This window comes from Podarcis erhardii (genome assembly GCF_964252035.2).
Source record: "Podarcis erhardii genome assembly, chromosome: 16".
Lineage (NCBI taxonomy): Eukaryota > Metazoa > Chordata > Lepidosauria > Squamata > Lacertidae > Podarcis > Podarcis erhardii.
Window position 1 is genome coordinate 12,056,535 of NC_138514.1, and position 576,716 is coordinate 12,633,250.

Below are 576,716 nucleotides of genomic sequence, written 5' to 3' on the forward strand. Positions count from 1 at the left end.
CCTAGTAGCTACAGATGGAACCTCCACAATGGGACCCAATGATCATATCTACCAAAGAGCCAACTGGAAGCCTAATTTTCCCCCATTGTAAATAGTCCAGTTGTGATCTCTCCCATAGTCTTTAAGATGACTATAACATACCAATGTGGTAAATCTGATGAAGTCTGTGTGTTCATGATGACTGTGAAGCTGCTACACAACCTTCCCTATCCCCCCACTGGTCTCTCCATCAGTCTTTCACTTGCACCTGCTCTAATTTAAAAATTAGTTTTGCTTGGTGCATCATCAAGAACAAAAAATGTGGAGGTATTAGTGGAGGGATGAGGTAGGGGCTCCTACTCCCTCGCTCCTTTGGAATGGATGATGGGTTGTGATGCTTCCAAAACTTGCAGTTAGTCCGTTCATAAGTTGAATGCCATATACTGATAATGTCCACATGTATAATGAGCCAACTTCATTTTGATCCAACCAAGTTTACTAGTACTGCAATTCAATCTGAGATTGATTTTGAGTTCATTTATATTCTACACCCCTGAGAGGTCTGCAAGATGGAAGGCAGGAGTTCTTAGGTAATGGCTCTAGCGAGAGGCTTTCCAAAGGTGATTTAATCAAATTCTCTTTATTTATGTAACTTCCTGAAATCTAAAAGTGTCTTTGAGAAGTTAGGAAGCGTGACGCCTGATGCATGCTTTCAAAATACAGCTAGAGACATCGCTGGAATTAGTGGTATATGTGGTACATAACATGGTTTCAGGAGCTGTATGGGGGAGAAATATAGCTGCTCCCATGGCATGATTTGTGTGGTTGTTGTTGTTGTTGTTAGCATACAAACCCTGGAAATAACTTAATGTGAGCACATCACAGAGATGCTTCTGGCTCTGTTGTGAAAGATGTGCAAAACGAACTGTGCCTCTAGGCCTCTAGATCTCTTACCTTGAAGAAAATTACAGAGAATAAAGAAGCAGCAGTTTTAAATCCCTTGGGCTACCCCATATTAACAAAATCTTTTAATAACAGGCAGGTAACTTGAATTTGAAGCACTTGAGTTTGCAGCACAGCAAGCAAATTGTGAGTGGTGATGGGATCACTAATTAGGGTGCAAGTACTTCTGCAAGGCCCAAAGGAATGTACCCAGTATAGGGAACACCCCAAGTGGAGGGGCCAGAGAGAGAAGTATACAGGCAGGCTATACACATGCCAGAGAATTGTTGTCCCTATGACACCAGCACACTACTCTGTCCATGCCTCCATATCCCATCCATTCTGCAATGGATGCCTCTCCTGCAGAGAGGCTGGGGGCCTGCAAACTAGTTGCCTACATGAGCCAGAACAATGGAAAGCTTACCTTTTGTATAGGCAAAGAAACCCTGCATCTTAGACCAAGGTGCAAATAATCCCAGGATGAGGAAAAGGAGTGCAGTGTCGCTGCACTGCATGGCGGCTGTTTGATGTGGACGCTCAGTGCTGAGAGGAACCTCTTTAATAGCGAGAGGTGTTCATTTAGATGGCAATCAAAAACAATTTTTTGGCAGGTAGGGACACTCTGAAGCGACTCTGCTAAGATCAAGGTAACTTCCTGTTCTTGAATAAGAACTGTTCTGAACTAGGAACATAGTGGAATAATCAAGTCAATCAGCATAACCTTGGCATGGCCAGAAATATTTCTGTCCCCATAAGATGGTGGTTCAAGCCTACTTTGCTGCCTCCTCCTTCTCCAAGTATTTGTACAGCCTGGCACCTGATGACAAACAATAGGGGTTTGTTGGTTAATAGGCTCTTGTGACTTGTGGCTGTTAGAAGCTTCAGGGAGGCCCTGACAAGAAAGAGCAGATCAGATGAAACTATTAGAGGAATAACGGTAGGAAATAAAGCATATAAACTAAAAACATGCACAGATGACCTTGTGATTACGGTAGAGGACCCAAAAAAGTCACTACCAAAGGTGTTAGAAAAGATCCAGGATTTTGGACAGGTATCAGGTTTTAAATTAAACAAGAACAAGACTAAGATCTTGGTGGAAAATGTGACAGAGCAATATAAAAAGGAGTTACAACAGATTACAGACTAAACTATTTACAAAAAAGTCAAATATTTGAGGGTATGGCTGACAGCTAAGAATATTAATATATTCAAAGATAACTATGAAATTACATGGAGAGAAATAAAAAGGAATTTAGAAATCTGGGGAAGAATGAATTTATCGCTTTGAGAAAGAATATCAGTGATTAAAATGATTGTATTGCTAAGAATGTTATTTTTATTCCAATCGATCCTGGTGGTATATGGTACTGGATACTTTAAAGAATGGCAAAAATATATTAATAGATTTATCTGGTGAGGAAGAAACCAAGGATAAAATATAAATTATTATCAGATGCTAAAGAGAGGGAGGGCTTCGCCCTGCCAGATTTGAAATTATATTATGAGGCATCCTGCATTTGCTGGATCCGGGAATGGATAATATTGAAAAATAGAGATATTCTAGATTTAGAAGGGCATGATAATAGATTTGGATGGCATGCATACTTATGGTATGAAAAAGCAAAAGTAGAAAAAAAATTAAGAATCACATAATAAGGTAATCAATTTTTAGGGTATGGGAGAAATATAAAGACTTATTAGAACAAAAAACACTGTGGTGGCTCTTCCCATTAGAAGCAATATCTTTGAAAAAAGTGAACATGAGGGCTAATTGACAGACATATACAGAGCTGTTAACCGAAGTAGAAAACCAGGTAAAATTAAAAGACTTTGAAGAGATAAGAGAACTGGTAACAGACTGGTTAAAGTATCATCAATTAAATGATATCTTTAAGACAGATAAAAAGAAAGGTTTTAGTTATGAGTTATCAAGAATTCCAAAAGATGTTTTAGAAAATAGTATAAAATTATTGTAGAAAATGTATGATTTGCTCCTGAAATGGCATGCAAAAGACAAACAGGTTAAATCAGTGATGATAAATTGGGCAAAAGTTTTGGGACATAATAAACAAACGGCAGACTGGGAGAGGCTTTGGAAAACAGATTTAAAATTCACAGCATGTTGTTCACTGAAAGAAAATTAAATGAAAATGATGTACCGGTGGTATTTGACTCCTGTTAATTTAGCAAAAATGTATAGAACAAGTACAAATACTTGGTGGAAATGCAAAGAAAAAGAATGTATCTTTTATCATATGTGGTGGACATATAAAGTAACTAAAAATTCTGGGAGATGATATATAATGAAAGGGAAAAAATGTTTAAAATAACATTTGTTTTTTTAAAAAAGATTTTATTAGGAATTATGGGTACCGAGATACCAAAGGACCAGAAAAGATTGTTTATATATGCAACAACAGCCGTACAGATACTATTAGCCTAGAGATGAAAGGAAGAGACAACCCCGACCTGAGAGGAATGGCAAACCAAGTTGATGGACTATGCCGGAATGGGAAAACTAACTGGGAAGCTCAGAAATCAAGAAGACAAGAACTTTCTAAAAGAATGGGGAAAGTTTATAAATTATCTATGAGACTATTGTAAACAGGTTAAAACATTAGCAGGAATTTTAACTACACTTGTAAAGTAATGGATAATATAGAAGGATAAAAAGTTGGGTAAGTATGCAGTTGTAAATATTATCATTACGACCCATGGAAGGGATGGGGGAAAGTCAGGAGATTCAGAGTAATCTTAATATTTGGATTTTGAATTGGGTTTTTTTGTTGTTGTTGTATGTTTATACTTTTTAAAATCAAATCTTAAAAATTATATATATATAAAAGTTTCGAGGAAAGTGTCCTACCCATTTACCATGTGAGGACTGGAAGCAAAAAGGGATAGCTCATGCAGCTTTGAATTTTGACCAGAGAAATATAACATAGCTTCAGCCACCTGGAAATGATGCTTGCTGGAGGGATGCAGCTCTGCTACTGCTCTTGCTGTCTGTGCTTGCCTCCTCAATAGCTGGTCCATCTATATATCAACAGCAGTAAATCGGGGAAGCTTATGAGCCACAACAGAAGGCAGAGGTTATTCTGTGTTTATTTAATGATCCTAGAAACATGAAACAACTGGGCGTAAGATAGTTTCTCTTACAAAAGTAACTGTATAGCTAGTCACATGTTGTGCATACTGTATATTGCTTTGCTATACATAAATTTTGTGGATTCATTTCTTCAGAGCCGTCTTTCCCATTGGGCTTACTGGCGCGTTGCGCCAGGGCGCCAGCCTCTCAGGGGCGCCCCAGCGAGTTGTTGGGATTTTTGACTACGTGCCATTCTGTGCCGCTTCACACAGAGTCAATTAAGAGTTGGCCAACAGCCAAGGATGACTGAGCAGAGAGGAGTAATCTGCCTGGAGATATGGGACCCTGGATACAGCTTTGCCATTGGTTGAGGTCTCACACAGGCATGATGACTTATGACCTAACTGACTGCAGTGTGTGTTGGTCAGTGTGGAGTCTGAGAGTCGTTTGGAGTTTGTTAAGAGCTAGTTAAGATCCATATCTGTTCATGTATATAGTAACTTGTAGAGTCTGCTGTAAATAATAAACACCTCTAAGTAACCAAGTTACTGGTTGCAGCATTTTGTTCTTGCTTCATCCATCCTGCCTGCAACTGATTGCTTTCTGGAACTCTGTGTATGCTCTGCTGAGGTCTGACTAAGGTCCTGCAACAGGTCAATGTTGCAAAACACCAATAAGAGTGGGGGAACTGCGTGGCTTTGCCGGCGGCCTCCCCTTTCCCTCCTGCAAGCCTGCCAGCTGCGCCCCATCAACCATATGGATGGCAGGTGTGCAGCTTCCTTGCCAAGCCTCCACGGGAGGAGAGCGATCCCCACAGAGGCTTGGGAAAACTCTGGGAAACGGGGCGGGGGGGCAGCGCCAGAGGGATCTTTGCACCACGGCGCTGGATATGCTTAAGACAGCCCTGAATTTCTTTTAGCTGTTGCAGTACAGCTACTGTCCTGGGATTTTATTGTGGATGTCACTGTATCATATTTTATTCAGTTTCCCCCTGTGCTAGTTCTTATTGTGAGTTTGATTTTGTTGCCTCTGTATTTCCACCCTGGAGCTTCCATATGAAAGGTGGACTGCTAATCTGTGCTTTTTTTCTGGGGGTACTCAAGGGCACGCAGTTCTGGCATGTTTCGTTTTGATTTTTAAAAGTGTGGCACTTACTGTCACAACTTCATGGTGAGTACCAGCACCATTTTTCTATACAGTGGTACCTCAGGTTACATACGCTTCAGGTTACAGATGCTTCAGGTTACAGGCTCCGCTAACCCAGAAATAGTACCTCGGGTTAAGAACTTTGATTCAGGATGAGAACGGAAATTGTGCTCCGGCGGTGTGGCAGCAGCAGGAGGCCCCATTAGCTAAAGTGGTGCTTCAGGTTAAGAACAGTTTCAGGTTAAGTACGGACCTCCGGAACGAATTAAGTACTTAACCTGAGGTACCACTGTATATGTATATAAAGCACTGCTGTTAATGCCTTTGAAATATCAATATACAGTGGTGCCCCGCAAGACGAATGCCTCGCAAGACGAAAAACGCGCTAGACGAAAGGGTTTTACCGTTTTTCAAGGCACTTCGCAAGACGAATTTCCCTATGGGCTTGCTTCGCAAGACCAAAACGTCTTGCGAGTCTTGCGAGTTTTTTCCCTGCCCCCCCCCTTTTTCTAAGCTGCTAAGCTGCTAATAGCCACTTAGCCGCTAAGCCGCTAAGCTGCTAATAGCCGCTAAGCCGCTAATAGGGATGCTTCGCAAAACAAAAAAACCGCTAGACGAAGAGTCTTGCGGAACAGATTATTTTCGTGTTGCGAGGCACCACTGTATAACTAAATGACTTGTAAAAATATTGTTGAATAGAGAACAAGAGGCAATGCTTAATAAACCTGTTACCTCCATTGGCAGAGAACCATGCATTTGGGAAGAAGATATTAAGGATTTAAACAGAGAATGAATCAATGTAGACATAGCCTGATACTCAGGAATTAGGATACAGAGGATGCTCAACCCCCATTGTCTTTATTCAGAACATTCAGGAGCCTCCAGCTAAGGTGAATAGGACATCTGGAAATGGCAGGATATCTGGAATTAAGCTGTCTGGGGGGTTTTCTTCTTCCCAGAATGAACTGGTAGCATCTTTGAACTTCTCAAAATATTACTGGCTCTTGCAGCAGATTAGATGATCACTGTGGAAGAAAGAGATATTCCTTTCTTATGGATCTAACAACACATTCCTTATATTCCACCCTTCCTCTGTCAGGGAGCCCAGAGCAGCTCGCATCAAGGGGGCAGTAAGAAGAACAAAGGGAAAGAAAGCACAGTGCACAAAGAGCGGCGGACAAATCACCATCATATGGTACAAATGTAACTTGAACTCGCACTTTTGCCATGGGTGCTTCTAAATGGCCATCTTGACCAAAGGGGGAGTGCGGGTGGGTGGGTGCGTGGGTCACTTTTGTGGCGATCACACAGGGTCCCCGGACATTTGACGGTCTATTGATCCCTGGGCCACCACTGTGCTCGCTTCCCTGCTGCCACCAACCCATTTCTCTCGGATACACACTGAGTCCAGACAGTTGTTAAAATTAAACCAAATAAACAAGTTTATTTTATAAGCATTAACAAGTTTATGGTTTCTCAGATAATTTTCTTGTCAGTTTCTTAACCTTAGTTTCTTTACCGGCCTATACCTTCCTAATACCTTCTGACTGATTATCTCAACTGTTTGACTGACTCCTCTTAACAGATTCTCTCACTCTCTCACATCAGACTAGCCCAACCCACAGACTTATCCTCCCTCCCTCTTCTCTAACTCCAGACTGACTTCTTAACAACTCTAATTCCTCCCCTTGGTTCCTATGGGCTAGTCATTTTACAATTAAATTTTACAATTTTACATTTTACAATTAAAGGGGGGGGGCGTGTGTGTGTGTGTGTGTGTGTGTGAGAGAGAGAGAGAGAGAGAGAGAGAGAGAGAGAGAGAGAGAAACAGCCTAATGAGCTGCTGCTATTGAGAGCCCAGTGGTGGTCCCTCTTTCCATAGCGGCTTCTGAAGTACAACCCTGCCCTGAGGGGTAGGGAGGAGAATGAAGACAATCTGTTTCATCCAATAGCACACCCAAGGCTGCATCAACAGAAGTATAATGTCCAGATCAAGAGAAGTAATAGCACCACTCTATTCCTGGCATCACTAACGTACTAATTTACACAGGCACCCAGGGCACCTCCCTTGGAAACCCTCCCTCTCCTAATTGTTTTGGAATTTTTCAGGAATCTGTTTTAATCTTTCACCCATCCTGCTTCCCCCCCCCTCCCCCACCAATGCACTTGGACATAATAGGTTCTCTCCAACTAACTTTTACTCGGAATAGATTTATTTAAAATACTGGACCTTGGCCACATCTGTTAATCTCTACATGCCACCCAACATTTCCCAACCCAAAGCTGGGATTCCCAACCCAAAGCCCCAGGCTGCCTTGGCCTGCCACACCACCATGACTGCCACCAGCTATAAACCTGCAAGCACACCTAGACCCAACACCGCCACACACACACACACCTGCAAGCAGTTGGGGGGGTATGATCCATAGCTGTCAACTTTTCCCTTTTCTTGTGAGGAATCCTATTTAGAATAAGGGAATTTCCCTTAAAAAAGGGAAACGTTGACAGCTATGGTATGATCTCTATTAACTCTGAGTAAGACTAGCATTGGACTCAACCCCATGTGAGCCATTCATAGAATATGAAAGGAAGAGGGTGGGGGAGATGATTCAATTCAGTTAGCACTTGAAGCCAAATCTATCAAATGTCCATTTTCTGAAATAATATGAAAACCCCAATGCAACCATGGTACAAAATTTGCGGTTATCTGAATTTTGCAACATAGTTTACAAAATTGCTTACATTATAGGGAGATGTGTATAAAAACGAATACAACATACTAAAATGCACTGTATTTGGAGAAACTGCTTGCAAAAAATGTGTACGTGAAAATGGGGTTTTAGGAGAAACTTGCACTAAAATGCTGATTAATTTTCATGATTTTTTTTTAAAATTGCAGATTGCTGCAGAAATTTAGAGAATTGGGGGGGGTGAGATCCTGGGGAAACCGCATGGTTTCCACCAGGTCCAGCCGAGCTGCTGTGGGTGTTTTAATTTTGCGACTTAATGAGATTGTAGGGATTTTGTGGAAGCAAATGTGTTAGGTTGCCTTGCGTACTTGGGCTGCTTTGTTTTTGCAGAGAAAGATATAGCCTGGGTTGGTTGGTTGGTTGGTTGGTTGGTTGGTTCACTTGTTTGTTGCCTGGCTGGATTTGTGGGGGTAGGTTTGCTTTTTGGGGAGGGCAGGAATGTTTCCTAGGTGGGGTTCGTGCTTCCTGAAGGAGACCCCGTCCTAAAGTAAGAAAGTATTTGCTCTTACCAAAATATTGACACACAAATTCGCATTCCTGTTGAGTTTCAAATCTATTGGCATTGCCACCACAGCCACGGTGGATAAACCGTTCACATTTCTTGGTGGACATATTGAAGAAATACCGTACATTGGATTCCTTGCACTTTCCAACGACTTTAGTGAGTCTGCATCTTGAAGGGAAAATAACTGGTGGGTAAAAGGAGAAGAAAGGCAGGGTTTGTTATATATAATCTGAAAGTCTGAAACATAGAATATGATGACAGCTGAGGCTATGATTCTGACACCTGAAAATTTTAATTATGCAATGAAGAAACCTATAGACAAGAATCCAGTAGTCATACTGACAGACCTAAAGTCCAACTGAGACTAGGGTCACAGGCACACCATAAACTTAGGACACATTTCATGCACATTTGAACCACATACCGGTAGGTTCCCCCAAAGAATCCTTGGAACTGCAATTTGTTAGGTGTGCTAAGAATTGGGTATCTTTGAGGGGTAAACTGCAGCTTCCAGAATTGTTTGAGAGTAAGCTTGTGCTTTAATTGGATGTGGCTGTTGTGGTTTATTCCAGAGTTCTTAAAATGAATTGAACATATTTTAGCACCACAGTAAATTTAGTGAAACTGCATTAAGGTTTGCTGCACAGAAAAATGCTTGGGGAGAGAAATGCTTGTGAAACCATAACCCTGAAGCCTACATTCCAAGGCAGACATTCCATACCTCCTGCCCTGTTCCTGCGCTGGTTCTTTCAGCAGTTTTCCACTTCCACCTAGGTAAAGGTAAAGGTACCCCTGACCATTAGGTCCAGTCATGACCGACTCTGGGGTTACGGTGCTCATCTCGCTTTATTGGCAGAGGAAGCCGGCGTACAGCTTCTGGGTCATGTGGCCAGCATGACTAAGCTGCTTCTGGCGAACCAGAGCAGCGCACGGAAACGGCTTTTACCTTTACGCTGGAGTAGTACCTATTTATCTACTTGCACTTTGAGGTGCTTTCAAACTGCTAGGTTGGCAGGAGCAGGGACCGAGCAACGGGAGCTCACCCCATTGTGGGGATTTGAACCGCCGACCTTCTGATTGGCAAGTCCTAGGCTCTGTGGTTTAACCCACAGTGCCACCTGCATCTCTACTTCCACCTACTCTAGTATAAAACTGAAGTATAGCTTAATACAGCAGGTGAGGCGACACATTGGTCAAGAGGACTATGGCAGCCAGTCAGGTGTTATGGTTAGTGTTTTGTATGTGACCTGGGAAACCAGGGTTTGAATTCCCACTTGGCCATGAAGCTCACTGGGTATGGCCTTGGGCAGTCACTGTCTCTCAAGCCTAGCCTACCTCACAGGGTTGTTATGAGGATAAAATGGGGAGAGGAGAGCCATGTATCAAACAAACAAACAAACAAACAAACAAACAAACAAACAAACAGGTAACTAGGGATCCAATGGGAATCAGCACAAAGGGCTCCATACTCCATCACACCCTAAAGTGTGTTTTTTTTAAAAAAAAAAGTTTGCTCTTACCGTAAGATTCACACACGTGAGTGCAATCTGTAAGAGATACAAAATTATTTTCAGTGCCTCCACAGCCACTGTAAATGAATTTCTCACACTCTAGGGTTTTGACGTTGAAGAAATAGCGTGGATAATTTCCTCTGCAACTTCCATGGCTTTTGGCGATTTTGCATATACGGGGTATTCCAGCTAGTAGATCAAAGAACAAAGACAAGTCTCGTGTGTACATAATTTCAAAGTCAGAAGTGCAAAAACAATGGAAGTGTGACTCCAGCTCCTGATACAGATAGGTAGCCGTGTTGGTCTGCCATGGTCAAAACAAAATAAAAAAATTCCTTCCAGTAGCACCTTAAAGACCAACTGAACTCAGAACTAACTCAGTTGGTCTTTAAGGTGCTACTGGAAGGAATTTTTTTATTTTGTTTTGTCCAGCTCCTGAAATTATCTAAGTAGGCAATGAAGGACCTTCTGCAGTGGGATCCAGTGATCACACTAACAAACCAAAGCCTAATTGAAATTAGGGATATGTTCAAATTACCACTGTCCTGAACATTAAAATCTCATCCCTATGGGATGCCATGAAACATGTTATCAGAGGCCAATGCATAAGCCAATCCAACATGATGGAGAAAAGGAAAGGGAACTTTTTCTTCTTGATTACATAGTGAAATACGGGATCTGGAAATTTCTTATACCTCTAAAGGTGGCCGCAGTTCTTTCCCTTTGGAACTCTGCACGGGCATTGCAGTTCATGCAACTGCTACTCTGCTGCTATCTGCCCATGCCCTGGAGTTGCTATAAAGAGCCATGGAGAGAAGGGGTGACTGGATTTTGCACAGCCCTTTCAGATATTTTCTAACTGAAGGAAGAATCCCTTCTGGAGTCTGGCCATGGCTGCCTAAGGGTAGGCTCATGTCAGGGGCTGGACTGAGGAGGAATGGTGGGGGCCGCCACCCCCTTCTCCTGAAGGGCGGGAGGGTAGTATAGCTTTAGAACAGTTGTTTGCAGAAGGGCATAGATCAGAGGGGAAAAGCTGGGAAATACTGGGTGAGGAACAGCTGGAAGAAGAAACACCGGGAGAGAGACTGTTGACAGATTCAGTGTCCTTGGAAAGCATTCCTGACCCTCCCCCCCCCTTTACCTAAGACTAGACAGGCTTGGAACTTGATAGAACAGAGAGCTCAGCAACAACAACCTCATATTACCTGAAGTAGGAGTGGCGTAGATTAATAGAGACGGAGGGGGTGAACCTTTACTGGGAGCATCACCATTTCTAGAGAAATAGGGATAACTTTGTCTCTTGCTCTGATTACTAAAAAAACTAACTGGTCAGAAGCTCCTTTCTTTTTACCTACTTATTTACTGCCACTAGGGGAGGGATCGGATTCCCCGAAGACTGACAGCTCACTGCTTTATATTTCTCAGTTTGAAAAACTGGAAAGATACTTTTGTTGCAGCACATCAGAAAATCAATTATATTATTTGCAGCTATATGCAAGTTGGTGTTGCTGTATTGTGTATGGTTCATCTTCTACTGGAGAAGACTAGTCAGTCAAAAAGCAACTGCATACAGACAATCAGTTGGGCTGTTATTTGAAATGTGTAATGGTACACATTACAGGAGGCAGCAGTGAAAACCATCCCAATGAAAAGGAAATGCGAGAAAGCAATGCAAGATTGAGGGTGCAAGGAGAAGGGGACAACAGAGGACAAAATGGTTGGACAGTGTTCTCAAAGCTACTAAAACGAGTTTGACCAAACTGTGGAAGGCAGTGGAATACAGGAGTGCCTGGTGTGCTCTGGTCCATGAGGTCACAAAGAGTCAGACACGACTAAATGACTAGACAACAACACCACACATTATTTTATTTTAATTGATTTTTATCTTCTCAGACCTTTTGTTTGTCATTGTGCCAACATACCTAAAGAAAACCAAAGTAAGCCAAAGGCTTTTTGACCATAAGTCTTGTTCAGTGGTCTCAAATAAAATTTGCAATATGTAAAATGTACCAAAAATCATTTCAAACAATGCTTTTTGTTCAGTTGTGTTTAGGTTTTAAGGGGAGAGGATGCTGCTTTTCTGGGTTTGTATGGAGGGGTTTGGAGAGAGAGATAATAATATTGTACTTGGAGGCCTTTCATGTTTTCAAGAAAAGGGGACATGCACCCTTCAGAGTTTCTCAAATTTTGAAATGTGCCCATTTGCCCCCCAAATGTTCACAGTTCCAGCCCTAAATTAACAAGTTATTTGTTCTTACCAAAGCGTCCACATTCCTGATAGCAAGAAGCATACTTCAAAAAGTTATTTGCATTCGGTTCACATCCACCGAAAATGAACGGCTCACACTTCATGGTTTCAGTATTGAAGAAAAAACGTGGAATACGACCTCTGCAGCTTCCTATACTTACAGGGAGTTTGCATATATCAGGTAGAGTATCTGGTGGGTAAAAGAAAACAAAGGCAAGTCTCATAGAAACATTATATCAAAGTCTGAAACACAGAAAGCAACGACACTGACCATGTGAGTCCTGAAGATAGCCCTCCTAAGTATACAATGAGGAACTTCTGAATGGGGATCTAATAGTTATAGTAACAGACCAGCAGCCCAGTTGAAACTTTGGTGCTTGTTGTGATTTCTCCATAGCCCTTTAAATGGATTTAGCATAATTACCACCATAGTAAATTTGAGTGGAAATCTCTTGGGGCTTGGGGCTACAGAGCTAACTCAGACCACTGAGATACATGGTAAGAGAAAGGTTTGACAGACCATCACCCTGAAATCCTACAAACCTATAGGAACATTCCAACTCAGATGGAAAGTATGAGCTTGCCACAACTTTAGACTCAACAAATCCCAAATTCTCTTCCAGTGCTATAATTCAGTGGTTCAGCATTTGGCTGAGTGAAGAATGTTAGGGCTGTGTCCACTTCTGAAAGCCAAATATTAAGAATGAGATTGACAAACTGGAGAATCACCGAGGAGAATAGAGGGACCAGGATTATAAAGGGATATAGTTTGTTCGGAGGAGAAAGTTTAACAAGAATAGATAGTATGGAGCTACTCTGTCTAGATGAAAGTTACTTCAAATGGAAAGTATGAGGTTGCTTCAACTTTGGGCTAGATGACCACCATCACCACCCCACAAAAACAAAAAAACTTCTCTTCCGGTGCTATAATTTGGTTATTCAGCATCTGGCTGAATGAAGGAGGATAGGGTTGTGTCCAGTTCCAGCTGAGAGTTACTTTCCTCTTCTCAATAGTTTAGCATTGTGTGTCAGCTGGGAAACTGAAATCCAAGACTTCTGGAAGAAGCCAAGTTGTCTACCCAGTGACCAAAAACCAAAACCAAAATAAAACCACAGATCCTGTATTGAGAAGAGCAGGATTCCATAAAAGCTCTGATCCAGTCCTTTGAACAGGCTGAGACAGATAACTGAAGGGAGCAGCAGAGCCAAGGATAAGTTGATTCCAAATCTGAGAGTTTCCCAAAGAGACCCACATTGTGCCTCTTAGGAGACATTGTACCAAAACCAATATGGGCCAAACATCATGCTGCTCTCTGCCACTCCGGTGAGCACCACCTGCAAGGTATCTTGGCTGATGCAGTGACACAACACCATATTCCTGAGGATGCCAGAAGTCAACACTAACCATGAACAAAGCTCATATGTCCACACCCTGAACCATGGCTGCTTTGAGCTTAGTTGGCAAAGATTGTTGAAGAGAGAGATCAGACTATTCAAGGGTAGGTTTACTCCAAATCTGAGCATTCCCAGAATTTTGCTTCCCTGGGAACATAGTATAAAGTTTAAAAGAGTGACTCACAGAATAACCAGAGTATCACTGGTCTACTATAGTCTTGGGCAGAGTGCTAGAATGCCAGCATATTTCTGAGGATTCCATGTCATGAAATTCAACTATCCAAAAATGCATTGGAATTAATTGTCTTGTTTAACTTATAGAGTCATCTATTTGAATGGATCTACTCTGAGTGAACCATCGTTGGTTACAACCCCACATGTCTTCATCTTGAGCCACCACAGATTTAAGCCACCAAGCCATGAAGAAGCCATGGAGCTCCTTTGAAGATCCAGATTTGATCAAGCTATTGTAATTGCTCACTGGGCAAATTCAGGTTGTTGCTTGGGCCTCCAACTGTTATAGAAATATCAATATAAGTGGGCACATTTGTTGCTTGGGAAAAATCAAGTTCCACGTCCCTTGGACCTTAAGGAGGGGGGCAACCCTAAGTAGAGAGGTGGGTTAAAGAACTGGAGAGAGATAGGGGGAGGTAAAGCCATGATACACAAAAGATTTAGAAGTTGTAAAAAGAGAGAGCTCATACCTGTATCCAACACAGAGATGCCCAGCAGCTCAGGCCAGGATGCGAAAAGGCCCACAATGAGAGACAGGAGGCTGAAGGGACCGCACTGCATGGCGACTCTTCGATAAGAATGTCCCATGCCAGGGGAAGGGATGCTATATCATGTTCTTCAAAGAAATGGAGCCCATCAATTGAGCATGAAAAAATGAATTACCAATCTCTAGGGACACTCTGGATCTACTCTAATGATTCCAATGTAATTTCCTGTTCTCATTAAAGTATTCTTCCACATCAAATAGGGACACATTGGAACTCTCAAATGTTTCAGTTCCGTGATATGATGTTGATAAAAAGCTGATCTTTGGTCATGCAAAGTTTATGGCCTTCTTCCGGTTTTTTCTTTTCTTTCAACTGCATATAGCAAGGCCTGAGAACAGATCATAAGAGTGCTTACGGTCGACAGCAGTGTTCGCCAACTTGGTGCCCTGCAGATGTATTGAACTACAACTCCCACCAGCCCCTGCCAGCTCAGATTGGTGAAGGTTGGCCCACAGACTCTCAATGTCAATGCAAACATGAAGACCATGCAATATGTTATACACACAATCCTGAGACGTGGAGTTGCTAAAGGGCTCTTAAAATTATTTCTCAGTGTGGGCTCTCCTAACCACTCTCGGCACCCTTAAAAAACTAGGGTTCCTGGTACTCCTTAGGGGAAGCCAGGACTGGCAACATGGTTTAAGTCTGCTTTAGATGTCTAGTGTGGGTGTGACCACAGACTCCTAATGGGGAGGGGGTGTAACGTGTGAACGCTTGCTGTCCAACTGTGTTGCTCCCCCTGTGCTTTTTATCCACACATTCCAGGTGGGTGGTGAGTTACAGACTGCACCACCACCCGACTCTGGCTTTCATAGCTGAAGTGGTTGGTGCACACGCCTTTATACAGTTCTCACAAGCCATCGATTCCATAAGAACTAGCCCAGGCTACTTTGCAGTACTTTGTTTCCTTCATTGTGTTCACACTAGACGTCAGCACTCAAGTTGTGTTAGTTGACATGCATGAAGCACAAAAATCATACATCCACTGTTCCGTTTAGAATATTTTTTTCTTGTTTTCCTCCTCTAAAAACTATGTGCATGTTATGGTCGGGTGCGTGTTATAGAGTTAAAAATACGGTACCTATCCGTACCAGGAAACTGTAAGCTCACATCATGGCAGTAGAAAGGGTTATGCTGTTCTTAAAATTGAAGCTGAATTAAAATCCCTCCCAGGGCACTTCCAGATGAAGACAAATGCCCTTTGGGAGGGTGGTTCCCATGACCAGGAGATACGCAAGGCAGCTCTGGAGGGTTCGCCCAGGTGTCCTTTGCATCTAGGATTTCCTTTTGACACCTCTGCCTGATTGGCCAGCTATGGCTGCTCCTGGACAGGGAAAGTCTGGCCGCATGTTGGTAACCTTGAGGCTGGATTACAGCAATGTGATGTATGGGGGGCTGCCCTTCGGCCTCATTTGAAATCTCCAGTTGGTGCAAAAGTGTGACAGAATTGTTAAAAGGTCTGCACTGGCTGCACATCTACTACCGAGCCAAGTTTGTTGTCTTTGTATTAAGGGAATTTACAAGTCCAAAATACCTAAGGGCAGACTAACATCTCATCTGTCAGCTTAAACACTTAGATCATCTGGAGGAGCTTCATGTCTTGTCCCCGGAGTTGGTGAGGCTCATCTGACAACAAGAATCCAAACCTTTAGCGATTTCCAAACCTTTACTTAATGGTTTGTTGATGTTCTCTGATCTATTTTTTTAAACATGTTTTATTGTATATGTAGATAATGTAAATCACTTTGATACTTAGAAGACATAGCAGCATATAAATATTTTTGTAACTAAAATCATCTAAGCTCCCCACAAAGAAATAGTAAGCCATAGAAGACACTTAACAGCATTAATGTGGATTTAATAGCAGGTGAATTAATGTGGACAACACCCCATACTCAAGAACCAGAATACAGAGGATGCTGAACTACTGCTGCACTTATTCAGAATATTCAGCTGAGGTGAATGGAAGGACATCTGTAGATTGGCAGGACATCTGGAGTTTAGCTGTTGTCTTCTTTCACATGAGCAGGGGGCATTTTTGAGGATGCCAAAATATTACTTGTCTTTCACTACTGTGGAAGAAAGAGAGAATCTTTGTGGTGGATCAAATGATACAAAGAAGAAGAAGAAGAAGAAGAAGAAGAAAGAAGAAGAAGAAGAAGAATTATATCCCCCCGTCCCCCTTCCTTTCCCAGAGAGCCCATGGCAGCCCACAGCAAAGGTGCAGCATTAAGAAGAAGGTAAAAGCACAGTACACAGTATATCTCAGGAGCGACTCAAGGTGATAAAAGGTGAGCAGACCTTCCTTCAGAAACAGATGCCATTGTTCATTTTCCTTTCAAGGGATGATATCGTCAAGCATTGTGAGTTTTATGGGTGCAGAACTTTCTTGAATGTTCTCAAATACAAGCTTGCAGCAGTTGTTTATCTCGTGAGTCTGTGGGGCTCATGGTCAACGCTCAGAGGCAGATGATATAGTTCCTGCCTACAGAGCAGTTCTGTGTCTCTTTCTATGTTTTCTGTTATACTGTCTGTTTCTTTGCTTCTGTAACTGGATGAGGTCTTAGGAGATGAAGTTTTGGGACTTTACTGGGGATCCAGTAAGATCCTGTGTGCTTTTAAACCTCAGTAAACTATAACTGAAGAATTCTGCTGCCTTAGTGTGTGTTTTTCCTTTGGAACTCTGCACGGGAGTTGCAGTTCATGCAATTGCAATCTGTTGCTATCTGCCCATGCCCTGGAGTTGCGCAAAAGAGCCATGGAGACAGGGAGTGGCTAGATTTTCCACCAGCCCTGTTAGATATTTTCTACCTGAAGGAAGAATCCCTTCTGGAGTCTGGCCATGGCTGCCTGGGAGTAGGCTCAGTACTTTAGATTTCTCAGTTTGAAAAGCTGGAAAGATACTTATGTTGCAGCACATCATAAAATATATGATATTATTTGCAGCTATACTGAAGTTGATGTTACTGTATTCTGTATGGTTTATCTTCTACTGGAGAAGACTGTTCCGTCACAAAGCAACTGAGAACAAACACTGAGTTTGGCTGTTATTGAGTACAGTGGTACCTCAGGTTACATACGCTTCAAGTTACAGATGCTTCAGGTTACAGACTCCACTAACCCAGAAATAGTACCTTGGGTTAAGAACTTTGCTTCAGGATGAGATCAGAAATCTTGCTTTGGCAGCGAGGCAGCCGAGGGAGGCCCCATTAGCTAAAGTGGTGCTTCAGGTTAAGAACAGTTTCAGGTTCAGAACGGACCTCCGGAACAAATTAAGTACTTAACCCGAGGTACCACTGTAATGGTACACATTATTTTATTTTAATTGATTTTTATCTTCTCAGACATTCTGTTTGTCATTGTGCTAAGATACCTTGAGAAAAGTAAGCCAAAGGCTTTTTGACCATGAGTCTTGTTCAGTGGTCTCAAATAAAATTTGCAATATGTAAAATGTACCAAAAATCATTTCAAACAATGCTTTTTGTTCAGTTGTGTTTAGGTTTTAAGGGGAGAGGATGTTGCCTTTCTGGGTTTCTATGGAGGGGTTTGGAGAGAGAGATAAGACTATTGTACTTGGAGGCCTTTCATGATTTCAAGAAAAGGGGACATGCATCCATCAGAGTTTCTCAAATTTTGAAATGTGCCCATTTGCCCCCAAATGTTCACAGCTCCTGCCCTAAAACAGCAAGTTATTTGTTCTTACCAAAGCGTCCACATTTCTCATAGCAAGAAGCATACTTCAAAAAGTTATTTGCATTCACTTCACATCCACCGAAAATGAACGGCTCACACTTCATGGTTTCAGTATTGAAGAAAAAACGTGGAATACTACTTCTGCAGCTTCCTATACTTACAGGGAGTTTGCATATATCAGGTAGAGTATCTGGTGGGTAAAAGAAAACAAAGGCAAGTCTCATATAAACATTATATCAAAGTCTGAAACACAGAAAGCAACGACATTGACCATGTGAGTCCTGAAGATAGCCCTCCTAAGTATACAATGAGGAACTTCTGAATGGGGATCTAATAGTTATGGTAACAGACCAGCAGCCCAGTTGAAACTTTGGTGCTTGTTGTGATTTCTCCATAGCCCTTTAAATGGATTTAGCATAATTACCACCATAGTAAATTTGAGTGGAAATCTCTTGGAGCTTGGGGCTACAGAGCTAACTCAGACCACTGAGATACATGGTAAGAGAAGAAGAAGAAGAAGAAGAAGAAGAAGAAGAAGAAGAAGAAGAAGAAGAAGAAGAAGAGTTGTTGTTTGGATTTGATATCCCGCCTTTCACTCCCTTTAAGGAATCTCAAAGCGGCTAACATTCTCCTTTCCCTTCCTCCCCCACAACAAACACTCTGTGAGACTTCAAAGAAGTGTGACTGGCCCAATGTCACCCAGCAGCTGCATGTGGAGGAGCAGGGATGCGAACCCGGTTCCCCAGATTACGAGACTACCGCTCTTAACCACTACACCACACTGGCTTTTTGACTTATGGTCAAAAAGAGAAAGGTTTGACAGACCATCACCCTGAAATCCTACAAACCTATAGGAACATTCCAACTCAGATGGAAAGTATGAGCTTGCCACAACTATAGACTCTACTTTCTTAGGGCGTTTGCATATATCAGGTAGACCATCTGGTGGGTAAAAGCAAAGAAATGCAAGCCTCATATAAACATTATATCAAAGTCTGAAACACAGAAAGCAATGACATTGACCATGTGACTCCACCTCACAAATAAAAACAGTAATTAACTCACATTTCTACCAGATCTAAATTTATACAAATATGTTTTCACAAACCTTCTCTTTGAGATCCCCTAAATCTCTGGACTTCCCTCCATACCCTCTTCTGGTTCCTTATATTAACTAAGTTCTTCTGCATATCCATTCTTAAACCTATTCAATTATTATTTCCCTTAATTTTATCTAATTTTCTGCTAGTTGCAAGCATTTACTTAAATGCTTTACTTATATGTATCTACCTGTTTACAGTATTTTTGCACATAAATAATAAACGATTCCCACTCTTTTTTAAACTTCTCATTGTCATAGTCTCTGAGCTTTGCCGTTAATTTTGCCATTTCTGCATAGTCCATTGCTTGATTTGCCATTCTTCTTTCGTTGCTATCTTTTCATCCTTCTATCTTTGGGCTAACAATATTTGGGCAGCTGTTGTAGCATACAAAAATATTTTCTTATCTTCTTTGGGGAGTTCAGTTCCTATCAGTCCTAGTATAAATGCTTCAGGTTTTTTAACAAAAGTTAGTTTAAACATTTTCTTCAGTTCATTATAGATCATTACCCAGAAGTTTTTAATAACCTCACATCCCCACCACTGGGCTGTAACCATTTCTAGCTGAGAGTCACTTTCCTGTTCTCAATAGTTTAGCATTGGGTGTCAGCTGGGAAACTGAAATCTGAGTTTCCCAAAGAGACCCTGGTTGTACTCATAGGAGTCATTGTGTGAGTACCACCTGCAAGGTATCTTGGCTGGCGTAGTGAAGTCAACACTAACCATGAACAAGACTCCTATGTCCACACCCTGAGCCCTGAGCTTAGTTGGCAAAGATTGCTGAAGAGAGAGATCAGACTATTCAAGGGTAGGTGTACTCCAAATCTGATACAGTGGTACTTCGGGTTCCATAAGCTTCAGGTTCCATACGCTTCAGGTTACAGACTCCGCTAACCCAGAAATAGTACCTCGGGTTAAGAACTTTGCTTCAGGATGAGAACAGAAATCGTGCTCCGGCAGTGCGGCAGCAGCACGAGGCCCCATTAGCTAAAGTGGTGCTTCAGGTTAAGAACAGTTTCAGGTTAAGAACGGACCTCCGGAACGAATTAAGTACTTAACCCGAGGTACCACTGTAGTTCCCAGAATGTTGCTTCCCCGGGGAACATAGTGTAAAGTTTAAAGAGTGACTCACAGAACAACCAGAGTATCACTGATCTACTGTGGCCTTGGGCAGGGTGCTAGAATGCCAGCAACTTCTGAGAATTCCAGGTGCTGACACTGATCCCAAGCAAGGACCACAGCTGGTATAAAACGTTGTCATACTGGGCATAGAGGCATTGGAATGAATTGTCGTGTTTAACTTACAGTCATCTATTTGACTGAATCTACTCTGAGTATAAATATGTTGGATACAACTCCACAGCTCTTCATTTTGAGCCACCATGGAGAATCCATTGAGCTCCTTTCAAGGTCACATGTTCACTCACTGGGCAAAGTCAGCCCAGGGAATCTTTGTAGGCACACAAGCTCCTCAACTCCCATAGCGTGATCAATATAATTGGGTGCATGTGTTGCCTACAAAACAGCAAGCTCCACATCACTTGGGCCTTATGGAAGGGGGCAACCCTATGTAGAGAGGCAGGTTAAAGAATTGGAGAGAAATAGGGGGAGGTACAGCCATGATACACATAAGTTTTAGAAGTTGTAAGAGGAGGGAGAGCTCATACCTGTAACTGACGCAGAGATGCCCAGCAGCTCAGGCCAGGGTGCAAAAAGGCCCACAATGAGAGACAGGAGGATGAAGCGACCACACTGCATGGTGACTCTTCAATGGGTCTGTCCAGTACCAAGGGAAGGGACGCTATATTGTGTTCTTTAAGGAAATAGAGGCAGTCATCTGGGCATGAAAAAGCAATATCTAGGGACAATCTGGATCTACTCTATTAATTACAAGGTAATTTTCTGTTCTCAATAAAGGATTCTTCTACCTCAGCTCAGGGCATGTTGGAGCTATGAATTATATCCACAGAAGACTGAAACAGCCTGGAAGGATTTCAGTTTCGTGACATGGTATTGATATAAACCTGTTCTTTTGTCATGCAGCGCCCATGCCCTTTTGTTCCTCTCTGATGTGGGTGCTGTGGAGTAATGGGTAGATTAGGCAGGAGAGGATAATATAGGAAAAGAAATATAAATATCCAGCAACTCTAATTAAGACCATCATATAAGTGCCTGGTACATTCAGCTTTTATTGTAGCAAGAAAGTTCGGTTTATTGTCACCACGTCTCATATTTGGCTAAGCCAGTGGTTTTCAACCAGTTTTCCATGGCACCCTGGGGCGCTTTGAATGATAGTCAGAGTACCCCGGGCAACACTGGCCTCTGTCCCTCTTTCCTTCTTTCCCTTCTCTGATGCCCTCTCTCATCTCTGCCTCCCAAAAGCTTCCACGGCTGTTCATTGCAGCAGCCCTGGCTACAAACTCCCCAGGCAAATGGTGCCTCTGGGGCTGGTTAAGCTATCAAGTCTGTGAAAAAGTGATTTAAAAAATAATAATAATAATAATAATATTTATTCAGATTTTCAAAAATACAAAAAAGTAAAAACATACAAAAACCAAAAAGATAACAGCAAAATAGAAATAAAGGAATGAAAAAACATAGATAACAGAGAGAGGGAAAAAAAGAAAAAATACAAATTCAAATTACATCCTCTCATTAACTTGTTTCTTGGACCTCCTCACACCTCCCTTTTTGTATTCTAATTTATTCATTATTTCAGCAAATTCTTCCCATACTTTTCAATGTTTATTTAAATAATCTATCTTAACAGTCTGTCTCTATTTACCATTAATTTCTTTAACCTTATCTTACCTTCAAAACCATAGAATTTCAAAATTTAAACCATATTTATACTTAGCTCCTTCAAACCTTTCTACTAAAGCCAATTAATTCCTTTCCAGCACATTCTGATATTTCATTAGTATTATACTAATTCCAAAAATAAAAAAATATATATAAAAAGAAGTTCTCTTCTAATTTTATCCAACGTCCCTTCTTCCTGGTTTCGGGTTATGTCAGTCCTTTCTACCCATTAAATCCTGTCCATCAATGTGGTGTTCTAATGTCCAAGGCTCTCAGGTCTCTTCTATGCCCCCTCTGCAGGTTTTCTTGTTCCTGTTTATGGTTACACACTTCCTTGTCCCTTGTTGGATTCTTTCGTAGTTTCTTCCCTTTCTCCTTGGGGAGTGGGTCTCCGGGGAATTCCATGCAGTAATAGTCTCCGTTTTCTTTCATCAGGTTATTCCATTCCCCACAATCCCACTCCCCTATGTTAATTTTGTAATCCAAAAGATAGTTGTTCCAGAAATAATTATCAACTTGTTTCACAGTCTCACCAGAGCTAAGAACTTCCTTAACTCCAGAAACTTGCAGACACTCTCCAAATTCAATCTTCCAATGTTGCAGCTTTTGGTCATGCAAGACTTTGGATCTCTCCCTTTGTATCTTTTGAGGTGCAATCGCGGCCTCTTCCATCTTCATCTGCCCTTGGACTTGCCTTATTGAGCCAGTTTCCTGAATTGGTTGTTGTGAGATTTCTTTGTCTTCGTTTCCTGTCAGTTCATATTTACTGGCTACAGCAGTCATAAAGTCCAGCTTTTCATTCATCAAGTTCATTTTCTCATGCAACTGCTGCAGCATAGCATTTACTTTGCCAAGGGCAGAGGGTAAAACTTCCTGCTCATTTCTGTTCAAGGTCAAGTATCTGGTCCCACGCTGATTTTCACAGCTGTTATGTCTCCCTGTGAACTGCAGCAAAAAACTGACAAGCTCCCTCTAGGGGACACAGTTTCTATTTAGCATCCATCTTTAAAATGTATCCAACAAAGGGTAATTTACTTTCGATTTTCTAATACTTTGTTTCCTTACAATAGAGAAAAGCAGAAAGCAGCATTGAAGTTAATTTGTTTCTGTTTTGTTTCTATTTGTCAAAAGTGTTCCGTTTTCAAACTGATGGAAATCTCCAAGAATTTCTATCCTGACGTCCCATCCCCAGGTTTGGGACAATGGAAACTTATATTCCTTTACTCTCTCTCTGCAGGATTAGGCAGTCAAAGTCCCCCCCCCCCTTTTCTCCTGCTGTCAAGAGGGTTTTGATAGTTATAGGTGCAGGAAATTTCAATCTTAGAATCAGTTTTCCAGGCTATTCAGCTTGTACGATCTTTGCTTCAGTCTATTTACAAAAAGCGGAAGGCGAACTTCCTGTTTAGACCTTCCCGCTTCGTTGCCTAATTCACAAATCTTCTTACTCAAATCTTCCGTTTTTACTCACGGGTACTTGTTTAGAGTCCAATTATCATCAGGAAAAAGTCAGCGCTCTCTGGCGATGGCTGTGTGGCTTCCCTCCGTGAAAATGGCAATCGGTTCGTTGCACCGCGCTGCTCACCCCACTCCACTCCGGAGCCCCAAAAAGGGGTTTCCCCGCGAGTAGGGGAGGCACTTTTGGTGCTCTGCCAAACCCCACGTTCCCAGGCTTCTCCGCCTGGGATTTCTAGTGGGCCCCTGACTTTGCCGCGGTGGGAAGACCCTGTTTCCACAGAGCCCATTCCTCCGGTCGGAGGAACTCCACCATTCATCGATGACGCTTACGCGGAAGTCCTGAAATCAGAGTTTATAAGTTAGCAGGAGAATGACAGTTCTTAGGAGATTGCTTAAGGTGTTGGAAGCCCAGAGCTTGGAACACCATAACAGGGGGGCGTGGGGGTGAGCAGTGAATAGAATTAAAGTTTCCTCTTGCTCCTACGTGGTGACCTTGGGCTGGGAATAGTATGACAGGGTTCACTTTTTGGGGAGCACTGTGAAAGGAAGAGCGGAATTTTATTGAGGAATGGTATAAAAGTCAGTGTTATAGAAAAAACCTGCTCCTTTCCCCTTATTGGGCATCCAAGAGCCTGTATAGAGTCCTTAAGTAGGTTCCCTATTGGTGGGAGAAAACAACAGAGGCCAGCCAGAGAATATTGAGAAGAAAAGCAGCCAGTAAGCCTGATCTTTATTAAACTGTTGCAACAGGGTCCTCACTCACCATACGCAGGAGGGAGGAGGAGCCCAGAACAATGGTGCACAAGCCCATATATAGGCTTTTGAAATTGCCCACCCTGTAGACCAGGCTTCTTCAACTTCGGCCCTCCAGATGTTTTGAGACTACAATTCCCATCATCCCCATCCACTGGTCCTGTAAGCTAGTGATCATGGGAGTTGTAGGACAAAAACATCTGGAGGGCCGAGGATGAGGTGGCCTGCTGCAGACCAAGACCACCCCCCAAAACATTGTGCAAACATTACAGAAGGAGGTGGTCTACTGCAGAAATCCTGTTTGCCAGGATATCTGTTAATGGTCACTGATTGCTTTACCTGGGCAACCTGGCCATTCTTTTGTGATGGTAAATATTTCAGTTTCTGAGTCCCAGGTCCCAGGCTCACCCTGTTCATACACAAATACACCCTTAAGACAGGATTTGTAAGCAAAAAGACAAAGGGGAGGCTTTCTCCATTTCCTCCCTTCTTGCAGAGAAATATATTGAGGTGAATTTGGGAGAGTCAAAATGACTTCAGGATTGCTCTCCTGTACTATTTCAGATTGAGGGCACAAGGAGAAGGGGGTGACAGAGGTTTAGATGGTTGGACAGTGTTCTCGAAGCTACAAACATGAGTTTGAGCAAACTGCGGGAGGCAGTGGAAGGCAGGAGTGCCTGGTGTGCTCTGGTCCATGGGGTCACGAAGAGTCGGACACGACTAAACGACTAAACAACAACAACACTATTTCAGACATGTGGTTTATATACTTATGTATGTGTTTCCTTGTACATTTATGAATATTTATTTTATATTTGGGACCATAGGATTCTTATAACATCAGGAATAATGTACAGTATTACAATAAGGCTGTGCTCAGTTTCCTATCTGTAATGGTTCTAGGGGTTGCTCGTGCGTAAATCGGCACCACACCTGGCTGGGTTGCCTGATTGAACCCTTTCTGTCCGGACAGCCAGTCACCCGTGGCTGTCTCAATCGCTGGCAGAATCCGTCAGTGGGCGTTTCTTGAACTTCTTCCAGCAAAGAAGCTCTTTGACGCCTAGTCTCCGCCTACTCTCCCTGCGCGGAAGCGTCCTGCGCAGGGAGGGTGTGGGCAGCGGAGGACCTGTGCTCTCCCCACTGGTCTCCGGCGAGGAGTCATGGAGCCACCCTGGCCACTGTCATTCTTGGGTTCTCCCCTGCCAGACAGTGTCCTAAGCAGTAAGCTGACCCAAAGGTGACTGACTGCTGATGCCATGACACTACTGGATCATGCAGTGCCAGCCAGCTCATCCCCAGTATTATTTGGGGTCCTGCCAGTGTGGCCACGTGAAAGGCAATGGTCTCCATGTGCCTGGAAACCCTCATTCGCATTGGCGGGGTCTGGTGTGTCACTCCCCCCCCCCAAAGTTCCCTGCCATTGATGGTGGTCACCTGCAAGGGAAAATCTAGAGGCAACAGGTGGAGTTGGTGCTCCAGAGCGATGTCTCTGCTGAAGAAATTACACGAGCTGCCCGAATCCAGCAGTCCCTTAACTTTGACGGGGTGTCCATTCGGGAGTTCTAGCACCACTTCTATGGCTATCGCTGCCTTGGGGGGGGGTCAGGCTGGGGCACTTCTATTGGTTGCTGGCCTGGCTGCTGCCCCTGCTGGTTGGCAGCCAGGTGTTGTCGTTTCCCTGTGCCTGCCCTTCCTCCCCCTTCTCGTCGTGGCCAGCAGCCCCCACCATTGCTTGCCAGGCTTTTCGTTGAGGGCAGACCTTAGCAAAATGTCCTGGTCATTGACAGAGGAAACACTTCTTGGTAGTTTTCCACTCCTTTCCCTCCCTTTTATGACCTTCACCGGAGTTTGAAACCTCGTGCGTGCGCGCCATCAATTTCCATTGGCTCCGCCCCCTGGGAAGGCTCCCTCGGTATGTCAAGAATGCAGTAGTCATGGCAACGTTCCCCACTCATTTCCCGCTTCTCCTGAGCCCGCGCTTCCTGGTGTACGCCGATTGCCAGCACAGCCTTTGTGAGCTCATCCATCAACCGTGGCCAGGGCGCTCGGGACAACTCATCTTTCACTTTGGGGGACAGACCCTCCTCAAACAACATTTGTATCGGTTCAGAGTCCAGATCCCACCCGAGCCGGTGGACTAACATCGCAAAACGCGACCAGTAGTTTCTGACGGACTAGCCCCCCTGCTTGCACCCCATCAGTTCCCGCTGAGTCACCCTTTGCTCCACCTCGCTGGAGAACATCGCGTCCATCCCCTGGAAGAATTTCTTAAGGTCCTTCAAGGCATCATTTTGCGTCACCATTAGGGGCCAGATCCATTCACACGCCCCATCCTGCAGATGCCCCACAATGTAAGCCACCCACTCCCCATCATCAGCAGAGTCATCTTTCTGCAGTTCCAAAGCGTACTGCATTTCCGTTCGGAAAGCATTGTAGTTCTGGGGCTTCCCACCAAACTTGTGTACCAGCCCCGGTACATTCCTTGCAATGGGGGTGGGTCTGACCTGTGCATCCTGAGCCCGTCTTTCGACCAGCCGTGCCATCAGGATAGCTACATGCTGTTCCAAGTCTCGATTCCTCTCTACCAGACTCGGCATTGCAGCTGGTTGCTCTGGCTCTCCAGCTGTCCCTGTTCGGCTCATCGTGCTGCCTCTCTGGAGCTCAGCACCAGCAACGTCAGTGACTGACAGATTGCTGTAATGGTTCTAGGGGTTGCTCGTGCGTAAATCAGCGCCACACCTGGCTGGGTTGCCTGAGTGAACCCTTTCTGTCCGGACAGCCACTCACCCGTGGCTGTCTCAATCGCTGGCAGAATCCGTCAGTGGGCGTTTCTTGAACTTCTTCCAGCAAAGAAGCTCTTTGACGCCTAGTCTTCGCCTACTCTCCCTGCACGGAAGCCTTCTGCGCAGGGAGGGTGTGGGCAGCGGAGGACCTGTGCTCTCCCCACTGGTCTCCGGCGAGGAGTCATGGAGCCACCTCGCCGATTACTCCATCTGCCCACCTTCTCCACTGGTGCTACGCTGATTTCCTTCCCCAGAAGATGGGCTGCTTCTCTCCCTCCCGGGACACTCTCCGGAATCCCTATGGAGCCCTCCCTCTCCCTCTGGCTCTGATGGCAGTTCCCTGACACTATCACTTCTCCATAATTAAACTATACCATTTAACATACAAAATATTATTCTATGTTATTGTAATGAATGTTGAATGTTATTTTATTTGCATATTGTATGTTGTATTATGCATATTGTCTTATTTATATCATGTAAGCCACTCTGAGCCTGGCTTTGGCCAGGGAGGGCAGGATACAAATAAAATTTATTATTATTATTATTATTATTATTATTAAAACATACACACACAAAAAAAACACATTTGCTAACCTAATATGCTTTTGTTGTCTCAGCCACTCTGGGAGGCCTCCAACAAAAATATAGAGTGAAAGAAAACACACACACACATCAAACATTAAAAGCTTCCCAAATCAGGGCTGCCTTCAGATGTCTACATCTGCCAGGAGGGTGCATGTGACTACCAAAAAGTGGTGGATAATTATTTGAATTCCTTTGCTTATATGCAGGCAAACCCCCATTTGTGTGCGATTGGCATGTGTGCAACCACAGATGTGTGCACAGTTTCAGACCCTCTAAGTGTCCCTATTTTCCAGGGACGCCCCTGATTTAGAGAAGCTGTCCCGGTTTCTGATTGCGTCCCAGAATGTCCCGCTTTTCCTTAGGATGTCCCTATTTTCATTGGAGAAATGTTGGAGGGTATGGAGTTATGTAACCCCTGAACTGTCTCAAGGCAATCCTGTATAGGGATGTATTCTGAATGTTTAATATTTTGCAGTGGTACCTCAGGTTACATACACTTCGGGTTACATACGCTTCAGGTTACAGACTCCGCTAACCCAGAAGTAGTACCTCAGGTTAAGAACTTTGCTTCAGGATGAGAACAGAAATTGTGCTCTGGCGGTGCAGCAGCAGCAGGAGGCCGCATTAGCTAAAGTGGTGCTTCAGGTTGAGAACAGTTTCAGGTTAAGAACGGAACTCCAGAACAAATTAAGTTCTTAACCCAAGGTACCACTGTATTATGTTTTTTGTATATGTTGGAAGCTGCCCAGAGTGCTGGGGCAACCCAGTAAGATGTGTGGGGTATGAATAGTAAAATTATCATTATGGAATGGGACATCTCTATTTTCATCAGAGAAATGTTGGAGGGGGTGCCGTTTTCAGCATGGGGCAGAACGGAGGCAAAACAGGGCAGGGCAAGCTTACGCACATCCTGGTGACATGCACAATGACATGGAACACCACCCTCATGCAAATGGGGGGGGCTGCCTGTATATAAAGGTGTCCAATAAAATAGCTATCTACAGGAGTAGACAGATATATGTACAGAATCTCTCCTTCCGTGTGACAGCAAGGATGCGGAAAATGGAGGCCTGTAGCCTCCGGTGCAGAATCAAAAAATGTACCCTTGTTGGTTTTGTATGCAGGTAGCAATTTCCATTTGTAAGGCTGACGTTTTACAGTTGCACATGGAAGACTTTCTGGTTGCACTCAGCATCATAAACCTATGCTTATCAGTTGTGTATACAGGTAGATTTCCCCAATAACTAGGTCTATAAAAGCTGCTAAACTGGCCACCTGATAAGATAACCATTGTAACTTCCTCTTGTTTCCCAGTATTTTAGCAGATATGCGTACTGAGGGGGAGCAAGGGAAAACAACAACATGGTCGCAGTCTTCCTGTCACATGGGAAGGGTCTGCCAAGGGCTGAAACAGGTGTGATGTAGACCCTGTGCAGATGCACCAACTCTAGGGGCCAGGCGTGTCTCCGGCCCCTTTGATCTTTGTGGGAAAGGGGCCGGGCCCGCTCAAAGTATTGTTTTGTTTTAAATTTTTATTTATACTTTTCAGGTTTATACATTTCATTAATTTTACAATCATTTTTTTACAACCCTGGTGCAAGGGACATGGGTGGCGCTGTGGTCTAAACCACTGAGCCTAAGGCTTGCTGATCAGAAGGTCGGCGGTTCAAATCCCTGCGACGGGGTGAGCTCCCGTTGTTCGGTCCCTGCTCCTGCCAACCTAGCAGTTCGAAAGGACGTCAAAGTGCAAGTAGATAAATAGGTACCACTCTGGTGGGAAGGTAAACAGTGTTTCCATGCGCTGCTCTGGTTCGCCAGAAGCAGCTTAGTCATGCTGGCCACATGACCCGGAAGCTATCTGCGGACAAACACCGGCTCCATCGGCCTATAGAACGAGATGAGCGCCGCAACCCCAGAGTCATACATGACTGGACCTAATGGTCAGGGTTCCCTTTACCTTTAAATAATTCAGGAACTGTTGCCTCTCTTGAGCCTCCTCCTCCACTGATGAGTCTCCCTTCAAGTTTATCTGGCAGTGGCGGAATGATGCAAACATGGCTAGAAACTGCCAGTTTAACTTGTCCCAATTTACCATGAGAGTTCAATGTACTGTCACTCTGAGGCATTGTGAGAGATTAAAATGGGGGTGCACAGACCCTGCTACCTGATGCAAAGAACCCAAGGCAAGCATTAGTGCTGGTGCACCCTACCAGGGCCCAGGAAGCTGTCCTAGTGTGCTTTCGCCTGGTTTGATGTCATTCATGCACCATTGCAAGTGAGCTCATCTTCGGTTGCCTATAACCACATCTCAACCCAGAATGCTTCCTAGCACCCTGAGGTGCATTGCCATTATGCCCACAACTCATCTAGGGGATAGGGCGGTTTATAAACTACGACTGGAAGCATGTGGCCAAAGAATTGGCTGGTTGGTTCAAACTGGTATGTGAAATTCAACCTTGGTAGCCACATTGCACTACCTTGGGCTTATAGTTTCTACTTCGTCAGCAGTCCACACAAGCAATGTTCTTCTTGGCATGCATTATATGTGAAGAGGACATTTTCATCTGCTTGATCTGTCTCTTCCACCCATACTTCTCTCTGGTTGCTCTCACTATCCCTTCCCTTCAGCTCTCCTCCCTGTGGTCTGCCCTCATTCCAGCCTGGTCTGCACCCTCTTAAACTAGCTTGCTTCCCTGAGGAGCACAGAAGAAAGCTCAATGGTTGGGCACATTTTTGCATGCAAAGGGTCCTGCGGTCAATTCCCTGGTGTCCCCAGATAGGCCTGGGGAGAAATCCTGCTTGAAAACCTGAAAAGCCACTGCTAGTCTCAGTCTCCAAGACTGCAAAAGGAGCTCTGATGTATCCTATGGCCCCTTGGGCACGATCCATCGGACATAGAATTGCAGCTAAAATTACTAACCAATTATCCCAAAATATTAAGTTTTAATTATGTGCAAGGCACAATCCTGCAAATCCTACCATTCTAAGGTAGGCACAGAAATTAAAACAATGATTTCTGCATTCTCTAGACCTGTTACTTGATTCGTGTTTCAAGAAATGGTTCCTTTTTTAGTATTGAAATATAACCTTCCTCACGAAAAGCCTTTACTTGAAATAGGAAGCTCCCACAGCTGTCCTGCTTAAACCGTGTTGCAGCTCACTGTCTCAGAAAGTGCCAAAAGGATGGGAATCTGTGGGTGGAGAGAGTAATGCTCTGACCTTTCCCAGCTAAGCCCCTGTCTCTATTTCCCAGGCCCTCAGGTTTATACCCAGTGTGCCTAAGGACAGGAAGCAAATGATCCTCATTTCTGTCATCCTGGTGTTTCTGGCCATTATCATTATTGGAGCAATTCTCATTGGTGTTTACATGACGCAGCAACACACCGAAAGGTGAGTAGAAGACTGAAAAGAAAGGTAGTGTCATTCAAAAGAGTAAGGCTGATCATTGGCCACAGCTGATCATCATTTGAAATTCCTCCCAGTGTCCAAGGGAGAATCACTCTGACAGATTATAGGAAATTTAAACATTGACTTGCAGACCAGCCACTCATTCCATAGGGTGAGGTGCAGGGCCAGCATTGGTGCTGATGAACCCTGCCAGTCTGAAATTGGATGAGCAGGAGGTCATGAAGTCACATGACTTTTGTTGATGATATTTGAGATTCAGAGGTACACGTCCTCTCAATATGGGGTTTCCATTTGGGATGTCATCATATTACCATTTCATAAAGTGTTTTGGAGTGTTCAAAGTGTCTCGCATACATTGGGTTGTATCCAGTGCTGATCCCACTCCAAGTAGATCCCTTGAAATTAATGAACATGACTAACTTAGGTTCATTAATGTCAATGGATCCAATCTGAAAAGAATTTAGCAGGATACAACTCATTATCTCTGCAGTCCTTAGACCAAGGGTGGGGAACGTGTGACTCTCCAGATGTTGTTGGATTCCAGCTCCCATCAGCCCCAGTCATCATGGCCAAGGGTTAAGGCTGATGGGAAATGTAGTCCAACAGCATGTGGACAGCTTCCCTATTCCCTGGTCTGTTGGGTTATTTGGGACTTTGTTTAGTTTAGGATTTAAGTGCACAGATTGCCAGATACCAGCCCAAAGTTCTAAATCCCAGCTCCTTCAACTCAAAGATCTCTAGCAGCATAAGTGGGAAAAACCTTTGCCCATGCACACAGGGACACGGTTGAAGGAATAGTAGTATTCCTCGGTCCACAAGTTATTTGAAGGTGGAAATAGTAACACCAGAATCAAGTCTCTCTATAATAAATACGCTTACATCATTGTTAAGGCATTTAATTGGATGTACATTGGATGTACACAGAAACAGGAGGAATTATGGGAACACACAACTTCCCTTCTCTATGATTGCCAATTTGGCATTGATTGATTGATTAAAATTATGCCAACACTGCTACACACATATTAATCATCTGAAAAGTGCTTGTGTGTTTATTAAATGCATGAGCTAGGGAGCAGGATCACACCCTCTTGCCATGTCTCTCTTATTTTGATATGACTCTATAGCACCAGCTAAAATGCTTCAGATTTGTGCTTCGAGGTCAACCATGCAAAGTACCAGGAACACAGAAAATGCATTTCCCTGTTGAAACTTGTCTCTCTCCTTTGTAGATAATTAAAATCACTAGTAGTGAGGCATCTAATCATAGCCTGCATTTTAAATCAAAGCTTATATTTTTTGATCAAGGTTGTATCTTAAAAATGAGCTCAAATTCACAAATGTTTTATGCCAGGCAGAAGACCAGCTGCCTAAGTACTTTGGCAAGATGTTTATCCTCCTGGACAAGGGGGCCCCCTGATTTATAGCAGAAAACAATTCTCAAAGTCGTAAAAAGGGAATTACAGGCTGAGAGCAAAGGTTACACTGACCCTACATATTACAGAATATAAAAAAGCTGAGAAAAAACATAATTAAGAGTTGGTAAATAGTAAAATAAAACCATGTGCCTCCCATTAAACTTGAGCCATATTTTCCTAAGGTTAAAGGGCAAGAGCAAATGGAAAAAGCAGCTGGCTGGAGAAGGGGGGTGTAAACAGAAGAAGAGGCTTCTTCCTATTTTATTTTGAGGCTGTAAACTGTTCCTTCCTTTTTACTTTGAGAAGGTTTATTTTTCTAAAAAAGCTATCTATGATAATGTATTAAATGTATTGGCTTAAATGTACTTACTTTATCAAACCTTTATTAGGCATTGTGGAAATAAAACCTTAAAAGAGAAAATAACATATAAAAGCCTTGAAATATATATAAAAAGGCAGCAGTTTGCTAAATGCATATATATATATACATATAGAGTCAGTGGTTTTCCTTGTTAACCTGCTCCTTGGAGGACTGCTACCGGGCTTAAATGTCCCGGGCTTAAATGTAATTATGCAAAGGATTTAAGAAATGTTGGATTCTTATTTCATATAGTTGTAAGAGTTGTAACTATCCTGAAATTAAGTCAGCCATCAGACCAGCCCCCTGTCAGGCAGGAAAACACCATCAGAGCACTCTAGACATGTGGTTGTCAGGCTTTTGTTTAAAGGAACCTCCAAAGAAGGAGATCTTTCATTGATGATGCATGAGAATGTGAACCCAATATCTCTGACATCTGTTTAAGATAAAAATTTAAAACTATTAACCATCTGTTTTGGAGGGCAATAGGGCAAGGAGGGCAAGAGGTGAGCTGGTAATTAAGGTTCCTTGTTGAGACAAATGTAAGATATATGACTACTTATTTGTCATTTATAGACAGAAGAATATATAGCTTTTTGTTTCCCATATAAGGCAAAAGGAAATGGGTGTATCTTTTGTGATTGGTTCTAGCAAACAGCCAATAGGAATTTCAACCAGGCTGATTGGACAGAGTCAGCCACAGGAGGAGCAAGGGGGCTGGATTAAGGAAATATAAGTGCTGGCCATAATGACAGGAGGCCAGGCCAGAGCTTGGTAACCATATACCACTGTGCCTCTCATTTATTTGTCTGACAAATAAATTATTATTTTAATTTCTCTATTGCTGCGTTGAATATTTCATTCCAGCTAAGCGTTAACCACAAGCAGGGTGCTACAGTAGTACAGGAGATGGCGAGGTGGTTGAGCAAACTGTGATGGTGAACAACCAGGAAAGTGTTGCTGCCTTTCATATCCAGAGCAATACGACCTCAGCAACTGTTGTCTACGACTATAAACACGTAAGTGTCAAATATATTCTAGGTGGACATCAAAACGTTCTAAGACATTATACCATCTCAGGTGGTTGAACTGAATAGTCTTACAGTTCAGTCCCTACAGGATCTTCTGCAACATTACACTGGAACCCATGGTGCCTTTCTTAATTCACAGCCCAGTACACATGGGACACTAAAGCTTGGTTTAGCAGTATGTAGATGAGCTTGTATGAGTCCAAACAAAGCCTTGAGCTCATGTGCTGCCGCCTCCATTTTCCTCCTCCCAGGAGGACGACTTCTGCTGAGTTTAGTTTTGCTTTCAAAGAATTGTGGCTTGGTGTTAATTTAGGGTTGCCATATTTCTAGAACTAAAATTCAGGACACAAAAGTTATTTTATGGCTACTCAAAGTTGTTGACATTTTGCTGATTATCCAAAAATTTCCCCCTGGACACATGTTCAGGAAATTCCAGACGTATGGCAACCTTATGTTAATTATAAACTGGAGGTTGTAGTTTACAATAAGACTGGGGCAGAGCGTGGATTGCCAGTGCCCGGAGCTCTCCCTAATCGAAACTTTTCACGTTGGTGACAAACTTTTTAGACATGCATCATTTCGGGACACAGTAATTCAGTTTTACTAGCAAACCAGAGGTTAAACTAACCCTTTTCCAGCCCCAGGAGTAGAATGGGGAGCGTTTGCAAGACACATTTACACACTGAAGCTGACACACTAATGTGTTGCGACACACAGTTTGGAAAGCTCTGCCCTGACCCATGGTTCCTATCAGGGCTGGGCAACGATGGTGGTGGGGAAGGGTCTTCCCAGCAGGGAGAGGGGACAGGGTCAGCGGCTGTTTATTTTATTATTATTATTTATTCCATGTAATTTTTACACCGCTTGACACCACTTGATTGTGTGGTTTTTTAAAAAAACAAAACCTCAAAGTGGTTTATTTTTCTTTTGAATTTTTATGCCACCCCAAAATTTTGTGCCCGGGAAAACAGGCCCTCCCCCCTGGGTTAGGAGAGGCCCCCCCCATACTACATCACTGCAACAAGCAATAGACTTGCATAATGGTATTATGATATTAGCAGTTTTTCTTTCCAATCCATTTCCTAATAATCTCTAGCAAGGAACTTGCCCCCCGCCCCCTGTTTAAAGCACAGTACCAGCTGCACACTTGGAGGAGGGCATTCCTTAATTTATCTCAAAATCTTCTCTGCTTCCTGCTTTGTTCCTAGCGTCTGATCGGCTTCCGAATTCAGGACAGAAAACAATGCTCAGTGGTGGCAATGTATTCAGTTGATATGCCCAGCCTACATGAAATCACCCAAGGAATAGAGCACTTTGATGAACAAGTAAACCTGATCTTTGGTCATGCAAAGTTTATGGCCTTCTTCCGGTTTTTTCTTTTCTTTCAACTGCATATGGCAAGGCCTGAGAACAGATCATAAGAGTGCTTACGGTCGACAGCAGTGTTCGCCAGCTTGGTGCCCTGCAGATGTATTGCACTAAACTCCCACCAGCCCCTGCCAACTCAGATTGGTGAAGGTTGGTCCACAGACTCTCAGTGTCAATGCAAACATGAAGTTCATGCAATATGTTATACACACATACCTCATGGCGGGGGGGATAGATTTGGAACCATTTATTCCAATTTTAATTCAGCCAGACTTGGCTGGAAAAGATTGTTATTTAATCTCTGGATGGCCACATTAACATGTCTGGAAGTACAGTGGTACTTCAGGTTACATACGCTTCAGGTTACATACACTTCAGCTTACATACTCTGCTAACCCAGAAATAGTGCTTCAGGTTAAGAACAGAAATCGTGCTCCGGCAGCGCAGCAGCAGTGGGAGGCCCCATTAGCTAAAGTGGTGCTTCAGGTTAAGAACAGTTTCAGGTTCAGCAGGACCTCCGGAACTAATTAAGTACTTGACCCGAGGTACCACTGTAAGCTGTTCTGATGCCAGCATCTCCCCAAGAATTCCAAGTGCTGGCACTGAAAATGTCCAGAAGGCATTATGTGCTCATTCTTTGTCACTACCAAGCCCTTTCCACAAAGAATCCTGGGACGTGGAGTTGCTTAAGGGCTCTCGTAATTATTTCTCAGTCTGGGCTCTCCTAACCACTATCGCCACCCTTAAAAAACTAGGGTTCCTGGTACTCTTTGAGGGTAGCCAGGACTGGCAACATGGTACAGTGGTGCCTCGCAAGACGAAAATAATTCGTTCCGCGAGTCGCTTCGTCTTGCAATTTTTTCATCTTGCGGAGCGCGGATTCCCTGGGTATTAACAGTTTTACGAAAAAGAAAGCAAACTCGCAAGACGTTTTTGTCTTCCGAAGCAAGCCCATAGAGAAATTTGTCTTGCGAAGCACCTCGAAAAACGGAAAACCCTTTCGTCTAGCGAGTTTTTCATCTTGCGAGGCATTCGTCTTGCGGGGCACCACTGTACAAGTCTGTTTTAGATGTCTAGTGTGGGTGTGACCACAGACTCCTAATGGGGAGGGGGTGTAACGTGTGAATGCTTGCCGTCCAACTGTTTTGCTCCCCCTGTGCTTTTTATCCACACATTCCAGGTGGGTGGTGAGTTACAGACTGCACCACCACCCGACTCTGGCTTTCATAGCTGAAGTGGTTGGTGCACACGCCTTTATACAGTTCTCACAAGCAATCGATTCCATAAGAACTAGCCCAGGCTACTTTGCAGTACTTTGTTTCCTTCATTGTGTTCACACTAGATGTCAGCACTCAAGTTGTGTTAGTCGCCTATCCATTCCTGCAAACTGTAAGCTCACATCATGGCAGTAGAAAGGGTTATGCTGTTCTTAAAGCTGAATTAAAATCCCTCCCAGGACACTTCCAGATGAAGACAAAGGCCCTTTGGGAGGGTGGTTCCCATGACCAGGAGATACGCAAGGCAGCTCTGGAGGGCTCCTGGAAATATGTTCCTTTTAACAGCTCTGCCTGATTGGCCAGCTATGGCTGCTCCTGGACACGGAAAGTGTGGCCACATGCTGGTATACCAGCATATAAATATTTTTGTAAATAAAGTCATCTAAGCTCCCCACAAAGAAATAGTAAGCCATAGAAGACACTTAACAGCATTAATGTGGATTTAATAGCAGGTGAATTAATGTGGACAACACCCCATACTCAAGAACCAGAATACAGAGGATGCTGAACTACTGCTGCACTTATTCAGAATATTCAGCTGAGGTGAATGGAAGGACATCTGTAGATTGGCAGGACATCTGGAATTTAGCTGTTGTCTTCTTTCACATGAGCAGGGGGCATTTTTGAGGATGCCAAAATATTACTTGTCTTTCACTACTGTGGAAGAAAGAGAGAATCTTTGTGGTGGATCAAATGATACAAAGAAGAAAATGTAAATCACTTTGATACTTAGAAGACATAGCAGCATATAAATATTTTTGTAACTAAAATCATCTAAGCTCCCCACAAAGAAATAGTAAGCCATAGAAGACACTTAACAGCATTAATGTGGATTTAATAGCAGGTGAATTAATGTGGACAACACCCCATACTCAAGAACCAGAATACAGAGGATGCTGAACTACTGCTGCACTTATTCAGAATATTCAGCTGAGGTGAATGGAAGGACATCTGTAGATTGGCAGGACATCTGGAATTTAGCTGTTGTCTTCTTTCACATGAGCAGGGGGCATTTTTGAGGATGCCAAAATATTACTTGTCTTTCACTACTGTGGAAGAAAGAGAGAATCTTTGTGGTGGATCAAATGATATGAAGGAGGAGGAGGAGGAAGGAGGAAGGAGGAAGAAGAAGAAGAAGGAAGAAGAAGAAGAAGAAGAAGAAGAGGAAGAAGGAAGAAGATGAAGAAGGAAGAAGAAGAAGAAGAAGAAGAAGAAGAAGAAGAAGAAGAAGAAGAAGAAGAAGAAGAAGGAGGAGGAGGAGGAGGAGGAGGAAGAAGATGAAGAAGAAGAAGAAGAAGAAGGAAGAAGGAAGAAGGAAGAGGAAGAGGAAGAAGAAGAAGAAGAAGAAGAAGAAGAAGAAGAAGAAGAAGAAGAAGAAGAATATCCCCCCGTCCCCCTTCCTTTCCCAGAGAGCCCAGGGCAGCCCACAGCAAAGGTGCAGCATTAAGAAGAAGGTAAAAGCACAGTACACAGTATATCTCAGGAGCGACTCAAGGTGATAAGAGGTGAGCAGACCTTCCTTCAGAAACAGATGCCATTGTTCATTTTCCTTTCAAGGGATGATATCGTCAAGCATTGTGAGTTTTATGGGTGCAGAACTTTCTTGAATGTTCTCAAATACAAGCTTGCAGCAGTTGTTTATCTCGTGAGTCTGTGGGGCTCATGGTCAACGCTCAGAGGCAGATGATATAGTTCCTGCCTACAGAGCAGTTCTGTGTCTCTTTCTATGCTTTCTGTTATACTGTATGTTTCTTTGCTTCTGTAACTGGATGAGGTCTTAGGAGATGAAGTTTTGGGACTTTACTGGGGATCCAGTAAGATCCTGTGTGCTTTTAAACCTCAGTAAACTATAACTGAAGAATTCTGCTGCCTTAGTGTGTGTTTTTCCTTTGGAACTCTGCACGGGAGTTGCAGTTCATGCAATTGCAATCTGTTGCTATCTGCCCATGCCCTGGGCAAAAGAGCCATGGAGACAGGGAGTGGCTAGATTTTGCACCAGCCCTGTCAGATATTTTCTACCTGAAGGAAGAATCCCTTCTGGAGTCTGGCCATGGCTGCCTGGGAGTAGGCTCAGTACTTTAGATTTCTCAGTTTGAAAAGCTGGAAAGATACTTAGGTTGCAGCACATCATAAAATATATGATATTATTTGCAGCTATACTGAAGTTGATGTTACTGTATTCTGTATGGTTTATCTTCTACTGGAGAAGACTGGTCAGTCAAAAAGCAACTGAGAACAAACACTGAGTTTGGCTGTTATTGAGTACAGTGGTACCTCAGGTTACATACGCTTCAAGTTACAGATGCTTCAGGTTACAGACTCCACTAACCCAGAAATAGTACCTCGGGTTAAGAACTTTGCTTCAGGATGAGATCAGAAATCTTGCTTTGGCAGCGAGGCAGCTGAGGGAGGCCCCATTAGCTAAAGTGGTGCTTCAGGTTAAGAACAGTTTCAGGTTAAGAACGGACCTCCGGAACAAATTAAGTACTTAACCCGAGGTACCACTATAATGGTACACATTATTTTATTTTAATTGATTTTTATCTTCTCAGACATTCTGTTTGTCATTGTGCTAAGATACCTTGAGAAAAGTAAGCCAAAGGCTTTTTGACCATGAGTCTTGTTCAGTGGTCTCAAATAAAATTTGCAATATGTAAAATGTACCAAAAATCATTTCAAACAATGCTTTTTGTTCAGTTGTGTTTAGGTTTTAAGGGGAGAGGATGTTGCCTTTCTGGGTTTCTATGGAGGGGTTTGGAGAGAGAGATAGGACTATTGTACTTGGAGGCCTTTCATGTTTTCAAGAAAAGGGGACATGCATCCATCAGAGTTTCTCAAATTTTGAAATGTGCCCATTTGCCCCCAAATGTTCACAGCTCCTGCCCTAAAACAGCAAGTTATTTGTTCTTACCAAAGCGTCCACATTTCTCATAGCATTCATTTTCAGTCAGAAAGTTATTTGCATTCTCTTTACATCCACCGAAAATGAACTCCTCACACTTCAGGGTTTCAATACTGAAGAAAAAACGTTGAAAACTTGCTCTGCATCTTCCTACTTTCTTAGGGAGTTTGCATATATCAGGTAGACCATCTGGTGGGTAAAAGCAAAGAAAGGCAAGCCTCATATAAACATTATATCAAAGTCTGAAACACAGAAAGCAATGGCATTGACCATGTGACTCCACCTCACAAATAAAAACAGTAATTAACTCACATTTCTACCAGATCTAAATTTATACAAATATGTTTTCAGAAACCTTCTCTTTGAGATCCCCTAAATCTCTGGACTTCCCTCCATACCCTCTTCTGGTTCTTTATATTAACTAAGTTCTTCTGCATATCCATTCTTAAACCTTTTCAATTATTATTTCCCTTAATTTTATCTAATTTTCTGCTAGTTGCAAGCATTTACTTAAATGCTTTACTTATATGTATCTACCTGTTTACAGTATTTTTGCACATAAATAATAAACAATTCCCACTCTTTTTTAAACTTCTCATTGTCATAGTCTCTGAGCTTTGCCGTTAATTTTGCCATTTCTGCATAGTCCATTGCTTGATTTGCCATTCTTCTTTCGTTGCTATCTTTTCGTCCTTCTATCTTTGGGCTAACAATATTTGGGCAGCTGTTGTAGCATACAAAAATATTTTCTTATCTTCTTTGGGGAGTTCAGTTCCTATCAGTCCTAGTAAAAATGCTTCAGGGTTTTTTTTTGGTTTTTTTTATTATAAATATTTATTAAAGTTTTTGAATATGAATGCACAAATAATAAACAATCTTACTTCTGTCACAAACATAGTTTCATCAGCTAAAACTCATAAAGTCCAGCACATGAAATTATTATTCCACTTAAGGTAAAGTTCAATGGGTGCTCAGATCAGTTAGTTTAAAAGATCTCTCTTTGCCTCCACTCCTCCAGCTCTTTGCGTTCAAGTTCAACGACAGCGGAAGACGGACTTCCTGTTTTTCGTCACTCCGCTTTCAGCCAAATTCAATACTTTAAAGTTCCAAATTGTACAGAGTCTATTATTTACTCACGGGTTGTTGTTTTCAGAGCAAAAATTTCAGGAAGAAAGGTCAGCGCTCACTGGCAACAGCTACGCGGCTTCGCTCCGTTGATTGCGGAACGACCCTCAGCGCCGCTACCCCCTCCGCGGTCCGGAGCCGCTTACGGGGTTCCTTCAACGTTTTGAGGGCAGCTCCTGGCGCCCGCCGGGTCCCAGGACCGCAGGCTTCTGCCGCCTGCGGTTTTCCGATGTGGGTCTCCGCTTCGCCGTAGCGGACGACCCTTTTCAGCAGAGCTACCCTCTCCCGGTTAGAAGAGGGCAGCCATTGCCTTTTCGCGCCGCCTCCGGAAGTCCAAAAATGCTTCAGGTTTTTTAACAAAAGTTAGTTTAAACATTTTCTTCAGTTCATTATAGATCATTACCCAGAAGTTTTTAATAACCTTACATCCCCACCACTGGGCTGTAACCAGTTCTAGCTGAGAGTCACTTTCCTGTTCTCAATAGTTTAGCATTGGGTGTCAGCTGGGAAACTGAAATCTGAGTTTCCCAAAGAGACCCTGGTTGTACTCATAGGAGTCATTGTGTGAGTACCACCTGCAAGGTATCTTGGCTGGCGTAGTGAAGTCAACACTAACCATGAACAAGACTCCTATGTCCACACCCTGAGCCCTGAGCTTAGTTGGCAAAGATTGCTGAAGAGAGAGATCAGACTATTCAAGGGTAGGTGTACTCCAAATCTGATACAGTGGTACTTCGGGTTCCATACACTTCAGGTTCCATACGCTTCAGGTTACAGACTCCGCTAACCCAGAAATAGTACCTCGGGTTAAGAACTTTGCTTCAGGATGAGAACAGAAATCGTGCTCCGGCAGTGCGGCAGCAGCACGAGGCCCCATTAGCTAAAGTGGTGCTTCAGGTTAAGAACAGTTTCAGGTTAAGAACGGACCTCCGGAACGAATTAAGTACTTAACCCGAGGTACCACTGTAGTTCCCAGAATGTTGCTTCCCCGGGGAACATAGTGTAAAGTTTAAAGAGTGACTCACAGAACAACCAGAGTATCACTGATCTACTGTGGCCTTGGGCAGGGTGCTAGAATGCCAGCAACTTCTGAGAATTCCAGGTGCTGACAGATCCCAAGCAAGGACCACAGCTGGTATAAAACGTTGTCATACTTGGCATAGAGGCATTGAAATGAATTGTTGTGTTTAACTTAGAGTCATCTATTTGAATGGATCTACTCTGAGTAGAAATATGTTGGATACAACTCCACAGCTCTTCATTTTGAGCCACCATGGAGAATCCATTGAGCTCCTTTCAAGGTCACATGTTCACTCACTGGGCAAAGTCAGCCCAGGAAATCTTTGTAGGCACACAAGCTCCTCAACTCCCATAGCGTGATCAATATAATTGGGTGCATGTGTTGTCTACAAAACAGCAAGCTCCACATCACTTGGGCCTTATGGAAGGGGGCAACCCTATGTAGAGAGGCAGGTTAAAGAACTGGAATGAAATAGGGGGAGGTACAGCCATGATACACATAAGATTTAGAAGTTGTAAGAGGAGAGAGAGCTCATACCTGTAACTGACGCAGAGATGCCCAGCAGCTCAGGCCAGGGTGCAAAAAGGCCCACGATGAGAGACAGGAGGATGAAGCGACCACACTGCATGGTGACTCTTCAATGGGACCGTCCAGTACCAAGGGAAGGGATGCTATATTGTTTTCTTTCAGGAAATAGAGGCAGTCCTCTGGGCATGAAAAAGCAATATCTAGGGACAATCTGGATCTACTCTATTAATTACAAGGTAATTTTCTGTTCTCAATAAAGTATTCTTCTACATCACCTCAGGACATGTTGGAGCTATGAATTATATCCACAGAAGACTGAAACATCCTGGAAGGATTTCAGTTCTGTGACATGGTATTGATATAAACCTGTTCTTTTGTCATGCAGCGCCCATGCCCTTCTGTTCCTCTCTGATGTGGGTGCTGTGGAGTAATGGGTAGATTAGGCAGTGTTATAGAAAAAACCTGCTCCTTTCCCCTTATTGGGTATCCAAGAGCCCGTATAGAGTCCTTAAGTAGGTTCCCTATTGGTAGGAGAAAACAACAGTGGCCAGCCAGAGAATATTGAGAAGCAAAGCAGCTAGTAAGCCTGATCTTTATTAAACTGTTGCAACAGGGTCCTCACTCACCATACGCAGGAGGGAGGAGGAACCCAGAACAATGGTGCACAAGCCCATATATAGACTTTTGAAATTGCCCACCCTGTAGACCAGGCTTCCTCAACCTTGGCCCTCCAGATGTTTTGAGACTACAATTCCCATCATCCCCATCCACTGGTCCTGCTAGCTAGGAATCATGGGAGTTGTAGGCCAAAAACACCTGGAGGGCCAAGAATGAGGAAGCCTGCTGCAGACCAAGACCACCCCCCAAAACATTGTGCAAACATTACAGAAGGAGGTGGTCTACAGCAGAAATCCTGCTTGCCAGGATATCTGTTAATGGTCACTGATTGCTTTACCTGGTCAACCTGGCCATTCTTTTGTGATGGTAAATATTTCAGTTTCTGAGTCCCAGGTCCCAGGCTCACCCTGTTCATACACAAATACACCCTTAAGACAGGATTTCTAAGGAAAAAGACAAAGGGGAGGCTTTCCCCATTTCCTCCCTTCTTGCAGAGAAATATATTGAGGTGAATTTGGGAGAGTCAAAATGACTTCAGGATTGCTCTCCTGTACTATTTCAGATTGAGGGCACAAGGAGAAGGGGGTGACAGAGGTTTAGATGGTGGGACAGTGTTCTCGAAGCTACAAACATGAGTTTGAGCAAACAGCGGGAGGCAGTGGAAGACAGGAGTGCCTGGTGTGCTCTGGTCCATGGGGTCACGAAGAGTCGGACACGACTAAACGACTAAACAACAACAACACTATTTCAGACATGTGGTTTATATACTTATGTATGTGTTTCCTTGTACATGCGGGACTTGACATCTTTCCGCAGGGCCTGCAAGACAGAGCTGTTCCACCAGGCCTTTGGCCAGGGCACAGCCTGACTCCCTCCCTCGGCAATCTTCGCAGAGCTCTGGCCTAATGGTGGCCAGTGGCTTGAATTTAATTAATTTTATAATGAATGATTTCAGAGTGTTGTTTGTGTTGTACCTTTATACTGTTTTATTGTTGTTAGCCGCCCTGAGCCCGGCTTCGGCTGGGGAGGGCGGGATATAAATAAAATTTATTATTATGTTATTATTATATTTATGAACATTTATTTTATATTTTGGACCATAGGATTCTTATAACATCAGGAACAATGTACAGTATTACAATAAGGCTGTGCTCAGTTTCCTATCACTTCTCCATAATTAAACTATACCATTTAACATACAAAATATTATTCTATGTTATTGTAATGAATGTTGAATATTATTTTATTTGCATATTGTATGTTGTATTGTGCATATTGTCTTATTTATATCATGTAAGCCACTCTGAGCCTGGCTTTGGCCGGGGAGGGTGGGATACAAATAAAATTTATTATTATTATTATTATTATTATTATTATTATTATTATTAAAAAAACATACAAAAAAACCAAACACATTTGCTAACCTAATATGCTTTTGTTGTCTCAGCCACTTTGGGAGGCCTCCAACAAAAACATAGAGTGAAAGAAAATCAGGGCTGCCTTCAGATGTCTACATCTGCCAGGAGGGTGGGTGTGACTACCAAAAAGTGGTGGATAATTATTTGAATTGCTTTTCTTATATACAGGCAAACCCTCATTTGCCCACCCTGTAAACTAGGCTTCCTCAACTTCGGCCCTCCGGATGCTGTGGTCTAAACCACTGAGCCTAGGGCTTGCCAATCAGAAGGTCAGCGGTTCAAATCCCTGCAACGGGGTGAGCTCCCGTTGTTCGATCCCTGCTCCTGCCAACCTAGCAGTTCGAAAGGACGTCAAAGTGCAAGTAGATAAATAGGTACCACTCTGGTGGGAAGGTAAACAGTGTTTCCATGCGCTGCTCTGGTTCGCCAGAAGCAGCTTAGTCATGCTGGCCACATGACCCGGAAGCTATCTGCGGACAAACACCGGCTCCATCGGCCTATAGAGCGAGATGAGCGCCGCAACCCCAGAGTCGTCCGTGACTGGACCTAATGGTCTGTGGTCCCTTTACTTTTAAATAATTCAGGAACTGTTGCCTCTGTTGATCCTCCTCCTCTGTGAGGAGAACCTGAGCTTACAGGGTTAAACAGCTCAGAGTGTACGCCCTGCCTACCAGTGGGAGGGGGGATGATGCGTCATTTCCGAGAGTCTCCAGCCTTTGTTCTTTTCTCTCTACTTTCGCTTTTGAGGAGAGAGGACGTGTTTTTCACGATGCTGTTCGCTGTGATAGATAATGGATAGCCTGCTGTAAATAAAAACTCCTTTTAGCTGCTAAGATCCTGAGTGGACTTTATTTAAGCACACTGAAGTAAGCACTGGAACTTTACAGCTTTCTCTTACCGCTGCTGAACTCTGCGTTTGCTCAGAGCCTTTGGAATGTGGCCTTTGAAGTCCGAAGCCTGGTAGCTGCGAAGCCAAAGCGGGCTGGACGCCAGGACTTATCTGAGCAATAAATCTTTCAGATCCTCCTCCACTGATGAGTCTCCCTCCAAGTTTATCTGGCAGTGGCGGAATGATGCAAGCATGGCTAGAAACTGAAAGTTTAACTTGTCCCAATTTACCATGAGAGTTCAATGTACTGTCACTCTGAGGCATTGTGAGAGATTAAAATGGGGGTGCACAGACCCTGCTACCTGATGTAAAGAACCCAAGGCAAGCATTAGTGCTGGTGCACCCTACCAGGGTCCAGGAAGCTGTCCTAGGGTGCTTACACCTGGTCTGATGTCATTCATGCACCATTGCAAGTGAGCTCATCTTCGGTTGCCTATAACCACATCTCAACCCAGAATGCTTCCTGAGGTGCATTGCCAATATGCCCACAACTCATCTAGGGGATAGGGTGGTTCATAAACTACGACTGGAAGCATGTGGCCAAAGAATTGGCTGGTTGTGAAATTCAACCTTGGTAGCCACATTGCACTACCTTGGGCTTATAGTTTCTACTTCATCAGCAGTCCACATAAGCAATGTTCTTCCTGGCATGCATTATATGTGAAGAGGACATTTTCATCTGCTTGATCTGTCTCTTCCACCCATACTTCTCTCTGGTTACTCTCACTATCCCTTCCCTTCAGCTCTCCTCCCTGTGGTGTCCCTTCATTCCAGATTCCTTCCTCTTAGAGGGTCTAATCCCCATCAAGCTTACAACTTCCCATTTCCCGGAAAACACTCAGATGGGATGGGGAACCTGTGATCCTCCAGATGTATCATCTCTGGCCATCAGCTATGCCAGCAGGAGTTGTAGCCCAACAACGTCTACCAGTAGATATCAGGGACTTCCTGAACCCATTATAGTTAAATAATTGGGGCTGTATCCAATTCACGTCCTACTCACAGCCAACCTACTAGAGTTAATGGACTTGACTAACTTAAGTTCATTAATTTCAATAGGTCTATTCCGAATATACCTTAGTTGGCTACAACCTTTGATTAACAAATTAGAGAGAGAACTTCAATATGTTGGATAATCAGTTGCTAAGTCACTGTTAAAAATGTGAAAATTCTAGTTTTTGTGGGGGTGGAGGTTTGCTGTGCTTTCTAAAGCTCTCTGGATGTATACTGATCAAATAGAAATTCCCCGTTCAGCTAAAGGAGGTCAAATGCCAGGTCAGATGTAATTTCTGGTGATCATATTTCCCATGATTCAGTTTGTCGGGAACCTTTGGTCTCATCCTGCCCATAAATCTTCCTATAAAGGTGAACTGGCGATGGTAGTTTTCATTTGACATCGCAGCATAGATGGACTCCAAAGTTGGCTGTCAGGTCAACATGTCATCAGAACCCATAGTAAGTACTGTAGATTTGGGGGGGGGGCGCTATTTGGCAGGAAATGATGTTTAGGGTGTTCAAGAGAACTCATTTTGATAGTAACTCAGTAGCAAAAGTGACAGATGCTGACACAGAATGCCAAGTATGGTCTGCCATATCATTAGGCAGGATGAGGCACCAGCTTCAGGTTTCAGTTGATGGAAGATGAGGGGTAGCCATGAAGATGAGAGAGCTGTGTGTCCTATGTAAAAAGGTAAAGGTAAAAGGTAAAGGACCCTTGAATGGTTAAGTCCAGTCAAAGACAAATATAGGGTTGCGGTGCTCATCTCGCTTTCAGGCCAAGGGTGCTGGTGTTTGTCCAAAGACAGCTTTCCGGGTCATGTGGCCTGCATGACTAAACAGCTTCTGGCGCAACAGAACACCGTGGCAGATGCCACAGCGCACAGAAATGCCGATTCCCTTCCTGCCACAGGTATGCTTTCATTATTTTTTTTTTTTCATTTAAATTTTTATTATATTTTCAATTTACAGAAAAGAGAAGAAGAATAAAGAAGCGAGAAAAAAAAGAAAAAAAGAAAGAAAAATAATCCAACTTTCAGAGTACATTTTTAAGTTATTAACTGAACTTCCCCACATCTCCCTCACCCTGTGTTCTTTACAATAAAACATATCAGCAAATTATTACCTTGTTTCGTGTCTTTTTTACATCTTTCAGAATATTTTACTTCTAGATTTAAAGTACCTTTTGTCAAGTATTTATACCTTAAAATAATAGATATAACAGCTTTAAATTTCAACTTTTCTTACTTATAACGTAGCTTCCTATTTTCTCAATCTAGTTGCAGGAGCTAAATTTTCCAAATCATGCAGATTCTTAACATTCATACAACTTATAATGTTTTTGTAGATAGTCCTTAACTTTTTTCCAGTCTTCTTCCATTGTCTCTTCTCCCAAATCTCGGATTCTGCCAGTCATTTCAGCCAGTTCCATATAGTCCATCAACTGCGTCTGCCACTCTTCCAGCGTGGGAAGATCTTGTGTCTTCCAATATTTTGCTATAAGTATTCTTGCTGCTGTAATTGCATACATAAAAAATGTTCTATCCTTCTTTAACACCCCTTGGTCCACAATGCCCAGGAGGAAGGCCTCTGGTTTCTTGGGAAAGGTGTACCTAAACACCTTTTTTAACTCATTGTAAATCATCTCCCAGAAGGCCTTCACTTTTGGACAGGTCCACCAAAGGTGAAAGAATGTCCCTTCAGCCTCCTTACATTTCCAACATTTATTATCAGACCTATGGTAAATTTTTGCAAGTTTGACTGGGGTCATGTACCACCTATATATCATTTTCATAATATTCTCTTTCAAGGCATTACATGCCGTGAATTTCATTCCAGTGGTCCATAACCTTTCCCAGTCTTCGAACATGATGTTGTACCCAATATCCTGAGCCCATTTTATCATGGCTGATTTGACTATCTCATCCTGAGAATTCCATTTAAGCAGCAAATTATACATTCTCAAAAGTACCTTGGTCTTAGGTTCTAACAATTCTGTCTCTAGTTTCGATTTTTCCACCTGGAATCCTGTTTTTTTGTCCATCTTAAAAACCTCTTGAATTTGAGCATAGTGAAACCAGTCTTGCACCCTATTCTTTAATTTTTCAAAGCTCTGCAGTCTCCAATTATCTCCAGTTTTTTCTATTATTTCCCAATATTTTGGCCATCTGACCTCCATATTGAGTCTTTTTCTGGCCTTGGCCTCCACTGGTGATAACCACCTCGGAGTCTTGCCTTCTAATAAGTCTTTGTATTTTGTCCAGACCATAAATATAGCTTTCCTGACAATATGGTTTTTAAACATTTTATGAACCTTTACCTTGTCGTACCACAAATATGCATGCCATCCAAAAGCATTATCGTACCCTTCCAGATCTAGGACATCAGTGTTCTCAAGGAGTAACCAATCTTTCATCCAGCAGAAAGCCGCAGCTTCATAATATAACCTTAAATCTGGCAGGGCAAACCCCCCTCTCTCTTTGGCATCTGTTAGTATTTTAAATTTTATTCGGGGCTTTTTGCCCTGCCAGACAAACCTAGAGATATCTTTCTGCCACTTCCCAAAACACTCCACTCTGTCTACGATCTGTAGGGTCTGAAACAAAAATAACATCTTCGGCAATACATTCATCTTTATAGCTGCAATTCGGCCCATCAAGGAAAGTTTCAATCTTGACCAAATCTCTAAATCTTTCTTAATTTCTGACCAACATTTTTCATAATTATCTTTAAATAAATTCAAATTTTTGGCAGACAAGTTTACCCCTAGGTATTTTACCTTTTTAACAACATTTAATTCTGTCTCTTTCTGAAACCCATCTATTTCCAAAGGTGTCAAGTTTTTCTCCAGAACCTTAGTTTTTTGCTTGTTCAATTTAAACCCCGCTACTCGACCAAATTCATAAATTAGTTCTAACACTCTCTTCGTACTAGACTCTGGCTCCTGTAATGTTAAAATGGCGCAACAGAACACCGTGGCAGATGCCACAGCGCACAGAAATGCTGATTCCCTTCCTGCCACAGGTATGCTTTCAAACTGCTAGGTTGGCAGAAGCTGGGACAAAGCAGCAGGAGCTCACTCCAGCATAGGGATTTGAACCGCCAACCTTCCAATTGGCAAGCCCAAGAGAATCAGTGGTTTAGATCACAGCATCACCCACGTCCTATGTAGCCTGGTCTGCACCCTCTTAAACTAGCTTGCTTCCCTGAGGAGCACAGGATAAAGTTCGATGGTTGGGCACATTTTTGCATGCAAAAGGTTCTGGGGTCAATTCCCTGGTGTCCCCAGATAGGGCTGGGGAAAATTCTGCCTGAAAACCTGAAAAGCCACTACTAGTCTCAGTCTCCAAGTCTGCAAAAGGAGCTCTGATGTATCCTATGGCCCCTTGGGCATGATCCCATGGGCTGTAGAATTGCAGCTAAAATTACTCACCAATTATCCCAAAATATTAAGTTTTAATTATGTGCAAGGCACAATCCTGCAAATCCTACCATTCTAAGGTAGGCACAGAAATTAAAACAATGATTTCTGCATTCTCTAGACTTGTTACTTGATCCGTGTTTCAAGAAATGGTTTCCTTTTTTTAGTATTAAAATATAACCTTCCTCACAAAAAGCCTTTACTTGAAATAGGAAGCTCCCACGGCTGTCCTGCTTAAACCATGTTGCAGCTCACTGTCTCAGAAAGTGCCAAAAGGATGGGAATCTGTGGGTGGAGAGAGTAATGCTCTGACCTTTCCCAGCTAAGTCCCTGTCTCTCTTTCCCAGGCCCTCGGGTTTATACCCAGTGTGCCTAAGGACAGGAAGCAAATGATCCTCATTTCTGTCATCCTGGTGTTTCTGGCCATTATCATTATTGGAGCAATTCTCATTGGTGTTTACATGATGCAGCAACACACCGAAAGGTGAGTAGAAGACTGAAAAGAAAGGTAGTGTCATTCAAAAGAGTAAGGCTGATCATTGGCCACAGCTGATCATCATTTGAAATTCCTCCCAGTGTCCAAGGGAGAATCACTCTGACAGATTATAGGAAATTTAAACATTGGCTTGCAGACCAGCCACTCATTCCATAGGGTGATGTGCAGGGCCAGTGTTGGTGCTGATGAACCCTGCCAGTCTGATTTTGGATGAGCAGGAGGTCATGAAGTCAAATGACTTTTGTTTATTGTATTTGAGATTCAGAGGTATACATCCTCTCAATATGAGTTTTCCATTTGGGATGTCATCATATTACCATTTCATAAAGTGTTTTGGAGTGTTCAAAGTGTCTCACATACATTGGGTTGTATCCAGTGCTGATCCCACTCCAAGTATGTTAATTAATGTCAATGGATCCAATCTGAAAAGAATTTAGCAGGATACAACCCATTATCTCTGGAATCCTTAGACCAAGGGTGGGGAACCTGTGACCCTCCAGATGTTGTTGGAATCCAGCTCCCATCAGCCCCAGTCATCATAGCCAAGGGTCAAGGCTGATGGGAAATGTAGTCCAACAAACATGTGGAGGGACACAGGTTCCCTGTTCCCTGGTCTGTTGGGTTATTTGGGACTTCATTTAGTTTAGGATTTAAGTGCACAAATTGCCAGATACCAGCCCAAAGTCCTCCCAGGTCCTCCAACTAAAAGATATCTAGCAGCATAAGTGCTCTAGCAATATAATTTTGACAGAATTACAAGCCTGGTAGATGAAGGGAACGCAGTGGATGTAGCCTACCTTGATTTCAGCAAGGCATTTGACAAGGTGCCCCATGATATTCTTGTAAAGAAGCTGGTAAAATGTGGTCTTGACTATGCTACCACTCAGTGGATTTGTAACTGGCTGACTGACCGAACCTAAAGGGTGCTCATCAATGGTTCCTCTTCATCCTGGAGAAGAGTGACTAGTGGGGTGCCACAGGGTTCTGCCTTGGGCCCAGTCTTATTCAACATCTTTATCAATGACTTAGATGATGGACTCAAGGGCATCCTGATCAAATTTGCAGATGACACCAAACTGAGAGGGGTGGCTAACACCCCAGAGGACAGGATCACACTTCAAAACGACCTTGACAGATTAGAGAACTGGGCCAAAACAAACAAGATGAATTTTAACAGGGAGAAATGTAAAGTATTGCACTTGGGCAAAAAAAATGAGAGGCACAAATACAAGATGGGTGACACCTGGCTTGAGAGCAGTACATGTGAAAAGGATCTAGGAGTCTTGGTTGACCACAAACTTGACATGAGCCAACAGTGTGACGCGGCAGCTAAAAAAGCCAATGCAATTCTGGGCTGCATCAATAGGAGTATAGCATCTAGATCAAGGGAAGTAATAGTGCCACTGTATTCTGCTCTGGTCAGACCGCACCTGAAGTACTGTGTCCAGTTCTGGACACCACAGTTCAAGAAGGACACTGGCAAACTGGAACGTGTCCCAAGGAGGGCAACCAAAATGGTCAAAGGCCTGGAAACGATGCCTTATGAGGAACGGCTAAGGGAGCTGGGCATGCTTAGCCTGGAGAAGAGGAGGTTAAGGGGTGATATGATAGCCATGTTCAAATATATAAAAAGATGTCACATAGAGGAGGGAGAAAGGTTGTTTTCTGCTGCTCCAGAGAAGCGGACATGGAGCAATGGTTCCAAACTACAAGAAAGAAGATTCCACCTAAACATTAGGACGAACTTCCTGACAGTAAGAGCTGTTCGACAGTGGAATTTGCTGCCAAGGAGTGTGGTGGAGTCTCCTTCTTTGGAAGTCTTTAAGCAGAGGCTTGACAACCATATGTCAGGAGTGCTCTGATGGTGTTTCCTGCTTGGCAGGGGGTTGTACTCAATGGCCCTTGTGGTCTCTTCCAACTCTATGATTCTATGATTCTATGGAGAAAACCTTTGCCCATGCACACAGGGACACAGTGGAAGGAATAGTATTATTCCTCTCTCCACAAGTTATTTGAAGGTGGAAATAGTAACACCAGAATCAACTCTCTCTATAATAAATACGCTTACATCATTGTTAAGGCATTTAATTGGACCTCAGTAATGTACACAGAAACAGGGAGAATTATGGGAACAGACAACTTCCCTTCTCTATGATTGCCAATTCGGCATTTATTTAGAGATTAAAATTTAATCCATCACTGCTACACACATATTAATCATCTCAAAAGTGCTTGTGTGTTTATTTAATGCATGAGCTAGGGAGCAGGATCACACCCTCTTGCCATGTCTCCTTTATTTTGATATGACTCTATAGCACCAGCTAAAATGCTTCAGATTTGTGCTTCGAGATCAACCATGCAAAGTACCAGGAACACAGAAAATGCATTTCCCTGTTGAAACTTGTCTCTCTCCATTGTAGATAATTAAAATCACTAGTAGTACAGGAGATGGCGAAGTGGTTGAGCAAACTGTGATGGTGAAACAACCAGGAAAGTGTTGCTGCCTTTCATATCCAGAGCAATACGACCTCAGCAACTGTTGTCTATGACTATAAACATGTAAGTGTCAAATATATCCTAGGTGGACATCAAAACGTTCTAAGACATTTTACCATCTCAGGTGGTTGAACTGAATAGTCTTACAGTTCAGTCCCTACAGGATCTTCTGCAACATTACACTGGAACCCATGGTGCCTTTCTTAATTCACAGCCCAGTACACATGGGACACTAAAGCTTGGTTTAGCAGTATGTAGATGAGCTTGTATGAGTCCAAACAAAGCCTTGAGCTCATGTGCTGCCTCCTCCATTTTCCTCCTCCCAGGAGGACAACTTCTGCTGAGTTTAGTTTTGCTTTCAAAAAATTGTGGCTTGGTGTTAATTTAGGGTTGCCATATTTCTAGAACTAAAATTCAGGACACAAAAGTTTTTTTTTATGGAAACTCAAAGTTGCTGAGCTATAAATCCAGGACATTTTTCTGATTATCCAAAAATTTTCCCTGGACACATGTTCAGGAAATTCCAGACGTATGGCAACCTTATGTTAATCACAAACTGGAGGTTGTAGTTTACAATAAGACTGGGACGTAGCGTGGATTGCCAGTGCCCGTGGCTCTCCCTAATCCAGAGCTTTCCAAACTTTTCACGTTGGTGACAAACTTTTTAGACATGCATCATTTCGGGACACAGTAATTCAGTTTTACTAGCAAACCAGAGGTTAAACTAACCCCTTTCCAGCCCCAGGAGGAGAATGGGGAGCGTTTGCAAGACACACTTACACACCGAAGCTGACACACTAATGTGTTGCGACACACAGTTTGGAAAGCTCTGCGCTAACCCATGCTTCCTCTTAGGCCTGGGAAGCGATGGTGGTGGGGAAGGGTCTTCCCAGCAGGGAGAGGGGACAGGGTCAGTGGCTGATTATTATTGTTGTTGTTGTTGTTGTTGTTGTTGTTGTTAATTTATTCCATGTAATTTTTACACCACTTGACACCACTTGATTTTGTGTGTTTTTTAAAAAAACAACAAGGCACACCTCAAAGCGTATTATTTTTCTTTTGAATTTTTATGCCACCCCCAAATTTTGTGCCCGGGACAACAGCCCCTCTGCCCCCCCCCAATTCTACGTCCCTGCAACAAGCAACAGACTTGCATAACAGTATTATGATATTAGCAGTTTTTCTTTCCAATCCATTTTCTAATAATCTCTAGCAAGGAACTTGCCTCCCACCCCCTGTTTAAAGCACAGTACCAGCTGCACACTTGGAGGAGGGCATTCCTTAATTTATCCCCAAATATTCTCTGCATTCCTGCTTTGTTCCCAGCGTCTGATCAGCTTCCGAATTCAGGACAGAAAACAATGCTCAGTGGTGGCAATGGATTCAGTTGATGTGCCCAGCCTACATGAAATCACCCAAGGAATAGAGCACTTTGATGAACAATACAATTTCTTTTATTCGACCGATAGTCAGAGATAAAACACAATACAGAATTATAAACTAAAACATCATAGGGGTACATAAATAAGGTAGGGCCACAGTACTAAACCTCTCACAGATAACCCACATCAAAGCATTCAGTTATTGAGGAGATTTCACCCCTCCCATATCCAAGAATCTCCTGAGGAGCCTGCTGATTCTACAGAGAGGAGGAGCAATGTTCTGCTTTCTACTTATTCAGCTCCAGCACCACATAAATCTGTCAGTGAGTGAGTGAGTCTGTCCGTGAGTGAGTCAGTCAGTGTGTCGGAGAGAGAGAGAGTGCTAGAGATCGTGTTTAGAGATAAGGTTGCTGCTAAGAGCAGCTGCAGGCACTCAGAGTAGCATTGATTTATGCTCAATTTAGCTCTGTATATAGTTTTGTATCATAGTTGTAATTATAGAATAAAAGGAAGATACTCTACAGAGCTGCTCTCCGAGTGGTTTATACTCTGCAAGACTCTGCAAAACGCTGCTGCGCAACGACTGTATAATTGTGGAAGCGAATCTGGTGCTCTCAGCTCTAAGCTGTGAGTCCATAGCACTGTGACCTGACCCTGTGAGAAAGGTGGTCTCTGGCAGTGCTACCCAGCTCGCCTAGCCCAGTCGGGGTTGAAGTGCATGAGTCCAGTTGGTACACTGGCTCAAGGGCGATGCTGACATCGGTTATGGGCCCAGTCGTCTGACCAGTCGTTGTTCCAGTCATCCCAGTTGTCCCAGTCGCCAGAGGTTTCTGTTGCTGATTGCTGGACGGCGGAACGGAGGCTGCATGCTGGACTGATTTGTGGTGCCTAGAAGCAGAGCTGTTTTGGAGCAGAGTGCTCAAGCTGCCGCTGTTGCTGTTGCTGCTGCTTGATTTATGGAGGTATGTTGCTGACTGCCAAAGAAAGAAGATAGCATCCCTGTTTGCCTGTTAATTGCGCTCTGAGTGGGAGAGAGAGTGGCTGAAGAAGTTCAAGGCTTTATCTGTGTTTGCACGAGGGAAGTGTCTTGCTCTAAGTAATAGCAGACATGGCCTGTGCACATTCTGGCCAGATGGCTCTGTCCTTTCCTCTCCTCACGCCTGAAAACTATGCAGTTTGACAAGTTAAGATGAAAGCGCTTTTACAGAGGGAAAAGCTATTTCACACGATAGAAGATGACCCTCCAGATAAGGATGATGATGATTGGGCTGAGTGGCATGCTGCAGATATGAAAGCCCGAGGGACAATTGTTTTGAGTTTTTCAGACCACTTGCTGGTGAACTTAGAGGGTCAAGAGACTGCACAAGCTGTTTGGCATAAGTTGAGAGATATGCATCTTCTTCTTTTTTTAAAATAATATTTATTAAATTTTCCAGAATAAAAAGGAAAGATAGAAAGAAAAGTAAAATATAGTTTACACTTAGTTTCAGTAACATATTTCCCGGACTTCCCCCCCTCCCCCTCTTGTATTCCATTTCCCTTAAGTTGATTCCACAAATTCTTACCCCGAATTTTAAAGCCTTATTGTAATTTTAAATAACCCATTTATTCCAAATTAATTTATCTTATTTATCTTATTTAACCATTTCTCCTTATATTTTATATACTTCCCTAAGGTCGACCCCATTTCCTTTCCACGAATTCCCCTATTTTCAAACAACAGACAAGAAAAAAGGAAAAGAAAGAAAAAATATGTAATTTTACAGCCTTTGGGTTCCAAATCTTCCCCCCCCCCATTCCCCGGTTCCGATCCCCAAAGTTCATCCATTGTCTACTGCCAGCCTGGTGCATCCACGTCTATGTCTCAGTTCCACTTTGCCGTCTTTTGATAGCTTTTAATTTCAGAAAGTCCAATCTCAGAGAAACTCTCAGAAAAGATCCAGTTACAGATAGGTAGCCGTGTTGGTCTGCCATAGTCAAAACAAAACAAATTCCTTCCAGTAGCACCTTAAAGACCAACTAAGTCAGTTCTTGGTATGAGCTTTCGTGGAAATTCCTGGAAGGAATTTGTTTTGTTCAGAAAAGATCATTCTTCTTCCATCCAGACCTCTATGTTTAAGAGTATAACTCAAATTCTGTTTCTTGATCCTTTTAAAGTCTGGATGTTCCAAATGCTCCAACTTCAAGTTTAGTCCAGCTCTTATTCCTCAGGTTGCTTTTTCCTGTTCTGCTGCAGAAACCTTCTAATTCAGAAACTTCTTGTTCTCCACAGAGGCTTTTGTTATTCAGGAACATAAACTGATGTCAAGTCCCTTCCTTTCTTCAATAGATAAATCCATTGTCTCCTTTAGTATAGAGACCTCTGTAGACAAAATAATGCTTCGTTTTTGCAGCTTTCCCAGGAGATAATGAATCCTGCTCAAATTCATAGTATTTTTCCACTTGCTGCTACTGTTGCAATGTCCCGGCCTCCCTCTAGAGGGAATATGGTAACTTAATTTCTTTCCGGATCAGACCCAAAAGTCAAATAACTTGTTGCCTTTATTTCCAGTAATTTATGTCCAAATTGTAACAAATCTAACCAGCAAAGCCATCGTAACAAAGTTCTCTTTTGTTTTCCTGCTTTGACAGCTACTTTGACAGCTGTCAAAGTTTCTGTGTCTCTTCGCCAGTCTCTCATAGCGGATCGTTCCCGGTTCCCGGGGGGGTTGCACTTTAGTTCCCACAAACCAATCTTCTCCTCCAGCACAATTATTGTAATTTCCCTTTGTGAAGTTAAATTTTTTTCCAAGTAAGCAAGTTCATCTCTCGATCTTAGTTGTCAAATCCTTGCGTTAAGCCATCTACAACAGGGGGGGGCAGACTTCCTTTTTGCACCTCCCCCGCTCGCTCCAAATTCGTAGATCAAATTTCCCTTTTAAGTCCAATAAATTTACTCACGGGTTGTTCTTTTTAATCCAAATCCAAAATTTCCAAAGAAGAAGTCGTTGCTCTCCGCCGAATGGCATGCGGCTTCGCTAGGCAGGGGAAGCAGTGGACTCATAGCACCCCCCCGTCACCCGCTCCGTAGCCTTTAAAAAGGCTCCTTCGCGGGTCGGGGGGCGCAAACGGTGCCCGCCGAGTCACCAAGTCCATGGGCATCTCCGCCCATGGTTTTTGAGGGTCCCCGCGTCGCCGGCACGACAGGACCCGACCCCTACCCAGCAGACTCCCTCCGGAGCTCGGAGGGAGTCCGCCATTCGGCGATGGCGCCGACCCGGAAGTCCAAGTTGAGAGATATGCATCTGAGACAAAATGCTGGTTCCAGTGTGATTTTCTTCAAGAAGCTGTGCAGGTTGCAGTTGGAGAAAGGTGGCGATTTGCCTAGCCATCTATCTCAGTTAAAGCGTCTCAGACAGGACCTTGTTCAGCGAGACCTGGCTATTTCAGAGGCTGTGTTTGCAATGCTGATGATAAATAGCCTAGATGATTCTTACGATGGAGTAGCTGCCCAGATTTCTACAATGCCTGCTGACCGGCTAACAGAAGATTATGTGTCTAGCGTGCTCTTGAATGAGTGGGATCGCAGACAGGCTGTTAGAGAAAGCCGGGACTGTGCTGTTAAAAATGTGCTTGAAAATGTGCCTGAGTCTTCAGCAGGGGAAAGTGAAAGTGAAACTGCTGCTGTTAAAGCACTAAAGTTGAGGCGGTGCTTTTCATGTGGAGCACAAGGCCATTTGAGTTTTCAGTGCTGCAAGAAATCTTCAAAGAAGAAGGGAAACTTCAGAGGCAGAGGGGGAGGAGGACGAAATCCCCAAGCACCTGCTACTTCTTTTTTAAAAAAATATTTTTTATTAAAAAAATTTTGTTTAAATCACAATGCCAATAAAACAATACAATATCACATCTCTTAACATAGATCTTTTCACTTCTTTGGACTCCCTCACATCTCCCGCTCCTGCGTTCCTGGTTATAATTTTATTCAGCAAATTTATCCCCTTATTTTTAATCTTCATAACTAATTTTCCAATGTTATATCTCTAATTTTGACTATCATTTTATTCAAATCTTAAAAAGTTTAGATATAACCAACATATTCCAAAATTTTTATCATTTCTTAAATTTATCTTATCTTCATAATTCACTTCCTTGAACTCAATGGTGCCCAATTGTTTATACTCTAGCATCCTTCTTAACATTCATACAATTTACAATATTTTTGTAAATAAATCTTAAATTTCTTCCAATCTTCTTCCACCGTCTCCTCTCCCAGGTCTCGGATTCTGCCGGTCATCTCAGCCAGTTCCATATAGTCTATCAGTTGCATCTGCCACTCTTCCAGTGTGGGTAGATCTTGTGTTTTCCAATGCCTGGCGACAAGTATCCATGCTGCTGTTGTTGCATACATAAAAAATGTTCGATCCTTCTTTAACACATTCTGGCCAACAATGCCCAAAAGAAAGGCCTCTGGTTTCTTAGGGAAGGTATACTTAAATACCTTTTTCAACTCATTATATATCATTTCCCAGAAAGCCTTCACTCTAGGGCAGGTCCACCAGATGTGAAAGAATGTTCCTTCATTTTCCTTACACTTCCAACATTTGGAACCTGCTACTTCAAAGGCCTTGATCTCTCGCTGCTCTAGTCAATGTGGGCGGAGTTTCTTCGTGATCGACTCTGGCTGTTCCAACCACGTAGCCAAAGATAAGGATCTCTTTGTTCAGCTTGAGAAGCAAGAGAAAGAAATTCATCAAGCAGATGGGACAGTTCTCACGAGTTTGGCTAAGGGAACTGTGTTCTTAAAGAGCCTGAATGCAACTATTAAGAATGTCCTATATGCGCCTGATATTCAGGACAATTTGTTGAGTGTTTCCCAGCTTGATCATCAGGGTTTTAAGGTGGTGTTTGCTAAATCTCGCTGTGAAATTCGTTGAGATGGCAAGCTCATTCTATATGCAAAATGTGTAAATGGTCTGTATCAATTGCCTTTTGTTTCAGGTACAGGTACTACAGAAGCAACTGAGAAAGAGTGTTGCAATTTGTCTGTTGATAAGAATGAGAAGTTGCATGACCAATGCATTCATTATTACCACCGTGTTTATGGTCATTTGAATTTCCAGGCTGTGGCAAAAATGCCTGATATGGTTCAGGGTATGAAGCTGAAAGAATGTCCCTACCACATGAAGTGTGTTTCTTGTGCTGAGAGTAAGGCAAAGCAAGCTCCCAAAGGTACAGAGTCTGGGAGAGAGGCCAAGAAACCATACAAAGTCATTCATGCAGACTTAGTGGGGCCTCTAGCGCTCTCTAGAGGCAATTCAAGGTTTTTCATGGTTTTGATAGACTCCTATTCGAAGTATGCATGGGTCTATATGCTGCAGAAAAAGTCTGAAGCCTTTACCAAGTTTCGTCAGTTTTGTAAATGGCTCAGGAACGTACATAATGAGAATGTACGTTGTCTTTTCACTGACGGGGTGGAGAGTTTTGTTCAGAAGAGTTTGAGGCTTTTTTTTCTGAACAGGGCATTGAGCATAGGACGGCCACGCCCAGATCACCCTGGCAGAATGGTTTATGTGAGAGAATAAACCAGACCCTGCAGCAAGGAATCAGAACACTGTTACATGATTCGGGGCTGCCCAATCCTTTTTGGGCCGAAGCTCTTTCGTTTTTCTGTCACGTGTATAACAGGAGGTACCAGTCCGCAGTAAATTGGACCCCATATGAGATGCTTCACGGAAGGAAGCCATGTGTGAAGCACTTTAAAATTTTTGGGTCGGAGGTTTGGGTGCACACCTCGCAGGGTGACAAACTGAGTAAGCGTGGAGAACATGGTGTTTTCCTAGGATATGAGAAAGGATCTTATCGTGTCCTGATCACAGACACGAAAACCATAAGGCTGACCAGGAGTATTGACGACAATCCACAATGGGACAGAGTTGGCATTTTTCAGTGCCATCCCATTTGTGATGATGGTACAATAGGGGCAAAGAAAGTCAAGAGGGAGGCAAGTTCTGATGTGATTGATAATCCTGATGCCAATGTAGATCCAGATGATGGCACAGATTATCAGAGCCCAAAAGCCTCAGGTGAGTCTGACGCTGACTCAGACTTAGCAGCTTCATATACTTTAGCTCCCCATTCTCCCAAAGAGGAGGAAGCACCAGAACAAGAGGATCAAAGAGTTTTGCGCAGATCCGAGAGAACCACCAAGGGTGTACCACGGAAAAGGTTTTCTGAAGAGTTCGCTAAGGCTGCGGTCACATGCAACTCTGGTGGGGTTTTTAAACCTGGCATGAAGTGTGCTGAGAGTAGTAGCACAAAACGCTTCATTTATTTCCTTACCTGACATTTGAAGGATCAGGATTGAAGGAGCAAGCATGTGTTTAAAGTGGTTTGTTCAAATCTGCCTAATTAGAAATGTCAATTTGTATCTGAGAGGAAGAAATGTGTGTGAAGATTTTTCCAGAAGCTGCTTATTCATTTGTGTATTCACAATGTGTATTTTGTGTGAGTTACAGGTTGAGATTTATGTTTTAACTCTTTCCTAATGGACACAGAGTGGTTGCAGTAACTGTATAATGGTATTGATAAAGGTGTCTTAGATAAAGGGGGAGAGAGATACCCACAGATTTGTAAACCAAGGTTGTAAGCAGAGAACAACTTTTGGAGTGTGTGTGCAAATTGCAGTTATGTTAAAGATTCTTGAAATGGTCGGATGAAATGGGGGAGGATGAGGAGATTTCACCCCTCCCATATCCAAGAATCTCCTGAGGAGCCTGCTGATTCTACAGAGAGGAGGAGCAATGTTCTGCTTTCTACTTATTCAGCTCCAGCACCACATAAATCTGTCAGTGAGTGAGTGAGTCTGTCAGTGAGTGAGTCAGTCAGTGTGTCGGAGAGAGAGTGAGTGCTAGAGATCGTGTTTAGAGATAAGGTTGCTGCTAAGAGCAGCTGCAGGCACTCAGAGTAGCATTGATTTATGCTCAATTTAGCTCTGTATATAGTTTTGTATCATAGTTGTAATTATAGAATAAAAGGAAGATACTCTACAGAGCTGCTCTCCGAGTGGTTTATACTCTGCAAGACTCTGCAAAACGCTGCTGTGCAACGACTGTATAATTGTGGAAGCGAATCTGGTGCTCTCAGCTCTAAGCTGTGAGTCCACAGCACTGTGACCTGTCCCTGTGAGAAAGGTGGTCTCTGGCAGTGCTACCCAGCTCGCCTAGCCCAGTCGGGGTTGAAGTGCATGAGTCCAGTTGGTACACTGGCTCAAGGGCGATGCTGACAGTTATACGTTTCCGACACTTGAGTGCCAGGAAAAGGAATTTAGCCACTGACAAAGTTTTCTTCCCAGAAGACTTATTTAGCAGATATGCTGTCTGCTTTCCTCTTTGTCGGGGACTGAGCTGGGGTAAGTATGGAGTTATAAGATACTGTCTTAAATCGTTGTAGAAGGGACAGCTCAGTAAAATGTGCTCTGTGGATTCTACCTTACCCAACGCACAGTGGCATAATCTCTGGTCATATGGGACTCCTCCATATCTTCCCTTCAGAACCGCCGAGTCAAGAACATTCAGCCTAGCCGCAGTAAATAGTCTGCGGTATTCCACGTAGTGGATATCCGCCAGGTAGCGAGCTGGAGCAGCCCGATACAACTGCTCCCCCAGAAACAACCCAGGTTTCACACGGGCTATGTCCTCCTGTCTGGCAATATCCCTTAATCTTTGGGCGATCACCGCCTTTGCGTGGCTATACATCATGGACTCTATATAAAGGGAGGACAACCCACACTTCTGCACTTCCTCCACTATCTCCCCCTCCCATGGAGATTTAAAGTTATCCCTCAGAATCAAGGGGGCCAAACCCACCGGTCTGAAACAGAGCTTGAGCCATAGCCATAACTTCGCTTTCAGGGCCACATACCTAAAGGCTTGACAACCGGTTTCCAATCTCATGATCGCACCTGCCACGGAGGGGGGGATCCTGAGTATGGCCCTGAGGAATTGGGTTTGGATAGATTCCAATTTTTCATAGTCCCTACGTGAGCCCAAGGCAATGCCCACCAGTAGAAGAGGGAGGACTTTCATTTTAAAGAGTTGCAAGGCAACTTTGACAGTTTGTGCCTGTTTCTTGGAGTACAGGGTTCTAATCACCAAGGCTGCTTTGGATGCGTTCGAGGCTATGTATTCTCTGTGTGCCAAGAAGGACCTATTTGATCTTACAACCTGACCCAGGTATTTGAAGCAACTGACCTGCTCTAAAGGAATACCATTAATTGACCATAAATTAGGTTTCAGTCGAGCAGCAAAGACCATTATTTTGGTCTTGGCATAATTTAGTTGAAGCTCGTGTTGGGTCTCATATTCATGAAGAGCTCGAAGCATCCTCCTTAATCCGATGGGGGAGGACGATGTATGCATCGTCCGCATACAGTAGGACATTCAAGGCTCGTCCTGCCAGTTTTGGTGGATGGAAATCAGCATTTGCCATATGCACCACTAGCGAATTAATATAGAAATTAAACAAGGCAGGGGCAAGCAAACAGCCCTGTCTTACCCCCCTAGTGGTGGCAACCGGATTGGAGACTAGCCCCTTGCTATCTAGCCTAATCCTCAGGAAGGTATTTGTATGCAAATTAATAATTAGCAGGAGAAGGCGGCGGTCGATAAATGTCGCTGCCAATTTTGTCCATAGCTGGTTCCTGGGAATTAGATCAAAGGCCTGCTTAAAGTCTATAAAGGCGACGTGGAGGGCTTTTAGGCCATTGCCAGCGTACTTGGTGGCCAAGTGATTTAGGATTAAGATTTGGTCTGTTGTTGATCTTCCAGGGCGGAAACCCGCCTGTTCCTCTGCGATGATATTGTTGCTTTCCATCCAGGTCGTTAATTTGTTAAGTAGAAATCTTGAATAGATCTTCCCGATAACATTTAGCAGGCTAATTGGTCTAAAATTGGCCGGGTCTGTACGCGGCCCTTTCTTGTGAATTAACACAATCAGTGCAGAGTTCCAGCTTGGAGGAAATTGTGCTGTTTTGTTTATATAAGTGAAAAGAGCTGCTAGGGGTGGACACCACCAATCCTTATTGGCTTTAATAACGTCTATGGAAATAAGATCGTCTCCGGGTGCCTTGCCCGCCTCAAATTGGCCTATAAGTGTTTCCACTTCAGAGCAGGTAACAGGATCCCACTCAGGCAAGGGGGCCAATTCTATCCTTCCTCCGCTGGCAGCGTGAGCTGCATATAAATCGGAGAAGAAGCTTTCCCAGGTGTCAGCTGAAATTTGCGGTTCTATCCTTGACCACGATCTACCCAGGTATTGAGAAATTTGGTGCCAAAAGGAGGAGGGATTTCTATTTTCTGCAGCTTTTAGGTTATTCCAGTCACTTCTTTCTGCCGCAAGCTTATTTTCCTTTAATAGTGCTTTATACCTTCTCTTGAGGTTCATAAGGTGACTGCTAGGTGCGGGGTCATTTGATGCCCTATATGCCAAGAATTCATTATATAGGTTGTTCTTGAAGTGTCTACATTCCTCGTCAAACCACTTTTTATGAGAGAAATGGTTACTATTCATTACCGAGGCCTTAGCCAACGAAGGTTTTAGCAGTTCTACTAAATTGTCATATATTGGCAGCGGCTCAACTGCCTGGAGAAGGGAGTCCCTTGTCTCTTGCAGTTGGTCAGACCAAAGGAGTTCATTTATCCGTTGAGCCAAATTGTCGGTCCATTTTAGGGCAGTGGGCCTCATCTGCAGCTGGTTATTTGTAATAGGCACACAGGAATAGGTAGCCAATTCTCCATCCAGGGTCAGAGAGAGTTCTAATGGAAAGTGGTCACTTTCCAGCCTCGTTACACCCTAAAGTTGGAAATTTTGGGAATTAGGTCTACTGATGTCCAAATAAATATGGTAGAGGCTCGGGAGCCTGACCAGAAAGTAAATTTGACAGGGTAATCAGAACTGAGAGCTCCGTTTAGAAGGTGAAAACTAAGAGCCATCAAGGTTTGTCTACATTTAAAACCTGCGTATGTAGCAACACTGTCTTTAAAATTCCTGGGTAAAAGGTCTGAGGTTAAAATGGGTAGTGGGGGATATTTATTATATTTAGCAAATAATGATTTATCAGAGTGAGACAATCGGCCATTGAAATCTCCTGCAACTAGAAAGGTGGCTTCAGGATATTTCTCTAGGAGAGTTTCAAGAGTCAGTTGAATTCCCCTCCATCTTTGGTCCACCAGGTTTTTCTTGTAGGTTGGGGGCAAATAAACATTAATCACCACGAACACTTCCTCCGCTGTTTGTAGCTTTACACCCAGCATGGATGACGACTGGATGTCGATTTGTTCCATCTGCAGATTTAAGGCCAAAGAAACTAAGATAGCCATCCCACCTTGTGGTCTACCAGGTGATAGTGAGTTCTGTTGTGCATTCAGGTAGAAGCCCTTATACCCTGATAAGGAGAAGCCCTCACAAGCCCAGGTCTCTTGCAGTAAAAGAATACGACTGCCTTTTATGTAGGCAGCAAAGGATGGGTCCATCAGCTTAGGTTTAATGCCAGCTACATTCCAGGATAAGAAAGTAAGTGATCTCCTGGTCACCCCTTCGAGTCATGCTGGGCCTTGCGGAACCAGCACGGCAGAATCCACCTGGGAATGCATGCGGCGAGGGGGGGCAATAGGCTGGAAGAAGGAAGTAATTGTAGCTTGCTTACCCGGCAATTTCCAAACACCACTTACCGCAGCAGCAGCCATGGATTGAGGCTTAATTTTTGGTGGCTGCAGGGATGGATTCTGGTGCACGGGAGTATCACTTAACGACAGGTCCATAGACTCTGCATTTAAGGTATGCTCGAAGATTGAGAGGGGTGGACTTTTTGGGTCAGCGGTTGCTGTAGGGAACATGCAGTGTAAGGCAGGTGGAAGACATCCCTTTCGGTTTGCCTCCAAAAGAGCATTCAGTCAGATAATGGGGGTAGCAGCAAACAAGCCTCCCATCATCAGCTGTCCTCCTGGCACTGTTCACTAGAGCATCCTTCCTTTCTTCTTATTTTAAAAAGCACTGTATTGTCAGAAGATGACCTGGTAGGCATGGACATAATTACAGATGCTCATGAAACGTTGCTAAATGTGCCTTTAAGCATCAGGCCAGGAGAAGCGAACCCCATTTTATTCCTGTGCTCGTGCTGGTGCTATAATTTAACTGAGTTGAAATTATGAAACTGCAGATGCTCAAAGTATTGTACTTAAAAAAAACCAACCTCAGATTTGTCTGTGGTTTGGGGTTTTTTTGCACTAACATTTTAGGAATGTAGAAGAGGTTGTAAAGCTGGAATAGCAGGCATTGGACAGGGGGAGGAGAAGAGAAATGTTGATTGTGTGGCGATTCCCACCCCCTCCCACAGATGGAATAAATAAAGACACAGGACACCAGAATTTAGGTTAATGGGCGAAAAATGGCCACAACTTTATTGATTACAGGTAAGAGCGGTATTGGCTTTAGGCATTGGCCCTATCAGACTAACCGGTATAAAACTGGGAAGGGTTAAGCACCAATAGGGGGAGCCCCCGAGATACCCTCAGACCTGTAACCAATCCCTGATCCCCTGGAAAATGTCAGCAAGCCAAATATCGTTACCAGCATCGAAGAGATGCCCGCCATCCCCGCGGTAGAGGGCCTCCTTGCTAAACTGGATGCCTGGGTGCTCAATTACCCGCCCACCCATCGCTGCCACTCTACGTGCCACCGAGCGTTCTAGGATCCTCCAGGCTCTATTCACAGCCACAGGATTTTTGGAATCCCTCCAAATGCGCCTCTCAAGCAAAGATGACCAGAAAATAGTTAGATTCGGATAGGAGGCCCGCAACTCCCCCAGGTCATTGAAGATATGCCACATTAAGTCCACCCCCTTTCTGTAAGCTAGGTCGTTCTCGCCCAGTTGGATAACCACCGCCTCCAGTGGGCCTTCAACGGCAATTCTTTTTGTTACTGCTGGGAAGAATTCCTCCCAACACATTCCACAACGCGCGATCCAGGAAACTTCAACATTGTTTGGGAGCTGCAGATCGCCGCCCCAGCCCCTGGTGACCACACGTAATCTCGCCCAGTGGACAATGCTGTGGCTGATGATCCACAGACGCACCACCCCGACACCTGAAAATAAAAGAGTAAGAGAGCCGGGTCAGGGAGCTGATGGGGAGAGAATGTTAGCATGGTTTCCGGATGTATCCCCTGTAAGCGTTCGACTTCCACCGTCCCATATCCATTATCCTCTCCACCGGTAAACCCATGTGCACGGCAGTGGTTGAAGCCCCGATGAAGAAAGAATATGCGGCATACTCCCCAGATGGGAGCCCCATGGCAGCGATTCCCTTGCGCATAACCCTCGTGAAGTGGTGCTTTGACAGGCAAGAGCCACCCGTGTGTATGAAGAAAGGGCCACTGGCTTTTGGTCTTAAGCACAGGAACTTTCTTACGTCCTTTCCTGGGCAAGGGCCAGTACCAATATGGGCCAAACATCATGCTGCTCTCTGCCACTCCGGTGAGCACCACCTGCAAGGTATCTTGGCTGGTGCAGTGACACAACACCATATTTCCTGAGGATGCCAGAAGACAACACTAACCATGAACAAAGCTCATATGTCCACACCCTGAACCATGGCTGATTTGAGCTTAGTTGGCAAAGATTGCTGAAGAGAGAGATCAGACTATTCAAGGGTAGGTTTCCTCCAAATCTGAGCGTTCCCAGAATTTTGCTTCCCTGGGAACATAGTATAAAGTTTAAAGAGTGACTCACAGAACAACCAGAGTATCACTGGTCTACTATGGTCTTGGGCAGAGTGCGAGAATGCCAGCATCTTTCTGAGGATTCCATGTCATGAAATTCAGCTATCCAAAAATGCATTGGAATTAATTGCCTTGTTTTACTTATAGAGTCATCTATTTGAATAGAGTCATCTACTCTGAGTGAACCGTCATTGGTTACAACCCCACATGTCTTCATCTTGAGCCACCACAGATTTAAGCCACCAAGCCATGTAGAAGCCATGGGAGCCAGTTGAAGTTAAATCCTTCGAAGACAGAGGTCCTCTGGCTGGGACGGGACGATATGGGATTGAGGGGGCAACTCCCATCTCTTGCGGGGGTGCAATTAGTGCCAGCACCGTCCGTTAAGAGTTTGGGTGTAATCTTCGATGCCTCCCTCTCTATGGAGGCAAAGATTGCAGCTGTAACAAAGGCGGCATTTTTTTCATCTCCGCCAAGCTAAGCAGTTGGCTCCTTACCTCTCTCGCCCTGACCTAGCCACTGTGATCCACGCGATGCTCACCTCCAGACTGGATTATTGTAACTTGCTCTACGTGGGGCTGCCCTTGAGACTGACCCAGAAACTCCAGCGGGTGCAGAACGCCGCGGCGAGACTCCTTACGGGATCCTCGCTGCGGGATCACATTCATCCGGTGCTATACCAGCTGCACTGGCTCCCGGTGGAGTACAGGATCGGGTTTAAGGTGCTGGTTTTAACCTTCAAAGCCCTATACAGCCTAGAACCCTTGTACCTACGGGACCGCCTCTCCTGGTATGCCCCACAGAGTAACTTACAGTCTTCAAATAAAAACATCTTGAAGGTCCCAGGCCACAGAGAGGTTAGGCTGGCCTCAATTAGAGCCAGGGCTTTTTCGGCTGCGGCTTCAACCTGGTGGAACGCTCTGTCACAAGAAACAAGGGCCCTGCAGGACTTGACATTTTTCCACAGGGCCTGCAAGACAGAGCTGTTCCACCAGGCCTTTGGTCAGGGCGCAGCCTGACTCCCTCCTTTGGCAATCTTTACAGAACTTTAGTTTATGGTTGCCATCAAATTTGATTTTAATTAATTTTTATAATGTTTTTAGAATGTCACACTATTTTACTGTTGTTAGCTGCCCTGAGCCCGGCTTCGGCTGGGGAGGGCAGGATATAAATAAAAATTATTATTACTATTATTATTGTTGTTATTATTATTATTATTATTATTATTATTATTATTATTATTATATCTGTATCCAGCGCAGAGATGCCCAGCAGCTCAGACCAGGGTTCGAAAAGGCCCACAATGAGAGACAGGAGGATGAAAGGACCACACTGCATGGAGACTCTTCAATAAGAATGTCCTGTGCCAGGGGAAGGGATGCTAGATGATATATCATGTTCTTCAAGGAAATGGTGCCCATCAATTGGACATGAAAAAATGAATTACCAATTTCTAGGGACACTCTGTATCTACTCTGATGATTCCAATGTAATTTCCTGTTCTCATTAAAGTATTCTTCCCCATCAAATAGGGACACATTGGAACTCTCAAATGTTTCAGTTCCGTGATAGGATGTTGATACAAATCTGAACTTTGGTTATGCAAAGTTTATGGCCTTCTTCCGGTTTTTTCTTTTCTTTCAACTGCATATAGCAAGGCCTGAGAACAGATCATAAGAGTGCTTACGGTCGACAGCAGTGTTCGCCAACTTGGTGCCCTGCAGATTTATTGAACTACAACTCCCACCAGCCCCTGGTGAAGGTTGGTCCACAGACTCTCAATGTCAATACAAACATGAAGTTCATGCAATATGTTATACACACATAACTCATGGCGGGGGGGATAGATTTGGAACCATTTATTCCAATTTTAATTCAGCCAGACTTGGCTGGAAAAGATTGTTATTTAATCTCTGAATGGCCACATTAACATGTTTGGAAGTACAGTGGTACCTCAGGTTACATACGCTTCAGCTTACATACGCTTCAGCTTACATACTCTGCTAACCCAGAAATAGTGCTTCAGGTTAAGAACAGAAATCGTGCTCCGGCGGCACAGCAGCAGTGGGAGGCCCCATTAGCTAAAGTGCTGCTTCAGGTTAAGAACAGTTTCAGGTTGAGTAGGACTCAAGGGCTCTCGAAATTATTTCTCAGTCTGGGCTCTCCTAACCACTCTCGGCACCCTTAAAAAACTAGGGTTCCTGGTACTCTTTGGGGGAAGCCAGGACTGGCAACGTGGTACAGTGGTGCCTCGCAAGACGAAAATAACTCGTTCCGCGAGTCGCTTCGTCTTGCCATTTTTTCGTCTTGCGGAGCGCAGATTCCCCGGGTATTAACAGTTTTACGAAAAAGAAAGCAAACTCGCAAGACGTTTTCATCTTACGAAGCAAGCCCATAGGGAAATTCGTCTTGCGAAGCACCTCGAAAAACGGAAAACCCTTTCGTCTGGATTATTGTAACTCGCTCTACGTGGGGCTGCCCTTGAGATTGACCCAGAAACTCCAGTGGGTGCAGAACGCCACGGCGAGACTCCTTACGGGATCCTCGCTGCGGGATCACATTCATCCGATGCTATACCAGCTGCACTGGCTCCCGGTGGAGTACAGGATCAGGTTTAAGATGCTGCTTTTAACCTTCAAAGCCCTATACAGCCTAGGACCCTCGTACCTACGGGACCGCCTCTCCTGGTATGCCCCACAGAGGAACTTACAGTCTTCAAATAAAAACATCTTGAAGGTCCCAGGCCACAGAGAGGTTAGGCTGGCCTCAATTAGAGCCAGGGCTTTTTCGGCTGCGGCTTCAACCTGGTGGAACGCTCTGTCACAAGAGACAAGGGCACTGCAGGACTTGACATTTTTCCAGAGGGCCTGCAAGGCAGAGCTGTTCCACCAGGCCTTTGGTCAGGGCGCAGCCTGACTCCCTCCTTTGGCAATCTTTACAGAACTTTAGTTTATGGTTGCCATCAAATTTGATTTTAATTAATTTTTATAATGTTTTTAGAATGTCACACTATTTTACTGTTGTTAGCTGCCCTGAGCCCGGCTTCGGCTGGGGAGGGCGGGATATAAATAAAAATTATTATTATTATTATTATTATTATTATTATTATTATTATTATTATATCTGTATCCAGCGCAGAGATGCCCAGCAGCTCAGACCAGGGTTCGAAAAGGCCCACAATGAGAGACAGGAGGATGAAAGGACCACACTGCATGGAGACTCTTCAATAAGAATGTCCCGTGCCAGGGGAAGGGATGCTAGATGATATATCATGTTCTTCAAGGAAATGGAGCCCATCAATTGGGCATGAAAAAATGAATTACCAATTTCTAGGGACACTCTGTATCTACTCTGATGATTCCACTGTAATTTCCTGTTCTCATTAAAGTATTCTTCCCCATCAAATAGGGACACATTGGAACTCTCAAATGTTTCAGTTCCGTGATAGGATGTTGATACAAATCTGATCTTTGGTCATGCAAAGTTTATGGCCTTCTTCCGGTTTTTTCTTTTCTTTCAACTGCATATAGCAAGGCCTGAGAACAGATCATAAGAGTGCTTACGGTCGACAGCAGTGTTCGCCAACTTGGTGTCCTGCAGATTTATTGAACTACAACTCCCACCAGCCCCTGGTGAAGATTGGTCCACAGACTCTCAATGTCAATACAAACATGAAGTTCATGCAATATGTTATACACACATACCTCATGGCGGGGGGGATAGATTTGGAACCATTTATTCCAATTTTAATTCAGCCAGACCTGGCTGGAAAAGATTGTTATTTAATCTCTGGATGGCCACATTAACATGTCTGGAAGTACAGTGGTACCTCAGGTTACATACGCTTCAGCTTACATACGCTTCAGCTTACATACTCTGCTAACCCAGAAATAGTGCTTCAGGTTAAGAACAGAAATCGTGCTCCGGCAGCGCAGCAGCAGTGGGAGGCCCCATTAGCTAAAGTGGTGCTTCAGGTTAAGAACAGTTTCAGGTTGAGTAGGACCTCTGGAACAAATTAAGTACTTAACCCGAGGTACCGCTGTAAGCTGTTCTGATGCCAGCATCTCCCCAAGAATTCCAAGTGCTGGCACTGAGAATGTCCAGAAGGCATTATGTCCTCATTCTTTGTCACCACCAAGCCCTTTCCACAAAGAATCCTGGGACGTGGAGTTGCTTACGGGCTCTCGGAATTATTTATCAGTCTGGGCTCTCCTAACCATTCTCGGCACCCTTAAAAAACTAGGGTTCCTGGTACTCTTTGGGGGAAGCCTGGACTGGCCACATGGTACAGTGGTTGTCTCGCAAGACGAAAATAATTCGTTCCGCGAGTCGCTTCGTCTTGCGATTTTTTCGTCTTGCGGAGCGCGGATTCCCCGGGTATTAACAGTTTTACGAAAAAGAAAGCAAACTCGCAAGCCCATAGGGAAATTCGTCTTGCGAAGCACCTCGGAAAACGGAAAACCCTTTCGTCTAGCGAGTTTTTCGTCTTGCGAGGCATTCGTCTTGCGGGGCACCACTGTACAAGTTTGTTTTAGATGTCTAGTGTGGGTGTGACCACAGACTCCTAATGGGGAGGGGGTGTAACGTGTGAATGCTTGCCGTCCAACTGTGTTGCTCCCCCTGTGCTTTTTATCCACACATTCCAGGTGGGTGGTGAGTTACAGACTGCACCACCACCCGACTCTGGCTTTCATAGCTGAAGTGGTTGGTGCACATGCCTTTATACAGTTCTCACAAGCCATCGATTCCATAAGAACTAGCCCAGGCTACTTTGCAGTACTTTGTTTCCTTCATTGTGTTCACACTAGATGTCAGCACTCAAGTTGGGTTAGTCGCCTATCCATTCCTGCAAATTGTAAGCTCACATCATGGCAGTAGAAAGGGTTATGCTGTTCTTAAAGCTGAATTAAAATCCCTCCCAGGACACTTCCAGATGAAGACAAATGCCCTTTGGGACGGTGGTTCCCATGACCAGGAGATACACAAGGCAGCTCTGGAGGGCTCTTGGAAATATGTTTCTCATTAGAAGCCCAGGTGTCCTTTGCATCTAGGATTTCCTTTTAACAGCTCTGCCTGATTGGCCAGCTATGGCTGCTCCTGAACAGGGAAAGTCTGGCCGAATGTTGGTAACCTTGAGGCTGGATTACAGCAATATGATCTATGTGGGGTTGCCCTTCGGCCTCATTTGAAAGCTCCAGTTGGTGCAAAAGGGTGACAGAATTGTTAAAAGGTCTGCTCTGGCTGCGCATATACTACGGAGCCACGTTCATTGTTTTTGTATTAATTTGCAAGTCCAAGGTGCCTAAGGGCAGAGAAAAAGCTCTCATCTCTCAGCTTGATCATTTATCTTTTGCAGGAGCATCTTGTATTGTCCCTGGAGTTGGTGAGGCTCATCTGACAACAAGAATCCAAATCTTTAGCCTTTTGCCAGTCCAAAGGACTGTGGGTGGCGCTGTGGGTTAAACCACAGAGCCTAAGACTTGCCGATCAGAAGGTCGGCGGCTCGAATTCCCGTGACAGGGTGAGCTCCCGGTGCTCAGTCCCAGCTCCTGCCAACCTAGCAGTTCGAAAGTACGTCAAAATGCAAGTAGATAAATAGGTACCGCTCCAGCGGGAAGGTAAACGGCGTTTCCGTGTGCTGCTTTGGTTCTCCAGAAGCGGCTTAGTCATGCTGGCCACATGACCCGGAAGCTGTACACCGGCTCCCTCGGCCAATAAAGCGAGATGAGTGCCACAACCCCAGAGTTGGCCACGACTGGACCTAATGGTCAGGAGGTCCCTTTACCTTAAAGGACTGCTCAGCCAACAGAGATTCAGCAGATTTAAAGGCCTGCTGAAAACATTTTTATAATGACAGCTTTATGCCAGCATTTAATAAAATACTTAATGGTTAGTTGATGTTCTCTGATCTAATCTTTTTATACATGTTTTATTATTTTTATACATGAAGATAATGTAAATCACTTTGATATTTAGATGATATAGCAGCATATAAATATTTTTGTAAATAACGTCATCTAAGCTCCCCACAAAGAAATAGTAAGCCATAGAAGACACTTAACAGCATTAATGTGGATTTAATAGCAGGTGAATTAATGTGGACAACACCCCATACTCAAAAACCAGAATACAGAGGATGCTGAACTACTGCTGCACTTATTCAGAATATTCAGCTGAGGTGAATGGGAGGACATCTGTAGATTGGCAGGACATCTGGAATTTAGCTGTTGTCTTCTTTCACATGAGCAGGGGGCATTTTTGAGGATGCCAAAATATTACTTGTCTTTCACTACTGTGGAAGAAAGAGAGAATCTTTGTGGTGGATCAAATGAGAAGAAGAAGAAGAAGAAGAAGAAGAAGAAGAAGAAGAAGAAGAAGAGAAGAAGAAGAAGAAGAAGAAGAAGAAGAAGAAGAAGAAGAAGAAGAAGAAAAGAAGAATTATATGCCCCCGTCCCCCTTCCTTTCCCAGAGAGCCCATGGCAGCCCACAGCAAAGGTGCAGCATTAAGAAGAAGGTAAAAGCACAGTACACAGTATATCTCAGGAGCAACTCAAGGTGATAAGAAGTGAGCAGACCTTCCTTCAGAAACAGATGCCATTGTTTATTTTCCTTTCAAGGGATGATATCGTCAAGCATTGTGAGTTTTATGGGTTCAGAACATTCTTGAAAATTCTCAAATACAAGCTTGCAGCAGTAAACTCAGTAAAATATAACTGAAGAATTCTGCTGCCTTAGTGTGTGTTTTTCCTTTGGAACTCTGCACGGGAGTTGCAGTTCATGCAATCTATTGCTATCTGCCCATGCCCTGGAGTTGCGCTAAAGAGCCATGGAGACAGGGAGTAACTAGATTTTGCACCAGCCCCGTCAGGTATTTTCTACCTGAAGGAAGAATCCCTTCAGGAGTCTGGCCATGGCTGCCTGAGAGTAGGCTCAGTACTTTAGATTTCTCAGTTTGAAAAGCTGGAAAGATACTTATGTTGCAGCACATCATAAAATATATGATATTATTTGCAGCTATACTGAAGTTGATGTTACTGTATTCTGTATGGTTTATCTTCTACTGGAGAAGACTGTTCCGTCACAAAGCAACTGAGAACAAACACTGAGTTTGGCTGTTATTGAGTACAGTGGTACCTCAGGTTACATACACTTCAAGTTACAGATGCTTCAGGTTACAGAATCCTCTAACCCAGAAATAGTACCTTGGGTTAAGAACTTTGCTTCAGGATGAGATCAGAAACCTTGCTTTGGCGGCGTGGCAGCCGAGAGAGGCCCCATTAGCTAAAGTGGTGCTTCAGGTTAAGAACAGTTTCAGGTTCAGAACGGACCTCCAGAACGAATTAAGTACTTAACCCAAGGTACCACGGTAATTTTATTTTAATAGATTTTTATCTTCTCAGACATTCTGTTTGTCATTGTGCTAAGATACCTTGAGAAAAGTAAGCCAAAGGCTTTTTGACCATGAGTCTTGTTCAGTGGTCTCAAATAAAATTTGCAATATGTAAAATGTACCAAAAATCATTTCAAACAATGCTTTTTGTTCAGTTGTGTTTAGGTTTTAAGGGGAGAGAATGCTGCCTTTCTGGGTTTCTATGGAGGGGTTTGGAGAGAGAGATAAGACTATTGTACTTGGAGGCCTTTCATGGTTTCAAGAAAAGGGGACATGCACCCTTCAGAGTTTCTCAAATTTTGAAATGTGCCCATTTGCCCCCAAATGTTCACAGCTCCTGCCCTAAAACAGCAAGTTATTTGTTCTTACCAAAGCGTCCACATTCCTCATAGCATTCATTTTCAGTCAGAAAGTTATTTGCATTCTCTTTACATCCACCGAAAATGAACTCCTCACACTTCAGGGTTTCAATATTGAAGAAAAAACGTTGAAAACTTGCTCTGCATCTTCCTACTTTCTTAGGGAGTTTGCATATATCAGGTAGACTATCTGGTGGGCAAGCCTCATATAAACATTATATCAAAGTCTGAAACACAGAAAGCAATGACATTGACCATGTGACTCCACCTCACAAATAAAAACAGTAATTAACTCACATTTCTACCAGATCTAAATTTATACAAATATGTTTTCACAAACCTTCTCTTTGAAATTCCCTAAATCTCTGGATTTCCCTCCATACCATCTTCTGGTTCCTTATATTAACTAAGTTCTTCTGCATATCCATTCTTAAACCTATTCAATTATTATTTCCCTTAATTTTATCTAATTTTCTGCTAGTTGCAAGCATTTACTTAAATGCTTTACTTATATATATCAACCTGTTTACAGTATTTTTGCACATAAATAATAAACAATTCCCACTCTTTTTTAAACTTCTCATTGTCATAGTCTCTGAGCTTTGCCGTTAATTTGGCCATTTCTGCATAGTCCATTAGCTTGATTTGCCATTCTTCTTTCGTTGCTATCTTTTCGTCCTTCTATCTTTGGGCTAACAATATTTGGGCAGCTGTTGTAGCATACAAAAATATTTTCTTATCTTCTTTGGGGAGTTCAGTTCCTATCAGTCGTAGTAAAAAAGCTTCAGGTTTTTTAACAAAAGTTGGTTTAAACATTTTCTTCAGTTCATTATAGATCATTACCCAGAAGCTTTTAATAACCTTACATCCCCACCACTGGGCTGTATCCAGTTCTAACTGAGAGTCACTTTCCTGTTCTCAATAGTTTAGCATTGGGTGTCAGCTGGGAAACTGAAATCCAAGACTTCTGGAAGAAGCCAAGTTGTCTATCTATGAAGCAAAAATCACACAAAACAATATGGGCCAAACAACATGCCGTTTTCTGCCACTCTGGTGAGTACCACCTGCAAGGTATCTTGGCTGGCGTAGTGAAACAACACATATTCCTGAGGATGCCAGAAGTCAACACTAACCATGAACAAGACTCCTATGTCCACACCCTGAGCCCTGAGCTTAGTTGGCAAAGATTGCTGAAGAGAGAGATCAGACTATTCAAGGTTAGGTGCACCCCAAATCTGATACAGTGGTACTTCGGGTTCCATACGCTTCAGGTTCCATATGCTTCAGGTTACAGACTCCGCTAACCCAGAAATAGTACCTCGGGTTAAGAACTTTGCTTCAGGATGAGAACAGAAATCATGCACTGGTGGTGCGACAGCAGCAGGAGGTCCCATTAGCTAAAGTGGTGCTTCAGGTTAAGAACAGTTTCAGGTTAAGAACAGACCTCCGGAACGAATTAAGTACTTAACCCGAGGTACCACTGTAGTTCCCAGAATGTTGCTTCCCCGGGGAACATAGTGTAAAGTTTAAAGAGCGACTCACAGAACAACCAGAGTATCACTGATCTACTGTGGCCTTGGGCAGGGTGCTGGAATGCCAGCAACTTCTGAGAATTCCAGGTGCTGACACTGATCCCAAGCAAGGACCACAGCTGGTATACAACGTTGTCATACTGGGCATAGAGGCATTGGAATGAATTGTCGTGTTTAAAGCAAGCTCCACATCACTTGGGCCTTATGGAAGGGGGCAACCCTATGTAGAGAGGCACGTTAAATAATTGGAGAGAAATAGGGTGAGGTACAGCCATGAAACACATAAGATTTAGAAGTTGTAAGAGGAGAGAGAGCTCATACCTGTATCTGACGCAGAGATGCCCAGCAGCTCAGGCCAGGGTGCGAAAAGGCCCACGATGAGAGACAGGAGGATGAAGGGACCACACTGCATGGTGACTCTTCAATGGGACTGTCCAGTACCAAGGGAAGGGATGCTATATTTTGTTCTTTAAGGAAATAGAGGCAGTCATCTGGGAATGAAAAAGCAATATCTAGGGACAATCTGGATCTACTCTATTAATTACAAGCAAATTTTCTGTTCTCAATAAAGGATTCTTCTACCTCAGCTCAGGACATGTTGGAGTTATGAATTATATCCACAGAAGACTGAAACAGCCTGGAAGAATTGCAGTTCTGTGACATCGTATTGATACACCGTAAATCTGTTCTTTTGTCATGCGGCGGCCCATGCCCTTCTGTTCTTCTCTGATGTGGGTGCTGTGGAGTAATGGGTAGATTAGGCAGGACAGGATAAGATAGGAAAAGAAATATAAATATCCAGCAACTCTTATTAAGACCATCATATAAGTGCCTGGTACATTCAGCTTTTATTGTAGCAATAAAGTTTGGTTTATTCTTACCACGTCTCATATTTGGCTAAGCCAGTGGTTTTCAACCAGTTTGCCATGGCACCCTGGGGCGCCTTGAATGATAGTCAGAGTACCGCGGGCAACACTGGCCTCTGTCCCTCTTTCCTTCTTTCCCTTCTCTGATGCCCTCTCTCGTCTCTGCCTCCCAAAGGCTTCCACGGTTGTTCATTGCAGCAGTCCTGGCTACAAACTCCCCAGGCAAATGGTGCATCTGGGGCTGGCTAAGCTATCAAGTCTATGAAAAAGTGACATCAGGGTTTATTAGTTAGCAGGAGAATGACAGTTGTTAGGAGATTGCTTAAGGTGTTGGAAGCCCAGAGCTTGGAACACCATAACACGGGGTCGTGGGGGTGAGCAGTGAATAGAATTCAAGTTTCCTCTTGCTCCTACGTGGTGACCTTGGGCTGGGAAGGGTACGGCAGGGTTCACTTTTTGGGGAACACTGTGAAAGGAAGAGCAGAATTTTATTAAGGAATGGTATAAAAGTCAGTGTTATAGAAAAAACCTGCTCCTTTTCCCTTATGGGGTATCCAAGAGCCAGTATAGAGTCCTTAAGTGGGTTACCTATCGGTAGGAGAAAAGAACAGAGGCCAGCCAGAGAATATTGAGAAGCAAAGCAGCTAGTAAGCCTGATCTTTATTAAACTGTTGCAACAGGGTCCTCACTCACCATACGCAGGAGGGAGGAGGAACCCAGAACAATGGTGCACAAGCCCATATATAGACTTTTGAAATTGCCCACCCTGTAGACCAGGCTTCCTCAACCTTGGCCCTCCAGATGTTTTGAGACTACAATTCCTGTCATCCCCATCCACTGGTCCTGCTAGCTAGGGATCATGGGAGTTGTAGGACAAAAACATCTGGAGGGCCGAGGATGAGGTGGCCTGCTGTAGACCAAGACCACCCCCCAAAACATTGTGCAAACATTACAGAAGGAGGTGGTCTACAGCAGAAATCCTGTTTGCCAGGATATCTGTTAATGGTCACTGATTGCTTTACCTGGGCAACCTGGCCATTCTTTTTGTGATGGTAAATATTTCAGTTTCTGAGTCCCAGGTCCCAGGCTCCCTTCTTCCTCCCTTCTTGCAGAGAAATATATTGAGGTCAATTTGGGAGAGTCAAAATGACTTCAGGATTGCTCTCCTGTACTATTTCAGATTGAGGGCACAAGGAGAAGGGGCGACAGAGGACGAGATGGTGGGATAGTGTTCTCGAAGCTACAAACATGAGTTTGAGCAAACTGCGGGAGGCAGTGGAAGACAGGAGTGCCTGGTGTGCTCTGGTCCATGGGGTCACGAAGAGTCGGACACGACTAAACGACTAAACAACAACAACACTATTTCAGACATGTGGTTTATATACTTATGTATGTGTTTCCTTGTACATTTATGAACATTTATTTTATATTTGGGAACATAGGATTCTTATAACATCAGGAACAATGTACAGTATTACAATAAGGCTGTGCTCAGTTTCCTATCACTTCTCCATAATTAAACTATACCATTTCACATACAAAATATTATTCTATGTTATTGTAATGAATGTTGAATGTTATTTTATTTGCATATTGTATGTTGTATTGTGCATATTGTCTTATTTATATGATGTAAGCCACTCTGAGCCTGGCTTTGGCCGGGGAGGGCGGGATACAAATAAAATTTGTTGTTGTTGTTGTTGTTGTTGTTGTTGTTGTTGTTGTTGTTAAACATACAAAAAAACCAAACACATTTGCTAACATAATATGCTTTTGTTGTCTCAGCCACTCTGGGAGGCTTCCAACAAAAATATAGAGTGAAAGAAAACACACACACATCAAACATTAAAAGCTTCCCAAATCAGGGCTGCCTTCAGATGTCTACATCTGCCAGGAGGGTGGGTGTGACTACCAAAAAGTGGTGGATAATTATTTGAATTCCTCTGCTTATATGCAGGCAAACCCCCATTTGTGTGCGATTGGCATGTGTGCAACCACAAATGTGTGCACAGTTTCAGACCCTCTAAGTGTCCCTATTTTCCAGGGACGTCCCTGATTTAGAGAAGCTGTCCCGGTTTCTGATTGCGTCCCAGAATGTCCCGCTTTTCCTTAGGATGTCCCTATTTTCATTGGAGAAATGTTGGAGGGTATGGAGTTATGCAACCCCTGAACTGTCTGAAGGCAATCCTGTATACGGAAGTATTCTGAATGTTTAATGTTTTATTATGTTTTATATATATGTTGGAAGCTGCCCAGAGTGCTGGGGCAACCCTATAAGATGTGTGGGGTATGAATAGTAAAATAATCATTATGGAATGGGACATCTCTATTTTCATCAGAGAAATGTTGGAGGGGGTGCCGTTTTCAGCATGGGGCAGAACGGAGGCAAAACAGGGCAGGGCAAGCTTACGCACATCCTGGTAACATGGACAATGACCGGGAACACCGCCCTCATGGAAATGGGGGGGGGGTGCCTGTATATAAAGGTGTCCAATAAAATAGCTATCTACAGGAGTAGACAGATATATGTACAGAATCTCTTCTTCCGTGTGACAGCAAGAATGCCGAAAATGGAGGCCTGTAGCCTCCGGTGCAGCATCAAAAAATGTACCCTTGTCGGTTTTGTATGCAGGTAGCAATTTCCATTTGTAAGGCTGACGTTTTACAGTTGCACATGGAAGACTTTCTGGTTGCACTCAGCATCATAAACCTATGCTTATCAGTTGTGTATACAGGTAGATTTCCCCAATAACTAGGTCTATAAAAGCTGCTAAACTGGCCACCTGATAAGATAACCATTGTAACTTCCTCTTGTTTCCCAGTATTTTAGCAGATATGCATATTGAGGGGGAGCAAGGGAAAACAACAACATGGTCGCAGTCTTCCTGTCACATGGGAAGGGTCTGCCAAGGGCTGAAACAGGTGTGATGTAGACCCTGTGCAGGTGCACCAACTCTAGGGGCCAGGCGTGTCTCCGGCCCCTTTGATCTTTGTGGGAAAGGGGCCGGGCCCGCTCAAAGTATTGTTTTGTTTTAAATTTTTATTTATACTTTTCAGGTTTATACATTTCATTAATTTTACAATCGTTTTAACATTTCAAAGCTTGACTTCCTTCTACCTCTCTCTGTAGCTCCTTAAATCTACTTTTTAATATCTTCTGCAGATCCAAATTCATTCAATTTGCTCATTTAATTATCTACAGTGGTACCTCTGCTTACGTACTTACCGTAATTCGTTCCGGAGGTCTGTTCTTAACGTGAAACTGTTCTTAACCTGAGGTACCACTTTAGCTAATGGGGCCTCCCACATCTGCCACATAATTTCTGTTCTCATCCTGAAGCAAAGTCGTTAACCTGAGGTACTATTTCTGGGTTAGCGGAGTCTGTAACCTGAAGCATCTGTAACTTGAAGCGTCTGTAACCCAAGGTACCACTGTACTTTAAATATATACTCCTATGAAGCTGCAGATTATTACAATGATCCTGCCAATGTTTTTATCCATTTGCAATTTATCTGTTGACTGGACACCCCCTGCTGTGCAGATAATGGAGAAAGCTCATAAATTGTATCCCTTCTGGCATCCTGGCCAACTCTATTACGCTGGGGTAAACCCTGGTGCAAGGGACATGGGTGGTGCTGTGGTCTAAACCACTGAGCCTAGGGCTTGTCGATCAGAAGGTCGGCGGTTCAAATCCCTGCGACGGGGTGAGCTCCCGTTGTTCGGTCCCTGCTCCTGCCAACCTAGCAGTTCGAAAGTATGTCAAAGTGCAAGTAGATAAATAGGTACCACTCTGGTGGGAAGGTAAACGGTGTTTCCATGCGCTGCTCTGGTTCGCCAGAAGCAGCTTAGTCATGCTGGCCACATGACCCAGAAGCTGTCTGCAGACAAACACTGGCTCCATCGGCCTATAGAGCGAGATGAGCGCCGCAACCCCAGAGTCATCCGTGACTGGACCTAATGGTCAGGGGTACCTTTACCTTTAAATAATTCAGGAACTGTTGCCTCTGTTGAGCCTCCTCCTCCACTGATGAGTCTCCCTCCAAGTTTATCTGGCAGTGGCGGAATGATGCAAACATGGCTAGAAACTGCCAGTTTAACTTGTCCCAATTTACCATGAGAGTTCAATGTACTGTCACTCTGAGGCATTGTGAGAGATTAAAATGGGGGTGCACAGACCCTGCTACCTGATGCAAAGAACCCAAGGCAAGCATTAGTGCTGGTGCACCCTACCAGGGCCCAGGAAGCTGTCCTAGTGTGCTTTCGCCTGGTCTGATGTCATTCATGCCCCATTGCAAGTGAGCTCATCTTCGGTTGCCTATAAACACATCTCAACCCAGAATGCTTCCTGAGGTGCATTGCCAATATGCCCACAACTCATCTAGGGGATAGGGCGGTTTATAAACTACGACTGGAAGCATGTGGCCAAAGAATTGGCTGGTTGGTTCAAACTGGTATGTGAAATTCAACCTTGGTAGCCACATTGCACTACCTTGGGCTTATAGTTTCTACTTCGTCAGCAGTCCACATAAGCAATGTTCTTCCTGGCATGCATTATATGTGAAGAGGACATTTTCATCTGCTTGATCTGTCTCTTCCACCCATACTTCTCTCTGGTTGCTCTCACTATCCCTTCCCTTCAGCTCTCCTCCCTGTGGTCTCCCTTCATTCCAGCTTCCTTCCTCTTAGATGTTCTAATCTCCATCAAACTTACAACTTCCCATTTCCCGGAAAACACTCAGATGGGATGGGGAACCTGTGGTCCTCCAGATGTATCATCTCTGGCCATCAGCTATGCCAGCAGGAGTTGTAGCCCAACAACGTCTACCAGTAGATATCAGGGACTTCCTGAACCCATTATAGTTAAATAATTGGGGCTGTATCCAATTCACGTCCTACTCACAGCCAACCTACTAGAGTTAATGGACATGACTAACTTAAGTTCATTAATTTCAATAGGTCTATTCCGAGTATACCTTAGTCGCATACAACCCTTGATTAACAAATTTAAGAGAGAACCTCAATATGTTGGGTAATCAGTTGCTAAGTCACTGTTAAAAATGTGAAAATTCTAGTTTTTGTGGGGGTGGAGGTTTGCTGTGCTTTCTAAAGCTCTCTGCATGTATACTGATCAAATAGAAATTCCCCCTTCAGCTAAAGGAGGTCAAATACCAGGTCAGATGTAATTACTGGTGATCATATTTCCCATGATCGAGTTTGTCAGGAACCTTTGGCCTCATCCTGCCCATAGATCTTCCTATAAAGGTGAACTGGCAATGGTAGTTTTCATTTGACATCGCAGCAGAGATGGACTCCAAAGTCGGCTGTCAGGTCAACATGTCATCAGAACCCATAGTAAGTACTGTAGATTTTTTGGAGGGCGGGGAACCTATTTGACAGAAAATTGTATTTGGGGTGTGCAAGAGAGCTCATTTTGATAATAACTCAGTAGCAAAACTAACAGATGCTGACACAAGTACGGCCTGCCATATCATTAGGCAGGATGAGGCACCAGCTTCAGGTTGCGGTTGATGGAGGATGAAGGGTAGCCATGAAGATGACAGAGCTGTGTGTCCTATGTAAAAAGGTAAAGGTAAAAGGTAAAGGACCCCATAGTCCAGTCAAAGACGACTATGGGGTTGCAGTGCTCATCTCGCTTTCAGGCTGAGGGTGCCAGTGTTCGTCCACAGACAGCTTTCCGAGTCATGTGGCCAGCATGACTAAACCTCTTTTGGTGCATCGGAACCCCATGACATAAGCCACAGTGCATGGAAACACTGATTACCTTCCTGCCACAGCAGTACCTATTTATCTACTTGCACTGGTATGCTTTCAGACTGCCATTTGGCAGAAGCTGGGACAGAGCAACGGGAGCTCACTCCATCACGGGGATTCGAACCACCAAACTTCCGATCGGCAAGCCCAAGAGGCTCAGTGGTTTAGATCACAGCGCCACTGGCGTCCTATGCAGCCTGGTCTGCACCCTCTTAAACCCTCTTAAACTAGCTTGCTTCCCTGAGGAGAAAGCTCGATGGTTGGGCACATTTTTGCATGCAAAACATCCTGGGGTCAATTCCCTGGTGTCCCCAGATAGGCCTGGGGAGAAATTCTGCCTGAAAACCTGAAAAGCCACTGCTAGTCTCAGTCTCCAAGACTGCAAAAGGAGCTCTGATGTATCCTATGGCCCCTTGAGCATGATCCCATGGGCCATAGAATTGCGGCTAAAATTACTGTATTTTTTCCTCTATAAGACTCACTTTTTTCCTCCTAAAAAGTAAGGGGAAATGTGTGTGCGTCATATGGAGCGAATGCAGGCTGTGCAGCTATCCCAGAAGCCAGAACAGCAAGAGGGATGGCTGCTTTCACTGCGCAGCGATCCCTCTTGTTGTTCTGGCTTCTGAGATTCAGATTTTTTTTTTCTTGTTTTCCTCCTCCAAAAACTAGGTGCGTCTTATGGTCTGGTGCATCTTATAGAGGGAAAAATATGGTACTCAACAATTACTAAGTTTTAATTATGTGCAAGGCACAATCCTGCAAATCCTACCATTCTAAGGTAGGCACAGAAATTAAAACAATGATTTCTGCATTCTCTAGACCTGTTACTTGATTCGTGTTTCAAGAAATGGTTCCTTTTTTAGTATTAAAATATAACCTTCCTCACGAAAAGCCTTTACTTGAAATAGGAAGCTCCCACAGCTGTCCTGCTTAAACCGTGTTGCAGCTCACTGTCTCAGAAAGTGCCATAGGGATGGGAATCTGTGGGTGGAGAGAGTAATGCTCTGACCTTTCCCAGCTAAGCCCCTGTCTCTATTTCCCAGGCCCTCAGGTTTATACCCAGAGTGCCTAACGACAGGAAGCAAATGATCCTCATCTCTGTCATCCTGGTGCTTCTGGCCATTATCATTATTGGAGCGATTCTCATTGGAGTTTACATGACGCAGCAACACACCGAAAAGGTGAGTAGAAGACTGAAAAGAAAGGTAGTGTCATTCAAAAGAGTAAGGCTGATCATTGGCCACAGCAGCGGCTAAGCTACTGATCATCATTTGAAATTCCTCCCAGTGTCCAAGGGAGAATCACTCTAACAGATTATAGGAAATTTAAACATTGACTTGCAGACCAGCCACTCATTCCATAGGGTGAGGTGCAGGGCCAGTGTTGGTGCTGATGAACCCTGCCAGTCTGATTTTGGATGAGCAGGAGGTCATGAAGTCAAATGACTTTTGTTGATGGTATTTGAGATTCAGAGGTATACGTCCTCTCAATATGGGGTTTCCATTGATATATCATAATACTACCATTTCATAAAGTGTTTTGGAGTGCTCAAAGTTTCTCACATACACTGGGTTGTATCCAGTGATGATCCCACTCCAAGTAGATCCCTTGAAATTAATGAACATGACTAACTTAGGTTCATTAATGTCAATGGATCTAATTTGAAAAGAATTTAGCAGGATACAACTCATTATCTCTGCAATCCTTAGACAAAGGGTGGGGAACATGTGACTCTCCAGATGTCGTTGGATTCCAGCTCCCATCAGCTGCAGTCATCATAGCCAAGGGTCAATGTTGATGGGAAATGTAGTCCAACAGCATGTGGAGGGACACATGTTCCCTATTCCCAGCTCTATTGGGTTATTTGGGACTTTGTTTAGTTTAGGATTTAAGTGCACAGATTGCCAGATACCAGCCCAAAGTTCTAAATCCCAGCTCCTTCAACTGAAAGATCTCTAGCAGCATAAGTGGGAAAAACTTTTGCCCATGCACACAGGGACACGGTTGAAGGAATAGTAGTATTCCTCCGTCCACAAGTTATTTGAAAGTGGAAATAGTAACACCAGAATCAAGTCTTTCTATAATAAATATGCTTACATCATTGTTAAGGCATTTAATTGGACCTCAGTAATGTACACAGAAACAGGGAGAATTATGGGAACAGACAACTACCCTTCTCTACGACTGCCGATTCAGCATTTATTTATTGATTAAAATTTAATCCATCACTGCTACACACATATTAATCATCTGAAAAGTGCTTGTGTGTTTATTTAATGCATGAGCTAGGGAGCAGGATCACACCCTCTTGCCATGTCTCCTTTATTTTGATATGACTCTATAGCACCAGCTAAAATGCTTCAGATTTGTGCCTCGAGATCAACCATGCAAAGTACCAGGAACATAGAAAATGCATTTCCCTGTTGAAACTTGTCTCTCTCCTTTGTAGATAATTAAAATCACTAGTAGTACAGGAGATGGCGAAGTGGTTGAGCAAACTGTGATGGTGAACAACCAGGAAAGTGTTGCTGCCTTTCATATCCAGAGCAATACGACCTCAGCAACTGTTGTCTACGACTATAAACACGTAAGTGTCAAATATATTCTAGGTGGACATCAAAACGTTCTGTAGCACCCTGCTTGTGGTTAACGCTTAGCTGGAATGAAATATTCAACGCAGCAATAGAGAAATTAAAATAGTAATTTATTTGTCAGACAAATAAATAAGAGGCTCAGTGGTACGTGGTTACCAAGCTCTGGCCTGGCCTCCTGCCATTCTGGCCAGCACTTATATTCCCTTAATCCAGCCCCCTTTGCTCCTCCTGTGGCTGCCTCTGTCCAATCAGCCTGGTTGAAATTCCTATTGGCTGTTTGCTAGAGCCAATCACAAAAGATACACCCACAAAAGATACACCCATTTCCTTGCCCTTATATGGGAGACAAAGAGCTATATATAAATGACATATAAGTAATAATATATCTTACATGGAATCTTAATTACCAGCTCACCTCTTGCCCTTCTTGCCCTATTGCCTTCTAAAACAGATGTTTAATCTTACATTTTTATGTTCAACAGATGTCAAGGATCTTGAGTTTCACATCAACATTGAAAGATTTCCTTCATTTAATGTTTCTAAACAAATGCCTGACAACCATATATCAAGACTGCCCGGATGGCGTCTTCTGTCTGGCAGGGGGGCTAGGCTGGTGGCTGACTTAATTTCAGGATAAATACAACTCTTACAACCATATGAAATAAGAATCTAGCATTCCTTAAATCCTTTGCATAATTACATTTAAGCCAATATATTTAAGCTAATATATTTCATACATTTATCATAGGTAGCCTCTTAAAAGAATAAAGCTTCTCAAAGTGAAAAGGAAGGAACTCAATAAAACACAGCTTTTAAAAGAAGCCTCTTCAGTTTGCACCTCCCCCTTTCCCCCTCCTCTCCAGCCTCAAAATAAAATAGGAAGAAGCTGCTTCTTCTGCCAAGCCAGTTGCCTTTCCAACATTTAACACATTTTAACCTTTTTTAACTCTCTTAGTTTAAGAAACAGCTTTAGAAAAAGACTTCCCCAAAAATGCTCTCTTTCTTTCTAGCTAAATGTTTTTCCTTCCATTTGCTCCTGGCCTTTCAACCTTAGAAAGAAGATCTGGCTCATTTTACTGGGAGGCACATTGGTATTATCTTCCCCATTCCTAATGGTGTTTTCTCAGCCTTGGGGCAGCATATGTAATTCTCCCTTTTTATGACTTTGAGAATTGTTTTTCTACTATAAATCAATGGGGCCCTTCTTGTCTTAGGAGGAAAAACATCTTGCCAAGGTTCTTTTAGGCAGCTGGTCTTTTGCCTGGCATGAAACATTTGAAAATCCTTTTTTTAAGCTCATTTTTAAATACAAGCCTTGATTGAAATATATAGAAGCTTTGATAAAAATGCAGGCTTATGATTAGATGCCTCATTCCCCCCTTTCAAGCTCAAGGACCTTCATCCCAAGTGTCCTTGATAGCTTGACCTTCATCATATTCCTGAGGTAAAGCTCTGTATAGGGCCATGATATGAGGTAGAGTTTCATTTGAAACCATCTTGCTAATTGTACTTCTAAAACATGAAATGATACATGGCATCATACATAAAACCAATACTACTACTGTCAAGAAAAACAAGCAAGACAATAGTATCCCTTTGAGTCCTGTCACATTAGGTAACCAATTGGTGAGCCATCCCATATCCCATCCTTCCCATGTTTGTACTGGGACATGTGCTATATTCTCCATCTTTGTGGCCAACACACGGATTGCCTCACCATTATCAGAAATGTTAAAGCAACAGGCATTCCCTGTCAAGTTCAAGACTCCACATAGGCCTCCCTGCCTGGCAAGTACATAATCCATTCCCATTTTCAGCTGCAAAATGGCGGCTCTACTTTCATCCAACTGTTGTGCAATAAGTCTCAAACTCTGGGCCGTTGCATTGGTTACAAGTTCCACTACTGCTTGCAATCGAATTATTCTGTTTAGATTATAAATAGGATCCCGTGCCCCTTGTATGAGCTCACCAGGATTCCAGGAGGCAGGATCATAATAGGCTATAATGCGCTCTGGCGGCCAATCATCAGTACCGCTCCAACTTTGGGTACTTCCTCCTGCTATATGAGAAATATTAGCATTCCTTCGTGTTCGCCTGGCCGAACTAGTGGGCATAATCCACATTGGTGGTAATACCCAACCCAAGAAACAAGTCCCACTCCATTTGGAAGGGAGTTTCTTGTATGCCCATTCTCCACATATCCACCACAACCATCGGGTCTGAGGTTTTTGGTACGGGGAATACAGAAGGCGAAATACCAAAAGGGGTAGAGAGTTCACAGTGCAGTATGTTAGATTGCCTTCTTCTGTCACAGTTATGTTCCACACCACTTTCCATGCATGAATAAAAGGAGGTGCACAGGGCAAGGCATTCCGAGTTCGATAGGTAGTACCGTGTGCCCAGGTATGACTATTCTTCTTATAATCCCAAGTATAGTGACAATGAGAAGAGCCTATCATGGGAGAATCAGCTGCATCTGATGATTTATGTACACAGAATTCCCCTTGTACAGGTATAACTCGTAATGGTTTAGTTGAGTTCCATCCGGGGAAATTCTGTATTTCAGTTTGGTGTGGCATTTCGCTTACCATACCAATAGCATCTAATGGTATCGGTAATAACGGCATACCTCCCTCTGAATCATCTGGCCCAAGAGAGCAAACAAGGCAATTGGTCCTATTTGCAACATTAGCTACCATTTCAGCTAAACCTACCCACATATTGTGGTCATGGCTGAATCCATATTTAGCCAATTTGGTCAGATTCAAGGACCCTTCCCCTTCCCAAGGGATCAGAATTAATAAAATCATGTTGATGTCTAGTATATGCATTCCTTCCACAAAAGATTACCTTATTGTGATAGCAAATAATTATTAGCCCCAATATAATTCCCCCAGTGACAGAAATGGGGAACCACCAAGACCAAAACATATATCTCGAGGATCCCCAATGAGTAATATCTCTGATAATTGTTCCACAAGGGGGGCAGTCAATCAATTGTATTAGAGAATCTTTCCGTTCACAGTCGCTGGTTCAGACGCTCCTCAAGCTTCAGGCGTGCGCAGGTCAGCCAGCTTCCAGGTTGTGGCTGCAGCAGGCCGGTCGTCAAATGTTGCCCGTGACCTAGCCCGTTCCCGGTAGGGCTAGATACAGGGGTTTTTGGAGAGAGTTAGTTTTAAAGGATTAGAGGGGTCACCTTTGCACGTCCAACTGCCTTCAGACTTCTTCAAACGAGAGTGATGAATCCAGGGGGTCACCTCAGCTACCTTCACCGCTGTTGGAGTAGAGAGCAAGACGGTGTAAGGTCCACGCCACTTAGGTGCAAGTGGATCGCGTTTCCACTCTTTCACCCATACGCTATCGCCAGCCTGGAACTGATGAATCGGCTCGGCAATGCTGCACGGCGTGCGCTCGAGGGCCCACCTGTTAAGAGAAACAAAAACACGGGAGAGAGATTGCACTTGTTCCTGTGTCACATGGTCTCCTATTTGTTTAAGGTCAGCTGGAATATCCTGAACAAAGGAGGGCGGTCTCCCATACAGGAGCTCAAAAGGTGACAACTTAAGTCTTTTTGTGGGTGCACACCGAACACGAAACAGTGTTATGGGTAACACATCTACCCTTCTGAGACTTTAGACATATTAGTGGGCTTCTGGCATGCCCTGCGAATACCTTGCACAAGTGTCTGGCGGTAGGTGGTGAGTCTGGCCAGGTGAATTGCATTGTTTGGATCCCAATTAGGATCTTCCAAGGGAAAGTTATCTTGGAGATGACGGTCAATATTATAAATATTTCCCGCTCTGGCCTGCTCACGCAAATATATCTGTGCCTTTTCAATTATGTCTCTCCTTTCCTCAGTGGTGAACAGAGTATTCAGGAGCTGGCGACAATCTGTCCAAGTAGGGCTATGAGTATTTACTATTGAAGTCACCAAGTCCATCATAGCCTGAGGTTTTTCTGCAAAAGATGGGGTGTGTGTTTTCCAATTCATCAGATCTGTAGTTGTGAATGGAATATATTGCAGGGTCGAAGTTCGAGGTGGCCGTGGTCCGGGTTGCCCATTAACCAGCGCAGGCTCCTCAAGTGCATCAAATACTCTTCTAAGAGGGGCTACTACGTGACCTTTCTCTTCACTTTGCTCTAGGGGCCTCAAATCATAGGGGATGGTATCTGTTGCAAGGCGTTCTTTTAGCAGCTTTATACGCCTGGCTGTATTGCTTGCTGACCGAGCAAGGTCTCCCTGTAACTTCTGTAATATTTCTCTGGGACTTGGATGTACAGGGGTTTGGGGTGGGCAATCAGTTGTTCCACTAAAGGAGACTGTAGATGGAGGTCTATTAGGAGTCACAGGTGGAATAACCACTTCTGCTTGGGCTTTATTATAGAACTCCAATGCCTCCTGAAGATATTTATCATAATCTATCAAGGAATCAAGCTCTGTGACTCCACTCCCATTATTCATTCCAGTTTCTTGCCTTGGGGTTACAACTGGTGGAGTGTTTGGATTAAGCTCCCTTCGATGTGGAGCATAGGGTGGAGGTGGAAGCACCTCTTCCTCTGGTCCCTCAAAAATGGGTTTGAGTTTATTTGGCAAGATTCCTTTCCTAGCTTCGGCTTTTACAGCCAATAATTTGCATCTTTTGACTTTGCATTCCCTTATCCATGGAGGATTTTTATTTAATGTGCTCAGCCAGGAATCTATATATGGAAATTGTTCTGGGCACCCTCCAGTTTCTTTGGCGATATCAGTCCAAAGTTTGCTTACTAAATTTATATCAAAGGTTCCCTGGGATGGCCATCCAGTAATTTGTTTTGGCCATTCTAGTTCACATAACGTTCTCAAGCGCTCTGGCGTCATTTTGACTCCATATGCCCCTGAGAAGGCTTTCTTAAAATTATTTAACATACACTCAAGAGGTGTATTTTCCCCCTTTGAACCCCCAACTCCCATTGTATGGCCCTGTGAAGTATCCACTCAGTCACTCACAGACGCGCTTCGTGGGTTTCCTTGCCTAGTGAAGTCGGCCTTACTAGGAACCGAAGTACTGCCCACTCCACACTCAGGTCAGCTACAGATTGCTCTGTACTTTCTCACACATACAATGCGCTGGATACTTCACCACACTCTACCTCCCAATTTTTCCCTTTTCCTACACCAGATCACCATCTGATGTACCCAACCACCTAGCGTACTCAGTTTCCCCTTACTGAGACGCAGAAGTTTGATCAAGACTTCTCTTCCTCCTAATTAATTGGAGGGCCAAAAATCCCTTTGTGCACTTACCCTTGGTTGGTTCCCTGTTTCCCCCGGTCCGTCGCCGCCAGTGAGCAGGGTATCAGACAGACGAGTCTTCTGCGTTCCCCCTGGAAAAAATTACCAGTGCGCGCTTTGGGTAAGCAGTTGTCCTCTCTCTTGTACCCTGCCCAGTAGGGCGAAGGGGCTGCGTTCCAGCAGACCACTTATCCGAGTCACAGGGCACCATAAAATGTAGCACCCTGCTTGTGGTTAACGCTTAGCTGGAATGAAATATTCAACGCAGCAATAGAGAAATTAAAATAGTAATTTATTTGTCAGACAAATAAATAAGAGGCTCAGTGGTACGTGGTTACCAAGCTCTGGCCTGGCCTCCTGCCATTCTGGCCAGCACTTATATTCCCTTAATCCAGCCCCCTTTGCTCCTCCTGTGGCTGCCTCTGTCCAATCAGCCTGGTTGAAATTCCTATTGGCTGTTTGCTAGAGCCAATCACAAAAGATACACCCACAAAAGATACACCCATTTCCTTGCCCTTATATGGGAGACAAAGAGCTATATATAAATGACATATAAGTAATAATATATCTTACATGGAATCTTAATTACCAGCTCACCTCTTGCCCTTCTTGCCCTATTGCCTTCTAAAACAGATGTTTAATCTTACATTTTTATGTTCAACAGATGTCAAGGATCTTGAGTTTCACATCAACATTGAAAGATTTCCTTCATTTAATGTTTCTAAACAAATGCCTGACAACCATATATCAAGACTGCCCGGATGGCGTCTTCTGTCTGGCAGGGGGGCTAGGCTGGTGGCTGACTTAATTTCAGGATAAATACAACTCTTACAACCATATGAAATAAGAATCTAGCATTCCTTAAATCCTTTGCATAATTACATTTAAGCCAATATATTTAAGCTAATATATTTCATACATTTATCATAGGTAGCCTCTTAAAAGAATAAAGCTTCTCAAAGTGAAAAGGAAGGAACTCAATAAAACACAGCTTTTAAAAGAAGCCTCTTCAGTTTGCACCTCCCCCTTTCCCCCTCCTCTCCAGCCTCAAAATAAAATAGGAAGAAGCTGCTTCTTCTGCCAAGCCAGTTGCCTTTCCAACATTTAACACATTTTAACCTTTTTTAACTCTCTTAGTTTAAGAAACAGCTTTAGAAAAAGACTTCCCCAAAAATGCTCTCTTTCTTTCTAGCTAAATGTTTTTCCTTCCATTTGCTCCTGGCCTTTCAACCTTAGAAAGAAGATCTGGCTCATTTTACTGGGAGGCACATTGGTATTATCTTCCCCATTCCTAATGGTGTTTTCTCAGCCTTGGGGCAGCATATGTAATTCTCCCTTTTTATGACTTTGAGAATTGTTTTTCTACTATAAATCAATGGGGCCCTTCTTGTCTTAGGAGGAAAAACATCTTGCCAAGGTTCTTTTAGGCAGCTGGTCTTTTGCCTGGCATGAAACATTTGAAAATCCTTTTTTTAAGCTCATTTTTAAATACAAGCCTTGATTGAAATATATAGAAGCTTTGATAAAAATGCAGGCTTATGATTAGATGCCTCAGTTCTAAGACATTTTACCATCTCAGGTGGTTGAACTGAATAGTCTTAGAGTTCAGTCCCTACAGGATCTTCTGCAACATTACACTGGAACCCATGGTGCCTTTCTTAATTCACAGCCCAGTACACATGGGACACTAAAGCGTGGCTTAACAGTATGTAGATGAGCTTCTATGAGTCCAAACAAAGCCTTGAGCTCATGTGCTGCCGCCTCCATTTTCCTCCTCCCAGGAGGACGACTTCTGCTGAGTTTAGTTTTGCTTTCAAAGAATTGTGGCTTGGTGTTAATTTAGGGTTGCCATATTTCTAGAAGTAAAATTCAGGACACAAAAGTTACCGGTATTTTTTTTATGGAAACTCAAAGTTGTTGAGCTATAAATCCAGGACATTTTGCTAATTTTCCAAAAATTTCCCCCTAGACACATGTTCAGGAAATTCCAGACATATGGCAACCTTACATTAATTACAAACTGGAGGTTGTAGTTTACAATAAGACTGGGGCAGAGCGTGGATTGCCAGTGCCCGGAGCTCTCCCTAATCGAAACTTTTCACGTTGGTGACAAAGTTTTTAGACATGCATCATTTCGGGACACAGTAATTCAGTTTTACTAGGAAACCAGAGGTTAAACTAACCCCTTTCCAGCCCCAGGAGTAGAATGGGGAACGTTTGCAAGACACATTTACACACCGAAGCTGACACACTAATGTGTTGCAACACACAGTTTGGAAAGCTCTGCCCTAACCCTGGGCAGCGATGATGGTGGGGAAGGGTCTTCCCAGCAAGGAGAGGGGAGAGGGTCAGTGGCTGTTTATTTTATTATTATTATTTATTCCATGTAATTTTTACACTGCTTGATATCACTTGATTGTGTGTTTTTTTAAAAAACAACAACCTCAAAGTGGTTTATTTTTCTTTTGAATTTTTATGCCATCCCCAAATTTTGTGCCCGGAACAACAGCCCCTCTGCCCCCCCCCCCCAATTCTACGTCCCTGCAACAAGCAACAGTATTATGATATTAGCAGTTTTTCTTTCCAATCCATTTCCTAATAATCTCTAGCAAGGAACTTGCCTCCCACCCCGTTTAAAGCACAGTACCAGCTGCACACTTGGAGGAGGGCATTCCTTAATTTATCCCCAAATCTTCTCTACTTCCTGCTTTGTTCCTAGCGTCTGATCGGCTTCCGAATTCAGGACAGAAAACAATGCTCAGTGGTGGCAATGGATTCAGTTGATGTGCCCAGCCTACATGAAATCACCCAAGGAATAGAGCACTTTGATGAACAAGTAAGTAGATATGGGGTGTGGAGAATTTCTCCCCAACGCTTATTAAATAATAGTGCAGTTGAGAGAATGGGGTAGCAGAGAGCACCATTTCCCCATTTTTCCCTTACATTTCAGGTAGATTGTGCTGTGTACCAGAAACCTTAACTGACTGCTTCAGTAGGGCAGCTAGGATTAGACCTTGAGGCAGAAGCCCATACCCTCCAAAATTTCTGCAGTGAAAATCAGGTTGTCCTATTCCATAATAATAATAATAATTTTATTATTTATACCCCACCTATCTGGCTGGGTTGCCCCAACCATTCTGGACAGGTTCCAACATATATAAAACTATAATAAAACATTAAGCATTTTTTTAAAAAAAAAACCTTCCCAATACAGGGTTGCCTTTAGATGTCTCCTAAAAGTTGTAAAGTTACTTATCTCCTTGGCTCAGGGATCGCATAACTCCATACCCTCCAACATTTCTCCAGTGAAAATAGGGACGTCCGAAGGATAAAGCGAGGGACGCAGGTGGCGCTGTGGGTTAAACCACAGAGCCTAGGACTTGCCAATTAGAAGATCAGTGGTTCGAATCCCCGCGATGAGGTGAGCTCTCGTTGCTCAGTCCCTGCTCCTGCCCACTTAGCAGTTCGAAAGCACGTCAAAGTGCAAGTAGATAAATCGGTACCGCTGTGGCAGGAAGGTAAACGGCATTTCCATGCATTGCTCTGTTTCATCAGAAGTGGCTTAGTCATGCTGGCCAGATGACCTGGAAGATGTACGCCGGCTCCCTCGGCCAATAAAGCGAGATGAGCGCCGCTACCCCAGAGTCGTCCGCGACTGGACCTAATGGTCAGGGGTCCCTTTACCTTTACCTTTAAGGATAAAGCAAGACATTCTGGTATCAGAACTGGGATGGCTTCTGTAAATCCAGGACTGTTCCTGGAAAATAGGGACATTTGGAGGGTCTGGAAGCCCAGAGAGTGGCAGATAATGGGGGCAGCAGCAAACAGGCCTCCCATTATCAGCTGTCCTCCTGGCACTGTTCACTAGAGCACCCTTCCTTTCTTCTTATTTTAAAAAGCACTGTATTGTCAGGAGATGACCTGGTAGGCATGGACATAATTGCAGGTGTTCATTTTCTTATGTTTACATAGATAGATGTAGATAGATAGATAGATAGATAGATAGATAGATAGATAGATGATAGATATAGCCGTTTACTACAATGAAACATTGCTAAATATGCCTTTAAGCATCAGGCCAGGAGAAGCGAACCCCATTTTATTCCTGTGCTCTTGCTAGTGCTATAATTTATAAGTTGAAATTATGAAACTGCAGATGCTCAAAGTATTGTACTAAAAAAAAACCCTCAGATTTGTTTGTGGGTTTTTTTGCACTAACATTTTAGGAATGTAGAAGAGGTTGTAAAGCTGGAATAGCAGGCATTGGATCGGGGGGGGGAGAGAAGAGAAATGTTGATTGTATGCTTCGCAAAATAAATGACTGTCTAAACCGCAGGTGGGAGGATAAGACCACTAAATGCAAGGTCTAAAATTAGCTGCACCACTGTGAGCATTCCTCAAAACCAAGGAACCAGAGCATTGACACCTTGACATCTAAGTGAAAATCTGCACTACCCATATACTAAATTTCACCTTGTTTCCTACAAGGGCTCAGGAGATGACCACGTGTCCTACAGCTTCAAGCAAGGAGAACTGGCAGATCGCACAACTCTAGGAACCACAGTGAATATCCTCTGCAGTGATGTCCCTGTGTACTGGGCTGAGGTAAAATACTGCGGGGGGGGGGGGTTGGATCATACATTCACTGAAAAGACCATAGTGCCATTCCCCCAGTAAGTAAGAAAAGACAAAGTCACATGAACCCAAGTGACAAAGAAATAATATCAAAAGTAAGGATTATTTCAGTATGAACAACTATACATGTAAGCATATGTAGGCATATGTGTATAAAATATTATCATTAATTTGTTAATTTATTTTTAATTATATGTGAACAGGTAAGAAGAAATGGGGTGTGGGGGAAAATAAATTAGGCTTAAATAAAGAATTAAATAACTAAGTTTTCTGGCCTTTTCTGACACCCCAAACCTCTCTCTAACTGATGGTAGGGCCGGCTCTCCCCCGACCCCATAGGAGAGGCCTATAGGCATCTTCTCCTGCTTTTGGGTTTCCAAGAAGCATCTAGTTGGCTACTGTAAAAAACAACAACAGGATAATGGGCAGGCAAACTGATGCCCTCCAGATATTCTGGAGTATAACTCCCATACACCTTAGCCAGTACAGCCAACAATTGGGGATGTTGGGAGTTGTTGTCCATAATATCTTGACTACTCGCCTACCCCTGGACTAGATGGAGAAATGTACTGATTAGTAAACTACTCAGGAAACTGTAGCTCAATGAAGGGAATAAGGGTCTCTCAGCGGGGACGCGGGTGGCACTGTGGGTAAAAGCCTCAGCATCTAGGACTTGCCGATCGAAAGGTCGGCGGTTTGAATCCCCACGGCAGGGTGCGCTCCCATTGTTCGGTCTCAGCACCTGCCAACCTAGCAGTTCGAAAGCACCCCCAGGTGCAAGTAGATAAATAGGGACCGCTTACTGGCGGGAAGGTAAACGGCGTTCCGTGTGATGCACTGGCACGCCAGATGCAGCTTGTCACGCTGACCACGTGACCCGGAAGTGTCTGCAGACAGCGCTGGCTCCCGGCCTCTAGAGTGAGATGAGCGCACAACCCTAGAGTCTGTCAAGACTTGCCCGTACGGGCAGGGGTACCTTTACCTTTACCTTTTAACAACTCTCAGCACCCCTAACCAACTACAGTTCCCAAAAATCATTTGGGAAAGCGATGAGTGTTTAAGGTGGTATATTACTGCTTTAAATGTATGGCGCATTTAGGGGTGTGTACACAATCCACTCAAAGGATAAGAAGCATGTATTCGTTGACGATATGCAACTTCAGTAGGCCCACCCATCCAGATGAAATTTCACTTGACTGCCCTGGCTCCTCTTTGCCATGGCTTTGTGTATCAAGTGCTACCTTAATGTTACATTTCATCTGTAGATGGCATTTTCCCTATTAATGAGAAATGGGAGTCAACTCCTCACTCCAGTAAATTCTTCTTCTTCTTTTCCAGAACCACCACAAAGCACAAAGAAGTGGATTGCTGTGTGGAGGGCTTCTGATTCTTAAACTCTGTTTAACACTGTTACTGTGACAAAGTGATAGTCTGACCATATGTAGAAAAATAGAATTGTAGAGTTGGAAGGGACCCAAGAGTCATATAGTCCAATTCCCTACAAAGCCGGAATTTCAACTAAAGCCTCCATGAGAAATGGCCATCTAACCTCTGCTTGAAAGCCTCCAAGTTCACCATCTTCCGAGGGAATCTGTTCCACTGTCAAACAGCTCTGCCAGAAAATTCTTCCAGATGTTTAGTCGGATTCTACTTTCTTGTAACTTGAAGCCATTGGTTGAAGTCTAAGACTCCGGAGCAGGATAAAAGAAGCTTGCTCCCTCCGCCATGTGATGCATCATGCTCATGTTTTTTTTTTATTATTATTATTTTGTTTATTCATTTTCCTTTTTCATTCATTACATACATTTCATATTTATAACATTTACTATGCATTCCTTCCTCCCTCCCCTCCTGGGCTTCCCCTAACTTCCGCTTCTGATTTGTTTCTCCTTTCACCCACTTTGCTACCTCCTAAAAGAAAAAAAACTACTAATAACATATTCATACAAGAACATCAAATCTAAAATCATAAAAATAGCAATGAATACACCATATTATTTCTCTATCTTCAACACATGTTCTAATACTAATAATGTGGATGCTTATTTAAATCCTGCCATCAGGTCTATAGACTTTCTTTGTTTCTGCAAGTATAATATAAATGGTTCCCATTCTTTTTTAAAGTCACTGTCGTCTTTTTCTCTTAGTCTGTCTGTCATTTTTGCCAGTTCTGCATAGTTCATCAGCTTCTCCTGCCATTGTTCTTTAGTTGGTATTTCTCCAGTCTTCCAATTTTGTGCAATCAACATTCTCACTGCTGTAGTGGCATCCATAAATAAAGTCCTCTTTTCTTTCTGTATATCTTGGCCTAAAATACCTAGTAGAAAGGCTTCTGGTTTTTTTACAAAAGTTATTTTCAACATTTTCTTCAATTCATTATATATCATTTCCCAATAAGCTTTTGCCTTTTTACAATCCCACCAAATATGGTGCATCACACTCATGTTAAGCTCGTGGTCTACTAAGTCCCCTAGATCCTTTTCTCATGTACTGCTAGCAAGCCAGGTGTCCCGTCCTCCCCATCTTATATTTGTGCAGCTGGTTATCCCCGCATAAGTATAGAACCTTACATTTGTCCCTATTGAGGACCCATTAGTGAGTACTCTTTGGGTTGGGTCAGTCAACCAGATTCAAATCCACCTGACAGTAACCTCATCCAGCCCACGTTTGACCAGTTTCTCTGCAAGAATATCATGGAGGGCTTTGTCAAAAGCCTTTCTGAAATCAAGATACACCATGTCCATGGCATTCCACACGAACAGGGGACTTTCTGTCAGACTCAGCTTGCTAGTTTATCTGCAGAACTCCATTGCCTTCATCACACTGCAGTAAAGGTGTAATGATGGACTGCTTCTTCCTAGAGCCATTTAAGACCACAAAGCACATTGCTTTTCATTAATTAGAAGTGGAATTAAAATGAAGGTTCCACACAGCACATTTAATATAGCAATATATTATCCAGTAAAGTCCTCCATAACCAAAATACTTTTTATATGTACACACAAGTAAGTCAAATTCAGTAAAAGGTCTTTTCCAAGGATGATTAAAAAATTCCAGTTTGCAGATCTTGTCTGTTTTATTGCTTCCTGGTGATCTTGGCTGAAGAATCAGTGGTGACCCTCCCCTTGAACAGCCTCGTCTAACTGACCCAGTGTGAGTTTCTGTTCCCACTAGAGTAATCTTGAACTACTGGTTTCATTGAATAATTTTTCTTAATCTTATTAACACATAACACCGGTCTTGAAAGACCTACAGTGGCTTCCAGTACATTTCTGAGCACAATTCAAAGTGTTGGTGTTGACCTTTAAAGCCCTAAATGGCCTCAGCCCAGTCTACCTGAAGGAGTGTCTCCACCCCCATCGTTCTGCCCGGACGCTGAGGTCCAGCGCCAATGGACTTCTGGTGGTTCCCTCATTGCGAGAAGCAAAGCTACAGGGAACCAGGTAGAGGGCCTTCTCGGGAGTGGCACCCGCCCTGTGGAACGCCCTCCGATCAGATGTCAAAGAGATGAACAATTATTTGACTTTTAGAAGACACCTGTTCAGGGAAGTTTTTAATGTGCGATATTTTTATGTATTTTTAATCTTTGTTGGAAGCTGCCCAGAGTGGCTGGGGAAACCCAGCCAGATGGGCGGAGTACAAATTAATAATAATAATAATAATAATAATAATAATAATCCCCCCAATTGCTAAATAGCATTATGTTACTATTTTTAAAAAATGAAAAAGTATTGAGAAAATAAATAATTAAATCATCCCCACCAACTCTTTTACAGAAATAGAAAGGTCACCAGTAAGTTCTAGAAAGGACATTTGACTTTTAAAAGTCTACATTTGCATCTGACAATAATATACGTGAGCAATGGCCTGGGAAATGTTATGGATCATGCAAAACGTTTCCTTGTGTTGGTGCCTTGCTTGATTCCTCAGAGATAGCAGCAAGGGAAAGAAAAAGAGAGAGAAGTGGTTCTCTTCTCTTGCTGTCATGGTTCAGTTCTACTTGCTGTCTTCCAACCTACAAGGTCAAGAAAGCAGGGAAGACAGACTTAGACCAAAATACAGAAACAAAAGGAATGTCCTTTCTGCATATTATGCCTGCCTGGTGTCTGCTACTTATTATCATCTCCTGCCATACAGGCATGTCTTAGCTTGCCAGCTCCTTTTATATCAGAAGCTCCTGTGCATTTAACTACTTGTTAGTAGCCTGGTATGCACATCACAATAAACCACCATTTCTTACTTATCATGACTTATTGGACTGCGCAGTGGGTTGTACACACTGTCCAATTTCTCTTGCTTTCCTCCTTCCCTGGTATAAGAGAGAAACCAAAGAACCTGTGCTTTCTGGTAATGGCCATGCTCTGGGTTGCAACTGGTTTCTTCCCAACAAGTCATGGCCGTTAGCCAGCCTTAAACCAAAGGCAGATTTAGGGCAGCGCAATTGGTTCCACTGCACTGGGTGCTGACCCTAGAGGGCGCCACAGGGCATCATAACTATGACGTAGTGAACTGAGCAGAATGGAAGGTGAGAAGCAGGGTTGCTAAATTTTGACCTTGCACAGGGCACCACGGAAATTTGAAAGACTAAAGTCTGCCTCTGCTGAAGCCATGGTTTGTTGCTCACTATGGATAGTGGCTTCCTGGGGAGCAAGGCTTCCTACATTGTTTCTGTTGCTTGTACCAGGGAAGTGGGAGTGATGTGCCATTGTACACTAGCGCATTGCCGAAACCCAATAAACCATCATAAGCCAAAAAGAGAAAATTAGCTGATTCAGCTTTCCCTATCATGGCATACTAGCTGGAGCTGCACGTGTTTATTTGTCAAGAAAACAGGTTTAAGCAGCCTTTTCAAGACAAGTATTCAGTTTACTATGTAGTAACATCAGTTCTAGAGAGCCATGTAGACCACTGGAAGTGGTAGCAAGTTTTTTAAAAAACAAATTTTTAAGCCTCTAACCTAAACTACTCTTGGGAGGTTTAATAACATGAGCAACATAAGAGCTAATTTGGACAGTTACTTAGAAGGGCCAGTTCTTAAGACAAGTACTTCAGATTTCATGTGAACATCCTGTTTCAGTCCACGGACGAACAACACAAGTGTATGTTAATAAATATGTGTTCTTCTACAAACATCCTGTGTCAAGGGTATCCCCAAAATTTTCTCCTCTAATATTAGGGATGGTCGAATCTGTCAATTTCAGTTTCTTTCATCTTCTCAGTTTCCCAATATTAAGTTCCAGTTCTCTACATTTCAACATCAATTTGTGATTTTTTGGTTAAAAGGTCTCATAAAAATTCATCAGCATTTCAGTGTGAATATACACATATTTGTATGCAATTTTACCTACTATGCACATTTTCGCAAAGCAGTTTCTCCTAAAATAATGCATTTTTGTACGTGTTGTTTTCACACAAATATGTGCATTTTTAGGACCACTTGGTTGCATCATTGAACTGAACTGCAAAATTCAAAGAAGTGCTAATTTCCAAAAATGGCTATCTTTGAATTCTCAAGTTGTTTCAGATTGCTCTCCCTTCCCTTGGTCATATAATCCTGCTGGAACTCTACTCTGGATGCCTATACCTTAGAAGTTAGCTCATTGCCAGCCCAAATGACGTGTCTATCCTCCCTGCCTTGCCTCCCGTTTGAGTAGGACCAAAAAAAAGTCTTAGTGCACTCTTCAGATATAAGTTCCTGCATTCATCTATCCCACACTCATGGTGCTAACTGAATCGTGTCACTTCACCTTGCTATATAACAGGGCCTGTGCTGGATTAGGCAGGAGAAAAGTGAGAATCAAGGCCTTTCATGTAGGGGGGGGGCATATGTTTTGGTGGTACAACATATGGTCTGCATGCAAAGAGTGCCAGGTTCAATCTCTAGAATCTTCTGGAAGGGCGGGGAAAGACTCTTTTCTGAGGCCCTGGTGAGCCACTGCCAGTCAGTGCTGACAATACTGAGCTAAATGGACCAATGGTTGGACTCGATATAAGGCAGCTTCCTGTGGTGGTGGTGCAGCTTTGGGACACGCTCCTCAGAAAGAGCTCACTTGATGCATTCATTCGTATCATCCAGGTTGTTGTGAAGTCTGTTCTCCCAGGCTTTGATTTAGATTGTATGTAGATTTACTTCTTCCTAAAGTGGGATATAGGGATGCAGGTGGTGCTGTGGGTTAAACCACAGAGCCTAGGACTTGCCGATCAGAAGGTCAGCGGTTCGAATCCCTGCAACGGAATGAGCTCCCGTTGTTCGGTCCCTGCTCCTGCCAACCTAGCAGTTCGAAAGCACATCTAAATAGGTACCGCTCCGGCGGGAAGGTAAATGGCATTTCCGTGCGCTGCTCTGGTTCACCAGAAACCGCTTAGTCATGCTGGCCACATGACCCAGAAGCTGTACACCGGCTCCCTTGGCCAATAAAGTGAGATGAGCGCCGCAACCCCAGTCACGACTGGACCTAATGGTCAGGGGTCCCTTTACCTTTTCAAAGTGGGATATAACAAAGTTCAGTCAATCAATCAATCAATCAATCAATCAGTGGTCCTTGATACTGACATTTCTGTCTGTGGACTCTGTGCTTCCATCCCAAGTAGACAAACACCTTCCTTCAGTGTTCTAAGACAGTGTGATGATTTTATTGTGCCACAAGGTGCTGCTATACAACAGTAGAATCATCATGAGAGGATAGAATACAAGCAATAGTGTTTATAGAATGAAGAGGCCCATTTAGCTTTCAGAGGACGAAAGGGGCAAAAATGCACCCTGATTTCTGGCTGCTCTTTGAAGTGCAGGAAGACATCATTTGTGTGTGTGGCGAGTGCACATTTCTGCATCAAAATGATCTATTAACCGAGTCTGCATTTCTCAGTTCTGCAATCCTATATCGTAATAGTGCACTCATGCTTCAAGTGTGGGTCCTTACACAGCCTAAACCGCACCATATCCGTCCACAAAAGGGAAGTATTGGGAGGCCTGGGGGAATCTCAACATCTGTAGTAGTACCCCAAAAAAATATTTTTAAAAGGAGGTGGGGGTGACCCCAGTCTGATGAGGAGCGACTCTATTCAGTGGGCATGGAACGTTGGCCGAGTGTTTGAGGGGTAGAAAATTAGGGAATAGAGTGTCCTGAAAAGGGGATGATTGACTGAAATCCTGAACTGGAGCACACTCCATGCTGCCACATTTTGTTGCAGGTTACACTTGTTCTATTTCTATTTGTGAAAATATCCTGCGTAATTTTTTCAGATGTCGGCCTTCATTCTGGTACTGTGTGTTACTGTAGCTGGGACATAACTCTAGCATATTGTGTTTCACTAATAAATATACAGAAACTAGAGAGAAGGGTGGCCCAGGGAGAGTCACCCACCCTGAGGTTCATCCAACACACTGGTCTCGAGTGGCCAACCAGATGCCTAAGGGAGGCCCACATGGAGGACACAGAACTCCATTACAACTGTGCATTTCAGCTTGCCTTTTTGAAGATTGAAGCTGAGTGCTGGAGTTCGTGTATTATAACTCTTCTGCTTTGCTGTTTGTTTTTCTCTTTGTCTGTTTTTATGTTTTGTTTTGTTTTGATTGATTCATTTGACAGTTCTGATTGGTAATCAACAAAGCTCTGTACCTCCGACGTTGTTTAGTTGTTTAGTCGTGTCCGACTCTTCGTGACCCCATGGACCAGAGCACGCCAGGAACTTCTGTCTTCCGCTGCCTCCCGCAGTTTGGTCAAACTCATGCTGGGAGCTTCAAGAACACCATCCAACCATCTCATCCTCTGTCATCCCCTTCTCCTTGTGCCCTCCATCTTTCCCAACATCAGGGTCTTTTCCAGGGAGTCTTCTCTTCTCATGAGGTGGCCAAAGTATTGGAGCCTCAGCTTCACAATCTGTCCTTCCAGTGAGCACTCAGGGCTGATTTCCTTAAGAATGGAGACGTTTGATCTTCTTGCAGTCCATGGGACTCTCAAGAGTCTCCTCCAGCACCATAATTCAAAAGCATCAATTCTTCGGCGATCAGCCTTCTTTATGGTGCAGCTCTCACTTCCATACATTACTACTGGGAAAACCATGGCTTTAACTATACGGACCTTTGTTGGCAAGGTGATGTCTCTGTTTTTTTTTTTGTTTTGTTTTTTGCTTTTTAATATGCTGTCTAGACCTCAGAAATTACTTCATATCATAATACAGTAATGTGCAAATAAATGTGGATTAACATAAAATCACGGCTTATGTTCTAAAAAAAATTAAAAAATCAAAAATCAAAGTCTGCTTGAATTTGCTTTCTTTTTTAAAAAAAAATTATTAAAGGTTTTATTAGTACAATAAAAGAAGAAAAAACAGAATAAACAAAGGACAAAAGAAAAACAGGAACAGATATAAAATTTAGTAACCATCTTTTCTTCACTTTTTGGACTTCCTCACATCTCACGCTCCTACGTTCCAAAATTATACACTTTAGCCAGCAATTTATCACCTTATTTCCATTCTTATTCTATAAATTTCCAATATTTTGTCCCTAACTTTGAATATTTTTATCTAAGTCTTAAATACCTAATTTTGACCTGATAATTATTCAAAATTTATTTTCCTCTTAAAATTCACTCATTCTCCTATTTTTTCAGCTAACTTTATGGTGCCCTATTATTTTCAATCTCTCATCCTTCTTAACACTCGTATAATTTACAGTGTTTTTGTAAGTAGTCCTTAAATTTCTTCCAATCCTCTTCCACTGCTTCCTCTCCCAGGTCTCGGATTCTGCCGGTCATCTCTGCCAGTTCCATATAGTCCATCAGTTGCATCTGCCATTCTTCCAGAGTGGGCAAATCTTGGGTTTTCCAATGTTTAGCGACGAGTATCCTTGCTGCTGTTGTTGCATACATAAATAATGTTCGGTCCTTCTTTAACACCCTCTGGCCAACAATGCCCAGGAGGAAGGCCTCTGGTTTCTTAGGAAAGGTATACTTAAATACCTTTTTCAGGTCATTATATATCATTTCCCAGAAAGCCTTGACCCTAGGGCAAGTCCACCAGAGGTGAAAGGACGTTCCTTCAGTTTCCTTACATTTCCAACACTTATTATCAGACAGGTGATATATTTTTGCAAGCTTGACTGGGGTCATGTACCACCTATATATCATTTTCATAATATTTTCTTTCAAGGCATTACATGCCGTGAACTTCATACCGGTGGTCCATAACTTTTCCCAGTCAGCAAACATGATATTATACCCGATATCCTGTGCCCATTTTATCATAGCTGATTTAACCGTTTCATCCTGCGTATTCCACCTCAACAGCAAGTTATACATTCTTGAAAGTAACTTAGTCTTAAGTTCTAACAATTCTGTTGCCAACTTCGATTTTTCCACCTGGAATCCTAACTTTTTATCCAATTTAAAAACCTCTTTAATCTGAGCATAGTGTAGCCAATCTCACACTTTATCTTTTAGTTTCTCCAAACTCTGCAGCCTCCAATTGTCTCCGTCTCTTTCTAGTATTTCCCAATATTTCGGCCATTTGACCTCCATATTGGGTCTTTTCACAGCCTTAGCTTCCATTGAATTTGCTTTCATAGGAAGTAATTATTGACAATATTGTACAAAGGGCAACTAGTTTTCCCATAACTAGTTTCCCATAATTCACTTGGCAATTCTTAATCTTGGGTAAGATTTCTTCGCCTGGTTTTAGTGATGTTATAGAAAAATAGGGGGGTTTGCTGCCCAAAGGACTGAGTCCCCCGAGTCCATGATCGTTCAGAGATGAATGGATGGAGGCAGGGTGCAGCGAAAGCAAGACAAATCTTTATTTTTCTATTGCAACAGAGTTCCCTCCCTTCCTTGCAAGGAGGTAAGAGAGACCAAGAACAAAGTGTGCAGGAACCTTTAAAGACTTTTGACAATGCCCAACTCCTTAGCCAAAGACCACCCTAAAATCATCATACATACATCATAAGAGGCAGTCTGCAGCAGAAATTTTGTCTGCCAGGATACATAATGATGGTCACTGATTGCATTACCTGGGCAACCTGGGCATTCTTTTGTGACAGTTAATAAAGAACAGGATTTGAATGATTTGTAAGTGAAAAGACAATGGGAAAGCTTACCCCATTTGCCTCCCTCACTGCAGAGGAATATTTGATGTCACTGGCAGAGTCAAAAATGGCTTCAGGATTGCTCTCCTGTACCATTTCAGATATATGGTTTACAGTGGTACCTCTAGTTACGTACTTAATTTGTTCCGGAGGTCCGTTCTTAACCTGAAGCTGTTCTTAACCTGAAGCACCACTTTAGCTAATGGGGCCTCCCGTTGCTGCACCACTGCAACCGCACGATTTTCTGTTCTCATCCTGAAGCAAAGTTCTTAAGCCGAGGTATTATTTCTGGGTTAGCGGAGTCTGTAACCTGAAGAGTATGTTACCTGAAGCGTATGTAACCTGAGGTACCACTGTATATAATTACGCATGTGTGCATTTATGAATATTTATTCTATATTTGAGACCTTAGAATTCTTCTAACAGGGACATGCTGCTTTACTGATTTAATGGAACTTTAATTAAACTGCTGTGATATACTTTATGCGAAAGCAGTATGCAAAAAAAGGTGGAATGACTGAGGTTGTGTCATGCTCTAAAACTAAATACTGCAAGGGAGAAATGATGATCAGCTACACCTTACTTTTCTCTCACCCGTCCCATGATCCACCCCTACCCTTACTATCCTACTAAAAATTCTGGAGAGCTGCATACTGTTTCGGTTTGCACAATAAAGACATCGAAATTAAAACAAAAAAATCCTTCCAGTAGCACCTTAAAGACCAACTAAGTTAGTTCTATCTGAAGAAGTGTGCATGCACACGAAAGCTCATACCTAGAACTAACTTAGTTGGTCTTTAAGGTGCTACTGGAAGGAATTTTTTGTTTTGACTATGGCAGACCAACACGGCTACCTATCTGTAATCGAAATTAAAATAATTTCAAAAATATTATTGGGCAACACAGCCACGTTCGCTTATCTGGGGCGGGGAAACCACTACCATTTGACTGCAGCCTTGCTAGCTGTAGACATAAAAAATAACCCTAATACCTTCCGGGTTCACTTTGAAGATCTTCCGCCTTTCCAAATATTACTTGCAGGTGTGGGGAAGTTTTTTTTTAAAAAAAGGAACCCGGGAGTTTCGTCTTCAGACCGTTGGGTTGCCCCCCTCTTCCCTTTTCCTATCTCTAGGTTCCTGGCTCTTTGCCGCAGCAGGAGAGCCTGAACTTGGGCTTCCGGCCAACGGAAAAAGGAGAAGAGGAAGTCCACAAGGAAAGTGGCCGGCGGCGGGGGAGGACGGGAGGACGCTCTAGCCCCTGCCTCTCGATGCCTAGGCGGAGACAGCGGGCGCGAGAGGGAGAGAGATGCGGTTGCTTCCTGCCCGCTGTTTTGCTGCTGTCGCCGGTCGCGCTGTCCTGGCAGGTGAGTCGTCGCCGCCTCCCTTTGCCGGGCGTCCCGAAGGCGTTGGCAGCAGCGGCTGAAGCCCTGAAGGGCTGCGGGGCGAAAGGAAAGCAAGGGGCACCCGGAGGTGCTCAGCCGGTTTCGGTGGGGAGCAGCAGCTGCGGGTCGGTGGGAAGACGGAAAGGGAGCAGAATCCAAGCAGAAGGCTTTGTAAAGGCTTCTGGGGTTGCCTTGGGCAGCCGGCCTCCTCCTTGCAGCTGAAATGCGGCAGCCTGATTCCTATACTCCCCTCCAGGAGGAAAAAATATTCCCATTATCTTGATTCCTCCCCGCCCCCTCATTCCCTATAATATGATAGTGTTGTGCATAGCCTTCATCTGCTCCCACCGCCTCCAGCCTTACTCTGGAGGAAGTGTAATTCATTGTTAATCCCACCCCCTCCCATGAGCTTTACTTCCACTTAAGTGGGTTTAGGGATGTATCTTAAACAGATTTCGATTTCAATGCTGGCAGCTTTTTGGTAGGATATTTCTGTGTTGCTTAAAAAACAAAAAAAGATATTGTATATATTCTGCGTTACATGGCGGTGAAGCATTTCCTCACGTGTGTAACTGCATTTTTCAAAGCCTAGGTCTGTCTGGAGTGTCTCCGGATAAATGCACACTTCTTGTTTTGAAATGGGCTCAGTGGATGGCTTTCTACCCTTGGTGTAAACTGCAATCGCTTCTGTCTTTTCTTTATTAGCTATATTTCAAAGCTTACACTGCCAATCCTTAATCGACATGGTGTCAGCATCCTACCATATTTCATTATGATAATAGTAATAAAGGGGAAAGAGGGAGGGAGGCCTACCATTGAGTTTTGTCATTGCACACTGGTGTGTAGGGAGCCCTCTGTTTATGCTCAGGGGCCCTCTTAGCCATATTATGTTCATGGCTTAAATGAAGCTGCCTTTGAGGATCCTAGTCAGCTGTTTTCCTATACAAACACTGCCTGATTCAACAGTTACTGCAATTTCAGACAGACTGAAGAGAAAGCACCATCCAGCTCCTGGCTAGAATAGAGTAGGTGACTTTTGATTGGGATAATGAACAGAATTACAAATGAAAGATTTGTGCCCTCATATTGAATACTGCAGGCCCAAACAGGCCATCAAATCCACCCCCTGCATTAATGCACGATTCCTGCAGCTAATGTAGGAATTGGCAACTGGAAGTCTTTGTTTCCACACAGAGACATGTATTTTACACTTTGTGGTACTAATCTTTGGGGAATAAGGGACAGGGGTTGGCCCACCAGCTACAATTTTCCCAGGGAGCATCTGGTAAAACTGTTTGCTAATCAGGGATCTAAAGCAACCCCAAACACAAAGTTTAGTCCAGCTTTTTTATTGAAAACCCTGAAGGAAAGTTTTCAAATGTTTTTACTTGAATCTTCCTTCCTGATGACTTCTTTTGCAAGATTCAGAATGAGGCAGATGATTGACCCTAAAATTCAAGCTTCCTTCTCTACCCTTAGTCTTGCACCGTATTTGTTCTCTTTGAGTAAGCAAGAACCATTGCACGCACATGTTGGCTCCTGTAGGCAAGCATGTGCTCAGTCCTGCACAGACAGCCACAATTATTTCTTTTAAAATGCTGTTGGAGAAGAGATGGATGCTTGCTCATAAATAGCCTGTGGCCTGGCCGTTTGTGGCGAGCAAAGGGTACCTCCGGGTAACCAGGCAGGCATTAGTGCAATACAAATCCTGAATTTGGATTTGCATGAGCAAGTGTGCTCATAACTTTTATGAGTTGTTTTGCAAGCCAGGGTGACACACCGCCTCCTCTATGTGATCATATCCACACTTTCTCCATCTGCCAAGGTGCTTTATAAAAATGAACAATGTGTTTTGGCACAAGAATTAATAGGAGCTATGGAAGAAACACAGTGGAACTGCGGGGGAAGGACCTCATTAGAATTTATGCTTCCCATCATTGTGCAGAAAAATGACTTCATTATGGAAAATATATTTTCATTCATTCTTCTGTGGTGTGTATTTGTCTGAAGGCTATGTATTTTCTTTCTCTCCAGTGCAGGAAGTGGAAAAACTTTGTAATAAGAAAGTCTCCATCAACATTGGGCTGGTTATTGTTCTGGTTAATCCTGCAACTAAGAAATTCATTCTCTTTCCATCCTCTGCAGCAGTAGGTAGTCTCTGGCAGTTGTCCTCCTTCCAAAAAAAGGAAAGAGAACCAGAAGAGCATGTTGATTCAGAGCATGAGCTATGAGCTAGAAGTTGGCAGTTCAAAGTTCAACTTGTTCATAAACCAGAGGCGGGGAACCTGTGGTCACCCAGATGTTGTCTGTTTCCCATCCCCAGCCATTCCTGGCTGTTGGCTGGGGCTGATCGGAACTGGAGCTCAACAATATCTGGAGGGCCACAGGCCACCCTGCCCCTTCCCGACTTGACAAGTGTCCATCAGATGGCAATCTTTCTAGTAGTGGGCATTTCCAACCACTCGTTAATCTACAAGACCATCTACACATGATGAGTAAAATTAAAGCAACCCATTAACTGTTTTCTTTCTTTTTTTCAGATCAATGCCTGAATAAATACATTTATGATAAATATTATTAATACTGATATTAAATATCTAAATTCACTGAGACCTGCACAGCACACATGTTTGTAGCCTTTCACTCAATAAGAACGATCATGATCATAGTCAGGGAATAGAAGTAACGTTGGAAGCTGCCATTGTGAGTCAGACCATTGGACTATCTATCTGAGTATTGTCTTTATGGAGTAGATCCTGTGTTTTGCAGAGCACTCTGCTTTTAAGGCAGGAGTTTCATTGTCTAATGAATTGTGTTGTTTTATTCTGGACAAGTGTTTTAGAAAAAAAACAAGATAGGTTCCTGAGTTGCCTCATTTTTTTCCAATTTTTAAAATTATGCATATATATATTTGAGTAGAGTTTTCAGATTGCTGACTTCAGATTTATGTTTTTCTTTTATCTAGCATAACACCGGCTTCATCTCCCTGTGAGGACGACTTCTCCTCCTAAAAAGGTAAAAGGTCATGTGCAGAATACATGGTGTGAATTGTTCTTTTTTTTTTTTTTAAGAATTAGGAAAAGAAGCTGGAGCTTTTGGCTTTGGAAAACATTTCTTCTGGTGGCCCATCTCAGATATTTCCCAATGTGTATTTGAAAACACATGCAGGCAAGGAACCAGAGAATTGTGTCCCAAGATGTACATCTCTGCAGTGAAACTTCCATCTGGCAAAGGTCTTCATTCATATTGGGCTCTTCCAGTTGCCTGTTAGCAGGTGGGCTCTGGGAAATGCAAACTGGGGAACTCCAGCTCCCATCAGCCCCAGGAGGAATGAACAGGAATGATGGGAGTTTTAGTCCAACAACATCTGGAGTAGCACACAGTACCTACATAAAAAATTACCAGGTGTCTGTTGTAACTGCACAAGGACATAGTTACCTGTATCCCATCACAAGCAATTAATTCCATTGCCCCCATTTCTCATCCCCCTTCTATTCCAGAGCTTTCTGGCAAGTGATAATTATTCCAGGCAGTGATGCGGGGCAGAAAATTCTCTTGTTTTATAAGTTCATTAGTGGCAGTGAATAGTTGCGAATTGCGACGCACATTATTAGGCAAGATTGGCAAAGTTTTTAGCATTGCTTGCTAACCGCAAGTAAAGTATTCTTGATTAGATCACGCTCTAGGGCATGAGAGTTGTTGCCAATGCAAATTACTCTTAATCTGCACAGAGAAGTTTTCCAATTCAAATTTTTCCTGAAAACCCCCATCACTGATTGCAGGCTTGTTAAGATTTTAAAACACTGTGTGGCTCATGTCTGAGTTTCTCACCCTAAGGCTTCTGTCAGCTTTTGTCTCTGTGCCCTTTTTAAAATGCCATTAGGGCAATGTAATGTAGGAGGTACCCTTAATGTATTTTAGATGTCCTGCTCACTAGTGACTGTACAGAAATCCTCTATGGATATGTCAAATGTCATTCTGTTTTCCAGTACAAGGCAGCACAAGGCTATAAGGCAGAGGTAGGGAATCTGTGGCCTTCCAGGTGTTTTAGGGTTCTTTGGGCCTCATCCTGCATGACTAACAGACAGACATGATGGAACTGCAACAAAATAGGGACTCCCTATCCCTGGGCTAGAGCAATATATACAAGCCAGTATTGGCCAGAATGGCAGTGAAATAGGACATCTGAGGAAATTGTGCAGCTATTCCACTGGGTTTTAAAAAGCTGGATTTTCACAGCCTTGGGGAGAGGGGAAGGAAGCTGAAAAGGGGGAAACAGAGGGAGATGTTTTGTTCACAGCATTGTGCAGATGCACTGTAAAAACTTAAGTGAACAAAGTGTGGATATGCCAAAGGATATGCCATATATGCAGAGGAGTATTTGCTCAGCTGCATGTGTTGTGAAAGTTGTTGCTGCCACAGAAAAAGCAAGCTGGTTTTTGTTTAAAACTGTCTTGCCATGTAAAAACACACTGATTCTCAGACCATCCGCGGGCCAGATTTAGAAGGCGATTGGGCCGAATCCGGCCCCCGGGCCTTAGTTTGCCTACCCATGCTATAGAATTTTAATGTTTGTTCTCTAAATGGCCAAAAGCCAATACCTTTGTGTGTCTTGCAGCCAAGTTTGTAGCTGTTTCTTGATCAATTGCTGTTTCTGTCAACTCTGTTCAAAGTTTTGTTGCGCTTGCAGTATTTTGAGAGTACTTTTTGTGAAATTGTTCACAAGGTTTTCTCTCCAACTACAATTATTGAGCTTTCAGGTATTTGTCTGAAGTGGATCTTGTGTGGGTCTCTCTCACAAGCTCCACTGAAATGAATGGAGATTTCTCCATAGTGCGCAAAAATACACACACTGGAATACAGTCTACAGAAAAATATATGTGCTAGTGACAATTGCACACACAAATGCATTATATTAGGGGAAATTGCTGTGCAAAATAGCGTATTAGGCACAACGGCATATAAAAATGTGTGTACACGGAGAAATTTGCTCTAAAATGCTGTTGAATTTTAATGAGAACTTTAAATATATATATATATCCAGACCAATATGGAGAACTGAACTGAAGTTTGGAAAAATTAGGAAAACTGAGAGAAACTGAAATTGACAGATTTGCACATTTCTAACCAGGAAGTTTACTACATCAGTCTTTTTGTTTGCTTTGTGGTTGTCTGTATATAGCAGGCATGGTGCTCTTTTAATTACTTGTACAGTCATACCTCAGGTTACAGATGCTTCAGGTTGTGAGATTTTGGGTTGCACATCGCACCAAACCTGGAAGTTCCAGAACTGGTTACTGAGAGAGACCCACAGAAGCGCCGAATCGCGACATGTGCATGCGCACACGTGGCGCTGCGGGTTGTGAACGTGCTTTCCGCACGGATCGCGTTCACAACATAAGCGTGCACTGTATTGCAAAGGTTATGCTTGGGGGGTTTTGTTTTTCCTGTTTTCTCTGAACATTAAATACTGTTTCCTCATTTGTATCTGTTTCGAGGCCAGTTACAGATTCTTACAAATCTATTTAGCTTCTGGTAACATTACTCATGCAGCTAAAAAATAACAAGGTGTTACTTCCGGGAGCATTGGTTTTCTTGAGTATGATCTACTTTAACAAGTTTACTTAATGCTTTATTTGACTTGTTAAAAGCTAACATACAGGGAAAGTGGCTTCACTTTTTCATTTTTGCAAGTTGTTTCCGGTTTTTTTTGAGAAATGTTTTGTATAGATCTGCTTGTGATGGAGCAAAGAACTTGTCTTACAGTAGATAACTATGACCTCATACAGCTGTGAACAAATGCATCAGATTTTACATTCTTATTGGCATTTATAAGAATCATGGTATATTAATATAGAATATTATTATGAGCTGTTTTTGTGGGACAGCTATCCTTTTTTAAAATCAATCAATCACTTTTTTATTCTATCCACTCTCCAGATAGCACAGTAGCAAAATGGATCTGTCCCATTTTATCCTCACAACATAGTGAGGTTGCGAGAAAGTGACTTTTTTGACGCTGTCCAGGGCACTTTGTGGTTCAACAGGAATATAAACCCAGGGCTCCCAGGACAAACTCTAGCACTCTGTCTACCACACCCTGTCCTGGCTGTTAGCCATTAACTTTCTGGAACCTAAACTGTGTGTTAGTTTCAAGGGGTAAGCCAGAAGCTGAAGTGACCTGAAGGAAAGGGAAAGATTCTCTGCGTCATGAAAAAATCAAGGGCTCTTTGATTCACTTACTTGATTCTCCTTCGTGCAGGGAAACAGATCATGTACTTCAGATTCCCACAGGTAAATGAGTTGTGGAATCCTCTCAGAAAACACCAGTGACCTGGGAATGACTCAAAAGAATAAGTAATAAAATGTTGTAGAAGACATCCTGAAATTCTGCAATCATGTTCTCAAAGGAACACATAACAGGCACAAAATGTTCAGAGGATGTGGACAAGCTGCCTCTGCCCCCTACTTCTCAGCTATAGCCTTGGGGGGATGGCTGTAGAGCACCTTTTTTTGCATTCAGAAAGTCCCAAATTCAATTCCTGGCATCTCTAGGTAGGTCTAGAACCCTGGAAAGCCATTGCTAGTCATGGGTAGGCAAACTAAGGCCTGGGGGCCGAATCCGGTCCAGTCGCTTTCTAAATCCAGCCCGTGGATGGTCCAAGAATCAGTGTATTTTTACATGAGTAGAATGTGCCCTTTTATTTAAAATGCACCTCTGGGTTATTTGTGGGGCATGCACAACCATTACATGAGCAGAATGTGTGGTTTTATTCTAAATGCACGTCTAGGTTATTTGTGGGGCATAGGGATTTGTTCATTTTTTTTTCTTCAAAATATAGTTCGACCCCCACAAGGACTGAGGGACAGTGGGCTGGCCCCCTGCTGAAAAAGTTTGCTGACCCCTGTTGTAGACACTAGATGGAAGAGTGGTCTGGTTTAATATAAAATAGCTTCCTATATTAATGTCCTCACCATTCCACCCCCAATCTAGGCCTCATATTCACAATGAATTTAAACCAGTATTATACCACTTCAAACAGTCATGGCTTCCTCCAAAGAATCCTGGAAACTGTAGTTTGTTAGAAGGGTGCTGAGGGTTGTTAGGAGAAGCCTGATACAGTGCTACAATTCCCTGGGTTGTGTCTCTATGAGGGGTCTAGGGATCTCTGAACAACTCTTAACAAACTACTGCTCTTTGGGAGAAGCCGTGTTTGAAGTGGTATCGTGCTTTAAATGTATCGTGCAGTTGGGGATCCTTGGTGGACAGTTGGTTCTATGAGGGAAGACATTTTCTAAGGCCTTGGAACAGAAGCAAGCAAATGAGCTTGGATAGTCAAAACAAAACAAATTCCTTCCAGTAGCACCTTAAAGACCAACTAAGTCAGTTCTTGGTATGAGCTTTTGTGTGCATGCACACTTCTTCAGATACACTGAAACAGAAGTTTCCAGACCCTTCTATATAGTGAGAAGGTGGGGAGGGGTATTACTCAGAAGGGTGGTGGGAATGGGTGATTGGCAGATAGCTGTGATGAGCCTGTTGACGACTCTTAACGACTGCAATAGGTCTTACAGGAAAAAGCAAGGGGTGAAAAGGTGAAAAATGGCTTTGTCATGTATAATGAGATAAGAATCCAAGGTCTTTGTTCAGACCAGGTTTCTCCATGGTTTTAAGTTTGGTGATAAGTTGTAATTCAGCAGCTTCTCTTTCCAGTCTATTTCTGAAATTCCTTTGTAGCAAAACAGCTACTTTGAGATCTTGTATAGAATGTCCTGGGAGATTGAAGTGTTCTCCTACTGGTTTCTCTGCCTTGTGATTCCTGATGTCCGATTTATGTCCGTTTATTCTTTGGCATAAGGTCTGGCCTGTTTGTCCAATATAGAGAGCTGAAGGACACTGTTGGCATTTTATGGCATACACAATGTTAGACAATGAGCAATTAAATAGTCCCGAGATGGTATGTGTGATGTTGTTGGGGCCAGTAATGGTGTTGTCCGGGTGTATGTGGCAGCAAAGTTGGCATCTGGGTTTATTGCAGGCTCTGGTGCCAGTGTCCGTGTTAGGTCTGGTTGTAGTATTATCAGCCTATCTGTAACTGGAGCTTGGATAGCTCAGTCTTCAGGATAATTTTGGTTAGTGAGAAGGGATAGGCAACATCTTCTCAGGGAGAAGTTTAATCATTTCTGTATTGTTGGTTTCCTTGTGGAGCAGCCCCCAGCTGTAGAAAGCTTTCTCAGTTATTATTGAGCAAGGAAGCGCATTGGGTCTCAATGTAATTTCAGCCCTCGGTGACCTGGTCAAAGAGCTGATCCTTCGTTCTCACGCAAGCTCCCCACTCTCTGCTTCCGCACAGCAGCCTTTTCTGCCCTGGCAAACAACTAGCAGAGTTAAGTTTCTTGACCCAAGAATTAAGAGCTTCTTAAGAGCAGTAATCCTTTGCTAATAATAGCTTTGATTGCTGGGTTGGCCAGGTAGAAAGGAGGACAAGGACTCTTTGGGTGGTTGTTCAGAAGAAGGAATTTTGAAATATTCAACTTGTCATAGGCATCTTTTACACATGTTACAGAATTTCGGGGGGGGGGGTTGGAAAGAATCCTGAAGGAGTAGAACAGATAGAATCATTTCAGACTGCAGGTGGGGATTCCATTGTTAGGAGAAATTGTTAGAAGTGCAACAACAGAGATCATTCAATTAACTTAGTGGTTAATTCTGTTACTGTTAAAGTCAGCTAACCAAGAGCAAACCAAGCTGCAGGTGTTGCCTGGCAACCAAGCAGCGTGGCATGATCTTCACTGATTGGCTGTGCAGCTCTGAGGAAGTTTTTCCTCTGTGTGTTTGGTTGTATGTTTCTGCATATTTGGTTGTGTGTTTGGTTGTATGCATGCCTGAAGCAAGAGAGACAAAACCTGTGTGTTCCTTTTTTCTCAAATTGCACACTGTTTTTGTCCAGTTTGCCCAGGAAAGTGTTACCAAGACATTGGACTCCATCTGCGTTATTTGAGTGACTTTGCTCATGGTATTTGCACTGAGCGTTAAAATATGGCGTCTCCCATCTGCAGTCTGAAGTAGAGCAGACTGTGCTACTATCACCGCATTCTATACAAGTGATCCAGAAAACATGGTGCCTTTAGACTTTCAAAAAAAATTGGGCAAAAGATTTCAGGTTTGCAGAAAAATTAATCATAGGAAAAAGTGACAAGTCATTTAATGGATTGGTGACTGGTTAAATAACAGCAAATATATAATCAGAATAAATGGAGAGTTCTCACCATGGAGGGATGTAGAAAATGGGGTACCCCAAGGATCTGTATTGGGAGCTGTGCATTTTTTAGCATCTTCATAAATGATCTACTAGATTTGGGAGTGAGCTGTGAGCCAGACTTGCTGATGACACCAAACTGATTGTGAGTAACTCCAAAAGGATATCTCCAAACTGGCTGAATGAGCAGTAAAATGGATAATATGTAAAGTGATGCATGCTGGGGCAGAAAATCCTAACTTCACATTCATCATTCTGGGGTCTGAACTATCCATGACTGACGAGGAAAGAGATATTGGAGTTGTAGTGGATGGAGATGTTGAACCAGTGTATGTGGCAGTTATGAAAAAGGTGAATGTTATGCTACGTATCATTAGGAAAAGGACTGAAAATGAAATTGCCATGGTATTCACACTCTAATTTAAAACCGGCCCCACATTTCCGGAAGATAACCTTTTGCATTATGCATTGCATGGTGTGTTTAGCAACAGAGGAGAGACACTCTTGCAGCAGGTGATGTGCAGTGTGTTTGTTCCTCCTCGACGAAGTTGTCTCAGTAAACTTTGGCAAATTTATTCTTGCTCAAAGTGCAAACATCCCAGGTTTCTCTTTGTAACTTTGCCCTTCCGTCGCCTTTCATTTTCCCTTTCCTTTCCAGAAACTGGATGGCTTCTAATGTGAGCCTGAATCTGGATAAAGAAACATTGCTGGAGGATGGGGTGCCACCTGCCAAGAAGCCTAGGTGAGCAGAGCCAACGGGGATTGGATGAATTAACGGAGGAAAAGGCTATCGCCTCCGTGATTAGAGGCAGTGTAACTCTTGCGCGTGGGTTGCTGCAAGTGGGAGAGGGCTATTGGCTTCATGCCCCGCTTGTGGGCTCCCCATCAGCATCTGATTGGCCACCATGGGAAACAAGGACACCAGACCAAAGAGGACTTTGATCTGATCCTGCAGGGCTCTTGTGTTAAGTTACATTATGGCGGGGAGAGTTATGAAGCTCCTTGGGTGACCTTGGGCCAATCGCCAGCTCTTAGCTGAACTCACACCATGGGGTTGTTGTGTCTGAGGATAAAATAGTAATGCAGGGGGAGGACTAGGATATCACAGAAACTGCTCACCAGAGAGGTTTGAAGCTTCCCCTGTTTGGTACGGTCCTGCTTGTCCCCCAAATGCTTATTGCTGTGAGCTGCCGCAGTCCAGGACTTTTTATGCTGCCGCCAAGTTTGGCAGACTTATTTCTAACTTTCACCACACATGTGTGCGTACACACACACACACACACACAGCATTCTTGTAGGGGTGTTTGAGGAGAATAGGTTCTTGGGACATCTTAGGACCCCATGTCTTTCTAAGTCCACGCAGCTTTTCATTTATCCACTAAGATCAGTGAGACTGCAGACGGTCAGGCACATGGCTTATGGAATTTGCAGGCTTGCTCCAGCAGAGGGTCCTTGGTTCAATCCCTGGCGACTCCAGACTCACGGTAGGGCTGGGAATGATTCCTGCCGGAATTTCCGGAGAGGAGCTGACTGTCAATATCAACAGTACTGAGCTAAGATGGACCAGTGGCCTGATTTGGTATGAGGCAGGTTTTCCTATGTGCATGACTAGATACTGGAAAGTACTGTTATTAATAATGAGACAGAGAACGACAGTCAAAGGTATAAAAGAAGGTAACTTCCATAACGCAGGCTTGGGTGGTTCTACAAGGTTAGCTAGTAACTGTGCAAATATACTTGCTTCTTCAAATGGACCAAAATTTTCCCGCAGACAAGGGGAAGTAATCTGACGCGGAACAAAATTCTAGCAATTTTTCAGTACTAGACCAGCTCTTTTCAAAATAATTGTGTTGTTGGGTTATGTATCAAAAGTATATATGTATGTATATTTATTATTATTTATTACATTTATATACCACCCTTCAACAAGAGATCCCAGGGTGCTTCTTTGGTGGCTCCATGTTGCTTTGTTAGCCATTTGTACAGCCTGCTGTTAAGCTGAAAGAACTAAGGGAATATTTGACATTTTGAAAAGCTTGCCTTCACAGTTGCCTGGTGTGAATCCTTACTCGGCTAGCAGTACAGTGCTACCTCGGGTTACATACGCTTCAGGTTACATATCCTTCAGGTTACAGACTCCGCTAACCCAGAAATAGTACCTCGGGTTAAGAACTTTGCTTCAGGATGAGAACAGAAATCGTGCTCTGACAGCGCAGTGGCAGCAGGAGGCCCCATTAGCTAAAGTAGTGCTTCAGGTTAGGAACAGTTTCAGGTTAAGAACGGACCTCTGGAACAAATTAAGTACTTAATCCGAGGTACCACTGTACTCATACCAGGCAAGTGGCTATCTGCAAGCTTAGCTATATGGAAGTGGTAGCCAATGTCCAGATGTTGCTGGACTGCATCTCCCATCATCCCTGACATTGGCTGATCTGTTTGGCGATGATGGGAGCAGCTGCAACCCAACAACATCAGGAAGGCACCCCATTGGCGAGCCTAAGGGCCTTAGCCGTATCTGCACATGTCAAGCCTTGTTCCCTATAAATTTCTCCATGCTGATGGCAGGTCATAGGCATCTCCCTCTCTTTTTGGTTGCAGGAAACTGTTGCCGAGCCTAAAAACCAAGAAGCCCCAGGAGCTCGTTCTGGTGATTGGGACGGGCATAAGTGCTGCAGTCGCTCCCCAAGTGCCGGCCCTGAAGTCTTGGAAGGGCTTGATCCAGGCCCTGCTGGATGCTGCTATTGACTTTGACCTCCTGGAAGACGAGGAGCGGAAGAAGTTTCAGAAATGCCTCCGGGACGATAAGAACCTCATCCACGTTGCCCACGACCTTATCCAAAAGCTGTCGCCAGTGAGTCGATGAGCCGCGGAGTGAATGGTTTGCAAGCTTCAGGCAAAAAAGTGTTAATAGATTGTACTGTTTGGGGGGGGGGGCTGCCTCTGTTTACGGCGCCGAGTCTGACAGCACATGCTTTTCTAAGCTTTAGGACAGGGGTCAGCAAACTTTTTCAGCAAGGGGCCGGTTCACTCTCCGTCAGACCTTGCGGGGGGCTAGACTATATTTGGGGGGGGGGACGATGCAAGAGCACCACAATCCCTGGTGGCTGCTTACTTGTGTATTGCGGGCGGCAGCGGCAGAGGGATGATGAGGGGCACGCGAAAGGGCTCCGGAGAGGGACTGCTTAAAATGGCAGCCACTCGAGCACTGCTGCTGCTGGCACCAACAAGGCCCAGCCCCCTTCCTCCTCTAGGCAGGGTGGGAAGAAGCCAGGAGGGAGGAGGCGCCATCGCTGCCGAGGGAGGGAGAGGGAAAGAACATGCGCGCTGGCGATCCACGTGGCAATTCCCGGACCGTCCGTGGACCAGGATCCAGAAGGCGATTGGGCCTGATCCAGCCTGCGGGCCTTAGTTTGCCAATCCATGCTTTAGGAACATGGGAAGCTGTGTTATGCTGAGTTAGGTCACTGCTCCATCTAGGTCAGTGTTGTCCACTCTGACAGGTAGTGCCTCTCCAGCAGATTTTCCCATCCCTGACTGGAGATGCAAGGGATTGAACCAGGGAGTTTCTGTGTGCAGATTAGGGTGGATTTGATTTAAATCAAATCGATTTAAATCACGATTTAAATTGCTAGTCAGTAAGACTTGATTTAAATCATTTATTTTATACAGACAGACTCATTCTTGCTGGTATAATCTTAATATTTACAACCAGATGAAGGTTTCATTTTTGGAATAATAAATTTTTCAGAGTAGCTTTTACAGTTATATAAAAAATTACTGATTTGGTTATGCTATTAGAAATACATAGACAGATAATTATGAAATTATTGTGAGATTTAGTAAGTTAACTGTTTATATTTGGACAACTCTTCTGCTGTGCTTTATTGGAAGGCGAAAAAATAATCATTTCCTTAATAACAATTTAAACAATCTATTTAACCAAAACAATAACATTATAGCATATTCATCCATGTTTGTTAACTGATATGGTTAAACTTTTCCCCCCATTTTTTTAAAAAAACAAGTCCTTATTTCCTGATGAATAGCCTTTGGACTATAATGTAACTTACATAGAAAACTATCTTTAGAAAGATTTTTCCTCCAAAAGCATGTTATTTTAAAAATTGAATTTAAAAAATCAGATTTAAATTTTAAAAAATCTATTTTTAAAAAATAATTGATTTTTGTCCTCTCTGGTGCAGGTGCTCTATGTCTGAGCTAGGGCCCTTTCCCTTTTGTTCTCCCCTTTCCCTTCCCTATAAAAAACCCATATCGGACTGGGCTGAATGTATCATCTTTCCTCCAGTCTGAAGACCTTCTATCCCACTGCTTTGATGGGGCTTGCAGTGGTCTCCTGTCCGGTTCCCAGTTAGGTCCAACGACGCAGCATGAGGCATTCCAGTCTATTGTAAAGAATTGAGGCAGGCAGTTAGGCATCTGTCAGGCTTCAGAGAATTCGATCCCACCCATGGTGGCAGCCAAAAAGCAGATAAACAAGAAGAGGTCTTACTAAGTAATTTGTTCACTATTCACAGAGAGGGACGGAGGAGTGCAGTCTCCTTAAGATAATGGCATTGCTCTGAGTAAAGTCCCACCCCCTCCGTCTCTCCTTTTCTACGCCAATAGGCTAATCTGTGCTTTCTGCCTCTGAGCTTTCAGTTCTGCTACTCTCAATGCTCGCCTCGTCCTGGGAGAGGGGGGCGGGTCAGGAATGCTTTCCAAAGACACAGAGTCTGTCAGCTGTCTCTCCCCTAGTGCTGCTTCTTCTTGCTACTAGTCTCCCAATATTTCCCAGCTTTTCCCATCTGCAGCCTCTGAACTATGCCCTTCTTCAAACCACTGTCCTGAATCTATACTGTCCTCCTCTTCTTGAGAAGGTTCAGTGTGCAAGCACTTTCTTGGGCAACCCTCTATGCTGTGAGAGTTTGGGCAGAAATAGGACTCTAATGCAAGAATTGCAATTCCCGTAATGTGATTTTCTGTGTTTACTCAGAGGTAAGCCCATGGGTGTTTTCTCGCAGGTAAGTGGACGCAGCTTAGTAGCTTAATTCCAGCTGTGCCTCTGCTGGATCTCAGCAACCAGTTCAGACAGCTGTTTATGCCTCACCCTCCTCAAGTCCTCTGCTGCTGATTTTTTTTTTAATGGTCGTTTAATAAAATAAATACAAATAAATCAATTCTGATCTTGGATTCCCCTCCCCCCCCCCCACCCCTATCTTCTTGGCAGCGCACAAGCAATGTCCGTTCCACGTTTTTCAAGGACTGCCTATATGAGGTCTTTGATGACCTGGAGTCCAAAATGGAAGACACAGGGAAACAGCTCCTTCAGTCCGTGCTCCACTTGATGGAAAACGGCGCTCTCGTGCTGACCACAAACTTTGACAACTTGCTGGAAATTTACGCGGCAGACCAAGGAAAAAGGCTTGAATCTCTTGACCTGACCGATGAGAAAAAGGTAAGTGGCGGGTGCTCATGCCTGCGAACGGTGGCCAATCTAGCGTGTGAGCCTATTCATTTCTCAGTGGTGTCCCCAGCTCAGGCCTTAAGTTCCATTTTAGCTGTTGGCTGTGGTGGTAGAACACACTGTGTTGTGTCACTTGCGGTAAGAAGACAGGACTAACACTGCCAAGCAGGGGGAGAAAAGAGAAGGGAGGGAGGATCACTTCTAAATGGTGTTTTCCTCCTACAGTGGCACATTTTATTATAAAAAAGAGGGTTGTGTTTTTTTAAAACATATTTCAATAGTTTTAATATTTTCAAAAAAAATTGGGGGTGGAATCCTGCGTTTTACTCTGTGAACTGCCCTGAGATCTTATGATGAAGGTTGGTTGGTTGGTTGGTAATTAATTAATTAATTAATTAATATTGCTAGACGAGTCAAGAGTACCTGTTTTAGTTTATCCAAAGCAGGATCAATTGACGTAACTATTTAATTCAATACTAAAGCCCCTATTTGCATCCTCACCAAGCAGCCTCTTTCACACACAAACAAAAATGACTAGACCCCGCAGCTCTGCTTTCTCTCGTATTCTTCTCATGTCTTCAAGTGTTAATATTCACGGGAAGTTCCTTTTTTCTTTTTCGAAATCACGAGGCTATTATTGCACTTTGGCACATTCCAGGGGTATTTATAGTGTTGACTTAAAGTGGAGCTTAACAAAGTGCGCTATAAAGTTAGAAGCAACCTAGGAAAGCTGCCTCATTCTGAGACAGGTTAGCTTAGTATTTTCAGCCTGGAGTGGCAGCGTCTCTCTAACGTTTCAGACAGAGGACATTTCCAACCCTGCCTGGAGAGGATGAGGATTAAACCAGGCATCTTCTGCCTGCTCTACTACTGAACTTGGGCCTTTCTCCAAAGTTCACCCCTGTTTTTCAGCTTCCAAAAGCTGAAATTCCTGTAAGCAGCTCCTCTTTTGTTGGAATGGACTGAGTGCCTGGCTTTACTCCAAAAGCCATGTAAACAGCAAAAGGAGAGTTTATTTCTTGCGAGTTCCTTTTGATTACGTATGCCTGGTTTTCCATGTACGTCCTTGATTTCTGCTTCCTGCGTAACTTTTCAGTGTGATAATACTCCTGACTGGGGCAAGGGAGAATAAACAGAAGATGAGCTACATGAGAATGAAATGTTAAACACAATAAATCGTGGAAGTGTTATGATAGTACCTGTTGAAGTACATTTGGAAAGCTTCCCCTGTGCCAAACTTGGTTTAGAGAAGGCTCTGCAACTCCTAATTTAGGGAGGGAAAGTACTAAATTTCAGGGAAGGAATGTAAAGAGAGCGGGGAATATTGTCCTATAGTGTGCAATTCTGAATTTAGTTTTTTACCTGTAACAGTCATGAACGTACTAGTGGGTAAAAACCCAGAATGGGATGCATTTGTGTCAAAAAAAGAGAAGAAGATGAAATTAGATAATCCCAAATAAAAGGTAAAGGGACCCCTGACCATTAGGTCCAGTTGTGACCAACTCTGGGGTTGCAGTGGTCATCTCGTTTTATTGGCCGAGGGAGCCGGCGTACAGCTTCTGGGTCATGTGGCAAACCAGAGCAGCGCACGGAAACACCGTTTACCTTCCCGCCGGAGCGGTACCTATTTATCTACTTGCACTTAGATGTGCTTTCGAACTGCTAGGTTGGCAGGAGCAGGGACCGAACAACGGGAGCTCACTCCATTGCAGGGGTTCGAACCGCTGACCTTCTGATCAGCAAGTCCTAGGCTCTGTGGTTTAACCCACAGCGCCACCCGCGTCCCTTAATCCCAAATACATTGTGCTTATTAAACAAATTGGCCTAGCGTTGCTTATTGTGTACTTCCAAAATGCAGGAGACAATATTTTGAGCAAGAAACGGGACAACAGCAAAGATTTGAAGAGTAGATGCTGTTCCACTAGCATAGCAGACTTCTGTTTGCACAATGTAGTTTCCCCTCTCTGGCAGCTCCCAGCACACTCTGAAAATCTGCAGTCTGGAGAGTTGGAGAATTCTCCCCAGCAGATTTTGAAGTCTCATGCAGGGAGGAGAGGAAAGGGAGCCCTGCTGTACACAACATTGTAGACAATCCTCAGATGGGAGGAGATAGACAGGTGCCGCACTGGCGATTGATCTGGATTTCTGTTTTCATTAGCTCAAAACCTAGTACAGTATACAGGAAAAGGCTATAGGGAGCAAAAGGCAACTGGAGGGTCTTCCCTCAAGAAAGTCTTTATGGGTGGGGGGCAAATGTCAGTGTTATGCAGCAATGTTGACTCAAGCTGTAGCAGTCAAAGGATACCATTTTTTACCCTGCGTGGGCTGCAGCTGTTGTCCCACCATAAGCCTGAGAACATCCTTCACAAAGGAACCCAACTGTGTGCAGCAGCATGGGGTCTGATGCCGAGAAGTTCAGAAAAATACATCCCTGGGGCTGAAAGAGCTTGCCTGTGTGTGGAATTTATTGTGTTTATAGATTCTGAGAGCCATCCCTCCCGCCCCGAGGCAGGAAGTCTATAAACATATTTGCATGGTGCTCAGTTCCTGGAATGTGGGCTTGAAAAGAAATAAAGGCATTCCTGCTCTTCACCCTGCCCTACAGGCCACTCACTTCTCACTCAGCTCAAAGCCCAGTAGGTTGTAGAATCCAAAGGGAATGGTACTTTCTGGCAGCGGCGTAGCGTGGGTTGCCAGAACCCGGGGCAAGGCAAGTAATTTGCGCCCCCTAACCCCTAACCTGCCGTCGCTGCCAGCTTCTTCTTGCTGCTGCCTGGGCTGGTCGGGTGTGGTTCTCTCCCGCCCTCAGCGCTGCGCTGGGCGGCCGCTGCACTGTCCCTCCCCCAGATAGTCCCTCCCTCGCTCTCTCTCCGCTCCGCACCGCAGCGCACGCCTGGCACCCTCCCCCTCCACAGTGGGCGGCGACCCGGCAGCTCGGATCGGATTCGCACAGCCAGCACTGCAGTGAGAGAGAGTGAGTGAGCCAGGTAGGGGCAGAGAGCTGCGAGTGCGCCCCCCCCCAATGTTGCGCCCGGTGCGGCTGGCCCCCCCCTGCACCCCCCACGCTACGCCACTGCTTTCTGGGTCTGTTGAACGCTGAGCGCTGCTTTTGAAATCCCATACAGGTGCTGGAGTGGGCGCAGGAGAAAAGGAAGCTCAGTGTCCTTCACATCCACGGTGTGTACACAAACCCCAGTGGGATAGTACTGCACCCAGCCGGCTACCAGAATGTGCTACGCAACACAGAGGTTATGGTGAGATTTGCAGCCCTCTCTGGGCCTTCTTGTCTCTTGCTGAAGGATGAGTGCTGCCAGGATATAAGTCCGGGATGAGGACTCTGTGGCCCTCCAGATGTTGTTGGACTCCAACTCCCATCAGCCCCAGCCAACAGGGCTGTTGGTTGGGGATGATACAACAACATCTGGAGGGTACAATTTCCTCATCCCTGATATGAATATCAAGCCCTGAATGCTTCAAACAACCAGGAATGTCTTCTAAAGAACCCGCCAAACAAGACAGGTTCCCTTAACTATAAAAAGGCGATTGTGCATAAACAGACTTTACACATGTGCAGCGCCTGCTTTTGCCAGGTGTGCAAACTATGGGTGCCAGTCTTACCTGCACTATACTGGTTTTTAATTCATATGTGCGTGCACACACACCCCACCTTCTTGTGTAATTAAATCACATATTAACTTCTTGTTTATGCATACAGAGAGCTGGATCAGGATGTAGAGTTGATACCAATTAGTGCTTTTAACTGTCAACAAATTTAACAGCTCAGTAGCAAGTCACTGGAATGGCAGATGGTGTGATGCATTAAGGCAACTGCACAAACTAGAGACATCTGAAAGCAGCCCTGTATAGGGAAGTTTTTAATGTGTGATGTCTTACTGTGTTTTAATTTGCTGGCAGCTGCCCAGTGACAGGGGTAACCTGGTCAGGTGGGCGACATATGAACAATTATTATTACTAATTTATTGCACCTGAGGCCAGAAAGGAATTATCAAGTTCAGATTGACTAGTGACTGGATGGCTGCTCGTGTTTTTGCTTGTGTGTAGGTATAAGGAGGGTTAGACTTCTCCTGCCCACCATGGCTTGACTCAAAAATGGACAGGGCTGGGCTGACTTTGCTGGGATTTCTAGCCACTCAAATCAGGGATGAGGATGTTGTAGTGCTCTTGTTGATCCCTTAGGAGTGGGGAACCTATGATTCTCCAGCTGTTGCTAGAATCTCCCATTAGCTGCAGCTCACATGACAAATGGTCTGGAATGATGGCAGATGGTAGGACATCTGGAGGTCCACTGGTTCTTCATCCCTACACCAGACAATTCGTGCTTTTGTTACATGGAGCTACCCAAGCTGACCTTTGGTTCCTTCCAATTCTAAAACTCCACAGTCCTAATGAAAATCGATATTCTGTACACTTTCCCTTTTCCCTTTCCTAAAGCGAGAGATCCAGAAGCTGTATGAAGCCAAATCGTTCCTGTTCCTGGGCTGTGGCTGGACTGTGGACGACACAACTTTCCAAGCCCTCTTCCTAGAAGCTGTGAAGCACAAATCTGATCTGGAGCACTTTATGCTCGTGCGCCGTGGGGATGTGGACGAGTTCAAGAAGCTCAGAGAAAACATGCTGGACAAAGGGATTAAAGTGATCTCATATGGGAACGAATACGCAGACTTGCCTGATTATTTTGAGAGGCTGGCAAATGAGATCTCCAACCGGGGTCGAGCAGGTAAGAGGACTGGCTGTCTTCCTAGTGCAGAGAAGGGGAGCCTGCAGACATCCAGATGTTGCTGAACTCCAGCTCCCATTAGCCCTGACCATTGACCATTCCATCTGGGGCTGATGGGAACTGAAGTCCCAAACCTATCTGTAGCCCTCTAACATTGCATCTTTTATTGAATTTTGACTTCATCACATTCACATCTCACATTGCTTCCCTTTAACTTGAGGTGGCCTAGAAGGGATTCCCCCTGGGTTTGTTGTCTAGGCACTTGCCAGATCCAGATTTGCTTAGTTCCAGCCAGGTTATGGCCTCGCATGCCTTCAGAGCACTGAAACTTCTGTGTGGACAATACAAATGTGTAGTACCAGACCCACAATTTGGCCCCCCTGAGCACCCTTGCTTTCATTGAAAACAAAAAGCAAGAAGCCAAACAGGTGAACGAAGTAAGACTTTTAGAGGATGGGTGGAAAAAGAGGGGCTTCTGTGTCCTGTATTGCCCTTTGCTCCGCCTCATCATAGCAAAACCAGCACAATGTATGCAGCTGTATACATTAAGCAAATTAGGTGTATTTGCATAACTTTATACAAGAGGTCAGAAGCATGGAACACTTGTTAGCTATTTGTGATTAAGAAAAATATGTGCCTTACACAAATAGTTGAAAATAAATCTTTACTTGTCAGGCTGGCAGCAAGTATTATTTGCCAACTCCTCTAGGCAGCGTCTAAATGGAGTCTCCAAACCTCTCGCCTTCAAAATCAAGATAGAACAGGATAACTAACCAACCCCCAACTGCCAATTGTCAGCTACCACCACCTTTCTCCAATACCATCTGTTCTTTGTGAAATAACTATATTCCCAATGAAATTCCAGAAGCATGGAAAGCTTCCCACACCGACACACTCCCTTTATATAATGAATAGCAGCTTAGAGTTGGAAGCTGCCCAAAGGGGCTGGACGCAGCCTTTCCGAAGATTCCTGTGGGTGTCTCGTAACAATATTTTAAGCAAGCAACTTATCCCCTCTCCCCCGCCCTCCATAGTACCTTTTATAAATGGGCTCAATCCAAAGGGAAACCATTCTAGGGGAAAATGGGTTGTATCCCACTAAGTTCTACACAGGGTAAAACCATAGAAATGCCTGAACCCAAGTAAGTCAAGACATGAACTCCCAACGGGTCTACTCAGAGTAGGACTAGCATCAGCTACAGCCATTAGTGGAGTTTGGGAGGCTAGCATAGATGCAAGATGCTCTCACACATTTTCTGTGGGTCGCTGCTAACTTGTCACCTCCAAATAACTTCGATTCCCCACCCCCTTTCCAGGTCCACCTCGGGAGGGACAGCTAAATGGCATGGCTGCAGCACACACGGAAATCAAAGGTAGGGAGCTTACTTAATACTCGACACTCCTTAAGGCCAGCTCTGGAGAGACAAATTTTGCTAACCTGCAGCTACCACCACCCACCCTGAAGTGGGTGCTCTCTCGTGCATGATAAGAGCTCACGACTTAAGAAGGTATCTTGCAGAAAGTGGAAGATTCCTTAGTAAGAACGTGTGAGGACACCTTTCTGCCTCCAAACTGCAACGCGCAGTGTTCAAGCTGGGGTGGTAGCAGGCTCCTGGAAAAGGAAAGCAGTAGTGATACCAGTGGAGGATTCGTTCTGCAGTTCATGTGGGCTAATTTGAAAAGTTTCTTGTTTCTTAAGGTGGAAGGTGTTTTTTAAGGGAATTTCCACATTATCACAACTCGGCTCAGCCTGGGTAAGAACTTTGTTAAAGCTGGAAGCAGTAGGACGCCTTGGCAGCTAATTTTGTCAGATTGCGCCGGAGAAGAGGGAAATTGTGGCCCTCCAGATGTCGTTGAACTCCCAGTTCACATGAAACCCAGCCAGCATGGCGAATGGTGCGGAATGATAGGAGCTGATAGGAGAGCAACAATATCTGGAGAGGCAAAGATTCCCCTTAAACAGACCATAGAAAATCCTTGTGGAGTGATACTTAGCAACTGAGGATCATATCCGGCATTCTCTTATCCACTAGCACAAGAGCCTTAACACCAGTGGATCACAGAGGTTAAAGACTCTGCAACATTTGGGCTAGCGGAAACTTGTGCATTGGCCGATTCTTGTGCAGTCTGTTGCCCAACCACCTTTGGTAGTGTGCTTGTTTTCCCTTGTGCAACAAGCATACCACTAAGCAACTTCTAACTTGGATGCGACTTGCGTCCATTAGAGCAAAATTGTTCCAGATTAGTGAATCCTCTCCCTCCTTAACAGACTCCCTGGACATGGGAGCAGGAAGCACATGTTATAGTTGGGATGCAACAACAGAGCATGCACGGCAAGTGTTCCTGTGTCTTCCTGTACCCATTGCAAGGCTGAATACCACTCCACAAACCCCTGTGCGGGCATTATTCCTGAATTGGGAATGTAAACACTAGTAGGGAGTATCAGGATGCTCGCTCGGCTCCTAGCTTTCCCGTCTGCACCAGCCTCAATGTTTCCTACCACCCCCTCCAAAAAAAAGACCCTCCGTGCTGAATAGCGGTTTGAAGGGGCTTGCAAGAGCCTTTGACTGAGTGCTCTTAGGAGCCTCCGCATAATCGTGAGACTTGAGCAGGTGAGGTTCGCACTCGCAGAAGCCTCTAAGCAGTCAGATGCATGTGGAAATCCCCTTTAGACTTCCTGGTCAATGCTGGAAGGTCAGGGTGGGGACGCATGCCCCCAGTCCCCCTTAGTTGTGCATTGAACAGGGCTAAACCTAGTCCCAAATGTTTTAAGAATGGAAGCCATATAAATAATGTGTCTAATACATAGGGGGCCATTTGCCCAGTCACAAGTGATCTCGAGTGTCTGCCGTTTTAATTTCTCCAAGAGCTGGTTTGCCATCCAACCCCGTTCCCCCTTTTAACCAGCTCCTTTTGTTACTAACCCTCTCTAGTTGTCCATGGGTTTTGTTAGGATCTCTCCTACTGCCTTTGGTTTTAAGGCCAGTGTCCAAAATATCTGCCCAGGTGACATCTGAAGACACTAATTCTACACAGGGTACAGCAGGCGAGAACGCAAAGCACTCCCATCTGAGCAACACCATCATACAGGTTAACCCTTCTGCTAATGATTTAAAAGCAAGATGCTGACAAGCTCCTTGTAAGACGTGACTATCTCAAACGTTGCTTAGGGAACAAAAAGCACTGCCTTTGCCGCGGTTGGTTCTTGGAAGGGCCCATTTTTTGTTCTAGCTGCTGCCCCATCAACATGAAACTGTAAAGCGTACTTTTGGACTCGGCAACTCGTCTTGGACCCTTTGGATCTGGGCATGGAGATTTGTCCTACCAATGTGATGTCGTGTTTTGTTTTTTTCTATTTAAGGTTGTATCTGCAGAGAGATCCGTCCTCTCTCCCACTGAGCAAGAGTTTGCTACTAGTGCTTTTGTATTCTGTAAGGGTTTCAACTAAAATGCAAGCATTTTTTTTAAAAAAAATTACTTGAAGCTCTAGTTTTCTAAGTCTTTTCTTTATACAGTGTTTTATATGTTTGGAGCTATAATAAATAAAAAGGATGTTCACTTATCTCTGGCTTAAGAGTGACTTTAGACAAATTCATGGTGGAAGCGATGGCCAGAGAGGCAATGTAGCTGTGACATGGGATGGTCCCTAGAGCCTTCATGCTCCCAAGTATGAAGGGTGAGAAGGCGATGTTACATGCGGTGCAGTTTTCATCTGCTGCAGCAGAATTCCTACATTCCCTGGATTGTATGGGAGCTCACGGAGGACATGAAACTGGGCTAAATGAGAGGGTCTTGTAAGCCTCCTTCTAGGAAATAGAGTTGAGGCAACAGATTTTAAAGTCACAAACCAGCCACTGCCACGCATTAAGAGAAACCTCTATGTTTGCAGAGGATCCTGGAGAGCTTTCAGAGATGTACATCGGGTTCACATAGAACTTGCCTGCAGCCATGCATTGCAGGGAAAAGATCAGCAGGAAAGGGATCAGCCCTAGGAAGCTTGCTTGCCATTCCTGGTCTGAGGGGTTTTCTGGAACAGTCTGAAGCCCTGGATTTTTATGCTGCTGCACCTAACAACAAAGGAAATCACGTGTGTTTGTTTTTTTTTAATGAAGTTTTATTATATAAATTACCTTTTAGCAGACAGCATTCAACTTATTGCACTAGAGCACATCTGCAATACCGAGCTACGAGACATCTTCATAGAGAGTTTTGTAGTATTTAACATAGCACTTTATACCAGGATCAAGAGGCACTCTGAAGGGAGGGGGAAGAAAAGCAGCAAGCACCCACCAGAAAATTCCTGTCACAGACTGGTTTAGAAAAGCAAAAGGCCAGTGCAGGCGGGAGAGCATGCAAAGGCTTGTGTTGACCAGTTTCAATCCATCCTCTGATGATTAGGTGGGAGGTGAGGCCGTGAGTTATGGGACCAGAATCCTGTGTCAGCAGCAAGGGCAGTTGTTCAGTACAGAATATACCCGCAATTCCTCCTCTAATTTTTCACACAACCAGCTCTTCCTGGAAGCACAGATGTTTCCTCCCCCTCCCTTGGTTTGAATTAGGACTGTGCTGGGCAAAGGGATTATCTGAAGCATCATAAGCCGCAAGTTTCCATTTTGCATATGCACATTCAATCGTGTGCAAAGTTATAGTGTGTGCTCACAGCAAAGGAATTGGAGGAAAAGTCTTGATAGCCAGCAGCAAGCACAACCGTTATGTGAGAATCGGCCTGTAATTCAACCCCACCCCACCCCAAAAAATAATGCACCACGAAGCAGCTCACTGATCATCTGGAGACATTATTAGAAAAAGAAAGGGATGTCACCCCCACTTGCAAATATGTCATTAGGATGGCATCACGGGTTCCTGCATTTTTCACACAAATGCTACAGTCTGGGGCAGTGTCTGGAGGGCCCTGCTGTAAAGAGTCCCATGGACAGTAGAAAGAAGGACCATTTTAAGGCATCAACAGCCACCCTGTTAAGCAGGAATTCACTCTGGTATCTATCTTCCTTTTTTTGGTTTGAAAGCTTTGGTGAACTACTGTGTTCAAAGCAATCCGCAAATGTGAAGCTTGATAAGAGCAGAGCTGCCTGTAGGCAGTATCCGCTCTACCCCATGGCCGGAGAGAGGAGTTTTAAAAGACAGCAGAGTTCATAGATGCTTAGGTAGTGGCAGAACAATCCCCCGCCCCACAAAGTCTTTTATCGCACCCGCTAACCTGGGATGGAGTGGGGTCGGGGAGAGAACCAAAGCTCTGGCTTTGGACTGTCTAAGCAGGCAGAATGAAGGGAAAAACAGGAAAGAGGGCTCAGTGGGAAAAGTGAAGACAACCCCGGAACACTTTTAGAGCCAATGTGTATGAAAGTAAATAGAATTCAAAGGAAGACAGGCACCTCTTGCTACAATTAAACCCACACATCACATCAAGGAAGGTGTGTGTTAGCAAAATCAAGAGGAGAAGGACCAAAAGCCAGGTAAGCAGCTTTTTTCTAGCATCCCTCCATTCTGTGTTGCACTATGCCAAAAACGGGGGGGGGGGGGGGGAGGAGGAGAGAGAGAGAGAGATGTTTCTAAAAACAGTCACGCTGGAAAGCACATTCTGAGACATCTGCAGACAGGAATTTGGTGCAATAACTGGTGGTTAGGCCTTCATGAGAGCAGCAACCACAGCCTTGGCATTAAGGCTACGCAGGTCACAGTAGGTCTGTCCAGTACCCACAAACACGATTGGTTTACTAGTGATGTATGTCATGGAAATTGCAGCGCCAACCTGGGGAGAAAAGCAGCTGTTAGTGTAGGAAAGGACAATATAGTATCATTGTGTACAGTGAAATTGCATCGGGGTGGTAGTGGTGAAGAAATCCTTGCTATTTCCATGGTTACAAACTCTCATTAAAAAAAAAAAGCTACTAAATGTGCCTTGTGTCTAGTCTACTAGGTTAGGGAAGGCTGGTCTAGGATGTGGGAGATATACCCACTGATGTTAGCCAGTTTTTCCCCCTCCTAAAGGTACATCTTACCATATGGGGATTTTAAAAAGGCATTTCCTTCCAATGAACCTGCCTTGATCCTTAGTCATCTGCTCAGACTGCCACCTTGATAAAAGAAGTTGGCCCCCACTGTGGAATACTGTTCCCCAACAAGGAAGCTCCAGTGCCCCTCCAGTTCACACGTGAGCCGAAAAGGCCTTCAAGGTTCGCTCACTGTCACAGGGCTGGGCAATGTATCTCAGCTGTTCTTCCTGCTCTATGGTGGGGAGGAAGAAACAGCCGAGAAACATTCCAGACATCCAGACATTGTAATAAATCAGCATATGCTGGTATTTAGCAGCCGATCTATCACAATGTTGAAAACCAAATGTCGCCCCAGCCCTATTGTATAGGCTCCAGCTAGGCCTCCCCTGCAGCCACATCACAAGGCTGCTTTTTAAAAAAATCCAAGAGAAAGGTTCAACAGTATGTGGCATAGCACTTAACTGAACATTTTAGAAAGGGAAACACATTACGGGCCCCAGAAAGCCCTTCTGTAACTTAAAAGAGGCTTGCCAGATCATAATCTAGAAACAATCGAAAGCTCCAGGTGGCAGAACAGCACAAAACTGGAAGGGGCGAATCCCATGGATGGAAGAAAGATGTATTTAGTAAGCCTTCCAAAATTATCCAGTGCTTTTTGATTCTGTTCAGTTCTTCAGAGAACTGTGTTTACTAAAAAGTCCACAGAAAAAGCTTATTAGCCAGTAAAAACTCCCAAAGCAAGGGGGGACCTTTTTTGCCCAATGGCCACGTTACCTTGCGATCCATTGAGCATCTTGGGGGGGAGGGCACAGGCCAGTGGTGGACAGGGCCAAAGGCTTGTGTGGGCGGAGCAACAAATGTGACTCCTTCCTTTGTGGAATGGCTACATTCCACCCATATGAAAAGATCAGGTCTTCCCTCCCCAACACACCTCTCCATCCAGGCAAGCGGGAGGCATTATCACAGTTCAACCAGATATTCCAACCAGGCAAATGCACTCGAGAGAGTAGAGCAAAGCCAGTGAGAGGTGCAGTCTAGGGAGAGTGGGGGTTGCCTGTGGCAGACAGGAGGCCTGACATTGCCCACCTCCCCGGAGCCATACCCCCCCCCCCCAAAAATGCGGCTTTTTCCATCAAAAAAGAAAAACTCCCACCAAACCCCCAAACAATTGCAACCTATGGGCCCCATTTACCTTGTCGTCTATGGTATCAAATTTGGTGAGCACGATTCCATCAATGAGGCGTGGGGTCTGAGCCATGGAGTGATCAGCAAGGGCTTTGTTGAACTTGACCTGGTGTAGGGGAAGCAAACGGTGAAACAGGTTTGGCAATGCTCTTGCACAAGGCTCACTGATGGGCTGTACGCATGTCTGCTAACACACAGGTATTGTGACTATTTTTACCAATTTATGTTGCAGTCAACGTCTAATTGCCACTCTAAGTACGAATACAGTGGGGGGGGGGTCTTTGGCGATCCCCAACACCTCCCCCAGGCTATGATGCATGTGCCCATACAGGCAACGCGCAACACACACACACACACACACTTAACTTGGGTGCATTCAGTTTTACACGCCTGACAAATAAATAAATAAATAAATAAATTGGAAGGGGACGGGCGTTTGGGGGAGGACCTTCGCAATCCTGCAAGTCACTGAACCCAAAGTGCTTTGACAATAAGCAATTTTGGCTTTAGGTGCTACCCCATGGCCATGTCCCCAGTGTAATAGGAGAGTTGCCTGTACAGCCGTACCTTGGAAGTCAAATGGAATCCGTTCCGGAAGTCCATTCGACTTCCAAAATATTGGGAAACTGTGGCAGCCAATCAGAAGCCCTGGAAGCCCCGTTGGATGTTCAGGTTCCAAAGAACATTCGCAAACTGGAGCCATAACGTCCGAGTTCGGGATCCAAGGTATGACTACTGCATATTTGTTGCATGCGAACGGACATGACTACTTCTAGGTATACCATTGTTGTGCAAAGAAGCACTCAAAAGGAGGTATGCATTTGTCACCTCTTGAGTTCTGAATCTTAAGTAGTTATCTGAGGAACTAACCAGCTGATCCACAGCCTCATTTCCCACCAAGGCTTCCCCCACAAACAGGACAAGGTCAGGGGTGTTGACTGCAATGAGCTTAGCCAGAGCTGTCATCAAAGGAGCATTGTCTTGCATACGGCCTGCTGTGTCCACCAAGACCACATCGAAACCTTGGTTACGTGCTGAGAAGATAAAAAGGATATATTTATTAGTAGAAATAAATAAATCCAGCAACAGCTGGGAGTTGCCTTCAGATTTACCAGCTGGCTTTTTTTACAAAATGAAGTGCAAGGCAGAGCCAGCAAACAGCCAAAGTAAGTTTTCTGAGTCTGTATGGCAGGTCTGGTAAATTTTCTAGTGGAAACAAGTACAAAACAAGAGTATTCTTTACCACTTATTCCCCTCCATAATCCTATGTCAGGACCTGCAAAATTCTGCAAATTAATCAGATCTGCCTAATGTTTACATTCCTCCCACCCTCAGATTAAAACTCTACTCTGTTGGCTATTGCCTTCCTCAAATCTCTCTTCTGAGATTTCAAACTCATTGCCCAAACATTTTCAGGCCTGCCTTCATAGCCATAAATATTAGCATTTTTTTTAAAAAAAGTCTGTTTCTCAGGATGCCAAATACTGTTCTTTATACATGATTCCCAAACTGAGGATGCTTCTATCCCTTATGACTGTCATGGACCCTTCTGTTCACTCAACCTGAAGCCTTCCTGGTTATGCTAGAATGACAGATTAGGCAGAGCTATAAATCAGATTCCTTCTCTTGCAGAGGAGAAGGAACTGGATTTAGGGTGGTTGAGATGTTCCCAAAGGCCAGTCCCACTGCTTCCTATTGGCTGGAGAGGAGGGTATTTAACATCTAGAATATCCCTAGATTTGGGGGGGAGCAGGAGGGGGAAGCAACAGGAAAAAGAAATTTCAGCTACAGACATGCAGTGACTAGGATTGCTAAGGAAGACATGAAGGGTTCAGAAATAAGGGGGAAGCAGGGAGAAAGGCCTCACCATATGAAATGGCCTCCATGGCAATGCCGGCCGCATCCTTCCCATATCCCTTCTCATAAAGCTGCACCATTGTGCGGCCGCTGTGGTTTTCTGGAGGGTGAAGAGCATTCAAGCGGCGAGTGTGAGTCCGCAGCTGCTCTACAGCACCAGCACGGAATGTGTCGCAGGCCGCAATGAGGACACTAAAACCGTTTTCGATCAGCCAGAACGAGATCTGAGGGGCAGGCAGAAGAAGATTACCGCTTCCATCACCTACCATCCACCATCTCTACGTAACTTCCCAATGGACCTCGCAGCTTTGCTTCCTGCCAAGTAATAACAAGGCTGTAGATATGCAGCACATCTGCTGTGCCAGCTCCCCTAATGCTGGTCGGATGCAGAAATTCGGTGTCCAAATAAACTTTTATTACTAGAAAGATCTGCTTGGAATATGGACAGAGAGCCTTGCAAAATCTGGAAAGTGAAAATGAACACATGTCCCCACACAGGTGAGGGCTGGTGGGTGCATAGCATGTGCATCACTGAATTACTGAACACTTGATGACACTTAGGGGAATGTATGAACCCTTTGTTGAAAAGCATTGCTTGCAGGTGACAATGGTGATATATATGAATGTTCTGTCTGTAGCATCACATCCATGCAGGCAAGCCATGTGTTTATGCTGCAGTCGATGTGTGAAGAAGATAAATGCATGAACCAGCCCTCTGCATCTGAGAACATAAAATGCTGAGAACAGGAGACGAGATTTTATGGGGGCACTGACGGCTGCGACATTTTCAAATGCCATAGTATTTTAGGAGCCACGACTGAGAATTTTACCAAGAAGCTGTGGGTGAAACAACATTGCTTCAGAATATATATATGGGCTACTAGGTGGCCACCCAGGAAAATGCTAATTTGTAGCACTCCAGGTCTCAGTCCAACTTTAAGTTACCTTCTTGATGCTTCCTCATTAGACACAATAAATTTTAGATTTCGACAGGGAGAGAGAAAAGTGGACAACATGTAACAGTAAATGGGAAAGGGCTGCAACCCAGTAGCAGAGCATTCAATTTGAGTGCAGAAGATCCCCATTCTATCCCAGGCCTCTCCCTTAAACATCTTGAGAGTCCCTGCCAATGAGCACAGAAAATACTGAGCTGGATAAACCAGTGTTTGCTAGTGCAATGCTTTATATATCAGAAGATCTCTTGAGCAAGGGTTGTGGGCCTTCCATTTAGATCTCCATGATATGACCAGACATGCCACCATCTTCCTCTTTGCCTCGCGCAATAGCAACAGTGCTCTACCATCCTGCTTTACCCAAACCTGACCCAGCTTGCCTCCCAACTTCACCCAGTTCCCCAAATCCACGCACATGCAGCCCCTTCCAAGTACCTTGGCCAAGTTAGTTGACTTGCCAACTCCATTGACACCACAGAAAGTGATGACATAAGGTCGACGATGACGCTGGGCTTCCATCACAGAGCGCAAGACATCCACCCGGCGCTGAGGCTGCAGGATCTGCACCAGGGATTCTTGAAGGGCTTGCTTCACAGTTGAGGTCACCGCTGGGAAGTTGGAAGCACATTGTCATTTTTTAGATTGAAGGGCCCCACATACTCTTTCCCACACTTATCCCACCTTATAATCGGAAGTGCATCAAAGTAAACTGTGATGTGAACAAGCCCAGCTCTGCTTTCCTTGCAGAAATGATGCTGTGTCCATTTCAGGAGGACCAGGATGAAGCATCTGGACAAAAGGAATGCAAAGGCTCCAATTTCCTCTCCAAACGAGCTTGGTTTCTCCACATCTGGTCTTAGGTGCGACTTACCCTTCTCTGAGCATCATTGGCCTACCACTCTCTCTGTATCAGCAACTGATTGTGTTCAGTATTCTGTGCAAGTATTCAACTGACAGGGCACTCCAGGGCTCATGATTTTCAGTCACTCTCACAGCCCCTCTTTATAAGCCATCACCTTTCTGGAGTAACATTGATTTTTTCTTTAATAAGTGATATATTTGTACAGCTTGCTCTAGTGGCTGTTGGGCAAGCAAAGCGGATTCACAACCCAAGAAACAAAAAAACAGAAAATGGGCCATCTGAATCAAATGCTTCTGCGTCCAAAATCCATTTCTACCACATGTTAAGTTGTATCAGCATTCTCTGACAATGTCAGCCTTCTTTGCTAGAGGATCCAATCGCTCTTCTCTGTGAGAGAAGTCAAACCTTACTAATGCCAAGGATATAAATTTGCCCTTCACAAAATCCTGTAGGGTGTGCTTTCAAATAAGTCTCCCACACACTGGTGGCATCCAGAAATGCAGAAGGCTAAGGATTCGTGAACCCACAGAGAAGCAGATTCCCAATGGACAAATCCGCTTTGGGTTATTTCTTCCCCCATACCAGCAGTAGCAGCAGAAGTCAACACATGCCAACTGGAGACAAGGTTAAGCAATCAACAAGACTCTAGCATAGGCAGCTGGGGAGACAATAATAAAAATATTAACTACTCACATTTGGTGAGCAGCAGTTGCACCCTGACCTGACCACATTTACTGAGTGAGGAATTTGCTTCCACAAGAGCAGATCTATGGTGAAACTGGGAAGGAACACATTTGTACAGGGTACCAACAAAATAATATATTGGAGTAAAACGAAGGCACAGCCTGCTAACATTCTAGAAACACTGTGCCCGTAAGTGGGCTTACGCATGTTTAGTGTCCCACACATACTGTACAATGTGTAGTGTTACTATTTTACTTTTGTGCATGATGTCCTGGACTTCCACAACCCTTCCTAATCCTTTTCAGGGATGGAACAACAACAACGACACACACAAACATACAAGTGGACTTTGGCACACTGGCATCCCATGTTGTAGAGTATGTGGCCGCTGTACAGTCTTTCCTGGTGTGAGATTGTCAGTTTCACTAAAGACCTGTTCTCACAATCTAATTTGGTTTCTTTTAGACACAATGGGTAGTATCCAGCCAAGTAGATCGCTTGCAGAAGGGCTTTTGGCTGCACAACAGAACTTGTCCCCCCTCTCTTCTCCCCATGGGTCCTGCTAAACCTTTTTTTGTGAGGTTGAGGGTTTCTCCTCAACTCTCCAGAGCAGATTTGGGGAGGGAGAAGAGAGAAAGCAGGAGTTCTGCTGTGCCAGTGGAAATCTTGGCTCTAGTGGATTTGCTTTGTTGGACACCACCCAAATGTTTTGAAATCATGAGCATTTGGGCATATATCCGAGGAAAGTAATGTCGCCAGACTACAGTACACACTAAGGCATGCAAAAAACAAAGCAAGACAAAGGGGAACTTACTGGTAAACGTGCCCATCACTTTCCCTTCCAGCTTTGTTGCCACTGATTCACAGAGTTGGACAGCAATCTCAGCTGCAACGTTCTTAGCTTTGGGCAGGAGGGGAGGGGGAAAAACAGCAAGTTAAGATTGTTATGCTGCTAAGTTCACACTATTTGGTGAATGATTTGTTTATGTTCTCTAAAATGGAAATTTATATTAACTCTAGTAGTTTATGCTTCTCCAAGGGTGGGAGATGACATTTTAACGACCTAGAAACTCTACTGGATGGCAATGTTGACAGTACGCTGCTCACATCCGGCCTACGTAGGGGCCCTAGGTGAAACCTGCAACTACCACCTAAATTTCAGCATCCTGTGATGACTAACCTAGGGTGGGAGATGCTCAACAACGATTTGAACTTGGAATATTCACTTCCAATTCAACCCACTGCACCTTCAAACCTAGCAGGCAAAATTCAGCCAGGCATCATAGGACGCTGAAATTCAGACAGTAGTTACAAAAAGCATCTAGGGTCCATACGTAGGCTGCCTCAAGTTCCAGAGAGGAAGTGTGAAGTATTGCTATGAGAAACGAAAGAAAAAGAGAGATGACAGGTGGCTGTAGAAAGCAAAACTAGTCCCCCAAGAGAGGAAAAAGGACCTGCAGCTGTCAGGGAACTGCCATCGGAGAGGCAGGTGGTGGAAGGGCTCACGGAAGCTAGGAGAGACTCGACAGCGGAAGAAGGCACCAGCAGGGGGAGAGAGGGAATGCAGAGAGAAAGTGAGTCGGAGGGATGGCTCAAGGAGACTTCCAGCGAAAACAGTGGGGAAGTTTCAGGACCTCCTATAGGTACACCAACTCCTCGCCGGAAACTGTCGCGCCGAGAATCCCGAAGACGCGTTTCCGTTAAGGAACTTTTATGCTGGAGTAGATTCCGTAAACGCCCACTGTCGGATTCTGCCAGCGATTAAGGGAGTCATGTTTTGAGGGGCTCCGTGGAGGAAAGAGCGTTGAGAACCATGCCCAAGCTCTGAGGGACTAAGCTTTTACGCACAAGCAGCTCATCATCCCATCACAGCAATCCGACAGTCCCTGAAAGCCGCTTGTGCAAGGAGAGGCATCATGAGCAACCCAACAGGAGCCGGAGACGCAGGGGGAGCTGGAGCGGGTCCAAGCCTGGAAGAAAGGTACAGGGTGTTGGAACTCCAGTTAGCACTGCAAACGGCGAGGCTCAAAGAGAGGCGGGCTCAGGATGAAAAGGGGAAGGCCACCCCCATCACAAGGAAGGTGCCAGGGTTGGTGCAAAAATTTGGGGGTGATCCCAGAAATTATCAAGCCTTTAGGACAGAGATGCAATACGCCCTTAATCTGCAGTTTGATGACTTTGCCGATGAGGAATCGCGAGTGGCGTTTGTGATTGGGCATCTCGAAGGGGGGGGGCGAGAGACTGGGTGAGGCCCCTGATGGCAGCGAATAATGACGCCTTAAAGGACTCGAGAAAGTTTTTTCGCGCCATGGACCTGATGTTTTCCAGCGAAATTGAGCAGGGGGTGGTGCGCAGACAGTTGATGGTGTGTAAACAGGGGACCCGGTCCGTCCGAGAGTATTGGACAGAGTTTACGACTTCCGGGATAGCGCGATCGGGTAATGGCGGATTCCCTCCGAGCCCCGGAGGGAATCGGCTCCGTCGAGGACGGGTCTTGCCGTGCCGGCGACACGGGGACCCTTAAAAACCGCAAGCGCGGAAGCTTGCGGACCTGGTAACTCGGTGGGCACCTCAAGCGCCCTCCCCGACCCGCGAAGAGCCTTTTTAAAGGCTGCGGAGTGGACTGGGGAGCGGCGTGGTGCTGAGAGTTCAGCGCTACCTCGGCGGAGCGAAGCCGCGAGCCATGACCGTAGAGCGCCGTCTTTCTTCTTGAAATTGGGACTGAAAAAAGCAACCCGTGAGTAGAAGGAAATTTTGGCACTAAAAGTTTTTATTCCTGAATTCGAGTACGATCGGGGGACGTGTCAAAAAGGAAGTCCACACTCCCCCCCCCCACCAAAAGACTTAAAGTAAGGAGAGGAACACTAAGTCGGAAAAACTGTGGTGTTTAAAGAAAAAGCTTTCATAAATTGGATTAAAAAGTTAATTGTGCTGGAGTGAAGAGAGGGGAATTTCAGAGGTTTTTTTCTTTTGTTTTCTCTGGCTGACCCCCCCCCCGAACCCGGGCAGCGCCCTGTGTGTGAACCCGAGAGAAAGAATAAGGAGTTTGACAGCTGTCAAAAGAGCTGTCAAACGGATAGTTAAAACCTGGAACTGTGCTACAAATATATTTTTGGATTAAAAGTGTTACATTAAATTCACTGGAAACAAACTAATTTTGAACAACAAAGTAACGGACTGTTGGAAAAGAACCATGATGGAAATCCCCCTGGAGGGAACTAAAGACATTGCAATGGCGGCTGAAGGAAAATTACTGGCAGAGATAAAAAAAATGTTTTTTTTGGTGGGAGCTCTGCAAGAACAGAGCTCGGCTATGAGTGAACAATTGATGACCTTCAATCTTAAACTAAGCAACTCTGTTGATGGAATTAACCGGATGGAAAAAGAACCTGCAGCTGCAGAAGAAGAGATAACTTTAGAATTGGGGGAAAAAGAAGAAGGAGAAGAGGGAGTTCAGGAGGAAGAGAGTAATCAAAAGTCTGTAACTTTCGGGAACAAAAGAAATGAAGAAGACAACCAAAGGATTACAAATCTGCAAAGAAAGATGGAAGTCCCTGGAATAACTGGAATATCGAGCTATAAAAGAATGAACAAGTTTGATGGGGACTTATTCTTTAAGCTGCAACAGGGGAGATTTGTTGATCCTGGACAGAAACTGTTTCTGTTTTATTTGGAAGGAGGAAAATATGAGGAACTGGGGACAGAATTCCTCTGAGAAGAGAAGACCAACAAAAAGGACTATAAACAAAATTGGTGGAAAGAGACTAATTGGGGCCTAAGGGCCTCCGATGTGAGAAATCCGGGTTAAAAATATGGGAAGGGGCAAAAACCGGGGTAGGGGAGGGAGGGGAGTGTAGGGTGGTAAGACTCTGGGATCTAGAACTGAAATATTATGATTTTTGGTTCAATATATGATTTTTGGTTTAATATAAAGACCGAGGAATTTGTGGGAGAGAAATTAGGCCGACCTTAGAGAAAGGATTCAATGTATATAATGGGATATGATAAGTAAAAATGGAAAAATGATAAATTTTAAGAAAGATATGAACAATATTTAAGAGAAATGAACAAATAACTTGCTGAGATACTTAATGAAATTGGAAGGTGGGTAGGGGGGTGTGGGGAAGTCACTGAAAGAAGGTAATGAATGTAAGACTATGAAATTACAGATGTTTTGTTTTGTGTTTGTTTTATATGTGTGTGTTTGTCTGAAAAAGCTGAAAACCCAATAAAAATTTTTATAAAAAAAAAAAAAAAGGACAGAGTTTACCATGCTGATCCATAAATTGGGGTGGGACTTGTCTGCGGACCCAATACAGATGCTGTTCGAGGAAGGGTTATCCCCGGCAGTAAAGGACGAGCTTGCCCGCGCGCCCAGGGCAGAGTCCATGGACCAGCTGACCAAATCCGCGCTCGCTATAGGAGCGCGCCAGGAAGCAAGAGCCTTGGAGAAGCGGGAAGGGAAAGGGGAACGTTGGAGTGAGTTCCGCATTCCTGAGATGCCAGAGCAGCATTCCCCGCCGGTAGAACCGATGGAGATTGGAGCAGCGCGCACGCGCGGAGTTTCAAACGCTAACGAAGGACGGAAGGAGGAGGGAAAAGGCGCCAAGAAATGTTTCCTCTGCCAACAGCCAGAACACTTTGCCAGAGTCTGCCCTCAAAGGAAGGGATGGCAGGGAATGGCGGGGGCTGTTGGGAGTGAAGAGGAGGGGGGTAAGGAGCAGGTAAAAGCCAACGCCTGGCTGCCAGCATCGGGGCACAGCAGCCAGGCCAAAGATCAGTGAATGTGCCCAAGCCGGAACCCCTAAGACCAGCACTAGTCATAGAGGTGTTGCTAGAGCTACCGAATGGACATCCGCTAAAGATAAAGGCTCTATTAGACTCAGGCAGCTCCTGTAATTTTATGAGTAAGGAGTTTGCAGCCGAACACCAGATAGAGACTCTCCCTTTAAGTAACCCTTTGCAGGTGACAACGATTGATGGGAGGGAGCTGTTGGGGGGAGAAGTTAACCAACAGACTGTTCCCATGATAATGAAGGTGGGAAGACACACGAAAGTGATTGCGTTTCATGTTGCCACCCTGGGAGGAGCGCCCATCATTGGGAATGAGCTGGCTAGCAATGCATGATCCGTTAGTGGGATGGCACCAGCGGGTAGTGTCCTTTGGGTCAGCACACTGCCTAGAACACTGCAAGGAGAGGGAGGCTCAGGGAGGAGCCCGGGCCACTCTAGCAGGGATGGAAGTAAAAGGTAAAGGGGAGGTACCACAACAATACGCCGACCTGGGTAACGTCTTCAGCGAAAGAGAAGCAGATAGACTGCCCCCGCATAGACCCTTTGACTGTCAAATTAACCTACTCCCAGGAGCCCAGCTGCCAGTGGGCAAACTGTACGCCATGTCCGACAGGGAGATGCAGGAGTTAAGGGAGTTCATTGACAAGAACCTCAAACGAGGTTTCATCAGGGAGTCAAGAGCGGTGGGGGGTAGCCCAGTGTTCTTTGTGGACAAAAAGGACACGGATAAACCCAGGCTGGTAGTTGATTACCAGGCCGTAAATGCCGTGTCAGAACCCGTGACCTTCCCCATGCCCAGAATTGATGACATTTTGACCCGGGTGAGGAAGGGAAAGATTTTTACCAAACTGGACCTGAGGGGGGCGTATAACCTGATACGGATGAGAAAGGGAGATGAATGGAAAACTACCATGTTCACCCCCTTGGGGGCCTTTGAGTATCTCGTTATGCCCTTCGGTCTACAGGGGGGCTCAGCCTGCTTCCAATCCTTCATGAATCACGTCCTGGGACCTTTACTTTACAAGAACTGTGTGGCATTCTTAGATGACGTATTGGTGTACTCAGAGAATGAGGAGCAGCATGTGCGGGATGTCAGAGAGGTACTGAGCAGGCTGCAAGCAAACCAGCTGTGGGTGAAACTGGAGAAGTGTCAGTTTCATACCAGAGAGGTGGAATTCCTGGGGTACCGCTTGTCAGACAAGGGGTTGGCCATGGATCCCAGCAAGGTTCAGGCGGTACTGGAATGGAAGACACCTAAAACAAAGAAGGACGTGCAACGGTTCCTGGGGTTTGGAAACTTCTATCGGAAGTTCATCAAGAACTTTGCCCACTTAACGGCTCCCATCACCGATTGTCTCAGTAGCAAGAAGAAATTTGTCTGGACGGAAGAGGCGCAGCGAGCGTTCGAAAGTTTAAAGAAGGCGTTCGCGTCGGAAGAACAGCTTTTGCATGTGGATCTGCAGAAACCGATGAGAGTAGAAACAGATGCATCAGACCGAGCGGTAGGGGTGGTGCTTCTTCAGCCGGGAAAGGATGCGGCGGAATGGAGACCGTGTGCCTTCTTCTCGCGGAAATTGAATAAATCCGAGAGGAACTACACCGTGTACGACCGAGAACTACTCGCCATTCATGAAGCGTTCCAGAGGTGGCGACACTTGCTGATTGGAGCGCAACACAAGGTCCAAGTGTGCACCGACCACAAGAATCTAGAATATTGGAGAACGGCCCGAGTACTGAACCAGAGACAAGTGAGATGGGCCCAGGAGTTCTCCAAATTCCATTTTGAAATTTGCTACGTACCAGGTCCGGAGAACGTCAGGGCGGACGCTCTCTCTCGAAAACCAGAGTATTTAGAGGGGGAGGGAGCGCCAGAGGAAAGGCATATCATCCCCGAGGACCACTGGGTGTGTGGGGCGGCATTGGTGGGACAAAGAGAACTGGTAGAGGGAACCGAGAACGATGAATACGCCCAAGATAAGCTCAGAGGACTCCGGGGAGCTGGAGAGCACAGGGGGGTTTGAGGAAAGGAACGGGGCGTTGTATTACAAAGGGGCACTGTACATACCCGAAGGAGAACTGAGGGGCAGGGTACTCAAACAATTGCACGACAGCCCCACAGCGGGGCACTTCGGGCAACACAAAACCATGTGGTTGGTTACCAGGGAGTTTTGGTGGCCCAAGGTGAGGGAAGATGTACGTGAATATGTAAGGGGGTGCGACCGCTGCCAGCGGGCAAAAGGGGAAAAGCGGGCACCGGCGGGGCTACTGGAACTATTGCCCACACCAGAACGACCATGGGAGGCAGTATCCATAGATTTTATGACGGATCTGCCAAAATCCAAGGGGAAAACAGCTGTCATGGTTGTGGTAGACCTATTAACCAAGATGTGCCACTTTATAGCCTGCTCACATGCGGTCACAGCAGAAGAGACCGCCAAGTTGTTTGTAAAACACATTTTTAGGTTGCATGGCGCCCCTTTGAGGGTGGTCTCAGACCGAGGGAAACAATTTACTTCCAGGTTCTGGAGGAAGCTCATGAGCTTACTGCATGTAGAGGTAAATTTTTTGACTGCCCGACATCCAGAAACTAATGGGCAGGCGGAAAGGGCAAACAGTATTCTACAACAATACCTGAGGTGTTATGTTAATGACAGGGAAAATGATTGGGTAGAGAAGTTGGCTCTGGCAGAATTCACCTACAATAATGCGGAGAATGTGTCCACCGGGATGAGTCCCTTTTTGGCTAATTATGGGTGTCATCACAGGGCATTTCCGGGAGAAGGCGGGGAAAGATGGAGTGTTCCGGCAGCGGAGCACTTTGTAGAAGAGATGGAAGCAATCCATCGTCAGCTCCAGCTCAATTTAGAGAGGGCCAAAGAAGAATACAAGAAGCAAGCAGACAGAAGCAGAAGGGAAGGTGAAACCATAAGGGTGGGGGACCGGGTGTGGTTATCGACCCAAGGGCTGCCGTTCAAGGGTGGGTGTAAGAAATTGAGACCCAAACGACTGGGACCATTTGAGGTCACACGACAGGTCAATCCGGTGGCCTTCAAACTCAGGTTACCTAACCACATGAAACTGCACCCAGTATTCCACAGGTCCTTACTGTCACCGTACCGAGGGGGACGTGAAGGGGAGGTTACTCAGGCACCAGTAATAGAAGAAAGGGAACGTAACAGTCACGTGGCAGAAATCGTTGATTCCAGGTGGAAGGGTAATCAGGTGGAGTATTTGGTAGCATAGGAAGGGGAACCGGAGTCAGAGGACACATGGGTACCGGCAGAAGAGGTCAATGACGAGGTTTTAATAGAAACGTTTCATCAACGGTTCCCAAGAAAACCTCAGCCTGTAACGCGGTTCAGGAAGGAACACTTCGGCACCACCGACGAGGAAGAGGAGTTCGAAGGGTTCCCAGAAATCAGGGCTGGAAGAAGGAGTAGACTCCGATGAGGAGGAGTACTCAGGAAGAAGGGACGGTAGTAGGTGGAGGGAAGTGTTCGAGTCTTCGGAAGATGAGGGAGGTTCTTTCCGGGGGTTTTCATCCTCACCACCCGTAGAGGAGGGGGCGGGAGGGGGTGAAGGGGGCCCTGGAGGGGAGGTGGATGTCAGGGAACTGCCATCGGAGAGGCAGGTGGTGGAAGGGCTCACGGAAGCTAGGAGAGACTCGACAGCGGAAGAAGGCACCAGCAGGGGGAGAGAGGGAATGCAGAGAGAAAGTGAGTCGGAGGGATGGCTCAAGGAGACTTCCAGCGAAAACAGTGGGGAAGTTTCAGGACCTCCTATAGGTACACCCACTCCTCGCCGGAAACTGTCGTGCCGAGAATCCCGAAGACGCGTTTCCGTTAAGGAACTTTTATGCTGGAGTAGATTCCGTAAACGCCCACTGTCGGATTCTGCCAGCGATTAAGGGAGTCATGTTTTGAGGGGCTCCGTGGAGGAAAGAGCGTTGAGAACCATGCCCAAGCTCTGAGGGACTAAGCTTTTACGCACAAGCAGCTCATCATCCCATCACAGCAGCCAATGGACAATTCTACTATCCTGCTGTTGTCACCAACAGGTATGCTTTATTAAAAGACACCTTAAGTCTCCACCCCAGTTTGAAATTCAATCCACTTTACTTATGACTGGTGTGGGAAATGTGGAGCCCTCACAGCCCACTTGCTGAACTTTCTGATATTGCAAAAATAAGCTTTCAAAACAAATAAGCTTACACTAAGCAGTAGGGTGGCTGCTTACAAGCCCAACATCCAATGTGCTTCGATTGTAAAGGTAAAGGACCCCTGACAGTTAAGTCTAGTCGTGAACAACTCTGGGGTTGTGGCAATCGTCTCGCTTTACTGGCTGAGGGAGCCGACATTTGTCTGCAAACTGTTGTTCCGGGTCATGTGACCAGCATGACTAAGCCGCTTCTGGCGAAACCAGAGCAGTGCACGGAAATGGCATTTACCTTCCCGCCGGAGCGCTACCTATTTATCTACTTGCACTTTGACGTGCTTTCAAACTGCTAGGTTGTCCGGAGCTGGGACCGAGCAATGGGAGCTCATCCCATCACAGGGATTCGAACCGCTGACCTTTCAATCGGCAAGCCCTATGCTCAGTGGTTTAGACCACAGTGCCGGAGTGGCCAATTCTGACAGCCTGTGGAGCCTTAAAACCATCTCGGTGTGAATGTCTGAATGCTACAATTGACAAGGATGAGAAGTAGAGAACGGTGTTTTGAAAACAGGATAAAAGAAGGAGCTTAGGGTACCAGCAGCACAGAATCTACTTTGTAAGAGATTCAGCAACTAGCCATTCTTGTCCCAGGCTTCCTTCCAACTCTCCTTCTGCTTAGTTCAGTGACCTTTTCTAAAACCCAACTAACGACATAGTCAACCTTGGACCCTTCATAAGCACAGCTCAGCAGAAACTGCATGGGAAGTGGGCAGCATCCAGCCCATTGCCACCAAATTGAGCCCCCATCAGCCTAGTTCCAGAGGAAGCCAAACGTACCAATCAGGTGATCCTTCATCTTTTCCAACACAGGGTCCATGTCCTCTCTGGATAAGCTTTTGGAGCCCACAAGACCCTTAAGCATCCCAAACATGCCTCCAAGGCCACCCTTCTTTGCACTGGCAACAAGAAGATAGTGTTATGATGTTACAGGAGGGAAAATGTCAATTAAACAAAAGGTTTCATTCAAGTCAACACAGAAGAACAGCTTTCGTGAGGGAACTTACCTTGCACCTGAAGAGTTCTGAACCACCTTCTCTTCTTCAGCTTCCTCTTCGCTCTCATATTCAAGATCACGGAGACGGCCAGGCTCATGGTTGCGATCCCCAAGGACCTGCAGTGGAGGATAAAAAGGCCAGGAATTACGTAAGCCTTCTTTGTTGTTTCTCACTACTCTAAGCAGCTCAGGCTGCCTCCATGTGAACCTTAAGTTACTTCTGGAGGGTGCATCTTCCTTCTGTACTCTTTACACATGTTCTGAGAACAAGAGGCTCAGAGTGCTGTTTCTCCTTGATGAGCACATCCAGCAGAGGATACCCCAGAATCTATAGTAAAAGTTGCTGCACATTCTCTATAGGGGATGGGGAACCTTAGGCCTGTGCATCAGATGGTGCCCCCAGTGACTCTGTCCAGCCTTATGGGGTCTCCCCAGGCCAAGCCCCTCAGCAGCTCTGCTCTGAGCTCTCATCAAGTGCTTTTGCTCGACTGGAATGTGTCCCTGAATTGTGCTAATGCCTCTGGCGTTTGTGTGTCTGGAAGCTCAGAGTCACATCCATGGCTTCTCCCATTCTATGGCCTCAGGAAGGTTTCCCCGCCTTCTGCTCTATGATGGGACAGGGAATTCTGGGAAGCAGAGAGAGCAGCACAGGCACACCTGCATATTTTGTTTCATAGTGCAGATATTACAGAATGATGCATTTTGCTTAATGGTTGCCATCAATTTGATTTTAATTAATTTTTATAATGAAATGTTTTTAGAATGTTGCATTATTTTATTGTTGTTAGCCGCCCTGAGCCCGGCTTCAGCTGGGGAGGGCAGGATATAAATAAATTATTATTATTATTATTATTGCACAGAGAAAGCAGGTAAAGTTAATTCTCCCTCTTTCATAACAATAGGAATGGGCACGCAGTGAAGCTGAATCCTGGAAGATTTGGGACAGATAAAAGGAACTGCTACTTCATACAGCGAGTAGTTAAACTTGGAATTTGCTCCCATGAGAAGCAGTGATGCCTGCCAACTTGGATGGCTTTAAAAGGTGATTAAACCAATTCATGGAGGGCAAGGCCACCCGCATCTAGTAACCACAATGGCAGAGTTTGCTGGGAATCACAAGTGAAGAGAGCTCTTGAGCTCAAGACTTGCTTGCATGCTTCCCACAGGCATCTGACTGGCCATTGTGAGAACAGGATACTGGAATAGATGGGCCATGGGTCAGATTCCAGCAGGCTCTTCTTATGCATTCTTCTTTTAAAAGGGAGCCTGTACTTCTGTTCCCTTTTTTTGCTTTTATTCCTCTCCCAACAAAAGACTTAAAAGTCAAGAGCATCAAAAAAACAAAATGTGATAATCAAAATAAAAGTCAAATCCTTGTGTGAATGGGGCCCCAAGTCACACTGTGTTAACAGCTGAGGCTACTTTGGCAACAGTACTGAATTACAAGATTACTGCTAGCAGCAGCACTTGTGAAAGGGAGACACTTCATCCATTTGCAGTTCTTCCCAGTAAATTCCTACCTTCAGTTTATCTAATCAACGGCCCCAATTACGCTTCTGTATAGTGTGGCTTGGTCATTGGTTAGGAAACCAAATCTGATTTGATGACAAGAACTGCATGAAAACCTCACAATCAAGCTACCCTGGTAAACCCTTGAAGATTTGAGAGCAAGGCATCTTAATGTAGCTCTGCAAAACTATGCACAGGCATGAAACAGAACCATCAGGATGTCTAGTGACTGGGGATCTTACCATTTCTGGATCATACTCCTCCATGGGACAAGTGTCTGTGTTTCCATTGGTAGTGGAATTACTATAGTCAAGTACTTTGGCATTAGAGTTGCCCAGTTCCCACACTCTGGGCTTCTTCCCCTTGTCCTTCTGAGTGTCTGGCTTTGGAGACTTGCTAATGAAGACAGAACAGAAACTCCAGTAGATCTTAGCAGTCAAGGAGGAAAAAACTGAACAGAATTCCTGCTCTGAATCATCTCTAGCAGTGAACCCTGAACTTTGCTGGGTCACAAACAATCACAGCAGAAAAGACTGAGTGTGCATTCTGCATTATAATTTATTTTACCTATCAGTCCAAGGAAACGCCATTCTCTAGGAAAACAAGGAAGCGTACTCCAAGAGAGTAAAACAAACCGGTGCTCAGAATTCCACTTTGCTCCCAAGCCTGCTGCTGGCCAATTCAGAAAACCACAGCAAGTGATTCTAGCCTCCCTCAAGCCCTGGCTCAAAAATAAGTTTTGGGTTTGTTTTTCCAGTTCATTCCACAATAGTCACCTGAAGACAGCTCAAATTAAGTTAGTCCTCAATGAAGCGGTAAACCTTTGTCTGGGCCATATATGGACTGATAGTGGCTCTCCAGGGTTTCAGAGAGAGAACATTCCCAGCCCTACTAGAGGCTGAATCTGGGACCTGCTGCACATAAAACAAATGCTCTGCCACCAAGGCACGGTCCTTCCTCTATGGACCATGTGACCACCCAACTTCACGTCTCTGGATGCAAAGCCAAGGGAGATCCGATAGCGTTATTCATTAGCAATGGCCTCACTTACTTGGACTTTTCTCCCCCCTTCATGCGCTTCCTAAAGAATTCCTCCCGGTTCTTCTGCAGGATCTCATCCTTGGTCAGTTCTTCCCTGTCTCCAGCGGCAATGGGAGGATCCTGCTTAACAGCTGCGGTTGCTTTGGGGACGGTAGCTGCTTCATTTCCTGGAGCTGGACAAGGGGCGGAAAGCACTGTTTTAATAACATCTAATGTTCTAAGAATTGGAACGCAGGTGGTGCTGTGGGTTAAACCACAGAGCCTAGGACTTGCCGATCGGAAGGTCGGCAGTTCAAATCCCCGCGACAGGGTGAGCTCCCGTTGCTCGGTCCCTGCTCCTGCCAACCTAGCAGTTCGAAAGCACATCAAAGTGCAAGTTGATAAATGGGTACTGCTCTGACGGGAAGGTAAACGGTGTTTCCATGCACTGCTCTGGTTCTCCAGAAGCGGCTCAGTCATGCTGGCCACATGACCCGGAGCTCCCTCGGCCAAAAAAGCAAAATGAGCGCCGCAACCCCAGAGTCGGCCACGACTGGACCTATTGGTCAGGGGTCCCTTTACCTTTACCTTAATGTTCTAAGAGAAAAGGGCCAAGTCCTGCTTTTGAGGTTTTTAGGTAACCACAAGTTTTAAAAATAATATATGTGCTGAGCAAATTCCATGTTCCACCAAAACAAAAACATGTAAAATGAAACATTTAAACTAGGGATGGTGTTTAAATCAACCCTAGCCAGCATGGCCAATAACCAGGGGATAATGGGAGTTGTAGTCCATCAACAAATGGGGGAACCAGAGGACCTCCATCCCTGCTTCAGCTCCTCAACTAACAGGGTATCCCCAGTTGCCACTAAATGAGCAACTGCATGTCAGATTGGACCTTTAAAACTGATTTTAATGAACAGGACATGGATAATACTGTTATCGATTCTGCTCCCGAGTGCAAGCCACCAGAAATAGCACAAACCCCACAGTTCCTCACCACAGCAGGCCTCTGGTTTGGCACGGCCTGCTGCTTGCATATCGCAACACTGACTCACCTTCCTTTTTGGAACCTTTGTTTTTCTTGTTCTTGGTTTTTTCTTTTGGTTTCTCCCCTCGATTTTCTATCATAGACTTCACGGTTTTTTGGGATTTTGCCGACTGTTCAAACGACTTCATGGCAGTGGGAGCTCGGGCTTTACTGCTCTCCTCTGCATCCCTGTTTGCAAAGAGGAAAAGGTTTACCCAATCGTGCTCATTCAATGCCAGACAATGAATAAATGTATTTTAGAGCTGGCCTGGCTGGAGGCAGCACAGATGCATATTTACCACATGGAGTTTGTTTCCCTAACTTCTTCTAACAAGCAACTTTTAAGAGATGATCTTGGGCTATGTGGCCATAGGACCCCTTGCCCCCAAAGGAATGAGACATCTAGGCTAGCTAGCTAGCACTGTAGTGCCGACACCCATCAACAAACCTTGCCCATGTTGCGGAGTACAATAAAGTCATGTTGGGTTATGGGAGGGAATGCTGATGCTGTCTTGGCTAGGTTTCAATGGAATCCTTGAAAACCGTAAGTAACATATGCAGCTTTGCGGGTGGCGCACGGGTAAATTGTTCAACCCCCCCCCCCCAATTTATAATGCAACTCCATTCAAGGTGGAAAATACAATTTCATTTTGAAGACAGCAAAAGCTGAGCACAGCAAAGTTCACACAAGCAGTTACTAGCAGGGCAGACTTCCTTCCTGCCCACCTCTACCGAGGGAGATCGTGTCACTCTTATTGAGCCAAGCCCCCAACTTACAGCTCCAAAATACAAGGTATCTGAGGCAAAACACAGGATCAGCAGCAAAAGATGAAAGAGAACATCCTATTACCGTAGGAGACGTAAAAAATCCTCCTTAAAATCAAAGGTGCCATTGAGAAGCCCAAGAGCTCCCTTCTGCTGAAACTCGTTTCGATATTTGTCTCGGAACTCCTTATGAACATCATCTATCAACTTATCCACATAGGTTAGAGTTAAAATTTTCTGAAACCCAACCTGCAAGGAGAACAGTGGTGTTAAAGACAAGCAAAAGTAACCACATTATAATTGTATGATTCTGCATTCTATGATTCCCACATTGCAGGGGGTTGGACTAGATGATCCTCGGGACCCCCTTCTAACTTTACAATTCTACATATTTGTTTGTGAAAGAAACTGCCCCTTGATTGAAGCCTCATTGCTCTTAATGAACATTTCTAAGGTGTTGCTATAATGACGGTTTGTGATGCAAGACTGAGGAACAAGCTCTTCTGATCCCAATCGAAGGAAAAGGAAGTAATGTTCCACAATATCAAAAACAATATATCAATGCTGAGAAAAGTTTTTTATTCACTTTGCTATAGAGACTCTTGGAGACAGGTTTTCCACCTGTCTAAGGTCTTTATCTCACACAGAATAATTCACTTACCACAAAAACGAGTTCAAATTGATTGTCCAGCTTGTATTTAAGCGTAAGGGCTTCATGGTTGAAAGAGTTGCTGCCACCTCGCTCCTGAAAAGGCAAGAGAGAGAGAGAGAGAGAACATTGGCAGCACCTATAATGAGATGGAAACCCTACATTACAGGAGTTGTAGAGATTCATTGTTTTTTAGGTTAAAGAATAACCATCCTGTTTACTGTGGGTACAATTCAAATTCTAGGAAACAGTGTCCAATCTTCATATTCCATACATGCTTACAAGCATCTGTTTCAAGACACAAAGTACACTTCACACCTAACAGCTATACTGTAATTCATTCAGCAATATGCATTTCCACCACACAAAGATTTTAGACTTTTTGCTGTTCAGACACAGTAGCTCACATGCTGTCAGAGATATCTGCCATCAGATCCCGGACTCCTACTTCTGTTGTCAGAATAGCCAAAAACCTAGTTAGCTAGTATCCATGCAACTTCTTTGAACAATCTTGACTTCCTATACAGTGGTGCCCTGCAAGACGAATGCCTCGCAAGACGAAAAACTCGCTAGACAAAAGGGTTTTCCGTTTTTCGAGGTGCTTCGCAAGACGAATTTCCCTATGGGCTTGCTTCGCAAGACGAAAACGTCTTGCGAGTTTGCTTCCTTTTTCGTAAAACCGTTAATACCCGGGGAATCCGCGCTCCGCAAGACGAAAAAATCGCAAGACGAAGCAACTCGCGGAACGAATTAATTTCATCTTGCGAGGCACCACTGTAATTAACACAAATAATCTTGCAGCAGCAGCCTGCTTCTACAGAAATCAGAAAGAAAATGTGAGTTGGGTGAACTGTTATGAAGCAGAGTTTATAGTTAAATCTCACCCCAGCCATAAATCTGGGAAATATATCTATTTGAGACCCTGGAGAGCTATGATAAATCAAGACAGATTCTGATAGGCTATTTGAATCACTAGTCTGCCTTAGTATGAAACAACTACATTTTCACCTAACCACCCATCAATGGCATGTCTTCACGAACAAGAAGCAAAAAGGCAGAGAAAATAACAGCAAAGTAAAGAAATCCAGAAGTGGGCAAGTACCACCTACTGGCAGCCTACTTAAAACATGCCCATGTTGTACAATACAGAAGCAATTCCCACCATCTGAGTCACACAGACGTGCAAACTGCTAGTATGAGAGGCAACCCAAGGAAGCTTTCAAACAGCCAAAGTTAAATACTGCACTGCTCTATAATCCATGAAAAAGTGCTCTGAAATAAGGAATAAAGAACCACATGGCACCCCAGGATAGAGGGAAACTGATAAAGTATCACCTTTTGGCTTGAAAAACAGTCTTTGAAATTCAGAAATAAAAGGAATGGCAAAAAGTGTTTAATCTCAGACCTGAAAGACCTGGGCAAGACACACAAGGTAGCTAAGTCGCCAACTCTCAACCTAATATTCTTTTCTTATATATAAAGAAAAACAGGAGCAGCATGGTGCTGACTGTGAAACACTACACACTAAGTAAAATAAGTATCAACACTCCCAATGCACAATTTACATGACGAAAAAAATGAGCTTTAGTGACACCAAGAAAATGCTGACATTCACATTATTTTAAAGAAGTATTTTTTGAATGGTCATTTAAGCTCTGAAATATATGGACGGCAGAGCTTGATATAACCAATAATATAAATGAATATTTAGAAGTTAGACAAATCATGGCTAATAGACTGGCAGTGCAGTTGAGCATTTTAATACCCAGTAAATTTTAAAAACTTCTTTAAAAAACCTACTTACTATACAACTTTCTGTACAGATGCAAAATCACAAAACAGAACTCTGAAGCTATTCATCTGACTTAAACAGACCTGCTTTTATGGAATCTTAATGCTTACAGTTGTGATCCATGACTAAGGATCCAAATGACCCGATTACAACATGCTGCCAGAACTGGATGTACGATCAGATCATCCTGTCTCCTGTACCTGGAATCCGCTTAAGCAGTATCCATTCTCCAATTCCAATTAGTGTATGGAAACAGATAAAGAGTTAGAGAAAGCTTAGGGGGAAAGGTAGGCTGTAGTAGCCATGGCTACGGGTGAGATCCAAGACAGAAAGAGTGGGAGAGAGGGATGACTAGATAGCATGATCCTTTGCACCTTTTCAGTTTATGCTCCCATCACATATTGTCTACCGCAGACTATTAGCTTACGGAACAACCAGTTGTTTTTTGCATTAGGTCCTTGGGAATAAAAGGAAACACAAGTTATGCACCTGTGACTTTCTGAAATAAGAAACAGGCACTACAAAACAGGAAATCTGCTAAAATAGGAAACATATTTTCCTGTTTGGGCTTGCAATTCAACAGGGAATTTTGAACACAGCATATGTTTTATGAGGTTCTACAGGGAAATGCAACTTGTGTCTAGCCAGCTGATTGCAAAACGCCGTGGTCAGGAGCAAACAAGAAGTGCTTTCTGGAAATGTAGCATCTGGAAGGTTAGCTGTGTTAGCCAAAATAAATGTGCTGGTATTTTAAGGGGCTACAAATACTAAGGAGTAAATTCCATTAAACTAAGCTGGCCGTACATCTAGGTAGGCATTCCTAAGATTAAAGTCTTAGGCTGCAATCCTATGCGCACTTATATGGGAACAAGCCCCAATGAACTCTAGCAGTTTGTAATAACAAGCAGAGCTTGCAACAAAATGTTGCCGTATGAACTGCTCCTAGATCAAGATTCTAACCAGGCACGCTCTTTTCCAAGATACCCCATTCCATACCCCCTCTTCCCTGGATTTTAGAACACATCCCAGCAGTCAAGTAAACATGCTGTGCCCACTGGGCATACTCAGTCCTGAGCAGGGGTGGGTGGGTATCCCACCATTAAGAGTTACTTCCATCTAAAGATTCAGTGCACTTCTTCAAACACTGAGTTTCTCCCAATGATAAGGATACCACCCCCTCTTCTGTGTTTGGATCATCCCACTTGGGTTACATTAACACTCACAAAACATATGGCCTATTTACCATTTGCATTTCACTTTCAGGAGTATAAGACGTTTCACATTCATTAGCAAGCTAGTAAGGCAAGGCTGGGGAACTCGTGGCCCTCCAGATGTTGCTGCACTACAACTCCCATCATCCCTTCAGACTGGCTGTTGACAGCTGGGGCTGATTAGGTCTGGAATCCAACATCTGGAGAGCCACAGGTGACCCATCTGCGGATTTCTTCCAGCACGGCAGATTTTGACTGACATTTTCAAAACAGTCTTCTCTTTTCAGCACGTGTGGGTCTACACCGTTCCAGAGGGCATCGCAATTATGCACATTCGATTAAGAAAACCATGTTGTTGGTTTTCCCCCAACACGGGGAAAGCGTGGGAATCGCCTTGTCCTTCTAGGTTACTGATTCCCACATTGTATCTGAATGCACCTTGCACAGATCTGGGCTGTCCGTTTCCAGGCTATTTCACAGGACCTTAGATTTGTAAGGGATCCCCAGGGACATCTAGTCCAACCCCACCCCCTGCAATGCAGGAATCTCAGCTAAAGCATCCATGGCAGATGAACAGCTCCAAGGAAGGAGACCCCACAACCTTCCACTGTCGAACAGCTGTTTAGTTTATGTTTCCTTGTTTCACGCTCCCGATTTTTTAAAGAGGAAATCGTTACTTTCCGACCAGCAGTGAATAAAGGTGGGGAGTTTGATGGTGGATACCTCAGTGGTACCTCTGGTTAAGTACTGAATTCGTTCCGGAGGTCCGTTCTTAACCTGAAACTGTTCTTAACCTGAGGTGCCACTTTAGCTAATGGGGCCTCCTGCTGCCGCTCGCTGCCACTGCGCGATTTCTGTTCTCATCCTGAAACCAAGTTCTTAACCCGAGGTACTATTTCTAGGTTAGCGGAGTCTGTAAATTGAAGCGTATGTAACCTGAAGCGTATGTAACCCGAGGTACCACTGTAACATAAAGTCAGGGATGGCGGCGGGAGGGGAAGAGGGAGAGAGAGGCACCCAAAATCGGCGGAAGGATGTCGACGCGTAAAAGGGAAAGCGGCGAGAAGACTCACCTGGAGCAGAACCGAGCGGATGAGCGCGTTCACGGGCGCAGTGCAAGCCGCCGCGGGGCCGCGCACGCCTTGGAAGCACCAGAGGACGAGGCCTCCCTTGCTAAAGATGGTGAAGAAGTCGAGCATGGCGGAGCCGGGAGGGGGGGAAGAGAGGGGGGAACCGGGGAGGGGGGCCTGAGACGCCGGGAAACCAGCCCGACTTCCTGACCCACGTCAGGCTATTCTCTTCACTGCGCACCTCATTTCCGCCGGAAGCGGGCTTCCGGATGGAAGGCGGGACCAAAGGGAGAAAGGGGCAGAGCGATTGGGCCTCGCTTCCGGAAAAGGAAATGGGGGGAAAAAAACCGCTGTGAGGACCATAGACATAGCAAAGTGATAGAGCGGTCGAAGAAAATGTGCTTTAATTTTTTTTTTTTAATAAGTTCGTCGCAACATAGAGAGACGGAGATAGGCATAGTCTAAAAATCAAGAGGGGAAGGCGATGGTGAGGCACGACGTGCTTGCGCAAGACACAACACTGACGGCGGAAGGGGCGGGAACAAGAAGAGCTCTTAAGTTTTAAGAGCTTCCGGTGGGTGAGTTTGGACGGGCCACGTCATAACTAAGGATGTCGCGTCATGAGGAAAGACGGGATTGGTTGTGCAGGAGGAAAGAGGCGGGGATTGCATCGCGGCGGCGGATTGGCCAAGGACGGAGGGGAAGTAGGCGGGGACTTATCTGAAGAGTGGGCGGCGCTTACGATGTCCCGACCCCGGCGGGTTTTAGCGAGGCGGGGCAAAGAAGGAGGCTTTGTATTGGTCAGTGGAGAGGGGGTGGAGTTTCCCTGCGGAGTGGGCGGTGCTTCCCGGACTCAGAACCGCACGGGTCCTATCAGGGTAGGCGGGGGGCGGGCGTTTGCCGTGACGCGTTCAAACCTGAGGCGCTGAGGTGAGGAGAGGACGTCTCGGTGTCCGCGCGGGCTCGTCTCAGTCTCCTGAGGGGAGCAGAGCCGGCAGGATGATCCGCGGGCGGAGGCTGCTGGGCGGGCTGCGTCCTCTGCTGGCGGCGGCGAGTCCCTCAGCGAGCCCGGCGGAGCCTCGCCGGCCGTTTCGTACAGGGGAGCCCCGACTTTACGACCCCGTCAAAGGTGCGCGTCAGGCGGGGGTGGCTTCTTCTCTAGGCCTGGCCTACCTCGCAGGGTTGTCGTGAGGCTAATCTAGGGCTGGGGCGAGAGGAGGAGCCTCTCGAGGAAAAGTAAAAATCGAATAAATGACGAGTGGGTTGGTACTGGTATTTTCATCCAACCCTTCCCTCTTTATTGGAATGGTTGATTGGCTAAGATCTCTTCTGAAGTGGATGCTAATTTAATAGAATTTGAAATGGGTTTTTTTTTAGAGTTTGTAAAAAATGGGACAATTTTTAATCCCCCTTACACGTGTGTCTCGTTTAATTAATTCACTGACTTGATTGACTGATTGGCCGAAATCTACATACCTGTGCACACATATAAAAAAAGTTTTAAAATTATTTCGTTGCAAGCACTTGGAAATATTTGTCAGCTTATTACAAACAACTTCTTTTAGATGAATTATTTAACTGACTAAAATCTGTGCAGTGTGCATCTTAACAGAAGAGTTCTGAAGTGGGAGACTTTTAGATGATGCATGCGTGTGTCAGTAGTGGTGTTCCTCATTCCTTTTTGCAAACAATAGCCCCCCCCCCCCCATAATAAGGTCAAGGTCCCCCTGCCTGTACGGGCCAGTCTTGACAGACTCTAGGGTTTTGTTCTCATCTCACTTAAGAGGCCGGGGGCCAGCGCTGTCCGCAGACACCTCCGGGTCACGTGGCCAGCGTGATGAAGCTGCTCTGGCGAACCGGCACCAGCTCAGCACACGGAAACGCCGTTTACCTTCCTGCTATAAAGCGGTACCTATTTATCTACTTGCACTTAAGGGTGCTTTCGAACTGCTAGGTGGGCAGGAGCTGGGACCGAACAACGGGAGCTCACCGCGCCGCGGGGATTCGAACCGCCAACCATGCGATCGGCAAGTCCTAGGCGCTGAGGTTTTACCCACAGCGCCACCAGTGTCCCCCCCATAATAAATTACATTATTTTTAATGTAAGTACTTGCAAAAAAGTGGGCTGCTTCAGCTGCTCTTAATTGTAGCTCACCACGACACTTGATAACTACAAGTGAGGAGGTGGAAGTCACTACTATTTCCTTACTTAAATATATAGTGCATTGTACAATAACTATCTCATGTTTCTTTGATTTGAACCTATAAAATGATGGTAATGAATTCAGTAAGTATGTAATGTGAATCAAGAAGTAAATGCCATGCAGCACAATTCTATTCATGCTTCTTCAGAAATAAATTCCACTTAGTTCAATGGAGTTTACCTCCCCTAATACGCTTGCTTAGCGTTTCAGCATTAGTCAGTGGAAAAACATAGATTCCAAGGTAATACCACGTACCTGCATTTTTGTAAGTTTTTTGTATTTAAAATAATTGTTGTTGTTGTGTAGTTGTTTAGTCGTGTCCGACTCTTCGTGACCCCATGGACCAGAGCACGCCAGGCACTCCTGTCTTCCACTGCCTCCCTCAGTTTGGTCAGACTCATGTTTGTAGCTTCAAAAACACTGTCCAACCATCTCGTCCTCTGTTGTCCCCTTCTCCTTGTGCACACCATCTTTCCCAACATCAGGGTCTTTTCCAGGGAGTCTTCTCTTCTCATGAGGTGGCCAAAGTATTGGAGCCTCAGCTTCACAATCTGTCCTTCCAGTGAGCACTCAGGGCTGATTTCCTTAAGAATGGATAGGTTTGATCTTCTTGCAGTCCATGGGACTCTCAGGAGTCTCCTCCAGCACCATAATTCAAAAGCATCAATTCTTCGGCAATCAGCCTTCTTTATGGTCCAGCTCTCACTTCCATACATCACTACTGGGAAAACCATGGCTTTAACTCTACGGACCTTTGTTGGCAAGGTGATGTCTCTGCTTTTTAAGATGCTGTCTAGGTTTGCCATCGCCTTTCTCCCAAGGAGCAGGCGTCTTTTAATTTCGTGACTGCTGTCACCATCTGCAGTGATCATGGAGCCCAAGAAAGTAAAATCTCTCACTGCCTCCATTTCTTCCCCTTCTATTTGCCAGGAGGTGATGGGCCCAGTGGCCATGATCTTTTTTTTGTTGTTGTTGTTGTTTTGATGTTGAGCTTCAGACCATATTTTGCACTCTCCTCTTTCACCCTCGTTAAAAGGTTCTCTGGAGCAGGAACCGGCAAGCCACTCCAGTATACCTGCCAAGAAAACTCCATGGACAAAGACAACAGGCATTTAAAATAATTACTAGTCTTCAAAAAAATACAGCCTCATTAGCAGAGTATACTTTTACAATTAAGTCATTTTAACAAAGTTATGGTGGCTGTTTCATTTTTAGAGCAAAACATAGCTCTAATTAATACCATAATGACTGAAACAAACAAACAGTTATCAGTCTTCTTAAAGATGCCCTTTGTACATCATACGCCAGTAATTGTAGTCCTGGTTCATGCCTGGCATCTCAAGGTAAAAATTTCAGCAACGTAAACAGCATGTTTAAACCTAACTGTTGAACTGCTGATTGCGTTGCTAAAATTAGGAATGCCAGGACTACAACTGTTGGTGCATAAAGTGCAAAGGGCACCTGAAAGGCTTGCCGTTACGAAGACTGATAACTGTTTGGTTGTTTCAGTCAGTATGGTTTTAATTAGAGCTATGTTTTGTTCTATAAACAGAACAGCCATTGTAACTTTGCTTTTATTTTTTAACAAGAAAAGCTGCTTTCTACAGCTTGCGTAAATTTTTGTGGAAAACATGGATGTTCTTTCTCTCTTCATAAATCTACATATCTTGTGGGGGGAAAGGGAATAAGTTATATGGAGCTTTGAAGCCACCGGGAAACATATTCAACCATTTTGTTCACAACCACAACATACAGTTAAAGCAGTAGCATGCCACTTTACGTTTCTGAGCACAATTCAAAGTGTTGGTGCTGATCTTTAAAGCCCTAAACAGCCTCAGCCCTATATACCTGAAGGAGTGTCTCCACCCCCACCATCCAACCCAGACACTGAGGTCCAGTGCCAAGGGCCTTCTCGGTAGTAGTGCCCGCCCTCCCATCAGATGTCACGGAAATAAACAATTATCAGACTTTTAGAAGACATCTGAAGGCTGCCCTGTTTAGGGAAGTTTTTATGACTGACGTTTTAATGTATTTTTAATCTTTTGTTGGAAGCTGCCTAGACTGGCTGGGGAAACCCAGCCAGATGGGTGCGGTATAAATAATAAATGGTTGTTGTTTAACAGTCATTGCTTCCCGCAAAGAATCCTAAAAACTGCAGTTCATTGAGTGAGAGTGGTTAAGAGATTCCTCACAGAGTTGAAGCACACAAACTACAGCGCTGAGAATTCTTTGGGCGAAGCCATTACTGTTAAAATAGTGCAAGAGTGCTTTAAATACACAGGAAGGACATGACATCTCTCTGTATCTGAGAATTGCCAAGCCTTTCCAAACATACATTTCTACCGTAAGGGCTGAGATTCATCAAATGCTGGATTCTGCTTTCTCCAAACTTGATATATTGGACACGTTAGGTAGCAATAAGGTTGTGGCTTTATTTCTCAACTGAGTCTGCTAAGCACTAACAGCATGGTATTATTTCCGGCTTCTTTCAGATTTGGAGAAGGGAGTCATCGATGCCTACAAGAAAATGAAAGACTTCCTTCCCGGCAGTAGCTGGCACCCCGGGCATGTTACAGAAGGTTTACCTCCTGACCACGCTGATGTGGTCATTGTTGGGGGTGGAGTAATAGGCTGGTCTATTGCCTTCTGGCTGAAGATGAAAGAACCACAGAGAAATGCATATCGAGTAGTGGTGGTGGAGAAAGACATTAAGGTCATTTAACATCTGAGATCAATAATGGGGGTCTTGCGGAACGGTTTCAAACATCAAGTTTGTTAAGTGTCAGGCTTACTTTGTGCAATATAGGCAATGAGCCATTAATGTGTGTCCAAAAGACACGCATGGCGACAAACCCGGAAGTGACAGGACAGCGTCATGAATAGGGAGGAACTGGTGTGGAAGGGGGCAAGAGGATGCTTATACCCCCTCCACCAACGCAGGGGCCACAGACAGAACACCCACGCAAAATGGTCATTGACTGTATTCACATCCCTTCTAGAAAGATGAATTGCATTAAAGTGCATTTCTGAAGGTGTGCTGTAGTACTTAGCGTCAGACTTGGCCCATGGAGACCTGCTTTAAATCTCTGCTCAGCCATCAAGCTATCTAGGTGACTCAAAGCCAACCACACATTCTCAGCTTCACCTGCCTCACAGCTTTAGTTGTAAATATTAAATAGAAGGGCAGGGAGAGAGAACTCTGCAGTCTGCCCTGTACTTCTTGGAGCCAGGGCAAGATAAAAAAGTAATAAGTAATCAGGGTGGCTGTTTATTATATTAAATGTAGAAACAGTAGGTGACCTTTTGAATTGCAGATTGATAATGCTGCAACAGCAATAAATGGGCATTCACCATTTTGTCCTGCCAGGGAATCTCTTCCACAGTTGCGTTTTATTTTCTTACTGCTCTTTACATTGCTGAAATGTTTCTGGGAGAGGGGATTTGACTATGGAGCTAAGTGACAGCATCATTTTCTGTTTTGCTTCTTTGCAGTATTCCAAAGCATCTACAGTACTCTCTGTAGGGGGAATACGGCAGCAGTATTCGATTCCAGAAAATATCAAGATGAGCCAGTTTTCGGCAAACTTCCTGCGCACCATCAACGTATGTCATGATGTCTGGGTGTTTGTGGGAATGTTGGAGTGGAGGAGTCTCACTCTTGCTTCTGTCAATGGCCTGCCTTGCATCCTCTGGAACAGGCAAATGGGCCATCGGTCCATCTTGAAGGAGACAAGATATGGGAATGTGCAACTACTTCGATATCTACAGTACAATGGTGGAGTGTTTGAATGCATTGAATAACCATGGTGCAGTTTGCTCCACTGCCCTTGTCCTAATAACACAGTCACCCTAGCATCCACATACAGACCTGAATCTATCAATTGGCATCCCAGTAGCAAGTTATTCAAACAGAAAACACTGGTGTTTCTTCCTGATTTTGTCTCAACTCCATTAAGAGTGCTGTAGGGTAACCATATACTATACACTTTCTAGATCAGAAGTTAAAGTTCTACATTTCTGTTTATATACTGTTGGGAATTTTGGACATGTGTCATTCTTGAAGCTTCTTCGGGTTTAATTTATCGCCCCATATACATGCATGGATTGTTTCTTTTGTTTATTATTTTTCTCCTAAATCCTTCGGCCATTGTTACATAATGTGTGCTTGAGAGATGCTAAGAGTTGGCATATCATAATGGTCAAGTCTGAAGTCCTAAGCACACTTATTAGAGAATGTCCCACTTTTAGTAAACATACTTGGAATCGCACTTTTAAGAATGAAGCATAAACCAGTTCAGATATTTTCTTTGCCATGATCAGGTAGTCCTAGATAAGCCATTACCCCCCTCCCCCATAGCTTCTCATCTAGAATATGGGGATAACAATAATGCACTGTTGTGTAAGGACTACATGCAGGGGTCAGCAAACTTTTTCAGCAGGTGGCCGGTCCACCGTCCCTCAGACCTTGTGGGGGGGTTGGACTATATTGGGGGGGGGGCACGAACGAATTCCTATGCCCCACAAATAACCCAGAGATGCATTTTAAATAAAAGCACACATTCTACTCATGTAAAAACACCAGGCAAACCCCACAAATAACCCAGAAATGCATTTTAAATGAAAGGGCACATTCTACTCATGTAAAAACACACTGATTCCCAGACCGTCCACGGACCAGATTTAGAAGGCGATTGGGCTGGATCCGGCCCCCAAGCCTTAGTTTGCCTACCCATGGACTACCGTGATCATAAAGCTCTTTAAACTCTCAAGAAAAGAGCTATAGCAGTGATATGTATTCCTGTAAGTTTCCCACTCCATCCCATCCTGAAGACAGCAATCCTTGAAATGTAAACAGATTATCTTTTTGTTCCAGCAATACCTTGGTGTTGTCACCCAGCCACCCATAGATATTCAGTTTAACCCATCAGGCTATCTCTTCCTGGCTTCAGAGGATGGAGCTGCTCTGCTGGAGGAGAATGTTGGAATTCAAAGGTATGGGGTTCTGAGGATCCTTTGGGTAAAAGTTGCTTAGAGAGAAGAAACAGTGATAGGCATGTATGTATGAATGAGGTCTTTGAAAATGTTACATTCTTTTAAAGCCATAGTGGTTTTCTGCCCCCAGCATTGAGATCACCTGTGGTAATTTTACCTATTTGCTCACACAGATTATTTGGAAATTACTTTCTTTGGAAAGTAGACTTTTTGACTTTAAAAATAATAACATAAATTGCCCCTTCCGGCCCTTATTAGAGCATCTTTTAAATTGACAAAATGGATTTTTCCCCATCTTGTGCATTCTGATGAGAGTTCTTTAATGATTTGTTTGCTTGCTTTTTTCAGGAGGGAAGGAGCAGAGATCTCACTACTATCACCAGCACAACTGAAAAAGAAGTATCCGTGGTTGAATACAGATGGAGTAGCTTTGGCTTCCATTGGTACTAGACTGCTGAATCTCCATCTTTCCTAAAGATTAATAGCACTGCTGTCTCAAGTAAACAGTTTAAAATAAAAATGCTCTGTTCTTCCTTTTTGTATGCTTAACTTACAGGGACTCTAAAATGAACAAGCCCCTATTTCTCCTATTTTCTGCTGACAGCTTCCTTATGAGTGGCTAGTCCAGTACTGGTCCTTCAACCCCTGCCCCATCAGCTGCATTCTCACTCAGATCCATAGTCAGAAATGTTGGAGATCCATATCTCAGGGCAAAATGGCGCAACCCATGAATATTAGCATAATTATCTCATTTATTAAATAGTTTAAAAGGAAAAAAATACATTTCAATAAAATGTGCTCATGTGCTTTTATCCACACATCTATCCAATGGCTGCAAAGGCAATAAAAACACTGGAAGCTGAGAGCAGATTTTCTGCTTATTGAGAATTTTGATAGATTTCTGCCTACACATTTTCTTACTTGGTATTCTGAAGTGTCTCTTAAATGAGAGTCTGACTGTTATTCCTGTTGGTGCCGGGGCCTCATTCCCTTCTCATGTTATTGCCTGGTTTCCTAATATCTGGTCATATTTTCTGGGTTCTTTCACATTTCTTTTAGTGATCAAGAGACAGAGCTGCAGATAAGAGCAAACCTGGACCAAATTGCCTCTCCTAACACTGCTGACTGTTTGCCAAAGTACAGTGGAGGTTACTTGTTACAGTCAAACCTTGGTTCTCGAACTGCTCTGTTTTCAAATGCTGAAAACCCGGAAGTAAATGCTCTGGTTTTCAAACGTTCCACAGAACTCAAATGTCCGATGGGGCTTCCACCTGAGTTCAAGAAGCTCTTGCAACCAATTGGAAGCTGTGCCTTGGTTGTCAAATGTTTCCGAAATCAAATTATCTTCCGGAATGGATTATGTTCAACAACCAAGGTTTGACTGTATAAGAAATCTTGCAGGGGGTGGGGGTTGTTCTGTTTTGTTCTGGGCTTTTTTACTGAGTTTGCCTGTTGGGAAAGATCAATTGTTCTTAGCCAACCAAGAGTGCTATTCAGAAATGTTCAGAGTATGGCTGCAGAATAGGTGTCATGGCATTGTAATTCTAAACTAGATTGCCTTGTGTTCTCTGTTTTGTCTTCTTAAGGCTTGGAAAATGAGGGATGGTTTGACCCCTGGACTCTTCTCAATGCTTTCCGGAACAAAGCAATATCATTGGGTGTCTACCAGAGCTGCGGCGAAGTGAAATGTGAGTCTGTCACCTCCACTTGGTATTGCAAGCACACACCATCATTACCACTGAATTGTGTTGGGTAGCTCAGCCTCCTGGCACCAGGGGGCAGAAACCCTATTCAGTACAGTCTTACCTTGGTTCTCGAACAGAATCCGAAACCGTTAAAAAACCAAGGCGCAGCTTCCAGTTGGCTGCAGGAGCAGTGGAATGCCCTCCAACCGTATCGTTTAAGCACCAGGCAGAAACATTATTATTTACTTAGATAGTTCTGTATCATGTTAATGATTTAAACTGAGCAAGTTTTAGTCTATTTTAAAATTAAAGTTTTACTGTTTTGTATATTTGTTTTATGCTGTATACCAGGTGTGGGGAGCCTTTGGCTCTTCAAATATTGCTGAACTACAACTCCCATTATCCCTAGCCATTGGCCATGCTTGCTGCAGTTGATGGGATCTGCAGTCTAGTAACATCTTGTTGTATTATTTTACTGTTGTTAGCCACTCTGAGCCCGGCTTCGGCTGGGGAGGGCGGGATATAAATAAAATTTATTATTATTATCCGGAGGACCAATCTTTACACACAGCTGCCGTATACCATCCTGAAATCTCATCTAATGAAGGGGGGCTACAAAAAATGCTTCAAATATTTTACCCAAGGGATTGGAAGCCCTCATTTTTCCATGTCTTAGATTTCAAAGTTGAGCCAAAGCAAAGTTGCTTCTGTATGTTCTTTTTCATCATCTGCAGCTTTCGACTTGTATACAGAAGAACTGAGGACACATGATGGGGATCGTATTAATTTCTCCCGTATCAAGGGTGTTAATGTAAGTCATTATTTGAACTACTTCAATTAAAAGTAGGGGCAAGATGTGCTGAATAGAAGGTTCCAAGGAGAAGCTCACAGAAAACCCTCAATTTAAAAAAATATATATATAATTTTTATTAAAGATTTTATTGGGTTACAAAAATATGTTCATTGTCTCTATTTTCAGGTTGTAGTCTTTTCTACTTGTCAGTTATGTTTGATGTGATGGCCTCTCAAAACTTCTGTTTCTATGAGGTGCTTCTGTAGTTTAGCAGAGCTAACGAGAGCTTACAAAACTAAAAAGAACTTTAGTACAGTATGATCTGCCCTTGAACTTTTGACAGAACAGATAAAATAGGCAGGCTTGTGGCCACTGACTTCTTAGATGACAATATTACATATTAACCTTTGTTCAAGGGCCAGTATTGTACTGGGCAGGAGAAGGGCTGGAAATGGGGCTTTGATATCATTTCAGGCTTCTTTGTGTATCCCATGCTGCAGTGCCACCTGGTTCCCTGGCTCTGTTACAGGGCTAAGGAACCTGTGGCTTGCCAGATCTTGGTTGCTGGTGATGGGAGTTATAGTCCAGCAACATCTGAAGGTCCACAGGTTCCCCAGCCCTGCTCCACTAGCCTAAAGGAAAAGCCAATCTAAGATATAGGTATGTGTTCAGTAGTCTGCACTCCCCCCCAAAACTGCTCTTCTCTTCTCTCCCTAAGCGAAGTGGCTCCAGTGTTAGCTCAGTTTAAGACTGCCATGCAAATGTACTGAAGATATACATGGATGCCAACAATTTCTGGCATTTTCTGGCATGTCCTCTGGGGTGTACTTTGCCAGGCTTGTGTGTGACATGAAAAGGAGGTGGAATGCACAATAGCAACTAGACAGGAAATCCCAGCGTTTTTCATAATGGAACAAGAAGTAAATCAGAAAGCACTCTATCACTTCCACGATGCAACAAATGCTTGGTCACATATCCTGTGAGATTTCCCTGGCTTTTTTCCTTTTTGCTTGTGTATTTCCCATTGTCATCTGGAAAACCCATGTCAGAGAGGGTATTTGCTTGCCTAATGAAACAGTTACCAGGTCCTCCCTACTGTGTTACCCTCTAGGTCCAGATGCCCGACAGTATAGAATCCACCAAAATAGAATGTGGTTTTGTGGTGAATGCAGCAGGAGCTTGGTCAGGCAGTGTGGCAGAGATGGCTGGCATTGGAACTGGGCCGCCACACTCAATGCTGGGCATCAGGCTTCCTGTGGAACCCAAGAAAAGGTATGGCTATACCTAGTATTTATGCTGCTTTGGAGTTCATATGTTAAATACCTTTAAACAATTAAATGGTAACCATATATTGTGATAGGGACGCGGGTGGCGCTGTGGGTTAAACCACAGAGCCTAGGGCTTGCCGATCAGAAGGTCAGTGGTTTGAATCCCCGTGACTGGGTGAGCTCCCATTGCTCGGTCCCTGCTCCTGCCCACCTAGCAGTTCGAAAGCACCTTAAAGTGCAAGTAGATAAATAGGTACCACTCTGGCGGGAAGGTAAACGGCGTTTCCATGCGCTGCTCTGGTTCGCCAGAAGCAGCTTAGTCATGCTGGCCACATGACCCGGAAGCTGTACGCCGGCTCCCTCGGCCAATAAAGCGAGATTGGCGTTTCCATGCGCTGCTCTGGTTCGCCAGAAGCAGCTTAGTCATGCTGGCCACATGACCCGGAAGCTGTACGCCGGCTCCCTCGGCCAATAAAGCGAGATGAGCACCGCAACCCCAGAGTCGGTCACGACTGGACCTAATGGTCAGGGGTCCCTTTACCTTTTTATATATTGTGATTCTCAGATTTGTGAGGGCTGCCAGCATGATTCACTTTGAAGTTAGGGCCAGAGTTTTTGTACTGTTCCTCTGTTGCCACACACGATAGACCTACACTTATTTTTCTAAATCTGTGGCTCTGCAGATCGGTTTTAGTCCAGCAACATCTGGTGGGGCCACACCTTCCTTGCCCCTGATCCAAATGGTTAGACAGCTACTGCTCCTTCTTCTTTAAACTTTGCTAGTAAAACATAGATTACTGGAATTGGTAACTTTTTCCTAGCACAGCTGCCTTCTTTCATATTTCACCCATAAATCTCTCCCCCCCCCTCTCTCTCTGTGTGTGTGTGTGAGAGAGAGAGAGAGAGAGAGAGAGAGAGGGAGAGAGAGAGAGAGAGATACCTGAGTGATAAGAACACATGCCTTGTATACCAGATATTCCTGGTTCAGTCCCGGGCTTTTCCAGTTGAAAGGATCTTTGCTTGCAGAGCTGGAAAAGAGACCTTTGCCTGAGATTTGCTCCCAATTGAACTAAACAGTGCCAGGCCAGAAGGATTGATGGCTTTGTTTCTAAGGCAGCTTTAGCAATCATCATCTGAGGCTCTTTTTTGTGTGTCTCTTCCACAAGAGGACCAGGGGGTGATGACATGAAGAACTGGTATTTTCTGAGATTCCTTTCTATTTGTGGAATGCTCTCCCCAAGGAGAGGCGCCAGGCCATTGGCTAATTAAACAATCTGTGGGCTTTTAAACTGGGGTTTTTTGTTTGTTATGGTATGCAATTTTGTGTTTTTATATTGTAAACCATCCTGTGATCCTTGGATGGAGGGTGGTATAGAAATTTAATAAATAATAAGAAGAAATGAAATGAAAGACAGCTCTTACCTTGCCTGTTGTAATTTCAAGGTCCAAGCTCACGTGTCATGCCCTGTGGCTACTCTTTATCCCTCTTAGTTTGCATGGAGATGTAGTATTTTGGCCTTGATTAAATGCTGGAGCTATTTTCTCTTTGTCATTGTGCTGCTAGGTATGTCTATGTCTGGCACTGCCCTGATGGACCTGGCTTGGAGTGTCCTCTGCTAATCGACACCACAGGAGCTTACTTCCGGAGGGAAGGCCTGGGTGGCAACTACCTTGGAGGCTTAAGCCCTACAGAAGTGAGTTTACCAAGATTTTATTGGGAGCTGACTCTTAGGAAGCCACAGCAGGGACATCAGCCCCCAGAGAGGAAGCGCTCTGGGTGTTTCTGATGTTGTACATGTTAACTCGCATGTAAGGAAGTGTTCCTGTAAGAACACTGCAAGGGGAAATGATTTGTTATGGGAAAGTTCCATTGTGCTAGCACAAGTCTCTTGCAGTAGTGGAACGGGACTGTTGGGATACCAACCGTATTGTTTTATCATTTGGTGAGCATCTAAAATTTGATTAAGTCTTTATCACTCTTTTTCTCTAAAGAGCTCTGGATGACTTGACACATGTGGTCACTTCTCTCCCCCACCATTCCAATGAAGGCTAGGCTTTGAATTAGTGGAATAATAATAATAATAATAATAATAATAATAATAATAATAATAATAATAAAATTATTCATTCATTCATTTATACCCCGCCCATCTGGCTGGGTTTCCCCAGCTGCTCTGGGCTGCTTCCAGCAGAGTATTAAAATACAGTGGTACCTCGGGTTACATATGCTTCAGGTTACAGACTCCGCTAACCCAGAAATATTACCTCGGGTTAAGAACTTTGCTTCAGGATGAGAACAGAAATCGTCCTCCGGCGGCGCGGCAGCAGTGGGAGGCCCCATTAGCTAAAGTGGTGCTTCAGGTTAAGTACAGTTTCAGGTTAAGAACGGACCTCCGGAACAAATTAAGTACTTAACCCGAGGTACCACTGTACAATGATTCATCAAATATTAAAAGCTTCCCTAAACAGGGTTGCCTTCAGATGTCTTCTAAAAGTCCCATAGTTGTTTATTTCTTTGACATCTGATGAGAGGGTGTTCCACAGGGTGGGCGCCATTACCGAGAAGACCCTCTGCCTGGTTCCCTGTAACTTCACTTCTCGCAGTGAGGGAACTGCCAGAAGGCCCTCAGCGCTGGATCTCAGTGTCTGGGCAGAACGATGGGTAAGACAACTGAGTAAGCATTGTGGTTCAATAAGGATTTGAATCCAGATCTGTCTTGGTCAAAGCCCAATGCTATTCGCTGCCCCACACTGACAGCTGAAGTCTACCCAAAGCCTACCCAAGCATGCTGTAGTTTGAGACTTGGCTATTGCATTTGAGTTGCTCTCTATCTGCCCTGTGGCTGCACTTTTCTAGGGGAGGTTCAAAATGCAAACAAGGTTTTCAGCTGCCATGATTGTAATTTTCTGGTGCCCAGAATTCAGCTTCTTGTGCTTTCTTCTTAGGAGGAAGAGCCAGATATCCAGGACCTGGAAGTAGATCATGAGTTCTTCCAGGATAAAGTCTGGCCCAAGCTGGCTCACCGGGTGCCCAACTTTCAATCCTTGAAGGTAATGATTGACTTTCTCAAGGAGGTGGTTAAGGAGTTAACTCCTTAAACTTTATTTTGGGGCCTGGTGCAGACATATTGCCCACTTATGGTTAATCAATCAGAAGCACCTTGCAGGTTTCACTTCCTCATATTTTGTATTGCCCTTCTATTTATTTCTGTTTTGAGCTAACTGTGATCAACATTTCATCTACCTCATTAGTCTTCAGGCCCCTCGTTGTCTTTGATACTGACAGTCCAGTGGTGCCTTAGAAGTTGAACGGAATCCGTTCCGGAAGTCCGTTCGACTTCCAAAACGTTCGGAAACCAAGGTGCGGCTTCTGATTGGCTGCAGGAAGTTCCTGCAGCCAATCAGAAGTTGTGTTGGATATTCAGGTTCCAAAGAACATTCACAAACCGGAACGCTCACGGGTTTGCGGCGTTTGGGAGCCAAAACGTTCGACTCACAAGGCGTTTGGGAGCCAAAGTACGACTGTATAAGTTTTGAATTTGGACTGGGTATGTTTGCTTCGGTGAATTTTGTGATGAGGTCAGAATGGACTAGTGGTCCTCTGCTGGTATAATTATTCTCTGTAAGCAATACAACTGTTTCAACTTATTCCTCCTTGTTCCTGTAGGGTGAGTTGATAGTTGTACATTAGCCACAGTGAGTTTGCAATCTGGCTAGCAAGACTTGTCTTGTAGGGTGTTTCGCAGCCATTGACACTATTTCACTTCACATATTACACTAAACCACTGGGATGGGAAACATTTAGCCCTCCAGATGTTGCTAGATTTCAGCTCCCATCATCCCTGACTGTTGGCCATAATGCTGTTTGATGTGAACTAGAGTCCAGTAATTTCTGGAGAGCCACAGTTCTCCTGGGCTCATGTGTTCCTTCTCTCTCCCATCTGCGAAAGAGGAAGTGGGGAACTGAGGAACTCAAGGCTCACAGCAGCTTGTTTCATGTTTGTGCACATCTGAAAACCACTCTAATAATAAAATGATGTGGTTTTTAACCTTCTGGATTACCCAGGACGATTGTAGGCCATCCATCCATTATATATTTAAAGTAAAAGTCACATTCTTAGGATGTCGAACTCTGCAATTCTTGCGGGTTAGCACCAAATCACAAAGATCTTAGAACTTTCATCTCTATCTTGCTTTTCCCTCTTGAGTTCTATACATAGCCTTTTATCCCTCTTGTTCAGCTAGGAATAACTGGCTAGGATTCAATATCTAAGTACAGTGGTACCTTGGGTTACATACCCTTCAGGTTACATACGCTTCAGGTTACAGACTCTGCTAACCCAGAAATAGTACCTCGGGTTAAGAACTTTGCTTCAGAATGAGAACAGAAATCGTGCTCTGGTGGCGCAGTAGCAGCAGGAGGCCCCATTAGCTAAACTGGTGCTTCAGGTTAAGAACAGTTTCAGGTTAAGAACGGCCCTCCGGAACGAATTAAGTACTTAACCCGAGGTACCTCTGTAGTATACTGTATTTTACTGGTGGGTTTAAGAGTGCAGCCTTGTCTGTTTCTGTAGGTCTGTCCCTGAGATCCTCTGTTAGTCCTGTCATTGACAGTTCAGGGACTGTATCTTGTGACTGAAATAGCTTTATCTTTATCTCATGACAGGTGAAGAGTTCTTGGGCTGGTTACTATGACTACAACATCTTTGACCAGAGTCCTGTGATTGGTGTGCACCCACTGGTGGAAAACCTCTATTTCGCCACAGGCTTCAGTGGACACGGACTTCAGCAGTCACCAGCTGTGGGCCAAGCCCTAGCTGAGCTCATAATTGATGGGAAATTCAAGGCCATCGACCTAAGCATATTCTCCTTCAACAGGTTCTTCAAAGGGAACAAGGCTGTAGAAAGGAACATCATTTAAGTGCTTTAGAGAGCTGGGTATCTTGATGGCGAGTCCCAGCTCTTTCTGTTCTTCCCTACTTTCTTTCCCAGATTAATGACTACATGCCCATGCAGCACTTCGTGAAGACTGTTCAGATTCCCATACTGTTCCTACAAGTGTTGCACTGCACAGCTCCACATCATTTGAGTGGGCCTCAGACAGGATAAACTCCTTGTGTAAGATTGCTGCTTCTCCATTTTAATCCATGTAACAATTGAAAATTCAAGTAATAATAATAATTTTATTATTTATACCCCACCCATCTGGCTGGGTTTCCCCAGCCACTCTGGGCAGCTCCCAACAGAGGACTAAAAACAGAATAGAACTTCAAACATTAAAAACTTCCCAAAACAGGAAGTCCAATACAGCTATAGATCAAGACACTCTAAATCAGGGTGATCCAACTTTTCATACCACGTTGGCCGCAAGAGCCAACTGGGTGTCTCCATCGTGCCAATTACAGGTTAAGAGCATGAGTCCTTCTGAATGGGGTCCCTCAAGTCTGCTGCTGTTTGTGCAGCTATTCAGGTGGCTCTAGGAAGCGTAAAAGCAGTGTGCTGAAGGACTAGCCTTCTGCATCCCCAACTCTGCTTTTTTGCTGGCATCTGGTATTTAGAGGTAAACCACCTCTGAATGTGGAGTTTGTGCTTTTATGTTCTACCTGCCATTAAAAGACTGTGATCAAATTATTTTTTTAAAAAAACCCAATATGGGGTTTTTAATAGCCCACTGAGCAAGAGATTGTCAGTATGTTTGGGGGCATGGAGAAGATGCAGTATGTTTGGGGGCATGGAGAAGATGTTTTTTTTTTAACAGCCTTTCAGCTTAACCTACAGGGTGGTTGTGAGGATTAAGTGAGGAAGGGGAGAACCATGCACACCACCTTGAATTCTTTGGAGGGAAAAGTGGGATATAAATGCAGTAAGTGAATGAATAAAATAATAACTCCTAATGGTCATGGCCTGAGCAATTAAGCTTTGTATAATAATTGATGTTTTTATTCCCTTGCATGGGGAAGGTGCCCTCCCTTTCCACCAGGCTGCTGATTAACACGAGTCAGGAACAGTCCTGGATTTATGTAATGTGGTACAAAGCAGTTGAATTTAGGTTCCTTGGGTCCTTGATTCAGAAAGAAAATTTCCAACACTTGGTGAAACCTCATTGTAATTAAGCACTGAATCTTCGTAAGTTAGAAAATGTCTCGGGAGCTGTGCTACTCAAAAAGGAGATGTCCAGTTTGGTCTTGCTCTTCTGCTATTGTACTTACCATGGATCTCCCTGGCTTTTTGCTACATCTGACTTTCTGATGCTGTTTCTTGATTCGTGGAAGAGACAATCGCTTGTTGAACTGACAGCTGGTTATTTTGGATAACCTTAGAACTGAGGTCATTGGAACTATGTTTCGAAGTGGAAGAAATGAACTATTTTCACCCTTATCCCAGAAATCAGGCTTGACTTTTTACTGTTTCTATATACCATTAAAAAAACAACTGCAGCAGCATTATTGGGGGTTAAAATAATGAGTTTTCTTTTTTTACAGTTGGAGGTAGAAAAGGAAAGGTGGTCTGTAAAGTTATTTCAAAGAGTGGAAGGCAGTTTAAAAGCGAGAACCAATTTCTGTTGGATGCATTGCTTCCACCCCTGTTTTTTCATTTCGATTCATTTTTCTGGCAAGTACTGACAGTGAGGCAAAAGACATGTGGGGGTGTGCTATGGGAAGCAGCCTCTCTCAAACCAGTTCCAACTCTGAAGAACTGTACCTTCAGCCTAATCGGTGCTTGCTAATTTTGGTTGAGAAGGGAAGATTTCATAAAAAGCATAATGGCAACAAGAGTTTAATGAGGGAAGGAAAAGTTCCTCAGAAACATGCTATGATGGAAAAATTGATATTCACAAGGTAACAGAGAGAGTTGTGAATACAAGATAATTGTTTTGAGCAATTTTATTTTAGAATATTGCAAGTTACTGGTACCTTTCCAGCCCCCCAAATGCCAAGGTGACTTCATAATTAAAAAATTGTCACTTGAAAGCAGTCTAGTGTGTCTTCTCAGTAGCTGTTCCTTTCTGTCACTTAATCTTAAAATCCACAAGATATACCTGTCCTGGGAGAATAGTAGCTTAGAATGCAGGGGGATATGGTATATTAAAATTTACATGCTTTTTTTAAAAAAAAAAAAAACCCTGTAGTTCAGTAGCATGAAGTGGTTTGCATTGAAACTGTTGGTAAAACAGAAGAAACAAGCTTTGCCTTTAGTAGCAGTTTAGTAGCTTTGTGCTGTTGGAACAAGCCACACTCCCAGCACCCGTCAGCAGAAGCATGCTGTCCTCCAGCAAATGAACAATTGGAAACTCACTTTAAGATCAGGTGTTGGAGGGGCTTGAGCGAATGGTCTTGCATGCTGTCCGAGTCACCCGTGGTCCCAGCTCACAAGAGACCAAAGTCCAGTCCGGCTTATGTACAAAAGCTTTTATTGAAGAACATTCTTAGCTTCACATCCGAGCTCCATGACTCTACGTCTGTTACGCTTAGACCGCTGAAGTCCCCTCTGAGTCAGTCCCACCTCTACACCAGTTTAAGAGGCTTGTACTGGTCCACCTCTTCCTCTCTTTCCTTTTCCGCAGGGTCTTTCTGCCCCCCTGTGTTCTCTCCCTTCGGGACTCCCCAGAGGCTGAATCCTCTGCCGCCTCCTCCCCCCTCCTTCGGGCTTTGGGACCAGGCTCCTCCCCAGGACTCTCTTCACTTCCGCGCGCCTCCCATTTTGAACTTGGCGCGCGTACGTTGCTCCTGACCTTCCCTTCGACAGTTACACTGCTCTCGATACTACTTTCCTCCCCTTCCGGCAGGACGTCTTGCCCTGATCTCCTTCCCCTCTCTGCTTCCTGTTCTGCTCCTTCTGACACACTGGTCACTCCACCCCCTTCACTCCGTTCTGGCGGAGCAGCCGGTCCCGATCTCCAACTCCCACTGGGGGTTCCCCCTTCTTTTCCCTGCTCCTGACTGCTTCCCCCTCTAGCTCCCCTTGGCTTGACCAGAGGGGCTCCCTTTTGGGAGTCCTCCGATTCACTGGACGGACTCATGGACAATCTTGGGTCATTGTCGTCCTCTTCCTCGTCACCCTGGAATCCTTCCCCCTCGCTCTCTGTCTCCTCCCTCATCTGCGCCTCTCTCCCTGAACCCCTGACACATGCCATATTGAGGCTACCCTGCCAGACCAAATTTGGCCAGAGGTGTCTCCCCCCCCCCGCGTCCCAGCACCATAGAAGATAAGCATGGAAACCCTGTTGGGTTGTGTGACCTGACGTTCTCCCTAGTCGCGCTTGCTGTCCAGAGGCAGAGTATGATACAGGGGTAGTATTTAGCTTAGCCATTCCCCACCACTTCTAGCATTTTGAATAGTTATTATCCTGTGGGTATTGTTTTGGTTTTTTTAGTTTTAAGCCATAGTTTTCAACATGAGCCACTTTTAGGTGCTTTTGATCTTCACTTTCTTTGATCGCACTTCAGCTTTCAATAGAGCCTTCGGCCGCTTCTGCTTGGCATCTAAAAGAAAAAAACAATCCAAGTTGATTTGTGTGTAGCACTTTTCAATGTACAGCCTGGCTTTTACTTGATCCTAACCGCCTTCTGCCATAAGGCCCCTGTTCCCCATTTTCCATTTAGATCACTCTGTGTTCATGGCTTGATGCCAACCGCTGAGATCCAGCTTCCTTCAAATGAAGCTCCAAAATTTGACATAGGGCTGCTTGAAGATCAGAATTAAATTACTGTTTCTGTCACTCTGCTGGAATCTAACCTGTATCTGGGGGGGGGGGGACCATTAATTCTAATACCCACACTCAGCTGCAAGACCTCAGTGTGCCATGCACCAAGGAACTGTATGAACTTAAAGGTCAATGAGTTCAAAGCATCCACTCATAGGCTGCTGTTGTGCTCCTGCATGATTAACTGCTCTGGCTTCCAGCTGGCCTCTGTTAGGGCAGATAATTGCACTACATCTCCGGGTTGGACAGAGTTTATTCCATTCTACCCAATGCAAACTAACTGCAGGCCCTCTGAGGTTGCCTCACTATTTCTCACTGCTCACAACCTTTTTCCTAAACAGCAATTCCTGCATTAACATGGAGACCTGCCTCCTTGAAAGGTGGCTAATTCCTTTTCACGATTAAAAAAAATCCAGTTCTTTTGGGTATTAGAATTTAGCCTAAAAGTTTGTTGGTGGATGTCACCAGTCTTAGATGTTTGAGAACCACAGTAATTAGAGATTATTATTAATTAAACTTGTTGGTCATTTTATCTTGCTCAAGTCAACCCAAAACAACTTAAAAACAAAGAACTCACATAGATACATTAAAACCAAGGTGTGGGGAGGGGGAAATTAACATTTAAAACATCCCACCCACTCTAAAAGTTCATAGATAAAGGCCTGGGTATAGAGGGAAGTTCTTGGCTGGCGCCTAGATATATAATGATGGTACCAGGCAAGCCTCCCTGGGGAGAGCATTTCACAAACTGAGCCACTGCAAAAATGTCCTTGTGTTGCCACCCTCTGGACCTCTCGTTGAGGGAGCACACAAACAAGGGTCTCAGATGATGATTGCTGGGTCCAGGTTGGTCTAGGTCAGTTCATATGGGGAGAGGCAGTACTTGAGGTCCCAAGCCATTGAAGGCTTTATAGGTCTAAACCAGCACTTTGAAGTGGGCCTGGAAACTGATGGACAGCCAATGCAGTTGGGCTAAGATTGGTGTTACATGCCCTGGTGAGCAACGTGGCCACTGAATTCTCTGCCAGCTGAGATTGGAAAGATGGCTTGTGACAGGGCACTGTGCTGAGGCTGAAATTGTTTGTTATCACTCCTCTTCCTGATTTTTAGCAGGTAGTTGTCCTTTCAGACATTACCTGTACAGGTAAAGGGACCCCTGACCATTAGGTCCAGTCGTGGCCGACTCTGGGGTTGCGGCGCTCATCTCGCTTTATTGGCCGAGGGAGCCGGCGTACAGCTTCCGGGTCATGTGGCCAGCATGACTAAGCCGCTTCTGGCGAACCAGAGCAGCGCACGGAAACGCTGTTTACCTTCCCGCCGGAGCGGTACCTATTTATCTACTTGCACTCTGATGTGCTTTCGAACTGCTAGGTTGGCAGGAGCAGGGACCGAGTAATGGGAGCTCACCCCGTCACAGGGATTCGAACCGCCGACCTTCTGATCGGCAAGTCCTAGGCTCTGTGGTTTAAGCCACAGGGCCATTCGCGTCCCCCTGTACAGGTAACCCAAGCCATAACAGCACTCTTGTTTTGACAAGCTTACCTTTTTTACTTGTTTCATCCTGCCCTTCGGCAGCTACACTCGGTGATCGCCGTGCATACGCTGCCTTCATCCGTTCGAGATTCTTTTTCCGCACTTCTTCGTGCGAAACGATGGGCTTGGGATAGTCTTCACCAATGATGCAGCCTGCACGCTCCTGCACGCTCCGTGGTGCTTTCCAAGGCTCATAAATGTAGTCACTTGGAAACTTCTTGAGGAAGGGGAGGTACTTCCTGTGTAAGTTGTAATGATAAAGGAGGAAGTCAGGTGTGTATGGGAAAAGGCTCAGGACATAGTGGCATAGTATGACACCCTGATGCTTTGCAGAGTTAAAATCAATATTCTTAGGTCCAAGTCTGCACTGGAACAGGGTAACAACCACTTCGGTCTCAGAAGTGAGAGAAGTGATTGAATAATACTTTGAGTAGTTCAGAGAATACAGTGGTGCCTCGCAAGACGAAATTAATTCGTTCCGCGAGTCTCTTCGTCTTGCGAAGCACGGCTATTAGCGGATTAGCGCTATTAGCGGCTTAGCGGCTATTAGCGGTTTAGCGGCTTAGAAAAAGGGGGGGGGAGGAAAAAAACTCGCAAGAACTCGCAAGACGTTTCGTCTTGTGAAGCAAGCCCATAGGGAAATTCGTCTTGCGAAGCACCTCAAAAGACGGAAAACTCTTTCGTCTAGTGAGTTTTTCATCTTGTGAGGCATTCATCTTGCGGGGCACCACTGTAGCACCTTGCTAATTTCCATGATAAGAAAAACTGAAATTAGACAAAGTAATGCACTTTTTGCTCTATACATATAGCAAAATTCTTAATGCAGAATTTGGATTAATTTTTTTAAGCATGGCAACATCAAACAATTCTGAAATTACGAATTGTAGAGACCAAAAATCAGCCAGATTAATCCTGCACTTATACCAGTTGCCTCTTAGGAACAGGCAAAGCTAAAGAGATTCTCAACAATCCGGTTACTGTTCCCAGCGGTAAACATAAACTCTGCCAGATAACTTAATGCTTGTTTTAAGTGCAGCAATGCTATATTCTTACACCTACTTTATATACTCTCCATTTTTGTCTGTCTTCTTGCCGAAGGCAACTGGTGAGTAGACACGGAAGAACTGGTGGAAAAAGGCACTTGCAGAAAGCCACTGCCAGTTACCGGCGTTCAAGGACCAATCGGCATCAAGCAGCAGTTCTTCAAAGACCTGAAACAGGAGCAGTTTGGAAAACGAACGCCTTTTGGGAACCCCAAAGAAGTCCAGTCCAATAGTCATAGCTTCCTCATGCTCTACAAGCTCTTTGTAACATTACATTTTAACTATGCTCCTGGTGGAATAGGGGACAGAGGGGACAGTAGTCTGGCTCTCCTTAAAGGGACGGTGAACCCCTGGTGGAATAGGGGACAGAGGGGACAGTAGTCTGGCTCTCCTTAAAGGGACGGTGAACCCCTGGTGGAATAGGGGACAGAGGGGACAGTAGTCTGGCTCTCCTTAAAGGGACGGTGAACCCCTGGTGGAATAGGGGACAGAGGGGACAGTAGTCTGGCTCTCCTTAAAGGGACGGTGAACCCCTGCCACAATGCAGAAAGCAGGAAGCCATAAGGCAAGAGGCGGCAAACTTCTTCAACCTGAGAGCTGCCTACCCTCAGAGGCAACGTTCTGGGGCAGGGGGCAGCAAACTTCTTCAGCAGGGGGCCGGTCCACTCAAACCTTGTGGAGGGCCGGACTATATGGGGGGGGGGATGAATGAATTCCTATGCCCCACAAATAACCCAGAGGTGCATTTTAAATAAAAGGACACATTCTACTCTTGTAAAAACACACTGATTCCCGCACCGTCCGCGGGCCAGATTTAGAAGGCAATTGGGCTGGATCCGGCCCCCGGGCCTTAGTTTGGCTACCCATGTTCTGGGGTCTACATGCCAATAGATGGCAGGCAATGGATAGGACTCCTAACCTTTTGTATATTAGCCTGTTCCTGTCATGCAATAAGTCAGGGGTTTCCATCTACAGTGGTACCTCAGGTTACATACGCTTCAGGTTACAGACCCAGAAATAGTACCTTGGGTAAGAACTTTGCTTCAGGGTGAGAACAGAAATCGTGCTCTGGCGGCACAGCAGCAGCGGGAGGCCCCATTAGCTAAAGTGGTGCTTCAGGGTAAGAACAGTTTCAGGTTAAGAACGGACCTCTGGAATGAATTAAGTACGTAACCAGAGGTACCCCTGTACTCTGTATGCAGAATAAACATGCAGGGCAACTTAAGTATGTTGCTTGGGAAGGAGGGTGTTACAGTGCAAAGCAATTGGGAATCTTGAAAATACAATGGTGTTTTTGTGCTGAGAACTAGGAATGGCGCACGGGGAGAACTCCCAGTTTTGAATGGAGTGTGTGCTCAGGGGCAACCTAACAATTCAGCCACTAAGTAGCTATGGACCCGCCAATAAATCCAGCTTTCCTCTGGCTACAGAGAACATTCTGAACTCTTTCATGATGAACTCCCAACCTGCCTTCACCTTTTGCCCTTCCTCCCAGGATATCCAGAGGTCTCCTCGCGTCAGGAAGCAAGCCACCGCATGCCGTGCCAAATGATGGATCCAGCCCTCTGTGCGCAGCTGCGTCATAATGGCATCTATAAAGGGGTAGCCTGTCCGGCCCTGGCAACAAGAAAGGGAGAGGAAGCTCAGGTTTTCCCTTATCACTATCCCGCTCCTATTTAAGCGGTGCGTGTTATATATAGCAACATTCTTGGAAACACAGATGCAACCCCAAAATATTAAATCATCTATGCAGTCAGGGAATTCTGATCACGTGTACCAAATAAAAGGAAATAAACCGTTCTAGATAAACATTGGAAAAACAGATATTATCAATTATGCAGCTCAATTTCATTGGAGCACAGCAAAATATGTTTACAGAATTACAGTAATATCATGTCAAAACTTGGGAAGAAGTTGATGTAAGAAGGAATGAAGAAAGCTGACATATCTAGAGACAAACCACCAGAATGTCCAGCTTAGTACAGTCTACACCAAGGCTGAGGGCCACGTTCCCTTGTGGTAAACCTTCCAAGGGCCGAATACCTGTTTTGGGTGGGGCTCGATAAAAAAGTGGGTGACTCTTACCCTTGGTACAGTAGTTCCAGTTACAGATAGGTAGCCGTGTTGGTCTGCCATAGTCAAAACAAAACAAATTCCTTCCAGTAGCACCTTAAAGACCAACTAAGTCAGTTCTTGGTATGAGCTTTCGTGTGCATGCACACTTCTTCAGATACCAAGAACACACTTCTGAAGAAGTGTGCATGCACACGAAAGCTCATACCAAGAACTGACTTAGTTGGTCTTTAAGGTGCTACTGGAAGGAATTTGTTTTGTTTTGGTACAGTAGATTATATTACATTAATGCCATGCAAAAGTTGGGTTTCTACATGCACACCAAACCACAAACCCACCCACTCATCCATCCATGTGAAGCATCATCACACATTCCAGCAAGCCAAAAGCACTTGGGTGGTTGTGGCCTAGGGCAAGAGTTCTGAGGGCCAGACAGAGAAGCCTGACGGGCCACCTCTGGCTCACAGGCCTTGTCTGCATTGAGAATTGCAGGTGGGAATCTTTCTCAGCCCTACGTGGAACAACCCGAGTTTGACCCTTTTCTTCTGCTGTAGGAAATAGTAACACCACTAGTCCCATTGGTCTACAGTGTTATATTGGGACGCAGGTGGCGCTGTGGTCTAAACCACTGAGCCTCTTGGGCTTGCTGATCAGAAGGTTGGTGGTTTGAATCCCCGCGACGGGGTGAGCTCCTGTTGCTCTGTCCCAGCTCCTGCCAACCTAGCAGTTCGAAAGCACGCCAGTGCAAGTAGATAAATAAGTACCACTGCGGTGGGAAGATAAACGGCATTTCTGTGTGCTCTGGTTTCCGTCACGGTGTCCCGTTGCACCAGAAGCGTTTTAGTCATGCTGGCCACATGACCTGGAAAAGCTGTCTGTGGACAAACACCAGCTCCCTTGGTCGGAAAGCGAGATGAGCACCACAACCCCATAGTCGCCTTTGACTGGACTTAACTGTCCAGGGGTCGTTTACCTTTTACCTTTTTTAAACAGTGCTATGAATAGTTAAGTGCATAGTGTGGATAATATGTTTGGCCCTGGTGGCGATTGCTTAATCTGCAAATATTTGGGTAGATTGTGAACTTTGCCAAACAACATGCCTCACGCCAGGCTTTGAGGTGCTCCTTGTTGTCATCCCAGTCCACCTGCACACAAACTGGATTGCCCTCCATCTTGTCAAAGTTGGGGATCCCAGCTCCTGCTGTGTAGAAAAACTCCCGCCACAGGAGTTGCCCGTGCAGAGATACCGGTGGGTCAGTGTGTTTCCTCTAGAGAAGCACAGTAGAGAAGGAACAGTAATTATTATTTGGATTGTTTTAGAGCAGGGCCCTAGAGCACAGCTCCCACTACCCCTGACCGCTAGTCATGCTGGCTGGAGATAATGCAAATTTGAGTCCAACAACAGCTGAAGGACCGCTCTTTCAGAGAATCGGAAAACGACACATTTCCTGCAGTATGCTTGAGCTACATGATCAGAATCACAGAGTGATGTTCAGTGGTACAATCTACCAAGAGCAGCACTCTGTGACTCAGCTGCTCACACAGCTTAGCTGTTAAAAAAAGAGGAGCTTCTAAATATAGCCACCGGAGGTCCCACCTGCACAGTATCAATGCATAATGGTCAAATTAAATATTGCAGGTAGCTTTTGCAGTCCACCTTGCCTTGGGTGGCTGATTGCCTCTAGTGTAACAGAAGCCCTAGCCATGTAGATTTGTCACAGCATACCCTTTATATCAGAGTTTTGACAGCCTTGGTCTGGGAAAGATAAAAAAAGTCTTTTTGAGGAAATCTGCAAGGAGCATATACACAACAGAACCCCCTCATCTAGGTCCACAGCCTACAGATTTCTGAAATGGCACTTTGTTGGACCAGAAAGTATCCGGCAGTTGTACCAATGAAAACAGACAGTATTCTGTGATTATATGACAACTGTAGAATTAAAAAAAGCTCCTCTTCTTACCCCCTGGTAGATTTCAGTCAGCTTCCACCAGAACATCCGTACAGAAAGGCACCCAAATTTGACATAGGGGCTGAGAACCGTAGTGCTAGGAGTCAAAGAATTGGGGGATGTGTCAGGCTTCTTAAAATTGCATACCCATGACTGCAAAGAAAAAGGGGAAAATAATGCATAGATAGTTTTGAGGGACGAGATATGTCCAAAGGGCTGCCTTGTGGCTTTCAGGCAAGAGGGCTTTTTGGTGGCGGCCCTGCATTGGGCAGTTCTGTGCCTTGTATATGTCAGTTGCTTTCTTTACTATATTTCAGGCACCAAAGAGCATCCTGTTCTATTGTCCCTGTAATTTTATTTACTCATTTTTAAAATGCATACCCCGCTGAGTTTTCAAAGGAACTCGAGGAAGCTTACAAACCGAACATAACAATCCCCATTAAAATCACAAATGTTGACTGTAGCAAAATCCAAAATAGCCAATAACTGTAGCAAAACTCAAAACACCCAATGAAGCCAATATAGAGCCACAGCAGCCAAAATCAGGCAGCAGCCTGATCACACAGGCAAGTTACAAACAGCCGTGCTTTTAACTAGCTACCTAAGACAACAGTGAATGGGCCCAACATTTCACACTTCGCAATGTGTCCCACAGGGTGGGTGCAACAACCAAAGAGGCCATAGCACTAGCTATCACCACTCATGTTTTCCAGGGTCAATGAATCTGGAGCACAGCTTCAGGTAATGTTCAGGCCATGCAGGGAGGAAAATATGGAAGGTGGCAGTCTCTGGGGTCCCATCTTCAGATGTGGGGCACATTGGCATGGCTTGGGGGGAAATGGTCTTGCAGGCCAAATCTAGGATTGCCATATTTCAGACAATGAAAATCCTGACAGATCTTCCCCCCCCCCCGCAAAGTTGTTGAGTTTTTTTTAAGTTTTGCCCAAATTTGTTGAGTAAAAAAGAAGTTTTTGAGCTATTCTAAAAGGAAATCGTCCAAAACAATGTTGCCGACATAGGTTGCCATACATCCGGATTTTCTCGGACATTTTTTTTTTTTGCGATTTCCGCCCGGACACTGCTTCCGACTTGCAGTATTCCAGGATATGTCTGGGAAATTCTGGATGTATGGCAACCCTAGCCAAATCTGGCCACCAGGCCAGAGATTACCCACCAGTGAAGCAAAGTCTGTTGGGCAAAAGCAACAGACATTTCAGTCACTGTACCGTTCTCTTCATATACAAGTCCAGCCGAGCAATGGCCTCAGATTCTCCTCCTGGATAAAGGTGGGGGCCAGCTGTCTTTGGATCCTGCCCCAGTTCCTCAAGAGAAGGGATACCATACTCCTTATCGTGGTCCTCTGTGACAGGTGTGCTGCACTCTAGGTTAAAACATTGATCCAACAGATTCAAAGCTTGTACGGAACAGTGCATCTCTGGTTTGTCTGGCTCCCTGTGCCCAAATCTTGCCTCTCTCAAACCCCGATGACTCAATCAATGTAATAACTTATCTGATTATTCATAACAAGGCCAAGTCAAAGTACAGTGGTACCTCGGGTTAACAACTTAATTCGTTCTGGAGGTCCGTTCTTAACCTGAAACTGTTCTTAACCTGAGGTACCACTTTAGCTAATGGGGCTTCCTGCTGCCGCCATGCGATTTCTGTTCTCCTCCTGAGGTAAAGTTCTTAACCCGAGTTACTATTTCTGGGTTAGCGGCGTCTGTAACTGAAGCGTCTGTAACCTGAAGTGTCTGTAACCCGAGGTACCACTGTACCTTTTTTGCTAACTTTTTTGACTGCTGTAAATCACACACCTCTTTTCAGCGTTTTTTGTAACACGATGGCAAAATATTTGTCCATTCATTGTCACTTTGGCTCAGTATTATTTGCCTTCAGCAGCTGCCAGATCTGATTAGCTAAGCACCCTTGTGATGTGCTGTTCATTGGCCTGATCTGCACAACACAGTGAACCAACTATGGCTTACTGGGCCTGTGCAAATGTGGATTCCCAGAGAGTTGTTCACAACCCCTTTGCTCCTCTCTGTTCTATTTTACTCCTCACGCTTTGCTCAGCCAAACCTTAGCATGTCATCACAGCATGTGCTGTAGGCCACCCAGAGTGGCTAGCGAAACCCAGCCAGATGGGGCGGTATATAAATAATAAAATCATCATTATCATCCATGGTTAGGCTTATGGTTAAGCTCTTCCCTTGCTAACCATGAACCGCTGCCAAGAACAAACATAAGCACTGAAAATTGTCAATTGGGTGTGGGTAGGCCACCCATCAGGGATGTGAGTGGCGCTGTGGGTTAAACCACAGAGCCTAGGACTTGCTGATCAGAAGGTCAGTGGTTTGAATCCCCGCGATGGGGTGAGCTCCCGTTGCTCGGTCCCTGCTCCTGCCAACCTAGCAGTTCGAAAGTACGTCAAAGTGCAAGTAGATAAATAGGTACCGCTCCAGCGGGAAGGTAAATGGCGTTTCCGTGCGCTGCTCTGGTTCGCCAGAAGCGGCTTAGTCATGCTGGCCACATAACCCGGAAGTTGTACGCCGGCTTCCTCGGCCAATAAAGCGAGATGAGCGCCGCAACCCCAGAGTCGGTCACAACTGGACCTAATGGTCAGGGGTCCCTTAGGCCATCCATCCCAGGAAGGCAGATTATCCCACAGCATTTCTATCCAAGTCACAACTCTCTCACACACTCCAAAGGGCCCACAGTACTTGTCAGAATCCAGAAAAACCTATTGCCTACATCCCGAAGTCCAGGGAGACTCGTACTCACCCTTCATGTTTTCCAAGCTAGGAGCTGGAACTGGCCGTTTTGGAGGACCCAGAGAAGCCAAGACCGTCTGCAGCCGAGTGTAAGTCAGAGGTGCCTTGCCGTTGTTCTCAATGATGATTCTGTTGGAAATTATGACAATACATTATCAGGAATGTCCAGCAATGGATATTTTTTTTCCTTTGGAAGTTGCTTGGAATTCCTTTTTGTAAAAAAATAAAATAAAAATGACTGATATATACAGTTAATAATAATAATCTCTAAAAAACTTTTATCTGGTGGATTCCAGAAATGCATGCAAAATTGTCGTGGCCTTTGCTCTTTGTACCCACCTTTCAGTGTCGTACAAAGTGTGGGACACTTTCTGAACAACTTGGACTCCATGTTCAGCTGCCACCCTCACCACCTCAGCATCACGGCGCCTCGCATAAGGTTCTGTGTCGACTTCAAATGTGAGCAGGGTGACCTTCCACTTCTTAAATAGTTCTGGGAATGCCTCTGCAGGACTGCCACGAACTACAAACAGCCTGAGGAGACACCACAACATTTGAGTGCTCAAAAACCAAGAAAGCGCCAAAGACTAGGTGAGCTTCTGAGGCCAAGACAGAGAGGACTAGGATCTGGGAGGGACAGTATGGCAAACTGACAGCGCTGTGTGCCAGAATTGTAGTTTTTGCACCTGCATTCTAGTAGGCCAATTTGACCCCCACGCCTCCCCATTTGGCCTCTCCATAGAAAACCATTCAGGTTTGGGGAAAGTGCTGTAGAAATGGCCCCTTCAACCTCCCTGGTGTATTTTGAAAACTGGCCTATCCAGTACTTGCCTTGAGTTCAGCTTCTTGAGGCTCTCGTCCAGATCTCTCAGAGATTCAACCAGGAATCTCCAGCGGTTAACGCTGACCCGCATATTCTTCGGGAACCAGGGGTCAAGGATAAAGATAGGGTAGACCTCAGCACTGTCCTTCATAGCTGCTAGCAAGGCAGGGTTATCATGGAGGCGAAGTGCCTTGCGGAACCAGTGTATCGAAATATTCTTCATTCTGTTGCGTCACCAGCCTGTTTCTCCCCACTTTGTATTAGGAGCAGTGTACAAGCAGGAAAAAGCTAGGTGGGAACGGGAGAATATTTTTACTTTTTCACAAAGACAGTGGTACACAAGCTATCTCATTTGGCAGAGATGGGGAACCTGTGGTCTTCCAAGTGTTTCTGAGTTACAACTCCAATCATCCCTGACCACTGGCCATGCAGGATGGGGGTGATGCAATATGACCCAACATCTAGAGGGCCACAAGTTCCCTGTCCTGCCCCGAAGGTTGACCTCACTCAACCCCCACTAAATAAACATTTAGGGAGACACATGGATATAACTTGTAGACTTTTCAGATGGGCAAACTCAAAGGCATGTACTCTGAGGCACTTAAAGACAATACAGTGGTACCTTGGTTCTCAAACGCTTTGGTACTCAAACAACTTGGAACCCAAACACTGCAAACCGGGAAGTAAGCGTTCTGGCTTGCGAACTTTCTTCAGAAGCCGAATGTGCTCCGTTTTGAGTGTTAACGCTTCCGATTTGAGTGCCACACTTCCGTTTTGAGTGTTATGCTGAGGTCTGTCTATTTTTGCTATTTATTTTGCGTTTTTGTGACTCGTTTTGTTTTTGTGACTGTGTGGAACCCAGTTCAGCTACTGACTGATTGATTGTGTGACTGCAGTACATTGTTTACTGCTTTCATTTTATGGATCAATGGTCTCATTAGATAGTAAAATTCATGTTAAATTGCTGTTTGGGGGGTTGTTTTTAAAAGTCTGGAACGAATTAATCCAATTTGCATTACTTTCTATGGGAAAGTGCACCTTGCTTTTGGAACGCTTTGGTTTTGGAATGGACTTCCAGAACAGATTAAATTTGAGAACCAAGGTACCACTGTAGTTAAAAGAGTTCTGAAGCGAGGAAGCTCCAGGTTCCCATGCTCCGTCTCAAATTCTGCCCTCTATTCGCTGTCTGCACTGATGTCAGTCACGTTGAAGGTTAACCCAGCTCCCTCTTAATTAGGGTTTCAAACTTGCTACAACCCTGGTTTCAAATGAATCTTGGTCAGCACAGGACTCTGGCAGGCATTTGCCCAGGGCGGCTGCCTCACTTTGCCCATGTTCACAATCTGGTTGATCAAAGAGTGGATTTTCCCAACCCTTTCAGCGAATGCTGGTGGATGAATTAGCAGGTTTAATCTGTTTGCTGTGAGCACCAAAATAAGAGGCCAATCAGTATGTCTGATTAACATAAAGTACAAAAAGATGATCTTCCAAGTGCAGTAAAAAGATGTGAAAGCTAAGCAACATCTGTAATAAGCTTCATCTCCTTCAAGACTAGACTAGTGGGGTTCTCCCCCCCCCAAAAAAAAATATATAACACAGTGCAATGTGTCCACCCAGAAGTACATGTCAATAAGTTCAATGAGGTTTGCTGCCAGGTACAGTAGAATTATTGCCTTAAAAATGCATTTGAACGTATTTCCCACTACTTTGAAATGGGTGAATGTTTTAAACGGAGAAATACAAGAGCTCCAGCTTTAAATGAAGTATAAATTTAAAGCAATGCTGCATGCGGACAATACTTTGCATTGCAAATTAATTGATATGGCTATATTTGAGCTATTTTGAGTAACATTGGAATACTAATAAATTTGTATTTTAAAAAATATTTCTGCATTGCAGATACAGGGAGGAAGCCAGTTGAAAACAATCCTTAGAAAATTAAAAAAATAAATAGCAATATATGCATCATACACAGTAGCCTCGAAGCTTCAGCTTGTGTGCAGCTGGATTCACAGTTGTAGAGCGCAAATTAATTAACCAAATCTCAATATTCCAGCAAGCGCCTCTACTGCCATCAGCCTACGGGGAGGCAGTTGTGCATGATCCAGCATGTGCAGGCTCTTGTTTTTGGCAAACCGGTGGCAGCCCACATTCAGCATGCAAAACCCTCCTTCAGTCTTATGCAAGCATTAACAAAGCGATGCACGCAGCAATGTCAAATGGATCTGCTGCTTACACAATACCAACAGCAATTGTGCGTCCAAATCATGTATCTTCCACAAGTTCAAAATCTTGTTTTACACTTGATCCTTATGCAACAGCTCAGAGCTATTCTACACAGGACACTTATGAGGATGTAAAGCCTTGGTCACTGCCCTGTTTAGGTCAAGGAAGGGTCATTGCTCAGTGGTTAAAGCATCAACCTCACAGGCAGAAGGTCCCAGGTTCAATCCTGGGTATCTCCAGGTAAGGATGGGAGAAAACTCATCTTGAAACCCTGGAGAGCAGCTGCCAGTCAGTGTAAATGGTACTGAGCTAGATGGACCAACATGGGACATGGGTGGCGCTGTGGGTTAAACCACAGAGCCTAGGACTTGCCAATCAGAAGGTCGGCGTTTCGAATCCCCGCCACGGGTTGAGCGCCCGTTGCTCAGTCCCTGCTCCTGCCAACCTAGCAGTTCGAAAGCATGTCAAAGTGCAAGTAGATAAATAGGTACCACTCCGGCGGGAAGGTAAACAGTGTTTCTGTGCACTGCTCTGGTTCGCCAGAAGCGGCTTAGTCCTGCTGGCCACATACCCGGAAGCTGTACGCCGGCTCCCTTGGCCAATAAAGCGAGATGAGCGCCGCAACCCCAGAGTCGGCCACGACTGGACCTAATGGTCAGGGGTCCCTTTACCTTTACACATTTAATAATAAATTCCTGCAAGACAAAAGCATCAGAGAAAGAGCTGAGCTAGAAACTTTCTTGCTGATGTGCTAGTTTTCTAGTTGAGCTGAGAGGCTTTTTTTCCCCCCTTAAGAAAGGTTTTGCTGTTGACATCCCTCCATCTGTGGGGACAATGGAGGAGTGTGCCTTTCCCGGTGAAGTCAAACTGCTGGAAGGTTGCAGCTTCTGCTGTGGGGAAGAGCTGCTAAAAGGGGCATTCTCCATCTGCAGTCTGAAACAGTACAGCACTCAGCTAGCTTATTCCGCAACTGCAACACGTGTCCAACCAGCCTCAGGCTGCCAGCCTATCTCCACTTACCTGGGAGTAAGATCTATGGAACTCAGTAGGATTCAGAGCTGAGTAGGCATGCAGGGTTAGTCCGCCTAGAGTCTTCGAGGCAAAGGAGAAAAATCTTATAAAGAGCTATTTCTAACCTCTCTCCACCCTCTGCGACCCCACTTCGGCTCTTGCAAACCGGTTATACTTGCGTAACTTAGTGATGCCCAACCTCACAGCATCCGAGAAGTTACACAACTGCGCTCTGTCACTCTGGGGCGTGACTTACTGCTCCTGCAGCCTCGCCCCAGCCGCATACTCGATTACTCTGGGTTGGTTTAAAGAAACGGAGCTCCCGCCCGTTACTCGAGAGTCATCGGGCATGAGTAGTATTCACACGTGCCGTGCAAATCGGGGTTTTGCCCCAGTCCTAGGCACAGTGACGCGACAGTACGTCCCGCTGAGTTCAATGGAGCCCTAGTTCTCGGTAAGCGTGCTCTGGATCGCAGCCTTGGCAGCTTGATCTTAAATATTTATTTACTAGGAAATATACCATTGCATATACCCAACAGGTTTTTTGTACTTCTGGATCTCCCCTGCAGACTTGCAGCCGCAACGTCTCGTGTGAAAGAGAGCCCGTGTTTTTTGAATGCAATGGGGGGGGGTTGTGGGGGGGGGGAGTTAGATGATCACTTGTAATGACACCCTGGAATGGAATTTACTCTTTTCCATTTGCTAGACAAAATAGGATTGCCATTTCTTTTCGCAGCTGCAGACTTTGCAGCTGCAGCCCGAAGCACACATCGGAGCCGGTCCAATTGGCCTCATTGGCACGTGCTTCTGATTAAAGATGCATAGTTGCACTTAACCACCGAAAAAGGGGGCAAAGGGATGCCAGAGGAGCTTTAAAATGCTACCCCCCAAAAAGAAGGCGGGGTGAAAGGCGATTGAAATGCATCGCTTTTCAGTTTTGTTTTGTTTTTCCTCTGGATTTTTTTCCTTTAAAAATTTGGACCAGTTTGGAAAGTTAGCCTTGGTGAAGACTTGACGTTTTCATGCCCCAAAAAGTTTTTGATTTGAGTTTCCATTGAATGAGGCTGTATTTTAATATTTTAATGTTTTAATGTTGTATTTTAATCTTGTTTTTATGTTGTATTTCAATCAATTTGTTTTATATCAGGTGTTGGCCGCCCTGAGCCTGGTCTTGGCTGGGGAGGGCAGGGTAATAATAATAATAATAATAATAATAATAATAATATCGCCCCGGAACTTCCAAGAATTGCAAGTAGCAATAGTGTAATCCTATACCTGCTAACTCAGAAGTAAGGCTGCAATCCTAACACCATTTGCTGGGGAGAAAACTACACTGAATTCTATAGGACTTACTCTTGAGTAGGCATTATTAGCCTTGCCCGCCAAGTCAATGTGTTCAGGGGGGCCACCTACTTCCAGGAAAATGGATATACAGAATTGCAACCTTAAGTCCAGCCTCCTGGGCGTGTTTTCTCGGAAGTGGTTTAACGAAGTTTACAGTACTTCCATGCAGGCGTGCGTCTGAGCGCTCCTCTAAGCAGCCTTAACGGTTGTTCAATTTCTTTTTCTTTTGGGCCGCCCGCAGAAAAGCACCTTTGCAAGTGAGGTGCCGCCGGGGAGCGATTCAGCAAAGGCGCTTTCGAGTCATCTGGAGAACTTGCAAAGCGCCACAAGATCCTCCTCCTTGCACAAAAAAAGCCAAAACAAAGCAGCGTCAGGGGGCACCCGAGAGGTCCTTGGCACGCAGGCGAAGAGGGAAGTAGCCCCGGCAAGTTCCTCCGGAGGCAGCAGGGACCGATCGATCGCGCCCACTTCGGAGGGGATCTGCTTCGCCCCGGCTCCTCGATCGCCAGAAGGAAAGGGAACCGGGCCGAATTGTGACCATCGCGGCAGGATTTTACGCAGCTTCGCTGTGGCCCGAGCTCACTTGCAGAAGGAAAGGTTGGTTAATCCGGCTAGCTAGGATGCTGTGCGCCCTTGCTTGGGAGCATAGGAGCAAGGTCCTAGGGGCAGAGGGGTCTTCGCCCCCCCCCAAAAAATAAAATATTTGAGGGCCCCCCCCCAAGTTTATTGGCATTGTCATTCAAATGGTATCCGTGCACCACGTCGATTTATTGCAGGGTAGGGCTTGCTTAGCGCCCCCTCCCCCCAATATTTTATTCAAGTTGGCACCCTGCTTGCGAGTAAGCCCCATCGAATTTAGACTGCCCTTTTTCTCCGGAGTAAACTTGCATAGGGCTCCGGCTGCGGGTCCGTCCTTCCCTTCTCTCTTTCTGATCGCAGTTTCTCGTCGATGCCTCCGGTTTGAGCAGCGGTTTGAACAGCTACTTCCTAAGTAAAGTTGCAAAATGCCGGAGGAAGCCTTTGCAAGCGCTGCCTTCCGCGCCCAGGCGGGCGACGGGGACTCCAAACCAATTTCGGCCTCTCTTCCTGGCTTGTAGTTTTTAAATTCTTTGTGCCGCGATCGTAGACCGCGCCGTTTAAATCCAGTGGTTTGTAGCCAACGACGTTCTGCTCAAAGTCGACCCGCTCAGAGCAGACCCATTGAAATCGATGCACCGATATTAGTCGTGTACATTTATTTAAACGGGTCCACGCTGGGGGGGGGGGGGGCGGGGAGAGAGAGAAGCCTGTTCTTTTTTTAGACGGAACAGAAGTAGTTGAGGGTTCAGGGTTGAGCTTGGATGGTGAAGTAAGGCAGTCAGATGGGGTAAATCTGATTGCAGCACTTGCTCTCCCCCCCCCCCCCATATAGCAAAACTACACCGGATTGCACCAGTTTGGGTACACAGTTCTAAAACTCCACTGCTCTTAATTCTCTCCCCCCCCCCCAATGTATGCCTTGGAATGCAAACTGATGCACTTCGATGTTAGATAAGAGTTTTTAAACTTTTCCTTGGAAGCAGATTTATAACAGTCATAAAATTAAAATCTTACAACATTGCAATTCTCTGCATGTTTGCCTAAAAGTAAGTCTACCGAGGCTGCATACACACCATGCATTTAAAACACATTATTATTATTATAATTAGTTCAATTTATATGGATTACATATAAATCACATACATAAATGACTTCTAGTCTGGGAACTGTAGTTTGCTTCGGGTGCTGGAAATTGTATCTTTCTGGGGGTGAACTACATTTCCCAGCATTCTTTGGGGAAGCCAGATGTTTTAAATGTATGGTGTGTTTGCCGCCTGTGAAGCCTACACCCAAGTAAGTCTGCTGCGTTCAGACTCTGGGCCCCCAACATGTTGCCCTCCCACATTGTTTCTTCCCAAGGACCCCTGGCCCTCTTTTTAAAAAGAAAAGAAGGGGGACTTTTGGCCTTTGGGGTGTCCAGCATGCTTTCCCACTGTGTTTTATTAGTTTGAGAGCACACTGAGGGGCAGGTTTCTGAGCATCATCAATTTTTCTCCTGTGAAATGTGTTTTTTTGTGGTGTCCAAAAAAGTTGCTCAGATTTTCAAATGTGTCCTTTGATCCAGAAAGACCCCTCAATTAGGTTGGAGTTTAACTGGGTGCTGCCTGGACCAGGCTTGACAGATGAGTGGGACCACCCACTTGAGGGTATAATGTCGGGCGAACCTGTTTTTGCCCACAAAGTTCTGTCAATCAAAGCAAGGTGCCCAGAGCAAGCCTTGACAACCAGCTGGTCGTCATGTTGAAGTTTACAAGAGCTGGCAGTCAGCTGATTGTCACCCTTTCCAAAGTCCTGTGCTTTGGAGGTGGTGCTGATCAGCTGATTGGTGATGCTTGCAAACCCTCTTTGGCTCAGCCATGTCTTTACCTGCCCACAGCTGCCATCCTACGGCACACCTCTTCCCAAATCAGCAATGGGAGCATGCTGGATGCTGAGTAAACAGGAGTGTGGGCATGTCGGATTTATTGAGTGTATTTGTTTGTGAGTTGTTAAGATTTTGATTTATGATATTTATTTTTTAAATATCAAGCTGCTGTGCTAGTTCGGAGAAGTGTGGGGCTTATAATTTGCCTTTTCCCCCTGAAGCTTTAGACCTTACTGCAGTAAACTCTTCTCTGCAATTGGAAGTCTAAAACAGAAAATTGGGAATTGGCACACACTCCATATGTATGTACTAAAAATGGCCTGACAGCAAAAGATAACCCATAGATTGCATACTGCCCACCTCTATTGCAGGCTGCTTGTTTGTGTGTAGGTCAGGGGGCAAGCCTGTTGAGGACTGCATTCCTTTGGGTGGGGTATAACCCGAGGGAGCCGTGTGGTGGCAGTGGATGGACCAAAGACAACTGTGGGTGGGGCCAGATCTTTTTCTCTCTGCCCACCCTTTTCTTCCCTCCCCAGCGAACTGGATGGATTAGCTCACTTGTCTTGCCAGCGTTCAGGTCTGAACTAATTGCTTCCAGGGGTCTTTTGAAACTGGGCCAAGGCAGCCCTAAGGCCACTGGTTGCTCATCCCTGATGCACAAATTGGCTGAAGTGGCTGGTTTGGTGGGGTGGGAGGTTTAGACAAGCAATAAAGTTCTGCTTTGAATAGCGATGGGGAGAAATTTGATTCAGGTCACATTTAAAGGCAAACCCACCTAATTCTCACTTTCTGAAACAGGGTGCAGATCAAAACCCAGGCACCCTTCAAAATTCACACTTCTTGAATTTTGCAATGCAGTTCTGGAGCCCATGCATATAAAAACTCATATACCGAGATCAAGTGCCTATCAAAGGGCATATAATAGTGAAAATAGCATACAAAAAATCATAACTTTTGGTTAAAGCATGGACAGAAATAATGATAATTTTTGTGCATTTTTTATTATTATTGCAGATCGATGCAGAAACGGAATGGAACAGCCTTGTGAATGAACACACGCAAAACGGCTGCGAGCCAGAACTGATCAGTCCGTCCCTAGAAAACAGTCTTGCTATTGGGATGGCAGGTCAGTATGTCAAAGTCATTTGTGTGTACAGTGGTACCTCGGTTTATGAACTTAATCCGTTCCGGAAGTCCATTCTTAAACCAAAACTGCTCTTAAACCAAGGCGCACTCTCCCTAATGAGGCCTCCCAATGCTGGTGCCCTTCCACTGTTTGGATTCCTTTCTTCAACTGAGGTAAAGTTCTTAAACCAAGACACTATTTCCGGTTTTGCGGAGTTTGTAAACCAAATTGTTCTTAAACCGGACTGTTCTTAAACCAAGGTACCACTGTATCTGTGTTTATTTTATATCTGTGTGTGTATACACACTAAGATCACCAGTTCATACAATGTAACATAGTATACAACGATATATACAGTAAAATGTAAAATACCATAAAGAAAGTGCAAAACGATCATTGAAATGACCGAAAAATTAAAACCATTACATGGATCTGCCTTGGTTAGATCTCTCTCTGCTGCCCGCTGTTCACTTACCCTGATTCTGAATTGGTGACTTTACAGGCTGGTTCAAGGCGATTCTGCAGAGGTCCAGAAACACTTCCAACTCCTCAAAATGCCACTTGAACAATATTTCTAAACCTTCGCCTTCACCTTCTCCATTGAGTAGTTCCAGCACCACAACAAGCAGCTCGACAACCAGCCCCAAACAGGTGCCCTCTGCCTCCCAGGTAAGCGTGAGCGTTTCAGGCAGCGCCCGCTGGAACAAGTTGTATGACGTGTGCATCTGCCACAATGAGGGCGACCTTGGGTTTGTGGAGGAGCTGGTCTCCTACTTGGAGAGCCAGCCAGAACGCTTCCGTTGCTTCCTCCAGCCCCGGGACTCTGCCCCGGGGGGTGCCATCGTCACGGAGCTGTGTGACGCCGTCCAGAACAGCCACTGCTGGGTGCTGCTCATCACGCCCAACTTCCTCAAGGATCCTTGGTGCCGTTACCAAATGCACCAGGCTTTGACGGAGGCACCCATGGCGAATGGGCGCACCATACCAGTTCTGAAGGACATGGACCGCAAAGACTATCCCCGGGAGCTCCGATGCCTCTATTACATCAGCGTGATGCTCCAAGAGACCAGCTTCAGGCAAATCAGAGAGACAGTGCTGCGCTGTAAGTAAGAGAGGCCTTCTTAGCACCTTAACCATTTCTGTGGGCACATGTCAAGGAACGTGCTGAGGAGGGCTGCACTGAGGAAGAACGGTGGGAGCCTCCCCCTGCTCCTGATCAGGATCCTGAATCTTCCCAGGAGCAGGAGGACAGTATAGATTTGGAATAGTGGTTTGCAGAGGGGCATAGTTCAGAAGGCAGAAGCTGGGAAATACTGGATGGGGAACAGCTAGGAGAAGAAAGACTGGGAGAGAGAGAGAGTTAACAGATTCACTGTCTCTGGAAAGCATTCATCCGCTCTCTCCAAGATAAAAAAGAGCTGAGAAAGTGGCAGAACAGAAAGCACAGAGGGTATAAGCTCAGGTGACAAGACGTAGGAGTGACGTGGATGATAGGGATGTAAGGGGGTGGAATTCTTAGTTGGGAGCACCGCCATTCCTAGGAGATGGGTTCTTTGTTCTCTCACTGTGATCATTAAAGTTTCTAACTGGTAAAAAGACTCCTTTTCCTTTGTTCTGCTTATCTACTGCCACGGTGGGGAGGAAGCTAATTCCCTGAAGCTTGACAGCGCATCAGTTATACTCCACAAATTCACAACCACAGTTTCTTCGTCCTCGCTTGTCTGACAGTCCTATTCTCTCCCTGACCCCCTCCTCTCTGTTATAACTGCCTCAGCTGCCCCTTCTGATCGGCAAGTCCTAGGCTCAGTAGTTTAGACCACAGCGCCACCCGTGTCCCACCTTGGTTTAAGACAACTTCCTATGTACAGCCCTGCAAGCCAATAGATGCAACTGCTTGTGGCAAAATGTTAGAAAGCAATGCCTGTTTACTGGGTGCTAACCATGGAGTTTTTATGAATGGGTGAAGGTTGTCTGAGGTTTCATAATTGTCTAGTTCAAAGCTCCTAACAGCTTTTGTCTCTCTCTCAGATCTTCAGGAGCTCTGTCAGAACACAAGCAGAAGAGCCGAACTGGACATCCTTCAACAGAATAAAGGCTGAGCCAAAGGAACATCTTATTGTGCATCTGGGATTGGTGAAGAAGTCTTCGTGGTGTTCTCTCTCTCTAGCGGACCTGACCTCTCACACGGTTTGAAGGGCAGATCCCATCCTAGCTTGCAGTTCACAATCTGGAAAGGTCACAAACTGGTTATCAGTCTGGTGTGCTTTATTCTCTGATAGTCTTAACTGGAATGATTGTGTTAGTTCTGCCCACCACAATCATAGGGACACTAATATTAACACTTGGGCCATGCTGGAAAATATTGAAGTGTGAGCTGCCCCAGTTCACAGTGCCAGCCTGCCAACCCTGCCCTCCATTCCATTCCCTCTCAGCCCCCAATTTCTCACCCTTTGCCACAACAGTAATTTTGTGCCCATTGTAGATGCCAGGTTCTCATTGTGCTCAATTTAGCTTCTCTTGCCCGCAAAAACAAACACTTGAGTTTCTTCTATTTTTAAGTTTAGGTCTCCCTCAATGAAGGATTACCATTTTTGCCCCAGAATCCTCCAGGAAGCTTGTGACTAGCCAGAAATTTGAAAGAAGTCGTATCTGACACAAGTTTTCATCATAGGCCTGACTGCTAAACTGTATCTGAAATTTGGACCTTATCTGTTATGCTTGGGTTGAAAGCATATTCATTTTTTTTCACTTGACTTTTACCATATACACCAGGGCAGTCCAACACGTGGACTGAGGGCCACACATGGCCCTCAAAGCCCTTTTTGGCAGCCTTTGGCAACATTTGGACCCCCTCCCCTTCCCAGGAGCAGGAGGGCAGTATAGATTTGGAATAGTGGTTTGCAGAGGGGCATAGTTCAGAAGGCAGAAGGTGGGAAATACTGGATGGGGAACAGGAAAGGTCACAAAGGAAGGTGTGAGGGCTCTGATAGGGTCCTAGCATCTTCCTGCCTCCTTCACAAAGCCTAGTTAGCATACTCTCCCAGCTTTGGGAAGGCGATAGGAGGGGTCTTGGACCCTGTCAGAGCCTTGTGCCTCCTTTCCAAAGCCCAGTGCATTGGAAAGGCAGTTTGAGGGCTGGGAGAGGTATCAAATTTTGGCTTTGCTCCATTCACCCTCCTTGCACCATGCAACAAGGCAGTGTGTGACCTGCAGGTTCCATGTCGAATTATCCTTGCAGCCCAGTTGGTATGAAAGCTAGGACCACCCTGATGTAGACCAAGACCAAATGACCTTGTTATGCTGCTGTTCAAGATTGTATAGGTGGGGAAACTTTTGCAGCCCAAAGGCCACATTCCCTTCTAGGCAGCCTTCTGAAGGCCATGTGTTAACGGTGGGCAGGGCCAGAGAAGAAGAAGAGGAGGAGTTTGGATTTGATATCCTGCTTTATCACTACCCGAAGCGGCTAACATTCTCCTTTCCCTTCCTCCCCCACAACAAACACTCTGTGAGGTGAGTGGGGCTGAGAGACTTCAGAGAAGTGTGACTAGCCCAAGGTCACCCAGCAGCTGCATGTGGAGGAGCAGAAACGCGAACCCGGTTCACCAGATTACAAGTCTACCGCTCTTAACCACTACACCACACTGGGAAAAGAGGAAGGAGCAGTAAACGAAAATGTCACCTTTAAGCTAGTTTCTACGGACTCTCCCACACACCCCTCTCTATCCTCCATCCAGACAATAAAAGGGGTATTATCAGAGCTCAAGGACACAGTTGAGCCAAGCAAAAACACATGAGCTGTGAGGGAGAGGCAGTGAGGGGTATGGCCTGGAGCAAATTCTAGGGCCACATTAGGGACACCCAGGCCTGACATTCCTCACCCCTGACATGTTTAATCTGCTCTGACCTCTTCTTCAATCCACCACATGCAAATTTGGATGAAAATAATAAGCTGCATTCTGCATTTCTTCCCTATCACCTGGATGAATTAGCCAGTGAGTGGATAGAGTGGGAAGAAAGTTAATACTCCATCTGATACTTAACAGTTTTCTCGTCCACTACAAATTTTAGCTCAGGAAGTAGGGACCCTGTAGTCTTCCAGATGGTGTTGGACCTCTCATCAGCCTGCATGGCTAGTGGCCAAGGATGACAAAGACTGTAGTCTAGCACCAGAAGTTCTGCATCTCTGTTACAGCCTATGGAATGGGTGTCTCAATGTATTATATGGATGTTCAGTTTGTTTTGAAGGCCACTTCGCCAAGAAGCAGAGTTAAGGGCAGACTTTTTGCTGCCGATGCCTATTTTTGTAATGTTATAGAATGTGATTTTTGTGTGTTTAAGTCAAAACTTAATTCATTCACTTAACTTTTCTCTAAGTAAATGTATTTGGAGTAGACCATTCAGTGTCGTCATCTGATGTTCTGGACAGCACGGCGCGTTAACATGATTTTGCTTAGCAACCATTATGAAACCATAGCAGTTTCACTTCCTTTTTGCTTCTCTGAGTTGAAGGCCATTGTGTAACACAGAGCACTGAGTAATAGCGAAAGCAACGGTAGAAACCTCATCTTTTGACAAGGCAAATCAAAGTCTTTAAACAAACCCAGAGTGTAGTTCTGGTGATTCTCCCACACAGTTTCCGACTAGCTAATAAACAGTCCAGACTTCCCTCTTATAACTAAGGAACCTTGTTGGAATGTCACATGATTTTAGGTACCAAACTGTTCAGATCCAGCAGTTATTTCAAACCTCCTCACCCACCATGTTCTAATTCATCACTGGTCCAGTTAAACCCTTGGAGCTAACATATCTGACAGACACAACCCAACACACCAACCCTTTTAAGTCTGTAGGCTTGTGCACACATTATACTGAATGCAGGTACAAGCTCTTCTGTACACGTGTATAATCGTTTGTGCAAAAGAATACATCTTGATTTGTACAGATCAGCAACTGTGTACACGGACGGTAAACTTGTTGCATGTTACATGTAAATAATTCTGAATAGATCAGCTAATATGTCCACAGATTGTGCTTTGAGTGTATCATGACTTGTGTGACTTGGAACTGATTTCAGTTTACTCTTCATTGGCACTTTTATTGAATTGGGTGCCACTCTACCTGCCTATTATTGGCAAACAGGATGTTTGCCGTGGAGATAGAGGGATAAAATCCCCCTCCTCTATTTACCTATACTAATTCATGGCCAATGGCATCCTTGGAGAGGACAGTTCTACATGATGCACTAGAAGTTCTGGCTGTGTGCAACTATAAAAAACTGGCACGTAGGCTGCAACCCACAATGTACTTCTTATTATTTATTACTCGCTCTTCACCCTAAGGTCCCAGGTGGGCTTACCATTCATTTATTTCAGGGTGGTGTTCCAGGTTGCGAAGCAAATTCGGACAACATATAAATGCTGTATTGTTGAAATACTAGGGAGTAAGTCCTGTTGGACACAACAATACTTGCTTTCACGTTAAAGTTCATAGGGTTGTACTGTGTGTTAAGGATGCAATCCTATACAAATTTATCTGCAAGCTGCCTTCTGAGTAGATATGCACAGGATTGCAATGTAGTTTGTCTTGATAAGAAAGCAAAATGCCTAGGGTTTGGCTTCCGAGGTAGCACTGTATGGAGTTTGAGCCCCGCATTGGCTGGGGAGGGCGGGGTATAAATAAAAATTATTATTATTATTTAATAATTTCAAATCACAAGGCGCCTGCTTGCAAACCGATGAAGCTCAAGTCTTCTGCATGCAATTAATCTGAACAGACAATTAGATCCTGAGATTTCTCCGCTATTTTTATTTATTTACCGCTGTTATTTCCTGCCCAGCTCCGAAGTTTTGAAAAGTGCCTAAAGGGGCCCTGAAGTTCCACGTGCATAGCATTGGATTTCAGCTCTACACTTTTCCTGCGTCTACGATGGGAATGTGACCGCGCTCCAACGCATGCGCACAGTGACTTGGTAAAGCCCTTTTCTCCACCGCCCCCGGTAGTTGAGACCTCCCTGCCAGCAGAGGGAGCTGGCCGCCCTGACGCTCCATAGTTGAGCGAGCGCGGGAAGAGTTCGAGACCACAGCGCATGCGCGCCAACCGGTTCTCGAGAAATGGCGGAGTCCACTAGCGCTAAGCGAAAGCGTGAGGCGAAAGATGGAGAGAACGGGAACGCCGAGTCCCAAGGGGAAGGCCCCGGCGCTGGCACCTTCCCCTTAGCTGACATCTCCGTGCGCAAAGTGCTTAGGGAGTCTGCGCGCGATAAAACCATCTTCCTTCACGGGCAGGTAGTAACGTTTGTTTCTGGAGCCGCTGAGGGCCAATCAAATTCAAGGGGCGGGGCTAGAAGTAACGGCATTATTTTACCCCGCCTCTTTAGGAAGATCCCATTCTTTATCTCCAGGGGAAGCCGTGGGAAAGTGGACTGGGCCAAAAAGGGAGGGGGAGGTTGAGAAAGAAGACAATTTTCTTTTCTAAGAGGATGCTGTGCTCCTTTATTTTATTGTATTTATCATAACCTGCTCTTATTTCCAAGGAGCCCCCGGGTGCCAAATTTATACCCTTGCATAAAGTAGATGACTTTTTTGTGAGTTAACATAAAGTTGGTTTTTTGTTTGCATACAACCTTCCTGATCTCACAGAGATCTTCCTGCATAAAAATTATAATAGCGCAGGCATGGATTATGAGAGGTTACAGACATTCACACACAACAATTATTTTTACAGTACAGCCAGTGCGCTACTTGAGATGTGTATATGTGTTTGATGTTGTTTGTGGTATTTTGGTATTATTATTATTATTATTATTATTATTATTATTATTTCTAGACTGCCATTCAAGATCACAGGACAGTTTACAATACAAAAACACAAAAATACATACCGTAATTACAAACAAAAACAAAACCCCCATACATACAAAGTTTTAAAAGGCCGTAAAGGTAAAGGTAAAGGTAAAGGGACCCCTGACCATTAGGTCCAGTCATGGCCGACTCTGGGGTTGCGGCGCTCATCTCACTTTATTGGCCGAGGGAGCTGGCGTACAGCTTCCGGGTCATGTGGCCAGCCTGACTAAGCCGCTTCTGGCAGCGCACGGAAACACCGTTTACCTTCCCGCCGGAGCGGTACCTATTTATCTACTTGCACTTTGACGCGCTTTCAAACTTCTAGGTTGGCAGGAGCTGGGACTAAGCAACGGGAGCTCACCCCGTCGCGGGGATTCGAACCGCCGACCTTCTGATCGGCAAGTCCTAGACTCTGTGGTTTAACCCACAGCGCCATTAGCCAAAGGCCCAGGAGAAGAGGAATGCTTTTGCCTGGCGTGATTGTATAGTATTGTATTTTTTCATAGTAAACTGCCCTGGGGTATATTTGTATGGATGAAGAGTGGTACCTTGAAATATAACTAAATGCGTTCAGAATACAGTGGTACCTTAGGTTACATACGCTTCAGGTTACAGAGTCTGCTAACCCAGAAATAGTACCTCGGGTTAAGAACTTTGCTTCAGGATGAGAACAGAAATCGAGCGGCGGCAGCGGGAGGCTTAACCCGAGGTACCACTGTACTGTATAAAATGTAAACTGTCGGACATAGGTAATGGCATGTGCTGTCAACCTTTTTGGGCCCATAGGCACATTTGTAAAGAGGATAAATTGCCAGAGACACACATAGGCTAAACATTTGACATTTTAAATTGTTTTTTACCGTGGCAATACTGTGTTTTTGGTTTGTATGCCACCTTGTGATATTTCTTATATGAAAATAAATAATAAATGCAGTAAGTATTTCAAAATAGAACTACACCAAAGTCCTAATAATCTAAAATGATAGCAGTTGTAGGGCAGTGATCATCTTTACCTCCTGTGGATAAGGGTTGTGGAAAATCCCAGTACCCTGGTTGTCTAGGCACCAAGAATTGTTATATTTGTGCTTACAAATGTGAAATGCTGATTCAGTTGTTAGGAGCTGCTACTTACAAATCTGATGCTGGCACATAAGAGCTCAAAGGTGTTTCAGAGGTATTCCACCCACCACCGCCACCCCTTGTTCCTTCATAAATAAAACTACTTTTCAATAAAACTTTAGTTAGAGAGGCTATGGAGCTCTGAGACCCCGTATACTTTGTTTAGTAGCACTAAGATAAGTGACACTAGTATAACTGAACACCACTGGTTTTTATGTGGTCATGCAGCAACACCAATTATGGTTATTGCCATCATGGGTAATAAGTTATAATTGGAATTGGTAGAATTATAGCTGTGGTTATTATAATATTAACTCCTTTTTATGGTGGGTGCTTATCTCTGCAATAATGAGTGGGTAATGACAGAAGGGAATCCTCATCTGCTGTGGTCAGGGCAGAGACGCAACGTTATCATCTTCACTCTCTAAATTTTAACTGATTTCCAACCCATTTGCAAAGGCTGGGGAGCACACTTTATATAGGCTCCAGAATTTGGATGCAAAAATATTTTCTTTCTCATTTTTTACCATATTTATTATAGTAAACATATTATAAACCATTTACATATGTGTTTGCAATGAAGTAGATGTGGAATACTGTACATACTCTGGCTGCAACATCCAAAGAAAGGGGGAAGATCCTATTACAAGGACGCAAGAATAGCCTGGCCTACAAGGCTCTTTTCCCTAAACCTTCCTCATAAATGGCATAGGTGACATAAGGTGTGGTGCAAGTGGAGATTTGGCTGCCAGTCAGGAGCCTCAAAGTACAAGGGAAAACAGGCTTTGGCTGTACTGCCCACAAGCCAGTGAGCTGTATAAGCACAACCTGCTGGATTGAGTGCACACGGTACATTGAAGTCCCAACTTCATAATAATAATAAATAATAAATAATAAATTTTATTTATACCCCGCCCTCCCCAGCCAAGACTGGGCTCAGGGCGGCTAACACCAGGTATAAAAACAGTTGATTGAAATAGAACTTAAAAACAAGATTAAAATACAACATTAAAATGCAGCCTCATTTCAATAGGAACTCAAATCAAAAACTTTTTGGGGGATGAAAACGTCAAGTCTTCACCAAGGCCAACTATCCAGACTGCTCCTGCATGGGCTAGAAAAAAGCCAGGGAAGTCCCCACATAGGAGTTCCATCACAGAAGGAGAAAGGAAAGAGGGGGAGGGGATCAAGTTGATTCCAAGCCAAAGGCCAGGCGGAAGAACTCTGTCTTACAGGCCCTGCAGAAAGAAATCAGATCCTTCAGGGCCCTAGTCTCATGAGACAGAGCATTCCACCAAGCCGGAGCCAGTGTTGAAAAGGCCCTGGCTCTGGTTGAGGGTAATCTGATTCCTTAAGGCCCGGGACCTCTAGGGTGTTGCTATTTATGGACCTTAAGGTCCTCCGTGGGGCATACCGGGAGAGGTGTTCCCATAGGTACGAGGGTCCTAGGCTGTTCAGGCTCATTTTGACAGGTGGGCAGCCTGCCATAGAGACAAGAAGGTTTCCTACTCCTGTTCTATGGGCACCAGAAAGGTGGAAGAGGAACTGTGATCGTCGTAATATTGAAGAGGATCAAAAGGTTCCCTAGGGCTTTCCATTCACTCACCAGCCTCCGTCCTCCCCAAATCCACCTGTTCTGACCCTTAGCAGAGTTGCTGCGGAAGACAGAATAGATGTGCTACTATTTCAGAGCAAGTACTTCAGGGTGGCTCATGCAAATAAGCCAGGCTGCGTGCAGCGGAAGGCCATCCACAAAGGCACTGGCCAGTCTGATCCTGATCTGGGCGGAGGATTCTCTTCTGATCCCACTAATGTGGTCCCTAATCAGTCCCTGTTAGAGGAAGCCCCATCCATTGAGTAAATCTCTCTGTGTGCTGCCTTTCAAGCATCTTTCCCCTGTTGTGACCTTTGTTGAAATTCAGGAACTGGATCGGGTTCAGCAGCCTTCTAGGTTTGGCAGCCAGGAATAAATGAGAGGCCTAGAGGGCAATCTTATTATACTGTTCAGTGCAGGAGGGGGGACTGTGTGTGGAATGGGGCACAGGTTGCATTGTTCCACCTAACAAAAGCACTAGATACCCATCTCGAAGCTTAGATTATTTTTTTCTTATTAGCATATCTATTGCTTTTAGCCTGGAGATCAGTTTTTCATGTTTAGTGTTTAAAGTGGAATTGAATTGCAAACTAGCAGTTAACTGAAATGCTGTAAATAAGATGGATGGAGTTGTCACTTAGGAGGCCATAAAAACGGGAAATTTGCAAGTACTCTTTTAATTCACCGTTTACAGCTGTACAGTGTTCGGGAGGCAGGTTCTTCCTTGCGGGCGGGGGTATACAGTTGGGTTAGTTCTTTTATTGTCCTCTGTAAATCCTCTTCCCAGATAGCCAAGGCACATGATGAAGTGTCAGGAAATTGCACGGCATCTCTATAATTTCCAAGTAGCATGTAAATTCTAGATGAATGGCTTTTCGAAAGGACTTGGAAAATGGATTAGTCTCTCTAGGTCAAATTCAGGGTGGGGAGGAGGAGCTGAAACTTTTCAAGGCGTGGAGGATCAATAAACCGGAGTTAGAAGGCAGCAGCAGCAGCAGATAAAGTGTTTCTGTTGGAAAAGCTAAGGTCAGATTTAATAGATGTAAGTAGGACCTGCAATAAAGTGTTGCAGTCTATCTGTGTCCCACCAGGTTGCTTCTATAGTATAGGAATTTGGAATCTTATGACACACGTCTACCCATCCTAACCAGCCCCTGCTTTCTAGAAGTTCACTTTAAGCTGCTGGGAAAGGATGAGGAGCCTGTTGCTCTTCAGATGTTATTGGGCGCCCACCATCCCTGACAATGGGAATTGGAGTCCACAACAGTGAGAAGGCAACACATCTGCTGCCCCTGGTGTAGACAGTTCTAAACTAGATGGACCAATGGTCTGACTCTGTAGAAGGCAGCTTCCTGCAGTCCTGTGGATCCCAGGCAGCTTCGTTGCACTTGCTCTTGTAAAGATTGGGATGACCCACGTGATTGCCTGCTTCACACAATCAGATCCTGACTTAGTAAGTTATGCTCCAGCTTGCTTGCTTCCCCCATTGTTCCCTCCCTTGGTTTCTGGATCCTGCTGTGTTTGGAAGCCATGAATCATAGTAATGGGAAGCTGTGGTGAAATGCAACTTCCTGGGTCCAGTTCCATGAGGCTCATGCTTATTAAGCCAGAATTTGATTGTGCAAACTTAACTAATGTGTGTGAAATGTCATCAATCAGTTCCATTCATCCACTATATCCCATTCTCTCTGCCTCTGCCTCTCTCTCTCTCTCTCTCTCTCTCTCTCACACACACACACACACACACACACATGTCTCCTAATGTGAAGCAATGGCACTGTTCTTTTCCATCCCCATTTGCTGCCTGGCAACAACCCACATTCAGGGTGCATTTGTAGCCATCAATCCCTCATGATAAAGTAGGGTCTTGCAGTATGGATGCAAGTTTACTCATAGAAAGTTGGTGGGACTAAGCATGCCCCTTTGTACTGCAGTTCTGCCCGGCTGGATGTGCACAAACTCCATTTTTCAGTTTCCAGAGCCTTCCCCTACTCTTCATGTCGACATCATCTTGTGACAGCAGAACTAGTTGTAAGGAAAGGTCCCAATTTCCTCTTGGCTAATGATTCTGGATATGGCACACCCTGAACTAGATGTAGCGGCAGCCATCAGTTTAGATGGCTTTTAAAAAAATGATGACACTGATTCACAGATAATGGGTTCATCAGTGGTTGGTTATTTGTCATGATGCTTAAGAGCCAGGGTGGTGTAGCTGATAGAGTAGTTGGACTAGGACAAGGAGGCCTCGGTTCACCCCCCCCCCCACTTAGCCATGAAACTCTCTGAGCTCCTTGGAGAAGGGTGACACAGAAAATTTAATGACTAATAGCTGAATAGGACCTCCAGTGGTCAAAGGCACCATCCCATTAATTACCACTTGCTGGGTTAAAACAGGGAATGACATTGGTGCCTTGAGCTTCCAAGTTCATGGGCCAGCAATGGTTGGAAACAGAGTAGTGTCCAAATCAGGTGTAAGTCAAAAAGTGGAGTAAGAATGGAAAGTGAAACTACTTTGGTAAGGATACTGACTTGCCCTTATTACTCCTTGGCCTCACTTCTTTGGCCACATAGGAAAGGAGTTGCCTTATATTCAGATCAGTATCATGCACTGTATTGTCCGCACTGTTCAACAGTAGCTCTCCAGAAATTCAAACAAGCGTCTTTCCCTGCCCTACCTAGAGATGCTGGGGATTGAACCAGGGACCTTCTGCGTGAAAAACAAATGCACTATCACTGAGCTACGGCCCTTGCCTTCATTGACTGTAGTACCTGGGCTGATGGGAGTTGGGATTCCAACAACACCTGGATGACCGCTGGTTCCCTTACTGCGCTAGATGGACCTCGGTTCAAGCCAGTAAGGCAACTCTTATTGTTCTTATTTCTCTAGGTGAACAGCGCTTCTGGTGACGGGACAGATGCTGTGGTGATTATGGAGAAGACACCCTTCCAAGAGGAGAACATAGCTGAACTCCTGAAGAAACACACCAAGCTCCAGCTCCAGATGTCCAACGACATCTACAGCACTTACCACCTTTACCTGCCTCCTGAGCTGAACGGTAAGCGGCTGGCTAGGGAGGCTTGCCTCCCAGACACCCATCAATTTATGCAGGCTGATTGCAGTGAGGTTCCTCCAGGTCTTAACCAAAAATACAGTTTGCGTTTCAGATGCCATCCCTGCTATTAGTGGGTTATCTGGGATAGGTTAGGTCCTGCTTCTGTTATGCTGAATTTAGCCAACGGTTTTCTTACCCTGAAAGCTGGAATTCTTCTCTAGGGCTGGCCCCAGGTTTGAGGGTACACTTGGCAAGCTGTCCTTAATCCCACCCAACCCCCCAATAAAACCTGGGTGTATTGTATATTGGATAGCGACAAGCCAGCACTTAACATTTTGCTTCAGTGCCCAATATAAGCACCGATCAAGAGCATTATGGGGAAATATAAAAGGGCAGCTCACAGACTTACCGTATTTTTTGCTCTATAAGACTCACTTTTTCCCTCCTAAAAAGTAAGGGGAAATGTGTGTGCGTCTTATGGAGCGAATGCAGGCTGCGCAGCTATTCCAGAAGCCAGAACAGCAAGAGGGATTGCTGCTTTCACTGCGCAGCGATCCCACTTGCTGTTCTGGCTTCTGAGATTCAGAATATTTTTTTTTTCTTGTTTTCCTTCTCCAAAAACTAGGTGCGTCTTGTGGTCTGGTGCGTCTTATAGAGCAAAAAATACGGTAGTCACATAATGCAGTGGTTCCAAGGCAGTCCTGGAGTACTGGGACCCTGGCAGGTGTGCAAAGGTGCCTGCTATTTCTGCAGTGAAATACAGGAACGGTTCATGTTCTCATATATTTTGGTAGAAGCCAAGATATAGGAGCATGTTATGGGTGTAGTGTAGAGGGCAAGTGTGAGCTGGTTATTCTCTGGTTCAGATTTTCCCTTATGGCATAGTTCTGTTAGAACTGTGCCACTTCAGAATGCAAGTGTAGGATCGCCTTTTGATTTAAACCCATATGAAAAAAATGGAATGTCAAGAGGAAGGACCATGCTAGTTTTCCATAAGCATGGATCCTCCCCACCGTCATGGAGGAAGCCTTTAGATATGCACCCTTTCCCTGCCTGTGTCTTCAACTGATATAGTCCCAGCAGGGGGTCGCATTGCATGCTTTCCCCAAGGATTTAAATCATTTATTGGACATAAGACTCACCCAGAACGCTGCCTCCTGTGCTTGAGGAAAGCATCAAGGCAGTCACCAATGAGGCACAGGTGTTCAATCATGAGCTATATCTGTTGTTAACATATTGGATTGGGGGCTGTTCCCTAACTCTGCAGTTTTAGCAATTCTGACATGTCTCACTTGGGGGAAAGTTCTTGCTTTAGTTTAGCTTCCCATATAATTCTGTTTGTTATCAATCCTTAATCCAGGCAGGAATCAGAATTTAAACCTTGGCTTGACATTGATAAAGTTCTCAACCCCTCTTCTACTGGGTGTTTGTGGTATTATTACAACAGGCACATCTTTTTGTGCTGTTCAGAAGACCTCTGTGCAGGCCAGTGGAATAGACAGGCATCCTGTTTGCAACTGTGAGCGCTTTTCTCCCTTTTGGTGACTTCTAACAAGATGCTGCAATTTCCACAAGGTGGCACCCTTGGATAAGAATCCAAGAACCATTCTAAGCAGCAGCTGTTACTGAATGACAGGAAGGATGACCTGTTGCTGGTTCAGTTCCCCCCAACCACCGTTATTTGATTTCTGTAACATTTATTTATTCATTTTTTATTTTGATATGCAACCCAATAACACAAGTTCTCTGGGCAGCTTACAATAAAATACAGTGCTACCTCGGGTTACAGACGCTTCAGGTTACAGACGCTTCAGATTACAGACTCCGCTAACGCAGAAATAGTACCTCGGGTTAAGAACTTTGCTTCCGGATGAGAACAGAAATCGTGCAGTAGCGGCACAACGGCAGCAGGAGGCCCCATTAGCTAAAGTGGTGCTTCAGGTTAAGGTCAGTTTCAGGTTAAGAACGGACCTCCAGAACGAATTAAGTTCTTAACCTGAGGTACCACTGTACCTTGGTTCTCAAACGGCTTGGCTTCCAAACGGCTTGGCTCCCGAACGCCGCAAACCCGGAAGTAGGTGTTCTGGTTTGCGAACGCTTTTTGGAAGTCGACGCGGCTTCCGCTTAACTGCAGGAAGCTCCTGCAGTCAATTGGAAGCCACGCCTTGGTTTTCGAATAGTTTCGGAAATCGAACGGACTCTCGGGACAGATACAGTTCGATAACCAAGGTACCACTGTACAAACAATTCACATACCAAAGAAAAACCACACAATCTGAATACGTGAGCAGCTTCAGGGTAAAGCAACGGTGCAACTGTCCAGAAGCTCTGCAGGTGCATGCTAGTCAACTAAGTCGGCATTTCCAAGGATGCTCCCTTGGGATCAAGCCCCATTAACCTCTGAGATCCATTTCAGAACAGACAGGCGTGCTCTGGATTTAATCTGAAAAGGGCAAGGTGTCCAGGGTATATAATGTCAACTGTTGTTTTGTGGATTTACTGTGCCCTGTGATATTGAGGAGTCTACGCACAGGAGCCAAAAAGTATCTTCCACAAATAAAACTGCTTTGCTCCATATCCACGAGATCTGAAACAATGGAATTCAGCCTGGCTTCAAGAATAGAGACAAACTGATTTCTGATCTTGATTTGGGAATGAGATGGGCCTGTATAATGATAACTCCTCTGGATCTTAATCAGGTTTTAAGATGACCACTATTTTAGATTCGAGTCAGGCTGATGTCCAGGTTTATGTGAACAAAGTATGACAGGACAGTGCTACAAAAAAGGCCTTTCTCTTGGTGATACTGCAGTTACAGAATACGGTGGGGTCAGGGGACTGGATTCAGCTGGTGGGCCAAATCCCTCAGTTCTCTGCCCTCTGCTGATTGGTGGTGGGAATGCCCATTCTAAGTGCCTTGCTCCATTAGCATGAAGCGGTCTGCATTGACAGTTGGGTACAGAGTGCTAGAAGTTTGTTGTTTTTTTAAAAAAGATATTTATTAAGATTTTATATAATAGAACAAACATACAACAAAAGAAAAGATACAGCAAAAAGAAAAAATACGTCACAAAGAAACAGAAAAAGACAATAAAAACATAAACAAGAAAAAATCCAGTTTTTAACTTATTATCTATATAACCTTCTTTCTTGACTTCCTCACATCTCCCTTTTTTGTGTTCCCCTTTACACAATCAAGTTCAGCAAATTCTAACCCTCTTTCAGACCTCATTTATATTTATATATTTCAACCTATTATGTCTCCAATTTTTCTTCTCTTTTCATTATCAAATTTTAGCTATTCTTTATAACTTAAACCCTTGTGCCATTTTGTTTAAGTTTGACATAATATTACTCTGGTCTTTTCCCCCTTTTCTTTTTAAGAATTTTTGCACACTCCTTTTAACTATATCACTGATGCCATATTCTCTTTAAATCCAACATCATTTTAACATTCAAACATTTTACAATGTTTCTGCAGGTAGTCTTTAAACTTCTTCCAGTCCTCTTCCATCGACTCTTCTCCCAGGTCTCGGATTCTGCCAGTCATTTCTGCCATCTCCATATAGTCTATCACTTGCATCTGCCATTCTTCCAGGGTGGGCAAATCTTGTGTCTTCCAATATTTTGCGATAAGTATTCTTGCTGCGGTTGTTGCATACATAAAGAATGTTCTGTCTTTCTTTGGCACCAATTGGCCGACAATGCCCAGGAGGAAGGCCTCTGGTTTCTTAAGGAAGGTATATTTAAATACCTTTTTCAGTTCATTATAGATCATTTCCCAGAAAGCCTTAATCTTTGGGCACGTCCACCAAAGGTGAAAGAATGTTCCCTCAGTTTCTTTACATTTCCAACATTTATTATCAGGCAAATGATAAATTTTTGCAAGCTTGACCGGGGTCATGTACCACCTATAAATCATTTTCATAATATTCTCTCTTAGGGCATTACATGCCGTAAATTTCAAACCGGTGGTCCACAACTTTTCCCAGTCAGCAAACATGATGTTATAACCAATGTCTTGTGCCCATTTAATCATAGCTGATTTAACCGTTTCATCCTGTGTATTCCATTTTAACAGCAAGTTATACATTCTTGACAGTATCTTAGTTTTCGGTTCTAACAGTTCTGTTTCCAATTTTGATTTTTCCACCTGGAAGCCTATTTTTTTGTCCAAATTATAGGCCTCTCTAATTTGATAATAATGCAACCAATCTCGCACTTTATCTTTTAGTTTCTCAAAACTCTGCAATTTCAATGTGTCTCCTTCTTGTTCTAATATCTCCCAATATTTCGGCCACTTGGCCTCCATATTGAGTCTTTTCAGAGCCTTAGCTTCCATAGGTGACAACCACCTTGGGGTCTTGCTTTCCAATAAGTCTTTGTACCTTATCCAGACATTAAACACCGCTTTTCTGACAATATGATTTTTGAACGCTCTATGGGCTTTAACCTTGTCGTACCACAAATATGCATGCCACCCAAAAACATTATTAAAACCTTCCAAATCCAAAATGTCAGTGTTCTCAAGAAGTAGCCAGTCTTTTAACCAGCAGAATGCTGCTGATTCATAGTAAAGTTTGATGTCTGGCAGGGCAAACCCACCTCTTTCCTTAGCATCAGTTAATATTTTGAATTTTATTCTGGGCTTTTTGCCCTGCCAGACAAATTTGGAAATAACTCTCTGCCCCTTCTTGAAACAATCCATCCTGTCCACAATCTGCAACGTTTGAAACAAAAATAACATTTTTGGCAATACATTCATCTTTATAACTGCAATTTGACCCAACAAGGAAAGCTTCAATTTTGACCAAATTTCTAGATCTTTCTTAACTTCTGACCAGCATTTCTCATAATTATCTTTAAATAGATTCAAATTTTTTGCCGTCATATTAATCCCTAGGTATTTCACTTTCTTAACCACAATTAAATCTGTCTCATTCTGAAACCTTTCTTTTTCCATTGGTGTTAAGTTTTTTTCTAGAACCTTAGTTTTTAACTTGTTTAATTTAAATCCTGCCACATGACCAAATTCTTGAATCAGTTCTAAAACTCTTTTCGTACTAGATTCTGGCTCCTGTAGTGTCAAAACTAGGTCATCTGCAAAAGCCTTAAGTTTATATTGTTTAGCTCCGACCTGAATACCTTTGATCAACCAGTCCCTTCTAATCATGTTCAATAGCACCTCCAGGACCGAAATAAATAATAATGGAGAGATAGGGCAGCCCTGTCGTGTTCCTTTTTCTATCTTAAATTCTTCTGAAGTTTGAAAGAGGAGTGTTACTTGCAATTCTAGTCCAGTGCAGGCTAAGTCTATTGAAATGAATGGGTTTGACTATCTTAGGTTCATTAATTTCTCTGAGTGGAACTTAGTTGGATACAACCCAAGGTGGCTCTTCTACATCCAGCTTAAAGCAGAGCATCAACCATGGGATGCTGCTAAATTGACTCGGGCTCAAATCAACATTCAGCTATAAAGCTTAATGGGTAACCCTGGAGCAAGCCTGTCTTTTAGCTCAACCTACCTCATAGGGTTGGTGAGAGAATAAAATGGGAGGAAAACTATGCCCAGAGCTCCTTGGAGGTTAGTATACACACATGCACATACTGAAGCAAGACTAGGAACATAAATCGACCACTGGAGGAATGGGATAGATGGTAGTATTTCTGGATCTGCCATGCTCAGCCTGGTTTGGGAAGCAAAACTGAACCAGTTCAGGTATGCCGTACTGATTATGGAACCCTGTCTAGGCCTGAACCAGGAGAAGAACTTTGTTGCTGCTGAGCCAGCCAGAACAAAAAAAAAGTACGATGCAATGGTTTGGCTTCTTAGTTGGCTTCTTACAGTGCAATGGTTTGGCTTCAGTCAGTAGGCCGAAAGCGAAAAGTGTGCCTGTCCAAGCTGCCAAGCCCACAGGACATTTGAAGCAGAACACTTTTCTCCTTTTGATGGCATTGAAGAGTTGCAAGTTCTAGCAGCCTTCTGCTCCTCCCACCTTCCCGCTTGTTCGCCAGCATCCCTCAGAGGCATGTGCGAAAGACTTACTTTATTATCTAGTTAATGCTCCTTTCAAGGCGTGTCTCCTCTGAGCTTACATAACCTAACGGGTATAATGAAGCCATTATAAGGCTATAAAGCACGGCTTTAATTTTTAATAGCTTTAGCGGGTGTGTTGTTGTTTTTCGGTTGCCTGTGATGCACCCTTGGTGCTGTTGCTGTCGCTAGACCAAACTTAACTGTGCAAGCTGGAAGAGACCCATTATGCTCTCTGCCTCTTGTTTTAAAAAGGGATACCATTTCTTCTCCTCCTAGGTTAGAACTGATGTCTACCTCTTCTTTGTGTATGTGAGAGAGCTAGTAAGATCCTGTGAGTGCAAGTCAAGACTAGGTTCAAGGCCTTCATGAAAAACAAGAGAAGAGCCTTCTGGATCAGGCCAATGCTAGCCCAATATCCTGTTCTCACAGGATCGGAGTGCTGCAGGACTCGCCCCAGCAAAAGTCTTGTCCTCTAGTAAGTTTGTCTAATCTAAAGCCGTCCAAGTTGGCAGCCATCACTGCCTCTTGTGGGAGCCTCCTCTCCCCATGATTTAGAATTCTGCTCCCAAGTTGGAGACCTGCCTTCAGAGCCTTTCTCTGCCATGCATAGCCTTGGATAGGGCAGCTGGTGCCTCCCAGAAATGGTGGCTTCTGTGGAATAGCAGTTGTAGTTCGATAGTGAATTTTGGATATAATGGAGATGTAACATATTTGGATTATTGTAAAAGATGCAGGAGGGAATGATTAATAATAGGACCCACAAAGGGGAGGAGGGATGTCCAGGAGATTCTTTGGAATCTTGTCTTTATGTTGTATGTTAGACAAAATTCTAATTTGAAAAACCTATATCTATCTATCTATCTATCTACCCATCTATCTATCTATCTATCTATCTATCAGGGTGTGTGTGTGTGTGTGTGTGTGTGTGTGTGTGTGTGTTTAAATGGTGGCTCTTGAAGCTCCTCACTCACATTGTGTTCCCATGCACACATACACACACACAGCGGATTGTCATAACTTCCATTTGCTGTGGTTCTACAGTTCTGGGGAGTGTGTCCCTATCGGAATCAGATGGACAAGTCATTTTGGGTGGCTGTTTCTCACCCGAATGATGACAACGATGATCACTTCTGCCCTTCCCCAGAAAGTCCCAAGGCAGATTATAGCAAGGCACAGAATTAAAACAAATTACATCTTAAAACAAATTGCAATCACAATTAGGGTGGGTCCTAAAATACCGTATTTTTCGCTCTATAGGACGCACTTTTCCCCCTCCAAAAATGAAGGGGAAATGTGTGTGCGTCCTATGGAGCGAATGCAGGCTCCTTGGCTTCAGCGATAGCAATGCGAAGCCTCCAAAGCGCAGAGGGAGCGCTCCCTCCACGCTCCGGAGGCTACGCGTTGCTTTCGCTGAAGCCTGGAGAGCAAGAGGGGTCGGTGCACACTGACCCCTCTCACTCTCCAGACTTCAGGGATAGCCGCCTGAAGCCTTTAGAGCGCAGTGGGACCTCACACTGCGCTCCAAAGGCTTCGGGTTCCTTTTGCTGAAGCCGGGAGAGCAAGACTCTCCTGGCTTCAGCAGAGAGGGAGAGCTGCGCAGCGCCCCTTCAGCAAAGCAGGAGGAGAAATGGAAGGGGCTCCGTTTCTCCTGCCGCTTTGCTGAAGGGGCGCTGAGCAGAGAGGGGGAGAATTTTTTTTCTTGTTCTCCCCCTCTAAAACAAGGTGCGTCCTATGGTCGGGGGCGTCCTATAGAGCGAAAAATACGGTACATGTACTGTTACTCAGGTGTTCAAAGCCAGGGAAAGAAGTGCATCTTCAGCATAGACAAAAGTGGTGCAGTGAAAGTGCCAGATACACCTCTGTGGGGAGGGAATCCCACAGCTTAGGCCCTGCCAGTCCCACGTAATGGGCTCCAGTGACATGACTGTACTATTCACTCTCATCCCCCAGTGCTGTGGAAGTGCGCCACAAGAAAGCAATCCTGGCAGCTTGCTTTCAAGTTAGGAAGCCCTCATCCATTATTCCAGGGCAAGTAAAGCTATTTTATGATTAAGTGGCTTATCAGGCTGCTGAAGCTATCCTGTAACTCTCAAATAAATATGAGCCACTGAGCTGGTGCTGTTGCTGTATGTGTGCAGTGAGAGGAAGGGGAGGTTATCTCCAAGGCTTCTCTCCAGTGCTTCCATTTATCCAAATATTTGATTATCCGAACGTTTCAGCTTTCTCCCAGGCTGTTTTTAAACAGATGAGGTTGTTTTGCATACAGAGTCTTGCCTGCATATATTATTGCCCGCACAGCAGTGGAGCAGGGGCTAGACAGCCACATGCCGCATTGCCAGCATCTGATCAGCAAGCTGTAGTTTGTGAATTAGTTGCTCCCTGCCATTTGTCTGCAGCCGTCCTTGGTGTCTGACTCCAAAGCTGTTGCTGTGACACAGCTCCAGGACCTGGGAAGCCTCTTTTTCCTTTTTCCTTTTCTTAATAGAATATGGATGACTTATGGGACGGCCTGTAATCTCTTTTGGCTCTTGACGTTAAAAACCTCTCATTAAAATTTCAGGGAGGAAAGTGTGCAGGCAGAGTAAATAATGAACTCAGCCAGGGTAAGGCTCTGCCCAGCCTACAGTCATTTTTAACAGTTTGGGGATCATTCCAGAGTTTTAATTCCTTTTGCCTCTCCCCCCCCCCCCCGCTGCCAAAAGGGGGGGGGGGAGTTTACTTGTCAGGAAAGCAAAGGGTCCTTGAGGTGCCAGCTGCTCAGCTCCCTGTAGAGCCTGCAAACCTGCAGCATAAGATTTCCTCTTGCCTCGAATCCTGCAGCTCACTCTCTTGATTTCCCCAGGATTTATTACAGGTTGCTTTTGGCTTCTGAAATCGATGGCGTTTAATCACTAGCCTGTGCAGGATGGGAGAGTAAAGGTGGGAGAGAGAGACTTCTTAAAGCTCATCTGAGCTTGCACACAGCTGATCCAGAATTTATAGCTCCTCAACCTTTTTTTTTGTTTGTTTGTTTAATGATATGGTTTGAAATAAGAGTGGAACGCCTTGGCTTGCAAATTGGCCAAAAATGTCTAGGCAGGAAAAGTTTGCAAAATGGGTTTGAGGCTATGCATTGTGGCCTAGTGGCTGCCATGCTACAAAACCCATAATCTTTTAGTTCTCTAACTATGGTCCATGGACTGCTGGTGGTCTGGAAGGTCCCTTGAGGTTGTGTCTGTAGGTAGGTTGTGGAACCGCCAGGAATACCTGTGCTTGGCTGTGTGCTTATATTTCTTTCTGATGGTGATGGAAATGGACTTCACAGAACTTTGCTCATGAAAACAGGCATTCCCATCCCTTAGAAAGACAGGACTACAGTTTTTGAAATATGAGTTATGTATGAGTTATGTTTGCTGAAATCCACAACAATTTAACTGGTCTGTTGGGGGGGAAAGTTAAAGAACTGTTGCTCCTATCTATCTACTTCTGTCTGCAATCCCACACCCCTGGCAGCGATGGCTAGAGGGAAATGCAGATTGATGCCTCATGATCCACTATTTAGTACAGAAATCCTCTGCAACACACATGTGTTGACGATCTTCTCTCTTTGGGTTATTTGAAAGTTGCTATTCCGCTTATGGGCTTATGCAGAAGCAGCTTCCGGACTTAGTAGGTGTGTTACTTTTTTGCCTCTCTTTTGAAATCAAAATGAAGTAAGCTTTTGTAAACATTTCTGCTGGGGATTTGCTGTAACAAAGTCTTGGCAAATCTAAGTGCCTGCTGTTAAATCAATTATCTGAAGGAGATAAATTTATGTCAACAGGGAGGTGAAGTGTGTGTGGCAAGGTCACTCACTTGGTTTCTCGCCTCTAGTAACTGACTCAGACGTTATCTGAATAGCAAGCCTGTATTTTTGTTTAAGCCAATTGTTATCAGTTCGTCCTGTGATTACGTCTTGTCACTCCAGGCTGATCAGCATGAGCTACTCTTGCTTAGTCCTCGGAGAGGCAGCAAGGCTTCACCGCAAAGGGATATTTTCCATAAGAGAATCCCATTTAGCATTTTCATCACCCATATGCCTAAAATATCTCATGAAAAGCTCATTTCCGTGAGACAGATGGTAGATTACACCGAACTGACGCATGCAAAAGGTGCAGCAGCAGCAGTGTTTGGTGCCCTTGGCCTTGAACCGGGATCCATAGACCCACTTTATGCTCCTTACTTAACCAGGTCTGATAAGAGAAATGTAAGCCCTTAAAGCCAAGATCCTAACATAGATGGGTGATTCCCAAGTCCCCCACTCCTCCATGGTCCACTTGAAAATTGCTGAGGGTCTTGGCAGATCACTTACTGATTTTTCTGCCTGTTCTCGTGATTTTAATGCACTGTGCCAGATGCTGTATGATTTTTAATTGTATCTTTATTGCTTCTTTTATTACAATTGGCATTCTGCAGAATTCAAATTGTAAGAGAATAAATAAAAGAAGTAATTAGAAAGAGATAAAAATTAATATGAATATGTAATGTGGACATGCCACAGGCATCTGAATGAAGCTTGTGGACCACTGGCGATCTGTGGACCATAGCCTGGGAACCCGAAAACTCTCCAGGGCCTGCTAACCTGGTCATCCGAGGGAGCCAGTCAAGTCCCTCTGTCTGGTATAAAATTCCAAATTTTGCTATACTCTTCCCATGCAGTCCTGTGCATGTTTACTGAGAAGTACATCCCTGATTCCTGTGCAGAGGATTGCAGCCTTAGTCTGGGCAACTCATTGGTCAGGAAAGCCACGTGTGTCTGTCTGTCTGTGCACTTCTGAATTGGTTGCCTGATGGCCGTTTGCTCTGTCTGCTCCAGGTATTTCGCCTCTTTCCAAAGAGTGGGAGGCTAGACTTCACTGGCACTTGGACTTGGTCACATGACATAGAGAAAAACCTTTCTCTTCCATGTCATCTCCCTTGGCATTGACTTCAGGTATGAATTACTGCAGGCCTGTTCCATCACTTGATGACTTTAGCATTGTGTAAACTTGCAGGCATGAAACAAATCCAACTAAATAGGCTGAGTTTTTGCATTGTTCCCTCACTTTTCAGCAGAGGCCATTCACGCATTTGCCCACAAGTGGTTGTATATACATGCCTGATTTGATCTCTGTTGGTGGGAACAGTGGAAGGCCATTGACCAACCTAGCTCAATATTGTCAGCGTTTCTGCAGGGTTTCAGGCTGGAATTTTCTCCAGCTCTACTTGGGGATGCCTTGGATTGAACCTGAGACCTTTGCGTATGAAAAGCATTTGCTGCGCCACTTAACTACCTCCTGCTCCAGCAGAGCACTCCTCTTAAAAGCACAAAAAACTAGTTCATGTTCCTGCTGGTGTGTACACCTTGCCTCCGAATGGCTTCTGATTTGGCTCAATTTCCCAAAGCTATGTTCAGAAAATATGACAGTTGGCAGCTGAACTGATTGGCAGTTCTTGAAACTGGACATCATTCATGAGCCGGGAAAGCAGTGACTTGCACTGGTGTAAAGGAAGCAAGTAAACCTGGGGCTGCTTCGGACAAAATCCCATCTCCTGAAGAAGAAGAAGAAGAAGAAGAGTTTGGATTTGATATCCCGCCTTTCACTCCCCTTCAGGAGTCTCAAAGCGGCTAACATTCTCCTTTCCCTTCCTCCCCCACAACAAACACTCTGTGAGGTGAGTGGGGCTGAGAGACTTCAGAGAAGTGTGACTGGCCCAAGGTCACCCAACAGCTGCATGTGGAGGAGCAGAGACGCGAACCCAGTTCCCCAGATTACGAGACTACCGCTCTTAACCACTACACCACACTGGCTCCTGCTACCCCCACATACTTGGTACTGGTCTATGAAAATAACACCCTAAATGGAGAAGACCATAGGGATGCAAGAGAGGCCCACGATTCCTCCCTCCTTTTCCATCTGCTGGCCTTACACATCAAAGCATAGATTAGTGCCAGGATTAGCATCCATATTGCGTCTTGAATTTAGGACTTAACGTGATGTCAAATGGGGATTCCTCTTGCTTGGATTAAGCTAGAATTGCCAGGTCTAGAACTGGGAGCCTTCTTTTGTGAGCTATCAGAGCTGCAGGTTTGGGGGCTGTTGCTAGGCCAGCAAAGTGTTCTCAGACTAGAGACTTGCCCTGCCCTCCCAGGCAGGCCATTGGGCTCTGCTAGACTCAGAGGGTGATAAAGGACAGATAGCACACAGCCACAAGAGGTAGTGATGGCCCTCAGCTTGTGTGACTTCAACAGAGGATCAGACAAATTCATGGGGGATGAGGCTACCAATGGCTACTAGTCACAGTGGCCATGTTTTTCCTCTGCTGTCAGAGGTGCTATGCCTCTGAATACTGGTTTCTGGGAGAGTGCTGTTGCACTCAGGTCCTGCTTGCTGCATCTTTCCCATAGATCATGGTGAAAAGAGAATGCTGGACTAGATAGACAAGTAAGGGCACTGTTTTTGATCTCTTTGGGCTTTCCTGGGCAACAGCTGCCTTCCTGATCCACTGGTGTGTTTTTGCATGTTCTGTGATTTTGACTCCCAGCTACGTTCCTGAACTCTTGACAGGGTGCCCCCATCGTGCTTTGCACAAAGGAGGAAATAACAGACCAGTGAAAGAGCCTCTTTAACACAACATGCCAGAGTGGATCAGGTGTTGCTTCCTGGCCTGTATAAAAGCTTCCAGGTCAAGGAAGTAGAGGTATTCTTCTCTTCTTGCTTTCTAAAGTTTGCCTCCACCTGACTTCTGTCCTCTTCTGTCCTTTCCTGCATCCCAGCAGGGGCTTTCTCTTAGCTGCGCTCCAGCCATCAACTGCCGAAGTAATCCAGCGGAAGGCACCGCTATTTAACATTTAAAAGCTTGTGCTCTTATAATTATTACTTTTAATCAGGCATTGATTTTTGAATGGGGTCAGCGTGGCTCAACCACTGCAAATCCATGCATATGGATCTGTCAACGCAAACTTCCGATATTCTCTCAACCCATTTAGAAAATTGGTATGAATTGATTCCCTGCCCCCCCCCCACTCCTGAAACCAATGCCTGGGAGCAGTTACTACCCTAAATGGATGCACTTGAACACCCCTCGACCAATTTCTTATTTGATAGGGCACAATGGAAAGCTTGAAATGCTGGCTGAACCCAAGCTTGAGACTGTAGCTTTGCTTTCCTGAGTTAAGAAGCAGGCGAACTTGGCCGCCAACAGCAGAATGATATATTTCTAAAAAGCAACAGCTCGGCACTCCATCATCCATCAGTAAACGTCGGATCCATTAAGCAACGTGGTTCTTAATAATATTTAAGTTGCACAAGTCCATTTGTTTCACTTAACATCTGGTTTCTGTTAGGCCAGCTTCCAGAGTCTGTCACACTTCCCTGTTATGACAGCATGTGTTTTGTGAACAGTAGATGCAATTTCCAGCAAGAGGCAATCTAATCCAGTTTAACCGTAGAAAGGTACCGTGTGTCCAGGAGAAACACTGGGTGGTTAATGCTCCGTAAAAGCCAGGCACTGGCGTATGTTAGAATCCCATTACGGCAGGCTTATGTAAGCAGCAGCGTGCAGCTGCGTGCAATTTTGATGTACCGTGCTGCAGTTAAAAGATATTGGATCATGGGGAGAAGTCTAAATCTTCCTAGGCGGGACCTAAGAGAAAGACTCCAGCTTTTCTGAACTGTTTGCACAATGCGTACACCCAATACAGAAGGGGAGAAATAGGGTGGGAAGGCCTAGGGTACAGATTTGAACATACAGACATTAGTAATTGGGACAGTAACCCACAGCTACGTGCCCTAAGGGAATTAATGTTATGATCCAAGAAATAAATTAAGTAATTAAAGGTTGCTGTGTTGTTCCTGCTGTTTTGAAGAACGTACAAAGAGCTTCCTGGATCAGACCAGTTGCCCATTTACTCCAGCATCTTGTTCTTACAGTGACCAACCAGATGCCTGTGGTTAACCAAACAGGACCCAAGCACAAGAGCACTTGTGGTTTCCAGCAACTACCTCCAACTGCAAAAGCAGAGCACAGCATCCTTGCTAGTAGCCATTGATAGCCTTATCCCCTGCAAATTTGTCTAAATTGATTGTTTATGGATGACTTCAATTTAATGTATAATAAATTTTTTTTAAAGGTATGTATATAAAAACAGTTAATAACAATTGCATATATAAAAACGCTTTTAAAAAATAGATAGATAGATCTAGCTAGATCTCAAAACTTTAAAACAGCTCCAGCAGATGTATAAAATCAATTCGACTCCAATGCAGATACCAACTGGGATCATGATCTCCTTTTAGAAGTACAGTGGTACCTTGGGTTACATACGCTTCACGTTACAGACTCCGCTAACCCAGAAATAGAATGGTACCTCAGGTTAAGAACTTTGCTTCAGGATGAGAACAGAAATCGTGCTCCGGTGGCATGGTGGCAGCAGGAGGCCCCATTAGCTAAAGTGGTGCTTCAGGTTAAGAACAGTTTCAGGTTAAGAACAGACTTCCGGAACGAATTAAGTACTTAACCTGAGGTACCACTGTACAATGGTACCTTGGTTCTCAAACTTAATCTACCGTTTGACACCTGAACCTGTTCAAAAACCAATGTGCGGCTTCTGATTGGCTGTAGGAGCTTCCTGCCCCCAAGCAGAAGCCGTGTCGGACGTTCCAAAAAATGTTCACAAACCGGAACACTTACTTCCGGGTTTGCGGCGTTCAGGAGCCGATTTGTTTGGAAGCCAAGCCGTTCGAGAACCAAGGTACCACTGTACTTGAGAACCCATTTCCAGGGGAGGCTGTCTGCTTCATTGCTACATGATTTGCTCCTTCTGGCCTTTCTGTGCTCTGGTCATATGGAGCAAGTAATTCTTCTGCATCTCAGCATGAACTAAGACCGGATCGTTTAGTCATTCTGAATGCAATGATGCAGCAAAACAACCTGCTCTTTGAGGAAGTTCCCTGTTGTGCTTCTGCATGATTTGGTGCACATGGCTTCCCTTCTTCCAAAGTGGAGACATGCCCAGAACCCTGATGCATGCCAAAACAGAGTAGACTGGTCTCCCCTTGGGCCCCAGCAGTTCTCGGTCTCCTTTTTGCACAGTCTAAGACTGGAGAAATGTCACTCCAATCTTATTTGAGAAAATGAGTGTGCCTCAGCGGAAGAGTGAGAAGCTCTGCTTGCATTAGGGGGAGAAGAACCATAGTTGCGGTCTTGGAAATTTTGGCAGAATTTGAGAATTTTCTTTCCGTTTTCCAAGGCAATGCTTGTGGCTGCACATTATGACTGCTAAGACTCAACAGCTGTCGCCAGCTGGAAGGATCAGGCAGGCAGTGAGACAAACCTTTTGGAAATCCAGACATTGTCCTTGGCTGGGCAGAGGGAGGAACAGCAACATCAACTCATGAGTCATTCTCCTTCAACAAATCCCTAATCCCTCCCCAAAGCTTTCTTATTTCTCAGGGCCATTGCCCTGCTTGTCCACCAACCTTTGCTGTGTTTTCCCAAAGTGCTGCCTCCTACTGCCATTGCCAAAAGCACCAAATTACCTAGCATAATTCAGAGCCTGTAGCTAGAATTAAGTTGAAAACAAGGAGATTCATCATTTTTATAATGCTGGGGCATGATGATTTGAAGGTTAAGGATCCTTGACCATTTTGTTCAATCCACATTTTTAAATAAACTGACTTTATTTGCACTTCCTGGATGAATATGCAGATCGGGGGGGGGGGGGTGGAGAGAAAGAGAGAGAGAGATATAGAGGGTCCACATCCTTTCATTCTTCTTTTCCTTGAACAATTTCTTTTTCTTTTTTGTTAAATAAATTTTTATTATTTTTCACAATTTAATTCCACATTAACACCAATAAAAAAGAACATTTTTACACCCCTCCCCAATTCCCCATTTTTGCCATATCTTTTCAAAACCTTTTCTTCTCCGGACTTCCCTCCATCCCCTCTTCTGGTTCTTTATATAAACAAAATTCTCTTAGATTTCCATATCCATTTACCCAATTTTCTAATAATTACACATAGTTAATCAAAACTTACTAACGCTTCAAATCATTTACCATTATTTAACACAGTTATCATTTAAGCATCTAGAATAGTTTCTAACCCAGCTGGTCATTAGAGGAACTTGTAAATAAAAACTGGCACCTGGGTATGCATATTTCCCAACCCATTTTCCTTTTGTGTAGTGTATTTTAAAGTGTAGGCCTGAGGGCAAGGACAGTCTTTCTTTCATTGATCTTTAAACTGCTCTGAAAGCTTCTTTTGACTGAAGAGTGGGATAAAAATTCTTTTAATACGTAAATGAATAACCCCAAAGAGATGCAGCTTAAGCAATTAAATATCGAACTTCCTTTTCTTCCCTCTGTGTGTGTGTGGACATGTGGAATCACAGCATACACACCACCTTGTTCATATGAAATTAGAAATTAGAATTACTTTATAGTTAGTCGTGCTATTCCTCAGTAGGGGCTTGTTTACCCTGCCCAAATAGGATCTGCTTAAAAGCCAAAGCTACCACTCTGGTCCTAAATATGTGTACACAAGTCCAATTCACTTATTTTTGACATGAGCCCATGCAGACAGGTGTACTGTTGCAGCCTAAAATATTGATCTTGGTTTACATTCTCATCAACATGAGGTTTACATGATATTTATTTCAGCAGTCGAATCAAGAGGTCCCCTGTATTGTTGACCACAGTTACTTTGACACACTATTTTGGGTACTTGGTTTGATTATGTACTTAACACAGCTAATGTTTACCTGGTGGGATGGGATACAAGCCTAAATACATGCATCAATAAATTGAAGCTAATAATGCCTACTGTTTTATTAGAATCCCACCATACCTCCTAACCCCAGGGGGGAAGGGGTATGTTTAGTCAATGGTTGCAGAAGAGCCTTTTCCAGAACATCACAGTGAGAAATGTGTGCTAATTTTCCCCCATAAATTGAAGTGATATGATAGCCATGTTCAAATATATAAAAGGATGTCACATAGAGGAGGGAGAAAGGTTGTTTTCTGCTGCTCCAGAGAAGCGGACACGGAGCAATGGATCCAAACTACAAGAAATAAGATTCCACCTAAGCATTAGGAAGAACTTCCTGACAGTAAGAGCTGTTCGACAGTGGAATTTGCTGCCAAGGAGTGTGGTGGAGTCTCCTTCTTTGGAGGTCTTTAAGCAGAGGCTTGACAACCATATGTCAGGAGTGCTCTGATGGTGTTTCCTGCTTGGCAGGGGGTTGGACTCGATGGCCCTTGTGGTCTCTTCCAACTCTATGATTCTATGACTCTATGATCTACCACAGGGGTAGGCAACCTAATGCCCGGGGGCCAGATGCAGCCGAATTGCCTTCTCAATCCAGCCCATGGACGGTCCAGGAATCAGCGTGTTTTTACATGAGTGGAATGTGTCCTTTTATTTAAAATGCATCTCTGGGTTGTTTGTGGGGCATAGGAATTCGTTCATTCCCCCCCCCAAAAAATATAGTCCGGCCCCCCACAAGGTCTGAGGGACGGTGGACCGGCCCATGGCTGTAAAAGGTTGCTGACCCCTGATCTACCACAACTGGGGAACCTTTCTGTATCTGCCACAGATCTCCTCCAGATTGCAGAGGATTCTTGGCTCAGCATAGGTTCAAATGATATGGCCTGATAGGCATTCTGGTTTAGGGATGGAGGATAATTTTGTTTGGTCCTCTTTTTAAAGTGAACTGGCCTCATTCACAGTTCCAAGACTTACACACAGATCAGAATGCAATTGCTAATTGGATTGTGCACTTCTCAGAATTTTGTGAGTTTCAGTTTTTTTAAAAAAACTTTTTTTTGCAGGAAAAATGCACACAAAATACATACTTGGGGAGGGGGGGTTCTTTAAAAAAGCATACAAAAATGTATGATTTGAGTGGAAATGCATACAAAATGTGTATTTAGGGGAAAGTGTGTATAAAATGTATACAATTTAAATGTGGATTTTGGTGCAATTTGAAAAATCCACAGAAAACGAGAGACAAAACAGACTTATGACACAGAATGGAAATGGCCTGACCTTGCGGTCAACTCCTGTTAATTGAAAGCCTGACCCATCTGAAAGCCCCCTGCAAATATGCATTGCAGGAGTGCATGTTTTGGAAAGCTGTATTTCAGGGAAAATGCTCTGCCTTTATTATCTTTGTGGGGCGCCTTGTAAAACAAGTTTTTCTAGACTTTGGCAAAATCAGTTAAAGTGTGACAGCAACACAATAAAAATTCCACAGTGGATCCTAAAATTGCAACCCTGTATAAAAACCCGAATACAGAAAGACCAACACCATAAAATAGCTACAGATTACAGGAACTTAAAAACAAGGCACCTACAGGAGCTCAAACCATTACAGTGGTACCTCGGGTTAAGTACTTAATTCGTTCCGGAGGTCCGTTCTTAACCTGAAACTGTTCTTAACCTGAGGCACCACTTTAGCTAATGGGCCCTCCTGCTCCTGCCGCGCCGCCGGAGCACAATTTCGGTTCTCATCCTGAAGCAAAGTTATTAACCTGAAGCACTATTTCTGGGTTAGCGGAGTGTGTAACCTGAAGCGTATGTAACCCGAGGTACCACTGTACTCGTCTTCTTATTGAGCAATCTCCTAACAAACTTCTGAGGAGCCCCAGGGTTTTTCAGAACATGCTTTGGCACCTGCTTCTATAAATTACCGTATTTTTTGCTCTATAAGACTCACTTTTTCCCTCCTAAAAAGTAAGCGGAAATGTGTGTGCATCTTATGGAGTGAATGCAGGCTGTGCAGCTATCCCAGAAGCCAGAACAGCAAGAGGGATTGCTGCTTTCACTGTGCAGTGATCCCTCTTGCTGTTCTGGCATTTGAGATTCAGAATATTTTTTTTCTTCTTTTCCTCCTCCAAAAACTAGGTGCGTCTTGTGGTCTGGTGCATCTTATAGAGCGAAAAATATGGTAATTCTGCCTGGTATGAAGAAATACTGTCATGTTTTGCTCCAGAATAAAATACCAGTTGATTTCATTGGGCCACTCAGGTTCTAGTATGAAGAGAGTGGGTGGATTCATCTCTATCCACTCCTCCATGTTATTAATAGTTTTTATAAACATCTGCCAAGCATCTGTATCCACCCACTGTCTTCTATGCTAACAAGCTCCAAGGTGCTTTAGTGTTTCTTTGCAGGAAAGATTCTCCAATCCCTTGGCCGATATCTAGTGCATTCTTGGGCGTGTCCACCTAGGATTGTACCCACTGCATTTTCTGGAACCTTTTCTCAGCTTAAATAACAACAACAATAACAACCTTCTTGCGTCTGGTGCCCTCCAGATTTTTTTGGCCCATCAGCTCCCACCTGCACACTCAAACTGGCTGGGTCTGATGGGAATTGTATTGCAAAATAGCTGGAGGGCAACAGGTTTGTAGCTTTAGTTGCCCTTTCATCTGCCTTTCCCATCCAGCTCTGTGATCTCCTTTTTGGAGACGTGGTTCCCAAAACTGCACAGAGCATTCCCAATGTGGTTGTGGAGAACTGGATCCCAAAGCTGTACAGTCATACCTTGGTTCTTGAATTTAATCCGTTCAGGAAGTCCATTCAATTCCCGAAACCATTCGAAAACCAAGGCACAGCTTCCAATTGGCTGCAGGAGCTTCCTGTGCTCAAATGGAAGCCGCGTCAGATGTTTGGCTTCCGAAAAATGTTTGAAAACTGGTTTTCGATAGTTCGGGAGCCAAAACGTATGAGTTCCAAGGCGTTTGGCAAACAAGGTACGACTGTAATGTATTTACACTCTAGCTAGAAGTGTATACTCGATTCTGACCAAACTAAGCCTCCAAGATCACAATATACATCAGGAGACTTAGTTTGGTCAGAACCCAACACATCCAGAGTTATCGCTAAACACATTACTTCTGCTAAATGAGCGACCATAGCTACTAGAGGGCTGTGAACATTTGTGTCCCAGGCTTTTTAGACTTTCTACCTATGTTCTATCTGAAACCAAAGGGGCACATTGGTTGCCAAATGTGATTTTCTTTTTTTTTAAAGCTCTCTGACCCGCTGCTGTGGTTAGGTTTGGCCAGCCGTGAGGTCTGTAAGTGAAGTGCCTGTCTGAACATGGGCTTTTGTTTTAAAACACCATTCCCCAGCCGGCTGCCACCTTTTGCTTGAGTCATGTCTGCTAATTAGTGGTCTTAGGTTGTTTTTGCAGTTGAGGATGAAAAGCCATAATCTTAGAAAAGCCATAATCAGAGAAAACCAGTCTGTCCCGTCTTTTGCTGTGTGAGATGCTGTTGCGTGGCTATGGGCTATTCTTGCTCCACTTTACTCCATGGTGGTCTAAATATATACATCAGATGGCAACCTCCACTGATGTGAGATGTCCCAAAATGGCAAGCCTCATAGTGCCAATTTTCCCTTTTCCATTGAGGGCATAGAATCATTTGAGAGAGTGTATCATAGAAACAGATTTGCCAGAGACACGACTTTGGTGGCCCATGAAAGGTTTTTCTCCTTGGTGCTTTTTAATCGTGGGCTGCAGCCAATGCTAGTCCTATTCAGAGTAGACACATTGAAGTTAATGGACATGGCTAATGGGTCTACTCGGAGTAGGTGGCCACGACCCCTTATTCTTTGCCTCCATGGCTAGAGACAAAAGTGGTAAGACAGATAATGGATTTTCTGTGTCGGGCTATGACTGGAAAGAAAAGGATCGAATCCCCACTCAGCCATGAAGCTGACTGGGTGACCTTGGGCCATTTTAATATCTCTCAGCCCAACCTGCCTCTCAGGGCTTTTGTGAAGATAAAATGGGAATGGAGGGGGGTGAACGTTAGACACTGTGGTGGAATGTTTTCCATTTCGTAAGTTCATTAGCAACAATGAACACGCGCCAATTGCAAGCACATAATGGGAAGCCTGGCAGTTCCAAGGCTTTTAGCTTTGTTTAGTAAATACAAGCAAAATAAACATGCAAAATTAGGTTACTCTAAGGCTGGGGGAAACAATGCAGTGCCTGCTTTGGCCTACAGCTCCTAGGATCCCCAGCAGGATGGCCAGTGGTAGAGGATGGTGGGAGTTGAAGTCCAAAACAGAAAAAAAAAAACCTTCTATGTCCATTGCTCTAATTTGTATGGGATTTCCCCCCCTGTAAAATCCATATCAATAGAGATGACAGTGGGTTGATAGCTGGCTGTAGTATGAGATGCACACACTGTAGGCCTCTGCATCTGCCTGAACAAGTCCACTTTCGGCTTTCTAAATAATTATGATTTGCCTACTGCCCAAGTTTGCTTTGGTAATAAATAATAATAATAATAATAATAATAATAATAATAATAAGGCTGTGTCATCTGCAGGAACAATTGGGCAGACATGGTAATGTTGCAAAAAGAGGAGCCTTCAGCCAGGGTGGGGATCCTTGGGCCTTAGGGGCAAATGCGGCCCTCCAGCCCTCTCTACCTGGCCCTCAGGACTCTCCCTAAGCCACATCCATCACCAGCCCTGTTCCATGCCTTCCTCAAGCATTTTTGCATGGCTGAAATGTGTTATTGAAGTGTGATAACGCCCCTTGCATGCCTGAATGGAGATACCTGTGTGTGCCAGAATCTCTGGGTTTTGCATAGCTGGCATGTAGCCTAGTGTTCAGATGTAAGAGCCTCATCAGTTTCTCTACCCACTTTTGCCTCTGGTCCTTCCCATCACTTGCACGTGGCCCCCAGGAGGGAATGTGGCTCTTGGGATGGTGGAAAAGGTTCCCCATCCCTGTCCTAAGTCCGGCTAGACATCTTGTCAAGAGATCCACCTAAGGCTTACCGAGGTTCCTCTCCAGAAGTGGTTTTTGGAAACTGGGGGGTAGCCCTTGGAATATGTGGAGCACCTCAAATCATGGAAAGATTGCTTGTGATCTTTAAAGCTTTGGCCCTGAAGGATATCTTAGGGACAGCTATCTCCATTATGAACCACCCCACTTTTTTATCTCCTCTTTAGAGGCTCTTCTGCCATATTCTGTCCCCTTGTTCATTTCTAATGCACTGGGGCTGGTGGGAGGGGCTGCACAAGCCAGGGCCTTTTCAGAGGTAGAACTCAAAACCAAAGAAGACTTGTTTGGCCTCCTTACTGATGGATTTTAGATGAGAAGTAGTTCTCTCTTTGCATTCAGTCTGCCCTTGTTCAGCTCTGTTGTTTTTATTGCTGTGGTGCTATTGTTCTTTTGTTTGTCCATCTTTTGTGTTTTGTGGGGGAATGCCATTGGCTGCTTTTTGTTAAATTGTTAAATTGTTTTGTAGATTGTTGAGGGAAAGGTTGGAATATAAATATTGCGGGTGGGGGGTTCTCTTTGCGTGCATTTTTGTACATAGGGGAGCATTAGGAATAACATTTTGTACATAGGGGAGCATTAGGAATAACAAACACAACCACCACCTTTCACCTGATCCCTGCTCGGTTGTGTGGACCTTTGGTCTTCAGCTTGTGGGACAGGACCCACTACTGAGTTACAGCCTGATCTATGGTGACAGCAATACTACCACCATACAAATAAATGGTAAAAAAATATGAGAAGTGGGTCCCTATTTGCATGTCAGGATTCAAGGTGGTCCCAGGGTCTGGAAAAGGTGAAGACTACGGGAGTAAGCCACTGATGTCCCTAGGTGTTATTGGACTACAACTCCATCATTCCCAGACAGCATAACCCAGTGGTCAGTGATGATGGGAATTATAGTCTTCTTTCTCCCTACCTTCAAGGCAAGAGCTCCAGTTGTCCCACCTACAGGAATGTCTGTTCCCATCCCTCTAATATGCCCCATGACAAGCAAGGGCTCCTCGCCGCCCCCCTGCTCCCTAATGCTCCTGGTCTCTGCATGTTCTGTTATAGCTACTTTGCGGCGAGTGGGAGCCTGGCTTTGCCTTTCATTCATTCCGACTTCCTCCAAAAGAATTCTTCACCGACGCCTGGAGACTGTTCCTCGAACACGTGGATGGTGGGAACTGGACCAGACTGCCTCTGTGGCTTTTTCTGCATTTTGCGTTAGCAAGATTTTTCCTGTGAATTCCATCAAGCCAGAGTTCTGGCATGGAATGAAAAAGCTCAACCCTGCCAGGCTGTCTGACTCTGGGCTGAGAGGGAAACCTCCCCCACGAAATTCTGGTTTTGAAACAAATTGCTATTTAGGTTAGCACATCATTATACATATGCATTACATCTGATTACCACATAGAAACCCCTCGAAATTGTTTCCATTTTGTACTGTACTTGCAAGCTATTCCCCAATCCTGGCTATATTGTCCAAGGAGACAAGAAAGGGGAAACTTCTCAGAGACAGGAAGTACAGGGGGAGGAATGGCTGTTGGTGCTCCCTAGTGGGAGCAATGTGGGACGCAGGTGGCGCTGTGGGTAAAACCTCAGTGCCTAGGACTTGCCGATCATATGGTCGGCGGTTCGAATCCCCGCGGCGGGGTGCGCTCCCGTCGTTCGGTCCCAGCGCCTGCCAACCTAGCAGTTCGAAAGCACCCCCGGGTGCAAGTAGATAAATAGGGACCGCTTACCAGCGGGAAGGTAAACGGTGTTTCCGTGTGCTGCGCTGGCTCGCCAGATGCAGCTTGTCACGCTGGCCATGTGACCCAGAAGTGTCTGCGGACAGCGCTGGCTCCCGGCCTCTAGAGTGAGATGAGCGCACAACCCTAGAGTCTGGCAAGACTGGCCCATACGGGCAGGGGGACCTTTACCTTTAGTGGGAGCAATAAGCTCCAGGGAGAGGGATTTATGTGAACTTAACTTGGGGAGACAGCAGCAGAAACAAGAGTATTGCTGACACCTATAAATACATGCTGGCATCTTGGTTGGGTAGAACTGACTGTCTCTGTTGCTGTTTGGATCTGCTAGTAGTTAATATAGTTTCCATATTTTAATTCAGGGGTAGCCCACAGGACATGGGGTGGGAAACAGGGTGAAAGGGACTTGCACATGTCCCACGGATGCACATGGCGACCCAGAACAGAACCCCCATGTAAGTGAGAATTCCCCAGTATATGAAAGGAGGATCTGCCAGTTCCAGAGTGGAGCTATCTCTTACTGATGTCACTTGAGCTCTAGGAATAAAGAAATGTGAATGAACAGATTCATTGGGGTAAAGACACAATATCAAGTGTGATTTGGGGCAGGCAGGCGGGGAGATAACATGAGTGTTTTAAGAGAAATCAAAATCAAGTGCACCTAGGTTGCTTGCTATATATCTTTCTGCAAAGGAGCTTCATTAACTCATGTATAGGGCCATTGCGACCCTTGAACAAAATGACTCCGGTGAGTGCATAGGTCTCCCTGCAAGGCCCTCCTTTTTGGATCAGATGTGCAACTGCAGCATCTTGCAACCTGGATGCTACATGTAGACATTTATAGTCCAGTTAAAAGAGGGGGATGAAGTGCTTCTCATTGCAGTCGTTTATGCCCCAACCCTCAACTGTTGCACGAAGGGAATGTGCTTCAGAGTGGATGAGGAAGGGAGCATCAGATGAGGGGGCTATCGAGGGAGAAAACATGCTGTCTCCAATGGAAAATGAAAAAGTCTGCGTTCCCCATCTTCATGTTGCAAGACAGCTACCCTGTTTTTAGCAGGAATTGTTAATTTTCATTTGACAGATTAAAAAGGCTCCCAGAGCACCTGACCAAGAACAGTAATAAGATGGTCCCTGACCTCAGGCTTACAGTCACAAATACATGACATAAAGGGAAAAGGGTTTGGGAGCAGGGCCGTCCCTACAATGAGGCAAAGTGAAGCAGCTGCCTCAGGTGGCAGATTTTGTGGTGCAGGCGGTGGCCAGAGCTATGAGTTCTATGTAGCACTCTACGTCCTGTGCTAGTGGAAGATGGAAGATACAATGTGCAGTGGAAAGATAAAGTCCTTTCATCAATATTGGAGTATAATTCAACTACTCGTCCTTTTGGCTTCTGTATGTGTCTTGGGAGAGGGCGCCATCTTGTCCTTCGCCTCAGGCAGCAAATTGTATTGAGCAGGCCCTGAATGGGAGAGAAAAGGGGGGAAAGCAGAGTTCTTATCATGACCAGCTGGGGCAGAAAAAATCAAGACGTGGGGAAGTCAAATGTTGTCTCTCAGTGGTCCTGATGGTGGTCTTGCTTCCCTTCCCTTCCTCTGCTGTAGCTTGATGAAAGGGTTGCTGCCAAGTTGATGGCAGGAGGAATTAACACACAAAGTTTGCTCTCTATTCAATGATTAAGAAGAGGACACTTGCGAGTTGCTATAAGGTGTGCAAGTGGATTTTGTTTGAAATCTGCTCATTTTTTTAGAATGAATGAAAACATCCACTACTTTTGTTTAAAAAATGAACCGGATAGCTTATTGTATTTATGTATATTTTCCATATACCGTGTTTCAATTTTATGGCATTCCCCCTGCAGCTAGTAATAGCTCCTTTAGAGCCACAGTCATCTGTGGATCATCTCCAGCTTAGAAGAGCTCAACAAGCTTTTTTACCTCAACCCTCTTGTTATTTCTTTATTGGTTGAATGCTTTAGTTGGTTTACACTTCCTGAAGTCAGAACAATCAGAATCAGGAGGTAAAAGCCTACATTCCCTTTCCAGCAAAAGTACTTGCCAAGAATTTTAATCTAAAGTTAAACGGGCCTTGATTTTTTACATTGCCTACTGTAAACTCGCTACAAACACTCTCCACATGTTCTGGGAGCATTCATCCAATTGCTGCAGCTGCGGTTCCTGAGACTTTCCTGTACCTACATTAATCTTGGAGTGGTCCCTTAAATGACCTTGATTTTTGTCTTTGATGCATTTACCAAGAGTGGATATGAAGAGAGCATGCGTCTGATAATCACACCGCATGGATGCATCCTTCAGAATCCTGGTTAACTGCACTTTTAACCAAAGAAGCTTTAAAAATGTTTGATTTGGCATGGCTGCAAGGAGAAAAATCAGAAGCTTTCAGACCGATTGAGTGATCCCGTCATGCCCAGCACTGAGAAGCCAGCAGGATAACCCACCCCTAGCAATGTTAATCCTACTAAGAGTAGACCCACTGAAAAAAATGGACGTAACTAACTTGGTTCCATTAATTCCAGTGAATCTAGTTGGATACAACTTAGTTGGAAAGAGCAAGGCCAGCAAACACTAACTTAAGCAGAAATACAACAGGCAGCCTCCTCTCTCTTTGTGTATTGTTTTATTTCTTGTGGCACAGTACTCTTCCCCAGCACTCCATTTTCTAGTTATTTCTGAATGGATTTGCAGCTTCGTAAACAATGGGAAATAAGGAAGAAGTGAGACAAAGGGTTCGCTGGCAGAGGATTTGTGATCTTGGCTAGTATCTCTTCCCTCTTCTGGATGATTCTTCAGCTGAAGTCTTTGAGAACTGAACCTAAAACACACTGCCTAAGCTTGGAACTTGATTCCAAAGGATTAATGGCTTTTGTGCTGGTACAGGTGAACAGTTTCCAAATACTCTGCCGATTATTATCTGTCTGGGTGATAAATTATGCCTGAAGTACAACCAAGCCTTTAGATACAAGAGCTGATAAGCTGCTTATAAGCGTGGGAACCTAGATTCAGAGGCAGACAATCGGCTTATAACTTTTACATGCATTTGAGCATACGTGTAACAGCACAGAGATAATGGATGGCAAAGAGACAGAAATTCTACTCATTTGCCTTTCCATCAGGTGGAGCTCCAATCTGCTATCAGAAATTTTCTTGGAGGGCAGGTGCAGCTGTGAAAGTAATAATAATAATAATAATTTTTAAAAATATTTATATCCCGCCGTCCCCAGCCGAAACCGGGCTCAGGGCGGCTAACAACACTAAAATAGTGCAACATTCTAAAAACATTATAAAAATTAATTAAAATCAAAATTGATGGCAACCAATCTGTAAAGATTGCCAAAGGAGGGAGTCAGGCTGCGCCCTGACCAAAGGCCTGGTGGAACAGCTCTGTCTTGCAGGCCCTGTGGAAAGATGTCAAGTCCTGCAGGGCCCTTGTCTCTTGTGACAGAGCGTTCCACCAGGTTGGAGCCGCAGCTGAAAAAGCCCTGGCTCTAGTTGAGGCCAGCCTAAACTCTCTGTGGCCTGGGACCTTCAAGATGTTTTTATTTGAAGACTGTAAGTTCCTCTGTGGGGCATACCAGGAGAGGTGGTCCCGTAGGTACAAGGGTCCTAGGCTGTATAGGGCTTTGAAGGTTAAAACCAGCACCTTAAACCCGATCCTGTACTCCACCGGGAGCCAGTGCAGCTGGTATAGCACCGGATGAATGTGATCTCGCAGCGAGGACCCCGTAAGGAGTCTTGCCACAGCATTCTGCACCCGCTGGAGTTTCTGGGTCAGTCTCAAGGGCAGCCCCACGTAGAGCGAGTTACAATAATCCAGTCTGGAGGTGACCGTCATGTGGATCACAGTGGCTAGGTCAGGGCGAGAGAGGCAAGGAGCCAACTGCTTAGCTTGGCGGAGATGAAAAAATGCCGCCTTTGTTATAGCTGCAATCTGCGCCTCCATGGAGAGGGAGGTATCGAAGATTACACCCAAACTCTTAACGGACGTTAACTGACGTTAAGTGAGCCTTAACTGGCAAGGCTGGAATATTGGGGAAAGGTCTAATTCACATCCATCACTGACGTTCCCCTTTTGGACCTGGAGCATTTGTTATTTCTTTGCAATCACTCCCTGGTTACTTTCTTGGCAAAAGCAAGGGGAAGTTCTGTTCTGGTATAAGAAACAGAGTTCTAGATCGTACCAAGGACCCATCTTTTCCAGCACCCATTTTCTCACAGTGGCAAACTGGAGACCTCCAGGAAGCCCACAGAGCACGAAAGCAATAGCCCTTCCCTTCTGTTGTGCCACCGCTGGCAAGTAGTATTCAGTGATATACTGCCACTAAACCTGGAGGGTCTATCTAGCCATCATGATTAATAGCCATTGAAATACTTCTCTTCCTCCATGAGTTTGTCTGATTCCCTTTGAAAGTCATCTAAGCCAGTGGACAATCACCACATCTTACGATACTGCATTCTATAAGTTCATGCTGTACTCTGCGTCTCCCTGGGATCCTGTTGACTTTTTCCAATTGCAATCCTTTCTCTGCTTCTAACACTAATGGTATTAGCGGTAGCATTTTTGCTCATAGGCAAGAGATTGCTTGGCGTGGCTTCTCTGCACTGTTTTGATATGGGGCTGTTTGTTTTGTTTTTGCTATTAGCTGAATCTGTGTCTTGAGTGTGCTTTCCATGGCTTCTGTTTTAATCTGAACCCGACGGTGTGTAGCTGTGGAAATTAAAATGCCTTGTGATTTATCCAGGGTTGACTTGAGTGAGTTTGATGGTTTCATAAACTGAGAATATTAGCTGTGTTTCATTAAGCACAAAACAACCTCTTGGCATCTATTAAATCATGCTGCATGTTTCTTACGGTGCAGAGGTTGGAGCAAATGAGAGTGGAAAAGGCAGGGTGCTAAATCCCATGCCATTAACAAGTAATTAGATATCGCAGTATGAGAGGGGAGGTGTATACGGACTCCTAGGCACCTCAGCTTTTCTTCATGTAGGCTCAAGATCCTACTCTTCATTGATGGAAGGCAAAGTTTGAAAATGGGTAGCAAGTACAGTGGTGCCTCGCAAGACGAAATTAATCCGTTCCGCGAGTCTCTTCATCTAGCGGTTTTTTCGTCTTGCGAAGCAAGCCCATTGATGGATTAGCGCTATTAGCGGCTTAGCGGCTTAGCGGCTTAGCAGATCAGCTGATAAGCGGCTTAGCGGCTTAGAAAAAGGGGTGGGGAGGGAAAAAACCCCGCAGGAACTCGCAAGACATTTTTGTCTTGCGAAGCAAGCCCATAGGGAAATTCGTTTTGCGAAGCGCCTCCAAAACGGAAAACCCTTTCGTCTAGCGGGTTTTCCGTCTTGCGAGGCATTTGTCTTGCAGGGCACCACTGTATCTGTTAAAGACTTAAACTTGGAGGGCTCTGTTGGCGTATTAGGTGAGCAGGACAGCTCTCTCTTTCCACACAGTCCATAGGAAGAAAATGGGAAGACATCTTATTCGGAGTCAAAGCATTTGTCCACCTAGCTCAGGACTGCATACACTGACAGGCAGCCTCTCTCCAGGGTTTCTGTCAGGGAACTGCCATCAGAGCCAGAGGGAGAGGGAGGGCTCCAGAGGGATTACAGAGAGCGTCCCAGGAGGGAGAGAAGCAGCCCATCTTTTGGGGAGGGAAATCAGCGTAGCACCAGTGGAGAAGGGGGGCAGATGGGGGAATCGGCGAGGTGGCTCCATGACTCCTCGCCAGAGACCAGCGGGGAGAGCACGGGTCCTCCACTGCCCACACCCTCCCTGCGCAGAAGGCTTCCGCGCAGGGAGAGTAGGCGGAGACTAGGCGTCAAAGAGCTTCTTTGCTGGAAGAAGTTCAAGAAACGCCCACTGACAGATTCTGCCAGCGACTGAGACAGCCACGGGTGAGTGGCTGTCCGGACAGAATAGGGTTCACCCAGGTAACTCAGCCAGGTGTGGCGACGACTTACGCACGAGCAACCCCTAGAACCATTACAGTTTCAGACAGCAGTTCCTCCTAGTCCTGTATGAAGATGCTGTGGATTGAACCTGGCACATTCTGCATATAAAACAGATGCTGTATCGCAGAGCTATGGCCCTTTCCCATCCCTCAAGTGAATTTCTCCTGCTTTAGCATTTCCCACTGCATTGCTCTGTTCTTCCCTTCCCTTCCTTTGTTGCCAAGACACATTCCAAATTGGCTTAGAATTATACAGCCACTTTGCTTAACCTCAGCAAGTCTCTCTCTGAACAGAGCCAGTACAAGAGACCGCCTGGCATTATCAGGTGTGCTGCTCTGGTTTCTGTAGAAGAAAGGTGAATATAAATTTATTTATTTTTTTCAATTTAAAATGTTTCTGACCCACCATTCATCTTTGCAAATACTTGGGCAGGGCACAATACATTACACAAAATAAATAAATAAATATCAAGCCCCACACCAGAATAAATGCGATGAACCAAAGAGAAAAAAGCACTCAGCTGTACTTCCTGGGCCCTGAAATGTCCAGATTATTTTGCAGACTGTAGCAAACACTTTCAGGCTCCTCTGGCACATTTGCTGTTTTGCAATTTTGGGAAATTGGGAGGGTCACTCACCCAGGGGTTTGCTCCCCCTTCTATTTCAGCCTAGCTAATTAGCAGCAGCTATGATGAAGGGTGCTGACATTTGCCCTGACCCTCTCTTTTTGCCAGTAGAGCCTGCCAGATTCCTACGGGGGATTTTCAGTGTCTGGACTGGTAGCAAGCAGCCTCCAGTCATGATAGTTCATTTTCTTGCTCTAGCAATCCTCAGGGATACTCAGAAATACGTTCATTAGCAACAAGCTTGGTCTGCAGGTTAACTGAGAGCTAGAGATGAAATGAATGCATTTCTGCATTGAAATGGAAACAGTTATGGGGCTTCCATGTTCCCAGTGCTATCATGACCTGAGAGCAGCAGCTGAATGAGCATTCCAGTGTATGCAAAAAGGCACATTCTTTGTGGTTTATTAGTGTAGCAAACGGAATCGGATGTGTAAGAATAGTCACCCAAGTGACTCTGGTCAAAAGCGTTGGCAGCTGGTTCCGCGCAATGAAGGAACATGTGCAGAGACGGAAAGCAGAAATGGGACAAAGAGGAAGGATTGCAAGAAACTGTGATACCGGAAAGGAAAGAATTGACAAATTTTTTTTAACATGCTACATTTCTGAAGGTATTACATCCATTTTCCGGCTTAAAAAGACTAAAGCAGTCTTAGGCTACATTAACAGGAGGATAGTGTCCATATCATAAGAAGTATGTAGGTATTGCATTTTTATCCCACCATTTTCTCCGAGAGCTCAAGGTGGTGTTCATGGTTTTCCCCTTCCTCATTTAACCCCCACAACAACCCTGTGAGGTAGGTTAGACAGAGAGACAGCAACTGGCCCAAGGTCACCCAGTGAACTTCATTGGTGAGTGGGGATTTGAATCCTGGTCTCCCAAGTCCTAGTCCGACACCCAAACCATTTCACTGCACTAGCTCTCAGTCTCATAGTAATAGTACTGCTCTACTCAGCATGTACTCTACCCATGTCTGCAGTCCTGGGTCCAGTTTGGGATGCCACATTTTAAGGAAAATATTGTTGAATTGTGTCCAGAGGAGGGTGACCAGGGTGATGAGAGCTCTGGAAGACAAGTCCTTATGAGGAAAGGATGAAAAAGTTGGGTGTGTTTAGAACAGCAATGGGGACTCTCCATAGGAATTCTGATTTGGTCTACAAAGCCATTTACACTGTGCCCATCTATACTGGATGTCTTACGTGAGGTCAAGTGTAAAGGTGCTGCTATGAGGAAATAAACAGGAGCCTTAAAATGCTCTCCAGATTGTTTCTTGGCAAACAAGGCAGACCAACTCAGGAACTGCCAAGCACAGCTGATTCCTGCAACTGAATCTTCCTTTGCAGCCCGGTATAAGTTCAGAGGAATGAAGGAAAGGAATTGGGATCATACTGTAACCCATTATTTCATTTGGAGTTGGGTCACTTGGCACCATGGGCACAGGGTTGGGGGTGGGAGAGATGAAATTGAGAGGGAGGCATAATACCAGCATTCAGGTATCTGAAGGGGCGTCATGCAAAAGATGGAGATTTGTTCTCTTTTGCTGAGAGGCCAGGACTAGAACCAACAGGTGGGAACTGCAGGGAAGCAGATTTCAGCTAAAAATCAGGAGATACTTTCCTAGCAGTGCAAACTGTTTTGACAGTGGAGCAGACTGGCTCAGGAAGAGGTGGGCTTTCAGGCGCTGGAGGTATTTAAAGAAAAACTGGCCAGGCCTCTTGTCAGGGAAGCTGTAGTTGCTTTCTGCACTAAAGCTTTATTTGTATATTCATGTAATCAAAAAATTATACACTGCTTGATTGAAAAACCATAACAGCAATTCAGAGCAGTTTACCAAAAAGAAAAAAAGATCCCAAGCAGGTGGTTGGGTAGATCAGGGCTTCCCAAACTTGAGCCTCCAGCTATTTTTGGACTACAGCTCCCATCATCCCTAGCTTGCAGGACTAGTGGTCAGAGATGATGGGAATTGTAGTCCAAAAACAGTTGGAGACCCAGGTTTGGGAAACCCTGGATTAGATGATCCCTGAAGGTACTTACCAGTTCTGTGATTTTATGGTTAAGGCTTCCATTGTAATTATGAGGACCACCTTGGCAACTACCTTGGGTAGCCAGGCCCAGTCAGGTTTCCTAATCAATGACACAGTTAAAACCACCCAGCCTTACAGATCTGCAGCATGGACAAAAGAAAGGGTTTTGCCAGATGCCTCGCAGCCCATGTGGAAGACGCCAGTTTTTTCCTCACTGCTGAGCTGTCTTCCTAGAAATGTTAAACTTCGGCATGACTTCTCACAAATTTCTACTGAAAAATTCTTTCACCATTTCCTTCCTGCCATCTGCATCATCCTTCTTGCTGAGCTGTCAGAAAGTTTAAAAGGTTATCAACAGATTTTTGCTTATTGGATAAATGCTTGTAATTAACAAGCAAGATCTAATATTGTTCCATACTTAAACCTGAACCTGAGGTCGAAAAACAAGCACCCCATCTGTCATCCATCAATCAAGAATCTCAATGTTAAGCAAGATACATTTCACATATTGAGAGGCAACAAAGAGTTCTGTATTGAGGAAACAAAGGATTCCATACTGAAGCCGTGTGGAGCATCTTAATAAGTTACTAAACCTCCTCTAACAGTGTTATGAATTGGAAGGTGTTGAATAGTATGGCAAATTCTGCATCTCCTTTCCTGTAGGCAGAACTGGCTTCGCGTGTCTGGGCTCTCACAGCAGCCCAGCTGTGGGGACCACCATGGGGCTGAGATGAATTGTCCTATAGTATGTATGTGGCAATAGTTTGCTCCCCCTCCCCACGAGTAAAAAGAGGACATGTCCAATCTGCTGCTGTGACTTCAGACAGCTTGCTTCTAGTGCACCTGGGTTGGATTTCCACCAAAAGAACGTGACCACATGAATCAAGTCCAGGACAAACAAACAAAAGCGAAGCCTTTGCCAATCCAGGCTGGACATCTGCTTGATGTGTCCATTTCCATGTACTCTTGTGCCATTAGGGATTGAGTTGGGCTTTATTTGGACCTACTGTTTTCTCTGAGGGCTGGGTTGTATACATTTTTATCCATCTTATGTCTGAGAGCCTCTCCCTTGGAAGTGGTCCTGTCCAGTATGTCCATAATTTGTTGTTGTTCAGCTTTGCTCATTGGAAATATAAGAGTCAAACAAATATTCTCCCCAGTTTGTCCCTTCCCACCCATCTTTCGCTGGGAACATCTATGCAAACCTTTCTAGCAAACTAGCATTTTTTTGGCTTCTAGGGTGAAGGCAACCTTCCTTTTTCTTCTTTGAATATCACATAGTTCTTGTGATGAGCACAGCTGAATTGTCATGGGAAGCCAGTTCTTGAAAGTCTTGTGCAAGTTTCCCAACAGGTCTATAGCTGGAAGGTGCCTTTGTTCCTAGGTATGCATATTGCTGATTTTTCCTTTTGCTAGCGTTACTATCTCTGGTCTACCCCAGCTCCACCTTCTGAGATATGCTCTCCAGGAATCACCCTAAAACAGTGCTCACCAAACCCAACAAGCCCAGAAGGGATACCTTGATTAACAGGATCAATGGTGTAGAGCAGCCTTTCTCAACCGGGTGGCTTCCAGATGTTCTTGGACCACAAGCTCCTTGCCATGTTCTGGTGGGGCTGGTTACAGATAGGTAGCCGTGTTGGTCTGCCATAGTCAAAACAAAACAAATTCCTTCCAGTAGCACCTTAAAGACCAACTAAGTCAGTTCTTGGTATGAGCTTTCGTGTGCATGCACACTTCTTCAGATACACTGTGGGGCTGATGAGACTTGCAGTCCAAAACATCTGGAGGAAACCAGGGTGGGGAAGTCTGGTGTAATGTATTATGCTGCCCAGCCTCTTAACAGACAAGGTAATAACAGAATGTTGTCCGTTTTCCAGCTCCTGGATTGCAAGCCAGATTCATCTTTCAGGGTGGGAGCTCAAACCTGATGGGTGTAGCAGAGTGTATGCAAGCAAAGTTTGATAGGTGCTGGTTTGGGGGCTTCATGGTGCTGTTGTTGCTTTGGAAATTGACACCACTTAACACTGTGCTTGTTTCTGTGCCCTTGTAATACCTGCTCAGTAAACTGATTACCGGTACTTAAAAGCGATTGCTATCTCCTTGAGAAGAAACTTTGTAAAGCAGGCGTGGGAAACCTTTTTGTCCAGGTGGGCCAGATCTTTACCTCTCCCCACCCCAAAGGTCAACTTTGACAGGAGAGCAGGGCCGCTCACCTATCAATTATATGATGCCAGGAGGTTCACAGGTGGGTGTTCTGTCAAAGCTTGCTCACGGGGTGGGGAGAAGATAGTGATGGTGCAGGATTCAACTCCCCATGCACGGGGAGCCCAGTCCTACCTTTTGCAGAGCACAAGTGATCCAACTGTGCCTCTACCTACCCCACATCTGATGTCTCATATGGTGCCAAGAGTGGGGCAGGTGGACATGGTTTGTTGCCAGATGAGAAGACCTTGTGGGCCAAATTTGGCCTGTGGGCTGGAGGTTCGCCACCCCTGCTGTGAAGGCTCCCTGGGGCATCATTTGGCTGTGGCTGATCTCTCTGAACTTCCTTCCATTGACCAGAACTGAATGGTAAGACATCTTTCAGGTTTCACATCCCATTATGCCCTCCTATGCTATCCAAAAACCAATTTGTGGTTTTTACACCTGTAATTTATTGCTTAACTTTATGGCGTATTCTGTCATTTGATAGGACTTATGAACTTGTGGCCTGATGGGAAGCAGGATTAGGTGGCAACCACACCATTACCTTTTAAGACACCATGCAGAAATTCCTAGAAATTGATCAAGAAGGAAGAATGTAGACTACTCTTCTTTGATAGCAATCTTGTCTTTACAATTTCAGAGATAAAAACCACTGTGGTTTACCCAGCAACGGAGAAACATCTTCAGAAATATTTGCGTCAGGAACTGTGTCTCATCCAGGAGACTGGGGAGGATTACAAAAAAATTACTCTGCCTTTTGTCGAGTCGCAGAGCTTCAGTATTCAGGTATGGAATGTAACCACTCATTATAAATCTTTCTCAGTACGGTCCTTATTTGTGATCCAAGCAGATGAAAAAGTGGGTACGTCCAAGACCTTGGGGGAAAACCCAGTGAAATCGTGGGTTTTTCCTTCCTTGACACCCCACACTTTTCACACACACACCCCAAAGTTCTACCACAAGCTATTTATGAATCTCCCCTCAATTCAGAAAAGATGGGACAGTATGAGGGAGAGCTCTTGTTCAGAAGCAGAAGCCTAGACATCACTTGGGTGAGACTTTAATGAACTGTTTTTAGGGATATCTCACTGAGTTTAGCAAGCAGACTTTGTCTGACTCAGGCTTTTCAGACAGGCTTTTGTGACTCAGGCTTTTAGAGGAATAATTATGAGTACTTAACAAGATTTAGCAGTTGGTTTGGCTTTTTTCTTTTTCTAATGGATGTAATTTCATCCGGCTTCTGGCAATATTCAGTATACAGTAGGTTTTGTTTTGTTTCCTGATATATTTTCCCACTTGGATATGACTTCTGTGCCCTCTGCATTGAGCAAGAGACCATGGGTAGATATTTAGTGCACAAAAATTGTGATTTTTCGCGAAGTCTGTATCATTATTTTTATTTTGTTTATGCTTTTTATAGCCTGCCTTTTCTCCAAGGTCACCCAGTGAGTGGGGATTAGAATTCTGGTCTCCCAGGTCCTAGTCCAACACCCTGAACACTACACAACACTGGCTCACACATGACTAAATAGTCAGGTCTCTGCCTTTAGGAGCTTACAGTTGCAATAAGTGGGAATCGGGAGAGTGTTTGGGGGAAGGAAGAGGAGAGGGATAAGAGAAGATGAACATGGGCTGAATATGAGCAATGCAATCCATTCTGATTTGGCTGAGAGCTAAGAACTTTAGGGAGAGGTGGGGCTTGAGCTGGGGTGGAAGAAGGGAGAACGAGAAAGTAAGACAGGGACACCAACAGCAAATATTCCACTTGTCTGTAGTGGTAGCAGTCGGCAGAGGGGCAGCACTTCCTTGACCACTTATCACTTGCATCACTGTGGTTTATCAGGAAGGGGATGGGCAAGGAGGAGGAGAGATCAGGAGCATTGGATTGGCTCTGCTTGTGCATTTGCACCTCATTGCTGTCTTCCTCCTGATAACCTGCAGCGAGGTCAACACAGCACCACTGACAGCTACTGGGCAGGGGAGAAAGCGCGGCCCACTCTGGTGGCTCCTCCTGTCTCAGAACTGTGGCTCTCATTGGTTGTTCCACCTGTTCATATACCCATCCTCCGAGTGTGGATCCTTGCAAAGCCAAGATGTCGCCATCTGAACCCAAGAGGGAGGTATCAGCATGTTCAAGGGTGTGTGTGTGTGTGTGTGTGTGTGCGCGCAACCGCAGTCAGGTGAGCATGTTCAAGGACCACAGAATGCTGGCTGACAGGGAGGGGAAACAGAAAGCCCTTGGGAATAGGGGCTGAGATGGAGTATCCTGGAAGGGAGCGTAGCTGGCTGGCTGTAACTGCACAAAACCCCCCTGCAACAATGTTTTTGTAGATCCCCGTTCGTTACAACAGTCATTAACGTCACATAAGCTGGTACCTGAATTCACTTTTTTATTTTATTTCTCCTTTTGTTGTTCTTTCTGCAACAAGTTTCTTAGATTGTGAAGATTTGTGGGTTGTTGTTTTTCCCCAGGACAAGGCAGGGTGAGGGATTTGTGGGGAAGTTGTGGGTGGGATCAGTTAGCGCCTCCATACACTAATAAGTTTTCTTCCCTTTCTCCTTAAAGACTAAAAGGATGCAAACATTTGAGTGTTGTAGGAATAAGGCAGGTGGCTCTTATGGGAGAAGCGCTTGCTGATTGCGCCAGGGGGAGCATAATTGTTTCAGAAATGCCACATCGCTTTGGCACATGATTAATTAATTAGTTATTATTTGCACAGAGTTTTGATGAAGAAAGCCACATCTACGGCTAATTATAAGTGGGTTCTTTGATCTGTCCAGACTCCTAGCCCCTGTTCCATTGTGATTTTTGCTGGCTACTGCTGCCTCCCCAATCTTCCACCGCTTTGTAGTTCTAGCCCTACAAGTATCTTCTAAAGACCTTTGCAGAAAAATCTTTATAATAATAAATGTGCAATTATTGCTTGTTTAATTCAGAGGATCTATATCCCCCCCCCCATTCCGACCTACTCTCATAGAGATGCTACATTTTCTTGCACACAAACTTAAGTATTTTATTGCTAGGAAAATGTGGAGAGGGACAAAAAACATATTTCCCTCTCTCTCGCTTACATGCTCCCCATGGCTAAATGCAGCGTCACTGTTGTGATATGTTTCTAATTATTTACTGCTGCAAAAGTCTATAATGGAGTTGGTTTCGCAGTCGCCAAATGTGCTCTCAAACATTGCTTTCCTTATTATTTTTGTTGGGATTTTTTTGCAACTATACTTGTGGCAATTCTTATAGTGTTTACTGATGCTAATTCACAGCAGGAAACAGCCTCCCACAGAGAGATGGGCGAGTGCTGACACTGGAAGTGACATCAGGCTGCTCAGACATTGGGCTCTGTGCACCCCCCCGTTCAAGGCCTGTTCCTCACATTTCTGTTTCAAGTCCCAGGAATGGAGCAGCCTCCGTGTGTGTTTCTCATTAGGGGACAGATGCAAAAACAGTTCACATACTACAAGTTTAGTTTGGGTGGCCGGTGGTTCGTCGCCAAAAAACAGGGCGAAAGAGGGCACAGATGTGCGTAAAATTTGCCTGTCCTAATTTATATGTAAATATGAAGTTCAGAAATGATTACTTTCCTTTAAATATGCAGGTAGGTAAGCAATAGCTTTTATTTGTTTAGCTATAAGCCATGACAACAGAAAGCAATATATATATATATATCTAGAGTTGAGCTACAAATCTAGCTCTTACTTTCCTGTCTAAGAGGGCAAGTAAAGAAACATGCAAAGTATCTTAGTTTTCATTATCAGGCAGAAAGAGAAAAAAAGCACTAGGTGTAACGGAGCTCTTCTTGCAAATAAACCCCGGCAAATATTTTCCATGGAGATCTTTTATAAAGTAGGCATTGAGTAAATACACTGGACCCACAACTTATTTTTGGGGGGTGCAGTTATGTTCCAGGGGTAACATCTAAAGCCAAAATTGTATATAGAAAAACACATTAGGTGCAATGGCAGGTGGGATTGCCAAAGGTTTTTCCCCCAGATGCCCATCCCCTTTCAAATGTTGTTGTTGTTGTTATGCCAAGTGCATAAAGCTGGATGCACACAAGTTAAATGTGTGTGAGTCGTGGGTCTGCTGTATATCGAACAATATTTTTACATAAAGTGCTGTTCCAAAGGTGGTTCCGTATCACAGCCATTTAAATGGAAATACAGTTGCACCTGCCACCATAGTGGGAAGCAAGACTGTGACAAGGTGACCCTTATGCCTGCCTAGTCTGTGGTCCAGGTGCTAGTTGTTGACAGACCAAAGTCCCACCTCTCCCTTCTTGGAATCCTCTCTCTTTAAACCAGCCTTCTGCAATTCCCCTTCTGACTCAAGAGGCCTCAATTTGATCCCAGGGTTAGGACTGGCACAAAGCCCCTGGTCATTACTGTTTTATTTCACAAACAATCTCTTATTCCTCCCCACACACTGCACTTAAGCAGTTCTCTTGCAGCAAAGTCAATTTCAAGGATAATCCCTTTCCAAACTCTCTTGCACGGGAGTGCTGCAATTGTGCTTCGGAAACACGCTGTCTTAAGAATCTATTCAGTGTGGGGGTTCTGCTTTCAGATACGGCAGATACATAACCCTTTGGAGGAAGGCAAATACATCCTCCCCACTAATTCATCTGTCCAAGAGGGCAATGATGGCACATGAAGAGAGTAATTCCCTCTTGCCCCTTAGCTATTGATCAGGGTCCTGACACATGACATTTGATTGTTTTGTGGATAATTAACCTCAAATTTTATTAGCTTTGAAATCGTTTGGCTCTTTCCTGAATCCAAATTCAGTTTTTATACTTGTAATGAGGTTTCCACAAGCAAGAGAACAAAACTATGTATCATCCATCCATCTATAAAATAAATATATAAACAGCCTGGGATAGAGAGATGCATTATTTGATGTTGACAATTTATCATGCTTGGGTTTTCCCCCCTGTGTTTCTTATTCCCCTAGTGGGTATACAACATCCTGGAGAAGAAGGCTGAGGCTGATCGAATAATCTACGAAAACCCGGATCCTGCCCATGGGTTTGTTCTCATACCAGATTTTAAGTGGAATCAAAAGCAGGTTAGTTATGATTTTTCTTTATCCTTTGGAGGGACAGCTGCTATCTTTAATTGTGGGGGGAAGATAATATTCCAGAAGATGGATATTTTTACCTTTACAGCTACACCTTGAAAGGAAACCTAAGCAGAGCCTTGCAGGATCAGGCCAGAAGCCCATCTAGTCCAGCATCCTGTGGCCAAACAGATGCCTATGTGAAGCCTGTAAACAAGGTTATCTGGTTCTTTTAACCAAAAGGGCAGAACAGCTCTTTGCTTTTATAATCCCTTTGAGATAGGCTGCTTCAGGGTACAGTAGGTAGAGGGGATTTCAACAATGAGAAACGGACTCGTGGGGTGTGCTTGTCCTTCATAGGAGAACAGGGATCCTAGGAATTAAATGAGTCTCCCTGCTGATGATCTGTGTAATGTTGGAGGACATGCGGTTTTGCATTCAGTGTTCTTACCCCACCCTTCAGCCTCTTGAGGACATTACATGAGTCCTGACTTGAAGCTCTACTCCCTTTCCCCTGCTCTTTTGGAACAATGCTTTGCCATCTGTAGAATGAGACTTCTAAAAATGCCTGTTTACAGCTGCCTGAATTGCAAAAAAACTTCTTTATATAGAGCAGCATGCAGTACCAGATATGGTGCATTTTCTTTTTGTTGTGTAATGCACCAACTTCCAGTAAAAAAGAAAGAAAGAAAGAAAGAAAGAAAGAAAGAAAGAAAGAAAGAAAGAAAGAAAGAAAGAAATTTGACTGTTACTATGTTTAGGAAGTGGTCATCAGTATAGATACCCATTTAAGCTCCCTATAGTAAAAATGAATACAGTGGCAAAGGCTAGAAATTTGACATTTTGGCATTCTTAGGATCCTGACAGATCTAACAGAAATATTGTTTTTATTTCATCTCCTACGATTTCTGTTAACGTTTGACTTGCCAAAGCCTCATTTTCATAATCTGCAAGCTTGGATTTGCAGCAATACTTTTAATTGACCAAATTAATCATTCCATTCCTGATAATGCCTGAGAGCTTTTCACTCTGCCTTAAGGTATTATATAAAAGGACAGTTCCCCTATAAACAGCTGTACCACCGGAAAAAAGGTTGCCTATTTCTAAAATGCAAGTGATGAAAAAGCATAACTTGGTCTTCTCGATCAGAGAAGTTCACCATGACCAATCGGCACCTTTGCACGCTCAACAAACAAGCAGTCATAAGCTTGGGTCCTTTATATCATAGAGATCATCTCCTTTATGCTTCTTCTTCATCAAAATCATTTTGGTCTGCTGAGAGTTTTGTTGTTTTTTTGCTAACATTGGCCTCTAGACAGTGATTGCACCTCATCTTTGGTTTTTCCTGCCTCTAACTATTTTATTTTTAGGGACGTGGGTGGCGCTGTGGGTTAAACCACAGAGCCTAGGACTTGCCTATCAGAAGGTCGGTGGTTCAAATCCCTGCAATGGGGTGAGCTCCCGTTGTTCGGTCCCTGCTCCTGCCAACCTAGCAGTTGAAAGCACGTCAAAGTGCAAGTAGATAAATAGGTACCGCTCCAGCGGAAAGGTAAACGGCGTTTCTGTGCGCTGTTCTGCTTCGCCAGAAGTGGCTTAATCATGCTGGCCACATGACCCAGAAGCTGTACGCCGGCTCCCTCGGCCAATAAAGTGAGATGAGCGCCACAATCCCAGAGTCGGCCACGACTGGACCTAATGGTCAGGGGTCCCTTTACCTTTAACTATTATTTTTACACACACCTGCTGCTGCTTTTTAAATTGGTTTTGAAAGGCTTTTGTGAGTAGCAAGAGACACAGCGTACAATGAAATCCGTATAATGAAGGTGCCAGATACAGCTCTGCGGGGAGGGAATTCCAAAACCTAGGACTGCCACAGAGAATGGCCTCTCCTGGGCAAGCACACCACAAGCTTCTGAGGGGGTGGAACTACCAAGAAGGCTCCACCCCCCATTGCTGATCTTAACACTCAGGAGGGTCTGTAGGGAAGGCCACAGTCTCTAAGTCATTTGGGGTTTAAAACTCTAACATGAGCACCTCAAATTGGGGCTAGAAACAAACCGGTGACCAACGTAACTGCCTTGAAACAGGGGTTATGTGACTTACAAGTGGAACCCCAACCAGTAATCTGGCTGATGCCTGTTGGACCAGTTGAAGTTCCCAAGTCGTCTTCAAAGGGCAGCCTGTCCTGGCTCCCAGTTGCTGAAGAACAAGAATTCTTTCAAAGGGCTTCCATGTTTAGATTGCTGCAATGCATGTGCAAATCGCTGGCATGCAGCACTTCAGGCAATGCACATAATTAATCCTACCTACAGCTGCAACAAAGGCAGTTGATCCAAATCTCAAAGCTTTAGATGTTGATCCAACACTGGCACACCCTCTTGGTATCCTATATATAGGAATGGGGCAGGCTCAACATAGTGCAGCAACAGCAAGCATTTCTGCAATCTCCTTCTGTGCCATCTGTTCTCGCCGCCTTTGGCGCTTCCTGGATCTAGGTAACGGGGAAGTTGTCTCTTCCCTAGGGAGGCAGATGGTTCCAGCAGAATATCCCCGGAGAGGCAGGGCTACAACCAGTGTCTGATGCCACCAGGGTAGGTGGCACGACAGGCACTGTGGAAGTGTCAGAGAGAGACTTTGACAGCTGAGAAGGAGGTGGGATGAGGCAAGAGAGCAGGTTGAAGGACATACATCCTGGATATTCACTGTCAGGCTGCCCCTATTCTGGCAAAGTCTTCCACATCCCGCTGGAGCCCTTCCCTGGATGCTTGGCAAACCCTCCACCTGCATCCTCCAGACGCGAACAGCCCATGGCGCAGCCCCACATAGAGCACATTGGAGTCAATCTCTTTATTACAGTCAGTGATCAGTATTCAGAACGCATTGCAGTAATCCAGTCTGGGAGTTACTAGAGCATGGATTACATAGCCAAGTCATTTTTCTCCAAAAGCTCCCATGGCTTTCTGAGCTTCCAGTTGACAGGGGAGGATCCAGAAGAATTTCAAAAGCAATCCTAATACAGTAGGGTTTTGAAACATACTCCACTGGGGAGTTTTCCCCAGGATGGGTGGGGGGCCTAATTGGGAAAGGCAGGGGACTTTATTTCAGGCCTTTAATTATTGGAGGGACAGCAATAAGTGTGGGGTGGGGGGTGCACCTTGACAATCTGAAATTCTTCAGAGGACCTGTGACCTCAATAAAAGAAGAGCAACCTTGGAGCTGATGTTATTTGAACTGTCAAACGATCTCTATAAGCTGTTTTCACGGAAGCTGCTTGCTAAACAAAGCAACAGATGTTGCCGGGTGGAATTAGAAGACATCTCGCCCAGACCGTGTGTTGAGGTGGGATCCTAGGGGATTAGTCCACGTCAATCAAATTAATAATTGTACTACAGAAAAAAGAGATTTATTCCATCCAGGGGCCTGAAGGGCAACCAAAGCGGCCAGTTCTGCCATGGCAGGATGCAGGTGGCCCATGGTCCAATGTCCAAACCATGCCATTACTGTGTGGGCTTGGGCCAACAGCCGATCCTGAAGCTAAAATAGGAAGGCTGTGTGGTGGAGATTCAGCTGGAGTACTTACTGAACTCTTCCCAGAGTAAGGAACAGCTTGTGCTCAGGGATGTGTGTACTTCGTGCTAAGAAAAAGAAAACCAGCAACATTCTGTACCAGGAAAATATCAGTTCTGTGACTTGTATAAATTATGGTCAATCACCCCAGATGCAGCCTATAGAATGCTGTCCCCAATTAAGGTCACTCGATGCCTTCCTTGCAATCTTTTTGGCGCCAGACAAAGAGGTTACTTTTCTTTTCCCTGGATCTTTTTAGTAATATTTAGCAGTTTTATTAGTTTTCAACACTGGCACAGTTTTTAAGGTAGGAGCTAACATCTCCTAATTTTTGATGGTTGTAATGTGGCCATAGGGCTTGCTACCTTTCACTAGAGGGACTGGTGTAGGCGATGCACAAATCTAATGAGACAATGATGTAGGAGGAGGTCAAAGCCCCACCATGAAACACTGAAAATCCATTTCAGCTACTGATCTGGATTTCAGCAGCCATTGCTCATGCATTGCTGGTTCAGACTACAAGGATGAGCCTTCAATGAGCTTTGAGCTTGTTCACTCTCTTCCTCTCATCCCTACATCCCCCCATTCACAGACATCACCTCTCTTCTTTCCTAGTAGACCATCATAGGAGATCATCTCAGGCAGACAGGTGTCAACCATGACTGCTCATATAAGAAGTCCCCAATCCACCTTTGTAGGAGTGAGCAGCAGCCCAGTCAAGAAATGGGAGGGACAGAGAACAGCAGCTTTCACGTTGGACTAATGAAAAGCCCTTGGATTTAAATAGCCCAGAGGCAGCTGTTTTCGGCTGCTGGAGGAGGGATGAGGAGCAGAGCCCCGAGGGTGTCATTTCTTGACACCACTGAAGCTGCAAGGAGGCTTTGGGGCCTCTGATAAGAATCTCCCCCTATCATCCCAGCTTTTTTCAGAGAAAAACCTGGGGTAGAGTCACTAGGTGTGACCCTAGGATCTCCCAAGGAGGGGCTAGCAAGAGACCCACTGAACCAATTGGTCCCTAAGTAATATAGCTCTGGGAAATAGACCATTGGGGTACCACAGATCTCACAAGCTGGGGTGATTCTGTTCACAGAACTGTTCCATCTTACTGGGGCCAGACTGAATTCCCGGAATCTATAACTGATTTTACTGGAGAAGACCCCAGCCTGGAGAAAGGTTTGGGGAGAGCTTGCTATCGCTCTGATCGCTCAGGGAGAAATGGAGCCTGTTTTGCCCAGGGAATGGACTGTGAGATTGGATCTGTACAAAGAACCTAAACTCAATAAATAGCTGAAGTTTCTGTACTTTAAGCTATCTTGCTTTTAACTGGTTCTTCCATTTTGGCCTATTCCCAATAGGGCCCGTGTGACTGGCTTATACTTAGCTTGAGGCAAATAGTAATGTTTTGCGTCATATCAGCCAGTGAACTATGGTTTGTGCTTCCCTTGGAAGCCAGGGTTTGATAGTGGTTTCCAAACCTGGTTTGTAGAACGCATGCGAACCATCATAAGTTAGTTTGAAACGGGGGGCTTTCTCAAACCAGGCAAAATGGCTGATCAGGCAAAACAGTATATTGTGATTTGCTTCCGACTAGGAAGAGAACAAGGTAACCGCCATTCAGTGGGGAAGGGAGAAGGGGAGAACGTACCAGATTCAGGGCATAATTAGAACTTCCACTGGGAAGGTTTTGTGGAGTGGTGGAAGGAACCACAGCCACAGCCAATAGCCTCGTCATTCATGGTGGCTGCAGCCACTGTGGCAGCCAGTGGGAGGCCAGCTCAGCCCGGAGAGCTGAAGGGAGGACCAAGGTGCAATGTAGGAATTGGATTGCTCTGTAAGGCTTTTTGAAGGCTTGTTGAGGACCTACCAGGGTGAAATAAACAGCATTTGCAGTAGCTGTAAACTGCCCCTCATTGTGGACTCAATCTGGGCCCAACATATTATTTTATTCTGGCTGGAACGTGACCAATCTGAACTCTGCAAAGGGTCGTCTCTCACACTACTCAGACTTAGCTGCTGGTTCATTGCTCTCTCAGCATGACTAATTGTTATCCTGATTCCAGTGCAGAGCAGCATGCGGTCAGAGCTCCAAAACTCACCTTGGATTGTTGCCAGTTCCAGACTTGAAAGGGTGAGAGGTATTTTTAGTTGCAAGCACTTCTAAGAATTCAAGTGCTTGAGCAACAGCTGGAAGCTCCACTTCTCTTTCATGTATGTTTCTAACACTTTGCATAGAGACCGCATTCCTCATTTGTGTCTGATTTGTTTTTTTAAGAAATAACCAAAAGAGCAATTGCATTTGGGTGGTTTTAAAAATAGTTATTTACTTTAGTTTAATGATGATGATGATGATGATTTTATTATTTATACCCTGCTGATCTGGCTGAGTTTCTTCAGCCACTCTGGGTGGCTTACAGGTATAAATAACCCCCTTTATCCCTTGGGCTCAGACCAGTTAACAGGATTTTGTTATCCCATTTGTTATAGGTGGGGTGTCATGATCTTACAACTACAGAAATTGGGGGTGGGGGTGGGACTGAGGACAGTGGGGCATCAGAGTGGAGGAACTGGGGACAGTGCCTATGCCCAGGGCTGACTCCTGAAATCCTGGGGAGACCCACATTTGAAAGAAGAGTTCACAGATCCTGCACACTTTCTGCTGGATCACGTTGATGGCCTCAAATGTAGAAATCTTCTGTCAGTGCTAAAAGACTTCAGCACCTGAAGTTTGGACTACACATGGTTTGTTTGTTTTTTGGGTTTTTTGTGAAACACAGCAAAGAACACACACCCCTCGGGTAGTTTTCACAGTTAGTTCCCAACCCCCTCAAGCTGCATGAGGCCTTTAGCATTGCACATTATGTCATCTGCAGCCATTACTCCACCTCCTACTCCCCAGGAAAAGTATTGTGCTCAGAGGGAAGGCAACCTGTCCCCATCCATCCTCCAGTGAAGGAGCAGAGACTTCGATGCTTGTTTTCCTCTTCCTTCCCCGTGCCTTTTTTCCTTTTGTATCGTGTTGGTTCGATTGTGAACTGCAAGCAAGGATTGTAGGAACACTGTACAGATATATTTTAATATCTCTATAGCACTAAGAAAATTTTAGGTAGTTGATGTGCTTAACGACAACAACAAAATGTTGCCATGTCATATACAGTGGTTCCTCGGGTTACATACGCTTCAGGTTACAGACTCCGCTAACCCAGAAATAGTACCTCGGGTTAAGAACTTTGCTTCAGGATGAGAACAGAAATCGTGCTCCGGCGGCACAATGACAGTGGGAGGCCCCATTAGCTAAAGTGGTGCTTCAGGTTAAGAACAGTTTCAGGTTAAGAACGGACCTCCAGAACAAATTAAGTACTTAACCCGAGGTACCACTGTACTTCTGTTCCTGGTTCAAACTGCCCCATTCTCTTCTCCCTGGCAGCCCCAGTCCCTGTTTTCCTCCTACCCCTTCCAACAGTCATCAGCATTCTGTGCCTACTGAGCATGCACAATCCTCATGGTGCCATTTTGGAAATATATCTATGCTCCATTTTGAGATTTTAGGGGGGGGGAGGGAGGGAGGGATACTATCTCAGTTACATTAAAAACTTGGATTTTTCCATTGAATTATTTGGACGGCTCTTTCCCTGGGAATACCCAAAAATAGATTCTTGGTGTTTGAGCCAGGAAACTGGATGGTTCTCCTTGCCCTTGTTATATCTATGTGTCTCGTCCTTCCTCCTCCTTTTCTAAAAGTCTTAATCTGCCCCTGCTCAAAACCCACTGCGAATTATATAGATTAACATTCAGAGTGTAGCCATTGTACGTAGAGCTTATATGCCTACTTGGCTGCACATCAAGTGCTTTAGTGTTCGATTTCTAAACCTGTGTTATGTATACATCCAATTTCTATGGTTTTACTTTCCAGTCATGCTCCTCTGCCTCTGCATTGCCGAATAGCTCCCAGGTGGCTTAGTCATTTGTCTCCTCCAGCCACCATAAGATCTTTTTGCTTAAAAAAGAAACCTCCCACCTGGTTTACAGGTGTGTGCCCCACCCCACTTTCTTAAGCCCTCTTCGGGAGTTACTCTGATTTGGGAATTTCACATATATTTGGGCAGGGGACTGCAGAAAGAAGTGGGATAGCTTTTCCCCCACCCAGTCCTTGGTCCTCTGCAAGCTGGAGGGCAGCCATCTGAAGCAGGGAGTCTGCTCTACTCATGGAGGCTTCCTGTTCAATGTAGATCACTGGAATGTTTATTATTACAGTGGTACCTCGGGTCCATACGCTTCAGGTTACAGACTCCGCTAACCCAGAAATAGTACCTCAGGTTAAGAACTTTGCTTCAGGATGAGAACAGAAATCGTGCGGCGGCAGCAGGAGGCCCCATTAGCTAAAGTGGTGCTTCAGGTTAAGAACAGTTTAAGGTTAAGTATGGACTTCCGGAACGAATTAAGTACTTAACCCGAGGTACCACTGTATTATTATTATTACATTTATATTCCATTTTTCCTCCAAGGAACTCCATACACTGTCCTCCTCGGCACATACTCTCTGACACTTATCTCAAGTTATGCCCCTGGGTAGGTACTGTATGGCATAGTCTACAAACCCATTTCGTGAGGCTGCCTCCAGGCTTTCTGAATAATCTATTATTCATTCTGAGACTTGACAGAAAGGTTGAGTGGAGGGAGCACAATCCTGCTGAAATTGGAGAAGCTGGAGAGGAAAGCTGAATAAGATAGCTAATGGTTGAGGGTATGGTTTCGTTGCCTTCTCCCTTGCTCCATGACTAGCCAAATCAGAATAAGGTATGCCCAATTGACAAAAATACCCTAGAAAGAAAGACATAATTTGCATAATGTGTACAGGTTGCAGGATTCACCTTTCCCAACACAGAATTTCAGATTATCCGGAAGCAGAGCATCATCTCATTGTATGCTTGCTTAGCTTGGGATTTCCAAGCCTTTTTTTTTTAATGCATCTAATTTAAAAGTGGGGAAACATAACCTGAGAGGTGGCCTTCTTCCCAGTACCACCATATGGGGGGCCAAAGTGAAGTTGGTATTTCAGCCCAGATGTTGGGTCGCCCATTCTCTGACATGATGCAAAACTATATTTTGTGTTGTTCCTCCTGCATGCGATGACAATGCTTTCTTTAATATCAGAAGTAGGGGATTTTTCTCATTCCTTTCTGGGGGGGGGGTCACATGACATGGCAGAGGGAAAAGTAGGCAGAGCAAAAAATGTAAATATGTACCTTGATAAGTAGGTTAGCTTCTACACACATTCCAACCAGCCAAAAACACTTTGAGGGGGAGCAGGCTCAGTGAGGGGTGCAGCTTATGTTGCAGTCCTCCAAAGCAGAGGACAACAGATTTTTTTTTAAAAAAAAAACAACCTGGTAAAATTCAATAAAAGGTCATCAAACCAATCAAAACCATGCAAGATATGAAAATTGCAACAGAGGAGGATGAGGTGGAAGCATTTCCAAGCTAAGCGATTGAAGAATGCTCTCACCAACCCTACTTCCCACATACCTAGGAGTTAGAAACCTGAACCGGACAATGAAAAATGCTAAGAAAGCTTACCCCAGCTAGGCAAATTACATGTGCTGTCAGCACCACCTCACTCTAATTATTGTAATCGGTTTTCTTGTAGCAACTTTTGTGAACCTTGAGTGGGCCACGGTGATGTGCAGTACTCCTTTGGGAGTTAAACAACTTTTATATCCAGATGTTTTAACATTCATTCCTGAACGTATTCAGGGAAACACTGGAAGTCTAGCCAAAATATGCTCTTAAGCAACGTTTCTGACAAAGTTGACATTGTCAAACGATCCATTCATTATTGAGAAGAGTTATTTAGAGCGCCCTAGTGATTGGAGCCCATCCCAGAGTATCGGTAATGCAATCTCGGAAGATATCAAATGTTTCGCTTTCCGCATTTGCTCTCTCAGAGTGTTGGAGATCTTGCTGGAAAATACCTGGGGAACAAGCTCTGCCTTTATCATCCAGGAAGGCAGCATTACCCAGGAAAAGGGATGTTTGCTCGTGCCACCTGCCGCAACTCACACAACCCCAAAGATGCCTCTCTGACTCTTATTGTAAATGCCACTAAGGAACACCTCCACAATCCGCCAAGGCCTGTTTAGTGCAAACAGCAGATCCTATGGTAAAACTGCTATGGTATTACAGAATTAAGTGCTCATCCATAAAAAAACATAATGGTAGGAATTCAGCATGGCACTTCTTTTATTTCTGCTTGCTGGACAGAACAATCCTCCTTTCCTTCTTCCCCCATCCACTGTTCTGTGGGTTTTCCTGACCCTCCAGAGCAGATTTGGGGGAAAGCAGGAGAAGTCCCATTGCACTAGCAGGAGCCCCTGGGCCAGTTTCTGCTAGCCTGCTGGGTTACTTGGTGGGTTCTGCTTAAGTTCTATTCAAAATAGACCCATTAAAATTCATGGACCTAAATTAGTCATGTCCGTTAGCTTCAGTGCGTCTTCGTATGGCTAACATTTGATACAACCCCGTGTGTCTAGAAAACCAGTCTGTCTTCCTAACAAGGTGGTTTCTATTATTGCTGCTGCTGCTGCCTTGAGTGTTTAATGTATGTCTACATGCAGACACTTATGCGTACATTCAACAGCCAACCATCACCCATTGGGAGCCGCTGTCTTAGCTGTCATTGACCCTGCCTTCAGGGTATCTTTATCCCTTTCAGGTGAAGGGGCACATGCACGTGCTGCCAAAGGACCCTTTCTTAGTAACGCTGAGCCTTCCAAGGGGTATGGTCAGCTGGGCCTTCCCTGCCACCAAGGCCTTCCTTGGCACCCAGAGTGTTTGAAAGAGGCGTTCTCTTGTAGCCAGTAGAATAGGTTACGGCAGAGGTAGCTGTCCAGATGCTTTGGACTGCAACTCCCATCATGCACGGCTATAGGCCATACTGGCTGAGGCTGGTGGGAGTTGTATTCCACAACATCCGGAAGGCACCATATTGGCTACTTGTAGGTGAAAGTGTGTGCTTGGTTGCAGTTGCTGTGTGGTTCCCAATAAACGTGCTCTGGTTTGTAAATGTGTTTGTGGGTCCGAAAAGGTAGGTGGCCTCTGCCTTGCGTCTTTATTTGGGTGCCTGGAATTCATGATGTGCTTTGGCAGAAGTTAATAATCTTTTCTCGGCGTATCTAAGCTCTGCCGTCTATTCTGTCTCTACAGGTAGATGATTTATACTTAATTGCTATCTGCCACTGCCGGGGAATCAAGTCACTCAGGGATCTTACTGCTGAGCACCTGCCTTTGCTGAGGAACATCTCACGAGAAGGGAAGGTGAGCCTCCTCATCTCTTTTTAATTGACCCCCCCCCCTTTCCTGGTTCTGCATTAGCCGAACTCACGCCAGCTTCCTCGTTCGTTGTTGACTGTCTGCTTCCTTTCCCTTTCTCTCTCACACCTTTGCACTTGTATACGAAATAAGCAGCCAGTTGTGGCAATCCAGGTGCTGTTCCTCAAGGTCACATTTTAGTCACAGGGTGTCCCCCCCCCCAAATTACCAGCTCTGTTTCATTGTGGGGAACTGCAATCCCTGCTCCCCCAAATTAATGGATAATAGAGTTGCCAACTGATGAAGGAGATGAAAGAGGGGGAACCCTAACCTACTACTTTGCATTTAACAGTGGCCTGATGTAGTAAACAAAACAAAACAGGAAGAAACAATATTTTGTGGCATGGAGCTCACAGCTGTAGATCAAATTGCTGTTAAACAGAAAGCTGAAGCTGGCCACCTTGGTGGCAGTTAAGATGATAGTGTTGTGGTGACCAAGTCCTGCTTTCCACACATCATTAGTATGATACTGCACCCCCACTACAGCTTGAAAAAATGTTTTTATTACGCTACTTTAAAAGGCCATGTAAGTCACCACTGTACTGCTTGAGCACATGGGGGTATTCAAGAAGAAGAAGAATTCATGTAGACCAGGTCTGGGGAACCATTGCCCTTCCAGATGTTGCTGAACTGCAACTCCCATCAGCCCCAGCAAGTATACCCAATGGCCATGAATGGTGGGAGTTGTAGTTCAGCAACATTCGGAGGACCAAAGTTCCCCCCTACCTGATTGGCTCCAAATGCAGAGATGAACATCAAGAGTGCCTGCCTGCCCTCAGAGGAGGTTCCCCACTGCAGCCCTAGGTAGGTTGCAGTTATGAATCCAGAGCCGTGACGGGAAGCCTCCTCTGAAGACGAGCAGGTGGTGGTGTGTCTCCCCATTGTAGGACCAAATGAATGATCTAATTGCACGCAACGTTAAGTAATCACAAACACACAGGTAGCGAATACCTGCGTGCTAGTTGGGGAAGGGCCCAACTCAGTGGTAGAGTACTTTCTTTGAATGCAGGAGATCCAAGATTGAATCTCTAGATAAGGATGGGAGAGGCCTTTGCCCGATACTCTGGAGAACCGCTTCCAGTTTTTGTAGACAGCATTGAGCTTAGATGGACCTAACTTGGTACAGCATAGCTTTCTTCCTTACATCTTCTCTTCTCTTCCACCCTTCACAACAGTTCTAACCTTGAACTTTTCTTTAAGGTTTTGCTTTTGAAAATTTGTTTCTCCCTCTTTGGGGCTAGAAAGCATATCTTACCACCACCCGCATTTGAGGGGTCAAAAGTTGTAAAAAGGATTATAGCTGATCCCCATCCCCCAGCATACATGTGTGATACGCACATCAACTTTACTGGCACCAGAAGCAAGAGGAAATTTGGGGGTTGGGGGGTGGCATCTGAAAGGCCCTCTGTTCCTCTTTAGCTGCTTACTCATTTCCTGTGAATTTTTTGAGGTATTTGCCCATGTCAGCATCTCAGCTGGCAATCCAGAAGAATTCATGCTTACTCTTCACAATTTATTTTGAATATTTCAGACCCAGCAGTTTCTATACCATGGTATGGATCTACTGCTTCTCCTGCCTATGGTCCGCCCTTCCCCCTCTTCTGCCTCCCCATTTCCTTTCCCTCTGCCACCACTTCTTAGTCTTCTGGGGACAATTATTTCTCCCTAGTGATGAATTGCCTGCTGCCAGACAAAACTGACAAAATGAAATGTGTCTCTCTGGGGCCAGATGTTGCGCAGAACTCTTCAGAATTGAGTGGCATTGTGCCGAACAGCTGGCACCCACATGGAAATTCTGGAGGAATTGGCTTAAAGGCTGGGAGAGACCGCAGTCCTGTGCACATTGAACTCAGGAGCAAGCTCTGAGGCTTGCATTGAAGGAAACATGGGTATAGAATCGAGCTGCGTAGATCAGCTTTGCAAAAACTATCCCTTCTCTGCCCACCTAGTGTGTAGGGTGGGCAGGTGAAAAGCAGGACAGAGCTCCTGCCCCTTTAATTTTAATTCTCTCTTGCACACAACTATTAAAGCTGCAGGAGACCCACCTTCTTTTTCACCCACCTTTCATCTGTGCTTTGGATTGACACATGCATCACTTACCATAATCGCTTCAGAAACCAGAGGTTTTTCCTAGCTAATGGTGCATTTAAGCAGCATATCATTGATAAGGTCTTCTGGTTATTTCCATGAATATAGAAGATGTTCAACAAGGGTTGGTAGGGGCATTGTGCTCTTCTGAAACAGTCAGCCACAAGTATGTGTCCCCCTTGGCCTGTGAGGTCAGCTGACAGTGCTCAGGCTGGAACAGAAGGGGCTATAGCACTGGTGGTGCAGGAGGCAAGGAGCTGAAGATGGTTTACTGGAGACCCTGATTGAGACCTACTTCCTCCTTCAGAACCTGACCACAAGGCGTTCCAAAGTACCAATGAAATCCCAGGGATTCAGGCACATAACTAAACAGGAAGGCGGAATAAGATAAGTTTCTCCTAGGTTGCATCTGTAGACTTGTTTCTAAAATACTTTGAAGAGATCTGTGTGAACAAAAATTGAAGCTTTAATGTGTACCCATCCCCTTTTTGTCCTGTGTACAAGTGGGAAAACCTCTCTTCCGTCTTCCTGCTTAGCTTCCTGTTCAGCCAGTAGTAGAGGCACACAGCTGAAAATTGTATGAGCTTTTCACTTGTCTTTTAAATATTCTATCCAGGGTGTTTGTATAAACAGCAGGTAGCAACTTGGAACCACTGAAACCAAAAATAGCCTTTATTCTTCCATTTTTTCACATTTTTTCACCATCACCTATGACTGGGTCCTAACAATGGCTAAATTGTTGATTTGGGTGATAGTGGAGTTAAACAGAGCCAGGTCAGTCTGTTTCTGCTTCCTGCCATGAAATCCAACAAGCCATCAGGCTTCCTTCATGCCAGCATCTTTGCTTCTCCTAGCCACATCCAGATCCACTCCGGGTTCCTTGAAACTTCGCTTACGTAGTTTCAGCGTAGAAAAAAGCTTCTTTGTGGGACAATGTTGGTTTGTGCTTCCCCCAAGGGTCCTCACTGGCTCCAGAGAAACAACAAACATCACTGAGAGACCCAGGAGAGGAGGCAAGGGTAGAGATCCAACTAAATCTGAAGACAGACCTCTGGCAGTAATCCACAGGGTCAGAGAATCTTGGAACAGAGTAGCGTAGAGCAGCCTCTTGAGTGTTCTGCAAAGCTAAATTGGACAGAGATGTGGAGCTTGAAAGAGCCTCAGTGGGGAAAGGCTGGACACAGTGGGTTCTAGGAAAGCGACTTCCTGATGGGTTTGGGGTCTGACATAGAAGGTGATCTTGTTGAGGACAAGTTTGCTGAGTGCAAATGAAAACTGTGTTAAATCAAGCACAGAGTTGTTACAGCCGTATCAATGAAACTTTCCCACCGTACGGTGGTAGCTCGGTCACAAGAGTCCCCGGAACAATCTGAGCTCCCAGCCAGCTGACTTGAGGTGCCCCAGGCTTAATACAATTTCTGGGAAAAGGTGCCTGCTAGATTATAACTTTCCTAGAGTTAATTAATATCTGAACAAGGGCATAGACGTACTTACTTACATGAGATGTGGCAAACGTTCTGGGGACTAATTCTGGGGACACTCCATTATGCATATTGGCAGAGAGAGGAAAATACCCTCCTCTCACAAATACTTAGCTTGAGCTATCCTGATTTCTTGAGGATTTTTTTTTTTTTAAACTATCATTGTTCAGGGCAAAGCCAAAAAGCACACATACAGTGGTGCCCCGCAAGACGAATGCCTCGCAAGACGAAAAACCCGCTAGACGAAAGGGTTTTCCATTTTGGAGGTGCTTCACAAAACAAATTTCCTATGGGCTTGCTTCGCAAGACGAAAATGTCTTGCGAGTTTTTCCGACTTTTTTTCCTTTCCCCCCCTTTTTCTAAGCCGCTAAGCCGCTTATCTGCTTATCCGATAAGCCGATAAGCCGCTAAAAGCCGCTAAGCCACTAATAGCGCTAATCCGCTAAACCGTCAATGGGCTTGCTTCGCAAGATGAAAAAACCGCTAGACGAAGAGAATCGCGGAACGGATTCTTTTCGTCTTGCGAGGCACCACTGTAGTCTCAGGATATGAGCAGAATTCCATCTGAACAAGACTTCTCACTGTGTATGCTGGGGTGGAGCGTGGGACCAAAATGCTAAGAGATGCAGGAGCTCTACTTTAAAACATTTCTATGCAAAGTTGAAACGTCGACAGGGCAGGTTCTGCATCCCAGGAATAGAGCAACATGATCAGTTTCCTGTAGGTTGTTGTCGTAGAAGACAATCCCCAAGGCAAATCAGAGAACTGATGTCCCATTCAAGGGATTATCTTTCATGATAGCAGTTACCCTAGACTGTCATGCTAGGAGAGGCTTTGTACATAGGAGAGCTCTTTACATAAAAGGCAGGCTTCCTTCCAGAGATGTACCTAGCTAAGTAGCAGAGGTGCAAACTCCTCTCTGCCTTCTTCCTTCCTTCCCCACAGTCCTTTGTGTGCTGGAGACTTTCAGCCACTCCTTTCCACTTTTACACATAAATTAATCTATGGGGCATAAAGGGTATGTGCCAAACAAATTAATTTACATGTAAAAGTGGGAGTTACTGGCTGCAAGTAAGCAGAGGGTTGTAGCCTTAAGTCACACCATTACTGTATTTATTTTTCTGCTCTGTTGGCCAGTTTGACAGCACCTTTGCCCTCCCCCCGCCCCACCCCCTTAGGCTATTTCTAGTGATCCCTGTGTGCAGAAAACTGCCTCCTTTATATGTCTGTTCCTATCATCTCACTGTAAAGCCAAGGTTTTATTTATACATCCTTTACATATATAGGTTTTCTCACAGAGTGATGGTTTCATGACACACAAACCCCTCAAAAAGAAAAAAAGAAGAAAAAAGGTTTTTACTTTACAGAACGCTACATGAAGGAGCGTCTCCACCTCCATCGTTCAGCCTGGACACTGAGATCCAGCGCCAAGGGCCTTCTGGTAGTTCCCTCATTGCAAGAAGTGAGGTTACAGGGAACCAGGCAGAGGGCCTTCTTGGTAGTGGTGCCCATCCTGTGGAATGCCCTCCCATCAGATGTCAAAGAAATAAACAATTATCTGACTTTTAGAAGCCATCTGAAGGCAGCCCTGTTTAGGGAAGTTATTAATGTCTAATGCTGTAATTTTTTTTTAATATTCGATTTGGAGCCGCCCAGAGTGCCTGGGGAAACCCAGCCAGATGGGCGGGGTATAAATTAATAATAATAATAATAATAATATGAAGATGGTGTCAGGGTTATCTGGCTGTAGAGCGAAAAAGACGCAGTTCCTCTTTGGCTCATTCTGGGGGAATAAGCTGGAATTGAGATCCTCAGCTGGAGCAGAGTTTGCCCCTCCCAGAACCAATGAGATCGTCCATGGAGTGTTTATTTTGGAATGCGCTGCTTTTCTCTCACTTTTCCTCCCTCTTTTTCCTGATCTTTTCCAAGGGGGTAACTAAGATAGCTTCAAATTGAGTTTTCGTAGGGGTCAGCTGACATACGCTGCCTCCGCTTGGAGGCAGACAAAAATGGTTTTTGCTTGATGGCCTTTGCTGTGCACTGAGCTATTTGTGTTCCCTGCCCCATTGTGCCGCCTCTAACCTTTTTGGGGGGTGGGGTCAAGTGGTGTGAATCGATTCCCTTCTTGAATTCGGTAGGATTTACTTCCAAGTAAAATGCATAGTTAGGGTCAGGGAAGTAAAACCAATGTGGGTAGTTATTCTCCTCCCACCCCCATCTTTACCCCCTGGAAGAATTTGGACTAGAATTGCAACACAGTTCCCAGGAGATGAAGTCTGAAACTGGGCCAAGGCTCGCTGCATTCTCAAGCAAAATAAGAGCCCTGGTGTTTCTGAAGGGGATCTGACAAGTTCAGTGCCTCTGTTTATAGCTTTGATTACACTTTCCGGTAATGGGAGCCTGCAACTCGCCAAACCCTCCAGTGTGATAAAAGTTAGAATGGAACGCAATAAAAGCCAAGCAAGGTCCCTGTTTAGGGAAAGATGCCAGCAATTCATCTTTTCCACCCACCATGCTCTCAACCCAGTGGGCCTTGTTATTGAGGTAGCCAAAGGGAAATAAGAATTAAAACAGATGAGCAGAACAGAAGGAGCCCCACGTGACGCGTCTGTTGCGGGGTTTTTCTGCTTCGTACGGCTACTGAGTATCGGGGAGACAATGAGTGAGTTTGTTTGTGTTTGTGAAACTTCCGCACACATAAAATGCAACCTGCACATACAAAACCAGGTATGGGGAAAGGATCTAGATCAAGGAAAAGGGACCTGTGGCTCTCCCACAGCCCCAGCCAGTGTGGCCCAGGTGAGGGATTGTGGGAGTTAGAGTCTGGTAATGTCTGGGAGTGTTCCCCCCCAACATCTGGTTGCCTTCCTAAGAAGAGCATTCCCTACATCTGGGGCCACCACCAAAAGGGCTCTGTCTCTTGTTCCTGCCAAAGTGATGCACCAGGGGTGGGAAACATTTCAGCACAAGGACCGCAATCCCTTCTGGGCAACCTGCTGCAGGCCATACACCTGTGATGGGTGTGGCCAGAGGCCGAAGTTAAATGTCTTCTAACTGCCAAGCTGGGATGCAGGTGGCGCTGTGGGTTAAACCACAGAGCTTAGGACTTGCCGATCAGAAGGTCGGCAGTTCGATTCCCATCGATGAGGTGAGCTCCCATTGCTCGGTCCCTGCTCCTGCCAATCTAGCAGTTCGAAAGCATGCCAAAAAGTGCAGGTAGATAAATAGGTACCGCTCCGGCGGGAAGGTAAACGGTGTTACCGTGCGCTGCTCTGGTTCGCCAGAAGCGGATTAGTCATGCTGGCCACATGCCCCAGAAGCTGTACGCTGGCTCCCTCGGCCAATAAAGTGAGATGAGCGCCGCAACCCCAGAGTCGGTCATGACTGGACCTAATGGTCAGGGGTTCCTTTACCTTTACCTTTAAGCGCCAAGCTGAGTCTGCTTTCATTTGCCCTGGACTTTTAGCTCAACAGGTTTCCTGGGGCCAGAGTCTTTACTGAGGCCACTTTTTACTCTTCTGTTTTGTGCTGATGTAATGGCCACTTTTGAAAGTATTTGGACTGGTGTGTGAAATGCAGACGAGCATCTCATAATGTTGGCATGATTTGTGGTGCGGTTGCAGAAAAAGTTGGCTCTTGCTTGTTTTTAAGCATTTTTTCCCCTCCCTCCAGGAAGCCATAGTGAAGCGCTTTGGCATTGGTGGGACTCAGCTGCGAGTTTACCTACACTACCAGCCCTCCTACTTCCACCTCCATGTGCATTTCACTGCCCTCAGCTACGACGCTCCTGGATGCACCGTGGAGCGAGCCCACCTCCTCTCGGATGTGATAGACCACCTGGAGCGCGACTCCCAGTACTATCAGAAATGCACCCTGACCTTCGCCCTCCGGGCAGACGAACCCCTGCTGAAGAAATTCCAGGAATCTGGTCGCGTCTAAACTCTCAAAAGACCGTTGAACTAAGTGTACATACGTTTCATAGAGATCGTTTTATATTGCTTTTTTAAGACATTTTGTTTATGGTTTTGTAAGATTGGAGGTTATATTTCGTGTTGCTGTTGGAGCATTTCCTTCCTGTCAATAAATGGGTATGTTATGGATGCATTGACTTTTTTTTTTCCTTTTGGGAGCATGCTTTGGCACCCCTAGTTAAAACACTTCTCCCCAATCTGGTGTCCTAATGTTTGGTGTGTGTGTGTGTGTGTGTGTGTGTGCTTTTAACAATTATCACACATAAATCTTAGACATTCTACACCATGGGTAGGCAAACTAAGGCCCAGGGGCTGGATCCGGCCCAATCGCCTTCTAAATCCGGCCCACAGACAGTCTGGGAATCAGCATGTTTTTACATGAGTAGAATGTGTCCTTTTATTTAAAATGCATCTCTAGGTTATTTGTGGGGCATAGGAATTTGTTCATTTTCCCCCCTCAAAATATAGTCTGGCCCCCCACAAGGTCTAAGGGACAGTGGACCGGCCCCCTGCTGAAAAAGTTTGCTGACCCCTGGTCTACACATAGGATTCTCTGAATCCCAGGACTTCCCTCCATGGTTTCCCAAGATATTCTTTTCCAACTGCATTGTAAAATATTCTCTTAAAACTCAATTTTTACCATAGTGCTCACTACATTGCAAGAGTTTTTTAAAATCCTGCCCATGTTTTGGTCCCTAGACTCTTCCCAGAGTAAGTACTAAGCATGAGGGTGACAACACCCCTTATGCTGTGGTTACCAAACACCCGACAGCCAGGTGACGGTCAGACACTTAGGAAAACCCAGATGTCATAATGACATCATGTGATTGTCAGGTGGAATTTCCCACCCACCTGTCAAAGTTGACCCGTGGGAGCCAAAAAAGGTTGCCCACCTCTGCCCTAGAGAGCTACAACCAGTCCAGATGTATAGTAGTGATCTCAGTGGTTCATGGGTCTGATTCAGTATACAGTATCTCCATATATATACATTGTGTTCCTTCCTCCCATAATCCCAAATGCTGCATCGTTAACATTGCAATCTGGTCCTCCTACAATTAAAATTCCTTAAGGCTGCAATCCTATATGTACACATTAAATGGGAGTAAGCCCTGCTGCACACAATCATAATTTCAAGTAAACCTACATGGCAGTGGCGCCAACTTGAATAAAATATTTAGGGAGGGGGCACCCTGCCCCCCCCCCTTGCCAGAAGGATGCCAGAAGGACAGACAATCAAGGGGAAGCCAGAACCAAGCAAACACAGTCCAGGGTGAGGCCTCCTGGCCCTTTCTAGTTTCCCATCCCAAAACAGAGTGTTCTGTCGCAACTGAGCATGCTCGCTGAAGTGCTTTGAGGGCAGAACTATATAGGGTTTACAGGGAGGGGGGCTGGTGATACTGCCTGTTGCTAGGGGAAGAAGAAACAGGATGTGTTGTGTGGCAAGAGGTGGAGGGGAGGGGAGTAGAAATTAGCATCTGGTGCCTCGGATTTCGGCAGAACTTTGCTGAGTCTATCAACTCCAGGCCACAAATAAAGTGCTTAATTAAATAATTAAAGGCTCCCATTCTCCTGGGAAGCCGCCCCACTGCCTGTCTACATGCTTGACTGCTCCAGCCTTCCTTCCTTCCAGTGAACCTCTCCTGGGTGGCAGGGTGTGTGCGATGATTTCTGTTGTGTGCAGTTAGATCATTCATTTGGTCCTACAGTGCAGAGGCACACAGCTGAACTTGCTCATCTTCAGAGGAGGTTTCCCGTCACAGCTCTGGATTTATCACTGCAACTCAACAAGAGCTGCAATGGGTAAATAACTCCCTCAAAGGAAAGACACTCCTGCTGACTTTCCTCTACATTAAGAGCCAGAAAATCAAGTGCGCAGAACCTTTGGCCTTCCAGATGTTGCTGAACTGCAGATCTGATCAGTCCCAGCAGGTATGATGGAAATAGTAGTTCAGCAACATCTGGAGGGCCAAAGGTTCTTGCACAAGCACCAAATCAGTGTTTCCCAAACTTCTGTCTCCAGCTGCTTCTGGACTACAGTTCCCATAAAAAGGTAAAGGGACCCGGACCATTAGGTCCATTCGTGGCCGACTGGGGTTGTGGCGCTCATCTTGCTTTATTGGCCGAGGGAGCCGGCGTACAGCTTCTGGGTTATGTGGCCAGCATGACTAAGCCGCTTCTGGCAAACCAGAGCAGCACACGGAAACGCTGTTTACCTTCCCGCCAGAAGCGGTACCTATTTATCTACCTGCACTTTTTGGCATGCTTTCGAACTGCTAGATTGGCAGGAGCAGGGACCGAGCAATGGGAGCTCACCCCGTCGCGGGGATTCAAACCGCCAACCTTCTGATCGGCAAGTCCTAGGCTCTGTGGTTTAACCCAAAGCACCACCCGCATTCCCATAATCTCTGACCAATGGTCCTGCTAGCTAAGGATGATGGGAGTTGTAGTCCAAAAACAGCTGGAGACACAAGTTTGCGAAACACTGATCCAATAACACTCCTAAAGATGAGATGCTTAGCACAGTGACTGAAGACCTGTCTAGATGTGACATTCGTATTGTTTACACATAGGCTTGGTTATGTGTCGTTGATTTTTCATTCATTCACAAACTTGCTGGTAGGGTTGGGCTCAGTCTGGATTGGGAGCAGAGAGTGAGGGAGTGGGGCCTTTAAACATTTGCCCCTTGCCATGACCCTAATTAAAATCAGGATGCCACCATCCCCCTGTGTGCACCTGCAGTTTGCAGTGGCCCAGAGCTTTTCTTCCATTGTGAAAGGTGTATACAAAACGGAGCTTGAAGGAGCAGCTTGTTAAAAAAACAAAACAAAGGGGGATGCTACGAGTTTTCTGTGGGGCGTGACTGATGATTTGAACACATACGTAAAACTCAGTGTGTCCAGATACTCAGAAATGCAGGCACTTTTGAAATCATGAGGTTGGCCTTATATATATATATATATTTAAAAAACCCACAAGAAACAAAATCTCTCTTTGTCTGTGTGTAATTGGCAGCGCCTGCAGAATGGATGATGAAGCAAGCTGCTGCCTTTTTCCTAGAATTCCCAGCTTGTGACTAGACTTGGCAGCCATGCAAAAATCCATTTGGACACACAGCATGTAAGCTCGATTATCGCTGTCCTACATAGCACAACTGATAGAGCTGGTGCAGAAATATGCACGGAGTCCCACCCTCTCTGCATGCTTACCTGCAAGCATCTCAGCAAGCCCAGCTCCATTCTGTAGGCCGGGAGTGGCCAACCTGTGGCTCTCCACGGGTTGTTGGACTTCAACTCTCATCATCCTTGTCCATGCGCTGTGTTGCCTATGCCTGCTGGGAGTTGAAGTCCAACAACATCTGGAGGGCCACACGTTTCCCATCCCTGCTGTCAAGGCGGAGAACTCATAGAGGAGAGGGCTATCGGTGGCCACTAGGCATGATGCTTATTGCTGTTCCTGCACAGCTGGACACAGCAATGTTTCTGAATATCAGTTGCTGGAAACCACAGAAGGGGAAGGTGCTGTTGTGTTCTGTTTGTGGGTTTCCCACAGGCATCTACTTGGCAACTGTGAGAACTAGATTGATCTGATCCAGCAGGCTGTTCTTATGTTCTTATATAACTTAACATTTTCTAATCAAATGCCTCTGATTCTGAACTGCATTTCAATAGGCTTTAATCCATTTAAATTTTTTTTACATTAATTTATTTAACATAATTATTAAAAAATATAAGCAAAATATAAGTAAAATATTGCAAATACATACATACGTATATATTTCAGATAAGCACACATACAGTATATTTTAAAAAATCAAAAGAGAAAAAAGAAAGAAAAGACGAAAGAAAAAGAAGAAAAGTTGGAAGAATTTATTCCAAATTTATTCTACAAATATCTCAATAATAAAATTTCATTGATTAACTTCCATCGCTTACACTGCACTTCCTATATACATTTTAAGCAAGATTGTAACTGTTACTCCGTATTTTTCCCATACAATCTCACACCAATATTCTAATCAATAAGTTTTCTAAATCTTTCAAAAATCTATTCTAAACACAAACAAAACCTTACATCCATTTAATTTCTGTGTCAGCCATCAAAGCTCTTTTCTTGCCCATCAAGCATTATTATTATTATTATTATTATTATTATTATTATTATTATTAGTGGAGTTTGGGGTGTTGTACATGCTTCCTGCATACTCATGTTTGTTATTTCCACAACAAGTAGACTATGTTGAGAGAGTGCTTTTGGCTGATTAACATTCAATATCCTTTAAAATTTGTGGTAGGGGCAGTGGTTATGGGGTTGTTTTGTCCATGTTTTTATTATGCATTTTGTGTTTCAATTTGTATTTTGAAGCTGTGGGATTGTCAGTATACTACTGCAACTACTGCTACTAAATGTCTCTGCCTGACTCATCTGGATATCTAGGGAGCTTCATGGTTGATTGGGAATTGGAACCCCGGTCTCCCACCGAGGTCCTGGTCCAACACTGAAAGTTACACCACACTTTGTTGTACCCTATTTCATCTCATTGTGGTTGACTTTTCCCCAGCTGTTTGGTCCTAGCTGACAAGACAATTAATGAAACCCAGGCAAGCTGTAATGTGTGACCTGGGAGGGCAAAGATTGCACAGGTGTGTCCAGTCAAATGAATGGATGTGCCTCTTTTTGCAAGTAAAACAGAAACTGCTCTCTTCTACCTAAACCTGCAATACGGCTACCTTCAGAAGGGTGGATTTATCCTAAAAAGCTAAACATGTTGCTTTTAGAGGGATTAAGAAGGTATTTTTCTAACTGAAGGGTAAAGCAACATGCTGTTTTCTGAGTGACATGTTTGTTTGTTTTTTGGAAGATAACTTCTAAAGCGTAAGGTAAGTGTGTGGCCCTCATTGTTGCTGCAGCGGCTCAGGATTGCAAGCAGGGTGGTGCTGCTAACATCAAACATACTTTTTGCAGCTGTATCTTATTTTCCAGCATGGGCTGCTGCAGCAACGAGGCTCTCACTCGTTTGGTCTCACTCCAAATGAGATCGGCAAATAATACTAACTGGTGCTAAATCAGCACATGGCACAATATATAGCAAGGGTCTTGTTTTTGACTCTCTGCTTTATATTACATTAGTAAAGTATCAATTAGAATCAGGAGGCTGCAACGGGTGCAGGCTGTGGTCCCTGGTTGAGGGATGTTTTGTGCCCGAACTCAACATGAACACCTCCCTTGTTCTCTTCAGATGGCAATGGCGGCCACCTGAGAGGTGCGAGAACTGACTTCTGGTGAGTTCCATCTGAATTTTTTTCCTCATAATTGTAAAAAAAAACCAAACAAAACTTTTATTTTAATTCCAGAAGGCGTTTGGCAGCAGAGTTTAATTTTAATTGGAAATGGCCTGCTTGCCTAGAGAAGTGGACTGTTTATTAATGACCTGAAGCTGTTTTATTGTGCTGGTTTGGGGATCCTGCTTTTAATTGATAGCTTTTGATCGAGCTTTACTGTGGTTTCATGGCTGTTTTACGTTGTCTGGTAATCTGCCCTGAGGGCTTCGTGGAGCCCTGTGGTGAATTTAAGTGTCAAGAACAAATACAGTGTGCCATCAACTGCTACAACCAAGAAGTGCTGGATTTATGTATATACTAAACAAGCTATAGGTTAGGGCCCCACTCAAATTGAAATAAAAAAACCTTGGATATACATTTCCAAAATATAAGATAAAAAACAAATAAAACCTACATACAGTGAGATCTTACTAATTATTTCACTACTAATATACTTCCTCTTAATTGTATTTCACTATTAATAAACTTCAGGATGTGGGTGGTGCTGTTGTCTAAACCACAGAGCCTAGGGCTTGCTGATCGGAAGGTCGGCAGTTCAAATCCCCGCGATGGGGTGAGCTCCCGTTGTTTGGTCCCAGCTCCTGTCCACCTAAGTGTTCAAAGGCACATCAAGTGCAAGTAGAAAAATAGGTACCACTCTGGTGGGAAGGTAAACGGTGTTTCCATGCGCTGCTCTGGTTCACCAGAAGCGGCTTAGTCATGCTGGCCACATGAACTGGAAGCTGTCTGTGGACAAACACCAGCTCCCTTGGCCTATAGAGCGAGATGAATGCGCAACCCCAGAGTTCTCGGTGACTGGACCTAATGGTCAGGGGTACCTTTACCTTTATTAGTATACTTCTTCTTAATTGTATTTCAGTTTAACTTTGATGAAACACATATTTTGTTATGTGCAAATGGCTTTAGATACCTATTAGGTCCATAAATTACCATATACTGTATCATATATTCAACACAAAACACAGCGACAATTTGTTGTTGACAAAGGACAGCTGGACATATAAAGGGCCCCATTACCTTCAGTAGCTTAGGGCCTCATCAAACCTAAATCTGGCCCTGCAACCAAGCAATGTTTGTGGATATGTCAACCATCTTTCTCTTCATCTTTTGCTTGTTTTAGGTGCATTCTCAATGCAAAAAAAGCAGGGAGCACCTTTCAGAGTAGCAACTTGCAGTGTGATCCTATACATGTCTATTCAGAAGTAAGTTCCAATGAGTTCAGTGGGGCTTATTCTTAGGTAAGTGGGCATACGATTGCAGTCTGAATCTGCAATTCTGTATAGATACTTACCTGAGAGTCGGTCCCATTGAATGCAATCAAGCTTTCTTCTGAGGAGATGTGTATAGGACTGGACTGCTAATCTCTTCTATATTGCACCTTGATGGGAATCCATTGCAAGTTTTTATTTATATATGAGCCCACAGAAATTTATAGCACCTGTCTGCAACACACCCACCCTGCCCCATATTTGGGGTGAATTTTTTTTTAAATATATAAATATTTATTAAAATTTTTGAATACAAATGCACAAATAATAAACAACCTTACTTATATCATAACGTGGTTTCATCACTTCTTTGGACTCCCATATTTGGGGTGAATTTAAGTCTGCAAAAATCCGGGAAACATATTTTTACATGCACACATATTAAAGAAATGCCAACTTATACACAGCAAGTTGAAAGATTTTATTTATTTAGTGCTGAAAGCTAGCTGAAATAGATATTCCCTTGTTTTTACAATGTGATTTTTAAATTTTATTTTCTGTAAGCAGATTCAAACATTTCACATGAGTGAAGGAATTTGCAACACATTAAACAAAGCATGCATAGCTTTTGCACAAAGTACAAACTGATGTTTATTTCCCAAATCCTTCCTAAAGAACCAACAATTGTTTTTCTGTTTTTAAAAAAGTGTTGATCGATTTCCCCCATACTCACAGCTATGACATGACCCCTACTTTGTGATGACAACTATAAATATGTGATATAAGAATGCTTTAAATGTATGGTGTGGACATGACCTCTGTAAGGGATAAAGGAAGCCAATTAATCAATCATTTACTGTGCTTGACTGAAAGCCATTAAATATACCGGTAGGTAGTCAAGGGAGGCACAGGCAATAGGAGGAAGGTTAAGGAAGAGCTAAAAGTAAGTAAAGAACTGTTACAGCAGGGATGAGCAAGCTCTGTTGTAGGACTACAACTTTTATCACCCCCAGTAAGCATGGCCTAAAGCCAGGGAAGATGGGAGTTGTAGTCCACCATGGGAAACCACCATGTTGGTGACCCCTGGGTTAGAATGGGTTAGAATGACTCACTATCTAATAGACTTCACTGTTGGGGGAAAAATCCAAAGTGACGCATTTATTGTAGGGAAACCCATTCATTTATACATGACTGTACCACCCTATATTGTCAGCGATGTGTATATATTTCTTTTGCCATTGAAAACCTGGTTTGTTGTGGACAGATCTTATGCCTGCTTTTCGTTACCTGAGCTCAGCAAAGCAAAATGTGCACAAGCTCTCGTTGCGAAAGGTCATACTAGTTTAGCCAACATGTTCTTTTTCATTGTTTTGTGCTACATGAATGTTGACGTTTGCGCTGCATTCTGCAGGCCATTATTAATCTCGCTGAATAGCATGATTATTTTCAGATGTCGCTTAAACAAACAAACAAAAAAAAAAGCAGCTTGAACCAGAATAAGGTTGAGGCAGTTCCTGGCTGCTTTGCCACATTGACAGCCAATTGGATAGGTTTCTCCCTCTCTCCTTGGCAATAATTAAACCCTGATCGCAGATGCGGTTTGTTACTTGCTCCCCATAAGTCTCCACTCGTTGCTTTGCTTTGGGGTGGGATGTGAACTACATAGGCACATTTGTGAAAATACTAACCATCTGGAGAATAAGTGACTTATAGAAGATAAACCCTTCGCACCAGGAGAGGCTACAGAGCTGTTGGTTTGAAAGGGTCATCAAAGGGGACAGAGAAAACTTTTCCTTACGCTAAGCCAGGCCATTGGTCTAGCAAGCTCGGTATTGCCTTCTCTGCAGCGACTGGTTGCATCTCCCTGATTTTAGGGAGGGATCTATCCCAGCTCTATTTAGAGATGCTGGGAATCAAACATGGTACTTGCTGCATGCAAAACAGACACTCTATCTGGGCTACGGTTGTTTGGGCTATTTGATGCTTCTTCAGATTCTATGGTGTTAGGTGCTAGACATTTATTGTGCTCTCTTAACTCTGTTTTTCCAGTTGCTACTGTTATGCCTACGGGCGTGGTTGCTCAAGAGATCCCTCCTGGTCTTTTCAAAGGCTTTATTATCGGTGCAAAAACATTTACAGTGCAGAATGTCTCAATTCCATGTCTTGCTCATTCACTAGCAGAATCTGAGAGTGGTTGGTCCCTAAACTTTCCCCAGCAGAGTAGTTTCTTGACCCCCATCCAACGCCTCCGCTCTCTGCGCGTAAACCTACTGCGCAGAGAGGGCGTGGGTAAAGAGGAACTTGCCTCCCCCCCCCGCTTTGCTCATGTTTTGGCTCTCCCTTGCATCCTCCGGGCTTCCCTCCTCCGCAGAGGAAGTGCTGCTTCTCATGATCTTTGGAGGCTCCCTGTAACCCAACTGCCCTTCCACCTCTTGTCTCTGAGCTGATGGCAGTTCCCTGACAGCTGCTTTGCACCATATTTGTGCCCAACACTTTAGCATGGTGGTGGGGAACCTCTGATGCTCCAGATACTATTGGACCCAACCTGGGTGGCCAGTTGTCAAGGATGAGTGTGAGAAGTGGTCCAGCAACATCTGGGATGGGAGGCTGCCTGTTCTCCATCCCTGCTCTAGCTTGTTATCTTGAGAGGTGGTTCTTGCATTCAGGCTCAACCATGAAGTTCACTATGTGACCTTGGGGCCAGTAGCTCACCCCTCAGGCTAACCTACCTCACCAGGTTGTTGTGAGGATAAAAGAGGGAGCCAAGCACACAGCTTTGAACTTACTGGAGGAAGGGTAGGATGAAATCATAATAAAACAGCTAATGAATCCGTGTGCCCGTTTGACATCTCTCAGCCAGAAAAGTGTCTTTTGATAAGTATTATTGGCATTGACATTGAACAATACTAAATTATGCCTGTGCTGGTCCATTCACACATGCAAGTCATTGCTTGATGCTGCAGTCAATAAGCACTTCAGCAGCAGAACACCAGCTTTCCTGCATTTCCTTTAACATTTTTGGATCGTCGTGTCCCGGTTAATGTTTGTGCATGCGCCGTGTGTGTAAGATTATATCGCTTTTTGCAAGTACAGTGGTACCTCAGGTTAAGTACTTAATTCGTTCGGGGGGTCCGTACTTAACCTGAAACTGTTCTTAACCTGAAGCACCACTTTAGCTAATGGAGCCTCCTGCTGCCACCGCACCGCCGGAGCACGATTTTTGTTCTCATCCTGAAGCAAAGTTCTTAACCTGAAGCACTATTTCTGGGTTAGCGGAGTCTGTAATCTGAAGCGTATGTAACCTGAAGCATATGTAACCTGAGGTACCACTGTAATGCTTAAGGTTGCAACCCTCTGCAGTTTCTTGGGAGTAGGGGCGATTGAATAGTGTGTGGCTTGCTTCTGAGTAAAAGTGCACAGAATTGCGCCGTGTTCCTTTTTATTTTTTCAACTGCACACCCCACACCTGTAATTGTGACGGGTAACTATCATTATCGGATTGCACATTCGCTTGCAGACCGATGTGCTTCCGTTTCTTAGCTGAAGTGTTCACAAGTGACATTGGCTGAATACAAAATGCCCATTTACCATGCAATAACTTAACACACACCCTGGTGGATATGTAAGCATTTGGCATACATAAGCTGCCTGTCTGAAGCGGCCTGCCAAAGAGTGTGGAGATTTTTACTGCTCTCCTGCTTCCAGGGATTCCTGATGAGGAACAGATGTGTAGTAAGGTTTTTCTCACCACTTGGCAGGACTCTTAAGTAGGCCTGGTCCACACATCCTGCGGAAATGAGGTGAAGTATGGCCTGCACCACTTCAGGCTGAAAGGTGGTGGTGGGGGGGGTTGTCCCCTCTCCTATTGACACCAGGCAGGTGCCTTGAAGGTACACTTCACAGTGCCTCCTATATCTTTTTTTAATAAAAACACAAGAGATCAGATAAAATGCAAGTAAGAAATGACTAAAGGTGATACATAATGAAATGAAAAAATGTGAATTTACAAGTATAGTCATACCTCGGGTTACAGATGCTTCAGGTTGTGTTTTTCCGGGTTGCGGACCACCGAAACCCGGAAGTACTGGAACGGGTTATTTCCGGGTTTCGGCGGGCGTGCATGGACAGAAGCGCCGAATTGCAACCTGCGCAGACGCGGGTTGCGAATGCTGTGGGTTGCGAATGTGCATCCCACACGGATCACGTTGGCAACCCGAGCGTCCACTGTATAATGTATATGTAATATTATGTAAACATTTTGTATATGTACAGTCGTACCTCGGGTTGCAGACGCTTCATGTTACAGACTCCGCCAACCTAGAAATAGTACCTTTGGGTTAAGAACTTTGCTTCAAGATGAGAACAGAAATCACATGGCGGCAGCAGGAGGTCCCATTAGCTAAAGTGGTACCTCAGGTTAAGAACAGTTTCAGGTTAAGAACGGACCTCCAGAACGAATTAAGTTCTTAATCCGAGGTACCACTGTATTGAGATGATGATGATGATGATGATGATAATAATAATAATAATAATAATAATAATAATAATAATAATAATAGTAATACAGTGCCTCCTGTAGAAGCTGTTGTGTGTTTTAATCTGGGTTTAGTTTACTGTCAATTTTATTTTATTTTTAAATTTTTTAAATATTTGTTTTCAACTAGGTTTTTAATCCAAGGACTTTATTGTTGCATATTATTTTTTGAAACTGCTTGGAGGTTTTATGACAACCTACAAGTTAAAAATAATACTCCACACCCTTTGAAAGCCAATACAAGGCTCTAGACCAGGGGACCTTATCTAGCTTGAGAGCCACATTCATGGGCAGCCATGTGGGGGCTTCTTGCAAGTGGTAAGTGGGGGCCCAGGGCCAAACGTGGGTGGGGCTGGAGCCAAAGAGGTGCCCTTTTACAGCCACACAAAAGCAAGACCTTTCTGTGTGCCCCCCCCCTTCATCCTGCAGCCAGGCAAGGAAAAACCACCCCCACAGTTCAGGGATGCATTCTAGCCAAGCAAAAGAGACAACCAAGTAGGGATGACATTGGGGGGGGGGAGGAGTGTGAGACTTGGAGGGCCACATCTGGCTGAGGGTTATTTGGGTTCCAGACCTCTTTTTAGCCCCCCGTTGCCTACCAAAGATCCTAACAGGATTTCATGGGCCTGGTGTGTGGCCTGCCTGGCCACCCTGCAATCCATTGACAAGAACTGCAACATATATATCTATTTTTAAAATGTTATTGAAATATACTCGAGAGTCGAGAGTGGATTTCATGCTCTTTATTCAGCTCATAGTGGTGAGGAGGAATGAAAGTTTCCCCAAAGTATCTGCTTTATATACATTATTTACACAATGGGCTGCACGTGATTGGCTAATTCCGGAATTCTCCTGTAGGCCAATCAGGTTGTGGATTCACTTCCATCTGGAGCCGGATTGGGTGGCTCCTGCAGACCAATCATACTGCTGCATTGTTCTAGGACCACTCAGACTGCTGCATTCTGAATCCTATTGTTCTAGGACCAATCAGACTGCTGCCTTTTGGATCCTATTCAACTCAGTACATAACAGTTGTGCTTCCCACGAGACTTCCTGAATCGATCTGCAGTATAGAAAACATATATAAAAACAGTCCAAACAATTGCATTAAACTTTTTTTAAAAATGTAAATATAAAGAGTTCAAAACAACTGCACAGGCTTAAAGTCAGCTCAGATCCAGGACAGATAACCAACCAGGATAAATATTTTATAAGATGTCTTGAAAAAAGGAATGTCTTTACTGGGCGCCAGAAAGGCAGTATGTCTAAGCCTGCCTGGCAGGTAATGGGAAGGAGTTCTAACGAGTAGATGCCACCACACTAAAGGCCTCATCCTGCCATCATGTGGAACGGACCACTGGACAGGATGATATCTGCAGGATGTCCTCTCCTGCAGAACACAAGAGATCAGCTGGGTGTGCAAAAGATGAGTTGGGGTAGACTCTCTTTCATTGGAGGTTTTTAAACAGAGGTTGGATGGCCATCTGTCAGGGCTTGTTTAGCTGCGATTCCTGCATTGCAGAGGATTGGCCTAGAATGAACCTCAAGATCCCTTCCAGTTCTACAATTCTGTGATCCTTTAGGTAAATGTATTAGGTACATATAAGCAAAACACGCAAACAATTTTTTGGCAGCCTTGGAAAACGAAAGAACCTTGTATTAAAGTGTAGCCTCTATAGGTGTTTAACTTGCTGCAACTGCAAGGCGCTTAATTATTGTATTTGCTAATTCACTTGGTATTTTATACTTCTGTTTTATGATTACTGTATATTAACAAAGAATAGGCCATTGATGTTGAACAGACCAATAGTGGATGTGTGGGGGACGTGGAAAATTGTGGGGTTGGCATTGCAATATCACTATTTTTCCTCAGTAGGAAGCAAATCTCACTTATTTCAGGGGAGCGACTTCTGAATAAAACATAGCCAAGCCAGTGAATTGTGTTTTGTTCTGTAAAGGCAGTGCACTCAGGGCATGAACGAAATGAGTTGGGCATGAGGAAAGTACTTGAATATGCATATCCCAATATCTTTCTTTGGCCAGCATTAGCCTAGCAGCAACAAGGAGCTTGTCTTGTTTGTTTCCTGCTGTTCTGGGAGATCAGGGAAAGCCTGGGCCAAAAGGGTCAGGCATGGAACAACTGGCAATAAGATGTTTTAGGTTTTAGGGCTCAATATATAAACCAATACCGGTCTGAAGTCCATATTGTGATATCTGTTTCATTTTTTTTGGCCTGGCAATCTATTGCGAATCATGATGTGTGTGTGCTATGCAAAAATCTGAATGTGGGAAAAACCATGATGCCAGCCAATGCATCTACACAGTTACATCCTTATTTCAGACGTTGTGATATATCAGTATATTGTGATGTTTAGCTGGTGATGTGTCACAATGTTGAAAACCAGATATTGCCCAATCCTAGTTTTGGGTATGGCAGGAGGAACAACGTCCTGCAGTATTGGGGCAACAGCAGTGGAGACACTGTCTCTCTTTGGAGGACCTTTTATTTTTTTACAATCAAGCAGTATGAAAATGTAAATATGATATCCTTCCAGTAAAGCACATACAGTACTTTCTATACCAGCCTACAATAATAACAGACAATCCTTACACTCAAGCTTAGCTGGGCTTCCAGTGCCAAAGAAAGATCTGTGAACAACACAGTTTCTGGCCCTCAAAACAAATCTCTCGCAAGGTCTCTCTTCTCTTCTTAGAGGTGCCCTCCTCTTAAGAGGGGCAAGGAAGTGCCCTGCGACATTCAGTTGTGGGGTCAAGATGGCTTCCCTCTCATTTCTGACCCTTCCGCAGCTAAGTGAGAAGGCAGCCTCCATGAGGTCTAGCAACTTGTTTGAAAACAAAAGAAAAAGGGACCCTTAGAATGAGAGAGGGCGGGGCAACCAGAATTCATCCAAGGCTGCCACCTCATTACTCACCTGGTCGTAAACGCCACTGAACACAGCTGGGCTTACTTGTGAGTAAATATGCATAAGGACACACTGTAAATGGGGCACACTATTGCAGGGCGGCCCTAGCCCTGCCTCTAGGCCCCTCTACATCACATTTAGGTGGCTGCGTTGAGATGAAAACGAAAGCAAAGCTAACGCCTGGTGAGAAAGCTAAGTGGAGATCTTGGGCAAAGACGCAAGCGAGTGATGGAGACTTTTTTCAGGGGCGGCGGCTAGATGGGCGCGCGCGGCGGCGCCTCTCCCCTTTGTCCTCCCGGCCATTGTTCATTCATCTCGCACGACGCGCGTTCACACAAACAGTCTGCGGCGAAGGAGCCGCCAGGCGCAAAGCAGGGCGCAAAGCGACGGTGCCACAGCCCAAGCAAGCAAGCAGGCAGGCAGGCAGGCAGGCAGGCAGGAAGACACCGGCCCGCTCCGGCAGGACTTCCTCTCCCCAACCCCGCTTAGCTCACGCCCCTTCCCCGATTTCCCTGCTCTCTGCACCCCCCCCCCCGCGCGCCTTCCCGACGTGCCAGCTGACCCAGCCTCCCCGCTCCTCTGTGCGCAAGCGTGGCGAGGCAGGGGCGGACCATCTTCGCCCCATCTCCACGCTCCTCTGGCTCGCTCGCACTCTCCTTCTGCCTTCCTCGTCTCCCGCCAGCGAACTTTAAGACAGTGTGGCACAATTGGGCAAGCCTCCCCTTCTCCTTTCGTGGCCAGCGGCCGTTGCCTTTCCAGCAGCCATCTCCGCCGGAGGGGAGAGCGAGAGCCAGGGACCCTCTGTGCCAAGGGAGCTCTGCTGCTGCTGCTCCCCCTCCTCCCCCCCACCATCATCTTCATCATCCTCAGTACCACCACTATATGACTCCTGCCTGCCCACCTCCTCCCACCCCCCAGAGTTGCGTCCTGTGCACCAGCCCAGTTCGGATTATAAACTAACCAAACCCAACACCTTTCCTTGTCTCCGGAGGCGCCGGTGAATTTCTCGGCGAACCCAGCGGATGGGGGGTCGCTCCTGACACCCAGATGGCTGGCTGATGGTGAGTCCTTCGGTCTTCCCTCCCCTCTGCAGCTCGGGGTGACGCGTGTCTTGGAAGGGTTCCCGCAGAACCCCTGTCTGGGTTTCTGCAAGCTGTGGGGGGGGGGGGAGAGATCAGGAGGGGAATTAAGTTTTTTCTCTCCACCCCCCCGCGCATCCCTATTTTTTTGCAAACAGCTGCAGAATTGGTGTGTGTGTGTCTGTCCTTCACAAGAGGTGGTTGGGGTGGTTTATTTCTCGTTTGCTTATTTAATTATCTCCCCCCCCCCGCCGCCGCCCACCTTTGCAGCGGAGCTAAAAATACAATTTCGAAAAAAGGGCAAGCGGATTTAGAGGCTGTAAAAAGACAGCGGCGAGCCTGGCTTTACTCCTTTGTCTTAACTCTGCCTTCTGTGTCTCCCAGAGCGCATCTGCACCCGGAGCAGCCTGTTGGGTCTCCAAATGTGTTTGAACTTGCAGCTTCCTTTGCCTCTCTCTGCTTTTCTCCCTCTCCGTCTCTCTGTCTCTCTCCCCACATCTTAAAAACCTTAATTAGAAGAAGAGTTGGAGAGGCAAACTCTCTTGCCGAGTTCTTTTGATAGCGCCTTAAGGGGGCAATTGGTTAGTTGGTTGGGTTAAAAGAAGAAGACGAATTCTCTGGAGGCATACCAGCTCAGCAGAAAAGAAACTTTGAGCTTGGCATCGTTTCAAATTAGAGAGAAAGTGTAATGTGGTGGCATCTTCTTAACCCCTTGGCGTGTGTGGCACAACTGGTTTTTCAGTTAAGATCTGGAGCGTGGGAAGCTGCCACATTTATATACTCAGTTAGTCCCATCTCTTGATTATTGTCAACCCTGAATGGCAATGGTTCGCCAGGGTTACAGGCAGGGAATATGCTTGCTGGGTGACCTTGTGCCAGTTACGGTTTCTCAGCCTAACCAACTTCACAAGGTTGTTGTGAGGAGAAAATGAAGGAAAGGGAACCATGTTGAGCATCTTGGAGGAACGTTAGGGGACAAATGGGATGACTAAATACCGTATTTTTCGCTCCATAGGGCGCACTGGACCATAGGGCGCACCTAGTTTTTAGGGGGGGAAATAAAGGGGGGAATTATTTCCACCACCACCCCAGGTCCAGGAGCGGCCGCAAGATTGCACACAACCTCGCCGTCGCTTCCGGAGCTTGCGGGGCTAGGGACGGGGGAAGCCCGAGCTTCTCCCGACCCCAGCCCCCCAACAGGAGTTGGCGCTGCGCTCGCCGGGCTTCAGGCTGCAGCCTGCTATCCACAAGCCTTCAGAACCAGGAGGGAACTCCCACCGTGCTCAGAAGGCTTGTGGATGGCTGCCTGAAGCCCGGCGAGCACAGCGGGAGTTGGCGCAGCGCTCACCAGGCTTCAGGCTTCAGGCTGCTGTCCAGAAGCGTATAGCTGCCTGAAGCCTGGAAAGCGAGAGGGGTCAGTGCGCACCTACCCCTCTCGCTCTCCAGGCTTCAGCGAAAGCCTGCATTCGCTCCATAGGACGCACACACATTTCCCCTTCATTTTTCAAGGGGAAAAGGTGCGTCCTATAGAGCGAAAAATACAGTAAATATCCAGCCCTAGCTGGAGATGGTGGAGATTGCACCAGAGGACCTTCTGCAGGCGAAGTGTCCACTCTTCCACTGAGCTACAGCCGTTTCCCTGAAAGCAAAGGCCTTAAACGAGTTGTGAAGCAAGGGCCTGAAGTACCTTGTCCTGTACAGAATCCATGCACCTATCATGGCAGGAGGTGGTGGACCTCCAGATGGTGTTGGAACTACAGTTCTCATCCAACCAGCATAGTCAACGGTCAGAGAATGATGGGAGTTACAATCAACAATATCTGGAGGATTGCTGGCTCCCCATCCTTGCCATAGTTTTTGCATGCACTCTTTATCATCCAAGATAGTTCAAGGCCTTGCTTCATAACTAGTTTAAGGTCTTTACCTTCAGGGGAAGGGACACAGCTCAGTGGTAGAGGCCAGCTTTTTGGCTTTTGAGTTTGGTTCTTGCACTAGCAAGTGAATTTTGATTTTGTGCAATCCAATGCAGCGGTTGCACTAGTGGAAACCCATGTGCAACAGATTGTGCAACACAGTTACTTTATGCATGTTTGCTTATGCATATATATTTTTTGCACAGCGGGACATTATTTATAATGCTTGACTTCCTAGAGCCCTCCCTCAAAGTTGGATCAGCTTCTAGTAGTGTAAGAAGACCACTCATCAGAGTCATTGCAAGAATTAGCTGGGAGACAAGATGCATCACACACTTATTTGAAGTGCTGGAGAACGTGAGGTAATATGGTTGGGGCTTTCCCTGCCGATTCCTTGAACCTTGTAACAGGGAACAGCCATAGCTTAGTGGAGGAGCACATGCTCTGCATGCAAAAGGTCCCAGGTTCTCAGTCCCTGGTGTCTCCAGGTGGGGCTCTGAGACTTGTATTTCAAACCTTGTGATCTGCCAGCAGTCACCATAGAGCTGGCTTCTTCAAACCTAGTGTCCTCTAAGGGTTTCGGAGGGCATCTCCCCATTGGTCATGCTGGCTGGGGCTGATGCAGGTGTGGTCCAAAAAAATCTGGAAGGCACCAGGTTTGGGGAGGCGGCTGTAAACAGTACTAAGCTAGAATCTGCCGTCCTCTAGGTGTTGTTGGACTTCCATCAGCCCAGCCGGTATGGTCTAGGTCTAGGATAATGGGAGTTATAGACAGCATCTAGAGCCGTGGTTCCCAGCATGGGGCACACGTCCCACGGGGGGCAATTTGATTTTTAAGGGGAGCAATTTGAGAATGAGTTATTAACAGTTAATGGCCTTTTAGGCTTCCTCCACGTGAGTGGGAGTTCACTTTTTGAATAATAAGAATTATATGTCATAAGAGGGGGAGAGCAGCAGGATTTTAGAGATGCTTAGGTGGGGCATGGCCAAAAAAAAGGTTGGGATCTAGAGCAATGGTTCCCCATTCCATTGCCCCCAATGAGCTACAGTGGTACCTCGGGTTACATACGCTTCAGGTTACATATGCTTCAGGTTACAGACTCCGCTAACCCAGAAATAGTACCTCGGGTTAAGAACTTTGCTTCAGGATGAGAACAGAAATCGCACAGCGGCAGCGGGAGGCCCCATTAGCTAAAGTGGTGCTTCAGGTATTTTATCCCTATATATTGTATTTTATTGTGTTACTGTTTGAATCCCATAGAAATCAAACTGTAATGCAATAAAATACAATATTAGGGATAAAATAAGCAATTAAAAATCAATGTGAATATTTAATGTGGACATGCCATGGATCTCTTGAATGAAGCTTGCAGACCGCTGATTATCCATGGACCACTTTTTGGGAACCTCTGGTCTAGAGGGTCATGGCTTCCTCGGGTTTGAAGTAGAGAGACTGGTGGTCTGACTTGGCAGCTTCTTCTGTTCCTACTGTTTCAAGTGCTTCTTGTTATCTGATCTTGACTGGAAAGCACTTTCATCCTCTTGAGTTTCCTCTCTCCCCCAGTCAGCGCTCCCAACCATCACGATTCCGCCACACATTCTTCAAACTCTCCAGGGTCACTTCAAGCTACCATGCTTACAACTTTGTCATTTTCATGTTTGCTATACAGTGGTACCTCGGGTTAAGTACTTAATTCATTCTGGAGGTCCGTTCTTAACCTGTAACTGTTCTTAACCTGAAGCACCACTTTAGCTAATGGGGCCTCCTGCTGCTGCTGCACCGCTGGAGCACGATTTCTGTTCTCATCCTGAAGCAAAGTTCTTAACCCGAGGTACTACTTCTGGGTTAGCGGAGTCTGTAACCTGAAGCATATGTAACCTGAAGTGTATGTAACCTAAGGTACAGTGGTGCCTCGCAAGACGAAATTAATTCGTTCCCCGAGTTGCATCGTCTTGCGATTTTTTCGTCTTGCGGAGCGCGGATTCCCCTGGTATTAACGGCTTTAAGAAAAAGGAAGCAAACCCGCAAGACGTTTTTGTCTTGCGATGCAAGCCCATAGGGAAATTCGTCTTGCGAAGCAACTCAAGAAACGAAAAACCCTTTCGTCTTGCGCATTTTTCGTCTAGTGAGGCATTCGTCTTGCGGGGCACCACTGTACCACTGTATTGGGATTTTCTTTTTATGCTTGTGAATTGTGGGAACATCCCTCCACTTTATTTCTGGGGCATATTTGTATGATCTTGGAAAGCTGTTCCTTTTTTTTTTTTTTTAAGCACTAATAAGAGTTTAAATTCTTTTTCTTCAGCAAAGGCAGGCAATCACTACAAAAACAGACTAGGGAGAGGGAGTTCAGGGGAAGTTAGGAATCATTCACCCGAGTGCTCATATATTTCTGAAGTTTGTGGGTTGAAATCTGATAGATCGCACACAAAAGGGATGGTGTGGTGTAGTGGTTAAGAGCAGTGTACTCATAATCTGGTGAACCGGGTTCGCGTCTCCGCTCCTCCACCTGCAGCTGCTGGGTGACCTTGGGCCAGTCACACTTCCCTGAAGTCTCTCAGCCCCACTCACCTCACAGAGTGTTTGTTGTGGGGGAGGAAGGGAAAGGAGAATGTTAGCCGCTTTAAGACTCCTTCAGGTAGTGATAAAGCGGGATATCAAATCCAAACTCCTCTTCTTCTTTGTTGGGCTTGGATGTACTGATTTCTTCTTGTTCTGCACTAGTTCACACTTGAGGGAATTACTGCTGACTCCATCCCGTATGTAGAACATTTTGTCCATGTTTCTAAAGAGTGGAGCTTAATTTGCCCCAGAGGGTCTATGGCAAATCTTGTTACTTGAAGTAAAGAGGAGGACGAGGAGTTCTAAGAAACTCAGTTGGTGCGCATTTGGGTATCACTGAAAGGCTTTGGGGATACATGCAGGCCTTAATCTGACCTGTAGCTCAGTATCTGAACCTGCCTTCAGGGCCAGTGCTGATCTGAGCATGTTATGAGTGCATTTCCCTCACCCATAAAAAGACCACCGCCTTCACATCTGGAATACAGAAGGCCAAGCAAAGTATAATGCTGTGTTAAATGCATGATTGCAGTGAATGTATCTGTGCTTTAGTAGCACCTAGGGAACGGGAAGGAGTTGGAACCATGGAATGCAGGAAGAGAGGGTTTAACCTTACATGGAAGTCCTATTGAAAATCTCTCCACCACACTTACTGAAAATGGTACTTGCCATGGGCAAGAACCTGCTATTGGTTTCTATTTTTCAGGGGTTTGCATGTTAGAGGTTTTATTTAACTCCCCCGCCCCAAAAATCGTTTGTGTATGTGCTAGATTAATCATATGGGGTAGGTAGCCTCACACACTGGAACTGTTGGTTTAGGAAAATCTAAGGAGTAGATGGGCAGTGTTTTGTTTTCCTTGCACCTTGAGCGGCATAAAGTCACCCAGATAACAACAGATAGTTAAAGCTCTCTTAAAACCTTTTAATTTGCCCTGTAAACTGCTGTTAAGATGAATGAGTATCTTGAGGATCAAGGATGAGAGGAAAGTCTTGTTGCTAATGCTTTGAGAGTCTTAGCTGCTCCTGAAATTTCAGACTGACTGGGAAGTTAAAACTTTTGAAACCTTTTAATTTGTCTTCTGTCTTGTGGTGATCGTATGTGTGTGTGTGTGTGTGTGTGTGTGTATGAGAGAGAGAGAGAGAGAGAGAGAGAGAGAGAGAGAGAGAGAGAGAGAAGTTTGCTCTTCATTTATTCCCAGTTGCCTGAGAAGTGTGTGAATGAATAAGAAATGGGAGGGAATTACCACAGTTTAGTGGCAGTGCAGATGTTTTGCATAGAGACGGGCCCGGGTTCAACTCCTGATAAAGTGATCTTGCTTGAAACCCTGGAAAGCTGCTGCCAGTACAGTGGTACCTCAGGAACTTAATTTCTTCTGGAGGTCTGTTCTTAACCTGAAACTGTTCTTAACCTTAGGTACCATTTTAGCTAATGGGGCCTCCTGCTGCCGCTGTGCCGCCCGATTTCTGTTCTCATCCTGAAGCGAAGTTCTTAACCCGAGGTACTATTTCTGGGTTAGCGGAGCCTGTAACCTGAAGCCTATGTAACCTGAAGCGTACCCGAGGTACCACTGTATTAATAGGTGGCACCAGTAGACACTGTCACAACACACAATCTGTCGTGTTCCGGTCCAGTGCTGGATACCACAGAGAAGGCCTTAAGGCTGGAGGTGAAACAAAGGAAGAAAAGGCTGGGGTTGAGGCCAGGCAAGTAAGAAATTAAAGGACCTTGGATAACTCAGAGTGAAGCACTTACACCCAATGAAGGTTAGGAGCAAACAGAGGCTTTTAAAGCCTCTCTCACCAGGCTACCTCCTCTAGGCTCCACCCCTTCATGGAGAAGGATAGAGGCTTAGAGGTCCAACACCCCTGGCCTGGAGACGGGCTCGCCTCCTCTCTTCTCTAGCCTTCTTCCTGATGCACTTGAACTGGTGACGTGTGGTTGGATGCAACTGGTTCCTCAGACTCAGGTGCCTGTGAAGGTCCGAGTTCTCTCCCTGGTGGTTCCCCTGGGAGCTTCTGTCTGCCATCCTTGGTCATAGTGGTCCCCTGATCTCCAGAAGCTGGCCCAAAGCCCTGAGTATGATCTGATGCCTTAGCTGGTTCTTCTGTGCAGTGCCATAGCTATGGTGGGGCTAGCCAGTTTTGTTTTGTTTTGACCCAGGTGGAGCCTCCAGAGGGGCGCCATTGAGGCTCCCAGCCTGTGTGTATGTACACAAATGCATGTTGGGTGTTTGCCAAACTGAGTCTTTGACCTGGGTGAAATAAAGCCCAGTTTCACCCTTTCTCTTTCTGTCTGGATTGCTGCTGATTCAGGAGTCATGATACAACCCTTTCCCCGTGCTCCACTGCAGTCTTCCCCATCGTGGTTCCTTTTGGACTACAACTCCCATCATCTCTGACCATTGGCCATGCTGGCTGGGCCTGCTGAGACAATGCTAGGCTGGGGAAGGCTGCACTGTTGTGTAATCAACAACGTGAAAGTGAAATAAGCTCCTTATTTGCACTCTGCCTCCATCTCCCTCCCCTTCCTTTGCTGTCTCCCCTGGGTTGAATTGTAGATTGGAAACTCCTTGGGGCAAGGACCTGTCATCGTGTACTTTCTAATCTTCCATGCACATTGATAGCTCACTGTAATAAAAGAATTATCTCTGGAATCAGACCCATTTGTCTAAGGTGCTTGTCATATTGGATTGGATATTGCATAGCCCTATTCAGTCCTTTTCAACTCTTCCAGTTATTGTTGTGCTAGCAGGAAGAAGAAGAGTTTGGATTTGATATCCCGCTTTATCACTACCAGAAGGAGTCTCAAAGCGGCTAACATTCTCCTTTCCCTTCCTGCCCCACAACAAACACTCTGTGAGGTGAGTGGGGCTGAGAGACTTCAGAGAAGTGTGATTAGCCCAAGGTCACCCAGCAGCTGCATGTGGAGGAGCGGAGACGCGAACCCAGTTCACCAGATTACAAGTCTACCACTCTTAACCACTACACCACTGGCCCCTTCCATATGCTGTCATTCCTATAGCACAACATATCTTCGGTGCTGAATGTCTGCAGTGTGCAGCCTACTCAACTTAAGTCCTGAAGTGATTAAGGGCTCCCTCCACTGGCGGAGGAACAGGGGTGCGGGGGGGGCACACTGCCCCCGGCGGCACGATCCTGGTGGGGTCTCATCGTGGCTGCCCCCCCCACTGGGCGCTATGCCCCCGCAGGCGGTGCGCCATGCCCCAGAATGCGTGCCACACCCCTGCGTGCAGTGCGCGGCGCCCCCAGGATGCATGCCCCACCCCTGCAGGCGGTGTGTCATGCCCCTGGGATGCGCGCCAGCCATGCCCCCGCCTGCTCTACACCCCCCGCCCGCTGGAGCTTGAAGCTCTGCCACTGGCCCCTTCCAGACAACCTTTTTATTATGTGTTCATGACAATCTGTGGTCCTGTTTTGAACACTGTTTGTGCTTGCAAAGGTTTTGGGGCAGGTGCACTGCTTGTTTCTAACTGGGGCATGTGTCAGACCTTCCAGATGAAGCCCTGTAACTTTCCATCCCAGAACTGTTTCATTGGTGTCCTTCCAGCTGCCAGTAATGTTATAACAGGGCTGTCCACCCGGTCAGCTGCGATTGACAGGTCAATCCCCGGCTGATTGTGGTCGATCATGGTCTCCTTTACTTCTTCTGAGGAAGAATAGCTGTTTCCACCCCCTGCCCCCTACCAGAGTCCTTCATTTGCACATGATTGCTAAGACGGAAGACAGAGCTTTTGCTGGTGCTTTTTTTTGTGACCGGTTTTCAGTCTCTCCTCCCTAAACATAGATCTGCAAAGCTCAACAACTTCTGCTTTCCTCATCAAAAAAAAAAAAAAAAAGCTCAAAAGCTCAACAACTCAAAAGCTCAAGTTCAACAAAATGGGTAGATCATTTTTTTTCGTGGGAGTAGATAAGTAGATCACAGTCTCTTGGGAGTTGGACGCCCCTGTGTTATAACGCTGGGGAAGCATAATAGAATTACTGATTGTGTGGTCAGTCCGGTATAAACCCCCCACTAATGTGCTCTCATGTTGTCGATGGCATGTTGCAGAATATACCTGCAGAAAAACCAATGTCAGTAGCCTAGTAGGGCCCTAAGATTTCTGGGAGGTCAAGTTTCTGAATTCCTGGAAAATCAAGGTTTTAAATTGCATAGGGAACCTACTTGAGTAGACCCAGCTACAATCATTCAGCCCCCAACACTTAGGGCAGGGGCAGGGTGCAGGAAAAGTGCCAGTTGCACTCCGTATCTGAATCAGGATAATGTGTGGTCCACACATTGATAACCTCAAGGCTGGATTACTGCAGTGCATTTTACGTGGGACTGCCCTTGGGGTCTGGTCAGGAAGCTCCAGCTGGTGCAGAATGCAGTGCCTAGACGTCTGATGGGGGCAGACAGCTGGCAGCATGCGACACTTCTGCTAAAACATCAACACTGGACAGGTTCAAGGTTCTTGTGTTGATATACAGAGACTGGAATACCTTAAGGATCTCTTTGAGCCCTTCATCCCAGTCCAGTCAGTGAAATCAGCCAGAGGCATAGCTGTCAAGTGTCCCTTATTTGAAGGGACAGTCCCTTATTCCAGCGCCATGTCCCGCTGCTGTCCCTTATTGATGGATGTCCCTTAAATGTCCCTTGAATGATGTCCCATAAATTTCAAAGGAAGCAGCTCCTCTCCCTCCCTCCCTGCCGGCCAGGGAGGAGGGAGGCTCCAACTGGGTTGCTTGGCTGTGTTGCTCACCCAATAAGAAGTCTAAGAACGACTGGGGGGTGGAGCTTGCATGCCTTGTGTGTGGCTAGTTAATGCAAGCTGAGGGGGGTTTTGAATGCTGGATGTCATTTTGTTGCACATGCTGCTGCAAACTTTGCAGTGCAAAGCCAGGCCGGGGAGTCATCTTAAGTTGAGGCAGAATAGGCCTTGTGGTGCATGTGATTCAGATTCTATTCAGTTGAACCTCTGGTTACAAAGTTGGTTGGACAGTGTTCTCGAAGCTACCCAGCATGAGTTTGACCAGACTGCAGGAGGACAGGAAGACTGGAGTGCCTGGAACAGGTGAGGCTGCAGGTCCCTTATTGTGGCTGCTGGTCCCTTATTTTCAAGGCTGCTGGTCCCTTATTTTCAAATCTGTAAGTTGACAGCTATGGCCAGAGGAGCATTGTTAGTTGACCTCTGTGTTACAGAGGCCTCACTGCCCTCAACCAGAAGCCAGACATTTCGTGTTGCCAGTCCAGTGCTGTGGAACACTCTTCCAGCATCCTCACTTTTGACTCTTGAAGACATTTTTATGCCAACAGTCCTGTGAACTTGTTTAACATTTTATTGGGAAGCCAGAAACTATAGTTTGTGGTGTGTTGGAGGATGAATGAGCGCTCTTTCTGAACAAGAGAGCAGCTCTTGTTCCTGTGTTCACTTCCTTTGCAGCATCCGGTTATGGGTTACTTTTCACCACAGGGTGGAATGCTAGATAGAAGTTTAGCCAGATCACAACCACTGTGCTTTTTAGAGAGCTTCAGGAAGTTCTGTTACCTTCGGAGGTGAGTGTATGTTTAACTTACAGTAAGCATTCTAGGGTGCAGAGCTTGGGGCCTGCTCATCTGGTCAGATATCCTAGGATGATGACAACTGATTTTGCTTCATCCTCTGAATTGTTGATATGTTCAGGAATTAATTGGAAGCTGAAGTGGGTTGAATGCTGAAAATATATGGTAAGATTTACCACATTTCTATCCTGCCTTTCCTACAAGGAGTTTTACATTCCCTCCCCCCCCCCCCGGCCCATTTTATTTTTACAACAACCCTGTGAGGTAGATTGACCAGTGTTTGGAAAGTTCATTTTAAAAAGGAACTGCTTTTTTCCAGTTTATTCTGTGCAAAAAGTTCCAGTCATACACTTGTGGTATAAAATGAATTCATAAAAAGCTCATCCATGACAATATCCCCCAGCATTCAGAATGTTACAAGTTGCTGTGCTGAAGTCTAGGGTCTAAAAATAAATCAGGGGCAACACATAAGTAATAAAATGTCTGACAGATGAATGTCAGCAGGTGCAGCTTCCCCCATAATTGTATTTTCAGGCTAAGAAAGGTTTACCCTGTTTAATTTCTGCCTGCCACACAGCTGTTAGAGGCACAAGGCATCACTTGGTTCTTGTATCTGTATTTCAAACTGCTCCTGTGGGAAAAGAACAAATATCCTCATAAGAAAATATAAGGGAATATACCTCAGGTTATAGCCGTTTCAGGTTGCGTTTTTTTGAGGTAAAGGTAAAGGGACCGCTGACCATTAGGTCCAGTCGTGGCCAACTTTGGGGTTGCGGCTCTCATCTCGCTTTATTGGCCAAGGGAGCCGGCGTACAGCTTCCGGGTCATGTGGCCAGCATGACTAAGCCGCTTCTGGTGAACCAGAGCAGCGCATGGAAACGCTGTTTACCTTCTCGCTGGAGCGGTACCTATTTATCTACTTTCACTTTGACTTGCTTTCAAACTGCTAGGTTGGCAGGAGCAGGGACCAAGCAATGGGAGCTCACCCCGTCGCGGGGATTCGAACCACCAACCTTCTGATCGGCAAGTCCTAGGCTCTGTGGTTTAACCCACGATGGGTTACTTCCAGGTTTCGGTGGTTGCACATGCGCAGAAGCTCTAAATTGCGCTTTGCGCATGTGCAGAAGCGCCGAATTGCAACCTGCGCGTGCACAGACGCGGGTTGCAAACGCTGCGGGTTGCGAACGTGCATCCCACACAGATCATGTTCGCAACCCGAATGTCCACTGTACAGGGAATACCTCACCGTCCTTCCTTCCTTGTCTCCCAAGTCCTAGTCCCACCACTATGTCACACGGGCCACTTCTGTGGACCTCTCATTGCATGAAATTGGGCTGAAATTTCAAAAGTGTGTGTTGACAACAATATTCTTGGGTGCCTGGGACAGGAAAGGAGGGAGAGATTTCCAGAAGGCAAATAGCGGAATGTAGGAAAAGCCCTGCCAGACTGGATCAAAGGCCTAAGAAAAGCAACAGTAGTATTAGAAAATCCACATCTTGCATCCCTCCATGGTGAGAACTGTCCGTTTATTTCCACTCTGGTGGTTCATAAAAAACTGACAAGGGAAATGGTTAACCTCATGGCTTTGATGGTTGATGTTCATTCAAGAAAATGAATGCAGGAGGTGGACAGACCAGGGAGCTGCTTCCCTTGAGATGGTGTTTAAGTAGTGGTACAGGCAGAATTTATAGTCCATTATTACTCTGAGATGTGGGGAGCTCATTATATGAAATAATTTATCTTCAGTCTTGTCTGGGCTCATCTCCCATGCAGGAGGAGTGTTCTTAATAACTGCTTTGAGTTAAGTTCTCCAGTGGCTGTGCTGTATCTTGGAGCCTGGGTTGGGCCTGGAATTAGTTTTTAAGATTATCATTTTATTTCATTTCTTTGCACATTTATCACCCACAATTTCATACAAAATTATCAACGCGGTGTACATCAGACAGCAATAAAATCAGCAAAAAACATTAATAGAAACATCACTGAAAATCAACAAATATTGATTAGTTTAAAAGAGAAAATTCATTTTGCAAATGGCCTGTCCAAAAAAATTGCGTTTTCATAAATTGTCTGAAAGTAGGGGGAAGTGGTTCTTGTTGAATTTCTATTAGTAGGAAGTTGCACAGGGAAGGGCCTGCCACATTAGAAGTTCAGTTTCTTGTGGAGGCCAACAGAACCTCAGAGGTGTAGGGATCAGAAAATCCTGAAAGTACTTTAGGGCTTTGTGAATTAACACAAGAACCTGCCGCATACGTATTGCTGGGGTCAGCTGTGGATCGAGTGAGACAACTGCAAAGAGTGCCTTTGAACATGTGAAGAGTGCATTTCTTCGGTCACTGGTCTGGTGTTCACATAATGCTAAGTCATGGTTTATTAAAGCAGGGTTGATTTGATTGTCCTAACCATACCTGTGGTTTGTTTACTTCCAACAAACCGCAATCTGAAACCCTGATTTGTTGCTGGCCTATGAACCTTGGCTTGTTTTAACAATGGTTTGCCATTACAGCTCACTACCACAAAGTTATGAGGCAAGAGCAGCTGGAAAACAAGCCAAACTTTGTAGAAACAGGACATAGCTTGTTTGATCTGTGGAACAATTATTTCAATATTTGTGGTCTGGTAAAAATGTGATTTAGCATTCTGGGTGAACCAGGTCACTGTAAAATACATTCACCCAGGTCCCTGGGTACATTTGCCAGGCAGGCTAGTGTCTCTTTCAGGATGTACTGAGTCTCTTCCATATCACACCTTGTGGGGAGCTCCCTTTCAGTTCTACAGGATTTCCCCCAGATAAATCTGGCCATACCATCCCTTTTCAACAGATCCATACTGTATAGTTTGTTCTAAAGACCTGTGAGTGGAAACAAAAGTGGACACTAGCATTGCTGTGCAAACACCAAAAATGTCACAAGTGCTAGCAAAGGTGAATTCTGCAGGTGTCCCTGGGCTTCTGATTATGCAAGCAGAGTGAAATCTTTGGATCAGTTGTACTTCTTTACTCTTCTTCTTCTTCTTCTTCTTCTTTATTATTATTATTATTAAATTTATATTCTGCCCATCTTGCTGGATTTCCCCAGCCACTCTGGGCAGCTTACAACATATATAAAAACACAACAAAGCATCAAGCATTGAAGAACAAAATATCCTATACGCGCAACAGACAAATCAATAAATCAATAGTAACCAATAACAACAACAACAATAATAAACAGTTTGCAGTTATAACCAAGTTAAAATAACCACCAACCCCAACTAAACATTTAACTAATATCAACCCGACAAAAACGAAACAGAGGAACCAAAATTGGAACCGTTTAAAACCCAGCCCAAGAGTGCATGCATGAGAAAGTAATGTGGGTTTTTTCTAGATCTGAATAATGAATGATCTGACTTCTAGCTTTGATGATGTTGCGTCCTGATGGCACATGCTTTGGTGATCCTCTGATAAATATTTGGTGCCTATATCTTCCCCCCTACTATAATATGTGCCTCCAATGTTATTTCCTTATTCTTTGAGAATATCACAAGTAGCGACAGAACGTGTCAATGCTGGTTAATGCAGGAAACAACCGTGTACTACAGCAGAGGGGACAGGGGGGGTTGGCCTTTGGATCCCTTCTCACTTTGATGAATCTATGATCCAGGGAACTTCTGGGATGTTTTGGGAAACCAGCGCTATGTAATCATCTTCCGAGAAGCCAGGCTTGCAAGTGGGTCTGACTGTAAGATCCCCATTGGGGGCCCGGGCCAAGCCCCCGCAGCAAAGGAGCAAGATTCTAGCGCAGGGGTCAGCAACCTTTTTCAGCCGTGGGCCGGTCCACCGTCCCTCAGACCATGTGGGGGGCCAGATATATATTTTTTGGGGGGGAAATGAACAAATTCCTATGCCCCACAAATAACCCAGAGATGCTTTTTAAATAAAAGGAGACATTCTACTCATGTAAAAACACACTGATTCCCAGACCGTCCTCGGGCCGGATTGAGAAGGTGACTGGGCCCCATCCGGCCCCCGGGCTTTAGGTTGCCTACCCCTGTTCTAGCGTAATCTTCCCCGACCTGATGCCCTCCAGATGTTACCAAACTATGTAGAAGTTGGCATGTTTTAATCTGTTTTTAGCTTAACTGTTGGTCTTAGTTGTATTTTGATTTTTAAAAAATATCTGTTTTTAACTTGGCATTTGATTGGCCATATGAATGCTTTCTTTTATTTCTTGTAAACTGTTTAGAGGTTCTGTTTACAACCAAGCAGTGTATAGTATATTCTGTTAAAATAAAACGAAGCTGCCATCTTCCTTGACCATTGACCAGGCTGGTTGGGGTCGATGAGAGTTGGAGTCACACAACATCTGGCTGGCACCATGTTGCAAAAGATTGTTCTAGTGAGGGGTGTGTCCAAGATGTTTTCGGCGAGGAGAAGATATCCCTGGCACAGAGATGAAACAATGGAGGACAGGTACACCAATTTAATGTCTAGAAATGTAGCAGGCTGCCTGATTCAAGGTCAGGTCATGGGTCTACACTGACTGACAGCTGCTCACCAGGGTTTTAGATAGGGAGCACTTCCGGTCTTGATTGAACCTGGGCGCCTTCCTCAGGTAAAACTTGAGTTTTGCTACTGAGCAACTGCCTTTCCCCAAGAGTCATTTCTGCTATTGCCGTTGGCTCTTGCAGAAGGTGCAAAAGCAAAGCCAGCCTTATCGTTGTTGCCTTCTTCTTCTTCTGAGTCAACAGCAGATAGAAAAAGTGAGATGTGAAACCACATGCTGCATGGTAGAGTCATCTGTTGAAGGTGCCAGCTAGACACACCCTTTCCTTGGTTCCTCCATTCTCTTTCCATTCCTCTTTTTCCTCTCTCCAGCAAAGGTTCTCAACCTGTGAGTCCCTGAGCTCTGGGGTGATGGGAGTTGTAGTTCAACAACATCTGGGGACCCACAGATTGAGAAAGGCTGCTCTAGAGACTTCTTGGTGTTCTGTGGTCACTGAGCATGCTTAGTCCTCATTGGACCATTTTGAGTTTTCTCTGATAGATCATAATGTCTTTCCTTCCTTCCTTCCTTCTCTCTCTCTCTTAATTGTTTTTAAATTATTGGTTCCCCGTTACAATATCTGTAAGCTGCCTTCAGTCTCTTGTCAGGAGAAAAGGCAGGGTATAAATAAACGTACCGTATTTTTGAGGTGGGAATTGCCCAAATTCGTTTAGATTCTTTTGGGGGGAGATTGCCCAGAGTTGTTCAGCTTTTTATTGGGGGGGGGGGCACCGCTGCCGATCGCTCTACAGCCTGCCTGCAACTGAAAATTGCACACATTGCTGCGGCCACCAATCGCCTGCATGCTCACAGCCAAAAGCCCACTTGCCCACTCGATGCAACCACAGCTGATTGCATGCACGCCTCGCCACTGACGTAAATCACCCACCCAATTACCGCAGCCACAGCCAATCATCAGCAGGCCTTGCCGCAGCAAACGATCACTGGCCCAATCACTGCTGACAATCTCCTGCTGGCTGCTGCCACCAATCGCCTATCCCCGCTCTGCTTTCCATGTAGAAGACGACACACAATTTTTGCCTATTAATTCTAAGGAAAAAATATTATCTTATTCACAGAAATATACAGTATAATGATTATTAGTATTTTTGATATAAAATAAAAGTTTTTGGCAAGAAAAAAAAACTTACTTAGGGTTTCCCCCAGCCTGTAGATATCTCATTTTTTTGTGCATGCATGTTGATGTTTGGGCTACATACAAATGGGCACTTCGGAGACTGACTTTATCAATAATGCATCGGATGTTGAGCTAGTTGGACCATTCAGTCCAGCCAAGCATGAATGCCTCTTATAAAAGGGGAATACAGGAAAAACCTGTTGGGTCTGCAAATAAGCTTTTACTTGCTAATACTCATAAATGTCTGTGTTTGGGGGAAAGGTTGTAATTGCAAGGAGATGTTCAACTAAGTTTTACTCAGAGTAAGCCCATCAAAATCAATGAACCTGCTTCTGGGAAATGATATATAATGAGCTGAAAAAGGTATTTAAGTATACCTTTACCAAGAAACCAGAGGCCTTTCCTTCTGGGCAATGTCGGCCAGAAGGTGTTAAATAAGGACAGAACATTTTTTATGTATGCAACAACGGCAGCAAGGATACTCATCGCTAAGAATTGGAAAACCCAAGAACTACCCACACTGGAAGAGTGGCAGATGCAACTGATGGACTATATGGAACTAGCTGAGATGACTGGCAGAATCCGAGACCTGGGAGAGGAGAGGGTCGAAGAAGATTGGAAGAAATTCAAGATTTATTTAAAAAAATACTGTAATTTGGTTGAATACTAAGAAAGGATGCTAGATCATAAATAATTGTGCACCACTAAAATAGAAGGAATTAAGATGATAAGTAAATTTGAGGAAAAATTATAAACTTATTGGAGAATTTATAGATTATATTTAAATGAATTTGACACAAGAGTGTAAACAAGATGATAAATTGCTGGCAAGAATTGAAAATGATGCAAATGAGAGCGGGAGGCGTGAGGGAGTCCATAGATGTCAAGAAAAGATGTTATGATATATGTTATGCTGTTTTTATTTTTGCATTTATGTTTAAAACCCAAATAAAATATATTTTACATGCTAAAAAAAAATAAAAAAAAATAATCAATGAACCTGACTGTTAGGTCCGTTAGTTTCAGTGGGTCTACTCTGAGTAAAATTTAGTTGAATACAACCCCTGCCCTGGTATCTGAAGATACATAAATTTGTTTAGTTTAGTTTAGTTTGCATTTTCTGTAGGGAAGGATTTTGTCCATTATCCAATATGACCTTCAGCCTAGTGGTGTAACCTCTAGCTCTTGAGTAGCAGCTGCTGCAGATGTTGCTTTATTATTATTATTATTATTATTATTATTATTATTATTATTATTACTGTTACTATTATTATTATTATTCACCTTCCATGTATGTCCCAAGGCAATGTACAAAATATAACAAAAGAAGATTAGTTTATGAACACCCATGGCAGAGACAGGAAAGATTGTTGGAGCAAAAATATCTCCCAAGTGTTTCTGATTCATGCCATATCTCAACAGGAATGCAGTCCTACAGGTCAGGGGCTTTACAGAACAGGATCACCAGTTACTTAGGGATTTGGTTCCCCACTACCACTACACACCATCATAAAGGTCCTATCTGTCATTAAAGCAGACAAAACCAGACTCAACAATGGGGATAACACATCACTGATTTCATGTAGGCCTTTAGGTGTCTTCCAAAATACTTTAATGTGCCGATTGCAAAATGAGAGATTGCTGGGTAGGGCATTTTGAATGAATAGTTCCACAACGAGGGTGCCACCACTGAAAAAGGCCCTGCTTCCACTTGCCGTGGCTCCAAACCAGGTCTTCAAATTGTTGCCTAATCAATTTGAAGTGGTGAGGAGGGCCTCAGAGAAGATGCCCTTTCCTCTTTCCCCCTCTTCATGAACTATGTGTTATCTATTCATTGTGGTAATTAAGAGAGGAATGTGCCTCCACACGTTTTATTTTCATTTTCCTCACCTTATTCTTCTATTCTTCATCTATTTGTGTTTCTGTTGGGGCTTTTTTTTAACTAACTGGAAACTGCTCTGTAGGTGAGCTGCCCACCATTTCTTTACTGAGGAAACAATGAGTAATTCTACTGTTGCGTTGCTTGCAGTCATCTTCCTAGGCCCTATTTGCACTATACATTTAGAGCAGTATCATACCACTTTAAACAGTCATGGCTGCTCCCTCCAAATAATGGGAACTGTAAACTGTAGCTTATTAATGTAACTGAGAGTTGTTAGGAGACCCCCTATTCCCCTCACACAGCGACAATTCTCTAGAGTTTTCTAGGAAGAAGGAACAATTGTTTAATCATTCTGGGAATTGTAGCTGCTGAGAGTTGTAGTCCACAACATACGGAGGACATCGCGTTGGCTACTTTGGATGTAGAGAGTGTTTGAGAAGTCAGACCTTTGTCTCTGTATGACAAACCATATTAACCCCTCTCCTTTTTAGAAATGATATATCTCTTTGTATCTCCCTGGGGTTCTTGTGAGTGCTGGAACAATGTTTTTCCTACTGCTCAAATGTCTGCCCATTTTCATTGAGTTCTGTTTGAAAAATGAGCCAACCATAATGTTTAGTTGATTTATATATGGCTTTTCTATAACATCCCTTGTTCAAGGGGCTCAAATCGATGTACGTAGGGTTGGAGAACCTGTGGCCCTCCAGCTGTATCGGACTTCAGTCCCTGGCTGATGCTCAGGGATGATGGGAGTTGTGGTCGAACAGCTACTGAACGGCACCATGATTCCCTGGCATACATGATTCCCTCTATTTTATCCACACACAGCCTTGTAAGGTCATCTAGGCTGAGAGATGGTAATTGGTCCAAAGTCACACAATGGATTTTGTAGCTAAATGCAGATTTCTCTAAAGTCAGTTCTATTTAAGAGACTGAGACTGGTACAGTGTAGGTCAAGAGTACAGAGTCCTATTTCAGCTCAGGAGTGCATTCCCTCAGTGTCCTGAAATAATTTAACTAAAATCAGAGAATTGAGAATTCCAACTCAAATGAATAACCTAATATTGAAACCATGTCATATTATAACTATGGAGACCACTTCCCTACTGAGGGTTCACGTTCTGGGCTAAACATCTAAGGTTATTACTGGACAATATGGATCTAAATTTAGTTAAGAGGATCTGAGATAATGGACAATCCCAGAGAATTCTTCTCACTTTTGAAACTAAAAGCATTTTTTCCATCATAGGAATGAAAACTGAATTGATTGCGAAGGGGGTATTTCCTATTGGGCATTTTGAAGAGACACCAGTTGGATCTCTGCTGTCGGTCAGAAAAGGAGGTCTGGGTGGAAAAGCATTCTGAAATTCAACCTTAGCAGGTCACAGATCTTATTCATGGGGATGAACCAATCATAGCACCTCCCCAAAAGAACACTGATAACCTACAAAAATTGTAAGTTGGCCACTCAGTTATTTGCAGAGGAAAGCAAGTCAGTACCTAAGAATTTAGCTATGGATTTGCCAAATTGGTCAGAGCTAGCAGAAGAAGATTTGATCCAGCAAGTGAACAACAGGATATTATAAGTAGATTAACTAAGCTGCTGGAAAAGCTGGCAGAATAGTCATGCTAAAGTACAGGAAAGAGTTGTAAATCAGTCTTGACAAGAAGCTATCACACCCAAATGTACACGGAGGGGAGGGTTATATTGGTGCATTCAAGCTCCTAGATGTAGAACTGCAAATTCAGCCTCCTTTGGAATATTCTGGGCAAAGCATAAACATACAATGCAATTTCAAATGACTGGCTGACCTATCAAATCCTAAACCCTCTAGAATTATGTAGTTCTTCACCACACAATGAATGGCAAATGAAATGGCAAATAGCGGCACAAATTATTAGTTAGGAATGCTCTCCTTTTTTGTTCTTAAAATTGTATAGTGTAGGTGAAAGGTAGGGAGCTGTTTTCAGCATCAGGGCATCATTCCTTCATGGACAACCTCTTGAGCAGGCATAGGCAAACTCCGGCCCTCCAGATGTTTGGGACTACAATTCCCATCATCCCTGACCACTGGTCCTGTTAGCTAGGGATGATGGGAACTGTAGTCCCAAACATCTGGAGGGCCGAAGTTTGCCTATGCCTGCACTTGAGAATGAGTGGGTTTCGCATGGCTTTTGTACAATAGGCTGCAATCCAGGCACACACATTTTTCCATCTATGCAACGTTATCATAGTTCAAGAATGCACTTCAGCCAGGCCAAAGCACCCAAGGTGGGCAGGGGGATTGGAACTGGTGGGCAAGAGATGCAGAGATCCAAGGTTGCAGGATGAGGGGTTGAAGATCTGCTGCTACTTCTGCTGCAGTGTCCACAGCATCCTAGAACCGCTCAATCAGCATACAAGGGAACCCTTTAGCCAATGAGAAGAAGTCGTTTCGCCCTTTGTGCTGATTGGAGCCAATTAGGGTGAACGGAGGCAAGTTCGCAACTGTGGATTGGCTCCTAGGGTCACTCTGGAGAAGGCACATAAGAAACGCACCGAGTTGGTGTTGGTATTCCATATGCTCCAAACTAAGCCCTTAGGAACACTGCAAACACAAGGCGCTTCAGTTTCAAGGGAATGGTGTGCAGGTTCTGTTATGCACAAAAGGGAAATGCAACTTAAGTCACTCTGCAGTAAGATATTGGAGCTCTCCGTGTAATTTGTCCATGTGCATGTACAGAAATTACCAGATCTAGCTGAATGGCCACACTTTGAGATCTTCATTGATCATGGCAATGTATTCCTAATTATTATTATTATTATTATTGTATAATTAAAAGATTGTTGCATAATCTTAGAAGGGGGCATGGCTGTGAGGGTGTGCGTCTGTGACTGTCATGAAAGGGACCCTGAACTTCTGAATTTGCCACTACACTAGTGCTGGTGAGTACTGATGGTATTCTGGGGTTGCAAGAGTCTCAAGAGTTAAGATATCAAGCTTTGAAGGCTGTATTCACCCAGTGGATGCTCACCTCTGGTGTAGGTACTTCTGTGCCAAGGCTCAACAACAGCATCATCAGTGCGGGATTTATGTATAAGCTAAACAAGCTATAGCTTAGGGCTTCACTCTCTTGGGGCCCCCCAAAAAAATTAAAGGAAAAAAACACCTGGATGTACATTTCCAAAATATAAGATAAAAAACAAATAAAATAAAACCTACATACAGTTTGAGCCCTAAACGGCCTCGGTCCTGTATACCTGAAGGAGCGTCTCCACCCCCATCGTTCAGCCCGGACAGAGATCCAGCGCTGAGGGCCTTCTGGCGGTTCCCTCTGCGAGAAGTGAGGCTACAGGGAACCAGACAGAGGGCCTTCTCGGTAGTGGAACGCCCTCCCATCAGATGTCAAAGAGATAAAAAACTACCTGACATTCAGAAGACATCTTAAGGCAGCCCTGTTCAGGGAAGTTTTTAATATTTAATGCTGTACTGGTTTTAACACTTGATTGGGAGCCGCCCAGAGTGGCTGGGGAAACTCAGCCAGATGGGTGGGGTATAAATAATAAATAATAAATAATAAATTATTATTATTATTATTATTATTATTATTATTATTATTATTTATTTCACTATTAATATACTTCTTCTTAGTTATATTTCAGTTCAACAATTACTTTGATAAAATACCTATTTTGTTTTGTGAAAATGGCTTTAGATACCTATTAGGTTCATAAATTACCATATAGCATATATTTAACATAAAAAACACCGACAATTTGTTGTTGACAAAGGACAGCTGGACATATAAAGGGCTTCAGTAGCATAGGGCCTCATCAAACCTAAATCTGGCCCTGAGCATCATTTTAACCCTGGATTTTTCTTTTTTTAAAAAATGAATATTTATTGGCATTTTCAAAAACCACACAAAGACAAAATTAGACAAAAAATAATAATAATAACAAAGATACAAAAATCCAAAACTTAAAAAACAATAAAAAACATATAAAATTTCAATTACTTATTTTCATTTAACTTGTTTCTCAGACCTCCTCACACCTCCCCTTCTTGTATTCCAATTTAAATTATTAATTCAGCAAATCCTTAATCTTATTTTCATTTAATTTAAACCATTTTGAAAACCAATTTAACTTATCCAAATTTAAACATCAATACTTATACATCGTTACTCATTCTTAAACATTTTTCCTAAAGTCGACCAAAATTTCCCTTCCATGGCTTTCCCCAATTCCATACAGATAGCAAAACAAAGTAAAAACAAAGCAAATTATAGTTGTATACCGTTTGGATTCCCAGACTCCACCCACCCCATTCCCGGTTTCAGTCCCCAACAAGTGTTCATCAGTCTAATATACTGTTTAGCCTGGAGATCTCACATCCGAGGCTCTTAAGTCTCTTTCAGTTCCTTTCTGCCGGCCTTTTTGATAGTCCTTAATGTTAAACCCCAAATCTGAGCATCATACAGATAATTTTAACCCTGGATTTTTTCAAGCTGGTCTTTGACCGTAATAAATTTCATGTTTCAACCCTAGATTTCCAAAGGTTCTCAGTTTGTCCCTTTCTCCCTGTGGGCAACTTAGAGGGGCTTTTATTGTATCTTGCTGTGTGTTCTACATAGCTCATTTTCAGAAAGCAATGACTTGTTTTGCGATTAAGCAACCCATCTGATAAGAAAATGGTAAACGGTAAACTCTTTTTTATATATATAAATAATTTTTATTAATTTTCCAACACAAATATACAATTTTATCAAAATTTCCACAAATTTGGTTCTTTTTGGACTTCCTTCAGCTTCTCTGGCAATCATCCATATTTACCTCTCAATTACGCATTTCTCTGTTTATATTGCCATTAAACTTCCCTCCCACTCCTGTTTCTTTTTAACAATAGATCATCTCCCAGAAGCCCTTCACTTTCTTACACTCCCACCACATGTGATAAAACGTACCTTCTTTTTCTTTACATTTCCAACACTTATTACACGTCTTATACATTTTTGCTAATTTTACCGGTGTAATATACGATCTGTAAAACATTTTCATAACATTTTCTTTAAGTACCGTACAAGCAGTAAATCTTAAATTCTCTTTCCACAGTCTTTCCCAATCCTCAAACTGAATATTATAACCGAAATCTCTGGAATCCGAAATAATAAACGGTAAACTCTTAACAATGGCCACCCCAACAAAACTAGCATGTAGTGATGGTAGGAAAATTAAGTTTATTGGCAGTACTGTTTCACCCCCACTCGTTACCTAAATGAATCATCACTCGGTGTTTTGGAAAGTCCTCCTGGCTCATTGACTGTATGGCAGAAAAGAATGGATGCCTTTTCTGGATTACTTAAAGAAATACTATAGTATGATGAACTCGTGAGCAGGATTTGAGCCAAGAACAACAAAATTAATTAGATTCTAATTGGTTATGATTGAATAGATAGAAGATAGGATGCAGCAGAAGGAAAGAAACAATAACATCTCCATGGAAAATGGGATAGGAAGTTGATGTCTACCCAAATGATGTCTACTCAGAAGTAAGCCCTGCTCACTTCAGTGAGGCTTCCTCCTGGGTTTAGTGGGGTTTAGGATCGCAGGCTTAAAACCGTATTTGTAAACCTATTTCCTTGTAACTGGAAATGTATCTTATTTCGTCTTTACAACATTTTATTTGTTTTTCCTCACTGTAATGAGCTGTGTTAGCCTTGGGGATTCCCTGGATAACATTCTTCAGAATGGCAGACTTGACACTGGCAATTGGATTTAAAGAGAGGTTCTTTTTAAACTTAAAATATGTATATATATTCATTGGGGAAAGAGGTCACTGAGTGGTTCTTTCAACTTCTCATCTGAGCGCTGATTATTTGTAAGGGTGTTTTCAAAAGTCTCGTCCTAACCTGCAGCGCTTCTGGAAGTCTATTTGGTTTGTCAGCTCATTAATTTTCAGGGCTTTTTAAAAAAAAAACCCAAACCACCACTCCCATCCTTTGAAGGGAGGAAAAAAGTATTACTAGTTGTCATGCTTACAAATTGAAACTCACATATGAACTCCTTCCATGAGTGTTGTTATGGAACTATCCTTGCAAGTGTTGATAGTGTGGTAACATTCTCATTGTTGTAAGCTGTTTTGAGCGTAATGGTTTTGTGATAAGCTGTTATTACAAAGGGATCGTGACCATGGTGTTCCGATAAGGAATACAATTGAATGACTTTGCCATTCCTTCAGTCTTCCTTTCCTCTTGGCAGGTTTGACTTCCCCAAAAACATTATTTTCTTCAGTAGCTGACTTTAAATGGAACATTACACTTCCTGCTGTGTTCCTTAAGCTTTGCACAATGAGAATGCAACATTACACTGATGGTCTTTGCAAAGAAGGGTTGCTTTTCCTTCCGTGAAATTCCTGTTGCCGCCCTGGACTCCTTGGGGAGGAAGAAGGCAGGGTTTAAATATAATGAATAAATAAGACAGGGAGTGTTCCAGTGAAATAAGAAAAAGGATGAGGTCAGTGGGATGTGCCCCCCGCTCCACATGCTGTACGATGCTTGGGTCTTAGGCAACCTTGGTTTTCAGAGGACAAATGGGTCCTGAAGTACTGTACTTTTTAAGTGCAGAGGCGAGGAAGACATCTTAACTGGATGTAGGACAAATTTCATCAAGGAAATAAGTTTTGAAACATCTTTCCATGCCCAATATCATTTAGTTCTTGTAGGACCCTAACAAAACAGAGCAGTTGTTAAATCAGCAGACCTGGAGGTAAATTCGGAAACGACGGTAGATACAGAGTCCTTTTGGGTTACATTGCCCCACAGTAACTAATATGAAGTGGAGCAGGTGTGGGGTACTTGGGCCCCCAGATATTGATAAACTACAACTCCCATCAGTCCCAGAAAGCATGGCCAATGGGCAGGTCTGATGGGGCTTGTAGTCCAGTAACATCTGAAGGGCCGGTGGTTCCCTCACACTTGGTGTTGGGAGTGTGAAGCAGATCATTGGCCTGTTTAGCTCAGGCTTCCTCAACCTCGGCCCTCCAGATGTTTTTGGCCTACAACTCCCATGATCCCTAGCTAGCAGGACCAGTGGTCAAGGATGATGGGAATTGTAGTCTCAAAAATATCTGGAAGGCCAAGGTTGAGGAAGCCTGGTTTAGCTCTACACTGATTGGTCTCAACTATCCGGGGTTTCAGATAGGAGCTTTTCTCAGCCTTGCCTGAATATGCCAAAGATAGAACATGGGCCTATTTGCATGCAAGGTCTGTGCTCCGCTAGTAGTTGTGTCCTCTGAGGTATTCCTCAACGTATTGGATCTCTGTGATTATCACACAAAGGACCTTCATGTTCTGTGGAACTTACCCTCTGGGTGCAAAAGTATGCTGTGCTTCAAAGAAGCTGTGCAGAACAAAGAGAATAATATCAGCTTCTAAACTATAATTTTTGCCCTCTGGAAGTACACAGAAAAGTTACTAGGAAAGTAGCACATAACAATTAATACTTTTTTGTATCAGTACATAAGCACTGTTAGTTCGTGACTTATTTTCCGTAGGAACTTAGCTGTGTCCTTAAATCAGTGACCCTGATTATTTTTCAAGGCCAACTTTGGAATTTGGTGACTCTACCAGCTTCTTATAAAAAGCAGCTAAAAATAAGGGAAGAAGGTCCACAGGTAACATAGTGTACACAAGTGGTTCTCACTGAGAAAACCAGTGATGGCTTGAAAGCTTCCCTGCTTCTAAGTTTTCCTTGCAATGAGCAGGTGAATGCTGGGCCCTCTCTAGTGCACTGATGCTCATTGTGAATTGAACATCTCTCTTAAAGCATGCCCCCAAATCCCAATCATTGCACAGATGGGCATGGTTCTTCAGCAGACAACTCAGTAGCTCATTTCAGATGTAATTATCTCAGTCCAATAAACTGGCTTATTAGATCAAGATCAAATGCTGTGTCTGCACACACCTTTGTACCTTCTTTCATTAGTGGAAAACTTTTGCAGTTCATTAACTCAGTTTCCTGTTGCATTTGGACCAGGAAACTGTGGTTTGATTTCTTACTATAAACCAGGGTATTAAACCATTTTCCCGATTCAGATGTAATGAGAAACTGGCTTAATAAATAGTGTATGTTTTCCGTTAAGCATGTAAGAGAAGGGAGGGGGATGATGGAGTGTGTGGACACAATGCTTGATTTTGGTCCAGTAAACTGTGGTTTATTATACAGAGTTCATGATGACTGAGCCAGTCTGACGCGGAAAGTGATTTGTGAAAGTGGAAAGCTGGGAAATTAGGGGCACGTCACTCACAGATGTTTTGTCTTGCATGTAGAAAACAAGTGGGAACTGAAGCCTTTTCAAAACAGTCACTCATTGCACTCGGATGCAGGTAAATGATAAAGAATTAGATTGTTCGACTGCCTCTCCCATCTTAGATGATGTATGTATCTGCCACCTGGGGCTTGTGAAATGTAATACATTATTGCTTGTAATGCATTTGCGATACTTAGATGGAAAGTGCTATTGAAGAGCATATTATTGCATTGCCCACATTCCCAAGAGGCAAAGTTTAGAAATAGAAGTCGAATTTCCTGGCTTAGATTGCCTCCTGCTAGGCACTCGTCATTCAAAGAGGCCTTGTCCAAGATAGCTTTTAAATGACCCAGCCATCAATAGCAATCTTTTTCTGCTTGCTAGTTTAACTTGTTTCCATCCTGGAGATGGTTTCAGAACGGGAATGCATTGATTTCCACCTTCCTTGCTTTCAGTCTTGGCGTCTGAGAACTTTTCTTTCTCCTGACACCTGTCCTATTATAATAAGGAGGAGCAGCGGTTTTTTGTTGGGGTAATTGAACAGTTTGAAAAATTACATAGCCTCACACACGACCTGGAAAACTTAAATAGACTTTTTTTCCTTTCTTTGCTGGTGCTTGTGGTAGCAGATGTGCTTGCTTTGGGGCTGTCTGAAGTACAAATTGTTGGCAGGAATGGGGAGCCTTTGACCCTCAGGAAGTTGCCGAACTACAACTCCCATCAGCCTTAGGAAGCATGGCCAATGGCTAGGGGTAATGAAAATTGTTGTTCATCAACATCTGGTGGACTGTTGTTGTTGTTTAGTCGTTTAGTCGTGTCCGACTCTTTGTGACCCCATGCCAGGCACTCCTGTCTTCCACTGCCTCCCGCAGTTTGGTCAAACTCATGCTGGTAGCTTCGACAACACTATCCAACCATCTCATCCTCTGTCGTCCCCTTCTCCTTGTGCACACCATCTTTCCCAACATCAGGGTCTTTTCCAGGGAGTCTTCTCTTCTCATGAGGTGGCCAAAGTATTGGAGCCTCAGCTTCAGGATCTGTCCTTCCAGTGAGCACTCAGGGCTGATTTCCTTCAGAATGGATAGGTTTGATCTTCTTGCAGTCCATGGGACTCTCAAGAGTCTCCTCCAGCACCAGAATTCAAAAGCATCAATTCTTTGGCGATTAGCCTTCTTTATGGTCCAGCTTTTACTTCCATACATCACTACTTTAACTATACGGAGCTTTGTTGGCAATGTGATGTCTCTGCTTTTTAGGATGCTGTCTAGGTTTGTCATTGCTTTTCTCCCAAGAAGCAGGCGTCTTTTAATTTCGTGGCTGCTGTGGACTAAAGTCTGGTGGACTAAAGGTTAACAAACTAGCAATTACTTCTTCCCTGAGAAGATTTTGATAATTACTTCAGAGATATATTCACATGTAGTGCTAAGCCAAAGCATGGCTTAGCAAGAACGAACAAGTGTTCAGGGAACCCAGACAGAAAATCCTATCTTCTTCGCTCCTCCTCTTGTTCTGCTGCTTCTGTGCTTCTGCAGCTATAACTTGCCTTATCAGAGTTACAAGCCACCAGAGGCCTGTGGTTTGTTTCCTGCAGAGAACAAACCTTATGTTACAGCTTTTGGGTTTTTGTCGGGTAGGGATGGGCTAAACGGTCAGTTTCTGTTTGTCTCGTTCCCTTTCTCCGATATTAATTTCAGTTCCCCACATTTCTACATCAGTTTGCATTAAACAACAACAACAAAAAACCTTTGACAATTCACCAGCATTTTAGTGCAAATTTCTCCAATGTTCAGCTGTTTGTATGCAATTTTGCCTAATGAACACATTTTTTTGCAATAATATTCTCTAACATAATGCATTTTTGTATGTAATTGTCACTAATATATATGCATTTTTAGGCATACTCTATATCCGTTTTAGTACCTGGAGAACTTCCTTGCAAAATTTGTGAATTTTGAAAAATGGCTGTGTTTTGGTTTGTGTCTTATTTTGGAAAGTGCATGTTATGTATGTTTGCCCTCAATGTGAACTGAATCCCATCCCTAGTTAGGAGTGAGTCATATGGAGGTGAGAAGCAGTGTGGTGCAGTGGTTAGAGTGTTGGACTATGATTTGGGAGACCAGAGTTCAAGTCACCACATAGCCATGAAGCTCACTGGGTGGCCGTGGGCCAGTCAGTGCCTCTCAGCCTTACCTACCTCACAGGGTTGTTGTGGCAATTAAATGAAGGAGAAAACCATGCATACCACTTTGAGCTCCCTAGAGAAAAGTGGGATATAAAGGCAATAATATTTCAGTCTGCGACCGAAATAAAGTCTGATACCTGTAATGGTTCTAGGGGGTTGCTCGTGCATAAGTTGGCGCCACACCTGGCTGGGTTACCTGGGTGAACCCTTTCTGTCCGGACAGCCACCCATCCGTGGCTGTCTCAATCGCTGGCAGAATCCGTCAGTGGGCGTTTCTTGAACTTCTTCCAGCAAAGAAGTTCTTTGAAGCCCAGTCTCCTCCTACTCTCCCTGCACGGAAGTCTTCTGCGCAGGGAGGGTGTGGGCAGCAGAGGACCTGTGCTCTCCCCGCTGGTCTCCGGCGAGGAGTTTGGGAGCCTTCTCTCCGATTCCCCCATCTGCCCCCCTTCTCCACTGGTGCTACGCTGATTTCCTTCCCCAGCGGATGGGCTGCCTCTCTCCCTGCTGGGACCCTCTCCGGCATCCCTCTGGAGCCTTCCCTCCGCCTCTGGCTCCGATGGCAGTTCCCTGACAATACCGATACTGAAGTAAGCAAGTGAGTGAGCTTATTTGGCTAAGTGGTCAGAAGGCTAGGCTGCATAAGGGCTATGAAAAGGAGCGACTCCTAGCTGCAGGCTGTCTGGGGTCAGAGAGAGTCCTGGATAGAGGCTTGAGCCTTTCAAGAGAGCCAGTGTGGTGTAGTGGTTAAGAGCGGTAGCCTCGTAATCTGGGGAACCGGGTTCGCGTCTCCGCTCCTCCACATGCAGCTGCTGGGTGACCTTGGGCCAGTCACACTTCTCTGAAGTCTCTCAGCCCCACTCACCTCACAGAGTGTTGGTTGTGGGGGAGGAAGGGAAAGGAGAATGTTAGCCGCTTGGAGACTCCTTAAAGGGAGTGAAAGGCGGGATATCAAGTCCAAACTCTTCTCTTCTTCTTCTTCTCCTTCAGTCAGGCCAGGAAGGAGTAGATTCAAATGTCTTAGCTGGGCTTTCATTCTGAGACCCATTGCTGCAGCTCTCAGGGGTGGGCAGATCTCAAGTGTGCAAAGGATCAATTTTTGTTGACATGGCATACTTGGAGTCTTAAGATCCACCAAAGGGACTCAATTTAAAACGGTGTGCTTTTGGGGAGAGAAGGGGTATCATAGCCTAGGAACAGGGTACCTTTTTATTCTCAGTAGCAGAACTGAATTTCACAGTTCTCTCTCACAGAAAAGGCACTCCTGGCTCTCTTGATTCTAGCAGACTAATTTAATGTGGCTGTTGCTGCTTTTAAGCAAGTGTAAGTCAAGAAAAGGGGACGCCGGTGCCGCTGTGGTGTAAACCACTGAGCCTTGGGCTTGCCGATCGGAAGGTTGGCAGTTCAAATCCCCGCGACGGGGTGAGCGCCCATTGTTCAATCCCAGCTCCTGCCAACCTAGCAGTTTGAAAGCATGTCAAAGTGCAAGTAGATAAATAGGTGGGAAGGTAAACGGCGTTTCCATGTGCTGCTCTGGTTTCGCCAGAAGCAGCTTAGTCATGCTGGCCACATGACCCAGAAACACTGTCTGCAGACAAACGTTGGCTCCCTCAGCCAGTAAAGCTAGATGAGCACCGCAACCCCAGAGTCGTTTGCGACTGGACTTAACTGTCAGGTGTCCTTTACCTTTGCCTTTAAGTCAAGAAAAACTCCATCTGCCACAAATTCCCCAGAGATCTGGAAGCCAGTCTCGTTTCTGCCTTCTCCTGATATGGCTGTGAAGTAAGGCAATGTGGCTATCGTGGGAGATCCCCTTGGTCATCATCGCAGCTTTCTTTTTGAGAGAAAGAAACCCAGCTTCTCATCCTGGCAAACGCTTTTTAGTTCTGTCCAGCTACTCTAAGGAGTGCTAGACTGTGATCTGTCCAGCTCTAGCACCAAGTCTGACATAATGCTTGAAAGGAAGAGTTCTCTCTTCTCTTGGGAGTGAAACTCTAAGCTGTTTTGCTCTTTTCCATATCTAGTGAGACCTGCCAGATCCCTTGATCTGGGTCCAGCTCCACGCAGGAGGAAGGAGTACTCCCTAGCACTTTCAAACATTTGCATCCCTTAAAAGCAGGCAGAGAATGGAATAGATGCTAGCGAGGGATGGCCATTGGCCATGGCAGTGTCATCACCGGGAGTGTGAAGTTTTTGCCGTATTTAACCGCCCAGCAAGCAAGTTTTGCAGGAGGAGGCTCAGCAAAAACTTAGGCATGTGTTTATGCGAAAACCTGAAGCTATGAGCAAAGATTCCAAGTAGCTTGGTTTGTGCAGGTTTCCGCTGGGAGGTATAGCCAGAAAATCTGCTTTGTTTAAGAAGTTGTGTGATGGTTGATTGCATTCCTGGATTTGCCCACCCTCCCAACACACAAACACAAACACACACCCCTTTCTCAGAAATACTGGCTCTAATGAAGGTATAAATTGACACCCTGCTCTTCCAAGAACCACTTCCTCTGGTTTCTTTTCTTTTTTAATGTTACAATATTCTTAAATTCCAGTGACTGCAAATTTCTCACACAGTGGTTACAGTTAGTGCCACCTTCTGGCATGAAACCTGTGGTGTATAACTGGCGCAAGAGGCTAAATGTGGTGTGTGTGTGTGTGTGTCTGTTTAAAGACTAGATTGGAGAGGGTCAATAGGTAAAAACAATCAGTGGGAGTGTTGCAGCAGTAGATTCCCCAATCGGCATCAACAATATTTGCAACCAGTGAGGCTAAAAAGTTTGGTTGCTGTTAATGAAGCTCTTTCTAGAGAGTCAGTGAGTGTGGTTGTGGCTAGATTTCACCTTGAGATGTTTTTGTTTCATTCCTTATTTGGGGCATAGTAGGTAGGGAGGAGGCAATTGCATGTACTTTGGCAGTTCAGCTTTCTTCAAGAATGCAAATAATTTTGTGGTTTAGCTGAGGAAGGCCAGGCACTGTCTCAACACCATTCAAACCCTCTTAACTCTGATTTACTTGGACTCTAAGGGAGATCTCTCAACCCTCTGCATGTCTAACTAATCCCAAGGGAGAAGAGAATATGAAAATGGGAGGGATCCTAAACTATTGTTTCCCAACAGTGGAGGGTCAAGGGAGAGGGCTGGCAGATCTGTTTCTTCTTCTCTGTCATCTAGAGACAGAAGGGGAGGACCTCTCCCCTCCATCTCGGGAGGGGGCATCTTCAGGCCCCACATCTATTCCTCCTTCTTCCACTAACCAGGATTTATTTTGGGCCAGCCAGAAGACAGCTTTAATACCTCATTGTTTCATGTGACTTTTCTGAAATATTTGGCTTTGTTAGTAGTTGGGACTTTTTGGGGAGAATCAATTGATGCAATTGTCTTGGATGATCACCTTAATGACTCACCTGCCACTATGCTTGAATGTGGTAAATGTCAGGTGCAGTGTAGCCAAGTCTCAGCACAACAGCCCTCTAACACATTTTATTTATTTTTTTGTAAATGAAGTCCTTGTGGAAAATGAGCAAGTTCCTCTTTCCAGCCAATTCATGCACGTATGGGTCCAAATTGATTTTGCATGAAAATAAAGATGCGTTCAGGGTGGTTCTGAGCCAACAGGGGACAGATAAACGCACTGAAATTTCCAGGACACATGGGACAATGCTCTCTTTATCTTTTTCTTCCTTGCGGCAGCTGGTTTTTATCTTGCGCTTTTCAGTTTTGTACACCGGGGCTTGGGGTGATGAGGGAGGGAAGTAAACCCAGCACCTTCAGCTCTGCAGAGCTGTTAAGCATAGAGTGCTCTGCAGCTGCAGTCCCGCCCAAAAGAAAGCATTGCATGAGATGCTAGGGTGAGTGCTTGGTGGTGCACTGTGTGGTGTAGTGGTTAGAGTGTCAAAATAAGTCCTGGGAAACCCATGTTCAGATCATTCCTTCAACTATGAACCCCCCCCCCTCTCTCTATATATATATACACTGTATTTTTCACCCTATAGGATGCACCGGCCCATAGGACGCACCTAATTTGGGGGGGGGGAAATAAAGGGAAAAAATTTTATTCCCCCCCCCCCGGGCGCAGGGCCGGGGTGGGGGAAGCCCGAGCTTTCCCCGACCCCAGCCCCCAGAACAGGCAGCTCTCCGCAAGCCGTGGGAGTGTGCTGCGCTTCCCAGCTGTCCCCCGAGCTTGAGGGGCTGGCAGTGGGGAGAAGCACGCTTCTCCCCGCCGCCAGCCTCCAAACCAGGTCTGGGGCCAGCGGGATGGCGCGCTGCATTCACCCCATAGGACGCACACACACATTTCCCCTTCATTTTTGTAGGGGAAAAAGTGCGTCCTATAGGGCGAAAAATACGGTATATATGGGGATGGATGATGACAATGAACTGAACACCCCCCTCCCCCTTTCCTCAAGATAGAGGCATAGTTCAGATGCAAACAGTAAAGTTCAGACAAGCCCTGAAGTGGAAAGAGGCTGAAAGTTGCTAATATGAACATGAAGGAAAATGTTAGCAGAACCATATGGTGTGGAATGTGCCAGGTACAATTTGTCCTGTGGAATCGTTGTTGTGTGCTGGATGAATGGCCACCTGCCATAAACGTATTTATTATTATTATTATTGCCCTTTAGTTGCAAAACGTTTTTGTCAGCTTATCAGAAAGTGCTATGTCTCAAATGGCATGATATCACTTTCGTACATTTGAACTCTTTGCTTCTTTCCAGTTTTTAAGTAGCCAATTAAATGTTTGTATAAAACAACTCTTGGCTGTCTCCACTGAATGTACTCAACAATGCCTTTTGGGGTTTTTTCTTTCTTTACAGGTTTCCCCAATGTTTTTGTTCCCCAAACATCTCATCCCAGAACTGGGCAACTTTGAGATAGTGCCACCACATATGTGTGAAGGGACCTACAGATCCCTTCCAGCAAGCTTCAGTTTGTAAAGGGTGCTAAGAGTTGTTAGGAGACCCACTGTTCCCATCCCAGAGTGGCTTAACAGTCAATCCCTCTTCCCAGGGAACTCTGGGAATTGTTGTTCTGTGAGGGGAACCGAGATCTCCTAAGAATTCCCAACACCATTCAGAAACCATATTTCCCAGGATTCCTTGAGGGAAGCCATGTTTGTTTAAAGTGGCATGATAACTGCTTTAAATGCATAGTGCAGTTGGGGCCTAACCTAACTTTCAGGGTTATTGTGAGGCGAAAAGAATTCCTTTGTGAATTAGGCATGGCTGAGATGTGGAAGGAGAGCTTGACACATCATTCTGAGCTCCTTAACGTACCAAATGCACTAAATAAATACAGTTTAAATTAAATGAATATAAAAAATAAATGCCCTGCCCACCCTGCATGGGGAGGGAGAATATGCAAACTCAGCTGTTCACAGGCTGCTGCTTTCCCTTAATGGTGAGAGAGATCCTGCTAAACCCATTTCGATATTATTTGGCTAGAGAAGCTCAATTGCTTTTATTTTGTCCCTTCTTCTTTCCTGCTTCCTGATTAAAATTAACCCCAGTCCTGGAAATATTCAAGGACTTACTGGGAATATCATTCATGCAGAATTGTAGAGTTGGAAGGGACCACAGGGGTCATCTAGTCCAACCCCTGCAGTTCAGCAGTCTTTTGCCCAGTGTGGGACTTGAACCCATGTCCCTGAGATTAAGAGTCTCATGCGTACTGACTGAGGAAGTCCATTGTCTAGTGCTGGATTCTCTGCATGCTAATTCCTAAGGATTTGTAAATAGGGAAATAAAAATAAAAGCACATTAAAAAAAAAAAATTTGGCTCTAAAGCAAAAGGAAACTGTATCTCCTTTGGCCCCACTTGCAATGTTTTGCAAGAAGTTTTCCTTTTGCTGGAGTCTTACAAAGCCATGAAAAATTATTGTGAATTGTACTCTGAAATGGTTGTTTTTATGCAGGAAGGAGTTTTTCTTTTTTACATTGTTTCATTTTATTTTTTTGCTATTTTTAAAAAAGCATTTCTTCCCTTTCCCCTCTAAAGCTGTCATTTTTAACTTGAGCTCATCATATTGGTATTCTGCTCTCTCTATGGGTGAGGCTATTGCACCATAATTATTAACATCTGTAGCTTTCATTTGGACGTTGTTCTTGCACAGCCGCTCCCTTTGAAGGCATCCTCCTTACACTCAAAATATTAAGGTCCACTGGTTTTGTTGTGTGAATTGATCAGATCTCCTTGGGCTGGGCGGGTGGTTCAGATAAACCAGCGTGCTGGTCATGCTTGCCTTGAGGCGTGTGCTTGTGTGAGTATTCCTTTTTTTCTCAGCACTTATCCAGACACATCCAAGACAACATTGGCTCTCAGCGGCTGCCTAATACTTCATAAAACAATTTGTCCAGTCATGTATGCAGACTCTCCAAGTGACCCTATTTTCCAGGGTCAGTCCTGGATTTACAGAAGCTGTCCTGGTTTCTGATTTGATCCCGGAACATCCCCTTTTTCCTTGGGACATCCCTATTTTCATTGGATAAATGTTGGAAGGGATGGAGTTATGCAGTCCCTGAGCCAAGGAGATAAGTAACTATGCAACCTTTTAGAAGGCATCTGTATAGGGAAGCTTTTAATGTTTAATATTTTATTATGTTTTTCAGTATGTTAGAAGCTGCCCAAGGTGGCTGCGGCAACCCAGTCAGATGTGCAGGATAATACATATATACATGCATAAATTGATGGATGAATGGATGGAATAGCACGTCCCTATTTTCATTGGAGAAATATTGGAGGGTATGTGTATATAACCTGAAATGTCAGTGGTCTTAGCCAGATATCTTTCTCGTTACTTAATTTTTTTTTTATTGGTTTTAAACAAATACAAATACAGTAACCATTAAAAACTTATTCAGCAGTACAACTAATAGGGTTTGTTTCCTCCATTGTCTCTAGACATACACATGGACCATTTTAACTCAAGATGCTGGGGTTGAACATGATGGAAGGCAGTAGACCAGTCCTTTTGTCCCCTGCATTTCTACAAAGCTGATAACCAGCGAAAACTGTAGCCCATGGTGGCCAGAGCCCATTTAGACTGGTGGAGCAGAATGCTGCTGGGAGCCCAAACACTAGGCAGAGCATGAGCCGTTGACAGGCAGAGCCAAATAATTGTCATTTTCTCTCCCTGCATAGTTCTACAAAGGCAAGATTAAAGAGGAGGAAGCTAACAGGTTGTGCCACCTCCTAGACTGGTTGTAAATAAGGCAGGCAGGTGGGGGGCAGACTGAGGTGGGTGGGGCAAGACTTCATTTGCCCTAATGACCTAGCTTCCACTGGCTGTAGTCATCAATCACTCTGCTCATCTTTTTTTTTTTTAAGGGCTTTTTGTATTAGTTCACAAAAATGTGTTAGATTAGTAGATTAATATCAAATACAACATAGTTCCTAACTATCATACATGTAGTTCCTTAATCTGTTAATGAAAACAGAACAAAAGGTATTGGTGACAAACATTTCAAATTCTTAGTTGCACCTTGCACCAAGATACTGGATATGCGTTGTGGAGTTATGTATCGCTCTGGATATGCAACTTTCGGTTTATGAATGCAGCAAACCCGGAAGTGTATACTTCCAGCTTTCATTGCATGCGCAGAAGCGCTCAGTCAGGCTGCGTGCGTGCGCAGAAGCGGCGCCTCTGCCTACGGACTTTTTGGGTTGTGGACGGACCCCCAGAATGAATTAAATTCGTGTCTGGAGGGTCCACTGTATAGCTCTGCTTGTTTCTCCTTGTTGTTTGCTGTTGTTCTGCTCTGTTGTCCTTGGTGGTTCTGCGGTTTTATTTTATTATTTTAATGCAAATGGTTTCTAACCCTGACATTTTTGTAACCTGCCCTGGGAACGTTTGGTGGAAGGGTGGACTGTAAGTGCCGATATAATAAAGTGTAAGTGAAAGTTGACAGAATCTTCCGTGTACTTGGGAATTTATTAGGTGTACTCTTATCGTCCTTTTCACCAGCATGCAGAGATCTGAAGTGGCTTCCCGTAGAGTCTCTCTTGACTGACTGTCTTTCTCCTTCGTCAGTGCTCATGATGTCCTAATCTAACCCCGCTTGCAACAGGATCAGCAAGGAGGAAAATAACCCTCTCTGTGGTGTGTGTGTGTGTGTGTGTGTGTAAGTGTAAGGCATCAGGGGAAACTGTAAAAACAATGACATCAAGGCTATAGTTTTCCATAGACTCTCAACCCCTAGGCTTATAACGTCATTATAGTAGTGCTTATTGGCCCGCCGGCTAATCCCACGCCTTTGAAAAGCAGCAGATAGCATTAAATATAGGCCACGGAATCATGTCAAAGACTTTGCACTAGCCGCATGAGCACACGAGTGCATTTTCTGCAGATTGCGCTTTCTAATCTTACAGGGCAGGCAGAATGGAGTGGAGGGAGGGAGGCGCGGAGAGAGTGAAAAATGCCGACCTGCATTCAAAGCTACCTAAGGAAGTTCAACGGCCACTTTGCCAAATGGACTGGAGACCGTGGGAGGAGAATAGCTGCGGCATCTTTTACTGGGGTGGCAGCACAGTAATCGCTGTAGCAGCAAGCGAGGGGCTGGCAGGGTTCAGAAACTGCGGTGACGGATGCTGTGGCAAGGCCCAAGGTGGTTTCCCTTTATTCAAGCAAAGAGCCAGAAACCAAAGTTGCCCCATAAATAGATGCTTCTTCCTGAATGGCTGGTGCAAGGATGCATCATAGCTTTCCTGCTAGTGCTGAAGCCACAGGTGTGTGTCACCACAGCAGGCAAAGTGTTCTGTGGTTATTACTTGGGATGTTTCCGAACAGAACTGGTGGTGTTAGATTCAGTATGCACATCGGAAAAACTGGCTGGGTGTTTGTGTGGTTTGAGCTTTCCCAGGCTCAACTCTTGAAACTTTTAAATAATAATAATAATAATAATTTTGAGCTTTGTTGCCTAGTGGGCATAGCTTGCTTACCAGAGACAACTAGCCATGATAACTCTTGTTGGAGGTAGCCATGAAGCAAGGTGAGGCAGCTACCCCATGGACATAGTGGAGGTTTTTTTGTGGAGGGAGGATGAGGGGCAACAACTTCAAAAGGCAGCAGAGCTAGTGGCACACAGACCTAAGTTTAGTGAAGGGATGGAGAACCTCAGGCCCTCCAAGCCTTCTGCCTGGCCCTCAGGACTCTCCCCAGACTACTCTTCTCCCCAGCCCTTCCTCCATGGCCTCCTTGAGTGCTTCTGCCACACCTAGATGTGTCCTTGAACTTTGATATTGCCTCTTGCTTGGCAGGATGGAGAGACGGAAACAGAAGCCTTTGGCTTTTGTGTGACTGGAATATAGCCCAGTTTACAAAAGGTCAAGAGTGGCATCTGTTTCTCTTCCTACTTTTGCTTCTGGTCTACGGACACTTTCACTACTAGCATGTGGTCCTCAGAAGATGGCCTGTGAAGGGATGTGATCCTTGAACGAAGAAAGGTTCCTCGCCCCTTGCTGAGTGGATTGAGTGAGAGATACGACAGTGCAGTGTAGTGGTAAGAGAGCTTGACTAGGGCCTGAGAGACCAGGGTTCAAATCTCTACTCGGTCATGAAGCTCAGTGGATGAACTTTGGCCAGCCGCTGCCTCTCAGCATAACCTACCTCATAGGGGTTGTTGTTTGGAGAATTGATGAGGGGGAGAACGATATATATGCTACCTTGAGAGCCTTAGAAAAAAAGATGTGATATAAATTCGATCAATCAATCAATCAGAAAGAACAAGGCCTGAGGAAAAGCTGCTTAAATCTCCATTCATCCATGAACATTACCTGGTGACCTTGAGTTAAGCGCCACTTTTACCTCACAGGCCTGCTTTGTTGTTTTATTAGGAATATTTATAAACCACTAAACAATAAAATATAAATAGAGGCTCACACACACACACACACACACACACACACACACAAACAAACATTCTTTTTTCAAAAAATTAAAATCGGATACTGCCCATGAGTAAACTCATCTTTCTGGGAAAACCTCAGATTTTTATTTTTAAAAAAGCTTTCAATAAAATGTGTACAATGCTGGGGCCTGCCTAAGGCCCAATCTACAGCATAAATTTAAAGCAGTGTGATACAGCTTTAAAGAGGCTTTGCTCTCCCCAAAGAATCCTTGGAATTATAATTTGTTAAGGGCGCTGAGAGTTATTAGGAGACCCCTATTCCTCTCATAGAGCTACCATTCCAAGAGTTCCCTGAGCAGTGAGTTCCACAAGGCAGGTGGCAGTAGTCTGAGCTGCCGTGGAATAAATCTCCAGTTCATTTTGCACCACAAGGAGATGACTCCAGTGCATGGACAGGTATACAAGGGGTGTGAAGGAACAGAGTTTGATAATTTTGGGTTTTGATAAGATGGGGTTAATTGCTTTTTCGTATGTGTGAAAATCTAAAGGTCAGTTCGTTGGCACTACAGTGTCTGAGGAAGGGGAAAAAAGGTTTTAGCTTTGATGCTTTTTTCAGTTTTGCAGAAAGAGCTCGGCAGAAGGAATGCCGAAGAGAAGCTGAATGTCTGGGAACCCTGAGAACTCTGATGTCGCTGGGAAGAACTTGAATAAGTTGCAGTCTAGATAGGAATAGCTATATGCTGTTAACCTTCTTGTTTTCTTATCCTTTTGCTCTTTCGTTTTGGGTGTGGGTGCTGCAATTTATTCAGATGTTAAAACTCTGCCCCCCTCGCTGCCATGATAATACTTTTCCAGTAAACTCTTTAAATTGTTTCAGTGTTATGACCTTTTTGTGTGGTTTACGCACCACACACCTGAAAGCCCACCCTCACAGTAGCTGAAGATTCTTTTTAAGAGAGCCGGAAGGTTTTGGGCTCTTTGGTGGAGCCCACTAGGGCCAGGTGGAGAGAGTAAGACTTCCAGGTGTCAACGGAAACATCATGGGTGTGAGGTGTGGAAAAGGGCAGTTAGGACTGGGACACTCGGTCTGGGAGGGGGAGGACCAGGTACATCACACCTCGTGCTCCTGATAAGAAAGGCAAACATATGTCAAATGAATAAATAAAACCTAAATAATTAATTCACTTCTGAAATAAATGCGTGTGGAGAGGTCATTGGGACCTTTCCTGGCCTAGTCAAACACATAATGTTTCTTCCTTGTGGATATACACATGTGCACACAAAAAATGATGGGTGTGGATATGTTTGTTTAGCACTGGGGTGGGGCCATAGCTCAGTTGAAGGCCACATGCATTCAAACCACCCCAGGCTCAGTAATAGACATTCATGTATCTATTTAGAAAATTAGTTAATCTCTCGGTCAGCAAGGGCCTCTGGGTGGGTGAGACGGAACTCAAGCAGTATACAATTAGAACATTAAATAAGCCAATCAATTCAATTTCGTGCCTAAAAAAACAGCACAGACAGCATTTTAAACCTAGTAATCTTTTTGCAAAGGCAAAATGTCATTCTAAATGCCTGGGGAAATGAAAAGGTCTCTCTACCTGGCGTTGAAAGGCTCTTAATGTAAGTGCCATTTGAGCCTCGGTGCACCCCATAATCAAGTTGCCTATACTGAAAAGGCCCTCTCTGTAGTACCCGTATGACAAATTAATGGAATGTAAGAGCTATCAGTAGCTACTGGCTGTGATTACTTCCTGTTGTACGCCTCTGAATACCACAAGGTTTCCCAAACATGGGTCTCCAGCTGTTTTTGGATTACAACTCCCATCATCCCTATCTATCAGCACCAGTGGTCAGGGATGATGGGAGTTGTAGTCCAAAAACAGCTGGAGACCCAAGTTTGGGAAAGCCTGGAATACCAGTTTCTGGGAATTCAAATGGGGAGATTGCTGTTGTGCTCATGTCCTGCTTGTGGACTGCCCAGGAACATCTGGCTGGCAGCTGGGAGAAGAAGATGCTGGAGTGAATGCCCCTGACCTAATCCAGCAGCATTCTTCTGCTTGTATGTACCTTATCTGTTTAGGTGGAGAAGACTTGGAGAAGATCCAGATAGAGCTTGGAAAGGCCTCTGCCAGTCAGTGTAGACAACGCTGAGCTTGATGGGCCAGTGGGCTGACTTGACTTAAACGAAACTTGCACCTCGGATGTTGACTTTGACTGCCCACAGCCCAAGAAGAGCTGTGCATTAGCAGAGCCCAAGTCCTCTGCTGGCAAGTGACCATGGAGGGGAGGAAATTAAAGGGATATAAATAAACAGATGCAACTCAGAGCTGTCTCTCATGGCCTGGCTGTGGGCTGGCCAGAAGTGACAAGACAAACAGCCCTTTCTGTGGCATCATCAGGCACCCTTCTCTCCTTGCTGTGGAAAACAGTATGTAAATAGACAGTGATTTGTCCAGGCGTAGAAAGGGAATCCCATGAACGACGAATAAAGGGCTTTATCCAACTAACTTCTACTCAGAACAGACCCATTGAAATTAATGCACCCATCTATTACTTTTAGTAGGTCTACTCTGGCATTAGATACATCCCAGTTTCTCTCCTCCAGTGTCATCATCGCTGATTGTGGCTGGTGCAAAGTTAGGAAGCAAATGTTGGTCGAGAACACCCTGCAGTTGTTTTTGGACTGCAACTCCTGTCAACCCCAACCAACTTGGCCACACTGAACAGGGACTGATGGGAGTTCCAGTCAGATACAGATTCTTTATTACGCAGTCAAAGATCTAAGAAAACACACCCCTAAAACCAGCAACTGTACAAATGAAATATCGCAGCATGCAAAATACCTGAAAGTGGGTTGCAATATATAAATGATATAATATATCAGGAATATAAAAAGCTTGCCTAAAATTAGATAAACAATAGGATACCATAAAATATGAAAGTTAAGAGCGAGTTGGGGGATGAACGGATGGAGACAACCAGATTAGAAATTGTAATTAATGTATGAGAACAGGATATGTTTAATTGGGGGGAGATTTCCTTTTATGTTTTGGCAGCCAAAAAGACAAATCAAAGCAATAGTCTCTGCTAATAATTTAGCAGAAACATAGCAGTGCAAGACAGATCTTTGATGGGAAGAGATAATTCAAATAATAGAGTTGGCAGGGACCCTGAGGATCATCTAGTCCAACCCCCTGCAGTGTAGGACTATGCAGCTGTCCCTTATGGGGATCAAACCTGCAACATTGGAGTTTTCAGCACCACGGTCTAACCAACTGTGCTATTTGTTCAAATCTGCAAAAAAGTAGGCAAGATACCATTCAGAAATCCTAGCTGGAAATTTTGAAATTTCCACTCTAAAACAGGGGTGAGGAACTTGATCTGTTTGCCAGGCTGGATCCTTATTTCCCCCACCGTCCCACAGGCAAGGTTTGATGAATGGGTTGTCAGGGCTTGCATGGTCTTTGCATAGAAGCCCCAACCATCAGCTGATCATTGATGCCTTGCACTGCTTTCTACAACCCTGAAGACCAGCTGATCTGCATAGCGCTGTGCATGGAAGTTCTCATGATCAGCTGAAACATCTGGAGGACATTGAGTTGGGAAAGGCTGCCCAAGATCTTTGGTTAGTGTTCTCCTTGATACATGCAATTAAATGGGCATTTATTACATTCAGAGGTGACTGTTCCTCCTGTGTTCATAAGGGCTTGTTGTGTGTTGGTAAGACTATTTTCCATATCTCATAATAGCTTTGCTGTCCCTGGTTGGACATAGCCACTGCTTGTTTGCCTGTGAAGTGTTAGATAGAATCACATCTGGGCTGCCAGGGAAGAGAAGCTTTTGTCTTTTGGAAGAAAGCCAATGTAGCTGTTGGAGTGCTGGGCGGAGCTTTATTTTTTCCGATGTAAAATTTCTGTTTCATAATCCATTAGTAACAATGAATGGATGCCAGTGGTGAAGACAACAACTGGCACACTTGGCAGTTTTCAAAGTTTTTTAACTTTGGTTACGAAATGTAAGTGAAACATGCCAAATTGGAAATTTCCCTGCACAAGTTATCCTAATTTTCTTAGGAATTGTTTTCCAGAAAACCCAGGTCACTGGTGCTGGATTTGGGCCACGGAAGCCAGGGTTCAAGTTACGATTCATGCACAAAGCTTTGGCTGTGAGCGGATTACCATTTCTCAGCCTAACCTAGTTCACAGGGTGCTGAGGAGACAATATATATGTGTGTGTGTGTGTGTGTGTGTGTGTGTGTGTGTGTAGGTGTGTAAAGTTGGGTGCTCAACACATGTCACTCTGAGCTCTTTGGAGGAATATGAGTGGATGAAAACATAAGTGTTATGCTTGTGAAAAGGAAGAAGGCTAACATCCTTTCCGTGAATCTGTTTCGCAAGGCCGATAATAAGCACAACAGGTAAAGGACCCCCTGGACGGTTAAGTCCAGTCAAAGGTGACTATGGGGTTGCCGTGCTCATCTCGTTTTCAGGCTGAGGGAGCCGGTGTTTGTCCACAGACAGCTTTCTGGGTTGTGTGGCCAGCATGACTAAACCACTTCTGGCACAACGGAACACCGTGACGGAAGCCAGAGCTCACGGAAATGCCGTTTACCTTCCCACTTGTTTATCTACTAGCACTGGTGTGCTTTCGAACTGCTAGGTTGGCAGGAGCTGGGACTGAGCAACAGAAGTTCACCCTGTCATAGGGATTTGAACCGCCGACCTTCTGATTGGCTAGACCAAGAGACTCAGTGGCTTAGACCACAGTGCCACCCACTCGCATTAATAAGCACAACAAATGGTGTTGAAAATACACTGCCATGCTTTGGTTTTGGTTGTTGACCTTTTGGGCTGTTGAATCTATCTAAGGATGTCCCTCTGGACTCCACTGTGAGTCTTGCCCTACTGCTCTGTCCCGAAATCTCTTTGCTTTCACTTCCTCACTGAGGAGGCACCCTGGGGCTCTTGCTGCTGTCACGCTTGGCACTAGGTTTTCCCCTCTGCACTCATCTCAGCGGCATTTAAAGCTGCCTTTGCAATCTTGCTCTCTCTCCTCTGCTTCCCTCCCCCCCCCCTTCAGTTAAGCTTTGCAACCGCTGATTGGCTTCCTCGGACATGAAGCTTTTCAGATAAACAGGCTGCACACCTGCTGTTTAAACCCCAAACAGCTTGCTTGGGTTTAGTGCTATTTTGGGATCTGCAGGGGAGGGGAACACTTCCCCTTGGTGTGCTTCTTTCTTTGCTTTGATCCAAACCAGTTCCATGTTACAAGGCGGACTTGTTTTCGTTTTGTTCTGTAATTTTGGGATGAGCTGCCTAAGAACTCTATAAGCGGCAAATTATGAGATCAGCCTGCCACTCATTTCTGTTCAAAGAGAGTAAGGTGTATAGGACGGGCATGAAATAAGGAGATATGCAGATGTGATGAAAGAAGCATGTTTTAAACTGGGTAAATGAGGGTCCATTTAGGAAAAGAGAGTGCTTCCTAAACAGACCCAAGTTTGTGATGTAATTCTCAACACAGAGAAAATAGAGAAAGTGTTCAAGCTATCACATTTAAAATGGGCAGATTGGGTGTATAATCCAGCATGATCTGCATCTATCATTTTCCCTAGACTTTGGTTCAGTTCTCCACAATTCTGCACCAGTTCAGATATTTCTTCTTTTAAATTGTCACAAAAATTCACCAGCGAATTTCTCTGGATATACCATTTTTGCAAGATTCTCCCCCCGATATATTGTATTTTCCTGTGTTATTTTCACTACTATATGCACTTCTTAGGCACACTTTCCTGTCATATATGGCGTTCTTATACACATTTTTGGTAGGCAAGCTGCGTTTTTTGTCTGCATATTTTTTTCAGGTAGTGCAGGTTAGGGAGCTTTGCATTGAAATGCACACAGAAAAAGTGCTTGAAACTGTGATACAGTACAATATACAGGTATATAAGTAGTACGGTTATTCTTTAATAGTAATAATATTTATATGCCGCCTGTCTGGCTGGGTTTCCCCAAGCACTCTGGGCGGCTTCCAGCACGTATAAAAATAATGTCAAATCTTATTCTACCAAGTATAAAATTACTAAGTCATTGCGCTTTTTTAAATGCATCCAAATAACATTAGAATTTTCCATACACAAACTATATCGAAAAGTAATCTGTTCGCATGTTGGAAGAGTAGTCATATCTTCTATCCATCATTCCAAGTGGGGCATGGTTTTGTCTTTTCAATGACTCAATACCAGTCTTTTAGCAGAAGTAAGGGCATGACGAGTTTTTTTATGTTGACCCACTGTGAAACCACATATATTTGGTATGTGATTTAGGATAATATTATCATCTGACAATTTTACTCCCCCCCCCCACAGTAGTATTTATACATCTTAATACTCTGAAAATTTGTAAGCATCAGACACAGCATAAACATATGTTTCAAAGAAGCATTTTCCTTATTCCATCTCCTGCAGCTTCTTGTCATAGATAGCTCCTTTATATACAAGTGGGTGGCGGGGACGCGGGTGGGGCTGTGGTCTAAACCACTGAGCCTCTTGGGTTTGCTGATTGCAAGGTCGGCAGTTCTAATCCACGCAATGGGGTTAGCTTCCATTGCTCTGTCCCAGCTCCTGCCAACCTAGCAGTTTGAAAGCATGCTAGTGCAAGTAGATAAATTGGTACCGCTGTGGCAGGAAAGTAAATGGCGTTTCCGTGCATTCTGGCACTCGTCCTGGTATCCCATCATGCCAAAAGAGGTTTAGTCATGCTGGCCACATGATCTGGAAAGCTGTCTGCGGACAAATGCTGGCTCCCTCGTCCTGAAGTGAGATGAGTGCCGTACCCCATAGTCAAGTTTGACTGGACTTAACCATCCAGGGGTTCTTTACCTTTACCGTTTACCTTTATGGTCAACGTTGGATACAACCAATGGCTTGCAACCAGGCTTAGCGATACAGTGGTACCTTGGGTTAAGAACTTAATTCGTTCTGGAGGTCTGTTCTTAACCTGAAACTGTTCTTAACCTGAAGCACCACTTTAGCTAATGGGGCCTCCTGCTGCTGCTGCGCTGCCAGAGCATGATTTCTGTTCTCATCCTGAAGCAAAGTTCTTAACCCGAGGTAATATTTCTGGGTTAGCGGAGTCTGTAACCTGAAGCGTATGTGACCTGAAGCATATGTAACCCGAGGTACCACTGTATATAAAATGCAGTGGTACCTCAGTCTACAAACAGCCCTGTTAATGAACGCTTCGGACAACAAACTCTGCAAAACCAGAAGTAAGTGCTCCGGTTTGCGAACTTTGCCTTGGAAGATGAACGGAAGCCAAACACCAGCGATGGGAGGCCTCATTAGGGAATGTGCGAACCTTGGTTTAAGAATGCTTTGGTTTAAGAACGGACCTGGAACAGATTAAGTTCATAATCCGAGGTACCACTGTATTTCAATGGCACTTGTGGGTTGCAAGCTGCTTCCATCATTATTATTATTATTATTATTATTATTATTATTATTATTATTATCCTGGCAGGGCTCCTGTGCCTTTTAACAGCTGAGCAGCCTTGGTAGGTTGGGTAGGGGAAATGCAACAGCTGAAGATCCCTTTTTCAGAACTAAAAGTAATAAGCTTCTCAACAGCTGAGGGTTGAAAAGAGAACATTCTCTCTCCCAGATTGCAGACAGTGGAAATCCCTAGCTTTTAGAGACCAGGCATTCTTTCCAGACCAATTGCCCGTTCCGCTCCATCCATCCTGTACAATGGCTGCTTAGAACCATGCTGATTGTATCGCCCTTGCACATGTCGAGCTCCCAAATGTCCCTGCGCACGTGTGTCACAATGGAGTTAATGTGGCAGTGTGCAAGAAGTGCACTGTGAAATTGACTTCATTGTGAGCTCTCAGAGGCATATAATCGGCAGCAGGTGTTTACTCCCATTGTCCCTTACTTCGTATCGGTGAGGTGAAGCAGTGCAGGAACTTGAGGCCAGAAGCAGGGAGGCAGAGAAACGAGCACCCTTTGCTTAGTGCTGTTTGGGGGTCCTTTGGGGAAGGCTGCTGAATAGGCAGGCAGAGAAAAACACAAAACAATACAGTGGTACCTCGGGTTAAGTATTTAATTCATTCTGGAAGTCCGTTCTTAACCTGAAACTGTTCTTAACCTGAAGCACCACTTTAGCTAATGGGGCCTCCTGCTGCCGCCGCACCACCGGAGCACAATTTCTGTTCTCATCCTGAAGCAAAGTTCTTAACCCGAGGTACTATTTCTGGGTTAGCGGAGTCTGTAACCTGAAGCGTATGTAACCTTAGGTACCACTGTACCTTTGTCTCTTGCATCCTGTTTTTCTATTCAGATAGGCCGAGTTGTGAGATACGTCAGACTCTAAAATCACAGGGCAGCAAAACAGCTGTGCAGCTGTGTCTGAACAGGGTGGCTCTGATGTCTTGGAAGCTGTGCAAGGAGGGGTTCTGTTTGGGCATCTTTGTGGGGGGAGGCATTCCACAGTGCAGGGCAGCCTTCTGAGAAGGTTCTTCTCTACTCCCCTGCAAGTTGTGCTTTGCAAAGTAGAATTGCTTTCCTGTGTTTACTTTTGACACACAGTGCAGGGGGAGCAGGGGTGAGATCTGCAAGCGGGTGGGAGGGATTAATATATTTTATAAAACTTGCTTCATATGTGAAACTCTCGAAGCAGCATGCAAAAGTTATAACTCTTAAAAAACATAAGCATACGGCAGCTCTTGAAATGCTACAGAATTTCGTAAAATGGCACCGTAGTTTGCTGATATTAGCAATTCAAGAAGGCACGAAAAACACACTATGGAGTCGGCAGCTGTCTGTTTTTCAAGAGTTAAGAGTATTTATCTCTGCCCATTAATTTTCCTCTGCAACTACTCCACCTCCCTCCCTCATTTTACAGGTTCATTTTGAGTCCAGGTTTCTGCCCATTAATTTTCTCTGCCCATTAATTTTCCTCTGCAACTACTCCACCTCCCTCCCTCATTTTACAGGTTCATTTTGAGTCCAGGTTTCTGCTTGCTGAAGAGAAGGGAAACAGTGAGTGAGGGTGAGAAGGGGAAGGTAGTGTTGTATAGTGGTTAGAGTGCTGGACAGAATGGGTAGATCTGGGTATAACCCCCCCAACTTGGCCGTGAAGTTAACTGGGGGGGGGGGCTTTGGGCCGGTCTTTCTTTCTAATCCTAATCTACTTCCTGGGAGGAAGAGGTTAGTTGGGGAAGGCCCCTATCTGCTGCTTTTGAGTTTCTTAGAGGAAAGGCTGATTATAAATGTTACCAGAAATAGGCACTTCCCCCTTGCAAATACCCTCTTTTGCCCCAAACTCTGTAGAGATAACTGTTCGCTTAACAACAACAGCCTGCTTAGATGTTTAGGGATCTGCAGAGAATCTGCATTTTCACAGCTCCTGCTGGAAGAGAACAACAGAGACATATTCTAAATCCAGCCAAGATGGCCTTTTCCTTTTCTAATACATTAGCAACCTCACAACCCATAAATATGAATGGGCGGCGGCGGCAGCATGCCTGTGCCATTGTCGAATGTTATCAGAGTGAACAAGAACTCCCAGGGTGTTTCTAAGGCAGTGGAAAGGAGGAGGCTGGTTTCTCAAGGGTAGTCAGGGGAGGAAGTGGATTAAAGGGAAAGTAGAGAGAGCTGCCTATCAGCAGCAGGACTAGGGAAGGGAGTTTTTAAAAACAAAAAATCAGGTACTTGGGCAGGGTTGAGCGTGGCAGAAGAAACAGGACACACACGTTTCTGTTGGAAAGTTTGCAGTGATGACAACCCCCATACAAACATTGTGCATGAAGGACTCAGAAATCTTTGGTCATCCTCAAAGATGGAAATCCAGCCATCCTTGATACACATTTGTTTATTCGTTTAAATCTGGTTTGCAAACTGTCCAGCATATGAGAGGAGGAAAGGGTGCCATTCTGATGCTTGTCTCGGAATAACACTTCACAAAAAGAAGCAGCTGGGCTGCCAGTTGTACCTGTGATTTAGGTAGATATGCTTTCTTTGACATTGCTGAGCTCAAGAGGAGAGATTTACAAAAAGGTGGGGATTTTGAGGAGGGATTTGATGGAAATGAGTGAGGTAGCATAAAATTGGGTGGCCTCCCCCAACCTTGGGACTCTAGCTCCCATCATTCCTGACTTTTGACCATAGCGGCTGAGGCTCATGGAACTTGTAGTCCAAAATGTCAACGTTGAGGACGGATGGCGACGGAGTTATGAGAAGGCTATTTCAGTTGTAAGGGGCAGTAAGAGTGGATGGGCAGAGACATTTAAATGCACCTGGCAAGGGGTGATTTAAAACCAGAAAGGTGAACCAGAAAGGTCTCACTCTGTCTCCAAAGAACACTTTGAACTTTGCAGAATGCACAGCTCGTAATTGGATTATCTTGCTAATCCTTTCTGAAGGCTGGAAAACCTGAATATTGTTGCACTTGCGGAGGGGAATGAAGAGAAATAAATTCAGGTGACATCCCAGAGCAGGCTGGTTTTTCCTCCCAGTTGACTTACTTTAGGGTGTGAAACCAGTAAAAGCAGTTCACCTGCTACACTCCCACCGCTTCCCCAGACAGGTGCAAAGCAACCTTAGCTTCAGAAAAAACCCTCCTATTTCTTAAGATAAGAGATGATGCCGTTCAGTGTTGCGAAACATAAATTACCTGCTCCTTCCCCATTTTCTTGAAGGTTATCGTGCGCATCTCCTCTCTTGTCTGTTCCATCACAGGTTTTCACTGGCCACTTGTAAATTAGGAAGTTAAGGATACATCATATTTGCCTTGCCCTCTGCTCTCAAGGGCCTCTAGCGTAAATGTAACTTGATGACGTTTGCCCTAGTGGTGGGAGTTACTAGGTCAGCAGTAACCTTTCTATCACCAATGTGGATGATAATTTGTTTCAAGATGCTGGAAATTATTTGTTTTGTGCCACTCTAATGGAGGAGGAAGGTCACATCGTTTGGTGGCCCTGCTTGGCACCCCAGACATTTTTCCCAGTCCAGAATGGGTCCTTGAACTCTGGTAACATCCCTTGTTTGTTTGTTTGTTTGTTTGGATGGAAGCTAGCGAGTGTGTAAAAATTGGCCAGCTGTAGAGAGGTAAAATTTACATTTATTGCTCCTCCTACTTTTGCCTCTGGTCCTGACCACCACTGGAGTGTGGCCCTTTGAAGGTTGCCCAGAACGGAATGTGGCCCCAGGCGCGGGGGGCGGGGGGAGCGGGCGGAATCCATAACCCTTCATCCTTCTTGCACATCCTTCTACTAAGGGGATGTGGCCAGACATGACAACACTGGTAGTAGATGAGGGACCTGAAGCTGCTGGATTTTGGGATTTCATGGAACAAGGAAAGAAAAGTAGTTTGTTTTAAAAAGACCAGTTAAACAACATAGAGTGTTTGTTTATTGAATCTAATTTCAAAGTTTCCAGAGGTTTTAACGGCTAGGAAGAGAGCACTTCATATGCTATTATGAACTTCCTCGGATCCGGCAATTATTTGGATCTGGTGGCTATTCGTGACAGAAATCTGGGCTGTGCAGACCATTTGCCTCTTAAGAAATCAGGTGTTGTTGTTTGTTTGTTTTTTTTAAAAAAATAATGATTTCCGCAACTAGATGTTGTTTTGGAAAACTTAAGTGAAAAATTCAGCAAACATTTTTTCGGTAACGAAATGGGGCTGCTTTTGTTATGATGTTGCATGTTGAAGAGGCAGAGTGTGAAGAAAACCAGATGGCGGAGGGGAAAGGTTTGTATACCTCTCCTTTCTTTAAAAAAAAATTAAAAAATGTAAAAGGCCTTGAGCTCTGCTTTTGATGGAGAAGCTGTCTGGAATCACTTTAAGCAAATAACAGGGAAAGATGCTTGGGTGGTAACACTGGCTAAATGAATATTCCTGTGTGGTATAGTCATTAGAGTGCTGGAGCTAAGAGATCAGGGTTCAATTGCCCACTCAGCTATGAAGCTCACTGGGTAACCTTGGCTCAGCCACCGTCTCTCAGCCTAACCTACCTCACAGGGTTGTCATGAGGATAAAATGGAAAGAGGGGAAATTGTTGTTATATAGTGCGTCAGATTTCTTATTATTGCCCACATCAACCCACAGGCATTATAGGTTCTGAGAACTGTTTATGTAGGTTGTTTCTGGAACTCTATCCAACGCTGGGACAAAGTCCTGTTCTGAGTGCCCTCTTCATTGCAGAATTCACATGGAAGTAGACCTGTAACTATCAGTGAATATACTGATAGTCATGTTAAAACGGTACCAAAGCTGCCAAACAAGGGTGTTTTTATTTAACTGGAACTCACTGGAACTCATGGTGAAGAGTTTTGGCCCCTCTTTTTCTAGCACTGGGGTGTACCTATTCCATGGGTGTACCCATTCCATTGTGCAATTGTGGTCTGGGACAATATACCTGCTCTTTCTCTCACTGCCTGCTCCCTCAAATTCCTGCAGTGAAAATGCCCTCTCCAAAGCAAACTTTATTGCAGGGGTAGCTAACCTTTTTTTTTGGTCCTGAGGGCAGTGGTAGGTGTGGTCAGTGCTTGTGAAGGCGCGCACACACACGTATACCCTCAGCACACATGCAACACACACACAGCACATGAACACACGTATACCCTCAGCACACATGCAACACACACACACAGAGCACATGAACATGAGTGGGAGGGAGGGCTGTGTGACTGTCGGGACACGACAGTCACACAGCCCTCCCTCCCACTCATGCACTTACATGCAGTCACACTTGGAAATGCGCAGGTATGTCTGCGCCCCTCTCCACAGCATTTCCAGCAGGTGGGCAGGGGGTTGGAATCTCTTCCTTTTATCGTGCACCAATCATTTAATAAGGGACGCAAGTGCATTAGGTGCTTCACACCAGTGCTCGAGATTTTGCCAGACACTGCTAATGTTGAGGTACAAAATAAACCAAAGCATCCGCAGTGTTCTCAAAAAGCAGAGTGCTCAGATGGCACCTTGCCTCAGGAGGGTGTCAGCTAACATTTCTGTGTTTTTCAAGTGCTCCCTGTCTTTCTTTCTCTCCACCGCCCACCCCCGCACCCTCAGCCTGGTAACCCGCTTCACTGACTCCAGCAGAGCCTCACAGCTCATTTGGCCTCGGTTCTGAACTACAAAGGCATTGGCTGCCTTTCAGTTTTCTATATCTCTGCAGATTCCTCCCTGTTTTGTCTCTTAATTGTATCATCTTAATTAAAAGTTGCCTATGCGGATCTGGCAGGGCCTGTCGGCCTCAGTCTGAGAGGCAAGCCCTCCCACTTGGCTTTTGGAGACGGACGGAGCAAATGGGAAGCCTTCCTGAGGCGGCAGGACTCCTGTTCACTTTTTAACTCAAGTGGTTGGAACAAATACAAAAGCGCACAGTTATCTGTTCAGAGCCAGGAGCCGATGGTAATGGGAAGACGTTGATGCTGCCAGATACACTTTGTCTCCTTTGTAAAGCTGTACGTGGAGATGATTTGGCTTTGTCTTGTAGAGATGCAGGGCTGAGGAAATTAATGTTTTTTGACATTGGAGTTGTCACTGTTCGGACCGCTGCCTGTGGAGGTCTTTTGTCAGGGTTCAAGAAATATCACCTATGCCAGGGATCGCCAACATTTTTAGCCCATGAACGTTTGGAAATTTGAGTGCATGCCTTTCTAATAGTTTCTGTCCCCCAGGTGAATTCCTTTACTTTTTCTGATATCCATGCAAATTTAAACTGTTTTCCTGTGATATGAGGATCGATAGCAGGGCAACAAAAGTGGGTTTTGGAAACGTCTAGGGATGCCCAGAGTCTTCTGCTTTGAGCCTAGTCAGACAAACACCCACCATTATGATCAGAGGACATTGCTGCCCTTGCTACACTGAAAGCATTTATTACAAATGCCATAAATGTGGAATTTGTTTGGGTATCTTTGGGGACATTTGGGTGGCATATAAACTGAGGTGGTTGATGGTAATTGTCTTATTAATGTGAGCCGCTGTTTTTCTCTTTTCTTTTTCTTCTTAAACTTGCTTGAATGAATGAATGAAAGTCTCCCCTCCCCTCCCCGGATCACCTCCACCTGCAAAGACAGACAGAGAGAATGCATTCACATACACACTTAGGTTTTCCAAGAGTAGCAGGTGGATTCAACAAAATTAATCTGAACCAAGAATAGTACATAGAGCTGAAAGAGGAAGTGGGAAAGAGTAGCACTCTTTCCACTTCCTCCTTTTGCTCTATGTATTTTTCAAGTGAAAGAAAGGCAACCACCATCTCCACCTCATGGGAAAGTGGGCTGTGAGGGGGAAACTCAGAGGCTTTGTGGACAACCAGGGGAAGACCTCAAGGACGCCATTGTGCCACAGATGCCACATGGGCAAGCCCTGGCCTTGGCTTTTGGTCTTCTTGTAGTTCCCATCTTTCGTCTCAGCCAAATAGCGGTGTATAGGCCTGATTTTCTTCAGATATTGGGACCCCTTGTTGCCTTGAGTGCTTCCACCCAGTACCACAGCATGTTTTGAGAGCAACTAGATAGGGTTGCCATATTTTGAAGAGCGAAAAAGAAGACACATTTGCCAACTTTTAACTATGGATCACTATGAGGACTCTCATTTTACATACCCATGAAAAGGAGGGTGTGTCCTGGAAAAAGAGGACATATGGCAACCTTTAAACTCTTCCTAATACAGTGGTACCTCGGGTTAAGTACCGAGCATGCTGCCGGAGCACGATTTCTGTTCTTATCCTGAAGCAAAATTCTTAACCCGAAGCACTATTTCTAGGTTAGCGGAGTCTGCAACCTGAAGCGTATGCAACCCGAGGTACCACTGTACTGAGTCAGACCATTACACTCCATTTAATTCAGTACTGCCTGTGCTGGCTGGCAGTAGCTCCCCAAGGTTTCAGAAAGGAATCTTTCCCAGCGCTACTTGCAGGTGCTGAGGATGGAACATGGGACTTTTTGCGTGCAAAACATGTTCTCTACTGCTGAGCTACTGCTGTGCTTTTTTTGCACTTGGGCAAAAAAAATGAGAGGCACAAATACAAGATGGGTGACACCTGGCTTGAGAGCAGTACATGTGAAAAGGATCTAGGAGTCTTGGTTGACCGCAAACTTGACATGAGCCAACAGTGTGACGCGGCAGCTAAAAAAGCCAATGCAATTCTGGGCTGCATCAATAGGAGTATAGCATCTAGATCAAGGGAAGTAGTAGTGCCACTGTATTCTGCTCTGGTCAGACCTCACCTGGAGTACTGTGTCCAGTTCTGGGCACCACAGTTCCAGAAGGACACTGACAAACTGGAACGTGTCCAGAGGAGGGCAACCAAAATGGTCAAAGGCCTGGAAACGATGCCTTATGAGGAACGGCTGAGGGAGCTGGGCATGTTTAGCCTGGAGAAGAGGAGGTTAAGGGGTGATATGATAGCCATGTTCAAATATATAAAAGGATGTCACATAGAGGAGGGAGAAAGGTTGTTTTCTGCTGCTCCAGAGAAGCGGACACGGAGCAATGGTTCCAAACTACAAGAAAGAAGATTCCACCTAAACATTAGGAAGAACTTCCTGACAGTAAGAGCTGTTCGACAGTGGAATTTGCTGCCAAGGAGTGTGGTGGAGTCTCCTTCTTTGGAGGTCTTTAAGCAGAGGCTTGACAACCATATGTCAGGAGTGCTCTGATGGTGTTTCCTGCTTGGCAGGGGGTTGGACTCGATGGCCCTTGTGGTCTCTTCCAACTCTATGATTCTATGACTCTTTTCCTGGAAGATATGCGTGGTTGGGCTTGCCGAGAATGAGCTAGCTGCTTGTTTGGATGAAAATCACGCCATTACTACTCTGAGGTTCTTAGATGGATGGTGGAATACAGCTGTGACACAGATTAAATGGGCACATCCTTTCAGGAGTGCTGGGACAGCAAATGCAGTGGGAACTGTAAAGCACTGGGAAAATGTAATGCTTCTAAAGGATGCAATAATTTTTTTAGGAAACTCCCCCCATTGCATGTAAATAATGCTGGTTGCTGAACTGAAAGTGTGTGTGCAATATTCCTCTTGGCATTTGCAGAAGATTTTATCCAAAAGGAATTTCAACAGTTGCTCAGAGGTTAAGCAAAGATGCTATAATGCTGCAGAGTCTGTTATCTTTTAGAACAGGAGAGCAAAGCTTGTTTGTCTTCTCTGGGTTTTAAATTCAAGGGTTCTCAACAGCAGGAATGAGAAACCGTTGGCCCTTCGGATATTGCTGTAATTCCCCTCATCTCTCACCATTGGCTGGGTCTGATGAGAGCTGGACTCCAACAGCATTCAGAAGGCCACATGTTTCTCCTTGCTGCTGCAGACAGACTCAGTATATAGGTTTCCCGTCCTTGGCTAATTAATGCTCCCTCTTCCCTTTTGGAAAAACAACATTGAAAGCTTGAAGCTCTGCCAAGGACAGCTAAGATGATAATTGTTAATTGTGGATCATTAATCGTGGCAACACTTGGGAGGTGATTTATTTACTTAGCTCTGTATTTTGGCCAAGCAACTAGAAAACACACCATACTGTGCAATTGGACCCTGCCACTTTCCCAGGACTCTGTAATAACCAACTTTTCTTCATTTTTGGACTTCCTCACTTTCCCAGGACTCTGGCCTAATATATTTGAGAGAGCTCCTGTGTGCTATACAGTTATTAAAGTTGCACCTTTTTAAGTGGCCTGTAAAATTGCACCTTTTTAAGTGTACTGTGGCTTCCAGGGCACCTTGGGGAAGCACATGATAGTTACATTGGCTTGAAACTGATTTAAATTCCTGGTACAGCTGCAGCCAAAATAGGGTGGGAAATTGCAGGCCCTCTCAACTTTCCTTTTTGAACAATGCAAACTTTTCCGCATCTTTACACTTTTCTGCTGGAGAATCTCTCCTAACGTGTGCCCCTAAAATTTCATTTCTGAAGCAGAAATTATGGTGGTTTTGATCTGATTTGAGTTCACTAGGACTGTTTCCTAGGATGGCTACAAGAGTGATCATGAAACTACCTATTTATCTTTGCAAGTTGCTTGCAGGCAATTCCATGTGCAGAAATGTGTTCCTTGTGTTTCTCTAAAAAGGGAGGTTGTTATTGCTCAGTGGCAGGGTAGAGAATTTGCATGCATCAATAATAAAAACATAATGAGCACATTTTAAAAGCATAATAACAGACAGAACAACAGCAGCAACACCAACGATAACACCCCCCTCCACCAGGCAATAGATTACTGTATTTAACAGCCAAAGGCCTGGAAAGATTAATGTTTTAGCCTGGTGCCTAAAGACATGTAATGATGGTGCTGGGCAGGCCTTTCAGAAAAGAGCATTCCATAGTTGGGGGGCCACCACAGAGAAGGGCCATTCTCTTGTTGCCCCCCCCCCCCGGGATATAGAGAAGGGCCTCAGATGACAAGCACAGGGTCCGGGTCTGTATGGGGAGAGGTGGTCATTAAGGTATTGAGGTCCTGAGCTACATAAGGCTTTATAGGTCAACACCAGCACTCGGAAACTAATTGGCAGCCAGTGCATAGAGCTCCCATTTTTCTTCAATGTATGGTATGGATGTTCTGCTGCTTCCCACGACGTACTATCTGGCCTTTTCAGGACATAGCTACACTGCAAATATCAAAGCAATCTCTAGAGAACCCTTCAGATTTATTATTACTATTCACAATAGTAGTAGTAGTATTAAAATCATTCCTATACTGCTTGATTTTTTTATTAAAAAATCTCAAAATTGTTTATAACCAAATTTAAAGAATATGACATAACAGTGCAAAATATCAAAATAAAACTTTAGAATAGAAGGTCAAATTCAGAGGAGAATAAAATATTCTCCTAAGCGTAATAGATAGATAGATAGATAGATAGATAGATAGACAGATACAAATTCAAATATACAATGAAACCCCACAAAATGGCATAATTCGCAACGAAACCAAATACGGTAGTTGAAATGGAAGTTGCACTCAGCTCCCCACCTCATAACCTCTCCCATGTAATGGTGATTGTAGGACTGTGGGCCAACGGTGGGGGAGGGGGCACAGCAGCACCGAATTTTTTGCTCTATAGGACGCACCCGAGCATAGGACGCACCTTGTTTTAGAGGGGGAGAACAAGAAAAAAAAATCTCCCCTTCTCTGCTCAGTGCCCCTTCAGTGAAGTGGCAGGAGAAATGGAGCCCCTTCCATTTCTCCTCCTGCTTGGCTGAAGGGGCGCTGCGCAGCTCTCCCTCTCTGCTGAAGCCAGGAGAGTCTTGCTCTCCCGGCTTCAGCAAAAGGAACCCGAAGCCTGTGGAGTGCAGCAGGAACTCAGGCTGTGCTCCGAAGGCTTCAGGCGGCCATCCATGAAGCCTGGAGAGCGAGAGGAGTCGGTGCGCACTGACCCCTCTCGCTCTCCAGGCTTCAGCGAAAGCAACGCGAAGCCTCCGGAGCACGGAGGGAGCGCTCCCTCTGCGCTTCGGAGGCTTCACATTGCTATTGCTGAAGCCAAGGAGCCTGCATTCTCTCCATAGGACACACACACATTTCCCCCTTAATTTTTGGAGGGGGGAAAGTGCGTCCCATAGAGTGAAAAATACAGTAATTTCCAATTATGCTTCTTAGCATCTGCACTAAGCTATAGTTCCCAGATTTATATTTGGGGGGGGGGGGAGAGAACTGATGCATCCTCTTTTCTTGCCCTCTTTCTGTTTCCTTGGGCACTGGTTCAGCTGGAATGTTAATTTATTGGGTCTCGATTAGGTGTGAAAGAATAAACAGCTGAACTCTTGGAAGAAGGCTTATGGCAAGGAAAATGCTGTCTCAGTTTGGTGACTGAGGAGAATTGTGTCAGTGCTTAGCAGATCCATGATTATGATGCTAGACTCCTGCTGTTCATCACCTTTGAGCCATGCCAGGTTGCGCTCCCTCTCTCTCTCCCTCTCTCTCTCTCTCTCTGTGTGTGTGTTTGTGTGTGTGTGTGTGTGTGTGTAGTTTCTGGTTATTGTGAGTAACTGAGGCTGTAATCCTAACCCCACAATTTTGAGTAAGCCCCATTGAATTCAGTAGGGATTATTTCTGAGTAGACATGGTTGGAATTGTGCTGTTAGTTACAGGTCAAGGATGAGACTGCTATGTAAAACCTAAAACTGGTCAAGAAGAGCTGCTCATGTTTTTAGGCTGCAGAGAATCTAGCATCAGGTTTCAGATTCCGGGTCTTGGAAAATTACAGCTTTCACTTCTGTTAAAACTTGTACCCCTTAAGTTTATATGGGTTGATTGGTGTGATTACTTTTATTTACATATGCAAATGATAGCTGGCCTTCTGCATTCTTGGCTTTTGATAGCACCAGGGAAGATTTCAGATGGTTCCTGGCTCTGTGACGTATGCTTATTGAAACATTTCTACCTGGAAAGAATGGTTTTTCTTCAGGGCTTGCCTGGAAAACAAGAAGGGTTTCTTCTTCCTCTTTGCCCCCCCCCCCCCAGCTTGCTTCCTCCAGTTTTGCTCACCATCAGTTGTCAGATTCAATCTTGCCTTGAGCACCCCTGAAACACATCTTTTGAGCCTGTGGGTTAAAGGGGACGCTCAGAAATGCAGTCAGGTGGGTCTGCCTAATGTAAGTGAGTGTTGCACCAGAGTGGCAGCTTTTGGAATGCAACTAGACAAAGCACATATTGTAACAGGTACAGCAGGCATCCGAATCAGCCTTGTAACCACCAGAACTGCACTGTTCCACCTTGTACCGTATTTTTCGCTCTATAACATGCACCTGACCATAACACGCACATTGTTTTTAGAGGAGGAAAACAAGGGAAAAAACATTCTGAATGAAACAGTGGATGTATCATTTTTGGGCTTCATGCTGTGGCCACAGACATGTGATCTGATGGTGAATTTGGGGTGACCCAATGCCAAAATCCTGAGAATTCCTGTGGATCCATGCTTTGTAACCACGTTTTTGCACCATTGCAGCCCCAGGCAACAGTGGGTGCGTGATTTTTTTGGTGCAGGCTGTAGCCATGGACATGCTATGTGATCTGATGGTGAATTTGGGGTGACCCAATGCAAGGATCCTGAGAATCCCTGTGGATCCATGCTTTTTAACCACGTTTTTGCACCATTGCAGCCCCAGGCAACAGTGGGTGCGTGATTTTGGTGGGGCAGGCTGTAGCCATGGACATGCTATGTGATCTGATGGTGAATTTGGGGTGACCCAATGCAAGGATCCTGAGGATCTATGTGGATCTATGCTTTGTAACCACATTTTAAGTGGGGAGCGAAGGAAAAACAAAGAAGGGACATTAGAGGGGTGTGCAGAGAAGCAGCTGGCTAAGAATGCAGGAGAGGGATTTAACCGGTTGGAGGAAAGAAAGGCAAAAGTTTTCCCCCACCCAAGCCAGCCAGCCAGCCATCTCTCTCTCTCTCTCTCTCTCTCTCTCTCTCTCTCCCCCTCCCTCCCTCCCCCCCTCTCTCCTTCCCCCCTCTCTCTCCCCCTCCCCCTCTCTCTCCCTTCCCCCCTCTCTCTCCCTCTCCCCCAGCAGCACCGGAGCTTGCCTGGAGGGGAGGGGCTTTCCTTGCTCTTTGTTCCGTTTCAGCAAACACAGCAACGAAACAGAGGAGGGTGGGCAGTAAGACCCTGAGGCAGAATGCAGGAAAGCAGCCGCTTCCTCTTTTCAGGTTTCGCTTTTCCTTGAAGCGTCGCGATTTGATTTTTGCCTGGTTTTTCGGCTCCAGGGACCACACATTCGCTCTATAACACGCACAGACATTTCCCCTTCCTTTTTAGGAGAAAAAATCTGCGTGTTATAGAGGGAAAAATACGGTATTTCCTGGGTGTCTCCTGCCGTCGTTCTGCCTTCACCCCCTTGTTCTTTTCACATTTGAAGCCTGCGATGGGAAGAAAGGAGAGACATGTCTACCCCTCCAATATAGTGGTACCTTGGGTTACAGACACTTCAGGTTACAGACACTTCAGGTTACAGACTCTGCTAACCCAGAAATAGTACCTCGGGTTAAGAACTTTGCTTCAGGATGAGAACAGAAATTGTGCGGTGGCAGCAAGAGGCCCCATTAGCTAAAGTGGTACCTCAGGTTAAGAACAGTTTCAGGTTAAGAACGGACCTCCGGAACGAATTATGTTCTTAACCCGAGGTACCACTGTACTCCCCTCCACCCCCAGAATGGGAAACCCAAAAGAAGCTTTATTTAGATACTGTGTAATGACATTGGGCGGAAGCCTCCTTTAGGAATTCAGTGGCACATGCGAAAGAAAGAGGGGGCTTTGCCCTGCCAGACTTAAAGCTGTACTATGAAGCCGCAGCTTTCTGCTGGCTAAAAGACTGGCTACTTCTTGAGGACACTGACGTACTGGATCTGGAAGGTTTTAACAACGCTTTTGGTTGGCATGCATACTTATGGTATGACAAGGTTAAGATCAATAAGGCCTTTAAGAACCATATTGTCAGGAAAGCAGTATTTAATGTCTGGACAAAATACAAAGACTTATTGGAAAATAAAACTCCAAGGTGGCTTTCACCTCTGGAAGCTAAGGCTCGAAAAAGACCCAATATGGAGGCCAAATGGCCAAAATATTGGGAAATACTAGAAAAAGATGGAGACAATTGGAAATTGCAGAGTTTGGATAAATTAAAGGATAAAGTGCGAGACTGGTTACACTACGCTCAGATTAAAGAAGTCTTTAAAAATGATAAAAAGTTAGGGTTCCAGGTGGAGAAATCGAAATTGGAAACAGAACTGTTAGAACCAAAGATTAAGGTACTTTCAAGAATGTATAACTTGCTGTTAAAATGGAATACACAAGAGGAAATGGTTAAATCAGCTATGATAAAGTGGGCACAGGACATTGGGTATAATATTATGTTTGAGGACTGGGAAAGGTTGTGGACCACTGGGATGAACTTCACTGCATGTAATGCTTTGAAGGAAAATGTAATGAAAATGATATATAGATGGTACATGACCCCAGTTAAACTTGCTAAGATATACCATTTGTCTGATAATAAATGTTGGAAATGTAAAGAAAATGAGGGAACATTCTTTCACCTCTGGTGGACTTGCCCTAGGCTGAAGGCCTTCTGGGAAATGATATATAATGAGCTGAAAAAGGTATTTAAGTATAACTTCACCAAGAAACCAGAGGCCTTCCTTCTGGGCATTGTCGGCCAGAAGGTGTTAAAGAAGGACCGAACATTTTTCATGTATGCAACAACGGCAGCAAGGATACTCATCGCTAAAAATTGGAAGACTCAAGAACTACCCACACTGGAAGAGTGGCAGATGCAACTGATGGACTATATGGAACTAGCCGAGATGACTGGCAGAATCCGAGACCTGGGAGAGGAGAGAGTCAAAGAAGACTGGAAGAAATTCAAGATTTATTTAAAAAAATACTGTAATTTGGTTGAATACTAAGAAAGGATTCTAGATCATAAATAATTGTGCACCACTAAATTAGTGAGAATTAAGATGATAAGTAAATTTGAGGAAAAATTATAAACCTTTTGGAGAATTTATAGATTATACATAAATGAATTTGACATAAGAGTGTAAACAAGATGATAAATTGCTGGCAAGAATTGGCAATGATGCAAATGGGAGCGGGAGGCGGGAGGAAGTCCAAAGATGTTATGAAAAGATGTTATGATATATGTTATACTGTTTTTTATTTTTGCATTTAAGTTTGAAAAACCCAAATAAAATATTATAAAAAAAAGGAATTCAGTGGCACAGTGCTACAGTCCATTGCAGGCAGTGGTGCCATCAACATTGGGCTTTGGGGCAGGCCCCCGGGGTGCTCCCACTGGACCACCACTGGCATTAAATGCAGCAGGGCTGGTTTACCACATTGTAGTTAGTAAACACAGGTATGTAGGAGCTGCCTTATACTGAATCAGACCGTTGGGCCATCTGTCAGTGCCTGCTAACCATGATGGATGGCTGTGTTCTGCCTCCACTGCCAGAGGCATCAGGTGCTAGGAGTAGCAGGTGAGCAGTGTCCTGCTTGCAGGCTTCCCACAGGCCAGCCACTGTAAGAACAGGGTGCTGGACTAGATGAGCCTTTGGCCTAATCCAACAGGTTTGTCTTATGGCCATAGCTTATTATCTCAGAGGCTGGGATAGCTCAGTCCGTAAAGCATGAGGCTCTTAATCTCAGGGTTGTGGGTTTGAGCCCCACATTGGGCAAAAGATTCTGGCATTTCAGGGGGTTGAATTAGATGACCCTTGTGCAGTGCTTTTATTCTGGGGGGGGTACACAGGGGTACACATTCCCCTAAACATTTTGTGAATCTAAGTTTGGCCTCATTGAGGGGCAGTATTTCAATATGAGTAGGAAAATGAGAGTACTCCTAAACATTTTTTTTTTAAAAAGAAAAAAAAAATCACTGCCCTTGTCGCTTCCAACTCTACAATGATCTGATTCTATACGGCACACTCTGAAACAGGCAGATGCCGACCATGAACTGCCTGTCAGCGGCTCTCCAGGGACTCAGTTGGATGTCTGTCTCAGCTCTACCTGAAGATGCCAGGGAGTGTTCTGAATGTGACACAGGTGTTCCACCACTGAGCAGCAGCTACAGATAATGTAAAATAATATACATTCTCATTTAAATAGCCTCTCTTCCTTAAGCCCATTAAGTCCAGAGTCTTAAAATTACCCAACTGCAGCATTGATTGCAGGGAAACAAATATTAGAAAATTGGGAGTATATATAATTTGCCCTCCACCCAAAGGCTGCAGGGCGGCAATATACACACCCCAGACTAAAATGAAAGAATAAAATGAACACACTTCTGGGCCACCTGTCCTAAGTTTCCGGCATTTCCTACATTTTAAGGCACCTTGTATTTTCCAGAAGATTGTTCATTCAGCTGAGAGCTTAAGTGACGTAAGAAGTGAACTTCTAGTATGCTTTCTTAATTAGCATAATTGTCCTTTGGGCATGACATCTTGCATATTTTGCTATGATTAAGCCTTCTAGCACATTACTAGTATTCTCTACCTAACCATGGACTATGTTTTGGGATAAAGGTAAAGGTACCCCTGCCCGTAAGGGCCAGTCGTGTCCGACTCTACGGTTGTGCGCTCATCTCACTTAAGAGGCCGGGAGCTGGCGCCATCCGAAGACACTTCCGGGTCACGTGGCCAGTGTGACGAAGCTGCAGCTGGCGAGCCAGCACCAGTGCCGCACACGGAAACGCCGTTACCTTCCCGCTATAAAGCGGTACCTATTTATCAACTTGCACTTAAGGGTGCTTTCGAACTGCTAGGTGGGCAGGAGCTGGGACCAAACGACGGGAGCTCACTCCGCCGTGGGGATTCCAACCGCCGACCTTACGATCAGCAAGTCCTAGGCACTGAGGTTTTACCCACAGCGCCACCCGCGTCCCCCATGTTTTGGGATAGATGAGGATAATTTAATAACAGTGCGTTTTCAGTATCCACAGGACTTGATGTAATTATCTTAATACTCTTAAGTTTCATTAAAATATTTATTATTCCACTTTTTTTCTTAAAAAAAGAAAACATTTCCTGCTGGCACAGTGAAATAAAATAATAATAAATACACATAAATCTGCTTCTCAGATATGAAACAGCACATGACATAAGAGTGTAAGGATCAGCATAGAAGGTGAAACATTTACTTAAGAGGTCTGGGAAAATAGAATTGCAGAGTTGGAAGGGATCCCAAGGATCATCTATCTAGTCCAACCCTCTGCAATTCAAGAATCTTAACACATAGTCCCCCTACCCCATCCAATTTGAAAGCTTAGCTTTGCGGGTGTGCTAGCAGTTTTACTGCTGCACCATTAGGAAGCCCTCACCTGGCACTAACTTCACCAACAATCCTATCAGGGTAGGCCTGTTTTATTGCACTATTAGGATGGTGGGAACGCAGAGGCTGAAAAGAACTGTTGCTTCCCTAAGGTCACCTTGTGAATGTGTAGCAAATGGGATATCACGGTTCATATCCTTAGCCGCCTTTGCTATGCCAACTACTGGAATCGCCTCTACACCATACATTTAAAGCACTCTTCTTAGTACAGCAATGCTTGCCCCCAAAGAGTCCTGGGAACTGTAGTCTGCTAAGGGTGCCGAGACCCTCCACAGAGCTACGATTCCCAGGCCCTTTAAACTACAGTTCCCACAATCCTTTGGGGGGAGACATGACTGTTAAAGAGTACTTGGAGCGTGTGGTGTGGGCGTGAACTGAAAAATGAAGGTGTTTGCATCAGTGGTATGTTACTGTACTGGTCTGTGGGAACAAGTATCTGTAAAGGTTTGAGTATGGACAGAGCCTCACAAAACTCCCCGGGTGGAATGGAAAAATCTTGTAGCGCCCCACCTCCATCTGTCTCTGCATCCTTTCTCCAAGTCTTAAGACAGGTCAGGGAGTGGCTTGAAGAGAACACTTAAGTAAGGGCTTGGTCATTTACAGCCAGAGGGGAATTCACCTCTCCTCTTCCAAGTCTCACTCCTGCAAAGTAAAAGCCAGTGCGGCACCTGCAATTGGCACCAAAGTGAGTATTTAGCATTTTGCTTGACAGTCTTTTATCTGGAGGATTAATTGTAAATGTGATTAGTTGGGTGGCTGGGGGGTGGGGTGGGGGGGCAGGGTGGAGTTTATGAGCTGAAAATTCCTCAAGCAAATGGGGTCTGCTCCATTTCTGTCTTCACATTTCGGTGTGTGAGTTTGAAAGTCTTCCTCTCCCCGCGTGAAACCTGTGGCCCATGCAAAGATTGTTCTACATCAGGGGTCAGCAACCTAAAGCCCATGGGCCGGAAGTGGCCTGCGGAGGTCGTTTGACCAGCCCCCAAGCCGCCCCCGAACCAAGCTGCCAATTCTGGCGCTGCGCTAAACCGCAGACTCACTTCCGCAGTGCCAGAAATTGTGTCTGCTCAGATGCTGAAAATTGCGGGTGGACACGCGCGTGTGCAATCCAGCCCACAGAAGGATCTCCGTGGGACCGATCCGGCCCAGGCAAGATAAACCTTGCTGACCCCTGTTCTACATCAAGGGAGAACCCTTCATGTGTGATTAGCCATCTCATTTCGAGATAGTAAAACGACAGCAACAACAGCAACGGTATCTAGATGTGTGATCCTCAAACTACTCTTAGATGCCCCCTCAATTTCTCCTGATTTGCAGACCCTTCTTCTTTTCCCACTTGTTTAACATCTGCACAGTGGGATATACAGCATTTAGCATCTCAGCAGGGTCATACTTCCCAGCAGCTTTTGTCCATGGTGTAGGGGTAGAGAAGTGCAGGAAGAGTATTAATGGTTCTTGTTTACTCCAGCAGCTGCCTTCCTGCCTACCTGCTTCGATTTCTGCCTCTTTGCTTTTAGTGGCTCCTTGATGAGACCTTAGTGTTCTCAAGAGTGAAACCATGGTGTAAACATGCCTAAACAGATTTGGAGACCTTGTGTCATTGATGGTGGACGGTAGCTGTTTGTATGAACTGTTCAGTTTCTTCTGCCATTCTGTTGACTCGTATTCAGGGAGTAGTTTAGATAGATGGATTTCAATTAACCCAGATTGTCAATATGCAGAGCTAATGGGTGCTTCAGCGATGAAACTTCTGTTGATGCAGTACAAATATTAAACCGTAGTGGTGATGTAGAAATACTGGTTACCGGTGTTAAAATATTGAAAACGTATACAGAAAATTCTACCTAGCGGTGGACGGATCTCCCACCTTCTCCATGGCCATCTCACAGTCAGGTGTTTGTGTGGCCAGCCCCTCTACATCCTTTGATATGACCCTATCAAGGGACACGGGTGGCGCTGTGGGTTAAACCACAAAGCCTAGGGCTTGCCGATCAGAAGGTCGGCGGTTCGAATCCCCACGATGCGGTGAGCTCCCGTTGTTCGGTCCCTGCTTCTGCCAACCTAACAGTTTGAAAGCACATCAAAATGCAAGTAGATAAATAGGTACCGCTCCGGCGGGAAGGTAAATGGCGTTTCCGTGCATTGCTCTGGTTCGCCAGAAGTAGCTTTGTCATGCTGGCCACATGACCCAGAAGCTGTACGCCGGCTCCCTCGGCCAAGAAAGTGAGATGAGCGCCGCAACCCCAGAGTCGGCCACTACTGGACCTAATGGACAGGGGTCCCTTTACCTTTACTATCAAGGCTTACCCTTGTTTCTGTCCACAAACTTTGGAAGCAGTTTGTAGCTTTGCAACTTTTGCTTAAGCTCCTGAACATGACATTTATTTATTTTTTGTATATTTAGCACTGACAAGTGAACTATTGGATTCTCTCTCTATGTAAACTGATTTATAAAAATGTAGTTGTCCAGCTGTCCCTGATGTTTGCAAATCACTTATTGCAGAGGCGTTCAGCGTGACAGTTAATCTCCCGCTGTTTACACAGTCTTTAATGGATGTAGGCGTCTTCTCTGTGAATTTAAGCACATTAGTAAGATTATTATTTTTCTCCCCTCCATAGAAATAACCATGTGTTTAACCCTGGCTGAAAGCCAGTCTGGGTAATTGCTTTTAGTGCTATATAAGTGGTCCCCTGCTGTGTCAGTGGGGTTTAAGTGAGTGGGTGGGAAAGGGGAGGTTTTATTTTTCCTCTTTCTTTCTTTCTTTCTTTCTTTCTTAACAAGTTGTGACCTCCTTTTAAAGGTGGTTATATTCCAGAAGCTAGTGGGAGTATTGTATGTTTCTCAAACATTGAAGCAATAGCATTGTCTCTCTTTTTTAGGACTCTCTTCCTGGTGCAAAACTTGAGTTATTGCAGTTCAAAAATTCTAACAGCCTAATTTAGATTTAGGAAAGCCTTTTTGTTTTTGCTGTTGCTAAACCATTGGAAGATAGAAAGCCTTTCAGAGCTACAAATAAATCATTCACTCCTTACTGGTAGATCCTGATCTGCCTCATGCCTTGCTCTGGGTATAATTGGGAAATTTGCCTGGGGTAATGGCCCCTTAGGTGTTTCTGGAAAATCCAGGCCTTCTTTTCTTCTGTTTATCAGCTGCACAATCACCCACAATGGCTTATCCTTTTGCCCCCAATGGAAAAGCAGGTCCACTTCCTTTAATTTTATGTGAGAAAACACCTCCACTTAATAAGCCCAAATGGGCTCTGGGTGTACAACCATATTAAGGTTTTTCTTTTTAAAATTTTATTCAGGTTTTAAATATTCAGTTACTCAGAATATATAGCTTTCAAAGAAACAACTCTTGTTATATGGGAGGGGCAGCTAACCTGTAGCCCTCCAGATCATAGTACAGTGGTACCTTGGGTTACATACACTTCAGGTTACATACACTTCAGGTTACAGACTCCGCTAACCCAGAAATAGTGCTTCAGGTTAAGAACTTTGCTTCAGGATGAGAACAGAAATCATGCTCCGGCGCTGCGGCAACAGCAGGAGGCCCCATTAGCTAAAGTGGTGTTTCAGGTTAAGAACGGACCTCCAGAACGAATTAAGTACTTAACCCGAGGTACCACTGTATTGTAAAGTTGGGAGGGTCATCTTGTCCAACCCCCTGCAATGCAGGAATCTTTTTGCCCAGCCTGGGGCTCAAACCCATAACCCTGAGATTAAGAGTCTCATGTTCTATGGACTGAGCTATCCCTGGCTGCTGTGCATGCTGACTGAGGCTAATGGGAGTTGTAGTTCACTAACATTGGGAGGACAACGACACAGGTTTCTTGTGGAGACTGTAGTGTAAACTTCCTTGTAGTGTCATGAAAATATTCTCCATCACACCTTGTTATCCTTGTTTTTCACACTCCGTTGGCTGTGCCCATCACCCACAACTTCAGTTTCGATTGCAAGTTCCTTGGCAAAGCCTGGGACACTCTCTTTTTTATAAAACGTTTTTGTTACGTGGGCTATAACTAAGTTATACCGGAGTAAATTGGAATTAATAGACTGAACCTGAGTATGACTAGAATTGAAGACAACCCTGTGTACATCGATGGCATTATATTATCAATAATACGACTATAACTTTCCATAATACTATGGCTTCAGAACTCAACATATGCCAGAAAAATATTCTAAATGCCACCAGACTAATAAGTACTGTATGGTAGAACTGATCCAGAATTTGGTACAGGCCTGGTGCATGTTAGAAACTGAGTTATAAAACAGGATACAGTACTTGTTAAATAGGGACAATTGTTGTGTCTGTTGGCAACTTGTTCCTTCAGTCTTAATCTAACCACTTTGATGGTTCTTTTTTCAAAAATTCATTTTATAATGTATATGAAGCCAAAAGAAGATGCATAGCAACAGGTGGAGATAAAACCATTAAACCGTAAAATAAGTACGTTTATATATGGGAAAAGTAACAAAATCCAGGTTATGAAAAATGGGAAAGTGAGAATAAAAGTTGTCTTCACATCAGGAGTGGATATTAGTGCTATTTGATTGCAAAGTATAGTCCCAGATTTGTCAGGTTTGTGTCGATGGGTTTCTTGAAAACGATGATCCTGCTGTATAATAATAAAGGAATGCCAAATCTGGATGTTCTAGTCCAGGGATCAGCAAACTTTTTCAGCAGGGGGCTGGTCCATTGTCCCTCAGACCTTGTGGGGGCCCGGACAAATTCCTATGCTCCACAAATAACCCAGAGATGCATTTTAAATAAAAGCACACATTCTACTCATGTAAAAACACGCTGATTCCCGGACCATCTGCGGGTCGGATTTAGAAGGCGATTGGACCGGATCCAGCACCCGGGCCTTAGTTTGCCTACCCATGTTCTAGTCCTTCTTGGTGCTGAATCTACTGCAGTCAAAATCAGGGCCACTCTCCAACAAGAACATATTTATATTGATATGACAACCTGGATAGCTCAGTTGGTTAGAGCGCGGTGCTGATAACACCAAGGTCGCAGGTTCGATACCCATATGGGACAGCTGCATATTCCTGCAACTCAGCTGTTTTATGATTGTGTTAAATAGTTACTACACTTATCGTGCAGCAGAGTCCATAGCTGTATTACTCTCCAGATCAATCTATCCCTCATCGAGTTCAGCAACTTAACTTCTATGGAAAGTGAAAAGAACCTTTGAAATGTGAGGCAAATCCATTAAAAGCCCGATCTCTTTTCTCAAAAATCATTAATGCATTTGAAAAGATGCTTTATCTCCACCTCCCTTTCCCCCAAAAGTCTAAGGACAAAGGCTGCCTTTTGCATCAGGGGACCAGGCCGCACATCCCAGGGAGGAAATGTGACAAGCGTTCTCTGTTCAGCATTCCCAGACTTCTGCATTTTGCAGACTGCCCTGAAAGCTCCAGAACTGCTAGTTTGGCCAGGCCTATGTGGGGCAGGGTGATTCTGTGCACTGCCTAATGAGGGATGCCAGCTTCCTTTGTGGCTCATCCAAAGTTGGTGACCTAAATGGAGCTGGGACACAATGGAGGATTCCTTTGGCTTCTCTCCCATCTTTTTCGTAGCTGGGCTACCAAGTGAACTGATGGGCAAGAATTAGTTGGTGCCAACTCCCCTTGGTGGCTATACTATGATTAGGACCCCCTCCCCTCTCTCCTTTAACAATTAATAACAATAATAAACAAAACTGCTCCAGAAAAAAAAAATCAGGTCATAATACTCTGCAACAAAATATGACTTAACATAAAATGACAATATTCCTGCTTTAAAAACCCCTCAATACCTACTTGAAGTTGCTTTTGAGGGAGATAACCAGTTTTCTCAGAATTTGTTTCCATATTCACTTGCAGTTCTCGCTCTTAGATAATATGTTATTTATGCCATTACAGCCAAACCTCAAAGTTTATTAAGCCACACATTCCAAGCTATGTAACTTCCCAGTTTTGAGCAATTAACATTCTTTCTGTTGTTAATAGACACAGTGTAAGTTCTTTATGTTCTTTCCTTAAGATATGCGACTTATAGCAATATCAACACTGTATCTAAGGGAACTTCACATTTCAATATTTTTGTTACTTTTCTAATAATCCTCTTCCAATATTCTTGTACATAACTACCTGTACATGTCTACCAAATTGGATAACTTGCTCCATTCTTCTCTTCAATATGTTCCATTCTTCTCTTCAACAATCTTGCGTGCCTCCTTTTCATAAGGAACATTTTTTAAAAAAACAAACCAACCAACCCTACAATGAATGGGAGGAGATGCTAGCCCTACTCAGAGTAGACCCATTTAAAGTAATAGGAGTGGCTCGCCAGTGGGATTTAAAGAAGCTTGGTGAAAGTCAGAGGAGTATTGTTAAAAAGGAACAGGATAGTAAGGGTATACTAAAAGGCAATATTAAATTTAGAGAATGTGTAAAATAGTTTTAAAAAAATATGGATGATTGGCAGAGAAGCTAATAAAAAAAATAAAAAAAATAAAAATATGGATGATTGGCAGAGAAGCTGATGGAAGTCCAAAAAGTTGAAATTTGTGAAAATTGTTGGATATGGTGAATTTGTATAATGGAGAATTTAATAAAAATTATTATTATTATTATTATTATTATTAATAATAATAATAATAATAATAATAATAATAATAATAATAATAAAGTAATAGGCGTGGCTATCCTAGTTTCATTAATTTCCGTGTGTCTACCATGAGAATAAGTGAGTTGGATACAACTTGGCATCAATTTCCAGCTGTTCTGTAGGAAGGATGCTTTAAGATGGTAAATCCTCACCATCAGTTATGAGATCCTTCTGTTTTATGGTCCTAGTACAGTGGTAACTTGGTTCTCAAACTTAATCTGTTTCAGAAGTCGGTTCGACTCCCAAAACCATTCAGAAACCAAGGCATGGCTTCTGATTGGCTGCAGGAGCTTCCCTTCACTCAAGCGGAAGCCGCTTCAGACATTCGGCTTCCAAAAAATGTTCGAAAACCAGAACACTTACTTCCGGGTTTGTGGCGTTCGGTAGCCGATTTGTTCGTCAACTAAACCATTGGAGAACCAAGGTTCCACTATAAACTAGCATCCTTCTAATACTCATTACTTTTGGGAAAGCGTGCCACAATTCCAAAGTATAAGATTGTGCCATTCCCCACTCTAATGGAGAAAGCCAGTGTGGTGTAGTGATTTGAGGGTTGGACTAGAACTAGAGAGATCCAGTGTCAGAGGCAGTTTTCTAGAGTAGCACAACCGATGCAGCTGCACTGGCCACTATCTTGCAAGGGGTGCTGAAATAATGCTGTAGAATGGAGTGCAAGCGCTGAATTTTAGTGTCGCACCCATGTGCTGCTGAAATTTGAGAGCCCAAATTCCGCCACTGCCAGTGTCAAATACTGCTTGTCCACAAAGTTCAGTGCGGGGGCTTGAGCTAGTCCCTATCATCCAGTGTGAGATGCCTCATGGGGGTTGTTGGGATAAAAACTAACATTTGCAGGTCCCCTTGCTTTGGTAATAGATTTGCTCCAGGCCAGGGATGGGGAACATGCCTCCCTCCAGATGTTATTGGGACTACAACTCGCATTAGGCCTGCCCCATTAGCTTTGCTCCTACCACAGCCACCTGTTGGCTCTGCCGTGCGCCGTAGGTTGGCCAACCACAATCTCAGCAGTTATTAGGTCATGCAAGTGCCAAGCGTTGACCACGCTCCCAAGAGAAGGGCACATCTGGCGGTCCAGGTGCTGTGCAAGTAAACAAGGATCAAAAGGGTCAGAGGCAGATGGTGTGTTTGGAGGTAGGCTGATGGCCAGAGTCTGGAAGAGATGAGGCGAGGGAGTCTGCCTGGCTGTTGAAACAAGATAAATTGGTCAGACTTGGCAGCTGATTTGGATGCAAATGCATGTCTCTGTTGGTCCGTGGGCTCAGTCAACACAGGCTAATACTTCAGCATAGAGGATATTTTTTTATCCACGTACCCTAAACTGCCTAGTTTACTGAGTGACCAATTTGCTAATAATAATAATAATAATAATAATAATAATAATAATAATAATAATACATTTTATTTATACCCCGCTCTCCCCAGCCAAGACCAGGCTCAGGGCGGCTAACACCAGGTATAAAAACAATTGATTAAAATACAACTTAAAAACAAGATTAAGTACAACATTAAAATGCAGCCTCATTTCAGTAGAAACTGAAATCACAAACTTTTGGGGGATGAAAATGTCAAATCTTCACCAAAGCCAACTATCCAGACTGGTCCTACGTGGGCCAAAAAAGCCAGGGAAATCCCAAAATAGGAGTTCCATCACAGAAGGCACACAAGAGATAACATGCTAGAAACTAGTTGGCAGAGCTCCTGGTTCTAGAACCCCTTCAGGGCTTAATAGTAATGTCCTACATTTGGTTGCTTCTTGCAAGGACAGATTTCTTCAAACCTGTTTGTGACAACATGAGAAGAGCCTGTTGAATCAGACCAAAAGCCCATCTAGTCCAGCATGCTTATCTCATGGTGGTCAACCAGATGGCAGTGGAAACTCTCAAGCATGACCTGAGCACAAGAGCACTTTCTGCTCCTGCAGTTTCAAGGGGATCCCTGGAATATAATGCTTCATTGGATATCCCTGAGTTCTGGTGTTAATGAGAGAGGGAGAAGAACTTTTCTCGGTCCACAGGTGGCAATAATGGAATCATTACTTGACTATGGTAAAAGGTAGTGGTAAAAGATCCCTGGATGGTTAAGTCCAGTTAACCTTGACTATAGGGAGTTAAACTTGACTATAGGGTGCGGCGCTCATCTCACTTCAGGCTGAGGAAGCCAGCATTTGTCCGCAGACAGCTTTCCAGGTCATCTGGCACAACGGGACACTGTGACGAATACCAGAGCGCACGGAAACGCCGTTTACCTTCCCACCACAGTGGTACCTATTTATTCACACTGGTATGCTTTCGAACTGCTAGGTTGGCAGGAGCTGGGACAGAGCAACAGGAGCTTACCCCGTCGTGCAGATTTGAACTGCCGACTTTCTGATCGGCAACCCCAAGAGGCTCGATGGTTTATGTATGCAACAACAGCAGCAAGAATACTCATCGCGAAGTATTGGAAGACACAAGATTTACCCACCCAGGAAGAATGGCAGATGAAGTTGATGGACTATATGGAATTGGCGGAAATGACTGGCAGAATCCAAGACCAGGGAGAAGAGTCGGTGGAAGAAGATTGGAAAAAATTTAAAGATTATTTACAGAAATATTGTAAAATTAATGAGCTTTAGAAAAATGGTGGAATGAAGTTATATGGCTTTGGCAGAAATGTTATAAGGAACTAGGTACAGGTAGACTGTTAATGTATTAAAGGGAAAAAACAAGGTCAGAATATGTTAAGATTAATTACAGGACAGAAAACAGAGGAAGATGGAAAGGAGTTGCTGAAACAGTTAATTGAAGTGGAATACAAAAAGGGAGGCATGAGGAAGTCAATGAAACAAGTGAATGAAATATAAGCTTGAAAATATTGGAAGTGTTTTTAATTGTTCTTGTTTTGTTTTGTTATTTCAATGTTTTATGTAGTGTTTTTGTTTTTGTACTGTATTATATTGATTTGTTTAATTCTTTTTATTTCTTTTTGTAATCTTTAAACTCTTAATAAATATATATATTTTTTAAAAAAAAGACCACAGTGCCACCCGCTTCCTGCTGTTGCCTGAGTATAAACCGCAGGTAGCTGATGTGGTGCCCCCTCTAGGTGTCGTTGCTGGACTACAATTCCCATCACCTGACAGTTGGCCATGCTGCCTGGGACTCATGGGAACTGTAATCCAGCAATGCATGCGGGCACCATGTGGGCAAGCCCTGCCTAGGAGGACAGTAGTGCCCTGTCCCAGCCCCCTTGCACCTGTTTATATTTTACTCCATCCTTGTGAATAATACAGAAGTCACAAGCTTATCACCTGCATCAGAGAAGAGAGCCCAGAGGACAGGATTAATGGGTGTACCCAAGGGAGAACAATTGCCTTTATTATCCCAACAAAAAGCCATGGCCATCTGTTTTCAGAGGGAGGAAACAAAACTGCCAGATCACATCTGAGGGAAAATCCTTTCTGGCTTCTGTGTGGGCTAATTCTGGAGCATTATATGAAGATCCATTCATTAACACTTGAATCTCAGTTTTAAAAACAAACCAGAGGCAGCTAAAAAAAATAATCTGAAGTTTACTTGGGCTTTGAATTCCTTGCCTCAGAGATGTGGAATAGAGGTGGTCTGAGCAGAAGGAGGCTAGCTCTGCGGCTTTGGTGCAGCTTCGGACATTGGAAAGGCTTCTGGTGTTTGTTTATTTACTTTATTGGAGGAATTTTGGTAACCTCCAAGCTCTCTCTAATGCCAGGCAGAGAGGGTTAGATGTAGGCATAGTTGTGACAGACAGCTCTAGCTTCCAATCAGGGAATGATATTTATCACAGCCTTTACTTCCAAGCACAATGTTTTGGGAAGGGGAAGTAGAAAATCCTGTGACTCTTTGAGTAGAAAATAAAATGTATTCATAAGTGTTAAAGCTTCAGATACAGAGAGCCAGTGTGGTGTAGTGGTTAAGAGCGGTAGCCTCGTAATCTGGGGAACCAGGTTCGCGTCTCCGCTCCTCCACATGCAGCTGCTGGGTGACCTTGGGCCAGTCACACTTCTCTGAAGTCTCTCAGCCCCACTCACCTCACAGAGTGTTTGTTGTGGGGGAGGAAGGGAAAGGAGAATGTTAGCCGCTTTGAGACTCCTGAAGGGGAGTGAAAGGCGGGATATCAAATCCAAACTCTTCTTCTTCTACTACTTTTAAATGCATACATTGCCCACACAACATATGGGAAGGACACCAACTGTTTTAGAAGGAAGGAAGGCTCAACATTTAACTGCACCTATTTGTCTGAGTTCTTCGTTGCCTCTGAAAGGGCTGTGATGCCTGTAAATTTCATTGAAATCTTCCACACACACAAAAGTGTAGATGTTTGTTTTCCCATTGCAGTCAGTGGGGAAGACATTCAGTGCTTTGGAAAAGAAGGCAAAGCAACCCTCTGCCTTGAATCTGAGACAATATACTATAAAAAGAAACTGGTGCCTGGAAGGAATTTGCATCACTTGTTGCTCCAAGCATACTGGATTCTCCTCATCTTTTGAAACCCCCTTCACCTTCCCACAGATTTTAATTTCATGGGAACATTGTCCCCCCCCCCTCTCTCCAGTGGTACCTCAGGTTAAGTACTTAATTCGTTCTGGAGGTCTGTCCTTAACCTGAAACTGTTCTTAACCTGAAGTACCACTCTAGCTAATGGGGCCTCCTCCTGCTGCTGCCACGACGCCGGAGCACAATTTCTGTTCTCATCCTGAAGCAAAGTTCTTAACTTGAAGCACTATTTCTGGGTTAGCGGAGTCTGTAACCTGAAGCGTATGTAACCCGAGGTACCACTGCATTTTAAAAAATAACGTAATTATTGAATGAAAATATTATTTCCAGGCACATCCTTCATTAAAGTTCAAGGGCTTTAATGATAATGAAGGACTGGTGATTCAGTGGGAGAGCATCTTCAAAAAGCCCTAGGTTCAATTTGAAGCACCCCTCCTCATTGATCTGGAAATGTCCCCTATCTGGGTTTCAGAGAGAGCAACAGCCAGTCAGAGTAAACTGTGCTGAGCTAGACAGAACAATGGTCTGACTCAGTATAAGGTAGTGTCTAGGATGCTGTGCTCCTAGCGTTAATCAAGATTCCCACAACTGACTTTGGGGTGCAGGCTGTTAGCTAGAAGACAGTTGTAGTTCCTGGAACAAACATGGCAAAAGGATTGTAAGAGAGGATGGAGGCTTTATATACCCAGCTTTTACAGGCCTTGTGGTAAAGGAATCCCACTGCTGTTTTTCTCATGGGTGCTTCACAGATTTGCCGTACCAGTGAAGAATAATCGTACGAAGTTTACAATCGTGCTGGTAGGTGCAGAGTTGCAAGCTCTGGAGAGGATTCACAACCACATGCTATGCCTTCTCTGTGGAACTTGTTTGATGTTCCATCTCATGGCTGTGAAGAAAGAGTTTAAAAAGCATGGGCAGTGTCTGAAAAGGATTCGGAAACCAGTGTAAGGCGGAGCAGTGCTCCCCTCCCCAGCAACCTGAATACAGAGTTTCTGATCTCTTTGCAACTTGTAATTCTCCTAACATAGCGTGTTGTTTGCTACCCTCCTGGCCCTTTCCATTGGCAATCCAACCTCAGCTCACCTCCCTCCCATTCAACTCTTGTCAACAATACCTTCTTAATTTTTCTTGTAAACCTCCAATCTTTTTGTAGAATAATGCATGCAGAAGGGGGAAAAAATACAGACAAGTGTACTTCATTTGCATGCTTTGATTCTAAGTGGGGATTCAGGGTGCTTTGATATAGAAGTGGGAATCGATTATTATTTGTCTGTTTGTTTGTTGATTGACTGGCCGTGCGCGTGTGCAAGTTAACTGCAATGCGCTCTGGTCTTTGTTCAGATTGCTTTTCTGAAGGCTGTTGACAAACCTAAAACTATAAAGCAGCATATCACATGCTGTGCAGCTTGCATAACTAATAAGTAATAAAGGAATGATTGCAATAAACTGTTACAGTTTTGTTTATGATTTTGAGATTACAGCCAGTGTCAGTGGTCATTTGAATTGCCCTCCCTTGTTCTTCTAAATAACCTCTCCCTCTGGGATTTAGTCTTGTTGTGACATCCTTAAAGACTTACAGATTTATTGTGGAGGAAGTATGGACTAGAGCCAACTTCATCAGATGTTTGTTGTTTATTCTCAGTTGATAGATGCATATGTGTTCAGGGGAAATATGCATATTCTTCCCTAAAACCATCTTGGGTGCTAGATCAGCAGATGATGTCCTCTTGGTTGTTCTATCGCCTTCAGAAACTTGAGGGGGGGTGGCTTGGGGGAGGGAATTTTCTGTGGCAGCCCCTAAGTTGTGGCACTCTCTTCCCACAGAGGTGTGTCTGTATAGGGAAGCTTTTTCAGGTTTAGTGTTTTACTATGTTTTTATATTCAAATAATGAATTATTAGTATTAGTATTTGAGATGTATATTTTAGGACCCCCCCCTTATTTTGTAATTTTAAGTTGTTTTAAACTGTTTTTAATATTGTGTGATATTGTGTTTCAACATTTTTGTTGTGTTTTAATTGTTGCAACCCACTGTGGGACCTTAGGGTGAAGGGCAGGTAACCACTACCACCATCACCAACACAATATCATCAATAAGTTTGAGTGGTTGACAAAAGCTTACACTGCAATAAAATTCACCTTTAAGCTGCTACAAGACTGTTGGTTTTGCTGCAAGGGACTAACAAGGCTACCTCTATGGAAATAGGTATATAACAGCAACAACAAACAATTAACAATTAATAAAACTTCATAACTACATATCCTAGTATTCTGCTCATGAAATTCAAATGTACTGCATGAATTGGTCACATGCAGAGCCTGGTTTGTATTGCTTCCCCTGTCTCTTCTTGTTGTTGTTGTTAAGGCATTTATACACTGGTGAATTCATATATAATTTCCAAGCATTTGTAATAATTCCACACGGTCACATTTTGGGGGGAAACTGTCTTTCTCAACAGTTTTGGAACACTTTCTCTGGTGTGTGTAGATATTTCCCCACAGATCTAACTGGCAATAAGCTTGAGAAGTATGCAGTTGTTGTTGTTTTAAATGAAGGTAGAGTTCAAATGGTTATAAAGAGAGGCAAAATACTCTGGGGAAGGAGGAAAAAACCAACTGCAAACCCACCCCTATAATGGATATCGTAATTTGGTAAGAAGAAGCCATCCATTTAAGAAAGACATCTAATCTTTAAAATGTAGCTTAAAATCTGCTTTCTAACATCATCTCAAGTAAAAGTACGATTAAGAAAGGGTAAAGAATTTCCAGTTCTCAATTAACACTTGCATTGTCCTTAAAATGCCAGACAGAGCTCAGTCCAGAGCATTTGCCTTGCTTGTGTTCATAATGCAAGATGTTCTGCAGCCATTAAGCTGAATGTTGTATGTGACTTGGCTCGCATATGTACACCATGTTGAGCAACTATCTGAACCCATGTGTTGAGCAATGCACCTGTTCCCCTGCTTGTGGCACTCTGTGTAATTCCATAGGTAGATCTGTGCTGGTGGATGCTTGCAATGGGCATGAGGACTGGATGACAATCTTTTGCTGTGTGTAGTCAGTGGTCTGTGCAGCAGTCTTCCCCATCCTGGTGCTCCCTAGATGTTTTGGACAATAACACCCATAATCTCTTTACCATTGATTGGCCAGGCTGGCTGTGGCTGATGGGATATATAGCCCAAGCATCTGGAGGGCACACACTTGGCCTAGGAATTTAGACAGGATCCTCATGTTATGGAGTCCTTGTTTTCTACTCTGTTAGCCTTCTTAACTGCTTCTGACACTTTCCTCCCTGTATGTGCTCCTGCTTCATAAGGAAACTTGCTATCTTCCTCGAAGGGCAATCTGCCAGCCTTGCCAGAGTCTGGCATTTCTCAAAAAGTTGTCAGAAAGTTGCTATAACAACTGAATTTTAAGTAAGCCGTTGCCTGATTGGTGGAAGTATATTGTATTTTGTGTGTATGTGTATGTGATTTGTAACTGGCAATATACCAGTCTTTCCTAAACTGCAGAGTTAACAGTCATGCATTTTTAAAGGTGCTTCCTTGTGATGATGTAATGCTGTTTGGTCCTAATGCACTTGAATTGCCTTTCGACACTCAGAAACAGGAGTAAAAGGACAGATTTCGCCATTTGTCTGATATTTATGCGAAGCGGCTCCCATAATCTGTGGTAACGTGTACAAAATCAGAAGGCAATACTTAATGTGTGTTACGATGTCTTAAGAGGCTCTTAACTTAGTTTTCTTCCCCTATGCTGTGCTTGAGAAGCGATAGCTTTTAAAAAATGTTTTTAAAAATTCATGCTGGCATAAGCAATACCTATAAATATGTTGGCTTTCCAGCAAGCCATTCATCTAAATATTCTGGTGTGTTGCAGGGTAAACAACCAGATATTCTAATTTTACTAAAATGCAAATAGTTTGAAATGTGTATGTTGTAGATTAGGTTTGTGTTTATGGGGGGGGGCACATGTTGGTGACTTCCTTACTGCTTTAGTTTTATATTAAGTTTTTAAAAATATAAAATGGTAGAAAATCTTTTTTTTAGTGTTATTTCTGTTCCCAGACTTTGGTACTAGGGAAGTTGAGCCAAAATTAGAAAAGGCTCTACAAAAAAACTAAGTGTTTTTCTTTGAATTGCCTATGCTGCTCTGTTTCTGTATTACGCAGAATATATTATGTTTATTGTGGAACTCAATGACATGTTGCAGAATATACTTGCAGAACACACACACAACCCATTCTGTAGGGGCCCTTATATAATTCACCCTCCTTTAAGAGCCTCATTTCTGAAAATAAGTGAGGCTCTGTGCGTCATGTGAATTCTGTTGTCCTTTCCCCCCACCCTGTATCATTCTTGAGATGAAGTTGTCCTCAAAACGGACCTTCTCCTCTGAACTGCAACCCTGTCTGCAGTTTGCTCAAGCAGAGGACAGCTGGAGTCATGTGCCTGCACGGGTTTCACTATGAATGCACACATTGCCTTCATGAAATGCCACTTGCTCTGTTGAAAGCACCAGCATCCAATTGTATCCTCACTCCAGAGAGAATTTTAGCCTCATTAAAGAATTCTATAATTCATTTTTTTTAAACAACAACAATAAAGCTTCCTTTGTTGCCAGTGACTTTGATCTAACCAATCCTTGCATTTTTAGAGGATTATCTTGGCCACATCCTGGTTCCTTTCTGCTTTAGGGAATAACCTTATGCTCTTGCCTCTTGTTTACTGGACCAGCTGATGTGTTAAGTACCAAATGGTCCCGTCTCCCCCCCCCCCGCCCCCCTTGGCCTTCTGCCTGGCTCAGTACTGTGGCCTTGTCTTGAACTCATAAGTAGAAATAAAGTTTGCCGTTCTCTCTTTGGGTTTATTTTATCCTTAATTGTGGCAATGAATGTGTCAGCTCCGCGGCTATAGGCATTTTTTCTTTTTAATGTGACTTATGTCATCTTGCTCTTCTGAGGCTCAGGGAAGGTTACGGTATGAAAAGCATACAATAAAATATTAATTAAAAGTGAAGCAAAACAAAACACGCAAACTAATCAGTGTGATGGATGGTGACTTCCCTGCACTTCTGAGCTCTTAGTTTCTGCATGTGCCTCTCAACGTTCTGACCTTCTGCAAGCCTCTTTACGTCACAGTGGCTTTTTCTGATGTCACAACAGGTCTCTACAAACAGAGAGGTTGTATCTTCCCTCGGTTTGCCATTGACTTTGCTTTTTTGTTGTGGACAGAGCAGCTTCTCTGCTTAGAACAAGTAGTAATGGGATTTGGAAAAGGTTAGAATTTTCTGAAGTCAGTGGTGTAGCATGGGGGCAGGCACAGGGCCAGTTGCCCTGGGCGCAAAATTGTTAGGGGGCACAAAAATTCAACAGCTGGCGATGTCTCGGTATAGCTACATGCTTCCATTGCTGGGCTCCATTGAAAGTGGCTTCTCCATGAGAACCAGGAAGTGACCTCTCCAGACAATGGAACGACTCTTCTTTTCTTATCTCTGAAGCTGCAATCTCCTGGATGATGTGGACACTATTACACAGTTGAATGTGCATGTGTACTCCATTCATTTCCCTCCAACTCCCCCTTATCTCGGCTCCAGGCACTGGCAACCCATGCTATGCCACTGCCTGAAATCCTTGAATGCTACGCAAGTATTGCCCAGACTTTTGTATGACATCTTTTGGGATTCTATAGGAACATAGGACTATAATGTATGGCAGTTTTTCTATGTTTTTGGTGTTCTTATTTTATCTGTAAGCCTCCTTGATTCTTTATCAAGGAAAAGAGCAGGATATAAATAAATATATAAGATGACAAGGACAAAGAAGCTGCCTTATATTGAATCAAACCTTTGGTCCATCTAGGTCCCAGTTGTCTATGCTGACTAGAAGGAGATCTCCAGGGTTTGAGGCAGGTAGGTGTCTCTTCCAACTCTGCCTGGAGATGTTGGGGAAGATGCTCTGCAACAGAGTTACGTCCCTTCCCCATTGTAAGTAAGCAAGGTAGATAAGGAAATGTAACCAACTTGCTCAAGAGGAGCTTTGAGACATCTATGGAGCTTGAAACTTGTATTCACTGAGTATAAAGTTGTATTCACTGAGAGCCAGTGTGGTGTAGTGGTTAAGAGCAGTAGACTCGTAATCTGGGGAATCGGGTTCGCTTCTCTGCTCCTCCACATGCAGCTGCTGGGTGACCTTGGGCCAGTCACACTTCCCTGAAGTCTCTCAGCCCCACTCACCTCACAGAGTGTTTGTTGTGGGGGAGGAAGGGAAAGGCGAATGTTAGCCGCTTTGAGACTCCTTCGGGTAGTGATAAAACGGGATATCAAATCCAAACTCTTCTTCTTCTTCTATAAGAGCTTTTCCATATCCTTATCCCATATTTCCAGGCACATCTTGTTTTTGTTTTTTTAAAAACATATTTTTATTAAAGATTTCTTAGTTTACAAAAGTATGTGCAATGTCTCTTTTTTCAAGTTAGGTTTTCTACAGATCATTTTCATTTGTTGAGACATTAGTGTTACATTAGGAAGAAAGGGGGGGGGAGAGGTGGAGGGGGCCATGGTGAGTTGGGGTGGAGTCCGGGTGGCGATGTTTCTATTTTACTTAACGTATGTGTGGGGTTTTGTGTCAGTGTCGCTTGTGTTCCTTTGGTGGTGAGAGAGGTTGGGGCTGGCCTAGGGTGTGGTTGTTCCTTTGTGATTGGCTGCGGTGAACTTTGTTATCATGTGTGAGTGGGATGGGTGGGTGTTTTTGAATCAGGTTAATAATAATAATAATAATAATAATAATAATAATAATAATAATAATAAATTTTATTTATATCCCGCCCTCCCCAGCCGAAGCCGGGCTCAGGGCGGCTAACAACACTAAAGTAGTGCAACATTATAAAAACATTATAAAAATTAATTAAAATCAAAATTGATGGCAACCATAAACTAAAGTTTTGTAAAGATTGCCAAAGGAGGGAGTCAGGCTGCGCCCTGACCAAAGGCCTGGTGGAACAGCTCTGTCTTGCAGGCCCTGTGGAAAGATGTCAAGTCCTGCAGGGCCCTTGTCTCTTGTGACAGAGCGTTCCACCAGGTTGGAGCCGCAGCCAAAAAAGCCCTGGCTCTAGTTGAGGCCAGCCTACCCTCTCTGTGGCCTGGGACCTTCAAGATGTTTTGGGTTAGCCCTATTGATTCGTATGCTGTTGGTGGATTCTTGTCGTTGTCTTGTCGGGCTGTGCATGTGATAAAAGGGAGCCATACCAGGGTGAAGGTGCCTTCTTCCATTTGTCCCCGTGTCAGTTTCAGTTTATTGGTTATTTTTTTCTAATAAGGCTGTTTCCCATACTGTTTGGTACCATTGGTCCATGCTTACTCCACAACTTGTTAAAAAAGGAAAGGAAAAAAGAGCATTGCTCTTGATTCATGAGGGACTAGAAACTTTAAGAAAATTTGAGATCCACAGTAATACTAACGTTGTGCCCATGACATCACAAGACAAAGCACTCTGGCAGTGGCCAGACGACCTTTTAGTATTCATACATGGAACTTTTACCTACCTTGTTATAATTTATTTCCTCTGCTGTTTATGCAAGTTGCTCCATAAAGGACAAATGGATTACTTTGAAGTTTTTGCTTGAGTAACTGCCCAGAAAATTAAAAGGAATTATGTACAACCAACCAACCGCAGTATCATTTCGTGGAGGTAATTTGACAGGAGAAAGTTTCACACTGTTTAAAAATAAGCAGCACCTGCACTGGAGTTGGGAATTTGTATTTCACTGACTGTAAGTAGACACTGACGTATGGGAAGTTATTTCCCAAGATACATAGCTGTAATTATATTCATGCTGGGAGTCCCATTATTTTGCATCAGCCCGTGATTTTCAGCAGGTGGAATATACCCAAAACTTTTTCCTGGTTTTTGTAGACATCAAAGGATCAGACAAATGCCAGGTCCCAGAACAAAAGTGCTGTATATTACAGTATTCGCTGTCTTTCCATTGGTGCTGAGTGAGTCAGAGCCCTCTAATAAGGTAGCTCTTATTAGATACCTCTGGTAAGAAGGAACAGATGGATCTTGCTCAGGGCATTTGATCTGGCAAGGGACTATTGCATGAGTGGAACTGCTGGGAAACAGCTTAATTGTTTTGGTAAAACCTTTCCAATGTACAGTGGTACCTCGGGGTTAAGTACTTAATTCGTTCTGGAGGTCCGTACTTAACCTGAAACTGTTCTTAACCTGAATCACCACTTTAGCTAATGGAGCCTGCTGCCGCGCCGCCAGAACACAATTTCTGTTCTCATCCTCATAACCTGAAGCAATAATTCTGGGTTAGTGGAGTCTGTAACCTGAAGCGTATGTAACCTGAAGCGTATGTAACCTGAAGCATATGTAACCCGAGGTACCACTGTACTGTATTGCTTTGTGCCTTTGGAAGCCCAATAAATTCTTTCTCGGCTTGTGAAGCATGTTGGGATGTGGTCACGGAGCAAAATGTGAACTACACTGGTACCTCAGGTTAAGAACTTAATTTGTTCCGGAGGTCCGTTCTTAACCTGAAACTGTTCTTAACCTGAAGCACCACTTTAGCTAATGGGGCCTCCCGCTGCCACTGCGCTGCCGCCACGCGATTTCTGTTCTCATCCTGAAGCAAAGTTCTTAACCCAAGGTACTATTTCTGGGTTAGCAGAGTCTGTAACCTGAAGCATCTGTAACCCGATGTACCACTGTATACTGTGCACCATGAACAATGCTCTCAAGTGACATCAATTACAGGGACAGAAGCTATTTTATTCTGAAATAAATTAATATTTTATATCCCAACATTAGTGTGCTTGAGTAGACACACGTTGGATCACGGACAGACAAGGAGTGAATACAGCAAAAAACCCCCAAACAAACAAAAAACAAAGGGGGAGGGATCTGATAATTGTGGATTAGTTTGATGCAGCAAACATGAACTCAGGTAGACAGAAAGTCTTCCGCTGATGGCTGGAACCCAAATCCTGTGAACCGTGTTAAGTCAAAGAAATAAAGAACTTTGTGACTGCAGGCACACAATGTGCCTGCATAGTTCTACCCACAAGTTATCCTCACCCTACTTTTTCTCATGTTGAAAGAAGGCTTGACCCACTGGATGCTGGTCTATTCGGGCAAGTGGGATACTTCCCCACCAACCTGTCTGCCTCTATCTGTCTGCCTTCTTACTTACAGCCAGTCCAGGCTGTGGCAGCAGGAAAGCTGAGGATGGGGACAAGACTAGAATTAGTTAACCCTGCCTGCTGTTGGCTTGGGCACTGCCTACTCTTTGGGCTCCCCGTGTTCTGCTCCAACAGTCTTGATGGGCACCAGCTACCACTGGCTTGATAAAAGCACTTGCTGCTGCGGTCAGTTGGGTGTGGGGTGGTGTCCACGACAGTTTCTCCGGTTTGTGAATGTGCTCCAGCGCTTAAGATAATGTTTGTAAGTGCATTAACTGATCTAGAAGTTCTAGCCTTTAGTTCTTCCTCCGCCACCAGCTTGGATGTAATTCAGAAAAACTCAATAAAACAGAATGCTGGAGAGCGGTGTGAGTGTACAGAAGGTTGCACTGATCCTAAATGTATCACGGAAGTGCATTCAAGGGACTGCCAAGTTTGAAGCCACAACGAAAACCATGTGGCTGAGAGCCACAATGACACTCCCCCCCCCCCACTTTTCACTCCCCACCAGCCCTGCTTCTTTCCTCCAGTTCTTGTTTTGCATTCCCCCCCCCCATCCTCTTTCTACAAGGATTCACCACTCCTTTCCCGTACTGGGCAGCTATCTGCCTAACTCTTATTTCAACTATCTCACCCATTTTAAAACCCACAACAGCTCTTTGTCCCTGCACCTCCTCCTTAAAATGCAATGAGGCTTAAGGAGTGCATAGTGCTTTATCATGTTCAAAGGAAGTCACATGCATTTTCTAGCTGTAAACCTTACAGAAACTTATATGAGATAAACCAGTATTACTAGCCACTCTCCCCTTCATTGCAAGGAGGAAGGTGTTGTGCTTTGCGGTGCAGCAAGGCTCAAAGAGGGTGTAGGCGAGAGTCACAAGGAAAGGTGAGAGAAGGTTCAGGGGGGATAACAAGGCAAAGTGAAGCAAGGCAGAGTTCATGCTGAATGCAAGGCAGATATCAAGGTGGCAGCAAAGCAAGGATCAGGCTGTGTTCCAGGGGACACAGAGCTCTAAAGTTGCCCCAGCAAGGAACAAGCTGAAACTGATCCCTGCAAAGCAGATGTTCTGCCACTGAGCTTATCGCCCTTCCCTAGTTTGAGCTTGAAACTTCCAGATGTGTAGCTCAGTCTCTATGCCACTGCACTGTGCCCTCTGTCAGCTTTAGCTGGGTATAAAGCATATATTTAAAGCAATTTGCCCCTCAAAGATTCTTGGGAACTGTAGCTTACTCCTAACCTTGCTGCTGGTCCCATAGTGCAACCCAGCCTTTCCCAACCATGTGCCCGCCAGATGTTTTGAACTGCAGCATTCATCACTGATGGATGTTGACCTCCAAAACAGACCAGGAGGCAGCACGCGGCTGTTGTAACCCATGGATTCAGAAGACTTAGGTTTGCTTTGACTGCACTGGAACTAACTGGAGGTTGCAGTTTGGACTCAAGGTTGAGAAAGTCTGTAAACCGAGATATGCTTCCTTTGATTTGCTTTGACTCGGCCTTGTAATTATATGGAATGTTTTTAAAAAGCCCATTCCAGGTTCCAGGTCTCACAGCTGCATTCCCTCCCTTTTAACATACGTAAATGAATCAGGCCTGTCCACCTTGGAAAACATGGATTGTAAATGTCAATGTCAGTCTTATCCTTGCACTCCTTCTCAGAAGATAGAGCTTGGCAGGATGTGTGTCTATGAGCAGATCTTGGTGTTCCAACAGTTTAGCTAATTCTATTGCAGATTGATAGGAGTGTTTATAGGTGGCCATTCATTTTGGACCATAAAGAAGGCTGATCGCCAAAGAATTGATGCTTTTGAATTATGGTGCTGGAGGAGACTCTTGAGAGACCCATGGACTGCAAGAAGATCAAACCTATCCATTCTTAAAGAAATCAGCCCTGAGTGCTCACTGGAAGGACAGATCCTGAAGCTGAGACTTCAATACTTTGGCCACCTCACGAGAAGAGAAGACTCCCTGGAAAAGACCCTGATGTTGGGAAAGATGGAGGGCACAAGGAGAAGGGGATGACAGAGGACGAGATGGTTGGACAGTGTTCTCGAAGCTACTAACATGAGTTTGACCAAACTGCGGGAGGTAGTTGAATACAGGAGTGCCTGGCGTGCTCTGGTCCATGGGGTCACGAAGAGTGGGACACGACTAAACGACTAAACAACAACAACAACAACAACAACATTCATTTTGGATGGCTTCTGGAGTGGGGAAGAAGTGACAACAGTATATACCTCTGAAAAAAAATTCTTCCCAACACCCCAAGTGCCTTGAGACTTTCTTTTGTCCCCTAAATACATTTGTGCTGCTGTTTGTGCTGACCAATGTAAAACTATGTTGAATGCAAAGCTGAATTATCTCCCTATTCCTCAATACAGTATTTATATATCTAGAAATATCATCTATGGTTTTGCTCCCTCGGTTGTTTGCAGCTGGTCTGTTGCAGATCTCTGTCCTGCATCCCCAGTGTTGTAAGGCTCGTGACATATTCAGAACTTGAGTTAATTCAGGTTCAGAGTTTCAATTTGCAGCCCACTGCACTGAACATGGACTGAATCTTCCGTCCTTGACCTCCTCATCTCCCCATAGTTCTTTCCTCATACATCTCTGCCCAAGACCTATACTCTGAGATTTTCCTGTTCACTCGAAGTCTCTGCCCTGCCACCATGGTCTGTATGCTGTCTCTGAAACTGTCTACCTGTGTGATGCAACCTTTTTTCCTCCTCAAAACTCAGCTCTTCTGTGGTATAAACCTCCAAGTTTCCATGTCCAGTTTTAACTTGACCCATAGCTAAACTTAAGCAGGCACAATGGAAACAGCCACAAATTGCTTCTTTGTTCACCCCCATCTCTGCCTTCCTCCTCTCCTGCTGAAATTTGGATTGTAAACTCCTTGGGGCATGGACTTTTCCTCTAGTACATACTGATGGCACTACACAAATTCTACCACTGTTGCTACTACCAATAATTGTAGTTAATAATAATAATGATTAGTTCACAAGACCATGGTGCATCTGTATGTGTGTGGGGTGTGTGTGTGTAAAAATTTGTTAGTGTCTTCTCCAACCCTGGTGCTCACGATCCCTGACCATTAGGCATGCTGGCTGGGGATGATGGGAGTTGTAGCCCAACAACATGTGGAGGACACTGGGTTGAGGAAGGTGGCAGTGGAGAACCGTACATTGGGTCACATTATTTAAAATGTTATTGAATGTGAGAAGAAAGATAACAGTAACAACAGACATAAAAATCCTGATTCCCCCTTCCGTCCACCCTTTTCCGTGAGCATTACGACTATAATTTGCTTTTGTTAGCAGCAGTGCTGCTACTTATCACAGTGTTTTCAGGAAGCGTAACTGTAATCTTGTCATTTGCGTGAGCACGTTTTCCTTAATTTTTGTTATCTCTTCTCTTTCAGCTGGGCCTCAAAAGCTTGGTGTGGCCTTTCAGATATTTTCCAGGAAGGGAGGTGCATATTTCAAGAGGTCTTGAACTTCTGGGAAATGAGCCTGGAGGAAAGGGGAAGGGCCTGACGGCCGCCACCTCTGGTGTCAAGCATTTCCTGAGGGATACGGCAAAACTGGTAAGTCCGGAAATAAGGATTGCATGTGAGACTGGCACACTAAAGGTTGTCTCCACTTCTTCAGTGAAGTTTCCTGTTCAGGGGAAGGGGTGGCAGCATAGCTGTCAATGTTTTCCCCTTTTTAAGGGAAATTCCCTTATTCCAAATAGGATTCCTCGCAAGAAAAGGGAAAAGTTGACAGCTATGGGTGGCAGCCATGTCCCAGGAGCAGGGCCAGGTTTACGCATAAGCTAAACGAGCTATAGCTTAGCGTCCCACTCTTGGGGCCCCCAAAAAAAATTAAAGGGAAAAAAAGATATACATTTCGAAAATATAAGATAAAAAACAAAATAAAACCTACATACAGTAACAGTTTTTTGTGTTGTGTAGGCTCCTGTGATGTAAGCAATGGGCCCCACCTGCTAGCCTGCTCCCTAAAATATCACTGGTTTGCTCATTTCTATATATAGGGTGCCTATATTCTGCATGTGCAAATGGCTTTAGATACCTATTAGGTCCATAAATTACCATATCGCATATATTCAATACAAAAAACTGCGAGAATTTGTTGTTGACAAAGGACAGCTGGACATATAAAGGGCCCCATTACCTTCAGTAGCTTAGGGCCTCATCAAACGTAAATCCGGCCCTAGCCAGGATGCTTCCCCTCCTGTGTCCAGACCAGTGGAAGGGAGGTGATTCTGGAGGCAGGAAAATACACTCCTTTCCTTTGCCTTCCTCCTGAAACATCCCTATATAGCACAGGGAATTGAGCTGCCCCCCATTTTTTTAACCTCATGACAACCCCCAAATCCTGTCCTTCTACAGGACGCTTACTGCAAGCTGTTAGGGGCTTGAGCAAGACAAACCCTGGGCTCCTTTTGAGGAATGGCAGGATATAAATTTAACATACAAAAAAAAAAAAATCAGTTCCTTTTATCCTTGTTCCCCCAACTTTACGTCTGCAGGGCTTTGTTATCTTTCTGTTTCCGCTTTTTCAGAAGTGTTCACACCTTGGCAAGAGATAAATTAGAAACAGCTTAAGGAGGCCAGTTAGCGTGAAGCTGGTTTGAGAAGCAGCACCTCAAACAGTAGCATTTCATAACAAAGGGCATGATGTATTTGCATTTTTGTTATGTGATCATGGATTAAAAAGCCAGTGAGTGTGCAGTACATGGGAGTGTGAGCACAGCCTGTTATTTTACATTTATTCTCACTCCACACACTATGCAGTTATTCCTCCCTCCTCCATCCCTGTAGCTGAATGGACACACTCTTTTAAGTCTTTGGAAATCTTCTGGCATGTGTGAGAACTTTAAATCTCTATTATCCTTTTGCCTAGTACATTCGGAGGGGGGGGGGTAGGAGTTAAACTTGCCAACCACAACTTTAACCTTGGCGAATTCCTTTCTTTTTGCTCATCTTTTTGCTATTGTGTATATGTAAACGTTTAGCCTTGGTCAATGTGGAGTTGTGCCAATTTGTGGTCTTATATGCACAACATAAAAAGAAAATAAAAAAATTGGGTGGGGAGGGGGTGTTGAGGAGAAGCAGATGACGGCATCTTTGAACATGGTTATGAATCTTATTCCCTAGTAAACCTTTGTTTTGAAATAGAGAGGCTTGGTAAATCTCTAGCTCCATGGAAGGAACAGGTGTCATAGTAGCTTTGTGGCAGAGTACCTCTTTTACATGCAGAAGGTATGAGGTCCAATCCTGGCAGCCCCAGTTAAGTGGATTAGGTACTGTAGAAGTTTTGAGAAATACCCCTGCCTCTGAGATGGAGATGGGCCTCCACCGGTCAGTATCTGGGCTAAAAGACCAGTTATTTGTGTCATGGACAAAGAAGGAAGAAAGAAACTTTATTATTAAACATTACACCTTTATTTATTTTGTCTCCTCGGCTGCAGCTGCATTCAGCTGCAGGATGTATAGTGTATGCATGTGTGTGTGTTATAATTATATTGCCCATTATGTTCTTGAGCAGCTGAACAAACGCAAGAAATTGCCAGCGAAACTGCCTTGCTGGCTCAGCCAGGATTCTGTAATACTATGTATCATAAAGCATGAGACAGATCCCACAAATCCCCCCCTTTTTTTGAACTAACAACACAGCTGGTGCAAACCTCTTAGTAGCAAGGAGGACTTTTCACCTGCAGGACTGTTTATTTTGAATGCATGCAATCCATGTAAAATAGTAGTTGTCAGCCTACTCAGACCTTGGGGCCCCTGGATAGGTCAGGAATTGCTGCCCTCTTCCTCCTTCTTTACCGTTTGTTTGTGGCCATGCTGTTAGGGCCTGATGGGAGTTGTCCAAAACATCTGGAAGGCACCAGTAGTGAGTTCCACCCCAACTGGAGAAAGGCCAACGATGAAGAATTAAGTTACAGTGGTACCTCTGGTTAAGAACTTAATTCGTTCCGGAGGTCTGTTCTTAACCTGAAATTGTTCTTAACCTGAGGTACCACTTTAGCTAATGGGGCCTCCCGCTGCCGCTGCGCGATTTCTGTTCTCATCCTGAAGCAAAGTTCTTAACCCAAGGTACTACTTCCAGGTTATCAGAGTCTGTAACCTGAAGCGTTTGTAACCTGAAGCGTTTGTAACCTGAGGTACCGCTGAATATCTGTTGTACAATCTGTAAAGGATAGATCTGGGATCACCCAACTTTTTGAGCCTGGGGGCACACTTGGAAATCTGAGACATGTGACACAAAACACCCCTTTCATTGAATAAAACGGTTGATGTTCATATCCTGCCCACAACAAACAAAGCAGAGACCAAAAGAAGTCGACACACCTCACCCTGAAAAAACAGGAAAACCCTGTTTGCAAAAAACAAAACAAAAAAAGAAGAAAACCCCAACAACCTCATTAAAACTAAATTAATAATGGGAGGGTCTGGGGATCTTGGAAAGCACCAAGGGGATATGAGGGCACCATGTTGCAATGTCAAGAAGCTTATAGTTGGATAGGGCTTAAGAGTACTCAAAGTGGTGTTCAGAGCCAGTTCAGTCTGCCAATATCTAGTCAAACATTGAGCAATTTCTTTTGAAATAGGACTCTTTCGTTTGTGGATGTACTTGTTTACTTGATTCCTTCGTGCCTGTGGGTCTGTTTGGTTTGGGCCATGCGGGGCTATTGATAAGGGACATTACTTTGTACCTTGGCCAATACCTGTACAGCGCTTCGTTTGCACAAAACTGAGCAACTGGAGGACTACTGTCATGTTTACAGTAGGTGTGTGCATGTGAACACCTTCGAATTGTTGAAAGCCAAATAAATGCAGGGCATTACCTAACTAAAATTGAGGCAGCACAATAAAGACCTGCTCTAAAGTATATTTCAAGTAGATTTAACATAATTGCTGCATGATTCGGAGCCATGCCATGCTGCATAATGCCCATTAGTTTCCATAGCCTAGAGCAGGGCTCCTCAAACAGTGATTGCTGGCTGATAGTGATCTGTGAGCTTCGTTCATGTGGTCCTTGGTGCCTTGTGCTTGGAGACGGGAGACGTCACATCCATCACGCTTAATAGTCATATTGATTTTAATTTCTTTTATATTTTGCTTACATTTCTTGATTCTGTGGAGTACAATATGTAAGAAATAAAAGATGCAATAACAATGCAATTTTTAAAAAATAACAGTAACAGGAGGTTCTCAGGAAAATAGAGTCCTTTCATGCAATCGGCAGCATAGCACTGGTTGCTGGTGCCTAGGGCAGGCACACGTGCACTGGGTGGGTGGGGCATCAGCCCAGCCCTTGATGCTGCCAGAGCGACCCCATCCTCGCCTCCACTGGTGCAAAGTGGGACCATGCTGCTGGGGGAGCCCAGTCAGCTGATGTGGTCCTTGGTGGGTGGAGAGGAGCACTTGGCTACGATGTGTTGCGCTGGGGGTCTGTGCCCCCTCAGAAATTGTGTGCCCGGGGCCATGGCACCCCGGCACCCCCACGCTACGCCGCTATGTGCAGTACTTTTCTGTCCGTGGAATAAGGCCAGCCCCTTACATGTGCTGATTGTGATGAGACCTATATATTTGCTTGTAGCCCAGGGCTGTTTACTCCAGGTCCCAGGACACAGCACGGCATCCAACTAAATCATTGTGCGTGCGTGATGGCTTCTGTGAGCACAATGGAACTTTTCCTTCCCTCTCATATCCCTGTCCCCAAATCTGCTCCAGAGGGTTAGGGAAAAACCCTAGAGGGCATTTGGGTGGTGCAGGGGTGGGGGAGGGAGAGAGAGGGAGGGGAAGTTACGTTGCGATTGCAAAAGCATTCAGCACATGGGATAGTTTAGCCGAAAATAACCCATAGGCCACATTAGCACCATGCATTTATAGCAGTATCATGCTTTCTCCAAAGAATTCTGGGATCTGTAGTTTGTTAGCGGTGCTGAGAGTTGTTAGTAGACCCCTATTGCCCCTGTAATATTATTACAGAGTGGCTTAGCAATCAGTCCCTCTTCACAGGGAACTCTGGTACAGTAATTATAGTTCTGGGAGGAGAATAGGGGCCTCCTAACAATTCTCAGCACCATCATCAAACTACAGCTCCCAGAACTCTTTGGAGAAAGCCATGGCTGTTTAAAGTGACATGATAACACTTTAAATGTATGTTGTGAATGTGGTCATAGTCTGAAGGTATGCAATTATCTTGCTTCTGAATCAAAGGGCAAATAGGAGTTTCGTCACTGTTTGGAAAGGGAACTCCCCTAGATCCTTATGCTGTGAGTAAAAAGCCTTGCCTTCCATGGTAGGATGCAAATACAAGAAATCATATCTGGTGCATTGTAACTCTTTGGCATTTTCTGCTTATTTCTCCTTGTCATCATTTGTAAGGATGCGTAATCCTTAATTCTCAAACCCCTTACGTTGATTCAAGGTGAATAATCTTAACTCCGCTTCTTGTCTGAAGCTGTCTTCTAGCCTAGTACACTATTTATTTCTCAGTTTTTTGTTTTCTAAACCAGCCGTGTAACAAAATAGAAGACATTTCACAGTTCAGTGAATTGACATCTGCAACAGGATGCTATTCCCCCCCTTGTCTTAATTTGTTGTTGTTTTTTTAATTGGTTCCCCCACCCTTCGGTTTGAATTCCATTTTTAATTGTGTTGGTTCATGCAGAGTTTTCTTTTTTGAAAGCAACAACAGCGATGTTGCATCGTGTTTCCAATTTCTGCTCCTGGCAGATCAGCTTCCATCTCAGAGTCTTTCCTACTTAAAGCATTTGCAGAATTCTGTTGCACCTCTCCTTCGTACCAGAAGCTGGGCAGGTGGCCTGAGGATTTGTCAGTGTTGGCGATTGTGTGCAGAATTTTAAGTTTTGGAAACCAGGCTGCAGGAAGGACCAGGAAGGTCAAAATCTCTGGGTGCACTACCCATGCTGCTACTTCCCAGCCCCCCCCCCCCAAAAAAAAAGACAGGGGGGAAAGGGGAGAAGAAAAGAGCAAATCAGCTTAATTTGGCTACCCTGTTATCAGTTAGTTAGACAAAACAGACTGTGCTAAGTAGAGTCTAGGGAGACCTGTATTTTAGATGAAGATGACTCTGGTCTACACATGCTAGTATATGCATTAGTGACCTCTACTGGAGAAGGACAGAGCAGAGTGTGCCTTAGCAAGTGTGTTGTGTTTAGTTTAGTGATAGCTTTTGCTAGCACATGGCTGCTGCCGCCTAATTGGACAGATTGAGCACTTCAGTGGTCTGGGCTGGAGAGGGAGGTGGGACTGCCTACAATAGCTGCACAGCGGTTGGAGCAAATGTAAGATTCCTTCTAATCCCAGCACACTCCTATGCAACAAAATTAATGTAACAAGGATTTAGGAAGGAAATTCTATAGATGCAGGAAGTACAGGGCTGAACAGCTTGGAGCTTTCTGCACTGTGTTGCGGGATGCCTTAGGTTGTCTCTTAACTGTGACCTTGTATAGGATTGGTCTAGACTAGGGGTAGCCAACATGGTGCCCCCCCCCAGATGTTGCTGGACTCCCAACTTTACATGAGCTCCAGCCAGCATGACCAATACAGCCCTACCTTGGTTTTTGAACAGCTTAGTTCTCAAACGTTTTGGCTCCAGAATGCCACAAGCCTGGAAGTGATTGTTCCGGTTTGCGAACTATTTTTGGAAGCCGAACATCCGACGGGGCTTCCGCGACTTCCAATTGGCTGCAGGAGCTTCCTACAGCCAATTAGAAGCCGCGCTTTGGTTTCCCAATGTTTTGGAAGTCAAACAGACTTCCGAAACGGATTCCGTTTGACTTCCAAGTTACGACTGTATTAAGGGAGGATGGCAGTTAATAGTCTGACAACATCTGGTTGTGGAAGCCTTTTAGACCATTCTCCTCCTCCTCCTTCCTCATAAGATACACAACAAAAAACTATAATACAGCACATTAGTGAGCAGTTTCAAGCTGTTGTGATGACCCTACATAGAGAACATCATATAAAACTCTTTGAAAGCTATTCATCCCTGCAGTCTCTAACTACTGGGAAATAAATATTTAAGAATAAATATTATGTCACACCATAGCATTGCTAAGTGTGAACCTCTTGGGTCAGAGATTTTGTTGGATCATAACATTTATGTCTAGACATTTCAGCAATGTGCCACCCTAGACAGCCCATAGTGGGAAAGCGGAGAAACCTCGTTACATCCCTCCAATCTTCTTCCAACATGTAGTCCACACAAATATAAACTTCAATAGAATCACTTGTTAACTCTCGGGAAAACAGATGTATGTGGGGACGCCAACTCATAAAGTGCCGTTCAGAATTGGTAAACATCGTAAAAATATAAAACAGAAAATAAAAGTGGAAATCCTAGTTAAACATTACTTACAGTATGGGTGCAGGGCATGAGATAGGAGATTCTGGTTTGCTGAGCAAGTTGCTCCTATAAAGAAGGAATATATTTAGATATAAACTCCTCTATGTGGATTACGAGGCTTCATACTAGAGAAGGCTTAACGACAAAGCATAATATTTGTTTCTGTTAAGATAAGAGTATGAGTTTCCTTCAGAAACATGATAGTAATACGTTCCTTCACAATGGGGTCACCTCAGCAATTAGGGGTGCTGCATTTTGGGGGTATCTGTACTGCTTTTGATTACAGTGCAGTGGCTGTCAGTCAAGTCATAGCATGATAAATGTGAGATTTGTGGTGTAGTATGTAGTGTGTAGTAGTATATCAGCTTCTTATTTTAAAAAGCTGGAACAAGGCCTTTTGAAGTTAGTTAGGGTTAGCTGTTTTAGGAGACAGCGGGTTATATTTATATCTGTGTATGAAACAAAATGTGAACCAATTTTGCTTGGATATGCTGCATCAGAAAAATTTGTCATAAGCAGTTTATCAAGAAGTGCTACACAAGTTTTGAGTTTGATTGTACTGTGTGTGGATAAATACAGGTATATAGGCTGCTGGGCTGGGGAGACGAATCTCTGTAGTTTATTGCGGTGTGTTAAATATTGCTTATAAGTTGAGTGTTTAAACAGTATACAGTGGTGCCCCGCAAGACGAACGCCTCGCAAGACGGAAAACCCACTAGACGAAAGGGTTTTCCGTTTTGGAGGCGCTTCACTAAACGAATTTCTCTATGGGGTTGCTTCACAAGACGAAAAAATCTTGTGAGTTCCCGTGGTTTTTTTTTGCTCCCCCCCCTTTCCTAAGCCGCTAAGCCGCTTATCAGCTGTTCCGCTGATAAGCCGCTTAACAGCTGATAGCTAAAAGCCGCTAGACCGCTAATAGCGCTAATCCGCTAAGCTGTCAGTGGGCTTGCTTCGCAAGACGAAAAAACCGCAAGACGAAGAGAATCACGGAACGGATTCTTTTCGTCTTGCGAAGCACCACTGTATATTGTGAAAATTATGGTTTGAGACTGAAGTATTGGTTCATGACAGCTTATTAGGTGTAACACACTTCCTAGAGTGTGTAATTTTGTATGCTTTTACAACCCCCCCCCCCTTGATAAAGAGTTTCGTGAAATTGTGTTGGGACCACATCTACTTGCACAGTTATTTTTGTTTTGTCTTTGACTGTGTACCCATGCTTGTACCCTGTAAGTGTTTGCATTTTGAGAACCAGCATGGCATACCATCCAAACGCTGATGAAAATACGGCCGTCCTATTCCATAATTATTATTTAACTATTTATACCCTGCCCATCTGACTGGGTTGCCCCAGACGCTCTGGGCAGCTTCCAACATATATAAAACACATAATAAAGCATTAAATATTTTAAAACTTCCCTAAACAGAGCTTCATTCAGATGGCTCGGTGGTTGGATAACTCCATACGCTTCAACATTTCTCCGATGAAAATAGCGACATCCTACCATACCCTCCAGCATTTCTCTGAGGGAAGCAGGGACGTCCTAAGGAAAAGCGGGACATTCCAGGATCAGATCAGAAACTGGGACAACTTCTGTACATCTGGGACTATCCCTAGAAAATAGGGACACTTGGAGGATCTGGTGTGGTGTGCTGCAGGGATGAGGAACCTGTGGCCTTCCAGATGTTGAAGGACTTTAGCTCCAGCTTCCATCAGCTTCAGGGTAGCATGGCCAATAGTCAGGGATAATGGCCCTCGGATTCCTGGAATGCCACAGGTTCCCCATCCCTGGCATAGTGGGTAGGGTGTATGTCTGGAGGGGGACCCCTGTCTGAAGCCCAAGAGAGTGACTGCTCATCAGTGCTGACAACAATGAGTTAGATGGTCTGACTTTATATAAGGCAGCTTCCTATGTTATTCTGATCCCTCCTTTCCCCTTCTCTTTGATCAAGGTGGCCCAACTTTTCATACCAAGTGGGCCGCAAGAGTACTTCAACACAGAACCCGTGGGTCACAAACTGAATTAAATTTCCATATCGTAAATTAAAGTGTTTGCAATATATTTAAGATGATTTAAAATACACAGGTAATATATACCCTCAAAGGCACAATTAATAGATTTAATTATTAAACAAAGGTATGCACTTTCGATAACAACGCACGACACAATAAATAAATTTTAAAGGCTTTAATATGTTTTTTTCCTGAATGTTGATGAGGGCCACGAAAGAAAGGCCTTGCCTGCGGCCCGCAGGTTGAATTACCCTGTCTTCGATATATTTATTCTATTATTTCTACAGCCAGGGTGGAGAACCTCTGGCCTTCCAGATGTTCCAGATGGTCCTTGACCATTTGGGCTGTGGCTGATGGGACTTGGGAGGATGGCAGCTTCCTCATCCCCTGCTCTGCAATCTTGCAGGCATAAGCTAGGCTGTGCTTCCCTTCAAGAGGATCACTGTGTTTCTGTTTGCTAGCTAAAAGGACAACTATAGTGGTTACAGGTGAGAAGGCATTGCAGGCAGACAGGTGGGCAGACTCTGCACCCAGCATCGAAATGCCACAGAATTCTGCAGGAGGGATAGTCCCATTTTGATTCTTCTTTTGCCAGCCCTCAGCAGGCTAGTATTTCATTTTTGCAGGCTACATAAGTTTTGTGGGCTTTTTTGTAACTTTAGCAGCTGCCATCGCTTTCCAACTCACTCCATGCTGTTTCACAATCACAAAATCCGTCCATATAGCCAGAGAAGAAAGAAGATGATGTCGGTGGTATAACATATCCAATCACATTTTCAATAACGTGCAGTCTCTCTCTACTCTCCCTTAATTTTTATTTTTCATTTTTGAATATGTCCACTAAATGTGGAAAATGTTGCCTTTTTATTTTTAACATCTCCAGCAGGCTTTTATTGCTGCAAAAATGCTGTTATTTAACATGAGCAGTGATCATGTACTAGACACAGATTCAAACAGATAGATGGGGTTTAGACAGATTAGAGGGCCAGTTGTTCTTAGGAATTGATAGCTAAGGCTCCCTCTGCTTCTCACCTGTATTGAAATTGTTCCTCAGAGGCAGTTGTACATTTTTGCCTATATCTTATCTGTCTATCTATCTATCTATCTATCTATCTATCTATCTATCTATCTATCATCCATCTATCTATCTATCTATCTAATTTGTATTTGTTTCAAACATCTGTATTTGTTTCAAACCCTATGCCCAGGTTTCAGTGTTCGAAACTCCCATTGTTCTAGGTCAGGGGTCAGCAAACTTTTTCAGCAAGGGGCCGGTCCACTGTCCCTCAGACCTTGTTGGGGGCCGGACTATATTTTTTTTGGGGGGGGGAATGAATGAATTCCTATTCCCCACAAATAACCCAGAGATGCCTTTTAAATAAAAGCACACATTCTACTCATATAAAAACACGCTGATTCCCAGACCGTCCGCAGGCCGGATTTAGAGGTGATTAGGCCAGATCCGGCCCCCGGGCCTTAGTTTGCCTACCCATGTTCTAGGTGCATTTTGCAACAGGGAATTTCATTAGTGCGAGCAGCTTCTGAGCTCTGGACACAATACTGCGCTTAAGATTTCAGATTAAAACTGCAGAGTGGAAGGAAAGGCGGACCTTTTTCTGCCTCCCCACTTCCAGCTACTCTCTGAAGACTGGAGAAGAGGCCCCCTTAAGAATATTAGAGGGGTGGACAGGGGAAGGACTACCACCCCATGTGAAAAATGAACATAATATTTTAGCTGCAGCTCATTCATTTTCAGGTTTGTATTCTTGTTATAAAAAAGTGCCCCTATACATTTCATTGTTGCACCCATAACCTCGGTTTAAGGTGCCATATAGCTCCTGGCTTTCATATCTCAGTTTTTAACCCTGCCAGGTTTTCACAGAGCATACAAGTAGATAAAAATAAATGTAAAATATCTCCAGTAACTCAATAGACATAGAAACAGCAAGCCCAGATAGAATGAATGTAAAATGAAGGGATATATTCCCTTTGGGCCGTTGCACTACCTAAACGCTTTATTTGGGCTGGAGGTCACCAGCCAGCTGCCTCTCGTTGTGACCCGGCATTATAATTCGGTGACTTATTAGGGTGTAAGGATCCACCTGAGCCTCTTTTAAACTGAGTAGGACTTAGCATGCAGTTTGCACAAAGTGAGAGTGCGGCTGGGGCAATGAGCCGTTCTGTGTCCTGCCATTCCACGCTGGAGCTGTCAAGCCCTGCTGTGCTCTTGAGATTGCTTTGGCTGACTGCCTTTGATGCAGCGAACCTTAGCAGAACCCGCCAAAGGCATTTCTGCATGAAGCCGTGTCACTTCTCTCCTCAGGTTTTGGAGAGAGAGTGCTTGTTTTCTTTGGTTGCAGCTTGGTGATTCACTGGGCGGTGAGGGAGCTACTTATCACACATCCTTGTTCTCCTGCTCTTAAGCCCGGGGACTTTCAGAATAGTTGACGTTTTTATAAACATCAACTAATAGCAACAGCAGTGTGGCATAGTGTCAGAGCAAAATTGTAAGGAGACCAAAAAGTTGATCAAGCCGGTCATGACATTATGTTTGCGGACCGGGAACAGTTATGGACCACCGGTATCAAATTTACGGCATGTAATGCCTTAAAAGAAAATATTATGAAAATGATTTATAGGTGGTACATGACCCCAGTCAAGCTTGCGAAGATTTACCATCTGCCCAATAATAAATGTTGGAAATGTAATGAAGCCGAAGGTACCTTCTTTCACCTTTGGTGGACCTGCCCAAGGATTAAGGCCTTCTGGGAAATGATTTATAATGAAATTAAGAAGGTACTTAAATGTACTTTTCAAAAGAAACCGGAGGCATTTCTCCTGGGCATGGTTGGCCAATTGGTTTCAAAGAGGGATAAGACTTTCTTTATGTACGCCACTACAGCAGCAAGGATCCTTCTAGCAAAGCATTGGAAGACACAAGAATTACCTACACTGGAAGAATGGCAGACGAAAGTGATTGACTTTATGGGACTGGCAGAAATGACCGGCAGAATCCGCGACCAAGAGAAAGAGACAGTGGAGGAAGATTGGAAGAAGTTTAAAGTATATCTTAAGAATTGTTGTAAAATAGAGGAGTGATAAAATGTCAAGGGGAAGGAAGATGTAGAATTGCAGCTAAAACTGTTTGATGATTTAAGGTGAAATTGAGAATGACAATGAGTTTAAATTTAAAATTTAATTGGCAAAAGGGGTTGTTGAAAAACTGCAAAATAAGGATGCAAAAAGGGTGAGGTACGGGGAAGTCCGAGAAACGAGGTGTATGAAAATGAGGTTAAGAAAAGATATTTTTTGGGTGTGTTTGTATTTGTTGATGTTTGTGTGTTGTTGCTGTTTAGTGTTAAAAATTGGAAAATTAATAAAAAATTATATTAAAAAAAAAAAAAAAGTTGATCAAGCCTGGGTGGAAGAAGGAGGACTTCGCTGGCTGGCCCTGGAACCAAACTGGGAGTGGTACCTAGCAAGGCCCCTTGGGGAAAATGTTCCACAGCTGGCACACCGCAGCAGAAAAAGGCCCTTTCTCCTGCCACCACCCGCTTCAGAAGGTGTTGGGGAGAAATTATAAAACTTCGGCAGGTTCTTGTGGGTAAACTTCAGCAGTAGACATGAGGGAGAGCAGGACTCCTCTTTCAGGAATCTGGAAACATTGTTGGTAGCCTTGTTGTTTTTAAATCTATCAACCTTTCTGCTTAAAAGCTTCTGAGGTAACTGACAACTTTAAAAACAAATGAAAACGATACCTCCGCCTTTAAAACAACATTTAAAACCAACAAAACCAGGCATTCCGCCTTGGTCTCCTTTGACAGAATTAAAGCAGCACGAGCTTATGGTTTTAGTGTGTTTCTTATGCTTGTTCAGGTATGTTTCCTCTCTGCCATGGCTGCAAGGAGATCAGAAACTTTTGCTACCAATTTCAACTAACCACACTTTAGTGTTATGCCTCGATCCTAAACTATGGTTTATCATAAACTATGGTTAGTTCAGACAAACCAGGTTTATAACCTATGGCTTGAATCAACTAGTCATAGTTAAGGCGGACCGTTGCCTGTCTCAGTTTAGAAATAATGCCGAGCTATGTTTGAAGTTGTGGTAAGGCTTTGCTGTTGTTGTTAAATAAGGTTTTTTGAGGGGGGCCACTCTTGGCACTCTCGCTTTAAAATTCTTCAAATTGGCTGGCCCCCTGAAAATCTACAAATACCCCCCCCCAAAGAAAATAGATAGAAGACACATGGTCCTGTGGAAGCGGACATGCTCCTTTCCATTCCTTCTCCTACCTCCCTTTTCCATTTTTCTTTTCACCAGTTCACACTTAACATTTTGTAGTTATTGAACATGCCCCTTCCTCATTGGACTATAAAATAATAACAATCATTTAATCTTTTAAATTATTATTTTGCACCTCAGGTATGTTTTTCTAAACACTTTTTTAATGCTTCTGCAAACCTTGGAGTTCCCTTTAGCATGTTGATATTCCACCCCCCCCCCCGGTAGTCCTGTTTTGGCTACAATATTCTCAGGCTGCTATTGAAGGAACAGGATGGAGCAGGGCCCGTTGGAAAGGGTGGAAATCCCAGTCGGTGTGTCACTGTTATTAGTCTAGGCCAACTCTCCCCCTCTTCACCTTATGACAGCTGATTTGTGCCCATGCGATAAGCAGATCTTATTTGCTTTCTGTTTAATGTACTCCAAAGTATGCAGCGAAAGTAATAGCCATCCGAGTCTGTGAAAACACGGCTTCCGCCAAATGAAGTTGGAAGCAACTACGTAATGAAGCCTTGCAGCATCCCTTTGAAGTACATAGCATTGTTATTGTTTCTCTTTTACAGATGGGGAACCTGAGGCACAGAGAGTCTCATAATCTTGCCCAAAGTTTCCCACTAGCCCAGCTGGAAGGAGAAGTCAGGAGTCCTGCAGCTGCTCGACACCACTGCATTGCATAGTGTGCAAGGAGGGGTAAGCAGAGCATGGTTGGTAGTTACTGGAATGAATGGACTTCTTTCCAATGACAACTGCATTGGCGCCATCAGGATAATGCTTTATTAAATGTTGTCTGCCTGCCTGCCTCATCTGGACGATGTCTACTAGGGTGTTGGCAGGAAAACCTCGCAGAGAGAAAGGTTTCACCGTGGCTCTTTGAGTTGGAATTGGTAGGAATAGACAGGGAGACTCACTAGGCTACCTAGATACATGTAGACATTGACTGCTTACTTGGTTCATCTAGTAGAAGCTACCCATATTTTTCGCTCTATAAGACGCACCAGACCACAAGACGCACCTGGTTTTTGGAGAAGGAAAACAAGAAAAAAAATGTTCAGAATCTCAGAAGCCAGAACAGCAAGAGGGATCGCTGCGCAGTGAAAGCAGCAGTTCCTCTTGCTGTTCTGGCTTCTGGGATAGCTGCGCAGCCTGCATTCGCTCCATAAGACGCACACACATTTCCCCTTACTTTTTAGGAGGGAAAAAGTGAGTCTTATAGAGCAAAAAATACGGTATTTTCACCCCCCTTCCCTCAGTCAACCATGCAGGCCAAAGTATAACAAAAGCTGCGATTCTCTGATTAAAACCACCATATCCCTTGTTCCAGAGGCCAGGCCAAGTGATGACTGATAGGATTGCAGCTATGTAGAGTTTTAGTGCCTTATCAGAATGTAAACATTCCTGTTTACAATGCAAAGAAATCCTTTATGCAGTCTTTGCAGCTAATTGCACAGTGGCCTCAGAGGGAATGGTTGAAGAAGAGGTTGTCATCATAGCTGGTACTTTAAAATGTGCTTACACAGGCAGTGGTTATTGGGGTGCAGCCTATAGGCTATCAAGGGCTACTAGCAAGGATGGCTATTTTCCACTTCCACTGTCAGAGGCAGGATGCCCCAGAATGCTAATGCTTAGAGAGCTGATGCTCTCAGGTACTGCTTTTGGGCTTCTCGTGAGCATCTGTTGAGCCACTGTGAGAACAGGATGCTGGATAAGAGGGGTCGTTCGCCTGATCCAGTGGGTTCTTCTCATGGTCTTACAACAATAATGGAATCTGGCATCTTGAGCTCTGCTCTGGTAAACTTATGCAGTGTGGCAGAACTTCTCAATCCAGGTCAGAATCTGGTAGGTGCAAATTCCATAAGCATCCCACTTTCCCCCTCTTCTCTCATTTTTTGTGGCACGCTGAGACCAGTTCCCACAAGCTTTTTAGCATGGCAGGGTATGAGTTATCACAAAACATGGGTTGAATTGCAACTGGCTGTCTGGGCAAGCAGTTACCTATCCTTTTGTCTTTTATCCAGATTTGTGACTTAACCCATGAGAAACTCTTCTACCTGTGGTGAGATTCATGTTCTGTCTCCATTTCTGGAGCCTCTCTGGGAATGTTTTAAACAAAAGAAGAAACAAGAAACACAGATTCCTTTGTGTTTCCTGTCCCTTCTGCCTCCTCCCCACTTGTTTAAACCCATTTCTATGAAGGGGTGCTTCTCCTTGTGTCCAGTCGCAACCCCCCAAAAGCCATCAAATGCCAAGACATTGAAAGCTTTATGTAAATTCAACCTCAGCTTGAATGTGTACTGTGCTAAGGGCCGGAGCTTAGTGGTAGAACATTTGACTTGCATGCAGAAGGTTGTAGGTTCAATCCCTGGCATCTCCCTGTAGGACTGGGAGACAGACTCCTGCTTGAAACCCTGGAGAGTGCTGCCAGCCAGTGTAGGACATGCTGAGCTAGATTGACCAATGGTTCTGACTCAGTATAAGGCAGATTCCTAAAGCAACACTCAACTGCCTGTTGCATTTATTTACCTTATTTTACTGCCCGCCCAATTCATTTGCATTCATTTCATTTTCATTTTTCCACAGACAAAAAAAATGGGATTGTAGATTCCCAGCCCATGGAGGTGATGCTGTCTTGGTTTGGGAAGGAAAGGACTGTAAGTAAGTAAAGTTTTAAAGATGCATTATATGGTAGCTCGATGATGATTAGGAAGCATGGAGACATGTGAAATGGACAGCAATGTGTTTTTCTCTCCCAAATTTATTTCTCTCTACGATGGGGCTGTAGTGTGCTTTGGAAGCAGATCACAACTCACCTCTGTGTCATATATTTCGCTGTACTGAGGTGATAACCAAGTGTCTCTCCATTGCAAATATAGCCAGGTTTCTTAAAGCCAGTTGGGACCCTGTTTGGAATTAACACGTACTAAGTGGGAACTGCAAGAAAAGTGTCCTACATTTATAGGACATGACTCCCCACCTCCTAAATAATTCTGGGAACTGTAGTTTGTTAAGGGTGCTGGGATTTGTAACTTTGTAAGTGGTGAAGAACAGTTCCCAGGATTCTTTGGGGGAAGCAATTTAAGCGTGCCCTAGATGTATGGTGCATATACAGCTCCTGTTCAGGATTCCATTCAACTCCATTCTAATCCCCTCCCCAACAACCAGCCCTCATGGGGTTGTTTTGGGTCCCCTCCCCTTAAGAGTCTCTCCCCCTGCAAGCCTTGGGGTTTTCACTAAGAGTGCTCATACCTTCCACTTGGTTAGTGGGTGGTGATGTTTTCACTACTTAAAAAGCAGCATTCACAGCTTGAACATTAGAAACAGAAGACAATGAATGTTGTGTCCTTCCTTTCTTAATTTGGAGCCAGGTTGATGGCAAAAGAGTCCCTCTCTGTGCTTCTTCTCCCTGCTAGAGAAATGTATATATACAGGCTGCGTACATAGAGGCTTCCCACACTGTGGCAAATATGAGTGGGGATGGGGATTACCTCCACCCACTCTTGGAAGCTGCTATTTGCCAATATTAAAAGAGACCCAGGAGATCAAATCTCACATCTCAGCTGTCTTACAGAGTTTATCCCTTACTGTGCCCATTTTACAGATTGAGGGATTGAGGCTGGAAGAGGAAAGAGCAGCTTGCTTAAGGCTATGTAGTGAGTTCATAGCAGAAGTGATTTCTAAACCAGGAACTTCCCAACAGCTTGGTCTCTGCTCTTCTCTATCGTACCAATTGTTGTCTTTTTAAAGTGGTCAGTGATTGTTCAGGTATCTTCACATCCCTAAGTTTAGCATTCACATCATTGGATTTTAAAAACAGATTAAACTTCATTTTAGAGTACTTGTAAAAGTATATGTCTGGTACTCCTGTTAAAGATTAGATAGGCACCATCTCAGTTGTTTTTTCAGCACCTAATGAAGACCTTCCTCTTTCAGCAAGCATTTTAAAGTAGAGATCATTCCCAGTCTATATTGGCACTGTTTTAAAATGTTTTGACTGTTTTATCACCTGTGTGTTTGCCATTTGGGAGGAAGGGTGGGATATAAATAAATAAAGTATTATTAGCATGTGTTGAAAGAAAAAAATGTTTGTGGAATGTCCTGGGTTTAAATGTAAGAATATTAGAACTTTATTCACAACTTACACTTGCAAACAAAGGTTTTGTGCTTAGAAATAGGTAGCCTTGAAGCTCTGACCTCTTGATGCAGACATTCCCATAGTCATGAGGCTGGAAGCTTGTTGCAGACTCAGGCAACGATGGTTAGGAAATAGGGAGCTTGCTGCTGGAGTTAGTATTTATGGTGATGCTGCACTATCTACAGCAATATTTAGGATTGTTGGCTTTTAAACCAGTGGTTGAAACCTGAGTTCAAAGCTGCTGGCTTGCACTAACCATGGCTAGTGCCCATTCAGGTAATGCTGCACCATAATTAACCCTAACGAGAGAAGGGAAGGTGGAATTAGCACAGGTAAGAGAATGGAGATCTGTGTGAGTCTGGTTTACGTTCCCAATCTCCTAACTCTTCTTAGGGGATTATTAGTGTTTACATCTGTACTAGGGTTGTATTTGGAACCCAATAACAAGAGCTTCCAACATGTGATTGTTATCGCTTCAGAGCTTTTACCACAGAATTAGCATTCCTAGAAAGTGTGTCGTAGTGATGTAGATCCTTGAAACATCCACCTATTCAATGTTGACTTGGCGTATGATACCATTTGGTTTCTTTATTGCATGGTAATGGGTACATATTGCTGTTGGAATGATGACCCTTATTAACGATCACTTAATGATTATTTTGTTAGCACTTAACACCTTTTAGCTAACATGTTGGTAAAAAGTAAACACACTTTTATTCCTTCGTTTGCTGCATGTTTATGGATGCATTGAAAACACAAAATTTTGTTAGTTATTAGTATTTTACCCCGCCCGTGAGCCATTTTTTTTGTCATGTTGTATTATTTATGTGTGTGCGATTTTGAAACAAGAAAATAAAAAACTAACTTTTAAAATTTTTTTTTAGTAATGTTATGAGTCTTGAACTAGGTGCTGCTGCTTATCCCAAGTATTTTAAGATGCAGTCCAAGAATAGGCATATTTAATTTTCCTTCTGCCAAATAAGTGGCACCAATGTAGCTTGTTTCCTCCCTGTCCTCTCCTAGTGACTCTTTTGATGGCTCTGTGTGAAACATCTGAGCAAAATTGCAGCTGATTTAGGTTTGATGAGGCCCTAAGCTACTGAATGTAATGGGGCCCTTTATATGTCCAGCTGTCCTTTGTCAACAACAAACTGTCGCTGTTTTTTATGTTGAATCTATGCTATATGGTAATTTATGGACCTAATAGGTATCTAAAGCCATTTGCACAATAACAAAATAGGAGCCTACAGAACACAAAACACTGTTGCTGTATGTAGGTTTTATTTTATTTGTTTTTATATTTTGGAAATGTACATCCAGGTTTTTTTCCCTTTAATTTTTTGGGGGCCCCCCAATAGAGTGGGGCCCTAAGCTATAGCTTGTTTAGCTTATACGTAAATCTGGCACTGGGTGTAGGGCATTATTAGTTGTGGTATTAGCACCTAAACTTACATATATTGCATAGTTTTAAAGACTTTTTCATGCTGACAGCCCTGTGCAGTTTTTTTATGTTGCTTTTATTGTGTTCTTATACAGTCATACCTCGGGTTACAGATGCTTCAGGTTGTGTTTTTTCAGGTTACGGACGCGCCAAAACCCGGAAGTACTGGAACGGGTTACGATGGTTGCTCATGCGCAGAAGTGCTAAATTGCGCTTTGCGCATGCGCAGAAGCACTGAATTGCAACTCGTGCGTGTGCAGACGCGGCACTGCAGGTTGTGGACACTGCGGGTTGCGAACGTGCTTCCTGCACGGATCACGTTCGCAACCCAAGCGTCCACTGTATTTCTGGACTCCACCCTGATATGAGAGGGAAGTAATTAAAAGCTTTTATAGCACTGCTAGATAAGATATTCTGGGTATATTCAAGCTAAGCCATTTGCATATGTGAACATGCTCTTTTCTCGAGGGCATTAGAGTCAGAGGACTTTGGTACAGGTGTGGCTGTTGAATGCCAGAAGTGCATGTTTAAAAAAGGCACTTGGCAGCAAGATAGGTTCTCAAAGCAGAAGTTGGCTTTGCCATATGAAAAGGTGCTTACAGTGTGAATCAGAAGAATGGCTTTGCCTTGGCTCTTGAGGAGATTCAGTTGCTCTGCATGTGTGCATCTTTCTTGGTAATTTGGTGGCAGAGCTTTTCTTGGTTCACATGCTCTGCAATGTTACACTGCTTGAAAATCCACCCATGAAAGTAGACACAGCTGTCATCAAAAGGCGTTAACAGGTATGTGCACACCCATTTTTAATACATTGGACACAGGACAGGAAGTAAAGGATCTGTCGGCTCAAATTAATGCTTCTTGAGAGTGAATAGCAAAGGTTCATGCATGTGATGAGGAACCCCCAACCCCAACCCCAACCCCAACCCCAACCCCAACCCCAACCCCAACCCCAAACCTGCAGTCTCTATGGGCATCTTTTGTCTTGCTGGTTGAAGTGGCTTTTCATTCCCCCTTCTATGTTACCTCCAGGCAAGTGGCGCAAGTAGCAAATAAAGATTAAATTAATTTCAGGAGGGCAGTGGGACTCTAGAATTCTCTTCCTAACTCAAGCTTGCTTGCAAATCTATGAAAATATCTTCTAAATTCAGTGCTTTTTGTTAAAGTTCTTAGATAACAGATGCTGTTTACTTGAAGGTGCTGAAGACAAAGATATTGCTTTGAGTTGTTTTTAAAAAAGAAGCTATTATTACAATTTGTAAGTGTCTCAAAAACTCAGTGAATTTACTGTTCAAAAAAACAAAAAGAGCTGTTGCAAATGATAGAAGCTGCACCTGTAGAATTTCTGCCTAGATGTCCCCCCTCCCCTCGTTGAGCTGAACAACCAAAGGTGAGGGTGCATGGAGTCTAATCTGTAAGCGAGCGTAACATTTAAGACCGTACTAAAGTCTTGGCTGCTTATGTGGCATGGGAGTTTGTTCTTTACTTTACCATTTCTGTATTTACTGAAGCTCAGCTGGAAATTGTCGGCCTTAGCCTTCATCTTGAACCAAAGCTGCTGTTGTTGTTTTTTTAAAAAAAAACACATATTTAAAATGACACAAATACTTAAATGCCAACGCTGCTAATGCATGAGCTTTAACAGGGGTTGGGCACCTCAAGCCAGGAGCCAACTGTGTCATTCCAAACTCTTTGTCTTGTCCTTGGGACTCTTCCCCAGGCCCCAGCTCTGACTGGCCCTGTTTTGCATCTTGCATAAATGGGTTTTTGTTTCTGTTTTTGCCTGGCTGGAATGTGTCCTTCCAGTCTGGCAATGCCTCTTGCTTGCTTGCCTGGATGAATGAAAGGCAGAGAGCACTGTGCGAGTGTAAGCAGAAACTAGCCTACTGTACGAAGATAGTATTTCCATTCGTTGCTCCTCTCATTTTTGCCTCTGCACAACCAGCCAAGGGGACCCTACACTGATGACAAAAAGGTTCCTCACCTTCGAGTTAGAAGGAGAAACCATTTTAAAGGCCATCCGATTTGGTGTACAGGTGTGAGAGCTCACAGGTTCCTGTGGCTTGCAGGGAAGGCAGTCTTTTAATGTCCCAAATTTTTCCTTAAACCTTTGTGGCTTTTTGCTTATGGCCACCCGACGCGTTTCAGAGCTTCCTTTATTTAACCACACTGGTTAATCAGTTAAAGTTTTCAGCCCCAGATCCCTGGTCAGATAACTGCCTGTATTAGCATATCTTTGTAGCCATTGCAAACGTGGTGTCCAAAAGCAGCCTTTACAGTGCTGCTATGAGTGTGTTGTGTGTCCCTCGGCTGTGAAATTTTCCCCAGTTGCTGACTCCCTGTGGAAAGGTTGCAGCTGTAAACAAGGTAACTATGATAAACACAAGGAGGGGGTATCCAGCAAGCAGTCATGTTGCAGGTGTAGTTGGACCACTGAAAAGATCACCTGCACGCAGATTAGCACAGCTAAGACACCTCAGGTAAGGCAGAAGCCTACTTTTGTGCGAAAGTGGCCTTTTGCAGTGTGTGGGAGGTGTCTTGTTAAGGTAGTAGGTTTGTGCAGAAAACTATGGCAAATACAAGACATTTTAGCAGCTGCTTGGGAGTAGGAGAAACTTGTTTGTTTGAGATTACAGTGCTGGTAGTCACAACCGGTGGCCAGTTTGTGGCGGAAGGAAGGTCACTTTTCTTGTGATGAAGGTCTGGAATCCATGGCCGTAAGTTGTAACCCTACCCATTGGCAAGCAGTCAGGCTCTGTAATAAAACTTGGTATAACCTGACAGTTGAGGAGTCAGAGTTACAGAACATGTGTATAGGGAGCACTGCATGTTAAGCAGTGTATCAGAACATATGGGATTTTTTGGTCTTCTTGACAAAACTTTTCTATTCCTTATCCTCAGCATTTTTTTCTCAACCATGCCTAAATTGCCATTGGTTACAGTTTTCAGAGACCAAGTAAAAATGCACACGAGAGGGAGCAATGCAGCCCACAGTCTACCCTTCTGAAGTGGAAAGTGGACTTACCTGCAAGCTGTTGAGATTCTGTTATAGTTTTGTTGATTAGAAGGATCTCACCTTTGGCACTGATCTGATCTGTCATCTTGACCATACAGTATTGCTCTCTTTGGCTGATCCTTCCTTTTTTAAAAAATGGGGAATATCTATTTATTTAAAATATTTTTGAACTGCCCTTCATACAACTAGATTCCCTCAGTACAAGGGGCAATAATAAAACAGCACAACATGCTATTTAACATGTATTGCTGGAAAAGTGGTTGCAATCTGCTCAACAGGAGCCTGCATGTTTGCACTAACATTGTGTGCAAACTGAGACTGTGTGCATGTGTGTGCTTATGGGAACATTACTTAAATACTCCCAGCCTTATTGTGGATTACATTTTAGATAAGCATAAAGTGGGGGGATTAGTACCACTTCACCCAATTCACAGTTAACCTGCAACATTAATAGTTTAAAGAGGCTATGACAGCCAATCACTAGCATGAATTAGATATATTTGTGGAAGGTATATTTATCATTGTTTATAGCTATAATAGCTAGAAATGCAATATCCCTGTGTTCAGAGGGCAATAACCTGCATATTACCAGATTATATTATAATATTACCTTATTAATAGGACCCTGATGCATGTGTCAAAATTTGCTACATGCTACATATCTGAAGCACATTTTAAACCAGCTCACATCTTTCATGGATTCTCCCATGTAATTATCATCAACTGTAGTTTTGTAGGAGTGCTTAGACACTTCTTGTGAGTCACAGGATAATTACCTACAGTATTTCAGTTTTGTAGAATATTTATACTTCACATTGATTACCATATAGATTTCTTATTATTCACAGGGTATTACAACATTTAGGGCCAAACTAGATATAAAGCCATTTACACAATTAGCAATTAGTTTTTTGTTTGTTTGTTTTATTAAATGAATAGCAAGCACAAAGGTCTGATCCAGATCAGGACCTGGGCTTGCAGGGCAGGTTGCTGGGGAGTTTAACCCCTTTTCCCCAGTTTTAGCCTGGATCAGGCCAGTCACAACTGCTGTTTACTTTTTTTCTTTTTAATTAGCCATTGTCTTCTGTTATATTCTGTTGGAAGCTGCCCAGAGTGGCTGAGACAGCCCAGTCAGATGGGTGGGGGACAAGTCATAAATAATAATAGTTACTATTATTAAATCACTGTTATTATTGACAGCTGCCATAGGGAACTGACGGGTTCTGAGGGGATTCTGAGGATACTGGACAGAGAACAGAGACTGGGGAGATTGCAGGACAGGGGGGAGAAGGAGATGTCCAGAGAATATCATGGTGGGGAGGGTATCATCATCAAAACAAGATTTTCATAATTACAAACATAACAGAAGTCAAACAATAAATAAAACACATGAAGAAGTACACAACCAAATGGAAACAATTTCCACGTAAATCGTAAGATCTAAAACTAAACTAAACAATTTATCAATAACAGCAACAAGCTCTCTCTTTTTTTAAAAAAAATATTTTTATGAGACAATTTCAACAAAACAAATTATCAATCCAAATAATCAACTACATTATTTGCCCCCCTTTTTATTCCCCCCATCCCTCCCTCTCCCCCCCCCCCCACAAAGACTTCCCTCAGCTCCCCTCTCTGGTTTGTTTGCACATTCCTCTTCTCTGCATGTTAAAAATGGTACATATCATTACCTTGTCTATCATATATTCTATTCTATTAATAAATTTGTGGATGTTTATTAGCAACAAGCTCTCTCAACACCTCCCCCCCCCCGTAAACAATACTCCAGCCCAAGGATCTGTTCAACAGCCTCAGGTTTTGTAGCTGGAGTCAGTCAGCACTTCACTCTCCCAGGCCAGATGATAAAAATTTAAAACAACACAGATAAAAATTAAAAAAACAATTTAATAGAAGAGCCCTCTCTGCTGAGCAGCAGCTGCAGGCCTTGTGATGCCTGTCAGGCCCCACCCCAAGCCAGGTGGGGAGAGGCAAGGGCAGGGCCCTTCAAGCCCTCAGCAGACAACCCTCCATCACACAGCTGTGCCCATTCTGTACCCTGCCAGGGTGTATGGCTGAGCTGAAGCTTACACCAGCATGTATCCCAGGACTGTGTAGCCAGAGGCAGGTCTGACAAGACTGTGAATGCTCTCTTGTGTCTAACTTGGCTATTAGATTGCATTTCCTGTTTGCTTGGGGTTAGTCCACATTTTTATTTATTTATTTGTTTGTTTTAATTTCTATACCGCTTTATATTTTTAATAAAAATCTCAAAGCGGTTTACAGCATATTAAAATCAATAAACATTAGCCGGGCGATGTTCCTCCGGCCTCATGAGGAGGCTCTTCAGTGGGGCTGGGTGAGCATGGGCCTGGCCCCCTAGGCCAAGTGGAAAGGGCCTTGCGGGGAGTGGCCTCACAGCCGTTAGTTGTCCCTTTAATTCCATTGTTCTCATATTAAGTATAGTTTCACACATGCAAACACGAATGGCCAGTAGTGTGCGTGTGGGGGATCCATATTGGACCCAAGTGCTAGGGTAGGGTGGGGCTTTATTTAAATGCCCCTCCCCATATAGTGGTTGAAACAGATTGAACCTTTTTTTTTTTTTTTTTTTTTTGGCAATGCAGATTGCAGTAATGGGCCCCTCAATCTGGATTGGGACCATAGGGTTAAAGCCCCCAACCCCTGTATAGTAGGGGGCCTGATATGGACTCATGCTGGCAGCTTGTAGAAACACCACACTTTGCTCAATGACCTAGTTAAGTTCACTGCATAGCTTGAAAGGGACTTTAAATTATATACCTACCTGAGTTGTTCCTCTTGCTTTGCCTCCTCTATTCTCCTGACTTAAATGAGTCCTGGGTTTGTTCCTCCACTTCTCTGTGAAGCTGTCCATTAGTCTCCCCACCCACCTCCTTTCTGGAATTGTGGAGGCTGATGGGCCAGGAGGCACTTTGTATTCTTTGGGAGAAGACATGCTGGCACTCCATCTCACTGTAGTTTGAATTCATATCCCATAGTTCCCTCCACCAAAAAGACCCCAAGCAGAGCAACAAATAAATGTCACCATGTCTCGTTCTGCCCTCGCTTGCACCCTTAAGGAAGCAAGATGGCAATATAGAATCAAAGTGTCCACCACTTCATTAGAAAATGCAAAGATGTTAATTTTTTTGTTATTTGAATTTGGCTCGTCTTGACATTGTAGGAAGGGATGGTGACTTCATCCAAACAAAACCCCAATGGAGGTCTGGTTCTGACATGCAACTTAAATGGTGGTGTTGGTGAAGTTGTGTGTGTGTGTGTGTGTGTGTGTGTGTGTGTGTTTTAAATAAACAGATAAAATTTTAAAAGCCTAATTAATCAAACAGGAGCTGCCACCTTGACATTCCGCTGTTATAATTTAGAATCCGAAGGATAACATTTGAAAGAATGGAAGAGACAGAAGAAAAGCACAGTGCTCTTGAGGTAAGAAGTTGCACATTTTTCCAGGAGGTAATTTGTGTTCAAGATAGTTGGTTCTGCACAATTTTGCACCTGGGTATGGCTTATATGTGTCATTAAAAACCGGCCCAGATTTCTAACCCAGGAGCTGCACACATGTAATCAAATCCTTACGGACAAGTGATATAGTGACGTTGGGCAGTTTGGTGCAGGAAGTTTGAGGAGTGTGCTTGCTCCCCATAATCAACCATTATACAATATCCTTGTGTTGACTGTGCTTGACATATTTCTGAGAGCAAACCTTGGAGCCCTACTTTTTCCATTAAATCTATGCCATTTTCCTGCTAAATGAACATTTCCTTTTGAAACCCATCTTTCAGTGTCATTTAGACAACAGATGAATTAGTACTTGCCAGCAAGAGGCTTGTTCTGTTTATCTTCAGAAGTTTTTTCTTCTTTACAACAGTGCTTCCTAGCACTTAAATAACATGCCCTTTCTTCTTCTTTTCAGTGCATGCAATGAATCAGTCAAACTCACTGGGCTGTAAAAATGAACTGCAGTCATGACTTGATTGATCTCTCTCTAGATATTTGTTATTATTATGAAGTGAACATGTTCTCTGAAAGGGTTTCTAGATATATTTTCTGCCACTCCTAGCTACGACTCAGTCTCATGGAAAATGCTATTTGCAAAGCCTATTTGCTTGATTACACAAATCTCTTTCCCTGAAATCATGTGCTGGATGTGACCACAGGTTCAAATAAAGGGAATAATGTCCAGTATATTGTAATGTGCACTGTTGAAATTACTGCATAACACTCATCCTGACATCTTGCTACTAGAATTTTGTATTTTTGGAGTGCCCTTTAACAGCTCTCCCACACTTTGCCAGCATGAACCAGTCAGCTGTTTGTAAGCATTTTGGGTAACAAAGTAGGCTGCGGGAACCATGAGATGATGTTCATAGGCACACATTTCTTATACCAGTTTCAGGACTTGCTTGGGATATGGATTTTGCTAACCAATGCTCAAGCCGCATGAAGGGTGTTTGCAATGGTGTGCAATGTTGCAAATTGTCTGACACCTCAGTCACTGTGGACAGAAGTAGAAAGTGGACTGCGCATCTTCATTGTGATTCTGGCTTTTAAAAAACCGGCTGCATATTTTGAATGTTAAGTTCCAGCTTCATGATTTTGAACACCCACTTTACTAGGTTTCATTGGCCTTGTCCAGACATCATTCTTCTTGTACAATGGGGGGGGGGGTACCAGGGGTGTGCCTCATGGCCCCACTGCTGACCCTGCTGCCCTCTACTCATTAGAAGGCCAGATACCTGCAGCATCGAAACTCTTTTACCTTGGAGATTACCTGTGTGATTCAGAACCCATATGTTCAAGGTTCTAAACTGGGTGGGGATTCTCCAGAAGTGCTGCATTTTCCCCTGCTGCAGACGTTTGCTCTCCAACCAGTGCAGGAAATCTGGGACAGTGCCAGGGATGTGACGGAGGGAACTGACTGAGCCAGCACCCTTTCTCCCCTCCTACAATTCCAGTTCAACAAGGGGAAAGGACACTTGCCATAGAGCTGTACTCTCCCATCGATGTCAACTTCTGCAATGCTGTAGCTGAGTTTGCTAACTTGAAGTCATTAAAATACATGCTAAAAGGTGTGTTGTTGTTTTTTAAAAAAGTGGGCATGTATAAGAATGAGAATATAATGGCAAAAGGCCCTTCCCCATGCATCTCTGATGGTATGGTAAGTGTTTGCTGATGTGCTCTGTAATCTGTATGCTTGCTCATGTAGCTGTGGTAAGCATGACTGTACTAGAACTGTGGGGAGCAGGGCAAAGACAGACCCATAGGCATATTTAATTTAATAGGCAATTAGATCTGATTTCTTAAGGGAGTGGAATTGAATGAGAATCAACACGTTGTAAGATTTTCACTTGCATCCACACGCTGCAGTATTTATCCACCCATACGCTGAGATTTACATTTGGGGCACCTCTCTGGGCACCCCCACAACTGGAAGCAAGGCAGGTGGCAACCAAGGAGAGAGAGTTTTGTTGGTGGTGGCACCAAAGTCTGTGCTTTATCGTGTGCCTTGTTGTCTTTGTTGCTGTTTGTTAGGTATAATATTTGTATTTTTAAAGACGCTTTTGCAAGCTGCCCTAAGAGTGCTAAGTGGTTATTGAAGGGTGGGATATAAATATCAGAAACAAATAAGGGTCCTTTTCATTAGCTGATAATACTACACTTCCGGGACTGTAACACTCAAGTATATGCAGATGGTCAGGGGAAGAATGCTGTCTTTCTACTCATTGGCAGGCTCTTGCATCTTGGTGATGGGTAGATAGCTTAGGTTAGGCTAAAAGCTGGTATCGCTAAATTGTGGAGCTATCACTCAAGGAATTAGTTTCTCCCTGCAAAAAAAAAAACCTTGCTGTGAATGTAGTGGCATTAATTTGGAGATGTAAATGCTCAGAAGTTGGGATAGTTCAAGAAAGGTTTCCCTACTGAGTGAATTTGGCTCATGTGTGTTTCAGATGACACTGCACCCATGCTGAAAGAATGCGTAAGGATGGTTTTTGGGGCTATTGTGCCTAGCTCTGCATGTTCAGAGCACATTGGAAGGAGCTGTTCATGTTTACCTGTAGTGCTGTGCAGGATGGGGGGATACGACTCTGATTGACCCAGGATCTGCCCTCAGGTACAGAAAATTCATGCACTTATACATAGGTATGTGCATAGAGTCTCTTCTAATGCACTTGGAAGCCATGTAGTGGGGGCTGCAACTAGCCAGCATGTTCTCCTCACATAAGTGTTGTGGGGAGGTCACATAACAGCCCCCACAACGTTAGTCAGTATTGGATCCCTATTGGGTAATGGATTCCAAATGTGCTGTTAAGAATGAGCTCAGGTTCAGGAGAACAGCTTACTGGTGGAGTAGCCAAACCACATTGGAAGTATGACGTATTGTTATTTGTCATCACTCAGCGAAATTAAGTTTGCTCATTACTGGGCAGTACAGCCCTATAGAATTTTTTTTTTAAATGAAACAGGATGTCAGGATGACTTACAGTGCTATATATATATATATATATATATATATATATATATATATATCTATCTATCTATCTGTAACAAATGTCAAGCTTTAAAATAATTTGAGTCATATAATTAATAGACCAAATGCTGTTTGTGTTAGCTGCTGCCCTGGGTAAATCCACAAGTGACCTAATGACGCATGTTTTATTGCAGCATAGTAAAATGTCACAATGCTTGGAACCTTTCCAAGTGCTGGTGAATAAATCAGAAATGTGAAGTTAGAATGCTTTTCGCAGAGTTCATCATAATTATTTTATCATTGTTACAGGACATAGTTCGATCCCTTAACGGAGCTGGAATATTATTTTTTTAATAGTGTGTCTATTTGCATATGTTGTACATACTTCTCGCTCCACCCCAGCACATTTCCCAAAACAAATCTTTCCCTAAGAGATCAGCCCAACCCTTTCATTTCTTTACATAGAAATATTTTTTTGGAAGGCTTCCATTCATTTTAAATCTTGAAATGCCTCCTATATCTGGCTTCATTTGATGTTACTTTTTCAGTCTCGGGGGAGCTGTCTTAGAGACACTGTGGCTTTCAAAAACTTGTGTTGGCTGGGAAAAAACAATCTGTAATCCTACACTTTTTTAGTAGACAGGTGTAGGTACATCAAACAGGTAATGTAATATGGCCAGGAAAGAAACACACCCTTTGTAGATATCAACCTCCATAACGTAAGGACCTTGCCAGTCAGGCCTGTGGATCAGCAGAGCTTTTCTTGCTGCCGTTACCTTGTTTCTCAGGCTGGGGTTAATCTTTCAGTTCTGAATGTCAAGGATGGAGGTGGTATTAATGTGCAGCAGCTGAGGAAAAGGTGAATTCAGTGCTCGGGATTGTTAGGAAAGGACCTGAAAATAAAACTACCAGTAGAATCATAGAACTGTAGAGTTGGAAAGGACTATGAGGGTCATCTAGTCCAACGCTGCAATGCAGGGATCTTTTGCCCAGTGTGGATCTCGAACCCATGGCCTTGAGATAAGAGTCTTGTGCTTTACCAAGAGAGCTATCCCAGCTGTTACACAAATTTATGGTCTGACCAAAATGGGAATAAAGTGCACAGTTCCTATCACCTCACCTCGAAAAAGGATATTGTAGAACTGGAAGAAGTTCCAAAAAAGACAACCAAAGTGATCGAGCGTGTGGAACAACTCCCCTTTGAGGACAGATGACAACATTTGGGGCTTTTCAATTTTGAGAGGCAACATGATAAAAGTGTATGGAGTTATACATGGTATGGGAAAAATGGATAGAACAAAAAATGTTGTCACTTGCTCATAACCTGACATCATGGACATCCAGCGAAGGTGAATGTTGTAAGGTTAAGGACAGGAAAAAGAGTGTAGTGTATTATTCATTTGTGGATTTTGTTTCCGCAAGAGACAGTGATTGACGGCCACCAACTTGGATGGCCTTAAAGGAGGATTAGGCAAATTTATGGAGGATAAAGCTAAGTTCTGCCTCTACTGGTTTTGGGTGTGAGGAATTCAAATCTGCTATTATTTTTGGGTTTGGACAACATTTAGCTTGGGAAGCCTACATTTGAAAAGAAGGAAATAAACTTTTTGCAAAACCAGATAATTTTAATTTTACCTTTTGAAAATGTCAGGTAATGCTAAATAATAATAATAATAATAATAATAATAATAATAATAATAATAATATAATTGCAAGTATCTGGCAGTCATTTTTAATTACTTCGATGAAATTGTACACATATTTTACTCACCAAGCAAAACTAAATTATATTAATATAGCCAAAATATTTTTTTGAATTCCCAAGTCATGTTACAATTTTTTAAGCGTCCCTCATTTTTGGAATTTGAAAGGTGAAAAATTCAACATGCCCTATTGGGTCATGAAGAAGAAGAGTGAGCTCAATTGGTAGAGCATGAGACTCAATCTCTGGGTTGCGGGTTTGAGCCCCATGTTGGTCAAAAGATTCTTGCATTGCAGGGGGGGTTGGACCCTTGTGGTCCTTTACACTTCTATGATTTTATGCTTGCTGGGGCTGATGGGACTTGTAGTTCAGCAACATTTGGAGGGCCAAAGGTTCCCCACACCTGCTTTAAGTACTGAAGGAATGCCTCTGGGCAAGGGGAGTTTCCATTAACTGCCTGAGTCAAAGAAGCATCCAACCTGTCCCATCATTGGTCTATCTAGTCCCGTGTATTATCTGTTCTGGCTATTAGTACCTTTCTAGGGCTTGAGGTAGCAAGGTACTTTTCCCATCATCTGCTGCTTTTGATTTAAGGTACCAGGGACTGAACCTGAGATCATTTGCGTTCCAGATCTATAGCACATTCCCACAGCTCCCATGTAACTTGAGAGACTGAGCTCCCCATCCCAGCAAAATTTATTTACTTAGCAGTAAAACTTCTGAAAGGAAAAGGTAAGCTACCTACATACCTGACACACCCACAGGGCATTAAATTTGCATTACCGTCAAAATTTACTGAGGTGATTGAATGGTAAACCTGGTAAAGTGGAGGAAAGAACATATATTTGCATATGTCAAAGGGCAAAATATCTGTTTTTATTGCGTAACCATAACTTTTAAATATTTAACCTGGTACAAGACAATAAAAATAAGTTTATTCAGCCCTCATTGGGTGAGATTGTATGTCTTCCTGATGCACTGTGAAAGAGCTTTCCATGGCTTTCAAAATATGTGCTACAGCAGGGCAAGGACGACAGTGTCGCTTGCGCTCCTACTGTTCTGCTAAATATCTTCTCACTTTCTAAAACCACACCTGCAGAATCCTGTGCCTCTGCTGTTCTACTATAGTAATGTCCTGTTAAGGCCAGTGGCTTGAGAATAGAGTTTTGAACTGTTGGAGCTAAATGCAGACAAGTTGCCTTGCCCTTTGCCTACAGAGCTAAGTAAATATAATGCAAAACTAGGGTTGAGCCTGGATTCGCAGAAGCTGTGTCTTGCAAAATACACTTCCACGAACCAATGTCCCCCCTCCCTTCCTGTTTTGGTCAGGATTTATTCGTTTGTTTCACCTCTAAAATGGAAAGTGACTATTCTCTCATTCAGTAACCAAGACCTCATACTGATCTGGCATTGTGACATCCCACTGTCACATGTGAGGGGCTACATTGAGTCATGATCATGAATCCATAATCACTGATTGGCTGGATCATTAGCCAACTTGAAGAGCATGCAAATCATCTGCCAAGAGGGATGGTGAACAGGAGAAAAATATTGAGGGTCCATCTGAATATTTGGGAAGGGTCAAACTCGCTTTTACCTATCCAAATTTTATCAGCCCTACCTCAGAACAAGCAATATAATTTACTTTCCTGTATTCTTAACTAAGTTACTTAATTTTCTATTAAAAATTTTACTTGGTCAGTAGAGAGCAGCAAGGCTGAATACTCAATGGATTCAAATAGTAGGCCAACATGGCCAAAAATGGTCTGGGATTGAACCTTTTCTTTGTATGGGGACTTATTTTCATGTGGATTAGCACTGAAAACTGGGACCCACTCCTCAGCTGCAATTGGCTCTACCCTCTCATCCACATCTGCATTCTCCTGTGTGTACAGTGGTACCTCGGGTTACATACGCTTCAGGTTACATACATTTCAGGTTACAGACTCCGCTAACCCAGAAATAGTACCTTGGGTTAAGAACTTTGCTTCAGGATAAGAACAGAAATCGTGCTCCGGTGGTGCGGCAGCAGCAGGAGGCCCCATTAGCTAAAGTGGTGCTTCAGGTTAAGAACAGTTTCAGGTTGAGAACAGACCTCAAGAACGAATTAAGGAAGCATAACTTTCTGGCACAAAAATCAGCTTGGAATGTAAAACTGGAACATAAGATGGTCTTACTATCACTAGGGTTGCCACTTGTCCTGTATAATACAGGATTGCCCCATATTTCAATGTAAAATGCTACATCCTACATTGATTCAATGCAGTTTGTCCTCTATCTCTGCTTCTCTCTCCCCATCTCTTTCTCTGCCAAGTGTGTGAAAGCGACCATGTATTAAAGCTCTGGGCAGCAAAGTACAGACAGATTTACAAATTCAAATGTATGTGTGTGTATGTGACAGATTACAGAGAGGCCGTCCTGTTAGGCTTCAATAGATTGTGATGTATTGTTTTGAAGTCATTTCAGCACCGCACCCTGTCCTGTATTATGCCAGAACAAAGGTGACAACCCTACATGAGTCAGATTATGGGTACATCTATCACAGCATTGCCTCCACCAGGGGCAGTGAACTTGTGAACCCATCTCTGACCATTGAACATGCTACGTGGGGCTGATGGGAGTGGCAGTCCAACAACTTCTGGAAATATACAGTTTCACCAACCCTGGTCTGCAGCAACTTTCAAGGGTTTCAGACAGGAGTCTTTTCCAGTGCTACCGTAGAGATGCAGGGGATACAAATCTGGGACCTTCTATATGCAATGTATTTATTATACTATTGAGCTTTGGCCCTTACCCATAAAAAGTGTTGGAAAACAGTTTCATTAATCCACCCACAGTGAAGCACAGATAGCACTAAATGCAAAGACTTGTTGATGGAAAAATTAGCAGGGAGTAAGGACAGTGATGCAATTTTACCAGAGGTTCTCTGTATGATTGAAATAGAGAGAGATAGCCAGCCCTAGATTCTATAAAGGCTGTTGTTCTGAAATGTTGGAGAACTATGGAGGCTTGAAGGGGAAAATGTCTAGGCACTGAAAAAAGTCTATCCTTTGGATATAAGATATTCAAGAGCCCATGACTCTACCATGTCACTATTCTTTTTTAATTTGCCTCTTCCAAATTCCCTTATCCTACAAAGTATTTTAACTGGGTGTCTAATTTGTGTTTGATACAGGGATTTCACCATTTTGCTTTCAGCAATCAGAATGCACCAATGCGATTGGGCATCTATCTCTGTCCCTCTCTCATCCCATTGATGTTTCTTGCTGTCAGGACACCTACCGTTCCTTCATTTCAGCCCGAAATTTTCCTCTACTCATATTTACTCTCCACGGTTCCTGAGTTCACCCTTGTGTACCGCATGGTATTTGTTCTCCAATCACTCCTTCATTGAGTGATTAGGGAACTCAAAAAGATTGTCTCGCTCAAACTGGCTTGTCAGTATCTCTTTGATCAGAGGAATGTAATCAAAGCAAAACATGTAGACTGGTGGACTGGTAAGAAAGGCTCATGCTGATTTTGAGGACAGGCTGTAGTTAAACCATTCAGTGGTTTGGATGAGAGAATATGAAATGAGACAGAGAGCGAGAAGCGAGACTATTGCACCTAAATAGTTATTCATACCTGTGTTTTCTCTCTCTACACCTACTGTGCCTCAGCCTTGTGCACAGAAAACTTGTGTTGCAGTGGTTTTTGACTGCTGGAGGCTATAACTAATGCTCTGCTCTCCCTTTTATCTATCTTATTTCTAGCAACATATATTCCCCTCTGCTGTTTCTTCAAAACTCTGTTTAAAAATGAAGGCAAGACCCAGCAGTTAACAGTCCTAGATATTGTACAGATTCACAGCAAACACTGACATATACTCTCCCGTTCCCACTTGCAAATGCAGAGATCTTTGATTATCAAAATGTACCCATCAAAGACATGACAAGCTTCTCTTTCACTGTTCCCGTCAGCCAATTTTGTATGCATATGTTAACCTCTATGCATGTTTTATTGGCCAAGTGAAGTGAGACTTTTGGTTTAATCTGCAGATTTGATATCTTTTTCATATATAAAAATACTTTTATTGAAAATTTATTGCAACATAAAAATATAACAGAAGTCAAAGTAATCTAAAGAAAATAAATTTTACAAAAACCCAAATAAAGAAAGATCAAGAGATAGAAAGAAAAACAAAGAAGAAAGAGGAGCTTCCAATTCTCTATCCGCCAATTATATATATAATAATCATTCAAATTATAGTCATACCTCGGGTTACAGACGCTTCAGTTGTGCGTTTTTGGGTTGTGCACCGTGCCGAACCCAGAAGTACCGGAACGGGTTACTTCTGGGTTTCGGCGCATGCGCAGTAGCGCTAAATCATGCTTTGCACATGCGCAGAAGCACCGGATTGCTACCCGCATGTGCACAGACGCAGCGCTGCAGGTTGCGAACGCTGCAGGTTGCGAATGTGCCTCCTGCATGGATCACGTTCGCAACCCAGGCGTCCACTGTATTCAAAGCATTCACTAGTAGGTTACCATCTAGCTATATCATATCATATATAGGTGGTTATCAGTCTGCCAGACATAATTCTTCTCAGGCACCACAAATTAATATTTTTTCATTCAAAAAGTCCAAAAGTAGTTCTTGATTTTGTTAAAATTTTCATTATTTCCATTTACAGTCCAGCTCAATGAATTCTTTCCAAGGATTCCTTCAGATCTTAATATTATAATCCGGTCATTTGTTTTGTAACAATATCCACCTTGAAGACTGAGATTTCAGAATGGTTTACACAGTTGGAACAGAATTCTGCATATTATGCATATGTATACATTGGGATTTCTGTTATGGGCAGTGCTACTTAAAAAGAAACAACAACAACAACAATAAAGCAATTTTAAAAAGAAGAAATGGCAATAATCTTCCAGTAAAGTGTTATCCTTGAAGCTGCTAGTATGCCGCTTCTGTTTGTTTTTCTCATTCTCTGATTTCCTCTGTGCTAATCTGTTAGAAACATTTTTAAAGCCACATTATCAGGTTGTCAGGATTACTCAGGCGGATAACACAATTGCTCCTGCTCTGGAAAAAGTCTGAGAGCTGTGTTCCCGTGTTCCCTGTCCACCTTGATGGTGTGGGTGTTCAGGATCTCAGAACTGTGATAATGCACTAAGTGACTATTGGGTTGCTTTTTAGGCCCTAAGAAGACATGACAAAGGACACGTGGTTGTTGGTGGCCCATGTCACTCATTAATATATGTGTATATCTCTATATGCATTTATGAATGATGCAATCATTCACCGTTTCTCCACCTGCTCTATGCAATGGACAGTGAATTTGAGCACAGGTAGAGAAATGGTGAAAGCCATTTTGGGTAATGTCTTTTGCTAGACATTACCCGAGAGATGCATAACCTACATGCAGTGGCGTAGCGTGGGTTGTCAGCACCCGGGGCAAGGCAAGTAATTTGCACCCCCTAACCCGTGGATTTGTGCCCCCTAACCCGTGGATTTGCGCACCCTAACCCTAACCCCCAGATGTTGCGCCCGGTGCGGCCGGCCCCCCCCACGCTACGCCACTGCCTACATGTGATCAGCCGCCGCCATGCATTTCTACAACATACAGTTTGATCCTAACTGTCAAAGATTTTTCCAGATTTCTAAACTCTCATTGCCATGCATAGAACGTGGGTTGCGGCTTGGCTTCTTTTGCTGAGTGCATTTGAAGTCACGTGGTTTCAATGCTAATAGTGAGAAACCTCCAGCCAAGCTGGCTTGCGTGATTTACAAATAAAATTGATTTTATTGCATTGCAGTCCATTGATCACGTTATGTTTCTGCACTACTGAAGAGATCATGGCAGGAGTTAGCTTTTGCAAGTATGACTGATCCTCGATCGGCAAAATTCCAAAGTAACCCTAACTAATAATATAGACTTGCCTTGTAGGGTTGCTGTAAACTCAATGCATTTGAATAAGCAGGGGGTCACATAACTGTTAAGGTGTATGAGCATATTTCAAAATTTGAGGAACTCTCATGGCCAATTTCTCTTCCTTTCCAACGTCTTCAAACAACATCCAGGCATTATTTTAATACATACACAGGCAATGCATTTGCCTCTGCCCCAAAGCACAAAATCGCCCTCCCACAAAATTAAAATAACCCACAATCCCCTCCCAGGCATTCCAGCACTCCTTCTCTCCTCAGACCCTTAAGAAGCAACCATGTGACACATTTCTCCTCTTTTTATCTAATTCAGGGCATACATAAATAGATACATGCAGGCACCTTGGCTGAGCACAAGCAAAGCACTAGCTTGGTCTGTCCCGGGTGGAGTTCAGATGCATTCTGGGGATAAGAAAGCAAGATGGCTGAGTTGGCTGCAAGCTAGAGCTTGTCTCCTAAAGGTGAAAAAACTAAGCAAAACCACCTCCCTCCAAACTTCCAAAAATTTGAAGAGGCCTTGGGAGGGTGCCAGGGGAGACTTTGGGGGCACCAGGGAGCATGCAGACAGCCACCATGTTGGCAGCTATAGCACTATTATTATCTGCTGCTAAGGTTCTCCTCTAGTTTCTCCCTTTCTTTGGAAGTTAGACTCCTCTCTCAGTGCAAATTGACTTTAGGATGCTGTCCATGAGTATATCAGCTTAGGGCCAGATGAAAGCTGTGTTTACGTAAAAGCAAGCTTTGGGTAGAATTTAACTGCATGCAGTTTTATAATAATGTTGCTAATTCTGATTTCTGTTGGGAGGGGGATTTTAGTTAGACTGATTTATTTTGTGTGTTCTTGGGGTTTTTTTAGAAATCTTTTTTTAAAAAAGTAAGTCTTGAATTTCAATCAGTAGGAAAGGAAGGTATTTTAAGCAGCTGAATGTTCCTGCAAAAGAATGGTTCTCAGGGGGTGATTACCAAGCAGAACCAGTGGCTATTTCTATAGCACTCATGTCTGCAGTTTGCTGTAGAGCCTTGAATGCTAATCATTGCCTTCCTTCCTTTTATTGTTATTTCAAAGATTCACAGCTCACTTTTTCTATTTTAATTTACATGTTCCAAAGTGGTGTGGAATAACATGCAGTTAAAACATCCAATTTAAAAAAATCAGTATCCCAAAGCAAACTGTAAAAGCAATGGTGGTAGTAAAAGTTATATAAAATACCAGGTAAAACAATGAGTTTTACAGCAGGCAACATCAAATAAAAAAGGTCTTGTCCCAGCATCTGAAACATAACAGGGCAATCCCTGGGTGGGCCTTGCTAGGAGTGAAGTTGCATAATTGGAATGGCACCATTAAACTCCCTCTGAAAGCAGATGGATTCATAAAAGGGACTCTGAAGAAGATCTTGGATCTCTGAAGATTTCTAGGAGAGTGAGCAGTCCTTTGGGCTGTGTGGAAAGGAAGAGTGACCTCATCATAACTCACCCTTTACTACTTGGTCTCAGAGCGGGGTGCATAATTAATTTAAAGCTATAATTCATTGCATAAAGTAATATACCTAAAGCAAAATTAAAAGAATTCCTTCCTGTAGCACCTTAGAGACCAACTAAATTTGTTATTGGTATGAGCTTTCGTGTGCATGCACACTTCTTCAGATCCCTAAATTACTAGATTACTAAAGCAGTAAGCCGGTTCGTATTGATAGCCCGTAAACTTAGCAGCAGTCAAGTACCTGAGCTCATAACCAGTTCTTGACATGCAGCCTGAAACAAATTCGGAGCTGGTGCCAGGTGGGCTCAGAGGTGAGGGTGTTCCATAGCTGGGGTGCCACCATAAAGGAGGCCTTGTCTTGTGTCTCCACATAATGTTTAGCTCCCAAAGAAAGAGTGCGGAGAACTTTCCTTACTTAATATTTGTTCAGGACAATTGTGAGTGTTGGAGAGGGGTGGGGTGGAGGAGAGAGAGATTTCTTCAGGTCCCTAGATCCAAAGTATGCTCAAGAACACACACAAATTGCAACACTGCCTTATTGGTACCACTTAAAATATTACCGTGTGTGTTTTCTGCAGAGTATTACACTACCATCTTTCAAGAGGAGTGCAACTTGATGGCAGCCATTTTGCACCCGTCCCCATGGTCAGGCTGGTATTAAGACCCAAGGGTGTGGCATTGCTTCAGAAGTTTATACAGATATGTTCCTTAGAGGTCAGCTGGCATCATTTCTCATCCACGCCCTGTACAATTGCCTAAAGAAGCAAACAGTGCCCTAACAACCCAAGTGGAAGGATTTGTTGATTTATGCCTTAAGTTATATCACACAGGGCATGTTCAAAATCCAGCCTGCCATGGTAAAATTAATCATTTTTCTTTCTTTCTCGCAAGATGGGCTTTTTTTTTAAACTAAAAGATCTGCCAAGGGTAACTAAAAATAACCACTGCGCTCCTCCCTAGCTCTGATTCTCAGATCTACCTATTCCCAGCATGCACTTTTCTGGGATACATAAATGAGACTCCCATGTTCCTGTGAATTAAGAAGCATTCGGAAGTTAATTTCAAGAAGGGTGATGGATTTTCAACAGTGCTTCCGTGCAAGAACTTGCCCCCAGGTAATGACAGGGATGGTTTGCTTTTTTTAATGGAGAGGTCAAAACTGAAGGAGTCTTGAGATTTGAGGGTTTTTTAAAAAAATCTATATCAAGAGAACATTTTACAGGCTCCTGGTGACACACCAAAACCTATGCATTCTATCACTCCTGCATTTGAATACACACTGTACATTGAAACCCCACCCCCTTGATCCTGGAAACTGTAGTTTGTTAAGGTTGCTGGGAACTGTAGCTCTGTGGTGGGTGTATTACAGCTCCTATGATTCTTTGTGCTTTAAATGTATGGTGTGTACACATACTTTAGCACTTGTGCTGCTAAAGACAATGGTGATCCTTTCACATTTGTGGTGTTTCTTTTTAAATGGACTTTTTAAGCAAATGGGAGATTTATTATAATGACACCAAGGGTCTTCTGAGTAAGCATGCATAGGATTTCACAGTTTAACTCCCCCCCCCCCCGATTTCCTTCTCTGTCTTTTGTTAGCCATCTTTTCTTGAAACTCCCAAATCAGATTTATAAGAAGATAGTATCATACAGGTTGCACATTGTCTTGGTATTTATTATTCCAAACGATAAGGAACACAGTCCATTTTCCTGTAAACATTTCCCCCCTTATTTATGCGTATTCTCTTTATAGTGGATCATATTTTCTCAATCCAATCGATTAAGGATGGTGCATTACTGTTTACCCAATTCTTTGCCATACTTATTTTTACAGCTGTTAATGAATTGATTACTACCTTCAAATAATTGTTATCCACCTTGAGTCTTTGGGGTACAGTTGGACAGAAATGCGTATCAATCAGAAGGTGTGAACAGATCTGTATGGGTTTCTGTCTTTCCATGTCGATATATGCATTCACCATACAGTATTTCTGAAGGAATGCCTATTATTTTACCCAGTCTCTAAGATCTGCTTCTTTTACTATCCTGTGGTTGGAATGACATCTGGCAGTGCCTTCAGGACAGATCTGTTTCCATCATGGGGCTGAGATTGTGGAACATTTTTTCCAGAGAAAGAATCTATCAGACTCTTGTCACTGCTTAGTTTTTAAAAAATACGGGTGGTATTTTCTTTCTTTCTTTCTTTCTTTCTTTCTTTCTTTCTTTCTTTCTTTCTTTCTTCAAGATTTCTTGTCCCTGTGTTTTTAATAGCAACTTGATTGATACCCTTATTGATACCCACTGTGCATTTATTATCATTACTCACAATATTTTGTATGCTGTAGTCGGGATTTTGTTTTAACACAAATAGCGTTGGGAAGTGCTATACTCACAAAGTACATTGGCGTTGATTGTGGCTTGCTGTGGTTTCACTTCGCTGAAGTCTGGGATTGGTGTATATCAGCTTGGAAGATCAGATCCTGATTTTAAAAAGTCCAAAGTTACTTTGAGTGAGGCTTCAGCTTCTCTTGCCGCACTGGTCTCTTCACCCAGTTTCTCATTCCACCTGTTGTGAGACAAAAGGCTAAAGTGTGGCGGGGGGGGGGGGAGACTGAATAAAAGCACCTTTGTGATGGGCGTTGCAGCAACTATCAATGCTCTGTCTTTGCGCTATGCTGCACAAGGCTGTGGTCTTTATTGTGCTTTAGGTTTGCTTGGCGATGTTTCAGGTCATAGCCTTTCTGTATAGCTCTCAGAGTGAGCAGGTAAAATTGTGGGATCTACCACAATTTAGTCTACAGCTCTTGTGCTGGTAATCTTTTCTGAAAAGAAAATTCTGTCTGAAGGTGATCAGCAAAACCAGGTAAAGGCTATGCTCAGCTTCTCTCCTGAGTATGCTAGTTCACAACATGCAGGAATCTGTTTTATTTTACTGTGTTGGGGACCATTAAATAAATGCAGTTCTCCATCTGTTTTGTACAGAAGTGCATCCCAGAATTGTTATAGCACCTCACTCCTCATTTGCCACAAAGTGTTAACTGCCCATTAATTCTCACCTTAGTCTCCCACCTAAGTTTTTCTTCTTTTCTCTTCCCATCAGTTAGAGTTCAGTTCTTTGACATAAATCTGCAGGCACCTGTAAAACTTCTCCACAAATTCAGAATTGGTGAAGGCTATATTCCTCCTTCAAGGTTAGTGGCAATCCCTTTGTCTTTGGCCTAGAATCAAAACTGCCTTGGCATGTGGGAAACGAAACTTTGTTAATCCTGAATGGAGGAAAGAATCACAAAAGAAAACTGTTTACTCTGAATCAATTTGCTCAGTTAAATACAGCTTTAATTGTTTTCCTCATGGTGACTTTGTGCTGAGTTTCCCTGTGAATTCTGCCAGATAGGTTCTGGTTTTATCCAAACCAGATGGCATAATGTTTACATAAATTCAATTTCTCTGTCTTTTTCTCCCTGCCTCCCCAAAGCCATGTCTATTTTATTTGGGTCCTGCAGCTTAAGCAACCACAAGATTTTCTAGCCCCACCATTATTTATGGAATTCTAGCCAGTCTTAGTCTTACAGTGTTGTAAAGAAAGCCACTATTATAGCTGTTGGACAGTGGTGACTAAGTAATCATGACTCGTCTGAGGCCATATAATGTCTTGCAAACTGATTTTATTATGGTCAAGTGCCATGTACATTTTGTTAAATATTTTTTGTTAAATAACCAAGAAGGACCTTGCATATGGAAAAGAATATGAAACCTATATGTCAAACTGCAGTGAACTTGCATGCATGGTTTTTCTCCATTGAAGGTGTATTAAGTAGATAGCAGTTTCCTGGTTCAGAGAAAACCTTCAATCCTGGTTTATTTTCCATTAACCTAGTGGAACGTCGCCTTCCCATTGATATTAATTTTTTACCCATAAGCATTGTTTGGAGCCCAAGTAAGTGGGTCTTTCAGTGGTGTCTTAAATATATTTTACCTTTTTTCTGTTTTGCTGGATCATACTTAAATATTTTAACTTGTTTGCAATCTTCTTGCATAGGCTGAAACCTCTAGCTGTAGCATCACACAAGCTGTTAAAAAGTCAGGCCAAGGAAGTCTTATATTGCTTCTAGGAGACACCTGGGTTTGAGTTTTGATGGATATCCAAATGAAGGGACATAATCTGGCTGGGAAGCAGCCACCTAGAACCTCTCTCAACTTGCCCTTACTGGAGTGGGCAGATGGATTTACCGTACTGTTATCTACAGTCCCATGTAGTTCCGTAAGCTATTGTGTATTTACAGGCTATGGGACAGACTACATATGTTGTTATTCATGCTCCCCCCTTTCTTTTTTTAATCTCATGCCACCACATGATTGCTGGACTGGGAGTCAAGTCCCATTTTAAGCTTAATACGGCTTAAGTTTTTTGTTTTTTTTTTACAGGTCTAAAGAAAAACAGTTTGCCTCTAATATTATGAGCTGTGAAGTTCCCTTGTTCAAAACTCTACTCCCCCATTGTCCTCATTTTAATAGGCAAATAAGCCACTAACTTCAAGCCACAGCCTTCCTCTTAAAAATAGGGTATAATCATGTTGACTTGACTTACTAGAATTATTGAGGTAGTGTATGCAAAGTGCTCTTAAGAACGTTAATGTTTGGATCAGCCGTTTGCCACCTGGTGCCCTCCAGATGTTTTGGACTACAATTCCTATCATACCTGGCAATTGCCTGGCTGGGATTAATGGGATCTGGAATCCAGCAACATATGGATGGCACCAGGTTGGGAAAGACTGGTTTCAATGCTTGTTATTATTATTAGGGATGGCTGAATGTGTAATACTGAGTGCCTCTGGCTTTGAATTTCCAGAAAAGTTGGCTGCATTATATCTTACTCACCTTTCCCCGTGCCCAAGGTCCACCCTGGAGTGGTAAATCTTCTTGATTAAAGGTGACAGCTGGCATTCATCCTTTCGGAAGGGGAGGGTGTGGTAGACAAAATGATTGAGTTCAGGTGTTGAGGGTGGAGTAGTGTTTAGATTGAGACTAGAGCCTGAAAGTTTCAATTTGCTAAAGAAACCCTGACATACATTGCCACTGAGGAAGCTAGGCAGGTTTCCCTGTTTCATTGGTGTACAGAGATAAAGGATGCTGGTAGATTGGTTTTCATTCGTTTTTAAAATAAATAGCAAGCAACACAGATAATCCATCTCATTTGTTTTCATTATGAAAATGAAGGGGGTTCGAATGAGTAAATGCTGATTTTTTTTAAAAAAATGATTTGTCTTCTGTTTGATTTATTTTTCAATCATTTCTATTTGGGGGGAGGGGGTTAGCAATGCCTCTGGAGACCACAGAAAGGCTGCAGGGGTGTATGCAAAGAGGAAGCACAAAGATATCAACCAGTATCAAACAGGCTCTTTAAAATGAGAATCATTTGTTCGATCTATATTTGGCAGGTGGCGTGATGCCTGGTTTGTGAGGCTGGAGTTCTCATAGAATGCCTGAAACGTCATGTTATTTAGATGCAAGGTACAGGTAGTTACAGGTAGCAGAAGATTAGTGGGGAGCTCCTGTTGAAATAAATGGGGAAAAGCAATGAATGCAATTCCTATTCATGGAATACAAAATGAATGAGACTTTCCCAGTGAACGTGCCCCCACTCTTAGGTTTGTATAAATGTAAAACCTGTCTCAGCTGCAGCAGTTTGTGCACGTTTACATCCAGACGAGGTGCCAAGGTGGTGCCACACGTGATGTGGCGTGGCTGTTAAGAAGTGAGGGAAGTGAACTGTTTTATCTATAGCGCCTACTCCCCAAAGTCAGCCCAAGTCTCTTCTTTGCCTAATAACAGCAATGTAAAAAACCCAGCACTGCATCATTTAAGCTGCTGTGTTACCATTACAGTGATACCTTGGGTTACATACGCTTCAGGTTACACACTCCACCAAGCCAGAAATAGTGCTTCAGGTTTAGAACTTTGCTTCAGGATAAGAATAGAAACCGGGCTCTGTCGGCGCGGCGGCAGCAGGAGGCCCCATTAGCTAAAGTGGTGCTTCAGGTTAAGAACAGTTTCAGGTTAAGAACAGACCTCCGGAACAAATCAAGTTCTTAACCCGAGGTACCACTGTACTGTTATGTGCTATTCTTTTATCCATGTTCTTCTCTAAGGAATTTGGTGGTGTGTTGGCCTCATAAATGTGCAATGAAGGTCAGGTGGAGAGATAGTTTCACTTTTCACCAAGTGTGGGCAAAGGCTTGTTTACAATATGTGTGTCCTTGGGAGAGTGACCATCCACTTCTTTTATATCTGGGTTGACTCGTGCTTCAGTGGCAAAGAGGTCATCTGATATTTCATCACAGGTACAATAAAGCTTGCCCTGGCAGGCGACCTTAAAGTGGGTTGGCTGGTGGTTTGCTGGAGCTTATGCTTGTAACAGGGCTCTCTGGGATACTCCGCATCCCAGGTACAAATTAATGAACCACTCGAAAGATGCATGAATCAACCCTGATGGATGGGGCTTCTGGGGATGATCTTACCCAGTGTATGGATTTGTTATATTTTTGAGGCTTAGGGTAATTCAGACATGCATGAATTAGTACCTTTGGGCTTATACTGGACATAGATTAATTTTTGTTTGTTTATTTAGTGCTTTGTATTTTTAAATTTTAACAAGCGAGTGATGCAGTGGAAAAAGTAAGTGTGGTTGCTAGCATATTTACCTGCGTCCACAGCTGCTGCTCATTAAACTGATCAACATCTTTCTGTTTGTTAATATCCAGTTGGTGTGCGCAGGCTATTACTGTATGCAGAATTTGTACATTCTTTATAAATGATGCACATTTGTACTGTCTGTGCATGAACAATTAGTTTGCTTTTCAGGTCTTTGATCCATGTTGACTGTTCCTGTGTTTCCAAAACCCTGTTGGCTACCATCGTCTAAATCTTGAGCTGCTAAACTCTTTTTTAAAAAAATGTCAGTCAGTCCTCTTCCTGATGTTGCTCTGCATGTTTCTCAATTAGCCTGTGGGAATGGAAACTTACCATTTTGCCCGATGATGTATTTTGCTTACCTAGCTGAGTTCAGCTCAGGTTGCCTTATTCCCCTCCCCATGCCTTCTTTCACAAGAGATATTTCACCATTCCTCTTCTGATCAACCCCTCACCAGGCTGCATTTCTTTTTCAACTACCATATATTTGATGATGTTTTAAAAATGTTTTAGGGGTTGCCAACACTCTCCACTGTTTCCCATGAAGCCTGTGTGTAAATATCCCCCCCAACCCCCCCCCACAATACCCTACTGTTTCCTCTTCCTGGTCAGTACTTAGTTGGTACTGGCTTGTCCTCTCCTAACAGAGTTGGAAGGGACCCAAGGGTCATCTAGTCCAACCCCCCGCAATGCAGGAATCTCAGCTAAAGCATCCGTGACATATGGCCATCCAACATTGAACTTGCCCTCTTAAGCATGCCCACTTGCCATTGGATGCCAGGATTAGACACACTTTCCCTTTCATTCTGAATAGAGAGTAGTTACAAGAGTGATGGTGGCTGATGTAGATGCCTTTTTTTCTCCATAGATGGGGAGGCATGCCTGCACAATTTTATGTTACAGCACCTTTTTATGTTGTTTTGGATGTGGCAGCCATTTTGCGTTATCCCACGTCCTCCATAGCCCACGTGGTCAGCTTTCTGGAAAGCACTGTATGGGTAAACTTGTGAGTGAGGTCAAGGAGCAACCCTGGATAAAGCGGAGCTTGCCTCTGAGAAAATACAGTAGTACCTTGAGTTAAGAACTTAATTCGTTCTGGAGGTCTGTTCTTGACCTGAAACTGTTCTTAACCTGAAGCACCGCTTTAGCTAATGGGGCCTCCCGCTGCCGCTGCACCGCCAGAGCACGATTTCTGTTCTCATCCTGAAGCAAAGTTCTTAACCCGAGGTAATATTTCTGGGTTAGCGGAGTCTGTAACCTGAAGCATATGTAACCTGAAGCATATGTAACCCGAGGTACCACTGTAACCTGGTCCAGGGAGGAGGTCCAGCCTGAGTTGTCTCGCTTAATCCAGAGACGTGGAACCTGTGGCTTTTCAGATGTTGTTGGCAATGCAGGCTGATGGAGATGGAGTCCTGAAGCAACTGAAGGACCACAGATTCCCCAACATTGGCTTAAGGCTTCAGCAAGGCTAGGAGGGAGATGTGAAGTGACTTCCAGTGAAGTGACTGGGCTTTCATTCAAGGACCTTTCCTACGTGTACATCCATCTGCTTGTTTATCAAGATCAATATTTAAGGCTGGAATCCATGTGCCCTTGCCTTCTGAAGCGGTTGGTGTTATCAGAGAGAGGACCTTTTTGGTTGTTTTGCCCAATATCTTGGCACCAGATTTGCTGTTTTAGGAACCAAGTTTAAATTATGTATTTTTTAAATGGTTTCAAGATTGGCTTCCAGCTCCACTTGAAGCAATAGCTCCTATTAATAATAACGGTTTTCATTTCATTCAGTGTGAGGTTTTGCCTTTTTTTTAAGGTGGACTTGTCTCAGCCAAAGATAACAGTATGAGTAGAAGAAAAGTTGTTTTCTGGATCCATGGCTTAAATCCTCAGTGGTGAAGAGCTGTTTTGTATATAAATGTTATCATTTGAAATAATACGCTTTGGTTCATTGAAATATGTCAGAGACACATACTTCCTCTAAGCTAAACACCCACTTTGGCAAAACCAGAAGCAGAATTGAAACTGAGGTTTTTGGCTCACGTGGGTGACCCAAGTAAGCCAAAATGAAACTCTTAAGCAGGAAGAGACCCAACCACAACAAAACTATTGAGGTCTGATCTCCGCTCTCCCTGTCTCAGCTTCCTTGCTTGATAGAATCCTGTGTACCTAAACTGCTTAAGTATCAAATCCATAGCCTCTAGTTCTGCCTGTAGTACACTTTCATATTGCTGTAGACTGGATCCAACACAACAGTCAGCCATATGGTGTCTCCCAACCCTCTTGAACATTCCGCTATTCACTGTTTTTGAAGTCTTTGTTAAGGCATGAATGCCTTAAATAGCAGATAATGGGCATCCAGCTTCTATTATGCTTTGCTTAGGGCAATATGGCAGTACAGTAAAATGTGGTGTTTTATTTACCAGCAGGCATACGATTGGATCTTGCATGCCTTCTGAACCATGTTATATTTTGTATTTAGATTTTTGTATTTTTAAGCAGATACAGTTCCAAAGTACTTGCCTTCCAAACCCCTCTCACAGGACAAAAAACCCTGCCATTCTTTACTTGCCGTTTCTTTATCTATCTACTTTTGTTGCCAGCTAATTGCACATCCCATGCTTTATATGCTTCCATACTAGGACTTGTAACTTAAATAGAAGAAGGGAGAAGTTGCAGTTGAAGACTGCAGTAGCAGCCATTGGGAAGATCAGTCTTTGGATATGTGTGTGATAGAATGCCATGTATTGTGGTGGGGACAAGAGGAAGAGAACCTCTTAGGTTGCTGAAAAAAACATTTTTTTACAGGATCATTGCAATTTCAAGCAAACACTTTTATTCAAGGCAAAAATAATAGTTCCTAAGGTTTAGGTGCATTCCAATCCCTGATAACTCCCAAGTTCCCAGGATCTTCTTCATTTGCTAGTTTGACGGTGTTCCCCTTTTTCTTTTTCCACTCCCACTTGATGGTATGTATTTTTGAAATCACAAATACAGTGGTACCTCGGGTTAAGTACTTAATTCGTTCCGGAGGTCTGTTCTTAACCTGAAACTGTTCTTAACCTGAAGCACCACTTTAGCTAATGGGGCCTCCTGCTGCCGTTGTGCCGCCGGAGCCCGATTTCTGTTCTCATCCTGAAGCAAAGTTCTTAACCTGAAGCACTATTTCTGGGTTAGCGGAGTCTGTAACCTGAAGCGTATGTAACCTGAGGTACCACTGTACAACATTTCTCTAGTTTTTACAGGCTTGATAGTGGAAGAAGGTGTTAGATTCTGTAATTGAAATGTTTGTACTACAAAGAATGCAGGGTTTGGAGGATGTGGGGAAGTCCAGTTGGTTTGTTAAAAAATATTAAGGAAAGTAGGATTCTTTATATTTTTTCTTTTTTTTCTGTTTTCTTTCTTTCTTCTTTATTCTGTATATCTTTGACTATAAGAAAAGAAATTTAATAAAAATATTATAAAAAAAAAAAGATTCTGTAATTGAAATGGGCTGAGGAATCTGGAGGTCTTGCCATAATCGTATCCTCCCAATCTTGAATTGGATTATAATTCTCTTAGCCATGTGATCAGCATGACATCTGGGTTCTGCTTCTATCTGTGTGGGAAGGTTTTGAGCATCTTCCAGACTCCCGTTAACTTCGGTCGTCTATTAGCTCCAATAGCCAAGCCAATGTGTCCTTAATTAGTCCAGGTTCCAAGAATTGCGCTTCTAACGTAAAGCAGACAAGAGATGGTGATGTGGAATATTCTAAACTTGCAGGATATCAGAATTTCAGCAGATGCTGAGGAAATCAGCCATCAGGCCAGTTCTGCTATGATGGAAGACCAAGGTTAGACTGAGCCCTGGTATGTTTCCTTGAGCTTCAGTTATTATGAGGGGAAATAGAAAAACAGAAGGGGAATTACAGAACATTGTGGAAGGAGGTAGGGAACGGGAGCCAAGGAGTAGAGCAATCTAGCCTAGGACAGATCCCTTGAAGACAGAACACGGAGGACTTAGAGGAAAAACGTCTATAGATTTGGTCTCCATTATCTTGCACAGGGGGCAAGCAAACTCTGCACTGGTGGAATCAGAGAGGGGTCCCAGGTTTCCCCATTGCAGCCTTCTGTCTGTTGGCCCATGCTGGCTTTGCACAGTATTCACCCATACTAGTTGACTAATTTTTTCCAGTCCATGCTGCTGCTTGGATTGATTTCACCGCACCGCTGAGGATGTTTTGGTGGATTAAGAGGAAGCACAAACGGTTGCTGCCCAGGGCATATGGAGAAGGAAGTGGGGTCTCGTGGTCAATAACACAACTACTGCACTCTCACTCTTGCTCTCGCTGTGCCACATAGATTTAGTGATGGAATTTGCCCTTTCATCCTCAGGTTCCTTATTTTGTGTGCACACAGAACTATAAACTGTGGAGGCTTGCAAACTGTTAGGAATCCCAAAAGACAAACCTTGTTCTTATTTTAAACCCTTTGCATTGCCCTGCCTCCAGCCAGTGTGTTTCTTCTTCCATGATTTTACAGTAAATGCCTGCTGCAGCTGTTGTGGTTGCCTTGCCCTGGTATCAAAGAGAGCTGCGAGCAAGTCAGCATAGGAGGGGAACGGCTTCCCTATTGGCCAACTGTGCAGATCTGAGCTGAGAACTGACTTCCGTCTTTTCCATATATTTGCTATCTGTATTTCCTTTTCATTCAGAACGTCCCAGGTTCAATCCCCAGTATCTCCAGGTAGTGCTGCGAATATTCCCTGTCTGAAACTCTGGAAAGCCGCTGCCAGCCAGTGTAGACAATATTGACCTAGATGGACCGATGGCATGACTTTCCCTAGAAACTTAATTTTATGACTTAAAAACTTTTGAACCTTCTATTCAGTTTCCTTTATGTCCTTTTTTTTTTTGGTATATTATGTCTTTATTCTGTTCTTTTCCATTTTCACTCTGGAATAAGGTGAGTTAGATGCATTATCTTTCAAGTCCATTGTGTCATCATATGGCATGTTAAGATTGCATTCCCCAAATCAAAAGTAGTTCCCTTCACTTTCCCAATACTACCTTGGAGAGGGTAAATGACTCAAGGATTGTGGCTAGCATTTGTACTTGACTTCCAAGTAGTTCTTAATAGATTTGGTGTGAACAGCAGTTTTGGTGCGAACAGCAAAAGTTGCTTCTGCTCACCCCACTCCCAGCCAAAGTTGCAACATAGAGAGGGGCAGAAACTGTGGTGGGAAAATCCTGACCGCAAGCATCGTCTGCCCTAAGCACCTTTTAGACTGATTGTACATCAAAGGGGAGCTTCTGAGGTCAGAGTGTAGTTTTTAAAGGTTGATTGATTCACCCTTAAGAGCTTGGAAAAACTAATCCTTAAGTAAATAATGCAGCACTCTCTTGAACTGTGATGTAATTCAGAAACACTATGGTTGTTGCCATATATAAATAAAGCAAAAACAGGAAAATACCACGTATTATCATCCTTCTTCAACCTGATGCCTTCCAGATGTTTTGAACTACAGCACCCCATCAGTTGTAGCCAGTGTGGTTGATGGTCAGCTGTGATGGGAGATGTTCAGAACATCTGGAGGGCACCAGGTGGGGAAGAGACTGTCTTTGGTTATAATCCTAGCCCCACTTACTTCTGAGTAGATATGGGTCAGATAGTGCTGTTAGTTTTTCACTCCCTGGCTAATCTCTTTTGATGTCATAGAGGAGCTTTGGGGGAAGAGATGTCATATATTTAGCAACTTCACTGCTACAGAAGAGCTGGGCAGCTTGTGACTGTTAGGAGACCTTGAAGCTGATGCCTTTGAGCCACTGGTTAGATTTAACCACTCCCTTCATTACTTAGATGCCATGGGCGGTTTTGGAGCCTTTTGATCAAAGACCCAGGTGGTACTTGCTGTTTATGTGCTACGCACTTTTGAAAAGTTTAGGTAAGTCTATGTAAATGTTAGAATAACAGAACAGGACTCAAATCTAATATGTAGAATCTCATATTTAAGTCCACGAGATTCTTTTACATCTTTACAAATACTCGAAAATCTTTGGTGGCATTTAACATTATAAGATTTATAAAACAAGGTTTTAATGCATCTTTGGAAGGAATATTGCAGTTCGCTTTGTTTCTGGAATTTCGGTTGCATTCTGAGAAGAGATGGCGCCAGGTTATTGAAGTAAATGGGGAAGGATTTTCTTCCTGGGCAACTAGATTCGGAACCCAGCCCACACGCTCACACTTTCATTCTCAGTCATTCTTTACCAGGTTCTGCAAACCAGGCCAAATTAAGTGAATATCTTGGGTGGTGTCAGCTGATTATAGTCTAGAACATTTGGAGGGCACCATGTGGGTAAAGGCCACTCAGTGGTAGCTGCTTTCCAAGACTTCAGGCAGGTGTCTTCTTCAGTCCAAGGTGCAGATGTGGGGAATTAAAACTAGACCTTCGTCACGTGCAGCATGTACTTTGCCATACTTCCCCTCTGTTATAGTGAGTTTCTCCAGATCTGGCTACAAATACTTTTAGATCAGGAATGCATTTCACCATGCATGACTGCCAGGTTCTTATCTTGTGTGCTTTCCTACTATCTTAATGCCTTTTAAAATACATGCAGCCTCCCTGGCTTTCCTTCCTCAGTCAGTAGAATAGGAGACTCTTTAATCTGAAGGTTGTGGGTTCGAGCCCCACGTTGGGCAAAAAGATTCATGCATTGCAGAGGTTGGGACTAGATGGCCCCGTACAAGTCTATATGATTCCTCAGTTTCTCCAGCTGCTTTCCCCCGACATGTCTCTAGGCTTTCTTTGGTTGTTAATAATAATAATACTAATAATTGTTGGAGGGGATGCACAGTCAAAAGGTACATATTTCCATATGTGGTGGTGGTGTGACATCATCAAACACTTCTGGAATGTTGCCTTCAAAGAAATATGCTTGATATACAACAAAACAATTGAAATGTCCCTTGCACTAGCACTGCTTGGGCTTAAGATAATGTCTGCTCATGATTATCCTAAAGATGACCTCTTAGCCCTTCAGTTGACTGCTGCTCGTATGGAGATAGCCAGATGTTGGAATATGAACATTGATTCTTCTTATAGCAGAGTATGGTCAGTAGCATTGGCTGAGAAACTAGCATGCCAGGGAAAAGGGCAAACACAATCCATATTCCTTTTATAACATACGGCAAATGCTTATTAAATACATAAATACAGAATGTGGCAGCAATCCACCCAGCACTCATGGGAAAATTTGGTGTGATATTTTAGAGTAATCAAATGAAACTTTAACACATGGCTTGATCAAAGTCTGTAAGTTTATCAGAGCAAGTTACTTGCTGTTTACTGTTGTAACAATTGTTTTCTCAAAATGTATCTTCTGTACCCTGAAAATATATAAAAACATTATTATTATTATTATTATTATTATTATTATTATTATTCCCTGCCTATCTGGCTGGGTTTCCCCAGCCGCTCTGGGCGGCTTACAGCATATTATTATTATTATTAAAACAAAATAAAAAAATTCCTTCCAGTAGCACCTTAAAGACCAACTAAGTTAGTTCAGATACACTCTGAAGAAGTGTGCATGCACACGAAAGCTCATACCAAGAACTAACTTAGTTGGTCTTTAAGGTGCTACTGGAAGGAATTTTTTTATTTTGTTTTGACTATGGCAGACCAACACGGCTACCTATCTGTAACTACTATTATTATTATTATTATTATTATTATTATTATTATTATTATTATTTTGTGATATTTTAATTGCTGTCAGCCATGCTTTAGTAATGTGAATGCATTTGAAGGGTAGGTTATAAATTAGAATGATGATGATGATGATGATAATAATAATAATAATAATAACAACAACCACAACAACAACAACAATTAATAATAATAATAATAATAAATAATAATTTTATTTATATCCCACCCTCCCCAGCCGAAGCCTTTGCTTAGGGTTGTAGTATTTCTATAATTTATTGCCATAATAACAACTATACAGAGATTCATAGTTTATGTGCATCTGGGAGCTGAGAACACCTGCTGTATACAAATAAATTGTACTGAGTTGGGGACAATCCCAGGGACTGATGAGCTGTACTGACTGGTAAGGGATGAATGGTAACAGTTGGGCTGTGGGAAGAAGAAGTCTTCAACTCCTGGAAGCTATATCAGATCAAAGAATGAAAGTGTACAATTGAAAGTACATCAACATAATGTATTGTCAATATGACTTGACATCAGGTGTACAGTCCAGAATAATTGAGTAGTATTTCGCTGAGTTTGCATGTGTACAAATTTTCTGCTTTATAGCACCTCCTGAAAGCTGTACAAGCTCATTTTGGATATATTTTCCAAGGAAGTGAACCATAGTTTCTTGATCTTCAACTCTGTTTAAATTATAGAGTTGGAAGGGACTCGAGGGTCATCTAGTTTTCTGCTGATTAATATCAATTGTTTTTTTCCCTTTAGATAAGCACAATTCTCTCCAATGTCCTTTCAGTCTTTTGAACCTGCAACAAAACAAAAACAAATCTTTTGAGGTTGGATATGTCAGCCATTGATGGTGCACCTCTTCACCATTTACTAGCTTCCTCTTGTAGTGTAGAGGTGAAAATCTTCTGGGTTTTTTTAGTCTTTGGGGAAATCTTATGATACAGCCAGCTGTGGTCCATCTTGCATTATTAGCTATCACAAATTATCACTGTCATAGGCCAGTTAGCAGAGTCTTCTCTCGCCTGTCTTTGGCTTTATAGGTGGCTCAGCAGGAAGAGGTCTTAGAGGTCTTGGGTCTGTGTTTGCTGGACTGTGAGCTGCCTTAGACACACCTGCCCTCTATCTAGGATGAATTGGTGACAACTAGTGGAATGTGTCTTGACTATTTCTCATTCTTAACCAGTGAGTGGCACACCTGGTTTAGAGTGGTATGTAAGTGGCACAAGGCTTTCCCCCTCCTTATTTAATGAACTCGGGTAGAGTCATCTCCAGCATATTAGAATGACTCTGACTCAGGGCAGATGATTCCTGCCAGTGGTGATACCCAGTGCTATTTTTCTAGAAAAAGAAGTGCCAGAACTCACCATGAATGCCTCCCTTGTTCTCTTATAATGGCAATGCCACCCACCTGAGAGGTGCTGGAACAGAGTTCTGGTGAGTTTCAGGCTGAAAAATAGCCCTGGTGATACCATTATGTTGTTTGTGGCTTCTCTGCTTTATTTCCCTTTGCTGGAAATGTTGGACTCCCTCCTGTCAGCATGCCAGATTGGCTCCAGCTTAAGGCAGTTGCCAAAGGGCTAAATCAGGGGTCACCAACCTATGGTCCGGGGGCCGGATAAGGCCCAAGGGACTTGTTTATCTGGCCCGCAGTGACCCACTTCCAGGTCGGAGGAGCACCGGAAATAGCTTGTGCGCATGCGCACGGGCCTCCTCCGACCCGGAGGTGCGCCAGAAATAGCCATGCAATCGTCACTGGAGACACCGGCCCGAGGCAAGGAAAGCTTGGAGAACCCTGGACTAAATCCTCCTTTCCCTGATTTTCAATAAATTTTCCCCCAAGATGGCTTACAACAAATACAAACAATGTAAAGCATTAAGAATAAGAACACCCCACCTTTTCCCCTGATGATACTCAGGGCAGCTCACAGATTAGAAAAACAATAGCTAAAAACATTGGGGGAAAAGCAATACAGTGGTGCCTCGCAAGATGAAAAGAATCTGTTCCGCGAGTCTCTTCGTCTAGCGGTTTTTTCGTCTTGCGAAGCAAGCCCATTGACGGCTTAGCGGATTAGCGCTATTAGCGGTTTAGCGGCTTTTAGCGGCTTATCGGATAAGCGGCTTATCGGCTTAGAAAAGGGGGGGGGAGGAAAAAACCCCCGCAGGAACTACGCAAGACATTTTCGTCTTGCGAAGCAAGCCCATAGGAAATTTGTTTTGCGAAGCACCTCCAAAACGGAAAACTCTTTCGTCCAGCGAGTTTTCCGTCTTGCAAGGCATTCGTCTTGCGGGGCACCACTGTAATTAAAAAACCAATTGAACATTAATGGAATTAAAACTATATGCATATATAAAATGTACTTAAAACTACCAAACACCCTTGTTCCTCTGCTTTGAGGCAGATATCGGTGTCCTTTTAGTCTGGCTTCTGCAGTCTTGGGACAGTTGGAATTACAGTATGCTTTCTGACAGAGATGAGAGAAGGGATGCTTTCTATAGCTTTCCCTTCTCTTGCTGGTGGATGGGGCAAGACTGGAAAAGGTGCCTTATGTGTTGGCATAAGAGTAACAGAGAGGTTCTATCAATGAATGGAACTAAAAAGAGAAAGAAAGGGCTCTCTGTGACAGGGAAATAAAAACTTTCAGAGTTTATTGCACTCTGTCGACGGATGTTTAGTAACTGTTTAGTATTGGCTAGTGTTCTTTTGTTTGCCCAATGACTTTTGATCCTGTATTTGTCTACCCTGTGTCCCTGCTGCCGTTTAAATAGACAAAATTATTATGTTGACGGCAGCTGGCTGGGGGAGCTAGCAAGATGGTGTCTGTAAGTAACCATGAACTGCAGTTTAATACAATGTAGATACCGTAGATTCTGGCATATAAGACAACTTTTTAACCCCAAAAAGGAGGTTAAAAAGTTGGGGGTCGTCTTATACACAGGGTATGGGTGGCGCGGCACGGAGCCCTCCCACTGCTGCTTCAGAAGCAGTTGGCAGCGGGCGGCGGGCTGCGCTCCGCCCCGGGTGGGCTTTCTCCTGGCACGGAGCTGCCCAGCATATTAGGTGACTGGGCTTATAAGACGAACCCCCAAATTGCAGCTGCCAATTTGGGGGGGGGTCATCTATTTTTTTTTTTTTAAAGATATTTATTAAAGTTTTTAAATATAAATGCACAAATAATAAACAATCTTACTTCTGTCACAAACATAGTTTCATCACTTCTTTGGACTCCCTCACGTCTCCCGCTCCCATTTACATCGTTAAAAGTTTTTTCCAAACAAATTATCAACTTGTTTACAAATCTCATGTCCAGTCATTCAAATATAATCTAGCAATTCTTCCAAAAATTTTTATATTTTCTTTAGTCTCACTTATCATCAAATTTAAATCTAATTTAGTGGTGGCCGATTTTTTATAATCTAGCATCCTTCTTAACATTCAGCCAAATTACAATGTTTTTGTAGATACATCTTAAATTTCTTCCAGTCTTCCTCCATCTTCTCTTCTCCCAGGTCTCAGATTCTGCCAGTCATCTCGGCCAGTTGCATATAGTCCATCAGCTGCATCTGCCACTCTTCCAGTGTGGGTAGATCTTGAGTTTTCCAGTTTTTTGCGATGAGTATCCTTGCTGCCGTTGTTGCATACATAAAGAATGTTCGGTCCTTCTTTAGCACCTTCTGGCTGACAATACCCAGGAGGAAGGCCTCTGGTTTCTTAGTGAAGGTATACTTAAATACCTTTTTCAGCTCATTATATATCATTTCCCAAAAGGCCTTCACCTTAGGGCATGTCCACCAGAGGTGAAAGAATGTTCCTTCATTTTCTTTACATTTCCAACATTTATTATCAGACGAATGGTATATTTTGGCAAGTTTAACTGGGGTCATGTACCATCTATATATCATTTTCATTATATTTTCCTTCAGAGCATTACATGCGGTGAAGTTCAGCCCAGTGGTCCACAACCTTTCCCAATCCTCAAACATAATGTTATGCCCAATGTCCTGCGCCCACTTTATCATAGCCGATTTAACCATTTCGTCTTGTGTATTCCATTTTAACAGCAAGTTATACATTCTAGATAGTACCTTAGTCTTTGGTTCTAACAATTCTGTTTCTAACTTCGATTTCTCCACCTGGAACCCTAACTTTTTGTCATTTTTAAAAACTTCTTTAATCTGAGCGTAATGTAACCAGTCTCGCACCTTATCCTTCATTTTCTCCAAACTCTGCAATTTCCAATTGTCTCCATCTTTTTTCCAATATTTCCCAATATTTTGGCCATTTGGCCTCCATATTGGGTCTTTTTCGGGCCTTAGCTTCCAGAGGTGAAAGCCACCTTGGAGTTTTATTCTCCAATAAGTCTTTATATTTTGTCCAGACATTGAACACTGCTTTCCTGACAATATGGTTCTTAAAGGCCTTATTGATCTTAACTTTGTCATACCATAAGTATGCATGCCAACCAAAAGCATTGTTAAAACCTTCCAGGTCTAATACATCAGTGTCTTCGAGAAGTAGCCAGTCTTTTAGCCAGCAGAAAGCTGCGGCTTCATAGTACAACTTTAAGTCTGGCAGGGCAAAGCCCCCTCTTTCTTTCGCATCTGTTAATATCTTAAACTTAATTCTGGGCTTTTTGCCCTGCCAGACAAATTTAGATATATCTTTCTGCCACTTCCGGAAGCACTCCGTCTTGTCCACAATCTGTAGTGTTTGAAACAAAAACAACATTTTTGGCAATACATTCATCTTAATAGCAGCAATTCGGCCTAACAAAGAAAGCTTCAGTTTTGTCCAACTGTCCAAGTCTCTCTTAATTTCAGACCAACTTAATTTTCATAGTTATCCTTAAATAGACTCAGATTTTTTGCTGTTATGTTTACCCCTAGGTACTTTACCTTTTTAACCATAGTTAGTTCTGTTTCTCTCTGAAACCGTTCTGACTCTGTATCTGTCAAATTTTTTCCCAACACCTTGGTTTTCTGTTTGTTTAATTTAAATCCCGCCACCCGACCAAAGTCCTGAATCAATTGTAATACTCTTTTCGTACTAGATTCTGGCTCCTGCAGGGTCAAAACTAGGTCATCTGCAAAAGCTTTAAGTTTGTATTGTTTCGCTCCGACCTGAATCCCTTCCACCAACCGGTCCCCTCTGGGGGGGGGGGGGTCATCTAATACGCCGTTGCCTAATACACCAGAATCTTCGGTATTCATCTCCCACCTTCCTCATGTGCAGCTGGTAGGAGGACCTCTGCTCAGTTAGTTTCACCTTTAAATAATCTTGCTTTGCCTTGGTGTAAACCATGGGTCCCGATTTAAATAAAATTCTAGTCAGTTTCAGGACTAGTTTTCTTACACTTGCAAAGTTCATAAGTTAGTTGCATTTCAGGTCTCTCTTTATTATGGTATTGATTTATTACAGCTATTGTTTTTATAAATGCTTACTAAGCATGTGTACACAAGAACCACCTTGTTAAACATACAAATGAAATACTTAATGAACTATATTCATTTAAATAAATATGCACACAATGCTGCTTCTTAGCAAGTGGATTAGATGTTTACCTTCCAGCAATAACGTTTGCAGGCCATTTATTAGTTTGATTACTTGCTCTGAATCTGAACGGAATGTCAAAGTTTATTTACTTATTTTTGTCTGGTGGAACTGAAGGTGGGGTTTAGTAGGGCTCCTGGGTGACTTTCCGCCTAGGCAGTCCCTGCTTAGCTTCAGCCCATGCCTGGGGATTAGAATAAATTGCATGACTGGGTCTTGGCAGTTTATCTGCCAACTCTGCAATTTGTATGTCTTATCAGAATAGCCCCCATGGAATTATATCTTCCATCAGCATCTCATTCCATAGCCCTTTCCAGTTGTTCCGAGTACTGGGGCAGTATCATAGTAACAGACTCTGGGTTGTATCCAGCTTAGTTCTTTTCAGAGTAGACCCATTGAAATTAATGAACCTAAGTTAGTCAAGTCCATTAACTTCAGTGGGTAGAGTAGAATTAGCAATGGATGCAACCCTCTGTTTCTACTCTATATGCATTTTCATCATATGGAGGGAGCTCTCTATGTGTACAACTGTGGGTACTGTGTCTTCCCACGCCCTTTCTAATGAATGTGCATAGGTTGGAAGCAGACACCATTATCATTGTACGCACCTAAAATTAGGAATGGGGGAGAAATGCAGTTTTGTTTGCATTTTAATGAGAGACTACCTAATGCACTCTTCTCGAACCAATACGTACATGATCTGAAGCACAGCTGTCCTTTGAAATTTGCAGTTCTCTGAATTTTGCAATGCCTTTCCCCAACCCATGTTTGCAACAATGCATATATTGGAGGACACTGTGCATAAAATGTACACAAGAGTGAAGGTAATGTTCTAAAGAGCATCAGAGTAGGGGAAATGGTTTGGGGGGGGAATGTGACTATTTGTCAAAGCTGCATACAAAAACGTGTATATTGAGAGAAAATTGCACTAAGATGCAATTTGCTGTGGAAATGTGGGGAACTGGATATATGAGAAACTGAAACTGACATATTTGCCGATCCCTACTTAGAACAATTGAAAAGGACAGTGGATCCTGTTGATCTAGTGAGTTCTGAAACTGGGTGAGTTTCCTATTACACTGTACACATTCTTTGTCGAAAAGATGTCAGATGACAGGTAAAGCTTTCTATTGTGTTCAGGTTTCTGAATGTCAAGCAGCTTTTAGAAATGTTTTGTAGTTTCGTGTGGTTTGCAGTAGATGTTAAAAGCTTCTGCCAAGCGAGCCCCACTCCAGCCCTCATACCAGACTCTTCAATCCTGTGAAGGGTAAAGTCAGCAAAATAAGCCTTCTAAGTCGGCACTACAGTCAGCACCCTTGTTTTGGTTTTGACTGCACTACTAAACCTGCCCTTCCAAGGGAAAGATACTTGCCTCTGCTCTGCTAGTTGTCTGAAGTAATACTCCTCAATGAGAAAGAATGACCTTCTGGATTTTATTGATGTGTTTATAGCCTGCATCAAAACCGAAGGACTATAAAAAGTCGAGAGAGAGAGAGAAGTACTTGCTAAAGGGGTTATTTGAACATGCTGAAAGTCTATTGATTGCCCATGAATCTATTGACAGCTAGCCTCTATGGGAAAATGAATTCAAAGGCTGCTTTCTAGTTAAACAAGAAAAAGAATTGCGATCTGTTATTATTATTTTTTAAGCATTTTATAGTTAATAACAGTTTGATTTATAGCTGTACTTTTAAAGTGACATATTCACATTATGCTTGTTGGTTATTCACCCCACCTCCTCCATACATTGAAGTGATTTATTTTTGTGTATCTCACTTCATTATATGAATTTATGAACTTGTATAAGTGCTATTTTGGTGAATGGCTATGGAATCCTTATTTACTTTGCAAAGCTATAAACGTTGATATGCTTATTAGGTACCGAGCTTGTTGTCTTTTCAATGCCGGTCAAAAAACCTTTTCTTTTTTCCAGGCCTTTTAGATTATTGTTTTTAACTTGGATTTTAACTGGTCAGATAATTATTGCTTCTTTGTCATAGGGCACCAATTTTCAAATGAAAAGCTCTGCTGAAACGGAGTCTTGTATTGAAACAAGCTCACAGGCAATTTAATGTTCCCCTTAAGCACTTGGAAATGAAGAACAAAATTGTGGTTTTTAATTTGCAAAGACAAATGTCTTGTCACTGTCTTCTTTGGAGCATTTCTCTTGAGTCTTAATGGTTGATAGTTGCTGCACAGGAACCTCTGCTTGTTCCTGTCTCCATGTTCATACATTTCAGACAGCGTGTTTATACAAAATTGGATGTGAGGGGACCCCAACAGCACTTTAGATGTATTGTATAGATGTGACTAACTACATTAACATTTCACCAAAACAGACAATATACCACACCGTTTATGAATGTAATGTATATCCAGCCATAAATAAAGCACAATTTCTGTCAACCCAAAGGGAACACAGTAGTTCCATACATTATCCCTCATGACTAGGCCACTGGAAATATGTGGGTCCCTAAGGCTTTTCTGAAGGCCTAAAAGGGTGGTAATTTTGTGATGCTCAACTGGCAGTGAGTTCCAGAGTTTGGAGGAGAAGCCACTTTTGTTGGTAGCAGTGAAATGAAGAGAGCTGAAGAAGGGTGCATGGAGATTTTGCTGAGCTGCTATTTCACCCCTCTCAATCACACCCCTCCCAACCTGCTCTTCATTCTCCCCCAGTTTTAGGTCCACTTTTCCCTGCATTAAAAAATCCTAGAATAGCAGAAATGGCCAGCAGAGAAAAGGGTTAAGCACCCAGTTCTTACTACTTCTCTATTCCCCATGCTTCACCCCCCAAAAAACTTTAACAAGTCTTGTATTGATGGCAGGGGATAACACACAGGTAAGGAAGGACACTGAGTATCTTCGTGGTTTGGGGTGAGCTTTGTCCAAATTTGGGCAGGCTCATTTGGTTTTGGGGAGAGGAAGTAACCTGTCTTGTTAGCAAGCCAGGCCCAGCTAAGCTAAGCATAATGAGCCCACCAATCACTAACCAAAGCCAGTGTTTTGCTTTAAGCAAAAAGACCCATGGTCTCCTTTGACATGCATTTGGGTGCAATGTGTGGTTTAGGCTTAAGATGTGCTGGGCATCACTCAAGAGTCATCATAGGTGTGTTTGAAAGTAAACACTGAATGTGGGCAGGGAAACTTCCTTGTACATTTTCTGAGCCTCATGGCAATGCAGTGTTGAAAACCCTTAGTGGGAGACTGGGCATCCAAGGGGCAAGTTCCACTTTTGCTCAGTCATGTTGGGTGCACCCACTAAGGAAGGAAAGCAGCAAACATAAACCCAGAGGCCCTTTGGAGAGACTGACTTCTTCGCTCTGATTGAGATGACTGAGCTGGAGCAATTTGATTCTTTCCAAGTATGTTGAGTGTCACCTTTTATGCCTGCTTCTTTGTCTGCTTTATGAGGGATCCTGTCTGAGGCGTTCAGAGGCTACAAAGCGTACTGAGCTGTCTTGCCTGGTGTTGGATGAGGGCTTGGTGACGTTTCTGGGTATTTGGGGTTGTGTCAAAACAGAATGTTTCTGAATATGAACAGTAATGAATACATGGGTGTCTCTCCTTTAATTGCCCTTGCATGCTTTACATTTGGAAAATGAAACACTGGACTCTGTCTTTTGTAATGTGTTTGCATATCAGTTGCCAGCCAAATCCTTCCAGTGAGAAGCCTCCAGGAGATGGGGGCAACAGGTCTCCAGTATTTATCCCTGGCACCTCTGAAGCAAGATGTTGGCAGGGATGAACTCTTGGAATGATGTAGGGGCAGCCAACATGGTACCCTCCAGATACTGTTGAACTCCCATTCCCATCAGCCCCAGCTACTTTAACCAGTGGCCGGGGATGATGGAGGCTCTGTACCCCAACAGCATCTAGAGGGCACACTCTGTGTGTAAATACATGCATTCACATATTAACCTAAGATGAGATATGTAAACTTTATAACTTTATAAAATTGCCGAAATAGTTGCAGAAGAAAGCAAGTTACAAATTGAAATCAGAACTGGAACAAACAGTGCTTTTAAAAATATAACTTAAATGTAGCTTTCTTAAGTATTTGATTAGGGGTTGGGGTTTTTTCTTTTTTTGAGAAGTTTTATTCTGAGTTCAGTCTACATGAATTTAAATGATCTTGCATTAACATCTGTTAATGAACATTTATGATTATGCATATTTAGAAAATAAAACACAATTCAGAAATGTTTTCACATATTCAAGATTCATTGAAATCAAAGGAGCTCAAGAGCTTTCTTTTTTTAAAAAAAACCAACAAACCTATGTAAACTTGTTATTTTTAATTCTGTGCCAGAGACAAGAAGAGTTTCCCCAACCTTAGAATAAATCATCATCAAACCTTTTATTGGCATCACATACAAACATCCAAAACAAATCAATACAGAATTACCACTTCCCCAGTGGCAGAAAACATTTGCTAAAAGAAAGGAGGCAGAACAGTAGAACGAGTGCAGGCAGCTTTCCTCTTCAAGATTTTTACTGTCCCACGCTGAGTACCCTATGCAGCCTTGTGTCTAGAGGGAGGTCAACACAAGGTAGAGACTGTCGCCTGGGCGAGATTTCTTCTATGCTGGTTAAACATCTGCCTTACATCAGATAAAGATCCTCTCCTCAGTGAAATTTTGTTAGACCCCTTTCTTTCCCCAGGGCTACAACAGTTTAACAAGAAGGTACAGCAACTTGGCTGTCAGTGGAACTTTTGCGATCGATGTCCCTACCATCTGCCAAGGCTATAATAAAAACTAGGTTGTGGGATATTGAATGCCAAGAACTAACAGTAGCAGCAGAGAAAGCATGTTCCCCTATTTATTTTCAACTTTCTTGGGCACATGAAACTAACCATAATTACCTTGAATTTCTTCTTAACCCTCAAGAAAGAAGGGCATTTTCGCTGGCCAGGTTTAATTCAATTCCATCAAACCTCCTTTGGGGAAGGTTCTCAGGCAGGGTGGAAGGAGAAAGAACTTGCCCATGTGAAGACCACCTGGTGGAAACCCTTACACATATGGCTCTCAGTTGTAAACCTTAGAATAAAAGACAAAAAGATGAAATCTCAGGAAACAATTGCTGGGATTAAGCTTGCATTTTTTGCCTGGTTTGGGTATAATTTTAACCAGTTTATTAAACTGTGTTTTTTATCATCTGAACATAGCCCATCAGCTTAACTATGGTTTGTTGTTGTCTTACAAACCCTGATTTGCTTTACTCATGGTTTGGTATTCTAAATAAAAGCAGCACTCTTATTTAACCATGATTTGTCCCCCCCCCCCATCCCAGACAAGAGAAATTGAAACTAAACTTTGGAGAAAGAATCATCAGTTGTTTGATTGTCTGTGGGGCAAACCATGGCTTATTAAACAAACCATGGCTTTACATTTTGTGTGAGACAGGCCTTGGTTGGAAAAACAGCCTTTTGGGGGGCAGCAACTTGTATAACAATGTATACTCCCTTGAATATAGTACATTTTATATATTAAAGTCTTTCTCTTGTAAACAGTGATATTTGAATAGTGAGCTGCTGCTGTCTGTCTCCTTGTTTGTTCATGAAACTTCCCGTGTTGGGAGGGAAAATGCAGTCACAACATCTCACAGCTATTTGAGCTACATTCTGCAATGTGAGATTCTTAGCATTCTTATCAGGAGAGTCTATGAAAGCTCTAGATATGGTGTCTGAATGCCGTGGGGATGAGGGCCAATAAACTGCTTAAATCCTGAAAATACAGGAACTTTATCAGTGGGTGGTTCCCATATTCAGGAAAATGGCAAGTTGCCTGTTCTGGATAGGGTTGCTCTCCCTCTGAAGGAACAGGTGTGTAGCTTTGTAGGTACTCCTGGATATATATTTGTCACTAGAGGCCCACAAATGTCCTCTGTGGCTCAGAGTACCTTTTACCAGCTTCGTCTGGTTTGCCAGCTACGGCCATTCCTGGGCAGGGATATCCTCACCACTATAGTCCACATGTTGGTAGCTTCAAGGCTGGATAACTGTAATGTGCTCCATGTTGGGCTGTCCTTAGGTCTGGTTTGGAAGCTCCAATGCTCCTATATGGAATGCGACGGCCATATAGAACATGTGATGCCATCGTTAACACAGCTGCGGTGGGCTGCCCATCTATTACTGAGCCAGGTTCAAGATCCTTGTATTAATTACAAAGCCCTTAACAACTTAAGTCTAGGGTAGTTAAGGGGTTGCCTGAAACTTAGATCTCACCTTGATCACTGAGATCATCCTCAGAAGCATTGTTGGTTGTTCCCTGAGTTGGCGAGGCTCACTTGATAACAACAAGAAATGGGAGTCTTCATTGTCATTGGTCCAGTATTGTGGCATACAGTGGTACCTCATGTTACGTACCGCCCCCCTTACGAAACCTTCGGGTTACAGGCTCCGCTAACCCAGAAGTAGATGCCCCTTGTTCCGAACTTTGCCCCAGGATGCGAGCGGGATGCGGGCAGCAGCGGGAGGCACCATTAGCGAAAGTGCACCTCATGTTATGAACGGTTTCCAGTTACGAACGGACCTCCGGAACAGATTAAGTTTGTAACCGAAGGTACTACTGTACTCTGCCAATGGAGACTCAGTGGGCACTTTGTTTCAATTCTTAAATGCCTGCTGGAAACTTTTCTATTCCACCAGGCCTATGCAGGCAACTAAGACTTTATCTTTCTGCAATGGTTAGTTGAGGTCTGTTTTTAACTTTTGTGTGTATGGTTTTATGCATTTTGTGACAAACTGCTTTGATATTTTTAATCACGTAGCTGTGTGTGCGTATCTTTATTAATAAATAACTCAAATAAGCATGTCTTCTTTGTTTTCCAGGTGGCTGATAGCAGTTGCAATGAGAGCAAAAGCCACAAGACGATTCTTCATCTGCTGATAAAAATGATCAACAAGTCTCGTAAGTCCAAGTGTTGTGCCATTCCCCTTTCTTATGCTACACATATCTGGAAGCAAGTGTACTTGTGATCTGGACAAGTAAGGGTGGAGTATGTGATAGTGTAGTAGAAAATTACGTTTTAAAAAACGGTGGGTATAAGATTGGCTAAGGACTGTGGCTTGCTAGGAAACAAGAAAACATGTTCCCTGGTCAGATGTGACACAAAGCCAAGAAAGGGTTCCTAGTTTGTTTATCCCACCTGTTTCAGGGGATGAGCAAAGTGGGAACTATCAGTAATCATATCAGTGTGTTGCTCTTTCCAGATAACCCATTCTAAATCTTAGCTTATCATTATATGAGAATGTGGCTAATACAGTGACTTTTGCCTTCTGGGTTTCTGGGGTTTTTCCTGTTGTTATTCTATTTCTCACAGCTACAGTAAACCTACTAGTAAAATTATGGACTGGTCATTTCTTCGTCAGAGGGCAAATGGGCAAATTTAGCAGGGGATCAAATACTTTCCCCCCTCACTGTAAGTAACAGATGTCACCACCAAGGTTTACAGTCATAAGAAATGCCCACCATGCAGGATTGGGAATGTTAAAGAAGAAGAAAAAAGTCAACCTTGACTTTAGCAAAAGTGATTGTGGGCAATGGGCCTTGGAAGCTTCTTTCACAAATGGATGCCCAGAAAATGATTTCTTGGCACTGGATAATGGTGTGGACTCAGCTGCAAAAGCACCCTGTCTGAGGTCATATGGAAAGGCTTGTTGTGGGTTGAAAGAAGGAGGTGCCTTTAGAAAATGAAGATACGGGTTCCAAAGAGGGAAAGGATGCATTTGGAGGACAATGTCAAATGAGCGGTGCCAAGGGGGAAGGGTTCCCCAGTGTACTGTTACCCAAGGACCCAAGAAAACCTATAGCCTCCCTGATGAGACTGCAATCTCAGCAAAGCAAATTATTCCACCACACACACCCCCGACACCTGTAGCCTGGCCTCTGCCACCGCTTGAGATCCCATCCGCACTAAACATGGCTTCCCCCAAATAATCCTGGGAATTGCAGTTTAAGGGTGCTGGGAATTGTAGCTCTCTTGATGGTAAATGACAGTGCCTTGGATTCTTTGGGGCGAAATCATGTGCTTTAAATGTATGGTGTGGGTGGGATCAGAAAGGTTTGTAAATGCTTTTAGGTTGTTTATTACAACTTTGTACTCTTGGGCTTCTATCTTCAAAATCCATTGATTTAGTCCATATAGGATTGCTGTTTCACTATGCTTTGCCCCTGTACTCTTATTCAGGTCTTCACCTGAAAAACTGTTGAGGGAGAAGCAGGGTTGCACACACTAACCCCACTCCCAACATCCCCATTGGCTGCAACCTTAGACCTTTGTGGATTGGGTTGAAGGTCTGATTCTCTTGTTTGTTCAGCTGAATGCACACTGAATTCTCTCTGCAAGGACATTGGGAATGTGGGCTAGAGCAGTACACCTGTACCCCTTTCATACATTATTATGCCCACATGTTCTTCAAACGCCCCAGATACGACCCAAAATATGTCCCGCCTTCCTTTGTAGAAGATGGTGACATCTCTGTACTTGACTATCTTAGCCTTAGGACAGGTGGCTGGGACCATAGGTTCCCCTACCCCTGATGTATAGGTGTCTGCCTTCTTGTTACATCCCAGGTCCTAAGTTTGCAGGTTGGCATCGAAAGAGGCCCCAGAGCTGAGCCCTAGTGAATCCAGGCTCAAGTTAAACCTCTCTCTCACTCTGCGCTCTGGCATTCCACCATATGTGTTTTAGGTGTTGTGTGGCTACACATGACTGGCTCAGTGTTAACAGTATTCTGTCTTTTTTTTTTGTTCAGGATGGAAGATACTTGGAGTATTGGCTATATTCTTGGTGATGGTGTGGTATACAAAATCCCGGGAGGAAAGGTACATGCAGCTGTGAGATGGTTTTTCTTTTAAATAGGGGCACATGGGGTGTTTTGGGTCGTTATCCCTGCCCTCTTGTTAAGGTCAGATATATTACCTGAATCGGGCCTTAGCTGATTAATAACCATTGTTTAGAAACATCAGCTAGTTCAAAATGGACCCTCAGGGCTTTTAACTGGGAACAATAAGAGAGAACATCTCTCACTTATTCATATGGGTGACAAGTCCATTCCTAAGCGCTGTTCGACTGCTTTCCTTGCAAGTAGTGGTGAGGAGTCCAGTTACTGCTAGACTTCCAACTCCTGTCATCCCAGTATAGCCAGCGGCCAGGGATAATGGGAGCTGGAATCCAACAGCATATGGAGGGCTACAAGTTCCTTGTCCCCGATTTAAAGCCTTGGATGGCTTGGGAGAAGTGTGTGTCAAAGCAGTGCCTTATCTTACATCTACCAAAGAAACCAAGTGGGCCCCCCCTTCCTATTTCCCACCAATGGTGTTGATACCACATTTGGGGACAAATAAGAGGAGTTGGTGGTGTTGATGTTTGGTAGTAAAGCAACACGGGGCTTTGATCCATGTAGAAAGCATGTTCCCTGCATGATCAGGGCCCCCAGCATGGTTGCTTTTCTTTCAAAATAAAAGTGGCCAGCTTAAAAATATTTTCTTTTAAAGTGTAAGTAATGTGGCATAAGGTTTGGCATTTTGAACCGAATAAACATGGATTCCCTCTTCTCCTTGGCTGTGAGCTTGCCATGTCTTGGGGCGCCACGTAATAAGCTATGCACTGTATTAACAAAGACCAACTACAAAAAGTGGTTGTGCAGGTGACTGAGAGCTGATTCACCCCATTCCACCCTGTGGCAGCTGAAAGGTCATCATCCCTGACCATTGGCAATGCTGCCTGGGGCTGAGTTGGACCCAGAGATGGTAGATTCCCTCTCTCTGGTTTGCAACAGTAAAGAAGATTTAGCAGTAAAAACAAAGGCTGTACGAAAACACACTTATCAATAAAACTTACGAGCCCTGCTCACTTCTGTCCTGCTTGCAGCCATTTGAGGAAGGGTGCTTTGCCTATGTAAGCACCTCTTCTCTAATGCTTAAGACACTTTTATCTCCCATTACTTTCCAAATGTTTGGAGCATCACTTTTCATGCTCTGTTAGTGCACAGGCTGGTCCACCACTCTTGGAAGTGTAATCCTGGGCAAGGAAGGTGCCTTTTACTGAGGCTGTGTACACAGCACACATGTAAAGCACATTACCTCCCCCAAGAATCCTGGGAACTGTAGCTTACTCCTCCCAGACCTGCATTTCCTAGGCCCAGGATTTTTCAGGGCAAGTTATGCTTTCAGTGTATGGCGTGTATGAATTTTGAGGCCACCTATCTCAGTAATGTCTGCACATTTATGTTGACAGGCTGTGACTCTCCAGGGATTTAGGCAGGGGTCTTTCCCATCCCTCCCTAACTGGAAATGCTAGGAATTGAACCTGCAACTTCTGTATAAAGCACATGTTGACTTCTGCTGAGCTGCAGCCCCTTTCCAACAATGTGGGTCTTAGGAGAAGCTGTCATTTCTGCACAGCCTCGCTGATCTATGCTGAGGACTTGTGCCCCACACATCAGCCAAAATGCTGCTCAGTGTGGCTTACATATAGTCAGTTAAGACGAAACGGTACTTGCCCAGAGGCTTACAATCTAAAAAAGCATGATACACAAGGAGAAAAGGAGGGAAAGGGAAGAGGAAGAAAGCAAACTCAGGCATTGGTTCTTAAATAGTAGTCCTTACAATGACTATCTGGCATAGAAACAGTTCTCAGTCAGGACATGCCTGATGGACTCAACCTTTGGCAAATCTGATGGAATGAGCCCTGCTTCTCATCTGTCCCATGGAGGCACACTGATGGAGTGGTGGTTTGTTTCACTTGTGGCTAGCAGGTGATGTCCCAAACCAAAACTCTTTCTTGCAAGTCCCTAGAGCGTGGGTGGATTATGGACCTGAAAAATTTCAGCAGTGCCCTGTGGGAGGACAAAATTTGGTGCACCTCCTCCTCTTGCCTTCTGTTCTGCTCAGATCACTATGTCATAGTTGTGATGCCCTGCGGCACCTCCTAGGCTCAGCGCCCAGGGCAGCAGAACCGGTCACAGTGCCCTAAATCTGCCCCTGCCCTAGAGGCTTGGATTGCACAAGCATCCACTCTTAAATTGTACATCACTGAGACAACTTGGGGGGGGGTGTAAGGAAACAACAGCAACAACACCACTTAACTCCCCCCACCCCATTTCCCTTTGTTGTTTGTCTTACAGTTTTTATTTCCCAGTACAAAAGATTACTTGTCCTCTGGGAGAGGTGGAGAAGAAAGCTGCACAGCTCATTGCAAAGTAAGTAACGGGACTAGTTGTATACTGTGTGAATGGGGTCTCAGATCTCATCTACCTGCTTCTCCTAAGCTTGGGGGAGGGGTAGGAGGAATGGGGTGGGATGAGATAGAGTGAGTCTAACAGGAGAGGGAGGCTCTGAATATATAAAATGCCAGATTTGCATGATCTTCTCCTCTGCATTCATTGCAGTTACACACGGGAACATCCACTATTTTTACAGCTAAAGGATTACTTCTGGGTAAAGACCCCTTCACCCTACGAGCTGCCATATGGTACTAAAGGAAGCGGTAAGCAAACCAGCTGTCTTTTTTCTTCTAGCAAGCATCTTCTGTATTTGTCTCTATATTCCATGCTTTCCCTCTCATTTTTCTTGTGGAAAGTTCACTCTGATTTAGTAGCCATCTGTTGGACTATTTTTCTAAGATCATATATATATCGTTCTTCACACAAAGGTAAGTCAGGTGTTTCCACTCTTTCTCCAAGGAGCTCTGAACATCTTAAGTTTCCAGGTGGTCTCCCATCGAGATAGCATATAGGGCCCATGCCGTGTGGCTTGTTTCACCGTAAAAGTACACCCAATAGCATACCTTATCTTTGCAGTGTGCTCAGTTACTGAAGGCGACTTTCACCAGATCACCTAGTTTGGGTTCCTTATCCACGCAGCATACTTTCTAGCCCAGGGTGGTGCCCTCCCATTATAGCTCCCATCATCCTTAACTATTGGCTTTGCAGCCTGGGGCTGATGGGAGTTGTAGTTGAAGAACATATGGAAGTCACTACGATCCCTGCTGTAGCCACATGTTTGTTTGGCCAGTTGTGATTGCTAAGGGCCAATATCAGCAAAGTTGTGGTTTCCTTAGCCTCTTATTCACAGTATAAACTATAAGAAAGTGGCAACTGTGGAAACACACAAGAGCCACAAGCAGTAAAATAGCAGAATTCATAGCTGTAGCCAATGATTCCCTCCTTCCTTATAGTTTATGGATGTTGTTGGGAACCTCACCAACAACATCCATAAACCACCAGTTTGTTATCAAGGAAAAATATAAAATTAGCACATAGTTAGAAAACAATAATAAGGAGCTCTCTTTGCGGCTGTTGTGGAGGAAGAGAGGGGAGCGTGTGAACCTGAGACTCACCGCATCTCAGTCTCGTTACACTAAACTTTGATTTAGCGTGGTACTAAAACTGAGCCAGAGATAAGGCAAGACATCTGTGATAGGTCCAGCAGAATGTGTTCATCAGTCATACACTTTTTAATCTATAGTTCAGCAGATAAATAGGTTGGCTCATGAGAATTTCATCATATCAGGTAACTTTGGCATTATTTTGAAACAGTGAACTTCATTCCAAGAGGCAAAAGTATAAATTGGCAGGTATCCACTGGACAGGTATTCATCCTCCTTTTAATGGCTCTCTCATAACTGTTGCTGTTGGTTGAAAGTTAACTGACTTTAATAATACAAAGGACTGCATTCTACTTCTGTTGAGTGACTGGCTGTACCATTGCATTTGTTAACAATTGGCCGTCAGATTCTTTTTAATGCCTCTCATTTTCCCAAGGAGTTCAGCAAGGTGGAAGTTCCCAAAATAAGCACAGTTCAATGACTTTATGTACAAAGCTGGAACTCTTCCTTCCCCCTCCTTTCCTTGTTCCAGACAGAACCACTATTGTGTGCAAGGTGCAGTCAAAGGGTCTGTTGTTCCAAGATGTGTTGGGTTCTGCTTATGAACTGATAACATCTCGTCTGCATCAATCTGTAGAGGGATCTGACTGTTGTCTTTCCTAATCCACTAGTACATGACCGGGAGAAAAACACACCTTGCACACACAATGCGAGTTGAGTTGTGTTGCCTCATGTCAGGGCCGAACAATTAAAAAAATTATTGGTAAAGTATAGTAGGCTGAGCCCTTTTAAAAAACTTAAAATTTCTGCACACCCACAGCAGATGTTCAGGAGGAGTTAGAGGACTTCTTTCCTTGTTGGTGTGAACTAGGCCTGTGGTGCAGCAACCCAACCAAGAGCAGGACTCAGTCTGTACTCTGGGGAACGTTGACGTTCCTCCAATAAGGGCAAGCTGAAATTGAGCATTTATATAGTAGCAGCAGCAGGTGCAGCCTAATTGTTAGCACCACCTGTGTTGCAAGACGCTGCTCTGTTAAAGGGCCCAGTCTTCTCCTCTTATCTCCAACCGTAAAGGAGCCGGGAGCCTCAAATCTTTTGGGGTCTTCTGCAGCTGAGTCCTCCAAGTCACAGGATGGCAGCACTGCATCCTCAGGCCAGATGGTAGCATTAGTCCCGCAGGTCCATCTAAGAGCACTTTGGGGCCAGCCCTGCATAGCCTTCCCCTTCAGCTTCAGGGTCCTCTCCCTCATCCCCTGAAGATGAGAAATCCAACTCCAGGGTTGTGACATGAGTCTTGTCAAGACCCTGGTCAACAATGGACTTTGGAACATTCAAGATACATCTAGATTTATGAAATTTTAGTAGAGAGCCTGCTGTGGAAACACACTTGTTGCACTGTGCATGCTGCTTTCTCTCCCACATTGAGTTTAGCAGGCACCATTTTATTTACCCCCCCCCCCCCGAATTTGTATGGTGCCTTTCAGGGTTAAAGCTTTCCCAAGGCTAATCTTCATATTTGTGGCTGTGCTGAGTGGCTCTTCCCCCTTCCTTGCCAGAGTAATTTTTCTACATCAAAAAAATTACTCCTTTTTTAATAGGGTGGGAGACTGTACTTATGGTACTTAAGAATGTAAAAAGAAAAGAAAAAAGGATGGTCTGCTTGAAGCATGATGGGTTTGTCACGGTGATTTAACTTTTGATTCGATGTTCACTCTGTCTGTCAAATGCAGTTAAAAACTTTCCTCGTTTGGGTGTTGTCAATATCCTTTGCAAGAGGGAGGGCTGGGTCACCCCAAGACATTTTGCTGCCTGAGGTGGATAAGATGAGGTGAGCAAAATAAGTAAGCTGCTTCCCTGCAGTTAGGTGTCAAACTACCAAATATTTTTTTGAGAAAATAATTTGGAAGCAAACGTTTAAAAAACAAGCTTGTTGGGGTTTTTTAAAAATCTTGTCTGTCCACACAGAGCTTTCCAAGGCAGTTAACAAGAATAAAGAACAGATATAATACAGCAAAAGAAAGATTGTAAAGATTACAATATAAACTAAACACTATATGGCATAAAAAACCAAACAATCAAGCTATAAAGCAGCAAAACAACGAGAAACCAAAACCCACAAACCAATAAAGTTGTAAAAGCAGAAGTCAATATAATACAGTGGTACCTCGCAAGACGAAATTAATTCGTTCTGCGAGTTTTTTCCTCTTGCAATTTTTTCGTCTTGCGAAGCACGGATTTTGGAAAAGCTTCAAAAATCACCAAAGTCTTCAAAAACCTCAAAAAAGGCTACCACACCGCGTGCTATGAGTTGCTCCTCGAAGTGAATGCACGGTTTTAAGAAAAAGGAAACAAACTTTCAAGACAAAGGAAACAAACTTGCAAGACGTTTTTGTCTTGTGAAGCAAGCCCATAGGGAAATTTGTCTTGCGAAGCAACTCAAAAAACGAAAAACTCTTTCGTCTTGCGAGTTTTTTGTCTTACGAGACATTCGTCTTGCGAGGTACCACTGTATATGAGCCCACAAATGCATTCTCCAGGTTGCAAGTGGTGACTGCAGATGGTATTCAACTAAGTTTTATTCAGAGTAGACTGACTAAAACTAATGAATATAACCAAGTTAGGCCAATTCATTTCAGTGGGTCTACCCCAAATAAAACTCGGTTGAATACCATGCTGTATCTTTCCATCTGGTGACAACTCGCTCCAGTGCTGAGTGGTATACAGAAGAAGGCTTGTCCAGTCCTAATGCCAGTTGGATGCACTTGGATGCTGTGAGAGCTCTGATAAGTCCATGCCCTTCTCCTGTGTCTGGAACACAGGAGAAAAGTGGGACCTTCAAAACCAGAGAGTCCTCTCTTCTGAGTTCCTCTGGAGTTAGCATGGCATCAGGCAAGAGGCAGGTTATATAGTAATGCTGCCTGCACCATTTTGCTCTTCTTGGCTCTCCACGTAAGTTGTAAGAATTGCTTTGCTACGTCAGAACAAGATTCCATCTAGTCCATCATTCTGTTTCCAGCAGTTTCGTCCTTTGGGCTGATCCATCGGGGCAGCTCTTAAGTTCTTAATGTCTGAACCGAGGCAGCATGGACTAAGCCGGTTAACTGCCTACATTTGTTCCTTTGCAGAGGAAATTCTCTTGCGAGTTCTGGCGATCACAAGTTATGCTCTGCCTGAAAGCTTACAAAGGTAATGCCACTTCATTCAGAAAACGGGTGGGTTCAGTTATTTGGGCTCTTCTCTCCCATTTATGCAATTGGTAGCTGCAGAGCGTGGTGTATCTCTTTTCTCCACCATCGTTACTCAGGGCAAGTTCATACATGTGTGTTACAGAATGAAAATTTTACAGGAAATATGTGTATCCGTGTGTTTTGGAAAGTTGATTGTTTGTTGTATATATCAACACCTCTTAAGATACCGTAACCAGATTTTGCATGACGGGTCCTGAGATCAAGGAGCAGGTTTTCGTCTACGTTGGCATACAGTTAGACACCATTTTGAATCAAGATGGCAGACAGAGCTTTACAAAACTGTTGGTGTTAACCACTGATTTAAAAAACGCACCGATATTTTGGTTTCTTAGAGTTCCCAAGCAATGCTGGGAACGAGAATTTCTCTCTGTCTGTAAAGTCACAAAGAAGTCAATTCAGCGGTAAAAGAATTCAGAGAACCCAGAGTCCTGACCCTGCAATCAAAGTCAATGGTCAGGGGAGGATACTCAGAAACTTGCCATTTTTACAGAGATGTGATGGCATGAGCATGAGTGGAGCTTGCGGTTTGTGTGGGAGGTCCCTCTTTCAGTCCACGGCATCTCCAGTAAAAAACAACAACAAAAAACTCTGAAGGTGACAGTGCTTTTGAGAGCACCACTGTTTGGAAGGTTTCATTCCCCTTGGAACAATTTTTCCCCACTTCAGCCTGTGCTGCAGGTATAGTTTTTAAACTTAAATCCTGCAAAACCTGATTACCAGAGGTGAAACTGGGTGTGAGTGTGCACTGTACAGTTACATCAACACCACTATGCATCTAAAGCAGGGGCCATCAAAAGTTTTTGTGGCTTGGGCCGGTTCACAGTTCGCAGACGCATTTCCTGCACTCCTTCTGGCGTGGAGGAGGTGTGCGCAGCTTCCCATTGGCTGCAGGAGCTTACTGCAACCAATGGAAAGCTGGCCAGAGTCATGGAAGGCAGTCTCCACTCTGCTCCCTGCCGATTTAGCACGGCACACAGGAGCTGACCGAGCAGGCGGCGGGAGTCCATGGGCTGGTTAAACGACCCCCATGGGCTGCTTGTGGCCCATGGGCCTTATGTTGCCGACCCCTGATCTAAAGCATATTTACAGCATATATAAAGCACATGGCTTCCCTCAAAGAATCCTGGGAGCAGTAGTTTGTTATGGGTGCTGGAATTTGCAGCTGTGTGAGAGGTAAACTCAGGGTTCTTTGTGGGAAACCATGTTTGTTAAGTGTGCCTTAGATGTACGGTATAGAATGTGACCTAAAAGTGGCAATCCCTCTTTCAAATCTTAATGTGGGGAAGCCAGAAAGTTGCTTTAATCCATGTCAGATTATTAGTCCATCTAGCTCATTTACAGGCAGCGTGACTCTCCAGTATTTCAGAGTGCCAATCTTGATCACGTCTCTGACGTGTGGTTCCATCCCTTGCTTTGGGACATGAAATCGTGGCCATGAGTCTCAGCCAAAAGTCTGACGTATGCCTGGAAATGAAGTCAGTGCTCTGGAAGTCAGTCTGGGTATTTAAAGTGAAAAGTAAGAAATCCACAGGAGAGTAAAGGAAGTGTTGGTTTTGGCAGAGGTGTGAGAAGCTGAACTGCCAATCAGCCAAAGCTAGGATGACATAGCTAATGTAGGTGTGTGCAAATCTGTGGCTTAATCTACCAAACCGCTGGATTAGCATGTGGGTAAACCAGGTAGGTCTGTGCCTTAAATCCCCATTCAAGACAGAAATTAATTGTATTGGCCTAACACCTGGCTTCCCATCTATAAAATAGTATTGAAGTTGCATATAATAACTGGATAAAAGCACCATATACCGTATTTTTCGCCCTATAGGACGCACCGTCCCATAAGGCACACCTAGTTTTTTGGGTGGGAAATAAAGGGGGGAAAAATTATTCCCCCCCCCCCAGGTGCGGGGCTGGGGCGGGGGAAGCCCGAGCTTCCCCCAGCCCCCAGAACAGGCAACTCTCCGCAAGCTGTGGGAGCCCGGCGCCGGGCTCCTGCGCCTTGTGGAGAGCTGCGCGAAGCCTGGAGAGCGAGAGGGGTCAGTGCGCACCGACTCCTCTTGCTCTCCAGGCTTCAGCGAAAGCCTGCATTCGCCCCATAGGACGCACACACATTTCCCCTTCATTTTTGGAGGGGGAAAAGTGCGTCCTATGGGGCGAAAAATACGGTAAATCTCTGCCAGCGACCATTAAGGAATGTTCACTAAAAATTGTGCATGGTGTATAACACTGATGTGCCTATCCTCTATAAAGCCCAGTAGTTTCCCATTCTGTTGCAGAGGATGCCAAATTATGGGTACTTACCACCATTTGTGGTGGGAATGTCCACACATTAATCTCTGGTGTAATATAGTCTGGCAAACAGCCATAATGGAATCATCACAGAAATTGAAGGTGGCAAGGGGAGAGAGAAAAACAAGATGATTTATACACTTGATGGTATACTTTTATTAAATATACAAATGAAGCAACACAGAGACAAGAAATGCCTACAACATATATTGTGATATGGTGTAGATAAGTGGGTAATACTATTACTATTCTGTGTTTTTCCAAAACAAAACAAATTCCTTCCAGTAGCACCTTAAAGACCAACTAAGTCAGTTCTTGGTATGAGCTTTCGTGTGCATGCACACTTCTTCAGGTATCTGAAGAAGTGTGCATGCACACGAAAGCTCATACCAAGAACTGACTTAGTTGGTCTTTAAGGTGCTACTGGAAGGAATTTGTTTTGTTTTGACTATGGCAGACCAACACAGCTACCTATCTGTAACTGTGTTTTTCCAAGTTAATTTACTGAAGTTGGCTTACTGCAACCAGCTCATTATGATGTACTGTAAAATGACGTGTTGTATTGTACCCTCTTAGTGACCCATTTTTTTTTGTCAGTGGTATCATGTTTTATTATGCTTGTACGATGTTGTAACATAAATTTTAAAAATAACAACAGAACATGCAAAAACATGGCTGTGTTACCAAAAAGCAGGTATTAAAGACGCTATGGAAATATTTGAAACGGGTAACTTAACAACACTTAAAACAGGCTTCTTCAAACTCTGCCCTCAAGATGTTTTTGGCCTACAACTCCCATGATCCCTAGCTAGCAGGACCAGTGGTCAGGGATGATGGGAATTGTAGTCCCAAAACAGCTGGAGGGCAGAGTTTGAGGAAGCCTGACTTAGAAGGTATTTATAGAAATATAGCCCAATGACAGCTAATTAAAGGGAGAGTGCTGTTGCACCCATGCCTTGCTTGCAGGCTTCCAGTGGGCATCTGGTTGGTTTCTGTGAGAATAAGGTGCTGGATTAGATGGGCTTTTGGCCCGACCTAGCAAGGCTTCTCTTATGTTCTTAAATTCATAAGAGATTATTTAAATCGGGATGTTAATGGAAAAATGCAAACAAATTTAAGCAAATCAGTACTGTAAAAGACTGAGACAGAAGAATACTTTGTGTAAAAATATAGTTTCTTACAAATGGTTAGTATACTCTGCCATTGTGCTCTGGCCCCCCCCTCCCTTTAGTGTACAACTGGTCTACCCCTGCAAATCCCACCCTACAGGCACTTCATATATTGCCAGGTGGAGTGCTTAAAATAGCGTGTGTCCCCGCTTTCCAGTAAGTGGCCATAGCATTTAGGGAAGAGCTGTAGCTTGGAAGAATCTCTGTTTGCATGTGGACATCCCCGGCATTTCCAGGTAGAGCTAGGACAGACTCCCTTCCCGAAGCCCTGAATAGCTGCTGCCAGTCAGTGTAGACAATACTGAGCTACGTGGACCAAGGCAGCTTCCTATGTTCTCCTCTGATTAGCCAGAGACGTTTCTTCCCTGTCTAGGAGTGTATAATGGAGTCTTCCTTTTCTCTTTCGCAGTTTGAAGTGCCGGAGATGTGCAGTAGTAGGAAATGGACACCGGCTCAGAAACAGCTCTATGGGAGAAGCTATTAACAAATACGATGTTGTGATCAGGTACTTAGATGCATCAGGGTCTGTGATCTTTCACAGCAGTGCAGCCAGTTTCTTTGAATCCTGTTTTGCTACGTGGAACTGAATGGGGCTGTTTGTAACAGTGGCATCCTCCCAGTGGATCCTTCCCCTCTGCAAGTTGTACTTACCTCATCTACTGACACCACCACTTTCCACTTTCCCGCCTTGCTACCCCCATCAGCGGCAGCAAATAATGTGAAGGAGGAGATGGGGAAATGCACAGCATGATAACATTAGAGCACTAACCACATACACACCCTACTGTATTACAGAGCAGGAAGAATATGACTAAGTGATGTTGTTTTTACTGGCAGCCCAGTGCTTTCCGTAACATATATGTGTTCTTGGGAAGAGACCCATAAATGTCCTCTGGGTTTGGTTGTGCATTATGGTTTCCCTCTGAATTGATGGATCAGCAGATAAAGTAAACGCTGAGTTGCACTCTAGCTGAGACGTGTTCTTGGACTCCAGCTCCCTTCCTCCTTGAGCTTTGGCCACTCTCACTGGAGCTGATAGGTGTAGTTCAACAACATTTGGAGGATACTCCTCTTGGCTGCTTCTGCTCTAGCTTGTTCCAAGTAAAAGCAGTGGCTAGGCATAAAAGAAGAGGGTAACTGCAGCCACCCTGTAGTATATAACGTGGACATGTGGCAGATACCCGTTGGTCAACCTCCTGTGCTTGGGTTCGTTCTCATAAAACGACGAAATGCCTGCCTATGTTCTGCCAATGGTGCAAACTTCCCTTCCTCCTCTCTGCCCCACTGCAGATTGAACAATGCACCAGTTTATGGTTATGAGAGTGACGTGGGCTCCAAGACCACTATGCGGCTCTTCTACCCGGAGTCAGCACATTTCAACCCCCAAAGAGAAAACAATCCAGACACATTGCTCGTGCTGGTGCCATTCAAACCCATGGATTTCCAGTGGATGGAAACAATATTGCACGACAAGAAAAGGGTAAGTTATTGGGAGATGAAGACTAGTGCATCTCCTGGTCCACTTCCTCTGATCCAGAAGCCCTTTCTTTTACCCCCAGGGATACAGAAAGCTGCCTTATATTGAGCCAGGCCATTGGTCCATCTAGTTCTCAGCATTTTCTGGACTGAGTGGCAGCAGTTCTTTAGGGTTTCATGCAGAAGCTTTTCCCAACCCCAGATGGGGACACCAGGGATTGAACCTAGGACCTTCTACAAGTGAGACAGATGCTCTACCACCCTGAGCATGTTCTTCAGAAGCATGGCAATTTGTTTTGTTTGTCCATGCAACCCTGCAGGCATTGTATTGGACTCAGCTCTGGAAGACCTGCTTTTGCCATGGTCTTCTATGGTAGACATGGACAAATGCTAAATTCTCAGCTTATAAAAATGGGAATAGCAACCTATCTTCTAGAGTGGTGGCGTGGGTGAAAATGAGAACCAAGGCAATTGAAGTAGGCATGGAAGAGCATTCTGGTCTTGCTCAGAGATATTGTCATCTCCAGGCGGCCTAAAGATACAGAGAGAGCGTCCCATCTGAAGCACAGAGATCAGATCCTAGGGTATAACACCAGAAAGCCACCAATGGGAAATGACTTTCACTGCCCCACTTTTTCCTCCTGCTTAAACCCAGCTCAGCTCTCTTGCTTTGATTCTGCTCTTGAGAGCAAAGAGCACCTGGCTAACCTATCTTAATCCTCTTTTCCAGGTTCGGAAGGGCTTTTGGAAACAGCCTCCCTTAATTTGGGATGCGAATCCTGAGCAAGTGCGAATCCTGAACCCGTATTTTATGGAAATAACTGCTGCCAAATTGCTTAAGCTTCCAATGAAGCAGCTGAAGAAGTTAAAACAGGTAAGAGTGGTAAGCATGGGAGGGAGGGAGGGAGGGGGGGACAAGTTATAGGAGTTGAGGTTTATTCCTAAAAGGAGCAAAGCACTCTTTCTCTTGAAATTCTCAAGATGAGATTGTGCTTGATTGTCTCCAAGCTGTGATCTCTCCTGTAATGTGGCACCTGGATATATTGGGACCCAAATACACATGATGTGGCTGATCTGTGAGTGGATCTCCAGGCATCTGTCTTTAAAGCTTAAAATCAGTGGTGAGAGTAGAGTGTAAATGGCCTCAGAACAGTGGTGCCAGGTGTGTGTCTCTGTGTTAACCCTCCCCCCGTGTTATATTTCCTTTAACATATTTTCCCCTGCCCCAAATCTGTTAGACCAGTGGGACAAGGGCAGGGGGAAAATGATACAATATGGATGCCTGTATCTCTTTCCCCTGCCCTCTAGCAGGATTTTGATTTTGATTGGGGAAAACAGCACAGGAGGCAAAGTGTTAATTGTGGCTCTTTCCCAGTGCTGGTATCCTGAGACATTTCACTTCTCAACTTGTATCTGCCACTTATTTTAAGCATTTAAACACACATACTCTCTCTGTGTGTGTCTAAACACACTGTCTGTGTCTGTCTGTCTGTGTTTGTCTGTCTGTCTGCCTCTCTCTCTCTCTCTCTCTCTCTCTCTCTCTCTCTGTGTGTGTGTGTGTGTCTGTCCTCCCCCTACCTCTCTAAACACAGATCATCTGTATCCCATGCTCCTAGGAGCATCCTTTAGCCTGGAAAGTAGAAGATATGAATGTTGTCCATGCAGGGCAGAAAGCTAATTTTTGAATCAGAAGTATGTTCAATTAACTGACATTTCAGGTGCAGATGTATTTATTTTTTTAGTCACAGTTTAAATGTCACTTGGGTGGGGAAACCACCTCAGCTCAGCCTGCACTGCTTTTCCAAATCAGGGTGAGGCGACTTGTAAGATATTTCACCCTAGTTCTCACTGAAGTGGTAAAGTCTATGCCTGTGCCTTATCACCTCAGGCTGCAGGTGGGGGCTTGCATGACGAAATGCTTCTTTGTGCTAAATTTATTTAAATACATCCCTGCACATAGAAGATGAGTGTGTTAAAGGCTAGGAGAGAACCCTCCCCCCAGATGTACTAGTTGTCCCTCAAATGAGCTGTGTTTGTGTGGAGGAGCATTTACTCATGGGAGTCCCAGCCTGTAGTCTGAAGTGGTACAGCCCAGGAAGATGTTTACCACTTCAAAGACACCTGGGCCTTAGTTCATGTCATCTCAGGACACACTGCTTTTTACGTTCAGTGTTGTTTGCTATCCTGTTGGCAACTTCTAGATCGGACAGGCTGTACATCTGCCAGTGTTTGCAAAGTGTCGCAAACAGTGTCTTGTTTTTTACCATTGCCTTGACAACTTTAGAACTACTTTTTATGTGTGTGGCAGTTATCAGGAAGCATTTCTATGGCTGACGTTTCAAAGCCGATGAGAAACTCTTCTACCAAGGTTTTGAAACTACACTTTATCTAAGATGCTGTCATCACACCTGTGCAAACACAGACATTGTTTTGGGACAATAAAGCTGAGCGCGCTGATATTCTTCGTTTTATTGTTTTAAGAAAGTCTGCAGTCTAGGGATGGGGAAAGCCTCTGGAATGAATAGGAACTCCCCCCTCGATACCAATTACAGGCAAAAGGTGTGTGTGTGTGAAAATGTATAGATTAAGAGCATAAGGAGAGCTTGCTGGATCAGGCCAGTGGCCCATATAGTCCAGCATCCTGTTCTTACAGTTGCCTGTGAGAAACCAGCAAGCAGGATTCAAGCACAAGCGCACTCTCGCCTCCTGTGGTTTCTAGCAACTGATATTCAGAAGTATTGCTTCCTCCCTGCTATGGAGGCAGAGCATAGTCAAAGCAGCCCTGTAAAGCAGGTTAGGGGTCAGAGGCAGGGACCGGCAAAGGTCACCCAGTAAACTTTGTGGTTGGGAGGTGATTTGAACCTGGGTGTCCCCCCTGATCAGGGTCAAGCCTTCTGGCCCAGCCTTCCTCAATCTGGTGCCCTCCAGATGTTTTGGGCTGTAACTCCCATCAATTGAAGGTTGCTCCAATCACTAAACCATCCTGGCTTCTCAAGGTAAGTTTTGTGCCAAGAGAAAGTCAACCCAGCATCATGTTCCTCTGTCTTCCTCTAGAAACCAACCACAGGATTAGTGGCTATCACCTTAGCATTGCACTTCTGTGACATAGTTCATATTGCGGGCTTTGGATACCCTGACTCCAAGAAGCAGACCATTCACTACTACGAGCAAGTCACATTGAAGTCGATGACTGTGAGTAACCATTGCCTCTCTTGTCAGATGAATATAATATAAGAAGCTGCTTGTATAGGGAAAGTCCAGACAATCGTCCACCGACTTAATAAATTGAGATGTGAACAAGACTTTAGCCACTTTGTACGAGCCAACGAACAAATCAGAAAGTCTGCAGTTAACTGTAGTTTCACATTTTGTCTGGACTAGGAAATTATAGCCTCAGAACAAGCCAGGATGTCAAACCAGGTTTGAACCTAGTTTAATATTCTGGCTTGTAAAAAAAACAACTATTAACCATTCACAGATGGAAGAAAAGCAAGCAAGCAAGCAAGCAAGCAAGCAAGCAAGCAAGCAAGAAAGAAAGAAACTTGTTCATTAAAAAAACCCAACATTGTGACTAACCAGTTTTCTTAGGGCATTAACCTTTCACGGACTAGGTTTAATCAGATTTATGAGTGGCATGTCCTATGTATATATACAGATGAGCGTAAATTAGGGGCAGGGAATATGTGGTCCTCCAGATGTTGTTGGACTCCATCAGCTCCAGCCACTATGGCCAGTAAATGATGGCCATGGGAGTTGTAGTCTGACAGTGCCCGGAGGGCCACAGGTTGCCCATCCCTGGTGCAAAAGAAAAACAGGTTGGAAGTAAATAGCAAGTATGCAAGATGACCCTTCACAGCAGGAGTAGCGAACCCTTTTTCAACCTGAGGCTAAACTAATGATTAGCCACATGCCACCAGCAGGTGTGGTTATTCTGTACTTCTGTGTGAGGGCATGCATGCATGCATGCACACTGACTGCACATACACAAACCACATGTACAAGGACATAGCATTGGAGTGTGATGTGGGTGTGAAATGTTTGCCTTTTACACTTCACAGACAGATTTTATCTCCCCATCTCTGCTGATCATCACGGTGCTGAGATGGAAGAGTTTTTTTATGCTGTTTAACAGATTGCTCTTTAAAGAGCAGGCAGAGTGCTTTATCTCCTGATCTCAGTGCTGAGCACTGAGTCACGATGTGGACTTCAAACCAGTTTTGGATGATATATCAATATATCGCCCAGCCCTACTGCATGGTCTAATGTGTTTCTCATTGCCTTCTCTTACAGGGTTCAGAACACAATATCTCACATGAGGCATTAGCAATAAAAAAGATGCTTGAACTGGGTGTCATCAAGAACCTCACCTACTTCTGATGGAAAATGGACTGCCGTTTTGAGGGTTTTTTTCTGAGCCAGCTGCTGGTCCAACACAGCTGCCCATGGCTAGCTGTCCCTTGCCCCCCCACCCCCAAGATTGACTGGTGTGGAGACCCTGCAGCTTCACTCGAAACACTGGGGTGGAAGTGTGTGACCCCTAGATGTATTGGCAGCAAGGGATGGAGATGGTCTGGAAAGTGGTTGGTTGATGGCAGCAGCTGGAAGCAGGGTGGATGCTGCCTTCTACAGAGTCCTCTTTGCACGGACTGTTGCAGGATTTTCTCTGCATCAAGTTGAGACTTTTAGAAACAGAAGTTCCCGAAATCTTCACTCGTGGCAGAGAAGAGCCTTTGGGAGGCCAATGACTGAGCTGCCTGTGGGCCTCAAGGGTGGGACAAGTGACATTCCCATGGGGGGGTCAAATTATCACCCCTGTGGCACCTTGAGATCTTAATCACTTTTGCCTTCTGACTCTGGGAAGTGTAGTGGCAGCTGCTGTTTCTGTTGAAACGATGTTAGGTGTCACCGGACAGAGCAGGGGGGCAACTGAATGAAGGATTATTAGCTGCCTGCCATATTTAATGTTTCTGTTTGAATGAGACAAAAGTGTACCGGTTCAAGTCCTCTGTGCAGTGAAGGAGTTTGGAATACCCAGGAGAAAGCTGTTAGGGATGGTGGGAGTTGATAATGTTGATTTCTCTCTCTCATCCAGTTCTTATTTTTTGGAGTCTGCGACATAAGGGGAGGATACCCTACAGTATTTGATAAGTGGTTTTTTTTTTACTTAAAGGTGCCGAGCTGAACATGGGTGTTTCTGGGCACTTCGCTGGAAGTAAATCCTCCTTCTGTGAAGGGTGTGTGTGTGTGTGTTTGTGTGTGTGTGAGAGAGAATGAGAGTATGTCCGTCCAGTATACGAAGTCTGTTCTTAAATATAAGCTGTAGGCTTTCCCCCCCTCTAGCATTTGGGAGTTACTTCCCATCAGACATAAGACTCCAATACAAAGGAAATGGCATAACCAAAGCTGAATGTTGAAGGAAAGGAGGAGAGGGGAAGGGGGGAGATAGTTGGGAATTGTGTATCCGTTTTGTAGGGGGGGGGGAGGAAAAAAATGTTTTATTATTCCTTGCTCACAAAACCTAAATTCTGCACTACGCCTTTGTCTTTTCTAGTAGCAGGATGAGTGTTCTGGTCATTTAGGACGAAGGCTCTTCTCATGCGCCTAAGAATGGGGCAAATGTTGAAGTAAGCTGCCAGATTAAGTAGGCAGAGAATTAGGGGGAGTGGTCCAGACATTTCAGAAATGGGCCTCTGGTCAAATGTTCTAGTATTGCCTGACAAGTGCTTGGAAGAGACTCTCCTCCAAATATTGTTTGGGGCTAGTTGTGCAAAAATCAATACTTTAACCCCCCCCTTCTTTTAATTTCAGCTCTGAGATCAAAGTATATCTCTTAAATTTGCTTACTGTTGGTTAAAGCGTCTGAATTGATTGCTGCACAGTTTGGAACCTTGTATTTCATCCATGAGGGGAAGAAGACAAAGGGAGGAAGGTGACAATATAATTTCCCTGTCCACCACCTGCCACATCTTGTGTGCACAACCACCGTGCCTTAGCTGTGATTGCAAGTGCCCAACTTGGAAGGGCCTGCTGGGAATGTAACCTCCTTATGGCTTAGGCCATCACACCTATTGCCAAGAAGGCAACTGACTGAATTGAGTTGCTCATGTTATGTCCCTTTGAGAATGCACATAGAGCTTCAACTTGGGAACTGGTTTGTTGCAGAAATCCAGACTGATCCCCGGAAGAAAAAGAGTTCTTAAATGTTGTTATTTCAAAGGAGTTTGAATCCTACAGAGAATGTTGGAAGTATCTTTCCTGGTTAAGCAATTACTGCAGTTCAGTGTTAAGTAATTTAATAAATTAAATTTAAAAATACCCTTTGCAAATCATGCATCTTTTGTAGAATAAGCTTGATATTTATTACCAATGAAGTTTTCCTTGCGGTTTAGGACAATCAAGAGCAATTTCATGCAGTGTGGTGGTGATTTGGGACCATCTCTTAGAGATGGAAGAGGATTTTTCACCTGCAGCTGGTTTCTAGCCCCATAAAGGGTGACAACAATGATGGATTGTTCCATGTCATATCCATACAAAGCAGGAATGATATTATGGAACAAAGCACAATTCATTGCATTGTTGGAATTATCAATACAGTCATACCTCGGAATGTTCAACTTCCAAAACGTTCGGAAACCAAAGTGTGGCTTCCGATTGGCTGCAGGAAGCTCCTGCAGCCAATTGGAAGCCCTGGAGGACGTTCGGGTTCCAAAGAACGGTTGCAAACCAGAACACTAACTTTGTGTTTGCGGCATTCAGCAGCCAAAACTTCTGAGTACCAAGGCATTCAGGATCCAAGGTACGGCTGTATTGCTAGGGTTTTTTTAAAACTGTAAGTTGCCTTGAGGGTCCTTTTTGGTCTGAAAGGCAACTCCTAAATTCTTTTAGAAATAGATTCCCTGGGGATTGAGGGGAATTAGTACTCTTTGCTAGAGTGGCAAGTGTGGACAGACTTCAACCTGTGGCAAGAGTGCCACCAGATGGGAACCAAAGGATCAGTCGAAAGAATGACTTCTCTGTTGCAAGGCTCAGCTGCATACGCCATGGGATATGGCTTATGACTGGATGTCTTAGGATTTCACTCTTGAGGGCTCATAAGTTGGAACGGTCTTACGGGCCTGTTGGAATTTGTCAGCATTGCAGTCTCCCTGGCTATTACATCTTGAAAGTTTTAAGTGCTTTGCTATTTATTTAAGTTATATTCTGCTCTTTCTCTTGAAGGAGCCCGGGGTGGCCAGCTCACACTTTTCTCTGTAATCATGATGTGCACTGATTGGTTTTCATCACAAAAAAGCCATAGGTTCTGAAGGGGAGACACATTTCTCTATACACGTGTAAAGATGAGTGGATTTAATTCCTAGTTTATGCTGCAGACACAACTTGGCCTTGGGGCTGGTGGCTTCAAGAGCCCTTTCTCGAAACACATCTGACATAAACAACTGGGGAATCAGCTTTGAGGAACTTTTTCAGTTGTGTATACCAAGCTTCCTGCCCAGTCTGTCAGTTTGTTTGTTTTTTTATAATAATATTTATTGAGTTTCACAGAAAAAAGGTTCACAAAAACAAAACAAAAATGAAAATACATATACACACATAAAAAAGCAAAAGCAAAACCAAAACTTAAAAAGAAAATTTAAGAAAAGAAAAATCCCTTTTTCAAATATCATAACATTCATTAACTTATTTTCCTGACTTCCTCACATCTCCCTTTTTTGTATCCCATTTAAAAGTTTAGACAGCAAATTCATATCTTCTTAATTTTACCCTTAGTTAATTATCCTCACGAATTTTTACTTCTAATCATATTGCTAGTACCCCTTCATTTCATTCCAACATCATACGCATTCAAAAATTTTACAATGTTTCTGTAAATACATCTTAAATTTCTTCCAGTCTTCCTCCACCGACTCTTCTCCCTGATCCCGGATTCTGCCAGTCATTTCCGCCAGCCCAGTCTGTCAGTTTGGAGACCTACGGAATTGGATTGGGTCTGAAATACCATAGCCTTCCCATCCTTTATGTATGTATGTATTTGCAAACATGTATGGACATCTGATGACAAAAGGTTTCAAAACGGTATACAGCATATTAAAAACAACATGAAATAACTGATATTCAGAAGTCTCTACCATATAGAACTACAAAAGCAAACAAAGCAGCGTCGCTACTCCTAGAAGGCTTGAAAGCAGCCAGCTGTTGACTGGGAAGTGTGTGCCATCATGCTAAATGCTTTTTCTGGCTGCCAAATGAACCTTGGATGTACGTGGCACCACCAGATGACCCCCGTGACCAAGTCCTGCATGGTTCAGGGCCTTAAAATCTTTCTCTCTAGTAGGTATAAAGCCAAAAGGAAACAGGACTGGCAGGTTTCTACAGGTAGGTAATTACAAAGCAGAGAATAAACATGGGGTATTCCTCAGCCCTCCAGATGTTGCTGGTCTTCAACACACACCATCCCTAACGGATGGGAGTCTAAACATCTGGAAGGCACCAAATTGCTGAAGTCTGATTAAAATGTTTTCAGACTAGCCAATTGTCAAGCTCTTAAAATTCAGGGCTTTTGTTTTTTATGTTGTTCACCAACCTTAGAGTGCTACATTGGAAATTCAGATTTTCATATATCCTCCATGTATGAAGACAGTGTCTTCAAACACAGCAGATGTGTTGAAAATTTTTGATATTTGGGTGAATTTTCACTACTTTTGACTAATTGAAACAATATCGCCTGTACTAGAGATGCATATTATATATTTCTTTAGAGCAATTTTATCTCACTGTTTAGCCAAAAACAGCTTACAGGCAATCAAGTAAAACAAGACAGGTTGTGCCCATAGGGTTACACTGCAAAAAACCCAACACTCAATGAGAAAGGGATATGGAAGAAAGAGGGAGGGTAAAAGAATTCAAGCACCAATCATTAAAAGTTAAACATTCTTATAATAATCAACTGCTAGGGAAAGAACAATGGAGCTGTTTTTTTCAGCGGAGCGGATTGAATGGGCTTTGTTCACCATCTCTCCCACAGAGACAACCTGCTGTAATGGCCACTACCAGGTGACAGTTGAAGAAGAGAAGGCCCAGGGATGCTACTTATTGTCTCACATATATCATTCCACCCCATTTAGTCCTGTCACTGTAATGGACTTCTGTAGGAAAGTAAATATTGATGGCCATTTCCACTTGAATGACATAGTGTGGAACTAAAAGAAGGGTAGACTCCACGTGCAGGTTGACACAAGTCTGCAGTTTCCAAAATCCTGCATGTGCAATGGGCCAAAGCTGCTTATGGGGTGTGTCCCCATTATTCATTATTCTCATTTAAAAAAAAAATAGGATAATAGCTCACATTCTTGGCAGCATCCTGTGTTCAAATAAAACATTGGGTTTGCTAAGAGTGTTGAATCTAGAGCAGGCATGTCCAAAGTCCGTTTCGGGGGCCTAATCCAGTCTCTGTGGCAGTTTATTCCTGGGGTTGTAGGGTAAAATCCTTAAGAAAGCTCAACAACTTCAGTCCTAAAAAAAGAGGTTAACAACTTTGGTCGGCCCTCACGGCCCTCCACTTCATCAAATCTGGCCCTCTGGAAAAAGTTTGGACACCACTGCTAAGGATTAAAGCGTTCAAGAGAAGCAGAGAAGGGGTCTGGATACTGACCCCCCCATGCCGCTTCCGTTGGGAAAGGGGTGTGGTTTAAGCAGCCTGGTCGCTCCACCCCTTCCCATTGTGCCCTGCCCCTTTCCCTGCAAGGGTTCAGGTGAGTGCAAAATGCCTTGGGGTGCAGCAAGCTTTTCGGGGGGCTGGGGGGAGGATGCAATGCCAGTGGGATAGTGGAGGGGGAGATAGTAGGTGGGGGAGGGAGAGAGAACCTCCCCCCCCAAAAATGAAGGGAGGTGGGTGTGCAGCTGATGTCCGTCCCCCCCATTTAGCGTATTCTGATAAGCAATATGGATACTGTACTATAAACACATGCAGAAATACAAACGTTTCCTAAATTTCAGCTGAGTTTCCTGCATTCCAGGGGGTTGGACAACCTATTTCTTAATAGGTTTAATTGGATTTGGTGCTTTTTCTCTGCATGTCATTCCTTGAACAGCTTCCTGTGCAAAGATTTGACTAGTGTTGTTTGGAGAGAAATGCAGCTCCTGGGCTGAAAAATGTCCCCCTCCTGCCCTCCTTGCGTTTGAAATTCTAGAATATGACACTGCCTCTTTCCCTCAGTTGCTATGTCTGCTTGTGACATCACAGGAGACCATACATAGACAGGGTGGGGGGAAACTAAGCCTTGTTAATAAAGAAATGATGATTAAGGGACCCCCCCCCCCTTGTGACACGTGTGGCATGTGGACTCCATGGCACCTTCAGAAACCCTGCCTGGCCCTCCCATTTTTAAAGAGTTTCCCCCAAATCTGTTAGTTTTTACAGTGCTGCAAGACTGTTTGTTTTGGCAGTTGAGGGATTGGTATTATTTATTCATTTTGCCCTTTGTGAGAGATAAACAAACTGGTTCCTTTGACTTAAGGTCTCTGGATCCTTTTAAATAAAGTGATCTGGACAAAATGGGTGAATTAGGAACTATTTCTGGGTTAGCGGAGTCTGTAACCTGAAGCGTCTGTAACCCAAGGTAGCACTGTACAGTGGTTACATACACTTCAGGTTACATACACTTCAGGTTCCATACGCTTCAGGTTACAGACTCCGCTAACCCAGAAATAGTACCTCGGGTTAAGAACTTTGCTTCAAGATGAGAACAGAAATCGTGCTCCAGTGGCGCGGTGGCAGCAGGAGGCCCCATTAGCTAAAGGGGTGTTTCAGGTTAAGAACGGACCTCTGGAACGAATTAAGTACTTAACCCGAGGTACCACTGTACTGGAAAACCTAAGGTCACTGTTAAGTGGCAGGCATTCCCCCTTGAATCTGCCTTATGACTTCAGCATTGCCACTACAGAGTGACAGTGTCATCATAATTTCACCATGGCAACCAGCTGCTTCATTTCCGCTTATTTGAAAGGCAGGTCATTGAGTATTTATTTTATTTATTTCTTTTTGTATATAATATTTATTAAGTTTTCCATTTTAATAATCCGAAAAGAACCACATTAAAACATTCCAAATTACAATACAATCAAAAAGCCAAGTATAAATGCCAAATTCTGTATCTTTGGGTGGCTTCCCAAGCTCTGAATTTCACGGAGTGCTAATAATCTAATATCACATTGCATTTCTTAATTAGTGAACAAACCATTCTGATGTTAATGCTTCACTTAATTTTCATTTATGTTTACAACCACTGGTCTGCTCAAACTTTCGTCTTCATAGTTCTGTGTGAAATACTTTTGCCAACAGGAGCCATAATACGCCACAGTCCCAGACAAAAAGACACCATTAGCTCTGGGCAGCCATCCAGAGTTCCCTTCCGTAGTCTCGCACCATCTCCCAAAATGCTGGTACCTCTGCATTTTGCAGTGTGGTGTAGTGGTTAAGAGCGGTAGTCTCCTAATCTGGGGAACCGGGTTCGCGTCTCCGCTCCTCCACATGCAGCTGCTGGGTGACCTTGGGCCAGTCACACTTCTCTGAAGTCTCTCAGCCCCACTCACCTCACAGAGTGTTTGTTGTGGGGCAGGAAGGGAAAGGAGAATGTTAGCCGCTTTGAGACTCCTTAGGGTAGTGATAAAGCGAGATATCAAATCCAAACTCTTCTTCTTCTTCTTCAAAAACAAAGTAGCTCCAGTCCAGAATTTTTCCCTTCCACCGAGGAGATAGCAGCAGTGTTCTTTCAAACCCCCTTGCGTATTTCAAACCGTTACCTTTCGGGAGAGGTTTGTCAGGTAAAACTGCAAATACATACATATCAAAAGAGAATAAAAAAGGCTCACTTCCCCCTGGGGTATACAATTAATCCATCAATTAATTCAGCGAGTGGGTCAGTCCTTTGTACTGTTGTTTCTGCTCCTCAGCGATCTTTAGTTTCATTTTCTACATGCAGAGATATTTTAACTGCATCATAAAAAAGGTAAAGGACCCCCGTCCAGTCGCAGACAACTCTCAGGTTGCGGTGCTTATCTCGCTTTACAGGCCGAATACCATCTCCTAGGTTGCCACCCCTTGGAACTTCTGAGGGTTAGGAAAACTACCAAGAGGGCCGTTCTGCTCAGCATCTGAGAGGACCTGTAGGGAAGGAGGTGACTTTAGATGCGTGGTGGGCAAACTTGGCCCTCCAGATGTTTTGAGACTACAACTCCCATCATCCCTAGCTAACAGAACCAGTGGTCAGGGATGATGGGAGTTGTAGTCCCAAACATCTGGAGGGCCAAGTTTGGCCACCACTGCTTTAGATATTCGTGGGCTAAGGCTTTATGTACTAATGTGAGGGCCTGGAAGTGAACTGACAACCAGGGCAGCTGGCCATTAATCCAGTTGTCGCCTTTTGGACAAGTTGAAGTGTAGGGCTGTAGGTGCTACAAGGCATATGAGGGAGGTTCTGAAGGAGGATGTTTGGTGGCTATTTGGGAAAATGGCTTCCATAGACATACGCAAACCTGCATATATCTACTCGATCTCTCCACCCCAGGTTGAAATGAAACCAGGTTGAAGCACAACAATACTTAAGGAGACCACCACTCCTTTAAGATGATTATAGGCTGTGTAAAAATGTTGAATTTCAGTTCCTCTAGGATGTGTTTCGGTTGCTCATAAAATGTGTGATTCAACAGAGCTGCAAAGGGTGTCCTTATTGAAGCTAGGCAGATGCAGCAACTATTTTAATTATGTTCGTGATATCGCAACACTATTAAAAGAAACAAAAGAACATTCACATTAGCTCTTTTATAGGACAGTGATGAGGCTACATTCTCTAATTAAAGACCTGGCTGCCTTATGCTAGCTGATAAATAAAGCAGACAACATAAATGAATGCCAACAACCCCACAGACAATCTAAACATGTTTCTCAAAGGCCCTTTATAGCACTCCCCCCCACCTCCCGGAGCTACAAGACCAAATAAAGTCTTACATCTCACCTCAGCACCGATGATCTCAGACACATTCAGACACACAATGCTCCTTCTAGTCATTTCCCCTTCCTGTCCCTGCAGTAGAAAGATATTAATAAGTTTGTTATGATTACAGGAAGACTATATGTGCTCACAATCCTCTAAAGCACAATAAGACTGCTAAGAACTGATTAAAGAAAATGTTTTTAATATCTAAACATACATCATGATGCTTTTGATCCTGTGTTTGAAGACTGGTGTGTCCCTTAAATCGCAAGAGTGGGAAACCTTTCTTCAGGCCAAGGGACACATTCCCTTCTGTGCAATCTTGTGGGGGCCACATGTCAGTGGTGGGCAGGGCCAGAGGTCAAAGTGGGCCTTATATATATTTACAGTAAGCTGGTTTCTACAAACATTTATACACTCTCCGTATCATCAATCTAGGAAAGCAAGAAGCATGACCAAGTGTTCAAGGTAGGCTCATTCCAGCCTGGCAAAAAACACTCAAGGAGGCTGCGAAGTCGGGACACTGAGGGGGTGTGGCCTGGAGAGATGGGGCGTGGCTTGGGGACAGTCCCAAGGGCCATATAGAAAGGCCTAGGGAGCCGCATTCTGCTGCTGGGCCTCAGGTTCCCCACCCCTGCAGGGTAGACATGGCTGGTGCCCAGTGAGCCAGTGTGGTGTAGTGGTTAAGAGCAGTGGACTCGTAATCTGGTGAATCGGGTTCGCGTCTCCGCTCCTCCACATGCAGCTGCTGGGTGACCTTGGGCTAGTCACACTTCTTGAAGTCTCTCAGCCCCCCTCACCTCACAGAGTGTTGGTTGTGGGGGAGGAAGGGAAAGGAGATTGTGAGCCGCTTTGAGACTCCTTCAGATAGTGATAAAGCGGGATATCAAATCCAAACTCTTCTTCTTCTTCTTACCACGGAGAGAGGCAGGCCAAGAGGAAGTGGAGCCAGAACCAAGGACAGACAAAGCCAACTTATTTCAGTTTTGCTTCCACACCGTTCCTCTGCCCAGTTGAGTTCTATAATGGCACCACTGAGACGGAGGAAGATGACTGCCATGCCCCCTCACCCACCGCCCTTGACTGACTGTAAAAAAGAAGACAGGCAGGTGGGGGGGGCAAGCTGGGCCCCATTCATATTAACGGACCACTCTTCCAAGGAGTGGAAAACATGGCTGCCGTATCAGGAGTGAAGTGACCCTTCAGAGGGTGGCTGCTGAAGGATGGAGAGACTGGGGAGGAAGAATGGCTGCTCCCTGGACTGGTTGTTAAGTAAGAAGGCATGCAGGTGTGTGTGGGGGGGGGCTAGCTAAGGTGGGCTGAGTTTTTTGGGGGAACAATGCCCCATTTGCCCTAATGGAGTAGCCACCAATTGATATCAATGGCTTCAAGTTGCAAGAAAGGAGATGGCGGAGGAATAAACTGTCTGACAGTAAGAGCTGTTTGGCGGTGGAACAGTCTCCCACGAGAGGTGGTGGACTCTCCTTCCTTGGAGGTTTTTAAGCAAAAGTTGGATAGCCATCTGTCATGGATGCTTTAGCGGAGATGGCTGCATTTCCAGTGGGTTGGACTAGATGACCCTTGGTTCCCTTCGAACTCTAAGATGCTATTATTCCTGCACCCTATAAGCTCTGGGGGCTGTTTTAGTCCTCACTTTGCCTGAGGCTCCAGACACATGAAAAACAACATCATATATATCAACTAAATGTAATTTTATGTCTGTATTTTATTATTAAAAATATCCCACTCTTTCATGAGTCCTCCATTTAGCATAATCACAAAAAGTCTTTGAGAATGGGTTGCCAGTGACTGGACCAAGTTCTCCCTCTGGTCCTAACTGTCACTGAGTTGAGATTTAAACCTGGATCTGCCCCCCCCCCCCCGCTGCCTTTTCATATTCTAACTGCTAAACCTCATTGGCCTGCAAATTTTCCACAAAGTAATACCAAAAACTACATAGTTTCTGCCGAGTGAAAATATTTTGGTATTCGTACTTCAAGTTGCTTTATAAGCAATAAGCTTCCATTTAGTTTTCATAACATGTTTTATATTTTGCGGGATTTTTGTGTCTTTTGGCGGCAAAATTCTCAATATTATCAGACCTAATAAGCCACACTGATGTGTTGTTAATAATGAATAATAATAGTAATAATAATATTCAGGAGCAAGGTTAATTTGCCCTTATTCTGTCGAAGGACAAGCTACCTGCTTGTCTTACACTTCTCACACAGGTAGAATTGCAGTGGGAAATTTACTCAAATAGTTATGTTGATTTATTTGTTATGAGGGCAAACTTATTAATTTCTCTCTCATGTGAAGGAAAGGTCTTCAATTTTAGCAAATCCTGTGCAGCGCCACCCTGTGGCTGGATAGAATATGGAATGATGGCTTCCAAAAGGAAAGTTATCAGGCAACAGCTGTCTTTTCATGCATAAATTGTGGATTACTAATTCAAACTTTTGTTCTCTGACTCCTAATAGAAAGAAATCTCCACAACTCAGTATAACTGATAGAGGTTTCTGGCTTACTTGGCTGTATGTCAAGCCCAAAGTACAGAGTCTGAGGCTCTGGGAAGAATTTGCTGAAATAATGATTAAACTGGAATACAAAAAGGGAGGTATGAGGAGGTCTAAGACATAATATAATGAAATGAAGTAATTGTGAATTTATATACTTTTTTCTCTTTTTTCTTTTTTCCTGCCTTTTTTCTTTTTCTTTTTGTTTTTCTACTTTGTTGATGTTTTTAAATGCTTTTCTATTTTTGAAAATTTGAATAAATATCATTAAAAAAACCCCAAAAAACACAAGGTCTGAGGCTCGATCCACACAAGCGAAGTCCAAAGTCCTAAATCCAAATGTCAGAAAAAGAGGTTCAAGGCCAACCCAAGTAGCCAAGTCCAGCAGTCAGGAAACAGTCTAGAGTCAAACCCAAAGTGCAGTCCAGGCACATCCAAGTTCAAGGTCCATCAACATGGATAGCTGAGCAGACACAGCTTCTCAGCTCTGCTGCCCTCTTATACTTTGCATGCCCCTTGCAGCATCTGGGCTTGATGAGGCAGATGACCCTCACCTGTCTACTCCCAGCTGAGCAATCACACTCCCAGAGCTAGTGAGCTCCACCTGGCCAGCTAGGGAGCTGGGCTGTGGGCCTTTGCCTGCCTCAGCTTCCTGGAGCACCCTTCCTGCTGCTCCCTACACCTCAGAGCCCACCATGTGGAGACAGGGGCCCCCTGGCTCTGGTGAAGGGTCCTGCTGCTCTGGTTTCTGACCTCCACCCCCTCATCATCTTCCGTCACCCGGTGAGTACTTCCTACACTAACCTTTCCTTCCCCATCTGCAGTGTCCCAGTCCTGGCTACACCCCTCTCCCGGATTCTCTCCCCCAAAGTCCTGCCAGTTCATGACACCTTGCTTCAGAACCACACAGTTTTTGTGGTGTTTCCTGCAAGCAGGACAAACAATTGAACTGAATACAATGAATGCATGTTACACCTTTCCCCCTCCCTCTCTTGAGTGGGAGGTGAAACTAGGCCCTGGTTTGGACCCTAGAATGTTGAATTTAACCCTGAACCAAACTGCACGCTAGTAGCTCAGGATTTAAGGGATTATATTGTGTTGCAAAGAAGTTTCAAGCAGTTTCAAACAGCTGAGTATAGGCAAACCAAGGTTTTGCTTCATTTACATTGGTGCCAAAGCTCTATAGAGAAAGATACCCAAATCCTTAAAGCAGCTCCGTTTTGCTGAGGAAATGTCCATAATTCTCTGAGCTGGAGCTGGCTGTGGCTCCCCGTGGAATGCACACTCAGTGACAAACCTGGCTTGCTAAGGTGCAGTGTGTCAATGATCCTCATCCAGTCATAGCTCCCTGGCAAACATGCCTGCCTGTAGTATTCATGCTTAGGCCTATACTCAAAATCTGTACAGGGGGAACAGAATAACTGTAGGAGAGTCTGGACGTAATAAATACATGTAGCACAATATGTTTAGTTTTGTAATTGCGTTACTACTTGGTGAATAATTGGATTGATTTACCTGCACATTTTTTTCTTAATTCCCCCCCCCCATGTAAAAAGGGTTATACAGTAGAGTGGGGAGGCACATGTGGCTCTCCATAACTTGTTGGACTTTGACTTCCAACGGTCCCAGCCAGCATGGCCAATTTTACCTGCTATGATGCCTATGCCCTGCCTCCATGGTTCGGGGAAATATACCTCTCAATACCAGTTGGTGGGAATCGCAGGTGGGGAATTGCAGGTTGGCCATTCTGAGAACAGGATGTTGGACTAGACAGGCCTTTGGCCTGATTCACCAGGGCTTTTCCTTTGTTGTTATGTTAGGGATTTTTAGAGTCGTACTCCAACAACATCTGGAGGGCCACAGGTTTCCCATTCTTGGGGAAGAGAAAGCAGTGGCGCAAGAGGAATAATTGTGGACAAAGCCCTAAATGCTCCCGAGTGAAGCAGCCCTTATCTGCAGCCATGCTGACTCGTCACTCAAGCTGGAGTGTTTGCTATTCTCTCCAGGACTGCTGGAAATAATCCAAGCTGATCGAGTATGATCAACGTGTGCTGTGCAGGATGGTTGCAATGATGGTTGGGTGGTGATGTGCCCGCAGAACCCATCACTTCTCTGGACGTTTCAGCTACCCTCAAAGTTGCAATTGTTGCAAAGTGTGTGTGTTCTTTTAGGAACGAAGTGGGGTTTTGTCATGCTAGAACCTGTGCGAGGTTTGGTGAGGATGTTACTCAAAACGTGGTGAAAAGATAAAAGCAAAACACACATGTGCTGCCAGCTTTTAATTAAAGTTCCAGAAGTGCTATGGTACTGTGTTGGATCTGGATGTAGAAACCCCAAACTGGAAACCCCAAATAGGCTGTGAAGCTCTCTGGGTGGCCTTCAGTACTCTGTTAGCCAGGGCCAGTTCTACTGTTAGGTAGAGTGAGGTGGTTTCGTCTGACAATTGTCATGAATAGTCAGCAAAGTTGTTATTTATTACTGTATTTTTTTCTTCTGAGGGAGAAGGACTTGTGGGATTTTCTGCCTCAGGTGCTAGAACAACTTCAAATAGCCTTGGGTGCCAGGCACCCTGGTGTCTCTCTCTCTCTCTCTCTCTCTCTGTGTGTGTGTGTGTGTGTGTGTGTGTGTGTGTGTGTGTATGAGAGAGAGAGAGAGAGACGGATTTGCAGTTCTGCTGTAAGAATCTTGTCTTGTGCTGGCTCTGCTCTCTGTCTGATAAACCTTTACAAGAGGGTAGGGAAACTGTGCTCGCCTAGTTGCTGTTGAATTCCATTTCCCACCAGCCTCTGCTAGCATGGCCAACGGTCAAGGACAATGGGAACTGCGATCCACTGACATCTGAAGGACCACAGCTGCCGCCTCCTGCTTTTGAGCATTGCGATGAGGACAAAAAGGAATAAACTCATGTCATGCCATCTCTAGGTCTGTCAAAGAACCACAGGAAATGGATATGGAATGCTCAGTGCCAAGACAGCAGAGTTGGATCATGGGTATAGTCAGGATTTATGTTGGGGGGGGGCAGGCTTCATGTTGGGTGGGGGCAGAACCTCAGTTAATTAAGTTTTTTAAAAATGATTTACTTGATTTAGCCCTGTCCTTGGCTACACCCCTGAGTTGGATCCTTGCTGGAACGAGGAGGTTGAGGGAAATGGGACAACGTGAGGATAAGTGATTATCAGGGAAAAATAAGGGGTTCCGAGCACAGCTGAGCTGGGCTGGGCAGATCCCACGAGGTCTCAGAGGTTGATGCCTAGCTACACTTGGTAGACCCCCCATCACCAAGAGTCTGTTATTGTGACCAGCACCCAAGGTCAGGAGGTAACAGAATTGGAGGCATCCTCCAGGCAACTGGGGGGGGGGGCAGCCTACCATGACTTTTAGGCTGGAAAGAAAGAAAGTCTCATGTGCAGCTTGCATATCTGGGCTGAATGGACATTTCTGCATTTTTGCTTACGGGAAGGGATCGTCTCCTCCCTACTTCCGAGAAAGATGCTGCAGCTTGGCTCTGAACGTGGCTCACGGCATTCCGTTCCTTTGGATTCCTGATGAATTTAAGGTTTAATGAAACAAACAAGCGCTCAAAAGGCTGCTCCCCAAGCAAATTGGTTAATTTGCAGCCAGTTTAATTGCTTACCACTGTTGCTTGTTACATATTAATGAACAGATGGTTGGAGAAGCTCCTGCCGTAGACAGTAAACTAAAGAAATATATATACTGGCAGGCAGCTGGGTCCCTGAACAAATCATTAACTGCTCGCGAGGGGTGATCGGCTGCCAAGTATTTGCATATTAATCAAGCTTCATGAATTATGTGTGAGGTAGAATAGCGAGGGCCCTACACCGTGGTTTCAGCCAGGGGACTTTGGGTGCTGTATGGATAGCAAGGATGTAAGGCAATTAGGAGTTTGCGATTCTTGCACATGACCAGTAGGTGGCAGCAACAGTATGTTTTCAGAAAAAGAGGGTGAGAGGAAGAAAAGTCACCCCTTCCTTTTCCTTCTTTCCTTTTGCAATAAATAATAGAATTAAAATTAAAAATCTCCTGTTCTGTATTGTTGAGTCCAAGCCTAATAATGTTTGGTTAGTGCAAATATACAATGTAAGCACCTGTCAAGTTTCTTTTGCCAAGGAGGGCTTGTCTTGTTTCCATGTTCAGTTTGCAAAACCAGAAGCAGCGCTGGCATGACAAATAATTAAAAATGCAACCTGTTATCCAGGGATTTTGAGTACTGTCGACCTAAATAGCTCACCCAGTGCCTGGTAAGCAACAGGAAAGCTGCTGTAAGATTGATGCACAGCCTGCTGGCTTAGTGAAGTGGAAGCTTCTCCAGCATGAAGTGTTTTACGAGCTGTTTAATTGTCTGCATTGTTAGCTGCCTGTTGGCCCTGTGCTGTGGAGGTTAGCTAGTTTCACCTCTGACACTGCAAATGACCCAGGGTTCATAGAATAATAGAATTGTAGAGTTGGAATAGACCCTGAGGGTTATCTAGTCCAACCCCCTGCAATGCAATTGCCAATGCAATTCTGGGCTGCATCAATAGGAGTATAGCATCTAGATGAAGGGAAGTAATAGTGCCACTGTATTCTGCTCTGGTCAGACCTCACCTGAGTACTGTGTCCAGTTCTGGGCACCACAATTCAAGAAGGACACTGACAAACTGGAACGTGTCCAGAGGAGGGCAACCAAAATGGTCAAAGGCCTGGAAACGATGCCTTATGAGGAACGGCTAAGGGAGCTAGGCATGTTTAGCCTGGAGAAGAGGAGGTTAAGGGGTGATATGATAGCCATGTTCAAATATATAAAAGGATGTCACATAGAGGAGGGAGAAAGGTTGTTTTCTGCTGCTCCAGAGAAGCGGACACGGAGCAATGGTTCCAAACTACAAGAAAGAAGATTCCACCTAAACATTAGGAAGAACTTCCTGACAGTAAGAGCTGTTCGACAGTGGAATTTGCTGCCAAGGAGTGTGGTGGAGTCTCCTTCTTTGGAGGTCTTTAAGCAGAGGCTTGACAACCATATGTCAGGAGTGCTCTGATGGTGTTTCCTGCTTGGCAGGGGGTTGGACTCGATGGCCCTTGTGGTCTCTTCCAACTCTATGATTCTATGAATGCAAGAAACTCAGCTAAAGCATCTATTAACAGGTGGCCATCCAGTCGCTGCTCCAATGAAGGAGAGTCCCTAGCTTCCCAAAGGAGACCGTTCCACTGTTGAACAGCTCTGACTGTCAGAAAGTTCTTCCAGATGTTTGCAAAGAATTTCCTTTCTTGAAACCATTGGATCAGCCCCACCCTCCAGAGCAGGAGGAAACAAGCCTTCTCCATCTTCCATGTGACAGCCCTTTAGATATTTGAAGATGGCTAGCGTATCTCCTCTCACTCTCCTCTTTTCCAGACTAAACGTGCCAAACTCCCTCAACCGTTCCTCATAAGGCTTGGTTTCCAGACCCTTGATAACCTTGGTCCCCCTCCTCTGCACACCTTCCAGCCTGTCAATATCTTTTATAGACTGTGGTGCCCAGAACTGGACACAGTACTCTAGGTTTGGTCTGACCAAGGCAGAATAGAGTGGGACTATTACTTCCCTTGGTCAAGATACTGTACTTCTATTGCCAGGGACGCGGGTGGTGCTGTGGTCTAAACCACTGAGCCTCTTGGGCTTGATGGTTGGAAGGTTGGCAGTTTGAGCTTCCTTTGCTCTGTCCTAGTTTCTGCAAACCTAGCAGTTTGGAAAGCATACCAGTGCAAGTAGATACATAGGTACCACTGCGGTGGGAAAGTAAACAGCGTTTCCATGTGCTCTGGCTTCCTTCATGGTGTTCCATTGCGCCAGAAGCAGTTTAGTCATGCTGTCCACATAACCTGAAAAGCTCTCTGTGGACAAACGCTGGTTCCTTCGGCCAGAAGCGAGATGAACGCCACACCCCATAGTCGCCTTGACTGGACCTGACCATCCAGGGGTCATTTACTTCTGTTGATGCAGCCTAAAATAGCATTCGCTTTTTATTGTTGCTGCGGAACACATTTTTCATTTTCAGCTTGTGGTCTGCTAAGACACCTAGATTCTTTTCACATGTACTTATGTCAAGCCAGGTATCCCCCATCTTATATTTGTGCAGCTGGTTATTCCTGCCTAAGTGCAGAACTTTACACTTGTCTTTATTGTGCCCTTGAATTTGATCTAGAATCCTCGTTGTACTTTTCTCATGGCAATGTGCACTAGGTAAGGGCGGGGCTGTAGTTTAATGGTAGAGCACATTTCACATGCCAAACATTTACACTTTTTCACACCTTGCATGCCAAAAGTTGCTTCCAGTGTGGACCAACAGGAATTCACATGGTGCCCTCCAGATGTTGTGGACTGTGGCTCCCATCAGCCCCAGCCAGCGTGGCCATAGTCAAAGAGCAGCAAGATCTCTGTTGAGTCCTACACTGCTGGAGCGGCTGTGTGGACCAAGCCTGTGGCTGGGGCCAGGCCTGGTGAGTCCCTTTGGGCTCTGACAGAGTCCTTTCCAACAGAGAATGAAACGAGAATGAAACTGGAATCTGCAGCTCAGCCCCAAGGAGTGGCGAGCAATATGGAACTTGAGGGTAGGCCTGGTACAAATAAGAGCAACCTGGCTTTATGCCGTAGTCTACTCAACAGGGCTGTCCTTTCTGTTTACTTCCCTTCAGCTTTCATCTCCAACTGATCCAGCAGTGCTGTCAGGCCAGGACTTTGGGGCAGAAGTCCAGGCCTGACCGCTACTCACAGAAAGAGCAAGCAGGCCTTGAAAACACAGCAGATGAGGGCTGGCTTATCGCATTTTGAAGTGAAGTAAATTGCCCTTTATGTCTAACCTACCTCACAGGGTTGATGTGAGGGTGAAATGAGGATGGGGAACCACTTTGTGCACTGCTCTCTGAGCTGCATGGTGGATGCACCTGCCCTCCGTAAGACCAGTAAGTCTAAAGAGTAAAGTTGCATCACTCACTGCCCCACTGCTCTGGCCACACTGGGTCCCCAACATTTAGGGGTTGCCATGCATCAGTACAGCTTTGCCCTGGCAGGCTGTGAGGGTATCCATCTGCTGCAAAAAGTGAACATGCATCTTCTTGGTCCCTAATTTAAAAAAATAACAAAAGGAAGAAACCCTTTGTTATTTATGCAGGCTGCATTTTTTCTTTCTTTCTTTCTTTTTGCTGAGACACCCACCCTCCCCAAAAGCTCCTCAACTGTTTCCCATGTTATCTGTGTAAGCAGTAAAAGGTGACTGTGTCCTATGTTGAAAAGGCTGTCAGTGGACAGTCCCATTTGAAGGGCTGCCCAGCACATGTCTGGATTAAAGATAATGAAGGGGCCTCGGATTTGCCCTCAATCTAAATAGCAGGCTGAGAAGACACACAGGTCACCTGTTTAAAGTCTTGTTCCCTTCTATGGTGGGATGTACTACATTTCTATTTCTAAACTTGCGTCTATATGTATAAATTAGCATATGCAAATTTCATGCATATGCTGTTTCTGGCAGTCCAAAAGTGGCCTCTAAAGAAAGAGCACAGCATACTGGGCAACAGGGAAGAAAATAGTATTTCATGATACACATGGTGATAATCAGCAAAATGTGATGTGCTAGATCAGGCCACTGTCTCCATCCCTTCTCTCTATATATGCTGTTCTTCCAGACATTAACAAATATGTTATCCCATGCTCACACCCTGCACCCTTCCATCAAGAGGAAGTCAACCATCAGTCACTCCAGTTTGGATGTTTGTGGACTTCCATGTCTTGTGGACAGTCAATCTGAAGATACGCATTTCGTGGACCAATCTGTTTTTCAAAGTGATTATTATTTTAAAAAAAATAGCTTTCCTGTACCAGACAGACTTCTCATAAAATCAAGACACACCTCCTTGTCTGCTGCACATTATGTGAAAATATAAACTTGTGCACAAATAAATTGTTAAAAGGCTAAAACCCTCAGTGAACAGCTGCTAGGAAGGAGGTCAGAGATGTATTATGCATCTGATTCCCCCATAGTCACCCACCTGGGTGAAAGAATGCAGCAGAGAGGACAATCATGGCACAGGTGTGACTCTTTTACCCCACCTGGGCCCTGCTCTGTGTTTGCTGATGCATTGCCATTGAGGAGAATCCCAGCAAGAAGACCTGCTATTTGATTGTTACCTGCTGGCCTGAGAAGGCCAGAACCTCCCAGAAGCCAGGTGGGTATTTTTCTGGGTTGGGGGGTTGGGGGAGCCCCCACAGGAAGTGCCAGAAGTACATCTTTGCTAGTATTATTAGTAATGTTGGGTTGCTGATTTTTATTTTTGGCTGCTACAGTGTAGATTGTTAAAGCAGATTTATGGGCTTTGTTTTGTAGGTCTTTGGGTGGCCTTTTCTCATCTCCCAGTTGGTTCTGAGTGAATATTGTCACGCTTACTGCAGTTTCAGTGATAGATATTTGGGGATCATTGTTTTGCTGCTATACCCAATGGTCATTTTATAACTATGTGTGTAAGTCGTCTAGAAACATTTTGTATTAGGCAACAGTTGGTTACAGGGTGGTACTGATAATGCCAAGGTTGCAGGTTCAATCCCTGTATGGGACAACTGCAAGGGGTTGGACGAGATGATCCTCAGAGTCCTTTCTGACTCTACAATTCCATAAAATTAATTTAATAATAATAATAATACTTCTGGTACATTTTGATCACCTAGCCCATGGGTAGGCAAACTAAGGCCCGAGGGCCGGATCTGGCCCAATCGCCTTCTAAATCCGGCCCACGGACGGTCTGGGAATCAGTGTTTCTTTACATGAGTTTAATGTGTCCTTTTATTTAAAATGCATCTCTGGGTTACTTGTGGGGCTTAGGAATTTGTTCATTTCCCACCCCCCCCCCAAAATAGTCTGGCCCCATACAAGGTCTGAGGGACAGTGGACCGGCCCCCTGCTGAAAAAGTTTGCTGACCCCTGACCTAGCTACTACTTGGCATTGAATGGAGGGCACTTCCAGACTTGCCACTGTTGGGGTGGGATACAATCACATACTGGTAAATTCAGGTTGTACAATTATGGTTGGTTGGGAGTCCTTGTGCAGCAAACCAACTTCCCCCAAAGATTGGACTTTTTGCATTAAGGCGAGTGATGGTGAAATGTATAGGAAAGTGTCAGACAACACTTGCTTTGATGCAATGTCACCTTAACCCCTGTGCAAACAAATCAGAATGAGTGTTCAGTGAATAGGGTATCTGTAAGAGCCCTGAGATCGTGGGGCATTCTGTAGGTACCCTTCACCCGAAAAGGTGTATGTGATTTCTCTTTCGCAATGGAGACCTTCTGTCTGACAAGCTTTCAAATGAATTCACTGCAAAGGCACTTGTAACAACTCTTGTATTAATTTTCCAGTTGTGCTATTGGGGGGAGGGGGTAAGAGAATAGGGCGGGGGAAGGAAATACACAAGCAGCAGTAAGAAAATGCTCTATGTTCACTCGCAGTAGCCCCCACGGGAAGGGCCTTCTCTGTGATTGTCACACGTCACTCAGATTATGAGCTCAGTCCTCTGTCCACCAACAGTTCCTCTGCAGCTGATCCAGACCAGAGCGTTCCTGTTGTGCGTGTCTGTCTGTGTGTCTGTCTGTCTCTGTCTTCTGCTGAGAATCAACACTTTAAAAGTTTTCAACTCCAGGTTTTGTTTTGCTTTTATAGTCCAAAGACACACTGTAATATTATGAACACTCAACACCAAACAAAAAGAAAGTAAAAAAAAAAAAAAAAGACGACCAGAATTAAGCAGTCAGTGCACACTAAGTTACACTAATGACTGTTCCTCTCCCCCCTCTACGGAACTTCCTTAAAAGTAAGCCAAACTCTTTGAGGTTGCTTGAAGACAATTTTTTTGTGTGATTGCAGTTTGCAAATGGGGCTAAGCGGCAGGAAGGGAGGGCAGTAGGCTGCCATACTTGACAGCTTTGAAGGTGTGCCATCTCTAAAATGTCCAGTCAGGAAGTGATGTCATGGAGGAAGAGGAAGCGGAGGGGAAAGACACCAGGAGCATTGGTCACCTTCTCTTTGTGAAGTGACCAAGAACAGAGGACTTGACAGGTAGCATGTATGTATCTCCCCATCAAGTGAAAATGGGAGAGGTAATCTTCAGAGGAATCAGGAAATACAAAATTGCTGGTCAACAGGAAGACCATGTGTTGTCTCAAAACATCCTGCAGCCAGAAGAGCTCATATTTTATGGAATGAAAGAGGGTTCTCCTGTGGTTCTCCTGTGGTGTTGAGTCTAGAACCCCAACCCTTTCCCTGAAAGAGGATGCCGTTGTTACACATATGGAAAAGCAACCAACGAAGCTTATGGGTTTTGTTCCGACCTACAGTTACTCAAACGAGTTGCCTGTCTTTGGGCCTTCCGTCGCTCCCATGGCCCCCTAAGCCCAGTCTGCTGCAGGAAGAAAACAGACTTTGTTGTGCTTAAAATTAGTTTGGGTTCAGCTGCCGTAGGTTCTCCCCACCTGCTCAGTAGGGTCAACAGATCCAGGAGGGGAAGATACGTGTCTCTTTGTATGGACTATTTTACCTGCAACACAGACTCCTAGTCCTAGCTCCCGTCGCCTTGTGTGTTGGGCTGCAGTTTCTCCTCTTAAGTGAGGAAGAGGGGAGAAAGTGCCTTGAGGCCTTATAAAGAAAAAGTCACTAGAATGCAAATAAAACCACAAAACAACCTCCACCCACCCAGAACCTGCCAACCTCAGGAGGCTCCTCCATCCCGGCTGGCGGCAGGGCTGGGTTTCAGGCTGGGAGGGGAGCTTGCCTTCTTCCAACGTCCCAACCTGCTGCTCCTCTTCCTCCTCCTCCTCCTCCCCACCACCGCTTCCATGTCCCAGTCCCATCCTCCTCACACATGGGTCTGCATTCTCCTCTGCAGGGGCCGGGAGGGGTCTGAGTTTTGAGAGGAGGACTGGGAGTGGTGGGAAGAGGAAGCCGAGGCCTTGCTGGCCTTGTCGAACTGTACGTAGCCGTCCTGCTTGCCGCTGCTGCTGACGCTGCTGTCGCACTGCGTGTCCAGGAAGGAGCTGCTGTCGCTCATGGAGCCCCGCTGGAATTCCCGCTCGCACAGCTCGATGGAGCTGCTGCCCATGCCCAAGACGAAGCGCTGGCTGTAGTCGTAGAGGCGGTTCTGCCCGCTCAGGGTCGTGTAAATGTTGGTGAAGGACATGCCCGTGGGCACGCGCTGCTTGTTGGCTGGTCTCAGGTCCGGCTGGCAGCCTGAGAGGGAAATGGTGGGAGTGGAGTGGTGGTCCTTGAAGGTGTTCACACTGTAATAACCATTAGTGGGATCCTGGAAAAAATGGGGGGAAGAGTTATTTCTTGGCCCAGGGTGCGTGTTTTGTGTTTTAGACTTCTTGGTTTATACTGTTGGCTGTGCCTTTATTTAAGAGTACAGTCCTACCTTGGAAGATGTTCGGAATCTGTTCCGGAAGTCCTTTCGACTTCCAAAACGTTCGGAAACCAAAGCGCGGCTTCTGATTGGCTGCAAGAAGCTCCTGCACTCAATTGGAAGCACTGTCAAGACGTTCAGCTTCCAAAGAACGTTCAAAAACCGGAACACTCACTTCTGGGTTTTGATTGTTCGGGAGCCAAGGCATTTGAGATCCAAGGTACGACTGTATTTTTTTACCCCAACATTCAGCCAGAGTGGCTTACACACAATAAATATAAACAAGGCAGCTCCTTGCCTGCAGACTTGCAATCTAAAAAAATACAACATACAAGGGAAAAGGGACAGCAAGGGAAGTGGGAGGGGAAGGAAATTCAGGTGCAAATTCTTAAATAGTAGTACAGATAGGAGCCATTTTAGGAGCATCCAAATGACATGTGATCACTGACATATGAGCACTTTTGGACCCAGAAGAGGAAAGGGAATCCCCATGCGAAATGGTTGTTGCCTGTATTTCAAATCATGTGGGCAGGGAAGAAAGGACATCAGATATCATTGTGGCATCAGGTGATTGACAAGCAAGTGGCCCCACCCACCTGTCACACTTGGCCTGCAGGGATGGTGGTGGCAGATAATTGTTAGGATATCGTTCTGTTCTACCTTAAAAGGGAACAGGCATGACTGTTGTGTCACATGCCTGTTTACTTCCAGCACTTCCGTTTGTATATAGCTTTTGGGTTACTGCTGTTTTGCTGGAGACGAAGGGAAGCAGACATGTTTTTCTTTGTTCTTGAACTATGCTGAATAAAATACTATACATTATGCTTACACATTTCTCTGTCCGCCTCTTCTGCTGTAAGAAGATTTGCACACTCTGCTGATAGAGCGTGCACGGGTCTCTAAACGTATCTGAGGCTCATGTCGCTGATTGATGCTGTTCCAAGGGAGACTGGAACCAGCTGGGGGCCTGCCTGATGCCTGCCTGATGCCCCCGTTTTCCCAGCAGTATCCCAACAACAACAATCGGTTCCCTGCCTCTGTTTTAGCATATCTTATCTACAATGAGTTTTGCGTTACGTGGTTTTAGCAGATCTACATTGAGTTTGGCACATTGTTCCCCAAGCTGCCGCTGGAGGCATTTGAGCGCTGCAGTAGCTACCGATTTGAATACTGAACTGGGGGGCTGTTGATGTAACCACAGGATGATGCCATCACATGCTGAACTCCTCTGGGCCGCACTCTCACCCATGTTTTCAATATGATTGAGTCTGGCTGTGTGAATTGCCCCAAATTTCACTTTAATTGCTTTGTAAAAGGTGGCAGCGGCTGGTGGTTACCAGCCTCTCATGGTTTAATGAAGAAGCATGGCTACCTGCTGTGATAAGTACTTGTGCTTATTGTATTGATGCTGATTCTAGTGGTGCTTCATTGGCTTAAACCGGACTTGACTTGTTTTCCTTCCTGCTTGCCAGATACAGGTGACTAAGGAATCCCTGGATCTGTTAACCCCAAGGTAGCATTGTTTGCATGAGTAAAGTATAAGTATCCTGCTGCCTAGGAAAGGAGCCCCTGTGGCCTTACAGATGTTGTCTGGACTACAACTCCCATCAACTCTGGGCACTGTGTCCACACTGATGGGAAACTGGAGTCCAGCACTATTTCCAGGGCCACATGCTCCCCACCCCTGCTGTAGTCAATTACCTTCAAATTCTGAAACTCCTTCTCTTCCTCCTTGAGCACTTCCAGCTGCTTGAGGACCGAATCCTGCTGGAACTCGCTCCTGTCCATCTGCAAACAGGAGAGGCAGATTAGCAAATACTGTTGAAACACCCATCCATTACTGTTGAAATTAATCTGGGTTCGTCTTTCAGCCTGTGGCAGCAGGAACATTGTCAGATACCTCAATGGCGCTGCTGGTTGTGAAAAGTCTTCTTCCTTCTCACCCCTATATCCAGCATTTTTGTCAGTTTGGACAGGGAGCAGGGTAGAAAGGAGGATGGAATCATCCAGCTGCTGTCAGCAAATCTCCTTCTCCTCCTCCTCTTAGATCTGGGTTGTAGCAGAAGCTCAGTAGCGCAACTCCTCTGCTAAAAACTACCCCTTCCTAATTGAAGCGAGTGTTGAGTTTTATATCCACATATTTGCAGAGCAGGTATGGTTTGGCTCTGAGCTTTTGCAGGGGGTCACCGATTCTCACCTGCACCAGTTGAGGGGTCTGAAGTCTTTAGCACCCAACTATTCAGAGAGCTTTTGTCTCATTTCCCTCCTCTCCTGCCCCAAATTAAAGATTGCTTTCTATTTTACTTAGACAGACGGATCCACAAGGAAGAACCCATTCTCCCAGCCTCATTAGTTTTTCTGCAAAGGATGCTTCTGATTGGGGGCAAAGTACAAGTTAATTAGAATATGGCTTTAATTACCCTTCTTTCAGGAAGGTGGGATGCACGAGATCTGAATAGTTATCAGCCAATTTCTCTGTTGCCTTTTATCTCCTCTAGATATTGATCTCTTCTCTTCAGCATTCCCATTTTTCTCTTTGCCACTGAAGTCTGGGGCTTCTGGTGGAATTACCGCTGCTGAATGCAGAGGCTAATCACAATTCTAAATCTACAATACAGTCCTGATTGTTGCTTGGCATCTAGCTTTTCTTTTCCTTTCTTTTCCTTTTTTTTTTTTTAAAAAAAAAGCTTGGCAAATGGTGGCAGAAATCCTTCCCCTGCAGCAGTTTCTCTTGATCTGTCAGAAAGTCTTTGATACAGCTATTTAATGCAATAAATTAAGGCACCTGTTTTTTTGTTTTGCTCGGAGGTAAAAAAAAAAAAATGCTGGTAGCATCAATTGATTCAATAGAATAAATACATGTGTCAAAAGTATTAAATCTGGGGTGCGGGGGGGAGAAAAGAGAGCACACCAGTCAAAATGGGCAAAGTGGCCTCAGTGGGCTGAATGTCAAGTTGCACCACAGTCCTGGCCTCTCAGTTTAAAGGGATAGGGGTAAGGAAATTTAGAACCTGCATTGTGTATGCATATGCAGAGAGAGATCTCTAGGCTGCTAATTTTGAGGATCAAGAAAGGGCTGTAAATTGTTAGTTATTTAATTCGACACTGTTCTATCTTACTGCCAGGGAGGAGGGAGAGGTGCTTGTGGACTTTTCTGCACCAGCTATGGTTGGCCCTTGCTACACTATAACCTGGCTTGGGATTAGGGATGGATGGATCTGTCAATTTTGGTTCTTTCAGTTTCCCATTTCCCTCTCATTTTAAACTGAGCTCTCCACATTTCAGCAGCAATTTGTGGATTTTTTAAAATAAAATTTGACAGTATTTTGGTGTGAATTTTCTCCAATAAACCTATTTTTGTATGCAATTTGACTCAGTCTACACATTTTTTTGTTGCTATTTTCATTAATATGTGTGTTTTGATGCACACTAACCATTGTACAGTAGTACTTTGGTTCTCGAACGTAATCCGTTCCGGAAGTCTGTTCGACTTCTGAAACGTTCGAAAACCAAGGCGCAGCTTCCGATTGGTGCAGGCGCCCCGGAAACAATAGCTGACAACTTCATTGGACGTTTGGCTTCCAAAAAAACGTTTGAAAGCCGGAACACTTATTTCTGGGTTTTCTGCGTTCGGGAGCCGAAATGTTCAAGTACCAAGGCGTTAGAGAACCAAGGTATATGCATTTTTATGCACGTTACTTGCTGGGTAACTGCATTGCAAAATGTGGAAATGTGCAGATTTTGAAGGTTGCTGTTTTTTGGGGGGAGGGGATTGTTTTATAAAGTGTGAATTTGATAGATTTGTGTTTAAATGTAAACTTCATTGAATTTATCCCCCCAGCCCCCCAGCCCAGCCCTGCCCTGCCCAGCCCAGCCCAGCCTCTCTCTCTCTGTGTGTGTGTGTGTGTGTGTGTGTGTGTGTGTTGGCATTGGCCATTTGATGCTGTCTCAGGCAGTATCCAGGTGAGCACAATCTAAGGGGTTGTATCTGATGCTAGTCCTACTCAGAGTAGAGCCACTGAAGTTAATGAACATTATTAACTTAGGTTCCTTAATTTCAGTGGGACTATTCAGAGTAGAATTTCGTTGGATACTATTCTGTGCCTTTAAATAGCTTGTGGTTTCCTTGTTGATCCTGAAATATGTCATTTTGGTTCCTTTGTAAAGGGGCTGATGACAGTCAATCCCCTGCTGTCTTTGCAGTTCAGATCTCAAAGCAGGGGAGGGGAATGCTTTTGTGTTGTTGAGGGGACCACATTCTGGCAGTGGGCTATCTCTTCTTTCAGCCAGCCTAGTGATGCTCAGGACTGAATCCAAGATCTTCCGCATGCAAAACATGTACTGTGTCTATGAGCTGTGGTCCCGTCTTAAAACTTAATTGTGTTGAAGTCAGCAGCTCTGCGTGCTCAGGTTCAAGTCTACAGTAGATCTTGGGCTGATCACTTGAGGAATGGGAAGGAGGGATTTAACCCTTGTGCCACCACCATCCAACACTAGGAGGCGCTGTAGTGTGGGTTAGGAAGTCCACTCAGTGGTGGCTGTTCCTCAATGGAACTGATGGAGTGTAAGGCAGGGAGACCAACAGTAGGTGGAGCCAGAGCCTATGAGAGACAGAACCATCTCCTCTCCTGATTGGTTGTAAGAAGGCAGGCTGGTGGGGATTGGCTTAGCATAGATTGAGGTGGCTGGGGCAGTGCCTGATTTGCCTGAATGAATCAGCCTCCATGAAGTCCACTGCTTCAGAGCTCATCCCAGCCTAGGTGGTCTTCGGCAAAGACTTCTCTTTGTGGCTCCAGACAGTGGCTTTGAAAGATTCTCTTCCTTTTGGAAGCTGAAGTGAACAAGCATGTATGCAAATTTCACACAAGGCAGTGTACTTGGGCACACTCTCCACTCCCTTCACTTTCAGTAAGCTTATCTCTCTGCACATCCATCTCTGGAGCAGTTCTGAGATGTAAATAGCGGCATTAATCAGCAGGTGGCAGTATAACCATATCAGCTCAACTCACTGTGTGTATGTTAGAGAGCTGGTTAGCTCCAGAAAAGCACAGTTGCTCACAAAGGAAAAGCCACATGAGTTAATTTATAATTCTAGAATTAAGCCATTCATTAGTGTGACCTTTAATAAAGTTTACACTGCAGTTTAGTTCAATATGATCTCACTCCAGCAACTAACAGCTGGAGGCTCATTCCCCCCTCCTTTCCTTTATACTCTCTTCCATTTCCACCTATTCCCCAGACCTGCCCCTTAAATTTGGTGGGTTGATATAGGTATATATATTTTTAAAGCCCCGCTGGGTGCAAAAGAGGGTCTTCCTCTCAGCTGATCTGCCTTAGCAACCTGATACACCTTGAGGGTTTGGGCACTGCAATTAGAAGACTGATTTTAGTACGGACAGAGGAGACTGGATAAATCAAAGACAATGGAATGTGATTCCCCCTTCTCATATTAACTATGGAGCACATGGCTTATGGAATAAGTGCTATGTATTATCTTGCATACTAGTAGCAAACCCATTCTCTGAGTGTCAGTACGTGACTCAGCCAAACCAGCACCATCCACAGACGAAAGGGAGGTATCAACAGGCTCAGAAGATGGGCAGCTGGGAGTGCATTTTGCTGCAGCAAAGGAGCAACCAGGAGCCCACTTTGAGCTGCCAACTGTCCCTTGGAAGCCTTTCCCCACCCACCCCTGATGTGGTTCGGTGTGGTACCTGAATTTCAAGCATTGTGCAAAGCTCTATAAGTGTATACAGTCATACCTCGGGTTACAGACACTTCAGGTCGCTCATTTCAGGATACGGACGTGCCAAAACCTGGAAGTACCGGATTGGGTTACTTCCAGGTTTTGGCACTCACACAAGCACAGAAGCACTAAATTGCGCTTTGCACATGCGCAGAAGACCAAATCACAACAGACGGGATGCGGACGCTGCGGGTTGAGAACGTGCCTCCCGCACAGATCACGTTCACAACCCGAGCGTCCACTGTATTCTGAAAAAGGATTGCAATGGGAAAGCTCTGAATTTAAGAAGGTGAGTGCACGTGTGAATTTTGAGAGCAGAAGCTAATGTTGTTAATAATAATAATAATAATAGGACTTCTGGATGCACAGAGGAGTAAAATGTGTGTGTGCACATGCTCAGGTTTAGTTACTATGTACATTAGTGCTCAAATAGTGGGGAAAGCTGGCGTGTGTGTATCTCCCTTAACGTTACTGATGAGCCTTACCCTGATTCTCCACAATTTTGGTCAATTCATCACACACACACACACACACACACACACACACACACACACAGACACAGCACTTTGTAGTCTTTAAAAACAACAGAGCTGCTTTGAGAGGAAGAGCACAATGTATATTTACTAAGTAAAAACAATAAATTAATAGTGAAAGGAGTTGTTGTAAAAAGTACCTTATTCTACATAGGGTAAGGGAAGGAACAAAATAAAAGTTCTGGGACATGGATACAGTGTGGTATCTTGATGAAACCATAGAAAAGAACAGCAGCAGAGAGTTCTTCTTCCTGTTCTACACAGATGCATTATGGGAGAAATGAGGGAATCCATTTCAAGTCTCTGAAACTTAGTCCAGTGATAACTAAGCATGTGACCGGTTAAGCTAAGAAAGTGACTGACAACTCAGCTGCCTTCCAGCCACCTGGCCTGCAGCTTTGGGACGATGGATCATGTTAGGAAGGATCCACTGCAGCCTCAGATCACAGCTGGGTGTGCCATAACAAAGCACACTCTTGGGAAACTTTGCTTTGAGGAACACATGCAGAGTCCAGGGCCATACTGGTGGAGCTCTCACTTGAATCTGTTCACAGCAAACAAACTCCAGTCTCAATTAGCAAAACCACAGTGGCAACAATGCAAAATGGATTCAATAGGTGACATGACCTGGCAGGATTAGCAAGTATTAGGGAAATGCAGCCAACCTCTTCTTACTCTCTTGCCAAAATTCTTGAAATTGGCAGACCTTTTCCTTAGGCACAGAGTTTGTTGCACACAGACCCGGGTTTCTAGAATCATGGGGAGCTGTGTTCTACTGAGTCAGATCACAGATCCAATTGACTACAATGACCAACAGTGACTTTCTAGATTTCAAGTGGAGTTTCTCTTGGTCCACCTGGTGATTGGATTTGAGACCAGTGGTCAATGGCCCTTTCTGGCTTAAGGGGAAGATTGATTTGATCAATGCCCTTTGTTCCCTTGCTTCAGGACCTTCTAGGATCTGCCCTGTCGGTCAGGGCCATGACAAGGCTATGCGTGGCCATCCTTGAATCTAAAGTGGTGCATACATCTCAAGGTCACTGAAATCAGCAGCTTGAGCTGGAGAACTTGAAGTGCAGCAAGCACCAGCCTGTTTTAGATGGCAAAGGCAGAAGGCCTGACTCACTGCTATGATCATGCTATTTATACCATGTCTGGCCAATCCAGATGCTCCATACTGCCAGCCAATTGCAGAGGGCAATGTTGGCCACCCCTATAATCCCTCCGTGTCTAAGCATGCTGTGTGCATGCAGCCCATAGCACCTCGCTAGGTTTCCTTCCCATCTCAGAGTTCAAGCCCAGAGATCCTGAAACTACACGTGTTTATTTAGGAATAAATGTAGGTGCCTTATATCGGGCAATGACATTTGTCCATCGATACCAAGTCTGCTGGAACAGGGACATGGCAGTTCCATACAGGGAACTCCCTCACCCACCTGATAACTTCAGATGCCTTTTCCTGGTTGTGACTGTGATGTACCTGCAAAATCCTATGAGCTGAATTGCTGCCCGTGCTGCCTCTCATGAGGAAACTAACCAGGTGGTTTGTGGGCAAGTGGGGCAGGGAAGCAAGACCAGGAAGAGAGATCTTATTGTTGCATGTCACACTGCTGACAAAAGCATCGATTTTGCTATTTAGATGTTGGTGAGATTTAATGAAAAGCATAAAATGGAAAGTGCTCAGCTAGATTATCCCCGTGAACAGAATACTCATCAGGAAAAACTCAAAGCACATGCTTGGAAGAAGGGTGTCAAAAAGAATGGGAGAGTTTTGGCCCAGCAGTCAACGTGGAAGTGGTCTACTGGCCAGGATGGTAAAAGGGACTAAAAAGTAAGTCTTTTGTAGCATCAAGGGAAGGGGAAGGTGTTGAGAGTGTTTTGCAGAATGGGGTGAGGAACAGGTTTGAGAGATGTATTGACTGATTTTTTTTGAAAAGGCCTTCTCTAGTGCAGTGTTTCCCAACCTTGTGCCTCCAGCTGTTTTTGGACTACAATTCCCATCATCCCTTGTCACTGGTCTTGCTAGTTAGGGATGATGGGAGTTGTAGTTCAAAAACAGCTGGAGGCACAAGGTTGGGAAACACTGCTCTAGTGCTTTAGCCTCTAAGCACCTTACAGTAACGCATCTCAATAATAAAAATGCTTCGGTCATAATAAAACCCCTAAAATCAGCATTAAATGGTTTTTAGCTTTGTATAAGTTATCACTGGTGGTTCCCTCGTTGCGAGAAGCCAAGTTACAGGGAACCAGGCAGAGGGCCTTCTCGGTAGTGGCACCCGCCCTGTGGAACGCCCTCCCACCAGATGTCAAAGAGAAAAACAACTGCCAGACTTTTAGAAGACATCTGAAGGCAGCTCTGTTTAGGGAAGCTTTTAATGTTTGACAGACTATTGTATTTTAATATTTTGTTGGAAGCCACCCAGAGTGGCTGGGGAAACCCAGCCAGATAGGTGGGGTATAAATAAATTATTATTATTATTATTATTATTATTATTATTATTATTATTATTAATTATTATTATTATTGTAGCTGAAAGCCTTCATGGTTCTTCATGTTTCCAAAAGGAGATGATAATAAAGTCTGGATTGGCAAAGTGGTATGCCCTTAATAGAGATGGCCTTGTGTTAATGATCCAGCTGGGAGTCCTGCGTTGAGATTCCTGCATTGTAGGGTGTTGGACTGGGTGGTCCTCAAATTCCCTTCTGACTCTGCAGTTGTATGATTCTATGGAAAAATGGCTCTCTTGCTGTGTATGGACCCCAAGGACAACCTTTTCCTGTTAGCTGTCAGGTAAGGGATGTGTCTCCCTTTCTGGGCACCTGCTTTTGTATATAATGCAAACTCTTCTCCTGGACTCACTGGCTCTCCCTTCCTGGCTGCCATATGGCCAAAGATTCCAATATGCTTTTGAGCTTTGGTTACGCTGCTGTCAACACAGATGGCTGGTGATAAAGCTACCCACAGACCTGTTAAAGTTGAGTAGCTGCCATTAACTTATTGCCAGGACCGTTGAATTCAAGGGCATGTCCAGATTTTGTGGGGAAGTGGAGGTGGAGGGAAAACAAGACAAATGGCTCCTAATTCCTTCTGGCACCGCCGCTTGCCAGCAAACAATGTCAGACTGGGAAGCGAGTGGTGGCCGAGTTGGGGATTAAGCCAGAGAGCCACTCTGTGGCTCAAACTCAGCAACCAAGTAGGGATTGTTTTGTTTTGAAAACTGCCGCTGCCCCCCCCCCCCCGGTTTCTGGAGCAAACAAGGTCTTTGCTAATCAATTTAGCCAGTGTCCTCGAGTTACGCCATGGCACAAGCTGGTGTTGTGAAACCTGATAATCATACAAACTTCCACCATTGGAAGGCAGCAGTTGGCTGTTTTTAGAGAGGTTGACTGCTGCTGCTGGCTGTTTTGTAGTAACAACAACACTCACTGTGTGCTCCAAGGGCCTTGCCTTGCATTTATTAGCTCAGTAAACATTAAAAATAACTCTGTAAGAGCGGGGACAATCATCCTTACATATTCTCTCTCTCTCTCTCTCTCTCTCTCACACCCACACCCACACACACACCCACACCCACACACACCCTATACCTATGCAGGACATATAGGCAGGACACAACCCAAATATGCAGGATGTAACCAAAATGTGCAGGGAGAAAAGTGCATCACAAGCAATACCTGCAATAAAATGTTGTAGCGCCAAGTGCTTCTGTTCCCTCTACCAGCCAGCCTCCACCATACTCTGATAGATGCAAGCTCCCCGCTCCCTCTTCATTGTGTGGGTTGAAATGTTTGAGATGGGGTGGGGAAGGTGCACAATTCATCCTTGCGTGTGAGTACTGGGTGGGAGACAGCAACCTGGGTGTGACTGACAGGTGGCAATCTGCATTATTTTATACAATTTTATACAGTTCTGTCAGTGGATCATTGTTGTCTTGGTGTTTTTGTCGTATATTTCAAGTTGAGTAGAAAGATTGATTGGTGATGGAGTGGGAGATAATTGGAACTACTGGGTGGGATGGTGTGTTTGTGTGTATTGATGAATGCATGTGAGGTGTGGGAGTAGAATGGGTTGAGTGATATGGAACAAGCAGTTCGTACTGTGGTTTTGTGTAACTGTAAGGCAGAATTTGGGTGTGATGTCTTTGTGTTAGTGGGATGAGTGTTGCATAGTGAGGGTCAGGATGTGCCTTGCAAGAGGCGGGGTGAAGAGGGAAAGGATCTCTGACGCTAAAAGATGTTTCAAAATGTGCTGCTATGTTTTCATTTGGGTTTTTAAAACTTGTTTTTATGCATTATGTTGTAGTTTTCTTTTATACTGCATTGTATTTTATTATACAGTAGTTTCTCTGTTGGAGATTATGCATACTGTCTGGAGAATGAACAAAATACAGTCAATATAAGCACATTACTTACGTATATTGACCGGGAGATGTGCCCAATTCCTTCTTTACAGAAGGATTCTGGACATATACTTCCTGAAGCCTGGTGAATGTGCACAGTGACTGGTTATTATGCACATTAACTACTCAATAAGTGATGCTCAGGACTCGGCCACTTTGAAAAAAGCCACTGTTTCTTGTTCCATCACAAAACAAAACAAAACAAAACAAAACAAAACGTTATGTGAGTGTGTGTTAACTGGGCACTTGGACTTTCACTGTGATTTCCAGTACAGCAGCAAAAGTCACACCCCAAACTTAGAGAACATGCTGGGGTGGCCCATCCTGCAAGCATTTACAACCTGGTCTTGGTTCCACTTCTACATGAGCTACTTTAGCATCCTGTCTGGCAAATTCCCATTACAATCAGGCACATTTAAGTCAAGCGTTTAATGGGCAATTGCAGTTGTTAATGTGCCAGCAGTGCAGCTGAGATGATACCTTTTCGTTCTCCACGTTGCATTTTTAGAGTTAGGTAACAAATTGAAAACTTTCTGCAATTTACATAATCATGTCATTTGACGTTTTAAAAAAACAATCATTTACATCAAACACTGACTGAGTGTCCTGATGGTGGTCACTGTATAGTTGTGGCTGGATCTATGATGCTAGTTCTGACCTGCAAGGATGGAAGGCTTCCTATCAGCAAAGTGACATGTAGAGGTAGCCTGTTCAATAAAGAAGCAGGAGCAGCTCATTTCTTCATACCAAAGTGAGAGGCTCAAGCATTCTTAAGCTAAAACAGGTGTGGAACCTCAAGTCCAGAGGCCAGATATGCCTCTAACTGGCCCTTGGGACTCCTTTCAGGGGAAACCACACCCTTTCTATCCAGACCACACCTCTCACCAGATTTGCTTCATACTCTCTGAGGTTTTTTGTTTACCTGGAAGGTATCATTGATTTGTGATAATGACTCTTGTTGCCTAGATGGAGGATAGGGGTGTGTGTGTGTGTGTGTGTGTGTGTGTGTGTGTGTGTGTGTGAGAGAGAGAGAGAGAGAGAGAGAGAGAGCATAGGAACTAGCCTGCTGTACAAAGGTAAAAGTTGCTCTTGTTGCTCTACACACTGATGCTCATGGTCCTCACATTGATCACAGCTCCCCACACAAATACCAACCAGCTTCCTATTGCACAGCCTGCCCCATTCTCTGCAGTTGGTTTAAACATGAAATATGTTGTGCACCAGTCACCGATCCTTCTCATCTCCTCTCCCTTTTCTCTCTCTCACCCCACAAAGTTGCAATAACTGTGGGGAAGCTTCTTAGAATACTTCCCACAGCTCCAAATGAGCAGTGTTTTGATCTAGAACACAGTTGATGGCTATCCAGGGGCGCTTTGGGTCATGTGAGATGATAAGGTTTCTGAAAAGATCCAGGCCATTAATGTGATTACTAGCATCTGCTGGGAAGATCCAGCTTTCCCAAAGAGGTAGACTTTCAGTGAGTGACAGCCTGATCCAAAGTAATTTCAGGACCTGGCCCCTGAGGCTTGTAAAGGATGGCAAGATATGCAGTGTCAAAGGGAGGGGGTGAAGTTGGAGTCAATCCGCTTTAACTGCACAAGATTATGAGGCAGAGAGGCAGAGAATTCATTGACAAAGGCGGAAAGGATGAAATTAATTACAGCTCTAAAATCAATAAAGACTTGAACTCTCTCTCTCTGTGTGTTTTTTTTTAAAGTTCTTGACAATGAAAGTGAAAGAAAAACGGTGGGGTGAAAAGGACATAACACAAACGGGGTGTGTGCAAGCATGGATGGTATTGCATGTGTGTTATGTGCATGTATAGTGTGTACACACACACACACACACACGTATGGCACACAACAGGGTCTTTCAAAATGGGGGGAAATGGCAAAGATCAAGCTCTGACTTCCACAGTCAGAAGGAAAGAGAGGAGGTATATGAGAAAAGGAGAGAGAAATTATCATCCCATCCTAAAGAGGAGAGTAGTTCTGTTGATGTGGAACAGCTCACCCTATTGTAACAGCAGCTTGATGTATTTCATCTGGCTTTAAGGCCCACATGCTTTCAAGCACAGCTTCACAACAATAAGGGCTAGAATAAGGGCTGTTGTTTTTTTTAATGTACAAAGGCTGAGATTTTCTGGAATCTGCTCCTCAGCAGTCAATGGCGTGGTGCTCACCTGACTGCTGCTTACCAGGAAGAAGAGGGATGAAACAGCAGGGAGGTCAAGTGCAGTACAAATGCACTGGCAGAGCCAGCTCCTGCCTCTGCCTCTGACCCACACCAACCTCCCTACTGGCTCCCCACTTCTTCCTAGTAAGCAGCACCGATTCAGCTGCTGGGAGCACTGCTGTCCACTACTGCTGCTTCTGAAGTCACATTCTGCACTTTTACAAATTGCAAAATAGGCACACAACCCAGTTACTAGAGGTCTGGTGAGTGTTTGTTTCTGATTTAGCTGGGGCTCTGTCTGCCATACTTCATTTGCGACTTATGCTGCACCTAGGGATTTGAGATAAATTTGATTTTGTTTGCACTTAAAAGCAAACCTACCAAATTTGTACTTTCTGAAACAATGTGTGGAAAAACACACACCCTGGAAAGTGTTTGTTTGTTTGTTTGTTTGTTTGTTTGTTTGTTGTTTATACATTTTTAACCCAGCTTTCCTCTGAGGAGAACAAGGTGGCATGCATGGTTCTTCTCCCTCTTTCCATTTTATTCTTAAAATAACCCTGTGCATGGTAGCGTTAGGCTAAGAGACAGTGACTGGTCCATGGTCACCTGGCAAGCTTCAAGGTTAAGTAGGGACTTGAACCCTCATCTCCCAAGTTCAATACTGTAACCACTACACTACACTGGCTGTCTTGGTGTTACTGCATGATGTTTTTGAATTATGGTGCTGGAGGAGACTCTTGAGAGTCCCATGGACTGCAAGAAGATCAAACCTATACATTCTGAAGGAAATCAGCCCTGAGTGCTCACTGGAAGGACAGATCGTGAAGCTGAGGCTCCAATACTTTGTCCACCTCATGAGAAGAGAGGACTCCCTGGAAAAGACCCTGATGTTGGGAAAGATTGAGGGCACAAGGAGAAGGGGACGACAGAGGACAAGATGGCTGGATACTGTTCTCGAAGCTACCAGCATGAGTTTGACCAAATTGCAGGAGGCTGTGGAAGACAGGAGTGCCTGGTGTGCTCTGGTCCATGGAGTCACAAAGAGTCGAACACGACTAAATGGCTAAACAACAACAACAACAAACTACATCACCAGGGCCATCTTAAACATATCTGGCGCCATGGTGCAAAGATCCCTCCGGTGCCCCCCCCCCCGTTTCCCAGAGTTGTCGACCTTTTCCCAAGCCTCTGCGGGGATCGCTCTCCTTCCACGGAGGCTTGGGAGGCAAGCTGCACACCCGCCAGCCATATGGTTGATGGGGCACAGCTGGCAGGCATGCAGGCAAAGGGGAAGCCGCCAGCAAAGCCGTGCAGCTCCCCCACTCACTGGGGCACCCCTAAGAGGCTAGCGCCCTGGCACAACAAGACAGTAAGCCCAATAGGAAAGACAGCTCTGCACATCACCCTGGGACTGCTTCTTGCATTTTCAGCCCTCCCTGCAGCTCCAGTTCCTTCTCAGCATGGCACATCTGGAGTTTGCTGAGCTTATGATACCTCTGAATCTGCTTGGCCAGACCACTCAGACTCTGACCTTTGTCTGCAGATCACTGCCACTTTCCCAGCTTACTTGTCCATGGACCCCAGAAACTGGATCTCTTGACCCCAGATTTTGCTGGTTTTGCTGTGACTGACTCCTCCTAATGTAGAGATGAGGAACTGGATCCATCCAGTGAGACAGGTCCTTACCTACTCCACCTCCTGCAGGCCAAGTTTGACAGGTGGGTGAGGACTCCCAACTGTCAATCACCAGATGGCACAGTAATGTCACATGGCTTGATTTTGCCCACACAGATTTGGCTGATCATTTGGGCTTGCAAAACACTGTGCAGGATGCTGTGCAAAGCTCTGATAGCCAACTGGATCCCCACCCATAGTGGGCAGAACATTGTAAGCTGCTTTACTTCAAGGTTAGATGGCTGTCCATTGATTCCAGTATAGACTACTCTAACTAGCAGCAGATCTCCAAGGTCTCAAGGTCTTCCCTCCTTATTTGGCAGTGGATCATTTGAACTGGCAATACCAGGGATCTTTTGCATGCTCCTAGCATGTCCTTTCCCACGGAGCGATGAACTTCCCCAGGAACCTATAAGTACCTCTTTATACAATTGTAGTGCAATTAAATACTTTAGGTAAAATATATAAATATAATAAGGGAGGGAGACTGACTTGAACAAATATGACTTGCATTTCAAGCAGGCAGCCTGAGCAGTAAGACTGCATCTAGGTGTGCTAACTATTAATTAGGAAAAGGGTTTGAGAACCGTCGTGCTGATTGCAAAAGCAGTGGAGAGGAATGAGCATGTGATACTGTTTTTTTAAAAAATGAAGAAAAAGGGATCCTGGCAGTGTTTATCCAATAGGACCTCAATAGTGGAAAACATTAAGAGAAGTTTCCTAGGGGACAAAGAAAACATTAGCAACGGGCGACCCATCGTGTTGGGAAGGAGCAAATTACATAGCACAAACCTGATTGCTTTTCTGATGGAATTACAATATTAGCAGTTGAAGGGAGGTGCGGTTGCTATATGTAATACCTTTAGATTTTCAGCAAAGTTGTTTGGATGGTGTCTCGCCAAGCCTCCTGTAGGTAATTCAGGCTGGTTTGGAAGCGAGCCCTGTTGCGTGGATCGAGAAACGCGTGAAGGACAAGCAGAAAGGGTAATGGTGTTCTGTAATGCATTGAGTGCCGGGGAGGTGTCATCTAATGGAACGCTGTGGTGGCTGATGTTCTGTCTGCTCCTATTTAACATCTGCATTATATGATCTCTATGTGAGAGGACTCGGCATGCTAATCATACTCACAGCTGATATTAAATGGCGAGGTGTTGTGAACATCGGAGAGGGCAGAGAGATAATTCAAAGGGACACAGAGAGGTTAGAAATGTGACCAGGAAATACAGGGAGTAATGAGATTTGGCTTGAAGGCAGCCTGCTAAGAATGGAGGCAGAGCATTTGGGTGCGCGATTTCCCTCTCTCTCTCTCTTTGGGTGGAAAACAAGTGTGAGAAGCAGTAGCAGCCCATGTGGTAGGGCAGAGACACCCTGCAGAGATCATTGTCACTGCAGCTTACCTGGAGAAGGATTATTAATACTGGGCTCTGCTTTGGGCCTGGAAGGTGGTGGCGGGAGCTTGCTTGCAACACCTAGAGATGCTAACTATGACAGGCAGCCGATGGGTGCAGATGACAGACCTCCAAGAAAGAAGGATTGGCGTGTGGTTGTTGAGTCAGAATCATGATTGGAGTCATCGCCTCCCCACACTGCCATTTCCTCAGAACCCCTGGCTCAGTCTACCCACACCAGTTTGCTCTGCTACCTTTGTGGCATCAGAGTACAGCTTGCTCCCCTGCCAGGAATTCATCATAGCTTCTCATTAATGAGGCTGGATTCTTTAACTTGATCTGTCAGCTCATTGACAAATTTTGGAGACTCTTATTAGGCTCTTATTGAGGATGCACAGGACGGACGTTTTATTGCTGAAGGCAGCAGCTTGTGTGTGGCGTAGCGAGCAATGAGAAGGAAATGCACAGAGGCTTTTTAATGATCTGGAAGGAAATCTTCATTAGCACTGAGATCCTGCTATCAAGAGGGGTAGTATCCCAAAGAGAGAAAAAGAGAGAACAGGGCATCAAATCTTGCATAGAGCAAGGATGGACTCATCATCCTCTTTAAGAGCAGAGTTCCAGCCAAACTTTTGCAGTGGAAGAATGTCTGTTCTGGGAGAGAGTGCCTACTATTTAGGGACGGATGGATCTGTCAATTTTGGTTCTCAGTCTTCCGATCTTAAATTTAGTACTCCACATTACTGCAGATTTTTGTGACTTAAAAAAAAAATCCTTCATGAACATTTTTTTTTTTGCAAGAAAATTCCCCTAATAGAATGGCTTTTTGTCTGCCATTTTGTATGCCCATCAAATAGAAGGGGAAGAAATTGAGGCAGTGAGAGATTTTACTTTCTTAGGCTCCATGATCACTGCAGATGGTGACAGCAGTCACGAAATTAAAAGACGCCTGCTCCTTGGGAGAAAGGCGATGGCAAACCTAGACAGCATCTTAAAAAGCAGAGACATCACCTTGCCAACAAAGGTCCGTATAGTTAAAGCCATGGTTTTCCCAGTAGTGATGTATGGAAGTGAGAGCTGGACCATAAAGAAGGCTGATTGCCGAAGAATTGATGCTTTTGAATTATGGTGCTGGAGGAGACTCTTGAGAGTCCCATGGAGTGCAAGAAGATCAAACCTCTCCATTCTGAAGGAAATCAGCCCTGAGTGCTCACTGGAAGGACAGATCGTGAAGCTGAGGCTCCAATACTTTGGCCACCTCATGAGAAGAGAAGACCCCCTGGAAAAGACCCTGATGTTGGGAAAGATTGAGGGCACAAGGAGAAGGCGACGACAGAGGACGAGATGGTTGGACAGTGTTCTCGAAGCTACCAGGATGAGTTTGACCAAACTGCGGGAGGCAGTGGAAGACAGGAGTGCCTGGCGTGCTCTGGTCCATGGAGTCATGAAGAGTTGGACATGACTAAACGGCTAAACAACAACAACTAAGTCCAGCATCCTGCTCTCACAGTGGCTGACCAAATGCCTACTGGAAACCTGCAAGCTGGACATGAGTGCAACAGCACTCTGCCCACCTGCAGTTCCCAGCCTCTCCCATATCGCCTGGCTCCGCTTGCCTCACTGCCACCAGCCCAACAGGGTTGGCATGGTGGGCGCTGGGAAAGGGGGTTCTGCTCAGTGCTCATGGGGTTTTCCTCTCCTTCCACTCTGTGGCCAAGGGGACAGGGAGGAGGCCAGGAGCTGTGCTGGAGGGTGGAGGTTTCTGGGGGAGCCCGTGCTGGGGTATGTGCCAGGCTGAGGAGAGAGGTTCCTTCGGGTCCTTTCGATGGCTTCTCTCGGGGGGGGGGGGCATCCACACTGACTTGGGGTAAGGAAGCAGCGGCAGCTCAGCCTTTGAAGCTGCCTCCAGTTTATTGCCCTCTCCAGCTCCTGGCTCAGAGCTCAGTGAGATGGGGCTGAAAGTTGGACCGTCTCCAACTTTGAATAACAAAACCAAACCCTGCATTCCATTGCGTACTACCAGAAAAAAAGCACTGGGGATCAGTAAACCTGTCCAGTTTGCTTTCTCTCTGTTTCTCATTCTCCCCATCTCGCGTTTATTTTGCCACTTCAGTTTGTGATTTTTTTAATTGATTAATTAATTTCTCAGGCATCTACTGCTCAAATTAGTCTCAGTGGGACTTGCAACATAAGTGTGTGTGTGTGTGTAAGTGGTTAAGAGCCCATAGTCCTTCTAAATACCTGAATATCTGAGGGTCAGTCAATGGTCTTTATCAGGAAGGCTGAACATGAGTACGGGGAGGCTTGTCTCTTCTCTTCCCTGACTAGAACACGGGTAGTAGCAAGCGGCCAAATACCTAGCAATTGTCTAGTTCAGCCCTAAAAAACATTGCAATTGGAATGATTTTATGGTTTTAAAATTATTCACTATTATTATTTTATTTGAATGTTGTCATGAAAATTCACCAGCATTTTAATGTGAATTTTGCCTAACATGCACCTTTTTAAAAATGCAATTTTAAAAATACAAAAAAGCAATGTCCCCTAATATAGTTTACTTTTGCACATTATTTTCACTAATACTTTCATCTTTGTACACACATTACCTTAGTAACTTTCTGTACCCAGTACTTGGCTGAAGAACTGCATTGTGAAATTCAGAAAAGTGAGAAACTTGAACAACGGCTTTGTTTTGGTTTATGTATCATTTCAGGAACTGAAGATTAGAAAAGTTTGCCTCTAAATGCAAACTGAACCACAGCCCTCCAACTGTAATGCAACACTAAAATATCTACTTTGCTTATTTATTCTTTTATCCTGGCCTTTTGCTCCAGGTTGAAACAATCTGGGTGTTTCTATTTACCAACTTCCATTTGGGTGTGGGGCAAACAACAGAGAAAGAAGGAGAAACGAGCATGTTGGTCTCTATCTTATGGGGACCTTTGAACTGAAACAAAACAGCAATTTCAGAAGCAGCACCAGCAGAATAACAAAGCAACGTGACGCCTCTGCCGTTTAGCTTCCTTTCAAACTGATTTCAAGGGCTCCACTCTGTACATCTGTACCATCTAAAATCGATTCTGCCCACCCCACAAAGCATCCCCTCTCAAACTAGGGATTCCATTGATCGTTCACAGAGCACCCTTTCCCAGCCCAAATGAATGAATGTTGACGAAAGGTGGCTGTAAGCCTGCGGTAGTAATGGTTGGAGGTGTGCTTAAAATCAGTCTGCTTGCTTCCTCTCTCCCTCCCGCCTTTTTTTTTTTTTTTGCATCTGTTCTCTGCTTTTATGGCTGGATGGGTTTATTTTTTTACGGTTCAGTGTTCTTTCCATTTGTTTTGCTTGTATTAGTCATTTATAACGTGACATCGGCGGGCGGAAAGCAAAGCTGCCATTTGGATGCAGAACACAGCAGTCGCAGGGAGCTGGTGAAACAACAGTCTACAGCCTCATGTATTAGCAACAGTAGAGATCAGAGAAATCCTCAGGGGCCAATTCTTCAGCCAGCTTTATGAGCATTTCTCCCCAACTTGACTTGTCAACTCTTGGAAGCTTGCATGTGTAAGTTTCATTTGCAGGCGGTAGCTCAGTGGTAGAGTACCTGCCTTGCAAGACGAAGGCCCCCAGTTCTCTCAGGTAGGGCTAGGGATGTCTCCCGTCTCAAACAGGGGAGAGCTTCTGCTAGCCAGAGTAGACATAAGAAGAGCCTTCAAGATCGACCCAATGGCCAGTCTAGTCCAAAATCCTCCTCTCACAGTAGCCAACCAAATGCCTGTGGGAAGCCCAAACGCAGGACACGGGCACAACAGCTCTCCTGCCTCTTGTGGTTACCAGCAATTCAGAAGCAGGCTGCCTCCAACAGTGGAATACAATAATGAACTAGATGCATCAGTGGTCTGACCTCAGTATAAGGTGGCTAAGAAGAATTCACAGGAATTTACCCAAACATATCCTGGGATATAGCTGTGCCTGGACCCGGGTGCCTCAACATGGGACTCCCAGCAGTCAGGCCCTGGTGCCTTGCATCACCAGCAGTCTGTTTCCATATCAAGCCTGGAATACTGAGCTCTGTGCTTTGAAGGGGCAGTACCAGACTGCCCAAGTAGTGTGTCAGCTGACTTCCAGGACCAATCCTCGTCCACCAGGCCCTATAAAAAGAGAGCAGGGCTGCCTTACCCCAGGTATGGTGAAGAAGCCCACCTCAGGGAGCAGATTTTGAAGCACAGAATTGGGGTGGGGTGGGGAGCAGAATTTGCCAACTTCTTAAATTTATTATATAATTTTTAACACCATGGGATTAAAATTTTCAGATTCCTTAGCACCAGGAACCAAACTGTCTTGGGTTATCTCTGAGAGAAAGGAGAGGGTGAGGTCATTGGGACTGCAGGCATCAACTGAATCTCCAAGAGGATTAGACAAACTTGTGTAGGATGAGGTTATCAGTGCATATTTTAGGATAAAATGCATTTAGAAATGCATACATTGAGAGAAAATACATATTTACATTTTGCGGGGGTGATATTACATATTCATATATTAAAATATGAATTTGGGCCTGGATTAAAAAAAAAACAGATCAATGTGCATGGCAATGCAGCAAAACATATTTATGAAGGGCCAAACAGAAAACGACACATATAGGTAGTAGGGTGATCTGCCCACACCTAAAAAATCACAAATCTTCCAGAAAGGCATTAAGTTGGGGCAAACTTTGCTACTGGCTGGCTACAGTCAATGACTGATAGCCCTAATGGCTTTGATTTGACCCCATTGCTGGAGGCAACATGCATCTGAATACCAGTGGCTGGGAACTGTGAGTGGAGAGAGTCCTGTGGGACTCAGGCTCTGCTTGTTGGAGCAGAGGACTGCACTAGATGAGCCTTTGGTACTGATCCAACAAGGCTGTTCTTAAGTTCATCAACAATATCACTTTGTCAGCTGTGGTGATTTGACAGTAACGAGGCCAGCAATATATCCCATGAAAGGCTCGACATCTATCTATCTATCTTGCACAGGAGACCCTTTCAGTACAGCTAAGCTATTAGTGCCTAATTAGTTAATAATAATAATAATAATAATAATAATAATAATAATAATAATAAATATGTTGCTTAGCTTCCCCTTCTCTGTCCATTTGCAGCCACATCAATTTCCCTACTGAGGGCTCGGATAGGTCTTTCTGTTTATCAGAGACTGAAGGCTGTGGTACTCTGTAGCAAACCTCTCCTGGCTTCTTGTCTTCATTAGCAAAGTTGCACTCTGGGAGTTTCCAACAGCGGTGCAACTTTAACAGCTCTGAGCGATGTGTGAGATTTCAGAAGAGCATACTTTGCCTTTGGTGGGCTTTTGCGCACTGAACCGCATTGCGCCCGTGCTCATTACTGTCAAAGGTTAGACAGAGCAACAGATTAAGGAAAGAGAGAATAAATCCTCACCATCAGCTGCTTGATCGTCGGGTGCTCCTCTGTTTCTCTGCCTGAGGCAGACTCCTTGTGAACAATTTCAACGCGGATATCGTTCTTGGCAGAAACCACACCTTTCAGATCTAAACAAAAGAGCAAGAGAGTAAAAGTTATCACCCCACAAAGCTGCTCCATAACATTACACGGATCCTAGCAGAATAGCAGTAGTGTCTACCTCTGCCCGCATAGTTTTACACATTAAACTTTAACAAAAATATCTTCATTCAGCTAAAATGCAACCTTGACCTTTTGATTAGAAATGCTAACCACCTTGCAGAGAAATGCTGCTGTTTAAACTATTAGCCCAACGTAAAGGTAAAGGTAAAGGTAAAGGGACACCTGACCATTAGGTGCAGTCGTGGCTGACTCTGGGGTTGCGGCGCTCATCTTGCTTTATTGGCCAAGGGAGCCAGCGTACAGCTTCCAGGTCATGTGGCCAGCATGACTAAGCCGCTTCTGGCGAACCAGAGCAGCGCATGGAAATGCCGTTTACCTTCCCGCCAGAGCAGTACCTATTTATCTACTTGCACTTTGACGTGCTTTCGAACTGCTAGGTTGGCAGGAGCAGGGACCGAGCAACGGGAGCTCACCCCGTGGCGGGGATTCGAACCACCAACCTTCTGATCGGCAAGTCCTAGGCTCTGTGATTTAACCCACAGCGCCACCCGTGTCCCATTAGCCTGACGTAGGGACCCTATAAAGAAAAAAAAGCAAGGAAGTACCCAGTCTCTGATTATTTCCAAACATTATCCAGTTCCCTCTATGTTAGTTTACCACAAACAAAAGCCTAATTTGCACCTCATTCACTTGCCAGAGCATGGAGTCTCCATCAGTTATCCTGGTGCTCTGGCAATGAGATTATTGCTCCTGCTTTGGAAAAACAACAACCCAGTACTGCACTCCTCCAAATTCTCCCTCTAACACACCCCTGCATGGCATGCCTTTCTCTGGAGCTTTGACTTAGTGCGACTTTCATCTTCTAGGAAACTGTTTTCTCACCTGCCATTGTACCCTAGTGTACTGGACAGAATTCCGGGAGGAATTATAGGGCAGAGCTGGGGAAACTCAGAGTCGGGGGCCAAATGTGGCCCTCCAGGCATCTCTATCTGGTTCTCAGGACTCTCCCCACACAACACCTCAGCCAGACCCCATGACTCCCAGGCCACATAAAATTTACATGTGTTGCTCCATACATTTTGTATTCTTGTCCGACCCATTCATGGCATATGGCTCCCAGAACTGGGGGGGGGGGGGTGTCCCCATCCTTGTTCTATGGCATAGATGTGATTTATGTAGGGACTCTAGAAAACAGCTCAGTATTGCTCCCCGGTACTGGCCATGGCTCTCCAGGGTTTCACACAGGATTTGAATCTCACACCTTCTGCATGCAAAGCATGACTTGCTTAAGCTATTAAACCTCTTGAACTAAGAATACAACCAAGACCACACAGTCTATGAGACCCATAAAGACAGGTGAATCCCCATTCAACAATGTGTGCCTTTTTTTAAAAAAAAACCCTTTCACTACAATATAACAAACATTGCAATAATAAGACAGCAATCATAAACAAGTTTAAATCCCCATGACTCTAATATGTTTTAATTCTTTTAATTATGAATTTTTTAGCTGTTGTAACCTGCTCTGGGACTTGCTGATGAAGGGCAGGTAATAAATACAACAACAACAACAACAACAACAACACACTAGCACATTCCAGGATTGCATGGGCATCTGATATCTAAGTAAATTATATGGGGATTTGTTAATCATTAAAATATTTCACTGTGCTATAGTTGTTAGTTTATTTCTTTATGCCTGATTTTTCCCTTAGGTAATACAAACGTACTGGGGTGTTAGGGGTGTGGAAAACTGTGCTCCTTCTGGGGTAGTTTGTCCACTTTTGGTCCCCAACCTGCACTCAGCTCTTGTTAGTGGCTCCTTGAAACTGTCAGCATGTGACAGTGGTGACACCCTGGGAAACGGCTTAGACTGGCTGGCTAACCCAGGTGAAGGTAGCCGATGGGTCTTAAATCCTTGGTGAGTTAGAGACTTCCCCCACATGTGAAGACAGGCTCTGGTGGACTGAGAAGATAAGGCCAATAGTGGGTCCAGTGGTCAATAAGGTGTTTTCTGCATGTGCTGTAGAGGGAAATGGGATGCAGATGAGGCTTGTTAACCTGGGAAGCTAGGAGAAGGAAAACTCTGCCTTGTGGTCTTTGGGAGAAGAAAGAGTGAACCCTACACAAATCTGGAGTGGAGCCCCTCAGAAGCTTAGATAGCTTCTTGTATGCCTCTTTCTGGCAACTCCTACAGCCAAGCTAGTAACATATTGCTCTGCTTTCCTTTGGACCATATTAGCAAGGCCAAGAGGGGAATCTTGTTTTCTGGGCAGCCCAGAACCTCCATACACGCTACACAGGCTTGCGTCCCGGGGGGCAACTTTGGTGTTGCTAACACAGCAACCTGAAGGCACACTCGATTGTCTCTCAAGACAGATGGATGTCAACAACAACAAGGTCGGGGCTGATCAGAACTGTAGTCCAAACATCTGGAGGCTGCTAAGTTGGAGAAAGCTGTAATAGAACCTTTCCAAAATGAGGAGGTGAGTGGCAGGGGGACAAAAGTTTAAAGGCCCTTTGCTTATTTATTTAAGTAATAAATAGATGCTTTTTATGCCCATCTTTGCAGTTCCTGCACATCCTGGTTTGAGCCAGACGGCCAAACTGGATGTACAGAGTGTCCATATGTGCAACGTGCTCTTTGTTTGCTCAGCTATTGCATCTTAGTGAATCAGAGACATTATCTAATTAGTTAGCTGCCCAGCAAAGTAGGAATGCTGGGTATTCTCAAGGAGAGCACTGCACAGTCAGCGGCAGATGCTGAGCTGGAAGGGGATGGCCTGCTTTCATGCAGCAACTGAGAGAAAAGAAGGGCAGTGGGATTTAGCGACTTGCATTCCAGCCCCAACATCTCCCGCCAGTTTCCCAGGAGGAGAATGATGCTCTTTGAAGAGACTGTTTTTGAAAAATTAAACCAAAGATACCAAACAGCAGGCCTGAAAGGAAAGAAAATGCTTCTCTCTGTGTGTGCCTAAGATTAAAGGCAGCAGAGGAGGTAAACCTAAACAGCTCCAGGCTTTGAAGAAACAGATTGAGAAGTGGGTCTGCAATTCCTAACTGGCCTTTGTCTTTCTTAGGATCTCCCAAGCTAAGCTCCAGAGCAGGAATGGGGAACCTACAGCCCTCCAGAACATTGTTGGACCAGCTACCACCATCCCTGACTACCAGCCATACTGGCTGGGGCTGATAGGAGTTGGAGCCCAACAACATCTGGAGGGATGTAAGAAGGCATCCTTTTCTATTCTTTCCTGTATTTGTCTCATGCAGCACTGTTTTCATTCCCCTGCAGTTCACCTTCTGCCCAAACCCACCTTATTTGTCTTGCTGTCCACTGTAGTGAAATCATGTAACTTACAGACTTGAGAATTGTAGCCATGCAGGAAGAAGCAGCTCTCACTTCAGGCAGAGGTTGTGGGTTGTATTAATGGGAGATGGAACTGGACACTGGTCCAAACAGAGGACTCTGCCTCACCAACCTCAGATTGCAATCAGGCAGCCCCTCACCACCTGCCTGTCTTCTTCTTCATAGCCAGTCCTGGGGGTAGCACTAGCCTACGTAGTCTCAATTTTGCCCTTGTAGAACTCAGCAGGGAGGAGGATGGGGCAAAAATAGAATGAGTTGGCTCTGCCTCTCATTTGCTCCCTCTTTATCTGTCATTGGTTCTTGCTCCATGTACCATGTACCTTTCACTCTACAAGTCTCAGTGGGTACCAGCCACCACTGGAAAGTCTCAACCACGACTTCCAGCAACTTCTTCTGTTCAAGCCTTGTTGAAATGAATGGGAACTGTGGGGCTGGCACAGGAGAAGGTCTCCATGGGCTGTGCTCCTTGCTAATTCGTGGGAGAGGAAGCCATTTGTGTTTGTCCTCTCAGGCAGTGATATATCTTGAGCCATTTCTGAATGCCGCCAGTCTGTTTGCTTAAAGGTGCATGCAAACTGGCATCCTGTTAAGCTTTTGCAAACTGGCATCCTATTAAGCATGTATGGAATTGGGCTGTATTTAGTCATTTCTGTTGGTGTCCTTGATTTCCCGTTTGATTGCAAAAAATAATAATCATCCTTAAAAAATGGGGTCAGGGGGAAAGAGAGACCTGAAAAGTCTTCAGCATTTTTCTCATCACATCCTGCAGATTGCAGCTGGGGGACTTAACAACTTGAGCGACTCGGCAAAAGGGGGCACTTTACAACCTAATCTGGAGACACATTGGAATGGGAGTTGTTTTGAAATCCCTATAAATAATGCATGCTTTCAAGTGACAGGCTATGAATCATCTCTTTGGCTGGTTTTTTGAAAGATGGAATACTTTATAGGAGGCACTAACTCAAGTGTTCATGTGTCTGCTGTTCAGTCTATCATCCAAACAAGAGGATGCTTGTGGCTTCCAAGAGGCAGAGAGATAGCAGAGATGTTGAAAGAGAGGGAAGGGTATGGGGCAGGACCCTGGTGCCAACTTGCACTTTCCATCTCATTATTGCTCCAAAGAGGCCCACACTCAAGACCTCCACAATGCTGCTTCCATTCATAAGCACTGAAACAAACATGTAGGAAGAATTACTTGCAGCGAAAGAGGATTTAACACAGGTGGCACAGGGCAGCCGGCACAAAAGAATCTTCAGCAATGGCCATACAAAATGGCTACCATCCCCAAGCTGGTGCACTCCAGATGTTTTGAACTACAACTCCCACCATTCCTGACCATTGGCCATGCTGTTTAGGGCTGATGGGAGTTGGAGTCCAACAGCATCAAGAGGCTGCCAGGTTGGGGAAGATTGATACGTGGTGTTTAGCATTTATAGTGCCTGAGGTGCCAGCACATAATGGCTGCCATGGGCAGCAGAAAAAGAGGTGCCCATGCTCTGTACCAGTGAGTTTCATCACAATAAAAGCACTGCAGCCAATCATTTTGTTTTCATCCCAAAGCTGAAGAAAGGCATGCAAATGCTTGTCCAGCAAGGAAATGCAGAGGGGAAAAATATAGGTCCCTTAGTTGTCACAAGGTAAAAAAAAAAAATCAAGGTTACTAGTACCTGGAGTGTGTCTGAATTAGCATCCCTTCCTCCAGGGCAAAGGCTCCTTAATTGATAACCTGGTGCCACCAGCCAAATCAATACTTAATTTACTGATTTTCTTATACCTTTTTCTTGATAATGTGTTCTGAGACCACTGTTGGCCTATCCTCCAGGCATCTACTAGTAATGGGTTTATGAACACATCAAGATGGAATTTTCCAAGCTTCATGATGCAGGGAAAGCATTTATCCCTTCTGGTTTTGTCCCCTTTTTCTTTCTTGTAGTTTATTGCTTCTTCCTGTTCTCTGTCCAAGAGTAGAAATAATGTCCTGAGCGCCAAAAGCCTCAGCATTTAATCACAATGAAAAGCCAATTACGGCCTCATAGAGTCCTCTCTTAGGGACGTTACTCCTTAAATAACTTGTGGCTTGTAATGTCATCCAGGAAACAACAACAGATGTGTATTAAGCCCGTTAAAATATGTCCCCTGAGGAATCTCTCTGCTTACTGTATACATAATTTGCTTGTGATGCCTTTTGCTTCCTCTCATTAAAACGGGAGTGAGAATCGCCTTCTGTGATACCTGCTCTACCGCCCGTGACCCGTCATTAGCTTAGTCAGGCTTTTCCTGATTCCTAGCCAAGAAATTTGAGGCTGTGAGCAAGCAGATTTCAAGAGTGTTTTTGCTTCAGGATGGAGGAGCCCCCAACCACTGACTGCTGAGTCACCTAGTTGGGGCTCTGGTAAACCTTTATTGAGGTGGTTCCCCATGGTACCTGCTAATGCATTTGCAGGGTCACCTAGTGGTACCCCTGGGAAATCAATGCACAATGCATTTGACCATAAAGAAGCTAGGCTGTGATTTGGAGCAGTTCCAAAAATAAAAATAAAAATAAAAATAAATAATTTCTCTGCTTCCCTTGGGAGACAAATCCACACACTCTCCATAGCAGTTAATTCATTTTTTTCAAAAGTACATTAAGATTTCTAAAAGAATACACAATCCATAAAAGAGAGAGGAGGAGGGAAATCATACTATTCACTACCACAACACATTATCCCAAAAGTAGTTAAACTAGAAATAAATGGTTTTCTACATTATAATTGGCTAGGTACTTCATGCAGAAAGCAGATGATCTAAATTTCCATTAGTGCCAAAATAGCTATTTCAGAAAGTTACAAGCTTTGCCTATGTTAACTGAAACGTATCTGATCCCTCTCAGTTTTCCCAGGTCCTAACAAAATTTGCTAATTTAATTAATGGTGGAGTTTCTCCTCATCTATTGATCGGATTGCTGAGGTTTTCCATGACTTCACTAACTTCCATGACTGCCCAGTTTTAAAAGGTGTCAAGTCTAGATTCTAAGGCTTGTTTGTCTGTCCAAGCATCCCCCAACCTGGAGCCAACAGCAAAAGGGTATATGTAAGATGGAAATGGAGACCAACAGCTCATTGGGGATTGCATTTGACTGTGTTGCTGGGGTGGGGGGGAGATTTTCTTTAAAAAAACAACATTGGAATCTACAGCAGCAATATATATTATATGAGTTGAGTGCTTGCTCTACGTATCCTTCCAATTTTGAATCAGAAATATTGTGCACCTCTTTGAGAAATGCCACCCCAAGGTGTATTTACAAGTACAGCTCTATGGAAAAATTGTTGTGCTGGAATTGGCCAATAGACAATAGACTGATGTTTTTGTTTACAAGTATATCCAGATTAGTCTACCCATCATTTTTCCTACGCAACATCTCTGGCTGCTTGAAAGCCAGAATTCTTTCATGCAGAACAAAGTCTGCTGCACAGGGCGATTTCCAGCCCCAAACGCATCTTGTGTGCTGTTTGTTGAATGGCAAATGCTTGTGTAGGTCTTCTCTGGAGATGGGATAGCATCTGCTGCCCAGGCAGGTGTCCCCCAGAAAGCTACTTCTACAAACTGGACGGACTCTTTCCCTCCCTACTCTCGCCCAGAGAAGGGAACAGATAATGTTTGAGGAGGTTGCCAGGAAGAAGACGTTATGAGAGACAGATGGCCATATGGTGGCAAATGTGCCATGCTGAGCATTGGTATTCTATGTGTTTTCCTCATCTGAGCAGCATATTTTGCAAGCAGTGAGGGATGTAAGACAAAACACTTCTCTGAGGATATCCTCTGTGGTTATGGAAGCATGGTTGCACACTCCTATTTTAGAGAAAAAGCCATTACACTGCAGAGGGATGGTGGGTGTCTCACACAACTCAAAAAGTTGTCCCAAAAAACTGCAAAGTTCAAAAGTCTACTGAGGCCAAGCCTAGAACCTACAGGAGGTTTGAATGGGTGATGTGAGGTATCAGGCAATGACATCAGCTGTGTTTTCCCCAGTGCTAGCCATAAGACCTTTGCCAACAAAGGTCCGTATAGTTAAAGCCATGGTTTTCCCAGTAGTGATGTATGGAAGTGAGAGCTGGACCATAAAGAAGGCTGATCGCCGAAGAATTGATGCTTTTGAATTATGGTGCTGGAGGAGACTCTTGAGAGTCCCATGGATTGCAAGAAGATCAAACCTCTCCATTCTGAAGGAAATCAGCCCTGAGTGCTCACTGGAAGGACAGATCCTGAAGCTGAGGCTCCAGTACTTTGGCCACCTTATGAGATGAGAAGACTCCCTGGAAAAGACCCTGATGTTGGGAAAGATGGAGGACACAAGGAGAAGGGGACGACAGAGGACGAGATGGTTGGACAGTGTTCTCGAAGCTACCAGCATGAGTTTGACCAAACTGCGGGAGGCAGTGGAAGACAGGAGTTCCTGGTGTGCTCTGGTCCATGGGGTCACGAAGAGTCGGACACAACTAAACGACTAAACAACAACAGCCATAAGAGAGACTGGCTGGGAGTGAGGATCACTTCCCAAGGAAGAATCTCTCCACTAATGAGGTTGCTTCCTCTGAGCCTGGCTTATGGATCTTTGATGACGAGTCTCTGATAACACTGAAGATGACCCAGCTCTCCTGAGACTGGGGTTCACTTTGCATCATCTCTGCTTTGACACATCCCACTGCTATTACACCAATGAGTTGGCGCTCAAGGGATATCCCTGCCAGTCTCAAGTCTTAGTGGTACTTGCTGGGCTTGTGGCACAAATCCTACTGTGGAGTCAGCTGGCCCATCAATGGATATGCCGTTTTCTTCAGCAGAGTGCACACCTTCAATTTTCAGCTACTTTTAAATCGTAAACACATTTACTGGAAATGTGTGGGCTCAGTAAAACTCAGACCTTTTAAATGTAAGCGTGTTCATGTTTGTTTGTGAAATTTTTTCCCAAGGGAAAACCACCTGATTGGTTGAATTGACTCTTTTTGGGAAAGCAGCAAAAACATGGGTTTTGTGTGTGTTTTTGCTACTCTTTGGGGGCTCAGTACTCATTTTTAGGAATTATCTCTTGTTTTTAGGGTGCTCTTGTTTTTATTGGTGGCTTTTACACATCTTTTAGTCAACCTTTTATCCCCCTGCCCCAACATATTCTTAGTTGCTACAGAGAGCTGATGCTAGTAATATAATCTTATAGGAACTGATCCGTTCCTCAACTCTGCAACAAATGTGTGGTCTAGAAAAAAGTTGTCCTCTGCATTTTGCATTTCTCCTAATTTTGTGATTCTCAACTGCCTGGTGCTTTCACAAGGACCACTGCCACATAACTGGAAACCTGGACCAAAACTAACAAAAGAAATTTTAATAGGGACAAATGTAAGGTTCTGCACTTAGGCAGGAACAACCAGCTGCACACATATAAGATGGAGAACACCTGACTTGCCAGTAGTACATGTGAAAAGGATCTAGGGGTCAAGCTTAAACTGAAAATCCTGTTATGCAGCAGCAGCATAGGCGCCAACTCCATGGGGCCTGAGGGGGCCCGAGCCCCCTCAAAAATTCGTTTGGGGGGGCTCTGCCCCCCCAATAATTTAAGAAAATTATTACCGTAAATTTCGCTCTATAACATGCAGATTTTTTCTCCTAAAAAGTAAGGGGAAATGTCTGTGCGTGTTATTGAGCGAATGTGTGGTCCCTGGAGCTGACTCGCCGGAGCGCAGGGGCAAAAATCAGGCAAAAATAAGATCGGGCGGGCGGGCGGGCGGAGGGAAGGCGGAAGCTGCTGCTTTCCTGCATTCTGCCTCAGGGTCTTACTGCCCACCCGCTTCTGTTGCTGCGTTTGCTCAAACTCAACAAAGAGCAGGGAATCCCCTGCCCTCCTGGCAAGCAGAGGGTTAAGGAAAGGATTGAGTCTTTCCTTCTAATTCTTTCCTAGTCACACTGCGTGCAGGCTCCAGCCCACCACCTCCTCCTCTCCGTGCTCTAGGGACTCGCAGGCAGCCGATAAACATGTAAGTGATAGAGAGAGGGCTGGCTTGGGGGGGTGACTTTTGCCTTCCTTTCCTCCCCCCCACCCCGTTAAACTCCTCCCCTGCATTCTTAGCTAGCTGCTTCTCAGCACACCCCTCTTGTGCTTCTTGTCCCTTCTGTGTTTTTCCTTCCCTCCCCATTTAAAACGTGGTGACAAAGCACGGATCCACATGGATCCTCAGGATTTTTGCATTGGGTCACCCCAAATTCACCATCAGATCACATTACATGTCCATGGCTACAGCCTGCACCAAAAAAATCACGCACCCACTGTGGCCTGGGGCCACAATGGTGCAAAAACGTGGTTACAAAGCACGGATCCACATGGATCCTCAGGATTTTTGCATTGGGTCACCCCAAATTCACCATCAGATCACATAGCATGTCCATGGCTACATCTTGCACCAAAAAAATCACGCACCCACTGTTGCCTAGGGTCACAGTGGTGCAAAAACGTACAAAGCATGGATCCACATAGATCCTCAGGATTTTTGCATTGGGCTACTCCAAACTCACTGTCAGATATTAAAAATCTTTATAAAATAGAGAATTAAATACATACAGAATGTTAAATTTTCAGTTTCGAAATATTAGTACTAGTTTAGTACTGTATTTCTATATTACTATAGTACTGTATTAGTTATTTTCAAATACTTAAATATTTTTAGGGTGTAAGACCCAATTAAAGCCCGTTATTTACATACAGTATTACAGTATTTACATACAGTATTAGGCATACTGTATTAACTTTATTAACTGTATTAAAGCATTAACTTTGAGATATTATTTTTATTTAATGAACCCTCAGCCTTATTCAAAGCAAGATTAAATTAGCTATTTCACTTATTAATCAAAGTGCTATTACTGTGCGACAGCAATATTTTATGTTTTATTCTTTTAATGATAGTTTAGGATTTATTTAAATATCATTTCAGTCTTTTCAGAGCTATATATTCACTGCTCTGTAATAGTCTATAAGCATAATTGTTACTGTAAATTAAATTAGCTTTTTACGAAAATACCGTGCGTGTTTATGTTTTGTTTCTTTTTTCAAAGCCAAAAAGTGTTTCAGGCTTGTCGAGTTTCCCGGAGTGTGGAGTTATAGAGAGTCGAGTTTTCGGGGTTCTAATGTTGATCATATGACTCTAAAATACTTTAAAAAAACTTTAAAACTCACCAATTTTCATCTAAAATTTAGAAAACTTCCCGGGGCAGGACCCCGGTATGGGCCCCCCCAATATTTTTTATAAGTCAGCGCCCCTGAGCAGCAGCAAAACAAACAAACAAAACAAGCAAACAAAAAGCTAATGCTATTCTAGGCTGCATCAACAGAAGTATAGTGTCCAGATCAAAGGAAATAATAGTACCACTCTATTCTGTCTTGGTCAGACCACACCAGGGATACTGTGTCCCTTTCTGGGCACCACAATTTGACAAGCTGGAATGTGTGCAGGGGAGGGTGACAAAGATTATCAAGGGTCTGGAAACCAAGCCATATGAGGAACAGTTGAGGAAGTTAGGTATGTTTAGCCTGGAAAAGAGGAGACTGAGGGGAGATGTGATAGCCATCTTCAAATATCTAAAGTTTGATTTCTCCTGCTCCAGAGGGTAGAGCCCAAGCCAATGGATTCAAGTTACAAGAAATGAGATTCTGACTAAACAGGAAGGGCTTTGACAGTAAAAGCTGTTCAACAGTGGAACAGACTCTCTTGGGAGGCGGTGGGTTCTCCTTCATTTGGGTTTATAAGCAGAGGTTGGATGGATGCTTTAGTTGAGATTCCTGCATTGCAGGGGGTTGGACTAGATGATTCTATCATAATGTTCATTCCACAATTGCAAGAAATTGGGATTTTAGGCCACCCCTGCACTATAAATGTAAAGCAGTATTGTATCACTTTAAGCAATCCCCCAAAGTATCTTATAATTTGTCCATTACTGCTTAAAGTGGAATGATATTACTGTAACTGTCTAGTGCAGATGGGGCACTAGTGTGGCAGCACTTATGCTCTGAAATTCCCTGACTACAGTATTGATAATAGGCAGGCACCTTTATGACACAGTTTTCACCACCTACTTATTTTATTTTGTTTTGTTTAAGCATGTTTACTCAGATATGTCGGTATACTACATACATTTGCTTTTAAAAACTGTTGATAATCCTGTATTTAGGCAATTTCATTATTTTTTGACTGTTTTAACACTTGTTTTGAGTGCATTTTTTAATGAACATTTTACACCACTTAGAGATTTCTTTTGATTAAGTGGTATAGATGCCTTGATAAATAAAATAAAATATATATTAGGATAAAATACATTTAGAATTGTGCGTTTTATATCTTAAAAGTATGTATTTAAACAAGAGTTTTCATGCAAATTAGATTAATGTAGAAATGGTTTGGAATGGACTTATGAATGAACACTTGCAAAAGTGATATAGCCTAGAAATACACTGATCCACTCATGATACACACACACACATTTCATGAAGCAGATTCTCCTTTAACAAGGACTCCTTTGCTTCATGGGAGACCCATGGAACTTGGCACGGCAGTTGTTAATATGTCTAGAGGGAATGAGAAAATACCTGTCAGCAAGGACTAAATCCAACCTGTATTGAATTCCAATGAAAACAGAAATGGGAGTAGAAATTGCCAATTTTTGTTTATTCATGCCATGTCTGTAGCAGAAATCTACCCAGCAAATACAATCAGTATTCACTGTTGTTCTGTTCAGTCCACAAATGATACGCAATTGGCTACACCTCTCTCAAATTCATGTATTTAATTATTTAAGTAAATCACATAATTTTGCCACAGCAGCTAGCAAGAGGAATAGCGTAGTTTTTGGCAGAAGACAAACTGCAGCAGAATAGAGACAGCACTGCATGGGATTAACAAGAGGGCAGAACAGAAAGCAATGCTTTCTTACATCCATGTCAGTTAGCTCAGTTTGTTTTGAGTTCAGCATGCAGAGCTGAGGGTGGGCAAGGGACTGCTGAAGCAGATCAGCATGCAAATCACCACCACCACCACCTCATGCACACTGTTCATGGATGTTTGCAGCTTGTGAATCAAGACAGAGTAGACCCAAAGGTTTCATTTAGAGTCTTGGGAATGCCACTAGCTTGGCTCCAGCCTCCAAACATCCGGTGCTTTGAAACTCTGGCTTTGCTTCCTAATCCAAGCCTTGGCACCACTGCTGCACGCCTGATCTGTCATCATCACAAATATACCAATGTTAGATGTTGTGTGCCCTGCAAATAATCCAGAGCCATCTGGTTACATCAAATAAGGAGTAGGTAATGAGCCACATGTTCTCCCTCTGTCCCAGGATCAGAGGAATGATACAGTGTGCTCACATCTATCTTAAAAGAAAAGAAAGATGAGGGGAATGTGCAGACGAGACTGATTATGTCTGACCGTTGACACCGCAACGACGAGTTGGCCCATTTTCTATTGAGCAAGCTTGAATGGTGCCATCATCGCTGAATGATTCCACTGAAATTGAATTGGCCTCTTCTCAGGTCTTAGCCGCGCGCCTGCCCATCAAAAAATACTTACCAAAATGCAAGATTAATGACTGCCAGATATTTAATTTGCTAATACCTGAAAGAGCCGCTTAATGGGGTTTGGGAAAGTCATAAAAGGGGGGGGGGAGTGGGGGGGAAGCAGACACAATTATTGCTGTTAAGAACAAACTAGTATGCAGGCCCAGCCATTCATTAAGCAAGTCCAGGGAGAGCTTCTGGCTCTTTGATTTCTTTGCAAACAATCCAGAAAGAACCAACTGCTTTATATATATATATATTGGCACCACAACACAGGGATTTTGCATAGTGTTTGGCTTATTTGTCTTTCACTATCCCTACAGTTAGAGGCATGGTTGAGGACTGCTTGTTCTCTCTTGCTGTCTCAGAAGCTCAGAACAATCACTCTTCCTTCCCCCGATGGTTTGATCCCTGTTCGCTCAGCCAACAATCATTCTTTAACTTCTATGCTTTTTTTCCCTAATGAGCTGCTCCTGTTTACCTCCACAATCCTTTTCTTGCATTTGTGATGTTTATTTTAACATCTGCTTTGTCGACTAGGCAGCAAAGCCAACAGCATTACGGGCTCAGCAAGGGATTCAAGTATAGATTTCATTTTAAATGTATAGCCTTCCTGATCCCTGCAGGCTCAGAACGGGGAGCAATGTTCATAAAACCAAGACATCTTTTAGTATAAGATAAAAGCAACACATTAATACGAAGCTAATGCGTATTTCTGCTGTATTCTCCATACATTTGGTCAAATGCTAAAGAAGAAGTCTGATGTCACCTCCAGATGGGGTTGGTGCTACAACTAGGAGGAGCAGGCTGCCGACCCCAGGGCAGATACTGGGGTCCCATGAGAAAAGCAGTAAATGGCACTGTCTCCAGGTCTGAGAGCCACATTTTAAGAAGGAGATTGACCTGGCTGATGAGGAGGTCTGGAGAAGCCAAGTCTGTGGAAGAATGGTTGAAAGAGCTGGGTATGTTTGGTTTGGAAAAGAGAAGTTTAAGAGGAGGCATGGTCAATGTCTTCAAACATCTGAAGAGTAACAGCAATGCTTGGTGGCTGGTGCAAATGTCAATCTTATCTATCTATCTGGCTGTCAAAGAAAAGGCGCAAACTGATCATTTCTCCAGATGGCAAGATTAGCACCAATTGGGTGGAAATTCTAGGAAAGCAGATGACAGCTAAGATAAGAATAAATCTCCAAATGGCAAGAGCTGCTCGATGGTGGAGATGGAAGTAGGGATGTCAGAGAATTTAGACAGAAATAGGAGCAGAAACTGCCAATGTCTGCGTCCCATGTCCAGAACAGAACTCAATCCAGCAATTATAATCAGTGTTCACTGTTGTTGTTGCTTTTAGTCTGCAAATGATATGGAATAGTCTCTCTCTCTCTCTCTCTCTCTCTCTCTCTCTCTTCCTCGCTCCCCTTTTTGCATTGTGGTTGCTTTGCATTGAAATGAATGGAGTGGGATAATAAAATGAAAATATAATTAAATAATTTCACCACAGTGGACAGTGAGATGAGTAACGCAACTTTTGGTGGAAGCCAAACTGCAGCACAATGGAAACAGTGCTGCATGTGGCAAATACAGTACATGGCAGAATGGAAAGTTGCTTCGCAAGTGTATTCTGCAACATGCCATTGACACATTATTAGTGTGTTAGTGGTGAATTTATACTGGACCATCATTCTGCTTTATTAGTTGTTATGTGATTTCCCAGTGTTGCTGTTTTATTTTCATCTGGAAGGGCACTCTTGTGCTATAGCACAACAAAAGTGGCACAAATAAACCAACAACCTAGAACATTTGCAGTCTGAAAAGTTTCAGGATTTCAGCAGGGAGATACAGGACATGAACTGACTGCAAACAAAGAGTACATTTGCCTCAAAACTGCTGCATGTGCAAATGGTGCTGAAAATGGCATCATGCATAACTGTCCCAATACCATCATGAGCACAAATAATTATGAATGTACAATGAAAAGGACACCTGGAGAGGCCCTGAAATGCAGTGCTGCAACAGCATGCTGAAGTTTACATGGGATAGCTCTACAATGTACTTCCTTCACATTACTTCCCACATTTATGGCATGGTTTAATGGTGGGTCACAAGGACAACTTAAGCATGAAGTCACAAGGACAACTTAAGCATGTGTACAAAACAAGTTGGATTTAGTCAACCAATAATGTGGTCCATCCATATCATGTTCACCCTTGACGTGTGTGCAGCAAGAGCTCAGAGCTATTCTACACATTGCACTTAGGAGCACAAATGTGTAAAATAGCTGACACCTGATGGTCTGCCTTAACACTGAGTCAGACCACTGGCCTATCTATCAGCAGCAGATCTTCAGGGTTTTAGGCACGGTATTTCCAAGCGCTACCTGGAGATGTCAGGAACTGAACCTGGGCCTCTCTGCATGCAACACATGTGCTCTACCATTGGGTTACATTCCCTTCTCTTAATTACAGATAGAGCCATCAACCTAATCTAATGAAAGTTCCCTTCCCTATAGACTTCCCAAATGATTTTACCTAGCCGAAGTTGACTCCTCCCAAGCTGTCTCCATCCCAGTGTCATGATTGGAGGGATAAAATGTTTATCATAACCAGGGAATCAAGGCCAGACGGGTCTTTGAGGACGTCACAAGAAGAGGCAGCTTTGGATAAACTTACATTACCTCTCCATGTGGTTTTCCTAGGCAGAGAAGAAGGGCTTCCAGACTTCCAGCATGATATGGTCAGAGAGTCAATTGAATAAAAAGAAGGTGACTTACTTCTCTGCGAGCGAGCACAGCAGAAGGCCACAATGGTGGCCATCAACACCAAAAACGCCACACCAGCTCCAACTGCCACGCCTATGATGACTGCCATTGGCACTGACTCTGGAAAAAACAAGAGAGCAAATGAAGTGGAGATGGGCTCCAGATATCATCAACTTTTGTCCTTTCTCATTGTCCCCCATTCACTACCAGAACCCTGGTTGTCTATTATCAGATCCTCCTACAGTCAAACATTAAGGCCACATCTGCACTATACATTTTTCCTAACAGCTCTCAGCACCCTTAAGAAACAACAGTTCCCAAGATTATTAGGTGATGAAAGTGGTATGAAATTGCTTCAAATGTATGGTGCAGATGGGGCCTAAGATTAGTGCCGAACCAATAAAATGCAAGGGTAGCTTGGTGAATGACACATGGTATACTCAAATGAGTTGATTGTTTGTTCAGAGGGAAGACAAATGGAGATGTGTGGCTCATGTCACTGACCCCTGGATCTCTCACATTTGGCAAAACAAATGCAAACATTGCTGGTAGAGGCCAGGGTAGGGTGAATGTGGGTGATTTATTCAGTTTAGTGCAGGTGAACTATTTGAAATATTAAGACTTTTGCAGAGGAGACAGGGAAATAATAATAATAATAATAATAATAATAATAATAATAATAATAATAAAAATAATAATAATAATAAAATCCAGGCAGCACACATTCTGGGCATGTGTAAATTTGCTGCACAGGTATGTAATTTTGATACTAAGCAAAGGATGTGGCACACTGGAAACCTCAGCTTTTGTTTCAAAATCATAAGGAAAGAAAGTTTACGGTTCTTACAAAAATCTGTGTCGATACTGTGTGCCCAGGAGGTGGCTAGAGTCGAGCACACAGTTCTAAACTCTGAGAACATCTTGACCCCCATCCATTCATTTTCTGGACGGACCATGTGTTGGCTTCCTAGGGGCTTGGTGTTTGGTGACTAAAACGACATCATTTATACTCATTTAGCATGTCTGGTCACAAATCTGACCTAACAAACTGAAATACGTTATGGTGGACATGTGTAGTTTTCCTTTATGAATGGCTGGATGCTTCAGACTCTCCAGACTCAGTCACCTTGTAGAGAGTTTATAAGCAGATACCATCAGCACTGGCTGAGAGATGCAAGAACAGCATCCAGTAGGAGCAGCAGTTTTTCAGTTCTTGCCCAAATCCTGTGGAATGCCTTTCCCAAGGAGAAGGCTCATTTGACTCGGGCATTTGCCTCCTCTCAGAGACAAGTAGGAACATTTTTTTCTGGTATCAGGCCTTTGAAAACTAGATCCCTGTTTATCGATTGACATTGTGGATTGATCCTGCTGTTGACTGTTAATTAGGTTTCATTGGTTTTGTTGCTCTTAATAGATTGTGCTTAGTTTTTTTAAAAAATACTGTATGTTGTGTAATCCCCTTTGTAAGTTAGATAATTGAAAAGCAGTGTAAACAGATAGGAAACAAATTGTCATCGGAATCTATCTTGAAGGAGAGTTGGGTTTCCTTTTTTTAGCACTTTCTCTGGAAGCTGGAGTAGTGCGGCAGAATTATCTAGCACTGAAGCTTTTCCCACTCCAATCAGCAGTCAGTCAGTGCACAGTTTTGATGTTATGGCTTGGTTGTTCATTAGCATGTAAGTCAAAAAACAATCACCATCCCAAATCAAACCGTTCATTGTGTGGTCCAGTGTGCTTATGGTGACTAGAACATTGGATAAAAATTGACGAGACCTGGGTTCAAATCCCCATTCAGTCCCAAAGCTCACTGGCTGGCCTTGGCCAAGTAGCTAACGAAAGCTTTGGTTTGGGATCCAAATAGTTGAAGGTCTGTTTCCTTCCATATGGCCAAGGGTGGTGGATGTGCTTTTTATTGCCAGCAAGCAGTTCTCCAGCATTCTGCAGCCTCCCTGGCTGCCCATGCCCCCTGATCTCAAACACTTCATGGGTAGAGCTACTGCATGATGAGTTTTGACTGGGGCATGGGCACCTGGGGAGGCTGCAGTGTGCAGATCACTGGTGAGATGATTTGTAGAATGGAAGGAAGGACATTCCCAAATAACTGTTGGCTACCTCAAAAGCAAGGCAAGTACATAAGAAAATCCTGCACCCCACTCATAAGAATTTCACTGAAATTTTATCATGCCTTAGATAAAATTTTTAATGCAATTTCTTATCTCATTAATTGATGGATAATAACTGGGATGGGGGGAAATGCAGGAAGTATTTTTTTGACACAGCACCACTTTTAGAAGCACAATTGGTTGGAATGCAAGGCAGGGCCTTTTCCACTGTGGCACCCAGGTTGTAGAATTCCCTTCCTAGATATGTCTGGTTGCTTGGCACTCAGTTTTTTCAGGTGGAGCGGATAAGACCTTAGTGTGGCTTGTTCTGTCCCCCATTTTTATGCTGAATTGTTTCACATTGCTTGTGGTTTTAATGTATGACAGATTTTAGCCATTTTTATTACAATTTGGCAGAACTGGACACTAAACCCACCATGATGCATCCAACAGAACTTGGTTCAGGCTAGAACAGCAGGAGGGATGTGAATTAGGTAACATGAAGGGATGCTGCGTTCAAGATGTAGCGGATGAAGGGAATCAGGTAGAATGCTACTATTATCACCTATATACACTGTGTGAGGTGCTGCAAAAAATGCAGAAGCGACCTGAACTTCATGCTAACCTACTTTACCGCCAATGTGTTGTTGGCTTAAGTTTCTTCAATCCACTACTTCTCAGTTTGCAAAACCGACCTGCTTTTTATGGTTTAGGGAAAACATTTTATCAATGAGGTTTATTTATTTTAATCACCATTGCAAGGATGAAGGAGTTTAAGCCCCAGCTATTCTCTTATTGAAATGACATTTCCCACTGCAGCACAGTTTTGCTTGACTTTTACAGCAAACGGTGCTCTTTATTCCAATTAGTTTCTGCCTTGAACACTTTGGTGTTGTACCACACAGCCACAGAATGTGCTAACTGCCAAAAGAGGATCTTCATTGGTTTTGGCACATCCCACTTAAATTAGAGGGGAAGAAATGGAATATTTAAGAAAGGGAGTCTGTGAAATTGCTGTTCTGTTCTGTGCGCATGTGTTTCTTGTTTCCTTTCTCAATACCTGTTCTCTGTTGTGTACTTAGCTGTTGTTGTTTTTTCACAAGACTGTCTGGTTCTGATTGACTTGGCAATTTTATCCACTGGGGTTTTGTGTTTGCAGTAAACAGTACCCCTGGCAGGAGCAATCTAGACTTTATTTCACCCAGGTCAAAGACCCAGTTTGGCACACCCACGCATACACTTTTGCATACAGGCTGGGAGCCTCAGTGGTGCCTCTCTAAAGGCTTTCTGGCTATCTTTTATAAGCCAGGATGGGCAAGGATCAAGGAGACAGGTGCTTGGTTTCACTCGTCCAAGCAGTCTGTCCACATCTTCAGGGGTAACAGATTGGAATTGATCCCACGCAACCTGACTAAACAGGGCTCTAGCACTCTCTCGCCCCGGCCCTGCTCCCACAGTGAAGTCTACCTCTTCCCGAATCTGAGCGACTTTATCTTTGCAAAAAAACTTTGCAAAATCATTGCATGAGATCATGTGGCCTGTACTGGGCCCTGATGGAGCAGGTGGTTCCGCTAAATTGCAAACCACCTGAAAGAGTCTCATGCCACTGTTTTCCGCAGATGCAATAGAGGCAGTGAAGAAGGTCTTCTTCGCCATCACTATTGCCATTTGGTAGGCTCGACATTGAGCTCTAACCCATGTCCAGTCAGATTCAGAATGAGTTATCCGCCACCGGTGCTCTAGCCGTCTCAGCGATTGTTTCATTGCCCTCAGATCCTTGAAGCCCATTTTCCATCTTGGGCCTGGGAGAGGGCCCATACTCCACCACAGATTATAAGGCTCCAAGGAGGCCTCGGGACATTGCTGCTGCTGCTCTGCCTGTGAGTATTCGGCCTGGGAACCAGGCAGAGGGCCTTCTTGGTAGTGGTACCCGCCCTGTGGAATGCCCTCCCACCAGATGTCAAAGAGAACAACAACTACCAGACTAGACGACATCTGAAGGCAGCCCTGTTTAGGGAAGCTTTTAATGTTTGAGGCATTACTGTATTTTAATATTGTGTTGGAAGCCGCCCAGAGTGGCTGGGGTATTATTATTATTATTATTATTATTATTATTAATAATAATAATAATAAAAAAAATAAAATAAACCCTGCTAGTGGCACCCCCTACCCCCCATAGCTGCAGCACTGCCTCTGGTAGCAAACAGTAGCTGGGAGGGGCACATTTTAAGTGGAAAACTGCTGTAGGTATGGAGTAAAGGTTTAAACCCCTTTCTCCACATGCTGCAGTACTGATCCCAATCAGTACCCTGTAATTGTTGCTTTTACCTCAGGGGAAAAGTTGCCTGAACTAAACACGTTTTTTAAATAATAAAGAGGATGATGCCCTGAAATTGAATGACCGTGTGATGAATCAGCAGGTAGAGGGGAAAATTGTTTCTGCAGTCAGCTCAAATGTGTAGAATTGCTTTCTGTTTGGAAGACTCACAATCCATTATTATGTGGATTGCATATACTGAAAAGGCTGCTGTTGTATATACCAGGGAGGAAGAGAAAAACAACCTCATAGATGCTATGTACCAGATCTGGGGGACTTCTGGGCCTCCAGATGTTGCTAGATTCCAACGGCCATAATTCCTGCCAGGATTTAGTTGAAGTCCAGTAACGTCCAGAAGGCTACGGGTTCACCAACCCTGACATATAAAAAGGATAAAGGTAAAGGGACCCCTGACCATTAGGTCCAGTCGTGACCGACTCTGGGGTTGTGGCGCTCATCTCGCCAAGGGAGCCAGTGTACAGCTTCCGGGTCATGTGGCCAGCATGACTAAGCCTCTTCTGGCGAACCAGAGCAGCGCACGGAAACGCCGTTTACCTTCCCGCCGGAGTGGTACCTATTTATTTACTTGCACTGGTGTGCTTTCGAACTGCTAGGTGGGCAGGAGCTGGGACCGGACAACGGGAGCTCACCCCGTTGTGGGGATTCGAACCGCCGACCTTCTGATCGGCAAGCCCTACTCTCTGTGGTTTAACCCACAGCGCCACCCTGACATATACCTATCACAAAAAGGGTAAGTATTCTGTCTGCTAACTGTTGTGAGGGGTAGGTCTCAAAACTGTTCACATAGAGGTAGGGGGGCAAATATTGTTAAGGAGGATACAGTGGCAAGACCACCAACATTTGCAAGTGGCATGTAAGCTGGATGTCTTTGTTGAAATAAAGGATGTCAAAGTATAGCACAAGATGATGGCTGTTTTGTAAAACTCTATCTTTCATTTGAGTCGATAATGGAAAGGGACTGGCAGCTATAGGCAAAGGATAGATCCTCTTAGATCTTGGGCAAGGATGGGTGCATCTGTCAGTTTTGGTTTCTCTCAATTTCTTATTTTCCCAATCTTAAGTTCAGTTCTCTACATCAGTTTGCATTTTCTTTTAGAACACATCCACATGAAAATTCACCAGCATTTTAAGGAGAATCTATGCCAGTCTATACATATTACATGCTGTTTTGCCTAATATACACATTACATATTACATGCTGTTTTGCCTAATATACACATTTTTTTTGCAAAAAAAAGCTCCCTAATATAACACATCTTTGCATGTTCTTTTCATGTCTATATGCATTTATATGGGCACTTTAGAATATGCAATTTTTGTACGTATTTCTTGGCTGGAAAACTGCATTGGCAAACCCAGAGAAGTGAGAATTTCTGTAGAGGTCTATGTGTTGTTTGGTGAATTGTTTCAGAAATTGCAAATTAGGGAGGTTTGCCATTAAATGAATCAACATTCTCTCCCATTCCTAACCTTAGGTTAATTTCTCCTATTGTTTTGGTTAACAGAGGAAGAGGCCCAACAGTATATAATAGCTTGCCCTCTCTTGCCCAGCTCCCCATTCCCAGTTACTGGATTTGTAGTTCAAATCCATGCATGGGTTTATCATTACTGCTCATGGGGATAGAGAGAATTATCCCAGCTGGACATTTTAGAGCCCAGCTGGAGTCCAAGGGAGACTGGTGGGGGGGGGACACTCCCCAACCATTCCTTCACCCTCAGTGCAAACTGAGCCAATTTATTGTGGAATCATTAAGACAGAGTGAATATATGAAGTCCTACAATATCATTGCACACTGTCTTTTTCTCTGGGGGCTTCTTTCCAATCGGATTTTATTATTATTATTATTGAAAAAAACCCTACTGCTGGTGTCTCTGGGTGTGCTCTTGCTATTTATCCCCTATTGGCAAGGAAGGTATCGCAATGAAAGATTTCATTATCTGGGTCCAAGCTGTATGCTATATGGAGCTTGAAGTTCTGCAATGCCACAGGCCTAATTTTTGAATTTGACAACACTAAATTGAGTTTGAAACCTGCTTTCCCTTGCAATCGAAGCCGACTCCCCTCCTTCCCAATGTAAGAATGTGTGATTAGTTATTGCAGCGGCATGACAGCAGCCATTCCTATTAAAATGCCCCATGCTGTGTTAAGTCTCAACAGGGAGCAGGAGCACAAATAGTACAGCATTTGGCCCTCGCTTGTCCCTGCCTGCCCACACTGCAGCTGGGAGTGCATGTGAGATGGCGCCTGTACAATCTACATCACACAATTCATGTTTCTGGCAGCAGGCATGGAACTTACCTGCTGTGTCAATTTCCTGTCCCCCGTGCTAACGCTCTGAACTGACAGTGGTGTGCAGATTTGCTTACATGGAGCCACTACCCAGCCCTTAAGATTATAGAGTGCATGATTTCTTCCTCTCCCTCCCTCTCTCTCTCTCTCTCTCTCTCTCTCTCTCTCTCTCTCTCTGTGTGTGTGTTGGCTCCTTGGGCTGGATCCAGATGGGCTAGTCACACTAGGAGTAGACCCATTGAAATTAAAGGGTCTTCAGTGAGTCCTGGGTCTACTCTAACCTGGATCTGAATCCTCTGTTTGCATATAAGTAAAGGTAAAGGGACCCCTGACCATTAGGTCCAGTCGTGGCTGACTTTGGGTTGCGGCGCTCATCTCGCTTTATTGGCCGAGGGAGCCGGCATACAGCTTCTGGGTCATGTGGCCAGCATGACTAAGCCACTTCTGGAGAACCAGAGCAGAGCACAGAAATGCCATTTACCTTCCCACCGGAGCAGTACCTATTTATCTACTTGCACTTTGATGTGCTTTTGAACTGCTAGGTGGGCAGGAGCAGAGACCGAGAAATGGGAGCTCACCCCGTCGCAGGGATTCGAACCGCCAACCTTCTGATCGGCAAGTCCTAGGCTCTGTGGTTTAACCCACAGCGCTGCCAAATAGATGACAACAGTAACAAAAGGTCCTTGCCTTATAGAGCCAAACCATTGGTTTATCTATTCCAGTTCCATTTATTGTGACTGTGGTGGAGGCTGGTACATTCAGGCAATCAGGGGATTGCCCCATTAACCTCAGCCTGCCCTCAGCCAGCTCCCACCCACCTGGCTTCTTACAATCAGTCCCGGGCAGAAATGCCTACCCATTTGTTCATCCTTCGTCTCAGAGTTGCCCTCACAGAACTCAGTGGGGAGAGGGGGACAACATGAGAGTTGGTTGGCTCTGCCTCTGCCTACTGTTTGCCTCTCTTCTTCCTGGCCTACCAGTCCCAGTGGGCGGACTGGCAGTAGATTTCTGGTCTCAGGCAGAAATTTCCCACATCTTTGTTAATTGAGATCCTTTAAGCGGAAATGCCAGGGATTGCATCTCTAGCCATTTACTGTCAAGCAAACACCCCACCAAAATTGCTTCTAGATCAATACTGCTTAATAATAATGGCAGCAGCAGCAACAACAACAAGCCAGAGATTTGCTTAAAGAACCTGAGCAATTAAGATTTTGCCTTTCACACATTTATAGCATTGGCCCTCATCTTTTATTTTGGGAACAGATAGATAGACAGGAGTGCACAACAATGGGTGTTCCCAGGTGGACATGGGGCAGTTCATGGGTCTCAGAAGATCACTGCAATGAAGTTGTTCATCAACAATACACAGATATCAGTGGGCTGGTCTATATTGGGGAGGGATAAAGTAGGGTGCAAATGGCACTGGAGGGGGCCTGAAAGAAGGCTGCACCCACCTGGATGCAAATATTTAATTCAAGGCAAAGCTGAGGGTGAAAGTTCACCATGTTGAAAAGGTATTGGGTTGCATCCAATGGTAGTTCTACTCAGAGTAGACCAACAGTACAGGGATAGCTAGCTAAGGTTCATTTATCTCAGTGGATCTACTCTAAGTAGGACTTGGTTGGATACAACCCTTTGACAAACCCTTTGCAATTCCTTGTCCATTCTAAAGAAGCAAGGAAGGCCTACTGACCAGGGATGAGTTGGCATGGGCAACATGCTGCTAGCTCCGAAACATCAGAGGAACACACAGAGAGATCCAGAGGCAAGTGAGAAGATGCTGATGGTGACAGGGTTGAGTCCTAGGTTGACAAATGTGAATGGAAATAAGAGCCATAAAGAAAGATGGTGCATGATAGAGACAATGGTTTGTGACCAATGCTAGGCCTACTCAGAGTAGGCCCACTGAAGTTAATAGACAAAACAAACTTAGGTTCCTTCATTTCAGTGGGTCTACTCTGAGCAGAACTTAGCTGGATGCAACCCAAATGTCCAGAGTGTGCTGTGTACAGTGCGGTAGGGTCAGCCAGATGGAGATAATTGCCACATATACTGAAATTCAGGGAAATGAGAAGCTTAAGTTAGCCAAATAAACCATGCAATGGAACTGACTAAAGAACATGGCCACCTTCATTTCCCTTGGGTGTCCAATCAAGGCCTTGTGGGAGGCACTTAGAGACTGGATGGATTTGGAATGGAGTCAGCAATAAACTGCTTCTAAGATTGATGGGCTCCCAAAACCTTTCCCTGGACCACAACAATTAGTGTCTTTTTCTAAGATGACGGCTATACCAGGAATTTGACTTTGCTACTGGTTGCTGAACATAGGACTGAAATCCAGTTCTAGAGTGCAACTGGCAATTTTAGGGCACCAGCATCAAAGGGTTCAGGGGTCATGGGCAAATATATGTCAGATTGCTACACAGCTGGATTAGCAAAGACATGGGCATTTTCCAGCTTTAGATCTATGGATACTTTCTCTTCCTAATGTGTTGCCATTTCCCCCTCCATCAAAGCAGCAAGACTGTTAATTTTATCACGATCCCATTTAGAAAAATAGGAGGACCTGAGCTCAGAAGGCACCAAAAAGCCATTTCAATGGAATTTGAAAACCAAGATGGTGTTTCACTCAAATCATTCTCCCTTCCTAATGAGTCGTTTTACCTCCCACAAGCCTCCTTTTCAGGGGAGGGATAACCTAGATGGATACAACTTCATTGTTTGGTTGGGGTGGTGGTGGTTATAGAACATAGCTCCGGGGCCAGTCATATAGTCACCTTCACTCATGATTCCATACCTGCTTCCATACCAGCTCCTGATTTCATTTCCGTACCTGTTTGAAAATAAAGCAAGTGTCTACAGCCTTGCCAAATCCCAACTGTGCAGTTATTTCTATTTAAAACTTTTGCCAGTTTCTTCTTTTTAAATCATACGATGTATATGGGAGTTCCTCACCCACCAATTCCAAGGGCAGCTGCTCAGGGGTGTTTAAAGTTCTCCATTGCAATGTAGCCACTGGAGGCCGGGCAAGTTTCTAGCCAAGAGAGTTTCATATATGTCCTTTGGTGGAAATCACTGTGGGGACTTGGCAGTGTAGTCTGGCACCGAGGATTGCCCCTCTTCAGAGCCCCATGTTGAAAACAAACAAAGGACTCCCTGCACATGGAATGTTAGCATATCAGTGGGAAGTGTTTTTAACCCAGCCTTCTCCCTGACTCACTTGCCTTCTGCCTTCAGTCATGCTTTTTAAACACAGGGGCATATCTAAACATGCATTGCCCCTCTTGCATTCTCAAAAGGTACAGTCCTGGCTGGAATGTACCACATGCTTTTATCTGGATGATTGGATTGACTATTAGAGAGGCAGTTGATAAGGTCTCTTGTCTACTCTCTTATCAGTTCAGTCATTAAAAATCAATGTTGATATTGTGTTAATTGTCAGTGATGCGGCACTTGCAGGTTTTCATCCCAGGATTAATTTCCCCCCTTTTCCAGCAGAGCTCCTCTGCAATGGAGAGCCCTACTCTGCTGGCGGGCACTTGGCAGTCACCCTTTTCTTTATGAGGCCACCGGAACAATGACCCTGAGTCAAACGGTCTTTAATTGTGCTTTTCTGCATTGTGATCGGCCGAGAACCCAGTGTAGAGCTGCTTGGTGGGAGCCACTCCCTCCACAACACAGAAACATCTGCTAACCCAGACACATTTCTGTGCTTAGGCAGGAGGCAGGAAAACAAACCAGGGAGTTGATCTGCCCTGGATAGAACCCAAGGCTAATTTTAAGAAGTTCATTTAGTTCCAATTTAATTTGGATGGCAGCCTTGCCTATAAATCAGAGCTTGATGAGAGCAATCTACCAGTCTGCCCTAGCATTTAATGCAGAAGGATGTAACTGGAGGGCCTCCAGATGAAGGTCCAGCTTTCCCTCTGGGACTCTCCCAGCCTCTACGCCCTCTTGAGGAGGGGAACATAACCAGGGTTTTAGTCAAAGGGACCGTGCTTTGGGGAAATGTTGGTTACTCTCACACTAAATAGACTTCATTTGCCCCTAGGGACATCAACCAAAGTCTGATTGGCTATACAGGGTCGTGATGTTATCACATCCAGTACATGATCCCTGATTGCTTGGGATCACTTGAGAGGGGGATGAAATGCAGGGAGGGAATGGCCACGAAAGCAGCAGCAAAGTGGGAGAAAGTGACTGCAAATAGTAGTGAACATTCATGAAAAAGACAGGATAAGGTATGTCCCAAACAACTATTTTCAAGCCAAAAAGCAAAGCTGAAATACGTTCAGCCCTAAATCATAACCCCAAAGCCCTGAAGCCCTTCTATGTGAAACAATTTCTGCCCCTGTTAAGAGGGAGGTCCTCTCTTTTTCAGTGGTTAAACTTACTGTTGGGCGACTCAGCTTAACGCTTTAATAAGCAGCTAAGCAGGGTACTCATTAAAGCAGCTATGCTAAGAGTGACATCCCATCGCTATGACATGCTCATGACAGCACAAAACAATGGGATGCAATGGCAGCAACTTGGAACTTCTTAGTCATTTTACTCTTCATTTGGCTTCTGCTGAACTAGTTCCTCCCACTCTGTTCCATTTTTCTGGCATGACAGCATTAAACCTTGCAGCCGTCCCTTCCCAGACACTGGTTACAGATCTGAGCTTGGACTGTGTAATGTGCCAAAGGACAGATGAATTAACATGGTTTGGGTTTACTTTTTTCTTTTCATTTTTTGCAACAGGAGACATTAGGCTGGATGAAATACTTTAAAGGCTTGTTTACTTCCAACCAAAATAACCTTTCAGGGCTGAAGGGGGAATGGTTCTTCCCCTTTCCCCCAGTGCTACTGCTGAATTTGGGAGAAAGTATTAAAAAAAAGGAGTAATAGACGATAGCAGCTGAGAGGTGAAGATAGTCAACTTGTTCACAAATTGCACAAAGTGCAGTGGTTGCTGCACGCCATGCATTTCCTTCCTTCACCTGCTCCCTCATTCAGATATCGCATTCCTGATCCTCCAGATGATTGTGGTTGAGAATGAGAGACTGTAATGAGTGATCCTTCCTCTCTTTTCTCCAAAACACTTCCTCATTTCCTCAAACCTTAGTTTGCCATGTTGTCCTTACCAGCAAACTGTGGCTTGCATGATCTGTGCAAACTTTGTTTGAATGGGATTGCGCAAACCACAGTTCGGCAGGTACAGTTTGAGAAAATGCTCTACCAAGCCAAGTGAGGGAGGCAGGGAGTGCTCAGATCTGCCACTTGTTCCTTGGTTTGGAGAACTGGCAGCAGGTTATCGGTAACGCAGTCTTGTGTCTGCATATATAACTAGAAGTGGAAGAGCTCTGCCTAGTTGTGATTGCTTGTTTTGCTGCCAGTCAGAACAAGCTATTGCATGGGGAGCCAACATGGCGCCTTCCAGATGTTATTGGATCCAAACTCCCATAAAGCCTCATATAGCATAGTCAAGGGTGATGGAGGTTGTAGTCCAACAACATCTGGAAGGCACCATGTTATTGACCCTAGACTATCCTCAATTGAAGGTGTACCCACTGCAGACCACAAGTTAGCAGCTTCAAAGCCCAGGTAGTTTCTTTTCAATCAAAGAAAGGGTGGCTTGTTTGGAAAGAAACCCCAATGCACATACTCAGGAAGTGATTGTTTCAGTGTTGTGGAGGTGCTAACCACAAACTGCAGGGTTTAGGGACAAGCCAATGCAGCAGGGAATTCGAAATTAAGCTAATCCTGGTTAAGTTTCTAAGACTGGTACCTTTGCTTCAGAAAGGAAGCAGCAGAAATAAACTTGGATTGAGGTTAACACCACTTAGAGTTGTGCAACATTTTCAAATGGTGCGAGGATCACAGAAGGTTTCTCATGTTGCTGCTCTTCAACAAAGTGCCTCACTGCTTGACATGAGCACTCATACCCTCCTTACCATTCTTTGCTGTCTCTTTCTAAGGCCTCTGCCTGATAGATCTCAGCTGCACTGGAGTTGCTTTCATACCTGCTTCCTGTGCCACTCCTGTAATGTCTGAAGGTCAAGATCGCAAGAGAGGACCACATCATGTGGTTCCTTGTCCTTACCCAGCTATAAGTCCAAGCCACACTGGTCTTACATGCTATTTGACATTTACACACCTTCCAACCCCTTCTCTCCATTTCAGCAAGCGGCTCTTTCCCTTCCAAACATGAATGCCATGATAGCAGTTCCCACCTTGTTCTTTCAGGCGTATGATCTCGGTGTCTGAACCAAAACTGTTCCAGGCAGTGCAGTTGTAAATGGTCTGGAAGTCAGCCCGCACGATGTTGCTGATGGTTAATGTGGAGATTACGCCTTCATCCGTGCTGACGGTCTCTACCGTGTAACGCCCTGAGGTACCTGACTCCAGGACATTCTCCTTCCAGGACCAGGCCTGCACATCAAAGCAAGCGGGGATTAGCCACCCTAGGCAATGTTCTCTCGTGCTAGAAATTATTTATCAAGTTTTTGCCTTTTACTAACGAATAAGAACATAGAAATCTGATATTCAAAAGTGATTTAGGGGTGGGTTCTGGCATGCTCTGTGAGCAGTTTTTACTCATCCGAATCAGTATGTTCATACGCAAAGGTGAGAGATGAAGACTCTTTCCTGGTTGCCCCACTGAGGGAGGTGTGCTAAGTGGTGATCTGGGGAAGGAGCCTTCTCAGTGGTGGCTCCTCAGCTATAGACCTGTCTACTGCCTACCAGGTTATTTTTCTTGTACACACAAACACACACACATTCCAAGGCTGGAAAAAAATATAGCCCTGAATCTGCAGTGATTTTATTTATTTATTATCTGCTGGATCAGGCCAAAGGCTTATTCAGTCTGGCACTCTGCTCTTGCAGTAGCCATCCAGTTGCCCATGAGAAGGCTGCGAGCCATAGCTGTCAAGTGTCCCTTCTTTGAAGGGACAGTCCCTTATTCCAGCGCCATGTCCCACTGCTGTCCCTTATTGATGGATGTCCCTTAAATGTCCTTTAAATGATGTCCCTTAAATTTCAAAGGAAGCAGCTCCTCTCCCTCCTTCCCTGCTGTCCAGGGAGGAGGGAGGCTCCAACTGGGTTGCTTGGCTGTGTTGCTCACCCAATAAGAAGTTTAAGAACGACTGGGGGGTGGAGCTTGCATGCCTTGTGTGTGGCTAGTTAATGCAAGCTGAGGAGGTTTTTGAATGCTGGACGCCATTTTGTTGCACGTGCTGCTGCAAACTTTGCAGTGCAAAGCCAGGCCGGGGAGTCATCTTGAGGCAGCATAGGCCTTGTGGTGCATGTGATTCAGATTCTATTCAGTTGAACCTCTGGTTACAAAGTTGGTTGGACAGTGTTCTCGAAGCTACCCAGCATGAGTTTGACCAGACTGCAGGAGGACAGGAAGACTGGAGTGCCTGGAACAGGTGAGGCTGCAGGTCCCTTATTTTGGCTGCTGGTCCCTTATTTTCAAGGCTGCTGGTCCCTTATTTTCAAATCTGTAAGTTGACAGCTATGCTGCGAGCAGATCCTGAGTTCAGCAGAACTTGCCTCACTTGTGATTCCCACCAACTGGTATTTGAAGGCATACTGCCTCCAGCAGTGAAGAATATAGCCACCTTGGATAGTAACCATTGGAAAATAACAAAAATTAAAAAAAATAATTCCCCCCTCCCTAAGATATAGCAGTACATGGTAACATATAAAGCTGAGAGTGAGAACACAGAATACTGGTAGTCTGAAGAGTATTAGAAAATCATTAAAAACACAAATGAGTAATATGAGAATTTAACAAAAACATAATTAGTAACACAGACAGTTATTAGAAATAAATTATTAGAAATTAACCTAAGTTATCCCCCCTCCCTTTTTAAAAAATAGGCAAATCAGAAGAAATCCTTACTGCAGCAAAAAAAGGGAAGCATATGCTTGTAAATATGCATTGCTTTTTATGCTGGTTTTATCTGCTGTTTTATTTATTTGTTTACTTGTTTTCGTACATTTATACTCTGACTTCCACCATGGAACCCAAGGCAGCATACATAGAGTGCTCAGGTGGTCACGCAGGTAGGCGCTGCCCAGACCCAGACCTGTGTAGCTTCAGCAAGAAGGTGGCCTCCTGTGCCTTCGGATGCTGTTGAACTACAGCTCCTATCAGCCTCACCCAGCATGGCCAATGGTCAAGGAAGATGGAATCTGCAGTCCCACGAGACCTTGGCTACCCTTGTTCTGGAGCACCATTCATCTTCATGAAGTTGTACAAGCTAAAACCAAAAAAGCCAAATAGGAGGTTTGGGTTTCAATTCCCCAAGGTGCCAAACAATCCTCCAAGAAGTGGAAGATGCCTTCCACATTATCCCTTGCCTTATAATTTTCTGCTGGATGGAGTTCACATATGCAGGAAGTCCAGTGTTGGAACCTTCCTGGCTGAAGAGCAACCTTCTGCAACATGGCACCCTCTAGGGGCTGTTGAACACCATCTCCCACCATTCCTGACCATTGGCTTTGCTGGCCGAGGCTGATGGGAGTTGCGGTCCAGCACATGTCCTTTGATTTGTGCTTTGATTATGCTGTTTTAATATAATGCAACATAAGCTGTCCTAAACAATTTCCTTTGAAGGGCGGGAAATAAATGAATGATTCATTTCCCTTGGGCTCTGGCTGCTATTTACGTTGCTCAGGGAGGTGCCTACTTACAATTCGGTCTGGTGGGGGCGTGCTGCGGATGAAGCATTTGATCTGGCCTTTCTCCCCGTGAAGAGCGTGCTGCGTCTGGGTGCTGGAGATTATAGGTGGTCCTGTGGAAAGGGCAGAAACAGAGGGAAATGGGGAGTGACATAGTGCTGCATTCCTCCACCCTCCCCTCACATACACAGGATAGAGCTCACAATCCCATACAGACAGGAACATGGGGAGCTGCCTTCTTCTGAGTCGGACCATTGTTCCATCTTGCTCAGTCTGACTGGCAGCAGCTCTCCAGGGTTTTGTAGCAAGGGACTCTTTCAGTTCTACCTGGAGATGTCAGAGATTGAAGATGCTTGCAAAGCAGGTGCTCAACCATGGAGGCATAGACCATGCAACTGATTGCAGCACAGAACTCCTTCCTGATGAGAGCTATAGGGCTACCTGTTGTTTAGGCTCTGCTCTTTGTAGTAGTGGGTGAGATTGCAGGGCTGGCCCTTGCTGAGCTAAACTGAGCTGGCTGTCTCCTGCAAATAAATTTGGATTCTACTACAGGACAACAAATTGATTCTTCTTCTCGTTCTTATTATTTCCCTTGGAAAAGTGCCTTGTGGATTTTGTTTGCCTCGGGCTGCACGAGATCCCAGGAAGGGGTCTATAAGGCTGCATACAAACCATACATTTAAAGCATAAGGCTTCTCTTTAAAATAAAAACCAAAACCATGGGAATTGTAGTTTACCGCTCACAGAGCTACAGTTCCCAGCACACTTAACAAATGAGAGTTCCAATGATTATTGGGGGAAGTCATGTGCTTTAAATGTATGGTGTGTATGCAGCCTAAGAATCTCCCCCTTCTTCCTTCAAAGCATAACTAAGGCTCAAATTGACAGGTGATTTGCTGGGAGCCAGAAGAGGGTGCTCCTGCGGATCCTTCCACCCAAGCTACAGCTCAGGCTAAAAAGACTGCAGAAGATTACTGCTCCCCCAACCCAGTTCTGATCCAGCGTCTTTTGATTTTTTTTGTGTGCTATTCGGCTTCTTTGCAGCGGCGGTCTATCTCTGATAAATGCCATGTGGCTGTGTTAATATTTCTATGACTAATTAATCTCATTAAAGGATCAACACTACTCCTCAGGATATTTCTCCTTCCTCCATTCTTAACATCCAACCACAGAATTTTAGTTTAGCAATCAGTTGCATGTTTTCTGCTCCCAGGGGAGGGAAAAAAAAAAGATTTTCAGCCCCAGGAATGCAACTTCCACACAAGTTTTCTGATGTAAATTTCCTGAAGTTTCAAATATCACACCCACCCACCTGGCATGTTGCATTTGCAGTTGATGTGGTTTTCCAGTACGGTGGTACCTCGGGTTAAGTACTTAATTCATTCCGGAGGTCCGTTCTTAACCTGAAACTGTTCTTAACCTGAAGCGCCACTTTAGCTAATGGGGCCTCCCGCTGCTGCTGCGCCGCCGAAGCACAATTTCTGTTCTCATCCTGAAGCAAAGTTCTTAACCCAAGGTACTATTTCTGGGTTAGCGGAGTTTGTAACCTGAAGTGTATGTAACCCAAGGTACCACTGTATACTGCCAATCCAGCCCACTCACTGGAAAAGGGCTAGCCTGCCGGGGCATGTTGCAAGAAGGGATGAATGAATCTGTCCCTTTTGGTTCTCCCAGTTTCTCCTTCTTCCAATAGTAAATTTGGTTCTTCACATTTGTGGGCAATTTGTGATTGTTATTATTTTTTAATCCCCATAAAATTCTTCAACATTTTAGTGCAAATTTATTCTTATAAGTACATTTTTTGTATACAATCCATTACTTGCTAGCAATTTCTCCTAATACGATGCAATTTTGTATGTCAGTTTCACTGGTATCTTCCCTTGGCATGCTCACTTTCCCCTGCGAACTTTCCCAGATCTATGAATTTTGTTTGGTTGCAGTGAACTGCACCACAAAATTCGGACCAGTGCAAATTTTGAAGGCCGGCTGGGGATTCAGTTCTATTGTTTTGGAAAGTGGGAATTTGATAAGTTAGGCCTTAAATGTGAACGGAATCAAATTTATCTCTCATCCCAAGCTGCAAGGGACGTTACCTTGGAGACTGGGAAGCTGTTGTTCCAAGAGGAGAAGGAAGGGGTGGGGGGGAGGGGAGTCATCCAAAAGTGGGAAAGAGGTGACAAGGGAAAGAACTAAGACCACCTCACCAAGCCCTTTATAAAAGCATGTCCAGGGAAGGAATAGGACTACACTATTCTGCCTTGATCAGACTCCCCTGCCCTGGAGCACTCTGTCCAGTTTAAGGATACTGACAAGCTGGAATGTGTGAGGAAGAGGGTGACCAAGATGATCAAGAGCAGGCATAGGCAAACTCGGCCCTCCATATGTTTTGGGACTACAATTCCCATCGTCCCTGACGATTGGTCTTGTTAGCTATGGATCATGGGATCATGGGATCATGTAGTCCGAAAAACATTTAGAGGGCCGAGTTTGCCTATGCCTGATCAAGGGTCTGGCAACCAAGCCTTATGAGAAGAGAAGACTGAGGGATTATCCCCACTTCCTCTTGTGCCACTGCTTTCCGCTGGAGAAAACTGCTCTTTAGTGCTCAGTTGGGGCAAACAGCAATTCAAGTTATTTGGACTCATGCTTTGTAGGCACGCTACAAGCGGAAGCATGAACAATCCCTGAGAGGTCATACGATAGCCACCTTCAAATATCTGAAGGTCTGTCACAAACATAGAATTGCAGAGTTGGGAGGGATCTCAAGGCTCATCTAGTCCAACCCCCTACAAAGTGGGAATGCTTGTTTTCTGCTGTTCCGGAAGGAAGAACGCAAACCACTATATACAAATTACAGGAAACAAGATTCTGACTAAACATTTGAATTTTTTGGTAGCAAGAGCTGTTTGACAGTGGAAAGCTGGTGGGTTCTACTGAAGTCTTTTAAACAGAAGCTGCCTGGCTATTTGTTCGGGATTCTTTTGTTGATGGATCTCAGCCAAAACTCTCTGCTACCGGCTGCTTAGTCTGTGTAGTCCAGGATGACGACTCAGGAACATAAGTTGCTGAACAGTAACTTGATTTGTATTTGCTTTTATTATATACAGAGTATAGCACAGCTTTTGTACAAGTGACTATATACACAGACTCGATTCAAACTCTACACTCCAACTCCAAACTACTGTGTCATGCTGCTTATAAGGGAAAACTTTTAACCAATTGCCACCTGTTGCTAGGCTTCCCTATCTCCAAGCAGACTTTCTCACGTACCCTAGCTTTACTTGGCATCTTGCCAACTCACTAATTGTCCACTTCAAAGCTGCAGTTTCTCACAAACCTCAACATCTTTAGCTGTGAATTCAGCACTGCAGGAGGTTAGACTAGATGACCCTTGGGTTTCCTTCTAACTCTACAATGCTGATTCTATGTCCCCTTTTTTTGGTATAAAAATGACCATGGAGAGAGATTTCTGTGGGGATGGGGGTGGCAACAGCACAAGTTTTGCCCATGTTTTGTCATGCCCCTACCACTAGGTTAAAAAGGAGAAAGTTGCAGGATTTTCATTGGGCTGATATGTAAAAAAAATAATGTTCTAGAGAGTGTCTGAGAACAGAAAAGGGATTAGGAATCAAAGAAGGATGCGAATCAGACCCTTGACCCCTTGAGACAGCATTATCCAGATTTTGGCGGGGGGGGGGGGAGACCATTTTCAACCTGAGAGCCACCTTCCCTTCTGGGCAAATTCCTGGGGACCATGTGCTGGTGGTGGGCGGGGCCAGAGGCAAAAGTGGGTGGAGCAACAAATGTGAATTTCACCTTTATACAGTAGGCTAGGTTCTGCACACACTCCCACTCCCTCCTGTGTCCTCCACCTAGGCAAGCAAGAGGTCTTCTCAGAGTTCAAGGACACATTCTAGCCAGCAGAATGATTTAAGGAGGGCTTGGAGCAGGTCAGGCGAGGGGTGCAGCCTGTGGGATGTTGGGAGGTTTGGAGAGCTGCATTTGACCCCCCTGAGCATCTCCATATTTAATCTAGGTGAAAAGGCTCTCCAGGGTTTCAGATGGGAGTCCTAATGACCATTTCTGGAGATGTCAGCTGTGGAACCTGGGATCTTCCTGTGTACAAACTCTGCCACTGAGATGCAGGCCCCTCCCTGTTAAGGGGAGCAAAGAGCAAACAGAGTAAGGAGAACCGGGTGCCTTCAATTTTGGTAGTTGAAAATATGTGGCTTATAGAAGCAGTGGGGAAGCTGTGGATCTCCAGATTTTGTTGTACTGCATCCCTTCTATTGCCCCTGACCATTGGCTGCACAGGCTTAGTTCAGCATCACCTGGAGGGCTGCAAGGGCCGCATCCTTGGCTTAAAGGGATAGGACAAATGAAACAAGTGTGTTCCTACTCCAGTGCAATCTTTGCATGCACACATTCTCCTCTCCCACCAGTGCTTCTGCCATACAAACCCTTCCGCTCTGTTCCTCTGCGGACAGCCAGTGTGGGGCAGAGGTTAGAGTGCTGGACTAGGACTGGGGTGTGTGTGCGCCCCAGGTTCAAATCTCCACCTGGCCCTGAAGCTCTCATGAAGCCAGTCACTATCTGCCAGCTTAGCCTACCTCACAGGGTTGTGGTGAGGATAAATAGGTGTTGGAGAATTATGTACACTGCTGAGAGCTCATTGGAGGAAAGGCGGGCTGCAAGCAAATTAAATGAATGAAAAGCAGCATGCTGAGGGGTCCGAGGAAACATAGCTGGCAGTAATTCACCTGAAGGAACTCTGCGGAACAAATGAGATGAGAAACAAACCACCAGTCAGGCAGCTTGAGTGCAATTATGTGCCCCCAGTAACTCTTGGCGCATGTGTGAATGCACGTGGAGGGAGTATAGGTTGCCTCTGCTGGAGAAACTAATTGTTGGAGCATTTGTGCATTGAAACCTCAGCTTCTCTCATCCCAGGAGCGAATCAGCTGGGAGCTATCTCTGAAGGAAGGAAGGGGGAAATCCAGGAAGGAAATCATTTCAGGGGAACAACAAAATAGCTGGAGACATAATTGCTGTCTATTAGCCCCCTTCATTAAAATAGATTTGCATTTGCATGAGTGGCTGTGAGCAAGGAATGGAAAACAATGTGCTACCAACCCAAACTGTGTGTGTGTGTGTGTGTGTGTGTGTGTGTGTGCTGTATTTGGGAGGGCAAAGGCGGTTTGCTTGCTGGTATGAGGAATGAAACAAGGGGGGCTGTGCACACCGTATCATGTCTCTCTATCCGCCCCCACTTTCTTCAATCTAATGTTCTACACAATTGTTTCATGCTAAACTGAGTGGGAAACAGACCTGGCTGACAGCCTAACATCCCTGCATGCCTAATACACTTGAAGGACTGGTGCAGCAGGGAATTACCAAGGTAAACATTTGTGTTGTGTGCCTCATTCATAATGAGGAGCGTTGGTCACAGAGCAAGAATGGAGTGAAAAGGGAAGCTGGCATGAGTGTGTGTAGCACGCTCTCCTTGGTGCTTAAATGTTTAGGTCCTCCCCTTAATCTTAAAAGTAGGGGGGCTGCTGTGGTATATGAAATGAAGTGGGGGAAAGCCTTCTGCATGCAGTTAGAGGTGTTCCCACTCTCTATTTATTATGTCACACAGCTGAGGGCTAAGAGTGCCCTGGCAACAATAGGAAATGGCTCAATCCGAAGCTCTGCTTTCCTTCCAGAATCAGGGTGGGAACCTTCCTTGCTAACCAAAGCTGCAAACCTGAGTTGTATTCCTGACAGTGGTGACTGTTGCTCACTGCAAGGGCAGAAGGCAGGAGGACCAACAGTAGGTGTCGCCAGAGCTAATGACAAGAAGAGCCAGCTAATTCTTGCTTTGTCCCTCCTCCTCCTCCCTGCTGAGTTCTACAAGAGGTGATGCTAAGGCTAAAGAGGAGGAAGCTGGTTGGCCTGGTCTTGTTGTCAGAAAGAAGGTGAGGTTGGACAGGTGAGATGGGTGGGGAAATGCCCCCTTTGGCCTTCACTGATTCCATCCTGGACTGCACCCTTGTTTATGATGTCTGTATTTTATGCAGTGATAAAACCTCATGCAATTCATCAGTTCTAAAGAATCAGACCATCTTTGGGATGTGCTGTCAGGGGCCCGATAAGAGTGAAAGAGCAGCACTCTCCATGCCAGGCCACAGGAATTTCAGCTGTATGGTGAGCATTTTCATAATCAAAAGGAAGGGATTCCATCCCACCCACACCCTGCTAACAAAGTAGATTTTAAATAGCACCAAAACAAATGGATTTGGGATGATTATATCGCCCCAGGAGTTCAGCATCTGTGAGGCTTATCACCATGATAACAGATTATGACATAAGAATGATTTCTGAGAAAATGAACTGCCCAGTGAGGCAGACTGGAGTCTGATTCCTCAGTAGACAGTGCTGGCTAGCAAAGGATGCCACTCTCCTCACTTGCCAATTCTGTGCTGAGTATTTGGGCAGTGTTGCTATGGATATAAATGGTGGCCATATCGGCTGCAACTGTTTTTTGAGCTGCTGTGTGGATAGTGTCATAATACAGCTCAGCCACAAGGTGGCACTGTTCTTAGTACGATTTGGGTGGGAACAAAAGTTCCCTGCTCAGTCTTGTTTAAGAGGCAGAGAGAGGAAAAGTTATTGTCTAGCTATTGTGTGTCTTTTAAGTCCATGACAGCTTCGGTGCCAATTTATTTGTGCAGCCCCAGAGGCTCAAACAAAATGAAAGGCAAGTTTCTGGTTTCAGGGACTTTTTCTGGAATCAAAGGGAGGCTAGAAAGTTCCAGGGAGAATGGGCACCTGACTGAAAAACATGTTTTCCTATGAAACAACTGCTAGCATCTTGAGGAAGGACATTCCTTTTCTTTAGCTGCTGTCATGCAAAAAATATATATGCCACATCGGCACAATCTATTTAAAGCACTATGATAGCACTTGAACAGCCATGGCTTCCTTCAAAGAATCCTGGGAACTGTAGTTTGTTAAGCATGCTGAGAGTTGTTAGGAGAATGGGGATCCTGGGATCTCGATGCTTGAGATAAAAGGGGCAGCGCCAGCAAGGGGTTGTGAAGCCAGGTTTACAAATTAACTACTTCCTCATTGCCAACTTTGGTAACATAAGGAGTCTATCATGTATCTGGGGACATGGGCTGAGTAATGCGACTGCAGCAGAAAGAGAATCTCCAAGAACCTGAGACTGAAGCATGGATAGCTCAGCTGGGGTGCTGATAACGCCCAGGTTGAAGGTTTAATCCCTGTATGGGACAGCATTGATGATGATGATGATGATGATGATGATAGTAATAATAATAATAATAATAATAATAATAATAATAATAATAATAATAATATATACCCCACCCTCCCCAGCCAAGACTGGGTTTCAGGGCAGCTAACATCTGATATAAAACAATTGATCAAAATACAACTTAAAAAACAAGATTAAAATGCAACATTAAAACATTAAAACATTAAAATGCAGCCTCCTTTCAGTGGAAACTCAAACTTTTTTGGAGATAAAAATGTCAAGTCTTCACCAAGGCCAACTATCCAGACTGGCCCTACATGGGCCAGAAAAAAGCCAGGGAAGTCCCCAAATATGGTAGGTGTTCCATCACAGAAGGAGAAAGGAAAAAAGAAAGAGGGGGAGGGAATCAAATTGATTCCAAGCCAAAGGACCTGCGGAACGAAATCAGATCCTGCAGGGCCCTGGTCTCATGACACAGAGTGTTCCACCAGGCTGTGTTGAAAAGGCCCTGGCTCTGGCTGAGGCTAATCTGACTTCCTTAGGGCCCGGGACCTCTAGGGTGTTGCTATTTATGGACCTTGAGGTCCTCCGTGGGGCATACCGGGATAGGTGGTCCTCAGGGACCCTTCCAACTCTACAGTTCTATGATTCTCAAGCTTGATGGAAATATCCAGGCTGCTGGACATAGAGGTAGCTTAAAATAAAGCTTAGGGCAGATAAATGAACATTGGTGGCAGGTGCCCATTGGAACTGGTAGGAGCGGAAGCGAGGGATACCAACAGTAGATGCAGCCAGAGTCGGAGCCAGTGATAGGCAGAGCTAACTAACTGCAGTTTTGTCCCTGCCCTCCTCCCTGCTAAATTCCACACTGTAAACGAACATCATTTTTGCCTGTTGGATTCTTCCTTCTGTGCTAGCCCCCAGCCCCAGGCACTAATCTGGTTTGCTTGGTGGTACAATCACAGTTCCTTTTGTTAACACCATTGTCTGGTTCTTGGGATTAAAAACAGGGAAAGAAGGATTCTGGATAGAGGGACTGCTTGACAAGATTAGCTGCAGCAAATTGGTTTGTGCTGTATCTTCCGTTCCAGGCAATCGGTCATTTATCCTTATTATTACATTGGTGAGGGCCCGGTGCCTGATAACATCGCCTCTGCACAATTGACAGGAATCTAGGTTTCTCTCTCTCTGTCTGTCCCTTCCTCCCCTTATCAGGGCAGGTGGAAGGCAGAAGAGAATCATTTTCTTTTCATATGCCAAGATGTATTTTATTTCCACCCAGGGAGAGGATTCTCCCACAAACAGCCAGATGGGTGATCCGAACTGATGGGGACAATAGCTGCAGATTAAATGCAGAAGGGGAAAACAAACAAGCAAACAAAACCCAGGAATTATCTTGGGTATTCTTCAGATGACCTGTTGATAGAGCCATGGTTTGCTTGCACAAAATATATGTGGAAGTTAGACTACATTCACTCTTCGTTGAACAGTCATTGTAGGTTGTTTGTGGCAAGGATACAGGATGATGGGTATTCATCTAGTTTTGCTTGCACAGCAGGTTATATGCCTTTCCAAAATATATTCGCTCATTTGCCCCTGTCCTTTACAGTGCATTTCCCTTTCAGTTTCCTAACAAAATAGTGTAGGGAAAAAATAACTGGAATTTGCTGAAGTAGGGCAACAGAATGCTGCAATCCACTTTTAATTTCTGGTAGCTGTTTCAATTCTTCTCACAAAACACTGATAGTCTGCATCTGGCCTAAGACCAGGGGGATGGACCCAGTGCTAGCCCTGCTCAGAGGAGATCTACTGAAATTAATGGACATTACTATCTTAGTTCCATTTAGTTCCTTAGGTGTAGCAATGGGTGGGAATCTTCGTATTCTTAGTGGGCTACATTCCAGCTATGCAAAAGTCAGGTCTAGGGCTGGCTGAGAGACAGGAGGGTGGAGTTCCATTGCATAATCACAGCTCTTCACATCGATGGAGCAAGCTAGTTAGATACTGCCCATGAAGCTCAAGCGTACCATTCCTCACAAGTCCCTCCTCTCATTTCCTCTGTTGTCACTTTCCACTACGTAGCAAGCAAAATCAAAACCTGGTGAGAAGCTGGGAGGCCATCATTTCCTGTCTTGCTGGCTTTAAACAGTGCTCCAGTAATTGACTCCTTTTACTCAGAAATTCCAGGAGGAGTGTGTGTGTGTGTGTGCGCGCGCATAGCAAGGTTCTTTGTTTTCATCAAATGTATTGCTTTGCTTTCTGCAAGCTATTTGAATTGTAATTAAACTGCAGCAGCCAAGAGGGAAAAAGGGGACTGCAAGGGAAGGTGCTCTGAGCAGAAGGCAAGGGAGTGGTTGATTCCCACCCCCCCTCAATGGCCCTGCTGGGTTGCCCTTGGCTTCTCTCTTCTACATTATCTGCATTTAAAATTAAATGGTGCAAATGCCCAACGAATGAATATTAAATGGGGCTGCTTGAGGGAGAGGGTGCCTTCGAAAAGTAAAACAAAGTAAGCATAGATTCCCCCGCTTTTATTCTTTCGTTCTTCGTATGCTCCTGGGAAGAGCTTTACTCTTTCTTTCCCACTGTCTGGCTCAAAGTCGGGGAGACTAGACAGAGAACCAAGAGACATGGATTCTAGACTCAGCTTTGTAGCACTCCAGAAAGGGGAGCAGGTACTGTGCCTACACCCAACAATGAAGTCAATTTTAAAATTGTTTAACATTGTTATGGTGCCTGGCCTAGAAAACCTGGGAAGATGTCACGACTTTGAGAATGGAGTCTCCCCGTAGGACCATAATCACCACATATTGTGACCAAGAGCATAGAGGATTTGAACTCAGATGCGTAGGCACCAGCCTGCTCTGTAGAGGGAATGTTAATATTCATGGCTCCACCCACTTTTGCCACTGGCCCTACCCACCATGGGCATGTGGCCCTGGGAAGGTTGCCTTCCAAAGCAGTTATGCATACAAATGCATGGTTGGAAGTACCCTTCCTCTACATCAGCACTTTAAGGCAAAACTGCACATTATCTTGAGAAAGGCAGAGATAACAGGGAAAGAACAATGGCTTGGAGAAGTGTGCAATCATAGGTGGGATTCAGCGGCAGTAGGAAAGGGCACTTAATCTTAAGAAGAGTCCTGCTGGAACAGCATGCTGCTCCCACAGTGGCCAATCAGATGCCTATGGGAAGCCTGTATGAAGGACTTGAATGGAACAACACTCCCCTTGCTTGTGCTTCCCAGCATACAGTCTCCAACACAGCCATTGTGGAGGTAGAATATAGCCAGCCTTCCTACTGATTCTTCCCTGCAAATACCCCGGGCCTCCCATTTTTAAACCCATCAAAAAGGGTGTTAGACAAATGCAGGACCCTCCTTATTGATCTGAAGGGGCACTATTTTAGATATCTGCAAAACAGTTTGCTTTGGGGATTCATCTTGGGGAGGGGAAAAGAAATAAAGGGAAGTGTTTTGCTTCTGAGACAATCACAGCTTTCTTAGGTAAAGGTAAAGGACCCCCGGATGGTTAAGTCCAATCAAAGGTGACTGGGGTGTGACGCTCATCTTGCTTCAGGCCGAAGGAGCTGGCATGCTTTCGAACTGCTAGGTTGGCCAGTGGTTTGAATCCGCTTGACAGTGGTGAGCTCCCATTGCTCTGTCCCATCTTCTGCCAACCTAGCAATTTGAAAGCACACCAGTACAAGTAATAAATAGGTACCTCTGCAGCGGGAAGGTAAACAGCGTTTCTGTGTGCTCTGGTTTCCGTCACAGTGATCCATTGTGCCAGAAGCGGTTTAGTCATGCTGGCTGCATGACCCGAAAGCTGTCTTTGGATAATCACCGGCTTCCTCAGCCTGAAAGCAAGATGAGCACTGCAACCCCATAGTCGCCTTTGACTGGACTTAACCATCCAGGGAGCTTTTACCTTTACCTTTACCTTTCTTAGCTACAGCATCTACCAATGGCTAATGTGGCACAAGGAAGAAATATGAAATCACAAGGTGATAATCCAGGGAAACTAGTTTTTTGGCCCAATACCTGCACTTCTGTAAACTTTTATTGGGAGAGAAGACTGGTGACTAAAGTTCAAGAAGTGTAAAGATAGATTAAGTTAAGTACCATTGACAGTCAGAGATACTTCCCGTTCTCCTGCACCCACACGTGGAACTACGGCTCGGCACACGTATTTCCCAGCATCCTCTTGGCGCACGTTCTTTAGCGTTAGCGTATTCTCGTTGCTCAGGACCTGAAAAAGAAGAAAGTCAGTTTTCTCCATGTGTCAGTGGTTTAGTGAGAATGCCCACCTCTCTCTCAATACACATTCTAGGAGACAGTGAAGTTACCTCCACAGCTATGAAGCTACCTTACTGTACATTGGTCCATCCAGTTCATTTTTCCAAAACCTGGTTACCTCTGGATGTTGTTGGACTCTTAACTCCCACCAGTTCCATGGTCAATTGTCAGTGATGATGTGAGCTGTAGTCCAACATCTGGAGCTTCGGGAAGCCCCATCAGAGTCTACTATAATGACAGCACCTCTTCTGGGTTTCAGACAGTACTACCTGGAGATGACCATGATTGAACCTGTGATCTTTTGTATCCATGCATGTGATTTGCTCAACCACTAAGCTATGGTCCCATCCCAACAGGTAGATCAATAAGTGCTATATTCAACCAAATGGAGTTGAAAGGTTCCTTTCCATTTAGAAGCTCATCTCAACTTTGAAATACACCAAACCACAGCTGCTAATAAATTGATTTGGGCATATGAAGGAGAACAGCAAACACTGGCAATATGTTTCAATGTTTATAGATTATATTTGGGAAGGCTTTGGGACATTTGGTGGCAAATACAGGTCTGGGAACCCTGGAAAGTGGCTGCAAAGTGGATGGATATATTCATTTGCTGGGGAGAATACAGTATGTGAGCAGGGAGTGCTGCATCCATAGCCCACCTGCTGCTTTCCCCTGAAACTCACTCCAATCACCTTTCCACCACTTTACATAAGAAACATGGTTTGGAAACCCAGCTTGGGAAGGGTAAGTTGCAGGGGGGTGCAGTGGAAGGTCGAAACACCTCTCCCTGTGTTCCCTGCAAACTGCATTCCCCGTGGCTTCAACTGGCATGCTGTGTTCTCACACCTATTGTGTTATTGTCTGTCATTTCACCCTGAATTTTGTGAATAGCATCATGAATGCATCTAAAAGATTCTACAGCAGTGTGGTTTTTCACATCACGTTTCCTTTGAAATATCTGAAATGGGTATTGCTTTGGAGACCACAACCACGCCATTCAAATGCAACATGTAAAACAGCCCTGAGTCAGATAGGCTGATGTGGGAGATGGACACTCTGAGATTTGCTTACTCTCTGCAGTCGGTCCTACCCTGGCAGAGATTTGCTGGCTCCCTGCCTCTTTGACCCTTCTGCAATCCACACTGCCAGGAACATGGCCCTCTTGCCCACATCGGTGCAATCAGCAGCTTTATTAAAGCTTCCTAAGTGCTGAATCAGGGAACTTTAATGCAAACCAGTCAGAAAAATCCAAGCTCCTGTGGTATTTAGAAATATGATGAGTCTAAAACAAATATGGCCTTTAAGAGTCAACTCTTTCTAATTGCTTGCAGAAACAGTTGAGGCTCGATGGCTAATTTTCCACATATACGAGAACTGTCAGGATCTATTGGCAGCTACAGCGGGCAGACATTAACTTTCAGTATTGGGATTTACATATCGGGTGATGCTGCCCCTTCACCTTTCTGCACAGGGCAAAGCAGAGGCATCTGTCAACCTTCCCCTGCAGGAGTCTGGATGGTGTCCCGACAGGCCGGCTTCCTTTTGCCTTTCCAACATGTGCTTGCTATGTAAACACAAACCCACACGTTAGCGGTTGGCATTGCCGAGTGTCTGATCTTGCAGCCAATTCCTCTGCTCATTCTGGGAATTTACACTGATACTTAGCAAACCACTTAATGCCCTTAGCAGTACTCAGAGATATTGCAAAGACTGCTCATATCGGAACTATTGTGTTTGCAAAAGTATTGAAACTGAAAGAGTCTAGTTTTTTGTTCTTTTTAGAAGTGACAAATCTAGGGCTCTGCAAATGTCCCACCACAGTTTCCAACAATGCAGGGAGCAGGGATTCAGGAACATCCATGTTGGTGATGGGGAGAAAGTAATTTGACACCTGACTGTTGAGAGGTTGTTTAAGTAACCTTTGCTGAGTCAGACCATGAATCCATGTAGCCCAGTATTGTTGACACTGATTGGCAGGAGCTGTCCAGGGTTTCAGACAGTGGTCTGTCCTGGACCTACCTGAAACCTTTTGCATGCATGTGTATGTGTATGCATTTTGTATGCATCAGTATGTGCTCTGTCACTCAGCTATGACCCTTTACAGTTGTAAAGTGATCCAAAGATCCCACCCCCTCAATTTCACCCTGCTTTCCAAACTTCTTTAAGGGTAAAAGCCACATAAAGAGAACTGCATTGCAAAATTCAGAGAAAAGCCTTCAGCCGATGAATGGGGAATAAGATTGATGAGTGAAGAGGCTTTTTAAGGGGCCCCTGCCTACTACAAGGAGCAGCAAGATAGCATGAGAAGGAAATTGGGATGCTCTGCCTTGAGAGGAATTGAGCAGGCTCAGGAAAAAGAATGGGGAGCAGGGCTATCTTTGGAGAACAGAGCCAGGACTGAAGCATGGACGCATAATTTCCTCAAGTGTGTTCAGGTGAGCTGATCATTCTCTCAGAACAGCATGGTTATTCTGCCTTCCCCTGGCAGAAATGGATCAGCACTAACGCCTTTTATCATTTCTGTGTAGGCTGTCATCTTGTCTAGAGCTATGTGGTCCTTGGAGTTGCACAGTGCAGTCATTTGTCAGCTAGAGGGAGCTAAAGGAAAGGCCATGAGGACTGCACAGCTGCCTTTCCAAGGCAAGTCATTTGTAACACCTCCCAACACCCGAAAAGACAGACTTCTAACTTGATTTTCAAGGCTGAGAAGGAGATGCTGAGCAGGATGTTTCAGAACCCAAAAGAAAGAAACGAGATAAGGGTCACGAAGAGGGGTGGTGGTTCCCTTTACCCAATGAATACTGAAAAGAAAAAAGATAAAATATGTGCACTTTTTTGCACAGGGAAGGTACCTTAGCTCTAACATTGAAAAGGGCATGAATTCTATGCTGTGGAGGCGATCTGAAGGACAGCAACAGTAGAATAGTTCTTCAAAGGCTGAGCAACACTTGGAAGGTTCTGTTCAATCACTATCCAAGATGCCTAAGACACGAAGACCCAGCTCACTTATCAGACCAGATCAAGTGCTGTCCATGGTGCTAAGCGTAGAGGTGAGTTTTCGTCAGTTGCGGAGTGGCCCCAACATCACAATGCCCAAAGCCAGGGAGTCCTTCCTGGCTTGTTAGTTTCAAAAGGGCTCTATCCTTCCTTCTGCAGCAGCAGAACACATGTCAAGTTATTGAAGTACAGCTGGGGTGAGTGACTACTAGTGATATCTATTATATTCTGAAGCTTACTTCCGGGTAAATGTACACAGGAATGCAGCACAATTCCTGCCAAGGGTCCTAGTCAAGAGGAGGGAATGGATGAGAAATGAATGGCTTGGGGGAACTGAAAGAAAGGAACAAAAGTTTGTAAAGTGAAGGACTCTGTTCACTGTCCCCACCAAACTGTTCTGGCTTCTGTTGGAGGCCTGATGCATTTGTTCCTGTAAAATAAGTCTGATTTTATGGTCCACAGCCCCACAAACCATTTGTAAATCAAGCTGCCCATAGCATAGGAGTGCATTTATCTCCACATTCCACTTTGGGATTACTGCATACCCAGATGAAGGCTGTAGAATGGATATGCCTGAATGAACCATGTATCTGAAGGTAACTCAGGCATTGTAAACAAGGGCTTTAGTTTTTTGTAAAACCTGCAAAGCTGAGTTCAACCTCATGAGTCCCCAATGCCTACTATTTAATATTATCTGTATTGGTTTTATATGTGCTCCTATTGTTTACCACTTCTGGCAGACAGATTTGTATGCTTGAGGAGACCCTGAATCATGGGTTCTGAATTCCTGAAACTCCATAGGCACTCCTTCTTGTGCATGCATATTGTGTTCAAGGTGTTTGTTACACTATATCATGGGGTCAAAATAAACACAAACATAGAAGGTTTCTCGTTACCTGCTCTTTTAAGATCTGTTTGCCCACTCATTAATATTAGGATGTAGATGGCCTTGTAGTATCATACTTTGAGCTCTCTTGCACCCCAAGAAGTACATGTGACTTCCCCCCATTAAGGTGTAATGTGACTTTCATCTGTTCTAGTTACTCACAGCACTTTCACTGAAACAGATGTACAGGTATATAGATAGGAATAAGTGAATGTGAAAAGCCAAGTCCTGGGTTTTATCTCTAGCATGACCTGGGTTGGTTTATAATGCATGCTAGACTCTTGATTTCTCAACACTTAGTTCTACTCTACATGATGTAGAGTAGATTAGCCACCAGTTTCCGTGAATTAGCTCCTGAAAACCATTGCATAAGGGGATATTGATGAATGCTTTCTCTGCAATATTCAGTGGAGGATGGTCAATTCAGGGTAATGAGGCACTGCCCCACCAACCTCAACTTGTCTTCTTACTTACAACTAATCAGGGAGTGGCTCCACCTACTGTTGGTCTCTCTGCCTTCCACCATGCTAGTCTCAATGAGCACCAATGACTACTGGTGATACAGCATCTGTGACGGACCATCCCACACATGCAAGTTATCACTGCATGCTGAAGCTCCTAGGTGATGAATAGGCATGCACAGTCCTAGGAAACTGGATCCAGGACTGGGTTGATGCCAGGAGGCTATTTGTCCTTAAGCTTTAGCTGTGCAGTGCTCTGTAAGCAAGGACTGCTCACAAAAAGAGCCAAACGTGGAGGTGGTTTACAAAGTTCCACCTGTCACAAAGAGGCAAAGCAGTTGCCTTGGCCTTTGGTTAACCCAGATGCTGCTCATAATGGGAATCAATTCAACTTCTATTAGGGTTACTTTGCAAAGATCCCCTTTGAGCAGCGGAAATGTGGAAAGTGCTGTGACTGCCATGGAAACGTACCTTTCATTATTTTTATTAGTCCAGTTACATAAATCAGCCTCCTTGACCTCTGCTTGGCCTAAAATTTCCCTTCTTTTCTTTGAAAGTGCTGAGAACATTCACTGCCATCTCTGGACAGCCACCACTGCCTGCTGCCACCAGTGCAGTTTGCAACCGAGGAAGGTCGGCCCTTCCATTAGGCATGGCGAGGCAGGCACCTTGGGTGGCAGATGCTGGAGTGTAGGTTATGGTGGAGAGATGTTGAAGCCCAGTACTGTTTCTGCCAGATGGCTCCCTCACTTAGCTTGCTGCCCCTTAATGCAGTGGAGGACACCGCTCCACTGACAGTGTTGAATGCTAGCTCGATTAGCTTCCATATGTGGAATGAATGGAAGGGGCACCATCTTGACCATCTCAGGCAGTCCAGTGTAATTGGACTGTTGCTCTTATCTGGAAGTCCAAAACTGATCAAACACGTCCATACATTTGCCAGGCCCAGAACTCCAGGCAGTGAGATAATGAGCCTCTTCACTACACAGCAGCAGAATAGAAAGGGCAGGTGACTACACAGTTCTCAACACTGGGATAAAATCCGGGGTGGCCCATCCCATTTCACTGGGGCAGAATGAGAAAACTGTTGCCTCCCCAGCTGCTAAAGCCTTGTTGACTGGGGTTCTACGGTGGCAGTTTCTGGTGAGATCTCATGAGATTTTGCCAGAAGATGCTGCCATGCGAACCTGGTAGCAGGGTGGGGTCCCTGTGGGGGTGCTTCCCTGCAGGATTCTGCTGTCCAAGGTGGCCGTTCTAGTTTGCCTCCTGGGTGGGCCAGCCCTGGTTGTGAACACTGGGATAGAATCACACAGAATGTGGAATTGACTACAGAACATAAGTTTCCTCAGAATCCCAGCTGGTCTCTCCCCCCCCCCCGCCTTAGGCTACAACAATGATGCTCTGAGTTAACTGCAGGATGCAGCAGGCATGCCCAGTTTTGTATATTTCAAGGTGGGCCACAGATCGTTCACATGTTTGATCTACCAGCTCAGCAACAGCTTGTTGTCCCTTCTGAACTGCAAATAACACTAATATTTGATCCTGCTGCTGTGGGAATCGCCGGCAGAAAGCAAGAGCAGCGAGGCTGAGAGCAAAGGATTAATCCAGTGATCAAATCCAAGAGTCCACTCCATGACTTAGACTTTGCTACTACTCAATATTTACTTTCACAGGCTTTCCACAACCACTCAAAGAACCTCACATGGGATGTAGTGATATGGTACACAACTATCTCCTGTACTGCTCAGTCTGCTGGTGTTATTATTATTATTATTATTATTATTATTATTAAGTCTGTAAAGTGCTACAAAATAGCCCCCCCCCCGACTTCCTGCTGCAGATTATCTCTTTGGAACAATGCATTACCTCGGTGTTCGTTACAACTACAGTGAAGAGCAGCCCATTATCCTTATCTCTGCCTTGTAGATGGGCAGGTGGGGGAAGGGCTGGTGATGAGGCAGGAGATTATCAAAGGCTAACCCAGTCTTAGGGATGAGCTCAGATTTAAATTATGATTCATGTTCATAGCTGCTACACTTTGTGAGACGAGCATGATATCTACAATGCACAGAGCACCCACCTGCCACAATACTCTAGTCAATAAAGGCAGAAAGAGAATGATGTCATGTGAGTTGAAGCCACCATTTGTGCCTGCAAGAACCAGTATTGAGGAGAGGCTGTGCCTCAGTGGCAGAACACGTGCTTTTCATACAGAAGGTCCCAGGTTCAATCCCTGACATTTCCAGGTAGGACTGGAGGAGACACCTTCCTGAAACCCTGGACAGTAACTGCCAACCAGTGTAGCTAGAACTGAGATAGATGGACCAATGGTCTGACTCAGTAGAGAACCCCCTCCAAGCATCCCTTATATTCAAAATATTTACATTTACGATAATTTGCACTCTTGATGCTATTGGGGGTGGTCAAACTTGATCTTGCTTTCAATGCTGTTCACACCTCCAGTAGTTTCAGGCTGTTTATATGACTCCATTTCCTGTCAGTGCATATCCTGTAACTTCCTGCTGAAATCCTGTAACCTTTCCTACCACAAATGTTATGGAGGCTTTTCTGTCCCACTTTTGCTGTGCCATAGCTTATCCAGACAGCAGTCCTAGGAAGTGTAGTTTATTAAGGGTGCTGGGAGTTGTTAAAAGGTAGAGAACCCAGTCGTGGCCGACTCGGGTTGCGGCACTCATCTTGCTTTATTGGCTGAGGGAGCCGGCGTACAGCTTCCGGGTCATGTGGCCAACATGACTAAGTTGCTTCTGGTGAACCAGAGCAGCACATGGAAATGCTGTTTACCTTCCCGCTGGAGTGGTACCTATTTATCTACTTGCACTTTGATGTGCTTTCAAAGTGCTAGGTTGGCAGGAGCAGGGACCGAGCAACGGGAGCTCACCCCGTTGTGGGGATTCAAACCGCCAACCTTCTGATTGGCAAGTGCTAGGCTCTGTGGTTTAACCCACAGCACCAGGAGACCCCTATTCCCCTCCCAGAGCTACAATTCCCAGAGTTCCCTGTGAAGATGGATTTATTATTAAACCACTCAGAATTGTAGCACTGTGAGGGGAATGGGGTCCCTTTACAACTCTCATTTCCCTCAGCAAACTACAGTTCCCAGGATACTTGGGGGGGCAAGATTGTTTAAATTTATGTGAACCGCCCTGAAACCTCTGGATATAGGGTGGTATATAAATTCTAATAATAATAATAATAATAATAATAATAATAATAATAATAATTGGTATGATACTGCTTTAAATGTATAGTGCACGTGTGGTGGCACTAGGGAAGTATTGCAAAAAAATAAAATAAAAAATAAAGCAGAATGATGTGTGGACGACCCAATATAAATCCATCACAACATTGTGTCAAGAACATGTTGCAGAATATAATAGCAAAAACGACACAACACAAAACACCAGTCTGGAGGGCACTTGGCACTCAGCCCTCAAACTTCCCCTCAAATATTGAGCTGATTTTAAGCATCCTTACCACGCCCGAGCCCCGCTTCATCCAGACGATGGTCAGCGACGGGTTTCCGATCCAAGCACAATTAAATACAGCGTCCGATCCAAGGTCAACAAGAAGGGACTGTGGTTCCGTCATCATGCGTGGCCCAACTATAATAAGAGATATGGCACAGAATAGGTATCTGCAGAATAGGACAGCAACTATTTTTCATAGCAGGTAAGGGAAGGAAAAGGTGATAAGGGACCATGCAATCACCCAAGGAGAGACATAATGCATGAATTAGATCTCTCCCTTGTTGTGGCTTTAGATTCTTGACTAGAGGAAGAAATGGAGGCTTGAAGCCTAATCCAGAGACATTTATTACATCTCTTCCAAAGTAGCTTTGAACATATGAAAACATGAACTTCACAAAAACAGAAAATCATTCAGATAGGGTGACCAAGGCGTCTTTCATAGTTCTGGAACTGTGGGTCCCTAGGAGTTATGAAAAAGTCTCAGGCTGTTGGCCTAAATGGCCATGGTAGACTAGCTTGGAGCAGCCAACCTGCCCCATGGGCAGGTGGTACATGCTGGGCATGGCCTGTGGTACAAAGAAGGAAGGCACTGCCAAGCTACAGTTCTGCCTGCCTCTCCAGTGCTGCATTAGTTCTGTGCACCCTGGCTCAACACACTAGGTACTGGGTAGGCATAGCAGACAAAATTGGATCAAAGCAGAGGGCAGGGGTAGAAAACCTCTGGCCCATGGGCCCCATTTGGCTCAGAAAGGTTGTTTCTCCTGCCCACCTGCCCCACACCTGACAGGATATGCCATGCAGGTGTGGGGAAAGTAGAGATGAGGCTAGATTGGCTTCCTCATGGGGAAGAAGCTTTGCAGTTCCTTGCTCAGCACTGACAAGCATAGGGCCAACCCCAAAGGCCTTGCACTGTGGCTTCCAAGCACCTGGCAACCAGTCAGCTGTCGTGAGCTTGGGATGTGCAGTGCCAAGGACTTTGACAGGTAGGCAGGACAACCTGATGTCAGATGATCGACAGGTAGGTTGTCCCATCCACTTATCGAAGCTAGACTGCAGGGGTGGGGACAGATGAGGATCTGGTGCATTGAGCCAAAAAGAGTTCCAACCCCTGATGTAGAGGGTTGCATGGTGACTTGCTACTGTGCAGGACAAAACCTTTCCACCTTTAGCACAAAAGGCTGGCGTGTGCCTGGTTTTCCAGGTGAAGGTTAGCCAAAACAACAGCTGGACCATTATTATTTAGGTCCTTTCTCTGGCTTCCTTTTTCACCACTGATAAATCGATTGTCCATCTCATTCCCTTATTGTCCATCTCATTCCCTTAAGAAACTCCACTGTTATCATCCACAAGGCAACTCTCAAATGACGAAGGATTAGCCCTATCACATAAACTCCTGATGGTTCAGCAGCTGAGCTGTACTTACAATAGACATCGACTGTCCTGCTGATGTTCGTGCTGCCTAAAGCGTTGGTCACCTCGCAAGAGATTGGTTCAAAAAAATAGGTATGGTCAACAATGGTCTCATAAGAGTCCCCCGATGCTTCCTTTATAATGTGTCCCTTTTTGGCCCACCTGCAGAAAGATAACAAGGAGAAGAGCAGGGCTGTGTTATAAAGGCATTGCCACGTAAAACAGGTTTCACTGTACAAGGACCACACATGGAAGGAGATGTCAAAACAAAACCAAGTTAAGGACACAGGGAGAAAAGTCCAATTCAGGCTACTCCCCAGACCTGGCACACAAGCACAGGTTGTGATGAAACACCATTGTGCAGAAGCTCCTCCAGCAAATTTCTCCTTGCCACCAAACGCTGTTCATTTCTGGTGGCTTGCGGAGAGTCGGATAAAAAGTGCTGGATCATCCGTCAGTCAGTCAATCACAGATTTGTTTAAACCCATGTCAACATAGAACTGCTGGTTCAGCATGGTGAGTCACTGCGTGCAAATTGCTTGCCCATTATTTATTTTATTTTATTTAGTACATTCACACCCTGCCTTTCATCTTTTTCCAAATGGCAGATTCAGGAATCTATGACAGCCTCCCATCCAGACCTTGACTTGCTTAGCTTTCACAGAGCAGATGCACTATGCACTCGCTGACCATGCCATGGAAACGCAACATGTGAAGCAGCCTTCATGGCAGTGGCATTATGAGCAGCCCTCAAAGAGCTTTATTGGCCCTCTATGAAAAATAATCTAGGGATTGCTTCCTACTCTTCACAATTGTTGAATAACAGTAGCCCCATCCAAGAGGTCCCTCTCATGTTTTCCCATCATGGGGGAGAGTGGGGGGCAGGCATAGGAAAACTCGGCCCTCCAGATGTTTGCGGTCTACAACTCCCATGATCCCTAGCTAACAGGACCAGTGGTCAGGGGTGATGGGAATTGTAGTCCCAAAACATCTGGAGGGCCGAGTTTGCCTATGCCTGGTGTGGGGGGTGCTTGCTGCTCTTACATCTGGCAACCCAGCCCCACCAGCCTCCATGCACTGGGGCTAAATGCCTGAAGCAGGGAGCCAGCACTGCATGTAGAGGCTCCTCAGGTGACTTAGAGCCCTGATTGGTGCCGGGTTCTAAATGGTGCAGCCAGTCTCTAAAAGACTGGATCATCAGGAATGCAATGGAGGGGACAGAGATCAGCAAGTGTGTCCTACCTCTCCCAAGACACATGATGGAAAACACTTGAGGGAGAATGTCTGGATAGGGATAGACAGTACAGGGGTGCCAAGCCTTTTTCAGCCACATTCCCTTAAGGGCAACATTCTGAGGGCCACATAACAGCAGGGGGCAGGACCAGAGGAAAATGGGTAGAGCAACAAATGGTGCCTTTGTATAGTAGGCTACTCTCCCCCTCCCCATCATCTCCATCCAGACAAGCAAGAATTCAATGGCACTTTCCAGCTAGGCAAAAATGGTTGGAGTGCAAAGCAGGGTCAATAAGGGTGTGTGGTTTGGGGAGAGGGGCATGACCTGCAGAGACCAGGTCAGACAAAGAGAGGCAGACAAAGAAACTTGGAAGGCCATGTTGGTCCCCAGCCTAGAGCTCCCGTCACCTGGGCTTGTGAGCCAGTGTGGTGCACTGGGTCAACAGTCAGACTCGGGTTCCAATCCCCATTCAGTCTTGAAACTCACTGGGTATCCTTGGGACACTCATTTCCCTTGCTGCTTAACTCATATTATTGGGTTGCTCTGAGAATGAAGTGGGATAACCCCATGTGAGCATGGAAACCACCCCACACATTGAGAAGTAGCAGCAAACCAAACCAAAAGTGAAAAAAGGACTAAGAAACAAATATATAAGTTGCTGAAAGAAAGTGCAATTGCTTGTCCTGTAGGCCAGGTGATGCATGCAACGTGTAACGATTGCTCTTATATTGTATTTTTTTTAAGGGTTGGCCTACAGATAATGTAAATTAATGAACTGAACTTAATGGAACAGACCTGGAAAAAAAAGTATGTCTTGCGTACTCAAGAGTCCAGTGCAACCCTTGGACATACGTACTATTCTAAACCACTTGCATTCCGATCACATGTGGTCAACATCACCCAGATTCTTCTGCTGGGGATATTCTACCACGACAAACACCTTTTTCTCAGCCACAGATGGCTGAATCTGCAGACAATGTGGAATTGGAATATATCAGCGGTAGAAGATTTTGCTAAACTATCTCCTGGGGTTGAGACCATCTGTAATGCAGATTCCAACTAAGTCATCCTAGGATGTTCATCCATCTCTGCTAACTGAACAAGTTCTCTTATAATTGACTCTTTCTTGACCTACTTATATAACTGGCAATGTAGCAGAAAGCCACCAACTGTTATTTGTTATCCAAAAAGTGTGTGAATGGGGAAGGGGGCCGAATTGCAGGGTTTTCACATTTAAAAAGAGCAGTTCCTAAAATAAACTGGGTGAGACCTCAGCTCAGGTGTAGCACATATGATTTACATACAGAGAGCGAAAGACCCAATCCTCAGCCTTTTGTGATAAAAAGATCTCAGCGTGTAAGGCTGTGGGAGATGTGGAATAGATGAGAAATTCATTCGGTCCACATTGTAAAACAGAGCGACCTAATTTGTTGGTCCCAGGCTTATGCAGGGGCCAGGAAGCAGCTCCCCATTGGATTATGCATCTTTCCTGATTTTGCAAAACAACTTCTGCTAAAAATGTGTCCCCAAATGGATATTTTACAGGACAATTGCATTTTGTATAAACTGTGTGCTTTGGGGGAAAGTGTGAACAATTTAAATGTGTTTTTTTGGGGTGGGGTGTTGGTTGTGCATTTTTATAAACAATCCACAAAAGAAAGGATGGAACAGACCTACAATTCTGAAATAATTGACCCCAAATAGAAATAGGTTGGTTCATCCAATCCTAGGGGAAAAAACCCCTGCTTGGGACCTTGGAAGACAAAGTCATACACACAACATACACATGTTCACTTCTCTCCATGTGCACAAATCTTTCATTTTCTGGAACCAACTTGCAGACATATGTTATCGCAACAAGAAATTTGTACAAAAGAAGTCAGACAGACACCAAGGTGACAATTGTAACTCTCACCACAAGTCGGCAGGAAAGCACACCCACTCACCTTCCTAGCAGGTATGTGCCTTAGGCTGTAACTGCACCATGCATTTAAACCCGTATTATGCTACTTTAAACAGACATGGCTTCCCTCAAAGAATCCTGGGAACTGTAGTTTGTTAAAGGTGCTGAGAATGGTTAGGAAACCTTTATTTCCCTCACAGAGCTACAGTTCTTAAGCATTCTTTCTTCCCAGAGAATCAATCCCTCTTCCTGGAGAACTCTTCGAATGGTAGCTCTGTGAGGAGAATAGGAATCTCCTAACGACTCTCAGCACCCTTAAGAAACTACATTTCCCAGGTTTCTTTGGGGGAAGCTATGCCTGTTTCAAGTGATACAATGCTGCTTTAAATGTACAGTGCAAATGGGTCCTCAATGTCAAAGTTAAGACATGGGGTAGCATGTCTCTCTACATCAGCAATGGGGAAACACTGACCTAGGGGCCAAATTAGGACTCCCATTGGTTCTTAATTTCACCCAGGAGGCCATTTTCCACCAGCCATGCCCCTCTTCCCCACATCTGTTGTCATATGACAGGCTGCAGAGAAACAATCTAGAGTCCTAGAATGCACTCGTGATTGTTCTACTGGAAGTCAGTGCCTTTTAAATTTGGTGCCAATAGCAAGTCCAGCTGGGATGGGTTCAACTCAGGAGCTCCTGAATGGAGCCAACACCTGCCCAAAATTGGGTGTGCATTTGGCACTGAACCAACCCTCTTTTCTGCTGCAATCTTTGCATCTGGGGCTTGAATTCAAGAACCTTCCTTCACAGCTGCAGCTAGGGCTGCAAAGAAAAAGGAAAGCACCAGGAGTGCACTTCATGAATTGGGCCTGGAAACAAAGCAGTGCTACGTGTTCACGCCTTCTTGTTCCTGTGAACTATCTATGTAGCTGCTGCCTTCTGCGCTAGCTGCCATTTCTGGACTGTCTCCAAAGGCAGCCCCATATACGGCACATTACAGTAGTCTAAGCTGGAGGCTACCAGAGTATAGGCAGCTGAAGCCAGGCTATGTTCTGTATGAATCACAAATAAAGGGCCAGAGGCCAGAATAGAGATTCAGCAAGTGAATATGCACATTTATAGCAGAAAGCAGTGCTCGCTTAATCATGATGCTTGCAACAGGGGCAAACTGCAGGGTAGAAATGAGCCTAGCCATGCTTACCTGGATCCTGCCCTCAAACATTCTATCAAGGGTTTTCGCTAATATGAGCACCTGGTGCTTAAATGCTCACAACACCCGTACAATGGATTCCAGCAGCTCCTGGTTGCAAACCTGGCTGATACCGACACTCACATCCTCTAAATCACTGCTAAGCGTAGAACAAACAGGGGAGAATTCTGCCAGTCATGATGATTATTGGACAGGCTGAGCTTCCAGGCTCATAAAAGCAAGAAGACCCGTAGCCAGCCCCAAAGCGCCTGGGAAAATCCAGTCCAAGGTTTGCCAGTTCATGCACTCAGGTCTGTCAACATCAAAACACACAGTTCAGTTCCCCTGGGCTCCCCCCTCCTCCTTTTTTTAATCAAAGGGAACTTTATCCCTTTAAGGCAGTTGAAATAACATTATACTAGAAAGCCAAGCTGGCATTTGAAACATTGCAATGTGAAAATTGTCTTTTGAGGACAAGCTGTCAACTCAGCACTTAAATTAAACTGCTGTTTACCAAACAATAAGCAAATGTGACCTAATGGGACACCATCTGGCATCCTGCCACACTGGGGATATCAGAGATGGATAGATGGAGGAAGTGACAGTGTACGAGAGATTAGATTAAGATGATCTGGGGGGCAGGTGGGTGCGGGGCGGAAACCTAAAAAGCATGGTGGCACCTGCAATCAATAATAATAATAATAATAATAATAATAATAATAATAATATGGATGCCACTTTTCTACATAATGTTCCTAAAGTAGCTCACAACACAAGAGGAACACCACACTATCAATACATCATCACAACACCAGATTAATGTACGATACATCAATGAATAATTCATTTCGACAATATGGGTGTCATAAGATTTTAAATTTAGTACAAAATAAACTATCAGTCATATAAATATCAACTGCCAATCTAACTACATAAGTGTCTGCTGGCTGAAATTCAATCCACTCATCACTCAGTAACTTTTGTCTTATGGAAGACGAGGACATGGTTCAATTAGGCCTGATACCCAAAGCAGCATGCATTAAGAGGCAGCGCTGATGGAACACTGAAACACACACAGAGAGACATTATCACTGCTATCTGCGGGTCATAATCAGAAATGCAAATATCTAGCACAAGGCAGGATATTGCATCACAAATAGTTTCTTCCTGTTACATAAAGATGTTACCAGATGAAGAGGGAGGGCACCTCCTTTCCTGACTCTTTGCACCCTGCAAACCCATCAGTGTAGCTAAGCTTTGAGCAATGGAATTGGAGCACATTAAACCGACTTACTGTTGCTAAAAGCAATGTTTATTTATTAAGGACATTTTAAACCTGACTTCATCGATTTATCTCAGGGCAGGTTTACAAAACCACTTAAAAAAATTAAAGCAATAAAAACCATCATCATAACAAAGTAACAGCAGTTAAAAATATAAAATTAATATAAAATTAAACTTCCAAACACACTGATTAGAGCAGTGGGCTAACATCCCAGAAATGCCCAGGGAAACAGGGAGGTTTTAACCTGGAGTTGAAACACCATATTTCAGGGGGAGGGCACTCCATAATCAGGGGGCCACCACAGAGAAATCTCAACTGGTGGTGGAAGGAAATGCACTGTGTTTGAGACTAGTTTCACGCTTTCTAGGGGTGCCAACTTGAATAAAATATTGTGGGGGCCCAGGTAAGCCCTGCCCCACAGTGCATGCACACACACCTTTTGAATGGGAATGCCAATCGCATTCCAACCACTAGGAGTTGGCTCCTATGACGCTTGATGTATCAACTATGGCATACTGATGTTAGCTGCAGCAAACACAGTAAGGGTGAATGATACATGGTTGTTCTTTTAACATGTGAGTGGTCCAACAAAGGCACCTAGGCTCAACGTCTGATCACATTGTTTCAACTGGTTAAAAAACCCCACCTGTTTTGATTGTCATGTTTCTTTCTTTCTTTCTTTCTTTCTTTCTTTCTTTCTTTCTTTCTTTCTTTCTTCCAGCTTGTTTTATTATATATTCTAATTTAAGGATATTTCAGTGCCCTGATGGTGTTGTTATTGTCCATGTTGGCAGGGACATTTTTCCCAATTTCCCTCAGAAATAGCTCAACAATTTTGGGGAAGAAGAAGCGCAACAACTTTTCTGGCCGGATTTTTGCTTTTTGAAATATGGCAACCCTAGCTTAGAAGCCATTTGGGCATATAAGCGGTATACACATAAGTAAATAAAAATTGTACAGAGGTAGATAAGTACATACACACCTGTCATTCCTCTGTTACATGGGTGAAGACAAGAGTGTAACGGTACTATACATAATTATCACATGAAGTGTGGATTCCATGTTAGAATCAGGGTGTGGGCACTGGCGGAGGAAGGGGTGTGGTTGTCCTGGGTGTCATCCCTGAGGGGGAAGACATCCCCACGCCACCCCCCCCCGGGATGCTCGCCGCGGGTGGCACCCCCTTGGGATGCTAGCTGCAGACGGCTAGCTCCGCCCCTGGGTGCACAGCATGTGCACCTGTCTGGGTGCTGGAGCAGCTAGCTCCGCCTCTGGGTGTGCAGCCGGCATTAGGGTTTGCCGAGTTTGGCATTTATTTCGGGCACCAAGCTGGGAGAGCCACCAACCTAAGCCTAGTGGCTCAGTGTTGGGTGAGTCTACTGAATGAAGTGAGCTGCAGGTGGTGGGGAGAGGAGAGGGAAGGGAAAGCCACTTCTGCCCTGCAGAGGAGGTGGGATTGTGGGCGTATTGGTATTGTTTTGTAGATGGAAGAGGGGAGAAAGTGCCATCACCTGCCCTGCATATTGAAGGGTAGTCCAATAAAGGATTCCGGGGGGCGTGGCCCTGTCCGAAGCCTATGGAGGTGAGGGCCTAAGGAACGCCCCCGAGCAGTGGCCCCAGGGGAGTTCCTAGTTGATGTGCATCAGCAGGACTCGCCCTACTGGTGATTAACCCTTCCCGGACTTCAAGCAGGCAGGCTGGAGCCGGATAGTCTGTTAGGACCAATGCCTAAGCCAATACTACTCATCACCTGTAACCAATAAAGTTGTGACCATATTTAGCCCATTAACCTTAAATAATTTTGTCATGTGTCTTTATTTCCACTGGGGGGGGGGATGGGAACTCACCATGCAAGGGAAAGAAAGGAAAGGAAAGGAAAGGAAAGGAAAGGAAAGGAAAGGAAAGGAAAGGAAAGGAAAGGAAAGGAAAGAACTAGCAGCAATTTTCATCACACTCCACACACACACACCACCCCAGTTGTTTGAGTACTAACTCTGAAATAAATTTCCATCAATTAGCTTTTAAAGTACGCTTCCCTTTCAGTCTCTAGTTTGATGTCATTTGTTCCAGATAAAAATCAGTGGAATGCAGCTTCACTTTGAGGTGACATTACGAAGCCCTAAGCACTACAAATGTGAGCACTATAAATAGGAATAATAATATTAACCTGTGAGCGGAAAGGGGTCAGTTTCAAATGTCGACAGCTTATTTATTCGTTTGTTTGTAACTTTCCTTTGTGTTTGCGTCTTTTTTAAAAAGAATGAATGCCTCACCCCGAAATGGAGCAGGAGAGCAGGGGTGGCAACGCAGCAAAAGAATGAAAGGAAACTCCGTCGCTGTTGCTGGGAAAACGGAGTTGAATCTGCTAGCAAGGCAAGGGCTTTCGCAGTCCCGCAGAAGCCATGCAACATGGCAACACTGCAACCCTGTCTAACAGAAGATATGCCAGAGGGACTGATTGCAGACCACTCTGCATCCACCATCCAGGGAAGCAAGAGAACTTGCCAGCGTTCAAGGACACATTCCAGCTAGGCAAGAACTGCTGGGGTTCAAAGCAGGGCTGGTAATGAGCATGGCCTTGGGTGAGTTCTGAGGGCCAGCCAGAAAGGCCTGGAGGGCCATGTATCCCTGGGCTAGCAGGGTAGTAAGGCACATGCCTTGTATGCAGAGGATTCCTGATCCAATCGCTGGCATGTCTAGTTAGGGCGATCAGAGGAAATGTGCTGTGAAAGACCTCGACCTAAGATCATGGAGAAGTGCTGTCAGTCAGATCAGAGCAGGGGTGGGGAATCTATGGGCCTTCAGAAGTTGGTAGACATTTTTAAGACTCCAGCTCCCATCAGTTCCAGCCAGCCTGGCCAATGATCAAGGGTGAAGGGAGTTGTAGTCCAGCAAAATCTGGAAGGCCACCAGTTCCCCAGAGTTGGAAGCAGACAATACTGGGCCAGATGGACAAATAGTTTGACCTGGAGGGCCCTGTAGCTTTCTCCATTATGAATAATGATTGAAGGGACAGAGGAATAGAAGAGAGATACAACAGAGAAATCTTCAAGTTTATATCAGAAAGCGAGGCTCAATTGATGGTGCTTAGTAGACCAGGGATGGGGACCTCTGACCCACCAGATATTGCTGGACTCCAGTAGTCATAGTCATAAGCCCTATCCAGCATGACCTAGCCAGGGTTGATGGAATTGTAGCCCAGCAGTATCCGAAGGACAACAATTAGCCACCCCTGCTACTGAGCCTTCGCCTAACCAGATCTGCCCTTAACTGAATTCAATTTAGACTTGGGTTTTTGGCACTTGGATGTAATTATGATCTACTGCTCTGGTCTCATGCTGCCATACTAACTCTTAACTCCAACCATGCCCACTTCTAGATGCATGATTCCTACAATCCCAAATCCGAAATTGGTTTAAACCCAATTCCTACAATCATCTTGCTTTCAGGCCGAGGGAGCCGGCGTTTGTCCACAGACAGCTTTCCGGGTCATGTGGCCAGCATGACTAAACCTCTTCTGGCGCAACAGAGCACCATGACATTTACACAGCATGGGTGGCACTGTGGTCTAGACCACTGAGCCTCTTGGGCTTGCTGATCGGAAGGTCAGCTGTTCGAATTCACACAATGGGTTGAGCTCCCATTGTTCGGACCCAGCTTCTGCCAACCTAGCAGTTCGAAAGCATGCAAGTGCAAGTAGATAAATAGGTACTGCTGTGGCAGGAAAGTAAACAGCGATAACAAAATGGTGCATTGCTGTCCCCTGCTCCTAGACCTGCACAGCCTTCCCCCCCCCCACTTTGTCAAAAGGGATAGAGTCTGAGGCCTGTGATCTGTATGCACATATACTTGGCTTGTGCAAATGCCCTCTCTCAACAGTGTTTCTGACCATAAGGAGAGAGACTATCCAAAAGCATGCAGAAGAACAAGTCTTGCTGAAGCAGAACCAGAATAGCTTTTGCAAGGATAAGTCCCTTTCTCAGAAACAAGCATATAGACGGAGGTGATTCACATGACATTGTGTACTTAAGACTTTCAAAAAGCCTCTGACAGTGCTGCATCAGAACTCTGGAGTAAGCTTAGCAGTCGTGGAATAAGAGAGGCAGAATGGGAATAAATGGAGAATTTTCCCAATGAGCAGATGTAGAAAGTGGAGTGTCCACCCACCAAAGAAAAAACAGAACTTGCACTTTTTAACTTGTTACTTCTTAAGCTGTAGCCTTATCTGATGCTGATGGGAAGCCTGCAAGCAGAAGCCGACTGCAACAGCACACCTCGCCCTTGTGATTCCCAGCAACTGACATGCAAAAGTATACTGTCTCTGACAGTAGAGGTAGAACATAGCCATTATTCAGTGCACACAGAGCCCAAGAATGCAGGCAGGTTAGCAGTGGTGGTTGGTGCCCATTAGGACTGGTGGGGCGAGAGGCAGGGAGACAGAGTCATTGACAGCAATAGCCACCTAATCCTAGCTTGGTCCCCATCTTCCTCTCTGCTCAGTTCTACCAAGGCAACACTAAAGGAAGCTGGTAGGCAGTGGTATACTCTGGACTGGTTGTGTGCAAAGAGGCTGGGTGATGGGGGCTGACAGAGAGTAAACTGAAGTTGGTGGGGCAGTGCCCAATTTGTCCCCATGGATCAGCCCTCACTGCAGGTCAGGAGCAGGGACAGTGGCATGTGATCCTGGTTCTCCACCTGCACAGCTTCAGCCTGTGTCTTTGACCATGTGAAAAGGGCTTGCGGAAGACCAATGGGGAAGGGAAGCGAGAGCCGCCAGATCCGGACTGCTGCCGATCCTGTGGTTAAAAGTCCAAATCCGAAGGGTGGGGGGCTGGGGGCTGGGTTGAACAGCAGGGCTCTGCACTCCAACTGATGACACGAGCTTTTCAAAAGAGATATATTAACAGTACAGATGTGAGCTCAATTTGTATGCATTTATCTCCTTTCTTCACTCATTTATCTTCACGCCTCCAACAGATGCTGACTAGCCATTTCAGCTTCTCCCCCCCGCTGGGTGATTGGGGTGTGCATAGAAGTAAATCAGCTCCCTCTCCGCCTCCCCCCTCCTCCGCTTCTTCCTTTAATAATTAATCCAGTGACTTTGCTTTTATTTTTGGCCTTGCATTCAACAAGCTCATGAGAGAAGCACTTTTTTGTGCTTTGAATGCCGCTCTCCTCGTCCTTGCTGTAAACCGGAGTGTCTACCTAAGTTTGGAATACTACGCATTCCCCACCTCTCTGAGAGGTGAGGCATTGCCAAGGTTTTTTAAACAACGGCAACAGCATCAACAACAACCCACTCAATTAAAAATAAATACAGTGGTACCTTGGGTTATGTACTTAATTCATTCCGGAGGTCCGTTCTTTACCTGAAACTGTTCTTAACCTGAAGCACCACTTTAGCTAATGGGGCCTCCCGCTGCTGCCGTGCCGCCGGAGCACAATTTTTGTTCTCATCCTGAAGCAAAGTTCTTAACCCGAGGTACTATTTCTGGGTTAGCGGAGTCTGTAACCTGAAGCGTATGTGTCAGGGGTTCAGAAGGAGAGACACAGGAGGGGGAGCAAATGGAGAGTGAGGAGGAGGAGTCCGAGGGGGGCGCAGGCAGTGACAGTGGAAAGAGTTATTCCACAAGCCTCTCCAGCGAATCGGAGGACTCACAGAAGGGAGCGCCGATGGCCAGAGCGAGGGGGGTTTCAGGGGGGAAGCCCCAGGAGGAAGGGGCCAGCGGGGAGTCCCTGAGCAGCAGTTGGAAATCAGGACCAGCTTCCCCACCAGAGTGCAGTGGGGAGGGGGAGTCCCAGGAATCGGGACCAGTGCTCTCACCACCAGCGGGAGGAGAGGAGTCAGGTTTGGTCACGCCCACATCAGGAAGCGGGGAAACGGTCAGGAGGAAGGTTACCGGCTGGGCGCGCGCGCCAAGTTCAAATGTACAGGCGAGCGGCACAGCAGGGAGCCCTGGTAGGGAGCCAGGTCCTAAAGCCCACCGGAAGGAAGGGGAAGACCAAGGGGGGTCAGCGTCAGAGGAATCCAGGAAGGAGGAAACCCCAGAGGGCAGAAGGACCCAGCGAAGGAAAGAACAGCGTAGGAGGTGGAGCCGGGCTAGGATCTTAAACTGGTGTGGGAGGAGCAGTGAGTCAGAGGGGACTTAGCCGGTCTAGCGTCGAGACGTGGGTCTGCGCGCCCAGAGCTTTGAAATGGAAACTAAACTTCAATAAAGACTTTGTATATTATATCCACCGGGCGTTGGTCCTCTGTGAGCTGGGACCTAGAGGCAGACCTGACAGTATGTAACCCGAGGTACCACTGTAAACCAGGAAGGGGGGGGAGAGAGAGAAATGTGGCCCTCCCAGGCTTTCTATCTGGCCCTTGGGACTTCCCCCAGCCACATCCATCACCAGCCCTGCTTGGGGTTTATTGCTGGCTGGAATGTGCCCTTGAGCTCTGATAGTACCTCTTGCTCACCTAGACTGAGGACAGAGTGGTGTGTATGAGTTTGTGTGGAAACTAGCTCACTGTGGAAACGTTCTTATTCTTCCCACTTTTGCCTCTGGCCCTGCTGACCACTGGCATGTGGCTCTTGGAATGTCGCCCAGAAGAAAATGTGCCCTCAGGCTGAAAATGGTCCCCCTCAGCTCCTGTGTTCATGATTCTTCTCTAAAATGGATCTGGGTAGATGCCTAAAATCCAGTGGTCACCCAACTCTCCCTCATTTCACTGACTTTACCTCCCAGTTGAGTTTTCCCAGGTTAAAGCAGAAAACAAACACCTGCCCCCTGTCCTTCTGTTTGTCTCTTCTAGGGCATTTGCAAAATGCCTCTCCTGCTGCTCTTCACCTTGCTTTAAACCCGCAAATGGGAAGAGTAAATGAGAAGCTCGAATCCATGAAATGAAAAGCCAAAGTTAATTAGTTCCTATCAGCATGATTACAGAATGCTTCGGGGACTGAGCACCTAATTGTGCAGAAAGTCCCATTTTGGGTGATTAAGTTAAAAGCGAGTCTTTTACGGGGCACAATAACTAGCCTCCCCGTGTCTCTTCCCTTCCTGGGTGTGGAGCACAATCAGCAAATAGGGCTGCCACCAGTCTGCGTGGGAAAGAACATTGTGGTCGTTCCAGCTAGCTTGTGATCCGATTGAAAAGCCCTCACTTTGCAAGAGGTGAAATGTGACGGGGCCTACGGGTGCCAGTGTTATGTGATGATAAGGAACTGTGCATTTTGATGAAGCACGCTTGGTAATCCACTTTGTCTAGCCTGCTCCAAGATTGACACCAGACACCTAAATGTAAGGACCAGAAATATCCCCTTAGATATAGCCTTTCTAGAAAAGCTAACCAATAGACTGAAACTGACACGGGGAGAAATAGAAGAGGATGCCTTCACTCCAGTATGGCTCCCCTTCATCAAATACACAGCTCAACAAGACAACAACACAAACCCACTGACAGCGTATGATTCAATATGACACATGCACAAACAAATCCCATTGCAGTCAACCAACGACAATCAACCACACCCTAGGCCACCCCAACATCTCTCATCACCAAGGAAACATAACAAGAGAATAGAAAGAGAACCTACCTAAGTGATGCTGACACAAAAAACCCATGTATACACTAAGTAAAAGAACACAGGCTTTACCACCCCACCCCCCTCTCTCCCGCCCTCCTTTTCTTCCCAACCCTATACAGCATATATCACCAATGTCTCACAACAAATGTAACTGATCTGTAGAAAAGAGATCTGAAGAAAGAGATAATGCATGTGCCATGCCACGCCCCCAGGTAGCCAACCAACCAGGTAGAGGTGGGGGGCGGGGTTTAGCCGCTCAAATGCAGCCATGGCAGCACTTCTCTTCCATTCCGCTGCATGACCCCCGGTGACATCAGGGGGAGCTTTCAGTTGTATTTGCATCAACAGGCTCCTCCCACTGGTGGTTAACCCTTGTTAGACTCACCCCTCCCTGAGGGGATGGAGTCATGCTCTGTTGTTTTATCCAATGCCTAAGCCAATACCTCTCACATGCTGTAATCAATAAAGCTGTGCCCTTTTTTAGCCCATTAACCTAATATACTGTGTCCACATGTCTTTCCTATCCCCAAGCGGGTGGCGGGTCCTTGAATCACAACAAGTTGAGGGGCATCAAATTGGTTTGGACCACTACAAAAAGCGTATCAAGCCAATTCCTCCTCCATCCCCTGTAGTGATGGATCGGAATCCTGGACTAGAGGGACTATTGGCCTGAACCAGCTGGCCTCTTCTAATGTTCTTATTGCTGTGTTGGAATGGAGGATGCCTTGCTGAGTGCCAGCTCAGAAGTCACACAGAAGAACAGAAGCCAGACTCCTCTTAAGCCACTCCATGCCTTCATTTGAATCTGTGTGGAAAGAATGTGTTTGGGTGCCTGTCATTTATTTATTTCCTCCATGCTGGATGACTGTATGAATTAAAACCCATGGCAGGCTTTGTACCTGAACACAGCGAGATTCAATGAAGACATATCTGAGAATACAGAGCGGCCTTCCCCCTCCCCACCCCCAGCTCCAAAAGGAACACTCTGGAGAGGAAGCAAAGCCTTAAGAAGGCAGCTGCTGTGGGAGCTGCCAGCAGATGTTCTCCTTTATGGACAATGATGAACCAGTAATTAGAGCAAGGAAGAGTTTGCATCCGACAGCTGAGAAGTTAGTTATACTGACAGCTCTGTAAGGGATAATTCAAGGAAGATGCAAATGACTGCAAGGAATGCAGCCATTCCTGTTAACAGCCTTCACAAAGACCACCTGGGAGAATGGGAGTTTCTCATCTACTAGTCAAACCACAAGAGATCAGCACATGCCTTGCAAACAGGCCAAGCTGGAGTCCCATGTAGTTCTCAAATGTGTATTGAAATATGGGTGAGTCTGAGAACCAGGGTGGACCAACCAAAGAGGAAGCCAATGTCAGAGGAGTAGTCAGAGCAGAAATGGTCCTGGTGGGGTTGGAGAGGAACAGAGATGGAGGAAGCAAGAGGAAGGGTCGGACAGGGCTGGAGTCTGTGGTCCAAAGCCTTAAGAAGGGAGAGTGTGGCCCATTCAAGGGAGGAGACAGTAGAGGGGGTAACGCAAATGTTTGCAGCAGAAGGTGGAGTTAAGGGCTTTGATTCTGGGGAAAGAACCTCAAGGAAGATCTCCTTGTAGGGGGAGAAAGTGGGCCAGTAGCTCAAAGCTTGATGGGGCAGAGAAATCCTGGAGAGCAAGCAAGGTAAGAAATGGATCAGGCTGAAGTGACCACCGTACCTGCTCCTATGATGAGTAGTAAAGCTTGCCTTTCTATGAGTGAAAACATGGGACTGTGTGACATGGCATTATCTCCCACAAGTCTTAAGGGGACAGCATGCTTCCAACATTCCCCTCTCCCAACTTTCTCCCCAGAGTTTGGAGTTCCAAATGGTCCGATCTGGTCAGGAAAGTGGAACTAATGCAGTAGGAATCCCCCATTGTTCTTTAAAAAAAAAAAAAAAAACTTTTCAAAATAGGGATACTTGAAAATGTGAACGCCCCTGTTCATTTCCTTGTGGATGCCCTACCTTTTGCAATTGAGCTACCTTTTGCTCTTGAGCCTTTTGTAATTGCCCAGACTGAGTGCATGCAAAAGCCTGACTCTTTCTGATCAAACTAAAGTGATGTTCATGTACCAGCTGGAAACAACTCCTCGATCCTCTGTGCTTTTCCTCCCTCATGTTTTCTGATTGCACACTGCTACAACACCACAGAAAAAGAAACTTGCTGCACATGATTGTCTGCAAATTATTTTGTGTGTGGTGTTTTACCAACCCGCAACCTACCTTTCGTCTCCCACCCAAACATTTTTATTTCCCAAGAACCCAGTGTGGTAGTTAGGCTAAGAAACATCCAGTGAGATTCATGACTAGATGGAGACTTGAACCTGAGTCTCCCCAACACAATGCTCTGCCCACTCTACTGCAGTGACTCTTGAGGAGGGGTGAGGAGAAGCTACAAAGAGAAGAAAATGATGTGCAGCAGCTAGAGATAAGAAGTATTGCTCTGTGTAATAAAATAAATACATTTGAAATAACAGCAAAACGAAAGGCTGAAGAAACAACCTCTCTCTCTATTTCTTCAAAAAACTGTATTATGTTGAGTTGGACCCTTGGCCCATTCCAGTTCAGTGTTGTCCACATGTTTGCTGACAGTGAGTCTTTCCTAAATCTGCCTGTTGGGGATTGAAACTGGGACCTTCTGTACGCAAAGCAGATGTTCTAGCACTGAGCTGTGGTCCTTCCCTTCATGGCTAATGGCACCATAGACTTACCACCCCCACCTAATGCAACCAAAGTCCTCCCCATGATAGCCCTGCCTACAGACACCCCCTTTTTCTTGCTCCTAAACCTTTATTGTGACATTTCCTCTGTCACATCCCTTGGGAGTCCCTTAGTGTTGCTCTTTCTACTATCCAGCCAGCTTCATTATCTCTCTCCTTGGCTTGAGGCCATTACTCTTTGTCCTATGATTTTCAGAGATCATGGGCAATTCTTTACTTTCATTTATATTGTTGCCTTGCAGGTATTTATAGATTGCGATGGCGTTGCCCAGGGCTGTTTCTGGACTATATAAATTTCCCTCTTGCAGCAGTTCTTGAGATGACTTACCCTGTAATCCTAGTGTCATTCCTCCCCTGCCTGCTGCCCCTGCAGCTGTTGCTACTTTCCCCTCTTTTCTCCTTAAACAAAGCAATATTTCAGGTGTGGAAGCTGCACGCCTGTGCTCCACACAGATTGTACAGTTCTCTTAGATGAATCAGAACCCTTATATAAATCAGTTGCAGGGCAAACATTTCCCAATCATTTGTCTCCCCCGTTGCTCCTTTCTGTCCATTAAAATTACCAAGGGATAGTTCTGTCAGAAGAGCATGAGACTCTTAATCTCAGAGTTGAGGAATTGAGCCGCATGTTGGGTGAAATATCCCTGTACTGTAGGCAGCTGGACTAGACCAGCCATTCTCAACCTGTGGGTCTCCAGATGTTGTTGAACTACAACTCCCATCAGCCCTAGCTAGCAAAGCCAGAGCTCAGGGATGCTGAGAGTTGCAGTCCAACAACATCTGGGGACCCACAGAGAACCGCTAGACTAGACTATCCTCGTGGTCCCTTTCACCTCTACAATTCTATGAATTGGGGTGGGGGAGGCACCCACAAGGTTACGCAATGCCTTCATATGGAAAGTGGCTTAAAAGCCACATAGCTAGCAAAGAACACTACTTGAGAAGCCTTACTAGATATCACATTACAATGTATGTTGCATTTTTCTCCTTCAACTTTCTTTCTTTCATTTTAATGCAGAGTTCAAGCTGAGGATCAGACTTGGAAGGTCGAATGATGTCCTGGACATGCATATTACTGACTTTCATGCTGATATATCAGCCTTCAAGGCAGAATTTATTTTTTTGCTTCAAAATATGGGGGGCACTGGAAGGGGAGGGAGAAAAGTTTACCAAAGCTGCTCCCTTAGTTGCCCCCCACCACTTGTTCAAAGGCAATGAAGGGAAGGGCTGAAGTTCAGAGGCAGAATATATGGTCCCAGATTCAGTTCCAGGTAGGGCTGGGAGAGATCCCTGCCTGAAGTGACACAGTCAGTCAGTGTAGACAATACTCAGCTAGATGGACCCATGATAGCTTCCAGTGTTCCTAAGCTGTGTACAAAACTCACAACTATAACTCACAACACTATGTCCAAGCAAACTGCAGTTCTTCATTAGCACCACTACCACCAATACATCCAAGCTACTGGGGAAGAGGCCAAACCTTAGTGGTAGAGTGTTTGCTCTGCATGCAAAAAATCTCATGTTCAATCCCTGGCCTCTCCAGGTATGGATGGGAGAGACTCCTGTCTGTATTCCTGGGGTGATGATGTAGTCATGTAGACTATACTGAGCTAACTAAAACCCTGATTTGGGATTGTGCAGTTTCCTATGTTCCTATGATGGCTAGAGATCTATGGGGTATAGGTAGGGTGGTATGCAAATACTACTACTACTACTAATAGTGATCTAGAGATACCCAGTGACTGGTAGTCTCTTCCACTCTGTTCTGTCCCCTAGGTATCCTTAAAGCAGCCTTCCCCAACCTGTGCCCTTCCAGATATTGTTGGATTACAACTCTCATCATGGCTGATAGACATAGTAGTCCAAAATATCTGGGATGTACCAGACTGAGAAAGACTGCCTTAGAGTGATGGCAGATTGCCCTTACTCTGTCTTAAAGCCAATCCCCCTATCTATCTATCTATCTATCTATCTATCTATCATCTATCTATATCTATCATCATCTATTATCTATCTATCTATCTATCTATCTATCTATCTATCTATCTATCATCTATCTCATCTATCTTTCTATCATCTATCTGTCATCTATCTGTCATCTATATCTATCTATCTATCTATCTATCTATCTATCTATCTATCTATCTATCTATCATCTATCATCTCTATATCTATCTATCTATTTATCTATCATCTATCTATCTATCTATCTATCTATCTATCTATCTATCTATCTATCTTTCTTTCTATCTATCTATCTATCTATCTATCTATTATCTATCTATCTATCTATCTATCTATCTATCTATCTATCATCTATCATCTATCTATCATCTATCATCTATCATCTATCATCTATCTATCTATCTATCTATCTATCTATCTATCTATCATCTATCAATATCATCTATCACATTTATATTCCACTTTTTCTCCAAGGAGTTCAAGGTGGCATACATGATTCTACCTCTCCTCATTTATTCCCAACAACAACCCTGTTAGGTAGGTTGGGCTGGGAGGTAAAGACTGGTCCATGATCACCCCATGATTTTCATAGCCAAGTGGGGGAATTGTTGACCACTTCACTCTCTTTCACAGTTCTCTTCGCAAATCACCAAATGACCATCCCTCACAACTTTACATGCTGAAAGTGAGGTAGGGAAACTGGGGAACTGGTATTTAAGCAAGAGATGCAGAATTGCTTCCTGAACGTTTATACAAAATTTTATCTTGCTATTTCGAAGTGAAGGAGCATTCTCAAGCAAGCAGAATAACAAGCGGACTAGTTAAACCACAGGCCTTTGCTTGGCCAATTAACTCAAGGAAATTCAGTACTGCAAGGCATAATGACAGATACTGGTTTAGGTGGCTTTCTAAAAGGATGAAACAATTTCATACAAGAAATTGAGTGAGTTTATAATATTCCACATAACACTCTATAAAAAGGCTGGAAGCTAGTTCTGTGGCCTTGGGTGTAGCTGCAGGTAGTTGTGATCCTCTAGCTGCACCTGCACCTGCATGATCCTAGACTGTTAACTGGAATAAGAAGGCATGGGCATATTTATTCAATAAGTAATAATAATAAATAATAACACTGGCTTTGGCACAACTTCCCAGACTCAGAGATCATCATCTGAGGCCCTTCTCAAGGTCTGGGCAGTTGTGCCAGGACAAGATGGGGAAAGGCAAGGCAGTGAGAGAGACGTGTGGGAATGTTGAGGGTGGCAGGAGAGGATATATTGTTTATTAATATCCTTCCCAACTTGTGCTAGCAAGTTTCTTCACTTAGCAGAGTTTATTCCCCTTCTTATGCAGCAGAAAGCTGGTTGCAAACCAGTGTGAGTTTCTTGAGACAATAAGCAATTCAATCTGGCTTGTCCAGATTGAGATATGTTCTAATATTCCTGGTAAGACCCCTTTTGAATCCCTCCTAAAAGAATGAAGACACCACAGTCTTATTCATAAGTAACAAAATATAGTTTTACTCACGATCAGGCAGAGCACAGTGTAATCCCTGAAGGCAGGCTTCAGGCTTCAAGTTACAAACATGTACAAACAGGTTTACCCCATATGGGGTAACCTGGGATAACCTGGGGGACTGGGATAACCTGGGGGACTGCTGTGGCAGCCAGCAGTCCAGTCCAGGTGATGCGGGAAGCAGGTAGGACGAACAGGAAGGTCGAAAAAAAGGGAAGAGGTAGCAGCATGACTTGGCCTTTTACCAGGTCTGCTCCCAGTAGATTACATCCCACAAGACGGAATGCCAATCTAGTAGGAAGACCGTATGAGGCAGTTGCTCCAAATCCTGCCACCTCTGAGGGAGGTCTGGATGGTGACAATGAGAGAACAGGGCCTTTTCTGCAGTAGTTGCTTATCTATGGAATGTTCTCCCCAGGAAGGTCCTCCATCGTTTCAGCACCCGGCAAAGACCTTTTTGTTTTCCTGGGCATTTTGGGACAGCACCAATGCTGAGAAGTTTTATATATATATATATTTTGACCATGTTTTTATTATGTTTGTTTATTTTTATTATTGCATTGGGACTTTTTGTTGTTCAATAAGGTTCAATAAACTTAGCCTATCTTGTTGTTCATCCATCTTGCCGCACCACCTCTCTAATTATCCATCCATTTTTCTTTCTCTCTACATACACAAGATCGGGACAAGAAACCACATTTCAACTGTTTTAGTTCATAGGGATCTCCTCCTGTGGTGTTAAAGGAAGGCCTTGCAGATCAAGGAGCTTTTGTGAAAGTTTCCCTATCAGGAGCAGATCAGCAGGCTGCCTTCCTTAATCAACTACCCCTCCCTTGCTGTCACACAGTTTGAGGCTTTCTCCCATCTGACATCTGGGAGTTTAGCTTAGCAGAGGAAAAACCCCAAACCATTTCACACCTTTCAGCGCCTGCCTTCTGCGATGGAAATAGGTGTTTTCACAGTCTCCGAGTCTCTCACATTCTCAGGATTGCTTCTTGGGCTCTAATTCATGTGGCCAAAGAGTTGGAGATAAATATATCCTTTCCCTAGTCATAACACCAGAAAAAAATTCAGCTACTCTCTCTCTGCTCAAACTGTCAGCTAGACAAGTTTCTCAAGGGCTAGAAAGTAGCAGAGTGTGGTTGTTTTTTTTCCTAGAAAGGGTGGGGAAAGGAGCACAGAGAGAAAAGCAGCAAAGAGATCTCTATCTGCCCTCCCTCCCATCATGGCGAATTCATGAATGACTGCAGAATTCCACCTTTTGCTGTTGCAGGGTATCAGTTTTGTTGGCACAGAATTTAAATCTCTCTCACACACATATGTACACTGCAGAGTGTACATAGCCCTGAATATAAAAGTATAAATCTCAGAATATCTTCTCATTATCCTTTAGCTCCTCTCTTTCAATACACATCACTCACGGTGCTATTTTAAATGCACCCTTGCCGATAAATACAGATCTCAAATAATTTTTGACGAAAACGGAAACCAGAGTGGAAATCGCCGGTGTTCGCTTACACATCCCATGTCTCCAACAAAAATCAGTCTAGTGAATGCAATCAGTATTCACTGTTGTTTCTGTTACTGCTCCTGCTGCTAATATTTTCAGTCCACAAATGGGCACCCTGTCCGGGATTGGGTCCTTGGCAGATGTTCAGTCATGTTGATCCCAATCAATTTTCTATCAGCAATCCCAATTTCTTCAGAGTTTTCTTCTTTTCAGGTATGTCATACTGACCATAAAGTCTTTTGCAGTACTTTTTCTCTCTCTTCATCCAAATTTCTGATGTGTCACCCTCACTCCTTTCTTTTCTGCTGCTTTTCTTGCCCACATTTCTAACCTTTCTCACTCCCTACATATTAGTTTATTTATTTTGCTCCTGTTCTCCCAGGGGCATCAGAGAAGCACCTCCCAACTCCATATTTTCTGCTAATCTAATTGGCGTGCATGATGGAGGAAGAAAACACATTTCTACCAGGAAACAGGTTTCTAGTTTCAGGCTTCAAAGGAGATTTTATAAGCAATAGTGTGAAAACAGTGATTAAAAATATGGGGGGGGGGGAGACTTGGCTGAGCCTTTTTAAAGTATTCAACATTTATACATAAAGGTTGAAAAGGATTCTGATAAAAAGCCTTTCCTCCCAAGGAACAGCATTTTTATGATTTGACGGATTACTTTCCAGAGAGTGCAAGTTGGAAAACAAATAAGAAAAAAAATATGGCTTACGGCAGAGTGGGGAAACTTGTGGCCTTCCAGAGGCTTTCAGACTCCAACACCCATCAGCCTGAACCAGCAACGTCTAAGACCAAGGATGATGGGAGTTGTAGTTCAGTAAGAGCTGAAGGGCCACAAGTTCTCCACCCTGGCTTATGGAATACATTGCCACAATATGTGGCTTATAAAGGGTTAAAGAAATTTAAGGAGATTCCTGGCACATTCATATTTTATGTTTCAAACTGCCTTGAATAGCTGAGTGTTCCAGATCAGCCTCTTAATAGAGTCAACAGGCCAAGCTCCACCAAAACTGGACTCTCTTGTTATTCCATCCCCAAGCAAAGTCTGTTATTCGGTCACCCAGAAGAGGGCCTTCTTGGTGGTGGCGTCGTGGCTCTGGAACACTTTCCCCTTCTAGTTCAATGACTGACTTTTATCTGTATAGCTATGATTTTAGATTTGTATTGGATGTTCTCAATTGCTTTTAAGTCGCTAAGAGAAAAGGCACTAATAAATATTGTGAAATTATTATTATTATCAATAATAATGCCACCACCACTACCATTAACAACAACAACAATGATTTTAGGCACCATTGGAAGTGACATCTTTGGTAAGGAGGGGTCAAGACTGAGGCGAGGTTAGCATTATTGCAGGAACAGATTGAGTGTGAATCGTTTGGTGTGAATTGTAAATGGTTCTGGTTTTATTAGAACCCTCTCCCTTAGGAGCACTGTGTGCTGGTGGGTGGGATATAGTTCAGGCAAATAAATTCCATGAAGATAAGTGAGGCAGCTGCCTCCATTAGGTAGTTCTTGGTGTTATGCAACAGTGGCAAATTGTTGCTTACTTATTTGTTAGTTATTATTGCCATATGTTTATTATCAGAAATTGGGAGGGGCACTTGTGGGATTTGCTCAAAATAACCTGACTGCGGGGATGCCAGAAGACAGCAATTTCCATTCTAACTTGCCTTTGTCACAATTAGCCCTGTTTCTGTTCTGCTGCAGTTTGATTTCTGCCAAATACTATGTTATTTCTCTCACCACAAGACAGCATGTTTTATGTAATCATTTCCAGAATTTATGTAAGTTGTGAAATGATACAACTATTTCCACACCATACATTTCAACGTCAATGAAATGCAGCTGGAATTTAAATAGGGGAAAGGTAATCAATTGCATACTGTTTGCAGACTGAAAAGAAGAGCAGCAGCAAATATTGATCAGTATTCACCGGATTTCCATTGTGCACATGGGATGGAATACATGAACACTCACTGGCAGTTTCCACTAGTTTTCCATTAGAATTCTCTGACATCCTGACTTGACTGGCCTGTGGCATGAAGCACCATGACTAGGGGAGGCGATGTCAATGGGCCAGCCCTAAAGGTATGTGTTACTGGATGTCCTCTCTGGAAGATGGTTCATTTACAAATGCATAGGTTGAGCAGATAGGAAGCAGGCATTCACACAGACAGTACTGTATTTTTTGCTCTATAAGACTCACCTTTTCCCTCCTAAAAAGTAAGGGGAAATGTGTGTGTGTGTGTTATGGAGTGAATGCAGGCTGCGCAGTTATCCCAGAAGCCAGAACAGCAAGAGGGATTGCTGCTTTTGCTGTGCAGCGATCCCTCTTGTTGTTCTGGCTTCTGAGATTCAGAATATTTTTTTTTTCTTGTTTTCCTCCTCCAAAAATTAGGTGCGTCTTATGGTCTGGTGCGTCATATAGAGCGAAAAATACGGTAATTCCAAAGCAATACCAGACCAACCTCCTAACATTCTCTCAAGCTGCTTCTTAGCCAGGAGCCTATTAGGAGCCTTCCCCACAGCAACTCCAAACTCAAATGATTTTCTTCTCTTAGTCTCCTTGCCATGAATGATCGGTCTGCTGCTCGCTTTGTTCTCCTCACTGAAATGCAACTTCTCAGTATGCAAAAAAGGGGGGAAAGGGGGGAGCTGGTAATGTTGGTGGAGGCGATTCAACACAGCAATACAATTATTTGGCTCCCTTGCAATCTGTATGTTAATTTCTGCAACGTTTATAAATGGAGTTCATGTTAACGTACAATCACCTGGATTACTTTGCCTCTTTGCCACTTTTATTTGGTGTGAGAGGTTTTCCATTATTATCAGCTCCTATTCTTTTGTCAATCCGCAGATTATATGTTGACAGAGCTGTTCCTGTCCCAAACCTAGCAATTACAAGTTTCCCAGCCAGAAGCAAAAATCATTGGGCATTAAATAAAATGTCAAAACCGTATTTAAAATTTCTTAGTTCTTGATTTTTCTCTCTCCAAATTAGTGGAGGAACACCAGCTGCATTATTTTTGGTACCTTAATGTATGAGATTAAGGGTGGGGGAGAAATTCTGTTTGTGTTTAAGGGCGCGTTTATGAAATTCTCACTTTTCAAAAGAATATAAGAGCTGAAACATACCCACCCTTCAAAATTTGCACTTACCCAAATTTAGTTCTTCAATCAATATTTACAAAAAGTGAACATATTAATAATAGTGTGCGTAAAGGTGACTCTGTTATAAATGCATTGAATTGGGGGGAATGGCTAGCAAAAATGTGTACAATACGCAAAACTGAATACAAAAAAATGTATTTTTCAGGAGAAACTCACACTAAAATGCTGAAGAATTTTCAAGAGGATTTTTTTACATAGCAAATTGCTGTAGAAATATGAGAACTGCATTTAAGATTAGAAAAATGAGAAACTGGAAGAACTGACAACAGCAGCTGACATCCTTCCATTCTTGTTTGAGATATTCCCTGTGTGAGATATTCCAGAAAGGCTGCAGCTTCTCACACAGTCATTGCATAGGCAAGTACTTTTGAAAACACATGCCCTGTCCCCCCCCCCCCATTCCACCCCTGATCATGTGAACTAAGTTTGGAATGTGAACCAAGATGGAGCAGGAAGTTAGATAACTCCAAACTTCAGCAGGGCTTCCAGGACCACCACCATCCCACCTCACTACCTGTGCTGCCATGTACTCATCTCTAAAGCGCAGGGAGAGAGGTTTTATCTCCAATCTAAGGCACTGGGGCTAGCAGGACAATTTCCACAGCTTGCTGGGATGGCCCACAAGTTAGCAGCCTTGATTTCCATGTAAAAAAGGGGCTGGGGTGGAGGCCAGAGACCTCTCTCTCTCTCTCTCTCTCTCTCTCTCTCTGTGTGTGTGTGTAGGCAAGCAGACATACCTGGCAACAGCCACAAGTAAGGCTGTACTATGGAAATCATTCTGCAGCTGTGGTGTGGAGAAGCTGACATGTCCATCTCTTGAATATTTATCCTTCCAGTCAGACACACCACATTTTCCAAAGGAAGATTTTGAATGCAGAATTTGTTTCAAACTCTTTCTCATCCAGGTCAGCTAGCCCTTTCTCTTCCTGCTGGGGTGCATCTCTAAGAACCCCCGGCCCTTTTTGCTCAGAAGCATCTGCATAGATTGCCCTGTCTGTCTGTCTGGCTCTGAACTTCTTTGTTTGAATGAGCAATCTTTAAATTTTTCATCATTATATCTATTATTCAGCACCATAGATTTTCCCCCTTCTCATAGGCAGGTGATATTCTTTTATTTAGGTTGGAGGTTGCAGTCAATGAACCCAGCCGTTTTACATTCCAGATTTGGTTATTGGGAATATATTCCACATGTCCAACTGAACTCTCACTGTTCACCAAGAAATTTAAGGTTAAATACCTGGTAAGTTGGACCCAGGAGTCATGTTCAAGTAAGAACTTAAAGAGATGTTTTGCCTGATTTAAGAGCAGCCTTGCAGATGAATTTTGCAAACCTACCTGTCTTTCTTCCTCTCTGGCTGCTACAAATTAGGAAAAGTATTGCAATCTTATCATAGCTACCTAGATTTTCAGCTATACATATACAAGATTGAACCGTAAGGCTTCGATGCTATGCTCACCTGGGAGTAAGCACTGTTGAACACAGCAAAACCTACCTGCAACCCTGCTCATTACCTGAAAGTCTCAGAGTAGGTTACAGAATATTGCTTTGAGTTTGGAGGCGTGGGTAGAGAGTATGCCGAGACCCTTCTAATTCCTGGATCCAGCAAGTGCTAAGTGTATCTTAGCAAGGATTCAAATTCCTGGAATAGTCAGGATAGCTTCCAGGTGAGGTGATGGCTTAAGTATGGACCATTAAGTTAACAAAGTGGCTCTTTGCCAGACAGCAAATGGTTGGGCCCTCTTCCCTCAACTTGCTGGTAGTTAGATAGACAAAGGCTAGGGGGAGAGTCGAGTTATGTGAGCAGGCTTAAGTAGCTATATTTGATTTCTGTTGAAATCCAAGGCTGTGAACCCTTCCATCTTAGGCTCAGGTTGTATATATGTGTAAATAAACCATATATCATAAAGATAACAGTCTCCACTGTACCTCATTCCAAAGGAAACATGCACCCTAAGGAAGTACCTGGAACCCCTGAAGCTTCTGAAGCCATGAGGGTCCCTTTGGCCTACAGTGAGCAATTCTTCTTCACACCAGTGCAAATGTCTAAAACCAGAACAGAGGTCTGAAAACATACCAAAAACCACCCAATCCACATGGTATCTTGCAAATATCTTAACATTTGTTGGAGATGGGCAGGCATAGGGAATCATTGACTCTCCAGATGTTGCTGAACTACAGCTCCCATAATCTCTGGCCATTGGCTATGCTTGCTGAGACTGATGGGAATTGCAGTTCAGCAACTTGAACTACACTTGAAGTAAGGCCTTTTCTGTGGTGGCACTGAACCTATGAGATAACTTTGTTGATGAACCCCATCTACTGAATCTGTCTCCATGAATTTAAATAACTTAGGACAGGGGGCCACTGGTCAATTTAATCCAGCCCCCGTGGCAGTATTTGTCCTGGGGTAAAATCCTAAAAAAAGCTCAGTAACTTCAATCCTAAAAAAACAACTTTGGTTGGCCTTCATGCACGTTCACTTCATCAAATCTGGCCCTCTTTGAAAAAAGTTTGGGCACCCCTGATTTAGGATATGATTCAACAAAATGAAGCTTAAATATGCTTAATCCACAATCTTTAAACCTTTGATGTGTGGCTTTTTGTCAAGAGTTTAGCTTTGGCTTTAAATCTCTCAGCTTGTGTCAAATCATACTGAATTCTGTTTGCTGGGCAGGCGGGGATTTTGGTGCACCCCTTTCTGTACAGTTCTTATCTGGGGCTTTCCCCACCCTGCAGATGTTTTGTTCCAGTGGTGGGAAACGTTTCTGTCAAATCATGTGGTTACACTGTCCAAAGTCAATGACATCAGAGAGCAGTGCACATTATTGTTGGCTCATGTTGGAGTCTCTACCTCTGTTTCCAAAACACCCTTTCTTAAATCTCTAAACTGGCTTCCTGTTTGCTCCTGGATCCAGCATAAGCACCTTCCCCTCACCTTGAAAGCATCACAAGGCCTTGTGGCTCCTTATTTTTCTGCTCTCCCCACTCCAATTTATTTGATTTCTGTATATTTTACTGTGTAATCCTCTGTATCAGAAAGGAGACTCACTGAGTTCAATGAGTCTTACCCCCAGGTAAGTGTGTATAGGATTGTAGTTAAATTGTCTTATTTTATCTTGTTTCATTTTCTTATCTGTTCACATCCTTGATCAATGAGTTTGGAAAGGCAATATATAAATAAAGAAGTATCACAGACCCCCTAAAGAGTTGGTGACTCCATGTGGTGCCTGTAAAACTTGTACTGAGCCAAAGACATTCATAGTGTGCTGCAATCAAGGGAATCATTGCAAGCAACCAATCTTTGTTCCCTGGAAAACTCAATCAAATATGCTTTGGGAATGCTTTTCGCTGGACAGTGGCCAATGAAGAAGAGTTTGGATTTGATATCCCGCTTTATCACTACCTGAAGGAGTCTCAAAGCGGCTAACATTCTCCTTTCCCTTCCTCCCCCACAACAAACTCTTGGAACTTTGAAGTGTCAGGCATAGCTCTAATGGCTTTAGCCCAAACGTAGCAGAGTTTTCCTGCACAGCGAAGAAGCTAGTTGAGGTGGAAATGACTAGTCAGCTAGACTCAGAATAACTATTTACAGGATTTATTAAAAGGAAAAAGAAACCAGCAGAGTTTCTGCATACAAAACAAAGTAAAATAAATCCTTTCACTCTCTCTCTCTCAACCTTACACAGCACTCCTACTCCTAACACACCACGCCCCAAACGTACTAGCATTCCTAGATAACAGAGTTGAGTGCTGGTCGTTAACCAATCAGAGTAAGTACTTTCTAGGTCAAGCAGACCTTGGCTTTCTGCCAAGAGCAAATTGACACTGCCTTGAGTTAATTGTGTGAAGCCAGAATCTGCAAGTTTTCATGAGAATCAATTAACAGAAACTGAACACAAACACTCTGTGAGGTGAGTGGGGTGAGAGACTTCAAAGAAGTGTGACTAGCCCAAGGTCACCCAGCAGCTGCATGTGGAGGAGCCGAGACACGAACCTGGTTCACCAGATTACGAGTCTACTGCTCTTAACTACTACACCACACTGGCTCTCTCACACAATGTAAGTTTTATGGCACATCATGAATTAATAAAACAGGGTTTTCTAATATTCTATCCATGAGGAAGAAATTGCGGTGTGTGTGTGTGTGTGTTAATCATATAAAGCAATTCCCATCAATTTTGAACAGTGAGCGTAGAGTTTTGCTAAACTTTGTTACCTGCCTCCCTACACTCCTCTGACTTAAATATACAACAAGCCTCTGAGTCACCTCATAATTGGATAATTCTATACAGAGGCAGATTTAGGGCAGAATGACTGATTCCCCCACAGAGGGCACAGAGGCCAAAAGGGTGACTTCCTGCCTCCTTCCCAAAGCCTAGTAAGCACTGGGCTTTGGAAAGGAAGCATTGGGGCTCTGACAGGCTCCTAGAGCCTCGTGCCTCCTTCCCAAAGCCCAGTGCCTCCCTTACCCGACTTTGGGAAGGCTGCTTTGGACTGGTTGTGTGTGTCAACTTTTGGCCTTGCACAGGGCACCATATCAGCAAGGTCCACCCTTCTTCTATGCCAAAGCTTTAAAACATGCCCACACACATCCCCCCAAAAAAACCATAGCCTTTGACAGAATCTCCCTGTCCCTGTAGCTAAACCAGATATTCTTTTATTCTGCAGCTTGAGCCGCTAGAGACCATCTTGCCTCTGACTTTGTAGCAACACCCCCCCCCCCCGGCTAGGTACTGATCCCTTGTGCAAATGAGGTCTAATTGGTACGTTCTTTGTAATTACTTCTTCCAGAGGTGCCCACTCCATCAACTGCTCGTTGGCAATTGCATCTATATTATTGATTTTAGTTTCTAGCCATCAATAGCGCAACACAGATAAATGCAAATACAGTCCAGGGCCATCTTCCTGATTGCTTTGCATCACTTTGGTCGTACCTGGAGTCATTTTACTATTGTCCGTGTCCTTCCTCACAACAAAATGTTGCTTTTTAGCAGTTGATGCTAGTTAGACTAGACAATGATCAATCAATGCACAATTTATGAACCTAGACTCAGGCAAAGCTTGTACAATGTGAAATGAACCTGATTCAAAAGTCTGGCTAAGGCAGGGGCAATCAAGGTAGTGCCCTCCAAATGTTGTAAACTACAACTCCTATCTGTTGGAAGTTTCAGTACAACTCAGCTTGTTGAGAGGGGTTTTCATGGGGTTAGGAAAGGTAGAATAAGGGACCTCCAGATTCCCAGACTAAGCTCTCAGCTAACCTCCCTATCTTTTTGATAATTATCTTAGGTTGCATCCTATTAACAACTTTCTCCTCCTTTTCTTCTTCTTCCTACTTCTCTCTCAGACCTCAGAATGTGAGATCACCTTGGATCTATCCTCTGAGAACAAAGGAGCAAGCATGACTGCATTGTCTTCTCTAGATCAGTTAGTTATGTAAAGGTAAAGGTAAAGGAACCCTGACCATTAAGTCCAGTCGTGACTGACTCTGGGGTTGCGGCACTCATCTCGCTTTATTGGCCAAGGGAGCCGGTGTATAGCTTCCGGGTCATGTGGCCAGCATAACTAAGCCACTTCTGGCGAACCAGAGCAGTGCACGGAAACGCTGTTTACCTTCCCGCCGGAGCAGTACCTATTTATCTACTTGCACTTTGATGTGCTTTCGAAGTGCTAGGTTGGCAGGAGCAGGGACCGAGCAACGAGAGCTCACCCCATCACGAGGATTCGAACCGCTAACCTTCAGATTGGCAAGTCCTAGGCTCTGTGGTTTAACCCACAGCGCCACCCACATCCCTAGTTAGTTATGTTCTTCCTATAATAAACTATTTCTTTATTTTCTTACTGTACAAGAATCTCTCTCTCTCTCTCTCTCTTTCTCTCTCTCTCTCTCTCTGTGCGATTGCAGCAGGTAAATGCACACTTTGCATACCAAAGAGCTCCAATAGGTAACTGAGCTCCGTGTCAATACTTTCTACCCTGACCATTGGCTATCATGCTGTCTTGGGCTGATGGGAGCTGTCATTCACAACATCTGGTGGGAAACACAGTGAGTAGCCCCGTGGTAACAAGACAAGCATCATAAGAAGAGCAATTTTTTAAGGTTGACTGTGTTTCAGTTCATGTATTGTTCTGGAAACTGTGAGTTAGGTAGGTTCTCTTATAAATGCCAACTGAACTGACTTTATCCTCCATCCCTACTATACACAAAGTCACATGGTTCACCACAGTCAATGGAATTAAATGAGGACAAAGGAGAAAGGAGATCAAGGACTATGAGGGCAAAGAGGGGAAAGGTAAATGGCAAAGGGAAGCAGCCATAACAGCCAGGGAACACCATGGTGGCAAGCAAGTGAAATGTAACCTACGGAAGTTCAACAGGCAGCTTTTCAGCCTTGCTTTCATTTGCATTGAATGTGCTGTTTTCCAGGTAAGTATCAAAATTAAAGATTCACTGAATATCAAGATACTCTTTCATTAAAAAGTATCAAGGATACTCATTGAGTGTCAACAATCAATATTATTATTATTATTATTATTTATTAAATTTGTATATCGCCCTTCATTCCTAGAGCTCGGGGTGGTTCACAACATAAAATTAGAAATGCCTTGTTTTTCAACCTTCTCTTCAGCAGCAATGAATTATTTCTTTCCAAGCAAGCATCTAAATTAGCAAACAACTATTAGATATTTTTTTAATCACCTAGGAAGCATCTGCTCTTGTTCTAATCTCTATGCTTTCGTGTGATTGTTTTAATGCCTTTGCCTTCAGACTAGATGAATATATAGTGTTTTTTGTGTGTAAAGAATTAATATACCGTATTCTGGGCACACACACATCCCAATGCCCAAATCTAAGCTCAATGTTTGATGAACGTCCCTATAGTTTGAAACAACGCCTGGCACAATTTCAGGAAACAGTCCGCAACAGGGTCAAAGGGAGACAAAGAATAAGCTATAATTCCCTTTTTCTTTCTTTCTTTTTTTTTTATAAAATATTTATTAAAGTTTTCAGAGAATTATCTATAATAGAAAAAACAAGAAAGAAAAGAAAAAAGAGAAAAAAAATACATACAAAAAATACAAACCACATACAATAACACGTATAATTTCAATCCCTTACAGTCTTAAACCTTACTTTCCCGACCTCCTCATACCTCCCCTTCCTGTACTCCAATCTCTAATTAATTCAATTCAGCAAATCCTTCCCCTAATCTCTATTTAATTTTTTAATCTTTCTTTTCATGATACCTAATCATTACAGCTGAGAACCCCTTAATTTCCAAATCAACATCGTTCTATCATTCAATAATTTTACAATTTGTCTTAAGGTAGTCCTTAAATTTCTTCCATTCTTCTTCCGCCGTCTCTTTTCCCTGGTCTCGGATTCTGCCGGTCATTTCTGCCATTCCCATATAGTCTATAACTTTCATCTGCCATTCTTCGACGGTGGGTAGATCTTCTGTCTTCCAATACTTTGCGATGAGTATTCTTGTTGCTGCTGTAGCGTACATAAAGAATGTTCTATCCTTCTTTGGCACCAATTGGCCGACCATGCCCAGGAAAAATAATAAGCTATAATTCCCAGCACCATTTAGCTCCCAGGATGGTTTGGGTGAAGCCATGCACTTTAAATGTATGATGCGGATGTAATCTTAGATCCAATTTAAATTTATTTATTTATTATTTTATTTTATTGATTTATTCATTTTTGCTGATAAAAAGGAACAGGGTACCTGTTAGGCGGGTCTCAAGCCCAGTTTGAAAGCATCCTCAAATTCAAAATCTGCCAGTGGAGGTGGAACATACCCATCAGGGATAGCAGTCATTGATAGCCTTACCCTCCAATAATTCCCCCAAATCCTCTTTTAAAGC

General features: G+C 44.3%; 11 protein-coding genes, 4 long non-coding RNA genes and 1 pseudogene across 42 annotated transcripts in view; 7 read left to right on the forward strand and 9 right to left on the reverse strand.

Annotated features, from left to right (window-relative positions):
* LOC309331891 (carboxypeptidase inhibitor SmCI-like) overlaps positions 1 to 1,717 on the reverse strand; it is a 14,501-nt gene extending 12,784 nt beyond the window's left edge. For both annotated transcript variants that reach the window (XM_081844474.1, XM_081844473.1), the window contains exon 1: positions 1,346 to 1,717. In XM_081844474.1, coding sequence (XP_081700600.1) covers positions 1,346 to 1,436 — 91 coding nt within the window. In that variant the 5' untranslated portion in view covers positions 1,437 to 1,717. The remainder of the gene's footprint in view (positions 1 to 1,345) is intronic.
* A 4,312-nt stretch (positions 1,718 to 6,029) lies between these two features.
* Positions 6,030 to 14,378, reverse strand: LOC309331894 (carboxypeptidase inhibitor SmCI-like). Its single transcript, XM_081844477.1, has 5 exons — positions 14,269 to 14,378; positions 12,180 to 12,359; positions 9,931 to 10,110; positions 8,415 to 8,594; positions 6,030 to 6,180 (listed from the first exon to the last, which is right to left on the reverse strand). Exons 1-5 carry the CDS (start codon positions 14,357 to 14,359, stop codon positions 6,170 to 6,172), a joined length of 642 nt encoding a protein of 213 aa, XP_081700603.1. The 5' UTR covers positions 14,360 to 14,378; the 3' UTR covers positions 6,030 to 6,169.
* Positions 14,379 to 37,194: 22,816 nt separating this feature from the next.
* On the reverse strand, positions 37,195 to 38,005 carry LOC309331917. The gene is made up of 2 exons (XR_014152013.1): positions 37,850 to 38,005; positions 37,195 to 37,429 (listed from the first exon to the last, which is right to left on the reverse strand). It is a non-coding gene; the product is annotated as an uncharacterized lncRNA (long non-coding RNA).
* Positions 38,006 to 46,288: 8,283 nt separating this feature from the next.
* Positions 46,289 to 53,769, forward strand: LOC309331831 (surfactant protein C-like; annotated as a pseudogene). The gene is made up of 4 exons: positions 46,289 to 46,336; positions 49,646 to 49,782; positions 52,215 to 52,353; positions 53,617 to 53,769. The product of its transcript is annotated as a surfactant protein C-like (transcript).
* An 18,737-nt stretch (positions 53,770 to 72,506) lies between these two features.
* LOC309331914 lies at positions 72,507 to 76,126 on the reverse strand. Its single transcript, XR_014152010.1, has 3 exons — positions 76,028 to 76,126; positions 74,185 to 74,364; positions 72,507 to 72,717 (listed from the first exon to the last, which is right to left on the reverse strand). It is a non-coding gene; the product is annotated as an uncharacterized lncRNA (long non-coding RNA).
* A 5,751-nt stretch (positions 76,127 to 81,877) lies between these two features.
* On the forward strand, positions 81,878 to 96,349 carry LOC309331841 (surfactant protein C-like; the record flags this gene model as incomplete). Its single annotated transcript, XM_081844346.1, has 6 exons — positions 81,878 to 81,925; positions 83,389 to 83,526; positions 84,795 to 84,932; positions 92,931 to 93,047; positions 94,700 to 94,816; positions 96,185 to 96,349. The coding sequence occupies 6 exons, from the start codon at positions 81,878 to 81,880 to the stop codon at positions 96,263 to 96,265; spliced, it is 639 nt and encodes a 212-aa protein (XP_081700472.1). The 3' UTR covers positions 96,266 to 96,349.
* Positions 96,350 to 106,115: 9,766 nt separating this feature from the next.
* Positions 106,116 to 130,520, forward strand: FAM118B (family with sequence similarity 118 member B). 4 transcript variants are annotated; one of them, XM_081844457.1, is made up of 9 exons: positions 106,116 to 106,293; positions 109,277 to 109,326; positions 116,230 to 116,313; positions 118,170 to 118,422; positions 120,799 to 121,026; positions 124,161 to 124,289; positions 125,488 to 125,773; positions 127,090 to 127,146; positions 128,810 to 130,520. In XM_081844457.1, the coding sequence occupies exons 3-9, from the start codon at positions 116,237 to 116,239 to the stop codon at positions 128,866 to 128,868; spliced, it is 1,089 nt and encodes a 362-aa protein (XP_081700583.1). In that variant the 5' UTR covers positions 106,116 to 106,293; positions 109,277 to 109,326; positions 116,230 to 116,236; the 3' UTR covers positions 128,869 to 130,520. The 4 variants fall into 4 exon arrangements, with proteins under 4 accessions (XP_081700583.1, XP_081700585.1, XP_081700586.1 ...); XM_081844459.1 differs by having other exon boundaries at positions 106,117 to 106,293; positions 128,707 to 130,520; XM_081844460.1 differs by having other exon boundaries at positions 106,117 to 106,293; positions 128,780 to 130,520.
* Positions 129,866 to 156,601, reverse strand: SRPRA (SRP receptor subunit alpha). 2 transcript variants are annotated; one of them, XM_081844393.1, is made up of 14 exons: positions 156,381 to 156,601; positions 152,317 to 152,400; positions 151,741 to 151,904; positions 150,919 to 151,079; positions 149,892 to 150,048; positions 149,083 to 149,236; positions 147,342 to 147,448; positions 147,115 to 147,233; positions 138,143 to 138,229; positions 136,218 to 136,390; positions 134,840 to 135,053; positions 133,843 to 134,006; positions 132,980 to 133,078; positions 129,866 to 131,543 (listed from the first exon to the last, which is right to left on the reverse strand). In XM_081844393.1, exons 1-14 carry the CDS (start codon positions 156,504 to 156,506, stop codon positions 131,415 to 131,417), a joined length of 1,938 nt encoding a protein of 645 aa, XP_081700519.1. In that variant the 5' UTR covers positions 156,507 to 156,601; the 3' UTR covers positions 129,866 to 131,414. The 2 variants fall into 2 exon arrangements, with proteins under 2 accessions (XP_081700519.1, XP_081700518.1); XM_081844392.1 differs by having other exon boundaries at positions 149,892 to 150,054; positions 156,381 to 156,600.
* Positions 156,602 to 157,290: 689 nt separating this feature from the next.
* FOXRED1 (FAD dependent oxidoreductase domain containing 1) lies at positions 157,291 to 390,961 on the forward strand. Its single transcript, XM_081844421.1, has 12 exons — positions 157,291 to 157,506; positions 161,074 to 161,294; positions 162,074 to 162,184; positions 163,455 to 163,573; positions 163,922 to 164,016; positions 165,160 to 165,261; positions 165,993 to 166,069; positions 167,163 to 167,323; positions 168,884 to 169,013; positions 170,266 to 170,370; positions 171,986 to 173,036; positions 390,941 to 390,961. The coding sequence occupies exons 1-11, from the start codon at positions 157,377 to 157,379 to the stop codon at positions 172,238 to 172,240; spliced, it is 1,506 nt and encodes a 501-aa protein (XP_081700547.1). The 5' UTR covers positions 157,291 to 157,376; the 3' UTR covers positions 172,241 to 173,036; positions 390,941 to 390,961.
* On the reverse strand, positions 175,486 to 189,635 carry LOC309331869 (cryptochrome-1-like). The gene is made up of 11 exons (XM_081844410.1): positions 189,462 to 189,635; positions 186,224 to 186,503; positions 185,732 to 185,926; positions 185,403 to 185,521; positions 183,848 to 184,002; positions 182,634 to 182,774; positions 181,773 to 181,940; positions 180,076 to 180,216; positions 178,616 to 178,767; positions 177,566 to 177,795; positions 175,486 to 175,802 (listed from the first exon to the last, which is right to left on the reverse strand). Exons 2-11 carry the CDS (start codon positions 186,436 to 186,438, stop codon positions 175,726 to 175,728), a joined length of 1,593 nt encoding a protein of 530 aa, XP_081700536.1. The 5' UTR covers positions 186,439 to 186,503; positions 189,462 to 189,635; the 3' UTR covers positions 175,486 to 175,725.
* Positions 191,009 to 197,217, forward strand: TIRAP (TIR domain containing adaptor protein). Its single transcript, XM_081844476.1, has 4 exons — positions 191,009 to 191,393; positions 194,254 to 194,365; positions 194,868 to 195,467; positions 196,394 to 197,217. Exons 2-4 carry the CDS (start codon positions 194,359 to 194,361, stop codon positions 196,462 to 196,464), a joined length of 678 nt encoding a protein of 225 aa, XP_081700602.1. The 5' UTR covers positions 191,009 to 191,393; positions 194,254 to 194,358; the 3' UTR covers positions 196,465 to 197,217.
* Positions 200,386 to 265,037, forward strand: DCPS (decapping enzyme, scavenger). 2 transcript variants are annotated; one of them, XM_081844463.1, is made up of 6 exons: positions 200,386 to 200,649; positions 206,808 to 206,976; positions 242,015 to 242,160; positions 246,332 to 246,445; positions 257,204 to 257,314; positions 259,764 to 259,853. In XM_081844463.1, the coding sequence occupies exons 1-6, from the start codon at positions 200,476 to 200,478 to the stop codon at positions 259,845 to 259,847; spliced, it is 798 nt and encodes a 265-aa protein (XP_081700589.1). In that variant the 5' UTR covers positions 200,386 to 200,475; the 3' UTR covers positions 259,848 to 259,853. The 2 variants fall into 2 exon arrangements, with proteins under 2 accessions (XP_081700589.1, XP_081700588.1); XM_081844462.1 differs by lacking the exon at positions 259,764 to 259,853 and adding an exon at positions 264,610 to 265,037 and having other exon boundaries at positions 200,395 to 200,649.
* ST3GAL4 (ST3 beta-galactoside alpha-2,3-sialyltransferase 4) lies at positions 279,518 to 450,741 on the forward strand. 17 transcript variants are annotated; one of them, XM_081844448.1, is made up of 15 exons: positions 279,518 to 279,974; positions 366,509 to 366,673; positions 380,337 to 380,463; positions 382,351 to 382,425; positions 391,758 to 391,818; positions 430,750 to 430,828; positions 432,676 to 432,745; positions 435,049 to 435,123; positions 435,313 to 435,410; positions 439,376 to 439,436; positions 443,360 to 443,455; positions 444,241 to 444,430; positions 445,157 to 445,300; positions 447,481 to 447,618; positions 448,717 to 450,741. In XM_081844448.1, exons 5-15 carry the CDS (start codon positions 391,783 to 391,785, stop codon positions 448,801 to 448,803), a joined length of 1,074 nt encoding a protein of 357 aa, XP_081700574.1. In that variant the 5' UTR covers positions 279,518 to 279,974; positions 366,509 to 366,673; positions 380,337 to 380,463; positions 382,351 to 382,425; positions 391,758 to 391,782; the 3' UTR covers positions 448,804 to 450,741. The 17 variants fall into 17 exon arrangements, with proteins under 17 accessions (XP_081700574.1, XP_081700563.1, XP_081700573.1 ...); XM_081844437.1 differs by lacking the exon at positions 391,758 to 391,818 and having other exon boundaries at positions 435,344 to 435,410; XM_081844447.1 differs by lacking the exon at positions 391,758 to 391,818 and having other exon boundaries at positions 382,351 to 382,421.
* On the reverse strand, positions 369,558 to 391,715 carry LOC309331912. 2 transcript variants are annotated; one of them, XR_014152007.1, is made up of 4 exons: positions 391,160 to 391,715; positions 388,366 to 388,479; positions 373,491 to 373,544; positions 369,558 to 370,235 (listed from the first exon to the last, which is right to left on the reverse strand). It is a non-coding gene; the product is annotated as an uncharacterized lncRNA (long non-coding RNA). The 2 variants fall into 2 exon arrangements; XR_014152008.1 differs by lacking the exon at positions 391,160 to 391,715 and having other exon boundaries at positions 388,366 to 389,668.
* A 5,401-nt stretch (positions 450,742 to 456,142) lies between the features above and the next one.
* LOC309331910 lies at positions 456,143 to 458,032 on the reverse strand. The gene is made up of 3 exons (XR_014152005.1): positions 457,633 to 458,032; positions 457,437 to 457,505; positions 456,143 to 456,252 (listed from the first exon to the last, which is right to left on the reverse strand). It is a non-coding gene; the product is annotated as an uncharacterized lncRNA (long non-coding RNA).
* An 11,250-nt stretch (positions 458,033 to 469,282) lies between these two features.
* The window catches only part of KIRREL3 (kirre like nephrin family adhesion molecule 3), a 747,957-nt gene continuing 640,523 nt past the window's right edge, over positions 469,283 to 576,716 (reverse strand). For 3 of the 4 annotated variants that reach the window (XM_081844377.1, XM_081844375.1, XM_081844376.1), the window contains 10 exons: positions 544,763 to 544,911; positions 543,347 to 543,474; positions 535,331 to 535,457; positions 523,961 to 524,061; positions 521,491 to 521,689; positions 518,073 to 518,108; positions 508,558 to 508,665; positions 492,706 to 492,815; positions 473,052 to 473,138; positions 469,283 to 471,251 (listed from right to left, as the gene is read on the reverse strand). In XM_081844377.1, the coding sequence (XP_081700503.1) occupies positions 470,808 to 471,251; positions 473,052 to 473,138; positions 492,706 to 492,815; positions 508,558 to 508,665; positions 518,073 to 518,108; positions 521,491 to 521,689; positions 523,961 to 524,061; positions 535,331 to 535,457; positions 543,347 to 543,474; positions 544,763 to 544,911 (1,489 nt within the window). In that variant the 3' untranslated portion in view covers positions 469,283 to 470,807. The remainder of the gene's footprint in view (positions 471,252 to 473,051; positions 473,139 to 492,705; positions 492,816 to 508,557; positions 508,666 to 518,072; positions 518,109 to 521,490; positions 521,690 to 523,960; positions 524,062 to 535,330; positions 535,458 to 543,346; positions 543,475 to 544,762; positions 544,912 to 576,716) is intronic. The other variant, XM_081844378.1, reaches the window with a different exon arrangement.

Excerpts from the sequence above, each read along its gene's own strand:
- LOC309331894 (XM_081844477.1), bottom strand. The coding sequence starts at position 14,359 with ATGCAGTGCGGTCCCTTCAGCCTCCTGTCTCTCATTGTGGGCCTTTTC. Across the intron at positions 10,111-12,179 it reads TCAGGAATGTGGACGCTTTG|CTGGAATACCCCGTATATGC; the intron begins GTAAGAACAAAT and ends TTGATCTACTAG. Across the intron at positions 8,595-9,930 it reads TCACGTGTGTGAATCTTACG|TTATTTTCCCTTCAAGATGC; the intron begins GTAAGAGCAAAC and ends TTTACCCACCAG.
- FAM118B (XM_081844457.1), top strand. The coding sequence starts at position 116,237 with ATGGCTTCTAATGTGAGCCTGAATCTGGATAAAGAAACATTGCTGGAG. Across the intron at positions 121,027-124,160 it reads ACCTGACCGATGAGAAAAAG|GTGCTGGAGTGGGCGCAGGA; the intron begins GTAAGTGGCGGG and ends AATCCCATACAG. Across the intron at positions 125,774-127,089 it reads CTCCAACCGGGGTCGAGCAG|GTCCACCTCGGGAGGGACAG; the intron begins GTAAGAGGACTG and ends CCCCCTTTCCAG.
- SRPRA (XM_081844392.1), bottom strand. The coding sequence starts at position 156,506 with ATGCTCGACTTCTTCACCATCTTTAGCAAGGGAGGCCTCGTCCTCTGG. Across the intron at positions 151,905-152,316 it reads AATTTGAACTCGTTTTTGTG|GTTGGGTTTCAGAAAATTTT; the intron begins GTAAGTGAATTA and ends TTCTCCTTGCAG. Across the intron at positions 147,449-149,082 it reads AGGAGTATGATCCAGAAATG|GTCCTTGGGGATCGCAACCA; the intron begins GTAAGATCCCCA and ends CCTCCACTGCAG.
- FOXRED1 (XM_081844421.1), top strand. The coding sequence starts at position 157,377 with ATGATCCGCGGGCGGAGGCTGCTGGGCGGGCTGCGTCCTCTGCTGGCG. Across the intron at positions 161,295-162,073 it reads TGGTGGAGAAAGACATTAAG|TATTCCAAAGCATCTACAGT; the intron begins GTCATTTAACAT and ends GCTTCTTTGCAG. Across the intron at positions 166,070-167,162 it reads CCCGTATCAAGGGTGTTAAT|GTCCAGATGCCCGACAGTAT; the intron begins GTAAGTCATTAT and ends GTTACCCTCTAG.
- LOC309331869 (XM_081844410.1), bottom strand. The coding sequence starts at position 186,438 with ATGAAGAATATTTCGATACACTGGTTCCGCAAGGCACTTCGCCTCCAT. Across the intron at positions 184,003-185,402 it reads TAGCTTGGAAAACATGAAGG|AGTGCAGCACACCTGTCACA; the intron begins GTGAGTACGAGT and ends GTTTTAACCTAG. Across the intron at positions 175,803-177,565 it reads GGATGAAACAAGTAAAAAAG|ATGCCAAGCAGAAGCGGCCG; the intron begins GTAAGCTTGTCA and ends TTTTTCTTTTAG.
- TIRAP (XM_081844476.1), top strand. Across the intron at positions 195,468-196,393 it reads CAGAGAGACAGTGCTGCGCT|ATCTTCAGGAGCTCTGTCAG; the intron begins GTAAGTAAGAGA and ends TCTCTCTCTCAG.
- DCPS (XM_081844462.1), top strand. The coding sequence starts at position 200,476 with ATGGCGGAGTCCACTAGCGCTAAGCGAAAGCGTGAGGCGAAAGATGGA. Across the intron at positions 206,977-242,014 it reads CCTGCCTCCTGAGCTGAACG|AGATAAAAACCACTGTGGTT; the intron begins GTAAGCGGCTGG and ends TTACAATTTCAG. Across the intron at positions 257,315-264,609 it reads ACATCTCACGAGAAGGGAAG|GAAGCCATAGTGAAGCGCTT; the intron begins GTGAGCCTCCTC and ends CCCTCCCTCCAG.
- ST3GAL4 (XM_081844443.1), top strand. The coding sequence starts at position 404,991 with ATGAGACTCCCATGTTCCTGTGAATTAAGAAGCATTCGGAAGTTAATT. Across the intron at positions 444,431-445,156 it reads TATTGCACGACAAGAAAAGG|GTTCGGAAGGGCTTTTGGAA; the intron begins GTAAGTTATTGG and ends CCTCTTTTCCAG. Across the intron at positions 445,301-447,480 it reads AGCTGAAGAAGTTAAAACAG|AAACCAACCACAGGATTAGT; the intron begins GTAAGAGTGGTA and ends GTCTTCCTCTAG.